Raw genomic sequence first — 576,716 nt, forward strand, 5'->3', positions numbered from 1 at the left:
GTCGTGCGGATGACAGGTGTTTTCATTTACGTATTCTGACCCATACAGCGCCATCTATTGGTCAATTTTCACACAATTTTCTTTTCTTCTGCCATACGTTTTCTCCCTTCTCCGATAATATTCCGATGCAATTTGACGTCATTCTGTGACCAGTGGTGTTATTTCTACAGCATTTTGAAAGTTTAACATTAATTATAATCACCCTCTATAGTAGGAAGTAAGTACGGCGTCCTAACAGCTATCAGCTACAAAAGAGCAGAAGACGGAAAGTCTATCTGTCGTATGCACAGAGCACGTCTGATCTGAACGAGCTATAAGATCGAAGACGACAGAATGACCACGATTTTCTTCTGCGTTTCCGACAGCAAGTCTCGGTCCCCCAACCTCTTTAAATGGGGGTGGCGAATCTTATTTCTGGAAGTTGATTTCTTCCGTGCACCAACCAATCTCCGACTTAGATTTTGGTTTTGGTTCCAAAACTTCTGGAATATCTCCCTACGTCATCGACGAAATGTGAACCTACCAATCCGTGTCAAGTAGGTTACACTTTCCGTGGGAACGCGCCATGCCTACATGCTCAACAAGTTAAGGCCTAGCGGCGCCGTGGTAGCAGGTTTCAAGCCGCGCGGAATCCGCTGTATTGTCTACTGTCTCGACTTCCAGGTGCCAGACGCTACTGCATCTCACGCTGCTGCCCCTGTTCACTGTCAGCTCGTCCACAGCTCGTGGTCTAATGGCTACGGTTGCTGCCTCTGGATCACGGGGTCCCGGGTTCGATTCCCGGCCGGGTCGGGGATTTTTCTCCGCCCGGGGACTGAGTGTTTGTGTTGTCTTCATCATCTCATCATCGTTCGGGTAGTGGCGAGACTGGAAATGGAAATATTGGAACTTGTACGGGCGCTGATGACCACGATGTTGAGCGCCCCACAAACCAACATCATCATCATCACCGCTGAACTCTGCAAAGACGGCCGCCGCGGACCGCTAGTTCCTCCCACGGCTACGCATATCTTTTTTTAAGACCTTCTCAAGAGCTTCCCGGAAGGAAAACGGCTTGGTATATCCACACACTCCCAATGTGGCTTACACTGAGCTAGTTCAAATGGCTCTAAGCACTATGGGACTTAACATCTGAGGTCATCAGTCCCCTAGACCTAGAACTACGTAAACCTCACTAACCTAAGGACATCACACACATCCATTCCCGAGGCAGAATTCGAACCTGCGGCCATATCAGCAGCGCGCTTGCGGACTGAAGCGCCTAGAACCGCTCGGCCACAGCGGACGGCATACTGAGCTAGTACAGCATTGCCCTACATGCGCAAACAGTATGAATTAAATTAAGTGTACTTGACGATGTTAGTCACACAGATGATCCAATAACGGATTAGGACCTATTTGATACATCCTTGTAAGCGCTTAACCAAGTAATATTGGAGGGAAAGACTTCTTTTAAGGTGCAAAATACTGACACCTTACAGCAGAAAAAGGACAAATTTCGGTATATCAAATGTTTGGAGCACGTTTGGAGATTTAAAGAGAATCGTAAACAACAAATCATAACAAACACTGTATCGACTACCAGTATTAGGGAGGTACTAGCTATAATTTGTGCAGTCTACTTTTGCCTGATTAAGAGGATAAATCATCCAAAAGGGACACCTGTTATGAAAGTCCTTTTAGATTAGACTCATACTACTAAGTAAGAGATTTTTAGAGTAAAATGTAAAAAGAAGCAAGCTAAAAGATACGGTTAAGCTAAGATAAGTATTTTCGTAAACAAAATATCTAAACTGAATGTAAATATGTGAGGCTGTTAACCAAACAGTTAAAAAAGAGTAAAATTCAGGACGAATTAAAGTGGAGCGGAATGTTGCCGATAAAACTAGTAAGAGGACGTAAAAGTAAGTTTTTCTAAGTTCTAACAGCCAGCGTTACTCAGTTATGCCAAAGTTTTGCTAGCCAGGAACTATAACATTTCAATGCTGTCAGTGGGTCAGGTAAAATAACAATCTCCACACTCTTAAGAAAGGCTGCAAGTAGCTCAACAGAAAATGGTTAGAACAGTGCAGACTGAACCATCTTCATTACTCCTGTAATGTTACACAACGGACACTAGGTAGGACGTAACAACGACTAGCGAGTGTCTGACTAAGCAGTAATGACCCTGCAGCAAATTCATTAAGCAAATATAGAGGAACTGAACATCACTGACGACTTGAAGAGGAGAATCAATTCAGTCATTACAAATGACGTCGTACAGCACAGCCTTTCCTTGGAGAGATAAATACTCCAGCCCCACCTGCTTCTAGCATTTGATCAGTAGGATCCATGGCGTCCATGCCGTTCACACTTGACTGTCTGCTTATGGTATGGTCACATCAGTAATGAGACAAAGTTCGTTCTGGTGCATTTTTGATATGAAATTAATATGCTAATTAATTAAACTGATCAAATAAACCACTCCTCCCTCCTTAATATATTGTTCTGCTAAGTGGTTTATGACTACTTGGAGGCTGATTTATGACCCCCTGGGGGTAATCCATCCGAATGCTGGACATTTGCCACGCCGGACATTTGCCACACTTGCCCCTTCGCCAGGTAGCTTGAGTAGCGATCCATCAGGTAAGGGACGCCCTTCCTCGTACTTCTTCTGTTCGCTTTCAAACCGCCGTCTCCACATCTTACTCAATACAACCAGTACGTAAGGGAGCTTCTTCTTTGACATCTTGGCGAAATACAGAGCTTCTTTTCCGAAATCGAAATATTTATAAATTTTTGGAAACGTAAACAATTCCGACTATTATGTCAGTCTGTAATTAGTTCTGCCAAGTATAAATATAGATCCCTCTGTCTGTACAGTCCAACGCCACGGGAGCAACAAGAAAGGAACGATGTAAAGAGAATGCGAATGTACGCTAATCATCTTTTTGATCACTGCATTTGTGTCTACTTTAATTACTTCAACTGCATACCCAAAAGACAATAAGGAAAGAAGAAATGGGTATGTAAATGTTTGAAAAGAAGAACGACATACTCCGTATTAATTTACTCTCTATGTAAATGTTTAAAAAGAAGAACGACATACTCCGTATTAATTTACTCTCTAAAATCTGATATCCCTTGCGGCGAAACATTAGTTAATCAAGTGTAGCGGGACAATGTTCAAGCCGGCCGGGGAGGCCGAGCGGTTCTAGGCGCTACAGTCTGGAACCGCACGACTGCTACGGTCGCAGGTTCGAATCCTGCCTCGGGCATGGATGTGTGTGATGTCCTTAAGTTAGTTACGTTTAAGTAGTTCTAAGTTCTAGGGGACTGATGACCTCAGAAGTTAAGTCCCATATTGCTCAGAGCCATTTTTGACAATGTTCAAAACATGACTGAAAGTACGTTTATAAACAGAAATAAGAACATCTATGATTGACATGTCATCTAAAGTCGACGTACAATTTTAAAATGTTAGAAATAAGGAAATGAAGTAATACAGAATGCTATGCTTGTAACGTACGTTGTTGTTCTACATTGTTTAGCTCTGGTGTTTACAGGGTCACAGAGCAAGCATCCTAGGTTTTGGAGGGAAAAGCCGTAATTTTAATGATCTCCACTGCAACAGAAACAAGAAGCACAACTTAAGGAAAAATAATGTAATGTGTGTTCCAGCTCACAAGCGACACTGGAGGAGGCAGTTCCTGTGACTTAGTATGGACAACCGGAATCAATTAACAACTGGCTCCTTTTACCGACCCCCCCCCCCCCCCCCATCTCATATGAAGCAGTTGCTGAACATTTCAAAGAAAACTCGAGTCTCATCGCAAATAGGTACCCTACTCATACTGTTATAGTTGGCAGTGACTTCAATCTACCTTCTGTATGTTCACAAAAATACCTTTTCAGACCCTATTGTAGATAGTAAACAACTTCCGTAATTGTTCTAAATGCTTTCTTTAAAATTATTTTGAACAATTAGTTCACGAGGCCATTCAAACTGTAAATGGTTACGAAAACACACTTGACCTCCTAGCCACAAATAATCCACAAATAATCACGACGGATACAGGGATTAGTGAACACGCAGTCGTAGCGAGGCTCAATTCCGTAACAAAGAAATTCACCAAAACTAAACGCGAAATATATCTATTTATAAAAGCAACTAAAAATTCGATTTACGTCTTTCTAAGAGACAGTCCTTCCAAACTATGTAAGTGAAGACCATATGTGGCTTAAGTTCAAAGAAATAGTATCAACAGCACTCGAGAGGTTCATACCAAATAAATTAATAACAGACGGAACTGATTCAAATGGCTCTGAGCACTATGGGACTTAACATCTGTGGTCATCAGTCCCCTAGAACTTAGAACTACTTAAACCTAACTAACCTAAGGACATCACACACATCCATGCTCGAGGCAGGATTAGAAACCTGCGACCGTAGCGGTCACGCGGTTCCAGACTGAAGCGCCTAGAACCGCACGGCCACACCGGGCGGCCCAAGGAACTGATTTCCCACGGTACACAAAACACGACAGAAAGCTGCTGCAGGAGCACTGAAAAAGGCATGTATAATTTAGACGAGCGCAAAATCTCCAAGAATGGCGAAGTTTTACTGAGGCTCGAAATTTGGTGCGGATTTCAGTGCGAGATACATTTAATAGTTTCCACAACGAAACTCTCTCTAGAAATGCGGCGGAAAATCCATAGAGATTCTGGTCCTATGTTAAGTAAACCAGCGGAAAGGCTCAGTAAGTACCTTTACTGTGGGTCAGGCGACAGGTGAGGAGGAGGAGGAGCAGGGGGAGACAAGGGACCCAACCTTTCAGAGCAGGTAAAATCGTGGCAAATGTCCGCCATGGCAAAAGTCCGGCGTGGCAAATGTCCGCACACCAATCCATCCTTCTGATAGCCCTTTCACCTTTCCCCCTCCCCCTCCTCCTCCCCAATCCCTCTGGGAAAAGGGACACATTTTTATCACCCCATCCACATTTCTGAGCCTCTTTTCCCCCTCACAGGAAATCCCCCAACATTACCCTCCCCTGTACCACTTCACCCCTCGCCTCCTTCATCTGGAAACTAACAGGAAAAAGACTCAGATTGTGATGAACTGTCAGAGAGGAAGGCTGTCACGACATGAAATTAAAAATAAATATTAATTTGATATAACAATATATTGTTCAGTTCAGTTTGCATATTCCTTATTTAATCAGTTTATGGGACACAGGACTCTTCCCCACCTCTCCCCCAATTTCCATATCTGTAAGTTTCGAGGAATGGAATGAAGTTTGATATATGAGTCATTGTTTTGGGTCTTCCACGCATATGTCAGCCGGCCGGACACCACCAGGCACTGTGCAGACCACCGAGCATGTGCATCTTCATGCTGTGGAGTTCGGTCAACTGCTGAGGCTCTAACTGCATACGCTGTCACTAGGTAGCAGCAGTTTTCCAATCGACTCCAACCCCTAAATCGCTCAATCTGTGTTGAGCTGTCAGACAGTATGGATCTCAGTATGGATTGCTCGTGTGATGAAAAAAATAGAGATTTTATGGTATAGGATGCGTTTTGCTGGATGTTTTAGCTTTGTTCAGAACGTGTTAATGCAGTGTCTCAGTATATAGTCCCCTACTGAGAAGGTACTGTCGTAATGTGTTCAATTGAAGAGATGTTGTTGTCAGACAGAGAGGAATTTAATAAGTATATTACTTCTGAGCATACAGCTGAGGACTGCGTCCATAGAATACTACAGGAGGAATGGGAGGAGATGGTAATGGATGGGTGTGGGGTGAATACTTTTCAGTAAATAATGGCAATGGAGTGGGATGAGCTGAAGATGCATTTCACAACTGATAGACACTACTGCCTGCGCTGCAGCTATTTTTTAAACATCTACATCTACGTGATTACTCTGCTATTCACAATAAACTGCTTGTCAGAGGATTCAATGAACCACCTTCAGGCTGTCTCTCTACCGTTCCACTCTCGAACGGCACGCGGGAAAAACGAGCACTTAAATTTTTCTGTGCGAGCTCTGATTTCTCTTATTTTATCGTGATGTTCATTTCTCCCTATGTTGGTGGGTGCCAACAGAATGTTTTCGCAATCGGAGGAGAAAACTGGTGCTTGAAATTTCATGAGGAGATCCCGTCGCAACGAAAAACGCCTTTGTTTTAATGATTGCCACTCCAATTCACGTATCATGTCTGTGACACTATCTCCCCTATTTCGCGGTAATACGAAACGAGTTGCCCTTCTTTGTACTTTTTCGATGTCATCCGTCATTTCCACCTGATGCGGATCCCATACTGCACAGAAATACTCTAGGATAGGGCGGACAAGCGTGGTGTAAGCTGTCTCTCTAGAAGACCTGTTGCACCTTCTAAGTGTTCTGCCACTGAATCGCAGTCTTTGGTTTGCTCGACCCACAATATTATCTATTATCGTTCCAGTTTAGGTTATTTGCAATTGTAATCCCTAAGTATTTAGCTGAATTTACAGCCTTCAGATTTGTGTGACTTATCGCGTAATTGAAATTTAGCTGATTTGTTTTAGTACTCATGTGAATAACTTCACACTTTTCTTTATTCAGGGTCAATTGCCACTTTTCGCACCATACAGATATCTTATCTAAATCATTTTGCAAGTCGTTTTTATCATCTGATGACTTTACTAGACGGTAAATGACAGCATCGTCTGCAAATAATCGAAGACGGCTACTAAGATTGTGTCCTATATCGTTAATATAGATCAGGAACAATAGAGGGCCTATAACACTTCCTTGGGGAACGCCGGATATTACTTCTGTTTTACTCGATGACTAAGATGTTTTCTGAATCCGTACTGACTATGTGTCGATAAATCGTTTTCTTCGAGGTACTTCATAATGTTCGAATACAGTATATGTTCCAAAACTCTACTGCAAATCGACGTTAGTGATGTAGGCCCGTAATTCAGCGGATTACTCCTACTTCCCTTTTGGGTATTGGTGTGACTTGAGCAAATTTCCAGTCTTTAGGTACGGAACTTTCTGTGAGCGAGTGGTTGTATATAATTGCTAAATATGGAGCTATTTTATCTGCGTACTCTGAGAGGAACCTGACTGGTATACAATCTGGACCGGAGGCCTTGCTTTTATTAAGCGATTTAAGCTGCTTTGCGACACCGAGGATATCTATTTCTATGTTTCTCATCTTGGCTGTTGTTCTTGATTGGAATCCAGGAATATTTACTTCGTCTCCTTTGGTGAAGGAGTTTCGGAAAACCGTGTTTAATAACTCTGCTCTAGTGGCGCTGTCATCAGTAACTCCACCGTTGTTATCGCGCAGTGCAGGTATTGATTGCGTCTTGCCGCTGGTGCGCTTTATGTATGACCGGAATCTCTTTGGGTTTTCTGCCAGATTTCGAGACAGAATTTCATTGTGGAAATTATTAAAAGCTTCTCGCATTGAAGTACGCGCTATATTTCGAACTTCTGTAAAATTTTGCCAGTCTTGGGGATTTTGCATTCTTATAAATTTGGCATGCTTTTTTCGTTGCTTCTGCAACAACGATCTGACCCGTTTCGTGTACCATGGGGGATCAGTAACATCACTTATTAATTAATGTGGTATATAGAGGAAATACTGACCTTACGAATCACCTTAGAAGAAAGATTAAGTAAAGGCAAACCTACGTTCCTAGCGTTTGTAGACTTAGAGAAAGCTTTTGACAATGTTGACTGAAATACTCTATTTCAAATTCTAAAGGTGGCATGGGTAAAATACAGGGAGCGAAAGGATATTTACAATTTGTACAGAAAGCAGATGGCAGTTATAAGAGTCGAGGGACATGAAAGGGAAGCAGTGGTTGGGAAGGGAGTGAGACAGGGTTGTAGCCACTCCCCGATGTTGTTCAATCTGCATATTGAGCAAGCATTAAAGGAAACAAAAGAAAAATTCGGAGTAGGTATTAAAATCCATGGAGAAGAAATAAAAACTTTGAGGTTCGCCGATGACATTGTAATTCTGTCAGAGACGGCAAAGAACCTGGAAGAGCAGCTGAACGGAATGGACAGTGTCTTGAAAGAAGGGTATAAGATGAACATCAACAAAAGCAAAACGAGGATAATGGAGTGTAGTCGAATTAAGTCGGGTGATGCTGGGGGAATTAGATTAGGAAATGAGACACTTAAAGTAGTAAAGGAGTTTTGCTATTTGGGGAGCAAAATAACTGATGATGGTCGAAGTAGAGAGGATGTAATATGTAGACTAGCAATGGCAAGGAAAACGTTTCTGAAGAAGAGAAATTTGTTAACATCGAATATAGATTTAAGTGTCAGGAAGTCGCGTCTGAAAGTATTTGTATGGAGTGTAGCCATGTATGGAAGTGAAACATGGACGATAAATATTTTGGACAAGAGGAGAATAGAAGCTTTCGAAATGTGGTGCTACAGAAGAATGCTGAAGATTAGGTGGGTCGATCACATCACTAATGAGGAGGTATTGAATAGAATTGGGGAGAAGAGGAGTTTGTGGCACAACTTGACTAGAAGAAGGGATCGTTTGGTAGGACATGTTCTGAGGCATCAAGGGATCACCAATTTAGTATTGGAGGGCAGCGTGGAGGGTAAAAATCGTAGAGGGAGACCAAGAGATAAATACACTAAGCAGATTCAGAAGGATGTAGGTTGCAGTAGATACTGGGAGATGAAGAAGATTTCACAGGATAGAGTAGCATAGAGAGCTGCATCAAACCAGTCTCTGGACTGAAGACCACAACAACAACAACAACAACAACAACAACATACCACTCAATTGCTGTCGATACTAGCCCTTTGAAAACATTCCACAACTTTTCTACACTTACATGATCAGATCGGAAGGGGTGAAGACTGTCTCTTAAAAAGGCGTTAAGAGTATTTTCATCAGCTTTTTTAAACAGATATACTTTGCGTTTCTTTTTAATGGTTGTAGGTGTTACGGTATTCAGCCTAGCAGCAACTGCCTTGTCGTCGCTAATCCATGTATTCGTCACAATACTCACTGTTTGTCTAGGATTATTTGTTGCTAAACGGTCATGTATGCTTTCGCAACCGTTTACGCTTCGAGTGGGCTCATGAACTAATTGTTCAAAATATTTTTCTGAGAAAGCATTCAGTACATTTTCGGATGACGTTTTATGCCTGCCGCCGTACCTAAAGACTGGAAATTTGCTTTAAACGTATAATTTTTTCAGCATATTGAGGGTAGATTGAAGTCACCACCGACTATTATTGTATGAGCGGGGTACTTATTTGAATTGAGACTCAAGTTTTCTTTGAACTGTTCAGCAACTTATCTTCTGAGTCGGGAGGTCGGTAAAACGATCCAATGAATATTTTAGTCCGATTGTCAGGTATAACCTCTACCCGTACTATTTCACACGAACTATCTACTTCAATTTCGCTACAAGGCAAACTACCTCTGACAGCAATAAATACTCCACCACCAACTGTATTTAATCTATCCTTTCTGAACACTGTTAGATCCTTTGAAAAAATTTCGGCTGAACTTATCTCCGGCTTTAGCCAGCTCTCTGTACCTACAACTATTTGAGCTTCAGTGCTTTCTATTAGGGCTTGGAGCTCTGGTTCTTTCCCAACACAGCTACGACAATTTACAACTACAATACCAATCGTTTCTAAAACTACCTTACTGTGTTTTACCTGCCCACTTTTATACGGACGTCCCTTCTGTGGTTCCCTGAAACCCTCTATCCTAAAAAAAAACCGCCCAGTCTCCACACAGCCCCCGCTATCCCGTGCAGCCGCCTCCTGAGCGTGGTGGACTCCTGACCTATTAAGCGGAACCTGGAAACCCTTCAGCCACCCGATGGCGCAAGTCAAGGAAAAGCGGCCTACACGGTCGCAGAACCGCCTGAGCATCTGATTCACACCCTCCACTCGGCTCTGCACTAAAGGACCACAGTCGGTTAATCCACAGTGGAGGAGACAACTTCTACATCTACATCTACATACATACTCCGCAATCCACCATACGGTGCGTGGCGGAGGGTACCTCGTACTACAACTAGCATCTTCTCTTCGTGTTCCAGTTCCAAACAGAACGAGGGAAAAATGACTGCCTATATGCCTCTGTACGAGCCCTAATCTCTCTTATCTTATCTTTGTAGTATTTCCGCGAAATGTAAGTTGGCGGCAGTAAAATTGTACTGCAGTCAGCCTCAAATGCTGGTTCTCTAAATTTCCTCAGTAGCGATTCACGAAAAGAACGCCTCCTTTCCTCTAGTGACTCCCACCCGAGTTCCTGAAGCATTTCCGTAACACTCGCGTGATGATCAAACCTACCAGTAACAAATCTAGCAGCCCGCCTCTGAATTGCTTCAATGTCCTCCCTCAATCCGACCTGATAGGGATCCCAAACGCTCCAGCAGTACTCAAGAATAGGTCGTATTAGTGTTTTATAAGCGGTTTCCTTTACAGATGAACCACATCTTCCCAAAATCCAATGAACCGAAGACGACTATCCGCCTTCCCCACAACTGCCATTACATGCTTGTCCCACTTCATATCGCTCTGCAATGTTACACCCAAATATTTAATCGACGTGACTGTGTCAAGCGCTACACTACTAATGGAGTATTCAAACATTACGGGATTCTTTTTCCCATTCATCTGCATTAATTTCACATTTATCTATATTTAGAGTTAGCTGCCATTCTTTACACCAATCACAAATTCTGTCCAAGTCATCTTGTATCCTCATACAGTCACTCAACGACGATACCTTTCCGTACACCACAGCATCATCAGCAAACAGCCGCACATTGCTATCCACCCTATCCAAAAGATCATTTATGTAGATAGAAAACATCAGCGGACCTACCACACTTCCCTGGGGCACTCCAGATGATACTCTCACCTCCGATGAACACTCACCATCGAGGACAACGTCATCCTATTCCACTACCCCAGAGAGAATAAACCAGAGGTGTTCACTTTGGCCTGTGGAGCTCAATTGAGGATGCTTGAAACAGGTTTTTTCCCTGCACCACTTCCCTTGGGAACCAACAGGAAAGTAGCATCCGCCCTCCCCAAGCTGAAAAATGGCAGGAGGCAATAGAAACTCAGGAACACTACATCCAGTCATGTGATTGTGTCGTTAGGGGGATATAAGACAGATGCACTCTCAGTCGCAGGCAGTGGAAGAATGATGAAGCATCAGCAGCAGTCGAGATCCTCAGCTGCCTCCATCTCACAGAAGAAGCGTAAAAGTAAGTACATGTAGTTTTGTTCCATGTCTTTGTTCAACTCCATATCTTTGTCTGTGGATTCTTATTGTTTCTTCTTCTTTGTTCAGCGACTTCTGCAAGTCCAGACAGGCAGCAACCTCCAGCATGCCCAGACCAGTAGCGACCTCCAGCACGTGTGATCCAGAAGGGCCGGCCGGGGTGGCCGAGCGGTTCTAGGCACTGCAGTCTGGAACCGCGCGACCGCTACGGTCGCAGGTTCGAATCCTGCCTCGGGCATGGACGTGTGTGATGTCCTTAGGTTAGTTAGGTTTAATTAGTTCTAAGCTGTAGGTGACTGATGACCTCAGAAGTTAAGTCGCATAGTGCTCAGAGCCATTTGATACTGCATGGACAGAGTAAGGATGTAGTGGAAGAGAATATTCCAATTAAGCCCTGTACACCACTATTCTTCTCTCTATTGTATAATTTAACCGCTAGTTGTTCGAAACTTTGACATATTGGTATAGATGCAGCCAAAGCTAAAAGTATTAACGTGCGGTTTACAGAGGTGGAATGGGATGAACTCTGTCGTGCAAAAGTGTATATTATGCAGTAGTTGACCGCCGAGTATCACCCGAGCCGTCCTCCCCCGTCATTTACTGTGCTACTCGAACTCTGTCCATTAAAACAGTGTACAATAACTCTGCAGTCCGTGTGAAATCACGTAACACATCCATTTATCTACAGCACTCCACCGAACAAAACTTTTTCGATCTACAGATGGTACTACCCATTGTGTTGGAAAGACAACAGATGGCTGCCTTGCGTTACAGCTGTGTATAGAAACATTGCAAGGTATCTAAGTATGAACAGTGTGCATGTAGATGACTTAGAACAGTGGGTCAGTATGGTGCCGGCGAAGATTAATCTATTGCCAATAAGTTTGATAGAAATAGATGCTGAATTCTGTCCTTACAAGAAGGCTTCATTTTCTATATTCTGTACTGGTGTTAACTTAAAGAAAGAACCAGCTTATGTAGTGCATTCTGTGTATGATTACTGAATAAAAAAATGTATATAACCATGTGTATGTTTTATATTTCTTACCTCTTATTACATGATCAAAAGTATCCGGACACCTGGCTGAAAATGACTTGCAAGTTCGTGGCGCCCTCCATCGGTAATTCTGGAATTCAACATGGTGTTGGCCCACCATTAGCCTTGATTACAGCTTCCACTCTCGCGTTCAGACAGGTGCTGGAAGGTTTCTTGGGGAATGGCAGCCCCATTCTTCACGGAGTGCTGCACTGAGTAGAGGTATCGAGGTCTGTCGGTGACGCCTGACACGAAGTAGGCGTTCCAAAACATCCTAAAGGTGTTCTATAGGATTCCGATCAGGACTCTGTGCAGGCCAGTCCATTACAGGGATATTACTGTCGTGTAGCCTCTCCGCCACAGGCTGTGCATTATGAACAGGTGCTCGAACGTGTTGAAAGATGCAGTCACTATCCCTGAACTGCTCTTCAACAGTGGGAAGCAAGAAGGCGCTTAAAACATCAATGTAGGCCTGTGCTGTGATAGTGCCACGCAAAAAAACAAGGGGTGCAAGCGCCCTCCATGAAAAACACGACCACACCATAATACAATGAAATTACAATTAAATCAATACCATCAGCTGCTGATGGGCGTTCATATACATCAACGGGGACAGTTGAAAATGTGTGCCCCGACCGCGACTCGAACCCAGGATCTTCTGCTTACATGGCAGATGCTCTATCCATTTTTTTTTTTAAATCTCATTTTGTTCTCTTTCGTCCGTTGTATCTGCTCGGGGCGGACGTCGTAAGACACACGTTTCGGTTCGTTGTTGATCGGTGAACTCAGTTTTTTTTATTTCAGAGGGCAGCTAATCCTCTGACCGAACACGCTGAGCTACCGTGCCGGCGTACCGAGGGCACAGGGGATCGTGCGACTGCACGGATTTATCGCCGGCACACTTCCCTTGAGACCCACATTCTCAACTTATAGTCCACACATTACTTTCGTAGTGCCCCTGCCATTATACCAATTACTCGCGGCAGACAATCAATCGAGTCCCGTATGAGTTCAGGCAAATCGTTTGCATCCGCACTGAAAAAGATCATCAGCCGGTTAGCCTTAAACGATATGAATATGGCATCTGTTCTTTCGTACATATCCGAAAGAACAGATGCCATCTTCACACCGTAATACCACCGCACCGCACACGTTGGAAGATGACGTTCACCGGGCATTTGCCATACCCACACACTGCTATCGGATCGCCACACTGTGTACCGTGAATCGTCACTCCACACAATGTTCTTCCAGTTTTCAATCGTCCAATGTTTACCCTCGTTACACCAAGCGAGGCATCGTTTGGCATTTACCGGCGTAATGTGTGGCTTATGAGCAGCCGCTCGACCATGAAATCCAAGTTTTCTCACCTCCCGCCTAACTACCTTAGTACTTGCAGTGGATCCTGATGCAGTTTGGAATTCCTGTGTGATGGTCTGGATAGATATATGCCTATTACACATGACGACCCTCTTCAATTGTCAGACGTCTCTGTCAGTCAACAGACGAGGTCGGCCACTGGGGGCCGAACCTCACAATAACCCTAATAACCCTGGGTTCGTTGTGGGGCGGCGGTGAGGTAGGTGGACCACTGTGACCCATTGTGGGGTTGTGAACCACTGAGGGCTACGGCGGGACGAATCCTCTCCATCGTCTCTAGGTCCCCAGTTCAATACACAATACACCGAGATGTCGACTAACATGAAGTCATCGAGACACAAAAGGCCGTTCGCGAAAAGTTGCGGTTGCTGAGGTTAGGGCATTTGAAGCGGGCGCAGACACTGCAACAAACGTTTAAACCAGTTTCTGCATCTCTCGATGAATTCTCAGCGAAATTCCGCAACGACGACGATGATGCTATTGCTGATTTCATTAATCGTCACAGCGACGCTAGGATAGACAAAACATTTGGTGTTAGTGGTGAGAAACCATACATATTGGGCACACAGCCTATAACTTTAAATGAGAAAACGATACAGATCGGCGATAAACAATTTCAAAGAACACCCGGTCTACTAAAACGTATTTTCCTAAGACCCACAAAAACTCTAAATTATTCGCCTAAAGATCTTGAAATGTATCGTGAAATATTGTTTTTAACTGATCTACATAAAAATCAAGGAGTCGAAGCAACGTGAAAAACAAATCCTTTATAAGGCCTATTTTGGGCGGTGAAAAAAATACCAGTGGTGATGGTATTGACATTCAGCATAAAAGAGTGAGCAATCGACTCCCGCAGTATATATATTACGACGACCCTAATGAGCTAATAGACCGGCTACGACTGCTCATGGCATCAGCAGCCGCTGGTAATACAGCTCATTTGAATGAAGTTTATTCAGTGGTTTCTGAGCTTAGAGAGAGAGGCATCATCGAACAAGTATGGAAACTGTAGTTCGAGAACTGCAAAAACCAGCACGCAAAACATACCCTCAAAGATATGTTATGATTAAAGGTTTGGACGACCTGTGGCAGGCAGATCTTGTCGACATGAGGGAATATTCACGTGTGAATAACGTATTCAAATGTATTTTAATGGTCGTTGATATTTATTCTAAATATGCCTGGGCATTACCTGTGAAAGTGAAAACAGGGAAGGAAGTCGCACATGTGTTTGATGGATCGCTGCAGACGGGGACGAATCGAAGGCCACACAACCTTCAAACAGATCACGGCGGTGAGTTTTACAATAAATATTTCATGGCTGTGATGGAGCGGTATGGAATACATCACTACTCGACGTTCACCCATCTGAAGGCGAGTATCGTGGAACCTCTGGACAGAACAGTGAAAACCCAGATGTTGATTCAATTCCATCTTCGTGGCTCACGCAGGTGGATCGATATTCTCCCGCAAATAATTACACAGTATAATCGAACCAAACATCGCACAATAAAAATGAGACCAATCGATGTTCGTGATAATAAATTTCTAGATACAGTATACAATTGTATTAAAATGGTAGATCTGAGCGAACAGCAATTTAATGTGGGTAATTTAGTACGTATTTCATAACACAAGACAACGTTTGAGAAATCATACATGCCAAACTGGTCAACCGAGATATTAACAGTTTCCAAAGTGCAGAGAACGAATCCTAGAACCTATCTCTCAAAGGACAGCAGTGGTACTGAAATTGGAGGATGCTTTTACACACAAGAGCTACAGAAGAGCTCGGAACCAGATGTATATCTCGTAGAGAGGGTCATACGGCGTCGAGGGAATAGAGCGTTGGTTAAATGGCTTGGTTTTCCCGCATCACAAAACAGCTGGATCGACGCTGACGATTTCTCTTATAACACGGAGCGCAGACCACAAGCACCTCAGTAGCATAACATGCGTGATAGGAGACGCATTAGAGGAGGAGGCGGTATTCTCGACAAACTGCCAGTCGAATTACACATTCCTGGATACAATTACCGTGGACCTGGAACAAAACACCAAAAACGGTTAGCACGCGGTGATAAGGGAATAAATTTACTCGACGATGCGTGTATGGAATTCGACATCGCTTACGCAGCAAATAAAGATCGTCACACCGCCGATCGAATTGTAGCTGATAAAGCTAAGGCAGTACGTGCGAAAAAGGATATTGGTATAGGTCAACGCATTGCAGTATTTGCAGTTGAAAAAACTATGCGTGGTAAAGTTAAGTTGGGTTTGGGTGTGAAGAAGTTCAGCCAAGTCATGAGCGCTGCAGTAGGGTATAAGGAAGGAGATGAAAAACCAAAGGGTGCATAAAAAACTGTATCATTACAGCGTTGTATGCAGCTAAAAACGCCATGAAGCAGAAAGGAGTGAGAAAAAAAAGATCGATTAAACCACCCAGGGTTCTACCAATACCCAAGACGTCGGGTGGAATTATTCCCTTCCTTATTCCTGCCTTAGCCGGACTCTCAGCGGTGGGTTCACTGGCTGGGCGTGCTGCGGCAATTGCCAGGACAGTCAAGAATGCACAAAACTCTCAGGAGCAGCTGCAGGAGGCACGAAGACATAACTGCATGATGGAGGCAGAAGCCATCGGAAAAGGGCTATACTTGAAACTATACAAGAAAGGACTAGGTCTCTTCATAAACAAAAAAAAAAAAAAGGCCTCCTAGCAGTCCTACCAGATAGGGCGCTTACAAATACAGATTTGTTTAAGTATGTTACGAAGAAATTCAACGTTCCGAAATTCCGAGGTGTGTTCATGCAGAATACATTACCGATGAGTATGTCTAAATCAGGAGAATGCGGAATTGTGAATCTGGATGTAGCAGGAGGACCTGGAACTCACTGGGTAGTATATGTTAAAAAAAATAAATACAAATAATGTCTACTATTACGACTCATTCGGCGGCCTGCAACCCACAGAAGAATTAAAACGATACTTTACAGGCAGAAGGCACGCGTTCTACAATTTTCGACGCTACCAAGACTGTGATACATTCCTGTGTGGTCATCTATGCATCATGTTCCTACTGACTTTTATGAATGATATATAAGGCTGGGTATTAAGCACACATTCACCAGTCGGTGTTTAGATGAAATGTCGTACACTCTGACATTAAAAGAACGATTGTCTGTACTACGTGCGAATTAATTCCCGCCAGTTGATTTAAGCGTTGGAGATTGCAGCATCGCGCTGATTCGTCTGGAGACATACAACACCATCCCAAATACCACAGAGGCTAAAAATAAACTGCATCTCGAAATTAAAGATAAAGAAGAAATTGTAGAAATTGAACCTGGTGCATACGCTGTTAACGATTTAAACGAAATTTTAAAACAGTCTGGAAAAGGGACTAAGCTCCGTGCAAACATCAGTACACTTAAATCTGAAATAAGGACGGTGAATGCTTCGACTGACTTTAAGCAGAAGGTTCAATAGGCCCACTACTGGGTTTCACAAAGGGACAGATTTTGAAGACGGATCCTAATAAATTTTACAAATTTGATCAGACAGTGGATATTCTCCCTGTCAGTACAATCGATGTTGAGTGTAACATTGCAACGAACTCATATCTCAACGATAGATTGATTCATTCAATTTACGGAATTTTCCCATCAGTTGGAACAGGGTATAAGATTGTTGAGACACCTACCACCGCTATATACCCTCCAGTGACAGTTCAGACATTGGAGTATCTGGAATTGCGTATTGTGGATCAGAATAACCAACTTGTTGACTTTCGTGGTGAGGAAATCATCGTACGACTACATCTACGACAAGATGGGCGTAAGGTTTAAGACCAGCGCACGCATCGCAAAGGATGGCACTTTGCAGCAGAACCGCAAGATGATAACACGTGCGAACTACAAGTTTCTTAAATCAGTAGGCTTCAAACCTCGCAATGACGTCGTCGCTCAATATACACTACTGGCCATTAAAATTACTGCACCACGAAGATGACGTGCTACAGACGCGAAATTTAACCGACAGGAAGAAGATGATGTGATATGCAAATGATTAGCTTTTCAGAGCATTCACACAAGGTTGGCGCCGGTGGCGACACCTACAATGTGCTGACATGAGGAAAGTTTCCAACCGATTTCTCATACACAAACAGCAGTTAACCGGCGTTTCCTGGTGAAACGTTGTCGTGATGCCTCCTGTAAAGAGAAGAAATGCGTACCATCACGTTTCCGACTTTGATAAAGGTTGGATCGTAGCCTATCTGGATTGCGGTTTATCGTATCGCGACATTGCTGCTCGCGTTGGTCTAGATCCAATGACTGTTAGCGGAATATGAAATCGGTGGGTTCAGGAGGGTAATACGGAACGCCGTGCTGGATCCCAACGGCCTCGTATCACTAGCACTCGAGATGACAGGCATCTTATCCGCATGGCTGTAACGGATCGTGCAGCCACGTCTCGATCCCTGAGTCAACAAAAAAATGGTTCAAATGGCTCTGAGCACTATGGGACTCAACATCTTAGGTCATAAGTCCCCTAGAACTTAGAACTACTTAAACCTAACTAACCTAAGGACATCACACACACCCATGCCCGAGGCAGGATTCGAACCTGCGACCGTACCTGAGTCAACAGATGGGGACGTTTGCAAGACAACAACCATCTGCACGAACAGTTCGACGACGTTTGCAGCAGCACATGGATTATCAGCTCGGAGACCATGGCTATGGCTACTTTTGACGCTGCATCACAAAAAGGAAAACCTGCGACGGTGTACTCAACGACGAACCTGGGTGCACCCATGGCAAAACGTCATTTTTTCGGATGAATCCAGGTTCTGTTTACAGCACCATAATGGTCACATCCGCGTCTGGCGACATCGCGGTGAACGCACATTGGAAGCATGTATACGTCATCCCCATATTGGCGTATCACCCGGCGTGATGGTATGGGGTTCCATTGGTTACACGTCTCGGTCACCTCTTGTTCGCATTGACAGCACTTTAAACAGTGGACGTTATATTTCAGATGTGTTACGACCCGTGGCTCTACCCTTCATTCGATCCCTGCGGAACCCTACATTTCAGCAGGATAATGCACGACCGCATGTTGCCGGTCCTGAACGGGCCTTTCTGGATACAGAAAATGTTCGTCTTGCTCATCTGGCTTGCTTTTCTGCTTCTTCTTCAGGATATAAACATGAACTGATATTCTAGGATTATCTGTCTCAAATTTTGGTATGTCCTGAATCTTTATGGGGAACTCGATACCATCAAAGTTGTAACATCCACGAATGTTAAGACCTATTCCGTATCGAGATGTGCGCTCGGGATGCTGTTTAATTTTTTTTTTCACAAGACAGGATTGACCATGCAAAACAAGCGTTATCTTTTTCATTTTCAACGCTACTGCAAGCCTCCTTCTTAATATCCTCAGGGAGTTCGATAAACCTGGACCCTCCATTTAACGGATCATAGTCGTGAATATGAATGTCGAGGTGTGGTATTTGGCTGAGTGCTTTAGCTGAACCTCATACTTCCATCTCGGAAAACTGGGCCATCGAAGGTGGATTCGCAATACCACTTGGTGATTGATGTACTCCGAGATATAACGCCATTATCACCTCAGATGTAGTGTAAGGTTTTCTCCTCAGCAGCACCCTACTGTTTGGGCGGGTGGGTCAACTCGCAGCAAAGCACTGCATTACATTTAATGGCAATATACACTCCTGGAAATTGAAATAAGAACACCGTGAATTCATTGTCCCAGGAAGGGGAAACTTTATTGACACATTCCTGGGGTCAGATACATCACATGATCACACTGACAGAACCACAGGCACATAGACACAGGCAACAGAACATGCACAATGTCGGCACTAGTACAGTGTATATCCACCTTTCGCAGCAATGCAGGCTGCTATTCTCCCATGGAGACGATCGTAGAGATGCTGGATGTAGTCCTGTGGAACGGCTTGCCATGCCATTTCCACCTGGCGCCTCAGTTGGACCAGCGTTCGTGCTGGACGTGCAGACCGCGTGAGACGACGCTTCATCCAGTCCCAAACATGCTCAATGGGGGACAGATCCGGAGATCTTGCTGGCCAGGGTAGTTGACTTACACCTTCTAGAGCACGTTGGGTGGCACGGGATACATGCGGACGTGCATTGTCCTGTTGGAACAGCAAGTTCCCTTGCCGGTCTACGAATGGTAGAACGATGGGTTCGATGACGGTTTGGATGTACCGTGCACTATTCAGTGTCCCCTCGACGATCACCAGTGGTGTACGGCCAGTGTAGGAGATCGCTCCCCACACCATGATGCCGGGTGTTGGCCCTGTGTGCCTCGGTCGTATGCAGTCCTGATTGTGGCACTCACCTGCACGGCGCCAAACACGCATACGACCATCATTGGCACCAAGGCAGAAGCGACTCTCATCGCTGAAGACGACACGTCTCCATTCGTCCCTCCATTCACGCCTGTCGCGACACCACTGGAGGCGGGCTGCACGATGTTGGGGCGTGAGCGGAAGACGGCCTAACGGTGTGCGGGACCGTAGCCCAGCTTCATGGAGACGGTTGCGAATGGTCCTCGCCGATACCCCAGGAGCAACAGTGTCCCTAATTTGCTGGGAAGTGGCGGTGCGGTCCCCTACGGCACTGCGTAGGATCCTACGGTCTTGGCGTGCATCCGTGCGTCGCTGCGGTCCGGTCCCAGGTCGACGGGCACGTGCGCCTTCCGCCGACCACTGGCGACAACATCGATGTACTGTGGAGACCTCACGCCCCACGTGTTGAGCAATTCGGCGGTACGTCCACCCGGCCTCCCGCATGGCCACTATACGCCCTCGCTCAAAGTCCGTCAACTGCACATACGGTTGACGTCCACGCTGTCGCGGCATGCTACCAGTGTTAAAGACTGCGATGGAGCTCCGTATGCCACGGCAAACTGGCTGACACTGACGGCGGCGGTGCACAAATGCTGCGCAGCTAGCGCCATTCGACGGCCAACACCGCGGTTCCTGGTGTGTCCGCTGTGCCGTGCGTGTGATCATTGCTTGTACAGCCCTCTCGCAGTGTCCGGAGCAAGTATGGTGGGTCTGACACACCGGTGTCAATGTGTTCTTTTTTCCATTTCCAGGAGTGTATCTCTGATCGTTTAGGGCTTTTAGGAGCTCCGTCTCTAACACCAGGAGCACGCTTCTAGAAACCTGGTTGGGTCACTATACCCCCAGCCGGATGCTCAGTGCTAGTAAATGAGATACGTCCCTCAAAGGCCCTAGCAACCGCTGAGTATTCTAGAAGGGTCATGACGCCGCTAATCTGATGTTCTTTTCTATCAGGACGGAATAGAGCACTACCACTAGCCACAGGTTCATTATTATTAATACTACAGCTTGGTGGCGACAGCGTCCAGCTGGTGGATGAGGGCCCTGGGGATGAGGCGCCTTTGGGGGGAAGGGGTATGCGCTTAGGAACACATACATTTAGTTGCCCGCGAGGGCGAGCAGCCGGAGCGTGAGTAATGGGAGGAGGTGGTGGTGATCTCCTGTGGAAGCACCCAGGATGTGGCGAGTGCGCTCCTTGACGCTCCTGAATATTGGAGCCTTCACCACATCGCCAGCCTGGGGGGGTGAGAGATCATTGCTCTGACTGAACCACCCAAGGACGCCATATGGTACGTGTTGGTACAGGGGTGAACCCTGCAGCAGCCACAGCCGCTTCCCGCGCGGCAGCAAGCGGTAGTTCGTATGGCAGTGCACATCGCTCAGGTTTGTGTTTGGCGCCTGCCCCCACAACCACCGCTCTAGGTGTAAGCGCCACAGCAAGCTCTTGTCGTGGCGGTGACACCTCTGTAGCATACGAACACCGGGAAAAAATTAAGCACAGTGCTCAAGATTTTTTAAATACACTCCTGGAAATTGAAATAAGAACACCGTGAATTCTTTGTCCCAGGAAGGGGAAACTTTATTGACACATTCCTGGGGTCAGATACATCACATGATCACACTGACAGAAGCACAGGCACATAGACACAGGCAACAGAGCATGCACAATGTCGGCACTAGTACAGTGTATATCCACCTTTCGCAGCAATGCAGGCTGCTATTCTCCCATGGAGACGATCGTAGAGATGCTGGATGTAGTCCTGTGGAACGGCTTGCCATGCCATTTCCACCTGGCGCCTCAGTTGGACCAGCGTTCGTGCTGGACGTGCAGACCGCGTGAGACGACGCTTCATCCAGTCCCAAACATGCTCAATGGGGGACAGATCCGGAGATCTTGCTGGCCAGGGTAGTTGACTTACACCTTCTAGAGCACGTTGGGTGGCACGGGATACATGCGGACGTGCATTGTCCTGTTGGAACAGCAAGTTCCCTTGCCGGTCTAGGAATGGTAGAACGATGGGTTCGATGACGGTTTGGATGTACCGTGCACTATTCAGTGTCCCCTCGACGATCACCAGTGGTGTACGGCCAGTGTAGGAGATCGCTCCCCACACCATGATGCCGGGTGTTGGCCCTGTGTGCCTCGGTCGTATGCAGTCCTGATTGTGGCGCTCACCTGCACGGCGCCAAACACGCATACGACCATCATTGGCACCAAGGCAGAAGCGACTCTCATCGCTGAAGACGACACGTCTACATTCGTCCCTCCATTCACGCCTGTCGCGACACCACTGGAGGCGGGCTGCACGATGTTGGGGCGTGAGCGGAAGACGGCCTAACGGTGTGCGGGACCGTAGCCCAGCTTCATGGAGACGGTTGCGAATGGTCCTCGCCGATACCCCAGGAGCAACAGTGTCCCTAATTTGCTGGGAAGTGGCGGTGCGGTCCCCTACGGCACTGCGTAGGATCCTACGGTCTTGGCGTGCATCCGTGCGTCGCTGCGGTCCGGTCCCAGGTTGACGGGCACGTGCGCCTTCCGCCGACCACTGGCGACAACATCGATGTACTGTGGAGACCTCACGCCCCACGTGTTGAGCAATTCGGCGGTACGTCCACCCGGCCTCCCGCATGCCCACTATACGCCCTCGCTCAAAGTCCGTCAACTGCACATACGGTTGACGTCCACGCTGTCGCGGCATGCTACCAGTGTTAAAGACTGCGATGGAGCTCCGTATGCCACGGCAAACTGGCTGACACTGACGGCGGCGGTGCACAAATGCTGCGCAGCTAGCGCCATTCGACGGCCAACACCGCGGTTCCTGGTGTGTCCGCTGTGCCGTGCGTGTGATCATTGCTTGTACAGCCCTCTCGCAGTGTCCGGAGCAAGTATGGTGGGTCTGACACACCGGTGTCAATGTGTTCTTTTTTCCATTTCCAGGAGTGTATATGCTGTAAACTAACAAATGGTTCAAATGGCTCTGAGCACTATGGGATTTAACTTCTGAGGTCATCAGTCCCCTAGAACTTAGAACTACTTAAACCTAACTAAACTAAGGACATCACACACATCCATGCCCGAGGCAGGATTCGAACATGCGACCGTAGCGGTCGTGCGGTTCCAGACTGCAGCGCCTAGAGCCGCTTGGCCACCCCGGCCACCGATGTAAACTAACAACAACAATTAAGTAAATCACCATTCCTGAACGGTAATTATATGCTTAAATGATGATGGTCACATTATAATCACCTTTTACATTCTGGATCCCAGGATTGAGCTGTTCAGTCGATCTTTCTGGTAGTTCTCACATCGAGTGAAATATTTCCATCTCCTGCTCCAGAAGGGAGAGATCGCACTGTTTATCAGCAGCCACCATCTCACGCTCCCACTCAAGCATCTCACCCTCACCGGAATTGTTGTTGTTGTTGTTGCTGTTGTTGTCGTTGTTGCGGAGCCATCGATCCATCTCTCGGAAATCGCCTACAGCAAGATACTGATTATTAGAAACAACAACAAAAGATTTGTATTGAATTTAACTACAGCCAGTTACTCATTCTAGATAACTACAGAAAAATTAAATAAATAAGTATAAAGTCTATACCACTTGGAAGTGATGACTCCTGGTCATCATTCTCGACGCATACCTCTACAGGAATCTCATTTTCCTCTTGAGAAGTAGCACCATCTACAACAATGAATTTATTTATACTTCACACAACTGTATATGATAAAAAATTCTAATGGCAATATATGACAGCTGTAGTTACTTTCTTGCTGCATTTCAGACTCTAGCAGCAGCAGCTCAATGTCCACCAGCTGTTGCTCTAATGCTGCAACAGTGACATCAAAAGTTTTATAAGCCCTTGTCACAATCTGAATACATCAAGAGCTGTTTTCTGACCATGTAAACTACCACACAGAAATTGGAGATGTTCTTACATGATGGTAGCACAACCTCTTCCGCTTTCTAAAGACTTTCAGCTTCCAGCTGGCGTTCTAATTCCATTAACATTTCGGGAATGAATGCTGTAATAGTAAGAAAAAAGAACTTTTATAGCCACCCGTTACGAAAATGTATCACAATCTCGAAAAATTTTTGAATATTTTGCTACAGAATTTAGTAACTGTCGCAATTTGAGCTCATAATTTTTCTAATGAGCACTTACATGGCAACTGACCCAAGTTTTGTCGTTTCCCACCACCACTGCTGCTGGAATCACTGCTGGCTGAGCGTTTCATGGTGCAGGAATCACACTGCCACAACTATGTTCTGTCACAGACTGGTGATGATTGTGTGTGTGTGTGTGGGGGGGGGGGGGCTTTATATAGCTTCAGACTCCACCTTCTATTTTGTAGAGGACCAATAGGAACTTAGAGTGCCATACCAGCAAGTTGTAACTTGCCTTCTTTTTCTCCTTCAAGCAGGCTTGGTGCATATGTTTGAGGAAAATATCACATCTGTGGTGGGAGGAAAGAAAGATCTGGGACAAACATCGTGTGTTTGCCAGCAAGTGAATGGAAAATTGGATGTAGCTGATAGTTTTAGAAAAACTCTGCCACGCCGAGTGGTCTGAGGCGCCTTGTCACGGGCCGCTCGGCTCCCTCCGTCGGAAGTTCGAGTCCTCCCTCGGGCATGGGTGTGTGTGTTGTCCTTAGCGTCAGTTACTTTAAGTTAGATCAAGTAGTGTGTAAGCTTAGGAACCGATGACCTCCGCAGTTCGTTCCCGTAAGACCAAAAAAGAAAACCGGTCTTTGTTCAGTCTGAGACAGATGAATAGTCTGACCCCCAGTGCCAGCTGCATCCCTCGAAATATATGTTGCTGTTTTCCTTAGGACCGAGCTGTGGGGGAAGACGCTAACCTTCGAAAACAACTCCATTGTTGGTGGTAATGACCAACAAAGCATGCCTTGAGAGCAGCATTGTACACAGATTTCCAGCTGCTGGATGCCACCCCACTGACGGAGGCAGATAAGCTGTCATCAGTAGACCGCCGGACGGATGGCCAAGGGGTGCAGGTGTCACAGTTGTGTCATTAGGCCGCCTGAGAGTTAAAGAACCCACATGGTGCAGCATCTTTCATCTCAAAAGGCCCGCAGCAGGTCATGAGGCATGGGGTAGGCGGGTCCAGCAGTGTCGTGTGAGGCAGTCTCATGAAAGCGGCCCGGCTGCGGAGGGCACGAGCTGTCCAGGTTATGTGACTGCTGCTACCTGATACTGTGTGGAGGGGTGAGGGGCTGGCGGCACGGAAGCTGCAATGGCGAAATCCCTACACGAGGTGACGGCGGTAATGTGCGAGCCCCGCAGCACACCACGGAGCGTCTTGATGACTTTGCGATCACACTATATGAAGCGATGAAGTAATCTGAAGTTAAACAAGAGTATCCATGTCCTACGGAATGCAAATTAAGTTCTTCTCAGAGCATAATTGTCCGATTTCCCGTTATCTGAATTGTTTTTTTTTTCCATTTCTACCAACTACTCCCGTTTTACAAACTATTTCCATCATTCCGTTAATATTATATCCTCTGAACGGACAATTGAACTGACAGCGAAAATTAGGAATTGCCGCCAAAGTTCGAAATTCCCGCCAAAAATTCGAAATTCCAGCCAATAGGATAGGTTCGGGGAGGGGTAGGGGTGGGGGAGGGGGCTGGGGCCCACCTGCAGGCTGAGAAAAAACACGTGACGTCACCCGGGGGCAGGGGTGGGCAGGATTGGGGGCGGGGTTGGGGTGATTAATTGATCAATTTAATTAATTTGCATATCAATTTGATATCTAAAGTGTTCTGACGCTGGCACTAGCCAACTACTGACACATTCATACTTCTTCACCATTTTCATAGTAAGAAGCACGAAACAACACATACATGTCATAAGCTAGACTGCTAGTCTGTATACATTTTCATCCCATTGCAAGTGAAAGTTGTGATATGGGTAAAATTCTGAACTCAGGTAGATTCTGGCATTAGTTAACTTGCAGTTTTCAGATACAGTGGAGGTGTCTATCTGCGAAGAGGTTTCAGTAGCCCATTTTTGTCTGCTTGAAGTCGGTTGCACTGGGTACTCGAAAACCTCCCAAGAGAGGTAGACATGTACCAAAATTCAGAAATTGTAAAAGCTTCAAACACTCTACGTCTGATACACTGATGTGAGGCATTTTTCCATATTATCTTGCTGATTGTGATCATATCCTCCTCTTGAGCTCCTTAAATGTATGAGTTATTAACCGTCGCACTCCGTACCAGAATGAGTTCATGCTTAGCATTTAAAATAATCTGTTTCATGTCATCAAAGTAGCCCATAATCATTTTTAGAGGTATGCATGCAGTATAAATCGTTTGTACTCTGCAACTTTTCTATCCATCGGATCGTCTGTGAACCATTCTGCATTTTCTAAACCGATCAAATGAGTGGATGATGCAGAGACATATATTTTAAGGGTTGATGTTATGCTGACATTGCGTATACAGTCAATTTCAGAGCCGCTGAGTTCTTAGCTTATCTCTTGAAACACGAGTGCTAAAGAATTACGTGTGATCTTGGAGCCCACTGTAGTGCTGCCATCGATTTTCTTGAATGATCCCTCCAAATATAGGAAACTTTTGCATAGAAGCATCAGTGCTTGTTGGTGCTGGATGAAAATCCTAATTTCATCATTCTTGTTAAATGTGGTTGAAATGCAAGTTTTATGCGAGAAGTACTCCTGATGTGTAATTTGCTCATCATACTCTACTGGACTAGTTATACTGAGTGAGAATGTCATTGCGCAGTTTCAAGCCAACTGATTTAAGAAACTCTTAGTTCGCATATGTTATCACTTTGCGGTTTGGCAGCGAAGAGACGTGCTGTATATTGCGTATACTGGTTTTATACCTCACGCCCATCCTGTCTTAGGTGTAATCACCAATCATTTCCTCTCCACGAAGGTCAACAAGTTGATTATTCTGGTGCACAGTATGCAACTCCGTATAGTCCAATGTCTGAACTGTCAGTGGAAGGTATGTTGCGTTGGTGGAAGTCTCAACAATCTTATACCTCGTGGCAACTGAGGGGAAGAATCAGTAAATAGGATGAATCAGAATGTCTTTGACAAAGTACACACGAATGGGACTGTGGTAACAGGCAGTATGTCCACAGTCTTGAAAAATTTACTACGATCCTTCTTCAAAACCTGTCCTTTTGTGAAACCCTCAAGGCTCCTTATTGAACTTTTTTTCGCTGAAGTCAGTCGTTGCATTCACAGTCCTGATTTCAGATTTAAGTGTATTGATGTCTGCACATAGCTCAATACCTTTTCCAGACTGTATTGAGTTTTCGTTTCAATCTTCGACATCGTATGCACCAGGTTCTATTTCCACAATGTCTCATGCACCATTGATATCCAGGTGCAATTTGTTGTTAGTCTCTGTGATATTTGGGATGCTATTGTACGTCTCCAGGCCGAGCGATGCAATACTCCACTCCCCAATGCTCAAAACAATTGGCGGGAAGTAATTTGCACGTAACAGAGATGATCGTTCTTCTAAAGTCAAAGTGTAAGGTACTGTATTTGAATGTCAATTACTGACGGAATGTTTCAAGCTATTCCTTGTATATTCTTCTTCTTCTTTCTAAAAGTCAAGGGTAACATGACGCATAGATCACCGCAGATGTGTGTATGAAGTCCTGATAGACCGAAAATTGTAGAACACACGTCTTCTGAGAGTGAAGTATCTTAGTAATTCTTCTGCCGGTTACAGGTCACCAAATGAGGCTAAATAATAGACGGTATTTGCATTTTTCGTATCATATGACACCCAGTGGGCGCCGGGACTTCCAGTAACATCTGAACTCGCAATACCACATTCACCAGTTTCCCACATAGTCTTCGGTAATGTATCCCACATAAACACACTACGGAATCTTGGAATGGTGAATTTTTTTCCAACAAATTTAATTAGGTCAGCATTTGTGACTGCCCGATCTGGTACAACTGCTAATGGGCTTTTTTTTTTTTTAATTTATGGATGGACCAAACATTTCCTGTACGGTTTCAAGGGTATTCTTTTCCGATGGCTGCAGTTCCATCGTGCTGCGCTTGGAAAGTTTTGCGCCTTCTTGAATGTTCGCGCAATAGTTGCAGCACCATCGCCGAGTGTGGAAAGGGCTGGAGTGAGGAATGGAAGGATACTACCAGACGACTTGGGTATTAGAACTCGAAGTGATTTAAACGATCCTCTCTGTCTTCCTGCTCCCTTCTGCTTGAGAGATGCTTCTGTTTAGATGCATATGTCGCTGTCAGGTTCAAAAATGGCTCTGAGCACTATGGGACTTAACTTCTGAGGTCATCAGTCCCCTAGAACTTAGAACTACTTAAACCTAACTAACCTAAGGACATCACACACATCCATACCCGAGGCAGGATTCGAACCTGCGTCCGTAGCGGTAGCGCGGTTCCAGACTGAAGCGCCTAGAAAAAATGGTTCAAATGGCTCTGAGCACTATGGGACTTAAACATCTGTGGTCATCAGTCCCCTAGAACTTAGAACTACTTAAACCTAACTAACCTAAGGACATCACACACATCCATGCCCGATGCAGGATTCGAACCTGCGACCGTAGCGGTCACGCGGTTCCAGACTGAAGCGCCTAGAACCGCACGGCCACACCGGCCGGCTCGCTGTCAGGATACAGTTCTTCGAACACCTATGCTACTTCTTTAGTGCACAACGAGCAGCATTCGTAACTCGCTTGAAGTTCATCACACCTAAACCAAATTTATTTTTTCCACACATGGTTTTACCAAACGCAAATGGTGCAATGTGTTGACCTATAGTAATATTCTTTCTTCTGCGTATCGCCTTAGCCTTATTAGCTGAAATCCTGCCTGCAATGTCGTGTTCCACTCACACTTCGTTGAGCAGATTAATCCCCTCAGCACCTTACGCCAAGCGCTTTTCAAGCTTTGTTCCAGGTGTTGTATTCTAGTTAGCCTCTTTTATACCGTCTCGTTGTCACTGTAGAGCTGTACCATGGGAAGCAAGGAGAGGATGTACGTTGGTGACCAGTATCCTCGTTCTAGAACACCAACTGCACACAGTTAATAACTGGGTTCTTTATTCATAAAGAAAGGGCTACTTAACTCAGGTTTCCATGTGCTGTGGTACAAGCTCTCTTCTGTATAGTCCACGTAGCCTCAACGCTGTTGAATTAGAAGTCCTCTATGTTCACTATAAGGTTACTATGTACTGTCTGTCTCTGTGCTAGAGGCTAAGTCTGTGGCTTCATCTCGGTGATATGCTGGAACTCCACAGCGTACAGACTGAAAGTAACTGGCGTAACAGCCTCTAACTGACTAAACTGACTGGCTAAAGTGGCCCTCCGGTCCGCAGAGGCGATCCTAAATACTGGCGGCTGAGATGGCGATGGCAGCGTGTTTCAAGCGAGTCTTGTCATAGGCCTCCATCGATACTCTCGTAACCTCTATGCCGCATGATGTGCTGGCGCCAGCGTACGCCAGCACACCAGGTCCACGGTAGTTAGATCCAAGAATATGTAACTCCACTGGCAGTTTGTCTAGAATACAATCACCTCCTCTAATGAGACTCCTAACGCACATTTTATGCTGCTGCGGTGGCTGTGGACTGGGCGTCCCATTGTACAGCAAATAGTTAGCATCAATCCAACTGTTTTGTGCTGCAGCAAAACCAAGCCATTTGACCAGCGCTCTATTTCCGCGACGTCTCATGACTCTCTCCACGAGAAACACATCCAGTTCTGAGCGTTTCCGCAACTCTTCGATGTAGAAACAACCTGCAATTTCTTCACCTTTACTATCCTTCAAGATATAAGTTCTAGGCTTCGTTCTTTGACCACTTTAGCAGGTATAATTTCTCAGATATTGTCTTGCGTTTTGAGACATGTATCAAATCAGCTACATTAAATTTCTGTTTACGTTGATGTACCATTTTAATGCGATAGTACAACGTATCCATGAGTCCATTATAACGAACATCAATTGGTCTCAGTTTCTTTGTGCTGTGTTTGGTTCAATTATATTCAGCAATTATTTGAATGAGCCACATGGATTATAATGCATCCACTTTTGACCTTTTATTGTTCTGTTCAAACGTTCCATGATACTCGCCTTCAGGTGGGTGAATGTTGGTGATGTATTCTATACCGCTGCATCATGGTCTTGAAATACCTATTGAAAAGCTCTCCACCGTGATCGGTTTGGAGGTAGTCTGGGCATCGATTCGTACCTGTTCGCAACAAATACTCAAACACATGCATGACATTTCTCGCCGTTTTCGTTTTAACAGGTAATGGCCACGCAGATTTGGAGTATATATGTGCACAGTAGCTGCACTCTGTCCCTGCGCTACCACAGGGATGTTCTGCTGCGATTGATCATATGTTGGTGACCAGTACTGTGCTCCATCTTGTTGTTTAGAACAACAGGAGCATTCGAGGCATCAGGAACGGGCTGGGCATATCATCACCCAAACTGGTGAGCGGGACAGACAGCAACACCTCCTTGTCTCGCTCCAGGATGTGGACAATGAGGTCCACAGACACCATGGGGTCGCTACAAGTTCGGACACAATGGAGGTTGCTGCTGCAGATCCAGATGTCAATGCAGGTCTCGACAAGATAGTGGCTGATGATGCTACAGTCTGGATGCAGCAGAGGTCGAAATGTTGGTATTCGCCACTGCAGGCCTCGATAGATCGAAGGCTACTACTGAACAAGGAGGAGGAAGTGTCAGATCAACACCAACACACAAATCAGCCAATAACAATGCTAACTACAGGCGAGGATATAATATGTGATACTTAATTTTCCGCCTCTTCCTTTTCTCCTAGGCTTTTATGGGTCTCGACAGCTGCTGCTAACGCTTCATGGTTCTTCTTCTGCTGCTGCTGGCTGACTGAGTGAGACTGAAGCTACAGAGCTGCTCAGCCTGACCTATATCTCCTACAATAACATCACTATATACTGCAGTCCTATTGGACAAGGCCATCAAGTGACTGGATTCAGCGTTCCTATTGATTCTCGCACTTTTTTCAGCACCGCCATCTTGGATAATGTCTCTGGAGGGGAGGAGAGGGGGAGAGGAGTGGGAGAACCTCAACAGCGCCCTCTGGTGATGATGTTGTGAACTAGGACAATTGGTGTCCGAAACTCAAGGTGAACGTCTGTAATCCATTGTGGAATAGAGCGAAGTTGATGTGGTTTGTTACGCAGTTCCAACACAAGCATCTCTCTGTGTGAGATCTGAAATGCATCTTCACTCCATACCACTGCATTGCCATAATTTGCCGAAAAGTATTCACCTCAATCTTCTTAATTACCTTTTCTTTCCACTCGTTGTGTAAGAAGCTATGGATACAATCCTCATCTCTGTGGTTATGTGTAATACACTTATGAAATTCGTAGCCGCTGGTCACCAGGCTTATAAAGTATGTGTACTATGGTCAGTGTTCCAACATGTGCAAAGAAAATGACTATGAAGGAAGGTATGGATTTGACGTGGAAAATCGCAGTAGCTGTAATATGAGAAGAAAGATTTACTTACGTAAAAAATTATGTCCACTCATAAGAAGGATACAGATATTTATATTTCCATAGCCACAGTCATCAGGAGAGGCTATTTCCGATACTTTGCATGGGGGCTTAATTAAAATAGAATGCAAATAATTTTAATTTTTTGTTTCAGTAACTGTCTGTTCGGTTACGAAGTCTCGTAACGGTTGGCCCTGACTAGTATTATTACGCAATCTGACTGCTAGAACAACAACAAAGAATGAAATGGAAATTTTCATTAACACAATTAATTAATTAAGTCCCCAGCAACTATAAAACCTACGAAATCAAAGCACAAGTATAACTGTTCTGTGTGTGGAAGTATGACTCAACGTACGCATCTGGCACGGTTCTTCTTCAACAACACAAGAAATTTTAAATATCATTTATACTGAATTAATTAAAGAAAATAAAAATACCATAATTACTCAAGAGAACCAGAATTACACTCTAATCCAAGAACACAAGCCAGATGCTTTGTTGACTGAACCTGTAATGACGCATTATTTAAAACATGGAAATAATGAAAAATAAATCAAGTTTCGTTACCTTCATATATTGACCAAAATCACTCTAATCATTACAATATATCTCCACACCGACTCGCTATTACCACATCTCAACAAGAACTTTTCAGTATCACATCTCAGCAAGCACTCCCTACTAGCACATCTGAACACGAACTGACTACTACGAGTCCTGGACAAGCACTGCCCACTACGACATCTCAATAATCACTGCCAGTGGAGGCGGCGGAACAATGCTCTCTAGCGATCTCTGGCGCTGTGGCTCAGTGTAGCCACCTTTCAACTTCGCTCATTGTCGAATGTCGAGAGTTTGAGGTTCCAATCGTGATATTTAACTGAAAGTACAGTGATAAAATATATGCGGTTGGTTTCCTAGGACGACTCTGCCTGGGGTGCAGGAGCGCACGTTGCAGCGGTAGCCTGTGGCCAGAGCGATTATTTCCGGCTTATGGCGGGAGGCATCCAAACTGGGGAAGCCGGCTGGGATACAGGAATGCAGCTGACCTAACCCTGTCGCCCTCTGGGTGGGTGCATAGCTATGTGATTATGAGTGTTCTCTGTGGAAATTTGAGAAGATTCAATATGGGCATGCGTTTGCACTGGACAGTCTTTCCCTCCCATGTTATTGTCCGGTTGACTGCTTCTATACGTTTCTCGTGTTTAGTAGGTCGAGAGAACATCGATTGTGATGTGTGTTGTGTGCCTCTCGATGGTGACAGACAGGTGGAAGAGACATTTGCTGGTTCTCTAGACATGAGATTCACCTTAGTTGACTTTGTAAAGCAGAAGAATGATTTGTTTTCTGTTATACCACTGACATCGGTATTCATTAAAAAAATGCGAGTGGAACTACAAGTTTCCTCTATTTTTTCGAGTTTTCATGTTAAGATATTGGCAGACAATATAATTTTTTAGTTACTCAGTGGCGCCGGCCGCGGTGGTCTAGCGGTTCTAGGCGCTCAGTCAGGAACCGCGCGACTGCTACGGTCGCAGGTTCGAATCCTGCCTCGGGCATGGATGTGTGTGATGTCCTTAGGTTAGTTAGGTTTAAGTAGTTCTAAGTTCTAGGGGACTGATGACCACAGATGTTAAGTCCCGTAGTGCTCAGAGCCATTTGAACCATTTTTTTGGAGTTACTCAGTGGTTTGCAGCACGTTCCACCTCGCTGCATCTCGCTAAAGTTTCTTGGCTCTAGAGAAATGATTTCCACTCTTTATCTTTGGAATTATAATCACCCGCCAGGTTAGCCGAGAGCGCTAATGCACTGCTTCCTAGACTCAGGGAGGCGCCCCAGCCCCAGATCGAATCCACCTGGCTGATTAACAACGAAAGCCGGTGTGCCGCCCAGCCTGGATGTGGTTTTTACGCGGTTTTCCACATCCCACTAGGTGAATACCGCGCTGGTTCCCACGTCCCGCCTCAGCTACACGACTCGCAGACATTTGAAAACTTTCGCACTATTTCATGGCTTACACTAGATGCAGACAGCTGGGATACACTAATTTCCATCCCGGGAGGTGTGGGGTGGCGACAGGAAGGGCATCCAGTCACCCTCTGACAATAACATTGCCAAATCCATTGTAACAAGGCCGACTCCGAGTTGAATTGGGACAAAGGCCCCAAGAAAATTATCTTCAGAATTATACTATGCGAGCAACTGGCAGCATACTGCTATGTGCTTGATATCGAGAGCTGTGTCCTAATTGGTCTGATATTCTTACAAACCATGAGAAAATAGATATGTTTTTGTAATCCTAGAGTATGGAGATGGGTGTAGAAAGCCTGGCAGCAAGCCAGCAAGCAAGCAGGTCAGCACCAGAAGCAGTAAAGTCTTTGTGCTAGGGGAACCAGCCCAGCCTTTGTACAATGGTTCTGAGAATGACCGGTGTCCATGGAGACCGCTCTGATCACGCATCGGAACAGTGTGGGTGCAGGGTCAGTGGACTCGTGATTGTTGGCCACGGTGAATGACCGACTGACCTAGTGGAAAATATCTAGTGCTGTGAGGACTATACACAGTCCATGTGCTAATGTTTTTTGGGGTCTGTCTGTCTTTGTGATTTATGTACATGTGTCAAGTGCCTGGTGCTCGATACTTATGTGCAGCACTCTAAAGTGATGATTTTGTGCCGGCCGAAGTGTCCGTGCGGTTCTAGGCGCTGCAGTCTGGAACCGCGAGACCGCTACGGTCGCAGGTTCGAATCCTGCCTCGGGCATGGATGTGTGTGATGTCCTTAGGTTAGTTAGGTTTAACTAGTTCTAAGTTCTAGGGGACTAATGACCTCAGAAGTTGATTCCCATAGTGCTCAGAGCCATTTGAACCATTTGATGATTTTGTATGGTGCAAGGCACGAATTGTGTCTACTACATCGATATGGTATGTGGTGATATAGCCCAGTTGGAGGTCGGTTTCGCAATATAAAATTCAAGTTTTCCTCGACAGTAGAAGAGCAGTGTAATTGAGAAAGTGTCATTGGCAATAGTTACCGTATTTCATGATCTGTAAACTACTTTTTGTAGGGTTTAACTGTCAGTGCAATATCTTTGCGGTATGTTTTTTTCGATCTGTGCAAAATAGTTTTGCTGCTGAAAGTCTCGTAATTTGTCCATCTCAATAAAAAAACTGCAGACAGTGCTCCCACACAAGCAGCAGCAACAGTTTCGCTGGTAAATTCAGTAACAGCTAATCAGAATGCTCAATTTACAAGACATCCTTTGTGCAGGGCATAAGAGCCTCTACAGACTGGTTTGAACAACACAGTGGGAAAGGTATTCATGGAAAGTTCTGTGATGTCTGAGAGTAACGTGAAGTCTTCTTTGTTCAAGTGTTCAGAGACATGTCCATGCAGACCATCCAGTTCTAGTGGGATCTGTCCCTGATCCGCCATTGTGGCTTTAGAGCATCTCCAGACCAGCAGCTGTAGAGGACACCGAAAATTCCAGCCCTTTTTCTCATCTGTAGGAATGTGCCTCGTATAATATTTGCGTAATTGTTCTGATTTTCCCGTCTGTGCTTAGACAGCAGTGTGTGCTTCGAGAAGTGGGGAAAATAACATTGACTCCAGCAGCAGCAATTATAAAATTAAGTCCACACACCGTTTCAGAAGAGTGATGAACACCACAGTAGCTGTAGGACTTAGAAATTTTTCTCTCTCTCTGACAGTGCCTTCGAACAAGCAGCTAAAATTCTTAAAGTGGTGGGAGTCCTGTTTAGAGTTACAGAGATATTTATTTCGACTTCCAAATATCGTAGTTTTGGCATATAAAATCAAATATTGCAGTTGACATCGAGTTGGGGATCTGTTTCCCACAAAAGCGTGTGACACGTCTCTAGGGAGGTATCACAAGTGCGCAACGGTCTTTTAGAGTCCATGTTCGAATGTGGCGGTATACATCGCAAAACTGAGGCAAACTACTGTGCAGCTATCTTTTTGAAAGTATTTTTAGAGACATATTCAACTAGATTTAGTAACTCTTGAACCAGTTCGTGCTCAACGACAAGTGTATTTCCGAACAAAGCGCGCTTTGTGTCCCAGGGACGGTTTTACAAGTGTGTCTCGATCTTAGATTCTGTGTTCAAGTGTGACGGTGGTGTTATTCCTAGAAATAAGACATGTAATTGTTTAAATATTCTCACGTCATCTGCAGTTCTCTCCCTCTTTGTCTAGTGGTACATTTAGTTTCTGTGAGACCTTCAAGTAATTTTGGTGACAAAATTCCGCAACACCAGATGTAATAACTCCCGACATAGATCGTGTTAAATGACAAAGGGTATCCGTGTGCCAGGATGGGAAGGAGGAAGGCCGCGGGCATTTCCAAAGAGACAGGAAGTACGTGGCCTCTTCTACAGCTACTTCCGTGTCCTTGCCATAAGCTGGCACGAAGACTCTTGGGGTAGGGAATCTGGCACGTGAGTTCTTCCAGCAGAGCACACGCAGTGGAGTGAACGTCTTGCCTCTAATGCTTTGGTAGACGCATTGGACTTTTATCGAATGATCTATAGTTACAGCTCACGCATTTATTAGCATGAGTTGCGAAGTATAACTTAACCCCACCCTGCTGCATCTTTATTGTTTCATGAATCGTATTAATCTTCACCAAATATCATTAGTATTGACACAGTCCCCAGATCGGTGCTTACAGATAATGTACTTCCCCTTCTCCAGCACAGACATCTGATCCATTGACCACAGTAAACAATTACGTCTGTCCTTCTAGTCCGGTGGCTAGACACAGAATGGGTTCTTTCCCCGCTATTTTTCCCCAGATGGCCATCTTGGATTATGTCACAGGATGGGAGGGGGTGAGGGCCGACAGCGCCTCTGGTGGTGGTGTTATGAGCTAAGTCAGTTGGACTCCAGACCTCATAGTGAACACACCAGATGGAGCTACTGTCTATGACAACTCAAATTGGTTAAATAACACAATGCATACAAAATAAAGACTTACATCCATCCTATACAGCACATACTGAGTCTTCTTCTTGTATTCACCACATATCATCACTTTCCAAGCATTGTGTGGGTGGCTATGGACACAGTCCTCACAGGCATGATTACAGCGAATATACCCATGAATCTCCTCCTTCGGCAACATAGACATCTCACCCATTGAGAACATTGTACACTGTAAACAATTTGATCTGTCCTCCCAGGAAACTCAGCACAAACTGAGCGATTTTTTCAAGGCTGGCGGGGGTTGGGGGGGCATGGAGAGGAGGGGGGAGTGGGAGAGGACCAACAGCGCCCTCTGGTGGTGGTGTTGTGAACTAGGTCAGTTGCCTTCTTGACCTCCAGATAAATACACAGAATTTGATATTGCTGTCAAGAAATTTGAATTTCCCACCATTTTTTGGATTTCCCACCTTTTTCAAGGGTAGGAATGGGAGAAGTTCGGTCAGTTGAGGTAACCCAGTTGACCTATTTTCCCCTCAAAATTTTAACTTCCCACTATGATGTCAGTGTGAATTGCTACATCTATGGCCACGATATTTGATCCGCCATCTTGAATAAATCTGGCCACAATGCAGAGTGAGGTGATGCCCCAAATGCCCTACTACTATCGAGAATGCTATTGCATTCCAAGGATGATGGACTAAGGGTTTGGGAGACCACATGACCCATTGTACTGGCAACTGGTTTATCTGAGGAGTGAGGTATGCTGCCATATTAGATCCGCCATTTTGAACATATTTGGCATATGGGATGATGCCTCTGTTTCCCAGTTCATACGAGGGTGCCACTGCGTGCCATGGATGACTGAGTAAGGGGCTTCAAGGCTGAAGACCCATTGTACTGATAACTTGTTCATCTGAGGAATCAAATATGGCAGCGGGGCCACACACTCTGCCCTCCAGGAATGTGTTGCTGTCTGTGTTTGGCGAAGGCCTGGATTATGACTCAGAAAGAAACACTAGCCATCCTAATGTACACATCAATGCATAAGTAACGAAAAATATTTTAGTAGAGGGAAAATTGCAAACTTCACAATCATTATTTAAGATTGTGCTAAGACAAACATCAAAAGGATCTCTTTATCTGTCAATTGAGTGACTAGCACTCTTACTGAGAATGAAACAGGCTAGCTCTAGCCTGATATGCTTCATAGCCTATCGTTATTAATAATGCAGCTAGTTTTGGATAGTGGTAGAAATATTTAGCTACTGATCAAAGACCACCAAACCCAATTACTGTTATCCATATGCGTTCACAGTCACAGTAATTTTGGACCTCAATAGAACTAATGTTTCAGTTGATGGTAAATAGACTTCACTTCCTAGGGAATCAAACAAATTACTGAATGAGATGGGTGCAGAGGTAAAACACTTACTAGTATTTGGGATGATAACAATTCAAATACCTGTCTGAGCATCCAGATTTAGGTTTGATGTCGTTTCTCCAAATCACTTAAAGCAAATGCAGATATGAGTTCTTTGAAAAGTATACAATGGGCTCCCATTCCCAAATCGAGTTTGTGCTCCATCTTTAATAACATCACCTTCAACAGGACATTAAACACAAATATTTCTTCCTTTTTCTAATCTATCCTCTTGACTGATGTGTGTATTTTCTAAAATTTCCTTTCTCTACATCCAACCAAACCCAGAGAGCCTGATCCAGTCTAAAAGAACGAATGCATTCCTCATGCATTCTGTGACCCAATGACTCCTTCCAGTGTATAATGCACACTTAACCTGTCCATGACAGCTTTCCAAATCTCTACCCTGTGTAGGTCAAGGCGTGTACAGCTGAGCTCTACATAGCCCTGATGAAACCTCTTATTCAGAACCGCCACTCAGGCCCATACCAAAGGACAAAGTAAATGGTCAGAATATTGCAGAAAATGGACAGCAGTGCTGAGACACCTATGGGAAGGAAAGGCATCTTCATCACTAGTGTTACTCTTCAAAAAACCAAGAATATTCTCAAGACGAAACTTATGCTCAGGTCGCATCTAACTTATACTCTCAATTAGTCCTGAGAAGACCTCTTCCACTTGTTGGATAGTTTCTCCAAGATTAACAACCAAGAGTACACTTGATTTCTTCCTGTTTCATGATGCTGTTTTTCTACAAGGGACCCATTCTAGAGTACCGTTGGTGCATTGAGAGTCATAAGCAAATAGTTATACCAGTACACATCAAAGAAATTCAAAGACACTACTATTATCACAACAGGCTGGTATAGGCTACACTAAAATGTAACATATTGTAACAAATGTTTTCCATCACAATGTAATTGATTTTTTCTTAGTGACATTTTTACTTATTACAATGTTCAATAAAATCAAACTACTGCATTTCCATTATTACTTCTCTTATGCTAAGATTTAATCATTTTTTCTAATCACAGATTTATTTCAGGACATTTAAATGACCTTTCCCTTTATTTAGAAATTGTATTGACTGGAAACCAAAGCTTCAGCTGAAGGAAAATGTATTAAGGTAGTAAATTATTACAGAATTCTGTAATGTTTGTAACTCTTGTTTCAAGTGAATATAGTAAAGCAATTTTATTTTTTAACACTCATATTTGGAGATCCAAATAATTAGATTTAAAAAGTTAAACATATTAAACATAAACAATTAAATTGAAAAACATAAACATATTAAACATATTAAAACTTTAAAAGTTTTGCCAGCATAAATTAAAATTTTTTAGGAAGTATGATTCTGAGTTTTATAAAACTGATGTGCATGTAAGATCTAACAAAGGGTAATGTCAAAACATCAAAGATTTCATAACATAAAAATGTAAATTTTAATCATAGATATCAAATATTAATTTAACAACATATTAATTATAAGCACAGAGCATAGCTTAATCATAGCTAACACTTGGTTCAAGAATCATGAAAGAAGGTTGTATACATAGAAGAAGCCTGGAGATACTGGAAGGTCTCAGATAGATTATATAATGGTAAGACAGATTTTGAGGAACCAGGTTTTCAACTGTAAGACATTTCCAGGGGCAGATGTGAACTCTGACCACAATCTATTGGTTATGAACTGTAGATTAAAACTGAAGATACTGCAAAAAGGTGGGAATTTGAGGAGCTGGGACCTGGATAAACTGAAAGAACCAGAGGTTGTAGAGAGTTTCAGGGAGAGCATTAGGGAACGATTGACAGGAATGGGGGAAAGAAATACAGTAGAAGAAGCATGAATAGCTTTGAGAGATGAAATAGTGAAGGCAGCAGAGGATCAAGTAGGTAAAAAGACGAGGGCTAACCGAAATCCTAGAGTAACAGAAGAGATATTGAATTCAATTGATGAAAGGAGGAAATATAAAAATGCAGTAAATGAAGCAGCCAAAAAGGAATACAAACGTCTCAAAAATGAGATCGACAGGAAGTGTAAAATGGCTAAGCAGGGATGACTAGAGAACAAATGTAAGGATGTAGAGGGGCATATCACTAGGGGTAAGGCAGATACTGCCTACAGGAAAATTAAAGACATTGTTGGAGCAAAGAGAACCACTTGCATGAATATCAAGAGCTCAGATGGAAACCCAGTTCTAAGCAAAGAAGGGAAAGCAGAAAGGTGGAAGGAGTCTATAGAGGGTCTACACAAGGGCGATGTTCTTGAGGACAATATTATGGAAATGGAAGAGTATGTAGATGAAGATGAAATAGGAGATATGATACTGTGTGAAGAGTTTGACAGAGCACTGAAAGATCTAAGTCGAAACAAGGCCCTGAGAGTAGACAACATTCCATTAAAACTACTAACAGCCTTGGGAGAGCCAGATCTAACAAAACTCTACCATCTAGTGAGAAAGATGCAACAGACAGGCGAAATACCCTCAGACTTTAAGAAGATTTTAATAATTTCAATTCCAAAGAAAGCAGGTGTTGACAGATGTGAAAATTACCGAATTATCAGTTTAATAAGCCACGGCTGCAAAATACTAACGCGAATTCCAAACAGACAAATGGAAAAACTGGTAGAAGCCGACCTCGGGGAAGATCAGTTTGGATTCCGTAGAAATGTTGGAACACGTGAGGCAATACTGACCCTACAACTTATCTTAGAAAATTGGTTAAAGAAAAGCAAACCTACATTTATAGCATTTGTAGACTTGGAGAGAGCTTTTGACAATGTTGACTGGAATACTCTCTTCCAAATTCTGAATGTGGCAGGGGTCAAATACAGGGAGCGAAAGGCTATTTACAATTTGTACAGAAACCCGATGGCAGTTATAAGAGTCAAGGGACATGAAAGGGAAGCAGTGGTTGGGAAGGGAGTGAGACAGGGTTGTAGCCTATCCCTGATGTTATTCAATCTGTATATTGAGCAAGCAGTAAAGGAAACAAAAGAAAAATTCGGAGTAGGAATTAAAGTCTATGGAGAAGAAATAAAAACTTTGAGGTTCGCCGATGACATTGTAATTCTGTCAGAGACACCAAAGGACCAGGAAGAGCAGTTGAACGGAATGGACAGTGTCTTGAAAGGAGGATATAAGATGAAAATCAACATAAGCAAAACGAGGATAATGGAATGTAGTTGAATTAAATCGGGTGATGCTGCGGGAATTAGAAGGGGAAATGAGACGCTTATAGTAGTAAATGAGTTTTGCTTTTTGGGGAGCAAAATAACATGATGGTCGAAGTATAGAGGATATAAAATGTAGACTTGTAATGGCAAGGAAAGCGTTTCTGAAGAAGAGGAATTTGTTAACATCGAGTATAGATTCAAGTGTCAGCAAGTCGTTTCTCAGAGTATTTGTATGGAGTGTAGCCATGTATGGCAGTGAAATGTGGACAATAAATAGTTTAGAAAAGAATGGAATAGAAGCTTTCGAAATGTGGTGCTATAGAAGAATGCTGAAGATTAGATTGGTAGATCACATAACTAATGAGGAGGTATTGAATAGGACTGGGGAGAACAGAAGTTTGTGGCACAACTTGACTAGAAGAAAGGATTGGTTGGTAGGACATGTTCTGAGGCATGAAGGGATAACCAATTTAGCTTTGGAGGACAGCATGGATGATAAAAATCGTAGAGGGAGACCAAGAGATGAATACACTAAGCAGATTCAGAAGGATGTAGGTTGAAGTAGGTACTGGGAGATGAAGAAGCTTTCACAGGATAGAGTAGCATGGAGAGCTGCATCAAACCAGTCTCTGGAGTGAAGACCACAACAACAACATTAATTATAAACAATAATTTAATATATCAATTATGAATTTTAATAAACATGTGTTAAATAAAGGAGTTGCACTGTTTAATAGAAAAATTGTTAAGAAACAAAGAGAAATATATAAGAAAGAAGCATTTAATGAAGTATTTTAAAGAAGGAAAAACAACTAAAATAAAAGTGATGAAATTAAATAAATTGTGCTCAGTGTCAGAATTTCTGTAATTTCATTGTGTATGTGTATGACTTCAGGGTAAAGTATGGTGTCTGTTCTTTTGGACACTTCCGAAAGAACAGACACTGCACATACAAGGTGTGGCTATAAAATAATGGGACTATTGTTACAAATCATTTTCTTTCGAAAAATACATATTTAGCTATTTCACCCACAGTACACTGCCAGCCTCTATTCCAACGACTGTCCATTAGAATTTTCCGTTGATGAAAATGGCTGGACGTCTTCCTCTGTGAGCTCCTTGAACATGCATGCCACCATTCCCTTCATTCAGACTGAAATCTTGTTCCTTTAATGGAGATTTAATGTTGGGGAATGGATAAGAGTCGCTTGGTGCTCGGTAAGGCAAATAAGATGGGTGTTCTAACACTAGGATGCTGGGGAAACAGTTCTCAGCGGGACTCATCAGCAGAAGCAGCATTTTCCTGAAGATGGCGAACAGTTGGATCGCCGAAATATCGAATCAAGTTGATTTTAGGATCCGGCAGCAAACCCGAAGAAACTTTCATGACTAGGATCATTTTCCGTATTATCCAAAGTGTCACTAAGGCATTTTCATGGGCTTCTTTGAATTCACTCATGAGAATTTTCGGCTCCAGTTTCATATACACGTTTCTCGTGTTAAACTGGTTATATAAGTTTTGCAAAACACATTCTGTTTTCAGTCCCTACTTTTCGATATTTTCATCCGTTTTTGATGTTGAAATGCGTCCAGGGCCTGAGTCACCTTCGACGTCTTCTCGGCCATCTTGTAAATGCTTTAACCACTCAGAAAATCGTGTACATCATTAACAGTATTCACTGTACACCTCTTTTAGTAAAATATAGATTTCAGTAGCAGTTTTTCCAAGTTGCACGTGACATGTCACGACAAATCATTGCTCTACTATTACACTTATCTATATCACTTTTCCGGCGAAACACAGCTATTGGTCACTCATCTTCGGCACATGCATATATGCTCTGTGACAGCATCAGTCACACTGTTTTGTAGTTTCACCTCATACATAAATTTCAAATTTTTTATACATAATCTCAATCTGTCACTAATTCCACAGAAAACTGTAAAGAAAGAATTGGAGAAACAGTTGAAATGTGTTAAACTGTATTAAAAATACACAAAGAAGCACTATATTTTGATATAAAATTACCTTTTCCTTGCAATAACAAATCATTAAATGCATTATAAATAGGGAACATGGTAACCAAGTACTTTGGCTAGACCAGAAATAGAAGAAATATAGATGAGTAGTTGTAAAGGTTGGAAACATAAATAGAAGTGAAAAATTTAGGAATACATTAATGACACCAAAAATATCATGTTTGAGTTAAGATCTGTTCAGATTTAATGATGTTTTGTTAAAATCAATGATCACACATTATGGTGGTGTAATGTTCAATGGTATTGGCTGATCAGTGACTCTTTTATTAGAAAATTGGCGGATCAATGACTCTTTTAACAGAAAATACATTTTTAGGATTATATTTGTAAATATTAGAGAAACTAGTATAAGTTGTTTATAATCTTTTATAGAGAATTACTTTCAAAATAAGAAAACAAACACTGGGTTAATCATTATTTCATGCTTTAATGATTATGCCAGAAAACATTGGTCAGTTAAAGTGAAACCCTTGTGAAATGTATTTAGATGAACAAATGTAAACAATGAATGGATAGATGAATGGTGGTTCATTGAAAAAACATTTATCATATAGAAACGTTGTTGTTGTTGTTGTTGTGGTCTTCAGTCCTGAGACTGGTTTGATGCAGCTCTCTATGCTACTCTATCCTGTGAAAGCTTCTTCATCTCCCAGTACCTACTGCAACCTACATCCTTCTGAATCTGCTTAGTGTATTCATCTCTTAGTCTCCCTCTATGATTTTTGCCCTCCACAGTGCCCTCCAGTACTAAATTAGTGATCGCTTGATGCCTCAGAATATGTCCTACCAACCGATCCCTTCTTCTAGTCAAGTTGTGCCACAAACTTCTCTTCTCCCCAATCCTATTCAATACCTCCTCATTAGTTATGTGATCTACCTATCTAATCTTCAGCATTCTTCTGTAGCACCACATTTCGAAAGGAGTAGTAAAAAAATAGAGAAATAGATTTAATGATCCCCCAGTAATTATCCTAAAGGTATTCAGTATTCGAAGAGGTATTTCAAGAAGTCTTTCACAGATTTTGGGGGAATCTAAAGAATAATAGTAAAAGTTTTTGCGCATAGGATAATCAAGCACATCTGCTTTTGAATCATCTGTTCTGTGAGATGATTATTATGATACTGGCATTAAATTAGAAGAAATATTAACAGGAGCATATTAAAAATTTATATTTCCTTGGATGATGGGTATCAAATTAGTGCTCAGAATCTGTATGCAGACAACTATGTTGGTTTATTCCAGAATTTCTAATATCAAATTTTTACCAGAACAAGCATTTCAGTATCCATTAACTATTGATGTGATGAATCTCCCACTTTCATCTTTTGCTGCTTTCATAAACATCACATTAAGGATTGTGGGGAAGCATGTGTACTTGTAGTGCAATAGAGATATCCTGATTTAATTCATACACAGAGAAATTGGGGAATTCCCCTTTGTTTGCTATAATTTACCTATGAATGTAGGTCAGGCTTGATGGTTAACTTCTGCACAAAACCATGTCATAAAATATTATTAAATAGCATATATAAGAAGTAACATAATACATTCAGATGCATACAAAAATAAAGTATTCTAAGTTTGAAGACTGTACAATTAGTAGTCTATAGAAAAACAAATAATTTCCTAATTTTGAGTTCCTCTGAATGTAGAAGCTACAAACCTCAAAATTCAATGACATCTAAATTTCAGTAAGAAAATATCAAATTGAAAATTATATTTAATTATATTCAGTGTTTACATGTTATTAAGTAAAGAGCATATTTTCAACATAAAAACAGTAATATGTTATAATGGTCAAACCTTTTGGCTTAACTCTTGGACAATAATTTTAAGCATTATATTTACTACATAATATAATGAAGCTGTATTAATTTTATGTTTGTAATCAAGGTCTTTTAAGGTACAGAGATTTTCGAATTAGCAATTTCTGAAGGGAAAGTCTGCAACAGTTCCATTTGAAAAATTACAATTTTCGCGTTTATAGGGTTGCAAGATTCTAATTAACACCATAGTATACAGAAGACCTTCCTCTGCTATCTAAAACTTCGTCATCAATTTAGATTCTAATTTCGAAGAGCTATTTAGATTTTTCTGTGATGTGAGGAAATTTTCTTAGCCTTTAATAGAGGGCTCACTACAAGAAAATTAAATGTTCCATCAGTCACTCGTGTCCACAGACGATCTTCGTGTTGTTCTGGAGAAGTCAGTCAGTATACATCAAACAGTCGGTTTACCTGTCTATACTAAGCAGCAGATGGAATCTGCCTCTGCTAGTCTGCACAAAGGTGTCATTGCAAAAGTTTTAAACAAATGACTCTAACAGCTGTATATGATAAATGTGATATTGCATAAAGGGCAGTGCTAATGTTTAATAGAAGTTTGTGAAAGTGACTTGCAAAACCAAAGTATCTCAGATTTCATATAACTTCTTCTGTGCCACCCATTGAAGATACCATGTAGCAAATGGGAGTAATGAATCTTTACACCTTCAAAGCAGGGAAATATTCTCTTGATTTGGCTGGATAATAATGATTCCAATTATCAGAGCTGAACATTGGAACACTGCAAGACTTTCAACTCACAAACTTGTCACGTTCTCCATGTGTGTTTGTTGTAGAAGGGCCGTTTAAGACTGGTTGCACTTCAGTTCTATTAGATCAAACTTCAAATTATTTATCGACAAACATGCCTTAATACTGATTACCTTCTAGCAGGTAGTGTTCCTCAGCATATGCCTTTCACACTAGTTCCAGACTTTCTGTTCAAATGACCTGAAACTGCTCCATTGAGTAGAAATAACTGCTTAAAGAAGTGGTTAGGTGAGCTCTACTGACATGTAATTAACTTTTCATTTTTCAAAATGAAATACCAAACTGTCGAAAAAAAGGGTTACTGCTACACACGAATTGTAACTTTGTCTTTCTAGTTCAATCACTTCTGCTACAAACAATGCTACAAGCAGTTGCCAAGACATAACCTTACTTTGTTTGAACTGATTTGTATTGCGGCCATTTGTAGGAATTATTTTTCTTTAGCTGAATACCAAAAGTAGGCTTACTTATATTATTCTTATTAATACATATAGTTATTTAGTGTGTAGTATATTACAGTCAGAGAAAAATGTAAATTTTTATCACAAGATTTAATTTTTACTTAAGGTAAAAATTATTAATTTATTTTACCGATTTGTTTTCTTTAAGTCACTACCAAAGTTAGTGGTAGTTAGGAATGCAAAATTGCATGCAAAATTGCTGATGGCCATCAACATTTGCAAGAAAAGTAGTAATTGGATTAGTTTTGCTGTGAAGTAAGAATTAAGTAGGCCACTTAATATGTAACAAATCTGTTAATACAACATATTAGTATATAAGACATCATTGTGAATTAAAATCTAATAATTCTGTGGGATTAGTAAGACAAAAAGTGGAGAGAATTGAAGCTGGGGATGAAAAAAATCTTTTCATGTTTCTTAATGTGCCAAAAGAAAGTCAAGTAGCAGCACATGCCAACTATATGTTCTTATAGTTAATCACTAAACACTTTGAATTATATGAGTGTATGGAGTCTATTCTTTTGGACATGTCTGAAAGGACAGACACCGCACATTCATATAATTGATTTGCCTTGATGGGCAATGAATCCACCACATTCAGTGCAGATACAGAATTACATCCGACCTCATGCCAGGAATCTTGAAGTAGCGAGCATGGAGGATACGTGCAGGGCCTGCAGACAGGTGGTGCAGGATGAGAATGTGGGTCGGCCAAGATCCGTGCCAAAACAGTCCATGCATTTGTGATAAACCCAGTCTCTGGGTGGCACAGTGGTTAACGCAACTGCCTAGTAAACAGGAAGTCCCAGGTTCGAAACCCAATCCAGCACACATTTTTACTCATTGTCACTGATACTGCACAAAGTCCTAAAGCAGCTGAAATCAGTAACTCCTTCCCTTTCCTTTGCTTCCTCCAGTTTACAAAAACACAACACTTTAACTTTCTTGGTTGGTTGATCTGGGGGAGTGCACCAAACAGTGAGGTCATTGGTCCCATAGAATTAGGGAAGGACGGGGAAAGAAGTTAGTCATACTCTTTCAAAGGAACCATCCCAGCATTAGCCTAAAGCGATTTAAGGAAATTACAGAAAACCTTAATCAGGATGGCTGGATGTGAGTTTGAACCATGATCCTCCTGAATGTGAGTCCAGTGTGGTAATCACTGCACCACCTCGCTTGTTTTAACTTTGTCAATAAATGGCAAATTACAATGAGAAAATTATTTGTTCAATGAATGTGAAGTCCTTCCAAACATGCTTTTGTGTCATAATGCACTAAAAGACATAATCACTGATTTGTTCAACAATTTGAAGCATTGAAATCAAAATCAAATCAACAAGTTTCACAGTATCTACCATTTCCTTCGAAGATGTTGTTGTGATTAGGTGTGTAGTACATTTAGATGTATTTTTGTTTAAACAATACATATTTAAATATTTTAGATGGTATTTGGAAATATTTCTAAGAAAAATTCCCTAAAATAAGTCTGATTAATTTTAACTTCCTCCTAATTCTCGAAAAGTAACTTTCAGATATACCAACTCTCTTAACAATTGGTGTTCAAGCGATTGTGATGAAATCAGTACATTTTGAAATGATCCCCAGCTGGATCTATTAATATATTGAGTTATTTATGCAATGAAATTTTTCGCAGTGGTTCTTTTCATACTAGCATATTGTAATCAAGCCACTTTAAAAAAGGAGACCAAACATCAGTAAGTAACTACTGATCCATGTCATTACCACCAGTATTTTCAAATATTTTCGTAATTATGTTCAACAGAGTTCATTAATACTTTGTAGAAGGGAACATACTTATTAACAAACAGTTTTGATATCAAATAAGTGCTATATTTTCTTTGACAGATTATGTGCTAGAATGAAACAGTTATCAATTACTACCATTGTGATTATTTTGCGACTTGGCTAAAGCTTTTGATTGTTTGAAATTACATTATTATGAAACAGTAGACACAATAGGTTCATGGTTTTAATCTTACATGAATAGCAGAAAGTAAAGTGCATTATTTCCATATCAGTCACACAACAACAGGCATTCAGAATTTGAAGCAATCAGATATGTGTACCACAAGGTTCTATTTTGGTTCTCTGTTCTTTCTTCATCGACATCTCCATGACGACTCTGCAATTCACACTTTAGTGATTGGCACACGGTTTTCGAGCCTGCATCAGACTATTTCTTTACCGTTCCACTCTCTAACAGAGAGTGGGAAAAATGAACACTTAATTTTTTCTGTATGTGCTCTAGATTTCTCTTATTTTATTATGATCATCATTTCTCCTTATGTAGGTTGGCGACAATAAAAGAGAAAGTTGGTGATTGAAATTTCTTGAAAAGATCTCGCCCCAAGGGAAAAAAAACATGTGTTTTAATAATTGCCGTCCAAACTCGCCTATCATGTCCGTGACACTCTCTCCTCTATATCGCAACAATACAATGCGAGCTGCCGTTCTCTGAACTTTTTTGATACGCTCCATCAGTCCTATCTGATTCGGATCCCTCTAGCTGAGGACAAACAAGGGTCGCATAGGTAGTCTCTTTAGCAGACCTAGTGATTCTTCTAAGTGTGCTGCCTATAAAACGTAATCTGCCAATGAAATGTATTCTTTGGTATGCATGCCCTGCAACGTAATCTATTTGACTGCTCCAGTTTAAGTTACTAGTAATTGTAATTCCTAGGTATTTAGTCAAAATGTCAGCCTTTAAATTTGTGTGACTTAACGTGTAACCGAAGTTTAATGGTTTTCGTTTTGTATTCATATGGATGGCCTCACACTTTTGCTTACTGAGAGACAATTTCCACGTTTCACAACATTCAGACATCATGTGTAAGTATTTTTGCAGTTGTTTTTGAGGTTCTGATGACCTTACTGGATGGTAAATGACAGCATCATCTGTAAACAATGTAAGAAGGTTACACAGGTTACCTCCTAAACCGATTATATGGATGAGGAACACTAGAAGGCTTTTAATGCTTAATTGGGGAACATAGTACATCACTTATGTTTTACTTGACGATTTTCCATCGATTACTACGTCTGTGACATTTCTGAGAAGAAATCTCAAGTATAGTCACACAACTGAAGCTATACTCAATTGGTACGAAATTTTATTAGAAGTCTCTTGTGAACAACGGTGTCAAAAGGCTTCTGGAAATCTAGAAATATGGAGTTAATCTGAGATCCCCTGTCGATAGCATGCATTTGTTCATGAAACAAAAGTGCTACTTGTGTTCCACAAGAACGATATTTTCTAAAGATGTGTTGACTGTGTGTCAATCGACCGTTACCTTCGAGATAATTCATAATGTTCGAACACAGTGTATGTTCCAAAAAACTTACTGCAAATCGATGTTAGTGATATGGCTCTGTAATTCAACGGTTTTCAGTCTTTTGGCATGAACGTTTTGTAGAACGATTGGTTGTATATGATTGCTAAGTATGGGGCTATAGTATTAGTACAGTTGTAAAACGAACCTTATTATTATGCTATCTGGGCCAGCAACGCGTGTTTATTAAGTGCTTTAAGCCGCTTCACTACACTGAGGATATTTACTTCTAAGTAACTCATGTTGGCAATGGTTCACAATTCCAGCTCTGGAATAGTTACTTCGTCTTCTTTGATGAAGGAATTTCGGAAAGTTATGTTTACTAACTTCACCTTAGTGGCCCTGTCATCGGTTATTCTACCACTGAAATCGCACAGTGAAGGTCTGATTGTGTCTTGTCACTGGTGTACTTTAGATAGCCCCGGAATCACTTTGGATTTTCTGTCAGATTTCGAAACAGAGTTTCATTGTGGAAGCTGTTGAAAGCATCTTGCATTGAATTCCACCTGTTTCGAGCTCCTGTAAAACATAGCCAATCACGAAGGCTTTGTGTTCTTTTATGTTTGACATGCTTTTTCCGTTGCTTCTATAACAGTGTTCAGACCCGTTTTGTGTCCATAGAGGATCAGCATCATCTTTTATAAATTTATTTGGTATAAATCTCTCAACTGCCTCAGATACTGTTTCTTTGAATTTAAGCCACATCTCATCTAGACTTACATTCTTGGTTAGGAGGGAGTGGAGGCTGTCTGTAAGGAAGATCTTAAACGAATTTTATCTGCATTTTTAAATAAATATATTTTGCTTACTTTTGGTGGATTTGGATGCTGTGGTGGTCAGTCTTACTACAACAATTTTGTGGCCATTAATCCCCACATCCATCATGATGCTCTCTATTTTCTTGGGATTATTTGTTGCTAAGAAGTTAACTATGTTTTCGCAACCATTTACACTTCGAGTGGACTCCTGAACAAATTGCTCAAAATAATTTTCAGAGACAGCGTTTAGTATAATTTCTGACTATGTTTGAACCTACCACCGGCTTTGAACATGCATTTGCGCCAACAAATCGAGGGCAGATCGAAGTCATCACCAATTATAATTGTATGAGTGGACAACTTATTTGTGAAGGGACTTAAATTTTCTTTGAATTGATCAGGAACGGTATCATTTGAGGCGGGGGTCGATAGAAGGAACCAACTATTAATTTAGTCCCATTGTCAAGTATAACATCCACCCAAACTAACTCACATGAAGTACCTACTTCTTATTTCACTATAAGGTAAACTACTTCTGACAGCGATAAAGATGCATCGCCAACTGTATTTAATCTATCATTTCTGCACATTATTAGGTCCTTTGTAAAAAAAATTTTCGACTGAACTTATCTTCAGCTTTAGCTTCTTTTAGTACTTATAACGATTTGAACTTGAGTGTTTTCTATTAGCGCTTGGAGCTCTGGTTCTCTCTTAACACAGCTAAGCCAGATTACAACTACAATAATGATTGTTTCGATGGCTATCCCCTTCCTGTGTTCGTCCTGCACCTTTTGAATCTGAAGCTCTTCCTGCACTTGCCCAAGACCCTCTCACCTAAAAAAAACCGCCCAGTCTGTTTCAAACAGATCCCACTACCCATGTAACAGTCTCCTACATGTAGTGGACAGCCATCGTATCAAGTGGAACCTAAACCCCGCAATCGTATGGCGCAAGTCTAGAAATCTGTAACTTACCTGGGCGCAGAACCGTCTGAGCCTACTATTCACACCCTGCACTCAACTCTGTACCAAAGGTCTGCAGTCGGCGATGTTGATGATGCTACAGATGGTGGGCTCTGCCTTCAACTCGGAAGCAAGACTGGCAGGTTTTACCACTTTAGTTAGCACCCGAAATCCAGAGAGAATCTTTTCTGATCCAAAGCTACTCACGTTGTTAGTACTGACATGAGCCACCATCTGCAGTTGGCTGCACTCTGTGCTCTTCATGGGATCTGGAAGCACTACTTCCACATCTGGAAAGACTCCTCCTAGTGTGCACACAGAGTACACGCTACATTTCCTCCCCTACGTAGCAGCCATATGACCCTATGGAACCTGACATTAGAGCTCCCAACTACCAATAAACCCATTCTAAGTGAATGCCCAGATCTTGCGGGCTGAGAGCCTTCCTCTGGAACAGTGCCAGTACAGCATCTGGCTCAGGTATACACAAATGATTTTCATTTGCACTCTCAGAACATTCTCTTATTTTCAGATGGTACAAGAATACATTTATTGAAAAAACAGGTAATGAAATATTCAAAAACATCAATAGCTGGTACAAGGCAAATGGATTACTATTGACATTTGTAGAGAATAGTGTATCTGCTTCATAATTTCTCATAATACTCCACAAATTATAAAAACAGATTTGTCTAACAATTACATACAAGATGTAGAAAGTGTTAAGTGCTTTGGACAACAGATTGATCACAACCAGAATTTCAAAACTCACTGTCTACAATTAATGAAGCATCTTAGCCCAGCCACATTTACAGTAAATATGATTACTGTTATAGGTGTTTTAAAAATGAAGGAACTAGTTATTCTGCATATTTTGATTCATTAATGAGTTATGGAATAACTGTTGGGAGACTCATAACTTGTAGAGACAGTGTTTTCAGAATACAGAAGTGAGTTATAACAATTGTATCCAGTATTAATTATATAAATGATGACATAGGTATTTATATTCACTAATGTCACATGTTATTACTGAAACATCTCTTTCCTCAAGAAATAGTGGAAAGCAAGAACATAACAATAGAAGCAACAAGATTAAAATTAGAACATAAAGAAATCAGATATGTGGGTACGATGTGTTCAACAACCTGATAGAACACATTAAATGCACATAGACAATGTGGTGGGGTTTATGGCTGAATTAAAGAACTTTCAGTTCATATGCCATTGAACGGTATTGTCTCAAAAACTGTTGAATTTGACGTTTTAGGAAAATTTATAGCTATAATAAACACAGTAATACTTCAGTCTTGTATAAAGATAAATTGTTTCACTGTATTGCTCTTAAATCGAACTAAATATACATCTTCACCTTCTTTCCAAATCCCACGAACCTGAGTCTGTATGGAATACTACTTATCTGATTTGATGACAGGCGATTTTCTGAATAATAAGCTGATGTAATGTGAACTTCTCCATTCTCTTTAAAGAGCTGTTACAACCACATTCTCAGTCTCACAAAATTTAGCATAAAATTCCTTATGGAACATGTGGCAGTCAAAACAAACAACAGGAAAACAAAAGTTCAAGTATGGATTCCTTCTTTAAGTGTTCTTTTGCATAGCAAATCAAGGATACTGTCATGTCAACATAAACATTTGAGATGCAGATAACTGTTTAATTAATGTTCGAAAGAAATCAGGACACAGACAATACTTCTTTATGTATATAGAATGAAAGTCTTAATAATTACCTATGTCTCATAGAGACATTAATGCAACTGTGGATGAAAAATTAGCTGCAGTGACAGTGATAATTATAGCTGGTGGTACTGCAATTTGACAAGAGTACGAAACCTGATGCAATCGTTGTAAGATTATGCACTGAATTAGTAGTTAATTTGCTTTCATTTCAACTGCTCTTTATGACATATCTCTCAAGCAGATAAATGTTACCAGCGATTACAAAGAGATACAGGTCACACCGACCCACAAAAAATGCAACAAAATTGCCATCCAGTATATCACCTCTGTCTGTAAAAGAAATGTTGTAACGGGTTCAGTGTTCATACATAATGGTGTATAATGAACAAACTGTTTCTTTTTCATGGCAAACTGAACAGACATTGAAAGCCTAGCACAGTTTATGCTCTTCACCCATGTAATTCTAAAGGAAATAAAAGTATGGAGCTATTGTTGTTTTTACTTGGAAGACATTTGATTCTGCCTGCTAACAAAACACTTTTATATGTTTTCCCATGCAGTATTTGTGGTATTTGTGATTCGACTGAAGACTCCAAGCTTCCATGGGAAGAGAGTTACAGAGACAGAAGCAATTGCAAAAAGGAAGTGTGATTAGACCATAATTAATCATGTTGTATATTAAACTTTACTGAGCAACATTTCTTGCAAACTCAGACATTTTTTCAGATGGAATTCTACATCTAAACCTGTACTCCACAAGTCACCCTGTCACACATTTGGTCATATGGAATTCTACATCTAAGTATATGCTGCAGAGGCCACATTATTGGATGTGGCGGTGTGTACTTCGTGTATCACTGTCAGTTTCCCAATTCATGTTCCAGTCCCAAATGGTCCACTGAATAAACAGTTGTTGATAGCCTGTGTATGAATTCGAGTCTCTCCAATCTTGCCTTCATGGTCTCTTTCGAGATATACATAGGAGGAAGCAATATATTGGACGACTATTATAGGAGGTAATCCTTACCGAATTTTATCAGTAAACCCCATCATGACACAGAAGGCCGCTCTCGCTGCATTTGGCACTGGAATTGGGTGCATCACAGTTACACGTCAGACTTACTAAATGAACCTGTGACTAGACATGCAGCTTTTCTGTGGATATTCTCTACTTTTTCAGTCAATCCCGTCTGGTACAGATCCCAGGCTGACGAGAAATAGTCAAATACTGGTCGAAAGAGGGTTTCGTAATCTTTATTCTTCATGTATAATCTTCATTTCCCGAGGATTCTTCCAGTGCATCTCATCCTGGCGTCTGCCTTACTGTGATCTGAAATAAAAATTACCAATTACAGATCGTCTTCATAAACATACATACTTTGCAAACCACTGTAATCTGAGTTGCAGATGGTTTTTAACTTTGCACCACATGTTAGGGTTACTCCCATTATGACTGTGTATGAAACATGTGAAGAATGAATGCATAACTACCGCTATGCACACTGTAATTAGTCTAATCTTGTCTTTGCAGTCACTGTGGGAGTGATACACTGAATCGCTAAAGAAACTGGTATAGGTATGCGTGTTCAGATACAGAGGTATGTAAACAGGCAGAATACGGTGCTGCTGTTGGCAACGCCTATATAAGGCAACAAGTGTCTGGCGCAGTTGTTAGTTCGGTTACTGCTGCTACGGTGGCAGGTTATCAAGATTTAAGTGAGTTTGGACATGGTGCTATAGTTGGCACTCGAGCGATGGGACACAGCATCTCCGAAGTAACAGTGAAGTGGGGATTTTCCCATACGACCATTTCGCGAGTGTACCGTGAATATCAAGAATCCAGTAAAGTATCGAATCTCTGACATCGCTGTAGTCAGAAAAAGATCCTGCAAGAACAGCACAAACTACGACTGAATAGACTCATTCAACTTGACAGAAGTGCAATCTTTTCGCAAATTGCTGCAGATTTCAGTGAAGGGCCATCAGCAAGTGTCAGCATGCGAGCCATTCAATGAAACATAGTCGATATGGGCTTTCAGAACCGATGGCCCACTCGTATACCCTTGATGACTGCCTCTCCTGGGCCCATCAACACCGACATTGGACTGTTGATGACTGGAAACATGTTGCCTGGTCGGTCGAGACTCGTTTTAAATTGTATAGATACGATGGATGTGTACAGGTATGGAGACAACCTCATGAATCCATGGACACTGCATGTCAGCAGGGAACTGTTCAAGCTGGTGGAGGTTCTGTAATGGTGTGGGGGGTATGCAGTTGGAGTGATATGGGAACCCTGATACGTCAAGATACGACTCTGACAGGTGACCCCTATGTAAGCATCCTGTCTGATCACCTGCATCCATTCATGTCTAATGTGTATTGCGACGGACTTGGACAATTCCAGCAGGACAATGCGACGCATCACACGTCCAGAATTGTTACAAAGAAGCTCCAGGAACGCTCTTCTGAGTTTAAACACTTCCGCTGCCCACCAGACTCCTTAGACATGAACATTACTGAGCATATCTGGGATGCTTTACAACGTACTGTTCAGAAGAGATCTCCATCCCCTAGTACTCTTACGGATTTATGAACAGCCCTACAGGATTCGTGATGTCAGTTCCCTCCAGCACTATTTCAGACATTAGTCGGTCCATGCTACATAGTGTTGCAGCACTTCTGCATGCTCTCAGGAGCCTACATGGTATTAGGCAGGTGTACCAGTTTCTTTGGCTCTTCAGTGTATAAAGGGGGCTGAAAAATATCTCTAGATTCTTTACTTAATACTGCTTATTGACACATTGTGGGTGTATCCCAATTCAGGTTTTTCGACATTTTTGTGTGTACCTGCTGTGAGTCAAACAAACCAGTGATCATTTATGTTGCCCTTCTTAGTATACATTCAGTATCCTCACTTACCTCAATCTGATATGGATACCACACACTTGACCGATGTTGTAAGATGAAATGTACAAGAGATTTTGTAAGTAGCTTCTGTTGTAGAATGATTGCATTTTAGCAGTATTCTGCCAATAAACCTATATCCACCGCCTCCATTAACTACAGCTGAGCCTATAGGATCATTCTATTTCATATTCCTACAGTGTTGTACCCAGGTATCTGTGTGAGATGACTGGATACAGAGGTGACTCATTGATGCCATAGATATGCAATGCTACTTTTCTTCATTCATTTGGATAATGTGATTGTAGGGTCTCACCCATTTAATTCGTATGAACAATTGCAGTGTTTTTTTTAAGAAAGGTATTACATATTGTGGCAATAGTCCTCGGGTATTTGCGATTCGTATAAGATTATAATAAGCATCATATCTCACTTGATTCTGATTAGAAAATAATAATTACCGCTTTTTTTACGAAAATCGACAAAGAATCAATTTAATATTTTCAATTCACAAATAGACAGTGGAAATAGTGTTGCACAAATAGGAGTTTGTACAGTTGTTAGTTTGTTTAAAATTGAAACTCCACGTGCATGCCGGTGTAAGGACATGGGTTAAGTCTTACAAAACAGCAATTAGTCACTGTTAACAATTGCTAGTTGCTGTTTTTGCCTCTTGCAAGAACTACCATACCCACAAAGTACATAGAAAAACTTACTCTTTCAATCTCCTTGATAGAAATGGAACAAAACGATTAAAATAAAGAAATCTCTTAGAACCCCCTTCAGGTGATTAGCCGATTATAATGTTCAGCAGCATTGCTGTTGTTAGACATCTTGTGACACCTGATTCATTACGCAAGTCGCTGAAGGCAAGAAATAAGTCAATAGAATTTTTTGTTAATGTTCTTATTTGTTTGGCACTGGCATACTAACCTTTTCCAATTTGAAATATTCTTATATTCTCTTCATGCAACGATACTGAAAGCAACAAACGGCCAGTTGTCTGTATTTGCATATTAATTTCGATTTAAATTTGTTGTTGTTGTAACAGAACAGAATAACGGGTGGCATCAGCATCAAATGGTGGTATGATCACACTAGATGGTACAACAACATAACATCACCTCACTAAGTCCAGTACCAAAGCAAGGTTATGAGATACCATCCTTTCATTTTATTAATCTATTTATTCTTTATTTCTTTATTTATTTGTCAGTTGAGCATTTAGAGACAATAGTACAGAACTATATATATAAAGCATTAACAAGACACGTCAGGATAAGCTGAGGATAGGGCAACAAATTGGGCATGGCCTAATTGAAGGAACCATCACAGCATCCATCTTAGTGGGGAGAAGAAGCGGTGGAGAATCCAAGTCAGCATTGCCAGAGAGGGAATGAACCTGAGTTCTCCTGAATGTGAGTCCAGTACATTAAGACTGGAGTAGCCACCTCACTTTGTACATGATTGGAAGAGTAATCATAATGTTGCACTGTGAGTGCAAAAATGGTTAAAATGGCTCTGAGCGCTATGGGACTCAACTGCTGAGGTCATTAGTCCCCTAGAACTTAGAACTACTTAAACCTAACTAACCTAAGGACATCACAAACATCCATGCCCGAGGCAGGATTCGAACCTGCGACCGTAGCGGTCTTGCGGTTCCAGACTGCAGCGCCTTTAACCACACGGCCACTTCGGCCGGCTACTGTGAGTGCAACATGCACAATAAGTAAGTAAATGAAAAATAAATTTAGAAAATATGAACACTACTGAAAAAATTAAAACACATTAACAAATTACATAACACTGCAGAGAAGTAAAATATGCACATTACATCACTCAGAGATGTGTGCAAATTATGAAGCTTTGATTTAAAACACCACAGTTGCAAGTAGTATGTATACCTGTAGTAATCGCAGTTGTTTAGCAAGTTACCGAGTCTTGCTCTTGTCATCAACATACATTTGTATATGAACAAGGAGAGTACAGTAAGAAAACACAACTTATTAAATAGGGGCTTGCAGTGACCCCTAACCCATATCTGAGCTATGTGTCACTATTCGAATAGCCTTTTACTGTAACGTAAACATTTCATTTAATCAACTATTGGTTTTACCCCCAAAAACTATTCCATAGGATACAAGAGACTGGAAGTAACCAAAATAAGCCATTATAGGGCCATCTGACAGTTAACCTTTAGAAATAATTCTCAGAGCAAAACATACGGAACTTAGTTTCTGAGAGAGATTAGGTACATGGTCATTCCAGTTTAAGTCTTGCTCAACATGCATTCCTAAAATTCTGTGCATCATACCCTTTATAACTAATTTCCACCCAGTACCAGATGGATATCAAGGTATTGACTCATCCTATTACTGTAGTTGTTGTGGACAGAGATTCCTTAACCCAACTCACTATTGTACTAATGTCATCTACAGACAACATGAACTTGACTACAGTCTGAGATGTAAGTATCATTTATGTAAATAAGGAGCAGAAGGGGCCTCACATGCTACCCTGGAGTACACATATTTCGACTTTCCTTGCATGAGATACTAACCTGATTTTATGATTAGCATGAGCTTATGTGAGCTCCACAACCTGTAGTCCTTTTTGCAAATATGATTGAAGCCCCTTGTTTTGTATTCCTTTGATGTCTATTCCATCCAGCGTAGGATTCCATGACTAACCATATCGAAAGCTTTAGACAAATATAAATTAACTCCTGCAATTCTATTGTTGTTATTCAAATTACTGACTATTTCGTTGGTGTAGTCATTGAGCGCTGTTGCTGTACTTTTACCTTTTTGAAAGCCATGCTGATTATTATTCAGTACATTGTGGTCGTCTAAGTACTTTGTGATTTGTTGTTTCATGAATCTCTCAATTACTTTAGAGAACGCCATGAGGAGAGAAATGAGGCTGTAATTTTCAACTTTTTGCCTATTTCCACATTTGAATGAAGGTATCGCTTTTGATGTTTCTGATCTATCAGGTATCACACTCTCAGTGAATGATAAATTAATAATGTGAGCCATAGGCTTTGCAATTTGTGAAGCAGTATGGATTATAAGTGACACTGTAACATCTATACTAAAAGTCAGAATTTAGTATCAGAATTAAGGAGCTATCAGTTACAAAGTTCACTGATAGACAAAGCAAACTTTGTAACAGATGTTCCTGATAAGACTTGTATCATAAACTGCTGAGAAATGAAAGAATAGAGAAGTGTCATTCAAACATTTCAGAATATCAACATTTACTTGATAGCACAAATACATCAGACAATATTTGTTAGGCAATACATAGAGCCTGTTTAGCACATTTGCTATCTTTCTTTTTTTAGCAATGAAAGATTATTTAATGAAAATTGATTCCTCAATTTAGATTCTTATTTATACATGCTTCATGCTTTTTCTCTGTCCACGTATTATACAGATTAAACAAGTTTCTGCTTTCAGATATCTAGCCTCCCCTGTTGAAGTACACTCGGTGGAAGAAATGCCCAAGGTAACATGGAACATTTGTGACTGAGCATAAAATCCACCACGATGATGTGAGTGAGGACAACAAAAATAGGTCCTCATCCAATGCAAACAGACGACACTTTGACTCTGAGGTCATGTTTCGTTCAGTCCCATTGTGTTCCATTGATATCCCATTTGAACGATGCCATTTGAAATGCATTGTGCTATTGTATTGTATTGTATTGTATTTTTATTGATCCAGGCAATCATAGTATTGTACAGCTGTACATATGATATTGGATAGGTCAAGAGAGCTATTTACAGTAATTTTTACAAATTGATGTTTACATTATTTTGTAGCAAGGAAATTATCTATCTTCAACAAAACTGTTAATACAAATCAAAGAGATGTAAGATTTTACATACGATATTGGATAGGTCAAGGGAACATATTTGCAGCTAATATTTAATAAATTGATTTTACATCATTTTGCAATGAGGAAGTTAGCTATCTTTAACAAAACAGTAAATGCAAATGTTGTATGGTAAAATACAAACAGCCAATACAAATGTAATAGTAAAGTAGTCCAGTGTATTTCATAGACATGCACAGTATATAATTTTCAGACCTAATTGAACATTTATCATATTTTTTACATTTTTAACCCCTTTCAAAAAAATGATCAACTGCATAAAAGCAATGGTCCAAGAGATATTTTTTTATGTGTGAAGGCTCTTGGGTTCTTTGTTGCTTTGATTTCATTGGGTAAATTATTATACATTTTTATCCCAACATTTAAAACACTTTTTTGGTAGCAGGTAGTTCTGGACTGAATCATATGTAGGTCAGATTGCTGCCTTGTTGCATAGTTATGAATATCTCCATTGAATTTTAGTGTGCAGTCATTGTTTAACAGGTATGTCTTGACAAATGAGACGATATTATAAATGTAAGCAGAAGGCAGTGTCATAATGCCATTTGTTTTGAAATGTTGTCTGCATGATTCATTATGTCTTAGATTACATATTATGCGTATTGCCATTTTTTGCATTTTGAAAATATATCTACCTCCAGGTGAGTTCCCCCAAAATATGATTCCATACTGTAATGTAGAATGGAAGTAAGCATAATATACATGTATGAGAACAGATTTTGTGACTGATTTTTTGAGTACCCTTAAAACGTAACACACAGTTGAGAGCTTTTTTGAGATATAATTTGTGTGTGTCTCCCACTTAAGATTTTCTGCAAGCCATATGCCAAGAAACTTGACGGAGTCCACACACATAAGCTCTTGGTTATTTAGAATCACATCAGGCATTTCTTGTTTTTGGGATGAGAGTCTGAAGTTGATGTAGGTTGTTTTCTGTATGTTTATAATCAGTTTGTTCTCGTTGAACCATTTGCTGAGTGACGACATAAGCGGTTTAATTTTTTGGTTGTGGTCCTCTGTATCAGTACCCGTTATTAGAATACTTGTGTCATCGGCAAATAGTGTGGTATGTCCTGTAGTAAGCTTTGTGCTTTTATCATCAATGTATAGCAGAAACAGTATGGGTCCCAGGATTGAGCCTTGTGGCACACCATATCTAATAGGCATTGTGTCAGAGGAGTGGACAGTAGATTGATGGGTGGTTGTATTCTTTTTTTCAAAATTAATTTCAACTTTTTGAAATCTGTTTGACAGGTAAGATTCTAACCATTTGTTTGCAATTCCTCTTATACCTTTATTTGCTAACTTCTTAAGGAGTATGGTATGGTCAATTACATCAAACGCTTTGGATAAATCTAAAAAGATACCAGTAGTGATTTCCTTATTATCCAGTGCTTTTAAGGTTTCGTTGAGATACTCATAAATAGCTGTGGTGGTTGTCTTTTGCTTTCTAAAACCATGCTGGTGTTTTGTCAATAAGGATAGTTTATTAGTAAAGTCTTCCAATCTGGTGTAAAATAATTTTTCAAATATTTTTGAGAATGAGCTGAGCTGTGCTATGGGCCGGTAATTGGCTACATCATTTTTAGAGCCCTTTTTGTGAAGTGGGGTAATTTTAGAAGTCTTTAGTAGGTCAGGGAAAACTCCATTTGTAAAGGATGCATTTATTATGTGGGTTAGGGGTTCTACAATGGATTCTCCACATTTCTTTACAATTATATCAGGAATATTGTCACTACCACTGGAGTACTTATTCTTTAGTCCTTTTATAACTGTAAGTACTTCAGGATTGGAGACTTTGTGAAGAAACATTGATGCCTGTACCGGTGCGGTTTCTATTAGTGTTTGGTGTTGAGCATTTGGTCTGTGGCAGTTGTTCTTTATCAGGTTTTCTGCTATCTTGCTAAAATAGTCATTAAAACCATTTACTATTTTTTGGGGATCTGATGTGACTTCATCATTTAGGTTTAGTTTTAATGTTTTGTTTATGACATGCTGCTTACTGTTTGTTTCATTTTTTACGACTGTCCACAAGCCTTTCATTTTATTGTTAGATTCCTTTATAAATTTATCATTGTATAATTTTTTTGCTTGTTGGATAACTTTCCTATAGATTGCAAAATAAGTCTTACAATATGACCTAAACTGATCATCGACGTCATGGTGTTTCATGTGATTTTTTAAGTCACGCTTTTTTTGGCTGGAAATCCTTATCCCTTTTGTTACCCATGAGTTTGTGTGTTTGTTTCCAATTTTCCTGGATTTCAGTGGAAATGCAGTATTGAAGTGGTGGAGAAATGTTTCATGGAAGGAATTAAATACGTAGTTTACATCATTTTCTTTATAGACCTCTGCCCAGTTTTCAGCCCTTAACAGATAGTTAAAAAGCCTTATATTATCGTCATTAAATTGCCTTTGCATTTTAGTTATTGTGGGATATTGTCCTATGTAATTTAAATTCGCTGTTAGTATTTGGGCTTCATGGTCACTGTGACCTGTGCTGATGACTTCGATTGAGTGGTGCAGTTTATCTGTGTTTATGAAAATCTGATCTAGAGCTGTTTTTGAATTTTTTGTGATCCTGGTTGGTGTGTTTACAGTTGGGGATAGGTTGAATGAATTTGTAATATTCAACAATTCGTCTTTGTTTGACACTCCGCTCCATTCTGTCAAGTCTTAATCAACCTTCTCATGTTTTTATTCGTTAAGTTAACCATGACATTATCCCATTATGAAGTCAGTGTCTCAGGTCGTTTCCAACATGCTGAGGGAATTAGGTTAAGAAATGAGACAGTAAAAGTGGTTCATAGGTTTTGTTATTTGGGCAGCAAAATAACTGATGGTGGCCGAATTACAGAGGATAAATAAAGACAGCCTATAGCGAGTAATAGATTTTTAGAAAGAGGAATATATTAACATTTAAGTGTTAGGAAATCTTTTCTGAAGGTATTTGTTTGTAATGTAGTCTTGTAGAGAAGTGGGGTAGAATATAATAGAATAGAATATTTATTCACATTTGAACACGTTTAATTGCAATTGGCATGTACGCTTCTACAGGTAGTTATAATACAACAGTGATTTTACATGGCTACTTACGTAATTGTGTTACAAGGAGGCTTTTTTAAGGGTAACTACCTTAGGAAAATACATTGTTATACAAACTGATCATTTTTTGCATACCCAATATAGTCTGTCACAATGAATCAGTATATTACTGAAAAATTTCTGTTATTTGATGAGGGCAACGTCTCACTTAGATCACTGCTAGTCATTCTTTAGGAAATCCTCCTTACAGTAAGACAAACAATATTACCTTATTAGTTCATATGACATTGTTTTAATTATACCTCTCTTGTAGCTACATAGGCATAAACTTTTAGCACTTTTTGTATAAACGCTCGCAACTGCAAATAACGTTAAACTATACAACCAATATCATTTCATATTAGTACATTACGTTGCTACCTGGAACGTGGGGCTAGACTTTACAATATTTGTCTTTAGTTAAGTAAAATGTATGTGTATATAGACATCTTTTTTGTGTATTAATAAAAGTGTAATTTCTCTTTCATGTACCAATGAAAAATATGCTGAGGGAAAAACATAATATATGAGAATTATCCAGGGGCAATAGTCATAACTATATGACAAAAATAGATCGATAGTCTACAAAATGTAAGGGTCACTTGGTGTGTCTTTGTGTTTTTAGTTTGTGTATCAATGAGCCTGCAGTGTATGCTGGTAGTTATCCATTTGTGTAGAGATTCCACAAACAACTCACGATATAATTGCGGCTCAACATCAGCTGCTGATAGTTGTCAACTGTTAGGTATAATTTTCTGCTAGCAGCTGAAGAATTTTTCTGTATGTTTGTATGTCTTTAGACTTACGTTGTGCAACATTGTGTAATGTGTTACTGAAGTGCAGTGAAATGGTTAGACCGAAAAGGAAAGGTAAAGCTGACGTGCAAGAAATTCTAGGTGCAGAATACCACAACACTATATTAGAATCTAATAGTAATATAATGAGTGACAGGATTACTTCTAAATTCTATATCCAAGCAACAGAAGATCATAGTACGCCTTTCGCCACACTGGATTCTGAACAAGATTCAGCTGACAGTGAAAGTGTACCTGAAGTGTTAGGTAGACATGAAGGGACAACAATTGATCCCTTGCCAATAACAAAACCAGAAAACGATTTAATCGCCATACTGTTACAAAAGCTGGTATTGTGTGAGAAGTAACGAGATGAAAGACAGGCGATTACAGAAAGGCGACTTCTCACCGACTTTGAAAAACAGCAAGAAGAAATCAAAGAGTTTTAGAGGAGGAAAGAAGGCAAAAACAAATTCTTAGGGAATAGTGATATGGTTAAATCATGCACCTAGTACGAGCGAAAAAGCTCTTGCTGAAAGCATCAGGGAAGAATTAGCCAGTAGTTGTAGTGAGATCAGCTCTTTGCATACTACACTCCTGGAAATGGAAAAAAGAACACATTAACACCAGTGTGTCAGACCCACCATACTTGCTCCGGACACTGCGAGAGGGCTGTACAAGCAATGATCACACGCACGGCACAGCGGACACACCAGGAACCGCAGTGTTGGCCGTCGAATGGCGCTAGCTGCGCAGCATTTGTGCACCGCCGCCGTCAGTGTCAGCCAGTTTGCCATGGCATACGGAGCTCCATCGCAGTCTTTAACACTGGTAGCATGCCGCGACAGCGTGGACGTGAACCGTATGTGCAGTTGACGGACTTTGAGCGAGGGCGTATAGTGGGCATGCGGGAGGCCAGGTGGACGTACCGCCGAATTGCTCAACACGTGGGGCGTGAGGTCTCCATCGATGTTGTCGCCAGTGGTCGGCGGAAGGTGCACGTGCCCGTCGACCTGGGACCGGACCGCAGCGACGCACGGATGCACGCCAAGACCGTAGGATCCTACGCAGTGCCGTAGGGGACCGCACCGCCACTTCCCAGCAAATTAGGGACACTGTTGCTCCTGGGGTATCGGCGAGGACCATTCGCAACCGTCACCATGAAGCTGGGCTACGGTCCCGCACACCGTTAGGCCGTCTTCCGCTCACGCCCCAACATCGTGCAGCCCGCCTCCAGTGGTGTCGCGACAGGCGTGAATGGAGGGACGAATGGAGACGTGTCGTCTTCAGCGATGAGAGTCGCTTCTGCCTTGGTGCCAATGATGGTCGTATGCGTGTTTGGCGCCGTGCAGGTGAGCGCCACAATCAGGACTGCATACGACCGAGGCACACAGGGCCAACACCCGGCATCATGGTGTGGGGAGCGATCTCCTACACTGGCCGTACACCACTGGTGATCGTCGAGGGGACACTGAATAGTGCACGGTACATCCAAACCGTCATCGAACCCATCGTTCTACCATTCCTAGACCGGCAAGGGAACTTGCTGTTCCAACAGGACAATGCACGTCCGCATGTATCCCGTGCCACCCAACGTGCTCTAGAAGGTGTAAGTCAGCTACCCTGGCCAGCAAGATCTCCGGATCTGTCCCCCATTGAGCATGTTTGGGACTGGATGAAGCGTCGTCTCACGCGGTCTGCACGTCCAGCACGAACGCTGGTCCAACTGAGGCGCCAGGTGGAAATGGCATGGCAAGCCGTTCCACAGGACTACATCCAGCATCTCTACGATCGTCTCCATGGGAGAATAGCAGCCTGCATTGCTGCGAAAGGTGGATATACACTGTACTAGTGCCGACATTGTGCATGCTCTGTTGCCTGTGTCTATGTGCCTGTGGTTCCGTCAGTGTGATCATGTGATGTATCTGACCCCAGGAATGTGTCAATAAAGTTTCCCCTTCCTGGGACAATGAATTCACGGTGTTCTTATTTCAATTTCCAGGAGTGTATTTGCAAAAATTTATGACAAACTGTGGATCAGCTGAGTTTGGATGTGGCAAATGAGCAGTTAACCCAGGACGACGTAGAAGGAAAATTTAAGTAGTTACCTACATCTATGGATGAGATTAATAAAGATACGAGAGATATTGTTAAGGAAGAGACTAAAGCAGAATTGAAGAATGCAGCTGTTGAAGCAGCCTTTGGCAAAGTGTACCTGCCAAAGTTTGCAAAAAGAGTTAGAGAGTATAAGGAATCTTGTTCAGTCCATGTTTTCAGCAATGCAAAAATATGATAGAAGTCGTGTTGGAGAACCTGAACAGGATGTAAGAAGTAGTAAAAAGTTTGAGCAAAGGAACCTATCTCATATTGTATTCCAGTATGGGAACACATCTTTGTCACAATTTGGATTTGCACCCATGTTTCATGGAGATGTGGGTCAAGTTAGCCCACATTTTAAAGAAGTGAGCAGGGGTATGACCAGCATAGAATGAACCATGCCCACGTTGACAGTCTAATGGAGGAAGAAACTTAAGAAGGTGGTGGTAGTTTCAGATGTTTAACCAGGGTAAGAAAATAATTCATCTTGTAGTTTTTATTAAAGACTTAATTAGTATTTTGCCTCAGTCGTGGACCGAGTGGCAAAAGATTCCGATTGCAATTTCACACATAGTGGGAGATGCCTCTTTGTGGACAGTCCACACTGCTGAAAGTTGCAATACCTTCGCTGAATTTGGGAAGTGTTTTTTAGGACGTTACTGGACAAGTTCTGTGCAAGAACGGTCGAGAAAACTTGTATATAGCCCAGAGATCTATAACCCTAAGAAAGGGTTGCTTCATTTCTGTTATCTTAGATGGATGATTTAGTGATTGCATGCATTCTGTAACTGGAAACATAAGCTTCGAAAGCATATGATCTGTTGAGTTAGGAGGTAGATTATTATAAATTGTTTCAAATGGAATGACATAGTCAACTCATTTGGTTTGCTTAGCGTGAGCACAAGATCTTGTAAATCGATTCAGCTCTCCAAATATGCTCTATGACAGATGACTTAGACTGAAGAGGGATATTAAAATATGTTTTATATCCTTTGTAACTGCACAAAATTTTTCCAGTTCCTGCTTACAAAATAGGAAGCATTATCAGATAATAAGGAAATGGTTTTTCCTGCCATTGGTAGGAAACCAGAAAAAATTCTATTCAAAACTGAAATGGATCTTGCAGATTTTATTGGGTTCACATTTACATATTTACTAAATACAGATGTCGTACATAGCGACTGAGTATGTAACACATCCAACAGGAAGTTGGAAGGGGTCCTATTATATCCAAAGCATTGACTTACAAGTGTTTTACTGGCAATATTGGATGCAGCTCCGTTTTGTTGCACACGTTTATGGGCTTTGCCTTTTGGCAAATGACACAAGGTCTTAGAAACATCTGTACTTGCTTCTTCAAGTTGGGGTACTGACAAAACTGGGTTATCTTGTATATGTATTTTTATGCCAAAATGTCCCCAGGTATTACGGGTGTATGAAACAAAGATGACTAGTAGGCACACACACACAAATTCCATTTATCAGGGTTAGTGTTGTGTCTATAGTATAACACTTTTTCATGCACCTGGTAGTGTTGACTAAACACATACACAGAGTCATTTCTTAACGTTTCGTTTATGTTTTTCCTCATAGAGTCTGCGTCCGGCACGTATTCAGGGCTCATTGTCTGTACATAGCATCGTTGATTTGAAGTACCTTGTATTCTGACAAGTTTTCTACCAAGTTGGTGAATTCCACCACTATTTTATACTGCCCACTCACATGATATCGAAGTCATATTCCTATAAGGAAGAGGCTGCACGTGCAGAAACTTGCATGACGAAAGGAAATTGAGCGCCTGGTGGTCGCAGAATACCTTAACATGTTTTCCATAAACGTAATAATGATGCTTTTTAAATGCCCACACTACAACGAGGGCCTCGAGTTCTGTCACTGAATATGCTCGTTCACACCGTGACAGGACTCTACTCACGAAATCAATGACTCTAACTTTAGTTTTCCCAGATGTTTGATACTTCTGGAAGGGGCACACCCCAAAGCCACAGCCTGAAGCATCTGTTGCCAGACAGAAATCGTTACTCATGTCTTCGTGTTGCAGCATCCATGAATTACCCAGGACATCCTTAATACCACTGCATGCTGTCTTGCATTCGGTCCAGTGGCAATAAGCATTTTTTTATCAGCAATAATAATAGCGCATCGTTATTTAGTAACTACACTTGCATAAATGACTAAAAAATCAGATGAGTCCTAAAACTGCTTTTAATTTTCTCTTGAACTTGAGATACCGAAAATTTGTAATTGCATCCATCTTTCCTGGTTCATGTACAATTCCATTGAGTAAGATTATATGCTCAGAGACTTTATCTGTTCACGTCCGACTGTGGGCTTCTTCAAGTTAACTGTGACACCGGCATTTGCGAACTTAGACTGTCTCAACAAGTTCCACATGTTCTTGTCAAGCATTTGTGGCTATAAGTAAGACCTCTACATAGACAGTTACCTTGTCTAGAAGTTCTGGTCCCACCACAGCGTCAAGTACAGCAATATATACAGCTGTACTTATATTGCAACCAAAAGGTAACGTCTTAAACTGGTAACTATGTCCATCAAATGCGAAAGCAGTGCTCTTTTTCGGTGACTCAGACAACGGAATCTGTCAACAAGAAGAACGCATGTCGATCGAGGTAAGATATTTTGTTCTGTAAAATCTTTGAATCTGTTCTTCTAAGTTCTCTGATCTAGTGTGCACTTTAATAATGTTCCGTGCATCGAGTATTAGGTGAATGCTTCCATCTGCTTTTGTAATAGACAGCAATGGAAGGCTGATGTTTTTGTTACACTCCAAGCCAACATCTTTCTTATCTCCGTCGTGACGGCCTCTTTGTGGGTTCACAACGCCAAGTAGGCATCACGTCAGTAGGTCTGATACTTGTAAACTTGCGTATCATATACATATCCACGGATAACACCATGTTTTTCTGAAAATATCTCTTCATGTTGATGCAGCAACTTTGTCAAACTTAGGTAGTCAGATTTAACTACGTACTTTGGATTCAATCAAATTGACAATTTGCTGTGTTACCTGCATGTACCTAATTTTCGATCTGACAATAGGCCTCCTTTGCCTACTAATAATACGATCGATCGGATTCGCCATGCTCATGCTACATGACAAAACTTGCTATGAATATCTACGGTTTTAACCATTTCCAGTGCTAATTTCTTTGCCTGGTCCATCAGGCTAGTAAGCCCACGTGAGAGGTCGATCTATGCATATCCCTTGTGCATAAAATGCAGTCCCAGGATAACAGGGACCGTTAAATTATTTACCAATAGAAAAGTGCATACTATTGCTCCATTTCCAAATATCACTTCAGCCTGCACATGGCGCTTAATTCTTTGACCATTTACCTTGATGGCTCCAACTCGTTTACAATTTTAAACAGGCAACATGTGCAGCCTTTTAAATTGATTCATATGTCTAAAGAAACTGGTATCCATAACCAAAACCAATGCTTCAGTATCAGTTGTCAATCGTACTTGAATGTCATTTATGCTGCCATTTACTGCAGCTTGGATTTTCCAGACACTTTCTTTATGACAGTTATGGGTTTCTTGGACAGTTCCCATCTGAGGTCTTGTCCATCATTACCTTACCATGTTTGGAACATTGTACTGTGTGCCTTCTCCCTGTGTCATGATCTCCTGCTAAACGCTTACAGAGACTGTGCATAGTTTGACACTGATGAAGGTTTACTCTGATTAGTATCAGTCACCTCCACAATATGTGCACTATGTTGCTGTGTTTCATTCTGAGTATTTTGCTGCGAAGCCTGTCAGTGCGACTGATGTCCTGTATCAGGTATAGGATATGCAGTGACATGATGAACTGGTACATACTGAGGTTGTTGTGGGTTCCATCCACTGGGTCCGGGGTTCCGCCATGACCCTCTAGAAGTTCACATGTTTTTATATCTGTTTGAATTAAACCCATGGTAATTTAGCCTTTGAAGATTAGAATTGTTATAGTTATTCTGGTTGCTGCCACTGCTGATGTTACCAAACTGCAGCCTACCGTTACTATTGTTTGTGCTACTATTTGACTCCTGATTATGGTAGCTGTTATTTCCATTTTCATTGTTACTCGGTCTGAAACCACTTCCCCTTTGATTACCATCACCTCAATAGCTGTTGTGGTTCCAGGAACACTTTCCATTACTGTGGTTTCCCACATCGTTCTCACTCGAACTCGTCGCATCCTCCTGTATGAAGTCTAAAGAATCGATCGCAGAAAAAAAATTTCGAAATCAGAGTTGGGTACATGAATTAGTTTCTCTCTAACCGAGACTGGTAGCATGCCTTTAGTATTCATAAAAAATTCCTGTGCGTTATCGCCTCGTCCCAATATCATGTCATATTCAAGTAGTCAGTCTTGCAAAGCAAGCTAGGCTATGTAAGAAACAGTTTGACAAAAGATTAACAAAAACACAATGTTGGAGATTATGTGTTGCTTAGACACCATCTGAAGGCATCCCCAATTAAAAATAAAAATAAGAAGTTGTATTTATTGCACAATGGCCACATAGCATTCTCCACATACCTAATGATAGTTGCTATGTGCTGGGAAATCCTAATAATAATTAAGTAAGACGATTATATTCTCACCTGGATCTCAAGAGGTTTTATACATAAAAGGAATTACTTTCCTGAACCAGCAACCAAACATTATTCTGGATATATACACTCCTGGAAATTGAAATAAGAACACCGTGAATTCATTGTCCCAGGAAGGGGAAACTTTATTGACACATTCCTGGGGTCAGATACATCACATGATCACACTGACGGAACCACAGGCACATAGACACAGGCAACAGAGCATGCACAATGTCGGCACTAGTACAGTGTATATCCACCTTTCGCAGCAATGCAGGCTGCTATTCTCCCATGGAGACGATCGTAGAGATGCTGGATGTAGTCCTGTGGAACGGCTTGCCATGCCATTTCCACCTGGCGCCTCAGTTGGACCAGCGTTCGTGCTGGACGTGCAGACCGCGTGAGACGACGCTTCATCCAGTCCCAAACATGCTCAATGGGGGACAGATCCGGAGATCTTGCTGGCCAGGGTAGTTGACTTACACCTTCTAGAGTACGTTGGGTGGCACGGGATACATGCGGACGTGCATTGTCCTGTTGGAACAGCAAGTTCCCTTGCCGGTCTAGGAATGGTAGAACGATGGGTTCAATGACGGTTTGGATGTACCGTGCACTATTCAGTGTCCCCTCGACGATCACCAGTGGTGTACGGCCAGTGTAGGAGATCGCTCCCCACACCATGATGCCGGGTGTTGGCCCTGTGTGCCTCGGTCGTATGCAGTCCTGATTGTGGCGCTCACCTGCACGGCGCCAAACACGCATACGACCATCATTGGCACCAAGGCAGAAGCGACTCTCATCGCTGAAGACGACACGTCTCCATTCGTCCCTCCATTCACGCCTGTCGCGACACCACTGGAGGCGGGCTGCACGATGTGGGGCGTGAGCGGAAGACAGCCTAACGGTGTGCGGGACCGTAGCCCAGCTTCATGGAGACGGTTGCGAATGGTCCTCGCCGATACCCCAGGAGCAATAGTGTCCCTAATTTGCTGGGAAGTGGCGGTGCGGTCCCCTACGGCACTGCGTAGGATCCTACGGTCTTGGCGTGCATCCATGCGTCGCTGCGGTCCGGTCCCAGGTCGACGGGCACGTGCACCTTCCGCCGACCACTGGCGACAACATCGATGGAGACCTCACGCCCCACGTGTTGAGCAATTCGGCGGTACGTCCACCCGGCCTCCCGCATGCCCACTATACGCCCTCGCTCAAAGTCCGACAACTGCACATACGGTTCGCATCCACGCTGTCGCGGCATGCTACTAGTGTTAAAGACTGCGATGGAGCTCCGTATGCCACGGCAAACTGGCTGACACTGACGGCGGCGGTGCACAAATGCTGCGCAGCTAGCGCCATTCGACGGCCAACACCGTGGTTCCTGGTGTGTCCGCTGTGCCGTGCGTGTGATCATTGCTTGTACAGCCCTCTCGCAGTGTCTGGAGCAAGTATGGTGGGTCTGACACACTGGTGTCAATGTGTTCTTTTTTCCATTTCCAGGAGTGTATATTTATGTGTGTGTGTATTCCTTTTAGTATTATGTATTTATAATATATGTGTATGTTTAGTTGTAAGTGCATAATAATTTTCATACCAGTGACGAAAAGCTAATTAGAGATTGTTTATGCAAGAAAAATTTTTTTTATTAAACCCTGAGATATTATTTGAAGGGAGAACCACAGTCTTCTTATTTAATGGAGTAGTTTTAATTTCTTTTTATAAAGACTTCATTTCACGTGCATGTATATGAGTCCAATAAAAGAGGCTCTACAAACACAAACAGCACTTTAATCTGTATGGAAGGACATTCACAGTGTAATTACGTATATAGGTAGTTAGAAAAAGCAGTCAAATCCTTTTTAAGAGCAATAAACTGTGAAAGCATGAAGTCAGTTTCATAAGTTACGAGACACACTGTATCCATGCAGCGCACAGCTATGAACATTCCATGCAGTTGCTCGGAAGCTGCGATCGCTGCTGACGCTGACATATGAAGTAGATATAAATATTTGGCATTTTCATTACCAAATACACTCATTCTAGTGCAAAACATAGTGCTCAGCATGCAAGGCAAAGTGTCATAAGTGAATAGCACACCCACTGAGATGACCGAGCACAGCATCAACATAAACAGTGATACTGAAAAACTAGGTGCGACTTCCCTTGCAGGGTATTAAACTGTCTATTGGGTGAACTGAAACTATCCATTATTTTCATGAACATTCTACGAGATATGGTTCTGGAGAGGTTTGCAGTGTGGTCTACGTGGAAAGCAGAGTGGTGCAAGGTCCAGCTCCTCTCACAGTCGAGTCCACGTAATGTTCTGGTGAGCCCAATTTCCGGCTAGGCGGACTCCGATTGTCACGCACTTACAACTATGTACAAAACAATGTCACTAACAAAGAAGACAGTAAATTTCGTTTAATAATATGAATGTATGACAAACTGTAAAATTTCAACAACTGCCATATCTCACGTAAACATGCACAAACCAACTTTTCAACAGCAAAATGTTCTCACAACTTATTTTCAATTGTGGCTGATGTTCCTAAATTATGATTTTTGGTTCATGTGGAAACATAGTTATGTGTTTGAAAACCAATCCACATGGAATTACAGTGACTCACGAACTTAATAATCACACAGTCAGATGATGTAGACTGAAGGCTCCAGTAAACCCAAATGGGGGAGCATTTACAACTGCATCCTGGGGACCTTACAAATTTTTTCCGAGCTGTATTCACGGCGACTTACACTGCACAGTAAACTGCACCCAAGATGTTAACATCAAACATAACTGTTCTCATTATCACAATGATTGTATACATTTGTCTGGTATATGATTACCGTATGAAATGAAGAATATTTAATGTTTAACACTTGCATGATGGAAAAAACAAGTGTATTTTCTTACTTATTACCTACTTTGAAAAGTATTTGATAATTGTTATCGATGTAAATATTAGCTTTTTCCAGTCAACGAGGTGGAAATGTTAAAGCCACATAACTTATATGATGGACAAAACATTTCCAGTGGGCTTTGTAGCGTCTCCTGGAAAAAATTAGTGAAAAGTGCAAGAGAACTGTGTCAAAATGGTGTAAATACAGAGACATGAGGCAGAGGTTTTATTGGGTTTTGCAAATGGATATCCAAGTCGCATCTATGGTGTGACGAAACCAAAGAATACTTAAAGACAAATGTTTCTTTTGTAATGTAGAAGCTATGGTCTTCTTTGTGATCATTCTGCTTTGTTTCTTATCACTGCACGATTGTGCTATCAGGATGCTCTTATTTTGCTCAGCTGATAAAAGGTCTCTACAACAGGAAATTGTGTATTTGTTACCTTGAAACTATAACTTACGTTTGCTACAGTGATGTGTGATTTTATTTGTGTAAAAATTAATATTCTGTCTCTCTGAGTTATGCAGAATTAATTTCAGATGGAGATTTTCATTGTTGGCAGACATTTCTGCTTGGATTACTAAGTTGCTTAAATACAGCCACCTTATTCAGAGAAAAACGAAGTCATTACTGAAGACGAGTTTTTACATTAGTGAAGCTATTAAGATTTTCCAGACTTTCAGTACATTTTAGGTGCACCAGACTGCAGACTGACGAATATGTGCCAGCATTAACGCAGCTAACGCTTTTATCTCCTGTCAAAAGTGTTAAACGTTCTCCTTAGGTTTAATCAAAAGCTACATTACATGCACAACACATATAGAGCACCACATTTTCCCTATAAATATGAGAATGTCAAGTTATTGATTGAAAGTTGCTATTATTTGAAGAGGGAAAAATCTCACTTAGATCACTTCTAGCCATTCTTTAGGAAATTCTCCTTACTGTGAGATGAACAATATCAAATTAGGAATTCATATAACAGTGTTATAATTCTATCTGTCTTATAACTATGTGGATAAACTGTTGGTTCATTATGTATAAAAGCTACAATTGCAAATAACATTAAAATATGTGATGAATATCGTTTCATCTTAGTATATTAGTTAAACCCTTTTTAGAATTACAATATCAGGATAATATCGTTGTACCTATACAATCTGTAAATAATTATAATAATCATAAAATTTATCGCCATATAGTCTTATACAATATGGCATAGCTGTGCACAAATGACTCCATAAAATATTACAATTTATAATATTCTATTCTCCCATCTCAAAACTCTAACTCACCTATTGTACATTTGTTTTAAATTCCTTCACTGTATAGAAAACTTTTTTACCCACTTTGTTATTGTACTTTTAAATATATTTAGGGGCCCTGAGTGGGCATTCTTAGGTAATTTGTTAAAGTATGTGAGTTTCCCCATAGCTGTTGTCAGGTTTGTCCGGAGCCGTGCAACTGCTACGGTCGCAGGTTCGAATCCTGCCTCGGGCATGGATGTGTGTGATGTCCTTAGGTTAGTTAGGTTTAAGTAGTTCTAAGTTCTAGGGGACTGATGACCACAGATGTTAAGTCCCATAGTGCTCAGAGCCATTTTTGTCGTCAGTTTTTGCTGGTCTAGCATGTGGCTTGTTAATTTCATGTCTATTTGTAATGTTATAATGGTGTACTGACATCCTAATATCACCATTCTATTGCTATGGCAACATTCATTTGTGACTCATCCATGTAAGATGGATGTAGAGGAATTATGGACAAAGTTTCAGCGTATTGTAAGTCTGGAGAGTTATGTGCCTAGTAAATGGATAAAGGATGGAAAAGATTCACCATTGTTTAATAACCAAATTCAGAAGATGCTGAGGAAGTAAAAAAATGGTTCAAATTGCTCTGAGCACTATGGGACTTAACATCTATGGTCATCAGTCCCCTAGAACTTAGAACTACTTAAACCTACCTAACCTAAGGACATTACACAACACCCAGTCATCACGAGGCAGGAAAATCCCTGACCCCACCGGGAATCGAACCCGTGAACCCGGGCGTGGGAAGTGAGACCGCTACCGCACGACCACGACCTGCGGACTGCTGAGGAAACAGTCGATGTTAACCTCTCAGTTCCAAAGGGAATGCACAAATGTCGACAAGGGAAGGTTCGTAGAGATTCGTATCTCTGTGAAATGATCTATGCACAAAACATAAGTGTGTCTGAGGTTTCCATTCAGTCCTTTGTTGACCAGTCTGGTGTGGCAGTTGAAGATAGTGAAATGAAAGCCGAAGTTTTAAATTTTACTTTCAAGAAATCGTTCACACAGGAAAATCGTGTAAATATACCGTCATTTGACCATTGGACAGACTCCCGTAAGGACGACATAGTAATAAGAAACCCTGGCATAGAGAGATAATGGAAAGATTTGAGAGTAAATAAATCATCAGTTCCAAATGGAATCCCAGTTTGGTTTCACGAAGAGTGCTCCATGGCATCGGCCCCTTACCTAGCCTGCATTTATCGTAAATCTGTCGCCCAGCACGAAGTTCCAACTGACTGGAAAAAAGCGCAGAAGACTCCAGTATATGAGAGGGGTAAAAGAACGGACCCATAAAATTACAGACCGCTATGCATCACTTCAGTTTTCTGCAGAGTCCCTCAACATATTCTTAGTTCCAATATATTTAACTTTTATACTGCCAACTATGGATGAAGGGCAATAGGCAAATTCCATATTTCTAGATTTCTGTAAAGTTTTTGACATGGTGGCCAATTGAAGGCTGTAACGAAGGTATGAGCATATGGAATAAGTTCACAAATGTGTGAGTGGCTGGAAGACTTCGTAAGTGATGGAACCAAGTATGTTGTCTTTGACAGCGAATGTTCATCAGAGACAAGGGTATTGCTAGGAGTGCGCCACGAAAGTGCAGTAGGACCACTGTTGTTCTCTGGATACACAAAGGATTTGAAGGACAGGGTGAGCAGCAATATGCAGTTGTTTGCTGATGGTGCTGTGTTGTACGTTTAAGTGTCGAAGTTGAGTGACTGTAGGAAGATAAAAGACAGCTTAGATAAAATTTCTAGTTGGTGTGATGAATGGCAGGTAGCCCTAAATGTGGGAAAATGTAAGTTAATGTGGATGGGTAGAAACAACAAACCTGTAATTTTCGGATTCAGTATTACTAGTGTCCTGTTCGACTCAATCAAGTGGTTTAAACACCTGGGCGTAACGTTACAAAACGATATGAAATGAAATGAGCGTGTGAGAACTGTGGTAGGGAAGGCGAATGGTCGACTTCACTTTATTGAGAGAATTTTAGGAGAGAGTGGTTCACCTGTAAACAAGACCGCATATACAACGTTGGTGCTACGTATCTTTGAGTATAGTTCGAGTGTTTGGGATCCATATCAGGTCAGACTGATGGAAGACATCGAAGCAATTCAGAGGTATTTGAACAAGTAAGTGTTACAGAGAGGCTTTGGGAACTTAAATGGGAATCTCTGGAGAGAAGGCGACATTCCTTCCAAGAAACACTATTGAGAAAATTTAGAGAAACGGCATTTGAGGCTGACTGCCAAACGACTCTACTGCCACCAACATAACAAGCACGTGATGACCACAAAGACAAGATACGACGAAATTAGGACTCATACGGAGGCATGTAACCAGTAGTTTCTCCGTCGCTCTATTTGCAAGTGGAACAGGAAAGGCAATGACAAGTAGTAGTACAGGATACTCTCCGCTACACACCGTATGGTGACTTGTGAAGAATCTAAGTAGATGTAGATGTTGTTATTCTGAGCAATTAATGTGTTGTCGACTGCATATAGTACAATGTCACAGGGCAATGTGGAGGGCAGGGCTTTTATATATACAGGGTGGTCAGAAGATTTCAGAAAAACTTGTAGGGACGTTGCATGGCAGGCTGTACTAAGACATAAAAGTTGAGAAAAAAATTCGATACCTTGCCACCATGTCCTAGTTATTTAGCATTAAAATTAGGCAATCGCCTCGTCATGCACGCAAATTCTGATAACCCTGTGCAATGAACAGAAAGTGCCCAAGTATGGAGTTCTGTGGCATTCATTTTTTAACAGGTATAGAATCTGATTTTTGGTCGTTCACACACTCTAACTGTATTCTATTGCTTAGGTGTCACTGCAGTAGGAGGAGAGCTTTCTCCCCTATTCCACTGTGCTGTAGTTTTCTTATTACGATAGTATAGGGAAGGCTTTCCTTAAATCCAGTAGTGTCGCAATACTTATTGACTTATTCTCAAAGCAGTCATGTACTTTTGTCATGATACTGTCAAGTGCTTTCACAGTAGAGGGAGTAGATCTAAAGCCATAGTGTGCAGGACAGATTAGGTCATTAAATTCAAAATATTGATTCATCTGCTGGTGTATACAGTGCTCTGTTATTTTAGAAATAATAGGGACTAGTGAAATGGGTCAGTAATTGTCAGGTGATATTATGCTATCTTTCTTATGAACCAGCTCGATTGTGGATATTTTTAGGCATTATGAGTACACTCCCCCTGTTAACAATTTGTTTATAATTTTGATAAGGGCATTGTATCTCTTTCCTTATTTGTTTGATAAGGAAATTAGAAAAGCCATAGAGATCTTCTCTTCAGAAATTACTGAGTCTAGCTATTGCTTCACTGACATGTCGCAACTTACATAACTCCATTCAAAAAATTCAGATGCCTTATTGACTAATGGTGGTAGTAGTGCTTCTGCCTTGCTCACATTATCCTTGATGTTGGTTTCTGATATAGGATTGGTAAAATATTTATTTAGTGGATCACAAGGAACTGGAATACTGTAATCTTTCTGTTGATAATTTATTTCAGTTTTGATTACCGCCCATACTGCTTTACATTTATTTAAAGAGTCAAGAATGTATCCATCATTGGTCTTGCGTTATGCTGTCTTGATTGCATACCTTTAGTGCGTTTTTATGATCTTGTATTTATCCCTATGTGCTTTACTGTTGTGTGACCTGTCATAATACAGGAGCATCAAATTTTTTAAGTCTTTGAGCTGTGGTGTGTACCAATGTTTCAAACTTTCCAGTTTGGAATGGGTTTATGCTTGTAATGTTTCTTGTCATACCTAAAGCATATTTCTTCAAAGATTTCAATTACCACTTCTAAAAATGTTTTGGTTGACTTATTAGCAGCCATAACATCTGTATGTAGTTCATTCCAGTCTAGTAATGTTAGTCTAGATTTTCGTCTGTTTAGCTTCTTTGCATTTGTGGGCCTGATTATTCTTTCCTGACTAGTATCTGTTTATTGATTCAAAGGAATTCTAATCTACGGCACTTCATGGGCGGAAATACATATTATGATTGTATTAAACTGACATATTTTCAAATGAAAATTATGGATAATGTTATCCAAACATGCATTCAATCTGGTGGCCTTGTCATTCATACAGTAAAAATTTGTGACCTTAATGTATTAAGTAAATTGCTTACAATGTTCCTGCAAAACCTAACGTCTATATTAGTATCACCAAATATTAAATCTCTGCTGTTTTTATACTTGAGATACAAGACTACAAGTTTCTGAGGGCGTTCTATAAAAAAATCTTCACTTTGTCTGGAAGGACAATATATAGAGACTGCTACAATTTCCAGTCTTGGAAACTGTACTGCAGAAACTTCAAATTTAGGTTTTATATGAAGTACTCTTTCATCTATAATTTCATACCTTAGCTTCAGTGTTTTGTTGATGAAAATAGACACTCCAATATGTTTCATATTTGTTCTGCAGTAACCTGTAATTAATTCACAGCCATTTGGTACATTTAACTCTAATTCATTATCTGATAACCAGCTTACATTTATCATAAGTATGCTACCATTTAACTTTTCCAGCCAGTATTGGAATTCCAGGAGTTTATCTTTTAACTGTACATGAACATTTTTTTCAGTGTAAGCTGTTGCTAATACGTCTACCTCAGAATTATTGGGACCATTTATTCTACTTGTTAGTTCTAGTAGTTCTACATTATTCTCATTTAACATAGAAGAATACATATATGCAGATGTCACCATATCATTTATTGTAGTTTTTGTTAATGAAGCACTGCTGAAATGTTTATTTTCTCTAAAAGAGCCTTGCAGTTATAATGTAGGGTGAATGGTTACTTCCTCTTTCTGAATAGGGCACAGAGACCTTTTATTTCGTTCACTAACCTTAATTTCCCTTTCCTGTTCATGTGAAATCCATGCTATGTGTGTTCATCTCGGTTCAGTTTGCAGACATCTACTAAGCATACATTACTAATTTTTTACATACTTTCTGTTGCACTGAATTGTGATCATTTGTTTCCCTATTAACATACGATCACTCTGGGAGGTCGTACCATACTAGTATGTTAGTTATGACTACATTGGTGTGGATCAGTTGTGCCACTAACTTCCTGTAACTTTAAAGTGGTGATTTGCTTTCGTTTTTGTGCACATCATTGGTGACTTCTGTGATCACAATACAGTTGTCTTAGTTCAGTTTGTTTGTTTCCATGATTAAACTTTGTACAATAGAATTACGTATAGCACCAGTTTCGACCTTAGCAAACACAGAATAATCTGAGTTCATATTTTCATGAAGTAAAACGGAGAGTATTTTTCCGTTGCTATCACCATAAGTTAGGAGGTGCTCAGAGCCATCTGAACCATAGTCGTCACATTTATTGCACACCCAGATCTTGCGCTTTGTGTCTTCATTAACACAGCTAAAAAGATATATTGTCTTAGAACTGGGCAGAAGCAGTCCATAAAATGAGAGAATAAAGCTTTTGAAATATGGTGCTACAGAAGAATTCTGATGATTTGTATGGTATAAGCAGTAACGAATGAAGAGGTGCTGAATTAAAAAAGTAAAGTTATGACACAATTAGATTGAAAGAAGGAATAGGTCGATGGGACACATCATGAGCATCCAGAAATCACCATATTGTAACGATTTTAACTTGGAGTGGGGGAGGGGGGCGGTAAAAAATTGTAGGATAATTCTACTTTTCACCTGTATAGCAAAGAGAATGACATAATCGAAGTGCGTTCATAATACAAATTTTGTCTTTGGTTTTACGGCCTAGGGTTGTATAGGTAGACCTTTGTTTTGTTGCAATTGATGGCCGCCATCACTGGTTCTTGTGTTGTTTAGAGTTACACGGAGGTCGTGGAAGTAATCAATAATTTTAACATCTTGCTTTCCGTATCTTTATAGTATGTAAATATACCATTTATAAAAGTTGGGTATGTGTGTTAAAGAAGTGAGTGCGCGTGCGACGGTCGGCTTTTAAATATGCTTGTGTGTGGGCTGAAACCAACTGTTTTGCTGTCAGTGACAGGTAGGTGTAGTGCGTAAGTCATATTATTTACTCGTAAACTTCTAGTATTGTTCATTTAGCGTAGTAGTTGTTACCATATGCATTTGCGTGTCTTTGTAAACAGTGCGGCAAAATGGCGTTTCATAAAGGTAGTTTGTTGCCGAGACCCTGATGCTGGTTGGTGTTTGAATTGTTTGTTTTCGACCATATTGCAGTAATGAAACCTCTGTTATGGGTTTTCCGTTCTGTATCTACAAACTGACGTTAAGGAGCCCATCCTTTTTTTAAACCAGCTGTATAGGTAGTTCAACCTTTGATTGTAACGCAATGGCCAGTGCATTATGCTATAATAAGTTTAAGTAATTACTTGCGTCTCGTGGAAGTGTTAGTGGAAAGAATGTAAGTTTGGTAGTACACTGTTTTGTAATAATTTACATATTTACAGTTTTCGAGCCAGTTCTCGGACGCTATCAGTAGTTTATCCGGGAATTGCACACAAAAAATTTTCGAAGTCGCGTATTACGAATTTGTGTATATATATATTATATTTCGATGCTTCCATCTAGATTTTTTTGACACTAGGGTGAATTTTTTGCAGTGATGGAAATGATACGGAGATTTTGTCGTTTTCATTACAATTTCTTGATTGGTTGCCAATTTTCTTAAGCTGTAATTTTAGCGGTGGAGGGTTGTTTTGTTCCAGTGTATCTGTTGTGACTGATAAAGTGATGTGTTGTGACTAGTACGTGTACTAGTCACAACAAGTTTATATCTGCGACACAAGACGATTTATGTAGAAATACAAAGTTTGTTGTCATTTGTATTTTGTATTGACTAGATAACTTGGCTAAAGAAAATTGAGAGGCTTTGTCATACTGATTAGTCCAGTGCAACTGTATAGTCATTTATGTAATGTTGTTCACTGTATTATTACGGTTATGACTTGTTATCCTATTTTAAGGTTTTGTGAAAGTGTGATATCACTTGTTAGCATTTACAGTGTAACAATCAGAACCCACAGCTTAAGGTTGTGTGTATGGTGTTTTGTGAAAATGTTTTAATTGCCATGCAATATGAAGTTGGATATTCTGGCAACGGGGACTGTTGAAAATGTGTGCCCTGTCCAGGACTTGTAAATCACATTTATCAAAGTATGAAAGTCAGCTAATTGGTGCTAACATGGATGGCGGGGCATATGGACTTTAGCGTTTATTTTATGCATTTGTGTGTGTTCAGTATAGTTTGTCATTTTACGGCTTGCCTAAAGTGAGCCTTAGATCATTCAGCGCAATGGCACTTTTATTTAAAGATTTTAAAATACTTTTGTGTTTATTTTACTTCTAGAGGTTTGCCAGGTAAGTGCCACATATTGTGGAAATCTGTCACACCTTTATTTGTGCTATTAGCTCGTATGAGAAAACATGATAGGCCTACCTAAATCGTCACGAAAGACAAGTTGACTATTACAGAGAAGATAACAGCAGCCACTTTTTATAATGCTGTTTATTTATTTAAATAGTGCCGTTGCCGGTTTCGAACCGACAGGTTCATCATCAGACGACTTGTTCACATTAAGATACATTTTACATTAGCTTTCACATTTTGTTCTCCCAAATGATGAAATTTTCTTGTGGTGGTGATGCGGTACAACCAAAACAAAATGTGAGACTGTGTCTATGTATCTGTAGGGTACCACCACCACGAGGAAGTTTCATCATTTGGGAGAACACAAAGTGATAGCTAATGTAAAGTATATCTTAACATGAACAGACCGTCTGGTGCTGAACCTGTCAGTTCGAAACATGTAATGATGCCATTTAAATGAACAAATAAATAAATGTAAGAGTCAACCTATATTTTGTACACATCCGTGGTCTAGAATGTCTGGTTTTGACAAATTAGCGGTCAGAGGACAATTTTGAGATGAGAGTCAAAAATGTAAATAAGTGTTGATTATGCATTGGCAGATTTATTCCTTCCTTAATTTAGGGTGTTATTTAGAATGCCGTGTAGCATACAGCATGTATTGTACACTTCATGTGGTTAGTTTGAACCCTCATTTATTTTGTAGGAAAGACTTCACTTATTTATTTCTCTTAAACACAAATATTAGAAACTGTAATACACTTGAGAAAATTGTTCTTATAGGCAGATCCTTTACTGTACACATTAAAGAAGGCTATATCATGCCTCACATGTATACATTTTTTCTGGTTTTGTGTTATTATGTTGTGTTAAAAGTTAAGAACAAGTGTCTTAAAAAATATAAGTTATGTGCACCCCTCTAAAATCATTGGTAGGTATCATCTTTGATAAACCAGTAACATATAACTCTCTGTACTGGTTATTTGGGAATACCTAAGATGAGATTTCGCTTTCATTGATTATTTGTTTCAGTTTGAAATAGCAGATTGGCAATATTTAATTTTTATATATGAAACTCAGGGATACAGAAAGCTGGAATTGTATTTTGGCATTTCTTTTTTATGTATTTGATGTGCAATTGCATATATATTTGCACAGCTGTTTAATGTGCAATTGCAAATATTTTGTACAGCTATATTAGGTATTTAAAAGTTTCATATTGCAGTTACAGACAATTTCCTCCTCAATAGTTGTACTTATTATTACGTGAACTTTGTTCTTGCACAGATGGTTTCTCAGGGCCTGTTGCAAGAACACACACAGATTTATACAGTACAACATTGTAGAGACTATCTTTGGTTTTGAAGGAAGTATATGTTGGATATCCCAGAAGTGTCTTTCATATATTTCTCTGTAGTACTGTAACATTAGGTACAGCTCGTCTCTTAGATGATTAATTATGATTATTTTTTATAAGAAATCCTGTTTTGCATAGTGGGATGAATGTTTTCTCAGCAAAGCATATAGAGTGAGCATCAGTTTTCTTTTTTTTTTGTTTGTTTGTTTGTTTTCTCTCCTTTTTTTTTTTTTTTTTTTTTTTTTTTTTTTTTTGCAGAAGTTACATGTTTTCTGTTAAAGTAACAGCTACATTGTTGCCGGTGACTTTAAGATCAGCTGATTGCCTTAAACATGCCATAATGTTAATAGTGAGAAATTTTTAAAGTCTCATTGTCTACTTGGCACTGGCATTTTAACCACCAACTGAATGAGGCAGTGTAGTTGTTAAGAGATGGACCTCATATTCAGTCAGCCTTTTTATAGTTTTCTGTAGTTTCTGTATACCGTTTCAGACAAATGATGGGATGGTTCCATCGACAAGGACACAGCTGACCGTGTGTCCTATTGTCCTAAAAATCGTATGTTCTGGGTGCCTGTATATTAAGCTGCTTATTTTCATTGTATCATGATGACAAATCTTACATCATTGTCAAATGTACACTGGATGAATAATTAAATAGAAAAGTGACTATAGGGCTTGCAGGAAGTAAGTTGTCAAATGCAAATGATTTTGCACAAGAAGTAATACTTCCCATATCTTTTAGATTTTTTGAGTAGATTATTGTGTTTGTTGTTAAGTTTTTTTTTTTTTTTCTTTAAAGACGTTGGTCACAGGACAAAAGGTATCAATTGAAGGGTGCTGTCATGGCTGTGAAAGCGATGAATATTTGCTACTAAACCATTAGTGCAGAGAAAGTACTAAATTGCTGAAGAAGTAGCGATTTCAACTGGATGTCTGTAACAAAATTGAAAGCAGAGTCGTACTAATTATTGTTATTGGTACAAGGAAACTTGAGTTAGAAACTTTTTTAGATGAACGTTTACCAAATAAAACCGTTATTAAAGTGAGTTCCATATGCATGGTATACAGCCTAATGCTAATTGCAATACTAATAACTTTGACATTTCTTTTCACAAGTAATGTATAGGATTTTGGATACAACAGTGTTCCATGAGTTGTAGGAAACTAGTCTGAGAAGTGTTAATGCATTAGCCTTGTCTCTCACCTTCGCTTTTAGTTTTAGTAATCCAGCCAAGTTTAGTGGGCTGTGAGGTGTTGTAAACAATACCACCCTACTGAAAATGTTGGAATCCAATAGCATATGAACAGTTTTTACTGTAATGTGTGTCCAGAAAATACTTTCCCTATCCACCTGACCGTTTAGTTTAGTTTTCAGGGTTGTGAATGGCATTATGGTGCTTTGAAGCAGTTTGTTACTACTGAATTGATGTGGATATTTCTAGCTTGGTTGCAAAACCTCAAGCTCTTTCTCCACACATGGTGGTGCTGAGGCATTTACATGCCTCAAAGTAATTGTGAAATTTACATTTTATCATTTTGTAAATTTGTTTGCATTGTGTATGTATGATGCACAAAGTGCACCTAAGCCCTATATAATTTAATCCCTCAGCATTGAAACATTGCCGTGCTTTTTCTGGTTGTGTATTTCCGTACTCATTTTTTTTCAGATATTGCAAATCAGTTGCAAGGACATAGCTGTTGTCTGTTTCTGTTGTTCTGACTGTATTGAATTCAAAACAGCTGTCATAGTTCCCGGTGTTCCTATCCCAGGTTCTAACAAAGCAGTGTCATTTTTAATCAGTACTGAATGGTTATTGAGTAAATATATGACTGCACTATCATCTTTAAGTATTCATGTAATGATGATTCTCAACATACCCTTGGAATTATTTTCCTAGCTCTTCAAGACTGCTGCACATCTGTGAATATGTTTTGTGGTTGAAGCTTTTTTTTTTTTTTTTGTCAGAGTTTGCTTCCTAATATGTAAGAAGATAATATGATTCTGTCTTGAGCAAACACAGTTCTTTTAGTACCCATACATGTTTCAGAGAAGTTTCTCCACCTACAGTGGATTTTATTTATTCTCTGGTACACAACATCCAAAGAATATTTTCATTATGATACTTACCTGTTTTTGTGGTTATAGTATTTGCCTTAAGCAAAGTACTAACAGAAATATTAACACAAAAAATAAATATTTACCTTAGCATTACATATTATTGTTTACAAGTCTGTTTAGTATTTGCAGCACAGCTATAATTACTGCCTTCCAGTGTGTCATATGCAATTAATAACCATATATCACAGTTTTGCTGTGTAATTTTCCAAAGGCGAAATGTGATGTTGTTGATATTTTTCTATTTTTTCTATTTCGTTTCTATAGCACTATTGTTATTATATTATGTTGTGTAGTAAACAAAGATTCGCGGTTTTGTTCTTCATCCCCACCCCACTCGCCATTTTACAAAGCCTAATCACAATCAACATTCATTTCAACACCTTTTTCTGAAAAAATAGTACTGTAACACAAAAAAAAAAAAAAAAAAAAAAAAAAATGCTAGTCAGAGAGTAAAATAACAAATATCTCATTTATACAACACAACTTAATATAATGTAATTAGTGCTATGAAAAGGAAACAGAAGAAACATAAAAAATATGGATAATATCATATTACACCTAAAATTTGGGAAATTAGGTAACAGAACATTGATCAATTGTTATAAATTTCGGATGACATACTGGAAGGCAATAATTATAGCCATGCTGCAAGTACCATACAGACTTTTGAACAACAGTATGTAATACTTAGGTATGTATGTATTTTTTCTGTTAATATTTTCTCAGTATAAATATTATAACCACAAAAATACATAAATATCATAATGCAAATATAATTTGTATGTTGTTTAACAGAGTATAAGTAAAGCCCACTGAAGCTGAAGAAACTTCTCTGAAACTGGAAGGGTACTAGAAGAAGAAAAATCCATTGCTCAAGGCAGAACTAAACTTCCTTATTATGTAATAATACACTCTTCTTCTTCTTCATATTTGTAGTTTTTTTACTTCCATTTCTGCGCTGCTTCATTAAAACACTATTGGATAGATGCTATAATGTTTCTTCAGTATCTATACAGCATTTTTTATGCTTATGCTTGTCTCTGCAGCAATATTAGTCTGTATTGATGCGTTGGAAAGAGTGCAAAAGTTGGTTCTTTGCATCGGTTTTGGAAACTGGTTGTCGTCTTCCACTATAATGACTTTGCCAACTGGGAATTGGATTCCTCCATGCATTGTAATTATTTCGTCACATTAGGCTCCATTTGTGTCTCATTATCCTACAGGGTGTTTATAAATGAATATCGGGGTTTTAACACTTCATAATATTTATTATATTAAACTTACAGTTACAAATGATACGTCAAATGAAAGAGCAACTCAAACAGTTTCACCAAGAACCTTATAAATGTTCAATGTGAGCACCATTTGTCACATGGCACACATCAATTCTATAGCCAAGTTCTTCCCAAACGTTGATAAGTTTGTCTTCAGTGATTGTAGCAACAGCTGCTTCAATCCAGTTTCTTAATTCAGGGAGGTCTGCTGGTAGCGGAGGCACGTACACATGATCCTTGATGAAGCTCCAAAGGAAAAATTCACATGGCATTAGGTCGGGTGAACGTGGAGGCCATGCAAAGCAAGCCCTGTCATTGTGCCCTTGTGGCCTATCCAGCACTTGGGTACAGTGAAGTTCAACCAATTGCATACTTTGCTTTTCCACATTGAACATTTATAGGATTCTTGGTAAAATTGTTTGAGTTGCTCTTTCATTTGACATATCATTTATAAATGTAAGTTTAATGTAATAAATAGTATAAAGCATTAAAACCCTGATATTCATTTATAAACACCCTGTATTTCCCAGAGGAAGGCAACGGCAAACCACATCCGCTAGGACCTTGCCTAGTCGGTGGTGCGGGTCTCCCGCTTCGACCCCTACGCTCCTCGGAGTATTGGACTTCATCATCATCATTATTATCTTCTTCTTCATCATCATCATCATCATCATCATCATCATATTTCTAAATCTTTGTTTTGTTGCCAGCTTTGCAAATATTTATTTGCACCATAAACTTCCAAGATAGCTTCAACAGAGAGATTTATTTTATGAGGCTATTCATAGTGCTGAAATTGCACATATAATGTGTTAATTTGCATCACCTTATGACATCATGAATGTTGGCAGAAAATATATGTAAGTTACATTATGATACAGTCATGCTGAGTCAGTGATGGTATTTGGATTGATATTAACTTCGAAAACTATGAGCTGTATTAATGCTCTCTAAGTCCCTCTCTTCCCCCCTCTCCCACCTCTCCCCCTCTCACTCCCCCGCCCCCCTCTCCCCCCTCTCCCCCTCTCTCCCCCCTCTCTCCCCCCTCTCTCTCCCCCCTCTCTCTCCCCCCCCTCTCTCCCCCCTCTCTCCCCCCTCTCTCCCCCCCTCTCTCTCCCCCCTCTCTCTCCCCCCCTCCCCCCCCCCCTCTCTCTCTCTCTCTCTCTCTCTCTCTCTCTCTCTCTCTCTCTCTCTCTCTCTCTCTCTCTCTCTGCCCCCCCCTCCCTCCCTCCATCCCTTCAGTCAGACCCGATTAGCCTGTCTAGGGCCAGAAAGCAGAACTTTACATTGTCAGCTCTTCACCAGCTTGTTTGGGTTACTGAGAATCAGTTGGAAAATTCAAAATTTTTAATTTAGTCATAGTATCTGTATATTTATGCAGCTCTTCTCAGTGGCTTCTGTCTAAAACAAAATTAGGTAAAATTGCCGTTAGTCTGTTCCGCTCAGCAGAACAAACCAGTTTATGGAAGGACTCCTCAGAATTGATTGTCTGTACACTAGGTTTTAAATACTTTGGCAGAGAAATATCGTGAATAAAATATGGTTCAACCTTTTACATCCTTTGAATCTCGACTTATTATAAAGTGCTTAAGAATTACAACAAAATAAAGACCTACAAGATACATACTTAATCATAGAGACCTATAAGATATATGTGCCAAATAAAATCTTTTTATAACAGTGCAGTACAATTAAATACAGTTAAAGGGGGAGCAAAAGTAAATTGAGCATTGGAACAAGATTCAACGAAAGAAGAATCTATCTCACCAAATTTATGTACATCAGCTACAAAAGATGCATTTAAGACTGTTTGATGTGAAGCTCATTATATCTTCACTGTAGAAAAGAATCCAAAGCATCTGAATTTTACAAACATTGTGATGTTCTCAAATAATCAGTTCATTTGCAGGGGAAGTTTGAACAATTTAACAAAGCGAGTAAGCATGCTAGTCTACACATTAACATGAAAAGAAGAAAGCTGGAAAAAAGTGACCTGTGTGGGAACTGGTGAGGGACTGTTAACAGTATCTTATATGAAAAATACACCATTCTATTGTTTGGAGAAAACATACATAAAAAATTAGAAATAAAGGAAGATGAAATAAAACATTGTAAATCAATCATTGACCCAAGCTAAATTGCCGTAATGGTGAGAAAATGAAATGATTGTAAGGCACTATTGGTCTGAAGACCCGCTCTGAAGTCTTTCTATTTGGTTCCACTTGGGCAACTTGTGTGTCAGTGAAGATGAAGTGGAATGATAAGAAAAACACAAACACCCAGCCGCCGAATGAAGAAAATCTCTAACCTAGCCAGAAATTGAACTCTGGTTCCTATGACCTAGAGGCAGCTACATTCACCACCAGGCTGTGGGCTCTGGGATGGTACTAGGTAGAACATGTGACAAGAAGATCAAATATCAGATAGAGCACTGTAGAGTGGACATCATTGGAAGAAGAAATAAGAAGCAGCTGAAGAAAACAGTGTTGAGATGAAATGAGGGCATATGGAGGAGTGTTATGGCCAACACCTGTGCAAGATTATCCATTAGTAGGAATGGGGTAGAAATCTCAGCTCAGCACTAGCATGCTAATGGAAAATGGCCAGATGTAACTCCATACATTAATTCATTTCACTACCAGTTTGTATAGATAAATAATAAAATTGTGGTGATCATTGTTTGAAAGGTTTCTGCAGTTGTATTTCTTGTCTACTAAAAGTAATACCTGCAGATATATTACATATGACTGGTTGACAACACTGGTGGAACAAACTGGATGAACTGTGTGACGTCTCTTCTATAATTATATTTTTTGGTTAGGTGTCACAGTAAACAGTTGTTTTGTTCTGTGAGAGAAATAGAAATTAGGGCGAGAACCTCATTACTACAGTGTTTTTTTTCCCTCCTGGCCGAAGGTGAATGTATTACCCCAGAATATTGTACCTATGCAAATTATGAAGTAGAAACAGTGCCAAAGAATCCAAAGCATTGGACATTTACCAAAATTGTGCTGTTTTCAGATAACCCAGTTCATCTACAGGGGATGGGACAAAGGCCAATTACAGACAGAAAAAAGTGGAAACACTGCAGTCAATTCTAATGAAAGTTATAGATTTAATTTAATGGGCTGCAGATGATGATATCCATGTTGCCTTTCTGGAATAGTGGTTATCAGTGAACTTCGGTTGCTATACATGGAGCTGTGTAAAAATGGTTAAGAGAATCCAGTGTCAAACATTGTTTTGTGGCAATGGGCTACCTGTTCTATACTCACGAAGCACACTGTATATGCTATGGTTTGTATATTTTGGCCTGTTGATTTGCACTATTTTGCCTTGACAAATCCTATATAATCGTGAGAAGATGCTTTGATGAATAAATAAATAAATGTATCTATGCTGGTACACACACTTTATGCATTATTATTGATGTTGGAAGGAAACTGACACACTGAACAACGCAGAATCCTGTGTATAATCCAAACTTTTTTGTTGAAGTGGAGGGTGACTGTTGTGGACCACTGTATGAAGTTGTTATTGAAATCCAAATGACTATTAATGCATGGTTGTGTAGCAGAAGGTGGATTTTTCCCAAGGTGATGCTACAGATGATGTCTACCAACAGAGAAGTGTATCCATTTGTTTGTTGACTTAAAAAAAATGAAGTGACATAGCTATTATTTATAAATTGCCACTCATATCTTGAGAAAGATGAAAAGAAGCATCCACTGTGAAGCTGATAAATCTCTGGTACAAGAACAGCATTATTAAAGTGAATAAATGATGAAAGTGAAAGGTAATTCACTCTACAGTAGTTACTGTGACAATAGGAAAAAAAAAAATATTTCTCTGCAATGAGGGAGATGTGATTAATTGTCAGAGATTCTGAATGAAGTGTACACATCCAACAAGAAGTAGTGGACAGTGACTTGAACATTTCTGTGCTTTCAACATAACTTGTGGAATTAAGAGTAGCTGAACATATTAAATGGCAAACATCACTTGTAGCAGAGGTCTTGCTGAAGGACAAACAGAAAGATTTTGTGCTTTGAAACCCTTTTGTGAGGGATGTAATCTGTTAATTTAAATTATGTAGTGTGAATGAAACAAAGTTTCTCACAGCAGGAATAGCATTTATAATGATTAATGGATATTATTGACATTGTGGTAAAATGAGTGCTTAGATACAGAACAACACCAATTGGAGAGAAATTTGGTAACATGATAATTGTTATAGTACTGGCGGTAATTGTTCACACATGAAAGCAGACACGAAGAATATTTGGTATGTTTCTGAGTGTGATTGAACATCAATTACAAACAAATGTGACCAGTGTAGTAAATAGACATACAACTGCAATCCAGAAAAAGAATGATTATTGCCAATCAATAAAGTCTTCGGTGAAAATATTGACTCACAAGTGCAAAAGAGTGTTTTGTAATCTTTAATGTCATTCAACTTATGCTTTCACAGTTTAAAAAATTATCTGAAGATTGGAATGAGTGTGGCCAACTTGCGGATTGTGAACGCGTTCAGTAACTAAGGAAGTATGAAATCATTTTGAGGATAGAAATTGGTAAGTTGGGAAGACACCTGCTATAGGTCAAGATTGCGTCCTTTCTTATTTGAGCAGGTAATGTCCTATAGCTGCACATCAGTGCGAAAGATTTTTGGTTTGAATGATTGGGCATAAAATCATCGAGGATGCGCGCGAAACAGAAAAGAGGTCCATAGATAAAGAACTGGCAATCAAAATATGCTACATGCAAAGATGGAAAACAGAATATTAACTGTCATTATCAACATGGTGAATATGTTTCCTTAGGGAAAGCTGTAGGATGCACATAAAGAAAAGAGAATTTTGCATAACTGTGAGAACAACTTACAGGTTCGTTGAAAACTATTGTCTATACTCATGATTGTCATCTGTTGATGGTTCGTCAATAATGAAATAACATATTTCTCAGTTTTGGTACTGTTTCAGTGGGAATAAGCAACTACATGGAGTTGACAAGTCATGGGATAGCAATATGCACACATACAGAGGGCGGTAGTATCACATACACAAAATATGAAAGGGTAGTGCATTTGATTAGCTGTTATTTGTACTCAGTTGATTTGAGTAAAATGGTATCTGACATGATGATGGCCACAAGATAGGAATCAACAGACTTTGGACACATAAGTAGTTGGAGCTAGAAGCATGGGACATTCCATTTCAGAAATTGTTAGGGAATTTAATATTCTGCGATCCACAGTGTCAAGAGTGTGCTGAGAATACCAAATTTCAGGCATTACATCTCATCATGAACAATGCAGTGGCTGACAGCTTTCACTTAACAGCCGAGAGCAACAGTATCCGTAAAGTTGTCAGTGCTGACAGACAGACAACACTGTGTGAAATAACCTTAGAAATCAATGTGAAACATACAACGAAAATGTCCATCAGGACAGTGTGATGTAATTTTGTGTTAATGGACTATGGCAGCCAATGACCAACACTTGCGCCTTTGGTAGTAGCATGCCATCGCCTGTAGTACCTCTCCTGTGCTCGTGATCATATTGATTGGATCCTAGATAACTGGGAAACTGTGGCCTGATATGATGAGTCCCAATTTCAGCTGGTGAGAGCTGATGGTAGGGCTTGAGTGCGATGTAGATCCCACAAAGTCATAGACCCAAGTTGTCAACAAGGCACTGTGCGAGCTGGTGGGGGTCCCATAATGGTGTGAGTTGTGTTTACATCGAGTGGACTGGGTCCTCTGGTCCAACTGAACTGATCATTTACTGTAAATATTTATGTTTGGCTACTTGAAGACAGTTTGCAGCCATTCTTCATGTTCCCCAAAGAATTATAGAATTTTTGTGGATGGCAATGTGCCTTGTCACCTGGCCACAATTGTTTATGATTGGTTTGAATAATGTTCTGGACAATTCAGGCAAATGATTTGGCCTTCCAGGTTGCCCAACGTGAATCCCGTCAAACATTTATGTGACATAATCCAGAGGTCAGTTTGTGCAAAAAAACGTGCACTTCCAACACTTTCGCAGTTATGGATGGCTGTAGAGGCAGCATGGCTCAATATTTCTGCAGGAGACTTCCGTCAACTTGTTGAGTTCATGCCGTGTCGAGTTGCTGCACTATGCTGGGCAAAAGGGGATGTGATACAATAGTAGGAGGTATCCCATGATTTTTGCCACCTCAGTGTATGTTAGTTAATGACATAACTGTGATTTCACTAATAATTTATCGAAGTGTATATAGAAAGCATCAGATTTGAGTTTTTCAGTAAATGCATAGTTGTGCAAGGGTTACCTGGTGAACAAGCAATTCTGAAAACAAAAGTTTGTTGAAGTTGTAATGTGAAGCCGTCAGTTAAAAGTTTGCTTCGAAACAGAAATGCTACAAGACTGGAAAACTGAGGAATATTATTACAGGACTGGAAAATTTAGGAGTATCCCTGTTTAATCACAATGGCATATAATGAAAATCAGTGTTATCGTGTGATATATATATATATATAAAAAAGCATTGGCCACAACCTTTTGTTTAGATATTCACAAAAATATCCAAAAGTGAATTATTGTGCAGGAATTGCCTGTGTGGTATTAATTTATGACTGTGTATGAGCCTAAGTATAAGATGTGATTGGATGGATACGAAAAGTGGAAGTATATCTTCAAGGATTGGGTAAAAATGAAATGAAGTGCTGTAAAAGAGGTTTGTGGGAGACAATTATAAACTTAAAGAGTTCAGCATTGAAAATGGTTGCTCTGTTAGCTTCATTTATGCCCAGATGTAATATCTATGAAGATAGCTGACTTAATGCTTTAACAATACCCGTGTATTGTTTTTATCATATGAGAAAACTTATCATACATTCTTTACTATCAGAATTGATGTCTATATAGAAAAGGCACAGGAATTAGTGTGCAACTGTTCTATCAGCATTTTATAATCTGTTGTCATAATTACCTTGAAAATCAAGAAATTATTAGTAATGTTTTTATTATATAAACCAGTCATAGTTGATTGTCATCACTTTACAAAAAATAATTGTGTTAATATTTTTAAAATGTGTGATTTATTTTTCTGCACATAGTAGGTTTGAATTTGACTGCTTTGGGTTGAATTTGTGAGAAAAGTTTACTGTTGTTTGGGAACAAATCTCTTGGAACAACTAGTGAAATTTTCTGTTAGAAATTGCAGGTAGAATGATGTATCTTATCCTGTTGCTCAGGCACAAAGAAGAAAAGAAGAAGTCGCTTGAAGACATAAAGTCTGTAATTTATTTGTAAAGTCCATCTTGATTATGTAAGTTATATAATTCACAATTAACACTTTTGGCTATTTCCGTCTTTACAGCTGTTACAGATAGAAAAACAGTGATGTGACAAATTATGTTCAGTCAGGTGAGGTTAAACTGCAAAAAGTTGAGAATAGATAAGAAATAACAAACAGAAAATAATAACATAAATAGCAGCCATGCATATCAGCCATACATACCATAACAATATTCTAATACGATTATTAACATAAATATGTACACAACAGGGTAAAAAGTGAGTACTCGTGAATGGGCTGGAGGCATCCTGTACTTCACAAACAACTGCAGCCAGGAGAGGACAATATTGCTAGGGTACACAAATAATAAGTACCACAAATTCAATAGTTTAAATGCAATATGTGTAGTCATTAAGTAAAATTATTTTGTATGGCTGACTGTCTGACAATAAAATGTAGATTGACATACAATATGTAGAAATAAAATCTATACTTACAAGCTTCATAAAATGTGTAAAGTCTAATGATATAAAGGTTGTAGCCTGGTGACATTGTGACCTGAAATAGAAGAGCCTCAACCAGTTTTTGAGAAAAGTAGAGTGCAACAGAGTCACAGGAACAACTTTAAGGTCAGGTCAGTTGAAGAGTCATGTAGAAGGAAGTCAGTCTTGCTGCTAGGTAGCTGTCATGGGATAGGTGAATGCCTATTGCTACAGAAAAAGCTAGGTGTAGAATACCAGGTTACAAGCATTGTCAAACCTAGTGCCAAGCTTAGCCGAGTGACAGAGAACATAATGGCCTAGTGAAGAGATTTTGATGGAAATGATCAGGTAACTTCAGTAGGAGGAGCAGGCTAGTTATATTCTAATATAGCATTCAAGATGACCTGGAGGAAATAGGAGCAGAAATGTCACACGTTCATGTGAGGTTTGTGGAGGTTTTACAGTGCCATAACCAGCCCTGGGATATCACAGCTGTTACCCATGTTAACAAAGAGCTCAGCATTTTGCATTTGACAGAAATAACATCTCATCTGTGTCATGCCTGTTGCTGCAGTTGGGAGATGGGGATAAACAAATTGTGGCCTGCACCTGAATAAAAGGGTGAAGGAAAGATTAGCTGAACATCTTGCAGGGGGACCGCAAGTGCACAAGACAAAAAACTGTGATTACTGGAGTTGAAGGGGCACATTTATTAGGTTACAGTCAGATTACAGACAAACAGCATTGAAAGAATTTAGAGCAGAACAGGATCGTAATATATGTATCAGTTTCTAGAAAAGTAGAATTAATTTGTTTCATCAGAACATTTGGGAGTTTAAAAACGAGATTATCTTCTTTATGCCTAGAAGATGTGGAAAATTCTGAAGTGATAGATATTATGTGCCTCTCTGAACACCACATAACCACAGGGATGAGTAAGTTAAATAATAGGGATTGTAAACTACCATCATTTTTGTGTTTAGTTTACATCAAAAAAGGAGGAGACATGATATGTGTGAAAGTTGGACACAAAAGTCATAAATATCACAACAAATGGTTTTCATATTGATCAGAACCTAGCAGCATGTGTTTCTGAGTTGTTCCTATAGAATATTTCTCTGATAATTGTAACAGTCTAGAGATCCCCTCAAGGAAACTGTTAGCTATTTGTGAGAAATATAGATGCATTATTGAACTACCTGTCAGACAAGAAGAAACAGTTAATAGTTTGTTTAGATTTCAGCATAGATTTCCGAAACTTAATGGACAGGAAAAATCAACTCTAATCATTGTTTGGCCTGTTTCATTCTAATTAAACTAGTCAGTTTTCCAACTTGTGTACAACAAGATAGTAAGTCAGTGATTGATAACATTTTTATAGGCAGTGCTCAGTCTCAAGCAATTAACGTGTACCCAATAGTTAATGGATTATCTGATCATTATGCACAATTAATGGAAAGAAAGCATATGTTACCTTACAGCCCTGAAGCAGGTTTATACAAAACAGTGAGGCTTATTAATGAGAACAACAACAACGTTTAAAGAGTAAGTTAAAAGAGGTGGTATGGGGTGAGGTATCTGTAGAAAGACGCGCTAATGTCAAATTCAAGTTATTCGATAGTAAATTTGTGTCAGTGTTTGAAAGTAGCTTTTGTAAGAAGTTAACAAAAAAAAAAAAAAAAAAAAAAAAAAAAAAAAACAGTGGCTAACTTAGGGAATTAAAATCACATGTAAGAGTAAGACTGAGATTTATATAAAGGCCAGAATAAGTCAAGATCTGACATTACCTGCGTATTAAGGAAAGTCATTAAAAAGTCATGAAGCATGTACATACTGACAGAAATTAATAACACGTATAGTACTTGATAAGATTAAAACTATATGGGTTGTTGTCAAACAGGAGACAGGGCAGCCGTACAGTGTACAAGATACCATAACAGTTAAATTAATTGACAATATTGTGACAGATAATTCACAGGTTGCAAGTATGTTTAACAGTCGCGTTCTAAATGTAGCAGCAGAAATAGGATTAACTAGTGCAGTTGAAGAAGTGAGAGGCTGTATTAAAAATGTCATTTCACAGAACTTTAAGCAGCTAGAAGTAATACCAACATCCTTCACTGAAATTAATAGAGTTACAAAAGTTCCAGAAACAAAAGCTTATGTGTTGTTCATGGAAAGTCAAACAGAATTCTGAAAAGTTGTTCCAGCTTATTACTTATTGTAATGCCCTTAGAATAATTGTTCCAGGCAGATTAAAATATGCTATTGGTAAACCTCTTCATAAGAAAGCTAACAGTAGTGTACTCAAGAGTAGTCTCTCACTTAAATAGAAGCAATTTACTTAGCATTTCACAGTTTGGATTGCAGATGGCTTACTCTGCTGAGAATGCTAGTTATACATTCACTTGTCAAATCGTACAAGACTTAAATAATAAAATATCACCTGTTGGTATTTTTTTGTGAGCTTTCCAGAGCATTTGATTGTGTAGATCATGCTACTCTCAGAAAAACTCAAGTTTTACTGAAGTGATGCCTTTCTGCACAGGTGGTTTGAATCATACTTAAGAAACAAAATGCAAAAGGTTGTGCTGAATAATTCAAAATATTCCAGAAGGTTAGAAAATTTTAGTGACTGGTGAGAAATCACAAAGGGAGTCCCACAGGGTTCAATTTTGGGTCCACTCCTATTCCTTATAGGCCTGTGTGTCCATGACTTTCCACTCAACTTTCAATTAGCAGAACTGGTATGTGCTGCAGAAGATACTAATGCTATAATAAATCCTATTAAAGAGAAAGCAACTAAAGAGATCGTAAATGTTGTTTTCAAAATAATTATAAAATGGTTCTCAGAAGATTGACTCGTCCTGATTTTTTTAAATCCTGTATTCAATTCTTTACGACAAATAGTCATGTCAGTGATTGATGTAGCAGCACATTGACAGGAGTTAGTAAATAGGGTAGAATGCTCCAAATTTTTGGGTGCACATATTGATGAAAACTTGAACTGGAGAAAGCATATTACTGAAATTCTCAAACAATTCAGTTCAGTGACTTTTGCTCTTTGTATAATTGCTAGTCTTGGAAACAAACAAATTAACCTCCTTACATATTTTGCATATTTCCACTCAGTATATGGAATGATTTTCTGAAAACTTGCAACTTGGAAAGAAAGTATTGACTGCACAAAAGTGAGGAGTAAGAGCAGTATATGGTGTTCGCCCACACAGACATTATGTAGGTACCTCTTCAGAGAGCTAAGCACTTTTAACTGCACTGTCACAGTACATATATTCACTAAAGAAATTTGTCATAAATAATCCATTGCATTTTTTTTTTTTTTTTTTTTTTTATGAAGTTCATACCTACAACACTAGAGTGAAAAACGACAATTATTATCTGTTATTAAACTATCGGTGGCACAGAAGAGAGTTCAAAAATCTTTGATCATTTGCCCAATAACATAAAATGTCTGACAGATAGCAAAGCAAATTTTAAATCTAACCTACAATTATTTTTCATGGACAGCTCCTTTTGCTGCATGGATAAATTTCTGTTTACAAACTGATAACCTGTTTTTTAAAGCCAATTTTTAAGTGCATGAGTTGCACTAGGAAATGGTGTAATCATTAATGTTAACACTAATCATGTATGTGTATCCTGTAAACTAACTCATTCCACATCATTTTGATAAAAGAATCATTCAGATAATTTATGGTACATGTAACTAATGAACTAAACATGTTATCATGTGAAAGAATAATAGGTGTAAAACTAACAAAGCAATTAAATATGATGTAAGTGGAACAAATTTAGTAAGACAGCGATTAATAGTCTCTACACTTGGTTGCACATTCAGGGTGGACTAGATGGCACTGCCTCATATTATGTTCAAAAGAAGTTTTAGTTATCTTGTGGCAGAACTTGCTAGATTCCATTCTGAATGTGTTACTGACTGTAGAGTCTTTCATTAAATAATCATAGTCTTGTTAACTATCTTTCACCTAAGGTCATGTTTAATTGCTTTGTTATTTTTACACGTTTTATTCTTTTTAATTTTACCAGTCCAGGAGCTTTCTAGTATTACCCTTTATGTGTGTTTTAAGTATGGATTTTATTTCACATATTATATGTCAATTATGTTTTAGTGTCAGATACTGATTTTGCCATATGAAATAGTTTTAATTTATGACTGCACATATTGCATTTTAACCATTGAATTTACAATAGTATTAGTGCCCTCTGCTGGCTGCAGTTATATGTATAATTACAGGACACCGTCAGGCCATCACCAGCAATCATTATGTACTTAGTTGTATAAATATTGACATTGATACTTGCATCAGAATATTTTTTATGGTATGTATAGCTGGTATGAATGGCTGTTAGTTATTTTGTATTTTATTTATTTATTCCTTGTGTACTCCGAAGTATTTTGAAGATTTAACCTCAGCTAATTGAAGTCAGTTTTCACACCACAGTTTTTCTGTTTGTAATGTATCTAAAGATGGCAATAGACAAAACTGGTCATTGTGAATTGTAAAAACCATGTGGTCAGGATGGACCTTTCCAAAGAAAAGTAAGAGAATGGAGTTACTACATGTATTTCTAACTACACGACATCGTAATAGGAAGGAGATAGAATTTTGGAATGAGTTTCAGTTAAATGCTTTTTGATAGCTACTCGTACTCTCAAAATGATCAGAATCAATGATAGAGCAAGACCGTCTTGAAGGTTTGGGTACACACTGATAGAGATGTAGATTTGGAATAAAGGGGAAAAGACAACTGCTCTGCAGTTGGCATGAAATAGTAATTTGCAAGGCGTCTTTTTAGCCATTGAGACTGTTATACAGCTGTTTTATCAGTGGTTGCAAGGTGTTTCATTCGAAAGTATGCTTTGTCAGCTCTTTTCTGCAGGGATTGCTTACAATGCAGAGCAGAGTGCACGAGTTAATCGGACAAGTGCTTTTGTGTGTTCTGTTCTTTGTGACAAGACCAACTTGTGTTAGACACAGTAGTGCATAGACGTGTGGTAGTATGGACATGCCAGTACCGGAGTGACTCATTTTATGCAGCTCACCAGCCAGGATCGGAGTATGCAATATGAACTAGTCGGTTTGTTGCCTTTAATTGTGGAATCACAATATGATATATCAGTGGGGTTTGCCTGATATATCACCACTGATATGCACACTTTTGGTAACAATGCCTTCTATTGCAAGGGGTTATCATCAGTGATATGTACATTCTTGGTATCAGTGCCTTCTATTGCAAGAGGCTTATTGTGAGTTTGATAGGTGGGGTTTCAAAGACATCTTTTATTGTTACTGCAATTATTAAGTGAATGAGGAGCTGCAAGTTACATATGTACCAGAAAAATTGGAAAAAGAACTTTGTCTGGAGCTGTGAAAAGACAAGATTGTATAGTTACTATAGTTTTAATACAGTGCTGTGGTGTCATGTGATTGTGAAATGCTGAGATAAGATTATTGTTACTCTGTAGCTGCAAAATGTTTTGTTTTCCAAGCAAGCATTTTTTGTTGTTTGCATTTTTCATACTTTGTTGTTGATTTCATATGTCAGTGACACCTAGTGTAACATTATTGTGACATTTGTCTGTTGTAATAACTTTATGAATGTAATATTTATTATTCTGTATTGAGGTGGCTTTCCAAGAAGAAATTGTCAGTGATTTTCATTAAGGGATCAGCCTGGTGTAAAATACTGTTGATCAGTAAAATTTAAGAAGTATGTTAGAGGAAATCTGCCTCAGCTGTTCTTACTTAATCGAGCTGCATCTACTATATGTTAATTATGTGTATTCAGTTGAAATAGCAAAATAAATTGTGACTGTTACTTTATGGAACTGCTGTGTGACTGCCTGCATAGTGGAGTTTTCAGCTCTTCATGTTCTTGGAACTAAGGTGTTCTTAATGTGAAGAGAAAGAAATTGAGAGTGAGCACACCAGAAAATTTAGCAGATATTCCGCTTAGAACTGGAGGTCCAGGAGACAATGCAGTTTGCAGAAAAGAAAAACAAAAAAGAATAAGATGCTATAGGGTTGTGGAATGTGCTAATCACTTAAAAAGTTGGAAGAGAAGTGATGAACTAAACAATGTTAAAGGTAATCATAAGCAAGAAAGGAAATGATGACACTGTAAAGACATAAAAGAGGGTTAAAATGGGTATTGATTGTAGGTAGAGGATATAAGTTAGATGAAAGAATGCCCTCATGTTTAGAGAATAAGTGCTGGAAAGGAAATTGTGGGAAACTGTGCCTTTAGAAATAGATTGATTGATTGATGGAGGGGGGGGGGGTTATGGGACTAAACGGTGAGGTCATCAGTCGCCCTTTAGAAATGAATCTGCAAGAGTCTGTGATGGTGCTGCAAATGCCTACATTTTTACTGTTGAGTGAGTGAATATGATTGCTTCTGTGGTACATGTGAGTGGTTGCTTGTTTACTGTAATATAATGTTCTGAGTGTCTACAAACTGCCATTGTGTGACCATTGAGCTCATATATAAATATCAAAAATGTGTGCTAGATTGTACAAAATGTGTCACAGTTATCTGTGTTGAGTGTTACATAGTAGGCATAGGATTGTGACAGCTAAAGAAAAATGGTTTAGAAGAACTCGCTTAACTGCTTGCACTGGCATTTACAAGTATTTAAACATGGTGAATAAAATGTAGATGCATTTTTGTAGCCCAAGTTTCATTGAGTACCAAATGGGGATGATGATGTCATAAAAGTGATGTTCAAGTATGGCATCAGTGATATGCACGTACAGATAGAAAGAAGTTTGTGTTGCTGTTATGCTGTGGAGATGGTTTTGTGTGTGTGTGTGGGGGGGGGGGGGGGGGGGGGGGTGAGAGAGTGAGGGGGAGAGGGGGGGATAAAAAGTCATGTGCATATGCATAAGTTAATTAGGAACCCCATTAGAGCTCACCTTTCTGCTGGCATGATCCTACATTTACAAGCTTTACATTGTTGTTACTGCTCAAGATGACAGCCGTATACCGCTTCTTCATACATAGACAGTGTGTCTCCTTTGAAAACTAGTGCTTCACATGCAGGCAAATGAACAATTCTTATTGGTCTCCACCTACGTGGAAGTGTCATCATGAAGAGTTGAGTTCAAATGTATTTTCAAGGTCACTGATAAATAAAATTTAAATATAAGAGTAATGAGCTTATGGAAGTTTCTTGTACTGCACTGATTTGAATCCAGTTCCAGATATGAGACAGACAAGTGGAAAAGAATCAAGGAAAGTTTTGGGTGTACTGGAAAATACATACTAAACTGAAATAACATATTGTGATATCTGTGGACCATATTTCCACTAAATTTAAATTTAGGTGAAATATATTAACAGAAAAGAATGTTCCGAAGTTTTACGTTGCATGGCTGCAAACTTTAGTCAGGTGGAAATACAGAAATGCCATTCAGTGATGCATGCCATCTTTGTTTTAGCATTGCCTACTACAGTGGTTTGAACATTTATCTGAGGACTGTCTTGCTGTGAATAGAGATTCAAATGGTAGTTCATGAATCTTATCTTTGAACCTTGCCTCCCTTCTCTTAGTTCTGTTTTATAAAGTTTGTAGATAGAGTAACCATGTTTTTGAATAACTTGTGTGTGTGTGTGTGTGTGTGTGTGTGTTTATATCAAAGATGATGTGACTTACCGAACGAAAGCGCTGAGCGCTGGCAGGTCGATAGACACACAAACACACACACAAAATTCAAGCTTTCGCAACGAACTGTTGCCTCATCAGGAAAGAGGGGAAGGAGAGGGAAAGACGAAAGGATGTGGGTTTTAAGGGAGAGGGTAAGGCGTCATTCCAATCCCGGGAGCGGAAAGACTTACCTTAGGGGGGAAAAAGGACAGGTATACACTCGTGCACACACACACATCCATCCACACATATACAGACACAAGCAGACATATTTGTCTTTAAATATGTCTGCTTGTGTCTGTATGTGTGTGGATGGATATGTGTGTGTGTGTGTGTGTGTGTGTGTGTGTGTGTGTGTGTGTGTGCGAGTGTATTGGAGATGGCACTTGAAAGGAGTTGCAAGTGTTTCAAGAAGTCTTCTTGAATTCATTTGACCTGTGGTGTCCTACTAGCTTGCTGCTCAAGTTGTGAGACTGTGTGAAATAAAAGCTTTTTTCTTTACCACGAATGGTTTAACATAGAGAAGGTGTGAGTGTGGCTGACTAATACTACATACTACAGTATTATCTGAAATATTGGCAGTGTAGATTTTGACATCTTGGATATCCTGGAATCCAGCCGGATGTTCGCGTCGTTCTCACACGATATTTCAAACCTGAGACAGTCTCAGGTAGCACCTGAAGAAGACAGCATGGCACGCTGTTGAAATATCGTGTGAGAACGACGCGAGCATCTGGCTGGATTCCCAAACATCCAAGATGTCAACAGATAGTCGGGAAAGCGTGAAGAATTACATCAGTGTAGGTTTTGTTTCTTTGTGGAAGTGGCTCAGTGTTTAGTGGCTATTCCGTATTACTGGTTTGGGGTAGCTGCTGTATGTGTGTATTTGTGGCACATTTTCACTGGTGGCAATACTTGACATATGACATATTCATATTTCTAGGATTGTACAGTGTATTAGCTGGACTGTTGTGCCTCTAGAAGTTATTGAATGTATTGTTACTTGAAACGTATGCTGTAAACTTTCAAAATGTGGATTTTGTCCAGATGTATATTTCTCCTAACTTCACACCCTGTACCTGATCTTCTAACTCGTAGTGAAAAGATCTTGGGTTCCGAAAGCTTGAATGGACAACGTTTGTTTTGCTCTAGTACACATACCTGATTGAGACTTACTCAGATATCTTGCAGTGACAACACAGGTGCATGGTGGACTGTGGAACAACCAGTATTGCTTGCAAATAGAACTGCCTTATTTCAGAGTATTAATGATGCCATGAAATAATTTGAGGCATACAGCCAGTGCTGCTCCTTCATGATGACTGCAGTCTGTTTTGAACAGTAGTACTCCCCATGTAAAATACTCGGTGTTAAAAGATTGTTGAATATCATGTCAATACACGTTTGATATCCTTTTTCAGCAAATTATTCTATTGGCAAGTGAGAGTGATAAAGTGTTAGTATTAGTTTTATTCATCTGTGAATCACTTATACAAGGATATTATCATCAGTTTTATGAATTTGTTGTCCTAGATTGTATAGCATCATGTCAGTGTTGGGGTTCTCCATATTCCACATTTTTCAATGGATTTCTGCTGTTGATTCGACATCTGACTTAGAACTTGAAACTGATAACTAGTAGCAAAGTGGTATTAACAAACTGGTAATGAAAACTAGTGAATTTCCTATCACTGGTGTTGTAATGTTTCATGATGTAAAGGAGAAAGTTATAAGACAGTGCACCATTTTTCTCTGTTGTACTTGAAATATAGGTTTTACAATGGTTAGTGACTAAATGCTGTAGTCTTTTACTACACAAAGTAACTTACTGAAAAAGAGAGTACACTTTAGATTTGTATACTTTATTTGAAGTCTAAAGTGTGCTAAGTCTCTGGTGCTGCTGCCAAAAGAGTGAATTTGCTGATGTGTGTTTTGTATGTATCACAATTATTGACACTGCAGGTTCAGGTGCTGTGCTGTTTTATTCAAATGGTTAATGTTAATGCTGACTCTTAAGTGTTGTGTCAAGTTTTAAGATGGATATCACTGTAAACCAAGTACCTTTTACACATTTGTAAATCTCTTATTGTTGTCAGATTTAAAAATGTGTAGGAAAAGGTAGGCTGCAATGCCTGCTTTGCAGTGTGTGAAACAAAGTGTAACCTTCTGATGTGACATCTTTCTTCATTGTAATTTTTTTGTCCATTTTCAATGTGATTATTGATTTATTCAAACTGCCTTTGGATTTAGAGCATTCAGTTAAACTGTAATTATTTTTCCTGAAATAATATCTGCAGATAGTTGTCACTGTTATATTATGCACTGCAGTAATATATAATCTTGTAATGAACACTCTATAAATGATGAAGACTGAGCTGTAAACTAGTGGAATCATTTTCTTTAGTTTGCAGGAAATTTGAGAATACTGTATCATATGAGTTAAGGACTTGTTTATGGTTTCACTGTACTCATGAATTTATAAAGATGCTGATGCATTTTTACTGGAGCAGTAATATTAGAAATTACAGCATATTTCCAACTCTACATATTTATATTCCTATCAGACATATGTTTGTATGCCTGTGCAGGTAATGGCACCAGTAGTATGACACCAGTAGATGCAAGGAGGCCTACAGAACACTAAAGAAGAAGGGTGTAGCTGTTAACTTATTTAACATATAATTGAACTCTTGTGAGCAAATTAAGTCATCTGTAAATAATTTCTGAAAAACACAAACCCATGAGTAACTCATTGAAACAATTACTGTGCGGAAACTGCAGTTAAGCTTATTTGCAAATGCATTGTATTTTTTTCTATAAATAAGGGTAACACTTGCAAAACCCTGATTATTATCTCCTGTGTCTAATATTATTTTAATTTAATTACTACATAGCATTGTGTAAGGTTTGCCATTTACTTTCCAGCACCTTCATTCTACATTATGTAATACCTTTTACTGTCTAAATGACTGATTATTTGTATTGGCTCCTTGTTTTAGCTGTTTTCCCGAAATTTAACAAAATGCCTCACTCATGTATTGTAATTAAAGATGCTTGGTTTTGTACAGCTACACAATTATTAAAATGTGGATAATGTAATAGGTACCAGCAAAATTATATCAGTCTGGTGTGTGGCACTGATATGTTTTAATGACAATAACTGTTTTTGTATCTCATAATCAAAAAAGTGTAAGGGGTTAAAGAAATGTTACACACTGAAATATCTCTCTGTTAAGTATTGCAAAAGAAAACAAAAACTGTGATGTAGCTTTCCAGTGTTTTTCAGAAACTTTAAATTTTGTAAGTGGAGAGTATTTGAGTAATTGGCTCCATCTAATTTTTCATTTGGTTATTCATGAGCCCTGGAGAACTGCATGGTTCATGCAGTGGAGTGTTACCTTCTTCTTCTTCTTCTTCTTCTTCTTCTTCAGAACTCTTCTGTTTTCTTCTCATGAGTATATAATGAAGAGATTAGTAATGGTACATACCACCACAAACTGATATGATCTCTGCCCTCACGTATTGTTTTCATGTAGAGTATTAATTGTATCTGGCTCACTTTTCCCCTACCTCCATTGGTTGTCTGACAATAGCTGCCCATATAGCTACAGCATTAGCACATCACTTCTTGGATTTGGGGAGGTGCGTCAGCCGTGGATTGAATGTGCCTGGTGGGTTTATGACAGATCCATTGTGCCTGCCAGTCTGGATGCGGTTTTTAGGCAGTTTCCCACATCTGATTCAGGGAATACTGGGCTGGTACCCACATCGTGCCTCAGTTACAGAATTCACAAACATTTCAAACACATTGTCACACTTTGACATGAGGTAACAGTGGACGCAAACAGATAGGTTACACAAATTCCGTCCAGCAGGGGGTGAGGGGGAGGGGTTTGGTGACTGGGAGATCATTAAGCCACCTTATACCACTAACACTGGCAAATGCACCTTAACATGTGAACCCCCCCCAAGTCACAAGATAATGCCAGGAAAAAGAAGATGATTCTCTGGCAGTAAGTCATCATATTTTTTCCAAATGCTTTGTTCCATATGTGGTGTGTTTCAAGTTAGTTGTGGGTTAAAGTCATCACATTTGTCTCCAATACTGTGCTCTATATGTGATGTGTTTCAAGTTAGTTGTGGGTCATTGGGAGTGCCAAGTCCTGAAATCCTTTCAATATCAGAACATTGATTACATATTAAAAAAAAAAAAAAAACTTTCTGTCCCAAAAATGTGAGTTGCCATGAAGGCACTGTCAACAAATTCTTCAGATGGACATTAAGGGTATTGTACCCTGAAATGCAAGTGAAAGATGTTCCCTCTAATGGAAACACTGATCCACAAATTTTTAAAGTGATGAGGGGATATACATCAATTTGACTGGTAATCTCTTCAGTAAGATACCTAAAGTTTAGATTCTTTGTCTTATTGTTTCCATGTTGTTGTTGTTGTTGTTGTTGACCTCAGTCCAAACACTGGTTTGTTGCAGCTCCCCATACTAGTCTATCTTGTGTAAATCCTTTCATATCTGCATACCTAATGCAGCCTACATTCATCTGAGCATACTTACTGTCTTGCTTGAGGGCCATCTACAGTTTTTATCCTCTCACACTTGTCTCCATTACCAAACTTACTATTTCATGATGCCTCAGAATGTGTTCTACTGACCTACCCCTTCTATTACTTAAGTTGTGCCATACAGCTGTTCTCCCCGCAGTTCTGTTCAGCACTTCATTAGTTACTCAAACTGTGCATCTACTATCTAGCATTCTTCTGTAGCACCATATTTCAAAACCTTTTATTCTCTTCTTGTCTGTATTAGTGATTGTAAACGTTGTACATTTTTAATTGAAGGAATACATTTATGGTCAAAATGGGCAACCTTTGAGACAGCTGCTGCTGCCCAGTTGTGCAAAACTCATCCATATAAAAGGCTCTCTGTGTGGATTGATGTTTGTGTGTGGCAAAATCAGCACTCCCAATATGATGGTTGTACCATCTGGTTGCAGTAGCACCCACTCAACAAAAATGACTGCAGACGTTGATAGCCAGTAGATAGGAAGGAAGCTTTGAAAATGTATCATATTTTAATGTACATGAAGGGTTGTGATGTATAGTAGATGCACTAAAATCTTCAAGTGCTTGAGGAATGGGCCACCATTGATGCAAACAGCTACATCATGTCCAGCAGAACATATACAGTAAACAAAAGTGCTTTGTGGAATACCCATTTGCAACTGAACTGCATACCACCTTAAATTCTTACAGGGGGGGGGGGGGGGGACACCCTCATACAGAGGCTTAATGCCTATAGAGGTACAGGAACTGAAGGAAATATTGGCATGACAGATGTCAAAAGCATAATGAAGTGAGTGAACATAATAGCTGGGTTCATCTGCTGGAAAGTGGGACCGTTTGTTATGAACCTAACGTGCAGTTTAAAGCACCAGCACTTCGGATAAACTGCTTAGCATGCAGTAGATGTGCAACATATGGAAATGAGGAGAAGCTGTACTTGGAAACATATTTGTGGCTCCTGTGTTCATTCAGTTGTACCATCAATGAAGTTTATAACTGTTCTTTCTCAATGTGAAACCTGGCTTTGGAATTGGCTATGGTATGTGATACATCACTAGGTCATGATAGCATTCGTTACAGCATATAGCAGAACCTCAATAGAAAACCTGAAAGAATCTTCTTCTGCCTGTTTAATTTCATTTGTCAAGTAATATAATATCTGGTTTCATTTAAAAGTGTTTTTTATTTTTTTAATAATGGAAGTATTGTACATGTTAAATATAGTAATGCCTTTGACAGCTGTATGCTGAAAACCATGTGTAACTACCACCTCATCTGGAATTCAGACAACTCTTGAGCAGCTTTCAGTGCCAGTGGAAGAGAGATCACTCTACCAATTATAACCTGACCTTACTGGAGGCACTGGGGTTGTACTTGGTAGAGTGGTGTCTCAATTATTTGTCTAGCTGTCCTAATTTAGATTTTTCACAAGCTCCCAAATCACTTTAGGCGATTTCTTGGCTTTTTTGTCGGAAAGGGCAGGGCCAATTTCTGTCTCCATCCATCATCAATACAAGTTTGTACCCTGTCTTCAATTACCTCATCGTCAATGGGATGTTAAGTCATTTCCTTCCTCCCTGCTAAAGGCTACTGTAGTCCAGGCTTTCTTACACAAGCACCATCTGATAAATTTGTTTGTAGACCTTGAGGAGTGCTGTGACACTACTTGGAGGCACTATATCCTCAAAAGTATTATATGTTGGGTTTTTGGATGTTTACTTCTTTTGCTGTGGTCATTTGGCTCTTAATATGTTTCTAGTGTGAGTATTTTTAATAGTGGTTAATGGCTTTGCGTCAATAGTATGGAGCCCAGAACAAATTTACAAATATCGGCTCTGCTTCAAACGACCCAGAAATCACACAACAGTAGTAACTTATTATTAAGAAGTTGGAGAAATGGACAGACAGTACTGACTTTAAAAGTCTTCCACTAAAAATCATATCTTTTTAACCTTCCATGTTGTGTTTTTCATCAGCTAGAAATTTAAATGAGGAACAGCATTTTAATTTTAAAGACTGAATGAGATTCCTGGAGCTCAATATGATGACTTCATTGCATGCCACACCTTAGGGATGTGAAACCTCAGTATCTTAATATATATAAGCCATGGACATGAAGAGAAGACAGAACATGTCCACTCCAATTTTGTAGAACCTTCGTATGATCAATGCTGAATTTTGGTTGTACATTGTGTGAATTGCCCTTCTTGCGTATTTCACCCAACCACTGCAATTTTATTCCAGTGTGTGCTGATAGATCCAAGAAGGGGTATACTCTTGGCTGTTCAGTAGTTTTCCCTTTTCACTTGCCTGATAAATTTACACTGTACAATGTAGACCAGTACATAGTCCTGAAGACACTGTGGCTGATCAGGTGTGTCAGAGGGAAGAATTTTTCTCATCTACTCTGATCTCTTAGTGGCCGTGCGGTTCTAGGCGCTACAGTCTGGAGCCGAGCGCCCGCTACTGTCGCAGGTTCGAATCCTGCCTCGGGCATGGATGTGCGTGATGTCCTTAGGTTAGTTAGGTTTAATTAGTTCTAAGTTCTAGGCAACTTATGACCTCAGAAGTTAAGTCGCATAGTGCTCAGAGCCATTTTTTTTCTCTCTTAGTGCCCTCCAAGTGATTTCATAGACAGATCATCCAGTAGTCACTTATTCAGATACATGAACAAGGAAAGGAAACTGTGTTCTGCTGGGTACTATGGCACATTTTAGTATGGGGGAATATGGTAAACTAACATAGTAACCCAGGAAGCTTGTCAGCATCAGCCTTCAGAAAAATGTGCAGACACTGTGTCATCATTTTTCTCACTGATGATCATATGCCATTGGGAGGAAAAATGGCTGGGAGTGATGGGAAATTAGCTGCAGTGTGTGAAACAAACTGTCCAGCTGTGACAATTCTCCTTCTGGTCAGTGTGATGAGATGAAGCAATTCGGATCCATCTCTGTATAGGCCATTGTCCTCTTTACCCATGACTTTCTATGCCAGTGAGAGGAGTCAACAATTTGTGGGGCCTATTGAGTATACATTTCAATACCTCACATTTTAACTGAACCTGATTTGTATCCTAAGGGGGCAGCAGTAAATGTGGGCACCCATCCTGTATTTTAACTGATACAGTGTGTGGTATGTGTTTTAAAATTTTATAATTTGTCCATACTCCAGTCTAAACTCCTAGAATGGAGATTTTAAAGGGCTGCATAATACATGGCTCATCAGATTTTAGTTAAATTTAGCAGACAGCCACATGTACCTGTTGTAGTGTTTTAGTATCTTCTTCTTTGAGCTCTGTCCTTACTTTAAGCTATTTTTTTATTTTTTATTTTTTTAAGAACTGAAATATGACATGATTTGTGTGTGTGTGTGTGTGTGTGTGTGTGTGTGTGTGTGTGTGTGTGATTTCACATAAGAAAGTTCAGGAAAGCATTTGCTATTTCATTGCAGCACAACTTTTTAGCGCCTTTATTCACTTAATCACACTCATCTCATCAGGCTTCTGGATGAGTCTCACAGACTTTGATGTCATGAACATGAACAATTTTGTCATCATCATCAAATAACTTCAAGGTTGATAGAACATTTTGCTATTCAGTTGTAACAAAGTACCAGAGAATGCTATATTTTGTTTGTCTGTGGCTGTTGGACATGCTTCACAATTTTCTGTTTTTGTGTGCATAAATTTGTTCAAGTGCAGGTTCCTTTCAGTGAAACAGAGAAACACTGATACCACACAGAGTGAAATGGAAAGAAACATAGAAAAATGAGTGATGTATATGAAACCAGAATGCAGAAGACAGAAAGAAAATAATTAAAAACACGGGTGAATGAAAGCAAATAATCGTAAAAATAACAGTATGCAGTCTCCTCAGCAGCAAATTTTCATCATATGTAATAGTTTAACGTGTGTTATTCAAATGCTTTGTGGGGGTATAACAGTGAGAAAGCTGTTCTGACTTAAGAAAGTGTTACAACAGATTAAATGTATTTTCATGGCATGCTCAAGCATAGTTTTGACAGACACAGTAAGCAATGTTTTACAGTTGTTTAGTGTTACGTGATGAAATTAATTTTGTAGAAAAGATGGAATGCATTGGCTGTACTGTGAATATATATAGTTTAACTTTTTTGTTTGTTTGTGTGTGGGTATTTTTACACACAAAACATTTGTGGTTAAGGGACTGCCTTCTACTGTAAATCTGTGATAATGAAGATGAGGGCATAGGACAAGGAATGCGTGCTAGAGGGAGGGGATTGTCTTAGAGCTTTACATGTGTGTTCTTTCATGGACAAAGAATTTAATTTGGCTGCTTCTATAATTTCCACATGCCATTTACTGCTGTTCTTAAAATTACTGCATCTCATCTCTCTCAATCCTGTAATTTTCCTTGTTCCTCGGGTGGTAGAAGTCTCATCACGTCGTCATAACAACATTGTCACATTTAACAGTACTTAATGCCACTGATTCTCTATGACTTTGACAAAAGCTTTTAACTACTATAAGGTCTGGTGTTATGTAATATGCTGTCTTCTTCTGAAGTGTGATGGGCCTTCATGATAGCTAGACTGATTCAGAAAGTCGTAGAACAAATATCTATGTGGAGATTACCTACTTCTGATAAAAATACATGGCATTGCTCTACTCCACTTTTTTCTACTTTTTTGTGTTCCCTCTTAAGAATGTTACTCTCCACTCTTCTGTCCCATGCACATTCTATTGATGAACTGTTGAATTCTGTAACAGGAAGGTTATAAATGAAATGAATGTTCAAAATCAATCAGTAGCAATACTCAGAACTTCTAGGCTCTCATATGCAGCCAATTTGACCAGTAATGTCATAGTAGTTGTAGCCTGATATTTCTTGTTACAACTATGAAGTTTATTTCAGTCAGTGCTCACAAAAATTCTTAAATGCCAATACTAGTTTCGAATGACTATTCTTTGTTAATAACCCATAAATATGTGTTGGTCAATGGCTGCGTCATAGCATTTCAGGAGTTGTCATTTCTGTGAGGCTCCTCGCAAAGGACTGAGCCTCAAGGAAGTGTTCACTCTTAACATACTCTTGACTCTGCTATTAAATATTTATGGACTATTGATAATGACTATTCTGTCGAAACCAGTATAGGTGCTTAACAATTATGTGAGCTCTGACTGGAGTAAATTTTATAGTTAGAAGTAATGTATTCATGGGTGTCCCTGCCAATAACATGACAAATATGAATAAATTTATTGTTAGTGACTATGGTGCTACAGAAGCAGTTTCTCACAACTAAATTGTGATTTTGTAGGATTCATCGGGTCCTACTGTCAGCCTGCATATGGTTATTCTAATTGATTTAATTGTAGCTCTCAGTTGGCAAGTGCAACATTTTCTCAATCTCTTTTCCTTTTATATGAGCTTGAATTGTGGTTTTGTATGCGTGTCTTCTACATCTTGTAGTTTCTGCTCTTTCTACATTCCTTTGTCTGTTTCTGCGTCAATATTTTTTCATTATTTTAAAATGACCTACAATGATAATGTACAAAACATTTAATTTTCTTACTTGATGCCATTAATTTGCAAAAGGTCTCATTTCAATACTATAAATTATTGGACCACATGTAACAGTGGAATTCAATGACTGCAGTCTCAATGACTTCAGTGTTCAAAAGATTACTTCTGTCTATCGTATTTCATCTGTCCCTTGTATATGCAACCTTTTATTTCATTATTTTATGCAGAGGGTGGGATGTAATATCTTAGGCCTTCACAGACTGAAACAATTGTATTAGACATGTTTTTGATGGTTGAGATGCCCTGGGGGTGTGCTTTGTTCTTATTTACAATCTTCGTTACAGTGTTTGTCTTCATGTGAGTGGTGCAAATTAAAATAGCCAAGAAATGTCTGTCATTTTGTACATTAACTTCTTATGTAACTGTTGTACTCCTTTGATGCTTAAAACTGTGGTCGCATTGTTAAAAATTATTATGTTTATTGATCTGTACACCTCAATATACATTGACACAGTATGTTGTTTCTTAATTTGTTACTATGATTTAGAACAGCCATTATTCATGCCTGATTTAAACAGTCGTACACCATTTTTGCTTTCTCTTTAGTAATGCCTTCATAATACTGTTAATTTCAATATCCATTATTAATTAAGGTATAAAGTGTGTACATTTGCAAGAAGATCTGTGCAAGGAGGACACGCCTTTTGAATCCGTAGAAGTTTGCGAGTCATCTGCGGCATGCAGGTAAGCTTTTATAAGAAAATGTTCTGTTGTATGTTGTTACAGGTTTTTTGTGTTAGATCATTATTAATGCTTTTAACGGATTTGCATCTTTTCAAAAATGCAACACTTTGTGCTCATTGATTTATTAAATGAATGAAATTTCATAATTAATGTGATGTTAAAACATCTAATTTGTGAGTAAGTTATTACTGGGTCAGTCTGTATCAAATCAGTCAGATATTTGGACATCACAGTGTCAAATATTTGTCAAATATTTATTACTATTTGTTTGTTGTCTAAGCCCTTTAGGTAAACAAAAGAATTCTTACTTTTTAATGATGTTTGATCATTTATTTTTCCAATTGCTGAAAATTTCTCATTGTCATGAGAGTGCTATTAAACAAAAATATAGGGCGTGCGTAAAGTCCGGTAACGCTTTCAATTATTTATTGCACAAGAACCAAACATTGTACAGATATCATACATATGTCATTTTGAAGAGGAACCCCGAAAGTCCCCCCCCCCCCCCCCCATGTATACCGCCACAGTGTAGTTTGGTAATTTGCCAAGTGTCAGTGCTAGTCGCGAACATGGCGAGTTCTTTTGTAGAGCGAGCTTTCTGTGTGTTGGAGTTTGACAAAAGGAAGTGTGCTGCAGCTGCTCAACGGATGTTTAGAACCAAGTATTGTAAGGAGCCACCAACAGGGAAGTCCATTTACCACTGGCACAACAAATTCGTTGACGGATTGCCTGTGCCCAGCAAAGAGAAGCGAACATCCCAGTGTGAATGAACAGAATGTGGAGCGCATACGAGAGACATTCATAGGGAGTCCATAGAAATCGGTGCGCCGTGCATCCCATGAACTCGAAATGGTTCCAATGACAGCGTGGGAAGTCCTGCGACAGAAGCTGTCTATGAAACCGTTCAGATTGGGGCTAGTGCAGAACACGAAGCTGCCGCATCTATGGATTGCCCGTGCTACAGAAGGGGACAGCTGTTTCCTGAAATGGCCTCCCCAATCACCAGATCACTCCGTGTGACTTTTTTCTGTAGAGACACATTAAAGATATGGTGTAGTACCGCCTCTACCACGTGATCTAGCAGAGCTCCAGGAGAGAATATGGGAAGCGACTGCCACATTCGACAATGCCATGTAAGGACGGGTATGGCAAGAATTCAATTACCGTATTGACGTCTGCCGGGTCACTCATGGTTTGCATATCGAATGTTTGAAAAAAAAAAAAAAATATTTCAGAGTTTCTCTTCAAAATGCAATATGTATGACATCTGTACAATGTTTAGTTCTTGTACAATAAATAATTGAAAGTGTTCCTGGACTTAATGTACGCCCTGTATTTCTAACTTCAGAACTATTGATAGCTGAAATTGATGTTATCATAAGGCTCTTGGTTTAACCTTTAATTTGATATGTTAAACAATAATGCTTTAACATTGCTGGGTTTTACCAAACTAAAATATAATTGGGAACATCTCGGAAACAGTGCTTCTGTTTGTTCTGAAACAAATGTTCATGTGTATGCTCACAAACAGTTGTTGAAATCTTAAAGTGAAGAATGAATTTTTTCATAAAATATAAAATTAAGAGTATCATATTACATAAAAGAACTAAGAGCCCCTCAGGGGGCTCACAGCTCTTTCATGCAAAAGTGCGTGGCAAGCATGAGGCCCAAAGATATTGTAGCATCTCTTCCTTTTTCTGTGCTGTAATTTCCCATCTCTGACTACCCTTCCTTCTCTTGCCCTTTTCTTATGGTGGCAGTCGTTAATGTTGACCTGGCCATTCCCTAGGTTCTCTCTTCCTTTCGTACAATAGTCTTTGATTCAGCACATTTTGGCTGAAGTAATTTGTGGTCCCCTTCTGTATTTGACCTTCATTTTCCCAGTTTTTATGTAGTGTGGGTCGACTTGAAAAGAACACCTTGCCTACTGTGTGCACTGTTAAAGATCATCTGCGCAAAATACCTGCTTAGACTCTTCTTTGCATTTCAAAGCCAATGCAGTAACCAGTCAAACATGGTGGGGATGTTTTGTACCCTTGTGGCTTAGCCCCCTGACCACACAGGGATCACACTGCTGATACCAAAACTACTAGCTCCTCCCTCATGCATGCCAAGAAGTAGATGTCCAGTCATCCTGGAGCATGAGGACTCGCTGTAATGACCATCGTGCCAGATGGCCTGTGCTGCGGGTGGGTGGTAACTGTTGGAGAGATGACTTGATTGGAGTAGGTGGCATCATGGCAGATGTTTTGCACTTGAAGTTATTAAATTACATTAGAACAATAGCCACTCAGATCCAGCCTTCTCTTCAGATAGGAATTGTAACTTAAATAGGGACAGCTACAACCCTACTGCTCTCCCTACCCTGGCTACCCCATGGGAAGAGGGAAAAGCCACACATCTTGGAGAGAAACAATGTATGCAATATTCAATATATACTCGAACTGATGGGGATACTTTCACTGTGATAAAGCCATTCTTTTCTGTGAAATATATTGACGATAAACTTGGAGAAGAGTCATTGGGAAAAATGCACAGTGCATCATTATTTATTAAAGCCTCTTCTGTTGTACAATCAACAGCTCTTCAGGCGTGTGAATGTCTGGATGACATACAAGTGACCATTGCCCCCACACAAGACTTTGAATATATTCCAAGAAATCATCTTCTGCAGAGACCGTATCCTCCTGGCAGATGAGGAACTACAGGCAAATCTTGAGCGGTGTAGTGTACATTTTTTCCAACAGGTCCAACAGGCACCTTTATTTTAGCCTTTGAAGGAAATGTCCTCCTGGAAAAATTTAGTCACGGTGTTCATATGTGACGTGAAACCTTCTCTCCCATTGCCCATGAAGTGCTTTCAGTGCTTTGGTTGTACCTCATATCGCTGCACAGAGAGCCCAAAATATGACAACTCTGGACGATCACTCCATGAAGGTAGTCCTTGTGAACAAATGTTTATGTGTCAGTTACACAGAACACCAAGTTCACATTCACCGGTTTGAGTCTTCAAGAAAGGAAAGAAAATAGAGTGTAAATCTATTGTGTTGTGTTGGACTTTGTCAGTAGTGGTAAGGAGAGGTGAGCTATAGAGTGGTGCGGCAACTGTCATTAAAGAAAACTGGACAAGAGCATAAATGATTAGCTAACAAGTTAACACAGTAAACAGAAGATTTACTTAACTTGTATGTCTCCAAGCAAGCAAAGACTCATTACAAATATTGCAGCAATAAATAAAGACCAGCTCTCAGTGTCAACAAGGATGAGGCTTTCTAAACTAAATCGCGAACGGGCAGAGGGCCCTTGTGGTATGGAGTCGCTGGAGGCGTGGCTTAGATGGCATGCACCATTGGCTCAGCCAGATCCTGCATGACTGCTATTGGCGTTTGATGGAAACTTATAATTTGTTTTCCAACTTTGACACCCGTGGGATGGTATAGATAAGTGATACCACATATTGACCACCTTTCTTATACTGAGGCATGTAAAAAATATGAACACCTCCATCCTGTTGATATGACGTCCAGTTATGCAAAAGGGACAGCCATCACTCCCACTAATTCATTTTATCCGAAACCAGTTCTCCCGTGGTCCTCTTCTCTTGTGGTTCCTGCAGCACCGTCTTCGGGAACCTCTTCCCACGCCTGGTCAGAGGAGCAGCTTCCTCTTTGGGCATTACCAGTGACAGGGCTCCTTCACGGGCGCTGTCTCCCAGGAAACCCACAGATCAAAGGCCTGATGCCAGCCACAGCAAGGCTACTTTGGTGACACTGGGTTCTGAACCAATGCTTATTAATGTTGTTCCGCTGCTATCGGTGACAGACAGTTATTGTGGAACATGACTAGTCCTCCTGGCCCCTTCACACCTATAACCTGGCACTGTCACCTGCTGGAATTACACCACCTTATAACCTCCTCTTCAGAATTTACATTGCTCTACAAAAACACACTTCACTGATGATAATTCCCCAACCCTTCATCCCCCAGTTTCACGATTTTTATGAATTCATGCGAGTTGCCCATGGGGGCCTGTGCCATTGCAGTCTATTCTTCTATCCTGGGCCGCATTTCCTTCCCTGTGCCTCCTTCCCCTCTGTCCTCTGCTCCTTCGGCTTTACCACCACCTTCCACTCTGTGTTCTTACTTATGTCGACCTTGGTTTCCTGCATTCCTTTTAGTTTTGTTCCCCCTGCCACTTCTTTCTCATGCTTCCTTTTTGGCGTTTTTGGTCTCTCTTTGGGACTTGACCTCCACTTATAAATTTTCTCTCCATAGTATGAACCATTTGAGGAAGAACTCCCTCCTGAGTGGCTACGATGTGGATTCCACTCCACCCTTTCTTCTCGGCCGTAGCCCCCTTTGTGCCTCGCTAGGTCACCAGCACATGTAGCAAGTCTGTGTGGTGGGGCTGTTATGTACCTATCTGGTTGAGCCCGTGACAACACAGGGATCACACTTCTGATACCTGAGCTCTTGCACCCCCATGTATACCTAGGAGTGGTTGCTTGTCATTCTGGAGCATCAGAACTCTCGGCAGTGGCTGCCATGCCAGACAGCCCTTGTTGTATCTGGGTGGCACCTATGGGCCCCTGATTTGAGTGGGTGGTATCAGGGGATGTTTTGCGTATGAAATGTATCAAGCTCCAAAAAAAGCTGGCCTCCTCCTAAGGCCCTCTCTTGAGTTGGTAACAAATCATTGAATACAGCTTCTTATGACCCTGTGGCCTGCCCTTACTTTGCTACACCATGGGAGGAGGGCCAGGCTCGCTGGCTTGGAGTGAAACACTTTCCCCACTATGTGGACTGTACTAGGACAGGTGGGGACACATTCACTGTCATAGAACCGTTGTTGTTTGTGGAAAATATCAAAGACAAGTTTGGCGGAGTGGTGTCTGTCAGCAGGATGTGGTCGGGTTCCCTGCTGATAAAACTTCTCCTATCGCCCAGTCTGCAGCCCTTCATGCTTGTGATTATCTAGGCGATGCCCAGGTGTCCATTACACTTCACCAGTCTTTTATTATGGTTCAGGGAGCCATTTTTAATAGGGACTTCATCCTTCAAACTGATGAGGAACTCTGGGCCAATCTGGAGCGACAAGGTGTACATTTTGCCTGGCGTGTTTAAAAAGGTAGTAAGGACAATAACAACAACACTGGCACCTTCATTCTGGCGTGTGAGGGAGTGGGTCAACTGAAGCATCCAATTTCACCTCTCTGCCTTGACCCATGACGTAAGGGTGTTGTGGTGTGTGGGGTCATTACGGTGCAGAGTTTATGAGTTGGTTGTTTTTGTAAATGTCGTCTTGTCGTTTGATGATGCCCTCTGGTGGTTTTTTGTGTGTGTGTGTGTGTGTGTGTGTGTGTGTGTGTGTGTGTGTGTGTTGTATTGGGTTCATTTGAGCTTTGGTGTTGGTGTGAAGTTGTTGGCAGTGTTCGTATTTTAGGACTTGAGGATTGGAAGTTTTTTCAGTGAGTTATCAATTAATTTTTTTTGTTTAAGTGTTTGGGGCATTTTCGTTAGGTATTATTGGTTTGCTGTTTGTGGTGTGGTTTAATTTACTGTATGGTTTCTGTTAGTAATGGGTATGACGTGAAATGTAACTGTGCTATGTTTTTGATTTTTGTCGTGAGTGGTTTGGGAGTTTTTTTTTGTGTGTGTGTGTGTGTGTGTGTGTGTGTGTGTGTGTGTGTGTGTGTAGGGGGAAGGGATGGGGGGTTGTTGGTTGGGATGGCTGACCTGTTGATGGTAAGTAATTGTTTTTTTGAGTGTATTCTTGTCGAGTTGTGATGTTCTGTGTATTTATGGTGTATTGATAGTGTTTTTATTTCTGTAGGGATCTTTGACTTTTGGGTTTTTGAGGTGGTGGTGTTTTGGTTTCATTTTTCATAGTTGTAGGTGTTGGTTTTTTGGTATCGATAGTTGTGGTTGACCTATATAGGTCAAGGGAAATATCCAATTCCAGTTTTCATAATTTGAGTTGTAGGTATTGGTGTTTTGGTATCGTGAGCTATGGTCGACTGTAAAGTTCAAGGTAAATGTCGGATTCCAATTTTTGTAGATTTAGTTGTACATTCTGGTGTTTTGGTATTGTCAGCTTTGGTTGACCTGTAATTGGTCAAAGGAAATATCCGATTCCAATTTTCGTAGTTGTAGGCGGTGTTTTTTTTTTTTTTTTTTTTTTTTTTTTTTTCTTCTTCTTCTTCTTCTTCTTCTTCTTCTTCTTCTTCTGTTGTGTTTGTTACCACCTCAAAACCCCCAATTTCACATGGTTCTCTCATTCATTTGATTGTATTTTTGGAGGGAGATGTTATTGTCCTATTTATATGTATTTTAGTATTTCTTGCCGTATGTATGTAGTGACGTCATAGGCACAGTATTGGTGACGCTGAGAATGGTCATTTCCGCCATATTGATGATGTGGGTCAAAGCAGATGGATGGAATCAGACGCTTCTGTAATCCCGAGGGAGATACCCTCCTGGAGAAAGTCAATGTTATGTGCTACAAGTGTGATGGGAAGTTGTATGCCCCACCCCTCATGTGGTGTTTCCGATGCTTATGTTTTGGGCATATGTCTTCACACTGTACGTCAGACCCTGTATGTGGTAAATGTGGACACCTACTCCATGAGGGGAGCCTGTTTATTCTGCCACCCATGTGTGTTAATTATTGTGACTGTCACTCTCCGCACTCACCAAACTGCTCGTCTTATACTCCTGTATAAATCCCTTGATCGTTTATCTTACACTGAGGCTTGTCCAAAATACGATCGACTTCACCCTGTGTCAATGACTTCTACCTTTGCCTCCATTAAGTCCTTTCCGTCTCCCCCCTCTTTCTTACCCCAGTCCCATCTCCCTCTCCTCTGCCCCACCTGTGCAGTTCCCATGTCCTTACGTCCGTGTGCCGCTTCCCCTTCCCGGCCAAAGAAGTGCCCCCTTCTTCAGTGCCTTCTGATGGTAGGATGCCCTCCCAGGACCTCACGCCCCGATGTCTCTCAGGTCAGAGGCTTGCTACCACAATTTGGCCTGGCCTGCTACCACAACTTGGCTGTGGGACACACAGTCTGTGCGCCCCAAGGACTACCACTCGCTTTCCGTTCCTGATCTTGCAGAAGCCTTCTCTCCCTCTGTGCCCTGGCCTTTTCAGCCGATAAAAGAGAAGAAAAAGGAACATAAGTCCCAGGACAAGGCCGCTCTGGTGCCCCCCCCCCCCCCCCCCCTCACCAGGTGCTATCTACTCCCTCGCAACTTGAGTCTGACCTCTTAGTTATGGATTTCACTCTGTCTCATTGGTAACAGATTAGAATTTGAATCAAGAACAGCTGCGAACATGAGTAACTTAGAAGTAGATATCCTCGGAGGAGTGAGGCAACTTAAATCACTTAATAAAAGGAAGTCTTGCAGTCCAGACTGTATACCAATTAGGTTCCTGTCAGGGTATGCTGATGCAATAGCTCCATACTTAACAATCATATACATCATATCATATGCTCGCTTGACAAAAGATCCGTACCCAGAGACTGCTAAGTTGCACGGGTCATACGATATTCAAGAAAGGTAGTAGGAGTAATCCACTAAATTACAGGCCCATATCATCAATGTTGATATGCAGCAGAATTCTGGAACACACATTGCATTCGAACATTGTGAATTAACTCAGAGAGAATAGTCTATTGACACACAGTCGACATGAATTTAGAAAACATAATTCTTGTGAAACACAACTAGCTCTTTACACATACAAAGTGTTGAGTGCTATTGACAAGGGATTTCAAATTAATTCTGTATTTATAGATGTCGAGAAAGCTTCTGACACTGTACCAAACAAGCAGCTTGTAGTGAAATTGCGTGCTTATGGAATATCATCTCAGTTATGTGAATGGATTCGTGATTTGTCAGAGGGACTACAGTTTGTAGTAATTGACAGAAAGTCCCTCGAGTAAAACAAGTGATTTCTGGTGTTCCGCAAGGTAGTGTTATAGCCCTCTGCTGTTCCCTTGATTTAGGAGACAATCTGAGAAGTTATTGTGTAGTACAGTTGTTCTCAAACTGTGGGGTGCAACCCTTAGGGGGGCCGCGATTGGTGTGCAAGAGGGGGCTGCATTATGTTAGGGAAAAATATATGTATATATATTAAGTAACAAACCGTTAGGTTTATCTTTTCTCGAACAAATGACATGTTGCTGATCTGGTTTGAATTTCGCCCGACGTCGGTGTAGTATTTGGGGTCTTGTTCTTCAGGATGGTCTTTATACAGATGCTTCGGTTCTTGCTGATCACCTTGCAACCCAGTTCGCAACAGCATCGGCATCCCCTCTAATCTAGCCACCTTTCTACTACAGAAACAGCAAGTTGAAGATGCCCCCCCCCCCCTCCCCATTAAACTGAATCATGTAATGAACATTCCAGTGACTGGGCACTACTTCAGGCCCTTGCCTCGTCCCATACAACACCAGGCCCTGATTCGATTTATACTCAGATGATCAAGCACCAGAATGTTCACCAAAGGCAACATATTCTCAGGGTCTTCAACCATCTTTGTGTTCAAGGTGCCTTCCCCTCACAATGGTGAGGTAGTAGAGCTGCCCCAGTTCTTAAACCAGGCAAGAACTCAACATTTCTCTATAGTTACTGGCCGATTAGCCTGACTAACATACTCTGTAAGCTGCTTGAAGGGTGGTCAACTGCAGATTATGCTGGGTTCTCAAATTTTGGGGCCTTTTGTCGTCCACCTGTCAGTGTAGTTTCTGGGAGGGATGATCCACAGTGACCATCTGTGTAGGTCGGAGACGGCAATCTGATAGGCTTTTTCTGTGTGCCAACACCTTGTTGCAGTCTTTTTTGACCTCCATAAGGCATATGACACTGCTTGGCATCGTCACATTTTACTCATCCTCCATAACTGGGATCTCTGAATCCCCCCTACTAATTTTTATTCATCAGTTTTTATCACAGTGGTTGTTCAAGGTTAGAGTTAGCACTTCACTTGGCTATACACGGGTCAGAGAGAATGGCGTTCACAGAGCTCTATGTTGGGTGTCACTCTTTTCCTCATTGCCATTAATGGGTTAGTGACCTCTATTGGACACTGGTCACCCCTGTGTTGTATTGCAAAGATTTTTACGTTCGGTAGAGCTTCCACTTGGTAGCGTCCGTGGAATTCCAGCTCCCACTTTTTAACTTCTGTGGAATGCCAGCTCCGAGGTGCCATCCGGCAGGACTCTGAATGACTCTTTCCCATGGTTTCCTGTTCTCTCCTTAAAAAAAATAAGGGTCATACATTTCTGTTATTTTACCACAGTCCATTCTGACCTGGAACTCTACTTAGGTACTGAGTGCCTGGACATTGTAGCATAGTCCCTTTTCTCGAGCCTCCTTTTTGATAAAAGAGCTGACCTGGCTGCCTCATGTTTGTCACCTAAAGAGTAGCTGCATGCAGAACCTTAATGCTTTCTGCATCGTTGCCCACTAATTTTGGAGTACAGATCATGCTACTTTCATCTGTATTTTTAAGTCTGTGATTTCATCCCGACTGGGCTATAGTTGTCAGGGTTATGGCTTGGCAGCCACCTCAGCTTTCCAACTATTAGACACCGTCCACCATCTTGGCATGCATCTGGCCCCGGATGCCTTTCAGACTAGTCCCACACACATTCTCCTTGCTGAAGCAGGGCTCTTCCCGACAGTACCGTTTCTGAGTCTCCTATGCAATCACCATTCGACAGTTCCTAGATCACTCCATATATCCCATTCTCTTTATTTATTACAGGTGCCATTCTCCTGATGGCGTACTCTTGGGTGGGGCTACCAGTTTGAAAGTGCCTCACCTCCTTCTCCCAGTATCTCCACCTCCCCTCCACGGATTGTGCTCCCCTTGTTTTCTCATGCACTCCTTCTCAGATGGTGCCCAGGCCATGGATTATGACCAATCTCTTCCAAGGTCCTAAAGTCTCTGTCACCCCCATTACCTTTCAGCAGCCATTATGTCCAGTTCTTCAAGAGTTCCACGGTGCTGTAACTGAGGATCAGATGGGATATGATTTAAATCTCCTGCTGGTATGGAACGCCATTTGATGCCAGCAACATGTAGTTTGTTCATAGCAGAGCTGGTAGCCGTTAGCAGAACCCTCCATTTTATTAAATGGCCTTGCCTTGACTGTGTTTGATTATTTACTAACTCAGTCAGCAGCCTCCAGGCTATTGACTCTATTGACTGATGATATTCTTACCACTTTTTGCTATCTGTTATTTATGACCTTCTTGCTGACTTCTGTCATGCTGCCTGCTTAGTTTTCTTTCTCTGAGTTGTAAGTCATTTGAGTATCCTAGGGAATGAACTACCCAACCTTTTGACTAGAGGACCGCTCTCGATTTGCTTTTGCCGTCCTGCTGACCCCAGGTGCAGATCTGCAGGAGCACACGAGGTCTCTGCTCACTAGAAAATGGAATGGCTTCTAGTAGACTACTGCCCCATCTACTAAATTCCACACAATGAAGGAGACTACTGCAGCATGGTGCTCTTCCTTCAACTTTCCAGGAAGGAATCCACAGTCATAGCTTGTCTCAACATCAGTCATACAAGGTTATCCCATAGTTTTGTGTTGTGTAATGCCAGCCCCATATTGTGGTTGAGGAACCTACTCATATCTTGGTAGAATGGCTCTTCCTTATGGCCATCTGTGCTAGGTATAGATTTCCAAACTTATTGCCTCTAATATTGGCAGATGATTCACAAATGGTTAAACTGGTTCTCAGTGTTCTTCGTGGAAGTGGGTATTATTCTGAGTTGCAAAGTTTTAATTTACCCCTGGAGCAGTGACATTGTGGTTGGGGATTGGTTGTCTCCTGCTATGTGCTAGGTCTTGGGGTTCCCCTACTCTTTGACAGAGTTCCCCCCAGGGGGCCCACAGTCCCTTTTGTGGGTATGTGTGTGGCGTGCACAGGGCCCGAGCTATTGCAGTCTCCTTCCTTTTTCCAGACTGCATTACTGTCTCTGTTCCTCTCCTTCCCTGCCCTTGCTCCTTTCTCCCTGCCCCCTGCTTTCCCTCTTGGTGGACTTCTTTATATCAACCTGGCTATCCTCCCAGCTTTGTTTTGGTATGTGCCATTGCGTAGTTTTCTGTTTCCATCTCCATTTTGGCGTTTTTGGTCCCCTTGGGGTTTGACCTCCATTTCCAGTGTGAGCCATTTGGTTATGAACTTCCAACCTAGTTTCCATGGTGCAGGCTCCTCTCCCCCTCCTTTTTCCCTTGCACCCTGGCCCCCTTCCTGCTAGGTCACCAGCATGGTAGCCAGTCCCTGTGGTGGGGTTTTTAAGTACCCACTTGGCTGAGCCCCCTGACAACACAGAGATCAATCACACTGCTAGTACATGAGCTTTTAAAGCCTTGTGTATGCCAAGGAGTCGATGCTCATCACTTTGGGGCATCAGAACTCCTGGCAATGGCCACTGTGCCAGATGGTCGCTGTGGCTGGGTGGTGCCCATGGGGTGAGCCCCTGGTCAGAGTGGGTGGTACTAGGGTTGATGCCTTGCACATGAAGTGACAAAAGCTTCAACATTTTGGCCATTCTGTGGCCATCTCGAAGAGTGATAGAAGACATGACACTCCTTCTTCTGATCCTTCGGCCTTTCCCTCCCTGGCCACCCCGTGGGAAGAGGGTCAAGCTCGCTGGCTCGGGTTGAAACCTTTCCCTCGGTACCTGGTTTGTTCCAGGACAGATGGCGAAAGTTTTGCCATGACCAAGCCCTTGTTTTTCGTGGAGATGACAGAAGATAAATATGGCGAAGTGGAATCCACGAGTAAAATGCGGTCCGGTTCTTTGCTCATAAAGACATTGTCAGCTGCCCAATCTAAAGCCCTGTGTGCTTGTGACCATCTAGGTGACATCCCAGTCTCCATTGCACCCTACCAATCTTTGAACTCGGTACAGGGCATCAATTTCCACCGGGATCTTCTTCTCCAAGCTGACGAGGAGCTCCGTGCAAACCTTGAGCGGCGAGGAGTCAGATTTATCCACCATGTACAGCAATGCTCTAAAACCAACCGCACCGATACAGGCGCCTTTATCCTGGCCTTCGTGAGGGATGCCCTCCCAGAGAAGATAAAGGTGATGGTGTATCGGTGTGATGTAAAACCTTACATTCCACCACCGATGAGATGCTTTAAATGCTTATGGTTTGGACACATGTCTTCCCGCTGCACCAATGATCTCCTGTGTGGTGACTGTGGGCGCCCCTTCCATGAGGGGAGTGCCTGTGCTCCCCCACCAGTGTTTGTAAATTTTAATGCGCAGCATCCTCCACACTTACCAGCATGCCCAGTGTATGTGAAAGAACGATGGATTCAAGAGTACAAGACCTTAGACCGACTTACCTACACCGAGGCTTGTCGAAAGTATGACCGGCTCCATCCTGTGCCTGTAACTTCTACTTTTGACAAACAGTATGTTATGTCCATTCCCCCTCCCACTCCCTCCTCTTCCCAGCCCCGCCCCATTTGCCCCACACCTTCTGCCTCACCCTCACTCTCCCACACCCCCTCCCCATCAGTACCCATATCCACCCCTTCGGGTGCTGCTCCCCCCTCCCCCGCCAGAGAAGTGCTCCCCTTTGGCAGCCACCGGTACTGGAGCTCCCTCCTGGGACTCCTCTTCCTGGCACCCTCCCGAAAGGCGATCTGCAGTTCCATATCATCTGCACAATCCGCGGCTGGTGAGTGCCAAGATTGCCAGGTGTAATTCCGTGCCTGACCTCGCTGCAGTCTGCCCTTCTCTTCCTTCGCAAGAGAAGAAGCTGGGCAAGGTCCCTCCAGTACCCCCTGAGGTGCTGCCTTCCCCTCCTCCAGCCAATGAACCAACAGTCTGACCCCACCTATTTGGACTTTACCCCATCCTTATCGGTGATGGATGGCAACTCAGCAGCGTGACCGGCTCCGGTCCGCTTGCTTCCCATTTGGACTCCAGCTTGAGAATCCTCCAGTGGAATTGTAATGGCTATTTGTGTCACCTCCCGGAGTTGCAGCCCCCTTCTTTCCTCCTACTCTGCTGCTTGCATTGCTCTCCAGGAGACCCATTTTGTCAAGCTTCGTGGCTTCCAAGCTTTCTATCGAAACCGAATTGGCCCCTTGTGGGCTTCTGGTGGCATTTGCACCTTGGTCCACAAGGACATTGTTAGTAAATGGGTTCCCCTCCATACCACTCTGGAAGCAATTGCTGTCAGGGTCCATCTGGCCACTCCAATTACAATCTGTAATCTCTATCTCCCACCTGACAGGCTGCCCACATCCCTTGCCCCTAACCACACTTCTTCAACAACTCCCCTCTCCCTTCCTGCTTCTAGGGACTTCAATGCCCACAACCCTCTTTGGGGTAGTCACACAACTACTGCCCTTGGCAGGAAAGTTGAAGCTATTCTGGCAGGACTTGACCTCTCTCCTAAACACCGGCGCTCCCACACAGTTTAGTGTGGTATACAGCACTTTCTCTGCCATTGATCTCTCCATCTGCAGTCCCAGCCTTCTTCCCTCCATTCAGTGGGGTGTCCACAATGACTTATGTGACAGCGATCATTACCCTATTGTTTTGACCTTTCTTCAGTATAACTCGCTCCTTCACCCTCCCAGGTGGGCCTTCTCTAAACCTCACTGGGGTGCCTTCTCCTCTGCTAATTCCCCCCCCCCCCCCCCCCACCTATCTTTGTACTAACACACAGTAGTATTGATGAGTCTACTCACTACTCAAATATTGACTGCCGCCATTCTTTCTGCAGCTGTTTAGCCATCCCTTTTTCCTCGCCCCCCCCCCCCTCCCCCTCCATCGAAAGATGGTCTGCAAGCTCCTTGAATGCCTGGTGAGTCGGCGGCAGTTTTGGATCCTTGAATCCCGCGACATTTTGTCATCAACTCAAGATGGTTTTCGCTGTGGCCGCTCTACGGTGGATAACTTGGTCCACCTGGAGTCTGCTATCCAGTCGGATTTTGCCCATTGGCAACACCTCATTGCAGTCTCCTTTGACCTGCATAAAGCCTGCAACACTACCTAGTGCCACCACATCCTCACCACCCTTCATGAATTGTGCTTTCGTGTCGCTCTGCCTGTTTTTATCCCTAACTTACTTTCTTGTTGCTCTTTCTGGGTCCAGGTGGTTCCTCCTACAGTACTTCCCATCAGCAAGAAAATGGGGTTCCACAGGGTTCCGTGCTGAGCGTCCCCTCCTTTCTCATCACCATTATTGGACTGGTGGCGGCTGCTAGGCCGACAGTGTCCCCCCTCTTTGTATGCTGACGATTTTTACACTACTGGCCATTAAAATTGCTAAACCAAGAAGAAACGCAGATGATAAACGGGTATTCATTGAACAAATATATTATACTAGAACTGATATGTGATTACATTTTCACGCAATTTGGGTGCATAGATCCTGAAAAATCAGTACCCAGAACAACCACCTCTGGCCATAATAACGGCCTTGATACGCCTGGGCATTGAGTCAAACAGAGCTTGGATGGCATGTACAGGTACAGCTGCCCATACAGCTTCAACACGATACCACAGTTCATCAAGAGTAGTGACTGGCGTATTGTGACGAGGCAGTTGCTCGGCCACCATTGACCAGACATTTTCAATTGGTGAGAGAGCTGGAGAATGTGCTGGTCGCCAGGGCAGCAGTCGATCATTTTCTGTACCCAGAAAGGCCCGTACAGGACCTGCAACATGGTCATGCATTATCCTGCTGAAATGTAGGGTTTCGCAGGGATCGAATGAAGGGTTGTAACACATCTGAAATGTAATGTCCACTGTTCAAAGTGCCGTCAATGCGAACAAGAGGTGACCTAGACGTGTAACCCACGCCGGCTGATACGCCAGTATGGCGATGATGAATACACGCATCCAATGTGCATTCACCACAGTGTCACCAAACACGGATGCGACCATCATGATGCTGTAAACAGAACCTGGATTCATCCGAAAAAATGACGACGTTTTGCCATTCGTGCACCCAGGTTCGTCGTTGAGTACACCATCGCAGGCGCTCCTGTCTGTGATGCAATGTCAAGGGTAACCGCAGCCATGGTCTCCGAGCTGATAGTCCATGCTGCTGCAAACGTCGTCGAACTGTTCGTGCAGATGGTTGTTGTCTTGCAAATGTTCCCATCTGTTGAGGTGGCTGCACGATCCGTTACAGCCATGTTGATAAGATGCCTGTCATCTCGACTGCTAGTGATACGAGGCCGTTGGGATCCAGCACGGTGTTCCATATTACCCTCCTGAACCCACCGATTCCATATTCTGCCTTCAATGATTGGATCTCGACCAACGTGAGCAGCAATGTCGCGATACGATAAACCGCAATTGCGATATGCTACAATCTGACCTTTATGAAAGTTGGAAACGTGATGGTATGCATTTCTCCTTCTTACACAAGGCATCACAACAACATTTCACCAGGCAACGCCGGTCAACTGTTGTTTGTGTATGGGGAATCAGTTGGAAACTTTCCTCATGTCAGCACCTTGTAGGTGTTGCCACCGGCGCCAACCATGTGTGAATGCTCTGAAAAGCTAATCATTTGCATATCACAGCACCTTCTTCCTGTCGGTTAAATTTCGCATCTGTAGCACGTCATCGTCGTGGTGTAGCAATTTTAATGGCCAGTAGTGTATATGTATGTCGTTTCCTCTGTCATGGGCGCTGCAGTACGCCGTCTACAGGGGGCAATCTACCGGACGCAATCTTGGGCTCTCTCCCATGGCTTTCAGTTTTTGGTGGCCAAGTCGTGTGTCATGCATTTCTGCCATTGCCGTACAGTCCAACCCCATCCGGATCTGTTCCTCAATGGCCAGTCCCTCGAGGTGGTGAACGCCGATCACTTCTTCGGCTGGTCTTTGATGCCCAGTTGATGTGGCTCCCTCACCTCCGCCAGCTGAAGATGATGTGCTGGTTACATCTAAATGTTCTTAGATGTCTGTGCAATACCACCTGGGGTGCAGACCCCTCTATTCTCCTGTGACTGTACAAAGCGCTGGTCCAGTCTCGTTTAGGCTACCGGAGTCCTGTCTATGGTTGTGCGTCACCTTTGACATTGCGGGTACTAGACCCCATCCACCATTGGGAGGTACGACTTGCGACTGTTGCCTTCTGGACTAGCCCTGTGATTGGCCTTCTCGCAGAGGTGGGAATTCCATCGCTGTGAGTTTTGCACCAACAACAGCTGATATCTTACGTGCTCCGCATTTGCTGCACCCCAAAGCACCGTAATTATGGTCTCCTTTATCCAGACACGGAGATCAATCTCCCGCGGCGGTGGCCACGATGTGGGCTTACCATGGCTGCCTGCATTCAGTCGCTCTTTTGTGAGCTCCAGCACTTCCCTTTACCGCATCTTTTCTCCATTCCCGCACATACCTCTCCGTGGTGCGTCTCTGGGTTGCAGCTCAGTTTTGATCCCTCCATCAGTTCAAAGGATTCTATCCCTCCAGAGGCCATTTGCCACCAATTCTACTGTCTCCTCACTTCATTCCAGGGTTCAGAAGTCGTTTATACTGATGGTTCCATGGTTGCTGGTCACACTGGTTATGCTTACACTTATGCGAGACACACGGAACTTTGTTCCTTGCCAGATGGCTGTAGTGTTTTTACTGCGAAATTGGTAGCCATCTTGTGCGCACTGGACCATGTCCACTTCTGCTCAAAACTCTCCTTCACCATCTGTAGTGACTCCTTGAGCAGTTTGCAAGCTATCGGCCAGTGCTTCCCTCGCCACCTGTTTGTCATCGCTATCCAGGACTCCCTTTCTCTCCTTGTTCAATGTGGATGCTCAGTGGTTTTCATTTGGACCCCAGGCCAAGTTGGGATCCCTGGTGATGAACTTGCCGATCGACTGGCTAAATTGGCTACTAATGGGCCGTCTCTTGCTATTGGCATTCCGAAAATAGACCTTCGCTCAGCATTTCAATGTCAGGTTTTGAGACTTTGGAATGGAGAATGGCACACTCTTTCTTTGCCGGACAAGCTCAGGGTGATAAAGGATTCTACAACTATGTGGCAGTCCTCCTTACGGGCCTCTCATAAAGCCTCTGTCGTCCTTTGCCGGCTCAAGATCGGCCATACTTGGCTGACTCACGGTTATCTCCTCTGTCGTGAGGACCCCCTCTCTGTCGTCGTGGATCATTGTTTACTGTGGTTCCCTCTTACTAGACAGTCCCGACTTAGCCGCGCTGCAACGGACTTTTAGCTTTCCTGACTTGCTACCCCTGGCATTAGCTGATTAGTTTTACAATTTCTTCATTATGGTTTTTTTTATTGCTTTATTTAAGGGTGGGACCTTCAACCTTATTGGTGGGTGGAGGGGATGGCATGCTGTCTTGCTCCCCCTCTCATACTGATTGGACTAGCTTTGACTGAGCTTGGTGGTTCACCCCCGTCTGCTGCATTGTCACTCCTTTCCTTATGGGGTCTGTTTTATCTTGAGTTTGTATCTTGTCTACCTGTGCTTCTTCCTTCATGTCCCTGTCATGAGTCACTCCTCTCTTCTTCCGCTTTCTTCCTTCCTTCTCTGTCAATAATTTGTAATTTTATGGCCATTGTAGTTCCCTCTTATAGTGTAAGGTTTTATCGGTTTTAGTTATTCCAAGGTCGGAGGGACTGATGACCGCGTAGTTTGGTCCCTTTCTCCAATCCAACCAACCTTGACAAAGTTACTCTTTCAACCCTCTATTACTCTGCTTTAATCGCTTTTAGGTTTGGTTTTCCTCCATTCTACTGTATCCAGTTTTCTATTCTGGGTGTCACACTTTGTTGAATATTGAGCACTCCTGTGTGTAATGGATAAGGAATGGGACAGCTGGGGGTGGGGCGTTTCCCCAGTCCTCGGGATGCCCACCTGCTGACTCCCCTATCTCTTATATCTTGCTCTTATTATTAATGGTACTAAAGGCATCCGTTACATTTTTAGTCGTCTTACTTTTACTGTTATGAATCTCCCCACTATATCATAAAATGTTTTTGGTGGACGTCTCTAACTTCTGGATGTGCCAGTCTCAGATACTTGGACTGTTGACCAGTTTTGTCCCCCTTATAACACCCCCCCCCCCCTTTTTCCCGTCAACCAGCCAACAAAGTCTCATGGCTTCAGTGCGTTGGTCACTGTATGATGATCTGTGTGAGAGTGGCCACTTTTCGGTCATCCTTTCGCTTCCCTGTCACTGCCACACGGGCCGACTACCACTCTAGGTGCTTCGAAGAGCCAACTGCAGTTGTATGGCTCAGCTGTTAACCTCTCCCTCTCACTCTCACTCAAATGGCATCAGCGAGGTTTTGCAAGATCTTTTCGATGTGCTCGACCATGCCGCTGTGTCGTCATCCCCCCCATCATACTGGACCAAAGACATTGCAATAGCTGTTCAGGATTGCGAAAGAGCGCTGCGAGCATATGCCTCTTCATACTAGATGTAGGCCAAGCTTCGTAATCTCCTGGGCCACCAATGATCACCAACTATTCTGGTCTTGCCCTTCAGGGTGGTTAATCATACTGATGCAGCAGTTTCTGCTGAACACCTTGAGACCCACTTTGTAACAGCATCAGCACCCCCTCCTCACCCAGCTATCTTTCTGCTGCAGAAGCAGCATAGCAAGTTGAAGACATCATTCTAGTCCCCCCCCCCCCCTCCCCCTCATGCCAAAGTGAATCATATGCCTCGTTTCACATTGAGTTCATAGTCAGATGATGCAACACTTCTTACTGAAAGGCTACATCTACTCAGAGTCTAGAATTGTAATTGGCTTGAAGGTGTCTTCACAGTGGTGAAATAGTATCACTGTCCCAATGCTTAAGCTAGGCAAAGACCCAATATCTCTTAAAACCTGCTGACTGATTATCCTCACCAACCTGATCTGCAAACTTCATGAAAGGATGGTTGTCCACAGATAATCCTGGGTTCTCAAGTCTTGGGGCAGTTTGTCCCCCTATCAGTGTGTTTTCCAGGAGGGATGATCCAATCCAACCATCTGACCTAGTTCGAAACAGCAATCCGACAGGCTTTTTTTAAATGCTAACACCTCATTGAAGTCTTTATTAACCTATGTAAGGCATAGTAAACTGCTTGGCATAATCACATTTTACTTACTCTCCCTGACTGGCATTTTCGAGACTCCCTACCAAATTTTATTTGCCATTTCTTGCTCCAACTGGTTGTTCCAGGTTCGAGTTGATAGTTCACTCAGCCCCCCACAAATCCAAGAGAACAGCATCCTACAGGGCTCTGTCTGTCAGCCTCTTCCTCATCATCGTCAGTGGGACAGTGACCTTCGCCAGGGTGCAGATCACTTCTGCACAGTATGTTGATGATTTTTGCATTTGGTACGGCACCCACTCAATAGCCTCGGCCGAGTGCCATCTGGAAGTTGTAGTCTGACGGGCTTCTGCATGGACCCTTCCCATGGTTTCCAACTCTCTCCTGCAAAAGTGCAGGTCACACATTTCAGTTGTTGCACTATGGTCCATCCTGACGAAGATCTCAACTTGGGTTGCTGCGCAGTCCCATTTTTTTTTTGGCTCCGTTGTTGATAAAAAGTGGACATGGCTACCCCATGCTTGTCAACTAAAGAGTAGTTGCATGCAGAAGCTTATTGCTCTCTGCTTTCTTGCCCACACCCTGTGCTATTCTTCTCCTATATTTTTACTGGGTTCTTGTCTCATCCTGACTGGACTACGGCTGCCATGTGTATGGCTCGACATACCTTTGGTTTGCAAAGTGTTAGGCCCAGACCATCATTGTGGATTTTGTTTGGCCATTTGCACCTTCCACACTAGTCCTGTATATGGTCTCCTTGCTGAAGTGGGAATCTTACCTCTTCAGTTCTGATGCTTCAAACTGTTGGTCTCCTATACAATTGCTATTTGACACTTCCCTGATCATTTGTTGTATCCCATGCCTTTTGCATACAAGGATGTCAACTTCCTGATAACCTTGTGTGGGATTACCACTTGGATAGGACCTTGCAGCACTCTGTCAGAGTCTCTGCCTCTCACCCCTGGAATGTTCTCTCTGTGTTTACTCTTGCATCCCCCTTCCCCCAGTCATTGGTAGGTGCCCTAGCTGTGAATTAGGAGTGATCTGTGTCAAGCTCCTAAAGTCTTTCACCCCCCATGACATCATCTGGTACATTCAGTTCTTCAGTGTGCTGCAACCTTTAGATCCCTTGATGATCAGGAACACCATTTGTTCCAAGGAAGTTTCTACAGAAGAACTGATAGCCATTAACAGAGCCCTCCACTTTATTAAATACACCTCTGTTGACTCCATTTTATTGTGTAGTGACTCAGTGAGCAGTCCTCAGGTAATTGACCATTGTTACTCGTCATCCTGTGGTCCCTAATATTTATGACCTTTTTGCTGAACTTGGTCATACTGACTGCTCGATTGCCTTTCTCAAGGTCCCCATTTGTGGGTATCCCAGGAAATTAACTGGCCAGATGTTTACCTAGAGGATCAAGTACTTGCCACCATTTGCTTCACTGGTCCTAGGTGCAGATCTGCGGGTGGAAGAAAGACATCTGCTCACTCTGAGATGGAATGACATCTTGGTGGCTACTGCTCGCTCTAATAAACTCTGCTCTATCAATGAGAATTATGCTGCTTGGAGCTCTTCCTTCCATACCTCTGAAAAGGAATCCTTCTTCTTGTACTGTATCTGCATTGGTTGTACAAGGTTAACTCGAGGTTAACTCATAGTTTTATTTTATGCAATGAGGCATCCCCGCACTGTAGTTGTGGAGTCTGACAAACAATAGTTTATATCCTGGTGGAATACCCTTTATTCTGGTACTCTGTACTAAGCATTGTTTTCCAAATTCCTTGCCTCAGATACTGTCAGATGATACAGGGACATTTGGACAGGTTCCCTGTTTTCTCCATGAAAGTGGTTTTTGTTTTCAGATATAACATTTTAAGCTATCTTTGTGGTGGGGGTGGGATGGTTAGGGTTGGAGCGTCAACCACTTCATGCTGGATTGGGGGACCGCTGACCCTCTCTCTTTGACCAGCTCATTCTTTCATCACTCTCTTACTCTGTTGGTCTCTCTTTATGTTGCGCCCTATTTTCTGTTTTAACAGTAGCACTCTGTTGAATAGGGGCTGTTGTTTAATGCCTTGACTACACGGCAGCAGGGGCTGGATGGCCGTGGATTGCTGACTCCCACTGTATGCTGAGCTCCAGACACATCCAGCTGCTACCTTACCTGTTTCTCTCCTTGTGTTTTTATTATTGATGGTCCAACTGGTGTCTGTTATGTTTTTAGCCTTACCACTTCTACTGTTCTGAATCTGCTGACTAGAAAACCTGATTTGCTCTGCAAGTGTGTTGGCCTTTCATCAGGCTGGTGGGGAAGTTGGATGCAGAGTGTGGCTTTTCTCACCATTGGATGAGGTCTGGGAGACTCCTTGTTTGCTCTGACCTACATATCAGTCCAATCCATGCACTTCTACGCAGACTCCTTCTCACCTCTGGCATCAGTTTTGCCTTGAATGCCTAAGTCTTACTGCTCCTACGAGCTGTCATCACAAGAACAAGTATTTCATGGACAACACTAATCTCGATGAACTACCCCTCGATTGAGGGATTCATGATTCCAACCAAAATTTTTAGTGACGGATCTGGAAATCAGTACTTCCCTTCAAAAACCGAGCTGGAGTATTAGGATTACTGAGAATTGAGAATTGAATTATATATTTTAAGGTACTTAAGTAATAAAAGTTACTTGAAATAATAAGGTCATAAAAATGACTTTAAAGAACACAATCCGCAATTTTTTTAGAAGAGTTTTAATTTTTTTTTCTTTCTCCTCACACAAGTGGATAAAACTAAATTAATAATTTGAATCCCTTGCATGATTTTTGACTTAATGAATTGGGGCAATATCCTTACATTTTGTAAGTATTCCTCTGTTGTACATAATTAAAATGGATTCTAGGAATGATTTCCTGAACAAAATTGTGCAGCAGCTTGGGTGGCGATGGTTTGATTTTCTAAACTTGCTTGTGCAGCAGATCTTTTGACAGTGCCCCCATGTCCATCAGAAGCACTTTCACCATGTACTGTGTAAAAATAGTGCCAATAGTACCAATATTATAATCAGTTTTGTGAGAACATGTGCTGAGATTTTTTTCTGTTTTTATAGAATTACCATAAAAAATAGAACATCTTTTTAGTCTCGGACAATTTTTCCTTTGATATTTAGATCAGCTTTGATCTGAAAACATTAAATGCCACTATATAGTGTTCTAAGCAGTCATAAACGAAGACATAAGACAAATGGTAGAGTTCACTATTATCTTTATTTTAGTACACGACAAAAAGATACAATGTGTTCTGTGGTAAGACTGAGCCCCATCTCCATCTTGAAACACAAAGGAGTAAGTTTGAACATGAGAACTTGGGTTTCTTGCAAACTATTTTATACAACTGGAAAACTGGTTTGTCTCACTTTGTACACCAAATATGAACTAACAGTGGAGGCTGAGGTTAATTATTTTCAAAAGCAGCAACAATGTTATTAAATTAATGTTCCCAGTTAGAGCGAAAATGAATTAATCCACACTTGACAGGTTAAAAGTCTTTCTCATGTCTGATACAGGAAGTAATATCTGAAACACTGCAGTTGGAAAACTATCATCTAATAGCAGAGTATAAACTACTACAAAAATCAATTCTGTTTATTGTTTACAAATTCTTGCAGTATCAACTGCTAAGGAAACATAATGTGGTGCAGTATTGTACTTAAAAATTAATTTCTCTTTCAGCCTATCCTTTGTGATACATTAATATATAACATCACAATATGTACAGTGTCCCAGGAGGAATCATCGGTATTCAGTGATATGACAGGAATGCTCATTTGAAGCAGAAAACATAATATTGGTATATGCCTATGCCTTCTACAAAATGTTGTCTGAGATAAAACACATTTAATATACATTTCTCCTCTGGCTAATGGCACACACATGTGTGTCTTAGCCACTTAATGTCTTTGCCATTTTATTCTAGTAGTAAGGCACACAAAATTGAAAACTGTGGGATTCTCTCTGTGATTTCCCCCTAGTCACAAAAATTTTCTACCTTTTCAACATTGTTTGAAGCATTCTGTTTGTTAAATATGATTCAAACGAGGTGGGTGTAAAGTCATCAGTTCCATAAATAACAATATACATTAAAATGTGTTATGTTTTGGAAACCATTTGGAATAGGCATATGTCCGTATGAAGTTGTTTTTTTGGTTCAAATGAGCATTTGTGTCTTGTTTCTGGATACTGATCATTCCTCCTGGGACACCATGTATATTATTATGAGAAAACATGGGGGGGGGGGGGTATTTTTGTTGATATTTAGAAATACCAAAGTTTTTGGATGGCTGCAGTATTAAATTAATCTCACAGTAGTGTTGTGTTGTTTGTTACATTAAAGCTGAGTTTTAAGAGCTTTAAAAATGGCAACATTGTCAACTCTGCAGCTTCACAATTTTTGGACCTTTAGTGAATTTTGTTCCTCAAAACACTTGGAAAATCATACCACTTTTCCTATTTTGAGAACCAAAAACAGAACACTGGGATGATGAAGTTTTGGAATTTCCAATGTTTGTTAATTGCATGTGTATTGTTAATTAGTTTAAAAAATCAGAGAAATGTGCAACATGAAGGTCCAGATGTTAACTAAAATAGATTGATTTGACACAGACTGACCCCACAATGAAGTACATTCATAACATCAATGGAACCTCATCTTGCTACTTGGCTTCAGCTGATGTATTCTTTGTAGGCAAGCATCAGAATTGTGCAATCACATTTATCTTTCAACTTAGGCACTGTTATTGAGAACTCACTAACTTACTTGCTTCTGGCACTGAATTATGTCTCATAGCCTTGCTGAGTTAACACTACAGGTTCTGTCGCAGAGGATGTTATTGTTGGCTACTTGTTGTGATATACTGGGCAGTGGAGTTTTTTAAAGATGACATTTTCAAAACAGTTCGTGATGCTTGTGACTTGAAGAGATCATATATAGCTGCACATCTTTCAGTTATGTGTAAACATGGAAGATGTAGCTTTTTTTTCCTTTTATTTTAAGCTACAGCTTCTTTTCCACCCTTAGAAATGTTTCCTTGACAACAGTGTGGCTGGAATTAATGCTGTCACTTATCCAAGTAAATAAGCGTGAGTAGGCTTATACTTTCATAAATTCTCTGATCTCACCTGCAGCCCATGGTAGTATCTTTGTGGGAATTGTCTTATGTTTGACGTTACAATTCCACTGCTTACAGCTAGGTTACTGTAGCAACTCTTCTTTGGATATTTCATTCATTTCAGTTCACTACTTTCCACTTTAATGGTGGTAGATGTTTAGAACCAATGGTAGCAGTTAACCCTCTGTTTTGAATACTTTCTTTGCAAATGAAAAGTCATGACAGATTACCTTTACAGTTTTCTGTTTCTAAAACTGTTGTTCCTCTTGAAAAGAAAAGGTGGTATGATGTTTGTGGCTTCTGACTGCATTAATTTTATTGTAGGTTGCAAAATCACAGTATCGAGTTATTGTGGAATGTATGTTATTCATGGATATGACAGTGAAAAGCATATTATGTCACTTGATGGGCAGTAAGAATTCTGGATGCCCTGTTCTCTTTTAAGGTTCTGTTAAGTTATTGGCGTGTGACACTGTAGTTGAAGAGACAATACATTCCTAACCGGATGAACAAATGTATGTGTGATATGGTTATTCCTGCCTTGTTGATATATTGTTGCAAGCATCCAGTTGCAGTATCCAGTGGGTTTGTCATGTTCTTGGACTTGGGTAGAAACCTCAGTGCTGCTATCTTCGTTGTAAGAATGATCTCCACTGTCTTTAAAACGGAAAGTGAAGGCTTGTTTACTTTGCTTGCTGGTATCATAATTTGTGGTGACACTCCACATATACCCTATTTTGCAATTTGTTGTTGACAGTATTATCTTATTCAGAAGACATTGCAACATTCATTCAGTTAACACTAGATGGAAAAACTATTTGCACTTGAATAGTACATACTTGAACTTTGTACAGAAATGTTCGACTATTCAACAGGTTTCAATTTAACTTTCACTATGCTTCACACCTTCTACCCTGAACAGGAGCTCCTCGCAGTAGTTGAGAATTGTTCTCTGTAATAATTATTTATTTGCATAATCTATTTTATTTAGTTTTATAAATTATTTATTTTATTTATTTTCTTATTTTTTAGCCGGCATCCTGTAAATGATATTCAGACTCATTCTATGACCAAGTAGCTTTGGCCTTGGCTACTATAGCTGCATGTCCTTTATGAACTGATTTCTTGTTTTAGATATCATAAATACTTTAAAGGTACAATGTGCTGTAATCATGGAAGTAAACATTCATCAAATAAACTACCTCTCTGGAAAAAAAAAAAAAAAAAAAAAAAAAACAACCTTTTAAGGTATACTTTCATTGAAAGGGGATGCAATTGGACGCCTTTCTGTGGCTTCTGGTGCCAGTATTACTTGTCCCCTTTGTTCTGCATCCGTAGATTTTCTGTGTTGAAAATTCTTTCTTACATGTATGTCGGTTTGTATTCTTACATTACAGGCAGTTAGGAGGTGTAGGTTATAAAAAGTTTTTGTGTCTTGGATGTTGAAATACCAAATTTATCAATAAAGCAAATTGCAGCATATATAAAGTATACTGTTAAGGAATTTATAGGTACAGTACATGAAATTGGATGTTGCTGTTATTGTGATCAGAAAGAGCTCTGTTCAAATCCTTATATTGTGAACCCAATTCATTAGTTTCACCAAATTGCTGGAAGGAATGTAGCAATCCAATTACCAACTTTGTATCATTTTTAGCTGTATTATTTGCATTTTCTGTTGTGTTAGGGGAAACAATGTTTGTACCATAAACTGGGATGACTTTGCCACATTTTTTTTCTTCGGCTTGGTTTGTTACCTAATAATCTCAAAAATGTTTTTAAACAGATGACATCTTACCTATGTATTCACATATTTAAAAAATGAAACACACATTTGGCAAAGTCACCTGGTAAACCAGACAACTTTGCCAACTGTGTTAAAATCAGTGGAAATCACTAAAAAGAAATTACCAAAAAAGAAGTTTAAAGCAGCAAAAACAATTTACATGTTAGTATTTAACATTTTAATGCAAAGATAGTTACATAGAAAGTGACACAGAAAGGTACATACAAAATTCAACTCTTCAAATTCAAAGAGAATTTAAACATTTTCACCAGAAAAGAAAAATTTACTTCAGTTTGGTTGTAGGGATTATTAATAATGTACACAATGTCTTTTACATTCAGGGATGCTTCATCTGACCCACCTGTGGAAGTAAAAACTTTTCCCCATGTCTTTTGTACAAAGATAAGACACCTCCAACTCCCCGTCTCTAGAACTGAATAAGTTTACCCACAAAATGTTTGACAATTTTTTTGTCAGGAATTTATTACAACAAATATTCCAAGCTTTGGTTTTGTAAGATCCTTGAGTCATTCTGGCATTAAATTAATTATGTTCATGAATGGCTGAATTCCATCCCTCTTCACAGCAGAAAGCAAGATCAACAGGATCAACTAATTCCTGACTACCTAGTTCTTCCGTAGGTTCTGCATCTTGTTCAGGTTCAGTCATATGTGTCATGTAAAGAAAATGCGCAGTCAGATTCATTGTTGCTGTGATGGCTATCCATCTGAGTGTTCTTCCTTCTACCAGTCCCCTCAATTTGTTTCGTTACAGAGGTACTCGGAAGAGATTGGTGGCTCATCAAGTGTGATTTGTCAACAGCTTCCCCTGTTGGCACATCAATTCTCCTTCTTCTCCTCTTCAGTCAACTCTTTATTTTTTCTGTGACATGCTTGAAGGTAATTCATGAGTGAATCACTAATTCTCGTAGATGTGCCATTACCGTTAGCTCTCTCAGCATCTTGGATTCTGGAATAAACTTCTTCCGGATTTAGTGGCACACTGCCTCATTTCTTGAAGCCTGATATGATGATAGATTTCATTTTCTCACCTTCATCCAAAGCAGTGAGAAGAATTTGCCAACAATTTGGGAAATGCACTTTTCTCGAGTGTCTTGTAACTAGATGAGTTTCTCATCTTACAATCTGTCAGTATGGCTCTCCATTTCCTTTTAGAGGGAGCAAAGACTGAAACATCCAGAGGTTGACACGGTTGAGTGAAAGCTGGGGGCAAGAACGCAAAGCAAATGTTGTGAGTTCTACTTGCCTTGATAACTCTTACATTCACATGGCTACTAAGATTATTTCATATTAAACATTTGGGGCCAGATTAGGTTTCTTGCCCATGGTACAACATGAAAAAACCACTTTGCAAAATGCAGAGTGTCAAACCACCCACTTGCTGTATAACCGTAGTTTGTTCCTCTCAAAATCCACATGTCCCATAACTGCTTTGAACAATAAACCATAGAAGTGGGAAGTATTTCTCCTGATGCTGAAGGTGCATACATTAAAGAAACACTTCCTTTGGTAGAATTTATAACTCTTTATTGATACCTCCAACCTCTATGAAATATCATTTTTTAAAATGCTGGATCATCAGTCAAATTTGTCTTATCATAGTGGATTATGTGGGATGGAGGAATTTCTTCTTGGCATTTATATGTAGAAAATCTTCGTTTGTGCCATTTCACAAAAGAACTGTTCTAGTCATCACCAGATAAGTTATTATTGAATTGTGAACTTTGCTGCCTCATCGAATCCGAGAAATTTTTCACAGTGAGCCATAGATCAAGGGCATCAAGAGGCAGTCCCCATCTGCACACACGAGGACTTGTTCAAGGATCTCGTCTTCTTCTTCACTGCTCAGTGCAGTCTGATGCCCTGGTTTCTTTAAATGGAGACTGTATACTTTGTTTTCAATTGTTCTTCGAGGAATATTGAGCTCTTTTTGTTGCTTTTCTACTGCCCATTTGCTCATCAGTCACTGCAGAGACAGCTAGCTGTAGCATAGTGTCGTCATAATTTTGGTACCCGCGTGCTCCTACTTTGGTTCTAATGAGTCTTGGCATCTTAACAACCTATACAGAGACCCATAAATGCTTGAGGTAGCGTGAAAGAGGAACGAAAAGGGCAGAATTCTAGGTTGGCAAAGTTTTCTCATTTTTGTCTGAACTTCCTGGTGCAACATTGCCAAGTTATGTTATTATACTAAATACACCACACAATTTTGTTTCAAAAAGTAATTCTGAAATGTGATGATATACTGCATTGACAAAAAGAAATAGTTTTCACTTACATGAGAATGAGTGGGCGGGGTAAGATGCTTTTGTAGACTACCAGAAAATGTGTGCAGCATAAGACAAAAGAAAAAGCCCTGACAAAGACCAGGAAACAATGAGTAAATGAAAAATGCACAACAAATTGTTGCCTTGTGCAGTAAAAGCATTGATGCCGCTATTCGATGATCCAGATGCCAAAGATATTCTTATTCAAAAAGTGGCAAATTTGTTTCAGTTTATGGTATTCTGAGGACATCCAAAGCCAGTGGCAGCAGATTTTCAGAGCTTGCTAGCAGTTTTGAAATAAATTGTGTGCAGTTTTGTCCTCACTTCTCTAGAACTGTATATTGGAATATGGTGTCTTCACAAAATGTGTTTTTTAAGCAGTGATATAGAGAGAATTATTTATGGTGAAACCCATAACCGAAACCTTCACAGGCTGACACAACTGTGCCCCAACACATCTCCTGTGTCACATTTCCACATATATCAAAACACTCCTTGTACCATTTCACAAATTCTCAGTCTGTCACTATATAATTACGATGGATATGAAAATATAATTGTTATGGGCCTCACATTAATTCACCTGGTATCTGATGTATGTGATACCATCTACCATAAACTGTTGGTGAAGATCTGTGAAATGATAAAGATTTGAAGGTAACTCAGACCACAAGAAATCATCTCCAAAATTGCTGGTTCCACATAGATTTTCAGGTGTTATCGTGTTGTAGCAAAACATCTCCTGGGTTGCTTTTGGCGCCAAAGTCACTGGAAGTGTCTCTTGAGTTTTGTTAATGTGTTGACATATGCTTCTGAATTAATAGTACCGCCCCTTGGCATCACATCAATGAGAATCACACCTTCACACTCCCAGAACACGGTGATCATGACTTTACCAGCACAAGCAGTTGCTTTGAATTTTCTTCTTCTGTGGGGAGTGGGAATGACGCCATTCCATCGACTGTCATTTTGTTTCGGGCTCAAAATGGTGAAACCAGGTTTCATCACCTGTCACAATCCAGAACAAGAAGGCTTCCCCCTCAGCTTCAAAATGTTGCAAGAAAGCAAGACAAATGTTTTTTCTGTGCGATTTGTGATCCACCGTTAGACACTGCAGGACCCAACTGCACAAACTTTTGAATATCCAAGAATGCGGATAATTGCATCCACACTTCCTTTGCTGAGTGACAGATGCAGCACAAAGTACAGAGTCGTAATGTGTCTGTCCTTGTAAATGAAAACATCAGCTCGCTGCAACATGTCTCGTGTGACAGCCATGGATGGTCTCCCCCGACAGCTGCAAATCGTGGAGCCCTGTAGAACCGTCTTCTAATGACCCTCACCTACTGTGCCCAGCAACTAACTGTACTTCTGTCAGCAGCAAAGGCTCCATACACTTTGCACAAGTGTTTGTGAAAATTCCTCACAGTTTCTTTCTCTGCAGAAAAAAATGCAATGGCAGCACGTTGCTTGTAACGTACAACACCTACAGACACCATCTTGAAACTGTCCTGCAGCTATGCAATCTGTCGGCAGTGATGGAAACTCGGCACGCATACTCAGGTGACTTCAAATAATACGTACGTAACGTTTTGCATTAATTATCCAAGACAGTAATGAGGAGCCTTGAAAAATAAATAGTATTTTATACATAACCTTTGTAATTACAATAAATTACTTCAAAAGAGCACAGTATTCATTTTTGCATTATATAGATGGGTAATATTTGTACAAGGTGGTCATTTGACCCAATATTACTTATGTAAGTCATGGCAGTAAATGGTGCCCCTGTGCCAGTCGGTTGTAAGGGGTTAGTGCAGCAAGATGAATTGATGTGACAGAATTGCAGAAAGGAACTGTTGTGTTACAGCATGCTTAATTTGATACTGTGTAGGAATGAAGGTACCTAATTTGTTGTTGTATCAACATGAACTGTCCAACATATCTACAAAGCAGTTTTGTAGAAAGATCCTCACAGGCAGGACCGAAAACTAGTGTCATGCGATGCCTATGACAGCCTGTTTCGAACCTCAGAGGCGTTTGTACTGTGTGAGTGCAGGTACATCTCAACCAGTTTCAGACTGAACATTGGAAAGAGCAAACAATGGTAATTTTTACCTTGCAAAAGGCCATTGCTTTTTCCCTGTTACATAAAGCTGCACATCTTTAATGAGTCGAACAGCACAGAGACTGAACAGTAGGCGCCTGGAGGCATGCAATGTGGATTGAAGAGTTTCAATTTGGCCTCTTTTTAATGATGCAAGATGCTGACTGCACCAACAGATGAGGCATTTTAAACTAGTTTGGAGAGGGTGTAGTTGTGGCCAGAGGTGGTTCTGTGGCCATGAAGATGCTTATTTCAACATTTTTGTTGACCAAGTGTTGTCTTCTCTTCTACATCTTAATGATGAGTGTGATATGGACACTACTGTCTTCCAGGATGGTAATTGCCGTTTTTATAGAGCTGTATGCATAAATTCCTGTCAAACAGTCAGGCATCCTATCACACCGTGGCTGGCCCGTCAAGTCCCATGATACCATAGAAATTGTCTAGGAACATACGTAACTTTGTCTAAAATGTATCAATAAAAATACCTTGTAGTTTGGTAATTTTATGAGATATAATCATCAATAACTGGCTTCTGCTAGCTGTGGCATACTTAAAGAAATTTATGGACTTCCGCCCTCATTAAATTGGGGCCATTATCAGGGATAAAGATGATGATTGACAGTTTTTTGTTTGATATCTCCAGGTGACCAAATTTTTTTGTCCGATGAGCTTACCAACACAATGTTAATACACAGTTTATCTGTCACCCTATGATAATGTGCCTCTTGGGATACCCCACTTGATGGCTTCTACAGGTGATGAGCATACGAATAATAGTCCCATCAGCTGTGTCTCATTGGCTGTTCATTGAGGTGTGTAGTTATAAAATTAATTTTTAAAACTGTACATTTTGTGTTTGTATCTTCATATCTGCTACACTGGAAAATTCTGTGTGTAATTTATCTGTATCACACATTTCATGGATGTGAGACTTTTATTTTGTCCCCATTAGCATATGATCACTTATGAGACTGTCTTTCACTGACCTTTTAGGTAAATGGTGCAGCCAATATACTTCACTACTTCTCATTACTGAAGTTACACTCTTATTCATTTATCCAAAGAAGTATTGAGCTGATTTCTGCATGGTTAATGTTAATTATCATCTGTTTCACTGTTTTTTGCTTATTTATGTACAGTATATTTTCAAGATAGCTTTTGATTTTATTTGACAGTGATTTTGAGTAATTTGTTCAACACAATGTTGTTGAGCAATTTTGCTAAGAGAACTAAGGTGTTTTTCTTTTTTTCCCCTCTAAATTTCTGCTCATTTTTCCAGTGTACACTGATCTGCATACATTATGCTATAGCATAAATATTTCTGAGTTTCTACACACATCTTTCATTTTCATCACACCTTTGATATGTTTTTTGTCTTGTCAATTTTAAATGTTATTTTGATCCATTGTTGGAAAAAATTATTGATGAGTGTATTTAATGTCTTATCACTGTGTGTTTTGTGGCTCTGGAATGTGGTGTGTATATTCTGTTGTTTTTGTGTGCTTTGGTGTTTGCGTATTTAGTCTTTCTTTTTTTTCATCTATTTGCCATATTATGTTGTTTTGTAGTTGGCGAGTTATCACTTTCTTATTCAGTAGATGGTTTGATTGCCTATGTATAATGGTATATGTGGCTGTTTGTTTGCAGAAAATTTGAAGGTCATGTTTGTTGTTCATGTGCTTGATGTTTAGATATAAGAAATTCATGTTTAATTTGTTTCTTCTTCATGTGTAAAGTATATGTTCTAATCTATGTTGTATTTTGGTTTTTTTGTGCTCTTTGCAACTGAGTTATTTATTAATGATCTGTACAGAGGATACAATAATGTATATACTATAGCCGAGGAAAGAATCATCCATATTATATGATTGAACTAAGTTACTTATGAGCAATGTGAACAGCAGTGACGACTGCACATTATTGTGGGATAAACTTAATTTTATATTTGTGCTGATGATGACTTGCCAGCTGGAAAGAAATTCAGAGCTCTACCTTTCCAAAATTCTCATTGCATTTACAGGTATTATTAGAAATAAGGATGTGTTTTAGTTATTGAATGTGGAACTGTGCCAGTTAGTTTCTAATAGTCAAGAAACACTGTGTTCGCTTGATCGGTAGTGTTCACCTTCTTTTGGATCTTGTAATGAAGAGAGTGAACTGAATTTGACACAAATACTGTTCCCATGGTACAATTTCAGTAGACGGTATGCCTGGCACCAGTGAAGCCAACTGTATTCAAATACAAAATATCTTCCAGACCATTGCAATAAGGTATTGTAGTGGGACAAATGGTTGAGTATACATGATGCATAGCTTAGGAAGTGTGCCACTTGTTATGAACAGATGTAATTAGTGTTAAAGGTATATAACAATAATTCTATACACACAAAATCAGTATCAAAATGTAAATTCTTTGGTTTCTTTGAGGGGTAGTTGTTGCAGAAATTAACACCTTCACTTTAGGGAAAAGAGCCCAGTGACATTTCTGTAACAGCTCAGTATGTGAACTGTTCATATTCTGCTGAGATGAAAGTGTGTCATGAACAGACAAATGGCAGAATTGTGAGTAACCGTGTGACATTGATGTGGAAGGTAGACTTTGCTTACAAAAATGTAAGAGCTCTTATTTACAGACTGTATTGGAGCAGTTTGCCATAAAGTTGAACCTTAGAACTATTAGGCAGTTTTTTTTAAAAGTACAGTTCCAAGGTGGATAGTCTCTACATATTTGCTGCATGTGAAAACTCATGCATTTGTAAGAGTTTGTTGTGTACTGTTTGGCCTTAAATAGTTCTTTGATGGTTGTCGTGACCAGTAAGTACACTCAGTTGCCATTAGGACCCCTGGTAATGTGTCAGGTGAGAAAACTGGAGAATAACCTCGTTTTGACTGTGCCAGAGAAACATGGTCCGTCAGATACTTGAATAAACACTAGTCAGGGAACACAGTTCTGGCCACAGTTTGTGTGCACTTCTCATCAAATAACTCCCTCTGGTACAAGACCTCTTACTACTAACACGTGAGAGCAAGTAGTGATAGCAGGGGACTTGGATTCTCATCTCAGACTGGGGCCATAATATGACAAATGATGACTGTATGGTTGAGGTGAGAATACCAGGGTGATCACTCACTGAGAGAAATTGATTCACATCCCAAGTCATATGTGAGAGAGGATATACAGGGCGATTCAAAAAGAATGCCACAACTTTAAAAATGTGTATTTAATGAAAGAAACATAATATAACCTTCTGTTATACATCATTACAAAGAGTATTTAAAAAGGTTTTTTTCCACTCAAAAACAAGTTCAGAGATGTTCAATATGGCCCCCTCCAGAAACACGGGCAATATCAACCCGATACTCCAACTCGTTCCACACTCTCTGTATCATATCAGGCGTAACAGTTTGGATAGCTGCTGTTATTTCTCGTTTCAAATCATCAATGGTGGCTGGGAGAGGTGGCCGAAACACCATATCCTTAACATACCCCCTTAAGAAAAAATCGCAGGGGGTAAGATCAGGGCTTCTTGGAGGCCAGTGATGAAGTGCTCTGTCACGGGCTGCCTGGCGGCCGATCCATCGCCTCGGGTAGTTGACGTTCAGTGCCAATGTGGTGGCGCTCCATCCTGCTGAAATATGAATTGTTGTGCTTCTTGTTCGAGCTGAGGGAACAGCCAATTCTCTAACATCTCCAGATACTGTAGTCCAGTTACAGTAGCACCTTCGAAGAAAAAGGGACCAAAAACTTTATTGGCTGAAATGGCACAGAAAACGTTCACCTTAGGCGAGTCACGTTCATACTGAGTTGTTTCCCGCGGATTCTCAGTGCCCCATATACAGACATTGTGACGGTTGACTTTCCCGTTAGTGTGGAAAGTTGCTTCATCACTAAACACAATCTTTGAAACGAAAGATTCATCTGTTTCCATTTGAGCAAGGATAAAATCACAGAAATCGATTCTTTTAATCTTATCAGCTGCAGACAGTGCTTGAACCAATTTCAGACGATAAGGTTTCATAACTAACCTTTTTTGTAGGACTCTCCATACAGTTGATTGTGGAATTTGCAGCTCTCTGATAGCTCTGCGAGTTGATTTTCCTGGGCTGCGAACAAATGCTTGCTGGATGCGTGCTACATTTTCATCACTCGTTCTCGGCCGTCCAGAACTTTTCCCTTTGCACAAACACCCATTCTCTGTAAACTGTTTATACCAACGTTTAATACACCACCTATCAGGAGGTTTAACACCATGCTTCGTTGGAAATGCACGCTGAACAACTGTCGTCGATTCCCTTCTGCCGTACTCAATAACACAAAAAGCTTTCTGTTGAGCGGTCGCCATCTTAGCATCAACTGACGCTGACGCCTAGTCAACAGCGCCTTAAGCGAACAAATGTACAACTAAATGAAACTTTATAGCTCCCTTAATTCGCCGACAGATAGTGCTTAGCTCTGCCTTTTGTCGTTGCAGAGTTTTAAATTCCTAAAGTTGTGGTATTCTTTTTGAATCACCCTATATATCTTGGAAATCTTCATATGAAAGCATCTATCACAGTGATTGATAGTCATACCTATTGGTGGGGTACATTGGTTAATGCACTGTACTTAAATTCAGGAGGACAGCAGTTTAAATCCCAGTTTGGGCATCCAGATATTGGGGGTTCCAAGGTTCTCCCCAAAATTACTTAAGCCAATGCCTCGATGGTTCATTTGAAAAAAGAACACAGCCTGGTTTCCTCAATATCTTTCCTCATATCCAAGCTTGGACTCCATCTCTGATGACCTCATCATTGATGAGCCATTAACCCCTAAGATAAAAAGGTAGTTTTGACAGCTACATTTTAAGAAGAGCTGTACTTGGACCATAGCTGATGTTGTTAAGGATATAAATTTTCTGACATAAAAAAGCAACCAATTCAACTACCTGGAAAAATTGCATTGTTGAGTTTCCAGATCACCTGGAGACAATTTCAGCTATGTGGAATGAAGGACAATTGGACACTGCAGCTGGGTATCAAATATATGTCTTCCAGGACTGTACTTGGGATATGTGCATTCAAGCTAAACATTAAACCTGTTATTAGAGGTCTGATCCACAACATATGGAATATGGCAATTCCTAAACAGTGCAAGGAGATTGAATGACACTGGTTCTGTAATCATGTGAACTGTTGACTGTTTACATAACTCAAAGCACCTATGTTAAAAAAGACGGAGAGAGTAGACCTGTGCCGGAACGAAATACTTCCAGTTCGCGGGCTGTCTGGTCATCCATATTTATGTTTTCTGTGGTCTCCCTAAATTGATAATACAAATGCTAAAATAGTTCCTTAGAGGACACATTTAATTTCCTTCTTTATCCATCTCACATCCAAGCTTGTGCTCTATCACTAATGACCTTGCAGTTGATGGCACAGTGAACCTACATTTCCATATACTATTTCAGAAAAAAATGAACTCTCAAAAAAATGCAAAAAACATAGGTTACTAGCAGGGTGGACAGAATGCTCCAAAATAATATTGGATGACAGTACAGTGGAGAACAACAGGTATAGTGCTACAGAGTTATTTGGCATCACAGTTCTGAACTCATTTCATAGGAGGTGACAATAATGAATGGCAGGAAATGGTAGGTGCTAGTTGTAACTTTGCCATATTGTATTTGCCCAGTTTTTGAAAACTTGAGTATATCCTTCTTTCACGTATACAAGGAACAATGGGTCCATGTCTGGGTATAATCAATGTTCTACACTTGAAACATCTGTTACCTCCCCAACCACAACCTTTGATGACTGCTTATCTGTAATATTTTTCATTGTAACTTAAACTGCACAGATAGCAATGCTGCCTCAATGAATTAAGACCTTTACACTTACCCAAAACTATATCAACTTTTCTGCCATGAAGCTGATTTTACTGATTTGATTAACTTATTCATCCAGGGATTATCTAACAATGATTTAGGATTTGTTGTAATACAATGAAAATAAATAGTTCAAAATACACATACATACAGAATATACAGGGTGACAGTTGTTGAGATATTTAAAATGAAATCATCATAACTTCTGAACAGTTTGCATTCTGACGTTCAAACTGCATGGTTGGCCACAGGGCATTATGGGAATTATTGTGTACATTATGGTTTGGTTTAGCAACAAAGCCCACTTTCATTTGGAGGGGTTTGTAAATAAAATTGGTGCATGTGGAGGACTGAGAATCCACACTTCGTGATTGCAAAATCTCTTCTCCCTCAACGGGTGAGTGTGTGGTGTGCAGTGTCCAGTCACGGAATAATCAGTGTGATATTCCTTGATGGCACAGTGACTACTGAACGGTACGTGAAGGTTTTGGAAGATGATTTCATCCTCATTATCCAAAGTGAGCCGGATTTGGACAAGATGCGGTTTGGTCAAGACTGAGCTCAGGCCCATCGAAACAGGAGATTGTGTAATGTCCTGCAGGAGCACTTTTTGGGACCGCATTCTTCCTCTGGGGTACCCAGAGGCCACTGGTATGGGCCTTGATTGGCTGCTGTGTTCTCCAGATCTGAACATGTGACTCCTTTTTGTGGGGCTATATTAAGGACAGGGTGTACAGCAATAAGCTCAAAACCATTGCTGAGCTGAAAACAGCCATTCAGGTCATTGAAGCATCGTGTACCAACACTTCAGCAGGTCACGCAAAATTTCGTTATTTGTCTGCGCTACATCACCACCAATGATGGCAGGCATATCAAACATGTCATAACCTAAATATGAATATCTGTAGTGATGTTTACATGTTGAATAAAGTGAGTGCACACCATAGTTTGTAACTAATTTATGTTTTTTTTTTTTTTTCTTCCCCATATAGTTCAATAATTGTCACTATGTATAAGTATGCTTTTATGAGGATAGGACAGGTGGTCAACCATGGCCTTCAACCATCTCAGCATTTGCCATGGCCAGATAGAGAAAACTTCGAAATATGAGGTCAGTATTTTAATGACTACACTGCCTCATTTGGTTGAACTTCCGAATATGAGATCAGTATCTTAATAAATACGCTGTCTCATTTAGTTGGTCTCTATATGTGATGTCATTTGATTCACACACAATTTACTCCAGATAACTTATAATATAAAGAATAGTTTTACACTTCACAGCTGCACACACTATCTCATTCTTACGTACAGCATTCTGGAAGTGTTTTCCTGAAAGCCCAAACTCCATTTGCTGAAGGGGAAAAGCCAATAATCAGCCCATGGCAGTGTGTAGTTTTCACACAATAGTGCACTACTTGGCATTCTTTGCCTTTGAAAGTACTGAACCATGTGTGAAGGACATGGGACAGTCATTCTCAACACTGAAGTAGCATTTTGGCAAAATATTTCATAATTGTTTAGTACAAAAGTTAGTCTATTTAAATGTTCCAGGACATCATGGTACATGCTCAACTTGTTTTCAGTGTAGAAGTTGTTGACAAGTAACATGACAGCATAATAGGATATTTGACTGTTTTCTGCCATTCTCTTAAATTATTAATTGTGTCATTTTATGCTCCTAACACACATTTTTCCTCTTGAATTTCAGTATTCTTTTATAAAAACAGAAATGAAATTCAAATAATTTGAAAGCCCGCTAAAACACTCCATTCGAGTCTTGTGATGCCTTTGATGTCACTGGCTGGCTCGCTGCTCCTACTGTCATAATGCTAATTCACAGTGATATCTTGGAATTTGTTTCGGAGAATGGGCTACAAATAGTGCGTAGTACCATACTGTACTAACACATCTATAGAAACTTCTGAAAATTATTTTTGAGTGTTCCAGAGAATGGGAAGATGCGTAAAATATGGTTGCACTGTTCTGGCAAATTGTGACATCATCAACACACAAGATCACTAACTTAATCACAAATGTGTTGCACTGTGAGATTAACAGTAACTTATCTATGAAATGTGCTCTACCACTGTTACAATGAAGGATAGCGTCATTCAGCAAAATTAAACTCCTAATTAAACTTGTCGTTTTCCCAACTATACCTCAAATTTTCGGTAACTCAGGATCATCGAATTTTGTAAGATGATGATCATAGATTGCTAATTCGATTCTAACCTGAAAGAACATTTTAACTTATTTTTAAAACAACTCAACAGCTCTCTCATACGAAAACTAAATAACAATTACAGAACTTCAACACACCGATCAGAAACAGAATATTATTGTGTTTTCCATGCTGTTTACATGCATCACATTCAAAATATTTTCTAATTAATGTGACCACACACGTTTTACTTCATGAGAAACAATATTTTTATCTTCATACAGTCCAGCTAGGATCCTTATTGTTGAAACTTTTGCAATTTCATTGTCTTACGTAAAGATGAAGTAAGTCTGCTTCAGACGTTAACATTAGTTTACACTCGCAAACATCACAGTTTTTACATTTGTGTCACCTGCATGTTGTACGTGGTTTATATATCTCCGTATAACCTCATCTTCCTACACTTCCTTGTACTGGGATGTATGGTGATATTTTTACTACTAGCAATGCTTTCCAAAAAGGTGAATTTTTTGTTCACAAAGTAAATGCATTTATCCTCTGTTGTCCATTTCTCAGACTAAGACTAATAAGCAGCTATATATTTTTGTATTTCGTGTAAGACTTTCAAATATATTTATCTCTCTTCCAGAATTTGAACATGTGATCTTGTTTATCAGCAGCCTGATGCACTATCTGTTGCACTACCAAACTCCTGTGTGCAGTATCTCTGTGGAAGTCTTCTGCAGAGCACTAAGTTTTGCCAAGAATAATTTTGTTGTGCCTTAGGTCGTACCTCATGACTGATAGTCAGTCAGCAGTCTAGTTAAAATATATGGATCCATTTTAAAAGTGGTAAAGTTTGTTAGTTTTGAGTGAGTTTAATGATGTTACAGAGAGCAGGGAAAAGAATATCTGTTGTTGCACGTATTGCCATTCTAAATGTGTGGAGCATAAATGCATCAGCTTTTTTTAATGCTTCCATTATTCCTTTCTGTTGTTATTTAAAAGCTATAAATGCATTTTCTGTCACTCAACAGCTAAACTGTTGGCAGAAAAAGTATGTAAAAACGTCTTAACTTCGGCTAATGCTTCTGTAACACACACATAGCTCTGTCTTACTCCTAGTAAATGACTCCACTAGAGCATTAGCCAATAACAGAGAATTTTTGATCATGTGACCAGATCTCGATATTCGGTGATTTTTAAGCAGTAATTACATAGAAATAACAGGTATTTTGTGGAATATTGACCTTAAATGCTATTTAAATGTTGTAATCAATCGGAATACCAACAATCTGAACCATATTTTTAACATAAGAAAATAGTCTATTAGATGCACCAGGTGTCATTCTGCAAATTTCAAAACTAGGCCCCTATTTTGTGATTTTACATGAGTGACACGCATAAATAAGCATACATGGAGAGTGCTCTATATGCCAATGACATATATATAAGCAAACTTTGACACAGTCAGCAATTGATGCAAAGTTGATAAATCAGTATTAAGGCTGATATAAGTGTTGCTGATATGTTGGCTTCCAAATATACAAACTGGGCTTACAGCATATACTGCACTGCCTCTTACCAAATGTATTTTCCCTTTCAGGGTGTGGGTCACTGTAGGAGAACCACCAAGTGACTCTTCCAATGATTCTGAGACTGAGCGAAGTAGTGCAGTGGTTAGGACAGTGGACTCGCATTCAGGAGGATGATGGTTCAAACCTGTCTCTGGGCATCCTGAGTTAGGTTTTCCTTGATTTCCCTAAATTGCTTAAGGAAAATGCTGGTATGATTCCTTTGAAAGGGCATGACCAATTACCTTCTCCATCCTTTCGCAGTCTGAGCATGTGCTCTGTCTCTAATGACCTCATCGGTGGGTTAAACACTAATCTCCTCCTCCCCCTCCCCTTCGCCCACCCACACCCTCTACCCCCTTCTCCCATGATTCTGACATAAATTATATGGCTGCAGTTACTGCAAACAATAATATTACCATTATAGCCAGTACTGACTGCTATATGTCAAATGCAGATATTGGAGAGTAGTTAGGAGAACGAGCAGTTTACCAGCTCATATTTTTTTCAAAACTATATGAGAAAAGTAAAGCAACAATCCCACATGCACATATGAGTACATGCATTATTAGCCAATAAGACTATCCTCTAGTCGGGAGATAAAGCTGATTAAAAAGTTATATATAGTATTTATATTGCGACAATGTCATATAGATAATTGAAACTACATCTTCAAATTAATTACAGCATGGGGCATTGTTTGATTATTACTGTGACATCACAGTACATCTACTCTCTCATGATACTTGTTGCTGACAGATTGCTGTTGGGTGACAGAAATAGCACCTTGCATTCAATGAACAAGGAAAAAGAAAGTAAAGTGATCTTCATATAGAGAGCACATCCTTTTCTGTGTTTAGAACGGTCAACATTACTCTGCAGGATACATTTTTAAACTTCAAAGTTAATGAAGGTTACCAGTGATAAAGTGCATCTTTTGAAACCCAGCTTTGTGGCTTTTCATCTCACCAAAGTACCATCTGTGGGGATGATGATGATGATGATGATGATGATGGTGGTGGTGATGGTGATGATGGTGATGGTGATGATGGTGATGATGATGATGATGATGATGATGGTGATGATGATGTTTTAGCTTAATAAAAGAATGGGTTTTTGTGGTGAAGTCTTTAGTCCAACTACCCACATTTTGATGATTTTTTTTTCCCCTCTCAAATAGTTTCAAGCAAATTCATAGATGGTCCTAACAGTAGGCCATGGATCACATGTTCCTTCACTCTCTGTCCGTTACAAGTAATCTTAAATATTATTATTATTATTATTATTATTATTTTTATGCACAATAAATCAAGGTCGTGACTATTGCACAACGTACGATTGGTTAAGTGAATAGCTGCAGCTGAATAAATCACTGTCTAAAGAGGTCCACGTTGTTTTGCAGCATAAGCATAAAAGAACCCTAGAAAATACCTTTGCAAGTGATAAATGTGACACCTTGCTGTCAATATTATTAACTGACAATCACAAGCAAGACTGGTGATGCAACAGGTGGTGGGATGTGCTACCAAGGTGTTGATTTGAGTCCACTATTAAACAAAGATAGCAAATGTGGTGTATGTTATTTATTTGAAACAGAATGAACATTACAGATTCAGAATGCTTTGATGGAAAAAAAATTAAAGAAAAACACTTTTAGGAAGATAACTGAAAAAATAAAAATACATTTATTCTTTAATGAGGAATATAGCAAGCTAAACAGAAATACACACTTTACATCAATACTACATGGTTGGTGTGGATGAGCTCAACTGTTACTACCTTTGGAGAGCACTTGACAGTTTTTCTGGGATTATTTAAAGGGTCAAATCTAGCAAGACATCAACCTAGATCATCTGACAAGTTCTTAATAGACGAAATTATGCACAGTGGTTAAGACACAAGACTGTGGGAAGCAGTTTTCAGATCCCTCTCAGACCAACCACATTCAGGTATCTTGTGGATTGGTTGAACATGCTCAAGGTTTATTGAATTTCTTAAGATGAGCAGGTTATTCCATGCCCCATTCTTTGTTCATGCCATTATGATTGGATTTTTGTTTCTTTGGAATGAAATGTCTGGATAGCACCACATTTGTTACTTTTGTTTTATAGTGGACCTAAAATGACACTGGATAAGATATGAACTGTAAATAGTATACTTGTCATAAGTGAATATAAACATTAAGTTACTTCATTTCATGTAGTAGTTAGTGTATGTTCAACACCACCTACTTTCTCAGGCAATAGGACTACTCATATCTATGACTAAACATATGAAGGAAACACTGATATTCTGTGTAATTCTAAAATCAAGTGATTGCTGAAGATTAACTCTTTTTGCAACATGTACTGCTTATGTAGGTAAATTGAACATGTCATTTCAGCCAGAATTGTTACAGAAAGAGCTGGATATAGTAGTATGAACATCTTTGCCACAGCCACACCCAAAACAATCGGCACATATATTGTTTTTCAATTTATGTAACGGTTTGTCATTTCTACTGAGAAGGTGCATTGCTAGGACCATCTAAGAATTTGTCTGAAACTATTTGAAAAACCAAGAATAATTGAAGACCTTGATATCAAATGGGAGGAAGTTAAAAGTTCTTTCTCAAAGATGAGATTCCAATATTGACAGTGTTACAGATAAACTCCCTTTGAAACACTGAGTACTTGAGCTTAAATGCCTGCTACGTTTAACAGTGGACAGAACACAATCTTGAATGAAGAGCAGAGTTGTATGTAGTGCATAACTATTCCACAGTATCAATTCCTCCATTGGTTCTTCTGCAGTTTGTTATGATTTGAGCTTTTTAGCTGCATTATCCAAAGTTGGGATGGCATGCATTGTAGACAAGAGTACAACTGATTTATTTTGTATTGGTACATGAGACGCTGTAGTGATCCCTTTTGGGGATGCAGATAGTGAGAAACTCACTTACCAATTTCAGAAATTCCCAAGGTGGTTCCCTCTTAACTCTTTAAAGAGTATCTCTTCAGGTGAGTGGCTTCTCCAGATCAGTTGCTAACTAGTGTACTAGTTACCAAATGCAGTGTTTCTGTTTGAACCTACAAATGACGAATCAGACATTTTACAATGTAACTTGATTTGTTAAACACCAAGTAGGATGTGTTCATTTTCATGTCACAGTAAATTTCAATATTGTTCATGTAATAGGGGTTGATATCATTGGCATCACGTAATGCAAAAGTTTAGTGTGTGTGTGTGTGTGTTGGTGACATGTTTGGTATATACAGTAGGAAGTTGTAATATTTCTGAAAGGCACAAACTTTCTATCAGTTGAGACAAAAGTACACAGGCTATACATATCTTTACAGTTGAATATAAATTTACCAAAAAATTGATGCACAACATCTTTTTGCCACCCCTCTTGGTTCGTTGTGCTCAAAGTGAAAGTAGGAATTCATATGACCACCATTCTTCATACCTGTTAAATACAAGCAACCAAGGGAGGCCGTAATTTCAGTCTTTGGTGTGTCTGGGAATATTTCACAACGTTGCATTGCTTCTGAAAGTAGCTGTTAATATATGCAATAATGTCATCCATAGTATTATATAGTATTGTATGAAAGAGAGAAACTTCCTCAATGTCATCTCTACCACCATGTTTCAGATCAGGTGGTACTTACACATAATTTTTACTTGTAACCTTGCATTTTTATGAATAATGATCTCATCATTTACATACATTGTATCACTAGAATCCTGATCTGCTTCAACACTACTGGCCGTTAAAATTGCTACACCAAGAAGAAATGCAGATGATAAACAGGTATTCATTGGACAAATATATTATACTAGAACTGGCATGTGATTACATTTTCACGCAATTTGGGTGCATAGATGCTGAGAAATCAGTACCCAGAACAACCACCTCTGGCCGTAATAATGGCCTTAATACATCGGGGTATTGAATCAAACAGAGCTTCGATGGCATGTACAAGTACAGCTGCCCATGCAGCTTCAACACGATACCACAGTTCATCAAGAGTGGTGACTGGCGTATTGTGACGAGCCAGTTGCTCGGCCACCATTGACCAGACGTTTTCAATTGGTGAGAGATCTGGAGAATGTGTTGGCCAGGGCAGCAGTTGAACATTTTCTGTATCCAGAAAGGCCTGTACAGGACCTGCAACGTGGGGCCGTGCATTATACTGCTGAAATGTAGGGTTTCGTAGGGATCGAATGAAGGGTAGAGCCACGGGTCGTAACACATCTGAAATTTAACGTCCACTGTTCAGAGTGCCGTCAATGCGAACAAGAGGTGACCTAGACGTGTAACCAATGGTACCCCATACCATCACACCAAGTGATACGCCAGTACGGTGATGACGAATACACGTTTACAATGTACGTTCACCGCGATGTCGCCTAACGCAGATGTGGCCATCGTGATGCTGTAAACAGAACCTGGATTCATCTGAAAAAATGACGTTTTGCCATTCGTGCTCCCTAGTTTGTTGTTGAGTACACCATCGCAGGGGCTCCTGTCTGTGATGCAGCGTCAAGGGTAACCGCAGCCATGGTCTCCGAGCTGATGGTCCATGCTGCTCCAAACGTCTTCGAACTGTTCATGCAGATGGTTGTTGTCTTGCAAATGTCCCCATCTGTTGACTCAGGGATGGAGACGCGGCTGCACAATCCGTTACAGCCATGCGGATAAGATGCCTGTCATCTCGACTGATAGTTATACGAGGCCGTTGGGATCCAGCACGGCATTCTGTATTACCCTCCTGATCCCACCGATTCCATATTCTGCTAACAGTCATTGGATCTCGGCCAACGCGAGCAGCAATGTCGCGATACGATAAACCGCAATCGCAGTAGGTTGCAATCAGACGCTTATCAAAGTCGGAAACGTGATGGTACACATTTCTCCTCCTTACACAAGGCATCACAACAACATTTCACCAGGCAACGCTGGTCAACTGTTGTTTGTGTATGAGAAATCGGTTGGAAACTTTAATCATGTCAGCATGTTGTAGGTGTCGCCACTGGCGCCAACCTTGTGTGAATGCTCTGAAAAGCTAATCATTTGCATATCACAGCATCTTCTTCCTGTCGGTTAAATTTCGCGTCTGTAGCACGTCATCTTTGTGGTGTAGCAATTTTAATGGCCAGTTGTGTATATCAGTTTCAGTGGTCTAGCTCAAATCATTGCCACACTGAATTTTCTATACCACTTCTTTCGTCTTCTTCTTCTTAGATTTCCCACTATGTATGACTGTGGCTTTTGTTTTTCTGGACTATTCATCCAATATTTTCAGTACTTCTTCAGTAGTCATCTTCCTTAAAAGACAAGTCATAAATACATAAAAATGTAAATATAATGCAATTGTTTAAAAACATAAGGTGACACTGAGTGATTAATTGGTGCAGGAATGTTGTGCTTAGTCTGTCAGGGCTACAATGCCTACAAGGAAAGAAAATGTTTTTTATACACCAGCGAATCTGCGTCAGGTTTAATAAAAATTAACCTAAATTGATTTAGGTCTTTTGAAATGGACACTTCAGTTTCCTCCCCATTCTCCTGCTATCTGAGCTTGTCCATCATCTTTAACCTCTTTGTCAACAGGGTGATAAACCTTCATCTTCCCTTGTCCTTTATAGGGCTGGTTTTGAGACTTGATTTAGCCATCTCATTATTTTAATTTTTTTGCTCCTCCATATATTGGCTAGACATTAATTTTTTAGATAGGCACTGTTCTAGTGCAGAGTTATCCTTCCTCCTTGCTATTGCACAAAGTACGTAACATGATTGTCACCCCTGTATCCCTAAGCAGTGAAGTTCTTGTGGGGACTACCAGAGCACTGAAAATTCTCTTAACACCCACCAGCTCAAACAAAAGTATGTGCACTTACGTGTCCGTCTGTGATACTGTATGAATGATAAAATAACCCTGATTTTTTTTCCCTCTCCTCAGTACACTCACCATAAAGACCCAATGTGTACAAGAAGATACTGTCGTATATGAGTGAGAGTACTCTTTTTCTGTAGTATTGGTTTGTCTGTATTCATACAGTTGGTTCTTGACATACTGTTTAACTTCATGATGAAAGTATCTGTCAACTGTGTTTGCTGCTACTTGTCAGTGGCATCTATATCATCTGCAAACAGTTGGATGCATATAATGTGCCTGTTATTTGAGCATTTTTCTTATGAATACTGCATTTTAACAAGTATGAGATTTTGCTTCACCAACACAGTTTGTCACCACAGTAACACAGCTATTCATTACTGTGAGTAAAGGGCCTGCAAATCATATTACTCACCCGTGTAGAGTGAATGAGCTATTGGTACAGTATATGGTTTTCAAGAGCATTAGTTTACCTTTTCCGTTGTGCTCTGTGGAAAATTTTCCTTTTATCCCCTAATTAGTGGTGCATATTTTACAAATTTGGGTTGTGCGAAAAGTTGAAAATAAACAAAGTGTATTGATTTTGCACAGAAAACAAATTATGGAAGGGATCATATTTTTATAACCACATTGTCAGTCCCTTTATTCGGAACATCTGATACATAGCAGATCTAATTCTATGCACTGGACTACTAGTTCACTGCAGCACTGGAATGTAATGTACTTTTGTTTTTTTTAATGTGTGCATATGTTACAAAACAGCTCCAAACACACACACACACACACACACACACACACACACACACACACACACAAAACTGGCCGATTTATGATGTAATTTCATACTGTCATGTTGTAAACCAAACATTGCACACACATTGACCCTACAGGCATTTACACATGGTTAACAATATGGTGTAAAATCTGTATAACTGGAAGTTCAGATGTTTTCTTTGGCATTGGAATTTATTTTGAAAGTACTGGCAACATATATCTGATTTTCCAAATGCTTCCCAAAAGCATTATCTGTTTTTCTGTAACTGACCCTAAATAGCCTTACGCGTTCAGAATAGTATAACTAAAGGCAGAAATGTGAGCCTGAGTAATGTAGAGGAGATATTGCTTTAACATCTGTATCAGCATGCAATTATTGGTTGCTAGTTGGGGCATATTCATCTTTTGTCTTACAAGAAATAATAGTGAGTAAAAGCTTTCCAGTATTTCCATGTACGTATGTTTTGATAGTTACCGCAAAGAAGAAAGGATGCAAGTTCACTGTCCAGATGAGGTTAGCTGTACTGGAATGAGTTTTTTTCTGAAATGTTGCTAGTAACTGTGCCTTTTCAGTCGTGCAGATCTTATTCCGTGAGTGTCAATGTTCACATTACTGATAACCGTGCTTTGTTTGCTTTTTCTTTGTCAGATACATAATGCAACATTTAGCTTCCAGATAAATAATGCGACATTTAGCTGGTGCCATAATGGAATAAAATATTTTGAGAACACCCATCCTATGTCGCCAGATGGACTTGCACGAATTTATTATGTGGAAAAAAAGTCATTTTTAGGCCACTGAAAAAATACAGAATGAAAATCATTCTTTCATGCAGGGTATACAATTTTTATTCACTGTGACAAGCTGCATTTTTTCTATAGTTAAGATACTGGGAGGGGTTGCTGCTAAACAGAAAAAGAAGATGTTTGTCTGTGGGAAACAAACATTATGTTATCTTGCTCTTAATACTAGATTAAATAGTAATATTCTGTGACAGTTGATAGATGTGAGTGGGTATGCACTGGCACACATTTAATCTTGATCAGAACACTCATAATATCCTGGAACTTTAATATTTGCATTGATGTACATCTTAGTTATTCTGTAAGTGCTCTGCTTCATCTCTCACATACACGAAGTGCTCCGATTGAGGTTTTGTGGAAAAATCTTTTTAGAGTTGATACGGTAACTGGTAAATGGTGTAACTTTTATTACCAGTGAGTACTTCGACTTTTTTTAAAAAACATTAGCATGCCACAGAACATTTTACAATTGTTACATCATTCAACTGTCTTCTTTGATTTGTTCTTAATGTTTTTTTTTTAACCTTCATCTTAGCTAATCAGATTCAGCAATGAGTTGCAGCTTGATGAACTACGTTTCACGAATGTTATTAATAAACCTTCATTGTTTACTGCACAGTTTTACACTCTAAAAATGTGCCAATTCAGCTGTGAATCTTTTTTCCTGCTAAGTATTGGCATTTGTGTTTTGTGAGGGAATATTGGTGAACACTCCGAAAGAATCAGTGAAATAACTGTTTTTCTGTAGAAGCATTGTGCTTATCGCTAAGTTGAGATGCATTTTTCATTTATGTTATATGATTTCAGTTTGTGTTATTATTATTATTATTATTATTATTATTATTATTATTATGTTGTTGTTCTTTGTTCGTTTTTAATTGCTGATGACTGACAGAAGTTACAAGTGCTTTGCAATGACAGTCTTTGTTATTAAATGCTCAGCTTAAATTGATTGCTGCCTTTTGATGTACTATTAGGTGGGATATGCAAATAGCACAGAACCTTTTTTGTTACTGTCATAATGAGTTACTAATTAGCTACTTGACTTTTGAATCTCTTAGTTTAGTAACTGGCATCAGTGGGCAAGAAGGAATAAAGCAAAATTTTACCAATGCATAGGCTTCCAAAGATGAATTACTGTCACTTAAAAATTTATTTTAAACATTTCTGGCCCTTTCATTTCAGGAATTTAAGTTTGTTGTTTTTTTTCCTTGTTGGATTCAATCCATAGCCTAAAAAGACTTATTTTCTGTACAGTACAATTGAGGCAGCAGTTGCCTGCTGCCTAATATACATTCAATTTATTATCATTTTATAGTACTTTCTCAAAGTAGGATATCTCATTGGTAATTTTCAGATGTCCTTGATGAAGAGTGCCAAAACTGAAGCTTGCAAGTTCCCACTGCCCACATGTGTTGAGCCAGCAAAATATGGTGTGTTGAGTAGTTTTTAATCTCATTGTTAGTCTTATCAGAGTGCTTACTTTACATTAATTGGGAGAAAATTGAGTTGATTGGTACAGTTTAGTGTATAAATCGTTGTAGATATTGCTTAGCTTGTTTGAAAACTATGCCATTCCTTAGGGACTTCAGATCTAGTAATGCACTTAAAACCTCCAATAAATTTACTACAAAGCCTGTATTCTTTTCTTCCCTTTTTATTTTCTTTATTTTTTAGTTTATTTTCTTTTTATGTTACCAGTAAGTGTGTGCAGAAAAGTTGCATGGGTTCTTATAGGTATCTTAAGTAGTAAGAAACATTCATAGACCTTCTGAGATATATCATAAATGGAAAAAACCTACTGTGTGGTGTGAGAGTTACATAACAGAAGCGTAAAAAGTTTTGGGTGTAAGGAATAAGGTTGTCAGTATAATTTGTAAGTATGTATTACTTGTTGCTCTGTTCTAACATGTAGGACAGTCATCAATTAGAGCACATTGGTTTGACATATGTTCAAGAAGCTAGTGACTTTGTGCATATTTATATTTCTTTTAATGTGATACTGTGCCAAACAATGTGAAAACAAATGTCAGCCTGAAAGGCCGTTATCGTGAAGAGTTTTGTTTGTATGTGACCTTCATTCTCATGAAATGTTCTTTTAGGGAGAATAATCTAGGTTCCTTGTTTAACAAGCTATGTAACTACATTGTGATTTAGGGGCTTTGGAGGGAGCTTGGTAATGGTGTGGAAGTGAGGCATATACGCTGTTTGCTACCTGCTACTGAATATATACGAACGGGAAAAAAGTTATTTAGGAGTCTCATTGAAATAGTGCCAGTCAGTGTGTCCAATACTTCGAGATTGAGAAATACACATACCTGAATTAATTATCTGTTTACAAGATAGCCAAGGTTCATTTTGGCTAAAATGTGGTATTGCTGGATTTGGAGGGAGCATCGCGTGGACCTCCAAAGAGTTCTGTGACGTTTTGCTGTATAAAGTGCAGTGGTTGACATGGCTATAGTGATTGGTGTTGCAGAGTGTGTACCCACTAGGAAATCTGGGAAAACATGGGAATTTTTTCATCTGGGTAAAACCTGAGAATTTTTTAGAATTCTGGGAATATTGTATTGTTTCAATTTTCAGTTAAATTTTTGTAATTTTGACTAATAAGAACTGATACCCTAACAAAGATTTTTACCTTAGCCTGCTACTGCAGAACAATACTACAACAGTAAAACAGAAACAAAAGAACAACACCAAAATAAAACTTAAGTTGCAAACAAAATGCACCATTTACAACTACAACACACTGTGCACACACAAATGTCTGCCTACAGAAAAATTCACCAAAGGCTTTAGGACGAAGACTATGCAACACCACAAACGGCTTTCGATGAGTATGACATCACAACTGTTTACATTTCTAATAGGTCACGTAGAAATATTGTGATTGGTGCTTTGAGAAGTGTTACTTTCAAAGTAAATTTCCTTTCATGTAAGGTGAATTGTGTTGCACATGAGAATGGGTGATGAATTTCTTAAATCCCGGATCGTTTGAGTCTCATTCAAAACTTAACACTTTGAGCCACTTACAAAAATTTCGAGCCCAGAAGCCCAACCATTTATGCAAGATACTTAAAATTTTAATGGCACATTTGTGTTTGATACCTCCTAAAGGGCAACAAATGCTAAAAGAGACCAAGCTTCAAGGTTAGTTTTTCATATTTATTTTAGTTCTTTAATAGATTATAAATTATGCAATAATGATGCAAAAAGTATAATTATTCTTAACAAAAGGTGCAAGATCCTGCCTAACCACACCCCAGGGGAAAAAACAACAAAAAGCTTTTGACGACTGATGTTTTATGTGCAAGCTTAGCTTTTCTTGTAGTTATATTGTATGTATATTAATTTAAATCATTAACTTTCCCTTTTGTGTGTTCTTGATGCTTAACAGTGATGTTGCTGTCAGCTGATTATGTCACGTTTCCTATTCTCTGAATATCTGCTGTCGTTTGCTGGCAAGGTCCGGTGACATGCTATTATTGGCTGTCAAAAGTGATTTGTGCAGCACAGTTTCGATTTCAGTGCTTTGGAAGCTTCTGCGCTGTATTTGGTGGAATTATTGTTGACACTCATCAAAGATCTTTCCAGAACATGTTGTTTTTTGGTCAGTTTCATTTCCTAAAGTGCTGGGGAGCTCTACACCAATGTATAAAACTATACTATTCAAAACATTAATAAGTTTTACAGTGATAGGCATTTCCATTCTTATTGGTAAACAAGTATGAATTTCTTCAAACTACTCCCTGCAGAATTTACGTGAGGAATCTGGGAGGCAGTTACACCATAAGCTGTAACAAAGTTCTTTCAAAATTTTATTTAATAATGTAATCGTTCCTCTCATTTGAAGGAAAGGTCATAACACAGCTAAGGTGAAGGAAGAACAGGGTTATAGTAATCAGTATCAATGTGTGTAATATAAAATAAATCTTTCCTAAACAAATTACATATCCAAACAAACCCTGTTTATCTGAAAATCCTTACGAATTACCTTCAGCCCAGTACTTGCTGTTTGGTTAGTTGGCAGAATTGGTACCCATATATTGGTACATCATGGGGTTGAGGTGTGTTGAATGTTAGTTGATTGGCATTATATTCATTGTCAAAATCTCAAAACTTTTTCCATATAATTGTTTTTAGATGTTCAGACATTTTAGTCACAAGTTGCTGCTTTTATTGATTCAAATGCATTTTGAGCTTTGTTAGTGAATCTTCAGGTGTTTGTTTCTGTCTAAACATATATTCACATTAGATTTTGAACATTTTTCCCTTTCACAAAACTATTATTGAATTACTACATTTCTCACATCAATTTAAAACTCTGTGTATAGTGGTTGGACAGATTTACGGAACCACTACGAGAAATACATGCTTGAACATAAATTCGTATGCTTGCCCAGCCTGCAGGTTGCATTGTTGTATTTGACCATGAATGCCACGTATGCAGTGCCCTGAATATGTAGCAAGTGTCAGTCATGGTCAGAACAGCATTCTGTGTAGTTGTGAATGTGTTATGTCAGAGCTAAGCGACTTTGAATGTGGGCAAATTGTTGGTTCTCGTATGGTGGGTGCTTCTGTAACCAAGCGAGCCAAAGTGTTCGGTATTTCAAAAGGCACTGTATTAAAGATCTATATCGCATACATGGTAAGTGGAAAAACATCATCCCCTAAGTAACAACACGGACAAAAGTGTGTGTTGAGTAATCATGATGGACAGTCATTGAAGAGGATTTTGATAAAAGAGGATGACTGCTGTCAATTTCACTGAAGAACTGCATGTCACGCTCATGAACCCTGTCAGCACCAAAACAGCTTGGAGAAAGTCCCATAAGCAGGGAATTGCAGGCAGGCTAGAATTTCAGAATCACTCATCAGTTATGAAAGTGCCCATAATAGGAAATCGTGGTGCTGAAGCCATTACACGTGGACTGTGGAGCAATAGAAGAATGTTATTTGGTTGGATGAGTCTTGTTTCACACTGTTTCCAACTTATGGCTGAGCTTATGACCCAAGAGTGAAAAATGGCAGGGACTCTTTGATGATGTTGGCAGCCATATCGTGTTATTCTGTTTGCTCCACCGGTACTCTACAAGGTCCCATTACTGTTAAGGCTTATGTGACCATTTTGGCTGATCGGATCCATTCCATGGTGCAATGTTTGTCCCTCGTATTCAAAGATGTCAGGCCACCCGTTCACACAGCTCACATCTCCCCTGGCCACCACAGTCACCAGCTCTCAATATTATTGAGACATCGTAGTCTACTTTGGAGAGAAAAGTGTGTGACCACTATTCACCTGCATCAGTGTTACCTGATCTTGCCACTGTTTGGCAGGAAGACTGGTATAAGATTTCCTTGAATACCATACATGCATTACCACACCTAAACAGTGCAGGAAAACCATTAGCACTCAAAACAGCTTTTAGCTATCTCCGAATGGATAAGTACATTATTGTACTAGGCATGGTAATTTATTGTGTTTTTGGTGTTTCCATATTTTTGTCCATGCCCAGTAAAGTAAAGTTTAATTTGAACAAAGGAGCATTGAAATGAAGCTGTTTTTTGTACTTCACACTGTACATTTAAATATCCTTGAATTATGTTTTACATTTATGTTAAAATGCAGCAACTTTAGTCTTTTCATAGCATATGTACGAATGTTTGACATAACAGTACAAGACTATGTTGTGACCATAAGCAACATAACCCACAGTTCTGAATATTATGTGCAGTGTCTTTTTCTTAAAAAGGGAAGGCATTTTACGATGAAGGCAGGGGTTGTTTATCGTGGAATAGCAACAGATGATGCCATCCACATGCAGTATCCTATTGACAATTTGATCGCTAACTCTTTAAAATCCTTTCCAAAAAAGTATCTACACTACTGTTGTCCATCAAGTTCTTTCACTTGCTATAGTTGATCATTTCTAGCACTTAGTGCAACTAGCTTCCAGTGAGTAAGACAGTAGAACAGTAACATTCCAGAAATTACATGAAACCACTGATCACCAAGGAGGTATTGTAGTTTGTGAAAGAATCTTCTTAATGCCCAATTCCGAAAGTGTAAAGCAACATAATGCAAGGAATATGTTAGCAGGTTGACACTTTTATTTGCTGCACTACTGTTTGGAAAAATTGAAATGAAATTTATTCCACCAATTAGGAACATAATGCTACATAGATGATCAGCGTTACAGACCTGTTCAAGCACTGTGACTGTGAAAATTCAGTAAAGAGTAGCACCATCACTTGCTGCAATCTGAGTCACTAGAAGTTGTAGCATGGAATCAAAAAGTGCCTGAATATGCTGCTGGGGAATACTCTGCCACTTGGTTCGTAGATGCATCTACAAAGCAGCAGCTGTGACTGCAGAAGTATCTGAACAAACAAGCTGTCAACCCACCATATCCCAGACATGTTCAATGGGCAACATTTCAGGCTAACAGGTAGGCAAGGGAAACAATGGTACTCATTGTTCTTCGAAGAAGGCTTGCACTTTATTTACCACATGCAGTATCCTGCTGAAATATGTTATGTGGAACGACTTTCAGGAGGGGCAGTACCTCAGGCTGTAAAACATCCCTGATGTAGCAGTAGCTGCTAAGTTGCCATCAAGACATAGGTGGTGAGGTCACACGTTACAGGCAGTGGCATCCCTGACCATCACTCTTGGTGTTTGTCCACTATGCCGCTCAACAGCACAGTCTGTTGCATTGTGTTCACCACAGTGGTGTAGAATGCATCTGCAGCCATGACTGTAGGACAAGTTGATGCGTGATTCGTCCAAAAAAACTACATTTTTCCACTCAGCACATCATTGTAGGCGTTCATCTGCACATTGCAATCTGCAATGTTGGTGGGTCCTGGTCAGTGGAAGCTGATGCAATGGCATATGTGCCACCAGTCCAGTCCGTGAAACACAGATATGTCCACACCTGTTGCAGTGCTCCAACACTGTGCCAATACTGTGGATGAAGCTGTTCTGTCTGTTACGGCCATGTGGGAAAGATGGCAGTCATCTCACACTGTGGTCACATTGTTCCATCCAGTACCCTGTCTGCGCTGTGTATGGTCATCGTCTCTCCACTGGTTATACAAATGCCTTGCTGTTGAAGCGGTGTGCCCTGTATAATTCTCAGTGTCACGGGATGACAGACCCATCTCTTGGAGACCAATCATTCAACCTTGTTTGAATGCACTCATGCTAGTATTCTACAATGTGATGTCGGCAATGCATAGTGGCACATGATTACACATTTCCACTTCATATGACTGCTCCGCATCAATTGAATGTTGCATAACACAGACCTGTCTCGTCACACAAGAGAGAGTGCTGTTGGGCCTATGTGCACATCACCTCTGTGCCATTTAAATCACTTATTGTGGTTCCCTATGATAAACTGTTGAATTTAATTACTTCAGTTATGCTGAAACTTGTAAAACAACTCAAACATAGAACTGAACACATTAGAAAAACATATAAATCTTTGTTCAGAAACCCTAGCCCAGCATAAAGGAGTAGACAAAGTAACAAATTACCTCACCCTTAGACTTGTTTTACTATGAGTCCCAGAAAAATTTATTAAAGTAGCACTGAATACCATCACATAATTAAGTCATATTCCAATCAAATTATACATTTATAAATTGTCTGTATTACACAACAAACACAGAAAATATTACAAGAGATGATGAGATTCATAATCCTTTTTTTGTTGGTTAACATGAAAGTTAAATTTCGTACTAAAATTTCAAATGTCTAAATTTCATGCACTCCATCATAACAAAATTTCATCAGAATGAATAACTATGTCACATGTTTTTGGATGTTTTTTTTTTATTTTATTTATTTATTTTTTACTCTGCCACATACAACACATTACCGGTATACATGACGTGATTAATGCAGCAAGTGACTTTAGTATTCATTATTTGAGAAGTAGGTGGGAATGCATAATAGATCGTATTTTACATTATACTCACTGTCTTCAATGAAGAAATTTGCAGCACAAGTAAATTTAACGATTTTAGTACTAGTTATTGATTACTAAAGTGAAGATTATTTTACTGGTATTACGGTGTCTGTGGTAGAGGTGAGCCAAAGGGGGCCCGTGGAGGATTCTGTCTTAAAAATAAACCTTTTGAGAGGCCTAAGGTTAAAGATATATACACCAGATCCAAAACTTAAAATTTACATGTCTCATTGGCGAGTATTGATAAGGACTGTCGTAATCAGACTAGACAAGAGCGTAACAAAGGTTGTTTACAGTAGTGTTTCTCCATCATCTGTTGTAAATTCCTTACTCGGGGAGTGCTGTTGAACTTGTGTAGTTCTTCAGACACACAGATTTATGCTCTGCCGGATATGTACTTATTACACTGTCAGTGTTTCTATACTTAAATATTGAGTTTTCTAAGTTCTGTCAACACACAAACACTTTTAAATGCAATTAATTCTGTTCAGAATTAATTGTGCAAGAAATTGTTTACGCTGTTTGTGGAAACAAAAGAAAAGCTATGTTCTTCCATTTTGCATGTTCTTTATTTTTTTCCTCTATTTTTCTTTTGCATGATTTCTCAAATGAGCCAAAGAATATTATACATTTCACAATTAAAGTCATGCCTGATAGTATTATGTCTTACATTTTTTAAATTAAATGTTTGCCTTACAGTTATTGGTCAAGATTATTGTCATCCATGATTTTTGTTATGAACTCACACAAATTGGGTAATTTTGAATTACATAAAGTACATGTTGTCTGTTTAGGTCCTGTTGTGTTTCACAAACAGTTTTTTTCCACAGTAACATGCTTTCAGTACAGTTAAATTTTCTTTTAAAGAAAAAGAAGAAACCTCTCATTTCAAAACAACCACTTCCTGGAACTCATGTTGACACGTGACCACCAGGTCATGTGCACAATTAAAGGAGGTACAGTTCAGGTATACATTTTTCCATTTAGCTGGAATCTTTTGGTTCTGTGTTAGCTGCTTCATCATGTATAGTTTGATCTGTGAGTAGCAGTGATATTGTGATTGGTACATGTATAGAATTCTGATAAAGCACACTCATAGTCAATGATTTGTATAAGATGACATGTAGCTTTTAGAAGAGCAAGACAGAAAAAGTTGAAACATCCTCTTAATACTATTGTATGCATGAGGGATGTACATTTTCTACATGGCAGGCACAAACTACTCACTGAAATCCAATATGTTTAAAGTACACACCATAGCAAAAATTTTATTCTCTTGACATCAAATTCAGTGACTTCACCAATTTTGCAACCAGATTTTCATCTTCCAACCTAACCTAGAGTTCGGTCTATGCAGATGATCAGTATATTACCACAACTCAGTTTTCATATTCATTGGCTTCATCAACTCACAGCCAACTATCACCCCCCCCCCCCCCCCCCATTCTAATCTATAATCCATTACATAATCTTTTATACACACAGTACTCTGCAACTTTTCCAAAACTCGGGAACTTCATGGTAACTAGAAGTTTACATATGTTGCATAGATTTGGTGATTTATTTATTCTTAAATTTGTTATGCCATACTGGTATCCACTAATTCTAATCACCATGAAATTGCTGCCGTTTCATAATGACCGACTTTGAGCTTGGGGATTTCAGGTATTTAGTGTTACTGTCAAATTTGAAGAGCCATGGATGCCAGACCAAAATTTGGAGAACATTTTCTTTTAAACACACAAAAAATATGTATAACCCTTATCTATTTACTGCAACGGCCTTGCTGCAGTGGATGCACCGTTTCCCGTGAGATCACTGAAGTTAAGTGCTGTCCGGCGTGGTCGGCACTTGGATGGGTGACCATCCAGGCTGCCATGTGCTGTTGCCATTTTTTGGGATGCACTCCAGCCTCGTGATGCCAATTGAGGAGGTACTCGACCGAATAGTAGCGGCTTTGGTCAGGAATACCATCATAACGACCGGGAGAGTGGTGTGCTGACCTCACGCCCCTCCTATCCGCATCCTCCTCTGAGGATGACACGGCGGTCAGATGGTCCCGATGGGCCACTTGTGGTCTGTAGACAGTGTGTTTGGTTTATCTATTTACTGGTGGATTTTTGTTCCTTTTTTTGTTAGTTGCTGTGTCATAATGATGGTGGACGTAGATTGTTGCTGTTCATGTTTTGGTCAAGAGAACTGCTGAATACATTTGTGAAAGTACAGTGAAACAAATTTCAGGGGAATATCAAGAAACTTGATATTTTATGTCAGCAAAAAAGTTCTGGCAGGTGACAAGTGTGAATTGGTCAAGTTTTGACAGGGAATTATTAAAAAAATCCATAGCTTCTATGGGGAAAAACAATTTTCAGCAGTACAGCAAACATTTTGGGAAAGTAGAGAATTGATAAGGAAGACTTTCCTGATTTGAATGACACAGTGTTATTGCATTTTGTTCGTAAACTGAGCTTCAGATATGAAATGTTCAACAGAAAGCTTGCGCCAGTGGAAAATAATGTAATATTTGGGAAAAAATTAGAGTTCTTCAAGGAAATTAAAAACACTTATGATATGCTGTAGAAACTTTATTACACTGAGACTTGGTGTGCTGCAAATTGTTGCAGAGTGTTTGGATTGCAGGAACAAAAAAAAAAAAAAAAAAAAAAAAAAAAAAAAAAAAAAAAAAGTCATATGCACCAGAAAGTGGATACGATTATCACAAACGAAGTGTTTATTGTGAGATGGAAAGGTGGAATTCGGATCCTGTCTCATTCTGGGATGAGAGTTATAATGTGCCACAGTGGAGCAAATGTGGCTTCATGTGAAATGCTGACTGATGTTTTATCGGGGGAAAAAAAAAAAAAAAGATCATGCAGATTACCATTCTAGGATGAATGCTGGACACTACAGGGAGCAGTTCAGGAGTGTTCTCAGATGTTATACGATACGTCTGTGATTGTTTTAGATCAGACTCCTTGTCAAATGATGATAAATCTGGTATCGTGGATCCATCTGTGGAATGGAGGAGAGATTCAATTAGGTACTGCGAAAGTGTTACTCAAGTTCTTAGGAGGAATTCAGTATGTGCGCAAACTTGAAAAGATAGCAAATTGTCTTGACACAGTAACAGAAACATTGCTGATTCAGTTAGGTGACTATAATAGCAGCAAAACACCAGACAACAGCAAAAGTAATTAGGGTGAATTTTTTTAAATTTATCATTGTGTTCTGCAAAATCTATCCCAAATTATTACTACACACCATATTTAGAGTTTTCATTTTCTGTTGCGAAAATGCAATTCATTTATTGAGAACTACTTGTGTATTGAATTGTCATATGTGATTTCCCACTTCACTGCTTCTTAAACTCATACATTAGTAATAGTATTTAGCAACACAGTGTTTCAGCATGGAAACAAAGTTACCACTGTCATTTCTGATTGTTTAAGCCACTTATTCTATATGACAGTGATGGCAGCACATTGGTGGGTAAATTGTGCTCCATCACAGCTTAGCATATATTGCATATGATGGAACCGACAGGAGGCCAAATTTTACAGTCTCTCTTTTTTTTCCCACATCACACTAACTACAGTGGTAAACTTAACTGTGCATTTGTGAATGTCGTGGTGAAACAACTCACTAATAACAACAACAATCCTCCAGTCAATAGAGAAGAATTGTGTCTTTAAAGAATGCATAGGAGATTGTTCACAAAAGTATAGCCTGGCTCTCTGTGACTTCCAAGTTGACACTCACAGTGCTCAAAAACGTAAATAGTTCTATGTAGGACACTCCCTTTTCAATGACAAATGAAAGTGGACGTTTCCGTGGTTCCGACAAAATGGAACACATCAATGGTAGTTGTGATGTAGCCTGAAAAGGAATGTGAAGCTAGGAGTCAGTCATGAAATAGAGAATAATCTGTTGGCTGCACAAAGATCAGTCTGTCACTGCAACATACATTTTAAAAAATAATGTAGAAGAAAACTTCAATTCCTTGTTGCGCAGTCACAAATGTCTAAAATTCTTGCAGCAGTAGGAAAAAAAATGTTTCTGGTGTGATTCTATACAGTCTGTAATGTGTAGATGGTGGTGGTTAGTGTTTAACGTCCCGTCGACAACGAGGTCATTAGAGACGGAGCGCAAGCTCGGGTTAGGGAAGGATTGGGAAGGAAATCGGCCGTGCCCTTTCAAAGGAACCATCACGGCATTTGCCTGAAACGATTTAGGGAAATCACGGAAAACCTAAATCAGGATGGCCGGAGACGGGATTGAACCGTCGTCCTCCCGAATGCGAGTCCAGTGTGCTAACCACTGCGCCACCTCGCTCGGTGTAATGTGTAGAAAATGCTATTGAACTGCTTAGAAGCCCAACTACAATACTGAGTATCTAGGATGCTATGGACTAGATAGAGGATATAATAAATTGGAGATTGGGAAAATCATCTGCTTTTTAAGTTAAACACTGGTACTGGAAGTAAAGATGTCAACTAGAATACAGAAATCTGCTTCCAAATTGCATAGGGAAACTGAACTGTTATTATACACAGAGTGAAAGTAACATGTTCTACTCTCATTGCATATCCATCCTGTACTGATGGATGCCTGTGGTGTACGAATCACTGTACGCCACATTTTAGTTGAGTGTGATTTATATCGTTTTGTCAGGGCGGAAGTTAATATTAGTGGGGATCTGCCCTCGATTTTAGCCGATGAGGCAAGTGTCAAGAAAGTTTTAAGGTACTGTGATGTTTCTGGGCTTCAGCGTAGAATTTTAGGTTGGAATTTTTAGTGTGTTGCCGAGTGGCTTACCACTCCTTTTTTATTCTTGTAATAGGCCAGTTCCAAACATGCGCTATGTCTTTCATTTTACCCCTTCCCCTCCGTTCTCTTCCAGTTCTCATTCTGTGCTGCTTTCCTCTTTGCTACTGTTGACGTGCAAACTGCCTCTGTAGACTTTCACCTATAATTTTAATCCTATTTCTGCACTTGCTGCATTTTAGTGACACTCGTCCGTTGTTGTTTCCGTTCGGGCGCTAAAGAGTACACGGTTGAGCGCCCATAACACCATATCCTTCCATCCATGTACTGATGGAGAATAATATTGTGAAGCATTAAAGACCAATCTGAGTATGACTTACTGAGCTGTAGCCTTCAGGTCCACATTCCAGCTTTCTGGGTGTTTTCACAACTTTCAGTGAAATGTCTTTTCAATGCCAGCTTGAGTCTTGTCAGCCGAAGATACAGCAGAGGGATAGCCCATTGAACTGTTTCGAGGCCTATGAAATGAAAATGTCAGCAACAGTTTGGACCTCATGGAGAAATTTATAATTAATAATTACTCTGGCCCAAGCTAATAGACCACTTTTTTTCCCCCCACACTCGTGTTTTGTCAACAGCTTACTGAGGAAATAAGAATAATATAATTTATGAATCTCCACAAAAAAGTTGTATATATTGTAGATCTTCGTTCCATTTACTGCCAGTGATGATCATACTAAAAGCTATGAAGGAGCTCCCTCCACTGCCCATGGTTTACCACAGGTATCTTAAAAATAATCTTCCTATGATTACTAACATTATGTTCCCTCATCTCCAGTCGTACAAAGTATCGTCCCTAAATCACACACCATTAGGTATATCTCTCACTTTTTTTTTTACACTGTCCCTGAAGTGAACTTCTTCATTGTGAAATAGAATTTGGTTTTATTTTCTGATCTCTGCAGAGAATTGGGCTGCATTCTCTCTCTCAACAAGATTCGGCATTTCTGGTTGCGATTCATAGCCAGTGTTGCAGTGTTTACTCATGATGGATGATGATTATATTCACATCAATAAATGGTTTTAATTCTTACTCTGGCATAACATAATTTTCATGAAACTGTCAGAATGTACACTACTGGCCATTAAAATTGCTAAACCACGAAGATAACGTGCTACAGACGTGAAATGTAACTGACAGGAAGAAGATGCTGTGATGTGCAAATGATTAGGGTTTCAGAGCATTCACACAAGGCTGCCGCCGGTGGCGACACCTACAACATGCTGACGTGAGGAAAGTTTCCAACCGATTTCTCATACACAAACAGCAGTTGACCGGCGTTGTCTGGTGAAACGTTGTTGTCATGCCTCGTGTAAGGAGGAGAAATGCGTACCATCACATTTTCGACTTTGATAAAAATCGGATTGTAGCCTATCGCAATTGCGATTTATCGTATCGCGACATTGCTGCTCGCGTTGGTCGAGATCCAATTATTGTTAGCAGAATATGGAATCGTTGGGTTCAGGGGGGTAATACGGAATGCCGTGCTGGATCCCAACGGCCTTAGTATCACTAGCAGTCGAGATGACAGGCATCTTATCCGCATGGCTGTAACGGATCGTGCAGCCACATGTCAATTCCTGAGTCAACAGATGGGGACGTTTGCAACAGCATGGACTATCAGCTTGGAGACCATGGCTGCAGTTACCCTTGACGCTGCATCACAGACAGGAGCCCCTGCGATGGTGTACTCAACGACGAACCTGGGTGCACGAATGGCAAAACATAATTTTTTCAGATGAATCCAGGTTCTGTTAACAGCATCACGATGGTCGCATCTGTGTTAGGCGACATCGCGGCAAACGCACATTGGAAGCGTATATTCGTCATCATCATACTGGCGTATCACTCAGTGTGATGGTATGGGGTGCTATTGGTTACACGTCTCGGTCACCTCTTGTTCGCATTGATGGCACTTTGAACAGTGGACGTTACATTTCAGATGTGTTACGACCCGTGGCTCTACCCTTCATTCGATTCCTGCGAAACCCTACATTTCAGCAGGATAATGCACGACCGCATGTTGCAGGTACTGTACGGGCCTCTCTGGATACAGAAAATGTTCAACTGCTGCCCTGGCCAACACATTCTCCAGCTCTCTCACCAATTGAAAATGTCTGGTTAATGGTGGCCGAGCAACTGCCTCGTCACAATACGCCAGTCACTACTCTTGATGAACTGTGGTATCGTGTTGAAGCTGCATGGGCAGCTGTACCTGTACACGCCATCCAAGCTCTGTTTGACTCAATGCCCAGGCGTATCATGGCCGTTATTATGGCCAGAGGTGGTTGTTCTGGGTACTGATTTCTCAGGATCTATGCACCCAAATTGCGTGAAAATGTAATCACATGTCAGTTCTAGTATAATATATTTGTCCAATGAATACCCGTTTATCATCTGCATTTCTTCTTGGTGTAGCAGTTTTGATGGCCAGTAATGTATTTACAATGAAATGGGGTTTTGCCTCGCCCATGAAGTCATGTCAGCAATTACATGTGGTGAATCAGATGAGATGGCAGAGTGGTTAAGATGCTGGACTCTCCTTTGGGTGGAGTGGGCCTTAAATTCCCAGCCAGATGCCTAGATTCAGGTTTTTTTTGGGTTCCTTAAATCACTCGAAGCTAATTCTGGGATAGTTACTTTGAAGCTTGTGTGTCAGATTTCGTCCTCTGTCAATCAGAACAAATGCTTTATCTCTAAATGACATTCTTGTCATTAGGACAGAACTGTCATATTATTTTTATTTTCATCTCCCTCTCTCTTCTTTATGTACTGAGTTAGTATTGGAATCAGTGAAAAAAACGAGAGTACTGAGCTGGAGCTGATGTACAAATTTCCATTGGAAAATGAAAGATGTGCTATGCATCACAAAACTGTGTTTCTACAAGAAGTCAAAAGATTAAAAATCAAAGTACACCAGATCCTCATAATATCAACACTGCTGCATATTTCTCCATCGGCTAGACATACACCGCGAACAAAACTCATGTTAAGTTTGTACTAAGAATGTAAAGAGAGAATATATCAAATTTAAGAGGATGAAGAGGTCATTTATTACTTAAGACTACATTCAATACATTTGGAAACTTAAGAATACTACACGGATATTCAAATAAACTATTGGATTGAGGATAGCTTTATGTATATGAAGAGATATCAGTATGATATAACATATTACAAACTCGGTGCACTCACCAGGTAGCACTCATTGATGATGGACACCTCCATAAAAATACTGGGACATTATTGGGTACCACACATCGCGATGAAACATGTGTTACCTCCACCCTATCATTTAATCAAACACCGAACAAATAGTATGTCATTGGTCTGCCAGTGACACAAGGCTCAAGAAATTGATACACAATTGGAATGTGCTCAGTCTGGATGTTGTTGAAGGGAAATTACATCAACAGTGGGAAATAATCATCATGGAGACAGGATAGCAGGGTAGTTTGCATATTGTACTCCTCTTACAGTTATTTGACTCTGCAGTAATTGATAATTCTTTGATCTGATGTCTGTGCCATACTATCCCTCCACATGATACATACCTTAGCATGCTTAAGAGCAAAAATGTCTTAAGAGCATCAAGATAAGGACAAACGATGATCTTAAGTGTAAGTAACCTACATGCTGAAATTTTTTTGAAAGACTTCATGTTTGCCGTTGCTTATAGAAAATTATTTATTTCACTATTGCAATTTTGGCCCTTGGGTGTGATTGCAAGAGTGCTATTCACCTCCATCATTGTTATGTGATCTTGCCACTATTTTGCAGGAAGAGTGGTGTAAGGTTTCCTTGAAAACAATACATGATCTGTATTAATTCATTTGGAGGTGACTGAATTCATTGCACTTTTGTTGTTTCCCTTTTTTTCTTTACCCACTGTATAAGAGACAGTTTTAACTGTCCTTTCCTGAAAAACAGTGAAGTATACTCAAAGATTTACTATTGGAATGAATAAGTACAGCAATGACAATGCTGTCTTTGAAATTCTCTCAGATGCCTTCCTTCTGGGAGTCATTAACATTTTCATTTGTGCCAAATGCTGCATTTAGGCATGTCAGGCTCTAGTTGAAATTGTAGAATTCTAAGGCAAATGTAACAAGCAACATCCTTTTGGAAATTGGCCAAATCAGTAACAGTTCTTCCAGTAATATTTTTCCTCGTCACAGGTTTCATTATCCCACATCTCTTGCATTTTCTCTGTACTGGTCAGAGTAAAACAGCAAAACATGCTTTTGTCACAGCAGTTTGCAGTGACAACAGAAGTCTGTCTATTCTGAAATCTCCTTTCTCACAATGAAATTTGCCCTCCTTATACATGGCTCCCTTCCTCTGGAAGGAGCTGAACTGTATCAACCTGAACACAAGAGAAAGCACAAAACAAGTAAATATATGAGGAAATTTAAATATTTCATGGAAAACAAACCATGCTTGCAAACAGGAGAAGATAACACCGACTGAATCAATTTCAACAGACTAGCAAAGCTGTGGGAGTTGTAGTATGTTTTAAGCTCAGTTTCACCCCGTGAACCTTGACACCTATGGAAGTTTGCTTTTGGTACTTGTTTCCTAATGATGCTATTTGAAAAACAGTGACAGTATTAAATGACTCTGTGAAAACAGTGTCAGTGACAGTATTAAATGACTCCGTGAAAACAGTGTGCATTTACTGTCATGGTGTGTGTCAGAAACTTTTCATTGGTAGTTAGAAAAGGAGGGAATATGGGGGATCAAAGAAGTGACATTTTGCCACTTTCCCTGTTCCTTGCTGTAACACTCGTTGGATTCCTCTTTGCTGCTTTCCCATACCTTGCTACCTTGCTATTCAGAATGTCCAGTTTATTTCATCTCAAAATCATCTAACATTCAACATGTAATTATGAGGGCTATCCACAAAGTACATTACGTTTTGGAATTAAAAATAAATAAAGTGTTGGAAATTTTTTTATTATATACAAATGAAAGCCACACTTAAATACCACTTTTCTACATAGTTGCCATTTAAATTGAGGCACTTATCGTAGCGATGGACGAGCTTGGAAATTCCTTCGTCGTAAAATTCGGCCGCCTGCACCTTCAACCACGTGGTTACCTCTTCTTTTGGGACAGAAAAGGTGTGATTTTTGTAGATTTCCTGGAAAGAGGCACTACAATAAACTCTCAAAGGTATTGCCAAACGCTGCACAACCTCAGAAGAGCAATACAAAACAAGCGCAGGGGAAAGTTGGGCTCAAAGATCTTGCTGATTCACAAAAACGCGCGGGCCCACACGGCAAATGCCACTCGTGAAGTTCTCGAATCTTTTAAGTGGGAGTTGTTTCCTCATCCGCCGTACAGTCCCGACCTGGCATCGAGCGACTTCCACTTATTCCCAGCAATGAAGAAGTGGTTGGCTATGCAGTGTTTTGATGACGACGCACAGCTTCAAGAAGAGGTAACCACGTGGTTGAAGGCGCAGGCGGCCGAATTTTACGACGAAGGAATTTCCAAGCTCTTCCATCTCTATGATAAGTGCCTTAATTTAAATGGCAACTATGTAGAAAAGTGGTATTTAAGTGTGGCTTTCATTTGTATATAATAAAAAAATTTCCAACACTTTATTTATTTTTAATTCCAAAACATAATGTACTTTGTGGATAGCCCGGGTAGTGTTTTTGGTATACTTCGTACAAACAAATCAACCTCTTATCAACCCCATGTCTTACTTATAATCTATCAGAATTATTACCAGAAGACTACCTGTGCAGTTAGAGACATACATTAATTGTAGAAAAGATAAAGGGAAGAACGCTGAAGTTTTCACTAAGTTACTACAGAAACTTCTAGACATAATAATTATATGATACATGTGAAGAATAGGACAATAATACCTGAAGCAAATAGCTGTATTGGAGTGATAAATGTGAAGAATTGGAGAATAATACCTGAAGCAGACAGATGTATTAAAAACCACGTATAATAGGTTTCTATTCTAGATGTAACGGATTCCCAGTGGGAATGTGGTACAGCGACTTACTTTGATGTATCACACCTGGAGCTAGGAAACTGTTTACTTTTGGCCAATAGTTGAGAAAGCTGTATGGATAACTTCAAAGTTATTAATTATTAGTGAGTTGCAGAAATTGTTGATGGAATTAGAATGTGGAAAACACTTACTAGCATTGATGCACCTTGGAATATGAGTTGGAAGTGTGTCAACTGTGCGGACAAAATCAAACTGCTCAGAAATATAGGAAAGGAACATGTATAGGCATAAGAATAAATTTTCCCTTCACTGTTTGTGATTTATAAGAGTGGTAAAAAAAGCTGGTAATCATGAAATAAAGTATGTAGATAATAAAAACAGGTTATTGTGTGTTTAGGTAAAGCATTGGAGGAAATGAATTTTAATTTCCTCACTAGTTTTTTTTTTTAAAAAAAAAAAGCTAAAATTGTGATTTAATGTGGAGGAATCATAATGCTACCTCAAAACTGAGATTTGATGGTTCAGTTGTTATTCTATACCCAAAGCCAGACTTTTAGAGGGTGAATTAATAGAAATATGCAAATGATCTCATTAAATTGATGAATTGTTTCCTTTGATGTTTAAAGCAATGAGGCTGATGTAACAGGCAGTTGCTGACATAAAAGAATTGGGAGAAAGTCTACAGAAAAACTTCATGTCTTTATTGATGCTATGAAAGTGCTATGTAATGATATATTTGAAGTAAATACATACTGTAAACAAGCGAGGCAATACAAACATTATATAAAATCTATTTGAGGGAACTTACATCATTAACTTTTTGCGATTAATCAGTATTCAGGTAACAGTGTCTGGTTTTATCACGGACAGTACCACTCTTTTCATAACTACCTGTAAATGATTTTTTAAACTGTTATAGTTTGGTTATATATCCTGAATTAGGTTAAAATAGTGAGACCTTACTTTGTAAATAGATTTCAGACTGAGAACTCGAATTTAAAATTTCTGCTTTTAAGACAACATTTTTAAGTTTTCACCTTGTTTGTTGATATAATTTCCCCGTTACTAAAATTTTGTTTTAAGTTGCTTTTCATTGTAGTGGCCCTTGCTAAGTGACAAAAAATAATCCTGTTGAAACTGCGGAAAACAGTAGTTACATAGTTTGAATATATGATCAGCCTGTCGTATTTGGTTTTGCATATTATTTTTATTTTTTTATTTGCTATTCCTTGTACCATTGGCTCCTTAGCAAATCTATTTATTATTAATTATTTATTCTTATTTTTTGCAAGAAAATAAAAGTTATGTTTGAAGTCATAGATCAGATATAGTCAGTCAAAGCATAATGATTTTATGTCTAGACATCTCCCATTATATATATTTTTAATTCTGAGCAGTTCCTTACTCGTGAAAAAATTGTGATATTGTCAAAAGACTAACATGACATCTTAGACTGAATTTTTCCAGAAATTCTATATGATTTTTTTATATGTAAGTACAATGTATTTTTTTTTTTTCTTTACAGGGTCGAAGAGAGATTAAAGACAAATGTAGGTAGTTTGAAATTGAGATAGAGGCAAATTTCTATTCTGTTGCTTCATGAAACAAATAGCTCATGTGGAAATCGTGATCAAATTTGAGAACACTAGGTCAAAAGCATCACATTTGGGAAGAATAAAAGCCATGTTGTTGAAAGTGTGTTCGATATGGTGCAGAAAACTGCCTCAACTCATCTCATTTGCACCCCATTTTCAAAACCTGCCCATATTAGCCTTAGTAGGCCCACTTGTAACCCTACCAGGAGTTCCATTGTGTACCAGGCAACATCAGCAGCAGTCACACAGTCTGTGGATAATTCAAGAGAAAATTGTGTATCTAATAGGACACTTGTTCCATTTCATTCTCAATCATCTCCTGAAGAATCCATGAGGCTGATTTTTCAGTTAGGGGCAAATGTTGTTGTATCATCTGATGCACAAGTGACATCGAATACATTTAATGTTTCAAAAACACAACCCGTACATTCTGTGCAAAACAAAACACATACTAGCCGTCACACTGGAGCACAGATAAATATTCAAAAAATATCCCAGCCAGTACAAAGAACATCATCATCCAACACAAAATTTCCTCAGCAACAAGCAAGAGTAACACCAAAAGTTGCACAGGTGATGCCTAAACCATCTTGCATAGTTGCAGTTCAAACACCAAAGCTGTTAACTCCACAGGAGTAAGTATCAGACTTGAAATATTTCTGTTAACTTTGCAAATTTGTAAGATATCCATGAAAATATTTGTAGTCTCTTTAGATCATTTTCGTTCTCAAAGTAATAAGAATTTTAGACAGTTACTAACACACAAAGTTTTCGTTTTATTGTTAATAGTCCAGGGTCATGAACATAAATACTTATATTGAATAATTAAAATAATTACATAAGGCAGACTTGTATGAAACACTGTATGTGGATGGATATTAAAGTGTAGAAATAGGTACAAAAATGGTAAGTATCTTTATTCACTGCAAAGGATTGTCATTTTACTATTTTCACGTGTTTACATTGACTTTACTTTACAGTCATGACCAAAAGGATGATGTAAACTCGAGGAGAGATGGAGAACAAAGTGCAGAAATTCATGGAAGAACTGGTAAAACAGTACCAGTGAACAGTAGCACAGCACCATACCGGGTGCAGAGAAAGGATACAAGGATGGAGATAGTGAAGGTGCACATCCTGATTTATTAGTAGTTTATTTTATTTTCTTCAGTCAGAGTTTTGTGAGGTACTTTATCATGTTTTTTTTTAATACATCAGTGTTTTGCTAATTGCTGGTTACCAAAGGATGAGTTAATGTTTGGAGTTGATTATTAATATCTTAATTCATTGTTCTTGATGGCTGTGGCTTTGCGATTCACAGAAAGCAAAGTACGGGTTGCTCACATATTCTGAGAATGATTGAACTTGAGCTTCAATGGAATTTCAAATGTAATAGCTCAAATGGTCTTTTGCAGTGAATAAAAACCAGTACGAAGGTTTTGTTTGAAGCAAGAATTTATCACAGTCTATAGAAATGTCTTTTCATGAGTGGTATCCGCAGTCGTCTGTTCATCGCCCATCTGCTTGTTTTTCTTTCTTATTACTTAATTCATTAAATTGATTGCAGTACACTCATTAGTGCAGTGGTAGTGGTTTCAGTTTTGTTTAGGCTGTGGGATTATAAGTCTTCTCTTCCATTTCCCATGAGCATACTATGATAGTTGAAGTTGTTACATATTCCATATCAAAATTTTGAGAGATGGAACCTGTGATTGTGGATAGTTTGCAAAAGTTGAGCTGATCTACAAAATATATAGTGCGAGCAAGCGAGAGAGAGAGAGAGAGAGAGAGAGAGAGAGAGAGAGAGAGAGAGAGAGAGTGAGTGAGTGAGTTTAAACACTCTTGTCCTGAAGAGTTGGTAGTTTAGTAAGAGTTACCTCTAGTATTAATGTTCCTATATGGCAGTGGACAGTTTAAAGTGGATATTGTTCCCCATGAATAATTTTATTTTCTAAGCACAGTTTCCTTTATTGTAATAATTCTTTTAGTTTTTTTAGTTTTTAGATCTGATAAAAGTTTACTATGGAGCTAGTTGACCACAGAAATAATACATTAACTTTATAAGGATTTTAGTAACGACAGTGTAAAGAAAAGTCATGTTGAGTAATTATGGTACAAAGAACAAAGCTTTTGAAATGAAATTTCTGTGCAGTTAGTGTCCCAAATTTTTATCTGAAGGGAAAATATTACTTTTCTTAGATTATTCATTGATTTCATAGTTCAACTTACACAAATCACTGTAAACAGTTATGGCTGTTGTAATTCAAAATAACAAAAATGTTGACTATCGTGATGGTAATTATGGTGGATATACAGCCACAATTGGGTAGTTACACACTACCTTCAACACTGCTGCCACTACCACAAGTTGCTGCAGTTTTGTTTTTGTCATCTTCAACATCATGAGTAGCTGCGGCAGCCACCACCTTCACTACAAGCAAGCACCACCACTGCCACCGCGCCACCACCACCACCACCACCACCACCACCACCACCACCACCGCCGCCACAGCAGCAGTGTCAAGAATAACTCCAACAGCAGCAGTGACATCACATCTGTAATCAAGATTATGCCTCTGTTGTTGCATCCATGATGAGCCATTATCTTTGTGATTTTTATTGTGTTGATGACAGAAAATAAACATTCTGGTTTTCAAAGATTAAGACAATATTAGAGATATATAGACACACAATTGTTTTAAAATTATTAGATATTGCCTAAGCACAACTAATGACATAATGTACATTTCTTGTTGCTTACAGAAGCATTACAATTTCTGCCAGAAGTGTTAACTATTGCAGCTTGTTGCCTTACATGTATGTGTATCACATTTAGAAACTGTAAGTTAAAAAATTGGAAAGTTATTTTGTCTATGACACTGTGAAATAATATTTCACCCCCTTATCACATTCACATTAAGAGTTGCTCACAACTTGCAGTTCCCATTCAGTCATAATTTTAACATGATAGCTAAAATGGTGGTATGAGATTCGATTCTGTATTGGAACGAAAGCAAGCATCAGACATGCGTTCTTGAATATACTCAGAGATTACTCAAAACTTGAGCATGTGACACATCAGTTATTTCTTGTATACAGGACGTCCTAAGAGTCATCAGGTACTTTTTTTCTGGTGTTCCTAGTTTCATTTGTGTGTGTGTGTGTGTGTGTGTGTGTGTGAATCAAAAACTAATTGTGGGGTTACGTGTGACAACCAGTGTCCGTGGAAATAGTCCATTTGCTTTCACAATATAAATTAAATGTTCCCTTATAACTTTAGTTTCATCTGCATAATTGATAGAGCAAACTTGAGTTACTGTTGTTATGTGATACTCAGTTCATGATTATTTATTGACATTCATAGCAAAAGACAAAAAATGATCACAGCAGATGAGACAGCATGATGGAACATACCGGGCGGTGCATGATAAGTCACCTGATTTGTTTCATGAATAACATATTTGTTGTTGACAAGATTTTTAATTTATTGATGTAGAAGTAAAGAATACAACTTGGAAATACAACCTAATGAATCACATGTTCAGTGTAACTGCCATTTTGGTTTACAACTTCTTCAAGTCACACACGTTCATTTGTGATGACTCTCCGATACAAATCTTCTGGAATGGTGCAGCATAACTCTACAATCATGGCTCGAAGTTGCACTGCATTGTCGGGTTTTCTGTGGTACACCTTCTTCTTAAGGAACCCTCAAAGGGAGAAGTCACATGGGTTAATGTCCGGGCTGTGGGCCAGCCACATTCCTCCTCCTTCCTAACATTCTGGTAATGTGTTTGACAATACCCTAAGGCCAAGTCTTTCATGTAGGAAATCAAGCACAGTGTTGGCAGTATGGAGGCGTGCTCCATCCTGCATGAACCATTGTGTCTGCAGTGGAAGACATGAGGCCATGAGTTGAGGAAAGAACTGGTTTTGCAGCATGTGTAAATAGCTTTCACTGATTATTGTAGCATCGAAGAAGAACAGACTGATGATTCCATGGCTTGACATCGCGACCTACATGCACACTTTCTCCCCATAGGTGTCTTTTGTGTGGATTATTTGCAGAGTTTCACATGCCGAGAATCAAACATTCTGTTTGTTCACAACACCGTTCACGTAAAAATAAGCTTCGTCAGAAAACCATGTGTTGTGTAGCACTGCCTGTTGGTCTTGCTCTATTGTCCACCTTGAAAACTGCAGTTTCCACTCATCTTTCGCAGTAAGCTTACGCGCCACAGTCATCTTTTATGGATTCAAGCGAAGGTTGGCTTGAATAATTCTTTATACAGATTGGCATGAAATTACCAACTCGGTTCTGGCTTTTCTTGTTGATTTACAAGGACTGCGAGTCAGAGCTACTCAAACTGCTCCACTGTTTTGTGGCGAACACATGGTACGTGCATGTGACTGCTGACACTCCAAAACATATCCAGTACCTTCAAATTTTTGATGTAAAATGCATATTGTCTGTGGGCTGGGAGCCCACCATGTGCCGAAATGAGCACAAAACCTTCTCTGTGTCAATGTGACGCTGTTCGTCGCTGCCTCCAGCTGCATATCACAGAGAATTGAAATTGTTTTTAGAAACCTGGGAGAAATGGGGTTTAACATCTCTAAACAAGAGCACCTGCTATATTTACGAATATTCTGATAAATAGGAGACTGGAATTTTCCTAAGCTCTTAACACTAGAGACTTACAAAGGATTGTAATAATTGACAGTTGTGTGGGGAAGTTTATATTTTGGTAAAGATATCGTAAGAGAGGGAGCTAATTTGAGAATGATCCTGTTGATAGGGTTAGGTATTCTACATAATTATCTAATGAAGGTGTGGTGTTCTACCTAATTAATTCATGAAATTGAAAGCAGCGTCTGTACTCATGTACTGGCTTGTAAGTGTGAGGCTTTGTTTTTCATACAGTAGGATTTAATGTTCGTACATTTTTATTCATTTTCCATTTTATGCTAATTGTGGATATTCTGAAGAAAATATGTTTGTATGTAAGTGTGTGGAATGTGACAAACTAACCAAGATCCAGAATAAGCTGCAACCAATTTCTGTGTGCCAGGGCATTTAACTGTATTTTATCATCATCTTAAAGTAAAACCTCATAAGTGAGGGCGCTCAGCTTTTGTTAAACACCACTTACTGCCTTCACAAATACCCTTAAAAACTACACAAAATTGTTAGAAAAAATCATACATTTCTGACATAACAAGTGGGTACTTTTTGAGTCACAAATTTCCCCAAATGTGTGATTAATAGCGGGTTTAGAGTGCTGCATGTTTTAGTGTAAGAAAGACAAGACAGACTCAGACAAAAGGGATAAAGTTGCTAGGTAATTTATGTACAATGCTGGAAAATATTTCCTGCCAAATATAAAGGCTGTGAATTCAACAAAATACTTTTGGACTACAAATATGAATAACTTAAATTGGGATGATCACATAGATAATGTTGTGGGGAAAGCAAATCAATTTATTGGCAGAACACTTAGGAAATAGAACAGGTTTACTAAGTATATTGCCTAGATTATGCTTATTCATCCTCTTCTGGGATATTGCTGCATGTTGTGGGATCCGCATCAGATAAGATTGACAGAGGACATCGAAAAAGGTCAGAGAAGGGCAGCTTGTTTTGTATTGTCCCAAAATAAGGGAGAGAGTGCCATAGTTATGATAACATGATTTGCTGTGGCAATCATTAAAATACAGGTGTGTGTTTTTTTTTTCCGGGTGGCAGGATCTCCTCATAAAATTTAAATCACCAACTTTCTCATCTGAATGCAAAAATATTTTGCTGGCACCCACCCATGTAGAGCGAAAAGGTCATCATAATAAAATAAATCAGTTAGCACAGAAAGATTGAAGTTTTAATTTTTCCTGGTGCTGTTAGAGAGTGGAATGGTAGAGAAATAGCTTGAAGGTGGTTCAATGAACCCTCTGCCAGAATTAGAGAGTAATCATGTAGATCCATTGCCTATGATGATTTAAAGCATCTGACTACTGTGCCCATAGTACCTCTGTAGCTCTAATGTGTCAATAAATGTATTTGTGACCAGTTGAATTAGACGAACTATACAGTAATGGGTTGCATTACCTGTGATCATAGTGGTGACTCAGCATGGCATGGATACCCTGAGACACCAAATGTTATGGAGCCATATTAATACCTGGCTGTTCAGCCACCACACAGTTGTATAAAGACTAGTCGGTCAGAGTTGGGCCCAAAGGCAAAAAGGCAAGCAGATCTAATACAGTGGCATTACAGTGTGCTTATTAGTATTGAACTCCGGTGACATGGCTAGCAGAGGTACATGTTTGGAGTGGTGGCTTCTGTACCTCAAAGTGAGAAGGTGGTTCCAGTTGGTAGGGTTACTCAGTGATAATTGTTGCAAAGCATTGAACTGATAACTGATTTGCTGCACTGTGGTCCACTAATCCATTGTGGAAGTTGGTGTGGCCAAGGTAGTTGACTCTGGAGGTGTCAGTGACAGTTTTCTCTGAATCAAGGTACTTACAGTACATCAAGATATGGTGGCATTCAGAAATCCCAGTGCTTGTATGACACTTCCAAATGGAGTGCCCCATTTGTGTGGCACCAACAATCTGGCTACCGTCAAGTGTGCTGATACCATGTGTCACGCCCTTACTGCACTTGACTGTCATTGTGGTGACCAGTACAGGGTCTGAAGACATACGCCGATGGAAAAAAATCACAACACCAAATAATAATTTATGTAGAGTAATGAAATTTCTGGAATAGATTTGTCTAGATAACATTCTGTAAGTGACCAACATTGAAAGACTACAGGCTAATCTAAGTACGAGATAAGCAATTGCAAATGTGACATGCTACCACATTCATAACAGGTGTAACTACCAGAATATTGAATGCAAGCACGCAAATGTGCGTGCATGGTGTTCGATAGGTGCTGGATGTTAGTTTGTGGGCTGGAGTTCCGTGGCTGTTGCATGTGGTCGATCAACACAGGGCAGTTATGTTGGTTGTGGATGACGCTGGAATTATCACCCAGGGATGTCCCATATATGCTCAACTGAAGACAGATCTGGTGACCAAGAAGGCCAAGGCAACATGTCGACACACTGCATAGCGTGTTGCACCCATGCAAATCAGCGGTATGTATGCAAGTGCTATCCTGTTGGAAAATACCCCTGGAATGCTGTTCATGAATGGCAGCACAAGAGATTGACATACAGATGTACAGTCAGGGTGAATGGGATGACCTTGAGAGTACTCCTGCTGTTATACAAAATCGAACCCCAGACCTTAACTCCAGGTGTAGGTCCAGTGTGTCTAGCACTCAGACAAGTTGGTTGCAGGGCCTCAATTGGTCTCCTCCTAACCAACTCACGGCCATCACTGGCACCAAGGAAGAACCAGCTTTCATCAGAAAACACAACAGACCTCTGCCTTGTCCTCCATTGAGCTCTCGCTTGACACCACTGAAATAGCAAGTGGCTGTGGTTTGGGGTCAGTGGCTTGGAGCTGTCCATGAAGTAACCAATTTTTAACACTTTGTTGTATCACTGCAGTGTCATCTGGTGCTCAGATTTCTGCTGCAGATGCAGTATGATGCACCAGAGCCATACGCCAAACACGACGGTCTTTCTTCTCGGTTGTGGCATGTGACCATCTGGAGCCCGGTCTTCTCGTGACCATACATTCTCGTGACCACCACTGCTAGCAATCATATATGGTGGCTATATTCCTGCCAATTTTTTCTGCAGTATCGCAGGAGGAACATCTAGCTTCTCGTATCCCTGTTACATGTCCTCGTTCAAACACTGTGGTGTCATTGTTGCTTTAAAGGCATTCTTGACCAACATCAACTCATCACGTCCAACCTCAGAGGCAACTAACACTCACAACCATTAAAATGTATATTTAAAACAAACCTGATTTGCATTCTCATAGTGACACTAGCAGTGCCACTCTTATGTAACAGGCACAAAATTTGAATAGACGTCACCTTTCAGATGTAGAAACATGCCTACCATCTTTTGTTTATGTTGCACCCTCTTGTGTTCCGGGTTTCTTTCCATCAGTGTATAATCACATGTCATGCTGAACCAATTCATTTGCCATTGCTGACAAAAACACTGTCTTGCCAACACAGCGGCTAAGTGACAGCCAAATAGTCATGTATGTAAATATTGTTCCAATAATGCAGTATATGTATTATTACTGAATAAATTTTGTGCTATATGCTGTTATTAGTTGGTGAGTTGCATTGAAACCTGGGAAGCTCTTACCAAGTGAGAGAGACAAAGTGTTTACCGAAAAGCTAAAGTTGACACACAACTTGTTTACAAGTACATAACACACAGTCTACACTGTTCACAATTAAAGAATCATTTTCTGGAGATGCATATGGTGTGAGAGCCGTGGAAAAAATTTTCACTCAGCGGTGTTACTAAACAATGTGTTACCTTCACTTTAGTTTTGACATCTGTTATCATCTCGGACTCGTACTTACATGACAAATGAAATTTGGCAGCTTCTGATATTCAGTCGGCCACCCATGCTATACAATATCCAAGCCCATCCCTATGCCACTCTCATTTCCAGTCCCTCGCCACAAGAGTCATATCCGTATGTTAGTCACAGGTGCAAGAAAAGCCCAATCCACCTATCAAGAACTTCCTAATCAAGTCCTGTCACAGGCTTATCCTACACCATCAGAGGCAGGGTCACTCTTGAAAGCAGCCATGTCATGTACCAACTCTGTTGCAATCACTACACAACTTCTTATGTCAGTATGACAACCAACCAACTGTCCATCAGATTTAATGGTCACTGCCAAACTCTGGCCACGAACAAAGAACACCACCTGGTAGCGTAATATGCAACTGGGCACAGCATGCTCAATTTCAGTGGCTGCTTCACAACTCAGACCACCTGGATCCTTCCCCTCGCCATGAGCTTTTCAGAACTATGCAAATAGGAGTTATACTTGCAACATTTCCTTTGCTCCTGTGAACCTCCTGGCCTCAATCACCGTAACCCACTGTCCCCAAACCTTCAAACGTACAGCTTCCCCTTCGTCTGTCATGTCACCCCCACCCAATTCATGTCTCCCATCACCTTCATTGTGTGTCACTCCACACCAGGTCTGACACCCATGCATAACATCCCTAGCCCATGCACCTGCCACCTCTCCCTCCCGCATTCATAGCCAGCAAGCTGACTGCTTCCTTACAAGCTGCCAGATAGCCACCCCCAAGCTCCTCTTCCTGCCTCTCCCGTCCACCCACCCCACCCCATACTACCCTCCCCAGCCCATATCCAAATTATTTACAAAGAGCTCTTAATTTTTTTTTCTTCTAGTGTGTTCCATATGAAAGCATATATTCTCATGTACTTAAGAGGGGTGGAGGGAAAAGAAATGTCTGTACTTTTGGATACAAAATGCAAAGAAGAGGTAAAATGAATTTTCATGGAATATGCAAAACAGTAACACCAGAAATAAAATGAAATATGAAATTTAAGTGCAGTCTCTGAAATATTTAAAATTTTGTATATTTTAGTCTCACATGGGTGTTCAGCCATTACACTGTTCACAATAAAGAGCTATCTCAATCAATGTAATAGCCACAAAGAACTTAAAGCCTTTAAAAATCTTCTGTTTATCAAGAGAAACATTCCACCAGGGGAAGCATAAGTTGATTGTGAATTCGTACTCATTATATTGTCTGAATTAAATGTTTTAATGTAGCTGTGGATCTATCATTTTGTTTTCTGATCTAGCTGCTGCAGAGATTAATTGAATGTATAAAATATGTACACACTTTTGTATTCGGTAGACTACAAATTATTATTATTCTTTATTGCAGTTAGTATTCTTTCACAGTTGTGTGGTAATCAACCTGAACACTCATCTTCATTTTCTACTACTCCTTACAGAGCTCTTTGCTCTGTTGGTTCACCAGGGATATAGAATAAAACACAATTGAAGTGGCTCAGTGAACATTGACTGGATGAGGGGAAATGTTTGCATTAGTATGTCTAAAATTGAGGATGAAAAGTTCTACAAAAACTACCAAAACGAAGTTTTGCACTACCTGCGTGTCAGTGGGTGTCAGTGGGTGTTTGTGGGTGTAGATTCAAGGTGAGCAGGGACTTAAAAAAATTACAGTAATCTAATGCCAAAATGCTAACCGAAATAAAGGCACTCTGTTCGAAAGTGCTCATGTGTAAAATCAAACTCTGCTGCTCGGTAACATTAAGTAGCACCTAAAATGCAGTGACATATTTTAAAATGCTTATTTCAGTAGCAGGGGTCCAGAGACCATTACAGAAACCTTTCATTCACCTACTGTTTAAAAGGATCTTGGGGTGTTTAATAGTATTGAGTTGTAAAGACTGAGAACAATGTCAGAGTGAAAGGTAGATGTGTCCTCAACCATTCTATGCGGGGAAATTGACTTTATCTGAATATGAGTTGGCAAGTGTACACAACATGCTATTCAACGACACCTCTTATCATCATGTAGACTAGCGGTTTCTGAGATAGTATTATTTAAGGAGCTGTAGGGATAAAATTATTTAGTAACGCCATCAATATAGACAGTAGTGTGCAGCTGAGTACAGCATGGTATCTGACTGTTGCTAGGTTATACGGGGTGTTCAAAAAGTCTCTCCGCAGTGCCGTATGATTGTTAGCCATGCGTGCCGTATGCCACAGTGAATATACCAAAATGAAACTCAGTGAAATACAAGTTATTAATTTATTGAATATTCATTTTTGCTTAAAAATTTTAACATTAAATGTTTAAAGTATCCTCCCTGTTCTTGAATACACAATTCAATTCGTCTAATCATGTTTCCAAACACAAACTGTAACATTTCTTCTGTAACAGAAGCAGTGAAAGTGGATATTGCAGTTTTCAATTCATAGATGGATTTTGGACAGTTTTTATGGACAATTGCTTTCGCTGCACCCCAGAAGAAAAAGTCGGGTGCTGTTAGGTCAGGCGATCGTGGAGGCCAAAGTCCCTGTGAAATTATGTGATCACCAAAAACATCAGCAAGCAGTGATATTGAAATTCGAGCTGTATGCGCGGTTGCACCATCTTGTTGAAAATAACCGTTCAGTATTTCACTTAACACAAGTTATATGAATGGGTACATAATATCACTGCAGTATCATTGTGTGTTTATTGTTTCATTGAAAAATGTGGGATCCACGATCTGACGTCTAGAAATTGCAATACAAACTCCTATTTTCACAGAATGAAGTAGTTCCTCATGAATACACAATGGATTTGCAATACTCCACATACGAGAATTTTGCGAGTTCATGTACCTGGATAAATGAAACCATGCCTCATCAGTGAAAAATGTTTCATTAAGAATATACCTTCCATTTTGTTGAACGAACTTTTTGAACCATTGACAATAATGCAATCTCTTGCCATGATCAGTATTTTTCAGTTCTTGCACGACTGTCACATTGAATGAGAAAAGTTCTATTTTTTTCCTTACAGCTGTGTGGGCCGATCCGACACTAACATCGATTTCCTGGGCGAGTTTTCTTACTGAATTGTTTGGACTCGTGGACAATTTATCGGAAATATCAAGTAGTTTATCCTCAGACAAAATGCTAGGACGACCACTTCTCAGTGCATCTGTCACGGAACCCGTACTTCAAAATTTGTTAATCAAATCTTGCACAGTATCGCGATGTGGGAGTGTTGTCTCCGGGAAAACTGAATTAAATGTTTGACAAACTGAAACTGTGTGTTTACCGCCAGCTTTGAACACTTGTTCAACTGAAAACACACATTCTTCAATAAAAATCTCTCGGTGTTCATGCCGAGTCAGTTCAGGATAAAACTCCAAGCTTTCGACCACTACCTCCATGGTCGTCGTCAGGGCTAAAACTTGGAGTTTTATCCTGAATTCACGCGGCATGTACACCGAGAGATTTTTATTCAAGAAATACGTTGCGAAAGACTTCATAGCCACGTTCTTCAATGGTTAGCATTTTAACAGTGACGAAAATGAAAAAAAAGATCAAAGGAAGTAAACTTAAACATTCACGTCAACACATAACGACACACACCAATGATACTACTGATGCTGGCTGAGATAAACGAAACAGTCGAATGTTGGGAGAGTCCACTTGATGCGAAGTAACCCAGGCAGGCGAACAATCATACGGCACGCGCAGCTAACAATCATATGGCACTGTGGAGAGACTTTTTGAACACCACATATGAGTTGCAGCAGATGTAGGGTGAAAATATTGTCATATACGGCAGTGACTCAACAGTGGCAACATCTTGGCCAATACCATGGCTATGTAAAAATGAGGTGATGATGCCTGCTGACATATGACAGTAGGTTACTAGTTGAAAATCCCGAGAAGCACTTGGTTGGAAGCTCATGAACATTAAACAGTTCGATAGCAGACAAGATTTTTATTTTGAACAATTTAATTTTTGACAAAAATTGAAATTGACCAATGTTGATCAGTTGAGAATTTTTAAATAGCAGTAAATATAAATGCTAAAGACTGAAAATTGAGGTTATGACACTGACATGACAGCATCAATTGAACAACTTAAAGAAGGTGACGAAAAAGATATTGTGAATTTGTCATTGGATCCTTGTGGAGCACAAGATGTCCATGGAATATTATGTAATGTTAAAATATAAAATTATGTTAGGAAAAATATTTTGACCAGTAGTAGCGTAGATATTTTTTTTTTATTTTTTTCCCCAAAGTTTTACACAACATTAAAGATGACGTTAATAACCAGGTGCACGTAAGTGAAAATCACTTCGTAAAGATTACCAAAATGACAGTGACATTAGACTTGCAGGAACAGGAAATTTCAATTAAAGAAGGGTTGCTGTGCCCCCCCCCCCTCGTCACCCCCCTGTCTTCTTTTTCTACATCTACATAGCTACTCTGCAATTCACACTTAAGAGCCTGGCAGAGGCTTCATCTAACGAATTTCATACTACTTCTCTACCATTCCACTCTCGAATGGCACGTGGGAAAAAGGAACACCTAAATCTTTCTGTTAGAGCTCTTGATTTCTCTTATTTTATTATGATGATCATTTCTCCCTATGTAGGTGGGTGTCAACAAAATAATTACGCATTCGGAAGAGAAAGTTGGTGATTGAAATTTCGTAAATAGATCTCGTCACAAAGAAAACCGCCTTTGTTTCAGTGACTACCACCGCAACTCTCATATCATATCAGTGACACTCTCACCCCTATTGCGCGATAACACGAAACGAGCTGCCTTTCTTTGCACTTTTTCGATGCTTTCCGTCAATCCTTAACTGGTAAGGATCGCATACCACGCAGCAATATTCCAGCAGAGGCATACCACGCAGCAATATTCCAGCAGAGGATGGACAAGTGTAATGTAGGCTGTCCCTTTAATGGGTTTGTCGCATCTTCTAAGTGTTCTGCCAACAAAGCGCAGTCTTTGTTTCGCCTTTCCCACAATATTATCTATGTGGTCTTTCCAATTTAAGTTGCTTGTAATTGTAATTCCTAGGTATTTAGTCGAATTGACAGCCCTTAGATTTGTGCAATTTATCATATACCCAAAATTTATCGGATTTCTTTTAGTACCCATGTGGATGACCTCGCACTTTTCGTTGTTTAGTGCTAATTGCCACTTTTTGCACTGTACAGAAATTCTCTCTGGATCATTTTGTAGTTGGAATTGATTGTCTGATGATTTTACTAGATGGTAAATTACAGTGTCATATGCTAGCAATCCAAGGGGGCTGCTCAGATTGTCACCTAGATGATTTATATAAATCAGGAACAGCAGAGGGCCTATGACACTACCTTGTGGAACGCGAGATATCACTTTTGTTCTACTTAAAGATTTACCGTCTATCACTACGAACTGTGACCTCTCTCAGAGGATATCATGAATCCAGTCACACAACTGAGACTCTACTCCATATGCATGCCATTTGATTAATAGTCGCTTGTGAGGAACGGTATAAAAAGCCTTCTGGAAATCTAGGAATATGGAATCAATCTGAGATTCCTTGTCAACAGCACTCATTACTTCATGGGAATAAAGAACGATATTTTCTGAATCCATGTAGGTTACGTATCAATAAGTCATTTTCTTCAAGGGGATACATAAGGTTTGAGTACAGTATATGCGCCAAAATCCTACTGCAAAATGAGGTCAGTTATATGGGTCTGTAATTCAATGAGTTACTCTTATTTCCCTTCTTGAATATTGGTGTGACCTGTGCTACTTTCCAGTCTTTAGGAACAGACCTTTTGTCAAGTGAGTGGTTGTATATGATTGCTAAGAAAGGCACTATTGTGTCTGCATACTCTGAGAGTAATGTGACTAGTATACCATCTGGACAGGAAGACTTGCCTTTCTTAAGTAATTTGAGTTGTTTCGCAACACCTAAGATATCTACTTTTACGTCACTCATGCTAACAGCTGTTCTGGTTTCGAATTCTGGAATATTTACCTCATCTTCTTTCGTGAAGGAATTACGGAAAACTGTATTTAGTAACTCCACTTTAGTGGCACCATCATTGGTAACATTTCCATCGCTGTCGCGCAGTGACGGTATTGACTGTTTTTTGCCACTGGTGTACTTTACATACAACCAGAATCTCTTTGGGTTTTCTACGATATTTTGAGACAATATTTCGTTGTGGAAACTATTAAAAGCATCTCACATTGACGTCCGCACTAAATTTCAAGCTTCCGTGAAACTTAGCCAGTCTTGGGGATTTTGCATTCTTCTGAATTTGGCATACTTTTTTCGTTGCTTCTACAACAGTGTTCTGATGTGTTTTGTGTACTATGGTGGATCAGTCCCGTCTCTTATTAACTTACGCAGTATGAATCTATCTATTGCTGTCGATACTGTATCTTTGAATTTGAGCCGTATCTGGTCTACACTTACATAATTAGCTTGGAAGGAATGGAGACTCTCTCTTAGGAAGGCATCAAACAAATTTTTATCGGCTGCTTTAAGTAGATATATTTTGCATTTATTTTTAGTGGTTGTGGTTTATACAGTTTTGAGCCTTGCCGCAATGACCTTGTGTTCACTAATCCCTGTATCTGTCATGACGCTCTGTATTAGATCAGGATTATGTGGATTAGTCAGATTTGGCAGAGGCCTTCTTCCATGCAGTCACTGCAGTTCATAACAACTCCCACACAGTAACCGCTGGAGATGTCTACCCTAGAAGCTACAGACAAAGAAGGGGGGAAAGCCTGATATCCTGACCGAAAAGCATTGTGATGTGTCAAATATGAGATTGTTACTCTGACTGGTATGCTGTATCTGAATCGCAGTAGGTAACTCCACCTTTATCCGTATTCTTGCACTTACATTTTATTTTTTAGTTACTTGCAAAAATTTGCTTTATGGCATATTGAAACTGAATGTGACTGATCAGTTCAAACCAGTAATTGCATTAATACTTCATTGGAGAATGGAGCAGGATAATGCAATGGTTAGTGAAATGGACTTGCCTTGTACATGAATGAGGTTCATATCATTATCCATCCATCCAGATATATATATTTTTTGGTTTCCCCTAAAGCATTCCAGGCAGATGCAAAGATGGTTTCCTTGAAAAGGGCATGGTTGATATCCTTCTACTTCTACATCTTTGTACCATCGTACAATGGAAACTCCATGTTGGAATATCAACACTACTGAATAGTGAATTGGGAGGACGTGATAGGACAGAGGGAGTAGTAACTACTGGGTGGAGGGTGTTGGGACAGTATGTTACCATAGGTTGATGCCAGGATGATTTCAAGAGCAGAGAATGTCTTGTAAGGATAACTCTCCTCACTGCAATTTGGTTGTGAAGCAGCCATTGTAATTAAGCATCTTGTATTCAGCTCCATGTTATACCACATGATGGCCACTTTGCTCTTGGCCACAGTTTCGTGGTGACCATTCACCCTGATGGACATCTGGTCGGTAGTCATACCAATATAAAAAAATGTGCAATGATTACAACAGAGCTGGTATATGACATGGCTGCTTTCACAGGCAGCTCAGCCTCTGATGGGCTGGGATAACCTGTGACTGGAGTGAAATAGAAAGTGCTGTGTGGTTGGAATAAGATCCTGTGGCAAGGGGTTGGGAGTGGGAGTGACATACGGATGGACTTGGACACTGTGTGGGTTGGATGTGTGATGGAACACCACTACAGGTGGGCTAGGAAGGATCTTGGGTAGGATGTCTCTCATTTCAGGGCATGATGAGAGATAATCAAAAGCTCTGATGAAGGGTGACAAGGGGGACGTTCCTTTGTAGGTGGTTCTTGAGGGTGGTGGGAAGATTAGGCACAGGAAATCTGTCTGTGGACTAGGTCTAGGGGTAGTGTCTGTCTGTGAAGGCCTTTGTGAGACTTTCAGCCTACCGTACAAAGGGATTTCATGTCACTGCAAATATGATGTCCCCGGGTGGCTAGGCTGTAATGGAGGTATTTATTTTTGGTGTGAAAAAGATGTGTGCTGTCGAAATGCAGATACTGTTGGTGGTTAGGTGGTCTAATATGGACAGAGGTATGGATCGAGCCATCAGAGAAGAGGGGTCAACATCCAGAAAAGTGGCATGCTTGGTTGAGGAGGACCAGATGAAGCTGGTTATTGTGTGGGAGTTGTTATGAACTGCAGTGACTGCCTGGCAGAAGGCCTCTGCCAATTATCTGACTTCTCCACATATAAACTCTGTTAGAGTGATACCGTCCCAGAAGTCAAACACAACCTCCAGTCCCTGGTTAAAGTCTTAGGCTCTTCCCAGAACCTCTCCCCTAAATCCATTCCCCCCCTGACCCTATGACACTCCGCACACCCACCTTCTACATGCTCCCCAAAATCCACAAACCCAACAATCCTGGACGCCTCATTGTGTTTGGTTATTGTGCTCCCACTGAAAGAATTTTGCCCCTATTGACCAACACCTCCAATTAGATGCACAAAATATAGCCTCCCATCCCAATGATACCAACCACTTCCCTCACTGAGTCTTCACCATTCCCACTCCTATCTCCTGGAACCCCACTTGTCATTGTTGATGCCTCCTCCCTATACACCAACATCCCACATGCACATGGTCTTGCCACTATTGAACACTGCCTATCCCAATATCCTCCACACTCCTAACCCACTACCCCATTCCTCAAACACCTCACAAACTTTAGCCCAACACACTACTATTTCTCTTTTGAAGGGTACGTATACAAAAAAACTGGGGCGAGTGCTAGGAAGTCTCTCTAGACCTGCCGTGTGGCGGCGCTCGGTCTGCAATCTCTGATAGTGGCGACACGCGGGTCCGACGTATACTACCGGACCGCGGCCGATTTAAAGGCTACCACCTAGCAAGTGTGGTGTCTGGTGGTGACACCACAGACAATAAATATGAACACAATATGAGAATGAGTGCCTGCTGTCCTGTGCTTATAAAGAGCAGGGCCCCAGTGTGGCGGATGCCATGCAGTGAGCACAAGTTATGTGGCCTACTGCTGGTGGCATCTGGTGGCTGGCCTGCAGAGATGCTGTTGGCAGAATATTCGAAGTATAGTACATCAGCAGCCTGGTAGCATGACGCATGTCCAAATGTTACATGTATGCTGCAGGCGATAATGGTGGTGCTGGAAGAAGATTCTGGACCGTGTTGCTGACGTACACAATGCTCAGCTCACTAATGATTCCATTTTTATATGTTCACTAGGAGGTAGCCCTGCCTTTGGGATAATCTGAATGAAGGAAAAACCAGATTTTTGTGGTCCAGTGATCATTCCTTGTTTGATATCAGTCAGTTTTTTATTGAGTGCGGATATCCATTAAGAGAGTGTTTGATTTTTCCAAAATACAGGAAAACTAAATGTTCAGAAGTTAAACATGCCATGGATGGCATGGCATAGTAACCACACATACCATAATTAATAACTACACAGGACAGTGAAAAATTTGTTTAAAAAAACTTTTTTTTACTTAGATAGCTGATCTTTATGGGTTTTTATGAGGTGAATCCAAATCTAGCCGTAGGTTTTTTTTTTCTTTTCCTTTTTTTTTTAATCACCCGTAGTTTTCGAGCAATATGCTTTTTATTATATAGTATAAAAATCCTATGCTATATGGTAAATGAGGAAATTAATGAAACACTTTGTTACAACATAAGCATGCTGTGTATTTACAGTAAGATACTTAAAACAGTAATATGTGTTAATAGAGGTTTCACTTGTCAGCTGGAATTGGTTTTTATTTTCTTTCTCTTTTTTTTCATTGAAGCTTCTTGTGTAGCTTTTTCTACGATGAGTCGCTTGCTGAACTTCTCGGTGAAGTGACCAACAGTAGTCCCCCATCATGTTGGTGTTGGTAGCATTTTTCCACCACTTTATTGTCCTGGTGAAAACGCTCTCATTGCTCCTCACTAACATCTCCCATATTGTCCGGGAAGTAATCAAGGTGACTGTTCAAAATGTGAACGTCGAGTCTCGGTAAACATCCTAAAGTTTTAATATTCTTTAACATTGTAGCTATAATAGAAACATATTCTGGGTCTTTTCATGTCCTAAGAACTTTGTAATGACTTGCTTGAATGATACCTGTGCTTCTTATCATTTAAGGTCATTGTGGATTCGAAGTTAACACCAAACATCAATTTTCTAATGTCAAGTCCGACAAAGACGCCTTCTTTTAATTTAGCTTCTGAAACGTGTGGAAACTTTTGGCAGAGATGCTTAAAACATGGTCCATCTTTAGGCATAGCCTTTACAAACTGTTTCATTAGGCCTAACTTTATATGTAGAGGTGGTAGGAGTACATTTTTTGGATGTACAAGGTTTTTGGATAGAGGGTTCTTGCCAGGTTTTAAAGACTCCCTCACAGGCCAGGTCTTTCTGCACCAGTGTTGATCCCTAGACCTACTGTCCCATTCACACAAGGAACATGGAAATTTGGTAAAACCACCTTGCTGACCAATAAGCATGCATGTTACTTTTAGATCGCCACATATCATCCAACAATGAGCAGAATAGCCTATTTTATTTAGCACTATTTCTAGTTTTTCATAGCATTTTTTCATGTGTACATAATGTCCAACAGGTATGATGCATACATGTTACCATTGTGTAATAAAACAGCCTTTAAACTAGTTTTGAATGAATCAATAAACAGCCTCCAGTCTTCCTTTTTGTATTCAGTACCAAACTCATTCATCAGGCCAGGAATGTGTGAGCGGTAACTAAATCACCTTCTTGTTGAAAAAACTTGGAAAATTGCTGCTCTCTCTTTCTATACATGTATATGCTGGTTACAACTGCCAACAAGTTCTTTTCTTTTAATGTAGAGCCAAGCAATTCAGCTTTTTCTTTTGTTAAGCCCAGATCCCTAACCAATTCAATAAGCTCTGTCTGAGTAAACAATTTGGGCTGTAGTCTTTTTGTATTAGAATGGAACTCAGTATCATCTGGTTCATCTAAATCAGATTGTACATCAGAAAATACTTATGTTGGAATAGAATTTAAATCATCTGGTGGTTCAGGGACCGGCAAATCTACACCATGCCCTACTGGTCGGATGGCGGATGGAAGGTTAGGATAGCTTATTAACTTCTTGTTTTTCGAATTATGACCAGTAATATCAACACTGCAAAAGTAGCAATCATTGGAATGATTTCTTGGCTCCCTCCATATCATAGGAACAGCAAATCTAAAGGCTTTTTTCTCTTTTTTTGGACCATTTTCTCATATCTTCAACACACACATAACATACCATATGCGGTGCCCAAGATTTATCTTGATCACCAAGTTTAGATCAAAAGTATGATAGATAAACCTTTTCCACAAAGTCGGTAATGTTTCTTCGGTGTTTTTTAATCACAAATATAACAAAAACTGTCAGCAGAGTTTTAACAACCACGATTAGACATTGTACTGAGCACATGTACCGGAAACAGGAAAGTGAGGTTAGGTTGACAGTAAACAAAACACCATCTGTTAACACAAAAATAGAATTGACCTTTTTTTGCCAGCAAATGTTTTTCAGCAGTGCTACCAATGGTATCTACATTCATTACACCTCCTTTTTAAATTATTTTAACTATATAAAAGTTGTTACATTCTTTAAAAAATCGCTTAATTTAATAAATTTAACTGCAAAATGTGAATAAAAGGTAGGTGATACAGTTTTTTAATAATCATATTAGGATTTCCCACCCTAAAAACATAAGAATAAGGTAATTTCAGCAAAAACGTTTTTCCATCGTTGGCCTGTGCTATTAATGACTACAAATTTAAAACTCCAAACTTTATTCCATGATTCATCATAAGATCTCTTCTGGCAGTTCACAATAATAAGCTACCCAACAGTTGGAATTGTGTGTTGCCTAGAACGAGACCATGTTGAGTAAATCACTATTTTGTTTGAACTAACTCAAACCTATAGACATACATTTATGAGGGGCATTCAGTAAATAGTGCATACATTCATTTTCTAAAAGCAGGTTGATTTTATTCAGGATTCCAATCCACCATATAATTCCCCACTTCTTTGGCTACACAACCCTATTTTTCAAAATAATATCTGTTCTATGCGAGGCTGTATGCCACCTTACTGGGAGGGTCTGTATGCACGCATGGCTCCAACTTACAGGTCAGTGTCGAAGCCAGTGTCTTGCTACATCAATATGCTTCCCGTCGTCCATGTACTGCTTTCTTTGGAGAGCATCCTTCATTAGGCCAAACAGATGGAAGTTAGAATGTACAAGATCCGAGTTGTAGGGTGGATGAGGAAGAACAGTCCAGTGTAGTTTTGCGAGTTGCTCTTGTGTGCACGGGACTTGTTTTGAGGCCTTGCTTTCTCATGTAGAAGGATAAGTTCATTTGAATTTTCATGCCAGTGAACACGCTAAAGTCATTTCTTCAATTTCTTGAGGGTAGCACAATACAATTCAGAGGTGATTGTTGCACCATAAGGCAAGATATCAAACATAATAATGTCTTCAGACTATCAGAAGACCATCATCATGATTTGACCAGCTGAGGGTGCGGCTTTAAATGTTTTCTTTTGGGAAGAGGCGATGAGGAGCCACTCCATGGGTTGCCATTTTGTTTTGGGTTCAAAGTGATAAACCCATGTTTCATCACCTGTAATGATATTCAACAAAAAATTGTCATGGTCAGCCTCGTAAAATGCAAGTAGTTCCACAAAGGCGGTCTTTTGTTGCTCTTTATGGTCTTCTTTTGGGCGGCAAAGAACCCAGTGGGCACGCAATTTGAGTACCCCAACTGGTGGATGTGTGTGTCAGCACTACCAACAGAGACATCTAGTTGTGCACCCAGGTGTTTGATTGTGATCCATCAATCATCTTGAATGAGAATGACCACACATTCCAACATTGCAGGAGTCACAGCTGTGTATGGCTGGCCAGCACATGGGAGATGGGACAGGTTTGCTCGACTGTTTTGCAATGATGACAGAGGCCTCGCCCAATAACTCGCCATGCTTTCATTCACTGTAAAGACTCCATAGGCATTCTGCAAGTTCCTATGAATTGCTGTGATGCTTTGGTTTTCCATCAAAAGAAACTCTGTGACAGCTCTGCACTGGAACACTTGAAGGCTACATATAGCACTGCCACGTATCGGAACTTCATGAAACTATATGGGCTGAAGTGGCAATACTCCTCCTTGGTCCTCAACAAATTCCGCATTTTTTCAACTGAAACTGGCACGGAATAAAGTGTTGTATTTCTTATTGAGTGCCCCCTAGTAATTATGTTTTGAGAGAGTGATAACAAACTTGAGTTACATGAGAATCAGTTCATAAGTGGTGTGCCTGTTCACAGAGACATTTGTGAGGCAAATACTGCACTTTCGACCTCAGTTGTTATATTGTGTGGGTAGTATTATGAAATGAAAGATGAATTGCCACTGTGATAATGACAAATATTTTCATGTAGGTATATTACAAGTTTACTAGGGTGGTCTAAACAGTTTGGTTTTCCTGATTCCCTGATGTTTCCATTGTAAAACTAAAATAAAAAGTTCTATTCTACATTTCTATACTATCTGATGATATTGTTTCCGATGACGTTTTTGCTGACCTTAAAGTCAGTTCATTGAGGTAACCTCATTCGTCGTCTTGTTAATCTGTGTAAGTGAATTAAAATTACCTCTATTAATACCTGTTATGATAAAGGGGACTTTTTGGATGGAATGCAAAAATTGAGTGAGTGCACTTTCAACCAGTAATAGTTCTGATTTCTCAGATCTTGTCTGTTTCATTAGGATTCTCTTATTTTTGGGCAGATGTCATATGCATCAGTGTTGTCTGTTATGCACAATGGAATGCCTACAACTAATTTGAAATCAAATAGGAATTTTCTTTCTGAAACATTGCATGTGACATGTCATATTATGTAAATATGTGGAAATAAATATTAGATAACAGAAATCCATAAGATTATCTGTCAAGCCATATCACATTAATGGATGCCTCTTAAAATAGCACTGTCCCTGCAGAATAACTTCATATAGGGAGAGGATTCTAACAAGTTCCTTATGAGGATTAAAGTCTAACATTTGAGGTTAATTTATTAATTTTATGTAAGTAGATTAAATATAAATTCAGAATAAACGTATTGGGTTGTGGTTACTGGTTATCCCAGTGCTGAACATTTTGTTCTTTGCCTCTTTTGACTTCAACAGTGTTGTTGATTATTTATGACATCATTAATTTTTGGGGTAGCACACAAGTTGTCAAAAGAAAGAAAAAAAATGCAGATTTCATGTTATCTCCTCTAGTCCATCCTCTTAAGCTACTTTGAAGGCTGTGTGATAGCCACTTTCTGGGACCACGGGAGAGGGCAGGATGCTTACAAATGATTATTCCTCATTTCTGATAAGAAAGAAATCAGTTGGGTCCACATATAGGCATAATGTAAATATAAAGGTGTTTGGATTCTATTCTCATCAAGAAATGCTGATATGATGTAGGATAAGGGTGTTAACGGTACTGAACTTACTTTGGAAGGAATTGGATTAATTCCACCCAGTTGTCATGATGTAAGTTTTTGTTATTTTCCAGTAACCACTTACGTGAATGCTGAACAGTATCCCAAAATGAGGCCATGCATAGTTCCTTCTACTATCTGTGTGCAACTCACCTTCATTTCATTGGGCTTTTAAACTATCAACTTTCCGTCCAATTGGTAACAGTTCTGTTGATGTCTCCATGCATCCATCCTCCAGTAAATACTGCTGATGGTGTTACCATTACTACATGTAAATGTCTGTTCCTGAGTTACATAATGTGGTATGCAATCTTAAGTGACATGAATTCCTGTGGGAGATTCTAGAGACAGTTAAGCAAGGGTATACTGCCAGATTCTTCTTACATAATTTTTCTAACACTGAATATTTCATTCAGTAGCAACTGTTGCTGATCTCCCAAACACATTTTTATCGTTCAGAGAATTTCATTCAAATGTGAATTAATTGAACAGTTGGGGCAATGGCAATGGAAGAATAAGAATCCCTTAATATTCAGTACAATTGTTCGAGATTTTGTTCCACACTCAGCTCCAGTAAGTAACACTAAGAAATTGCATCTCCATGACAGACAGTGACTAAATACCATATGTAATATAACAGAGGAGCCCCTTTCACTGCGCTCAATGATCATACATTGTTGAAATGTTATGGCCAATAAATCAAATTTGCACTCTCTTTTTAAGATATTTTGGTATTGATGAAGTGTTACACAGTTCCATGGGTGAACACTGTTAAAATTATGATGAACTTTTGCAAGAGTAAGAGTTGCATAGCATAGCAAATGTACCTCTAATTAGGACTGGTCTGATGAGACTGTTGTTAATAGGGCTTTAAACTCATAAGCAGAATTACGATTGAAAATACCGCTGACAGCTGTCAGCTGTGTTTTCATTCATCATTACCTTCAGCAGCTGCAGATGCCGTGCATATAGAATAGTTGGTCATATGCAGAAATTTAAATAACAGTCAGATGTATCTGCCAGACTTGATTGATAGGTATTTGTTAGGAAACCAAAACTTTTGTATTTTGTAAAGTTCATGGTCAGAAGCAGATATTGGCAGTTCTGGATACACTGTAGGTGTAAAATTAGTACAGTAGCCATTCTAAAGATAGGAAGTGAGATATTTAACACATTCTCCGATTTTACTATAGTGCCATCATCTTACAATACCAGTAGTTTTACAATTTTAGGAGTAAATGTGTGTTAACATAACTATTATGTGTCATAATTTTTCATGCAAGATTGCTATTAGGAATTATGTACATATGACCTGCTTGCTAATCAGTTTGAATAACATCTTATTCACATGTTGGGTGGGACGTTTTTGCATTGATGATGAAACTGATGTGTCTGAGCATAGTTATTTTTTGGCTCAAGGTAGACATATTAGTACATAAAAAGTACTGAATTGTTTGGTGTGGGTGTTGTTTTTATTTCGTTCTAGTTTATACTTAAATAAGATTGTTATTTGTTCAAATACATTTATAGTACACTAGTTGAAAGACAGGCTGAATAAATTGAAATAGAGTGTTATGTATTTGTACCAATTTACCAATGGACAAGAAGCTCTGTAACATGCCATTTGTGAGAATTCAAGAAATAAGGTTCTTGACACTAGTTAGAGGATTTTGTAGTGTTAGCCATTGATGTCAGACCTTGTGATCACTGGATACATTACTGTTATAAGTTGTAATATCAGTAAATTGAATCGCTTATCACTTGTATGATCACTAAAATCCTGTATACTGGAAGTTAGATTTGTTTTGTATTCATTGTTAACTCAATACCACATATCGTGGTATATTACGCATATGAAGATTATATGCTTAATTTGTGTAAAAAAAGAAGAGAGAAAAAAAGGTGGAATTGTTTTGCTCAAATTGTGTGAAGATAGCCGAGCGGAATACAGTCATTTATTAAATAAATAAAACAATCCATTGGCTATCATGTTATTAATGATTTTTCCTTACTTAAAATGTCCAATGTATTGGTGTGATGAATTTTTGAGGAAACTTGCTGCTCCAAGTTCCTGTGGTACAGGGTCTTTCAAATATGAGAAAACCGTTACATCTGACATTTCATAGAAACCATTACTTCCTTAGGCAGGCTGCAATTAATGATAATGCTCCCACCCATGTGGCAGATGGTATGTTGCTTTTAAACAAGAATAATCTACATGCTTTAGGACTGGCCATGAAAAGAAGGCTGAAAAAGCACTTCATACTGCTGTGTCAGTAGCATCTGCTCACAGAGCCATGCACAAACGCAACCTGTAGTGCACCATCTGACCAATTCAGATAATGTCACTCATCATCTGTACAGCAACTGGCTGTTGGAATCTGCACATGATGAAAAAGTTGATTTTGACGCACTCATTTTTACTGATGAAGTATGGTTGCATTTATCAGGGTACATGAGATTGCAAAACAGTCAACATTTAGTTCAGCAAATCATCAGCAGTTACACAAAAAGCCACTGCACGATTGTTTTCCACCAAACCAAACAATAACTTCTGATATGTATGTGAAAAAATACCAAAAAGTAATAAAATGCCCTACAGTAATTTCATGCAGGACTATGCAGTAGCACACACTACCAACGAGTTTGTGATAGTATCAAGAGGTGTTTTTTGCGATAAAAACAATCCTAAACTTTCCTTAATTTTTATAATGACTTTTCCATTCACTATTAGTTGTATCAAACCAAGCACATTGTTTGATACTTTCCCTTACTTTTGAAAAGCAATACTTTAAAGTAAATGATTAGTTGGCAAATTTAAGTAAAAAATAAGTATGTACCCAGTGTCGCCTGTGAATCTATTTATTCTAGTCTTCTATCTCCTACTTGCTCCCTCTCTCTTTTCCATCGCCTCTGTCCCCTCCTCCCCTTCCCATCCCCTCCTTCCCCCCTCTATCCATCCCCTCCTATCCCACTCTTTCCATCCCCTCTTGCCATACCCTCATCTCTCTCTCTCTCTCTCTCTCTCTCTCTCTCTCTCTCTCTCTATATATATATATATATATATATATATATATATATATATATATATATATATAAACAAAGATGATGTGACTTACCGAACGAAAGCGCTGGCAGGTCGATAGACACACAAACAAACACAAACACACACACAAAATTCAAGCTTTCGCAACAAACTGTTGCCTCATCAGGAAAGAGGGAAGGAGAGGGAAAGACGAAAGGATGTGGGTTTTAAGGGAGAGGGTAAGGAGTCATTCCAATCCCGGGAGCGGAAAGACTTACCTTAGGGGGAAAAAAGGACGGGTATACACTCGCGCGCACACACACACACACACACATCCATCCACACATACCCTTAAAACCCACATCCTTTCGTCTTTCCCTCTCCTTCCCTCTTTCCTGATGAGGCAACAGTTTGTTGCGAAAGCTTGAATTTTGTGTGTGTGTTTGTGTTTGTTTGTGTGTCTATCGACCTGCCAGTGCTTTCGTTCGGTAAGTCACATCATCTTTGTTTTTAGATATATTTTTCCCACGTGGAATGTTTCCCTATATATAATCTCCTTTCCTCACCTGTCACACAGTCCACCTCTTTAACGTCCAGCCTCAGTTTGCCTGTCTCATCCACCCCTCATGCTCTACCAATCAACTCCCCCACCCCCAAGATTTACACATCTACTCCACCGTCTCTCACACTCTGCCCGTCTGCTCCCCCCCCCACCTTCCATCTGCCCATTTACTCCCCCCCCCACCTTCCCTCTGCCCATCTGCCCATTTCCTCCCCCCCCACCTTCCCTCTGCCCATCTGCCCATTTCCTCCGCCACCCACCTTCCCTCTGCCCATCTGCTCCCCCCCCCCACCATCCCTCTGCCCGTCTGCTCCCCCCCACCTTCCCTCTGCCCGTCTTCTCCCTCCTCCCCCCCACCTTCCCTCTGCCCGTCTGCTCCCCCCCCACCTTCCCTCCGCCCGTCTGCTCCCCCCCCCACCTTCCCTCCGCCCGTCTGCTCCCCCCCACCTTCCCTCCGCCCGTCTGCTCCCCCCCCACCTTCCCTCCGCCCGTCTGCTCCCACTCTGCCCCCCGTCTGCTCCCACTCTGCCCCCCGTCTGCTCCCACTCTGCCCCCCGTCTGCTCCCACTCTGCCCCCCGTCTGCTCCCACTCTGCCCCCCGTCTGCTCCCACTCTGCCCCCCTCCTGCTCCCACTCTGCCCCCCGCCTGCCCCCACTCTGCCCCCCGCCTGCCCTGATCTTCCCCCTCCGCAGTCTTCCCCTCCCTTCTCTCTGTTCCCGTTTTTCCCTTGCCCTCCCTGTGCCCCATCTGCTCCCCCTCTGCACCTCGCCTTCCCTGTGCCCCAATCTGCTCACCCCTCTGCCCTTGTCTCCCCTCCCTTTGCCCCCGTCCCTCCTCCCCCCTCCCTTTGCCCCCGTCCCTCCTCCCCCTCTTTCTGCCCTCATCTGCTCCCCACTTCCTATGCGCCTCCCGCTCCCTGTACACCTCCCCGTCGCTCCGCACCTCCCCACTCTTTCTCACCCCCCTCCCCACTCTCTCTCTCTCTCTCTCTCTCTCTCTCTCTCTCTCTCTCTCTCTCTGTGTGTGTGTGTGTGTGTGTGTGTGTGTGTGTGTGTGTGTGTGTGTGTGTGTGTTTGTGTGTTTGTGTGTGTGTGTCATCACCCGCACCCGAATAAGGGGTCGGTAGTTCTCACCGCACAGTATATTTCCAGATAGTAAGTAATATGTATACCAGGTTCAGTTGAAATCAATCGAGATGTTAAGGAGGAGCTTTTTACCACTAGCTTTCTCACTTGTGCCCATCACCTGCATTTCACATATATTTAACATATATGACACACATTTCCCCTACATCTCCAGTGAATTTTGTCCTGCTGTTTTGTTTTCACACAGCTCGATGTTTAAGATTATGTGTCTCCTGATCTGTGTCGTATAATGATATAATTTTGCAGGTACATACAGTGATATATGGGGACACAGTTTGTGGACTGTGTTGCAGATGGATTTAGTTGTGAAGAAGTAATGAATTAAAATGTGATGCCTAATCCGGCATGAACAGTTACTGCATGAACAGTTAAAATGTAGTAAGTGATAACATTTTTTTTTCTTTCATCATTTTATGGGGGAGGGTGTGAGCGAGAAAAAGTCTCATAAAGGTTTGAAATGTGTCAAGTGGGTTGCAAGTCACTAAGTGCTCTCATTCTCAAATACCGGATGAACGTAGCCGCATTGTGAGCTACCCTCATTTTTTAACACCAGCCCTTTCAAAAGTCGGTGGGTCGTAGCCTCCACAGTGGTTCTTTCCAGACAGTAAGTGATGTGTGCCAAGTTTGGTTGAAATCAATATAGTGGTTTAGGAGGAGATGCGAAAGAAACATGAATGCATACACACACTTTTATACTATGTGTGGATATGCAATATTTTTTTTCACATAAAACTCCACCAAATAAATTCACTCTTTAACAAACTGTTTCTTTTTTTATGCCAATGACTTCTCGTACTAATGACAACAGAATAATAAACTGAAAATGTTTCACAACCAACAGAGTGCTGCACCATGCTACGCAACTTTTCTGAAATTGCTCAGAAGAGGGGCCAGTAGTAAATTGAAGTGTCAGTGCTTGTAGCTGCCATGTTTCCTCATGAAATGAATGCACTGCATGTCTAAGAAGGGAGGAAAATATATGAATTTAAAAAATGTAGGATGAAGAATAAAGATACATAACTCAAGTGGCCAATGAATGAGTGGTTATTTACATATATGATATAAATTATTTTGGTTTGTATCTCTAAAGTTTACAATTATGGTGTACTTGAAATTTCATGAGGCATTTGTGCTTGTTGTAGCATGATACTAACTGTGATTATCTGACCTTATTTTCCCTTTAAAATGTGCAGACTCACTTTGTGGTGTTATTAATGTGTGATGTGTTCCAGTAAATTGTTCCTTTAAAAACTTTTCTAGTGTGCAACATATATTTTTTGATGAAATGTTCTGGAGCTTCCAGCTCCTTTCAGTGGCTAAACATCAATGAGCTTTAGGTCAAGTGAGCTTCAGCTATTGTCAGGTGATCACCACTTTCTGATGTCTGAGGAGCACTCTGCTGAAAGCATTTCAGTGTTTGACCACTTGACACAGTTGGAAGCTGTGAGGAAATTTAATCACTATATATCACCATGAAACCATGCATTCATATGTATTATTTTTGTGACATGCATGTGTGGTTGCACAGTGGAAAGCTCTTTTTATATTATTTGATATGTTGAAATGAAGCTTTTACTGTTTTTGTTGTACAATCAATGCATTGTTTATGTTCAGTGAGGCCACACTAAACTGCCATCTGTGTACCAAAATCAATAATTATTAATTATGTCAACCTGTAACTCATCTGACGCCATCCCTGTCAGATGCATACAGAACACTGTGCTACTGAGTTTCTAATTAAGTGACGAGTGGTGTATTATATAGACATATGACACCTTGTTTCTTTTGTATAATAGTACAGGACAACAGCAGATACTTAATATCTTCATCTCTTGAATTGTCATTGTACTTGACTTCTTTGGTCAGCAGTAAGTTGCTGTAGTGGGGTGGCACAAAAAAAAAGGAAAAAAAAATGATTTTTTTGCCACTAGACTCGCTGCCTCAATCTCATCCCTTAAAGTTGCCAACTGTCCTTATAATAATATTGCCGGAGTTGCAGCTTAGTTTGATAATGGTAATGGAAACCATTCATCCTAGAAACCTGATTCATGACCCATTTGATAGGAAATTTTGTTTTCTTGAAGTGTCATTGTCATCAGATTTTAGTTAAAACTTGTAGATTTAGTGGCACTTGGCGTTTTTTGTGTGATATTGTTTTGCATAACCTCAAAATTGACGCAAAGTCCTAAAACCATCAAAACTTTTAATTAAATCTGCTTTCCAGATTTCATATTTTGAATTTTTTACTTCTGTTGTTTAATAAGGGTTTAATTGGAGGTGTTTTGAAAAGAAATAAAACAAAATCCACATTGGAAATGAATTTGGAGAAAAGGAGGGTAAGGAATTGGTAAAAATGATAGTGATTCAATGCATGTCATTACATTGTACAATTATACACTACACATATCATTAAATTAATGTCATAAAATTTTTCCCCCCACAGTGTTGGGGGGTTAGAATAGACCAATGGCTATTCCTTGCCTATCATAAGAGGTGACTAAAAGGAGTCTTGTACCTAGTGAAGCGTTTAGGTTGATGAAGCAAACAATGGAAAATCCAGGATGGAATGTAACAATATTATGAAAAGGAAAGTTGCCACTCACCGTATTGCGGAGTTGCTGAGTCGCAGATAGGCACAACAAAAAGATTGTCACAAATAAAGCTTCGTCAAAAATAGATGACACAAACACACACCACATACTGTTTCAGTTACCTGTTACTGCAGTTGTGTGTGTGAGTTGCATTTGTGTGCCTGTGTGTGTGTGCGTGTTGTCTATTTTTGATGAAGGCCTTACTGGCTGAAAGCTGTATTTGTGACAATCTTTTTGTTGTGTCTATCTTTTATGTTGAAGACTTGGACGTTATAAGGACGTCCATCAGTTTTAGCTCATTTCACAATCTTTTCCTCAATCTTTTTGGCTTAATTACTTATGATCCCGTTTTAGACTTTGACCTCTACTTTTGTAACTGTCACAGAAGTGTGGGTTCTGTGGGGAATGGCGCCTTATGCGGTGCATAATCTGACCATAGTAATCTTCTGCACATACTATTAGAGTGGATTTATGTTTGCACCCAAAATTCATTGTGGTAGCCGTGTCATATACATTCACTGTTGTACCCTCTGACAATGCAGGGGTCACATTGCTGATTCCTGCATCCTCACCTTGTATGTCGAGGAGTAGGTTCCTGTCCAGTCTCTGACACTTGAACTCTGGGTATCAGCTACTATGCCTGGTATCCTTTGCCATGGCGGGTTGGTGCTTGTGGAGAGAGCCTCTGATCAGAGTAAGTGGTATAATGGTGGATAATTCGTAATGATACGGATTAAATTCATCCGTACCAGTGACCAAGCCAACATGGCCGTCACAGCAGATAGAAAGTAAGATTTTAATACAGAGGCTTACAACTCCATGGCATTTTTGTCATTGGCCATGCCATATGATCAGAGTCAGGCAAAGAGAAATGGAAATTGACAGTCCGCCCAGTTCTTGGTGTACTCCAGAACTGGGAATCTCTTGCACCAATGAATCCTCTTGTTTTCATTGTAAAATGTTAATGATCTGTTTGGAGAAATTGCTACAATAGAGAAGATGAGAAATGGATATTTGTTGATCAAAACATTGAATGCTAACCAATCACAGGCATTTCAGGCTTGTGACAAACTCAGGGATAACAAACTCAACAGGGTTCAAGGTATGTATCATCTTCCATCTGTACCTAACACTACATACAGATCAGGAAATATGTGCTGACCTAGAGTGACATGAAGTCCATTTTGTTCGTCACATCTAGATAGGACGTATGGATAGTAGGGTGTACACTGGCGCTTTCATCCTAGCCTTCAATAGAAAATGTTTAGTGTGTGAAACTTATGGTCGTAGTTTATAGGTGTGATGTCAAACCTTGTTTTTCTTCTCTTATAAGGTGTTGATGGTGCCAGAGGTTTGAACACAGGTCCTCCCACTGCACTGTGAGGCTACTGCAGCTGGTGTGGCACTGCAGGAGTTCCGTAGCACTTTAGGAGAGTCTTGAGTCACAGACCCTGGACCAGGTAAAATCCATAATGAAAAGCTTAAACACTCTGATGACAGCATAATACCTATCTTCAGGGTCTTCAATTGTATTTGTTGGGAAGGGGAGTTCCCTCTGCCTCACAGTGGTTGAGGGTATTATTATTCCTGTCCAGAAGCCAAGAAAAGATGCTCAAATTTTTATTCATTATTGACCAATCTCTCTAACGAACAGTTGAAACGACTGTGTTTGTGCTTGTTTGGCAGAGAACATACATCACGATTTCAGTGGTCTGGTCCACCACTGACCAATTGATTCATCTGTTATGAGCAGTGCACAGTGCCTTCATGCATTGGCAACTCCTGATCGCTGTGTTCTTTGACCTAAAGAAGGGGCCCAATATCACCTGGCACCATAACACCCAACATTGCACAAATGTGGCTTCTGGGGCTGTTTATCCCATTTTTACCCAGTATTTTATATCCTTCTGATGATTCTTGGTAGACCCTCAGATACCAATATGTACAGGAAACTGAATTCCCTCAGGGATTGCCGGCCGCAATGGCCGAGCAGTCCAAGGCACTTCAGTTCGAATCCTGCCTCAGGCATGGATGTGTGTGCTGTCCTTAGGTAGGTTAGGTTTAAGCATTTCTAAGTTCTAGGGGACTGATGACCTCAGATGTTAAGTCCCATAGTGCTCAGAGCCATTTTCCCTCAGGAATTGGTTATGACCATAACCTTTGGTGCTATCACGATCAATGGTATTGTGACTTTAGTGGGACCCACAGTCTCACTGTCACTATATGTGCGTGACTTCTGTGTGTATTACAGCACTCCATCATTACGCACCACATAGTGCATGGTGGAGGGTACACAGTCTATATGCCTCTATATTAGTCCTAATTTCTTGTATCTTATCTTCATAGTCCTTGGGCAAAATGGAAGTTGGCAGCAGTAGAATCGTTCTGCAGTCAATTTCAAATGCCAGTTATCTAAATTTTCTCAGTAATATTCCTCAAAAAGTCTGTCGTCTTCCCTTTAGAGATTCCCATTTGAGTTCCAGAACCACCTTTGTAATACCTGCGTGTTGATCAAACTTACCAGTAACAAACCTTGCAGCTCATCTCTGAATTGCTTTGATGTCTTCCTATAATCCGACGTGGTATGGATCCCAAATATTTGAGCAGTACTCAAGAATAGGTTGCGCCAGCATCCTATATGCGGTCTTCTTTACAGATGATCCACACATAAAATTCTCACAATAAACTTAAGTCAGTCATTTGCCTGCCCTATCGCAGTTCTCACATGCTTGTTCCATTTCATATCCCTTTGCAACAATATGCCCAGATATTTAAATGATGTGACTGTGTCACGCAGGACTCTACTAATACTGTAACCAAACATTACAGAGCGGTTTTTCCTATTCATCTGTATTAAATTGTATTTTTCCACATTTAGAGCTAGCTGCCATGCATCACACCAACTAGAAATTTTGTCTAAGTCATCTTGTATTGTACAATCACTCAACTTTGACACTTTTCCATACACCACAGCATCATCAGCAAACAACTACAGATTGCTGCCCACCCTGTCCACCAAATCATTTACGTATATAGAGAATAAGAGTGGTCCTGACATCTTGGGTTGTCGGGTGTTCTGCCGGATATCAGCGTCGTACTTGCACGATATTTCGCTCACGTAGCTTGTAACCTTCATCAGGTGCGACCTGAGACTGCTCCTCGAGTGGACCTGGTCCAGTATTTATGCCTATGGCCTTCCCCCTCCACCAACGGCTGCAGGCGCTTCCTCTGTGGTCCGTGCCCATTCCCTGCGACCGGCTGGAGCGTTGCTGCTCCGTTTTCCGTCCGCTGCGGTTCTAGGTGTTCCCTCTGCGGTCCGCGCCCACCAACCCCGCTCCTGGGGGTTTCATCTACGGTCTGGGGTACCAAGCCTTCCCCCTGCGGTCCGCGCCCGCTCACCACGACCTGTTGGAGCGTTGCCGCTCCGTTTTTCGTCCACTGCAGCTCTGGATGTTCCCTCTGCGGTCCGCGCCCACCAGTCCCACTTCTGGGTGTTCCATCTTCGGTCTGGTGCTCCTGGCAGTCCGTCAGGGGCTCGTTTTCCATCTCCATGTCTCTGGTTCTTCTGTTTGTGCAGTGTTGCAGCTGGCCCCGTTGCTCCTTTAACAATTCCAGAGCCGGATCCCAGGCTCTGCTTAGCTGGTACCCTGTGTCACGGTTCATAAGATCGTCAGCCATTTTAATTTCTATCGATTCTCTTATAACACTGTCCCAAAATCTGGGTGTTTGTGCTAGAATCCTGGTATCCTTATACCTCATGGCATGATCTAGTTCTGGACAGTGTTCAGCAATGGCTGACTTAGTCACCTGTCTTAATCTAGTGTGCCTCTGATGTTCTTTGCACCTGATCTCCACAGTTCTTGTCGTCTGGCCAATGTAGGACCTGCCACATTGACAAGGTATATTGTAAATCCCTGGTTTTCGTAACCCCAGGTCGTCTTTGACACTCCCCAGCAGTCCCCCAATCTTGTTGGATGGACAGAAAACACACTTGATATTGTGTTTACGGAGGATCCTACTGATTCTGGCAGAAATAGAGCCAGCATAGGGCAGATATGCCACCTTCTTTGTTTCATCTTGGTCTTCTTCAGGAACCTGTGGTATGGTGGCTGGTTGGAGTGCCCTCTCAATTTGTCTGTCCGTGTATCCATTCTTGGAGAAAACTGTTTTGAGACGTTCTATCTCTATAGGTAGATTCTCTTGGTCTGACAGGGCATGTGCTCTGTGGACCAAAGTCTTCAGAACCCCATTCTTCTGTGCAGGGTGGTGACAGCTGCTGGCCTGCAGATATAAATCAGTGTGTGTTGGTTTTTGGTACACACTGTGGCCAATTGATCCATCTGCTTTCCTCTGGACTAGTACATCCAGAAATGGCAGCTGGCCATTCTTCTCCAGTTCCATGGTGAACTTGATATTAGGGTGGCATGAGTTAAGATGTTCAAGAAACTCATTGAGCCTGTCCATCCCATGTGGCCAGATCACGAAGGTGTCATCCACATACCTAAAGAAGCATGTGGGTTTAAATGTGGCTGTCTCCAATGCCCTCTCCTCAAAACTCTCCATAAACATGTTGGCAACCACAGGGGACAGTGGGCTGCCCATAGCTACACCTTCAGTTTGCTCGTAGTATTGGTTTCTGTACAGGAAATACGTGGATGTCAGTGTATGACTGAACAGGTCCAACAGAGCGCCGTCAAATTTCTCTGCAATCAGTTCTAGTGAGTCCTTCAGTGGGACCCTGCTGAACAGCGATACCACATCAAAACTGACCATGATGTCCGAATCTGTGATGTGCAGTTGCTTGAGGCGTTGCAGGAAATCTTCTGAGTTGCGGATGTGGTGAATACATTTGCCCACATATGGAGACAGGAGACCTTTCAAGTACTTGGCTGTTGTGTACGTAGGTGCCCCAATATTACTGACAATTGGACGTAGGGGCACGCCCTCCTTGTGTATTTTAGGCAGACCATACAGTCTAGGTGGCACTGGCGCTTTTTCCCGTAGTTGTCTGATGATCTTATCAGGCATCCCTGTTTCCTTCAAGAGAGCACTAGTCTTCTTAGCCACCTTGTCCGTGGGGTCACACTCCAGAATTCTGTATGCAGGGTCCTCCAGAAGTTGGCGTACTTTCTCATCATAATCCACCCGCTGCAAGATGACAGTGGAGTTCCCTTTGTCTGCTGGCAGAACCACAATGCTGTTGTCTTCCCGGAGTTTCTTGAGTGCAAGCCTCTCCTCGGTTGTGATGTTCGATTTCGGCGGCCTGGCCTTGGTGAGGGCCCTGCAGGTCTCTCGGCGGACTTCCTCTGCCACATTAGGTGGAAGTGTGGCTGCAACTTGCTCTACTGCACTGACGAAACCTGAAATGGGTACATTTCTAGGGGTCGTAGCAAAGTTGAGACCCTTGCTGAGTACCTTTAAGGTAGTATCATCAAACTGTATGCCACTCAGATTCGTCACAGTGCGTGTCTCTTCCATCTGCTGTGCTTTCTTACTCATGCGGTCAAACTTTGCAGATTGGCAAGATGAGGCATTCCTTCTAGCACACTCAGCTAAAGACCAGGAGGCACGGTCTACCCAATCCCAATCTTCTCTTGTTAAGGAGGCTGCCATGTACAGATGAATGTATAACAGCTCCCTGGCCACAACATCTAACCTGTGGCGCATATCTCGAATCCTCTCTCTCACCAGTGCCATGCTGGCTCTGCGTTTTATATTGTTCGCCGCTCTGGAGTTGATGTGATGTTTAATTCTGGCAAATACTGGTACCACTTCTCCATCTCGACACCTCAGCAAAAAACTGAGAGAACTCAGCATCTTCCCTTTCTTCTGCCGAAGCTTGTCCAGCTTCTTGAAATTCTGATACATCTCCTCCCCGTAGAGACTTTTGATGTAACTCTTCAGGCTTTCCCGGCGATCTAATGACAACTTGGGTTGTCGAGTGTTCTGCCGGATATCAGCGTCGTACTTGCACGATATTTCGGTCACGTAGCTCGTAACCTTCATCAGGGAAGATGCTGAGTTCTCTCAGTTTTTTGCTGAGGTGTCGAGATGGAGAAGTGGTACCAGTATTTGCCAGAATTAAACATCACATCAACTCCAGAGCGGCGAACAAGATAAAACGCAGAGCCAGCATGGCACTGGTGAGAGAGAGGATTCGAGATATGCGCCACAGGTTAGATGTTGTGGCCAGGGAGCTGTTATACATTCATCTGTACATGGCAGCCTCCTTAACAAGAGAAGATTGGGATTGGGTAGACCGTGCCTCCTGGTCTTTAGCTAAGTGTGCTAGAAGGAATGCCTCATCTTGCCAATCTGCAAAGTTTGACCGCATGAGTAAGAAAGCACAGCAGATGGAAGAGACATGCACTGTGACAAATCTGAGTGGCATAAAGTTTGATGATACAACCTTAAAGGTACTCAGCAAGGGTCTCAACTTTGCTACGACCCCTAGAAATGTACCCATTTCAGGTTTCGTCAGTGCAGTAGAGCAAGTTGCAGCCACGCTTCCACCTAATGTGGCAGAGGAAGTCCGCCGAGAGACCTGCAGGGCCCTCACCAAGGCCAGGCCGCCGAAATCGAACATCACAACCGAGGAGAGGCTTGCACTCAAGAAACTCCGGGAAGACAACAGCATTGTGGTACTGCCAGCAGACAAAGGGAACTCCACTGTCATCTTGCAGCGGGTGGATTATGATGAGAAAGTACGCCAACTTCTGGAGGACCCTGCATACAGAATTCTGGAATGTGACCCCACGGACAAGGTGGCCAAGAAGACTAGTGCTCTCTTGAAGGAAACAGGGATGCCTGATAAGATCATCAGACAACTACGGGAAAAAGCGCCAGTGCCACCTAGACTGTATGGTCTGCCTAAAATACACAAGGAGGGTGTGCCCCTACGTCCAATTGTCAGTAATATTGGGGCACCTACGTACACAACAGCCAAGTACTTGAAAGGTCTCCGGTCTTCATATGTGGGCAAATGTATTCACCACATCCGCAACTCAGAAGATTTCCTGCAACGCCTCAAGCAACTGCACATCACAGATTCGGATATCGTGGTCAGTTTTGATGTGGTATCGCTGTTCAGCAGGGTCCCACTGAAGGACTCACTAGAACTGATTGCAGAGAAATTTGACGGCGCTCTGTTGGACCTGTTCAGTCATACACTGACATCCACGTATTTCCTGTACAGAAACCAATACTACGAGCAAACTGAAGGTGTAGCTATGGGCAGCCCACTGTCCCCTGTGGTTGCCAACATGTTTATGGAGAGTTTTGAGGAGAGGGCATTGGAGACAGCCACATTTAAACCCACATGCTTCTTTAGGTATGTGGATGACACCTTCGTGATCTGGCCACATGGGATGGACAGGCTCAATGAGTTTCTTGAACATCTTAACTCATGCCACCCTAATATCAAGTTCACCATGGAACTGGAGAAGAATGGCCAGCTGCCATTTCTGGATGTACTAGTCCAGAGGAAAGCAGATGGATCAATTGGCCACAGTGTGTACCGAAAACCAACACACACTGATTTATATCTGCAGGCCAGCAGCTGTCACCACCCTGCACAGAAGAATGGGGTTCTGAAGTCTTTGGTCCACAGAGCACATGCCCTGTCAGACCAAGAGAATCTACCTATAGAGATAGAACGTCTCAAAACAGTTTTCTCCAAGAACGGATACACGGACAGACAAATTGAGAGGGCACTCCAACCAGCCACCATACCACAGGTTCCTGAAGAAGACCAAGATGAAACAAAGAAGGTGGCATATCTGCCCTATGCTGGCTCTATTTCTGCCAGAATCAGTAGGATCCTCCGTAAACACAATATCAAGTGTGTTTTCTGTCCATCCAACAAGATTGGGGGACTGCTGGGGAGTGTCAAAGACGACCTGGGGTTACGAAAACCAGGGATTTACAATATACCTTGTCAATGTGGCAGGTCCTACATTGGCCAGACGACAAGAACTGTGGAGATCAGGTGCAAAGAACATCAGAGGCACACTAGATTAAGACAGGTGACTAAGTCAGCCATTGCTGAACACTGTCCAGAACTAGATCATGCCATGAAGTATAAGGATACCAGGATTCTAGCACAAACACCCAGATTTTGGGACAGTGTTATAAGAGAATCGATAGAAATTAAAATGGCTGACGATCTTATGAACCGTGACACAGGGTACCAGCTAAGCAGAGCCTGGGATCCGGCTCTGGAATTATTAAAGGAGCAACGGGGCCAGCTGCAACACTGCACAAACAGAAGAACCAGAGACATGGAGATGGAAAACGAGCCCCTGACGGACTGCCAGGAGCACCAGACCGAAGATGGAACACCCAGAAGTGGGACTGGTGGGCGCGGACCGCAGAGGGAACATCCAGAGCCGCAGTGGACGAAAAACGGAGCGGCAACGCTCCAACAGGTCGTGGTGAGCGGGCGCGGACCGCAGGGGGAACGCTTGGTACCCCAGACCGTAGATGAAACCCCCAGGAGCGGGGTTGGTGGGCGCGGACCGCAGAGGGAACACCTAGAACCGCAGCGGACGGAAAACGGAGCAGCAACGCTCCAGCAGGTCGCAGGGAATGGGCGCGGACCACAGAGGAAGCGCCTGCAGCCGTTGGTGGAGGGGGAAGGCCATAGGCATAAATACTGGACCAGGTCCACTCGAGGAGCAGTCTCAGGTCGCACCTGATGAAGGTTACGAGCTACGTGACCGAAATATCGTGCAAGTACGACGCTGATATCCGGCAGAACACCCGACAACCCAAGATGTCATTAGATCGCCGGGAAAGCCTGAAGAGTTACAAGAGTGGTCCTGTCACACTCCCATATGGCACTCCAGACGACACCTTTGTCTTTGTTGAATACTTGCCATCTTGGGCAACATACTGGGTTCTATTACCTAAGAAATCTCTGAGTCACTTATGTATTGGGGAACCTGTTCCATAAGGTTGTACCTTTGTTAACAGTCTGCAGTAGACACTGTGTCAAATGCTTTGCAGGCAATCTATAAATTTGCCGGTTGCCCTTCATCCATAGTTCACAGTATATAGTGTGAAAAGGGCAAGCTGAATTTCACATAAGCTTCTCAGCCTTAAGGAAATCTGTTATATTTGAACTGAGAATATATTCAAGACCGATGTTAAGGATATTGGTCTCTAATTTTGTGGGTCTGTTCTTTTACCCTTCTTATTTACTGGTGTCATCTGTGGTTCTTTTCCAATCGTTCGGGACTTTGTGCTGGGCCAGAGATTTGCAATAAATGCAATCTAAGTAAGGGGTCATTACTGTAGCTTACTTGTCGTAAATCTGAATAAAGATTAAATCCAGACCAGATGTCTTTTTTTCCTTTTCAACTATTTCAGTTGTTTCTGTATGTTAGGGATGCCTGTTACTATGTCAATCATACAGGAGTCTGTTTGATGGTCAAGACATTATGTTTGTATGATTTTCTTGTGTGAATGACTTGTTAAACACAAAATTCAAATCTTTGGCTTTCATTTTGCTGTCTTCAACTGCCAGACCAGACTGGTCAGTCAGTGAGTGAGTGGATGGAAGCCTATGGGTTGTTAACACCATCAGTACTGAACTTGTTAGACCCAGTGCATCACACTGTGTGTGGTTGGCAAGTGGAGAGTTCTGTATGAGCTCTGTAGACAACCTCCTGCTGGATCCTGGTGTCCGACCATTAAGGGCAGACGCCAGAACTGTTTTATATGACTGTGTAGCTAAGCACCGGGTAAGATTAGAACCCTTCTTGGATCAGTAAAGGATGACTTGGAACTGAGGAAACCTGAAGTATACAAGATTGCTTTCAGTGTGGAATTGCTTATATTGGCCAGACAATCTCTACTATTGGGGTCTGATATGTAGATCACCATTGTCACACATGTTTGCTCCGGCCAGAGAAATCTGCAGTTGCGGAACACTGTTTTAACGATAGACATAAGATGTATAATGAGACGCAAATTATCGCTCCTGCTTCCTGCTACTGGTACTGTACTGAATCCGATTTTATGTGACATTAAACAACAGCAGTCTTCATTTTGACCAGCAGATTCTTTTAATTAGAGTTCGGTTCTTTTAATTAGTGTTCTGCCAGCGATACATCATTTTGCCTGTTTCTTCCACTGGTGCACTGCTAGTTCACTTGCACTTGAGGGCAGCTATGCTGCTGCTCACACACACATGATGGGCTGGCTGCAGCCACGCACATATTCTCATGAGTATGTGTGTGATGAGCTGTTGTAGTGCCTGCTTCCTGTCCTGTACTGCCATCTCTCATATCTGACTATCCTTCCTCCTCTTGCGCTCTTTCTCATGATGGCGGCCTTTGTGTCAACTAGGCTATTCCGTAAGTTCTGCCTTCCTTTCTAGTGTGCGTTTCCCCCCCCCCCCCCCCACCTTTTGGATGAAGTAATTTGAGGTCCCCTTCTGGATTTGACCTTCATTTTCCAAATTTTTTTGCAGTGTGGACTGATGTGGGACGAACACCTTAAATAGTGACAACTGCATGCAGTGTTAAAGATCATCTGCACACAGTACCTGCATAGGCACCGAGTAAGGTGGCGGGGTGGTTAGCACACTGGACTCACATCCAGGATTATGACCCTCCAAACCCACGTTCAGCCATTGTGATTTAGGTTTTCCATGTTTTCCCTATATTGCTTCAGGCAAATGCTGGGATGATACCTTTGAAAGGGCATGGCCGACTTCCTTCCCCACCCTTCCCTAATCTGATGGTACCGGTGACCTCAATGTTTGGTCCCTCCCCACAAATCAACCAACCAAACTGTGCAGGCTCTTATTTGTGCTTCAAAGTCAGTGCCTGAGCTGCTAGCTCCCCACACATGCCAAGGAGTAGATGGCTGTCTTTCTGGGGCATCAGCACACCTGGCAATGGCCATCATGCCAGATGGCACCTTTGCTGCTTGTGGGTGATGTCCATATGGAAAGACCTTGATCACAGTAGATGATATGAGGGCAAACGTTTCCCACATGAAAAAAATTACATCAAAACAATGGCTGTTCTGATCTGGCCATCTCATCAGAGAGCCATACAAATTTCGGAATGGATTGTTATAACCCTTTTGCTTTCCCTTGCCCTGGCTTCTCCATGGGATGAGGGACAAATCAGACGTCAAGGAGTGAAATGATTTATCCAATATTGGGGATATACTCGAACTGATGGTAATACTTTTACTTCCAAAAACCTATTATCTTTTTTGGGACACATTGAAGATAAATTTGAAGAAGTTGAGACATTGGGAAAAATTTGCAAAGAATTGCTGTTAATTAAAGCTGCGTCTGCTGCACAATCAACAGCTCTTCAGGCACGTTAATGTCTGGGTGACATACCAGTGACCATTGTCGCACACAAGACTTTGAATAGGGTCCAAGGAATCATTTTCCACTGAGACCTATTGCTGCAAACAGATGAGGAGCTTCAGGCCAATCTTGAACAGCGAGCCGTACATTTTCTCTGACACAACAAAAAATGTCCCAAGGGTATCTGAGCTTTTGAAGGGAATGTCCTTCCAGAAATAGTTATGGTGCACAGGTATGATGTGAAAGCTTATGTCCCACCACCCATGAGTGGCTTATGATGGGTCCGCATTGGTCATACGGCATCTTGCTACTATGTGGTCTCGTAACAAATAAATACCCCACTCATACAGTTATAGTTGGTGGGGACTTCAACCTTGACGTCTGATTTGTCCCTCATCTTGATATGTTTGCAAAAATACTTGTTCAAAACCAGTGGTGGAGATTGTCCTAAATGCTTTCTCCGAAAATTATTTCGAGCAATTAGTCCACGAACCCACGCAAATTGTAAATGGTTGCGGAAACACAATTGACCTCTTAGCCACGAACAGTCCAGAGGTAATAGAGAGCATCATGACTGATACAGGGATTAGTGATCACAAGGTCGTTGTAGCTAGGCTCAATACCGTCTCTTCCAAATCCACCAGAAACAAACGCAAAATAATTTTATTTAAAAAAGCGGATAAAGTGTCACTACAAGCCTTCCTAACAGACAATCTCCATTCCTTCCGAACTGACTGTGCAAATGTAGGCGAGACGTGGCTCAAATTCAAAGATATAGTAGCAACAGCAATTGAGAGATTCATACCTCATAAATTGGTAAGAGGTGGAACTGATCCCCCATGGTACACAAAACAGGTCAGAACGCTGTTGCAGAGGCAACGGAAAAAGCATGTGACGTTCAGAAGAACACGAAATCCCGAAAATTGGCTAAAATTTACAGATGCGTGAAATTTGGCACGGACTTCAATGCGAGATGCCTTTAATAGGTTCCACAACGAAACATTGTCTCGAAATTTGGTAGAAAATCCGAAGAAATTCTGGTCGTATGTAAAGTACACAAGCGGCAAGACGCAGTCAATACCTTTGCTGCGCAGTGCCGATGATACTGTTACCGACGACTGTGCCGCTAAAGCGGAGTTATTGAATGCAGTTTTCCAAAATTTCTTCACCAGGGAAGACGAATGGAATATTCAAGAATTTGAAACATGAACAGCTGCTAGCATGAGTTTCTTAGAAGTAGATACCTTAGGGGTTGTGAAGCAACTCAAATCGCTTAATACGGGCAAGTCTTCAGGTCCAGATTGTATACCGATTAGGTTCCTTTCAAATTACGCTGATACAATAGCTCCCTACTTAGCGATCATATACAACCGCTTGCTCACTGATAGATCTGTACCTACAGATTGGAAAATTGCGCAGGTCGCACCAATGTTTAAGAAGGGTAGTAGGAGTAATCCATCGAACTACAGACCTGTATCATCGACGTCGGTTTGCAGTAGGGTTTTGGAGCATGTACTGTATTCAGACATTATGAATCACCTCGAAGGGAACGATCTATTGATATGCAATCAGCGTGGTTTCAGAAAACATCGTTCTTGTGCAACGCAGCTAGCGCTTTATTCGCATGAAGTAATGGCCGCTGTCGACAGGGGATCTCAAGTTGATTCCGTATTTCTAGATTTCCGGAAAGCTTTTGACACCATTCCTCACAAGCGACTTCTAATCAAGCTGCGGGCCTATGGGGTATTGTCTCAGTTGTGCGACTGGATTTGTGATTTCCTGTCAGAAAGGTCGCAGTTCGTAGTAATAGATGGCAAATCATTGAGTAAAACTGAAATGATATCAGGTGTTCCCCAGGGAAGCGTCCTGGGACCTCTGTTGTTCCTGATCTATATAAATGACCTGGGTGACAATCTGAGCAGTTCTCTTAGGTTGTTCGTAGATGATGCTGTAATTTACCGTCTAGTAAGATCATCCGAAGACCAGTATCAGTTTCAAAGCGATTTAGAAAAGATTGCTGTATGGTGTGGCAGGTGGCAGTTGACGCTAAATAACGAAAAGTGTGAGGTGATCCACATGAGTTCCAAAAGAAATCCATTGGAACTCAATTACTCGATAAATAGTACAATTCTCAAGGCTGTCAATTCAACTAAGTACCTGGGTGTTAAAATTACGAACAACTTCAGTTGGAAAGACCACATAGATAATATTGTGGGGAAGGCGAGCCAAAGGTTGCGTTTCATTGGCAGGACACTTAGAAGATACAGCAAGTCCACTAAAGAGACAGCTTACGCTACACTCGTTCGTCCTCTGTTAGAATATTGCTGCGCTGTGTGGGATCCTTACCAGGTGGGATTGACGGAGGTCATCGAAAGGTTGAAAAAAAGGGCAGCACGTTTTGTATTATCACGTAATAGGGGAGAGAGTGTGGCAGATGTGATACGCGAGTTGGGATGGAAGTCATTAAAGCAAAGATGTTTCTCGTCGCGGCGAGATCTATTTACGAAATTTCAGTCACCAACTTTCTCTTCCGAATTCAAAAATATTTTGTTGAGCCCAACCTACATAAGTAGGAATGATCATCAAAATAAAATAAGAGCAATCAGAACTCGAACAGAAAGGTTTAGGTGTTCGTTGCGTGCTGTTTGGGAGTGGAATGGTAGATACATAGTATGATTGTGGTTCGATGAACCCTCTGCCAAGCACTTAAATGTGAATTGCAGAGTAATCATGTAGATGTAGATGTAGATGTATGTGGTCCTAAAATGCGGTAACTGCAAATGATTACTCCACATAGGTAGCTTTTATGAACAACTGCTTTGTGTGTCAATTGTATCAAACACTATCTTCGACATTCACCAGTTTGCCTGACTTCAACAAAGAAAAGAGAATATGGGTGTATAAATCTGTTGACTGCATGTCATGTACTGTGTCACAAAAAGAATATTAGTGCCTAAATGCTGTTGGTACGACAACCAATTATTCAAAAGTCACAGCCATCATTCCAACTACCTTAATTTTTTCAAAACCAGTCCTCCCACTGCCCTCCTTTCTTATAGTTCCTGTGGCATCACCTTTGGGAACCAATTCCTGCACCCAGCTGGAAGAGCAGCTTCCTCTTCTGGTGTCTACCGGTGATAGGGCTCATTCTCCAGAACCCTCGCTGCTGAAACCCACAGATCGGAGGCCCAACACCAGCCAAAAGGCCCAAGAAGCCATGGCTTCCAAGGCTGCCCTTTCATCTGCCCACACTCTCGTTGTGGCTGGGCTCAAGCAAGAATCCCAGCCGCCAAAGGCTGCAAATGAGGAAGAGGAGGAGGAGAATCAAGCAAGGTTACTCCGGTGACCCCGGAGGCGCCACATCCCCCTCACGCTGTAAGCTTCGGAATCATTGCTCATTCATAATGTTCCATCACTATCAGTGACATTCAGTGATCTTAGGGAGTGATCTATCCTCCTGGCCACTTCATACCTAATGTGGATACTTGTAACATAATCATTCAGTGGAACTATAATGGATATTGTTGTCACCTGCCAGAAGCACACAACGTTATTTCTTCTTCTTCTGCAATTTTGCATTGTTCTACAAGAAATCCACATCACTAACGACCATTGCTCCACACTCCAAGGTTATCGTGCCTTCCGTCAGAACTGCATTGACCCTTCAAAGGCATCTGGAGATGTCTCTACATTGGCTCTTGTAGATGTAGTCAGTGAGTAGATTCCCCTTCGTACCACATTTGAAGCCATAGCTGTGCAAGTGCAAGTGACCTCATCAATCACTTTTTCCAATGTTTTCATATCCCAAGGCAGGCCACTTCCTTACATTGAGTTGACGCCTTAATCCACCACCCACACCCCTCCTCCTCCAATCACCTTTTCCTCCTGCATGAGGATTTCAATGCACAACTTCGTCTGGTTGAGGCATTCTGCTTGACCAGTTTCTTACTGACCACCATCTGTCCCCCTCAGTTATTGACCTCATATACACTTTAGTGGTGTCACTGTATCTTTTCTGTTATCAATCTAATGATCTCTTCCCGAGTTTCATGGCTTCACTGTATTAGTCACTACATGACTATCTTTGTGACAGTGGACACTTTATGGTGATCCTGTTGCTTCCTTGCCAGTGCTAGGTGCTTTGAAGAGCCGACTGGCGGTTGTACGCCTCAGCTGTTATCTTCGCCTCCTCTCTGTCAGATTGCATCAGTGAAGTTTTAAAAGAGGTCTCGAATGCAATCACCCAAGCTGGTGGAATGGCTATTCCCCTTTTACAGGTACCGTCCACCACCGGTGCTTGCTATGGTGGATCAGAGACATTGCAATAGCTGTACAGGATTGCTGAACAGCCCTGGAACATTTCAAGTCACGTCTTTTGTGTACAAATGTTATCGCTTTTAAGCGACTGTGTGCTAAGGACAACATATGTAATTAAATACAGTAACAAGGAATGCTGGGAGCACTATGTCTCCTCCCTGGTCACAAATATGCCTCTTCATGCCAGGTGTAGGCCAAATCTGTAGTCTTCTAGGCTGCCAACGATTGACAGCTATTTCAGGTCTTGTCCTCCAGTATGGTTTTTATACTTCTGCATCGGCTTTTGCTGGACACCTTGTGACCCACTTTGCAACACTGTTGGCATCCTCTTCTTATCTACTACATTTCTACTACAGATTCAACGAGTTGTAGAGGTTCCCCATGTTTTATGCTTGCCAAGCCAAATCATATGATGAACCTTTCACTGACTGGGAACCACATCAGGCTCATCTCACAATATGGCCCAGCACCCTGATTCAATTCATACTCGAGGGTTACATCTGCTCAGTGTCTTCAACTACATTTTGCTCGGAAGTGTGTTCTCTGTGCCATGATGAGATCCTATCATTGTCCTAATCCTTAAATCAGGCAGAAACCCAACATCTTTTGGTATCTCCTGATTGATTAACCTCTCCAACATATTCTGCAAACTGCTTGAAAGGATGGTTGCCAGTAGGCTGTTTCCCCCTCCCCCACCCCACCCTCCCCTGCCCACAGCCCTACCCATCAGTGTCGTTTCCAGGATGACGATCTAAACCGACCATCTGGTCAAGTAGGAAACGGCAAATGGGCAAGCTCTCTTCAAACACCAACACCTCATTGCAGTCAGTTTTAATCTACATAAGGCATATGACACCACTCGGCACTGTTGCATTTAACTGACCTACATGACTGGGGCTTTCAAGGCTCCCCATCAATTTTTGTCAGTTTTTATCCCAATGGTTGTTCAGGGTTTTAGTTTGTACTTCACTAGCTCTCCACAGGTCCAACAAAACAATATCGCATAGGGATCTGTCCTGAGTGCCACATTCTTAATCACCACCACCACCACCACCACCACTACTGTGCTAGTGACCTCTGTGGGGCCACTGATCATCCCTGCGCTGTATGTTGATGGCTTTTGCATTTGGTAAAGCTCCCACTTAGTAATTTCGGCTGAATACCACCTCCAACGGGACTGGTCTCTGCATGGATCGTTTCCCATGATTTAGAGTTCTCTCTTGCAGAAGTGCAGATCATGCATTTTTATCATTGTACCGTGGTCCATCCTGACCAAGAACTCTACCCGGGTATCCAGTGCTTGGAAGTTGTGGCACAGTACCATTTCTTGGGCCTCCTTTTTGATAAAAAGCTGACTTGGTTGCCCCATATTCATCAGCTAAAGACGAGTTGCATGCAGAAGTTTAACATTCTCCGTTTCCATGACCACACCATGCTCCTCTTCTCTGTATTTACTGGGTCCTGATATTATCTTGACTGGACTATGGTTGTCAGGCTTATGGCTTGGAGATATTTTCATCTCTGAAAGTGATAGTCTCAGTCCATCATCATAGAGTTCATTTCACCACTGGCACCTTCCGGACAAGTCCTATAGACAGTCTCTTTGATGGAGTAGGAATCTTATTTCTTCAGCTGTGAGGGTACCCAACTCTTGGTCTCCTACGCAATTAACAATCCCCTCATGATCAAACATATCGCATGATTTTTAGATACGAGGGGTGTTGACTTGCAAACACCTTTGGGTCAGGTTACCATTTGGAATGCGTCTCACATCCCTCTGCCAGGATCTCTACATCTCCTTCTTGAAATGTGATCCCCATGTTTTGGCACATAATGTTTCCTTGGTTGGTGCCCGAGCCAGAAATTTGGACAGATTTATTTCAAGGTCTTAAAGTCTGTCACCACCATGACCTTTTGGTGTATGTTACACTGAAAAGCCAAAGAAACTGGTACACCTACCTAATATCATGTAGGGTCACCATGAGCACATAGAAGTGCCGCAATGTGATGCAGCACGGACTCTACTAATATCTGAAGTAGTGATGGAGGGAACTGACACCATGAATCCTACAGGGCTGTCCATAAATCCATAAGAGTACAAGGGGTTGGAGATCTCTTCTAAACAGCATGTTGCACGGCATCCCAGTTATGCTCAATAATGTTCATGTCTGGGTAGTTTGGTGGCCAGTGGAAGTATTTAAACCCAGAAGAGTGTTCCTGGAGTGACTCTGTTGAAATTCTGGACATGTAGGGTCTCGCATTGTCCTGCTGGAATTGTCGAAATCTGTCGGAATGCACAATGGAAGTGAATGGATGCAGGTGATCAGACAGGATACTTGTGTATGTGTCACCTGTCAGAGTCGTATCTAGATGTATTAGGGATCCCATATCACTCAACTGCACGCACCCCACACCATTACAGAGGCTCCATCAGCTTGAGCAGTCCCCTGCTGACATGCAACGTCCTTGGATTCATGAGGTTGTCTCCACACCTGTGCATGTCCATCCGATCGATACAATTTGAAATGAGATTCATCTGACCAGGCAACACATTTCCAGTCATCAACAGTCCAATGTTGGTGTTGATAGATCCAGGTGAGGCGTAAAGCTTTGTGTCATGCAGTCATCAAGAGTACACGAGTGGGCCTTCGGCTCCGAAAGGCCACATCAATGACATTTTGTTGAATGCTTCACATCCTGACACTAATTGATGACCCAGCATTTAAATCAGCAGTAATTTGCAGAAGGTTTGCACTTGTGTCACATTGAACGATTCACTTCAATCGTCATTGGTCCCGTTCTTGCAGGATCTTTTTCCGGCCACAGCAATGTCAGAGATTTGATGTTTTATCGGATTCCTGATATTCACTGTACACTATTGAAATGGTCATACGGGAAAATCCCCACTTCAGCACTACCTGGAGATGTTGTGCCCCATCTCTCGTGCACCAACTATAACACCACGTTCAGACTCACTTGATAACCTGCCATTTTAGAAGCAGTAACAGATCTGATAACTGTGCCAGACACTTGTTGTCTTATATAGCCATTGCCAACCACAACGCCGTATTCTACCTGTTTACATATCTCTGTGTTTGAATCTACATGCCTATACCAGTTTCTTTGGTGCTTCAGTGTATGTTTAGTTCTTCAGGAGTTTCAAGACACTACCACCTTTTACACTGATAGCTCTGGAAGTGTGGATAAGATGGCATACATTATTACATTCCTTCCCAGTCTGGATCATCATGTGTTACCAGGAAGATGTAGTGTTTTTACAGCTGAACTGATAACCATAAATGGAGTTTTACACTTCATTAAATGGGCCTCTCTTGAATGTGTTTTAATATGTAGTAACTCAATAAACAGTCTTAAGGTCATTGACCAGTGTCACCCTGTGGTCTCTGCTGTTCATGACCTTCACTCTGAACTTAGTCATACTGACTGCTCAGTTGCCCTTCTCTGGCTCCCAAGTTATGTGAGTATCCCAGGGAACGAACTGCCCAACCGTTTGGCTAGAGGAGCAATTGCTTCCCCCCCCCCTCCCCCCCCACTCCCCCCCCCCTCTCCTCCATTCACTCTGCCGATCCCAAGTGCATATTTGCTGGTGCAAATAAAACTTTTGAACACTTGGAGATGGAACTCGTACTACTGCTGCATGCACTCTTCCTTCTATTCCTCCCAGAAGGAGCTCACCATCCTGTGTCACCTCCCTGTGAGTCATAGCAGGCTAACCCACAGTTTTATTTTACGTAAAGAGCCACCCGACATTGTAGTTGAGGAGCCTTACAGACAGTAGCTCATAGCCTGGTGGAATGTCCCTTTCTTTTGGCCCTCCATGCTAAGCATGGCCTTCCAGATTCTTTGCCTCAAATATTGACAGACAGTTCATCGACAGTTGAACTATTTCTCCATTTTCTCCTTGAAAATGGTTTTCATTTTCAGGTGTAATGTTCCAAGCTACCTTTGGGGCAGGGGCAGTGTTGTTGGGGTTGGTATGTCTCCAACTGCATGCTGGGTCTGGGGTTCCCCCAATATTACCTCCTTGACCACAAGATCACCCTTTCATCCGTCTCTTATTCCGTTTTAATTGCTTTTAGATGTGGTTTTTCACTTTTCTGCTACACCCTATTTTGTGTTTTGTAGCATTCTGTTGAGTAGGGGTACTCTTTAACACTTTGACCAATGACTGCACTGGAGTAGGTGTGGGACAGTTGTGGATGGGATGACTCCCATCACATGCAGAGCCCAGGGTATGCCCATCTGCTGACTAACCTATTTCTCTCCTCTTGGTTTTATTACTGACTGTCCAACTGACATCCATTACATTTTTGGCCTTCTCACATTTACTTTTCTGAATCTGCCAACTAGAAAATGTTCTTCCTCTGTAACTTGTCTTCACTATTCACCAGGCTGGCAGCAGTTGCATGTGAGGTAGTGCTTTACTAACCGTTGGGTGAGCCCTGGGGGAGATCTCTCATCTGCCTACATACCACCCTGATCCATACACTTACTTGTAAATTCTTTCTCAGTTCTGGCATCAGTGTTGCGTTCAATGCCTCAGTCGTACTGTTCTCCATCATGAGAACACGTACGTCATGGACATCTCTAATTCCACTACCCCCAGATCGAGGAACAGTTGGCTCATTTTGTCCCTTAAACCCCTAGTCAACCAAGCAGCCTTGAACTTGAGGGAGTACCCAGCACAGAAGTACAATTGCAACTGCAACATAAACTTTTGAAAAACTGCCTGGGATATGGAATGGCAGGCTACCACGACCCATAACAAGTTGAGAGCAAGACACGGACCTCCAAGGGAGTGACATACTTCTCTCCAAGCCTCAAGAAAGATTCCGTTGTACTGTACCAACTGCATATTGGCCACAACAGACTTAACCCGTGAGCTCGTTTTACATCAAGAGGAATTCTGTGTAGCTGTGGTAGTCATTTCACAGTCATTGATATTCTCACAGTGTGTGTCCTGCAGGCTGATCTGAGATGAGCAGTTAACCTGTCTTCCTCTTTACTTCAGAGACTTGTGGACATTAGGTTAGCAGCTACCAAACAGTCATACATTTACTGAGGGAAAGCAGATTTTATTACAAAATTTAATGCACCTCGGTGTCTCTTGGTTGTGGCAGGATTACCTCTTGCGTAGTTCTCTACAGTTTGTACAGTCTGCATTGTTGTATAACATGTTAGTTTCTCACCCTATTTTAGTTGTACTGACTATGACAATCCTTCATGGTATATCTTTCAGTGACCAGCTACGGTTTTAGCTGCCTGGAGTTTATCTCACTTTTAACTATCTAGCTAACATTACTATCATGTACAGGATGGTTATAATTAAACTTTAACTACTTGAGCCAGTGTAGACAGAAAACCATATACTGTACAGGTTCCAAACTTTATAGAAATGACACTATGAGTCACAGGATATGCATTTTTAGTAGTGTTAGTGTTATCACTTGCTATTAAGTGCTGGCGCTGGTACAGCAACATAGGGTTGAAATACAAGCATCAGCATGTGTTACAGTTGCAGACAGTCAACATGGGTCTGGACAAGGTGGGAGGAGGTCTTTGCTCGTAAAGCTGTTTTTATCAAAACAGCAGCAGTAGTGCTGCTGCTCTTCGCCAGTATCGATGCATTAAAGGAAAACAGAGAGGTCCTCTTTCCAGGCTGATGTTGAAGAACATGAATCGGAAGTTTGAATTAATTGGTGACGTGGGGATTGCTTCTGGGAGAGAACAGTGGCCAGTTGTGCCATAAATCATTGGAATTACTTTTGCCTTGGCTGAGAATGCTGGACACAATGTGCAATCTTCAAGCAGTGCGTGAGTTGTGTCATGACATCTGAACATCCCATGGTCGAAAAGTGCTGTGAACAATTATGAAATGGTATCTGTACAAACTTCACATTACTCAATAACCTGTGTGACATGACGCATTTAACTTTTGCCACATGATGCAGACATTCGAGTGGACATTGCTCTTCCATTTCTTGCAAGGATTGAAGTTTACTGCAGCCTTGGAATATTTTGTAGAGTGATGAAGCCCACTTTATGCTCGCCGGAGCAGTGAACAGTCACAATTGTTGCATTTGGGGTTCATCACCACCAATGCACGTTCATGAAGTTCCCTGGCATAGTGAACGCACCACTGTGTGGTGTGCACAGCACAATTCGTGACTCACCCATTTTTCTTTGAGGAATTCGGATCGCAAGGACAAAGGGCATGCAGCATGATCGGAACACATTACGGTGATCTACTTCGCCAACATCTGATCCCTGCTCTGTGAGAGAAGAGGTGCTTTGGAATCAACTGTTTTCATGCATGATGGAGCTTCACATCAGACTGATCATGAGGTTAATCATTGACTCTGTAATACATTTGAAGAAAACCGAATCATTGGCCTATCGTTCGAACTGCTTGACGACCAAGATTAGCAGATTTGAACCCATGTGATTTCTGGCTGTAGGGTTACCTGAAGTCCAGAGTTTATCAGTGGGACACTAACACACATTGGAGGTTGAAGATGAGCATAACAAGGGAGGTAGCCAACATCCCACCTGAGATGTTTCGGGCAGCAATGGAGCAACTTCTAGTGCGATTCCAGATCTTCGTCACATTGAGCAATGTTTGTTACCTGAACGGAAAAGTGGTACACAATTAACAAATGTAACCTCTCATGTGGAAATTAAAATGTTTCTTTCAGTGGCTTATTCATTATTTCTCTTCAGCATGTCATTACAATGTTTCCACAAAGTTCCATTGTCCTATGATTACTTGTTTTTGTGGGAGTCCTCTCAAGTAACAAGAGTTTAATTATAACCACCCTGTCCATTTACAACTGTGATGACATGGTCACAGACCCTGAAGCTGACAATTCTCCTCTTTTTATCTCAAATCTTTATACATTGTTTTCCTGTGAATCGAGGGGCTAATTATAAAGAAGTTTAATCCCTTTAAACCCATAATCATCATTATATAAAATTCTGGGATTAGCTTGATAACGTGACTTCTGACAAATCGGGAAAAAATTATGTATATTGAAATAAAACTTGTAACAGGAAATGCCATGATTTGTCAACTTCTGTTGAGCAGCAGTTGAAGTCTCAAATTTATGTGTATCCAGTGAGGCTTTATCATCAAAAACCCGTAAACTGGCTCTGTTATCTTAGCTTTTAAATTATCTTGCTTATTACACCAAACTTAGGAATAAGTGTTTAATAATTGTGTATCAATTTTGAATCTATTAAAATATAAAGAATACTTTTTCAAAAATGTGTCAATTGTCTAGATCACATACATATATGATTTTTTTACATTTTAACAAATTACTTGAGATTAAGTTCTCTTTGTTTGAAAATGTCAGTCATTACTGATTTCAAACCTCTTAAAAAATTGGAGTGCAAGAATAAGCAGAAACATCACCTTGTAGGTCCAATAAATGGTCAATTTGTGACATTTTCAGAAATATGGCACTAACATCTTATATGCAGAAAGTTGTTTTCTAATAATTGGTTTAGCCAAACTTGGTTATTTTCAAGGGAGATTATCATTTAGTGCCATTTATCAGAACACATGCAAATGCTGATGAAAAGTTTTTGCTCGAGTAAACTTCACACAGTCTTCAAGCTGAGAAACACCAATCAGCTAATCTATATTCTCACGAATAATCAAAATTACTGCATCCCCTCTCCCCTGCCCCCCCCCCCTCCCTTTCACATTTTGGAAAGTAATTTATGATCACAGTGCACAACAGAGGCCATTAAATGTGAAGTGCTCAATCTGTATTTGATCAGGTCCAGTGTGGTGAGTACTATGGCACTTCTGCTTTAATTTCTGTTTAAATTCTTTGGGTTATGAATCTCTGCTGTCATTGGTGGAAAGGTTGGGTGGCAGTCACTGGTTGTTTGCTGATGATCCTGTGGTGTACGATAATGTGTTGAAGTTGAGTGACTGTAGGAAGATACAAGATGACTTAGACAAAATTTCCAGTTGGTGTGATGAATGACAGCTCTAAATGTAGAAAAATGTAAGTTATGCAGATGAGTAAGAAGAACAAACCTGTAATGTTTGGGTACAGTATTACTAGTGTCCTGCTTGACCCAGTCAAATTGTTTAAGTATTTGGACATAATTTTGCAAAGTAATATGAAATGGAACGAGATTGTGGGAACTGTGTTAGGGAAGACGAATGGTCAACTTATTGGGAGAATTTTAGGGAAGAGTGGTTCACCTGTAAAGGAGACCATATATAGAATGCTCGTGAGTACTGTTAGAGTGCTTGGGATCCGTACCAGCTCAGATTGCAGGAAGACATCAAAGCAGTTCAGAGGCAGGCAGCTAGGTTCAGTACCAGCAGTTTCGAATAACACATCTTACAAAGATGCTTTGGGAACTCAAATGGGAATCTCTGGAGGGAAGACAACATTCTTTATTAGAAACAATATTGAGAAAATCTAAAGAACCAAAGAACCAGCATTTGAAGCTGACTGCCAGACGTTTCTACTGCCGCCAATGTACATTGCATGCAGGGGCCATGAAGATAAGATATGAGAAATTAGGGCTCATGTGAAGGCATATAGACAGTTGTTTTTCCCTTGCTCTATTTGTGAGTTGAACAGGAAAGGAAATGACTAGTGCCATGTACAGTATGGTGGTTTGCAGAGTATCTGTGTGGATGTAGAGATAGTTTCTCAGTAATCATCTCTTCTGTACTGTGGTTGGTACCAGCCCCTGTTTGTTTTTGGCCCCATTTCCTCCTATTTGTTTTTGATTCTGCTTCCTCCAGTTGGAAAAAATTATCCTCCATACCCTCTTACAGTGGCTCTTCTTTCTCTAATGTGCTGTTAGTGTTTGGTACAAATTCCACTCCAACAACTTTTTCACCTTGTAAAAATAAAATATAAATTTTAGTTAAATGTCAAACTATCTGCCTACGTAGTGCTAAATAACATGGAGGAAAAAAATAACAACCTCAAACGCCACCTTTTTTACTGATTTCTCCAATCTTACATCTCAGCTGCCCACCTCGTTTCTCTTCATTGATCTGATTTTACAAATTTCACATCAGACCTCCCATGCTGCCAAGACATCGTTTCATTCTGGAGTGACACTTTCTGCCCTGTCTGTAAGTGCATCTTGATGAACAATGTCAAATAGGTCATCTAGAGTATACACAAAAGACAATACTTTCTGACACTGGGCAGTGCCTAAAGTTGCAGCAGTAATTATTTTATTATTCAGTTTCACTTGACACATACTATAAAATAAGCTGCATAAGATTTTACAAGTAGAAGGTAATGTACTGCCATAGATTTGATGTGACAATTAAAACAGTCATGACCTTCTGCCTTGAACTCGTTCTTTTTGATACTTTGGAAGTCAAAGCTAGATCCATTGTCCTTTAAACATCACAGGAAAAGAATGCACTAAACAAACTTCACTGTTTGAATACTTGTAATGAAATGCAGATACAAAGTGTAATATATACTTCATGAGTTTTCATTATATTGCAAATAACACAAAATAGAAAAAAATCCAAAAGTAATGAAATTAGTTTTCCTCTGAGTTTGCGGATATGCTCTAGAACCTGAGATGGAAAAATAGTAAACAAAATTAAATATAAAGAGTGTTTCAAAAGACAGTACTTTCTGTGTAAATGAAGATGGACACTTGGAATAGATACACTACTGGCCGTTAAAATTGCTACACCCATAATAAATGCAGATAATAAACGGGTATTCATTAGACAAATATACTATACTAGAACTGACATGTGATTATATTTTCACGCAATTTGGGTGCATAGATCCTGAGAAATCAGTACCCAGAACAACCACCTCTGGCCATAATAACGGCCTTGATACGCCTGGGCATTGAGTCAAACAGAGCTTGGATGGCAGGTACAGGTACAGCTGCCCATGCAGCTTCAACACGATTCCACAGTTCATCAAGAGTAGTGACTGGCGTATTGTGATGAGCCAGTTGCTCGGCCGCCATTGACCAGACATTTTCAGTTGGTGAGAGAGCTGGAGAATGTGTTGGCCAGGGCAGCAGTTGAACATTTTCTGTATCCAGAGAGGCCCGTACAGGACCTGCAACATGCGGTCGTGCATTATCCTGCTGAAATGTAGGGTTTCACAGGAATCGAATGAAGGGTAGAGCCACGGGTCGTAACACATCTGAAATGTAACGTCCACTGTTCAAAGTGCCATCAATGCGAACAAGAGGTGACCGAGACGTGTAACCAATAGCACCCCATACCATCACACTGAGTGATACGCCAGTATGATGATGACGAATACACGCTTACAATGTGCGTTCACCGCGATCTCGCCAAACATGAATGCGAACATCATGATGCTGTAAACAGAACCTGGATTCATCCGAAAAAATGACGTTTTGCCATTCGTGCACCCAGGATCGTTGTTGAGTATGCCATCGCAGGCACTCCTGTCTGTGATGCAGTGTCAAGGGTAACCGCAGCCATGGTCTCCGAGCTGATAGTCTATGCTGCTGCAAACATCGTCGAACTGTTGACTCAGGGATCGAGACGTGGCTGCACGATCTGTTACAGCCATGAGGATAAGATGCCTGTCATCTCTACTGCTAGTGATACAAGGCCATTGGGATCCAGCACTGTGTTCCGTATTACCCTCCTGAACCCACCGATTCCATATTCTGCTAACAGTCATTGCATCTCGACCAACGCGAGCAGCAATGTCGCGATACGATAAACCGCAATCACGATAGGTTACAATCCGACCTTTATCAAAGTCGGAAACGTGATGGTACGCATATCTCCTTCTTACACGAGGCATGACAGCAACATTTCACCAGGCAACGCCGGTCAACTGCTGTTTGTGTATGAGAAATCGGTTGGAAACTTTACTCATCTCAGCATGTTGTATGTGTCGCCACCGGCGCCAGCCTTGTGTGAATGCTCTGAAAAGCTAACCATTTGCATATCACAGCATCTTCTCCCTGTCGATTAAATTTCGCGTCTGTAGCACGTCATCTTCACGGTGTAGAAATTTTAATTGCCAGTAGTGTATTAACTTGTGCACAGGAGGACAAAGTTTTTGTCTTTAGCAGAGCCTTCTGATTTTACAGGGGTTATATCTATTACATGCCTGCCCATACATTGTTGTGGTATGTTTTAAAATTACATTTAAGAGCAGAGTTGTTATTCACTTGTCCCTTATTTCTATGAACATATCTGTAGTTACTGCATTTTTTGTTTAAAAAAATCAACACTTTGGGATCAGGCAGCCTTGGAGGCCTGTGATAAAACATGAGGTATAGCAGCACCTTTTGTAGCCAATCCATCAAGAAGACAGGTCATTGCCAATAAATGCCATTATACGCAGGAGCTAGTGCAGTGGTGCTATGTCTTAAAGAAAAACTAATTTTTTGGCATTTTCTTGCAGTTTAGGAAAAGCCTAATTTTCAACATTCCCAGGTACATAATTTCTGTAACAATTTGTTCCACAACAAAAATGCCTATATATATTTTCTCATGAAATGACGCAAAACACAAAGTTTTCGAAAGTCTTGTGCTATGTCACGTGGCTGCCGTGTTCCCTACATTATTACATCCTGTTGGTTCACTTTTCGACTCATTGCTGAACACTAAATGTGAATGAAAATTGTTATCTTCCATCTCCATGTAGAGAATGAAGTTGCAGAACTCTACATGTTGTTTGTTGCCATCAGAAAGGACTTACAAGAGTGGAATCTGGTTTGGTTTAAAAGACAAACATGGCTGGAAAAAAGGGATAAAAAATGCCAGATACAGATATAATAAATAAATGTGTAACTATTGGGTGGCACAAGGAATAGACTTCTGTGGACTACACACAAAACTTTATTGATTGTGCTCTGTGTCTTCAGTGAGCATATAAAAGTGACCTGTGAATTTCCCCTTACATCTTACATAAATAACCAGTTTCTCGAAACAGCTGGTGCCACTGTCAAGTGCTTTGAGCTGTAGGAGGTGCAATGCTGTATTCTATTGGTAACAGATGAACCAACGAGCTAGCTAGTAGCTAGCTAGATAGCCGCGCCAGAAAGATTCCCTACAAGCAGTCACACAGATTGGCAACTTATAAATAGTGCAAAGGTAAAATTTTAGTTTCGATGCAAAAGTTCCCTTCATGTAGGAGTGAAATTGTGTGAATCATTTTCAAACATTCTGTTTATGTTGGAGCAAAAATCTAATGAGAATAATATTTGAAGGCAATAAAATTCCCTTTAGAATTAGATGAGTTTCAGTTTCCAAGGAAGACTATTTTCCATTTTTTGCAGGAACAGATTTTGTCTTCCTAAAAAACATCACCTTTGTTTCTCAGTGACTCATATGTGAACACTGTAAAGTTGTGCCTGAAACTTTCCAACCTCATATTCAGGGCAGTTGGCAACTGTGCAGGGCATTCCCAAGAACATAGGTTCCAAAATCTCCATTTATTTGTAAATACTGTATTGCTATTGTCTTTCTCTTCTAATGGTGTTAGGGAGAGATAAACAAAACATTTGATGATCATATCCTTTCTTGCCAAGACTTTTCACAATTATCAAGTAGAATGAATGTACTTGAGTGTCAGCCGTAATAAAGGCATGTATCAGCATATTGGAATTTTTGTATATGTTGCTTGACAATTTACACTCTGAACATACAACAAGCACTTGTACCACAATGGACTTTCCTGCATGTTTTCTGCATGTGCATGTTTTACTCAGTGACAGCCTGTGCTTGAGCCAGAGGAGACCACTGTCTTGGTGTGCTAGTGTCCAGGATGTGTGATTGCAACTCACAAACTCTGTGGATGAAATGACCGCACATTCTCATGACAGAGAATGCACTACAGAGTGAGTAATGCATCAAATAATGTAGAGCAGCAAATGCAGGGTGATACAAGAACAGTCTGATGCCTTTGTTGAAGCAGTTAAAAATTATAAATTATTGTATGGAAATATGCTTGTACTGTCCTTAGTAATTTTTGTAATATAAAGTGTGACTCAAATAAAAAGTATGATCATCATCATCATCATCAGTTATCTGCTATATTAGCAGGTCCTTTGCCTCTCCATTTTCTGTGATCCATTGTTTCCTTCTTAAGGCTGCTGTATGTTGTACCGTCCATCATGTCATCCAGTATCTGGAATCCCTTCCTTCCTCGCTTCCTTTTCCCTTCTACATGTTTCAGCGCCATATAGAAGAACACTCCATACAAGACATTTTATGAGTCTCTTTCTGAGTTCTCTGTCCAGACCGCTGCAGAAGATTCTCCTTTTCTTATAAAACACCTCTTTTGCCATTGCTATCCTTGTTTTAATTTCTGTGGTGCACTTCCAGTCGGTGTCTATCCTGCTTCCAAGATACTTAAAATTTTGCACCTGTTCTAGTGTTTCTCCATTCAGCACAATTTTTATTTCCTTATTTCCTCCTATTGCCAATACTTTTGTTTTATTTAAGTTAATTTTCATTCCACATGTTTTTCCGTTAGTTGCAATGGTGTCCACCAAATCCTGTAATTCTTTTTCCCCTGTGACTAGAAGGACCATGTCATCAGCAAATCTCAAGCACCCTACTCTTCTTCCTCCAATTTCTACTCCTTTGTCATCTAATGAGCATTGGTCAATCATATTTTCAACGTATAGGTTGAAAAGAGTAGGTGATAAACAGCATCCTTGTCTTACTCCTTTCCCTAGTCTGATCCAGTTTGTACTTTCTCCTCTCACTTTAACTGAAACTTTTTGATTAAGGTATAATGAGTTTATAAGTCTTCTGGTTTTCCAGTCCACTCTCATTTCCCTTATAATAGTCGCCAACTTGTCCCAAACCACATTGTCAAATGCCTTTTCTAAATCGATGAAGCACATATATAGGTCTCTTCCTTTTTCAATAAACCTTTCTCTGGTGCCCGTATCCCGTCTAAAGCCAAACTGCTCCTCGCCGAGATTCTCCTCTATTACTTTTTCAAGTCTTTTATTAATTATTCTTAATATCACTTTGGCTGCATGTGAAATGAGGCTGATTGTCCTGTGATCGCTGCATTTCTTGGTTTCTTGTTTTTTTGGTAATGGAATCATTACTGTTGTCAAAAAGTCCTCAGGACATGCACCACTGTCATATATTTTATTACATAACCTCAATATTTCTCTTATTCCATTGTGGTTCAAGCATTTTAGTATTTCTCCCGGTATTGTATCTGTACCTATTGCTTTGCCATTTTTCATTGCAGCAATGGCAGGCTTTACTTCTTCCATTATGATGGTCGGTCCTTTCTCTTCATCACTTACACTGTTGTGTGATTCAAGTTCCAGAGTTTCTGGTTTGCTATTTGTGTCATATAGCTCTTTTATATATTCTTTCCATCTCTGGAGGACATTGTCACGATCTTTGTACACTACCTCTTCGTCTTTACTCAAAATTTCCATAGTAGCACTTCCTGCTCTGTTTTGTTCCCATGTCATAGTCTTTACTCTGTTGTATAGTAAGTCGTATCTTCCCTTCCTGTCCAGTTCTTCAATTTCATCACATTCCTCTTTTAGCCATTTTTTTCCTAGCCTGCTCTGTTTCTCTCCGCAGTTCGTTATTTAACCTTCGATATATCTTTCTTGCATCTTCAGTGTTCTTGTTTTTCAATTTTCTTCTCTCCTCCATCTTGGAAATCATTTCTTGTGTGACCCATGTTTTTTTGACCTTTTCCCTTTTACATATCCTATATTTTGCTGTCCTGCTTTAATGATTCCTTCTTTCAGCATATTCCAGTACTCGTTGGCATTATCAGGTGCTTCTTTGTCTCGTAATGTGTTTAGAAAGTCCCGAGACAGCATTTCTGTAATTTGTTCTTTGTTGGACCTTATCTTCTCTAAATCCCACTTCTTCACCATTGTCGCCTTTTTCAGTTTTTTCATTCTTATTTCTATTTCTGCCATAAGTAAGTTGTGGTCACTATTAATATCTGCACCTGGTAATGTGTGCACCTTCTTGATTCCATTCCTGTATCTTTCTTCTACCAGTATAAAATCGATTTGGTTTCTGTATTTATCCCCTGGTGATTTCCAAGTGTAGAGCCTCCTCTTATGGTTTTTGAACCATGCGTTTGCCGCTATCAGCTGCCTTTCCCTGCAGAAGTCAATTAACCATTCACCTCTGTCATTTCTCTTTCCAAGACTATGACTGCCTACTATGTTTCCCTCTTTCCCTTCTCCCACAATGGCGTTCCAGTCTCCCATTACTATTTTGCAGCATTTTTTATTTTCGTCCATTATTCTCTCTATTACATTGTACGTTTCCTCTACAATTTGGTCATCATGTTCTGAAGTTGGCATATACACCTGGACAATCAGTAAATCTTTTTGTGCTCCTTTCAGCCTTACACCAATAACCCGGTCATTTGCATAGTCTACATATTCCACACATTTAGCCAATTCCTTTGTCATAATCATTCCTACTCCATTAATTCCTTTTACTTCTCCTCCTGAGTAGTAGAATACATATTCATCTGACTGCAACTCTCCATGTCCATTCCATCTTACCTCAGCAACTCCTATGAGGTCCATATGATTCTTTTCCATCTCTCTTTTAAGGTTTTCTAGTTTTCCTGCTTGTAGCAGAGTTCTGACATTCCAGGTACCAATTCTCGTTTTGATTTTTTTGTATGTATGTTTGTAAAGAAAGTATGATAAAAGTATGATAAAAAGTATTTAAAACAGATGAAATTGATAGATATGAGTGTGTGTGTGTGTGTGTGTGTGTGTGTGTGTGTGTGTGTGTGTGTGTGCGTGCGCGCGCGTGTGTGTGTCAGAGCATCATGAGTTCTGATGACATAAAGCAACTGACATTCCTTTAGAAATGTTTCTTTTTACTTCAATGAACACGAATAAATAGCCATAAATTATTGATAGCAGTCAACAGTGAAATTTTTCAGATGTAAATTTTACTGGGTTTTTTATTCCCCGTACATTATACTTTTATTTAGATCTGAAGATGGTCAGTGCTGATTGGAGCTGATGATCTGTGGATATTTATTTGCTTTCATTGAATGTAAATAAAATGAGAATTTCTTTCACTTCTTAGATTGCTATGTTTTTCACCACAGTGACACGTAAGTCACTCCTTTATTTGTGTCTCGGCATATTATTTGTGTATCTGGTGTTTTCACTTAATTACAGAACACTTTATACTTCAGTCAAAGTATAAAGTTATCATCTAGATGAAGATTAGTTTGAACACAGTAATTCTTAACTAAGCATGGCAAAGTTAGGATGTGTAAGGGATTGGACCTTGAACCTTTGGATTTACCGTGCCCACACAGTCATTGAGTCACACTAGTTTTTCGTATATCTTTCTGACACAGTTTGTGCTTGGAATCCATTTTGTATTATAATTGTAATATTTGAGTAGGTAATACCTATTGGAGACTGTTTCAAATCTGCCCATGATGATAAGATTGCCTGCAAGTGCTGACTACTCATGCACTTGTTGATGCATGTGACAAGCTGCCTGGCTGGTCCTTTCCACACATCATGAAATCATAGTACATTTTTCTCGAGTTTTTGTGATGTCAGACATTCAACAATAATTCAAGGCTTTTCGAATGTTGCGGAAACAGCATATTGTGATTTAATGTTACAGGTGCCTGGTAAGGTGTATTTATAGAGAACGTTCTTAATGTGTTCTTTGTGATTCAGAAAAAAACCCCTTCCTAATGGAAATTAAAGTAGAGGCTGAGTTAACATTGAGAGATAATAAATGGATAGTGGGCTTGGCTTTTCGTGTTTATATAATAAGGCATTTAAATAACTAGCTAAAGGAAAGAATCTGCTGATCGTTAACACTAGAATCGCGTCACTTTTTATTTACCTCAAATTGGGACAGAGATCAAATTAACCACAGTGGCAAAGTTACCCATTTTTCTATTTACACTGATCAGCCAGAATATTATGACCACCTAATTAATAGCCAGTATGTCCATCTTTTGCATGGATAATAACGGCAACACATTTTGGCATGGGAACAATGAGGCCTCGGTAGGTCACTGGAAGGAGTTGGCACCACATCTGCACACAGAAGTCACCTGATTCCCATAAATTCTGGGGGGGGGGGGGGTCCCATACATTTGAGGGGGGTGCGGGGAGATTGTGATGAGCTCTGACACCATATCAGTCACATCCCAGATGTGTTCAATTGGGTACAGATCTGGTGAGTTGGGGGGGGGGGGAAGGACATCAATTGGAAATGACCACTGTGTTCCTAGAACCACTCCGCCTCACTCCTGGCGCATATAGTATTAGGAACGGAAAGTTGGTTAAAACCGGAAGTGAACAGTAACGAAATCCTAGACACAGAATGGAATATATACCGCAAGGATAGGATAAACGCCAATGGTGGAGGAGTATTTATAGCAGTAAAGAATTCAATAATATCCAGTGAAGTTATTAGCGAATGCGAATGTGAAATAATCTGGGTTAAGTTAAGTATCAAAGGTGGGTCAGATATGATAGTCGGATGCTTCTATAGACCACCTGCATCAGCAACCGTAGTAGTTGAGCGCCTCAGAGAGAACCTGCAGAACGTCGTGAAGAAGTTTCGTGATCATACTATTGTAATAGGGGGAGACTTCAATCTACCAGGTATAGAATGGGATAGTCACACAATCAGAACTGGAGCCAGGGACAGAGACTCTTGTGACATTATCCTGACTGCCTTGTCCGAGAATTACTTCGAGCAGATAGTTAGAGAACCAACTCGTGAAGCTAACGTTTTAGACCTCATAGCAACAAATAGACGGGAACTTTTCGACTCTGTGAATGTAGAAGAGGGTATCAGTGATCATAAGTCAGTGGTTGCATCAATGACTACAAGTGTAATAAGAAATGCCAAGAAAGGAAGGAAAATATATTTGCTTAACAAGAGTGATAGGGCACAAATCGCAGAATATCTGAGTGACCACCATCAAACGTTCATTTCTGAGGAAGAGGATGTGGAACAAAAATGGAAAAAATTCAGAAACATCGTCCAGTACGCCTTAGATAAGTTCGTACCGACTAAGGTCCAAAGCGAGGGGAAAGATCCACCATGGTATAACAATCATATACGAAAGGTACTACGGAAACAAAGAAAGCTTCATCATAGGTTTAAGAGTAGTCGAATCATAGCTGATAAGGAAAAGCTGAACGAAGCGAAAAAGAGCGTAAAGAGAGCAATGAGAGAAGCATTCAACGAATTCGAACATAAAACATTGGCCAACAATCTAAACAAGAACCCTAAAAAGTTTTGGTCATATGTAAAATCGGTAAGCGGATCTAAATCCCCTATTCAGTCACTCGTTGACCACGATGGCACCGAAACAGAGGACAACCGAAGAAAGGCAGAAATACTGAATTCAGTGTTCTGAAACTGTTTCACTGCGGAAAATCGTAACACGGTCCCTGACTTAGCCGTCGCACGGACGCCAAAATGGAAAATATTGAAATAAACGATATCGGAATTGAAAAACAACTGCTATCACTTAGTAGCGGAAAAGCATCCGGACCAGACGAGATACCCATAAGATTCTACAGTGATTATGCTAAAGAACTTGCCCCCTTTCTATCAGCAATTTATCGTAGATCTCTGGAAGAACGTAAAGTACCTAGCGACTGGAAGAAAGCGCAGGTCGTTCCCATTTTCAAGAAGGGTCATAAATCAGATGCGAATAATTATAGGCCTATTTCGCTTACGTCAATCTGTTGTAGAATAATGGAACATGTTTTATGTTCTCGTATTATGACGTTCTTAGATAATACAAATCTCCTTCATCATAACCAACATGGATTCCGCAAACAGAGATCATGTGAAACTCAGCTCGCCCTATTTGTCCAAGAAATTCACAGTGCCGTAGACACTGGCGAGCAGATTGATGCCGTATTCCTGGACTTCAGGAAGGCATTTGATACGGTTCCGCACTTCCGTTTAGTGAAAAAAATACGAGCTTACGGAATATCAGACCAGGTTTGTGATTGGATTCAGGATTTCCTAGAAGAAAGAACACAACATGTCATTCTTAACGGTTCAAAATCTGCAGATGTAGAGGTAATTTCGGGAGTACCGCAAGGAAGCGTGATAGGACCTTTATTGTTTACAATATACATAAATGACTTAGTTGACAACATCGGTAGCTCCGTGAGGCTATTTGCAGATGACACGGTTGTCTACAAGAAAGTAGCAACATCAGAAGACTCGTACGTACTCCAGGAAGACCTGCAGAGGATTAATGAATGGTGCGACAGCTGGCAGCTTTCCCTAAACGTAGATAAATGTAATGTAATGCGCATACATAGGGGCAGAAATCCATTCCAGTACGATTATGCCATAGGTGGTAAATCATTGGAAGCGGTAACGACCGTAAAATACTTAGGAGTTACTATCCGGAGCGATCTGAAGTGGAATGATCACATAAAACAAATAGTGGGAAAAGCAGGCGCCAGGTTGAGATTCATAGGAAGAATTCTAAGAAAATGTGACTCATCGACGAAAGAAGTAGCTTACAAAACGCTTGTTCGTCCGATTCTTGAGTATTGCTCATCAGTATGGGACCCTTACCAGGTTGGATTAATAGAAGAGATAGACATGATCCAGCGAAAAGCAGCGCGATTCGTCATGGGGACATTTAGTCAGCGCGAGAGCGTTACGGAGATGCTGAACAAGCTCCAGTGGCGGACACTTCAAGAAAGGCGTTACGCAATACGGAGAGGTTTATTATCGAAATTACGAGAGAGCACATTCCGGGAAGAGATGGGCAACATATTACTACCGCCCACATATATCTCACGTAATGATCACAACGAAAAGATCCGAGAAATTAGAGCAAATACGGAGACTTACAAGCAGTCGTTCTTCCCACGCACAATTCGTGAATGGAACAGGGAAGGGGGGATCAGATAGTGGTACAATAAGTACCCTCCGCCACACACCGTAAGGTGGCTCGCGGAGTATAGATGTAGATTGTGACATAGCACATTATCTTATTGAAAAATGCCATTGCCGTCAAGAAAAACAATCATTATGAGTGGGTGTATGTGGCCTGCAACTAGTGTATGATACTCCTTGCCCAACATGCTGCCTTGCATGGCTCCACTGGACCCATGGATCCCCAAGTGAATGTTCCCCAGAGCTTAATCTAGCCACTGTCAGCTTGTCTTCGTCCCGCAGTACAGGTGTCAAGGAGCTGTTCTCCTGGGGAAGATGACAGATTCACACCTTCCCATTGGCATGATTAAGAGGATATTGGTATTCATCAGTGTTGATGGTCACATAGCCATTTCAGTCATATTTGCCACTATCATGGTGTTAATATTGGCACATGCATGGATCGTCACCTGTGGAGGCCCATTGTCAGGAGTGTTCAGTGTACTGTGTGTTCAGACACTCTTGTACTCTGCCAAGCATTAAAGTCTGATGTTAGTTCCACCACAGTTTGCTGCCTGTCCTGTTTTACCAGTCTGTCCAGCCTACGACGTCCATCGTCTGTAATGAGGGGTGGCCACCCAGCCCCACAATATCCAGGCTTTGTTTCACCTTCGTTTCGCCACATGATCAAGACACTCACCAAAGCACTCTCCAAACACCTGACTAGTCACACAGTTTTCGAAATGCTTGTGTGGCACTGCTATTGCCTGGATGGGTTTATATTGATGGTAGTAGGTTGGTGGTCATAATGTTGTGGCTGATAAGTATAGTTGTAAAAAAGAACTTTGTTTATGAAAAGACTTTGAATCTGCACATTGTTTTCATTAGTAGTTATCATTTTTATTTGTGATTGTATTCATTTTGAAATAAGGCTACATTAGAAAATAAAATTGTTTTTCCTTATTATTGTGAGTACTGATTGCAAGCAATGCAGTGCTTTGAGATTACTGTCACATTTTTTTCACTCGCGGGTTTGTTCCTGGTGTCACATGTATCAGTTGTGTTGTTCTTGCATTTTGACACACTGCATTGCTGTCAACATTACTTACTCACTGATTCGTCCCCATTATTTCATCTGCTGATTGCAGGAAACACTTTTTGGCAATTATTTTTCAAGTGTTTATGTCTTAGTTATTGACTGAAATGCTGCAGAAACTGCATACAGCTGATAGCTGTTGCTACAACTGCTCCTTAAAGAATGCATGCATTATTCCTGGAGAGTCCAGTTTAAAACACTTGAATTGCCCATCTCCATGAAGCTGCTTTCATTAAGTATTTTCAACCATCTGGTCCAGTATACACACTTCAGATCTGGTTTTATACAAATATTCTACAGTTTCTGGATGATGATTTGAATAATGAAGCATGCTAGGAACATGAACATTTTTATTTTTCTTTCCATTATAAATGGGTAAGATTCTCGCTCCGTGCTTCATTTTAGTAATTTCATATGGTGGTGCTTTTGATATTCTTACTGGTGTTGGTATTTCTTTTCTTGAACTGTTGGGTGTGTGCACTACACTTATACCTTTACTCTTCAATATTTCAGCAAGGTGCAAAGATGTAAAAAAATTATCTGTTGTCACATTCCTTTCCTGTCTTAGGAATGGATTCCATAAGCTTCGTGACAACATATTAAGAAAAGGTTTGATTCTCTGGTCGATGTTCATCCTTTTCCCAGGTATGTACTGGTGTGTTGAACAAATATCTGGTGTTTACATCAGGTGAACCAAAATTTGATGCCACAATTTATTAGGCATGTCATTCCTAACCTTCCCTTCGTGGGAAGTGGTTGCTCATCAGTTGCGATATTTTGTCTTGGACAGTAAAGCAGAAAACAATTTTCAACAAAATTATTCCAGACTTTTGACACAAAAGCAAAGTTGTGGGTTTTGTGTCTTATTGGCCTTGGCTTCTTGATATAAAAGCATAAAAAAATCATAATGTATGTAAATCTCTCTCCTGAAACATAAGCTAAAGAAAATGTGACCCCTGGTATTCTCATCAATAGCTGTCAGTATTTATATCAGAAGATACAACCAAGCGTTTTTTGTATAGTGAGACACAATAATCAGCTCAGAAGCTGTAGCATACATCATGTCAGAGCCACATGCAAAAAAACTGAACATTTGCATTACCCTCAGTGAAATGGTATGTAAAGAAATGTTAAGGGGATAGTAAAAGTTAACACACAGTAAAGTTCACTAGAGTCTTGAAAGAATGCTTAAAGGTCTGTATCGTATCAGAAACTAAAAGTAATTATTTTGTACTCTTTTTTTTTTTTTCATTTTCACTGCATAGTGCATCTCTGCCAGTTCAATTACTGATAATTCTCATTGTACTAAGGAACTGATGTTTTAGCACCATGAACTTGTTTGTGACTTACATGTCACGATAATACCAAGTGACAAAGAAAAGCAACTGACGTAACATCTACGAGGTATGTCCACAAAGTAAGTTCCGTTTGGTTATATAAAACAAACGTGTACAAATACAGAAAAAATATGTATTGTACAAAAATCTACAACTGTTAAACTACTTTTCTACATAGCTTCCGAAATTTTGTAGGCGCTTGTCATAGCTGGCACAACTTTTTGTATGCCTTCTTCATAGAAGGTTGCTGCCTGTATATTCAACCATTTGCCAACATGTTCTTTCAGCCCATCATCATCGTTGTAGTGTTAACCACCAAGGACAGATTTTAGCTATAAGAAGAGATGTGTCACAAGGAGCGAGGTCCGGGCCGTACAGTGGATGATCAAATGCGTCCCAGTGAAATTCCTGTAAGAGTTGTTTGGTCACATTCACCATATGAGGTCAGGCATTATCGTGGAAAAAAACACCACCTTTTGACAGTAATCCTCGGCACTTGTTCTGTATTGCGCGGTGCAATTTCTTAATGGTCTCGCAGTAACCATGTGCATTGATTGATTGGCTTCAGCAAAATGCCTTTTCTGTCCCAAAAAAAGGATGCACATGACTTTTCGAGGTGTCAAGATTTGCTTAGGCTTAACCTTCATTGGGGATGAAGTGTGATTCCATTCCATTGATTGCTGTTTTGTTTCAGGGATGTCGTCCGATACCCAAGTTCCATCCCCCGTGACTATCTGAGAAAGAAAACCATTGCCTTCTTCATTGTAGCATGCCAAAAACTGAAGTGCACTGCCCATCCATTGTTTTTTGTGTTGTTCAGTAAGAATTCTGGATACCCAATGTGAGCAAAGTTTTCGAAATTTCAGTTTTTCAGTAACAATTTCATGAATTAGTGATCATGAGATTTGCAGAACTTCCATAGCAAGAGTGATGACATGTAAACTTGATGGTTGTGCTCAATCTTCTCTTCAGTTGTGTGAACCAGTTCATCAGTAAGTGCAGACAAGCGTCCACTTCGTTCTTCATCGTGCACTTGATCACGTCCTTCATTGAACAGTCTGACCCATCTTCTGACCATTGAATCTCTCATAGCATTTTGTCCGTAAACCTCGCAGATTTGCCGATGAATTTCCTTTGCTTTAACTTTCTTTGCATTTAGAAAATGAATCACAGATCTGATTTCACACGCGGAGGCATTTTCAATTATGGCTGACATTATAAAGAAGGACTACAAAGCACACTTTGGCAGCAGCGATCTGAAAATGGCGTACATTTCTTTTCCTTGAGTCGGAGTAACTGCCGCCCATGTTAGGAACTACGATCGTAGTGCTGCCGTGGATAGAAATAGAAATGGAACTTACTTTGTGGACGACCTTCGTATATTTGGTGGCTCAACCTGTTTTTTTGTACAACAATTTTCCATCATGGGGAGAATAGAAAGTGTAGAAAGGGTCCAGTGTTATAAACCAACACTGGAAAAAGTTTTGATATTGTGGTAGCTGAACCTCTGAACCAGGTACTTTGTCCCTCTAAAATAAAAATAAATATCATGTTTCACAAACATAATAAAATGGCTTGGTGGCTCACTGGATTAGTGTCAGATCACAAATCCAGATGTCACTCCTAGGATCCTTGACATCTTGCAGTTATATGTTTCTGTGAAAAAGCCAAGTTGCATTAGGTTTTGAAATCAATGTTAAACTGTCTGGTAATTCACTTCAAATACCTGCTGAAGGCAAGGGTGTACCACCTCCAATAGGATCAAACCTAGTAAAGCACTGTGGCGTTCAAACTAGTCTTCAGATCGATGAGTACTTTACCTTTACTAAAATAAAATGATTGTATTTTTTTCATTTTCATTAGCCAGCATTGTTTATGCACAGTTGTGAATGCCTGTCCATGAGCTCATGTTTATTCAGAGGTTCTTTATGGGCCTTACCAATCCCATGCCATCTGGAATATTGTGTTCTGTAGGATTCACTTTAATGAGGTTTTTTTTTTTTAGTTATCAATTCTTCCACTTTCCATATTTCCCAATCATTTAATATGTACATAATAAATGTTTTTGACGAATAAACAGTATTTACAGTTACCATAATGGATGTTATACAAACTCTTTTAAGATAATGGAAGATAATTAAAGATGTTTGAGAGCTTGCTGCCTGCCAGCTATGCATAATAACTGTAAGATTTTTGATAGAGGATGCAGAGAATGAGTATGGCACTTGAAGTTGTCCAACATACTAAGATGGATTCACGTCTAAGGATTTCAATGGGTAGGAGAACACTTGCGTATTATGCATGTGCTTTGCCAATCTGTGTCGATACTTTTCCAGCTGTATTACTGGCTGTATGGCTATTCTGATAGATACAGTCAACTTCAGAGGAGAAATTTAGCTTGTGTTGGTTTACATTATATGCAACTGTGAATTTATGACTGAGTTTGTTGAGAGAACCTGTAGTATCCATAAAAGAAAGTGGCAGATCCCAACTTGATGTAAGCTAGTTATCTCATAAAATGACCTGCATAAATTTCTCTAACCTTGATGTTATTGCCATCAGCTGCTTCTTCCAGAAGTCATGGCAGTGTTCTTCTTCTGCTGTTTGAACAGCACTATGCATACATTCATACCAGCACAAAACAGAGGAAAGTGATTCACTAGAGAAGACAAACCTTTTATTCCCAGCAGATGTGATCAGCTGTGCATCTTCATTAGCATTCAGTGACCATTCCCGTGAACAATATTGTTCACAAGTGTATTTATGTATGCACCTGATAGCCCCTGTAGAATTTTGATGACTAATTGGTCCACTGTGACATCTCAGTTGTCCATCACATATAAATGGCTTGTGGTGCTTGATATGTGGAATATTTCTGCTAGTTTTTATTTGTTCACTCATAATTCTTGCATACAGTTTGTTTACAAAGTATCCTGTTCCATAAATATTGATGTCCTTGAGCTGAAAGCCAGTTGTTACATGTTTTTACAACCCTTACTTCTTTCCCCTATGACATCTGTTCTTTTTACATGGTCCTGTTACATCCTTCAGAGACCAGTTGTGCCATGCCGGTACATGTCAGTGTGTTTCAAGAGCTATATGCTGTCATCCACAAATTTGGAGATGATGATAATGTGGTTCAATAGTGCAAAAGTTAACAACAATGCTGGTTATGTTCCTGTGTAATGAGATTATTGTATGTGGTCATACAGCTATAATGTATTCCAAAAGGGTATTGTATGAGTTGAAGGAAAATTGCACACTATACAGTGGTCTGTCATTCATCATTTTTCCACTGAAACACTGTCACACAGTTTCATTCTGTACATGAGAACCAAAATGGATTTTCCATAGATATTGGCACACAGTTACATACAAGATTTTGGCTTCTCTGTACATATTTGTAGAGTGACAAGATAGCAAGAGGCATGACATTTTTTTCTGTTACACCAGTGACAATAAAAGTATTATGTTCTACCCATTGCTATTGAGCTTGAATAAAAGTGTTATGTTCTAAACATTGCTGTTGAGCTTCATCTCACAGTTTTGCCAGTCATTTTGTAGCAGAGAGTATGTAAATAAATGTTTTGTAACTGAAATGTAGTGTTCTTGTAATTGTTGGAGGCAATATTGATGTAATGAATAAGTGAAATAATAGTAACTTAGTATTGAACAGTTACATTGATCCTTCTGTCTGTTTTTTGTGCACATAAATGAAAAGCAGCCAGTAGTAACTTCATGTATCCTACCATATTAAACAGGACTGAAGAGAGGAAGTCTTACTAATATTGTCTGGCATCTTCATATCACCTGCCAGCTTCCAAGCTGATGCAGTCCCTGTTGTGTTCCCTTGTCTGGTAACATTTCTGCATACAGTGAACTGGATTGGTTGATTACTGTGTATAGAATTTCCAACTAGTTATAAACTTTCAACACATCTGGAGATGCCATCAGTTGACTGGGCGGCATTGCGTCAGTCCACACCAGTGATCTGGATGTTGAGAGGGAAACTGTTATCCAGTATTGTATTCAAATTAATGGAAGGCCAAAGGTGTTTGCCTGAACCAAAGAGCCAAATAAGCCACTCTTTAGGTGGGTTTTGGGGAGACAGGAGTCAGCAGGTAGTGCAGGAACTGCTGTTTTGTGGTCAGTCTGGTTGAGACTATATCACTAGTGAGATGACAGGCAAGAAGAATCTTTTGGGGGGGGGGGGGGGGGAGATTATGTGGGAAGCATCATGGTGTTGATCTTTGTAATGTCAGAAGATTACACCTGTCACCAGTGTCCACGCTTATGATGATGATGATGATGATGATGATGATTTTTGACATAATTAAAGTATCTTTTTGGGAATAGCTTAATGATTCTTGCTCCACAAAGTTAGCTCCTATGATGGGAGCGGCATAGGCATTCATTCTCATACCATGTGACTGCACTCGTGGCATAGGTCAGCTATTAGACTGATATATGTCTGGAAAGAACAACTGCACTTGGGGAGCAGGTAATGTGTCATGCATCATAACTGGATCCTAATTGTAGCCAAATAACACGAAAGGTACTGGTACTGTGCAACAGCAACACCGATGGAATCAAATACTCAGTACAATTATGAAGAAATCAACACACTTATTCATGGTTACAGTAAAAATGCCATTGGGAAAGAATGTTAAGTTTGGCAGCTCCTGTTGAGACTCTGAATTCTTTTGAGTCAACAATTACACTAGAAAATGTAGTGCTTTGTAAGGTTATGTAGCTTTTAATAATGACACCATTAATGTGCAACGTACAGACAGTGGCAGTCTTTTAAGTTCAGTGTTGTTTTCATTTCTCTCTTTGCCTGTGTATTGTTCACTACATATGAAATCTCAACATTCTTATCACTAATACTAAGGTGCTTAGGACAGTGTCAGATTAACTTAACCGTCTGCTGCTTATGGATGAAATATGGCTAGCCTCGTTTCTTAACCTAATGTCGAGTCCTATTGAATGAGAAATCATTTCTTTTTGGGTATATTACATGAAACTTAATATGAAACCAGAGAAGCATTCACAGTTGTGTATTAGTTGTATTGTGTGAAATTTATGCAGTTTTGGACCAAGGTTCAGTACCTAATCTCTCTCTCTCTCTCTCTCTCTCTCTCTCTCTCTCTCTCTCTCTGTGTGTGTGTGTGTGTGTGTGTGTGAGAGAGAGAGAGAGAGAGAGAGAGAGAGAGAGAGAGAGAGAGATAGCAGGCTAGGATAAATTCACAGATTTCACAGATTGTTTCCTTGAAATAGAATATTTCTAAGGCACAGTAGAACCTCATTAATCCAACACCTATGAGACCGGGAGCATGGTCAACGCAAAAAAGGTCGGATTATCAGAGGTACACTTTCATTGACCCGTAACATCACAAAACATTACAGTATAACTTTAATTTTCAACTAGAAATTCTGTCTAAAATATTGTTACACGTTAAAACAGTAACAAAATGAAAAGAAAACGTTGACGCACAAAAAAATCTTCTATGAATGTGTAATGTATGGTATTGCCTGTACTGTATTGTGTGGTAAGATATTGTTACTGTGAGTCAAAGTAAATGTAAATGTCATGTGACTAGGGCCTCCCGTCGGGTAGACCATTCGCCGGGTGCAAGTCTTTCGATTTGATGCCACTTCGGCGACTTGCGTGTAAATAGGGGTGGAATGATGATGATGATGATTAGGAAAACACAACAGCAGTCACTGAGCGGAGAAAATCTCCGACCTATCTGGGAATCGAACTCGGGCCCTTAGGATTGACATTCTGTCTCACTGACTTCTCAGCTCAGCTATCGGGGGCGGACTTGAGTCAAAGTTAAATATCTTTACATACCTTATTACAGTGCTGCATTGACACTGCTGATTTGTACTTAACTGTTTAAAATATGAGAAATCACACCATAAAAATGTTCTGTTCTTAAGCAGAACAAGAAAGTCTGTAATATTTCTTTGCTTAGCAGATGATGATCTGGATTTTTTTTTTTTTCTGACATTTACTAATCCATAAAATTTCTATTATCATGGACGTAGAACTTTGTTTAGTGTATTGAATGGCTATATCAAATGTGTTTTTAGCATGTGATACTTAAACTATAGATTCATTGTTTTCATTGTCAGCATCGTCTTTCTCATTCTCATTGATTGTTCGAGTTAGTGAGAATGATTCAGTTGTCAATTCTACTTCCATTGTGCAGTTAATGTCAGCTGTCCTGATCCACTTACTCAAATCACTGGGCTCAATATCCATTTATAAAGGCACCGTCACATGTTTGTGTTTAGTTGGTGCAATAATTTAGTCTTACATACTTTAATATGTAAGAAAAACACTGTCACTAATTTATGAAACAAATGTGTGCACAATAATGCCCATTGATAGAGTTAGAAACAAGTTATTTCATACTAAAATTGATCACACTATTGCACTAAGCAATAGTCAACTACCTACTGATCCATATCACAGATGAGTCGTTGACAAATTCAGACCTGACTGTCGTAGCGGCCTGAGTATGTAAGCAGGCACCGGAAATGGTATGGTCTGACTAAGCAGGGAGTCAGACCATTCGAAGTTGGATTATTGAGGTTCTACTTTATTAATACTTGGAAATATACACCACAATACCTTACTATGAAATGGTAGAAAGAGTGCAAAATTTTTACGTTAAGTATTCAGTCAGGTAGCATTCTTGTTTAAATACTGTGGTCCTTTCAGTGTTGTGTGGTGTTGTACTATATTTACTATGAAGCTTTGTTGACCAAACCCCGAAGTTTATATTTAGTGCAGTTGAATTAAATTTGATCACTAACAACTTGCTTCCTGCAACAAAAATACCACATTGGAAACTGTGATCCACATGAATAAATAAACTACGTATAACAGCAGACAGCATTGTATATTGGTAAATTACTTTTTATATTGTATCTTGCTGCAAATCACAGTATTTTTTTCCCTTTCAGTATATACTTCAGGATCATAATTATGGTGCACCTCCACCGAGTCCACAGCTTCAAGCTGCTCTGATTCAACATTCAAGACATAGTACTGCATATGCTCTTCATTCTGGAGCAGGATCATCCTTAGTTGCTGGTAGTAGCTCATCTATTGGTCCCTCATATAGTCAAGGTAAGGAAATTAATGGATTATGGTACTCTAGGAAACTGTTGTAACAAGGTTATTTCCTGATTTCAGTTGTGTTCAACGTGAAAAGGGATATACACAGTGGATAATGCTAGGTAACAAATCTGTATACTCCAGAAGAAAAGAATTGAAAAACAGGCACACAATCATTTGCTCTTCTGATCAAATGTAATAATTGTGATTACTTACATAAAAATGTTTGTCTTGGTTGGTATTTTGAGGGGGGGATCACCATCATTATAATACTTAAAATAGCTAAGTTATTTGATAATGCTATGTAATAGCTGTGAGAAAGGTTTTAATAAATTTTAACTGTTGAGCTCAGATCTTGGTTCTGCAAGTTTCTTAAGAAATAGGTCTATTTATTGGTCAGAAAGATCTCAGAGTGTAAGAAAAATCAAACTATTTTAATTAGCCTTTCAAAGATTTCATGAGGTTGATGATGTTACAATGTGAAGTGGTTTCCTTTGTACAAGATGCTGGTGTACCTAGTTAGGGCTCTCCCCGATGTTATTCAATCTGTATATTGAGCAAGCAGTAAAGGAAACAAAAGAAAAATTCGGAATAGGTATTAAAATCCATGGGGAAGAAATAAAAACCTTGAGGTTTGCCGATGACATTGTAATTCTGTCAGAGACAGCAAAGGACTTGGAAAAGCAGTTGAACGGAATGGATGGTGTCTTGAAGGGAGGATATAAGATGAACATCAACAAAAGCAAAACGAGGATAATGGAATGTAGTCGAATTAAGTCGGGTGATGTTGAGGGTATTAGATTAGGAAATGAGACACTTAAGGTAGTAAAGGAGTTTTGCTATTCGGGGAGCAAAATAACTGATGATGGTAGAAGTAGAGAGGATATAAAATGTAGACTGGCAATGGCAAGGAAAGCGTTTCTGAAGAAGAGAAATTTGTTAACATCGAATATAGATTTAAGTGTCAGGAAGTCATTTCTGAAAGTATTTGTATGGAGTGGAGCCATGTATGGAAGTGAAACATGGGCGGTAAATAGTTTGGACAAGAAGAGAATAGAAGCTTTCGAAATGTGGTGCTACAGAAGAATGCTGAAGATTAGATGGGTAGATCACATAACTAATGAGGAGGTACTGAATAGGATTGGGGAGAAGAGGAGTTTGTGGCACAACTTGACCAGAAGAAGGGATCGGTTGGTAGGACTTGTTCTGAGGCATCAAGGGATCACCAATTTAGTATTGGAGGGCAGCGTGGAGGGTAAAAATCGTAGGGGGAGACCAAGAGATGAATACACTAAGCAGATTCAGAAGGATGTAGGTTGCAGTAGGTACTGGGAGATAAAGAAGCTTGCACAGGATAGAGTAGCATGGAGAGCTGCATCAAACCAGTCTCAGGACTGAAGACCACAACAACAACAACAATCCTTCCCATGTCCATAGTGATCTTAAAGCTCCATCTAGTTCCTAGTGATGTTAATTCTAAAGCAACTTAGGCAGCTCACCTTATGCTGGTTGGGTATGGTTTTATTGTACCCAGATTCTTGTATTGGGAGCTGGACAGCAGTCACCCCAGTGTTACATAAACTTTGTACATGTTTCAGTAACTACCATTGAATGGATTGTTACATCATCTTGTGGTACAGAGAGTAGAATAGAATAGAGTCGAAGTTTATTGTCCCATAACATTGAATTTGTGTTCAGGAGACTTGTCAGAATGCAAAAATTTGTTTACAATTTTTACAGTGTTCATATTTCTTATTATAGTTTTTTGAAGTTTTAATATATAAGGCATATGACTCAAGCTACCCCTAATTATAGTTCCATACCTTATTACTAATTCTAAGTAATTGTGATATACTACTTTCCTTATTTTCAAGCTGATAGCATTGTACAGTATCACCATTGCAAATGGTTGGCTGTTTAATTTGTTTGCAAGGTGTTGTATATTTGAACCCAATGATAAATTTTTATCTAATTGCATTCAGAGGAATTTCACACAGCTAACTTGCTGCAAATACTTTTTTGAAACTGCATTAACTGAGTTTTTCCATGTTTAATCTAATTCCCATCTAATTTTTCTAAGGTACTGATGACGGTTTGAGGAATTCAGTTAGTACTGTTAATTGTAATGATTACAGATGTTGTATCTGCAAATAAAACTGAGTGGCACTCAATATTAAGCAGCATGTCATTTATGCAAAACACAAACAGAATGGGTCCTAAGACCCAAACTTGGTATACTCCTTGTGAAATGGTTTTTCATTGTGGAGCAATATTTCCCCTCTCTGATGTTATTATCTCTCTTTATCTTTGATTGGGTAGGTGGGACTTAAACCACTGTAATGTAGTGCCCCTAATTCAATATTTTCTAGAGAATAGCAAGCAGTGGTTCACAGTTTTAATGATGACTCTAGGAATATACTACAATCCCCTAATAGCTCACATAGGGATCACGAGATAAGATCAGAATAATTATTGCATGCACAGAGATATTCAGTCTGTCATTCTACCCACACTCCACACTTGAATGGAATGGGAAGAAACCCTAATAACTGGTACAATGGGACGTACCCTCTGCCTTGCAGCTCATGGTCATTTGTAGAGTATAGATTTAGATATCAAACGCCTTTGATAGGTCACAAAAACTGCCAGTGGCATACAGGCAGTTGTTTAGAGAGGAACCACTTTTGTGTACAAACTGATTGCTAGTAGAAAATGTGCCTTTGTGAAACCCATACTGATTTATGTGAAATTGTATTAAACTTTTGTATGAAATTTGAATTTGTACTGTGACAACCTTTTCAAATGTTGTTGATAGTAATGGAAGAAAAGAGATTGGGCAGTAGTTTCCCCATATATTCTTTTGTCCCCTTTTTTGAATAGGGGTTTAACTATTGCATACTTCAGAGTATTTGGAAAGCAGGCTTCTTCAAAGGACTGATGAACTGTTGTGGATAGTGGCTAGATAATTGTTTTAGAGACTCCCTTTAACACTTCTGTTGGCATTCCATCCCATCTTGCTGATGTTTAACTTTTTACTGCGAATATGGCATTTCTATATATCTTTTGCTGTAGTTTTTCTGAATGTACTCTGCAGTTCACCTTCAGATTCCTCAGTGCCAAAGAAATTTACCTTATCTGTGTGATTTTCTACATTAATGTCTCATACATTTACATTTATAAAGACTTCATTGAAGAGCTCTGAAATTTGAGCAGGATTTACAATACTTTTGTCCTCCCTCTTGATTTTGGAAATTTCATGGCCTCTTAACTGTAGTGCCTGTTTCTAGCTTTGATCACTGGCCACAGTGCCTTTGATTTGTTTTCACTATCCAGAATAAATCTATTATTTACCAGTTCTTTTACTGCCTTTATAACTTTCTTAAAAATATTTTTGTAATTTTTTATATAGGTAACAAATTAGGACTTTTGTTATGTTTCAGTTTCCTCTGTAGCTGTGTATTTCTTGTACTAGATGCTGGTATTCCTTCAGTAATCCACTTTACTTTACTTCCTTTTTTTTAACAGTAAGGGGGAGTTTCATTAAAAGTGTGCAGGAAGTTTTCCAAGAATTTTGAACAATTTTTGGATTTTGTAATTGCTATTTTCTATAGTCCACTGCATCTCATTTAATTGGTGGGGAAATAAGTTCAAATGTTCTGTGCTGCACTGTTGTTTGGTTACAATGAGCAGAAAGTCCTAAATCCAAAAACAAAACTTATTTGTCTCCTTGTTACTATAATTAGTTAAAATATTATCCATACGTGTTGCTGACAATTCGTTCACTAGAGTAAAATCAGTAAAATTAGTAATGAAACCCAATTTTTTAAACATGTCAATGATTTTGTTGAGTTGTTGACTTCACTAGCTAAATCTACGTTGAAATCAGCAGCTATTATGACTCTGTTCTTGGTTTCTTTGTTAGTTTGTGCAATAGACTCTGGAATTTCGAGAAAAATAATTTGATATTTTTGTACCTGAAATTCTATACACTGACAGAATTACAATATTGTGGCCCAGCTGTAAACAGCAGATTTCAAACATACATTCTTTATTAAGAAACTCGAAATTGTATCTTTCTTTATCTTTCATTGCTACTGCTCAGTTCAAAATTTCGTCAGCTATAAATAGTATGTGCATCTTTCCTATGAAGTCTCATTCTGTTTTTCATTCATGATAGTCTACAAATAAGACTAAATGATTTGGACCACTAAATGATGGCTCGATTAAAGTATATATTTTTTGTTTTGCAATAATTAAATTAAACCAGAGTGCAACAAATATGAAAACAAGACCTCAAAGGATAAAATTTACAAAAAAATGTTATAATTTGTAATTTTTCTTACATTGATTGTTAATACAAAATCTGAATGACGCAGACAAACATTAAGTATTTGCTTGTAGGTTTCCTGCTGAATGTACGTAAGTTGAAAGATGTTCATGATGATGATTATGATGATGATGAGACAAATAGTGCAATCAGCAGTGGCAGTGAGCGTGAAATAGATCCTCTGGGCGAAGAAACCGAAACGGCTCCTGAGGACGAAGGGAATGAAGAGGACAGTATTACACGTTGTGTGTGGTAAGTGTTTTACATACATACATATTCAATTGTAGATAATCTTTCATTGAATTTATTCTGCTGCATTGCAAATAAACACATTATTTAATTTTTGTTATACATTTTTATTTTTTTCGCCGTCTCTTCATCAAGAGACAAAATTGTCGATACAGTACCAACAGTATAGCAACAGCAATTTTATTTCTGTCAAAAACTAAAGCTTTCCTGTTGCAATAAATCATCACCCACAATAATAAAAACTACAAGCTGTTAACCCTGGGGCATGTAGTGTCCACTACAGTGGATGGCTGTTAATGGTCACTTCTCTGAGTTGATAGTCAGTCCTGAGGCTGCAAATGCACTCAATCCACTGCAGCTGGCACTCCCTTCTGGTGTTGTGCCATGCATACATTTGCAACCTCATGTCTGACCGAAAACACCAGAGAAGTGACCCTTAAAAACTGTTCACTGCAGTGAAAATTGTGCACCACAAGGTTAAAAAAAGTGAGCAGTCTTACTTAATAAATTGGGGAAGGCACACTATTGTGTCCAGCTCATTGTATTGTATTTTACAGAGCAGGTCCAATAAACAGTTCAGAGAGGTTTAAACATAGTGAGTTTATACATCACACACATTATCTTATCTTTTACCTAGTTGTTGGAAAGCTGTCTTAGGAAGTTGTTGTTTGAAGTATGTTCATAATGATATTCAGATTGCTCCACAGTTTTCTTTCTTTCTTTCTCTCTTTTTAATTTTTTTTTTAATTTCTTTGTACCGGTTAACTGAAATTGAATACTAGCCTTAGTTACTACTAACTGCCAGAGGTAGCTGCTTCTGCCTTCTTAGTAACGTTTACAGAAAACTGTTTCTTCAGTCCTATGTGGAGTTCAATGAAATTCTTTCTTTGTTATGATTAGCTGCTATACTTACCAAAACTAAACTCTTTAAACTCCATCTGAACAGGCCTCAGAAAGTCCAATGGTACCGACCAACCACCGTGTCATCCTCATCTGACAGGCGTCATTGGATGGGGATATGGAGGGGCTTGTGGTCAGCACACTGCTCTCCCTGCCATTGTCAGTTTCCGTGACCGGAGCCTCTACTATGCAGTCAAGTAGCTACTCAATTGGCCTCGCAATGGCTGAGTGCAGCCCGATTGCCAGCAGCACTCAGCAGACTCAGATGGCCACCCAACAGCCATGGCCTTAATGCTGTTGGCTGCTGTACTTACTACTGCCTTGTAAATTTGTATGTTTGAGGATTCACAGTGATTTATGCTTTTGCTGTTGTCTTCTGTAGGAGATGTCTTAACAGTTTTACAGTATGCAACATTTTTAGAATGAAGACAAATTGCTGTGAAGTTGAGGAACCTCTATGTGAAAATTTATAGTGCTTCCCAAAGCCAGATTCATAAGCACAATCTTAATTTTGGAACAAATGACTGCCTGGCCACACTATTGGCAGATTAGCAAGAGGTAGAAACAGTAAAATTGGGGGAAATAATTAATGAATATTATTTTATCAGTTAATGGGATTGTTATGAAGATTTACTCGATACAGTGGGCTGTCATTTCATGCCACTTCAGGTGTGAGGACAGATATTTTCTTTCTCAGTGTTACTTCTGCAAGAATAAATAAATAAAAATAAAATAAATTTTGGTTAATGCTGCTGGAAAATGGGTGGTGAAAGCTATGCATAAAAGTAGCAATGATAGACTTGATGATAGATACACTAACAGCCCATCATATAAAAATCATTTCATTCTACCTACTTCTGAATTTCTTAACTGCTGTCAGCAAAAACCATGCTTCTGAAATTGCCCTCAAAACTCAGATGCACCTTCTGCTCAAAGAACAGTAAAACTGACTTCATGCTGTCTCCATAGTCAATGAAAACAGATTCAAAAGTAATCTCTCTTGATATACCTGAGCAGAACAGTTGCTATTTTCATTTATTTAGTGTAACAAATACTGTTCTTGGGAAGAAATGTCATTTTGTATTTATCCTTTTAAAATGTGAAAAACATTCTGTGTTAGAAAAGTAAAAACTATTTGGAGATCAAATTATGTAGCATTTTTATTGTTACTGAGATTAATTAAACCAAATATTTAAACATTACTTAACAGTGCAGTGTCCAAACCTGACCTCTGACATAATGTATTGATTTTGCAGCAATTTCCAACATGATGATGGTTACATGATATGCTGTGACAGATGTTTGTAAGTATAGCACCGTGTAAATAAATTATTATATAGCTATAACATGCATGGGTCTGTTCTCTTGTTCATTATGAAACCTGTAAGATTGAAATTAATTCCTTTTTAAACACTGTGGATACAGGATGGAGACATTTTCAATACACAGAAGGGCCATAAAAAAGTGAAGTTAAAAGACCAGTAAAAATGAACGATGTGTATATTTTGCAGTTAGAGACATTGCTGCATTCTTGGTATTTGTGTGATGTGCTAAAATTGACCAGCCATAATTTGTAGCCCTGTCAAGCTTAAGAAGTAAGCTCGGGTCAGTAAGTTTGACTCAGAATCTTGCCAAATTCCTAGTTCAATTTTTGCTTTTGGAAGGGGGAAAAAAACAGCTGAAATTTGTTGCTAGTTCACATTTATGACAACAAACTGTAAACAGCACAAATAACTACATAACATAAATTCCATAATGGAAATAATAAAACACAAGGAAAGGTCACTACTCGCCTGTAGTTGATTGATATGGGGCACATACACATATGTAACACCACAGAGATGTTCATAGCTTTTGATATACTGCTCTTTTGTAATACACGCCCACCTATGGCTGTGGTAACACTCATTTCTTTGCCACACGTGCTAGTGACCATAACCTGCCAAAACCACGTGTAAAACCCTTTGTCAAACAGTTCTTATCTCTGCACATGATCTGTCCAACATCATGTCTATGAGAGATGCTGTAGTGATAGATGTTTACATTTGGGTTGCTCTGTGTGTGTGTGTGTGTGTGGGGGGGGGGGGGGGGGGTGTTTGCATATGTGTTTACATTACACTAGAAAAAAAAGTTATAGCTCAAAAGACAGATGTCTGTGCTAGTATGGATATCTGTGTGTCACATATTAACAATCCCCAGATTATGTATCAACCAGCTACAGGTGAATATTGTCACTTTTGGGAAGGAAGAGGAAGGTGAAAGCTGGCTTTATTCAGTGATGGCTTTATCTAAAAGAGAGAATAAAGCATCTGATCAGCAGTGAATTTGATTAAGATACTCAGTCTGAAGAACTACATGTTATGAAACCGCTAACCCAGATAGGTAGTCAAAGATCAGAATCTAACAGTGGTAGTGAGGAAATCTGCAATAGAAATTGGCAGTGGCTCTGAAATTAAAGTTTAATTATTTCAGAAAATATTTAGTTTTAGTTCATTTAAAATACTCTACAGGAAAGACAGAATGCTTAACTTTTGAATGGCGCAGGTCACTTTTCTTAAATATATTGATTAGCTTACAGATTTTGTGTATGTGACGAACTGTAGTACTAACATCAGGTAATTGTATTATCTGACTATAAGTGCCTTAATGAAAAGCAATTACACCAATGAAATCAAAACAATCAAAATAGAAATCTGAATAATAAATTCCATTAAAATTAAGTCTAAATAAGAATTTGAGATTCGCATGTAGATGTCGCATGTCAACAGATAAATGTATTGAAAATTAGATGAAAATTAACAAAAAAATTTGCTTATGTGTGGGAGTAGAAAAACCGATAAGAATAATCCATCATGCTGTGTCACACACGCTCACTGGGTTGCATTCTGGAGATCTGAAAAACACCAAGAGCCACAGAAATTTAAAAAAGGAGAGGGTAAAGATGCTTCAAATCTGAAGAGCTATAGATTCATATGTAACATGAACACACAAGCGGATCCATGTTTTTAAAGCTTTAACCAATCTCTTACTGGGTGGGCTGGATGATATAAATAAAATCATGGAGCTTGTGCAGGCGTCATACTGGTATACGTTTCAGAAGATTCGAAATTTTAGCTAGAGGACTGATGGCACAGTGGTTAGCACCCTGAACTCGCATTCAGGAGGACAGTGGTTCAAATCCCCACCTGGCCATCGAGATTCAGGTTTTCCGTTACTTTCCTAAATTGCTCCAGGCAAATGCCCAGACAGTTACTTTGAAAGGGGCACGGCTGATTTACTTCCCCATTCATTCATAACCTGAGCTTGTGCTCCATTTCTAATGACTACACTGTCTACAGGACATTGAACTCTGATCTTGCTTCCTAGTTGGATCCAAAAGTGAAAAGTGCTCTGTTACTGACTCGGTACTGGCGTGAACTCGTAGTGCTGCCCACGTGACAACCTTGTTACCACTGAAAGGTTTATTTAGGAGAACTTGGAGGAGTCAGGTTTGTATATAGATGAAAAGATATGTAGGTTTTCGTGAAGTCTCTCAGGGAGTTTGCAGAACATTGCCCAAGTTGGAACTGTGTCTTGCGAACTGCTGTTGTCAATAATATAACTATCACCTCAGGGGGCTCGCCACTTTTTGGCAGGTTCATGCTTGGCTACAACAAGGCCCCAGCCTTCGCAGCATCTTTTCCCTTCCATGCTGCACATCTACCCTCATGCTATCCGTTTTCCCCTCCCTTGGGGAACATGTCTTGGATGTTTTTGGAAATGTGTTCTGCATTTTCAGCAGCAGATATCAGAACATTTTCTCCACTGTTTTTCGTTCCTTTTTTCTTTCTTCTTACCCCTTCTCCTATTCTTCCTCCGCTTCGGTGTTTGAGGTTCCTCTTTTTCTTCTTCCTGCCTGTGCATTCCTGAAGGCCAGCCCACCTGTCTGACATGTCACAGGTGACTGGCTAAAGCGTAATTCCCAGCCCCGGGTCAATAGGAAGGGTTCGCACATACCACCGGGTACAGGCCATGCCCAGGGAGGGGTGATTGCCTGAGCTGCTACCTTGCCAAATTGCCAATTGGTCCCTCTTGTCAGGTGTTCAGGTGGTGTGAGCTGAGGTGTGAACAATCACCTAAGGCAGGTGCACCCCCTTCTGAGGGGGGGACCCCAGTTGAAAGGAACATGCCATCATACAGGGCTATTACAAATGATTGAAGCGATTTCATAAATTCACTGTAGCTCCATTCATTGACATATGGTCACAACACACTACAGATACGTAGAAAAACTCATAAAGTTTTGTTCGGCTGAAGCCGCACTTCAGGTTTCTGCTGCCAGAGCGCTCGAGAGCGCAGTGAGACAAAATGGCGACAGGAGCCGAGAAAGCGTAGGTCATGCTTGAAATGCACTCACATCAGTCAGTCATAACAGTGCAACGACACTTCAGGACGAAGTTCAACAAAGATCCACCAACTGCTAACTCCATTCGGCGATGGTATGCGCAGTTTCAAGCTTCGGGATGCCTCTGTAAGGGGAAATCAACGGGTCGGCCTGCAGTGAACGAAGAAACGGTTGAACGCGTGCGGGCAAGTTTCACGCGTAGCCCGCGGAAGTCAACGAATAAAGCAAGCAGGGAGCTAAACGTACCACAGCCGATGGTTTGGTAAATCTTACGGAAAAGGCTAAAGCAGAAGCCTTACCGTGTACAATTGCTACAAGCCCTGACACCCGATGACAAAGTCAAACGCTTTGAATTTTCAGCGCGGTTGCAACAGCTCATGGAAGAGGATGTGTTCAGTGCGAAACTTGTTTTCAGTGATGAAGCAACATTTTTTCTTAATGGTGAAGTGAACAGACACAATGTGCGAATCTGGGCGGTAGAGAATCCTCACGCATTCGTGCAGCAAATTCGTAGTTCACCAAAAGTTAACATGTTTTGTGCAATCTCACGGTTTAAAGTTTACGGCCCCTTTTTCTTCTGCGAAAAAAACGTTACAGGACACGTGTATCTGGATATGCTGGAAAATTGGCTCATGCCACAACTGGTGACCGACAGCGTCGACTTCATCTTTCAACAGGATTCAGCGTTTAAACCTCCTCTACCAAGAAACGTGCCAGAACTGCGAGCTCGCATCAACGATGCTTTCGAACTCATTGATGGGGACATGTTGCGCCGAGTGTGGGAGGAACTTGATTATCGGCTTGATGTCTGCCGAATCACTAAAGGGGCACATATCGAACATTTGTGAATGCCTAAAAAAACTTTTTTAGTTTTTGTATGTGTGTGCAAAGCATTGTGAAAATATCTCAAATAAGTTATTGTAGAGCTGTGAAATCGCTTCAATCATTTGTAATAACCCTGTAGATGCTGGCAATCATGGGGGATTCTCTTGCAACTCATCTTCTTCACACTATGTCTACTAAATGCCAGCTGCACCATGGTTTCTCATGGTTTCAAGTACTTCAGACAGTCAGTCTGTGCAACAGTAAATCCATTTATTATTCATAAAGGCATTGGTGCAGTTGCCAGTCCTGTGAAATACTGCTCATTTACACAATGACACTTTGCTTTTGGAGACGATGTCTGATTCTCAAGCCCAACAACTGCTTGCAGCTTTGCTCCTCTAGAGTTAACCTATTTGTGTTGAAGCTCATCACACACTGAGTTTTTCGTGTGGTGTTGTTTACACTTGGCTGCTCGGTGGTCTGACCAAGGCAGAAATCCAAATGTACTTCTCTGATCAGGGCGTCACTGCAGTCTGTTGGATGATGGAAAAGGTAGATGCGTCCTTAGTGCCCACACGCACTCTTTTTCTGATGTTTGATCCAGTAGTACTTCCCTCCAAGATCAAAGCAGGCTATGAAGTTATCACAGACCGATGGTATATTTCCATCCTGATGCACTGCTACCAGTGTCATTGTTGACAACCACTCACTCATGTTCCATCAACACCTGGCCAAATGTGGAACCTGTCGTAAGGATGCTCACAAGGGTGATTGTCCACCTCCTCCCTGCTGCATCAGTTGCAATGGCAACCATGCAGCCTCATCCCGAGATTGCCCCATGTATCTTGATGAGCGGGCCTTTCACCAGATCCTGGTGAAGGAAAAGGCGCCTTACAATTCTCCATCCAACAAACATTTGACTCATCATATGCCACCCACAAAGGCTCCAAGAAGTCAAACAGAGGCAAACAGTCTTCTCCTTCTCCAACTCGGAGATCCTCTTCAACGGTGTCACCATGTGATACCCTCATTTAGCCTACCTCTGTGTCACCGGTGCGCACTGCCAATCGTTTTTCTGCCCTGTACTCCACAGACCAACAGAAGGAGAATGCCGATGCCTCTGTCAATCTCATGGAGCAGGATCCTTCAGCCTCTGTGCCTTGTCACAGTGTGTCTTCGAAGGCTGGCACTTGGCAGCTGCCGAGGTAATACCCCTTCATTTTATCCCTCCTTCCGTTTCCTTCTCGTGAGTCTCCTCCAATGGAACATTCGTGGCCTTAGATCCAACAATGAGGAATTATGGTTGCTCTTTGAATCGCAGTGTCCATGTGTTCTCTGCCTCCAGGAAACAAAATTGCATCCTAATGACCGCTTTGACCTCTTGTATTTCTTTCTGGTCCACTTTGACCTTCCCCCTGAGGATGGCATTCCATCTCATGGGGAGTCATGCTGCTCATCTGGGATGGTGTTTGTAGTTGAAACCATATCCCTGACTACCCGGTTTTGAGCTGTGGCAGTTCGCATTTTCCTTCCTCACTTCACTTTTTCCTTTTGTACCGTTTACATCCTTCTGTCAAACGGTATCACCAGGGCATACTTCCTCCATGTATTGGACATCTCCCTCACCCCTTTCTGCTGCTCGGTGACTAGTGAGCACCATCCCCTTTGGGGTTCTTCCAGAACCTGTTTGAGAGGTGCCACCTTGGCTGACTACCTCAATCAACTTAACCTCATTTGTCTTAACACGGGAGCACTCGCATTCCATTCAGATTCCAAGCATACCTGTTCCCATTTGGACCTCTCCTTCTGCAGTGCCCAGCTTGCCCGTCGTCAACAGTGGCCCATTCTCTCTGACACATACTCGAGCAACCATTTCCTGTGTGCTATCCGTTTGCCAACTCTTACCCCACCGATGTGCACACCCGAATGACAGCTTTCTAAGCCCAACTGGAGGCTTCACTTCTCGCTGGCGACCTTCGATTTTCCATTCCACGCACTACATTTTTACTGCGCTGTGTCCCAGTCCCTTTGTGGACTGAGGTGAACTGAAATGCAATTCGCGCACACAGATATGCGATGGCAAACTGCATTTGTTATAAACAGATGCGTGCACAGTGTCGTCACGTTCTTAAGGATAGCAAAAAAGCTACCTGGATTTCATTTACTAGTTCTTTGAACAGTTCCACTCCCTCTTCCATCATGTGGGCCCATCTCCAACAGCTCTCTGGGACCAACGTCCATTTCCAAATTCCCAGCCTGACTAAAGCAGAGGATGTGATAGTGGACCTGTAACTGTCTCCAACACCTTGGGTCACTATTTCTCAGGGATTTCGAGCTCCACCCAGTATCACCCTGCCTTCCTCCATCAGAAATGTGTGGAGGACACTTGGGCGATATCCTTCTCTTCTCAGAATTGTGAGTGCTACAATGACACCTTTACTATGAGGGAGCTAGATAATGCTCTCACTTCATCCGTACCCTCCCATCCCTTCGTGGGAACAAACTCTGGGGAATTAAACCACTCCCAACGGTTTGGTCAGCCTCTTCTCGCCTCTCTCGCCACAAGATCAATTTAGTTAGGTTACATACTGGGCACTGTCTTTTTAGCAATCACCATTTGTTAAGTGGTGATCCCCATCACTTTGTGCTCATTCCTTTCAACTTTTGACGGTTCACCATTTACTGACAGAATGACCTTTTATTAACCACTTACATTCTCAGTTATGTTATGCTGCCTGAATTATCGGCCGTTTTAGTGAGCAACTCGTGGGCTGTCGACCTTGTTTTATTTTTTATCTATTGTAGCATTATGGTGAAGGACATTTAATCTTTTGTTCAGGACACTTGTTGTCTCTATGGCGTATTTTATGAACCTTTCTCCAAGTCCCTGTTTTTAGCTGCCTTTCCGTCCATTGATTGGGTTTTAACTTGTATCCATTTTTAACTCCTTTTTTTTGTCTTCATGTTCTACAGTTCTGACATGAGCGCATATGAGCCGAGTTGTTTTTGTGCCCTAAAACAAAACAAAACAAAACAAATAAAACAGTAATATAACTATGCAATAGTGTCATCTTTGTGAACATTGAGGCATTGCAGAAGGTAGTTGGACCTACAGTTGCACTACCATTGTTGAAAAGTGCACATTGGATGTATGCAGAGAGGTATATGTCTAAGATTAACAAGAGCTTTTTAGAACCACACTGATGGAAGCATTGTTAATAATTACGAAAATGTGTCCTGACAATATAACTCTCATGTTGGAAGCTGCATGGTACTAAGTCGCAGAAAGGGGACATTGAGAATGTGAGACAGATCACTGGGAACCATGTTATAAATAAAGTCACATTCTAGAACTGGTACTTTGCACAATGGTACAGGGACGAGGATGATATAAAGATTGGCCATCGTGTTTACTAACTGTACTGAAAATTTGTGAAAGACTTAGATTGCAATAAGTTAACCCACATAATCCATTTCAAAATGAGGCATGGATCCCATTGTCTGTAATTGTATAAAATAAGCAATAGACAATCACATATATGTGGATGTAAGAAGCCAGTACACCAGGACATCGTGTATTACAGTATTCTCTAAATATTACGGACATCAATGCTGTAGATGTGGACATTCAATTTTTTCTAAGAAATCATGATTTCTGGGCAACTATAATTAGCAGTGCCAACCAGATATCCTGAAGGGAACTCCTGTGTTTAGGCACAAAGGGATGCAAGTATCTGTACCGTCAAGCAGGCCTCAGAAATATGTATTTGTTGAAGCTGTTGTAAGCAACAAGGGAACAGGCTGTATAGCTTAATCACTTTCATAAATATAGCAGAGTTGTTTTGATGGTTATAATGAGTACCAGAGTAGAAAGATTTTTGCAGAAGAAACAGAGCTTGAAGAGATGATGGTTGAGAGCTCAGATAGGACACTACTACAGTGGTGAAATATTGTTGCCCGCAACTCTCATGCAGTGTGTTAAAATGATACAAAGTATAATGTTTTATAACAAACCCTTGTCCTTGTTCTGAATGGTTAATGGTAGTTCTGATAGAGGTGATTAAACAGAATGCTACTGTATGAAATAGGAAGAAGTTTTTACTGAACACTATATGTTCCAGTGCAGGGATAATGGCAGTGTATTAGGTTTCTATAATGTCTACTAGATAATGTGACAGTCAGTTATGTATGTTGAGCTTCTTTTTCAGAATTTTAGTATAGCAAGGAATATTCCAAGTACACATTTGGACAGGTCTTATCCACAGACATTTTATCTGATGATACGTGTCTCTGGCATATTTCCCTTCTTGTGATTACTTAATTCCTTCATACACATTTAGCAGTAGTTGGTGCTACAGAATGTTTTTAACAAGTATTGTTACAGTATGAGACAACATTAAATTTCACACAATCAACTTATAATCATCTCAGTAGAAAATACAATGTCCACAGGACATACCAAGAATTCAAGTTTAAACCCACAAGACTTCTTTTCCTCTGGTATTCCAGACATAATATTTAGGGAGCACCTGTAAATTCTAACATAAGTAGATGTTTCACTAAACTCTGACCATTGTCCAGGAAATGCTCTTTTAGTATAGACATTAAAAATTAATTTTTTCTGTGGCAATATGGGTAGAAGACATGCAAATTTCTGTGCACAGTATTGGTGTCTGCTTCACCCACCATACAGGAAACACATTGACATATATGAAAATAGCCATAAAATGAATTATTTTTCTCAATCTGCTGCATACTGTACTTGCTGGTTGTTAGGAGATAACTTTCGTTGTATACTACTACAGCAGCAGCAGTGCAGTATGACTTAATTCCCTTTTCTCTTCCAGGTAAGGATTACTTACAGTAGCTACTAAGTAGTGAGGATATGGTCAGATAAAAAACAATGAAGTTGCTAACTTCCATTGCATATGTTTGGATCTTGCATGTAAATTTGTGGTGCAGTGAGAGTGATTTGCTATCAGATGTTCCATATAAAGTGTATGTCTGGTTATGGATGAGAAATGAAATGAAAGAAAAGGTGATGCTGTAACTTCGGACTGTTTCACTTTAAACTATATACACAGGAATGTTACATGTACTGTCCTCCTTAGATGGATTAAATAAATTGTAGTATATGTTCACTGAACAAGGTGGCGCTGTGGTTAGCACACTGGACTCTCATTCGGGAGGACGACGGTTCAAACATGTGTCCAGCCATCCTAATTTAGATTTTCTGTGATTTCCCTAAATCACTTCAGGCAAATGCCAGGATGCCTCCTTTGAAACAGCACAGTGGACTTACTTCCCCATCCTTTTCTAGTCTGATGGAACCAATGACCTTGCTGTTTGGTCCCCTCTCCCAAACAACCACCAACCATCCTAGTCTATCTTATTATTTTTCTAACTTTATCTGTTATAAGCTGGAGGTTGAAAGTTTGCAGCACAATAGCAGAAATCATCAAAGGCTCACAGTTACTATTTTATGACATGCTCACTGTATTGGACATTTACATTTTCAGATGATTTTCGTATATTTATGTAGTCATACCAGAAATATCTGACCACCATGTGTAGTTGTATCACTTGTCTCATAGAAGGTAGAGCTTGTAGTTAATATGAAACTTCGACTCAGCAGAATACGCTATTATGCAAATCTCATTGCTTTCAAACTTGGTTGGTTGATTGGGTACAGATCATGTTAGTCCTCATAAAAATGCCTTTAAAACTATTTAAGATGCTCTACTTGAAGGAGGAAACATATATAATGTCCACCAACTCAAAGCAATCTGCTAACAGTCTCATTTTGGCCTTCGGACAGAGTTTAACACTCTGGAACATCAGGAGAGGTCCATTGTTGACCTCGCCAAAGAGTTATGCAGTATATTATTTCTCACACTGTGCCTCTGTGCATATTGCTTAAACAAATTTAGGACACTACCTCAGTTGTGTATAAACCAATGTTATTGGTCTAGGATAATGGTATGTGGTTTTGTGGCTTTAAAAATATCTGTATGTCATACTGTAATCTCCTCTCTCCTTCCTAATACCACTTATTGTCTACAATAAGCAAAGTCTTTTATGAAAAATTTGAGAGGAGCGAAGGTTGCAATAAACTTTTTAGTTTACTTAGCTTCTCGTGTAGAGTTAGCCCTAGTTCTTCTTGTCTAGGGGGTCTGATTCTTGAAGCTGAAATTCTCACATTTTAGGTCTTCATGGTTGAATTGATCTAAATAAATTTGAAGGTTGTTGCTGCAGAATTTTTGTTGTTACTTTACTATATTTTGTTGTATTTTAGTATATCACACAGTCTTATGAATTTTCACATTAACAAAGCCGAAATTACATTGTTCGCCCAAAATACAAAAATACATCCGATCACATCAGAGGCATGCTTACTACTCCCTCACTCTGCAGTAATAACAATATTCCAGACGGTTTAAAAGTTTTCTTGACAAATGAATTTCTATTAGTTTCGATTATTATTTCATAAGTGAAACCAGAAATAAACATAGTAAACAGTAATAGATTGTGTAATTAATAATATAAATTTTAAGTGTGCCAAATAATTCATAATTTCAAATGTTTCTTAATTTTTTTTTTTTTAACTGTACATTCAGAGCTAGTACCTACCGAATGTAACATCAAAAACAAAGTACTTAGTTTTCATAAATACTGTGTATAAAATTATATGAAAGTTTTCAGAAAAGTAGCTGAGATAATATTGACCTGTCCAAAATTTGAAAAATAATTCTAGTATCAACAACTACTGTTGAGGAAAAGTAACGCTAGAGGAGGATTACAGTACGATATTTCACTGAAGATTTTTTGAACACTAACATCTATTGCCCTATGCAGAATGTAGCAGTGACTGCGCTAAAATGTGGTTCTGGTTCTTGCAATGATCATATGGGTTTCTTTTCTTCTGAATAGGGGGTTACAAGGACAATTTCACCACTTAATCAAGATGGTGCCTATTGAAAAATTCAGTGACACAACACTAGTAAAAAGTAGGACATTGTTATGCCAATCCAAATATCTTGACACTGTTTCTAGAATTGAGTACATGAAAAGAAGCACACTTTTGTCACTCCCTGGAAAGTTGCTGGCAAACTACATACACCCACCAAGGACTGGAATTTCTTGCACAGTGTAGGAGACATAATAGAAGTAGGCTGCTGTCGAGATGGTCTACCGATTTTGTCGTAAATGTCTTTATTAGGAAAACAGTGGCACCAGAGTCCAACTGCAACTTAATTGTCTTTTTTTACCACTTGCAAATGGACGAAAAGTGTGTTTGCCTGCCAGCGTATTGCAGGGAAAGCTTTCCGCGATGCTGAAGTACTAAGTTCATCTCGTGCCTGAGTGAGTGCCACGGCCTGTACAGTGTACACTTGACGCAAGGCTATGGTCACCGCACACTAACATGACAGTGGCTGACATCTTTGCCTTGCCTACCACGTAGGAACACGACTTGAATGTGACCTTCATGTCCACATTGAAAGCAACTAGTAATACGACAATGACAATTTTTTCGGTCATGCCCTGAAGAACACTGAGAACATGGTTATCTCTCAAGAGTTTTGTAACACACTCCATGTGCTACAAGGCTGTAAGTTTTTACTTCTAACAGTATTACTGTTTCTATTGTTTGAGCTGTATTCTGAACTACTTAAACACTATAACATACATGAGCCTGAGTGTCTAGTTCACTATGAACAAAAGAAATAAATGGAATCTCAAAATCAATCTCTGTTGAGATTCCACTATAAATAGTGCAGTATTTTAAATCAGGGTCAGGCAGGTTTAGAATTGCAGCATGAGTGTGTGCGTCAGATACATTCTGTGTAATGGCATTATGTCACTATAGTTAATTCCGCATGAACATTTAAACTTACAATATCTTGTGAGACCTCCAAGTTCTGCTATCCTCTTAATGACTGACTGAGCAGGTTGTTGATTTGCGGGGGAAAAATTTAAGCCAAGCAGCAGCTACGTGGATTTGACTGTCAAAATATTTATCTAACAGATTCACATTGTTGTCACATGTGACTTTCTAGGAAACAGTTCCTCCATAGAGTTTAATACAGAGGCAATACACTTTGGGACCAACAGTGGACAATAAGCATTGTGCTCTATACCTGTTACTTTGTAGGGAGCGAAGTGTGCCTCTAATTGAACCCTTTAGTGTGACCGTTCTTTGCCTTACTGTGGTACAGGCAAAATTTTAGAGCAGCTACCGGCGACTGTACTGTTTGTTGAGTAGTGACATCAATTGGCTAACAGTGAGCAGCAGGTGTTCTGTCTGCTGTGCCTGAAACAGTGCAATTTTGGTTAGAGATATTTTCTGTGGCAGCCCAGTCATGGTGAAAAATAGGAGACAAATTATATCAACAGAATAAAACAGGAAACAGCAAGAAAACTATGGACAACTTCTGCACAGGCAGATATCTGGTGTGAATAACGAAGCAGTTAAATGCTGATCATCATTGCCATTTGTTTTGACCAGGCTACTGTGGGTTCTTTGATTGCTCTGGGAGAAGGCTCATCGGAATAGAACACGTGAAATGTTAGTTCACTTTATTTCATAAATGAATGAAAGATTTACTTACCTGTGATTTAGTTCTTTGCCAAAGGAGTATTGGGTAATTTACAACTGCCATAGACTAGCAGAGCATTACTTGATGCACTAATTAACAAACTGTTCTCTTGAGGTACAATGTTCAACATTAACACCTATAGATGTTCATTTGAAACTTTAACTGTCATTGTCCTACTTAACAATGTTGACCGGTGTAGCTGAGATCTCGAACTGGGAGTACCTCTTGCATGCTCAGCACTATACGAGGTGCTATCCAAAATTTTCGGGACTGGTGCTACCATTTGTTGAAAACTTTGCCTTTGGACTAATAGTCACAATCACCCTCAAAGTAGTTGCCATCCACATGTACACACTGGTCCCAGTGCTTCTGCCACTGGTCAAACGTTTTCTGGATGTCCTGTTCTTTGAGGGTGTTTATCACCACCAACGATGCTTCTTGAATCCTCTCTAAAGTATCGTTGAATCCTCTCTAAAGTATCGAACCAATGGCCCTTCAACTTGAGTTTCAGTTTTGGGAATAACACAACGTCACAAGGTGCCAAATCTGGCGAGTACAGTGGGTGGGGTACAACCGCCATGTTATTTTTTTGCCAAAAAGGTCCTGGTGAGCAAGGGCGTGTGACAGGGCTCGTTGTCATGATGCAGCAGCCAGTTCCCTTGACGCCAAAGTTCGGGCCATCGTCGCCGCACGTTTTCATGGAGCCATCGCGAAACATCACAGTAGTACGCGGAATTCACTGTTTGGTTGGATGGGACGAATTCTTTGTGCACAATTCCCTAGGTATCAAAGAAAATGATGATCATGCTCTTCACTTTGCTCTTCACCTGTCTCGCTTTTTTGGGTCTTGGAGAGCCCAGGCTCTTCCACTGGGACAATTGTTGCTTTGTCTCTGGGGTCATAATCATAAATCCATTTGAATCATTGCAAGGGTCTCCGTAGCACTTTTCCTGAGATTTGCACAGAATTTGATACACATGCGCTGTTCTGTTCGCGGATCCATTGTAAAATCGCCACACACCAAACACAGAGTATTACAGAAATCACTGTGGACACGCAACACGACCCCCCAGCTGAATGCCACTCCGCACACTGACTCATCAGATATGCAGCTTTCGCCACCTAGCGGTGCAAAGATCTACTACTCCTACTTTCCAGATTGCAGCACCAGTCCCAAAAATTTTGGATTCCATCTCGTACTCACCTCATCATGAGGTGCTGCTGTTGCCGAGAGGGAGGCGTGCTCTTCTGGAGCACCTCCCATATGTTGTTGCTAATGGCTGTGGTATCAATTCGTGTTGCTGACTTTGCTGTGACACTGCTATCTCTGGACAGTACCACACAAGTGGTCGGTTCTGCTTTATCCAGTTCTTCAGCTGATTTTTTTCCCCTTTACTTGATTTAAATCCAAAGTACTTTTATGGAGTTTGTACTGATTCTAGTGAATATCTAGCACATTACAGAGAGAACAATGATTTCTCTATAGTTACTGTCTTGTCTGTCTCTCCTTTTCTAGGATGATGTATATTAACAGCATTGTTCCACATTTGGGAAATTGTCTTCTTTCGCAAACATTCTTTAAATAAGAAACTTCCTGGCAGATTAAAACTGTGTGCCGGACTGAGACTTGAACTCGGGGACCTTTGCTTTTTGCGGGCAAGTGCTCTACCAACCGAGCTACCCAAGCACGACTCACACCCCGTCCTCACAGCCTTAATTCCGCCAGTAACTCGTCTCCTTCCTTCCAAACTTCACAGAAGCTCTCATTCTAGAAACATCCCCCAGGCTGTGGCTAAGCCATGTCTCCACAATATCCATTCTTCCAAGAGTGCTAGTTCTGCAAGGTTCGCAGGAGAGCTTCTGTGAAGTTTGGAAGGTAGGAGACGAGCCACTGGCGGAATTAAGACTGTGGGGACGGGGTGTGAGTCATGCTTGGGTAGGTCAGTGGTAGAGCACTAGCCCACGAAAGGCAAAGGTCGCAAGTTCGAGTCTCGGTCCGGCACACAGTTTTAATCTGCCAGGAAGTTTCATATCAGCACACACTCCGCTGTAGAGTGAAAATTTCATTCTATTCTTTAAATAATTTTACAACTTTCTTTTCTTCTATTTTTCCTCCAACTTTAAACATTTCTTGTGAAACACAGTTACCTCCCAGTGTGTTTCTTGCCTTCACAACACAAATAGCTTTATAGGCCTCACATGTAACTACTTCAGGAATGTTATTATTCTCATTAATAACTATTTGATTTTCTAACAATGTGCAACTTACTGTAAACATGACATGTCAAGTTGCAGGCAGGCACAATTAAGAAACTTACACATAAGCTTTCGGCCACAGCCTTCATCAGTTCCCCAGGTGGCCACCTGTATGGGAGTTGTTATGAATCACAGTGACTACCTGGTGTAAGGCCATTGCCAATTCTCTGATTCCGCCACCCATAAACTCTGCCAGATCGATACCATCCCAGAAATCCAACACAACCTCCAGTCCCTGCTTAAAGCCCTAGGCCGTTCCCATAACCTCTCCCCTGAATCTATTTTCGTCCTCACCCCTCTGACACCCCAAAACCACCTTCTACGTGCTCCCCAATATCCACGAATTCCACAATCCTGAATTCCTCTTTGCATTTAGTTATTGTGTCCCAACAGAAATAATTTTGGCCCTCATTGACCAACACCTCCAATCAGTTGTCCATAATCTAGTCTCCTACATCAAAGATAATGACCACTTCCTTCACCAACTCTCCACCATCCCCCTCTGTTTACCTTGTGGATCCCTCACCATCACTGCTGATGTCATGTGCCTATATACAAACACCCCTCGCATCCATGGTCTTACTGCTATTGAACACTACGTTTTTTCAACATCCTTCGGACTCCAAACTCCCAACCTCGTTCCTCCTACACCTTACTAACTTTATCCTGTCTCCATAACTACCTCTCCCTTGAAGAGAAGGCATACAAACAAACCTGTGGCACAGCCATGGGCACCCACATGGCACTGCCCTCTGCCAACCTGTTTATGGACCATCTGGAGGAAACTAGTCTGGTTCAGGTTCTTGATGATATCTTCATTATTATCTTCATGATCTTGACTGAGGTCCAAGACACACTATCTCATTTCTTCAAACCTCAAAACGTCTCCCTTCCGCTACACCTGGTTCACCTCAATCCAGCATGTCACCTTCCTAGACATTGACCATCTCCTCATGGCTCCACCCACACCTCTGCCAACAGTGAACCCCACCTGCAGTGACAAGAACTCCCTCACCCAGTGTCTCATCAAGGCCTTCACAGACAGGCACTATCCTCCAAACATAATTCACAAACAGATCTCCCATGCCATTTCCTCTCCTACCCCCTGCCCCCCCCCTCCAAGAACCAGCCACGAAGGAGTGCCCTGTTCATCATCCAATACCACCCTGGACTGAAACAGAGCTATGATTACATATTATCGTGCCCTGAAATGAGGGACATCGTACCCAAGATCTTCCCATCTCTCCTAAAGTGGTGTTCTGTTGCCTTCCCAATCTTCACAACATCCTAATCCATCCCTATGCCATTCCCAGCCCCAACCCCTAAGCCACAAGGATCATATCCCTGTGGATGTCCCAAATGCAAGACCTATTCAGTTCACCCACCCAGTGCTTCCTATTCCAGTCCTGTCGCAGGTTTATCCTGCCCCATCAGGGGCTGGGCTGCCTGTGTAAACAACAGTGTCATTTAGCAGATCTGGTGCAGTCATTGCACATTTTTTAAATATTGTTATGACTTCCATCCAGTTGTCTGCAAGGATGAAAGGCCACCACCAAGCTGGGGCCAAGAGCAGAGTAGACCAACCTGTGGCAAAACATGCACCCAAACAGTGATTTCAGTGGCAGCTTCACTGCCCAATCTGAACTACACAGATGGGAGTTATCCGTAGAACACATCCTCTGCTCCTGTAATTATCCCGGCCTCAACCTACAGCAACATACTGTGTCCCCACACCTGTCGTATCACCTCCTCCCCATTCTCATCTCCCACTCTCTTTGTTTGCCACTCTCTGCCAACACACCCACCCATGTATCCGCACTCCTCTCCTTTTTCGCTCCATTTTCCCCACCTTCCTGCCCCACAACATCCTGATGCTGCTCCTGTTACCTTTCTAGTCTCAGCACACTTTGCCAGACAGCACTCCTCGCTCCCCCCATCCCTCACCCCCTACCTGTACATTCCTATCCCTTGCCCTTCCTTTCCCCCTCCATATTACTGCTCCCATCCCATGTGATGCATTCTGGCCTGAGCTGCCGAAAGCTTATGGTGTGTTTTGTGTGTCTGTCTGCAGCTTAATGTATCTCCTTTACAGTAAATAGAAATCTGTTTTTTCGTACATTGTTGATATTCCATTTTCTATTTGTTGTTTTTTGATTGTGTTCAAGGCATATATGTGGTTCCTCTTGGCAAATTTTACACATGTAAGTGTTCCACCATTCATAATAATATATCCAGCTTCACCACTGAAAATTCGTTCTTTAGGTGGTGTTTTTTTTTCTCCATAAAACACGTCTTTTTTTTCCTGTCTGAGATTCATTCAGGAACAGCAATACAGTTTTTAATTTTATTGTTTGAAATAAAGACTACACTTAAAATTTCCTCACTGCTCTATTCCTTGATAGTAAAATAAGAGGTTCATTCAATAAGTAATTCAACACATCTTTCTTTCATAAGTAGCTTGGTTTTATTCAGGATTCCAGTACAACATATTCTTCCCCACTCTTTTCGCTACAAAACCCTAGTTTTCAATGAAATCTCCATGCAATGCGATGGCCTTATGCCATCTTACTGGAAGGGTCTGTATGCCTGTATTGTACAACTCTACTAGTTGACGTCAGAGCCAGCATCTTGCTGTATAAATAACTGCCCCATCATCCACATATTGCTTCCCATGCAGTGCATCCTTCATTAGCCCTTGCATTGCATGGATAAATAGTGGTTTGTTTGCGTTTATGTGGCAATGAACACATTGCAGTCGTTACTTCAGTTTCCTGAGATTAGCTTAATACACTTCAGAATTGACCATTGCAGCACGAGGCAGGACATCAATCAGAATAATCTCGTCACGAGTCCCAGAAGACTGTTACCATGACTTAACCAGCTGTGGGTGTGGCTCTGAACTTTTATGCCAGAGGAGAGGTGGTGTAGCAACACACCATCCATGGTTTGCTGTTTTGTTTCCAGTTCGAAGTAATGAGAACCCATGTTTCATCGCCTATGACAGTGTGTGACAAAACATTTTCATGATCAGCCCCATAATGTGCAAGCAGTTCCACACAGATGGTCTGTGGTTGCTCTTTATGTATGGTCTTCTGTTACACGCCAAGGAATGCAGCGGGCACACACCTCTGAACACCACACCTGGTGGATGAGTGCGACAGCAATACCAATATAGATATCAAGTTGAGCAGTGAGGTGTGCGATTGTGATCCATTGATCACCTCAAATGAGAGTGTCCACATATTCCGGCATTGCTAGAGTTACAGCTGTGTGCAGCTGGCTCGACTCGGGGAGGTGGACAGGTTTGTGCACCTTGTTGCTATGAAGACAGACACCTTGCCCAATGAATCACCGTGCTTTTGTTCACTACCAGGTCCTATGGTTTGCCGCCAAAAGAAACTCAATGGTAGCTTTCTGTTGGAATGCATCTCCGTTATAGATGCCATTTTGAAGGCACTATAGGGGCCAAAAGCAGGAATCTTCCATGATGGTCCACAGCAAATTCTGCATTTTTTCAATTGATATTGACTAAAAATAAAAGTGTTGCATTACTTATTGAACACCTCTCATATGTGACACGATTTTAAGTCTAATTGATCTTTGTTTTTTGCCATACTTTTGATAATCAGTTTTTTTCATCTAATTCCTCTTTGAACTCCACTACCTTATTTTGTAAAGCCTTATTGTTACTTTATTTAGGAAGCACCTGTAAACTTTAACATAAGTAGATGTTTCACTAAACTTTGCCATTGTCTAGCAAATCCAATTTTGGCATAAACCATGAAACGTTTATTGTCCCTAAATACAAGTTGTAGAAGCAAGTGGATATCTAAGGTCCCTATTGTTTTCATTTTAACAAAATGTAGTGTAACAAAGTGTTAAGTGCAGAAATAGTAGGATGTGGCCAATGACCAAAGCCAGGGTATTTGTGCTCTTAGTTCACTGCTTCCAGTGTTCTTTTGCATGGATTGGAATGTTAACATCCAAAAATCTTGTCTGTGATAGTGGGACCTGTGACAACCTTGTCCATGCGAGACTAAGATGGTGTAGCCTGAAGGTATTTGGCAAGACATTGAACAGTGCCATCTGTTTTGACACTGCAGTCGTAGGCCAGAACTGAGATCCTTTGAAGCTCAGTGCCTGGGATGAATACAACTAGTTCACGGGCTGGTAACCTGCTGCCAAAGCCCTGAAGTCTCCAGTTAGTGTCATCATTTAGCAGATAGGCAGTCCTTGTATGGCTTGTTACACATTCAAATCTACTCTGGGGAGTTACAAACTCGCCATGCTGATGACAACTTGAGTGGATAAGCAGTCCATATATATTTGTTCCTCACGTCTGTCATGATGGTTACCATATGTATATTAGCAGCTTCACAGTGTAGACATCTTGATCGGACATAGGAGTCTACTCTTCTTGGTTCTCTTAATCCTCACTGCAACATTAACTAGAACATTCATTATGTGTAAACTTTCTTTGTTTCCTTATATGCACAAAAATTATTCTTTTTTGTGAGTTTATTCTGACAGTATTATTCCTGTTTGAAATTCTGAAGTTGAGCTTGCGTCTACCACTTTCCATCTGCTTCTGGCTTACTCTTCACCTTTATTAGTTTGCCTAAAATGCATGTTACCCAACGAAAGTTCCTGTGTGGTCCTGCCCACTCGTTACTTATAGGGTACCTAAGGGATGCTGTGTTCTCGGAATGCTATACAACAATTCAAGCAAATAACATTAGTAATTTATTACAAATAAGAAGACCAACAATACTTAACTGGGAATTTACAGTGGTGTCCCAAGTGATGCGTGACATGCAACATAAATCAGAGTCCTTTGTTATATACAATGTTCATGCAAGCTTGACACACAGTTTGTGTATCACTAATGACTGCTATCATAGTGTTCTCTGCTAGGCCTGTCCGAATACTGAGCAGCCGAGGCAGGCAGGAACGGCGCTTATATTCTCCTCTTGTAGAGGCCGCTCCTGTCGTGGTGTGGTCCTAATCAGTGCACAGTTTGCCAATATCCTTTCGCCACCATCTCTTCTCCTGCATTCTTCATATTCGTTCCGGTGCTTGTGGCTACGGCAGAGCAGTTCCATTCACTGTTTCTGAGAAAAAGTGTAGTTGAGGAAAGTCTGAGGCATCCCATATGGTTTGCGACATTGACAAATTTATTCATGTGTAGCTAAAAGTAACGGTGACTGCAGGTGTACTTTTTCCAGATCTGTAATGAAGACTCTTGCCATGCAGCAATAAATACCACTGTATTATTTTATTCATGGCTGTAATTTTCAGCAACTTTAGTATTTATTAAGAAAATTCAGTCTTCAGTTTTAAATAAAAATATATTACCAAATGATGACTGAATTTTATTCTGAGCAGTTTTGTACCATTCCCTTTGTGGACCATAGTGTGTTAAAGAATTGAGGTATAAAATATATGTTAGCTGCATAATTTTGTCACTGAAGATGGCAATTTTACTTGGTATAAACATTGTAGATATTGTCATAGAAACTCCACAATGTACCTATTTACCCAAATCTAAGCCACACCCGAAAAATGAGACTCAAAATTCAAGACGGACAAGTTACTTCATTCGAACATGAGACACAAATTAGATAGATATCGCTACAGTAGTAGCGCTCAAGTCATAAGCTTACTAGAGCTTAAGCAAGATTATTTTGTAGATTAATTTACTCTTTCAAACATTTAAAACCACATAACTTTTTGCACAGAATTTATAATCTTAGAAGATTTAAAAATCAATACTAGAAGTCAGTTGTGATGCTTCTTTCCGACTGTATCACTATCCTGCATAAGAACAATACAAATGTAAGCATTACATGTTATGTATATTCTTTCGTATTTGCTGTTGTCTCAGTCAAGTTTGATAGGCAGACAGAATTTAAATGAGGTAACAGCTAACATGGAAGAATACATGATGTAACATTTATATTCTTCTTAACCTTGTGGTGAAGATTCATAGGAACCATCTCTTATAGGGTAGGAAAACATCCAAGACACAGCTTCTACCATATTGATGTACACACAGGAATTTTTGTAGTAGACTTCAAATGTATGACTAGCAACACTTAATGAATGAAAATAACTTTGAAATTAAAAGTAGAAACATAAAAGAAAATTTTATTAAATTCATTGTACAAATTTTACAAAAATGTTTGAAATATCAACTGGATAATTCTGAATCACTATCACTCAATTCCTTGTTGCTCAGTTCTTCATACAGAAAATCATCCTCCATACCATCTAATACATTGGATATCAAACGTGTCTGATTTGACATGCTTCATCAGTCCATTGACAAAGTTGCGCATTTTACATATGCTGTTGGTGTCAGTTGTCTGTCATTTTTCGAGAGCCAGTCCATGTACATATGTTTAAGCTTCTCCTAAAATGGTTTATTCAAATAGATGTCAAGTGGTTGCAGAATTGACATCATCCTGCCTGAAATTACTGGCAGTTCTGGTTTGCTGTCTAATCATTTTCGTTGTACTGCAGGTATTGTATGGCCTGCATATGCATCTAACACCAGCAGACGGTGTAAACCAAGCATTGCACCAGGACGACGATTCCATACAAGCTTGTTCCATGCCAGCATAATACCCTCCAAAAACCACCCACATTAGTTTGTTTATACAATTGCAATATTTGTCAACACTTCCAATTTCAGTAAAGTCTTCATTTGAAAACTACAAATGGGGGTAATTTATGCCCATCTACTGTGCAAGTAAGCATGATGGACGTCTTCTGTTTCTCACCCCCTGATATAAAAATACTTATAGCTTTCTTTCTTCTGGAGTCGACTGTATAATTCGATGGTGTGTCAAAATAGTTGGGAGTTTGGTCAGCATTTCTTATCAGGCCAAGAAGGTACTGGTTTTCAGTGTGCCCACCTGATTATGACGCACTGAAATTCCACAAGTTTTTCTTCATAATTTTAGGCAGCTTCTCTACAACTAAAGTTTACTTCCAAAGTGAAAAATCCCAGTGCTCCATAAAAAGACCAATTCAGTTGTGGCTAGCCTTAAAATTTTTGATTTTTTGCACTTGAGCAGTTTCATGTGCCTTAATTTTTAAAATTTCAGTGTTAATTTCTGCCACTGTTCCACAACAAACTCATTTGAAATTGCTTCAAGAGATGATGCTGGCCACATTTTCGCCCACTATAGGCCTTCCTGATAGTGGAACATTAAAATAATTTGTCTCTTTGCAGTTGCCATGTTCTGATGTTACACTCATCAATCCCATATTGCAGCATGATTAGAACTTCTTTTGGCAAAAGAAATAACTTCCTTCTTCAAGTTGGTGCTATAATGAATGCGCTTCATTATGGTTCACTAACACAAGCACTTCACAATCTTCAATGAAACAATATGGGAAATCAGAATGAGCCACAGCTTACGTGCAACAATTATAAGCGTTATTTATTGTTGGTATTTGTGTGAAGAAATTTGTTATTTTTGCTATAAATATTCAAAAGGCTGCTACATTCAAAGATGAACGATACTGACTTTCTTTTTCCTACGTTGGATGATAAATTAAAATTCAGTGGTTGGTGGGGGGGGGGGGGGAGGGGGGGGCGGGCGTAGACTCGTCTTCTACCATTCTACTGCCCTCGCCTCCCCGCCACCCACCCACCCACACACATACACACACTTTTTTTTCCCTTCTAATCTTTTACGGCTGCTAGTGCCATTGTTCAGAATTTCCATTTGCTGTCACTCGATTCTAAGCTCCAGGCGGTTTTTTGGATACAAAAATAAATAAATAAATAAATAAAATTTGGCTTGGATTTGGGTATACATGGTAGTTCAGTGTACTGCATTTGCTCTCGAAGAGACACTGTCTCAGTGATGACATTCTCCAAGCCTTTTTGAAGGTCACAAGGCTGTTTGTTGAAATCTAGTAACTAATATCCACAAAACATACTCTACAGTTCTCTCTGTTGATACATGTGAGTTGGGATTAACAATAATATTAAGTTGCTGCGTAAGTTCATAGCATTTTTCTATTAGTTTAATAAATGAAATGATATATGTAACACAGACTTGAATGTTCAGTAGTACGTTCTCCTTCACTATTTAAAACAGCTTGCCAATGCAGGGGTATGTTTTTGATTTTGCAACTAAAAATCACATGGTTTTCAAGTGAAGAACTCATTAAGCATTTTCATCCGGAATGGAAGTTTCTTGAAGGTTGTTCAAAACTCAACTCTTGTATTGTTGTCTCCCCCCCCCCCCCCCCCCAGTGTAGCTCCATGTGGGAGGGCATTATCATGGAGTAGCATCAATTCACACACAGTCTTCCTGGTTGTCGTTCTTGAATTGCGTCCGCGAGGCATATCAGTTGTTGACAGTAGAGGTCAGCAGTGATGGTTACACCTTGAGGAAGCAATTCGTAGTATATCACACCATCTCGGTTCCACCAGATGCATAACATTATCTTTTGTGGATGCGCACTGGTCCTTGTAGGGGGAGTTACTCCCTTGTTCGGGCTCGGTTATTCCATTCTTTTCCTTATATTAGCATAAAGACACCATTTCTCATCACCAATAAAGATACAGGATAGGAATGGTCAGTGTTGTTCATGAGCCAAATGATGGCAAGCAAGGAGAGATGCACACCTGGCCAGCCACTGATTTTTGCGATTTTGGCGTAGAGCATATGGTAGCCAGACACTTTATTTTTGAACCTTCCCCATTGCAAGCAAATGTCACACGATGGTGGAATGATCACAGGTCATCACATTTGCCAGTTCTTGAGTGCACTGACGTGAATCATTGTGGATTAATGTGTTTACACAATCTTCATCAAGCACTGAATCTCTTCCTGAACGTGGAGAGTAACTATTGTCAAAAGATCCTCCTTAAGACGAGAAAACCATTTCCTTGCCATACTGTGTCCAATGGCATGATCCCCATACACAGCACAGACGTTTCTTGCTGCGTTTGCTGCTTTCACCCCTTTATTGAATTCAAACAGCAGAATATGTTGGAAATGTTCTGATTTCTCCACTTGGCACTCCATTTTCTAGTGTCCACAACGCTAATCACTATTTCAAAATGACAGTCAATAAATAAACCCATAGCAACCAGAATACCAACATGCAAAACAAAAATTCTACGAAATGCAGAAAGTACATGTTCTACCTTTGTGTTACCTTAAATTGAAAGTTGCAAATGTTTGTCGGTAAGAGTATAGTGGACCGTAAAAAGTTCTGATCCTTGCTTGAGTAGATGAGATATGTTCTAGCCATGTATTGTACTAATTAATGTACTGACCGCCATTGGGCTTAGAATATGAAAGAGCTATCTTAAGAAGTTGTATATAAAAAGAAAATTAGTTGTCTTCTCTGTCGGAATTACTCTTCCTACATGCTTGAATGTGCTTTCTGCAGTGTGTGGCAGCATGTTGATTGCATGGGAATTGACAGAACAAATATACCAGAAGAATATCTGTGTGAAAAGTGTCAACCACGAAGGGTTGATCGCCATAGAGCTCGGGCTTTGCAGCTACGTAAAAGGGAAGAGTTACTGAACAGTAGCACTTCTGGTGATTCGTCAACTGAAACTACGTCGGATGGTGATGGTGATGGTGCTGGTGAAGATGATAATGACAATGATGATGATGACGATGATGGACGTAGTGGTGTTGGCGGTGGCAGCAGTAATGATAATGCCATCAGTAATGATGGTGAGTTTCAGCATTATTATTATTATTATTATTATTATTATTATTACTACTACTACTACTACAACACTTACTGAACAGTAGTACTTCTGGTGATTCGTCAACTGAAATTACGTCGGATGACGTGAGTTTTTGAGCAACACACTCCCGTGCGGAAATAGGTAGGAACCCTCACTAGCAATAATTATCTCAGAAACAGGAATAGTACGGTAAGCTAAGATTTCCCGAGTTTCAAAGGATTCCAAACCAGCTCTTCCTGTATTGTTGCAAGCAACGAAAGCTACAGTTAACCATCCGTTACCCAAACTGGAGGAAGAAGAAACTTTCATTAAGGAGTGTGTTGCTCCAAAACTCACTTCCGGTGCGATTGCGTAAGCTGATAAGAGTCCACATCCGCTGCGTGCGCCAGGACTGATGCTATAAATAGCACACTGTTCTGTCTAGCGCATTCACTTGGTTTGAGTGAATAGCCACTGAGGCTATGCTTTTTACAATGATGCGCAAACGTTGTTTTCGTCGCTGCCGGCGAATGCTGGTTTACAAATCACTTGTCAATGTGGACGGCACTCTTGGTGCTTCAACATCTTCTGCGAAGGGTAAAAAGAACGAAACAAGAGTAGTAGGTAAAACTACTGAATTTGTTCTTATTAATGGACCTACTTTATTTTGTGGTGTGAGGTTAAATTTTTCCTTAATGAAAGTTTCTTCTTCCTCCAGTTTGGGTAACGGATGGTTAACAGTAGCTTTCGTTGCTTGCAACAATGCAGGAAGAGCCGGTTTGGAATCCTTTGAAACTCGGGAAATCTTAGCTTATCGTACTATACCTGTTTCTGAGATTATTATTGCTAGTGAGGGTTCCTACCTTTTACCTCACGGGAGTTTGTCTTTGTCTTGTCGTAGACGTTGTAAGATAAATTCTGATTCTAGCGTTCAGTAGTAGTTGTAGTTGTTGTTGTTCATAATATGTCATAGCCTGAATATGTACTTCACAGTTGCAACAGTGTTACTGGTGCACATAATTATCTTAAAATTATGGATGAAGTTACTTACATGCTTCATATACTGTTTTAATAAAGATCTTACTTGGTTGACAATTTGAACCTAAGTATTTAGAAATAGTGTATTTTTTGCTGTGTGGTACCAAGCCATTAAAATTTCAGAATATTGTAGCTGTACAGCAATAAAAAAGACATACGTCATGATCAAACAATAAAGTGATTGGCAGTCAAGCCTGGGATGGGGGATGTTGTCGATTCTTGGTTGTCTGCACGTGCAATATGACTGCCACAGGAGCAGCTGTGCATTTCTTCTTTGTATACATTCATACGCTGCCCGTTAAAATGCAGTGTTGGGTTATTTAGCATAGTACTAATAGTGTTAACGCTTATCTGTGCATTGTCTCAACTGGTTTAGGACATCCTGTGGCATGAAATAAACACGCTGCATAGAGAAACAATGCGTACAACAAAAAATGTATAACATGTAATTTATTCACATTTGCAAAAATATGTACAGCCATCAGCTGTATAATGAGATGACGACAATGAAAATTTGTGTCGGATTGGGACTAGAACCTAGATTTCCCGCACATCTCAAGCAGTCACCTTACCATTAGGATATCCGTACAAGATTCATGGCCAGACCCAAACTTCCATGTCATCAACCATGTGTGTACTCCTGCACTCACACATTTCATTGTGTATATTCCTGTACAGGCAAGACATTTTTAACTGAAAGTCTATTGCCTGGTGTCAGCAGATAAATATGATGATGCAGTGCCTGCGCTATTCAGAAGTATGATGCGAAGTTCCATCAGGCGTCCATACACGTCCAAAGGAACTTAACATCATACTTCTGAATAACACAGGTACTGCAATGTATCATAAATGTATCACAGTTGTTACACTACCAGCATTAATCCTCGACTGCAGGCAAATGGAACCTGAGAGAACACTATGATATGACAACATTGAACACAACAGAAGTCTTGACCAACATCTTTATCTGATTAGGTGTTGCTATGCTAGCTCTCCTGTAAACAGCTAGCTGTCAATCACTTTGTTATCATGATCCATGTATAGAAACTTATTATTTATATAATGTTTGTTGGTGAGAAGCAAAAGATACAATCCAGGAAACATATCTTTTGTGTTAATTCAACACATTTGAATAATGTTTGAAAAAATTTGTTCAGATCTGATGCAATGCAAATACAGAAAAATACTACTATAATGACATTGCGGTTCCTCATAACTTAGAATAGTTCATGAAGAGTTAATGAGTTTTCATAGTATTCTTTATATTGTATCATGTTTGGTGGAATAGGCATGTGGAATATCTCTCTCTCTCTCTCCCCTCCCCCTCCCCCTTCCCCTCCCCCTCTCGCCCTCCCCCTCCTCCCTTGTCTCCTCCTCCCCCTCCTCCCTTGTCTCCTCCTCCTCCTCCTCCCCCCTTTCCACTCTCCCTCTTTCCCTCCTCCTCCTCCTCCTCCTCCTCCTCCTCCTCCTACCCCCTCTCCCTTTCCCTACCCCTCCTGCACCCTCTTGCTCTTATTTCTTGTAATTGTTTCAGAGGAATCCTTTATATCTGATGAGGAAACATTCAGTGGCAGTTGTTTAAAAGTAACTTGAAGGTTATTTGACATATTGGTGTTTTTGTGATGACATTCTTCAATAAATTCTTCATGAAGCTCATGCCGCATTAGATTTGTTAGTCCTGAGCTTTCAATTACTTCCTCCATCATCACTATGAGATTACATTTCAGTAGTCTGTTAGGTATTTTAGTTGGTTGAATTATGGCATGAAGACATCACAAAGTTAAGGACCTCTCACATACTGCCAGAGATAATGATGATGTCTATAACTGAAGAACATTGGTAGCGATTCTGATTTTGTTAGATGATGACAGACTAATTGATTTCTCTTGTTGGCGTTCAGCATCAACCACCTGTTTCCATGCATCACAAATAGTGTAGCCACTGCCCCTTTTAAAGTTGTCACACATTCTGATTTCAACAGATTATTTTATGACAGAATGCCAGTAGGTAGATGCGTGGGATAGTATTTTCATTTTATCAAAGATAATCGTATGTCTGTTCATGAGACTGTGTTAGACAGTACCAGATTTGTTGAAATCGCAATACTTAATATGGCATTGGTTCTCCGTGTAGCATACTGAAATTGTTCTTATTGTCTGACCAGTGTAACTGCTGCCACATTCACAAGATACATTAAAAACTCCAAGAACACAAAGACAAGCGATGTCTTTTGCTGGATGCAACATTTCTTCAGTTTTCTTGGCGGCAGTTTTCTTGGCGGGTTGGAAAATGGACTGAATACCATATATGCCCGGTACTCAGCCTATTTTATTTGTTATAACTCCAAAGAAAGGAAGGAGTGCTATGAGCTGAGCATCTTCTCATGATTATTTCTGTGATTTTGTTTCTTATAGGCGGCTAACTTAATGTCTCGATCAGTATGGTGGTCCCCCCTGCGGGTTCGGGGTTTAGAATAGGCCCGCGGTATTCCTGCCTGTCGTAAGAGGTGACTAAAAGGAGTCTCAACTGTTTCGGCCTTATGTGATGGTCCCCTCTCGGGTTTGACCTCCATCTTTCTAAATTATTCCGAAGAGCGAGCCAATTGGGGAAGGGCGCCTTACATGGTGCACTGTATCCATCGTGCAATTAGACCTTTAGCCGGCTTTTTCGTCGTTGCAATGGTGTCCCGCTCGTTTTCGATCTCTTGAGCGATTACCACGCTGCACTCTGCAGTGTTTCTTTTAACTGCGACGACGACCTTGGACAGTTTTGCACCTAAGATCCAGCACGGTAGCCAGTCCGTTGTGGTGGGGCCGCCATGTACCCTCTTGGTTGTAGCCCCCTGACAACACAGGGATCGCTCTACTGATGCCTGCGCCGTTAACTCCCCACGTATGCCAAGGAGTAGATGCCCATCTCCTTGGGGCATCAGGACTCCCGGCAATGGCCGTCCTGCCAGGTGGCTATTGCTGCGGCTGGGTGGCGCCCGTGGGGAGGGCCCTTGGTCGGAGTAGGTGGCATCAGGGCGGATGACCCGCAATGAAGCGTGGTACATCGTCTCTCGCTGGTGGGCCTCCACCAGCAGTCTCTAAGCGATCGAGGTCTAACCTCAACGGGAAGAAATTTGATCCGAGATCGTTTCCCTCCCTCGCTACTCCATGGGAGGAACGTCTTGCTACAACAGGCAGTGGAGAATATTCACCCCGGTACCTCGTGTGTACGCGGGTTGATGGAGAATCTTTTATGTCGACAAAGCCACAGTTTTTTGTGGAGCATTTAGAGGACAAGTTCGGAGAGGTGGAGGGCTTGTCCAAGATGCGCTCTGGTTCTGTGCTCATCAAAACGGCATCCTCTGCCCAGTCACGGAGGTTGCTCAGTTGTGATAAGTTGGGGGATGTTTCCGTTAGCATCACGCCGCATAAGAGTCTCAACATGGTCCAGGGTATTATATTCCACAGGGATCTTCTTCTGCAGTCCGACGATGAATTGCGCGCCAACCTCGAACGACGAGGTGTTCACTTCGTCCGGCGCGTCCATCGGGGTCCGAGGGATAATCAGGTAGCCACCGGTGCCTTCATCTTGGCCTTCGAAGGTGATGTATTACCCGAAAAGGTCAAGGTGATGGTTTACCGTTGTGATGTGAAGCCATATATCCCTCCTCCAATGCGGTGTTTTAAATGCTGGAAGTTCGGGCACATGTCATCTCGCTGTGCTTCCAGCGTCTTGTGTCGGGATTGTGGACGTCCTTCTCATCCCGATACTCCATGTGCCCCGCCTCCTATCTGTGTTAACTGCGGAGAACACCATTCCCCCTGCTCGCCGGACTGTAGGATATTGCAGAAAGAAAGGAAGATAATGGAATATAAGACCCTGGACCGCCTGACCTACCCCGAGGCTAGACGGAAATATGAGAGGCTCCATCCTGTGGCAATGATGTCCACCTACGCCGCTGCTGCAACGAAGGTTCTCCCGTCATCACGAATCGGCTCTAAGATCGGTCAGCATCCACCAGCCCCCTTGCTTGTGGGGGGCACTTCACAACCTGTTGCTCCTGCTCCATCTACTTCGGGAGCAACACCCCCCCACCGATCGGGGACTTCAGTTCCCCCTTCCCAGCCGGAGAAGCGTCCGCCTTCTTCGGCTACTCTCGCAAGGAAGGCGTCTCTTGGGGACCTCCCTTCGCAAGTTCCGACCGGCGGCACAGCAGACACCGGCAAGAGTCTCAAACAACCACCAGTCCCTGGTCGTAGGGCCTCCCGGTCGTCCTCCGTCCCTGAGGCTGACCCTGTGAAGCCCTCTAAGTCCTCCAAGCCTGAACCACCGAAGGCACAATGGGAGAAACAGAAACAGAACCAGAAGAAAGTCCCCAAGAATACCAACATTGCGGTGGCACCCGTCCCACCGCTTACTACCAGCTCCGCCTCGGAGGACGAGGTGGAGATTCTGGCGTCCGCTGCGGACATGGATCTCGCCAGTCCCTCGGACGCAATAGATGGCTGTTGTACAGGTGGTGACTCAGTAGCAGCAGGGGCCCCGGAGGCGTAATCTGCCTCCCCAGTCCCTTCACGCCTTTCCCATCCATGGCTAATACCATCCTCCAGTGGAACTGCAGCGGTTTCTTCCACCATCTAGCTGAGCTCCGCCAACTTATCAGCCTTCATCCTTTCCTTTGCATTGCTCTGCAGGAAACTTGGTTTCCAGCAATGCGAACCCCCGCCCTCCGTGGCTATCGGGGTTATTTTAAGAACCGGGCAGCTTATGAAAGGGTGTCTGGTGGCGTCTGCATATATGTCCTTCACACTCTGCACAGCGAGTCTGTCCCTCTCCAGACGCCTTTAGAGGCTGTCGCTGTACGGGTGTGGACGCCACAGGCTATTACCGTCTGCAGTATTTACCTTCCACCGGATGGTGCTGTCGCGCAGCACGTCCTGGCTGCTCTGATTGCCCAACTGCCACCACCTTTCTTGTTGCTGGGCGATTTCAATGCCCACAACCCTCTATGGGGTGGGACTGTCTCCGATGACCGCGGTCGTGCCGTGGAGCATTTGTTGGCTCAGCTCGACCTTAGCCTCTTGAACACCGGTGCTCCCACGCATTTCAGTGTGGCCCACGGCTCGTTCTCGGCCATCGATCTCTCTCTTTGCAGCCCTGGACTTGTCCCATCCCTCCACTGGAGTGTGCATCCTGACCTGTGTGGTAGTGACCATTTTCCCATCTATTTGTCACTGCCCCAGTGTCATTCTTCTGGGCGCCCGCCCCGCTGGGCTCTCCACAGGGCTGACTGGCCGGCTTTTACTTCCGCGGCAACCATTGAGTCTCCCCCACAGGGTGACATTGACGAGGTGGTCCGTGTCTTAACCACGTCAATAATTTCGGCGGCCGAGGCTGCCATCCCACGCTCTTCTGGACTCCCTCGGAGGAAGGCTGTACCCTGGTGGTCGCCGGAGATTGCTGAGGCTATTCGCGACCGTAGGCGGGCCCTCCAGCGTCATAGGCGGCACCCGTCTCTCGAGAACCTCATCGCCTTTAAGAGGCTACGTGCCTTCGCCCGTCGTCTTATTACACGGCGTAAGCAGGAGTGCTGGGAGCGGTATGTTTCATCCTTGGGCTCTCGTGTCTCCCCCTCGCTCATGTGGTCCCGGATACGGCGGATTTATGGACACCAGACCCCTATGGGTGTCGCTGGGATCTCCTTGGACGGCGCTGTCTGCACGGACGCTGCCGCCATTGCTGAACACCTTGCTGCGCACTTCGCTCAGAGCTCTGCGACTGCAATTTATCCCCCGCCTTTCGCTCTCTCAAGGAGCGTGCCGAGCGGACGCCGTTGTCATTCCGCACGCGTCGTTCTGAAACATACAATGCTCCCTTCAGCGAGAGGGAATTCCTCGCTGTCCTCGCCGATTGCCCTGATACAGCACCAGGACCGGACTGCATCCACGCGCAGATGCTGAAGCATCTCTCCAGGGACTGCCAGAGACACATTCTCGCGGTATTTAACCGCATTTGGAGCGAAGGCGTGTTCCCGTCGCAATGGCGAGAGGGTCTTATTGTCCCCATCTTGAAGCCCGGTGCGGACCCACTGGCAGTGGACAGCTATCGTCCCATTACCCTCACCAACGTTTTGTGCAAATTGCTCGAACGTATGGTGGGGCGGCGTTTGTGTTGGGTCCTTGAGTCACGCGGTCTTCTCGCTCCATCCCAGGATGGCTTCCGTCAGGGCCGGTCTGCAGCGGACAATTTGGTGCGGCTGGAATCTGCAATCCGTACGGCCTTTGCCCGACGTCAGCATCTCGTTGCTGTATTTTTCGATCTGCGGAAGGCGTATGACACCACATGGAGGCATCACATCCTTGCTACGTTGCATCAGTGGGGTCTTCGTGGTCGGCTCCCGGCTTTTCTTCAAACCTTTCTATTGCACCGCTCTTTCCGGGTGCAAGTCGGTGCCGCCACTAGTTCATATTATACACAGGAAAATGGGGTCCCGCAGGGCTCGGTGTTGAGCGTGTCCTTATTTCTAGTGGCAATTAATGGTCTGGCTGCAGCCGTGGGGTCGTCGGTGTCTCCTTCTTTGTATGCCGACGACTTCTGCATCTCATTTAGCTCCACGACTACGGGAGTCGCCGAACGCAGGCTGCAGGTAGCCGTTCGGAAGGCAGCATCATGGGCTCTGACTCACGGTTTTCAGTTCTCTGCAGCCAAGACTCGAGTTATGCACTTCTGCAGGCGTCGGACGGTCCACCCTCATCCTGAACTTTACCTCGACGGCCACCTGCTTGAAGTGGTGGACACTTGCCGCTTCTTGGGACTCGTGTTTGATGCCCGGCTCACTTGGGTTCCTCACATTACTCAGCTGAAGCAAAAATGCTGGCGGCACCTCAACGCCCTCCGCTGCCTTAGCCACACGTCTTGGGGTGCAGATCGCTGCACGCTGCTGCGATTGTACAGAGCCCTTGTGCAATCTCGGCTTGATTATGGGAGCCTGGCCTATGGGTCTGCATCACCCTCAGTGTTGAAGTTGTTAGACCCCATCCACCACTGTGGGGTCCGGCTTGCAACTGGTGCTTTTCGTACCAGCCCCGTGGATAGTCTACTGGTGGAGGCCGGGGTTCCCCCGCTGCGGATTCACCGCCATCGACTGCTCGCCGACTATGCTGTCCACGTGCATTGCTCGCCGGACCATCCCAATCGTCGCCTGCTTTTCCCTGCCATGGTCCTCCATCTGCCCGAACGGTGACCTAGGTCTGGGCTTTCCGTCGCTGTCCGCGTTCAGTCCCTGCTTTCGGAATTGGGTTCATTCCCTCCTCTGCCTCCCTTCCGGGTCCGTGCACCTACGCCTCCCTGGTGTTTGTCCCGGCCGTCTGTCCGTCTGGACTTGGCACAGGGACCAAAGGACTCGGTTCCGCCTGTGGCCCTCCGTCGCCAATTTCTTGCGCTCCTCGCCTCCTTTTCGGAATGCGAGACTGTCTACACCGATGGTTCCCTGGTTGATGGTCGCACTGCCTACGCTTTTGCTCACGCTGCCCACGTTGAACAGCGCTCCTTGCCGGCTGGCTGCAGTATTTTTACTGCAGAGCTGGTGGCCATATTGCGCGCTCTTGAGCATATGCATTCCTGCTCAGGTACGTCCATTGTCATCTGCAGTGACCCCCTGAGCAGCCTCCAGGCCATCGACCGCTGCTATCCCTCATGTCCTCTGGTGTCCTCTATTCGGGAGACTGTTTCCACCATTACCCGCTCTGGACGTTCGGTGGTCTTTGTTTGGACGCCGGGTCACGTTGGCATCCCAGGGAACGAACGTGTCGACAGGTTGGCCAAAGGGGCGATCGACGCCCCAGTTTTGGAGATCGGCCTTACTGCTCGCGACCAGCAGCTGGTGTTGCGCCGTACAGTTCTTGGGATGTGGGCTGCTGAGTGGCGTGGCATGACTGCCCCGAATAAACTGCGGGCTGTCAAGGAGACGACCGATGTGTGGCGTTCCTCCCTGCGGGCTTCTCGCAGGGACTCGGTCGTCCTGTGTCGGCTGCGCATCGGCCATACCTACCTGACGCACGGCCATCTTTTGCGTCAGGAGGATCCCCCCCTGTGTCAGTGTGGGTCCCGGCAGACGGTTGCCCACATTTTATTGGAGTGTCCCCGACTGCGCACCCTCCGGCGGACTTTTAATCTCCCGGGCACTTTGCCTTTGATTTTATGCGACGATGCCTCAATGGCTGACAATGTTTTAAATTTTATCCGTGGTAGTCCTTTTTATGGTTCTATTTAGGGAGGTCCTGCACCTTTCCCATTCTGTGTCTTTTGTCCTCGTGTCTCTCCGAATTTGTTGCTGTTTTGGTGTTTAGTCTGCTGGTTGACTCTTTCCCTTTTTTGTCTCGCGGTCAGTCAACCAGTTTCCGGCCATCTTCTTTTCTTCTGTTTATTTCTGTCTGGTGTTTGTCTGTCCTCTTCCTGTCTGTAGTGTTAGTTGCTGCATTTGTGTTCTTTTAGTGCCTGGGGGGAGTCTCGTTCCCCTTGGGGTTTTAACTGCTTCGTGACTGTCTCGCCTGTTTTTGGAATGGGGGACTGATGACCTTAGCTGTTTAGTCCCCCTTAAACATCACAACAACCAACCATCAGTATGGTGGTTCTTTTGGAATATGTTTCTGAGATATCTGCTCCATGACAAGGAACAGCTGGATTCTGAGATCAAGTCCTGGGGAGACACAGTATTAAATCCATTTTCTAACAGTCCAAGAAAATGAGAGAAGTTGCGCCCAGTAAAAGACAGCCTTGGTCGCAGATTTCCCGTAGTTTATATTATACCTTGTGAATGAGGTGGCAGTTACATTGGTCAGATAATAAGAACAATTTTAGCATGCGCCACAGACAATCAGTGCCATGTTAAATATCATGTGTTCAGCAAATCTGCTGTTGCCGAACACAGCCTTCTGAACAAACGTGATTATACTTGATATAACTAGAATATTATTCACCTACTGAGATTCAGCCATCAAAGACACCATTGAAATCGGAATGTGTGACAACTTTAAAAGGAATAGTGGCTACATCCTTAGTGGTGCATGTAAACAAGTACTTGATGCTGAACTGCAACAAAAGAATAAGTTTCGTCTTCCACCATCTAACAAAATTAGCATTACTACCACTGTCCTTCAGTTATAGACAGCGACATAATCTCTGGTAGTGTAAGTAAGTTCCATGACCTTGTGATGTCTCTGTTACAATTCAGTCTACTGAAACTAATCTCGTGACGATGTTGATGGAGGAATTCATCAGAAGCTTAATATTGACAAATATATCATTGCACGAAATCTGTGAAGAATTTATTCATGAAGGTTATTTGCCTATTACTAAGCAATTAATACTGATATGTCATTTGTTTTATTCAGTCAGCAGTCAGTACATTAGCTGCAATATGACTATTTTGGCTGTGAAGGTAGTAGTAGTAATGTCTGTTTAGGAGTGTAGCTGTTGCATTAACTTGCACATTTTATTGCTGAACTAGAACTGGAACATTGAGTATCTTGTCATATTTTATGTGATTTTACACTCATAAACAGAATATTAAGATAGATAATTTTACATTCATTTCATGTGCAGCAGAAAATTAGTTTCAATAAAGTTCGAGTAATCTATCATTACATGATAACAGAAAAAAACTGAAATGCCTTTCAAAATATAATTTTACGTTCTTGTAACTCCAAGGGTGGTATTTTTCTTTTTCTCCTTGTTGGAAAAAAAGAGATTTTGTGGAACATCATACATCCATCATCAAAACAGAAAGAAACTTACAGATGTATGCTATGGTTGGACATGCAGCTTATTTAGAGTTACAGAATTATGTTGTTGCTATTTGTCTAATTTCAAGTAAAAATGCCTTATATGTTTATCTTGATGCTTTTACAATATGCTTATAACTTTTATTTATGTCCTCCCCTCCCTACATTGCTTTTTGTCTCCACACACTTATCCACCTCTTTATTCCAGAGAGAGAGAAGGGGGGGGGGGGGGAGGTCAGTGTGTATTGTGTATACATGTGTGCTTGCAACCGTGTTGTGTTTCCAAGCTCATCTTCATATTCTTCCTTGTAGATGCAGTGCCAAATGTAACTGCCCGCAGAAAACGGCCATTGACTTCTCGCAGGAAAACAAGAAGCGTTTCTAGCAATCGGAATAAAGGACAAGTCAGTAGTAATGAGTCCCCAGTAACTGTAGTAGTTACAAGGCAAAGACTCCGTCGTGACTCCGCAAAGGAGCAACCACAAGAAGTCAGTTCTGGAATGCAAAGGCGTTCCAGTACTGCTCAGAATAGACGAAAAGAAGTACCTGCTAAACCTGCTGTTTCACCAGAGAACAAACGAGTCTCAATGCGACTAAAAATTATAAAGGTTTGTTTCAGCATCGTACTCTGTTGCAAAAGCTGTACCCAAGTATTTTTGCTATTTGTGTGAAACACAGCCGATGTAAATATTGGTGTAATGTAGACTAATGGTAAAATCAGTGCAATATATCTTATATTGTATTAATTTGTTTTCTACCTTTTGAAGTGTTTTGCTATTTACATTACAAATAGTTTTGTTCATTGTTGAGTGTTGACAGTCTTTGTTCAGAACCTTTGCAACATGTAACAAGATGATGATGCTATGTTATGACACTTTGGTTACTCTCTGTTTTCCAGATCTCCTTTGGTGAACACAGTGTAATTAAAAGCCTCCATTGGATTGCAGCCAAATTATTGTCATATGTAATTATACTGCAGGCATAAACAAAACTGATCACTCCATTTTACATATCCTTAATCATTGGGAGGCATCAGTTACAACTGTTTTGCTCTAATAGACTGCTTTTTCTAGAAACACCTTTTTATATAGCTCTTCACTGTTCTCCATGCCCATTACACACAATTCTCGTCTCAGCATTTTAGCTGTTTTTAATTGCAATGGCCTACCTGTTTTTGTTTGGAATGGATCTTCATTACTGTTGTGATTCTCGCTAGATAGATTCATTTGGTTTGTGGAATGGCACTGCTCCCAACCATCAAGAGCTTTCACCCATTTTTAATATTCCAACAGGCAGTCTCACTTATGGCACATTTTATGTTCATAAGTATATCAGTTCTTAAATGACCCCCATGAATCTAGCTATGATATCTGGCATGCAGCACATTGGACTTAATACTTACTGGTAACTAAAGTACATTCCATCTCCAGTTGCCTTGAAAAGACTTAATATAAATACTACCACCCATTCCTTATCAGAATACTAACAGTTTTGATGGAAATTGAGAAAAACCTCAACAATGAATTGTTAGTACATCTCAGAGAGCTTTAAATTGTCATCCTTATTAATATGTTCATCATTATATATGAAATGCATTGTGTTCAAATAAAACTAACCTTAAAAAGAAGTCACATAATAAAGCTCCCATGATCTTTTGGCACATACTGTTTCTATAGTGAATTATGACTTGAATTTTTTTCAGAGTAAAAATCTTGATAGTGAGAGTGATACTCCAGAAATTGAAACAATGCAACAGTTACGTCAGTGGATTACCCACTATGAAGAAGCTGTAACAAATCATTATTCGCCAGAGCTTCGTGCAAGGATTGCTAGCATTAGAGTAAATGGTGTGCATTCCGATTTGAGACCTGGCAGTTTAAACACTGGTGCAGTCAGATGCCGTGTGCAGCAGTTGTCACCAAGTGTGAGAGTAAGTAATTTTTTTCCCAGTTCATCATGTATTTTTTAATTAATTTCGGTTCTACATAATACTGTTGCACATGGGTTAGCAGAGAGAGTGTACAGCTCAGGGGAAAACCTTGCATTACTAATGAAGAAAAGAAGAATAACAAAGGTACAGATGATCTGGTAGGAGTGTAAAAGACACAAAGGGATAGTAGTTTTCAAAAGATAAATTTGAATCCATACAGCATCTATACCAACACATCCAAATTTCAAATATTGGTGAAACATAGGGTGGCGAAAATTTCAATTAATGATAATACAAATAATGGTGAGAAGTTGGCAGTCTTTAATGACATAATGTGAAATCAGTTATTTTGAGTAAAAATTACATAAATCTGAAGGCAAAAGTTTACTAACATTGGTAACTGAGAGTAATCAGTGTTTAATATTGAAATTGGATTTTTTTTTTCTTTTCTAAAGGCCTTATGTTTTCACATAACATTAAAATGACTATTCATTTTCCACATGAAGAACTTAAGTCCAAGATATGATGTGAAACAAAAATACAGTACTGCAAATGAAATCCATTCTGGTCACAATTTTATTCATAGGTATCACATTTTCTGACACTTGTACAACAAATTATACCAAAACCTGTCTTCTGAAGAGATGTTTAATGTGTATACTGTATACTTGTGTAATACACAAGTATAAATACAAAAACTGGACAAGTCTGAGTAGGACTCTCACTCTGTGCGTTCCGTACAAGCTTAATTATGTATATATACTATACTAATAATAATAATAATAATTATTATTATTATTATTATTATTATTATTTCATGTGGCACGAAGGCCTGCTGCAAGCCTTTCTATTGGTCACCATTTCAGCGACTTGCATGTTCCAATCCTAATCCATTTATCCAACTGAGGAACAGGGACCTACAGTTGGAACATGGACCTACAGTTTAATGTAGAATCCTCATGTCATTGAGAGATGAAGGCTAGGTTAAAACAAAGGCTGAAAAACCTGTGAGCCAACCAAGATTCAATGCAGTAACCTCTCAGTTTCAAGAAACATGCATTACTGCTAGACCACCAGGCCCAACATGTATACAGATAGTTCATCTATAGGTTTTGATGAGTGAGTTTGGAGGTTTTAAAATACCAAACATAAATGGCCGTACGGGTCTTAATGGACAGACAGGCAACAAATGGCAAAAAGAAATTTTTATAAGATATAATTAAAAATTAACAATTGCTGGATTTTTTTCCTTCACTTTTACTTTGAAACATTGCTTTTTCTCAAATTTCATGATTCTAGGTCAACAGGATGTACACTATAGGTTTTGATGAATGATAGACTGCCTATTTGCTTCTGTCTCGGGTTCTTCGGCCGACGTTCGTCTGATGATTTTTCTGATGTTTGGCCAGCATGAGTGGCTAGCATTGTCACAGCTTCACCTTACATTGCCAGTAGTGAACTGGAGCCTAGCTTGTGGCCGTTGACTATATGTACCTGGTGCGCCAACGTCCGAGGGCTTCTCCGCGGTCATTTCCGGTGTGGTTCTCCTCTTGTTACCTGCGACGGTCGTTCGCTGCAGTATGGGGAGCCAGGATCTGTTTACCTTAAGGCTTTCTTCTTTCTTGTTGAAGCTATTACTGCCTGCCAGGGAGCTCACAGTTCTTTCGTGAGTTCATGTGTGGTGCACACAGGACCCCAAGCTATTGCAGCTCATTCTTCATTCCCTAGCTGTTTTTCCTTCTCCCTGCCCCCTCCCTCCCTATCCCCGCTCCTTCCCCATTGGCACCTTCTTCCCCTCTCTTGTGTTCTGCTTTATGTCGACCTATTCCCCTGGTTTCCTGTATTGGTTGCAGTTTTGTTCCTTTTGCTGGTTCTTTCACCCTTTTGGCATTTCTTTCACCCTTTTGGCATTTCGGTTCCCACTTGAGGTTTGACCTACACTTCAAAATTTCCTGTTTTTAGAGTGAGCCATATGGGGAAGCACTCCCTCTCTAGCATCTATGGTGTGGATTCCTCTTCCCTCTTCCTTCCCCACTGTAGACTCCTTCGACCCTGCTAGGTCACCAGCACATGTAGCCAGTCCATGTGGTGGGGCTGTTACGTACCCATATGGCTGAGCTCCCTGACAACACAGGGATCACACTACTGATACTTGAGCTGTTCCCTCCCCATTTATGCCAAGGTGTGGTTGCTTGTCTTCATGGTACATCGGAACTCCCGCCATGCCAGACGGCCCTTTCTGTGGCTGGGTGGCACCCATGGGGAGAGCCCCTGGTAGGAGTGGGTGGTATCAGGGTGGATGCTTGGCGCATGAAGCGTATCAGGCTGCAAAAATCTTGCTGTTCTCACACGGCCGTCTCTTCGAATGGTGAAGGCTCCTTAAATGCTGTCTCATATTACCCGGTAGCCTTTGCTTTCCTGGCTACCCCATGGGAGGAGGGCCAGGTTCGCCATCTTGGGCTGAAACGTTTTCCCCGTTACCTCGCCTGTACTAAGATGGATGGAGACACATTCACTGCCACAGAGCCATTGTTTCTCATGGAAAATATCGAGGACAAGTTTGGTGAAGTGGAGTCTATTAGTAAGATTCGGTCGGGCTCCCTGTTGATGAAAGCTGCTTCTGCCACCCAGTCCACAGCTCTTCGTGCCTGTGATCATCTTGACAATGTCCCAGTGTCTATCACTCCTCACCAATCTCTGAATATGGTCCAGGGAGTAATTTTTATAGGGACCTCATCCTGCAAACTCATGAGGAACTCCGGGCTAATCTGGAGTGGCGTGGCGTGGCGTTCAGTTTGTTTGAAATGTGCAGAAGGGTCGCAAATACAACCACACCGATACTGGCGCCTTCATCCTGGCTTTCGAGTGCAATATCCTCCCAGAGAAGGTCAAGGTTATGTGCTACAGATGTGACGTGAAGCCATACATCCCTCGACCTATGCGGTGCTTTCGGTGCCTGCGTTTGGGCACGTGTCTTCCCACTGTACGGCAGACCCTTTGTGTGGTGACTGTGGCCACCCCATCCATGAGGGAACCCCTTGTGTTCTGCCGCCTGTGTGTGTTAATTGTGCTGACCCACCATTCACCTCGCTCACCAGAAAACCCTGCTTACAAGAGAGAAAAGAAGATACAAGAATATAATAAGTCCCTGGATCACCTGTCTTACACTGTGGCTCACCAAAAGTATGAGAGACTCCATCCAGTGTCACTATCTTCAACTTTTACCTCTGTTGCTTCCTTTCCTCCTCCTCCTCCTCCTCCTCCTCCTGCTCCCCCCTCTCCATCTTCCTTACCCCAGCCCCGCCCCACTCTCCCCCCCACCTCCCCTGCCGTTCCCACGACCTCCCATCAGGGAGTCGCTCGCCCATCCCAGCCGAAAAATTGCCCCCCTTCTTCAGCATCTGCCGGTGATCGGGCTCCCTCCCGGGAACCCTCTCCCCAGCGTCTCTCAGGCCAGAAGACTGTTACCCCATCTGTACTCCCCCTGTGTCCTGTCCTCCTCCACCTCAGAAAGAGAAGAAGAAACATAAATCTCAAGTGAAGGCATCTCCGGTGCCGCCAGAGGTGCCAACTTCCCTCTCGCAACCTGAGTCTGACATCTTATTTATGGATGTCACCCCAACCTTGTCAGTGACAACTACTGACCAGGTGACCTGACCTCCTCCTCGGCTCCTTCATGCCTACCTTGGACTCATGCCACACGATCATCCAGTGGAACTGCAATGGCTACTGTCGTCACCTACCGGAAATGCAACGTCTTGTCTCCTCTTATTCTGCGTTCTGCCTTGTTCTCCAAGAAACGCATTTCCATGACGACCACTCTCCCACTTTATGTGGTTATCGGGCATTCTGTCGGAACCATGCTGCCCATGGGATAGCATCTGCTGGGGTCTGAACTTTGGTTCGCTCTGATGTCCTTAGTGACTGGATCCCTCTACGTACCACCTTTGAATTGATAGCAGTTAGAGTGCAAACAACTCCGCCAATCACCATTTGCAATGTCTACCTCCCTCCAGGTGGGCCACTAGCTTATGTTGCACTATCTACCTTACTTCAGCAACTCCTGCTCCCATTTCTCCTCCTCGGGGATTTCAATGCCCACCATCCACTGTGGGGGAGTGTCAATCAGTGGGTCAGGGTATCCTAATCGACCAACTTATCACGGACTTTGATTTGTGTCTCCCCAGCGATGGTTCCCCTAACCAGTCCTAGTGCTGCTCATGGCACCTTCTCTGCTATCGATCTCACGATCTCCTCCCCTGCCCTCGTGGCTTCCCTACATTGGTCATCCCATGATGGCCTTTGTGACAGTGACCACTTCCCAGTGACACTATCATTCCCCTACTGCCTCTAGGCAGACATACCCCCACGTTGGCCAGTCCGCAGGGCCAATTGGCCTTTATTCGTGTCTGCTGTGCCTAGACCACAGATTAGAACCGCTTCCTTCCAGGGTCCTAAGGTCTCTGTTGCTCCTATGGTTTACTGGTGTCTTGTATGTGCCATCCTTGCAGAGTTCCAGGGTGTGACCATCCTTTACACTGATGGTTCAAAGACTACTGATAAGGTGGGATACGCTTTTACATCTCCTACCAGATTCGAGCACCATTTGTTGCCAGTATCATGTAGTGTATTTACAGCAGAGCAGGGCCCTCCTTTTTGTTTCTCAGTCCTCTCTCCATAGTGTTTTAATTTGTTCAGACTCCGTGATCAGCCTTGAGGCCGTCGATCAATGCTACTCTCGTCACCCCCTTTGTTCAGACTCCATGATGAGCATTGAGGCTGTCGATCAATGCTACTCTCATCACCCCCTTGGTCTCTGCCATCGATGACCTTCTCTCTGTCCTGGAGCATGCCGCCTATTCAGTCGTCTTTCTCTTGGTCTCAAGTCATGTGGGAATCCCAGGGAATGAATTGGCTGACCATTTGGCTAGAGAAGCAGATACTTACCCCCTTTTCCTTTCACGATTCCAGCTGCAGATGTGTGGGTCTATGTCAAATCTCTCTTTGCCCAACAGTGGAATGCCATCTGGAGCACTACTGCTCATAGTAATGAACTCCGCACAGTCAAGGAGTGTACTGCAGGTTGGGGCACTTCTTTACACCCCTCTATGAAGGAGTGCACTGTTTTATGGTATTTATGCATTGGCCGTACCCATTGTTTCCTCTTACGCAACGACCTGCCCCCATAATGTGGTTGTGGCGCCAGAATGACGATATCTCACATATTGGTTGCATGTCCCCTTCTTTCGGCCCTTCGTGCTAAGTATAGTCTTCCTGCTTTCTTAAATTTAATATTAGCGGACGATCCACAGATGGTAGACCTGGTCCTTGATTTCCTCCGTGAAAGTGGTCTTTATTTCCAGATATAAGATTCTCCTTTTGTCTTGGAGCAGGGGTGGGTTGGTTGTGATTGGGACTCCTTTTGCAGTTTTCATGCTCTGTGACCCCATGACCGCCCCTCTTTTTCCAGTTTTTAGGTTTGATCTCACCTTTTATTCTTTTACTGTGTGTGTTTAATGTTCATTCTTTTATATTTTGACTCCTCTGACTGAATCCGTTCACTTTTAGCAGACTCTTTCTTATGTAACCCCCTTTGGAATCGCGGGACTGATGACCTCGCTGTTTGGTTCCATACTATCTCAATCAATCAAGCTATTACCGTGTTTGTGTATTTCTACAGCTTCTCTCAACAAACGGGTGAGATAGTGCTTCTCTACAGCCAGAACTTCCATGTCGGTGAATTTTATTACATGGTCGGTCTCACTCAGCGCATGCTCTGCCATGGCCGATTGCTCTCCCTGCCCCAACCTGGAATATCGCTTGTGTTCTTTGATTCTGGTGTTGATTGATCGTCCAGTCATTCCGACATAAACTTTTCCGCATGTGCAAGGTAAACAGTATATTCCCAACATTTCAAGTGGGTCCCTTTTATCCTTTGCTGATCTAAGACATTCTTTGATCTTCCTTGTCAGTTTGAAAATTGTCTTTACACCATGTTTGTGCAATATACGGCTGATTCTGTCCACCACTCTGGGAATGTATGGCAGATAGGCCGTACCTGACATTTCTTTTTCTAATTCCTTACTTTGCTGAGTGTTTGGCTCTGTTACAATTCTGATATAATTTGTGGAGTACCCATTGCTCCTCGGAACACTTTCAAGGTGTTGCATTTTGCATTTGAGGTGCTGCAGCTCACATATTTGTCCTGCTCGCATTACGCGGGCATGAATCATGCCTCTTTTCTGGCTGGGGTGTTGGTATGATAGTTTGTGCAGGTATTGGTCTGTGTGTGTCTGTTTTCGGTACATGCTATGTCCCAGGATTTCACCATCCCTTGTGACCAGTACATGTAGAAATGGTAGTTTTTTGTCCTTTTCTACTTCCATGGTAAATTTTATGTTGGCATGGAGGCTGTTCAAGTGTCTTCAGAAGTCACCAAGCTGTTCCTCACCGTGGCTCCACACTACCAAAGTATCATCAAAGTATCTGCACCACACTTTAGGTTTACAAGTCGCCAAGTCCAATGCATGTGCTTCAAAATGTTCCATGAAGAAGCTGACCACCACTGGACTAAGAGGACTGCCCATAGCAATGCCTTCCAGCTGTTCGTAGAAATTGCCATTCCACGTGAAATAGCTCGTGGCGAGACATGCAGGTAGAAAGAGGAGAACCGCACCGGAAATGACTGCGGAGAAGCCCTCGGATGTTGGCACACCAGGTACATATAGTCTGCAGCCACGAGCTCGGCTCCAGTTCACCACCGGCAATGGAGGGTGAAGCTTTGACAATGCCAGCCACTAGTGCTGGCAAAGCATCAGTAAAATCATCAGACAAATGTCAGCCGAAGAACCCGAGATAGAAGCAAATAGTCACTCTATCAACTTGTGGCCATGAAAGCCTTAACAATTTTGATGAGTGAGTTTGCAAGTATCGAAATATGTGACAAATCGCTTGACTGCATGGAATTAAGCTGTCGGCATATGGACCGCACTTTCAAACATCAAAATTTAGCATACTGAGTTCAATATCAGAAACAATGCAACTTGTGCATGCCCTGTGCGTACTTCAGTGTAGTGTATGCAGTCACAGCACACTCCAGTGGTAGTTGTCTGCCATATCTGGCTCTCGAATCACACTACAAAATGGAAGGGTGTAAACTTCCTACATTAGCTCTGTTAAAATGAACATTTCCTCCCTTGTCTATATGTTAGTCACGTCTTTGTCTGTAGCGCACATAAATAAAAGCATCAATGTCATGAACATGTTGTAAGGCTAAAAAGGAAAGTACCATGTCCAATCAGTAATGACATTGGCTTATAAAAGTTCCATTAAAATAGTGTGATACAAATTTGCAATAGTTCTCCACATAAGATAAAAATTATTTCATTGTTCTCACTTTTTAGTAAAACCCTAAGGTCATTTGCACTTGATCACTGTTCTTATTCAGTAGCAGAATATTTACAACATGTGAAGTAGAAGACTTGAAACAAGGAAGTGCACAATATGTTCCTGCAAGAAGCACAAGCTGTCTTTTAGATAAAGCCAATTTAACAAACTCATTACTCAGAGAGGGCACACTTACATTTACATAGCTTCGAATATTATAAACTATATTTACATTAAACTAATAAGAAAGTATCAGAACCTATTAGACAATGTAAAGGTGAGTAAATAAATGTTTGGTTCTAGTGAGACATAAACAGCAACACATCACCCATTACCTTACAACCCTGCATTTCTGGGAGTTATGCTACACAAACAATGGATGAGGTAGAACTGTACTTTGCATCTTACAATCTCCTGAAAGCTTTAATTATAGGTATGTTACTAACTGACATTTAATTATAACAAATTGTACCAAGAGCAATGCATTTTTGATGGGTCCTCAAGCAAACTGTACAATTAACAACAGGTTTTTGAGAGATTGAAACAGTGTATACCCATAATTATGGACTTAACTGCAAGCCAATTTAGCATCTCTCGAGTGTATGAAGAGAGATGGCATCATGTGACACAGATCGCATCCGTCCATCTCTTTGGTCTATGTTCACACACACATCCAGAATATTGTACATGCTAGATACTACTCTACATGTTCAGAAATACTCCCAAACATGCTCTTTCCACACTATGACATCAGAAACTCGACATGCTCAGTGTTGAAATTCGAATGCACAGTCCATGTGCCTATGGCTTTAGAAGCTTAAATTTTTCACACCGAGGAACCGTAGAACTTAGTATGTGACATAAATTTCATCCGTTCATAAGAAAAAGGGGCAGGCAGGCAGATAAGAAGGGTTCCAGTTTGACCAATTGAAGCATGGAACCAAGGCATGGTTTCTATCAGCCAACCATAGCACGGGGTAGGTGATGTCATGTGGACATCACTGCTGTTGCATATGACAGATGGAAAAATTTAAATCGAGTAGTAGTATTTATAACTCCTTATGGAGTCATGTTCATTGGCTTTGCTAGCAGGCAACCCAAGTATCATCTTTTAGCCTAACATACACCTTGGGCTCGTCACAAACTTTATTTTGCAAAATGGTATAACTAATATTTAAATTTTGACATAGATATTCTGTGTGTGCCATTTTACTGGCAGAAACGCATTTGCTTGTCATCATTTGTTGTGTAGTGTGACTGGCCTACAGACTGGCTTATAGATGCAAACCAAGCTGGCACCATATGTTTCTGAAGCTGAAATGCCATTTTTGGTGTTTTTTAATTCGTACTTGTGTGTTATATAATTATGTGGTTTAATTGATGCGCCACATTGAAGATATCTCCAAAGCATGCCTTTTTGGAGCAGATCACTGCACAAAAGTATCAGGAAATGTGGCACCAGCAGATTAAACTGTTACCTCTGTCAGAAGTTAAAACAGGTTAATGATGGAAAAGGAATTTTTAGTGATTAAAGTAGCAACCTTTTCAGGAACATGAACATATCAATACCTTAGGCAGAGGTGAAAGGCTCTTTGAAATTCCGTAGTCCATGCCTTTGTGGAGGATGATATTGATGGACACTTTTTATCAATGCTGACATGCCAAAGGGTCTGTTACACAGATATAGTGTGTCTATAATGTAGATGTTTTGAGTGGATGCAAATAAATACCCTCATAATTTAGTAATTTTCCATGCCAGCAGGAATTGTGAGCATTCTCAGATGTCTGCAAGCAACAGAACATAATAAAACACCATTTGCTGCTCTAGAGGTGAAGGCCGTTGTGCTTCCATGTTCTGATACTGAATGTTGGAGACTATTGTCACACACACTGTGGTGAACTATTGTCAGTTAAGTGGCGTAATATCTCAGAAGAGAACTAGTATTATTGCAGTGTTCCCTTTTGAAAAACTTAAAATGATGTAGAGTTAGTGGTTATTTATAAATGTGGTGAATGTTAGGTTTTTTTCCAACAGAAGAAATAAATGTGATATGTGATGTCAGTGAATATAATGTAATTGGTAGTTATATTTTCATTTTGAACATAACACTTGAGATGTACATATAATTTATTTCAAGTGGCATTAATATGAACACCCACTAATAATGTAGATTATTAAATTATGTATGTATTTATTTTGTAGTCGATTGCAGGTCCACTATTCCATTATATAGCTGATGTGACCTTAAGATTACAAACAAAATCTTTAAGCAACTTTCATTATTGTTCAGTACAAAACATGTCATCAATGCACAGAAATACTGCACTTCCTCAGTGCTGCTACTTTCAATCTAGACACAAACAAAACAGCTACATTTTGAAAACACAAGTCTAGTTATCAGAATCGAGGTATTTGTTCTGTTGCTTCAAGTGAGATGCATCAGTTGCATCAAAAGGTTTTTCTAAAAATGATGCCAAAATTAAGATGAGCAGCGTTCTCGTATTGGGCTTTGCTGGATTAGTTGGTGGAGGCTAACCCCCAACAAATCCTATTATATCACTGCAAATAAGAGAGGTGCTTCTGACTTCCAGTACATGCTAGTAAAGCTGGGGATAATTTCTAAAGGAGAAACCAGATACAAGAACTTTAACCATATGAAGAAAGCTGATCAATTAAATATAAGTAAAGCAGAATGAGATTTTCACTCTGCAGCGGAGTGTGCGCTGATATGAAACTTCCTGGCACATTAAAACTGTGTGCCCAACCGAGACTCGAACTCGGGACCTTTGCCTTTCGCGGGCAAGTGCTCTAGTGAAAATCTCATTCTGGAAACATCCCCCAGGCTGTGGCTAAGCCATATCTCCGCAATATCCTTTCTTTCAGGAGTGCTAGTTCTGCTAGGTTCGCAGGAGAGCTTCTGTAAAGTTTGGAAGGTAGGAGACGAGATACTGGCAGAATTGAAACTGTGAGGCTGGGCGTGAGTCGTGCTTCGGTAGCTCAGATGGTAGAGCACTTGCCCGCGAAAGGCAAAGGTCCCGAGTTCGAGTCTCGGTCGGGCACACAGTTTTAATCTGCCAGGAAGTTTCATAAGTAAAGCAGTCAATATGGAAAGTGGCAGATACTTTTAAGCTGTTTTATGTAGTGGCTGAAGGCATATGTTATGTTACATCAGAACAAAGTAGTCAATTTGAAATAGATTGATCATAATTCATCTTTGATTTATGAAAAGAGCAACAAGTTGAACAGAGTTATATGCTTAGTGAAAAACAAGCTGTCTGAAAATAACGCCGAAACTGGTAAAAAATAACATGGACTTTGGCCATAAAAGCAAACAATATTTTCCTGTCCATTATGCTACAACATTCATCTTTAAATATTTGTTTGTAGTTATTTAATACAATTTTAATTAAAAAGACATATATCTTACAAACTTTCTCTGTTTTGTTTTTCAAGTTACACTTTGTGTGTTAAAATGCAGCAATAGATGATTTCTTTAATAGAGGAATTAGCAACAGTAAGAACTGTAGTAACAGAAAATCGAAGGAGCATATTAAAGCAAATGTACATTCTTACTAAACAGACATTTTAGACTTAATTTGCTGTGATCAGCAAGTTACATGCATGGCTTATGATCCTCAGAAACATCCATCAAAATTAACTGAAAATATCTGTAATGACATAAAGTTCTCTTCTACCATTATACATGCATTAATGTGTATGTTCACAAGAGACACTGTAATTTAAATTTTCACAAAAACTCAGTGAAGCACTCAAAATAACAGTATCTATGTCCATAATTGAAAAGTATAAATCTATCCACTTAAAATTGCATTATGATGTCTGCAGTCTGTTATGGGGCTGTGTTGTATAAGGATTAAGAGGTAACTGCAGTTTAAAGTGATCTAACTAGATGTAAATATATGAACATACAGATAGGACATTGTAACATATTCTGCATATTCACAAAAAACTTTCAGAAAGGTGGTACTGTGGTTAACACTCTGGACTGATGTCCAGAAGAAGTGGTATTTCAAGCCCTCTCCATATTATTGTGGTTTCTGTAAAACACTTCAGGTAAAAATGCTGGGACATTTCTTGAGATAGGTCATGGTCACTTTCGTACACTGTTCTGCAGCGGAGCTAATGCATCAAAGGTATTGACATCAATTAGATATTAAACTATAAACTTGTATTCTTCCATGCTTACCTTCTCTTTTAAGAAAAATCTCTTTCAGTAATTTGTGTGAATTTCCTGTAAACACGCTGAACATCTTCAATGCATTAGTGAACAGTGATCTTTCTTCACTGATTTGTATGTTCTTCCTCTCTCCTCTCATGTCTCTGAAATAACCAAGTAATACACTTCATGAAAAATGGTACATATTTTTAATTGAGATTGTCCGTATTTATGACTAACCAATTTTAGACAAAGACAAGCTATAAAGTAGTTCAGTATCAAACTACAATACTGCATTCTTTTTAGTTTTTTTAGTATTCTTCTAACTCTCGTGTACTGGTGAGAGAGAAGGGGAAAATGAAGAAATAAAACGAGAAAAATATTTCAACTTCTGCATGTATATTTCAGTTTTTGCTTCATGTCATGTGTGCTATTTTCCAAAGTTCCCCCTGAAACATATTTAGCTCTCGATGATTGCCCCCAAATGAACATTCTGTTTCAACATATGATAAAGGAAAGGATGAAAGATCAACATTGTCACATGCAACTGAAAAAATATGTTAGTCTACTTAAAACACCTATATCCACTCAAACAAATTGTGATAGTAAAAAAGATAATTACATCAAGAATGTCACAAACATCAAGCTTCAGAGATAGGTTCTCAATTATCTTAATGTTGTACAAAAACAATTAGACCAGCATTTGTATTTAAATTGCTTGACAGATTTAAGTCTCATTCTGGGAGTGAGTAGGAGACTGATAACTAGATGTTTAATTTCCTTAAACCCATAGTCAGCAGCAGTTTTGCAGTAATTCTCATAAGGGTTAGAGAACTAGTCACAAAAGGTAAAGATTCCCAGTTTGAGTGCCATTACAGCTCAAAGTTTAATCTACCAGTAATTTTCAAAGCACCGCCCAATCCATTTCAGAGTGGAAGAGTTATTTTGGAAGCAATTACATTCTTGAAAATAAATTATTGAAAAATTAATACATTAAAGGAAAAAAGATGTATGAATATTATAATACATGGATACCACCAAATGTACATCAATACCATCAACTGCAAATTCACAGTTTTGTCAATTTGTTAACTCCCAGGAAGACAGCGTGGAAAATCGTGTTGCAAGGTGGCAAGAGCTGCACTTCTGTGAAAAAGAGCATTGTGGTTGGTGTCAGAGGGACCCAGCATCTTATGTACGAAGTTGTAGAGATATTTAAAATTCCTAAAACCTTAAAGTCGTTTGTGTACAATCGGTGATTACTAGGAAGAATTTCTGGAAGCAACTGCCCTACTTCAGTTCTTGAAGTGGTGTCAGAATTTATTGTAGGATGTACCAGATATGTAGCAGTCAGGGCAGTTTGAATGTTCTATGTTTCCACATATCACATTTTCTCCATTAATATCACTCCTTAGGTACATTTCCAATTGTCTAGTTAGTCACTTGGCTGTAGACAACTGAAAACATTTTCCATAATCAATTGTTTCTGGAAATTTGTAAATTCGTGGGACCAAACTGCTGAGTTCATCGGTCCCTCAGCCTACACACTACTTAATCTAACTTAAACTGACTTACGCTAAGGACAACACACACACCCATGAGCAAGGGAGGACTCGAACCTCCAACAGGGGGGGAGCCGCGCGGACCGTGACAAGATGCCTCAGACCACACGGCCACCCCTCACGGCTCCATTGTTTCTCAGGCAGACTACTACAGAACAAAATATCGTGATAAAAATATATCCGCAGTTCAATGTGTCCACATTTCCAATATATTGTACACTTGTTACAATCTTCATATAACTTTAAGCCCTTACAACGAAGTACCATCTAAATTACGTGGGCAAATTGTCTTAGTGATCCTGACAAGCTTTAAGAACTTTCTACAGCAAAATGAAAACTGACGTCATGATAAAAAGCAAAGTTTAATGAAAGAAATTTATCAATAAAAGAATTCCAAAATGAGCCTGGGATCTTTGAGATTTTTGTGAATAAAGCCATGTAGATCACTAATTGTATTTCTTTATTTATAACAAATGTTTTTTGCTACTCCAATCATCAGATTAAAACTTCAAACTTGTAAAACAAATTTCATTGTCAGTTGCAATAAAAGCCATATAGTGTGTCAACTGTTAACTTCTGGAAGTTTTGATCTGGTGATAACCGAAACGTCATTATAAACAAACAAATACACTGCTGAACCAAAACATAATGACCATTGGCTTGATTACTTGTTGGTCCACCTTTCTGTATAGCATGGATTCAGTACATCCTTAATATGTTTCCGGAGGTATGTGGCACCTGAGGACTGTGCACTGGTTATACAGTTCCCATAAATTATGGACTGATGTGTTCCATAAAGTTCAGATAGATGTATTTGGTGGCCAAGACATCAATGTGAGTTCACTGTCATGCTCCTCAAACCATTGTTGCAGGATTCTGGCCTTATGACAGGGACAGTTATTTTGCTGGAAGTTTCCATCACTGTTGTTGAAGACATCAAACATGAAGGAATTCAGGTGGTCCACAATAATGGTCACATAGTCTACAACTATCATCATGCCTTCGATAACTGCTATAGACCCCATAGAGGCCTAGCCCCCATAGGATAATATTGTCCCCAGAAGCCCACATCTGTGGTGAGATGTATGTTTCAAGCAGCAATTCACCTCGATGATGGTGTGTCAGGACATGACCATTGACGTGATGTAACGAGAAACATGATTCACATGACCAGGTGATGTGTTTCCAATGATACGTGGTGCACTCTTGATTATCCTGTGCCTGCTACAATCATAACTGATGATTTTGTTGGGTCAACAAAGGAACACATACAGGATACCCGGTGCAGAACTCTATGCTCTACAGTGTGTGTTGAAGAATGTGCATCGAAACACTTTTGTGTGCGCCATCATTACACTCTTTTCATCAGATCTGCCACAGATTGCCATCTGTCCTATCTTACAGAGCAGGCGAGCCTGTGATATTCATGTTCCATAATGATGCATGGATGTCCAACACCTTATTGGATACTCGTGGTTTCACTTCCTTCCACCATGTACCCTAGGTGCTCACGACAGTAACATGTAAAGAGCTGACCAGCTTTGCTGTTTCCAAGATGCTTCTTCCCAGGTGCCAGGCCATAACACACTACCCTTCGTCAAAATCACTAGTCAGTGTATTTCCCTGTTGTTGCCCTGTGTTATTGATAATGATTACCCATTTGTGTCTGTTCTGCTTGTATACTTTGCTTCTTGCGGCATGTGACTGCAATACCACCAGGTGGCATTCAGTCTTGTGGTGGATAGTGGCCTTAATGTTTTGGGTCATCAGTTTATATTAAGGAATTTAAATATCTATGAGGGTTTTTTCAAAAGTAAGGTTCCCAACTCTGTACCCTTACCGTGCATGGTGCAATGCAAAATCTGGCAACACCACCGTGTTCACCGGATCCCCCACCACCGATTCCAACAACCAGCATGGATCTGCAATCGTTAGTACCAGCCGGACAGCCATAAGCGATGGAGCCTGTCGTCGCTGTCACTGCCAGGTGTGAAATTTGTGCGGACATCCAATTTTTGCACACAAGAAAGTTACCACCTGTAGAAATTCATCGGCAATTGAGTGAAGTGCATGGGGAAATGTGTATAAGCATTCAAAACATCTGCAAATGGTGTAGCAAGTTTGCCAATGGCCGTACGAACGTCCACGACGAACAACGAAACGAGAGGCCGTCAATCTCCGATGAAGTTGTGGCGAAAGTTGAGCAAATCCTGCTCAAAGATCGGTGAATCACCATCCGGCAACTGGCTGCTCAAATTCCTGAGGCTTCTGAACCTTCAATTGACAGGATATTGAATGAAAAGCTAGGCTACCACAAGGTGTGCACGCGCTGGGGGACGCACATGCTTTCAGAAGTCCACAAACAGCAGCATGTCGACTGTGCTGGGAAGTTCTGGAGTGAATGCGTCGAGAATAAGGAAGACTTCCTTGATTAAATTGTTATGGGGGATGGATTGTGATGCCATTATGTTACTCCGGAAACAAAACAACAATCGCGCCAATGCAAACACACCAGATCGCCACCACCAAAGAAGTTTAAGCAGCAGCTGTCAGCAGGAAAAATCATGGCATCGGTGTTTTGGGACCGGCATGGTGTACTCCCCATTGATTTTATGCCTAGAGGGACCAACATAAACTCGACAGGTTGTTGTGAGACCTTGAAAAAGCTCAGGCGCACAGTCCAAAATTATGTAGGGGAAAACTCAGCAAAGGCGTAAGGCCACACCACAACAATGCCTGTCCACATGTGTCACAACAAACGAAGGAGTTAATCGACAAATTTGGCTGGTATGTCATTGATCACCCCCTTACAGCCCCAGTTTGGCACCCAGCGATTTCCATCTGATTCCGAAATTGAAGGAGCACCTAGGCAGTCTACGATTCCAGACGGACGAGGAGCTGCAAGAAGTAGTTTCCAAGTTTCTCAATGGGTTGGCGGCGGACTTATTTGAAGTGGGAATCCAAAAGTGGATTACTAGACAGAAAAAATGCGTAGGACAAAGTGAGAACTATGTGGAAAAATAGCTTAAAGATCAACATTTCCAATGATGTAATCGTTTTTTCTAGTAAAAAGTTCCTTGTGTCTAAAAAAAAAAAAAAAGTGGGGGAACCTTATTTTTGATACAACCGTCGTATTTTTACAAACGTTAAAGAATGACATCATGGAAACATCTAAAGCTGTTGCAGTGTTGCTGATCAAGTATTAATTGAAGACTCCTCATTCCAATGAGCAAGCACTGCTTTTTCCAGGTTGTAGTACATACAGTGTGTTGTCTTCCCTAGTTATCATATTGTGGTATCACTTGCCATTTTCCCCTTAACTGTCAGAACAGTCTTGGAAATATGTTATGTTCCAAATTTCTTCTACATGGGTACTTGGCCCAATTTAACCTATCAGCTTCTGTATTATTTCCATTTGCCTGCCTGCACATAAAAGTCATGTCTGCTAAGCCATTAACTGGTTAAAATGCTAAGGCTGATTGGTTGTACACTTCTGTTTGTAAATATACATTGGAGTACTACGCACTTCTGTTTCAGGACTTATCATGTCAGGGAACGCATCATCCTATCTGCAGGTTGTTGGTGGAGGTACCTGTCCCCACCCTTATGTTCATCATGTTTGCTTACTGTACAGTGTTAGCAACTACACTCCTGGAAATGGAAAAAAGAACACATTGACACCGATGTGTCAGACCCACCATACTTGCTCCGGACACTGCGAGAGGGCTGTACAAGCAATGATCACACGCACGGCACAGCGGACACACCAGGAACCGCGGTGTTGGCCGTCGAATGGCGCTAGCTGCGCAGCATTTGTGCACCGCCGCCGTCAGTGTCAGCCAGTTTGCCGTGGCATACGGAGCTCCATCGCAGTCTTTAACACTGGTAGCATGCCGCGACAGCGTGGACGTGAACCGTATGTGCAGTTGACGGACTTTGAGCAATGGTGTATAGTGGGCATGCGGGAGGCCAGGTGGACGTACCGCCGAATTGCTCAACACGTGGCGCGTGAGCTCTCCACAGTACATCGATGTTGTCGCCAGTGGTCGGCGGTTGGTGCACGTGCCCATCGACCTGGGACCGGACCGCAGCGACGCATGGATGCACGCCAAGACCGTAGGATCCTACGCAGTGCCGTAGGGGACCGCACCGCCACTTCCCAGCAAATTAGGGACACTGTTGCTCCTGGGGTATCGGCGAGGACCATTCGCAACCGTCTCCATGAAGCTGGGCTACGGTCCCGCACACCGTTAGGCCGTCTTCTGCTCACGCCCCAACATCGTGCAGCCCGCCTACAGTGGTGTTGCGACAGGCGTGAATGGAGGGACGAATGGAGACGTGTTGTCTTCAGCGATGAGAGTCGCTTCTGCCTTGGTGCCAATGATGGTCGTATGCGTGTTTGGCGCCGTGCAGGTGAGCGCCACAATCAGGACTGCATACGACCGAGGCACACAGGGCCAACACCCGGCATCATGGTGTGGGGAGCGATCTCCTACACTGGCCGTACACCACTGGTGATCGTCGAGGGGACACTGAATAGTGCACGGTACATCCAAACCGTCATCGAACCCATCATTCTACCATTCCTAGACCGGCAAGGGAACTTGCTGTTCCAACAGGACAATGCACGTCCGCATGTATCCCGTGCCACCCAACGTGCTCTAGAAGGTGTAAGTCAACTACCCTGGCCAGCACCACAGGACTACATCCAGCATCTCTACGATCGTCTCCATGGGAGAATAGCAGCCTGCATTGCTGCGAAAGGTGGATATACACTGTACTAGTGCCGACATTGTGCATGCTCTGTTGCCTGTGTCTATGTGCCTGTGGTTTTGTCAGCGTGATCATGTGATGTATCTGACCCCAGGAATGTGTCAATAAAGTTTCCCCTTCCTGGGACAATGAATTCACGGTGTTCTTATTTCAATTTCCACGAGTGTATTTATGCAATAATGAATTTACAACATCATACAAACAATAATTTGTAGGTTCATAATATGAGGTATGGCTGTGTAGTGCTTGACTTAATCATTTCTGAATCAGTATTCCTGATCATAAATTGCTGAATCTGCTCGTTTCTGTCATCTCAGAAAGGTTGCATTGCAGGTACATGCTGTATGTTTGTGAAGTAGCAGTTAGACGTTCCAAGTCATTGAAAGGTACCTAAAAGATGAAATTAGATGACGAGTGCTTTTCATTCACACTTCTTGCTTTCGTCCTAAGTGATTTTATGTGCCAAAATGCTATGCAATAAAATGTGAGTGAAATTATATTAAGATGTTTACTTGTTTGTTTCCAAAAGTAACACTTTTGTGAAAAGCAAAAGTTTCTTAACTTTGCTGCTTGGGAAGCCTTATAATGTGTTTCTTCCAATTTTCATCAGTGTTTTCATATAAAAAATTTGTAACATTATGGTATGATCTCTCACTCCTATTTATGGGCTACGTTTTTCATTGATATTGTTCTATTTCCTGCGAATAATTGAATATTTTGTGTTCTTTCAAAGTTAAGGGAGAGCACCTTTTCAAATAAGTAATTAATACTTATTATATAAAAAGGCACTCTTAACAGGGTTCATTATAAAGTTGTTGCAAATGCAAACTGTACCAGCTGTGTTAGATGTTTGGTGAGTGAAACATTGTATATATCAACACTACTGAGTAGTCGCTGAAGCACCTTTTATTCTTCATGTTTTTCTGTCATCATTAACACATATCATTAAACTGAACATCACACTGCAGTAATTTGGGGCCACTCCATCGAGTGGGTACATAAAATTCATGCTGGAAAAATATTTTGTAAAGAGAAACAAATGGACATTTTTCGTTAATGCTCAGAGTTGATTGAAACTCATGAATACCAGTATTTGTTTGCACTGACTCGATCTACATAATGCAGAAACAAAATTCCTAATACATAGTGAAATACCAGAGAGAATGCTCCAGATGACTTGTATTAGGAATAGCAGCAGATTTTAATTATTCAGTACAGTGTTGTGTATTACTTGTCATATAGTACATACAAGTTACATTTGTTAAGTAAACAGTACTCCGACACCTATGATAAAATACACATTTTTACCCTCCAGAACTTAAAATAATAAAGAATACTGCACTGCACCCAGATCTTTAATTTGGCTTCCTTTTAAAGTCATCAAACCAAACTAAACTAGGAACTTGACCCAGTAAGTGTCTGTGTGGCAAGGCAGATACATTTCAGGAGGAAGACAACTGGAAATTCCCCCCCCCCCCCCCCCCCACACACACACACACACACAGAAGTTGGCCCTTTTTTTCTTGTGCTTATTATGCTATTATATTTGTTGTTTTAGTTTAACATTTTGGAGTCCCATATTCAGAAATCTTGTAACACTAATATTAAGAAACTATGACTAGCCCCTAAAGTACTCCAGTTAACTAACACAATGTCAGTATGTTGTTTTCAACAGTCTGGTGTGTGTCATTTTGCTATAGTGGCTTAATCAGAAACAAATGTCAGTTTCAGTTAATCAAAATTGGGTGGTATAAATTTAAAGAAACTCCTCATGCTGTTAGAAATATCTCCTCACTAAATTGTACAACAATTGAAATCTTTTCTAGCTATCTACTACCATACATTTTCTTGTACATAGAACAGATGTGTGCTGCATGTGATACTAAAAGTATTTAAGGAACTTTGTGTCATCTTCATGAAAGACTGTACTCAGCTTTAGGATGAAAAATATTTATGTAAACAGTAGACATTAATAATTCATTGGTAATAGATATTTTTTCAACAATGTGTACTTCGATATATAGTTACTGGCATAACCTGATTGCTTAGTAAGATACATAGGATGATACGTTTAGATGACCATGATTCTATTTTATATTTAAGTTCTCTATTATGTGTGGTTGTTCCATGTGCCATGCTGTAATTGCTTATTTTATCTGTGTGAGATTGAAATACTTTTTTTCTTGCAGATCCTTGTTTCAACTGTGCAGTTGTCAACAAACCAGCCAGTAATCGAGTTGCGAGGAAAATATATGCTTTCATCTCAGCACAAATCACCCCAGTCAATTGCAGGGCATATGAAGCGTGCAAGACCGCCCCCAGGACCATTTATATTTTTTTATCGGTTACCAAAAGAGGGATCTGAAGTATGTGTAGATACAAGAACTTATGGGAATGATGCAAGATTTGTACGAAGATCCTGCAGACCAAATGCAGAGGTTGTAATACAAAAATTAGTTAATGACTTAAACTTATAACAATATATTCTTTTTCCATAGGAAATACTTTAATGTGAAATTTTATAGTTTACCAGCAACATACTGTGTGTTAAATTATGTGATTATGCTTTACAGATTAGGCACTGCATTGAAAAAGGTACTCTACACTTGTACATTGTCACAACAACTAATATTGAAAAAAATAGTGAGATAACCATCAGTCATGACACACTACAGGATTCAGAAGGGAACCCTACATCATGTGCTTGTGGAAATGCAGCCGAGTGTTTGGCACTCAATCCTAAAAAACCTACGCAGGAGGTGTCAGAGTAAGTCACAGCCATAAGATTCACTCAACCCTCTCAAGAACTGTAAGCAGAGCACACCATGGTATTGTAACAGAATGTTGTTTGTTAGAAATTGAATATTTGATTTTGCAGTCGTGAGCAGCGCCGCAGGAGTCGTCGCACTACATCCTCAGAAGATGGGGAATCATCCCCAGCAACTCAGCAGATACAACAGAACACTTCTACTGCAGCTCCTCGTCGAAATGTAATCAGCATAAAACTACCCACTCAGAAGACAGAAGAACCTCAGCCAGAGAAACTATCACCTGCTTCATCGTCTGACGTTACTCAAGAGCCAGAAAAAAAGAGAAAACTCGTAAGTATATCATGGTCTACTCATAGCAACTTAACTGTTATTAACCCCTTAACATAAAACTCCGAGTTTTCTCATTTTTATTATTCTGACAGAAAGTTAAAATCCCAAGTATACTCGGGCAAATTCAGAACAGACCTTTGGAAAAAATAAAGACCCACTTATATCGTTTCAGTACTGATAATTAAGTGTTCAGCCACTAGAGAGCATCTGAGTCAGTCAGCAGCGGCTGGCTAAGACACACGCAGCCACAGGGAAGTAACCAATTTTGTTAAATTTTACGACTTCCTAACCAAGAGTGAATTGTATAGTTTCATCAGTGTGCTTTGGTAGTTAGTTTTTATGGGTTTATGTGTGTTAATTTAATATTTAATAGAGACAGTTCTCGCGTTTTTGTTTGTTTTGGGAAGTAAACCAATTTTGTGACGTATTACAAGTTCCTAATCAGTAGAGAATTATTTAGTGTTACCCGAGTGCTTTGGTAGTTCAGTCTTTGAATCGATGCGTGTTAATCTAATTTATAAGACACAGTTCTTGCATTTTCCTCCATGTCTACAGTAGAGTTCTATAGCGCGTGTCGATTGTCCTTTTTTGTCTGTCTAGTGTAGTTTTCCACGGTCTTTAGTATGAATAGAGACTGTGATGGCTGTGTGCAGATGCAAGCCAAGTTGGTGGCACTTCACTCTCAGCTCCAGGCTGTGATGGCTTTGATTACACAGTTTGAAGCTGCAGTGGATGGGCATCACTGTTGTGGGCTGGCCATGCAGATCCAACAGACGTCCAGCATGTCTGAATCCGCCGATCGGCCTGCACCGATGACCAGCCCAGTTACTGCTCTGACTGAGATTGACCACTCACCCGTAACCGAGTGGGAGGTCGCTTCAGGGTGTGGCAGGCAGCAAAAGACTTCCCAAGGGGCCGTACATAATGTTTCCCCAGTTAGTCTGACAAACAGGTTCCAGATGCTGTCTGTGGCTGACACTATCCCTCGCCCAGGTGCAGTTGCTTGTCCTGTTTCAGGGGAACCTCTCAGCCTGTGAGATATTGGCAATCACAGAAGGTGGGTTATTGGTAGTTGGGAGCTCCAATGCTAGGCCCATTATGCGGCTCCTTATAGTCATGGCTGCCAAGGAGGGAAAGAAAGCCAATGTGCACTCCGTGTGCATACTGGGTAGAGTTTTTCCAGACATGGAAAGGGTCCTTCCAGATGCCATGAAGAGCACAGGGTGCAACCAACTGCAGGTGGTGGCTCACATCAGTACTAATGATGTGCGTCACTTCAGATCAGAAGAGATTCCCTCTGGTTTCAAGTGGCCAACAGAAGTGGTAAAGGCTGCCAGTCTTGCTTGCGAGATGAAAGCAGAGCTCACCATGTGCAACATAGTCAACAGGATCGATTGCGGACCTTTGGTTCAGAGCCAAGTGGAGGGTGTGAATCAGACGCTCAGATGGTTCTATGACCTTTTAGGCTGCAGATTCCTCGACTTGTGCCACAGAATGGTCAGTTTCAGGTTCTGCTGAATAGGCCAGGAGTTCACTACATGCAGAAGGCAGCTACAAAGGTAGCTGGGGCTGTGTGCATGGACTGTGTGTGTGTGTGTGTGTGTGTGTGTGTGTGTTTTTTTTTTAGGTTAGAGGCTCTCGGGGAGGGGGGGGGGGAGAATACAAAAAGGGCTTCAGACTCCCAGACTGGATACAGGAAGAACATAGATACAGGAACCATCAATATAACAGTGTAAATTGTCGTAGCTGTGTTGGGAAAGTACCAGAGCGCCAAACACCAATAGAAAGCACCGATGGGGTGAGGTCATTCTTGTTAACTCAGATAAAATAATAATTTGATCCTTTTACTGACCTCCCAACTTAGATGGTACATTTGCTGAAAGGTTCAGAGAAAACTTGAGTTTAATTTGAAACACATACCCAACTCATACAGTTTTAGTTGGTGGTGACTTTAATTTATCCTGGATATGTTGGCGAAAATACATGTTTAAACCCAGAGGTATGCACAAAACAGAATCCGAAATTGTGCTAAATGCATTCTCTGAAAATTATTTTGTCAGTTAATTCATGAGCTCACGTGAATAGTAAGCAGTTGTGAAAACACACTTGACCTCTTAGCAAAAAATAATCCTGAACTAATAACAAGCATCAAAACAGATACAGAGATTAGTGAACACAGGGTTGTTGAAGCAAGATTGAATATTGTAACCCCCAAATCATCCAAAAATTAAAACGAAAAATATACCTATTCAAAAAAGCTGTAAAAAATTCACGTGATGCCTTCCTGAGAGACAATCTCCACTCCTTCCAAATTAACAATATAAATGTAGAGACCAGATATAGCTTGAATTCAAAGAAATTGTATTGATAGCAATTGAGAGATTTATACCATAAAAATTAACAAATGACGGAGGTTACCCCCTTCGTACACAAAACAGGTCAGAACACTGTTGCAGAAACAACTAAAAAGGCATGCCTAATTCAAACGAATGCAAAATCTCCGAGATTGGGGATCTTCTATAAAAGCGTGAAATTTAGCGTGGACATCAATGTGAGATGTTTTTAATACAGGGTGTATACGACCCGGGAAAAACCCGGGAATTTTTTCATCCGGGAGAAAACCGGGAAAAACCCGGGAATTTTTTTTAATTCTGGGAATTTTTTTTAATTCTGGGAATTTTTAATTGTTTTAGCTTTCAGTTAAATTTTTGTAATTTTGACTGGTAAGAATTGATTCTCTAGCAAAGAATGTTACTGTATCCTGCTACTGGAGAATGATACTGCAGCAATAAAATATAAAAGAGAGGAAAAAAATAAAACTTTAGTAGCAAAGGAAATGCGAAATTTACAACAAAACACCGTACACGCACAAGTGTCTGCAAAAAGCAAAAATATGTCAAAGGCCGTAGGGGGGAAGACTACGTAATTCTTCGTAACAATAAACTGCTTGCTGTGAGCATGACGTCACAACTGTTCGCATTAGGTTCTTTTGACCACTTGCCACCGGGCTGATGCGCATGCGTAGTTGACTCGCGTATGAGCAGTACCTTCTCCCGCTTCCTGCTACTTGAAGTTTGGCTGTTAGCTGTAAGGGCAGTAGCAGCAAACAGCCAGATGCAAACGAGAAAAATTTTTCCTGCGTGCCCTAGCTGCCAGATTCGCGCATGCACAGAGTTGTCTTGAGTGGTAGTGGGGAGGGGGTTAGTCTCCATGTGACCCGTATTTGGGTTAAGTGACGTTTAGTGATTTCACTTCTTCTCTTGGTTTACAGCTCCCATGTCAAATGAAAACAAAACAGATTTCTGTGGCTGGGAGCTATCAAGTGAATTAAAATACATTCACAAAATTACAGATGGCAAAAATATATTATTAGTTTCAGTTTTCTGATTTACTTTCATTTCCAAGTTATTAGCAGTCAAGCATTAATCGCCTTGCAGAACAGTATAAGTTATTTTTGCAAGTTTGCTAAAGAAATTAGGCTTTATTAATCTTTCCACTGAGGCAACCATTTTATTTGAAACGAAGTGTTTCATTCCACAGTATTGGCTAGTTCCAACTGTTCGCTGAATTTCAAGTGCACATTATCGTTTTCTGCCATGTATGGGATTATGTCATAATAAAGAACCAAAAATGAGATCGTAGAGTATCAGATGGGACCTACTTTATTCTGAATCTGGAAAAAACGAACATGCACTTCAAGCCGAATTATGCATTTTAGTATGGTTTACGAAATTATGATGCCCCATGGGAGTATCCTCTGATGCCCAGTTTCTTTTATGGTGCAATGTAAGCTCTCTTAGTGCTTTATACATACGAACATGCGGGCTTCCTACACCACTGCAGCTGCACATGCGCAGTAATGCCTCTTTTCTGGCGCTCTCTGGCTACTGCGAAATTGAACCTATTTCTAACAGTCTCCGGATAGTATTGCGAACGGTGGTTCGAAAAGCGTTACTTTCAAAGTAAATTTCTTTTTACTCAAGATGAATTATGTTACGTGTGAGAAAGTGCGATGATTTTCTAAATCACAGAGCGTTTAAAACTGAACACTTTGAGGACCAGCCACTTAAAAGAATTTTGAGCCCAGACATTTATGTCATAATTTTAAATTTACTGGCACGTTTGTGTGATGTGTCTTAAAGCACAACACACAAAGCACAACACACGCAAAAAAAGATCAATATTACATGTGAAAGCTTAGCTTCTGTTGTAGCTTGTTAATCGTAGAGACCAATATTATATGTGAAAGCTTAACTTTTCTTGTAGCTATAACTATGTATATAAATATAAACCTTTAACTTTTCCTCTTTGTGTGTTCGCGCTACGTAACCAGTGATCTTGCTATTGGCTGACAATAACACGTGTCCTATGCTCTGAATATCTGCTGTCTTCAGCTGGCAAGATCACATGGCATGAGATACGATTGGCTTACAAAAGACATCGCAGCCTCGGTTTCAACGCTCCGGAAACTAACGCGCTGTGTTTGGTGCAATTCGAATTTATACTTTCGTAATACGAAAATATGCAGTGTATATGTTGCTGCAAATCAAAAGTCTTTCCAATACTTTCCCCTTTTTTTCCATTAAAAGTCTTTCTAAAACCCCTCCCCTGTCTTTTCCTTTTTTTACGGGAAGTTCTATGCGAGTGTGTGTAATGTTAACCATTCAAAGTATTGATAAGTTTTACAGTTCTGAGGGAAAATCTACGGAAAACTTACTGTCACTTAGCACAGAAAAAGTGTATTTTCACATGGGAAAAAGCTTCTTTTTTTTTTAAACGGGATATCTGGAAAAAATCCGGGAATTTTTTTTCCTTGTCCCCGTATACACCCTGTAAGAGTTTCCTCAGCAAACATATATTGAAACCTGGCAGAAAATACGAAGAGATCCTGGTTGTATGTAAAGTATGCTAGTGACAAGACACAGGCAATGCCTTCTCTTTGCGGTAGCAGTGGAAATACTATCAGTGACAGTGCTGTGAAAGCAGAATTACTAAATACAGCCTTTCAAAATTCCTTCACCAAAGAAGCCGAAGAAAATGTTCTAGAACTTGAACCAAGAATAGCTGTCAACATACGGAACTTAGAAGTAGATATCTTGGAGTAGTAAAGCGATTTAAATAACATAATAAAATCATTCTTATGGTTGAGACTGTATACCAATTACATTCCTTTCACAGTGTGCTGATACAATAGCTCCATACTGAACAATCACATACGACCACTCACTCAACGAAAGCTCTGTACTCAAAGACTGGAAAGTTGCACAGGTCACGCCAATATTCAAGAAAGGTAGTAGGAGTAACTGACTAAATTACAGGCCCATATCATTAACATCGATGTGCAGCAGGATTCTGGAACATATAATGTGTTCAAACATTATGAATTACCTCGAAGAGAACAGTCTATCGACGCGGATTTAGAAAACATAATTCTTGTAAAACACAACTACTTCTTTACTCACATGACGTGTTGTGTGCCATTGACAAGGGATTTCAAAGTGATTCCATATTTATAGATTTCCAAAAGGCCTTTGACACTGTACCACACAAGCAGCTTGTAGTGAAATCGCATGCTTATGGAATATCGTCTCAATTATGTGACTGGATTCGTGATTTACTGTCAGAGAGGTCACAGTTCATAGTAGTTGATGGAAAGTCATTGAGTGAAACAGAAGTGATTTCTGGCGTTCCCCAAGGTAGTGTTATAGGCCCTCTGCTATTCCTTATCTATATAAATTAGTTGGGAGACAATCTGAGCAGCCATCTTAGGTTGTTTGCAGATGATGCTGCCATAATCGTCTAGTAAACTCATCAGGAGATCGAAACAAATTGTAAAATGCTTTAGAAAAGCATGGTGTGAAAATTGGCAATTGACCCAAAATAATGAGGTCATCCATATGAGTGTTAAAAGCAATCCGTTAAACTTGGTTACATAATAAATCGGTATAATTTAAAAGCTGTAAATTCAACTAAATACCTAAGAATTACTATCATGAACAATTTAAATTGGAAAGAACACATGGAAAAGTGTAGTGGGGAAGACAAACCAAAGACTGTACTTTATTGGCAGACACTTAGAAATTGTAACAGATCGATTATACTATGCTTGTCCGCCCTATTTTAGAGTACTGGTGTCCAGTGTGGGATCCTTACCAGATAGGATTACATAGAGAAAGTTTGAAGGAGAGCAGCACGTTTTGTATTATCATGAAATGGGGGAAAGAGTGTCACGGACATGATACAGGATTTGGAATGGACATGACGGACTCTTCTCAAGAAATTTCAATCACCAGCTTTCTCATCCAAATGCAAAAATATTTTATTAACGCTGACCTTCATAGGAAGAAACAATCATCATAATAAAATAAGGGGAATCGGAGCTCACACAGAAATGTATAGGTGTTTGTTTTTTCCACAAGCTGTTCAAGAGTGGAATAATAGAGAATTATTGTAAAGGTGGTTTGATGCAGCCTATGCCAGGCACTTTAGTGTCATTTGCAGTATCCATGTTGATGGTAGCAGGTCCTACATTTTTAGCCTGGCTGTCATGTTTTGGTTGCAATAGCTGCCACTAGGTGTCATCTTTACTGTGTGCAGCTTTGGACACACTACAACAAAATGCACACTTTGAGTCTCTTCTGTATTGCAGTTTGGCAGTGTTTTCACAAAAGGGTGACTATTGTAATCCTGAGTTTGACATTGAATTTAGTGTCTCAGAGAGTGAAAAAGAAAGTGATGTTATTTCATTACAGATTGAGAGTGACAACAGTTCATCAGCAGAGTGACAGTGGTACAAGATAAAGACATCCACTGTGCTCCAGCCTGCTCCTTGAAGATTTATGTTCACAGCAAACCATTGTGAAATACATGGTTAGACTTCATAGCTGTACCGAAACTAAAAAATGACTTAAAGTGTCAGGCTGTTTTAGCCAAAGTCCAGTGCATGAGTATAGTCAGGATTTTATTATTAGGTATCTTAAGAATTTTGTAGCTCATTATTTTGAGCTTCGGAAGGTATCTTTATTTGTCTGTATGTAATATCATTTGTTATAGTTTGTTTTCCATGAATAAAAAATATTATTTTTTGGAACATAATTTAGAAAAAAATATGGTAACGGATTAATGTATTCAGTCCCTCAGTTAGGTATATACACTCCTGGAAATGGAAAAAAGAACACATTGACACCGGTGTGTCAGACCCACCATACTTGCTCCGGACACTGCGAGAGGGCTGTACAAGCAATGATCACACGCACGGCACAGCGGACACACCAGGCACCGCGGTGTTGGCCGTCGAATGGCGCTAGCTGCGCAGCATTTGTGCACCGCCGCCGTCACTGTCAGCCAGTTTGCCGTGGCATACGGAGCTCCATCGCAGTCTTTAACACTGGTAGCATGCCGCGACAGCGTGGACGTGAACCGTATGTGCAGTTGACGGACTTTGAGCGATGGCATATAGTGGGCATGCGGGAGGCCGGGTGGACGTACCGCCGAATTGCTCAACACGTGGGGCGTGAGGTCTCCACAGTACATCGATGTTGTCGCCAGTGGTCGGCGGAAGGTTCACGTGCCCGTCGACCTGGGACCGGACCGCAGCGACGCACGGATGCACGCCAAGACCGTAGGATCCTACGCAGTGCCGTAGGGGACCGCACCGCCACTTCCCAGCAAATTAGGGACACTGTTGCTCCTGGGGTATCGGCAAGGACCATTCGCAACCGTCTCCATGAAGCTGGGCTACGGTCCCGCACACCGTTAGGCCGTCTTCCGCTCACGCCCCAACATCGTGCAGCCCGCCTCCAGTGGTGTCGCGACAGGCGTGAATGGAGGGACGAATGGAGACGTGTCGTCTTCAGCGATGAGAGTCGCTTCTGCCTTGGTGCCAATGATGGTCGTATGCGTGTTTGGCGCCGTGCAGGTGAGCGCCACAATCAGGACTGCATACGACCGAGGCACACAGGGCCAACACCCGGCATCATGGTGTGGGGAGCGATCTCCTACACTGGCCGTACACCACTGGTGATCGTCGAGGGGACACTGAATAGTGCACGGTACATCCAAACCGTCATCGAACCCATCGTTCTACCATTCCTAGACCGGCAAGGGAACTTGCTGTTCCAACAGGACAATGCACGTCCGCATGTATCCCGTGCCACCCAACGTGCTCTAGAAGGTGTAAGTCAACTACCCTGGCCAGCAAGATCTCCGGATCTGTCCCCCATTGAGCATGTTTGGGACTGGATGGAGCGTCGTCTCACGCGGTATGCACGTCCAGCACGAACGCTGGTCCAACTGAGGCGCCAGGTGGAAATGGCATGGCAAGCCGTTCCACAGGACTACATCCAGCATCTCTACGATCGTCTCCATGGGAGAATAGCAGCCTGCATTGCTGCGAAAGGTGGATATACACTGTACTAGTGCCGACATTGTGCATGCTCTGTTGCCTGTGTCTATGTGCCTGTGGTTCTGTCAGTGTGATCATGTGATGTATCTGACCCCAGGAATGTGTCAATAAAGTTTCCCCTTCCTGGGACAATGAATTCACGGTGTTCTTATTTCAATTTCCAGGAGTGTATAATAGTATACCACAAATATGTCTTTTGATCTTAGTGTGTGTGGAATTATAAGATGCCTTGAGTTAATTATGGCCACCTCACCTCTCAGTTGTGGATATTGCAATGAGTATCAGTTGTACCTGAATGCTTACAGTTAGTATCAATTTGCTGGTAGTACAATTCTACAGACCACAAGTTTCATTATCATTTTGCTGTGGTGTTTCTTCTTATTCACACCTGACTTCCACTTGGAGTTGAATATTGTAAACTGCCATTAGAAATTTTTATTGTTAGCTTTTTTCATTCATTATAAAAAGTTGTAGTTATCCATCTGTTGTCTGTATCTTTATATGTGTAGCCACTGTTAAAATCTCCTTAGTTTTTATATGATTTCTTGGTTTATGTGTTGTTACATCTGTTCTAGAATAATGTTTGATTATGTGTCATACTGTGTTTCAAAAAAATGGTTATTGAAATTGGTTCTTTTACGACAGAATTGCATTATAATATTATGAAAAGGATAGTTGCTACTCACCGTATAACGAAGATGCTGAGTCGTAGATAGGCACAACCAAGAAGACTGTCAGAAAGTGAGAAGTGAGCTTTCAGGCAACAAGGCCTTCATCGAAAACACACACACACACACACACACACACACACACACACACGGCCACAGTCTCTGGCAGCTGAAGTCAGTCTACGGTCTACAGCCCATCTATGATTTACATTAACTGGGCTTCAGCTGCCACAGACTGTTGCCGTGTGTGTGTGTGTGTGTGTGTGTGTGTGTGTGTGTGTGTGTGTGTGTGTGTATTTTCGATGAAGGCCTTGTTGGTCGAAAGCTTACTTTCCAACAGACTTTTTGTTGTGCCTATCTGCGACTCTTCATCTGCGCTATACGGTGAGTAGCAACTACCCTTTTCATGACATTGTTGCATTCCATCCTGGATTTTCACTGTCCGAATTATATACCATCTCCCATCAAGTCCCTTTTGACTTAGTTTACATATCGTAGCTGTCGGGTATAATAGTGTAGATCAAACATTTAATACACCATGGCAATATTTACAGAGTGAAATACATACTTATCATCAAATTGGTAGAAAAAGTATGATTTTGTGGCTAAAATGGTTTGTCATTTTACATGGTTCTGTCATTCCCTGAGACATTAAAGCTGCACTGTACAGTTTACCATGGGGGCCAAACTGTATGAATTTTTATAAACAAGAATAATTAGTTGATTTCAGTCATGAAACAGGTCTCATTTCATAACTACCTAACTGTATGTGATAAATATTTTTATATGTGTCACTGATATCTGACTGTTGGAGAATAAAACTATGGTTTATGTATGAGTAGCAAATATTCCATTTAAAACCAAACACTGGAAAATCCTGGATGAAATAACAGTAATATGAACTAGAATAGATTGCTACTCATCGTATTGAGAAGGTGGTAAGTGGCAATCAGTCACATTCAGGCCATACTGCCCGGAGGCGAGCGCGTGTGCATGTGTGGATGTGTTTTCTATATGTGATGGATCTTTTCTGATTACTGAACAATATCCAACACTCTACTTTTAAATGTGCCTGTATGCTACCCAATGCTTTCTCCATGTGGTGAGCACCTGTCTGCCCTAATTCAAATCGTAAATATTCCATGTGAGTAGTTAACAGTATGGGTGGGAGATATAAAGCTATAATGCCGCCATGTTCCATTGTATCATTTTGTTCTTAATGATTATTTTGCACTTTGGGGTATAAAGCACTCATTGTCCATTTTCTTCATCTTAATTATGTTGTGTATCTTTAACAACAGGTTTACAATATGTGCCATTGCAAATTTATGTCCAATTTAATTTTCTACCATTATCATGCAGTTGCATTTCATGAAGCCTTAATTTGCTATGATCCATAATGTTAGTATGTGGATGATCTAATGGTGCTGATGTGTGATCTGTTCATTCTCACACACACACACACACACACACACACACACACACACACACACACACAATTTGGGCTACAGTACGACACGAAGAAACTTGTGAGAACAAGCTCCACTTTTACTCTCATCATAGGACATTTTCTTGATACTTCCAGACCAGGGAAGAACGAAAAATGGAGGCAATAATGAAAGCTTTTGAGAGACTTGAAAAAGCTGAGCAGAGACGGCAGGAAAATCAGGCCAAACAAGCACAGAAGAAGGATCATGTCACTGTAAAGAAAGAGTCACGTACTAGAAAGGAAAGAAGGGAAAGGACTAAATCAAAAGAGAAGGATAGTCCAAAAGAGAAGAGTGAATTGCCACAAAATATGAATAAGCAAGGACCTGAGAAACCAAGAAGGAGAAGGTGAGAAATTAAAAATGTTTTATTTCATAGTTTATTATTATACAGTGTTCTTTAAACAGTTTCTTTCTGTAAATACCCACTTAATTTTATTGTGTGCGCACATGCGTGTGTGTGTGTGTGTGTGTGTGTGTGTGTGTGTGTGTGTGTGTGTGTGTGTGTGTGAGAGAGAGAGAGAGAGAGAGAGAGAGAGAGAGAGAGAGAGAGATTGCATTATGTTTTGGATCAGGGCTGGCAGACTGGATCGTGTCAGAAAGCCACACATAAAAGAAAATAAAAAGGAAAAAAAAATAACACCTGATCTAGATGTGTAGCCCGTGACAGCATTCCGTAAACCTTGGTACACACTGATTCATTGTTCAGAGTCATTGCCACAGACTCTTGTGGCACATTTTTGTCCTGCCAAACAAGGAATCATGTCTGCATCAAGGGTTGATTCAAGGAAAACTGAAAGCTGAGTCATATGCTACACTTCTGAAAACACTTTCTTTATATAAACAAATCAAAGCTACATTCCTTGACAAGTAGTTCTTCAGAAAAGTTTTACTTTCTGCATGAAAAATTAAAAATCACAGATTTTGGGTTCACATGTTTTTTCACTGTGCAGTTCTCAAATTATTGCTTAGTATACTCTGAAGTGAAGTAACTCAATGAGCATTGTTTGAAGATTGTTCAGTGGATGATGAATGTGAAATGTGGTTGGTAATCTGACTGAGGAAGAAATAGGTAGCCTGAAATTGTCACCTTTTTTTAAATACATCCCCCAAGTATCTGTAAATGTCTTTCAAAATCTATAGTCATCAGCAAGGAATTTCTGAATCCAATTCCGTCCTCCGTTTTTAAGGTGTGAAGAAAAATATGCTCGTGTCTGTTTCCTTCTATGAGAAGCTCACAAATTGACCACTGTTTATAAGCAATGCTGCTTCTTTCAGGTCGGTTCACTTTAGGTTATACATTGCTGTGCACAAAATTTATCTAACATATCAAAATGCTTTTTATTATCATAAAAGATCTCTATCCCTTTCTTGCCAATGGAGATTTATTTACCAACCCCTTGTATAACTTAAAAATGTTCACAAAAAAATCTGATTACATTAAGTCATGTTGATATTGACTGAACTACACCAAACAGATTCCACCTGTTGCCAGTACATCAAGGGAAGCAAAACATTCATGTGCACTCAGTTTGGCAGTCCCTGCATTGCTCTTCACAGAGCTGTGGTTCCGAAGAGTTGTGCCATTTACTGCTACATGACAACGGCATCAATCTCATGGTGACAGGAGACTAATTGACCATAGTTCATCCAATTTGCACAAAATATTTATAAAAATAAGTATACATAAATCTTCCTCGTAAACCAGCCTATCTATTAGTGAAAACCATATTAAAATCCTTGCAGTAGTTCCAGAGATTAGCCAAAATATACAGACAGAACCATGGCAGGTGACTTCAATTTGCGTATAGATAAAAGAATATATAGTAGACTGATAGAAGATGCACTAAACAGTGCATTCTACTAAATTACACAAAGAAAGGAAAGTGTAATACTTCATTGAAATGACAATGCTGTGTGTGATAAGTGTGCTTAGGTAACACAAACTTGATAAGATACAAAAGTAAGGATTGTTAAACAAATACTATACATGAGGGTGAATTGTTCATTAAGGTTTGGAGCTCCGTAACATGGCTATCTTTCTTGTGTGGATCTTCAGAATGCTCATAGTAAAATTAAATGCATACACCAAACACCAACCATAAATGTGTCAGTTTATGGGAGTATCAAATTGGAATTAACATTAGTTAATTTGCTTCCCATCTCAGATATAATCAATCTGCTCTCCTACAAACAACTATTTTGCAGAGACTTGCCTGTTTGCTTTCCTTGTCTTTAAAGAAAAATGAAGGTACAGGGAAAAAAATGTGAATTTTATCAGACATTATGGCTGTTGGTGAAATCGTTGGCAGTGTTTGAAAATGCCCATGTCTCTACTGCCTTCCTCAGCTGCCTCCAATACAGAGAGAGGAAAAAAACTTTCTAGTACATGTTTCCTGTTCTACAATGAAGCATAACTTATTCAAGAACTCACATTGAAGTTTTGAAACTCTTGCTCAGTCTACGCTTACATGTGCGCATACATCCAACAGAAAAATTCTAAACCTTTATCACCCCTACACGGTTTGCCTAATTGTGCTCTTAGTTCTCAGGAGGTCAGGCCCAAGTGCAAGGATGACTTCCAACAAACATGGCAGTTTTTTCAATAACATATTTACTTCCTCAAATATCACTTAAATCATTGCAGTGTAAATATTATCTGTTGTGATATACTTGTTGCTCTCCAACAATATGCTCAGTGGTCTGACTAATATTTCCCAGCTGGTGTTACTTGTGGGCAAATTTTCGCACAAATTATTTATTATTAATAAAACTCTCCAAATCACTCTAGTCCTCCACTCTTTACTAGGAAAAATATTACAACTGGTTGAACTACATACAAATTATTTGTCACAAGACTGAAGTAACTTTTAAATGAATAATATAACAACTAAATGGATGATAACTGTTACTAAAGTTTCTATCTGCCTCTTTTCATGAAGAACAGAGACTTCATTAAATACCTTAGGAATGGTTCATGCATAACAACTAAATGGATGACAACTGTTACTAAAGTTTCTATCCGCCTCTGTTCCCGAAGAACAGAGACTTCATTAAATACCTTAGGAATGGTTCATGCAAGTTCTTGTGTAATTGTCTTTGAAATCACCTTTTTTTATAGTATCTTCAGTCATTACTCATGCTGCACAATTGTTTTAGTTAAAGATTTAGCAACTGCTTCTCTGTTTTATCCCACCATACATAAATAGCATAATAGAATTGCAGGGTGGTTCCTCAGCAAGACAGACTTTCCTGTCTTCTGCCTATGTTTCATACTGGCAAGGGAAGTATCCCTTCTTGAACATCTAAAATCAAGTACAAATGTGTTTACAATATGAAGCTGTGCTTGTTCCACCACCCATCAGGGTTATTTATATGTAGAACTCCACATTTGTGTATAATCAATGTTTGAAGGATAACAAGTCTAATGTCTAGAGAAGCACAAGTCGCTGATGAAAGAATACCATTTAACAGACAGTTAAGACCAGCAGATACACAAAAGACATAAATTAGGTATTATGTGGCTGAAAGCTACATGAAATTTGCTGTAAACAATATAATATGTTAACAGATGCAGTACGTACCTGTCTCTATTTTCCAAACTAGTAGATGCTGTGTTGTGGAATGTTCTTCCATTATTTGTTATCAGTGTGCAAAAGTGGAGTTTCAGTGTAGTGACTAAAACACAATGAAATGGGACAGTGTGCACAGTTGACAAAGGTGCCATGTGGACATGCTACATTTTCTTCAGTGTATCCGCTCTGCTATAGTCCAATATCAAAAGCCACAGTGCCTACATTATCAAATGATGCAACAGGAGCATCAACATCATCATATCCAGACCTTTGCAAGGCATATGTCAACATACAGTGAAACCCCGCTTTTACACATTTCAAGGGACTTCAAAAAAATTTGGTGTAAAATGCAGGAAGTAATGTTTTGAGCTGTAAAAGTTATGTATAGGATACCCCCTTGCATTTTTGCGCTTTATGTATATGCACATAATAGGCATCAAAATACTCATGTCAGGGACTTGTTTATTATCTGATAATGGTTTATTATCTAATGAAAACCACTGATATAATGGGAACTGATAATTGGGAAGCAGAAATGTTGGACTCAGTTTCATACATCATTATCTATGTTTTTGGAATGCCTGCAGCTGTCATTCATTATTTAATAATGAAACACTGCATCAGTTACATATTTTTTCATGCTTTGCACAGCGTGTTTCAAGAATTTTTTCTTGATGTCAAGTGCAAATATTTACATAAGTACTTCGTGTGGTGTTTGCATATGTATTGGTCCGAGTCTCTTGGACTGCAGTCATCTCTGAGGTTATCCGGTACTGTGCTTCCTCAGTTATGTAGAAAACCACACACACACACACACACACACACACACACACACACACAAAAACTATCACTCACATTGTATTTTTTGTAACATCACAAAAAACACATATGTAAATATTCCACTTAACAACGAGAAGAAATCCTTGAAACACGTTTTGCTCAGCATGAGAATATATGTAATTCACATTGTGTTCGAACCAAAAACATTTGAGCAATGCAAACTGAATCAAGGTGTCGAATAGCGCTACAAGTGGTCAAAAGACGAAACACACTAAATATTGTTCGACAGAGGTGCGACGATGATTACGACAATCACTAAACTGCACATGCACTGTAGAGACAGTTTGGATATGGTTGTGACTGGTCAAGATACCTTTATTTGTATGAACCTAGTTACTCCTATCAGCCACCTTGCAGAGTAGAGTTTGGCAGTGGTAGGAGATACAGCACGAATTTTTCCAACTTTACACATTTAACGGTTTAAATCTGCTAAGTAGAGCACCCTGGTGTCAAGAAACTTAACCACATAATGTTTGTAAACACTACTTGATGGCCAACATCATGCCAGCATCATTTTACATTAGTTTTTTCCGTGAACATTTTTTCATAAAGTGTAAATCGCGAGAAAATTATAAATATTTTGACATAAAATCGGGTATGAATTAACGTTGTGGACATAGGAAATTTGACAGGAGTGATAAAAAATGTCATAAACGGCGGGAAAACGTTAATTCTAGGAACATAAAAGTGTGGTTATACTGTAGGTTGGAAGTTAGATGTAGATAACAGAATGAAGGCAGATTATAAAATATCATTCACGTAATGTGACCTGTGGTTTGTCAGTTTGCAAGTGTATGAAATCAACAAGATGTCTGCAGTATGTACTGTCTGAAAAACATACATCCATGGGTCGGCAGTATTTGGTTGTCTTTGGTGGCAGTATCTGTAATGTAATATTTTATTGAGAACATGTTCTTCTATCAGACTGTAGTCTTTGTGTGCCAATCATGAATCACAAAGTAATAGACCATTTTCACCAATGCATTCACAAAGGACCAAATTGAAAAAAGCTTTTCTTCTGCTCTTTGGTCATTTTTCTACTTACACTTGTTTCAGTATGGATGTTTTTTTTGGACACATTGCTGCTAGTTCCTTTGCAACCTGTAGCAAAACATCCCTCATTTCCTGCATGTGAATGTGAAGCTTGTTCGCCAGTCTTCTATCCATCAACACAGCCACATATATTGTGTAACTGTGTGTGCCACTGTGAACAGATCGTATCCTGCCATCTATTGATTTTTCACCTCTGTGTGATAGTATTGGAAAAAAAAAAAAAAAAAAAAAAAAAAAAGCTAAAAAAAAATTGGCTATGGTTACTATTCCATAAATGTACGTTAAAAATGTTTTTGTCTTTAATGAACACATTTACATCTGCCACAAATTTTTGTTCTCACTTTGTAATAATATGGGCTTCTTCAGTCTCTTTGTGCACTCTAACCGTAATGATATGCCTGAATGAAACGTGGACTTCTGACCCATAGTCTCTGGCTTCGTCATACTGTGCTCTGGCAGATTCTCATACAGCCTTTAATTTTGATGTTTTGTTCCCCTTGAGTGGCCTGGGTCTTGCCTTTTGCATATCACATGATCTAAAATTATATTGCAGTTGGATTTCAAACACATGCAGCTATAATGGTTCATAGGTTTTCTGGAAGAATGGTAACAACAATTAAAATAATCCTCATAAATACTGTCCAGTGTTTGGTCATCAATACACTGTAGCACGCAGGGTTGTGATATATTTGTGAGTGAAGGTGTGTATTCACTTTGACTTGCGGTTCCTTCATTTGCTGGTGATGACATTCCAGAACTGTTATAACTGTCATAAACATGCGCAGTTCCTTCTCCGCCATCAGGCCCACAATCACTATTCCTACCCTGTGTGTCAAATACATTTCTGTTAAATCTCCATAGTATTTTTGTGTTCCGTTGCCATATAACATGTGTGCAAATGGCTCATCTTCCACTCCAATCACATCCTCATTTTCACACAGCAAGTTCACTGTTCACAGGATTAATTGGCTTCAGCTTATTCATGTTGTACGTCAGTACATGCTCTTTTCAATCGCACACTGCAACGGTCACGATCGTACTGTCTGTATAGTTGTAGCACTTTGGAGCTAGTACGTGGACCTTCAGATGGTGCTAGTGGCCATAGATGTAGCTTTACAGATGAATGAAATGGATAGCTATTCAAATAGATACAACATTATATTTTAAATGTGTTTCCAGTTTGTTTTAGTCATTCGAACTGCCATTCTGTCCTTGCGAGTATTCACAGTTGGATAAGTTGTTACTGGCATGATGTCATTGTTACACCTTTGCAAGAGTACTGAGGGAGGGTAGAATAAAGCATGACCATCAGTAGAGTGAGCAGTGTCTGTCAACAAATGGTAAGTGTGTGGCACTGCAGAGAAAAAATACTTCTGCTCAGGACCTCAAAACATTTGAAATCAGATAGATATTCAAAACAGCAAGAAAAGTTGACAGCATTGGTTTCCAGACACTGTTAGTAATTACATGTTTCCTAGTGAGAGAGAATTTGATGAATAGGATTTCAAGGAAAAGTAAACATAGCTACTAACCAAAATGATGGGCAGTGGCACACTGCTTTCAACGCATTATGTGATTAGCGCACCCAGTTGTTTGTTTTCATACCAATAATGGGGTTTTGGATAGAAGGCGATTAATTGAAATTTCACGAATGAAGAGCTGTATTGGCTCTCATCTAGAAGAGGCATACAGCACTATTGACTGATGATACTGCTTTTTGATTTGTTGCTATTGAATTTAGTATTCTGCATCTGTCTCCTATCCAAAGAAACAATCATTGATGTTTTTAGTCAAATTTGGAGTAGGAACCTATACAATGAGTCATAAAGGGAAGACATTATAACCCCATACTGAAACCAGGCAAGGATTGCACCATACCATGTAGTTAACATAGCATTGCTAGATGTACCTGTATAAAAATTACTACACTAATGGAGAATACTGAGTGAAAAACAAACATTTTACCTCAGCTTTCAACATTGCATTCTTCTTCACATTGTTACAACACATGTTGTCTGCAATAATTTTCAAAGGCTTAAAAATTGTTTTTATTGTGAGTTTAAAGGACAATGAGGTTCAACTAAATAGAAATTATTTAAGATCCATGATACTGCTTGGAGATACGTAACTATTCATTTATATGAGTGGGGGTTTCTATGGGCACCTCACCATTCTCTTGTGATGCTTATATGCAAATACGACTTTTTGTTCCATTCCAGAACACTTTCTGACTGTTTTCCTTAGCAGGATGGTATCCCTCATGGGATAGGTCTTATTTTAAGTGTTACATTGTTTGTAGTTGCTACATTGTCTACAGTGAATTGTCCTGTGCAGTACTCCTTATTTGTCTGCATGTTTTGTCTTTCTTGTAGTCTCGTGCCTTCATTTCATCAGCTATGACTGGTGTTGCAGACACTAAAAATAAGTATTCATTTTTTGTCTGAGAGCACAGCATGTTAATTTCCTTTTTTTCTTTTGAGTTATATTGGATACAATTTTGAAATGTCATGATCTTAAAATAAGCTCTCAAAATACTTGACATCTTTAAGTGATTCAATGGAGAACATGGCTGTGGGGGAGGGGGACGTAACAGGTAGATTCATGATTCACGTTGTTGCAGTTTTAAGAAGTGTTGACACAGTTTTGGAGTATGACTTGACCGTGTTTATGACTCAGGCCCAGATCATTTTCATATTTAAGAGATTACAAAGAAATTATAATGTATTCCAGACTATTTTAGAATTAAATTTCATGATTTGTAAAATGAGCTCCTTTATTGTAAAATAGTGTTAACTGATGGGTGACATTGCATGCCACCATTATTTTCAGGCATTCTGCACTTGTTCGTAGGCGAAAGGGTCGTCGGCGTAGAAGTAGCAGCTCCCAGCAGCAAGCATCTTTACGACAAAAGCACCATACAAGATTGAACTCCGTTAGTTCAAATGCATCGTCAGTTGATGAAACGGCTGAAAACCCAGAATCTAATGAAGTAGAACAATGTGCTGGAGCTCCTGAAAGCAATGTAACTGATTCTACACAGGCAGGTGGCCTATCATCAGCAGCTGATTTATTACTTGCATTTGCAAGTGCAAGTTCACCTCAGCATACAGATGAAACCTGTGAGCAGGAAAACTTAACACAGCAAGAAGGAACTGTGAGTCATATTTTTTAAATATAAATTTTAGCTTATTTTACTGAAAAAATTGTACCTGTTATTGTCCTACATGTTTGAATTTCCCCTTGTTCTTATAATTCTAACATTGTTTTTAAAATTTTGACTGACTGTTTGTGTCGTCTCTTTTGTTTCTGTAATTCCAGCTATTTGTCATAGAATGCTGGTATGATTTATGACTGTGCCAAGAAATCCAATTGCCAGCTCGTAATTATGATTTAAGCATTAAATATCTGTCTTGATTGTATTAAAATCATCTTAGTCATTTGTCTCATGTTTTGGAAACATTTTTCACAATTTCTTCACCACTTTTGCAGTTAGTTGATAAATGTAACACTTTATAACAAACAAAATTTTTTCTTTAATGAACATGTTTACATGCACCACAAATGTTTCTGCTCTCTTTGTTATAATATGGTCTTTCCCAGTCTCTTTGCGCTCCATGACCGTAGTGATATGCCTGGATGAAATGTTATATACTTCTGTCAAGCCACCGATGAAATGCAAAGAAGCTTTAAAACTGTCGAGAGCAACTGTCCTAGCAGCTTCCAGAAATATCTGTCTAGTTACATCAAAATGTAACACTTTGACAGTTAACATATATAGAGCAAGGACAGTCCATTTAATAATTTATTGTAAATACAATATATATAGGCACAGGTGTAAACAGTACTGCACCATTTATCATTTCTTTTCAAATATTGCTGTGATCTACGCAGTGAGCAGTGATGATAATGCTCGTAAGTGACTGTACTAACTGATACTAGTAGGTAGCAAAAGGATGTAAGTAGAGGTTGGTAAACTGTTTGTTGTGTAAAAATGCAAGTTTGGGCAGAGCAAATGAATATATTAAAATGATGCTCTTATGAACATGAATAATAGTCACATGTTAATTGTATTGGAATATAGGCAGGTGGGTGTAAAACAGCTCACCCTACTCACAAAGGTTCATTAAGCTGCCACAGAAAGTGATTTGCATTTTTTAAAACTTGAAAGCTGACAGTTTTCACCATTTATTAGTGTCTCCTGCAGCTGTAATTAATGCCTAAATCTTTCCATGTGAGCTCTTGATTCCTCATATTTTATTGTGATGGTCATTTCTCTCTGTGTTGGTGAAAGTAAGAAAATATATTGCTGTTCAGGGGAGAAAGTTAATAACTGAAATTTCATGAAAAGATCTCGTCACAGCGTAAAACACCTTTGCCTTAGTGATTTCCCACACTGCCTTATCATATCCATGACAATTGCTCCTCTATTTCACGATAATGAAAATGAGCTGCTCTCCTTTGAACTTTTTTGATGTATGAGTAGGACCTCATGTACATTATGTAAAATTTGGGAGTAACTAGTGGTAATGTAAGTGGTATTACGGTTAGGCATTTGGCAAATTTTACAAAAGGTATGTCTTGTGAATAAGAGCTATGAATTGAGGAAATCTGCTTCAAGATATTAATGAGCCTGAGAAGTACACTGAAGAACCAAAGAAATTAGTACACTTGCCTAATATCGTCTAGGGCCCCCGCGAGAATGCACAAGCTCCGCAACACAATATGCCATGGACTCCGCTAATGTATGAAGTAGTGGTGGAGGGAATTGACACCATGAACCCTACAGGGCTGTCAATAAATCCATAAGATTACAAGGGAGTGGAGATATCTTCTCAACAGCACGTTGCATGGCATCCCAGGTACGCTCAATAATGTTCATGTCTGGGGAGTTTGGTGGGCAGCGGAAGTGTTTAAACCCAGAAGAGTGTTCCTGGAGCGTCTCTGTAGAAATTCTGGACATGTGGGGTGTCGCATTGTCCTGCTGGAATTGCCAAAGTCTGTCAGAATGCACAATGGACATGAATGGATGCAGGTGATCAGACAGGATGCTTATGTACCTGTTACCTGTCGGAGTCATATCTAGACATATCGGGGTCCCATATCATTCCAACTGCACATGCCTGACACCATTACAGAGCCTCCTCCAGCTTGAACAGTTCCCTGGTTAAATGAAGGGTCCATGGATTCATGAGCGTGTCTCCAAACCCATACACGTCCATCGGATTGATACAATTTGAAATGAGACTAGTCCAACCACGCAACGCGTTTCCAGTCATCAGCAGTCCATGTCAGTGTTGATAGGCCCGGGCGGTGTAAAGCTTTGTGTCGTGCAGTCATCAGGGGTACACTAGTGGGCCTTCGGCTCCATAAGCCCATATCAATGATGTTTCATTGAATTTTTTGCACACTAACACTTGTTGATGGCCCATCATCTAAATCTGCAGCAATTTGCGGAAAGGCTGCACTTCTGTCATGTTGAACGATTCTCTTCAGTTGTCATTCATCCTGTTCTTGCAGGATCTTTTTCCAGCCGCAATGATGTCAGAGATTTGATGTTTTACCGGATTCCTGATTTTCGTGGTACACTCGTGAAATGGTCATACGGGAAAATCCCTACTTCATCACTACCTCGGAGATACTGTGTCCCATTGCTCATGCACCAACTATAACACTATGTTCAAACTCACTTAAATCTTGATAACCTGCCATTGTAGCAGCAGTAACCAATCTAACAACTGCACCAGACACTTAGTGTCTTATGTAGGTGTTGCTGACCGCAGCACCGTGTTCTGCTTGTGTACGTATATTTGTATTTGAATACGCATGCCTATATCAGTTTCTTTGGAACTTCAGTGTATATTGCAGATGGTAGTTACAAAGTAGTGTTGATCTAATTTGAGGACATAACTAGGAACCTGAAGAGTAACATCTATTATTGGCAAAATTAACTTTCATTTTTGGTGAAATGCGCATCCATATGTTGGGTATCAGCAGCATTTTCCCATCAGTTAACAGAGTGCTTCTCTGATTAATGATTTTTCTCGACATTCTTTTCATTTCCAACCTAGTTTGATAGTTACAAAATTGACAAAATATTCATTTTTACCCTTTGTGGGCATCCATAGCCACCCAACTCATACTTGACAACACTACAGACAAAACCGACAAGCTCCTTAGCATAGTAAAAAGCATGTGGTAACAATAATCGCGCAGTTGCTTGCAAAGATTGGCAGTGTCATAAACGATGTAGTACAGCCTCTGTCAGTGTTTGACACAACCACAATTCAAGACAACCACTGCCGAAAACTACATTCACTTGTTTGACATGTGGCTTCCAAAACTGGATTCTGTAAGCCAATTCCCAATTTCCTCTTGTGGTTGGTCATGTAAACACTCTAGTGCCAGTTCTGGAAGTGCTGTTTCTAGTTGCTGGGTTTCAAATTCCACAATCAATTTTCGTTTCCATGTAAATACACAACTGTGTCTGAAACACACATAGGTTGTCCAGTTAGGTCTCATTGTTGAAAAGTTTTGGCTAATGTAGACTGAATGATTTTATGTGTAGTGGTGTCTGGTATCCCGGTCTGACAGTTTGGACGGCCCGCCAGAAGGTACAGACAGACATAGATGATGACACTCACTAGGCTGCACCCCTGTAACCAGGGAGTGCTACTGATGCTGCCACAGCGCTGTGCGTGGGCCACACCTGCCAACCCCCCAGGGGGGGTCCTCAACTCTTTTGTGGATACGTGCGTGGCGAGCACGGGGCCCCGAGCTATTGCAGCCTTCCTTCTTTCCAGGGCTGCATTTCCTTCCCCTTCCCCTCCTTTCCTCTCCTTGCTCCTTCCCCCTCACCCTCTCCTCTCCCTCTCTTGATGTCCTTGCTTATGTTGGCCCCCACTATCCTTCTGGTTATGTTGGTTTTGCAATTTGGCTTTGTTGCGTAATAACCTCCTATTGGCACTCCCTGGTCCCCGTCTGGGATTTGACCTCCATTACTAAATTTCTCTTCCGTAGTGTGAGCCATTTGGGGAAGAGCACCTTACCTAGTGTCTCCGACATGTGCCCTCCTAGCTCATTTCAACTTCTCTTTCACGTCGTTGTCTGATGCTAGGGTGCATAGCCAGCTCGGTTGCCAGCCCGTGTGATGGGGTCGCTATGTACCCTTTTGGTTGAGCCCCCTGAACACACAGGGATCACACTTCTGATACCTGAGCTGTGACCACCTCATGCAAGCCTTGGAGTGGTTGCTCTTCATCCTGGAGCATCGGAACTCCCAGCAATGGCCGCCGTGCCAGACGGCCCTTGCTGTGGCTGGGTGGCGCCCGTGAGGAGATCCCCTGATCAGAGTGGGTGGTATCAGGGCGGACACTATGCAAATGAAATGCATACGGGTCCAGACCACTAGCCGTTCTTCTGCGGCCGTCTCTCTGCATGGAACTGATTCTTCTAGTGCTGCTTCTCCTGCCCCTTCAGCCTTCCCTTCCCTTCCATGGCTACCCCCTGGGAAGAGGGTCAGGCCCGTCGGCTAGGGGCAAAGCCTTTCCCCCGCTATCAGGTTTGCAACACGACTGATGGGGATACTGTAACCAATACCAAACCTTTATTCTTTGTGGAACACATTGAAGACAAGTTTGGCGAAGTGGACTCCCTGAGCAAGATGCGGTCGGGTTCGTTGCTGATAAAAACTGCTTCAGCTGCCCAGTCTGCGGCCCTTCGTGCCTGTACCCATCTTGGCACAATTCCTGTGTCCATTACCCCCCACCAGTCTCTAAATGTGGTTAAAGGTGTGATTTTTCACAGGGACCTCATCCTTCAAACTGATGAGGAACTTCGGGCCAATCTTGGACGGCAGGGCGTTCACTTTGTTCGGCGTGTTCAGAAGGGTCCTAAGGACAATCGCATTGATACTGGTGCCTTTATCCGGGCATTTGAAGGGGATACCCTCCCTGAGAAACTAAAGATTATGGTTTATCGATATGATGTGAAGCTGTACATCCCACCTCCTATGAGGTGTTTTAAGTGCTTGCGTTTTGGACACGTCTTCCCACTGTTCGCAGGCCCCTCTCTGTGGTGACTGTGGATGTCCACTCCATGAGGGGAGTCCCTGTGTTCCCCCTCCTGTGTGTGTTAATTGTCATGGCAATCATTCTCCGCATTCACCAGATTGCCCAGTATATAAGAAGGAAAGGAAGATACAGGAGTATAAGCCCCTTGATCGTTTAACCTACACAGAGGCTCGTAAGAAGTATACATGTCTTCACCCTGTGTTCATGACATCTAGTTATGCTTTAGTTACATCTTCACCCCTTCCTCCCCCTTCCTTACCCCAGTCCCGGACCCCCTCTCCTCCCCCCCTCCCCTGCGGCTCCCATACCTTCTCCTCTGGGCGCTGCTCCCCCTCCCCAGCCAGAGAAGCGTCCCACTCCTTCGGCGTCTGCCGGTCAAGGGCGCCCCTCCCGGGATGCCCCTTCCCGGCACCTTCCAGGCCAAAGGTCTGCTGCCACGCGATGACCAAGAGAACCGCGGTCTGTTGGCCCCCAGGTCACCCGATCTCTTTATGTTCCCGATTTTGCTGCAGCTGGCTCCTTTATGCCATACAGCCCTCCTCGATCTCAACCTGTAAAGAAGAAGAAACATAAGTCCCGGGACAAAGAGACTGGTGTCACCAGAGGTCCCATCCCCAGCTTTACAACCAGATTCTCACCTGTCGTTCATGGATGTCACCCCCTCCTTGTCGGTGACGGTGGTGACCAGGTGGTATGACTGGCTTTAGCCTGTTCAGCCCCCTTTTAAGTCATTGTTCTGTGGTTACCCAATGTAATTTTAATGGATACTACTGTCACCTCCCAGAATTGAAATACCTTATTTTGTCTTACTCTGCAGCTTGTGTGGTTCTACAGGAATCTCATTTTACTGATGATCACTCACCGAACCTCTGTGGGTTCCGTGTTTTCTGTCGAAATCGGGTCGGACCCCTGCGGGCTTCTGTCAGCATTTGTACGTTGGTCCTTACAGACATTGCTAGCACGTGGATTCCTCTTCAAACTACATTGGAAGCGGTTGCTGTTAGGGTCCACCTGGACTCTGAGGTCATGGTTTTGCAATCTTTATCTCCCTCCTGACAGGACTCTTACACCTGCTGCCTCAACTGCCCTTCTTCAGCAACTTCCTCCTCCCTTCCTCCTTCTTGGGGATTTTAATGCTCATCATCCCTTGTGGGGCAGTGCATTTCCATCTAGACGAGGTCTTCTCTTAGATCAGTTTATTACAGACCACGACTTGTGCCTTCTTAATGATGGCTCCCCTACTCATTTCAGTGCCGGTCGTGGTACCTTTTCTGCCATTGATCTTTCTCTTTCTTCTCCCTCTCTCCTCCCTTCATTACACTGGTCTCCACACGATGACCTTTGTGATAGTGACCATTACCCGTTAATTCTCTCTCCCCCTTCCCGCTCCCCGATGGACAGGTTACCTCGTTGGTCTTTCCAACGCGCCGATTGGCCTCTCTACACTGCACAGGTCGCGTTTTCTCCCTCTTTGTCGGGTTGTATTGATGACGTCCTACGTGACGTGTCTGACGCGATTGTTTGTGCTGCTAGCCTTGCTGTACCGCGCTCATCTGGACCCTTTCGTCGCCGGCAAGTCCCGTGGTCGAGTACGGCCATTGCCATTGCCATCCGTGATCACCTTCGAGCTTTGCAACATCTTAAGAGACACCCATCTGTAGCCAGCCTTATTACCCTTAAACGCCTTCGCGCAAAAGCCCGTTATTTAATCAAACAGAGCAAATGGATATGTTGGGAACGATTTGTTTCTTCCCTCGGTTCTACTGTCCCTCTGTCACGGATATGGGCTACTCTTCGCTCTCTCCAAGGTTGCCATCGGCAGTCCAGCCTCCCAGGCCTTCTCCTCCCAGATGGCCTTTGTACGGATGCATTGATTCTTGCGGAACATCTTGCGACTCATTTTGCAATGGCATCAGCATCAGCCTCCTATCCGGCTGCTTTCCTTCACCGGAAACAGCGGGCCAAAGCTTCCACCTTATGTTTTAGCCTTTGTGAGTCAGAATCTTACAACGAATCTTTTACTGAATGGGAATTTCTTTCCGCACTTCCTTCTTCTCATGATAAGGCCCCTGGCCCAGACTCCATTCATAACCGACTGCTTCAACATCTCAGTGCTCCACAAGGGCAACATCTTCTTCGGGTGTTTAACCGTATCTGGCTCCAGGGTGACTTCCCTTCTCAGTGGAGGGATAGCATCGTGGTTCCTGTCCTTAAGCCTGGTAAGAACCCCCTATCTGTTGACTGCTATCGGCCAATTAGTTTGACCAATGTTGTTTGTAAGTTACTTGAACGGATGGTAGCCCATCGGCTCAATTGGGTCCTCGAATCTCGGGATCTATTGTCCCCTTACCAGTGTGGCTTCCGAGAGGGACAGTCTCTGATCGATCATTTACTTCGCTTTGAATCCGCCGTTCGGCAGGCTTTTTCCCAGCGCCGCCATTTGGTTGCAGTATTTTTTGACCTACGCAAGGCCTGTGACACGGCCTGGCGCCATCACATCTTACTTACACTTCATCAGTGGGGTCTTCGGGGCCCAGTCCCGATTTTAATCCGCCAGTTCCTGTTCCATCGGTCATTCAGGGTTCGGGTTGGTACTGTTTTTAGTTCTCCACGGACCCAGGAGACGGGCATCCCACAGGATTCTGCCTTGAGTGTCCTTCTTTTCCTCATTGCTATCGATGGACTTGTGGCCTTTGTTGGTCCTTTGATCGCCCCTGCCCTGTATGTGGATGATTTCTGCATTTGGGTTAGTTCCTCTTCAATGGCCTCTGCAGAGCAGCAGCTCCAGGGAGCTATACGGTGTGCCTCTGCATGGACCCTCTCACACGGGTTTCAATTCTCTCCTTTAAAATCGCGGGTGGTCCACTTCTGTCGCCGTACTACAATCCACCCTGATCCAGAACTCTTATCTCGATGCACAACGATTGCCTGTGGTCCCACAGTTTCATTTCCTAGGTCTTCTTTTCGAGAACAAGCTCACTTGGCTGCCCCATATCAGGCTTCTGAAGGTAGGATGTTTCTGTAAACTCAATGTCCTTCGCTTCCTTGCCCACTCCTCTTGGGGTGCGGACTGCTCCCTCCTTCTCCGTCTTTATCGTGCTCTAGTTCTGTCTCGCTTGGACTATGGTTGTCAAGTTTATGGTTTGGCTGCTCCTTCCACACTGCACGTGCTGGAGCTGGATCCAGTCCACCATTGTGGTATCTGTTTGGCCTCCGGTGCCTCCCCTACTAGCCCTGTTGATAGGCTCCTGGTTGAAGCTGGGATCCCACCTCCCCCCCCCCCCCCCACCCCCTTTTCTGTTCCAAGACTATGGACGTGGCCCACCTGATTCCCGCCCTCGGGCGGGTTTACCGGTTGGGCTCCCCCTTGCGTCTCTTTGCCGTGATTTTCAGCTTCCTTCTTTGTCCTGTCTTCCTCGCTCCCTCCCCTCCACCCCCCCTTGGTTAGTTCCTCGGCCTTGAATTCGAATGGATCTCCACTCAATTTTATGGGAGTTTCGGGATGCTGTGTTTTTTACACTGATGGCTGTAAATCTGCTGATCATGTGGGATATGCCTTCATGTCCTGTTGGAACGGAAAATCATCTGCTGCCACCTACATGTGGGGTGTTTACTGCGGAATTGATGGCAATTTCCCAGGCCCTTACCTTTATTAAACAGTCCGACACAACCGCGTTTTGTTATGTACGGACTCAATGACTGGTCTTGTGGCTATTGACCGCCAGTGTTTTTCACGCCATCACTTGGTCTCTGTCATCCGTGACCATCTCGCTGATATTCACCATGCTGCTTGTTCTGTTGACTTCCTTTGGGTCCCTGGCCATGTGGGTATCCCGGGTAATGAGCTCGCTGATCATTTGGCTGGGGGAGCAGTCACTTACCCCCCCCCCCCTCCCCTGTTTTGTCACCCCTCCTATAGCGGATTTATGACTTCACATCAAATCCCACTTCGCACAATCATGGGTCAACTCTTGGGAGGCTACTTCCCTGTCTAATAAACTTCGTGCGATAAAGGTGACACCAGGCCCGTGGCGTTCTTCCTTTTGCCTTTCCCAAAAGGACTCGACCACACTGTGTCGTCTCTGCATTGGCCACACCAGGCTGACCCATGGTTTTCTTTTGTGTGATGAACCACCCCTACTTTGTGGTTGTGGAGCCTTTCAGTCAGTAGCCCACATTTTGGTTGAATGCCCCCTTCTTTTGGCTCAGTGTGCTAAGTACAGGCTCCCCCGCACTTTACCTTTGATGTTGGCTGACGATTCCCGGATGGTCGACCTGGTCCTCAGTTTCCTCTGGGAAAGTGCTTTTTATTCTCAGTTTTAAGGTTTTTCATCTCTCTGGTGTTGGGGCGGGGCGGTGAGTGTTGGGGTATCTCCCATTGTAAGCCGTGTTTGGAGATTCCCGACTCCCCTCCCTGACCGAGATTCTCTTTTCTGCCCTTTTACTCTGTTTTTATCATTTTTTAGGATTGGTTAGTCTCCTTTTCCCATACCGAGCGAGGTGGCGCAGTGGTTAGACACCGGACTCGCATTCGGGAGGACGACGGTTCAATCCCGCGTCCAGCCATCCTGATTTAGGTTTTCCGTGATTTCCCTAAATCGCTCCAGGCAAATGCTGGGATGGTTCGTTTCAAAGGGCACGGCCGACTTCCTTCCCCGTCCTTCCCTGATCCGATGAGACCGATGACCTCGCTGTCTGGTCTCCTTCCCCAAACAACCAACCATCTCCTTTTCCCATACGCACTTTTACATTCTAGCGGTTGCACCTTTTAAGTCACAGGTGGTCTTGCCTCTGCTGCTTCAGAGGTGGGATATTCCCTGCCTCTGTCATAGCGTTGGGTTCTCTCTCTTGCTGACTTACCTCATTTTGTTTTTACCATTGACAACATGACTGCCCTTTTACATTTTTTAGCTCTTTACGTTTCATCGTTCTGACTTTTCTGAGATGTCACACTATCGAAATGGACCACATTTGAAACAAGGGACTGATGACCTTGCTGTCTGGTCCCTTAAACTCCAAACAACCAACTAACCAACCAACCACACCTGCCAAGCGAGTCTGTCAGCACTCACGGGAGCCCTATAAAGACTGCTGCGCAGGGGCTCGGAAGTCATTCGTATTCCGTTTGCGCTCTAGTGTTCTATACCATATGCATCATTGTTGTTTCTTGAATCTCACTACATCTCGGCCCTCAATCTGGTGTTCCGTATGGACTTGTCTACTGCCTTATTGTTGTTGTCCTCATTCGTCCATAGCTGTTTTTCTGTGGGTTTTGGCGACTCACCATCAATACCCTCAGCCAGTCAGCCTGCAGTACCCAATCTGATTCCGGTTACTAGATGGTGGGGAAGTAGAAACATTAAACTGAGGATAAAGCGCCATTGTTTGACTAAATAAGAAACTGGAACAGCTGGATTCCATATGTGCTATTTGACTGGTCTAGCAAAACTGCTTCACCTCATAACGTGTAAAAATGGCTTCCAAAATTCAGTTTTCATCTTCTGGAAGTTTTCACATGTAAATGCTGTGATTATACCAACTTTTTAACTTTAGCTAGCAGGCCTGTGTTGCGTGGAAACAATGTGATCACACACGATACATTGTTGCTTTCGTGCTATTTGTATTTGGCAAACAGGTTCTTATCCATATTATGTTTCCAAATTGGGTTTCATCAGGTTATGTGCAATACCAGTAACTGAAAATTTGTTAAATTTTCCCTATTTATTTGCAGAAAATAAAAACTGTTTCAAACTGTCTCTATAAAATATCCCTTATGGGCAAAATCCACATTTATTAGGTAGTTTTGTGTTGTCAAATTTTGGGGAAAAGTTGCATCTATATTCAGATTGATCACAAAATGCAGACTTTTCAGGTCCCTAAATATAACTTACAGAAAAGCTGTGGTGTAGTGCCAGTTAATGATGGGGCACTCTTGTTCTGATTCAGTGCATTGTTATCAAGTCTGGATTCTTCTTCAGTAGCTCTACAGCCCTTGGTGAGCCTTGGCTTCTTCAACAATCTTCCTCCACACTTCTCGGTTATTTGCTGCTCTTTTCCACCCCCGGACTCCCATATTGCTGATATCCATTATTACCTCATTGATCCATCTTCTTCTAGGTCTCCCTTTTCGCCTAACTGAATGGGTCATACCTTTCATCATTTTCTTTGGAATTCTATCCTCTGCCATTCTCTCCAAGTGTCCTAGCCATCGTATTCGCTGTTGTTGTTGTTCTGGTCTTCAGTCCTGAGACTGGTTTGATGCAGCTCTCCATGTTACTCTATCCTGTGCAAGCTTCTTCATCTCCCAGTACCTACTGCAACCTACATCCTTCTGAATCTGCGTAGTGTATTCATCTCTTGGTCTCCCCCCTACGATTTTTACCCTCCACGATGCCCTCCAATACTAAATTGGTGACCCCTTGATGCCTCAGAACATGTCCTACCAACCGATCCCTTCTTCTGATCAAATTGTGCCACAAACTCCTCTTCTCCCCAATCCTATTCAGTACCTCCTCATTAGTTATGTGATCTACCCATCTAATCTTCAGCATTCTTCTGTAGCACCACATTTCGAAAGCTTCTATTCTCTTCTTGTCCAAACTATTTACCGTCCATGTTTCACTTCCATACATGGCTACACTCCATACAAATACTTTCAGAAATGACTTCCTGACACTTAAATCTATACTCGATGTTAACAAATTTCTCTTCTTCAGAAACGCTTTCCTTGCCATTGCCAGTGTACATTTTATATCCTCTCTACTTCGACCATCATCGGTTATTTTGCTCCCCGAATAGCAAAACTCCTTTACTACTTTAAGTGTCTCATTTCCTAATCTAATACCCTCAACATCACCCGACTTAATTCGACTACATTCCATTATCCTCGTTTTGCTTTTGTTGATGTTCATCTTATATCCTCCCTTCAAGACACCATCCATTCCGTTCAACTGCTCTTCCAAGTCCTTTGCTGTCTCTGACAGAATTACAATGTCATTGGCGAACCTCAAAGTTTTTATTTCTTCTCCATGGATTTTAATACCTACTCCGAATTTTTCTTTTGTTTCCTTCACTGCTTGCTCAATATACAGATTGAATAACATCGGGGAGAGGCTACAACCCTGTCTTACTCCCTTCCCAACTGCTGCTTCCCTTTCATGTCCCTCGACTCTTATAACTGCCATCTGGTTTCTGTACAAATTGTAAATAGCCTTTCGCTCCCTGTATTTTACCCCTGCCACCTTTAGAATTTGAAAGAGAGTATTCCAGTCAACATTGTCAAAAGCTTTCTCTAAGTCTACAAATGCTAGAAACGTAGGTTTGCCTTTCCTTAATCTTTCTTCTAAGGTAAGTCGTAAGGTCAGTATTGCCTCACATGTTCCAGTATTTCTACGGAATCCAAACTGATCTTCCCCGAGGCCGGCTTCTACTAGTTTTTCCATTCGTCTGTAAAGAATTCGTGTTAGTATTTTGCAGCTGTGGCTTATTAAACTGATTGTCCGGTAATTTTCACATCTGTCAACACCTGCTTTCTTTGGGATTGGAATTATTATATTCTTCTTGAAGTCTGAGAGTATTTCACCTGTTTCATACATCTTGCTCACCAGATGGTAGAGTTTTGTCAGGACTGGCTCTCCCAAGGCCGTCAGTAGTTCCTATGGAATGTTGTCTACTCCGGGGGCCTTGTTTCGACTCAGGTCTTTCAGTGCTCTGTCAAACTCTTCACGCAGTATCGTATCTCCCATTTCATCTTCATCTATATCCTCTTCCATTTCCATAATATTGTCCTCAAGTACATCACCCTTGTATAGACCCTCTATATACTCCTTCCACCTTTCTGCTTTCCCCTCTTTGCTTAGAACTGGGTTTCCATCTGAGCTCTTGATGTTCATACAAGTGGTTCTCTTATCTCCAAAGGTCTCTTTAATTTTCCTGTAGGCAGTATCTATCTTACCCCTAGTGAGAAAAGCCTCTACATCCTTACATTTGTCCTCTAGCCATCCCTGCTTAGCCATTTTGCACTTCCTGTCGATCTCATTTTTGAGACGTTTGTATTCCTTTTTGCCTGCTTCATTTACTGCATTTTTATATTTTCTCCTTTCATCAATTATATTCAATATTTCTTCTGTTACCCAAAGATTTCTACTAGCCCTCGTCTTTTTACCTATTTGATCCTCTGCTGCCTTCACTACTTCATCCCTCAGAGCTACCCATTCTTCTTCTACTGTATTTCTTTCCCCCATTCCTGTCAATTGTTCCCTTATGCTCTCCCTGAAACTCTGTACAACCTCTGGTTCTTTCAATTTATCCAGGTCCCATCTCCTTAAATTCCCACCTTTTTGCAGTTTCTTCAGTTTTAATCTACAGGTCATAACCAATAGATTGTGGTCAGAGCCCACATCTGCCCCTGGAAATGTCTTACAATTTAAAACCTGGTTCCTAAATCTCTGTCTTACCATTATATAATCTATCTGATACCTTTTAGTATCTCCAGGGTTCTTCCATGTATACAACCTTCTATCATGATTCTTAAACCAAGTGTTAGCTATGATTAAGTTGTGCTCTGTGCAAAATTCTACCAGGCGGCTTCCTCTTTCATTTCTTAGCCCCAATCCATATTCACCTACTACGTTTCCTTCTCTCCCTTTTCCTGCACTCGAATTCCAGTCACCCATGACTATTAAATTTTCGTCTCCCTTCACTATCTGAATAATTTCTTTTAATTCATCATACATTTCTTCAATTTCTTCGTCATCTGCAGAGCTAGTTGGCATATAAACTTGTACTACTGTAGTAGGTGTGGGCTTCGTATCTATCTTGGCCACAATAAGTTGTTCGCTATGCTGTTTGTAGTAGCTTACTCGCATTCCTATTTTCCTATTCATTATCAAACCTACTCCTGCATTACCCCTATTTGATTTTGTATTTATAACCCTGTATTCACCAGACCAAAAGTCTTGTTCCTCCTGCCACCGAACTTCACTAATTCCCACTATATCTAACTTTAACCTATCCATTTCCCTTTTAAATTTTCTAACCTACCTGCCCGATTAAGGGATCTGACATTCCACGCTCCGATCCGTAGAACGCCAGTTTTCTTTCTCCTGATAACGACATCCTCTTGAGTAGTCCCCGCCTGGAGATCCGAATGGGGGACTATTTTACCTCCGGAATATTTTACCCAAGAGGACGCCATCATCATTTAATCATACAGTAAAGCTGCATGCCCTCGGGAAAAATTACGGCCGTAGTTTCCCCTTGCTTTCAGCCGTTCGCAGTACCAGCACAGCAAGGCCGTTTTGGTTATTGTTACAAGGCCAGATCAGTCAATCATCCAGACTGTTGCCCTTGCAACTACTGAAAAGGCTGTTGCCCCTCTTCAGGAACCACACGTTTGTCTGGCCTCTCAACAGATACCCCTCTGTTGTGGTTGTACCTACGGTACGGCTATCTGTATCGCTGAGGCACGCAAGCCTCCCCACCAACGGCAAGGTCCATGGTTCATTCGCTGTGATTTCACAAATTTTACTATGTCCCTGCCTTGTATTAACTCTTGTAATTCGGCATTGTAGCGTATTCTCCAGCCTTCTTCCTCCCTTATTGGCCCACAGATTTTGCGTAGTATTTTCCGCTCAATGCTTCTTAGAGCATTTTTATTGTGTTCTGTCAGCGTCCATACCTCTGAGCCGTATGTGATAACTGGGCGGACTAGGGAATTATATATTAGCAGTTTAGTTTATATATTAGCAGTTTAGTTTATATATTAGCAGTTTAGTTTTTCTTGTAACAAGGCTATTTTTGAAAAGCTGCATATTTGCAAAGTAAGCTCTGTTTCCTGCTTGTATTCTTTCCCTTATAGCCTTTCCAATACTGTTATCATTTGTTATTAGGGCTCCCAAGTAGTTAAAAGAGGACACTCCATTGAAGCATTTACCATTGATGTTTAGGTTTTTAGGGGTTCTTCTGGCCTCAGATTGTGACATTACCATATATTTTGTTTTGTTTTCATTTACTATGAGGCCAATTTTTAAGGCTTCTGTTTCCATTGCCTGGTATGTTTCTAGGAGTGTATTGGTATTTCTTCCTACTATAGCAATGTCATCAGCGTATGCACATATCTGGCTAGTTTTCATAAATATGTGCCTCTTTTGTTGATTTTATTTACTGCACTATGCAGGGCTATGTTGAATAGGACAGTGGAGAGACTATCCCCTTGCTTCACACCTTTATTAAAGTCAAAGCTATCACTTGTTCTGCTAAGGACCTTTACTTTTGCTCTTGTCTCTGTCATTGTCATTCTGATTAGTCTTATTAATTTAGCTCATATACCAACTTCTTTCAGTACTCTGTATAGTTCTTGCCGATTTATGCTGTCAAAGGCTTGTTTGAAATCGATGAATTAGAAATGCAGATCTATATCATATTCATAGAACTTTTCCATCATTTGCCTTATCACAAATATTTGATCAGTTGTTCCTCTGCCTGGTCGAAAGCCACACTGATATTCCCCTAGTATGCCTTCTGCACACTTGTGTATCCTTTCGTTTCATATACTTGTGAAGATCTTATAAGCTGTACTTAGGAGTGTTACACCTCTATAGTTTTCACATGCTGTTCTGTCCCCTTTCTTATAAATGGGGACTATTATTCCAATTTTCCAATTATCTGGCATAGTTTCTATTTCCCATATATCTGATATTAATGTGTGCAGTTCCTTTATTACAGCCTCACCACCAGTTTTTATTAATTCAGCAATTATGCTGTCTTCCCCAGGGGCTCGATTGTTTTTTGACTTGTGCACAGACTGGGAGACCTCTTGTAGTGTTGGCTTTCTTGCCTCATTGGTTTCATTGTCTACTTCCAGCTCCACTCTTCCCTCCTGTGCAGCTGTCTCTTCATCTTCTAGGCTGGTGCTTAGTGTATCTTTGAAATACTCTGCCCATCTTCCCACTATCTGTTCTTCCTCCCTTATCATTTTCCCATCTTTACTGGAACAGGCCGTTGTTTTTGGGTGGAATCTATTCTTCATTTTGCCTATGGCATGATAGAACTTTCTTATTTCACTCTGTTCCTTTAGTTCTTCTAGTTCTTGAAATTTCTTCTTATTCCACTCTCTTTTCTTTCTCTTGCACAGTCTGTTAGCTTTTCTCCTTAATTCTCTATATTGTTCCACATTATTTCTGGTTTCTCTCTGTAGCACTTTTGTTCTTGCCCTGTTCTTTTCCTCTATTGCTGACCTGAAATCTTCATCAAACCACTCCTGGGTTCTTCTGTTCCTTCTTATGCCTATTATTTCCTCTGCAGCATCCTTAATGGCTTTTTCAAACCTGTTCCACCTTTCATCTACTCCTACTGTGGTCTCTTCATTGCTCAACTTTCTGCTTAGTGTTACTTGGTATTTTTTTACTTCATCAGGGATGTTCAGTTTGTCTGTATTCCATTTCATCATCTTTCCCATTCTGTTGCCCTTTGTTAGTGACAGTTTCTCTCTCAAGGCTGATTTTATCAAAAAGTGGTCTGAATCACAGTTTGGTCCTCTGCAGCTCCGTACATCCGTAACTGACGTGGAGTGGCGTGCGATCACTAAAATATGGTCAATCTGATTGACTACTCCATTGGCTGCAGACTTCCAAGTACCCAGATGGATTCTTTTATGTGGAAAGCAGGTACTTTTAATAATCATATTATTCCTTGCTGCGAATTGGCATAGTAAGTCTCCATTCTCATTGTCTTCTTCATGTAGTGAATATTTTCCAGAAACTCCATATGGATGTTCATTCCTCCCTATTTTTGCATTAAAATCTCCTATTACTAGCATCAGGTCATATTTAGGTACTGCACAGCATACTTTTTCCAAGTCTTCGTAGAACTGTTCTTTAATTATATCCTCTTTCCTCTGTTGGTGCATGTGGATTAACTATTGATATATTCCTAAATTTACCTTTTAGTCTGAGTCTGCACATCCTTTCATTTATAGGTTCAAATTCTAGTAGGCTTTTCCTAACTTCCCTAGTTATTATAAACCCTGTTCCAAGTTGGCCTGTTCTTTCTTCTGGTCCACTATATACCAATGAGTACTCAGGTTTATCTATCTGCCCATTCCCCTGCCATCTTATTTCATGTAGCCCTACAATATCATATTTGAATTTTAGAATTTCATTGGCTATTTCTTTCATTTTTCCAGGCTGAAGCATTGTCCTCACATTCCACGATGCTACTGTTAGATCCATTATCCGTTTCCTTTGCCGGGGTCGTGATACATGCTTTCCATCCAGTTTCCGAGGCTTCTGTTGAATTTCTGTAATATTCTTTTTTTTACAGTATGGGGTTATTAGCCCCATGCTCAACCCCCAACCTGGAGGACCAGGATTTGTATGAGGTTTATGATGTGTCGGCAGCTGGGCCAACACCTTGTAGATAGAGGTGGCTTAAAAGGCACGCTAGACTAACGCAGACGGGCGTGAAGTACTGGAACAGAATACGTAATTAATGCTATGAAGAAAAGTACGTAGCTGGTATAATACTTATCTTTAATCAATCATTGTGGTACATCGCACAAAGGAGACTTTAATTACAATCACTGTAAGGCTAATGGTGCCTTGCTAGTTCTTAGCCATTAACTTAGCTGAAGGCTATTATGTCTCTCGGCTAATGAGAGAGAAAGGCTTCGTACGTCTAGTCGCTAGCTCTGTCGTCCGTACAACTGGGCTGAGTTCGAGTCAGTCTCTCGAGACCTGCCTTGTGGTGGCGCTAGGTTTGCGATCACACAGTGGCGACACGCGGGTCCGACATGTACTACAGGACTGCGGCCGATTTAAGCTACCACCTAGCACATGTGGTGTCTGGCTGTGACACCACAGTTTACTCCTCTAGGGAAGCTGGCTTCACTACGCCTCTAGAGCCCTCCCTGCCCTATGTTGTGGGACACACTTTGTCTGGCTCCTCTGTCGAGACCAGTCCGGCTTGGGAGACCCTGCCAGTAGCTATGCTACCACCGGCATAGCTCTCGACTTCACCGAAGCACGCAAACCCTCCCGCCCGGCACTGAAGGTGCCTACTATAAGGCGGTGTCCCCTGGGAGGGATCAAGTGTGGATTGAACTGACGTAACTCGATAGTTCAAGGCACTATATGTTACGTTATATGAAATGGCCTAATCTTTGCTATGTGGAAGAGTAAAGTTAAGCACAATGGCACAGAAATATTAATAAATTACCATCTTATTTTCAAGTGTACTGGTGTTTAATATAGTTCGATTAGTTGAGAGTCATTAAATATCCGAATTGCCTTTAATGACTGATATTTACAGATTTATTAAAAGGAAAATTTGCCAAAGACCTTCAATAGCATTCATTCTGTCTTTAGGTTTGAATCTGAAAAGAGAATATAATCATGGTTTTGTCTAAGTTATTTATGCTATTGTTTAGATGTGTGTTTAAAATAATATTGTGACGTATTCGATTCTAAAACGTGGCCTTTCTTAATTACATTGCAGCAGTCAGCACCAGTTACACCACAGACCCAAATTTCATCAAATCCAGCTGTGTTTGGCACTGTTTGTGATAGTGGAGGAAGCATTAGTTCACAGGGCTCAACTCCACCAACCAATCTTTCTTCAGCTTGTCTGCTTGTAGCAGCTGCTGTTGGTCCTCTTGCACCAGGTTTCAAATTCCCAAAAACTAAGAAGGTAAGTCAAATTATTTTGTTTAGTAGTTCCACAGAATTCCATTGTTTGTTTGAAATAGACTGATCTAGAGGTATCACTCCAACTGCACACGTCCCACATCATTACAGAGCCTCCAACATCTTGAACTGACTTATCCCAACTGTTTATGTAATAATTTTTATATGTTTCTGGTAATATGTTGAAGAAATATAATTACAAATGTGGTAATGGAAAGTTCTGGTGGAAAAGTACTAACTCTCCAAATACTAGAGGCATTGTCATAGACAGTTCCATAAACAAGACTGAAAACTTCAATAGCTGTTGGACAAACCTTTTTTCGAGTAAGAGCGCATATGTACACACACACACACACATGGGCACTGGCACTAGATTTTTGTTTTCCTGGAGCATGCGGAGGTGATGGTGACTTGGAGGAATGGAGTAGGAGGGCACGACATTGAGGAAGGGGAGACTGCGGGGAAGAGGTTGTGGGTGCAGGATGAATTAAGTTTGGGTCCTGGGACAGGATACATTGTATGTGAAGCCAGGACTAGCTGAGATTGAGGCCAGGAGGATGGCAGAAAAAAAGTATATGTGCTGCAAAGATAATGCCTATTTATGTGGTTAAGAGAAGCTGTTGTTAGGGGAAGGATCCAGATGGCATGAGTTATGAAGTGGCTATTGAAATCCAGCTTGTTGTGCTAAACAGTGTGTTTGGCCCTCAGTGCTCAGCTTGGTTCTGGGCCACAGTTTAGTGGTGCGCATTCAGTTGTTTGGGCAACTGGGTGGTGGTCATGGGCTCATAAAATGCAGTGAAGAAAGTGCAGTAGATCTGATATATGACATCACTGTTTTCACAGGGAGCCCTGCCTCTGAAGTAATAGGAAAATCATGTGATAGCACTGGTGTTGGATATCATGGTTTGGTGTAATGGATGAGGGTCTTGCGTAGATTGATTGAACGGCAGGAAACCTCTCTGGGAGAGGCAGAAAAGATTGTGGGAAGGATGTTGCTCATTTCTGGGCACAATTATAGATAATCGAAGCTCTGGTGAAGGATATAATTCAGTTGTTCCAGTCCGAGATAATACTGAGTGATGAGACTTGTGCTTCTCTGCAGCTGGTTTCTGAGGACGATTGAAGGATTACAGGTGTATGAGGATATAGCATGGGAAATCTAAATCTATATGTAGACTTTGTTTGGGAGGGGGGGGGGGGGGGGGCAGCGCCTGTCCATGAATACCTTAGTCTGTGGTGACCTTCAGCATCTGGGTAAGGAAATTTCTGGTTGGCTATTCACAAGTGGCCAGGCAGTATGGGTGTGATATTTTTGCGTGGAATGGATGACAGCAATCAAATTGCAGATATAATGGGCTTGATAAAGCCATAAGTATCGATGGATCCCTCAGAGCAGTGGAGGTCAGTCTCTAGGATGGTGGGCACATTTACAAATCTTTAACATAATGCAGCGCGTCAGCAACCATATATGTATAGAAAATAAACAATTTTTTCAGCCTTCAGTTGCAAGGTAAATTTTACTCGTTTACCTAGGTTTCGATTCCAGTAATGGAATCTTCTTCAGAACCTATAAATTAAACCACATACGGACATATATTACTCACTGAAATGCATCATCAGTCCAATGATTGAATAATAAAGAAATCGTGATACTTACAAAAAATTAAATTATTTTGAGAGCCAAACACTGGCCATGTCACAGATTAAAAATTAAAACAATATAGACGCATAATCATAAGATTATGTCTGTCAAAATTAAAACCATTAAGGCGAACGTAGACAAAGCTACGCCGGCCAGAAATAAGGACCACATGTGAGCTGCACGGAAACTAGGCGTCGCGAGCAGTTCCCCGGCGAGGCTCGGCCGCGGCCAAGCGCATGCGCGTGCGCAAGCGCAGGTGCGACAGACAAACTGTCTCAAAATTATTTAGAGCAAATATACATATAAACAAAATGTGACTGAAAGCCGTCTTACAAATGGACAAACCTATCTATTGGTATGGCAACATTAAACAATTTACCTGAGAACAAACTATAAAGCCAAGGTATAAAAAAAATTTTACATTTAAATATTATAGTAAGAGGGTGAAGCCCCGCTACAGTAACTAAAAAATTAGTGTTGAAACCATGTGTGCTAAACATAAAATGTCTTTAACATAAAAACGCCTTAGGATACCACAAACTAGCTAGGTTCCTACACCATAAATTGAAAGAGAATTTTGTGTTTGAAAAAAACTTCTCCGTCAAAAATTCGGTAGACGTGGCCAACAAACTTAAAACTTTAGCCTGTTCTGACATCACAAAACTCGTATCATTTGATATTAAAGATTTATATACTAATGTACCTATTGAGCAGACGATGGGCATTATAGAAACCAATTTGCGATACCATAAAAAATTATCTGCCCCCGAGATCGATGAACTAATGATTCTGTCACGCACCACCCTCAAGTACAATTATTTCTCTTTCAATAATAAAATATATTCGCAACCCTGCGGTCTAGCTATGGGCAGCCTGTTAGCTGGTATCATGTCAGATATTTTTATAAACTCAATGGAGCAGATGTTTTTTCGGAATTATCCAGATTTGGCAAATAATATAATATTCTATGCGAGATATGTAGATGACTTGATGTTTGTGTTTGAAGGTTCCCATGAAGAGCTGGAACTGTTATTTACCACTTTCAATAACCTCCATGAAAAAATCAGTTTCACGCAAGAAAATCTGACAGCTGATAGGACCTTAGACTATCTCGATCTGACTCTATCCATTATTGGCAACAAAATAGATTTCAAAATTTTTCGGAAAGCAACCTATTCCGACATCATCATCCCAGCTGATTCCACCCATCCTCAGGCCCATAAAATGGCCTTTTTTCACTCGAGTATCCATTGAGCCCTTTCCATTCCGCTTTCGCCAGTCAACGAATTAAAAGTCCTCGAAAACATCACTCAGAATAATGGACATAATCCCAGTATAGTGAGACAGGTGTTCAACAAAAAAACACGAAAGAAGACTACCACCCTTTCCAGTTCAGGTACCCACAATCAACACCAGGCAACGAAATAAATATCAGTTCCCTTTATAGGTAACATATCCTATAAGGTAGGTCGTTTATTAAAAAACCTAGGGTGTAAAGTTTCATACTCTACCACCAACAACCTCAAAAAGAATTTAGTATATTCTCTGGATAAAGGTACTGATAAATCATCGCTGTCAGGTGTGTATAAGATCACGTGTGCTGAATGTCCTTCTTATTACATTGGCCAGACAGGAAGGGCCCTGTCTGTTAGGTTTAAAGAGCATCTGCCGACAAAAAGCGGTGATGGAAAATGAGGATCTTTATTTGCTGAACATCTGGTCCAAAAGGCGCATGCTCCCAAGCCTCTAAAAGACGCAGAGCTTTTGCATAATGAAGTCAAGGGATGCAGGTTAGACACCCTCCAAGAATTGCAAAATTTTTAAACATCTTATTATTGATAGAGACAACTTACTTAATGATCAGTTGCAACTAAAAAATAGAAGTTATTTCGAAGGATTTCAACCTTTACTCCAGTTGAGTTGACCCACAGTCCGCTTCGAATGGCCGATGCTGTTTCCCTATCTGCTTTGTCCCTTTATTATAGTGCGATTGTACATGTGTGTCTTTGTGTTTCGTAATATGCTTGGTAATGACACATAGTTGCTAAGGCGCATGCTCCCAAGCCTCTAAAAGACGCAGAGCTTTTGCATAATGAAGTCAAGGGATGCAGGCTAGACACCCTCGAAGAATTGCAAAATTTTTAAACATCTTATTATTGATAGAGACAACTTACTTAATGATCAGTTGCAACTAAAAAATAGAAGTTATTTCGAAGGATTTCAACCTTTACTCCAGTTGAGTTGACCCACAGTCCGCTTCGAATGGCCGATGCTGTTTCCCTATCTGCTTTGTCCCTTTATTATAGTGCGATTGTACATGTGTGTCTTTGTGTTTCGTAATATGCTTGGTAATGACACGTAGTTGCTAAGGCGTTTTTATGTTAAAGATATTTTATGCTTAGCACGCATGGTTTCGACACGTATTTTTTAGTTACTGTAGTGGGGCTTCGCCCTCTTACTATAATATTTAAATGTAAAGAATTTTTTATACCTTGGCTTTATAGTTTGTTCTCAGGTAAATTGTTTAATGTTGCCATACCAATAGATAGGTTTATCCATTTGTAAGACGGCTTTCAGTCACATTTTGTTTATATGTATATTTGCTCTAAATAATTTTGAGACAGTTTGTCTGTCGCACCTGCGCTTGCGCACGCGCATGCGCTTGGCCGCGGCCGAGCCTCGCCGGGGAACTGCTCGCGACGCCTAGTTTCCGTGCAGCTCACATGTGGTCCTTATTTCTGGCCGGCGTAGCTTTGTCTACGTTCGCCTTAATGGTTTTAATTTTGACAGACATAATCTTATGATTATGCGTCTATATTGTTTTAATTTTTAATCTGTGACATGGCCAGTGTTTGGCTCTCAAAATAATTTAATTTTTTGTAAGTATCACGATTTCTTTATTATTCAATCATTGGACTGATGATGCATTTCAGTGAGTAATATATGTCCGTATGTGGTTTAATTTATAGGTTCTGAAGAAGATTCCATTACTGGAATCGAAACCCTCCATGTGAAACAGGATAGGCGGTGATGTATGCCGGAACTCACAACAGAGTACGATGAGGATGCAGGCACAAGTGTTGCAGCAGACTACCCCTACATGTTCCCATGTTAACCGAATGACACCATCAGCTATGACAGTAGTGGGAAAGGGATCATTGAGAGTGGCCCTTGTGTCAATGGAAAAATATTGTCTTCACATTTCTTGTTGCACCAGGTTGATATTCATGTCCAGACACACAGTCATCCAGGCAAACAGTTACTCGGAAGTTGCTGTTTACCACAGATGCAGGCAGCAGAGGCAGTATTATACGATGCAGGGCATTCAACTGGGCTTTTACGGGACCCGTAGTAGTAATAGAAGACACTATGACAGCTGTGGAGTGTGTGAACATTATTGCAGACCACCTGCATTGCTTCAGACATGATGTCTTCCCCGGCAAATTTTCATTTGTCAAAGATTGTGAGAGAATAAGCATTGTCCACAAACTGATGTAAATCATTTAAAGTGAACCTTGTTAAGGGTAACCTACTTCAAGAATAGAATCTCTTTCTGTTTTTGATCTATTTGAAAACGAGCATTGCATGAATCTGCTAAATGAAGACATTCACCAGTATGGCGCAGTTAACTGCCCTGAAAAGGACCACAGCAAGTTGGTCAAAATGTCAGCAGTTTAGTTGCTTTAGTGTTTTATAATGATGTGGCCTAATGCCTAAACTTATTTTATTCAAAATAATACCAGCCGTTGAAGTCTATGAACTTATAATAGTGACGTGTGTCATTTATTTCATGGTCATGTGTAGATGGCAACACTAAGAAGAGGCATACACAAGAAATACAATTTGTGACTGAGTAGCATTAGTCCAAGTCAGAGCTGTAAGTTGAGGAGGAGGAGAGCTAACACTAAACTTTGACACAAGTGGAAAATAAACACCAAATAAAAATTGAGAGAGTTGAAACAGATGAAAGTCTGATAATATGTGTGAATGTACTTATTAGGAACAAATGAGAAAGTGTGCAGAGAAGTGAGGGTATGATGATTTCCCTTGTCTTACTGAGCACCCTGTTTCTACACAACATTTATGCCACTCATGAATCGTAGGCCTACTAGAAGGATCTTTAGCATACTTGGTATGGAAGTTATGCTGAAATTTTGTCACCAACTTCAATTCTTCAAACCAGAACACACAGGTAGGAAGCTCGGATCCAGTGAAGACAGCCATCTTTAACGCAACTGCTGCTAGCGCTCCTTATGGTGCAATTCGGCACTAGCGATTTATGTGAGACACAACTTGATGTATTTCCCTACAAACTGACACTACAGTCACCTCTGTAGGTACTATGAATTAATTTATGTGAATTTTCAAAGTTGTAAAGTCCTTTTTCCAACATGCTGTATAAAACTGTCTGTTGGCAGGTGTAATGACCTATGCCATGATGTAATCAGCTGTGCTTTTTTTATGTTTAAGGCAAATTTCAAACAGTTCCTAACTTAGAAATGCACAGACCTGCTGTGATATTAATTAATTAAAGCTCTCACCTCCAGCCACATGGAGTGGTTAAATTCCAACTTCTTTTTTAGCCAAGTACTGTTTGGTCACAGTCAAGTGGAAACTGACTGCCATGTCTTCTATGGTCTAATCTGTGTTTAGTTGTTCTGCTGGCCATCAAGTCACTTGTATTAGCTCCATCAACAAATACAGCAATATTGATCAATGGATAAAACTAATGTTTATCTTAGCTGTAGTGTATGTGGGGGGGGGGGGGGTCTATCCATATGAACTGGTGTCTGCATGCTCTCGGCCATCATCATCTGGCAAAGCAGTGTAGCGTTCTCAAGATGCTAGTTCCTTATCCCCTTCCGATGCCAAAAACTGCCACAAGAAATGAGCCACATGCAAAAGTTCTTCCATGAAAATGGCTACAATCATTGACAGATTTTGCAGGCAAGCCATTCCAGAGGAAATGTGCAGATAAAACACTCCTAAAGAACAATGTTATAAGATTGTGATTTTCTTCATTTTGTGTTTAGTGAGTGGGAAAATTAGCTGGCTGTCAAAGCTGAACAACATTACAGTAAATGAACTGAAGACACACATGAAGGTTGATACAGGATTCAGATCGCCAATGTAAATAACATACTTTGTGAGTTTGGCCACTATCATGTCTGGTAAAAAAAAGAAGGGCGCATGTGAAGCAATGTTAAACAGAACAAGAGATGTGTTTACGCCTATATTATCCCGAGAAATCATGCATGGCAGAACATGCTCGAGAATATAGATACCAAATTTCTTTCATCAATACTTTTATAATTTGAAGGTTAAGTAATGTCTGTGATAACGTAATAATAGAAAACATCAACAACAAAGATGGTGGTCGGCACCACTGTAGTGTGTGGGGTCCAGCAGTTACAGGGTTCAAGTGAGTACGGAACGTAAATATTATGTAATTTTCCAATAGACTGAACACCAGTGATGCCACAAGTGGCAGAAAAGCTAAATAAGGATGATGTTGCTGTCTGACAATGGACAGGGAATACTTGACCAAAAGGTTGTGGGAATTTGTGCACCTGATATTGCTTTAAGTCCAAGAAGATTTTGTTACTTGTCAATTTCATTTATCTGTGTCTCTCTCTACTAGTATCCAGCTGTTAACTGCTATGAAAAACACTGCAGTAAGTTGGTCGAAATGTTGGCAATGTAGCTTCTTTAGTGAGTTATAATATGCGACCTAATACCCAAAATTATTTTATTCAGAATACATCACTATTGTTTGTGGAAATGGGTAAGTTCAACAATTGCTTTGAATATTTCATTCCTTGTTGATGACTTAAATTCAAAAGATATTTCCGTAAATTATTGTGTATGGTTATTATTCCTTGGAAAAAATGATACCTTATCTCTCGTTTCTTCTAAGTCCAACATATTGATATAGTTATTTAGTTCTTGTCCCAAGAAATTGAAGATGGATAAACATAAAGTAAACTCTCTCTCCTCGTTCGTTCGCTCACCCGCTCTCTCTGATTAAAACTGTGAGCCAGACCGGGATTCAGGACTAGGACCTTTGCCTTTCACAGGCAAGTGCTCTGCCAACGGAGCTATCCAAGCACGTTTCACAACTGCCCTCATAAATTTATTTCTGCCAGTACCTCATCTCCTATTTCCAAACTTAACAGAAGTTATCCTGCGTACCTTGTGGGACTAGCGCTCCTGGAAGAAAGGATATTGCGGAGGCGTATCGTAGCCACAGAAGGGATTCTTTCTCAGATGAATTTTCACTCTACAGTGGAGTGTGTGCTGATTTGAAACTTCCTGGCAGATTAAAACTGTATGCTGGACCAGAACTCCAATCGGCACACACTCCTCTGCAGAGTGGAAACAGTCCCCCAAGCTGTGGCTAAGCCATGTCTCTGCAATATCCTTTCTTCCAGGAGAGGTATGCAGGAGAACTACAGTTAATTTTGGAAGATAGAGATGAGGTACTGGTGGAAGTAAAGGTGTGAGTTAGGGTCATGGGTCATAGGTCATCAGTCAGTAGAGCACTTGCCCATGAAAGGCAAATGTCCCAGGTTTGAATCCCAATCCGGAACTCAGTTTTAATCTTTCAGTCTGCCAAGAAGTTTCCTATCAAAGCACACACTGCTGCTCAATGCCTCTTGTGGTTGGTGACTGGTGATCTCTTCTCATACACGCATTGTAGTCCATCCCATATTTTCCAGTTGTTCTACATCAAAATTAAGTGACTACAACTTCCATTATTACTTCTCTGCAAAAAATTATCTATTTTGTTGATCAAAATTCTGTTGATCAAACTTCTGTTAATAAATAATATGTTAAATATCAGTATTACGAAAAGGGAAGTTGCTACCCACCGTATAGCAGAGATACTGAGTCGTAAATAGGCACAACAAAAAGACTGTCACAAATAATGCTTTTGGCCAGTAAGGCCTTCATCAAAAATAGACCCGCCCCCAACACACACACACACACACACACACACACACACACACACACACACAGAGAGAGAGAGAGAGAGAGAGAGAGAGAGAGAGAGAGAGAGAGAGAGTTGCCTGAGACTGCAGTCTCGTGTGTGTGTGTGTGTGTGTGTGTGTGTGTGTGTGTGTGTGTCGTCTATTTTTGACAAAGTCCTTATTGATTGAAAGTTTTATTTGTGACAGTCTTTTTGTTGGGCCTATCTGTGACTCGACATCTCTGCTATATGGCGAGCAGCAGCTTTCCTTTTCATAACACTGGTACATCCCATCCTAGATTTTCCATTGTTTGATTTGTATATTTTATCTCAGTACTCTTCCGCTTTAGTGAACGTCCTTTGCAAGTGTCCTGAATGAACTAAAATATGAAGTTCATCTTATTGATTTTTCTCCTTGGAGTTCCATTTTGTATTTTTCAACAAACTAGGTTGAAATTATGTACTAGTTACACTAATTTGATGTAATGAATTTCAGTGCGAGAGTTCTGTCCTGTTATTTGTCCAGCACACAGGTGTAATACACTATAAAATTTTAAATTTATTGTACATTCTAAAGAAATGCAGTAGTTCTTGTAATTGGACTTGTGTTTTCAGTTTCAGAAGACATAGTACCCATTTTCAATTGTGATTGTGTCAGCTTCATTACCAATCTTTCTATTGAAGAGTCTGAACCATTTACTCTGTAGTACGAGAAAAAGTTTTAAAAACTGTTTATGAGAACTGAATGACACATGTTTTCACTTTAGGTTCTGATGAATGAATGGCTAAGCAAGTCTCCAGATCCTCCTGCAGTACCACCTTTACCTTCACCACCAGTGCCAAATGACTGCCCTAGGTCCTCAGCTGGTTTAGAACCTGGAATAAATCGGCTGGTACAAGGGCCAGCTTCAGCAAAAAAGAGGTGGCTTCGTCAAGCTATAAGTGAAGAATGCGATTCTCCAAGTCCCAACAGTCGACCAGGTAAACATATTGATAGATATTGTAGTCACTTCCATTTTACTTCCAATTACCTATAAATAGTTGATGTTATAATATGTAATAATACAATGCAACATTTATATTTGTTTTTAACACCATGTGACTCTTTTTTTTCATGTTTTATGGTCTTTCAACATCAAAATTAGTTAAACCTGATAATGATTGCAACTCAGTGACAAAAATAGTGCATGTTTGTATGAAAAACTACCAAATAAATGTGCTCAGTTATTTTCAGTAACTTTACTGGAAAGAGTGAAACATGGTGGAAATTACTGGAAACTGTACCCTCCTGAGCAAACTGTGTGCACTATTTCAGAATTTGACAAACAGATGATCATACACCAAAACCACCACCAAGAGACACTAGGCATATTTGGGAGGACAGTAGTTCGAATCTCCATCCAACATTCCAGATTTATATTTTCCATGAATTCCCAAAAATTCTTAAGCAGTTGCAGGATGGTTGCTTTGAAAGGGCATAGCTGATTTCCTTCCCCTACAGGAGCCTGTGCTCCTCCTCTAATGACCTTGTCATCAATGGGCAATTGATCTGTAATCATCCTTTATCTCAAGCTCCCTACACTGGTGGATCCTTTCACTATAATCCGTGCATCAGATGACTGTCTTAAAACCCAGAGAGGCGTTAACAGCCCCATACAGGATTTGTGATTCATGCCCTCGTAAGAGCTGTAACACTGGTTACGCAAATCTCCCATTTTATGTTCATAAAGAAGCAAAGCATCTTTTAGTAGAGTACAGGGCTTTACTTTCTATTTTGTAAAGTAAAAACTAAATGTACACAATAATTTTCCCAATCCAAAACAAATTCATGTCTTAACAAATTTTGTGAACTTCGGTTGTAAGGATGATGTGACATTTATTGTTACAAACATATTAATGTAGTTTGAAATACTGTTGTAAATTTAATATTAAGAACAAAAGAAGGCATACGATTGTAGAAATCTGTTCTGTTATTAATAATGTGCAAAACTTGATTACTCACATACCTGCATTTCTCAAACAGAAATTGAATTTGTCTCGGGTCCTTCCCATAACTATCTACCACTTTTTCGATAAAGGACTCCTCCTCTGATTTTATCTTATCACGATGAACTGACACCATACACAAACAACTGAGTCGATTATCTGCCATGGTAGTTCTTAGCCACATTTTCACACGCCTGAGAGTGCTGCAAACAAACATGATGTAGGCCTATGCTAATTCATACAGCGTAACCTTCTTCAATTACTCTATTGTGATAATATTTCAAACAAGATTGAAAAATAATTAGAAGAAATGTTTCATCTGACTTAAGAAATTGTTTCAAAGTCTTTCTAATTAAGTAATTACAATCAGAAAAATGTTACTGTGGTAATTAAGTATCTGAACGATCTTTCCGCAGAGCAGGTGGTTGCCGGTAAGCTAAGGGCTATCTTCAAGGCTGAAGCTATGGCGGGCAAGAATTTGGCTTTGTCCAGTAGATCAGTCAGACTTAATTCAGCAATATCTCCTTCAGTTACTTTATCGCATTTCCACATACTGATCCATGTCCGTGCTTCTTCAGTGAAGTTATCTAAAAGATCACCATAAAATCTTTTGATATTTTCAATTATCCTTTTCATATCTAGGTCACTTTGGGATTTCATTACCTTTGAGTGCAAGCAGAAAATCTCAAAAGATGCCTTGTTTTCTTCTGAAAACTGTTCTTGCATGGACTAGACTAGGGAATCCAAATATGGAATAAAGAGAGATTTTCTGTAGTACTCAGTGACAGAAACTGATGGATGATTTGAACGATGTATTTGTCGAACAACTTGCGGTTGTTGAATGCCAGTGACATCTATTCCAAGTGCACTTTGGTTGCTTCCAACACTTTTCATTATCATTTCAAATTCAGCTTCTGCATTTTCTCTGTCATCCAATAACATTTTTACAATTCCTTGAATGTGTTCTGAAACTTCTAACAAGTTAATGTTTACTGATTGTAGGATATTGGTGACAGGTTCTAGTTTGGCTGAATATTTTGCTATGACTTTTAATGTAACAATAAATGTTGGAGAAGTAAGTGTGCAGTAAAGTTGCCAGGCTTTGTGCCTAGTTTCATGATCTCCTTCTTTATGTAAAATTGCTAATGTTTCAACAATTTCTAAAAACTTATCATTAAATTTCCTTATAGACTTATGCTTCTCAGACCAGCGTGTCTCACACAGTTTTTGAAGGTTCACAACTAGGACTTTCCTTTGCATGCTCCCCTGGAAAAAAGAAATTCCTTCTTTGATAGTACCAATGGCATTTCTAACCTCTGGTAAGGTGTTCAAATCATTCACAACTAAATTAAGTCTATGGCTAGCACAATGATAGAAGCGAGCCTTGGGATATTTCTCAGCAATTATCTTCTGTACTCCGCCAATTTTACCGGCCATCGTACTGCACCCGTCATAGCCTTGTCCTACCATTTGATCTAGATTTAAAACCCAAGCAGATAAAGTCGATATTATTGTGTTGGAGAATGTTTTGCATCTAACCTTGCTAATGGTGTAAATCCAAGGAAGTCTTCTCTGACAACATTAGTTGCAAGGTCAAAATAACATGCAGAAAGAGAAAGTTGTTCTGTGCCTGCAATATCCATTGTTTTGTCTGCCAAAACTGAAAATGATTTGCTGTTATTGATGGTATTAATCAAATTATTTCTTAGTACTTCGGCGCATACATCAATTAAATCATTTTGTGTTCTATGAGAAGCATAGGTAGCATTTTTAGGTGCACCCTCAAAATGTTTCTGCAATGTTTCGTCACCTGACTGTACTCTAAATTGTAACAAATAATCAAATACAGCATTTGAATTTGTTTTTCCTCTTAAAGGTAAGTCATGTAATGCACAAAACAATACACAAGAAACAATTTATTTTAACTTTGCGCTATTAGTTTGCACTAATTTCGCAAGATTCTCGCGGCGAGTTCTTCCACACTTTTAGTTTTGTTTGTCACAACACTAATGATATTATTTGACTTTTCTATTCCATCTTTATGCCACTCTGAATTCATATGCATTTTTGGACATTCATGGAACTTTTTGGAATTTGTGAATGGGCGGCTTATGAATGAATGCGCCATGACGACTACCATGCGTTATGCGTGGGTGGAAAAGCACACAAAACTTGCAGAAGGCACCTTTAACTGCTTTAGAATAGAGAGCCACGGATATAATGTGACAGCCAGTCTGGTCGAAATGTTCTTTTTGTGCTGTCTATGTCATTCTTAAAATTATAACTTTTTTTCAGGTTTCTATGAATTCAATAAAATCTTATACTTTAGGCAACTGTCAATATCCTTTTTTTTCAATGTAATTTCCGACATCGTGAATACTGACCAGGATACTACTACCCTTTTCATCAACACACTTGAAGCCAGCAGAGGTACTGGCTTCGTCTTTATTTTCTCCATCAGCACAACTACTGGAATTTTTAGTAGTGATGGTTGTGTTTGACTCACCCTTTTCCTGTAATATCTCATCATAGACAGTATCTTCTTCGACACCTCCACTTTCATCTGTAGTTTTCATTCGCTTATGAGGTACAAAAAACTTATGTATATAGGTCATTTTGCCACTGTATACACTGCGCTTTTACATTCACAATGCACAAACGTCTATGCAAACCACAATCATGCACCACTGTCCGCTTAAAACTCACAATGAATTTACACAACCCTTAACGCGATGTGATGCCGAACCGAGCTGAGCGATGTCTAAAGAACAGAAGCTGAAATCTTATCACAGTGGTGGGAGGGAGGCAGGGTTTTGGTTCAACAATAAAACAGTGCGGTGTCCATTAGACCGGAAGCCAGCAACTGAGTTACGAGTGATCGTTTGGAGTGGTTTCTTGCGATGGATGTGGAAATATTTATGCGATATGTTCCTATTAGAACATAGCAAGACTCATCTAGAACGTTCCAGAAATGAAGGTAGCTCACACCACACCCTGCTAGATCACGTTCGTTAACAGTAGTTCCAATGACGAATATTGCCTACTTCTACAGAGAAGTGGCGATATTAGTGGCCACACAGTACCCTCGAACACTTCTTCAGCAAACGAAAAGGAACATAATACAATATGCTAATTTAAATTAGCGTCTGACAATTGTTAACCATTATTTGAAATTTGAAAGAATAAAATTTTGCCGAGTGTGTTTTGTTGTGCAACTGTATTGTGTTGCCAGTTGAAGTTTATGAAGAGGTTTGTACCTACTGAGGTGGGAACAGAGAAGGTGACATTTTAGCACACTATAAGTCAACATTTTCGAGATGGAACTCTCACCATGGGTACCATTCTTAATGGGACCACGTACACATGTAGTAGTTTGTCGATCGGCAGATTCGCTTTATTTTATTATAGCTTATTAGTAATGCCCAGAGTTTGTTAACATGTAAACGGTCTTTCCTTATCAGATATGCATTGTTTACAGTTACTAAAATGTCGAATATTCTGGCTATAGATATCTATCTTTAATTTTGTATTTTTCGTCATATAGATACTGTATAGTAGATTATTTTTCAGGGAAGAAATCTTTTTTTTTACCTTTGTGTTTAACATCCCTTTATGACACAACTGATTCTTTTGTAAAGAACGAACAATGGGCGTGCCTTCAGGAAAAACGCTTAAATGTTACTCAAGAATGCATTTGTAAAAGTTAACAATAAACTGCTGGTTCGTCTGATTATTCCCATTGTTGCCTCACTTGCTGTTGTTAATTTCTACCACGTGTGGGTGTAGAAATAAAAATAAGATACTTCGTAGGCAATAGCTGTAAGACGGATATATAACAATTTTGCACATCTTCAACAAACTAGATTTCTTAAAGAAAAACACACAATTTTAAAATTTATCACCATTTTTTAATTTTAGTTCGATTCTCCTTTAAAGTTTTTCATTGCTCTAGTTCATACTGTAATTCTGTTTACATATGTTTTATATCATATTTACATCATTTTATCGATATTTTCCAGTTATTTTAGTGGTAATTTTACAGGTATTTTAAATCATACATAACTGAGCTCCAAAGTTACAGGTATTTTTTATATTCGTAAACTAAATGAATTTTCACTAGGGGCAACTGTCCCCCCTTCCCCCCCTCCCCCACCCCACTGCGGGTGCCCCTGATACAACCCTAAAAATAAAGATGTGGTTGGAGGACAAATACAAGACAGCAGAAGCACATGTGACTAAGGGAAAATTAAAGAAAGCTTTGTAGGAATGGGAAGCAGCTGTCTCAATATCATCGTCATTGTGGATTTTGTCCAAATCTGTTATATATGCAGGGCTTGGCCAGAAATGAAAGTGACAGAAGTGGGAGCTCCAGGTGGCCAAACATTTAGAATAAGTAGAATTTTTGGTGTGGGCAAGGTGAGGCATGAGCCATTTATTTTAGCATAGTTTCCAGACACCGGCTGGTGCAGTGGAAAGAGAGTGAGTACAGCTGCAAATAAACTGAAATAGTGCTCATTATACAGTACTGATTAATATTTTCATAAAAGGCAGGAAAAAGAAAGACATAGGAAAATTCAGGATTGCAAATAAATTCCAGGAAGGTATTGTAAATCATACACAAGAACTTAGTGTATGAGTTCATGATGTAAAAGTGTTGGGGTGTTATTCATCGTTAAAACAAGGGAATCGGTAATTTTCTCATTGTCACTTTATAAACACCACATTTTTACAATTACCTGGTTGTTTTAAAATTTGAATGGAAAAACAAACTTGGCTTACATTTATGAAAGGTTCTCTCATTTCACAGCTTGGCAGCAAAGCATGTCATCATTTTGCCAAATATTGGTGAGGATAACTGATGAAGTACAGTGTGGAATGTATTTTGATGCAGTTTTCTTCGCCAGGGTGCAATCTCGCTTTCGCTCTCTGTGGGATGAGAGCAGTTTTGAAGCTGTTTGATCCAGTTCTTTACCTGGTGATAAAAATAGACGCCACAGGATTCCACTAGCGGAGTGCATTTGAGGTGAATCACTTTAATACTGCACAGTGGCAATCCTTCATCTTGAAAAATCTTATACTGTAATTGTGGCTTTGTTTGTGCTCCCCACAAGTCAGTTAAAAGCAGAAAGGGCTTCATCATTTCAGTCAACATTTTTTTTTATCTAAGGCTGTTACAAGTTCTTCAGATTTTGATGAAGTAAAGATAATAGTTCTGTATTTTGTGGTGTACTCATCAATCATGTTTTGAATCTTGAGTCCAAAAGAGCTGGTACTCTTTTGTATGTGTATCTAGATTGTTGGCAACAACGATTTTCCAGAATGGGTTATAGCATAGGCCAGTGTATACAAGTGGGTTACTTTATTCGTATCCTGTCGTTTCATAAGAATGACTTTTGCCCATCTGTGGTCCATGGTTTGGTTATAAATTGATTGGTGCTGGCATCCGGGAAGGAAGATGTATGAATATAAATATCTTACTATAACTGCCATTAAAAACAGTATTTCGATTGCCCATGGTCCTTCCATTATTGTTCTGCATTCTGCCTGCTGTGCAAACTGCTGCCTATAACCAGTGCGGCCACAAATATCTTATGCCCATGCCAAAAATGCTATTTTTTTCCAAATGCCTGTTCATCTGGCGCTCCGACTTCTGTCACTTTCATTTCTTGTGAAGCCATGCATACACCACAAATTCATGTGAAATCACTGATGAAGAGTAGGTGCGGCCACTTTGTCGGCTTGCAAGCCAGTACTAAGCAATGGTGGGAAAGCTGAAAGGAATATATAGAATCGCAATACGAGGGAAATGAACTCAAAAGACAATATTGTAGAAAGGGAGGAGGAAGTAAATGAACAGTATATAAGCCCTGACCAATCGTGCAGAATGAGACAGAATGTTGCAGGGAGGTCATTACTTGTTTGTGGATGGCAGGCACAGACGTGCATGGTTTACTGTGTGTATTGTGCACAATACAACTGTGGTTCCCTTGCGGTGATCAAATGCGAATTGTTCAGATGCTCTTGACAACAAGTATGTGTGCCCTTACATTCCCATGCAATACAACATCGGGCCACTTTTGCATCCGAATGCCCCAGAAATATGGATATTGCACGATTCAACCAGCCATTCAAATGGAGACCCACAATGAGGCTGCTTACAGACACTGTCAGACACTGATAATGCTGTCTCACATGAGTATGCAGCATCTCCATGTCCTTTACAGTGATCACTCCACATCTGACACTATTCAAACTCCTTATATACCTTTCCAGACCTGGTAACAACACTAAACACATGAACAACACTAATGCCCTCTGGAGGCCATTCTACTGTCACAGAGAATTGCAGCTCTAATAATTTACGTAATAGCTGAGGTGTGTGTGTGTGTGTGTGTGTGTGTGTGTGTGTGTGTGTGTGTGTGTGTACATTCAAAGTTACTTTGACATCCAGCCATGTCTTCTTCATGCTTCACTTTCTTTTTAAGGAAGTGTTATTAAATGTTAATGTTTTAGTTAAGTCCCCATTTAATTGGGTTCAGATTTCACCCACATCCTACCATATCTTGTGCAGCATTGGGGGATGCGATGTATGCACAATCGAACACAGGCATGTTTTGCTGATGATGTAAGATGACATCGAACACACTAGAATGGTGCAAGGTGGATAGTTCAAACAGTCTTGGTCTCCAATTTCTCCTGACCTGTCTTCCATATTTTTCTGTCTGGGCTTATCTCAGAAGTAAGGAATGCAGCACTCCCATTGATAAAGTTAAAGAACTGAAGCAACAAATTGTTTGGTCTTGTCAAGTTGTGAGGTGATGTGCTGGATGTTGGACAGAATTGGTACCTCACTGCAGAGACTAGTGCATACTGCAACCAAATGCGAGGATGACACAGGGAACATCTCTTTTGACAGGTACATGTGTACAATAAATTTTACCATTTAAAGTGCTGCACCAGTATTTTATTTTACTTTAAGGTAGGCCTCATGTGAAATTTGAACCCAGTTATATGAGGATTCGACTGAAAAGTTTTTTTTAATTTCAAATACATTTATACTAATCTGGACAGTGTTTCAGTATGAAGTCTTTGATGGTTCGTTATCACACATTCAAAAGCATTTCGCAAATGGTTCATTTGAGGACCCACGTTTATTGGAACATTTTTCCTTGTAGTGTTGTATTATATTTACCCATATAAGTTTTCACTACCAATTAAGATGTAGCCTGTATACAACACATGGGCATACCTGGTGCCTCTTGTCAGCTTGGGTCTTAAACCTACCCCACTTGTTAACTGCATCAGATATTCACTGGAAACAGCAGATTATATGTTGAAAATAAATGGGTGTATAGTACAAAAGATAACAAATGTTGGTCTAAAGTGAGAACATGCTTTTACAGACTCACCACCTTCTCAAGATTATGTAACACCGCTGAAGAAACGCCGTTTGGCTAGAACATCTGTATCATCAGAACGTTCTTTTACACCACCCACTACTCCAACGATGTTAGCAGAGCACCATACAGCTGATGCAACGAAAGGTGTTTCACAGTATGATGCAAACTGTGACAATTTCAGGGTAAGTATTTCAATTAATATTTTGATGTACTGAACGCACAAACAAAGTTGACACTCGGCGCTGTGGCTGATGGGAGCGACCATAAAGGCATTTCCCATTTACAGTCGCTCCCACCAGCCACCGCACCGAGTGTCATATTTGTTTGTGTGATTAACATAATAACCTAGAGCACTTGCACGTGAAAGGCAAAGGTCCCGAGTTCGAGTCTCGGTCGGGCACACAGTTTTAATCTGCCAGGAAGTTTCATATCAGCGCACACTCCGCTGCAGAGTGAAAATCTCATTCTGGAAACATAATAATCCTTAGTAATCATTCATTACTATTTAACCTTTATTTATTTTTCTCCCATCAGTATATTGTGTTGTGGTTTAGAATACTCAAATGGAGATTGGTTATAAATTAGTACATCAACAGTTAAAGGTTCCAGTCAGTGAGTGGATGTAATGCCTCAAATTATCTCCAGAATTCTAGCCATGAATCTCTTTTTACATTTAGTCTGATTTATCTCATTTCTTTACGTACTTTTCTTAAAGAAAACTGTAATACTACTGTATAAAATGTGTAAGTTATTTTACACCTGGATCAGAGAAATTTAGGTTACTTTCTATCTGTGTCACTTATTTTGGTAAAGCTTTATCTTAGGTGTCTTTCTTCACTTATTTTACTTTGCATTTCTTCATTAACAATTTTGTGTGTCATTAAATTTGCAGAAACTTTGTACTATGAATTTCAAATACTTTGAACCTCCCTTTTTTGCTTTCAATTATCTGTTTATGAAGTTGATGTAGTGTAGTTCTTCTACTGTATAATTTCAGAACACTTTTCCATAATTCTGTGCTGAGTCTAAAATTACAATGTCACACGTGTAGTGGGACAACTCAGCCATTGAGAATCCCCATTCTATAATGAATACATATCTTCAGTGATTGGATTATAGGCCCATATCTACTTGTTTCCCTCTTCACCGCAACAATATCCAGTGTTTCTGTGTGAAATATTCCCCGCATTAAAGAAAAACCACTTGTTGACTGTGCACATATGTTAGTACATGATGGATCCCAACTCATTGTGAACATCGTGCTCTGGAAGACATGTGTCAGGTGTTCCTTGGATAGAAAGAGTGAGATTATGCTTTATGCTTCAAATATTCACGTGATGTTACCCTAGTTCTTTTAAGGTCATGTGAAAAGTCTTGTGGATTAAGTACCTGTCAAGATTGAAAAGGATCAGGCAAGAATTCTTGCTGTGTGTGTCGTTGTTTGAATGTGTTGGCATAACAATGTCATGCTTGCATAGAAGTTGGAGGATGCCACTTTGTATAGCTGTTCTAGATGTATCACCTTCTGTAAGTTCCACAGAGAAATAAAATTAATGCATCTACTTGGACTTTTTACCCTTCTTGAGAGAGCAAGAGTAAATTTGAATTTTTTTGATATTTTTGCTTTTAGTGTTACACTCAGTCACTTCTGGACCAGAGTTTCCATCTCAAATTGATGCAGTTACATTTCACCACCATTACTCAAGGCATGTATTATTGTCACCTTTGTCATCATTGAAACACCATGTATAAACCAAATTCTTCGGAAAATATCCTAACCATTTCACTTAAGTTATTGTCAAAGTTACATATAATTTTTATGGAAAGGAGGGTTGTCGAAGAATCTAAGTTTCATTAGCTTCTGTTCTCACACATTTAATTTTACTCCACACTTTCTTTCGGTGGGTTGTACTCTTGAAATGTTACGTATTGACATGTTCACATTTAATACATGGAAATTCTTGCAAAACGTAAGTTTAATTAGCATCATGTTTTCTAAATAGGCAGATTATAGTAGCAGCAGTTTCTGTCCTATTCTAGTGTACTCTGATCCGTTGTGGTTTGTTGTGTAGAAGATTTAAGCACTCTGATCAATGTGTGTTTGGATGTACCCTTGCTGCTTTGTTCTGCAAGATTTGTTGAAGTGAAATTGCAGTAATACACTTAGTTGCTCTACTCAAGTTAAAAAGTGTTATGGAAAGTATCACAGCTGAATTATTGATAACAAATGATGATGTTACTTCATATCATTATATAAATTATAAATTCTGTATAAAACTTTGGAAAAAAATTACTGAAAAACCATGTTACTTAGGTAGACTTTCCAACTACTATTTTAATCCTTATTAAAGTGAGATCCTGTGAAGTATTCCTGAGTGGAGTACTGTGTGATAAGAAGGTTAGTTGTAGAATGAAAGGAAAGCTTTACAAGTCTGTGCTGAGGCCTGTGATGCTGTATAGCGCAGAAGCTTGGCCAATTACAAAAGACTGAGAGAATAAGATGGAAGTTGTAGAAATGAGATTGTTAAGGTGGATGAGTGGGGTGACACGAAAGAATAGACTAAGGAATGATTACATCAGGGGAACAGTGATAGTGGGGCCCATAGGGAAGAAGATCCAAGAAAGTAGGCTAAGATGGTATGGATATGTTCAAAGAAGAGGGGAGTACTACGTGGGGAGAAGAGTTGAAGACCTAGAAATCAAAGGATGAAGGAGAAGAGGAAGACTGAAACTGAGATGGGAAGACAAGGTGGCAGGGGACCTACAGGAGAAAGGATGGCTAAGAGAAGCAGCACTGGATAGGCATTTATGGAAGAGAAGGATCCAACAAAGCAATGCCGACCCCACATGACGTGGGAAAAGGCTGAAGAATTCATTTCACATCTTGTCTAGAACTGTTGTTCCATTCCTAAAGAAATTTGTCTGGGAAGTCTAAATACCCAGACTGCTCACTGATTCTTGATAGGTTTGTATTATCATATCTGTAAAATGGTAATATTTTTAAATTTGGTTCTGCCACAAATACTTGATGAAACTGTTTAAAAAAACATAGTCATAAATTGTTTTTAAGTGTTGTTAGGTAATGAGCTTAGTGCCCTTGTCCAGATGGTGCAATATTTCAGCAAGCTGGCTTGTTACCTTCCTCAGGCTGTCCTGAGGATTAATCGTTTTTTGATGGGCACAGTCCATATATATCACCTTCCTGCTGCTGTTGGTCATGGACCTGCATGCTGTCGCACAGCTCCACTGGAAAGATCGAGGGAGAAGTGTGCCATTGGAGCACAAGTCATAGTCCTCAGTTTCTTTGCGGCCACTGCTGAGCTCAGGACACAACTAATGTGACTTAGGGGCATCTGTATGAAATGATCTCAACTATGAGCAAACTAAACACTTGGGTCCCAGTCCTTATGTAGATGAAAAATGCTCTCTTTATGTACTGTTCTATACAAATTATCATAAGATACAGTCCCAGAATGTATTTGTCTGTTGCAACAACTTGGTGTCATCATAATTCATGATATGTCCTTCAGAGATGCAGTATTCTGTGACAGCTGATTTTGTTAGTTAGTCGTTATCCTTGTAACACTTTGCTCTGCACAGCTTTTCTGCACTGCCATGGGTTGTTGTCAACTCCTGGTATCTTGAGTCCCAGGTGTCCCAACATCTTTGTCATATGTGATGAGCAAAATACATACGCAACATTATATTTCTAAATTATTCTTCCAATTTTCACCGAGATGTTCCAGATGTAAGGGGTAGACAATGTCGCAAAAGGTTTTCCTTCTTCCTCTGCAAGCTGTGGCATAATAGGTTTCTTTGGTTTATAGCATGTTGAATCTCCAACCAGTAGAGTTTAGCAGCAGAGTTGCTGCACCTACAAACATGTTCCTTTAAGAACAGTTAGGACAGCCACCAGATCCAGTGTGCTATAAAGACTTTGTTAATTATGACAGCACTAAATTGTTACAACAGATTGACGTATTCTGGGATGGTGCCTTAAAAGAATCTGTAGACACATTGCTATATGACAAATGCAGCAATAAAGATAGATTCAAAACCAATTAAGGCTTAGTACTAGCCTTCAGCATGCTCAAAGCACAATGGCAACTAGTGGAAAGATCACTCATGCCACACCATCTGAAGAGCTAAGACCACACTACGAAACCCACCTCCTTCGCATCAGCAATGTCACGAGCCTGGTGTCAGCAGCACAGGGTCAGTAAGGATTGCTGCTTGTGTCCCAGTTAGGCACTACTTCTCCACCCACCCAGTGCAGGCACTCCCAGATATTTACAGGCCCATGACCGTCAGTAGATGATTTATCTGTGCTGGCCAGTGGAAGGCAATCTGTCATAAGGACAATCTGAAGGTGGTAAAGAGTCAGCTTGCCAGATTGTCACACCATCTGCAAGATACCACTCAGCTGAATAAACAAGAATAGTTCAAAATGATAGTACACTGAGAAAATCTAAAATACTGTGTGTTAAGAAATGACGAGCATCATCACGACAACTACATCTAAAGTGATGTAACTGTAAGAGGGTGGTTCGTGGGACAGTGCATAGTAGCAAGTAGCAGTCTACCTTGGGCTCCACGAAGCAGTAACATCATTCTGCAACACCTATCAGCAGTATGTACCACTTTCAAAATTAATAAATGAAGTGCATAGTTGAACATTTTGTAAAAAGATCAAAAATTCAATAGTTTTGACCTGATTTTGCAAAAAACTGTGTTCTAGAAAACTTTCCAAACTGTATTCATTAGAAAGACCATAGTATTAACCACAAAGAAAAGTTTACTTCATTATCCAATGCATGTTAATAATGCTACACTACTGGCCATTAAAATTGCTACAGCAAGAAGAAATGCAGATGATAAACGGGTATTCATTGGACAAATATTTTATACTAGAACTGACATGTGATTACATTTTCACGCAATTTGGATGCATAGATCCTGAGAACTCAGTACCCAGAACAACCACCTCTGGCCATAATAATGGCCATGATCTGCCTTGGCATTGAGTCAAACAGAGCTTGGATGGCGTGTACAGGTACAGCTGCCCATGCAGCTTCAACACGATACCACAGTTCATCAAGAGTAGTGACTGGCTTATTGTGATGAGCCAGTTGCTCGGCCACCATTGACCAGACATTTTCAGTTGGTGAGAGATCTGGAGAATGTGCTGGCCAGGGCAGCAGTCGAACATTTTCTGTATCCAGAAAGGCCTGTACAGGACCTTCAACATGCGGTCGTGCATTATCCTGCTGAAATGTAGGGTTTCGCAGGGATCGAATGAAGGGTAGAGCCACGGGTCGTAACACATCTGAAATGTAATGTCCACTGCCATCAATGCGAACAAGAGGTGACCGAGAAGCGTAACCAATGGCACCCCATACCATCACGCCGGGTGATACGCCAGTATGGCGATTATGAATACACGCTTCCAATGTGTGTTCACTGCGATGTCGCCAAACACGGATGCGACCATCATGATGCTGTTAACAGAACCTGGATTCATCCGAAAAAAAAAATGACGTTTTGCCATTCATGCACCCAGGTTCGTCACTGAGTACACCATCGCAGGCGCTCCTGTCTGTGATGCAGTGTCAAGGGTAACCGCAGCCATGGTCTCTGAGCTGATAGTCCCTGCTGCTGCAAACGTCATCGAATGGTGCATGCAGATGGTTGTTGTCTTGCAAACGTCCCCATCTGTTGACTCAGGGATCGAGACGTAGCTGCATGATCCGTTACAGCCATGCAGATAAGATGCCCGTCATCTCGACTGCTAGTGATACGAGGCCGTTGGGATCCAGCACGGCATTCCGTATTACCCTCCTGAACCCACCGATTCCATATTCAGCTAACAGTCATTGGATGTCGACCAATGCGAGCAGCAATGTTGCGATACGATAAACCGCAATTACGATAGGCTACAATCCGACCTTTATCAAAGTCGGAAACGTGATGGTACGCATTTCTTCTCCTTATACGAGGCATGACAACGTTTCACCAGGCAACGCCGGTCAACTGCTGTTTGTGTATGAGAAATCGGTTGGAAACTTTTCTCATGTCAGCACGTTGTAGGTGTTGCCACCAGCGCCAACCTTGTGTGAATGCTCTGATAAGCTAATCATTTGCATATCACAGTATCTTCTTCCTGTTGGTTAAATTTCATGTCTGTAGCACGTCATCTTCATGGTGTAGCAATTTTAATGGCCAGTAGTGTAGATAATTTGAATCAAAGTCGGGCACAAAAATAGCGGCACGAAAAAAGATTCTAAAATATCTTATCTCTTAGAGTACATTCATACTAAACATGAAACTTAATTTGCAATACTCAGTATGTCCATCTTTTTAGAGATGCTTGCGGGACTCGGTTGTTCGATTGAGAATGTCAAATTAAACAACTTTCAGCTGTCAAATTTCCGACCTTATTTTATTTGGCTACCAGTTACAGTGTTACACTATGCCATCTTCAGGCTCCTGACTGACGTGTGGGAAGAGTCTACCTTGGTTGGATCTAAACAAGGGCCAGCAACACTGGTATTAGCAGATACTTGCTACAATAATCACTTCAACTAGCACCTGCTGATCGGTGATAGTTGAAGTGACCTCTGTAGCATGTATCTACTAATACCAGTATTGCTGGCCTTCGTTTAGACCCAACTGACGTAGATTCTTCCTACACGTTGCTCAGGGGCCTGAAGATGGTGAAGTATAATGCTGAAATTGGTTACCAAGTAAAATAAGCTTGGAAATTTGACAGATGAAAGGTGTTAAAGGTGTTTAATTTGACATCCTCTAATATGCAATAAGTTGGTAGCACAAGGCTGTGGAATACAAAAATTTCATTCACCTACTACTTACCAATGATCTCCATTTTCTCTCTCTCCCTCTCTCCCTCCCCCCCCCCCCCCTCCCCCTCTCCCCCTTTCCATCCGTCCCTCCCTCCCTTGAACAGTGGGTTTAATTTCCAATATAGGCTAACAGTGCTACATAAATTGAGGCAAGAAATATTGCACTGTGAATCAAGTTTTAACTTTGGCTTTTTATGTCGCCCTGATTAAAGTCGTGAAACCTGTGATTTTGAATATGATGACTTAGCAACATAAGCTTTTTCCACTATAAAATTCACTTACTGCTTTCCAAATTTCTCCAAAATCAGTTCAAACTTGATTGTTTTTTAAAAATTCACAAATAGATCACATTCAATTTGCTTTTAGAAAACCTGTTTTCCATAATTGAGTTCAAAATAATCACAGTAAAAAAGAGCATGTTTTCAAGCGGTTAGAGAATTACGTTAGATTTTCCCTCTGTGCACTGATAATACCTGAAAATTATGGCAGAGTTAATGGAATGCACAATGGCTTCAGCCTACACTGCAACAACCTGTTGCCTGTATTTCGTTGCATGTGATTTTTCTTTTTAAACTGAGAAGTAGTATTTCACTACCAGTTCAAGAACATAAACTGGCAAACCGATCACTGTATGGATCATGCTCAATAGCTGTGCAATACGAGCCACTGATGGGTTTTTTCATCCAGATTCCCAAGTCTTTAATTTGGTTTTTTAATTTAGGTTTCAAAGCCTTGTGGTGGTACCTGTCAGCTTACAAAGCCATTTGCTAAGTACTCTACCTTCTCCGGTCGTTGTTGGAAGACTATTGATTATTTACGTGAGCCATAAACTTTAAACAATGTCACCATGGATGAATGCAATGCAGTGAGATGTTACTTGTCAATTTAAAGATAAAAACCACATGCAATGAAACACGGACAGCAGGTTGCTGCAATGTAGCCTGTTGCTGCAGTGCATTCGCTCAAATTTGCTGTCATTTTCAGGTATTATTGGCACGCATTGGAAAATGTAAGGTGATTTTCTCAATGCTTGAAAACATGTTCTTTCTGATTGTGATTAGCTTGAAGACAGTTATATAAAAAATTTTCTGAAATCAAATTCAATGTGATCTACTTTTTGTAACTTTTATGAAAATCAAACTTCAGCTGATTTTTGTGGAAATTTGGAAAGCAATACATGAATGATATTTTATAATGGAAAACCTTATGTTGATGTGTCCAAAGTTAAAACTTTATTTGTAGTGCAATTTTTTCACTCCAGTTTATGTTGCATTGTTAGCCCATGCTGGAAATTGAACCCACTGTTCTGTGAGGAAGGGGAGGCAGGGGCTTTTCAGAAGAATCATCATCTTTTTGATAAAGTTGTAGATCATTGGAGAATAGTAGGTGAACGAAATCTTCTATTCCACATCATCGTGCAATCAACCTATTCTATATTACGTTTCATGTTTAGCATGCGTTTACTCTAAGAAATAAAGAATCTGAAGTTTACATTTTCTTCGTGCAACTTATTTGAAAAATAAGGTCAAAAATTCAGAATTATTTCATCTTTCCACAGAATTTTCAATGATGCACTTAACTTTGTCATTCTAGAAAGTGGTACATAGAAGACACTTTATATCTGAAAACTTTGTGTTGTAAGGTTACTACATGCCAAGTTCCACGTTTGTCATACCTTTAGTCCATCGGATATAAGAACCAAACTTAGAATTTGTTTCAGGTGATTTTTCCCTAAAATTTTCTGGGTGAATATGGCTTGTAAGATTCTTTCCTTATTATGCATAAAAGTTATACAAGATGGCCAAATTTTCTGTTTTTCAACAAAATATTGCCCGAGATACAACATATCAAAGTCACCAGAAATTCACCCTCACTCTACGCGTGGAGTCAAACAAGCGACTATATTGCAGTTGGTATTTCTTTGATGAATGTTAAACTGTACCAATGATCATTAGAGACATGTGCGAAGGGGCAAATGAAATTTCATCAAAATCCGTGATGGTCAAGCAGAAAAATGTTCCGAAAGTAACCGATTTGACCCTTCTAAACTATTTGCATCCAGTCAGAACTTTCCCCACTATATTTGTAATGCAGGTAATGTTAGACTATTTAGCAATCACCATGTTAATTATGGGCAAGTAAAGCAAGCACAATGTTTTTGAGATTAACAAATGACGGCAGTTGTTTACAGAGTAGATTAATTTTCCAGAACAGAGTTGGAAGCTGAAACAGTGTCCCCTTGTGGAACAGAATGCATTGTTGCTATTTGCCAGGGGTGAAAACAGCTTAAGCGTGTGGTGTGGGACATTTTCCATCTCTCTTTGTGCTGAATACATCATGTACTTACTTTCCAACTTGTGCATCCCTCTAGTTCCTTCCTGTACATCCTGCCTGTGGATCTTGCATGATAAAAAAGTAACTGTAAGAGTACTCATTTACTTTAATGGCTTAAAATAACTGGAAGAGTACTCATTTGCTTTAATGGCTTCCATTAGTAGAATTTGAGAGATAGGAAAGATAAAATGTATAATGTTCTTTGTTTTGTGTAATGAGTCATTTTTATTTTAGGTGAGCTGTGATGAAGACGATACTAATGCCTCCTTGGAAGACAGCCAGTCTATTCATGAAGAGGAAGAAGAGGATGAGGAGGAGGAGGAAGAGGAGGATCAGTATGGTGCATCAGGTTGTGAAGCACAAGAATCAGAATTACAGCCAGTTCAAGATTCTGCTGTAGAACTGACATACAGTGTAAACATTGAACAAAACCAAAGTCAAGTCATCAAGGCTGCACATCCCACTGTTATACGCCAGCAACATAATTTTGGGTCTTATCCTCAGTATGCTGAATCTGAATTTGCTGGATTAGACAAAAATTTCAGGAATGCAGAACAAAAAACGAATTATGTCTCACAACAAGACTGTGAAATAAATTGCGATTCAGCCCCTAATGAAATAATAAGTGGAGAGGCCAGCAAATTTCCTTATAAGGAATCGAGAAATGAAGATTATGATGACACTGGTGGTTGTGGTAGTGGTGCTGGTGGTAGTGGTGAAGGTGACAATGAAGAAGAAGATGAGGATGTTGACATTGAAGAAGATGAAGAGACAGAAGAAGTAGGTGATGACATTGATGATGATGATGGTGGTGATGATGGCCACAATGATGATCATGATGCTGCTGGTGGAGAGGATGCTAATGATAATGGGGATGAAGAAGATGGTGATGTTGGTGGTTATGAAGCAGTATCGGGTGAAGGACAAGCTGGAGGAAGAGGAGGAACCTCTGGGACAGACGTAATGGATGAGGAAGGGGAGCATGAAGGCAATGGAATAGGAAACAAAAAGAAGGAAGAAGAAGATGAAGTGTCTGTAAGGGATGACACAGATATCGATGTGTGTGCACCAGCAGCCAAACAAACAAGCAGCACTTCACTGTTTTGTAATGAAACTCAGAGGGAAAGAGGCATATTGCAAACAACTCATAACTATAGAGTTACATCTGCAGAATGTTCTGTGATAAGTTCATGTAAAAGTGCAGAAGGAGATGAGGAACACACTAGAATCGTAAACCCATGTCAGTCAGTTCAGAAAAGTCTTGAAGAACAGAAAACAAAACAAGAAGAGAGAGTGAACACAGTCTTGGTTCAACCTGCCAAGCGCAAGGTCAGAACGGTAGGAGTGTGCATGCCTTCTGTTTAAGTTCTTCATGTGGTTTAAATGTTTGTTTGACATATTGGTTGTTTAAATGTGGTATGAAACTTTCGCTTTTATTTTATTTTTTTACAGCTTTCCATATCTGAATACCGTCAGAGAAAACAACACAGTGGTTGTGGGTCAGAACAGTCGGTCATTAAAAAAGAAAGTACATGTTGTTCACCAACAATTATAAGGAGTCGTTCAAGCAGTACAAGCAGCACTTCATCCGTGTCACATGATGAGGATCACTCACAAAGAAATACTATTGACAGTTCTCCAGAATCAGCAGCTCTACCGCTGATTGTAAATACTGAAAGTGTTGATGATAAAAGAGGTGAGATATTATTAAAAATCTAAATGTCAATGAAACCAGTTTCTTAAGCTATAGTGTTAACTAATATGGCCGAGTCTTGGGGGGGGGGGGGGGGATTGAAATTTGTTAGTTCTTCAGAGATGAGAAATTATCATAACGTACAATACCTTCTGAATTAACTGCCGTTCGTTAACTGAACTAAAAGTCAGTGATTCATTGTTATTAACTTCATGTAAAACAGATCATGGCTTTCATTAATTTTTTAAGTGATATCATGATTGCTTTAGGCTGTAACAGTTACAGTTAAGAGCAAACATGACATCATTTAAAAAAAAATCATTGTTATGCTGTCTTTTGAGCTAGTGTGTTAGACATTATGAATGTATTACCTGAATGTATAGTTGAAAAGACTGTTACAAACAATAGTTACAGCCACTGCGTGGCTATCAGTTCATGTTTAAAGTATCTTATCCTGATATGCTATAGTTCTAGCTTCTTTGTAGCTGTTTATTGCAGGATGATGTATACCAATGACAGTTTTGTTGGCTTGAATTAATATGTTCAGTACGAAAATTGTTATTTGTGGTAGTTTCTGAGTTGAAACATTGAGGTATGACTACTGTTGCAAATGGCCCTCCTGACTGTCAGCTCAGCACCCTGAGGAAGAGCATTTGCTACAATAGCCAAAATGTTGGAGATGTTTACATTTTGATAATGCGGTCAGATATCCAGAAGAATTTTATTGACAGACAATGACCGTGGAAGCCTTCACTGGCAGTTGTTTATGATGCAGTTTGAGAGTGGACTCGTTATTCGATATTGCCTTCAGTTGGGTAAATGTTTCCTTTCGTGTTGTCATTGCAAACTGAATCCATTTGTGATGATGGCCTGTTTGATATTCGATGGAAAACTTATATCTAACATTTACTTCTTTTAATGGATATTGAGCATGAATAATACATTTCAGCATTGTCACCAAGAATTGCTGTGGAGTATTCAACAGACCACATCTGCCAATAGATTATACGTAGATCTTGGTAATGGCAGCTCACTGATGTTTCCTCCTGTGGTTCCTGAACACTTCTCTCTCTCTGTCTCTCCCTTTTTTTTAAATCATTTATGCAGAGTAGTCTCATGTCCACCTCAGTAGCTGAGCGATCAGTGTAGAAGGGTACCATGCAGAGGACCTGGTTTGATTCCCAGTACTGACAGTGAATTTTTCTTGGTGGGATGACTGGTAGGGGGTGCACTCAGTGACGTGATGCCAATTGAGGAGCTGCATGACCAAGTAGTAGCAGCTACATGGTCTGGAAAATGTGTAAAACGTCCAGGAGAGCAGTGTGCTGACTACATCCCCCTCCATACAGCATCTGCACAATGCCACAGGGACGAGGGTGACACGGTGGCTGGTAGACATCTCTTGGGCCTTCACAGCCTGGCAAGGAACTCTTTTGTTATGTTTTCATTGTGATTGAAGTCCAGTCTGCATCACTGCCACAACCTCCTCCTTTCTGTAACGTCTTGCTGAAAAAGTGTGGTAGGTTCCTGTAGGTTTTTTCTCAGTTCATTATACAAGTTATTGAAGAGTTGTGGAACAGTCTGAGCTGCCAGCCAGTAGTCCAAAAACTCTTTATAGAGTTGCTCGAATGGATGAAAATTGGATCCCTGTGCCATTAATTAACCTTATTACTGCAAAGTAGCTAATAAATAGTTGCCCAGTGTTGACAAATAAGATTTGGTATTAAGAAGTTGATAGAATAAAACTAGCTGCTATGATAAAACTAGGCTTGCACGAGATCAGTTTCTACCAATTTTTCCATTCTTCTGTAAATAATTTGTGTCAGTATTTTGCAACCATGACTTATTAAACTGATGGTTCAGTAATATTCAAACCTGTAGTCCCTGCCTTCTTTGGAATTGTAATTATTATATTCTTCTTCAAGTCCAGCAGTTTTTTGACTTTCTCATGTATTTTGTGTAGCAGGTGGAATAGATTTCTCATGGTTGGCTCTACCGAGCCCAACAACTTGAGGGGCCTTTTCGACTTGGTCTTTGAGTACTCTGTCAAATTAGTCTCGCAGTGTCATACTACTGTCAAATTATCCTCACAGTGTCATACTCTCATCTCATATTCGTGTACTACTTCTTCTATTTCTATAATATTCTCTTCAAGTTTGTTTTCCTGAAATAGAATGTCTGTATATTCCTTCCACCTTTCAGCCTTTCCTTTGAATATTAAGAGCTCTAATAGCATACCAGTAATAGGTATACAGGTGCTTCTCTTTCCTGAAAAGCTCGCTTTGCTTTTCTTACAGTTGGCATCTCCCTTTCTTACAGTTGGCATCTCCCTTTCTCATAGTAATACATGCTTCTAAGGCTTTGCATTTTTGCTTTAGCCATTACTCATTTGCCATTTTGCATTTTCTGTCAGTCTCATTTTTTAAATTTGTATTTACTTTCGCCTTATTTATTTGCTGCTACTTTATATTTTCTCCTTTCATCAGTTTAGTTCAATATTTCATATATTATCCAGGGATTTTACTGGGTCTGCTACTCTACTCCACCCGAATACGCCATGAAGGCCCAACAGTACCGACCGGCCGCCATGCCCACAGACGTCATTGTGTGCGAATATGGAGGGGCACGTGTGCAGCACACCACTCTCCCAGCCATTTTGTCAATTTATAATACTGGAACTGCTACTTTCCAATCAAATAGCTCCTCAGTTTTCCTCACAAGGGCTGTGTGCACCCCATTTGCCAACAGTGCTTGGCAGACTGGATGGTCACCCACCCAAATGTTAGCCCACTGCAACAGCGATTAACTTCAGTAATCTGATGGTAACCGGTGTTACCACTGTGGCAAGGCCAATGGTTTTGTTGGGTCTGGTCTTTTTCAACCTCTGCTACCTTCACTTTTTCATCACACGATGCTACGCCCTTTGGCTGTTATTGTATTCCTTTCCCTTGTTTCGATCGATCGTTGCTTAACGCTCCCTTTGAAACTCGTTAACAACATCTGGGTTTTTTTTTTTTTTTGCTTTATCCATATCCCATATACTTAATTTACAACCTATCTGCAGTTTCTTCTACCTGAAACCTTCTGGTGTCTCTAGTCTCTTCCAAGAGATACAGCTTTCTTTCGTAATTCTTACACAAACTATTAGAAGTTATTAAATTGTGCTCTGTGCAAAATTCTGCCGGGTTGCTTACCCTTCATTCCTTTACTCCAGTCCATTTTCATCTACTGTTTTTGTAGTAAAGGAGACCAATCACTAAAAAGCAGGATCATTGAGTCTTCGACAGGCACACACAAAAAGAAAGAAAACTTTCCAGCTTTCGGAGTAATCCTTTCTTGAGCTAGAGTAAAAAAACCACACACACGCGCGCACACACACACACACACACACACACACACACACACACACCGATATACAGGGTGGTCCATTGATAGTGACCGGGCCAAATATCTCACAAAATAAGCATCAAATGACAAAACTACAAAGAACGAAACTCTTCTAGCTTGAAGGGGGAAACCAGATGGCGCTATGTTTGGCCCACTAGATGGCGCTGCCATAGGTCAAACAGATATCAAATGCGTTTTTTTTTTAAACAGAAACCCCCATTTTTTATTACATATTCATGTAGTACGTAAAGAAATATGAATGTTTTAGTTGGACCACTTTCTTCGCTTTGTGATAGATGGCGCTGTAATAATCACAAATGTATAAGTACGTGGTATGACGTAACATTCCGCCAGTGTGGACGGTATTTGCTTTGTGATAAATTACCACTGTTAAAATGGACCGTTTACCAATTGCGGAAAAGGTCGATATCGTGTTGATGTGCGGCTATTGTGATCAAAATGCCCAACGGGCGTGTGCTATGTATGCTGCTCGGTATCCTGGTCGACATCATCCAAGTGTCCGGACCATTCGCCGTATAGTTACGTTATTTAAGGAAACAGGAAGTGTTCAACCACACGTGAAATGTCAACCACGACCTGAAACAAATGATGATGCCCAAGTAGGTGTTTTAGCTGCTGTCGCGGCTAATCTGCACATCAGTAGCAGACAAATTGTGCGAGAATCGGGAATCTCCAAATCATTGGTCTTGAGAACGCTACATCAACATCGATTGCACCCGTACCATATTTCTATGCACCAGAAATTTCTTGGTGACGACTTTGATGTTTGTGTACAGTTCTGCCACTGGACACAAGAGAAATTACGGGACGATGACAGATTTTTTGCAAGGGTTCTATTTAGCGACGAAGCGTCATTCACCAACAGTGGTAACGTAAACTGGCATAATATGCACCATTGGGCGACAGAAAATCCACGATGGCTTCGACAAGTTGGACATCAGGACCTTGGCGGGTTAATGTGTGGTGCGACATTATGGGTGGAAGGATAATTGGCCCCCACTTTATCGATGGCAATCTAAATGGTGCAGTGTATGCTGATTTCCTACGTAATTTTCTACCGATGTTACTATGAGATGTTTCACAAGAATGACAATGGCGATGTACTTCCAACATGATGGGTGTCCGGCACATAGCTTGCATGCGGTTGAAGCGGTATTGAATAGCATATTTCATGACAGGTGGATTGGTTGTCGAAACACCATACCATGGCCCGCACATTCACCGGATCTGATGTCCCCATGTTTCTTTCTGTGGGGAAAGTTGAAGGATATTTGCTATCGTGATACACTGACAATGCCTGACAACATGCGTCAGTGCATTGTCAATACATGTGCGAACATTGTGGAAGGCAAACTACTCGCTCTTCAGTGGAATGTTGTTACACGTATTGCCAAATGCATTGAGGTTGACAGACATCATTTTGAGCATTTATTGCATTAATGTGGTATTTACAGGTCATCACGCTGTAACAGCATGCTTTCTCAGAAATGATAAGTTCACAAAGGTACATGTATTACATTGGACCAACCAAAATAAAATGTTCAAATGTACTTACGTTCTGTATTTTAATTTAAAAAGCCTACCTGTTACTAACTGTTCATCTAAAATTATGAGCCATATGTTTGTGACTATTACAGCGCCATCTATCACAAAGCGAAGAAAGTGGTCCAACTAAAACATTCATATTTCTTTACGTACTACACGAATATGTAAAAAAAAAATGCGGGTTCCTATTTAAAAAAATGCAGTTGATATCCGTTTGACCTATGGCAGCGCTCTCTAGCGAGCCAACCAAAGCACCATCTGGTTTCCCCTTTCAAGGTAGACAAGTTTCGTTCTTTGTAGTTTTTTCGTTTGACGCTTATTTCGAGAGATATTTGGCCCGGTCACGATCAATGGACCACTCTGTACATACATACATGCCCTTACACAGCAGCATTTGGATGAACAGTGACAGTGCTGCATTCGGCAGGTGGACAAGCTTGTAATGTGGGTTGGGGAGAGGTAGGAGACAGGGAGAGGGTGTTTTTTTTTGGGGGGGGGGTTGGTGGCTATGGCTTTAGAGGGAGGCAGTTCGTTTGCCGAGTAGGGATGCAGGGGTGGCAGGTACACGGGCTGGAGATGGGGTGCACCGTTGTCAGAACCAGTGAAGAATAGTACACGCTTAAGGTGATGGGATATGAACTTGGTGTGGGTGGAAGGGGAAACAGTTGGTTGGAGGATGTGGGGAAAGTGAATTATTCAAGATTGAATGTGGGACAATTATGGGAGTGAAGGATGTGTTGAGAGGATAACTCCCATCTGCATAGCTCAGAGAAACTGGTGGTGGAGGGAAGGATCCAGATGACCCAGGTTGTGAAGCAGCCATTGAAATTGAGCATGCTGGCCACTGGTTGGTGAACTTTGTTCTTGGTGACAGTTTGGCTGTGACCATTCATGATGGTGGGCAGTTGATTGGTTGTCATTCCGAAATAAAAAAACTGGGCAGTATTTGCGATAGAGTTGGTATATGACATGCCTGCTTTCACAGGTCTCCCTGCCTCTGATGGGATAGTATAAGCCTGTGACGGGAGGGGAGTAGGAGGTGCTGGGTGGGGGGATTGGGCAAGTCTTGCATCTTAGTCCACCACAGGTATAGGATTCCTGTGGCAAGGGTTGGGAATGGGAGTGACATAGGTATGAACTAGGGTGTTGTGTAGGTTGGTTGGGCAGTGGAACACCATTCGGGAGGTGTGTGGAAAATCTTGGGTAGGATGTCCCTGATTTTGGGCCATGACAAGAGGTAGTCAAAGCCCTGACAAAGGATATGCTTCAGCTGTTGCAGTCCAGGGTGGTACTGGGTAATGAGGGGCACTACTTTGTTGTTGATACTTGGGGGTGGTAGGAGGATTGCAGGTGTGCGAGGATATGGCATAGGAAATCTGTTTGTGGATTAGGTTTGGGGGGCAGTCCTTGTCTACGAAGGTCTTCTTGAGACCGTCGGCGTACTGGGCAAGGGAGCTCTTGTAACTGCAGGTACATCATCCATGGGTGATTAGGCTATGTGGAAGGGATTTTTTGGTGTGAAAGGGATAGCAGCTTTCAAAATGCAGGTGTTGTTGATGGTTAGTGGGTTTAATGTGGACAGATGTGGATGGAACCATCAGAGTGGTGGAGGTCAATGTTCAGGAAAATGGATCGTTTGGTTGAGGAGGACTGAGTTGAAGCAGGTAGGAGACGAGGTGTTGAAGTTGTGTAGGAAAGAGGATCAGATGTCTTGGTTATGAGTATAGATCATGAAGACACAATCAGTGAACCAGAACCAGAGTAGGAGGAAGGGATGTTAGGTTAGGTTAGGTTACCGTATTTACTCAAATCTAAGCCGCACCTGAAAAATGAGACTCGAAATCAAGGAAAAAAAAAATTTCCCGAATCTAAGCCGCACCTGAAATTTGAGACTCGAAATTCAAGGGGAGAGAAAAGTTATAGTCCGCATCTCCAAATCGAAACAAAGTTGGTCCATTGTAATATGAGACACAATTTCGGTCGAATGAATGACTATACAGCTACAGTAGTTTGATTCGAGTCATAAGCTTAGCAGTTAAGCTTTACCAGGTAGCCATTGATATGCGTCAGGCGCTCCATCCGTATTTATACGGGTACCCTTCCTTTTCCACGTGCTTAGTTTGGTTTGAATTGATTGCTTATTTTTCTTTGATCTGATAAGCGCAGTTTTCTTTGTTATGGGTGTTTACGTCACTCTAAGCTGAAAATGCATTACTGTACTGTGTCGTGCACTGTTTGCCGCATTCTGATAGTGCGTGTTTACGGCCTGTTGCCGCACGCGGCATGGTTTGCTGTTGTGCGCGCTGCCGCCGCTTTAAAAAAAAAAAGATAGGAATCGTCTCATTAGCAATGGCAAGAAACTGCTATTTGTTGTTACTTACACTGCTGCTTTCTTTGCTAATGATCAACAAGAACCAAATAATAGACTGCGTATGATAGATGTTCTGAACGAGAGTTGAGCGAAATTTTTTCTCCGTTTGAAAATATTTGCAGGCGCCTCTTTAGTACATTACATTCTACACAGAAATTAGAGTCATCTTAGATTTAAAAATCTAGTCAATTGCCGTGCTTCATTTCTGACTGTATCACTATTAAGCATAAGAATAATACGAATATAAACATGACATGGTATGTATATTCTTCCGCGTTTGCTGTTGTCTCACTCTAGTTTCGTAGTTTATTAGGCAGATAGGATTTAAATGAGATAGCAGCAAACATGAAACAATACATGGCAAAAGGTTTATATTCGTATTATTCTTATGGTGATGAGAATACTGCATGTGATTCACAATTTATAAAAGTTCCTATTAACAACCATCTCTTCTCACAGATAGGAAGAAATGCAGAATGTAGAGTTGGCCATATTGACAAACATCCCAAACAAGTCTTGCCAGTCGGATTTTCATAGTACATTGAAATGCTGCTACATTCAAAGATGAACAATACGGAATTTGTATTTACTTCGTTGGATAATGTATGAAAATGCAGGGGTCGAAACTCGGGACGGAGAAAAAAAGCTCGTCTTCCATCTTTTTTTTTTAATTTACTGACGCAGAGGATATGGTGCTAGTATTTATCTTTGTGCCTACAAAGCATTCCTGTGTAGCGCTACATATATTCAACGGCAGAAGTAAGTTGTGGCGGCACCCACCATTTTTCAGAACTTCCGCTTGCGTTGCACTCGATTCTAAGCCGCAGGCGGTGTTTTGCATTACAAAAACCGAAAAAAAAGTGCGGCTTAGATTCGAGTAAATACGGTAGGCTAGGCTAGGCTAGGCTAGGCTTGGCTTGGCTTGGCTTGGCTAGGCTAGGAAAGTTACCTGTAGATTGCCCATAAACAGGTTGATAGCGACAAGACCAGAGGCATGAGGGATGCCAGTGTATGGGGACATGGCATTAATAGTGACAAGTAGGGGTCCAGGAGGTAAAGGGGTGGTTAATATCTTTGATGTAGGAGGCTAGATTTTGGGCAGTTGGTTGGATGTGCTGTTCAACAAGAGCAGAAATTCATTCAGTGGGAGCACAATAGTCAGCTACAACGGGGCGTCCGAGATTGTGGGGTTCACAGATTTTAGGGAGCAAGTAGAGGGTGGGTGTTGCGGGAGATGGACTCGGAGCAGAGGTTCTGGAAACTGCTTATGGATTTCAGTAGAGATTGGAGGTTACATGTGCATGGCTGCCCTTTCTTCTGTCAAAGGGTTAGTGTTCTTAGGAAGGGATATGGGGAATGGTGGTGATGGTGAGACAAAGTTGGGGATAAGGAATTCCTGGATGATAACCAGGGGGTGGTTAGGTGGCAGAGTGGGATGGTTACAGTTGGGTGGAGGTATTAACTGGGAGAGTTAAGGTTCAGTGTTGAAATTAGGTTAGCTCTGGTTGGAGGGATTGGTGGAAAAGAAGTGTTTCGTCTGTATAGATCATGGAAAGGAGAGTGGGTCTTTGATAAGTCCAGTATGGTTAAACTTGGGTGTGGGACTGAAGGTAAGGCCTCTTTTTCATCCAGCAGGCACCATGTAAGGGCACAGGGGTGTGTGTGTGTGTGTGTGTGTGTGTGTGTGTGTGTGTGTGTGTGTGAGAATCTGTCCGTCATCTGCAAAGCAAGTATGGATATAAACTTATACTGTTATGGTGGGTGTTGACTGGTGTATCCATACTAGCCATGGTAATATGTTCACTGTGTTGTTCATAGTAGCTTATTTGTATTTTCTCATTCATTATTAGACATATTCCTGCATTACCCCTATTTCATTTTGTTTTGATAATACTGTACTAATCTGATCAGAAGTCCTGTTATTCCTGCCATCACACTCCACTAACTCCCACTATATGTAACTTCAACGTATCCATTTCTCTTTTTAACTTCTCTAATCTACCTACCCAATTGAGGAATTCCGAATAATTTCCTGTCACTAGCTTCTTTTGTCTTGATGAATAGCGATTCTTTCCTTCTTTTGATAGTCCAGTATTGATCAGCTGTTATTTTACCGTTCAGAAGGTAATCAGTTAGCAAAATCGCATTTTCATCTTAGCTAACACTGGCTTCACTCATTGCCTTTGAGTGCTTTTTTGTTTCTTGTGTGGGGTGGTTTGAGCCCACATAGTTTTTATTTGGTACCCAAAAAGAGTTGGATTTATTTCTAAAGAACTAAAATCGTCATTTCATGTTTGCTCTGTTCAGTATTCAACAAATTCAGCAGCCATCTTGCGTATAGTTTTCTCACATTTAATTCTTTATATAAATCACACTCTTTGCTTTTGATGTGCCTGTGAGATGAAGAGTTTCATATACCTTTATTCACTGATCATTTAGTACAGTATTGTATACTTTCTTGATATTTCCAGCTGCAGTTGCAGTTGCCGCATGTCCACCAAGTGGATTATTTTCAAGAAAGTTACAAATAATTGTGAAATCAGCTGCCCATTTCTTAACTGCTGAAAATGAAATAGCAGAATCATAAACCTTCACCAACTTTCGATGAATTTGTGAGCCATAAACTGTCCAAAGCAAACAGAATTATACCAAACAGTGGTAAATCCAGGATGGAATAACGACATTGGAATGAAAAGGATAGATTGCTGTCCGCATCTCGTGGTCGTGCGGTAGCGTTCTCGCTTCCCACGCCCGGGTTCCCGGGTTCGATTCCCGGTGGGGTCAGGGATTTTCTCTGCCTTGTGATGACTGGGTGTTGTGTGATGTCCTTAGGTTAGTTAGGTTTAAGTAGTTCTAAGTTCTAGGGGACTGATGACCATAGATGTTAAGTCCCATAGTACTCGGAGCCATTTGAACCATTTGATAGATTGCTACTACTCATATAATTGAGATGTTTAGTCACAGACAGGCACAACAAAAAGACTGCTAGACAAGTAAGCTTCTGACCAAAAGGCCCTCGTCTGAATTAGACAAAAAACACACACACACATACATTTACGCAAATGCAGCTCACACATAGGTGATCACTGTCTCTGGCTGCGGAGGCCATAATCTGGTCTGGGCAGCCACAGACAGTGGTCGTATGTTAGTTGCGTTTGTGTGTGTGTGTGTGTGGGGGGGGGGGGTCGCACGCGTGCATGTGCCTGCTTTTTTGTAATTCAGAAGAGGGTCATTTGGATGAAAGCTTACTTGTCTAGCAGTCTTTTTTGTGGTGCCTGTCTGCAGCTCAGCATCTCCGCTGTATGGTGAGTTGTAATCTTTCCTTTTCATTATAATTTCAAAATTATAGCACTGTGATATTTTGCCACATCCATTTAAAAAGATCAGATACAACACGACTATAAGGGCATTCACAAAAAAATGAGCTGGAGGCTGTAAAATGAAAGCCGCTGAAGGTTCATAATGTGAATGCCTATGGAAGAAAGCACTGAAGCCCCAAACTCTCCACTAGAGGGACATGGGCCCATGCCCATGTGATGACAAAGTGAGCATGTGCACACATCTGCCATTGATTGCACTCAGTTGTGCTGAAGACAGTGGCATGAAGGCTTCAAAAGAAGTGTAGTGCGTTTCCTGAAAGTGGAAGAACTGAAGGGAACTGAAATTCATTAAAAATGGCACAATTCTATGAAGAGCATTACACATCCATTACAAGTGTGAAGGTATCACACAAGCAATTCAAGAAAGGACAAATGTCGTTGCCCAATCACGCATCATCTGAAATGCCACACCATTACTGATACTATTGTCCAGCAAGTTATGGTGGCAGCCATTGCCCCAGAGATTGAATTGAATGTTAGGAGTGTGCCATTTTTCATTGAATTCCCATTCTCAGCACTCCTTTTGCTGTAAGGAAATGCATTTAAATCCCTATGCTCTTCTTTTGAAGCATCCATTCCTCTGTTTTCTTCACTACTTACTGCATGGTGTAAAGCAACAATCTGCTTTTCATAGTTTCCTTCACCTCCACGGTAGCACATCTGTCTGTTGACTTGAAGCAGAAAATATTATTCATTATTTGATGGTGTTTTCTTAAAAATGTATTCAACACCACAATGTAGGCTGCACTTTTACACATATTTTGTTAGCCTCAAAGTTACACTGTATGGACAATGACCAATTTTCGTACTTTGTGAAAATACTAGTGCATAAAATCAGGTTGGCAGCCACAAATAACTATAGAGTTCAGTGGCAGAACCGCTCGTATAAATTACAAAATCATCACAACACACATTAATGAAGCACTGTCAGTAATCAAGTTCCTAAACCAAGTAATCAAATCGGGCAAACACTGTCCATGTTTACATAAATGTCATAGTTCATGTACAGTACTGGCTCACAGAAATCTGCCAGAGAAAAGTACACTGCAACAGTTCACTTAATTCACTCATTAATTAAAAATCACCACTCTTAATGAAAGCTCATCTTCACTTAAGGTCTCCTACCAACCAAGAGAGAGTTCAGTCAAAATATTAATTGTACTCTGATTAAAATTAGTTTTGTGATTGACATTTCAGCAAGTAGAGTGGTAGGGGCCAGCTGCCATCCAGTCGTAGTTGTTTCTCAAGTGCCAAGTGCGTACTGTGTTGCTTGATTTGTAGATATGTGCAGCGCCTTGTGAAGTGTGACTGGCTGCACTCCGGCAACATTGCCAAACACCCCCCCCCCCCCCTCCTCCTGGCCACTGCAACTGTCAATTACAAAGTTAGTTTTAATCAGAGTATGAGTTACAAAAATCACTAGAAACTTTTTAAATATCAACATTGCTTAGTTTTCGCAGTGCAGGTGCATGTATTGTCATCAACAAACTGGACATGGACTGATGACATTGAGTGACATCCATCTAAAGACTGGTGGATGAACAAGTTTTTATTTCAGAAACTGTGCAGTCATTGAAAAACAGCTAGGTTAAATTTTGCTATTTAGGATGTATTATAAGTATTGATTAAATTTTGTTTTGTAAGAACTGCAGTAATCTAGAAATTCAGAAAAGTTGAGCGAAGTACTTTGTGCATCCACATTGGAAATACCTTACTTCCGAGTACATACACCATATTGAAATACACTGTAAATTATGCTAAATTCTTACTTATTGACTAAATCAAATAATAAAGTATGTCACCTGCAGCATAAAAATCAGATTAATAAAAGTACAGTGGCAAAGATAAGAATTTAATAAGCACTGGGGTAAAAGGGTGATTTATAATTTGGCTAATTATGAACTTTATTGTTAATTAATGCATAAACAAACTAATTTCACAGAATTTGGTGTATGTTGTGTAGAAGCTGAACTGCCAGTCTTAATATCTTATCGTGTCAACATGCCCAGAAATTATGTCACTATGTTTTTCTTGTTACATAATAAGTTTTAATTAAATTGATTCCCAATAAAACTAAATGCATTATTACAGATGGAATAGTTCCAATTTGCTATGCCAGAAAAGGACGGTAGGTTTGTGCAAATGCTCACTGTGTGCGCCTGTATTCCTCTAGTGTCAAGTTTGGAAACTTAACGCTCTTGTAGGGATCACACCTGCTTCCGTACACAAATGACTTTGCAGTCCCTTATCAGTTTTCATTTTAGAGCCTCTGGCTTATTTCTTTTTGAATGCCCTTGATACATTCAAAAGCTTTCTAAACAAAAATATTAAGATTGTCTAGCTTATTCTTGACTTACATAGTTGTAGGTCATATACGAACAAAATAGTCACGTGGAGGGGCCACGCAGTTGGAAGCGCCGTTTCACAGATTGTGTGGCCCCTCCCGCCGTAGGTTCAAGTCCTCCCTCGTGTGTGTGTGTGTGTGTGTGTGTGTGTGTGTGTGTGTGTGTGTGTTGTTGTTGTTGTTGTTGTTGTTAGCATAAGTTAGTTTTAGTAGTGTGTAAGTCTAGGGACCAATGACCTCAGCAGTTTGGTTCCTTGGGAATTCACACACATTTGAACATTTTTGAACCGACACAATAAAAACATTTTAACTGACCTCAATGACATATCAGTGCCAAGCAGGGAAATTTTATACTTGTCCTAAAAGAAAACAACTGTGGTGACAGAAGGAAAAGGTTAACAAAATCATAGTGCTGAGTGAGAGTGCCTGATAGAAAAATGCTGAACCTTTATTAAGAAGGCTATCCTAGTTTTTCAATAGATTTCTTCTGGGTGCTAAGGAGCAAGGATGGCAGTGCAAATCCCCACCCAGCAATCCAAATTTAGACTAGGCTTTCTTCAATTCCATAACTTAAGGCAAATACTGGGATTGTTCCTTTTAAAAGGCATGGCGAGTGTGCTCCCTACTTTTACCAATCCAGGTTTGCGCTCTGTCTCTAATGACCTAATTGTTGATGAGTCGTCACACTCTAGCTCTCTGTCCTTCCTGTGGGTCCTCTTGGATGCTTGACAAGAAATTACACTTGTATCCGGGGATTTTACAGGCGATGCTCATACCTGCTGTGCTACCCAGACACTCCTTGTGACCTGGCACAAATTTGTCTGTTAGTACCTCTCTACTGCTTTCCAAACTCATCAGAGACATTGAGCCAAGTTATCATACTACATTCTTTAATTTATTTTCTCAGATTATAGTTTAATATTTTTGCTATTGCCAGCTTATTTATCTTTGCACAATGAAACTTTTACTCTGTGCTGTACTATGTGTAATTTTCATACATTGTATCAGATTAAAACTATGTGCCAGTTAACAACTTAAACTTAGAACGCGGCCTTTGATGAGCAAAGTTCTTGCTGACTGAGGTCTCCATGCACAAGTGGTGACCAATCTATACAATTTCTTTATCTTATGTATGACTAAATATGTGGTGAGTAGCTGTATTATTTGTGTGTGACAGTTTTGTTTTAGTTGGAATACAGAAAAAAATTACTCTGTGCCATTTTATTGTAGCAGTAACTTTGGCAGCTCATTGTTTATTGACTTAAAATTGGTAGATCCTCCTCATTAATAGACTAATTTCTCTCACTGAGATGGGTAATGTTTTAGTTATATCATTGGCCATGTGTTAAACCCAAACTTCCTTTTTACTTCTTCCCAGTGTCTCAGTGATTTGAGAATTAGAACTGAATTTGAAACTCTTGTACATTATTTATGTTTCCACATTTATGCGTCTTTGTTGAAGCTTTATGAGTCCACGGGAAAGATAGAGTAGCATGTCTGTAATTTATCATTATTAATTTCCTATGGAATCTCTCTCTCTCTCTCTCTCTCTCTCTCTCTCTATGAAAAATAATACCATATTATGTAATTAGAGAAGATTTCTTGAAGCTGTGAATGCAACAACATTTTTCAGTGAGTTGTAGGTATACAACAGGTAATTTTCACTGTGTCATTCTTGCAGGAATATCTGATGATGTAAACTACATGAGATGGAATTGTGCTCCCACTTTAGTGGAGAGAGAGCGAGAAAATTTAACAGCGCGTTTGCGCCGTGAATTTGGCCTTTTTCGTAGTGAAGAAGAGGAGCGGGAAAGAGCTAGAAGACAAGGTACATTTCTGTCTATTGTTTTGAAGGGTTTTGAAGGTATTTGTGATTTATTTTTTCCTAAGGATGATTGTAACAATGTGTGCCATTCATGTAAGTTAGATATGGTGGAGGATGTAAGGAAAGGAGAGGGGAGAAGATTTTGTTCTTTTGCATAGCCTTGTGATTCTTACAGTAATCTAATTGCTTGAGTAATTTAGTGGTACTTCTTTAACCTTATCATTGCATAAGAACTTGCAGTTATTGAGTGGGAAATGTGTGAATATGGCAGTTTCAGATGTAGATGAGTACTAAAGGAAAAATAAAGCTCAAATTCGAGAGGTGTGGTGAACCACTTTCTTAAAGAAAATGGACTGCAGTGGAGAGCTGTTAAGATTTTGGTCAGAAGTAGTAGTGCTGTGAAACATGCCACTACTTGAATTTCTAATCAGGTTCTTTAATATTCTCTCAGCTTCAGACTTGTGTAAAGTGCTGTATGTTCCCTGTAATCCTGCTATTTAAACAAGGCAATGCAATTGCAGCATTTGCTTGTATGTTTTAATTTACAAAGTTTCTGTGTATGCAAATGAAGGGTCTCATTGTGTGTCATTGCAGTAAGATATTCGTGGGTTCAGAATGAAATTTTCACTCTGCAGCAGAGCAGGCACTGATTTGAAACTTCCCGGCAAATGAAAAATGTGTGCTGGACTGAGACTCGGAACTTGGGACCTTTGCCTTTCGCGGACAAGTGCTCTACCAACTGAGCTACCCAAGCACGACTCTTCTTGGGTTCCTTTCTGTATCAGTGTGTCCATTGCAGGTTGACTTGGCAAGAAGCCGAAGAAGATTTTATTGCATTGACATCCCGTGAAAACCTTCATTTACATATCAGTCATCCGGAGGCTACCTGCTGCTGTGTATATCAAACAGACTGAGGATTGATGCAGCAAGAAAACCAATGAGATATTATTGTATTGCAGATTTTCTGTAATGATGAGTTATTACTAACAGTTTTGGTAGAAATGGGTGGTCCTGTGCCTGTTTTACAAACACTTGTTTCTTTGAGTTGAGAGCCTGGGATGTTCGGGATGTTCCTTGTGTATTGCATGTCAGCCTTCATTTGAAAATGACACATACTGCCTCTCCATCTCCTTGTATATTCTCCACTGTCATTTCTTGCTCCTTACTGTAAATGTGTTATACCTGTAACAATTTCCTTCTTCAATTTGTTCCTTTCTTCAGTTTCATCCTTATGCTTCAGCTATATTCTGGAGATGAAATCACATTTTTGTTTGGTTATCTTGATTTAGATTTCTGTGCTTTTCATAAATCGTTATTGTCAGGCTGATCTCTCTAGCAATATTGTGTTCATTTCCTTCCATTAAAAATACATAATACTCAGCCTTTAATTAAAACATTTCTCAGTTTGACATTAACCCATGATTGTAAATCCAGAATCAATAGCCACACACAAACAGGATCATCATACATCAGCAAGTTTAATATCATAATAGTCTTTAGCACTGTGATTTTTGATAAGCTCCGATGAACATTAATTTTTGTTCATTTAATGACCATAATTAACAAAAATATCATGGGTATTCAATTTGACAATTCAATGTACAATAGAATGTGATGATTTTTGTGTGCTTGAATTTGATGGCAACAAAGTATCTGCATTGTCAGATTGTATGATGTACACAGCATGGAGAGCGTGAAAATTCAGGACACCATATCCCTTCATTGCACTGGTTTTGCAAAGTTGAGTCTACTTGTCTTTATGTATTTATCATTTTTTTTCCTGAAGAAATATTTTGGCAATTTTCAAGATTTACTGATATGTAATTTAAGGAAGACATTTTGAGCCCGAACTCTTATCGTTTCAGTGAGCTAGATGTGTAATGAGCTCACCAGAAAATTATCCAGCTGCACATGTGGTGATTTGTTCCGACTGAGACCACACTTTATTAGTAGAAACTTGAATACATTATGAATTTCCTCAGAAATGGTTTTTAATTTATTTCATAATGATTCCTTAGATGCAAACTTTTTCTTGAAGTGTGACTCATAAAAGTAGGTGTCAGTAAGATTGTTTGCAAGGAACTTTCACTGGGACCAATAGAAGTATTTATTAAAGGTGGCCAGCTCTTTAATAGAAAACTTGGTGTGCATGGTGTGATTATCCTGCCTCTTCTGCAGCTTTAATGAGAGATGTGTAGGGTGTAAATTTTCCCCTTATGTACATAAATCAGCTAAAAGAAAGCAATAGGATGGCAAGCTGATATTTAATTCATCCGTTGGAGATTCCAGATTACTGACTGTATAAATTTAGCTGTGCATGAAAAACTTTTGATACAGTACTACTAAGGCCTTAGTCATTGTTTTCTGTTCTTATTTCTGTCTCAATATCTCAGACTCCAAGAACACACAAAGTAACATTCATAAGCAGACCATTTAACAGGAAATAGTCTCTCTTCATTTTTTTTATGAAGGAGGTAATATTGTGTCTGTTTTAATTATTTTAGTTCAGTTTTTAATTTCCAGTACCATATTAGGGGTGCTTTTCAAAACCAAAAATGCACTGGAGCTCATATAAGATAACGAGCTCATTTCTTCAAATATATGATCTCAAGTAAGAGCATTCAAACATCGAATTGTATTGGTACCTGAAAGGAAGTACAATGGAATCTTGTTAGCACATTTTTGAAGGGACCACAGATTTTGGACATCATAAGCAGGAAAACGAACTGTCTAAAAATACCTAATTTGGTAATTATTTGATTTTTTTGTCATTGGAAATGCGGAATTAAGGCTGCCATATTTGGGGTAATATGTGATCTCTTCAACACTACTCTTCCTTACACGCTGTCTCATTATATTATACTTCAAAATGTGCCTTTTCAAGAACACATTCAGAACCACATTGAGAAACTCAAAATTGTGTGTTAGTATACAAGAGGCAAAAATGTGTCAAATATGGTGACATTGGCTAAGTCCAATGTGTCAGATGTGTACACTTCTGCCAACAGCCAATTGGAATGCAGAAAGTTATGTTATGCAAGAACGTGTAGCCTCCAGCATCCAAAATATGATTGTGGCATGTTGTGTAGAAAAGCAAAAATATGCTAAAATTTAGTTTCTGTACCATTTCTCGGTATAAATGAACATCTTTCATTTAGCATCTGTCCATTAGTGCATCACTGCTGTTAATAGAATAGGGGTTGTCATTTCAACAAACTGTTGGTGTATTGTACATCTTTATTTGCTGTCATTGTTCCGCTGCAATTCGTTTGTTTTCTGCCATGACATCCACATAGAAATTTATGATATTAGTTATTTACAATGTGCTTCTTATACTAAACAACAAAGCTCAGAAGCCCCACATTCACTCTATAATTCTTAGCCTGATGAAAGGCGGCCTTCTTGAAGCAGTTTGAGATTGTTCTTGCTCATATGGAATCCCAAGCACCTCTTACAAAAATTGTAGGGCCAAGATCATTACCTTTCTTATTGCAGTATGAAGACAGGCCTGCATTTCCTGTACTAGAATCATCCTGTATTTTTGTTTTATATGTTGTGTAAAGCCTTGGTTCAGTGGCTGGAGGTAGCTTGTGGAGTTGGGATGCACTGCACACTGGTCAATAAACAGGATGATTTTCCTATTTATGACATCCAACCTTGCATCCCAGGCATGCAAGAATTGTTCAAATATACATAATTGTTCTTACCCTTGCTTTTGCATTAGACATATATTTACATGGAAATGTCTGCACATTTTTAGAGCATCGTGGACTGTTTGCCTATATAGTTATTAGTGATCCCTACTTTAGTGTTCCACTTTCATTACAACATAATGAGACAGTTTAGCTTCTCTTTATGCCATGGCATTTCTCTCCTGTGAGCTCAAGATTTTTGTCAGGCATAAGGTGACAAAATAAGCCCGTTTCATCTGCATTAAAAAAAATCATTGGGTCTGTACCTTTATATGATTAACTGAAGAGTATTTTTCCGTGACTGAACAGTATCAGTGTTTATGCCTCCAGCCTCACCTCGAACACATTTATGCACTAAATTTTGTCGGTTCTTAAACCTTTCAATTCAGCTGTTAAATGCTTTGAAGTTTGTGAGTCAAAACTTTTGTGCCAAATAGCTTGCCTTAGCACAAACTGCAATACTATCAGTTGTAATATTCAAAACAAAAGCTTGTGTTGTCCACTTCAGTAGCATGTTTTCCATTTCTGGAAACTGACCTTCTTACACTTGTTTTTGTTTGCCATTTCCATGATCTGAACAAGATCAGAGAACAGTAGCAACTGATTTATACACTAGTAAATATTCCATTTATGTTTGGATGCTACAGAAGTTGGAAGTAGTCATAGTTACTGCCAATGTATACAAACTACTTCCACACATAATTTGTTCCATAACAAATGATCCATATGATGTGCAAAGTTGCTGGCACTTAAAAGCACTGTCTCCCCACACATTTCTTCATCCCGTATCTGCAAACATCCCACTCCCAGAATTCTTGGTGGCTAAAGTTGCAGCAGCCAAATGGTATTGATACAACCAAATTTGAACATGCTAGGTTGGGAGAGAGACCATATAAATGAGTTGTTTTAAAATGTGTTTAATACAGTTGGGGCTGGGACTTCCAAAACTGGACATACTATGTGAGAAAACACAGTAATGCGGGATGTACTGTACCTTGGGCACGCAAAAAAGCGTATCTGATGCCTGTATTTTTTATAAGCCAACATAGGCATTGGAGAACTACTTTTTGAAAATTGCAACCCATCAGTATGCCAAATGACTGCAAGAAACATTGCATAATTACTGTGGAGACATTTTATTGCTGTTTTCCAGTTCAGTGAATGTTTTCCAGTGCAGTGAATATTGTGGTATGTTAGTGTCTTCTGAAGGGACTACTGCTGAAACAGTAGTGTGCAAGTTGTAAGCTTACTGGCCTGGAACTCTGCCTCAGATGTCTCATAACCAGTTTCCTAAAATCATCCTGCTTTTACTGGGCTTCAGGGATATTGGTTAAAGAAAATACACAATACTGCAGCAAATGATTTTCTATCTCTTCATATTTGTTGACATGTAATGTTCCCTATTATGATTAGCTTTGAAACTTGAAGGAGCCACAATATTAGACACAGATCGGTAAGTTACACTCATTAACAAATGCTCACAAAATTCACCAGTGGCAGATTAACACATTAATTTACACAAATGAAAAACATAGTGGCTTGTCATTTTAACAGTTCAGTACTAGCTGACACAACTACATGATACAATTTTACTATTAGATAATGATTACTAGGGACTGGAAAAATAACATTTTGCGATAAATGTGAAGTAGATGTAAATTCTGCCTCACAATGTGAAAAAGCAAAATTAATAGATATTATTTTATAGTGAACTGTATCCATATGAACTATTTTATCAGAGATAGTTCTGAAATATCTTTATTTTCTGCATATAAGTATAATGTGTGTAAGAATCTGTTTGCAAGATAAAAAGTGTACAAATGCAACAACATATCAGTGCGCTCAATGCAGAGATGCCATGGCAGTTGTGAGCAGTGGAATGGTCTCTTTTAGGTACACACCATGTATGCAATGTGATACTCAGCTGTAAGACCTAGCATTTTATAACAAAGAAACAAGTGCATTTCTTTGTTAACTAAAGCTCAAAAGATGGTATAATGCAGACACTTTTAATGTGGCAAATTAAGTGCGGAATTTTTTGAACTGTGGTTGCATGAAATACTATTAGAGGTTCGGCCGGAACTACATTGTTAACTAAACTCTGCTAATCTGCGGAGTAGGCATTCCCCATTGCTTTGTGTTGTGCATTGCTCATTGCTCTCTCTTCTCATTTGGAAATTAGCGAAGCGACTAATCCTGGTCTATCACGGATTTCAATAAGGACTCTTACAACCCCATAAGAGACTGGCAATTCCTGTGACCATGTGTCAGTTCTGCTGTAGGCTGGTGCCCTGCAAGAGGAAGGTAGGGCTTGTTTCCACACACTGCTCCTCTCCCCTCTGGCAGTCAAAATTATAGTTTGTTTATGCTCAGGGATATCTGCCACTACAGGCTATAGTGCCCGCACTGTGCACTATAGATATTGGAAAGCAAAATCTGAAATGTTTTTCGACTCCTGAAATTCTGCCCCTACTGTTAAATTAGGGTTACCGTATATTTATTTCTACTCTTACACTGAATGCCCACCATAGGTCGAAATTAATAGGTTAATAGAGTTGAAAATCAATGGCTTAAGTTGGAAAAGACAAATAATGTCCAGAAACACCTTAAACTGGAGATGCATCAGCAAACAGCAGGAAAATGCTGCTATTTTTCAACAGAACAGTCATTTTTCAACAGAACAGTCATTTTTGAAAGCTTAAATACACCCAAACGAAGAAAACAAAGACAATTTCAAGAGAAAAAGGCGTTCAAGTTTTCACAAAAGCAAACTTTTTAGTCAAGAAGTTCCCAAACAACACTTTTTTTTAACAGTTAATTTCAACAAACTATGGCTTTGTTTGCCTTCATTCATATCTCATGACAACCTTTTAAATTTGTGCGTATAATCATTTAAAAAAAAAAATATAGGCACAAATTTTGCCAAAAATAGACGCTACATTTTCCTGTGCATATTGATTACATAATATAAAATGTACTGAAAATTGTATGACACACAGGCTGTTCGTGATTTCACTTTGACCTGACTGATAAGGCTTTGTGCATCAATCCTATTTATAAACACGTGTAATATGGAAAACTGCAATTTTATAATAATCAACAAAGTTGAAAGAAACAAAGATGCAATAGGCAGTGACATAAATTTAAATAACTAATAGCAATATAACTAGAAATGGCAAAGATAATAGATACTATTTTATGACTGTGATTTTGGTGTATATGAGGATTCCAGAGGCCCACGAAAATGTTTTAAGATAGTAAAATTTTGTACTTGGAATAATTAACAAACAAACCAGTTACTTTAGTGAAAATTTGCATTTTTGGAAACACAAAAATCAGCTCTATAAAACAGTGGCACTGAATTTTGGAAATAATTATGTTTTAAGATTGAAACAATGTAGAATACAAAAATTTTGTATAGGAATAACTTCTGAAATATAAAATTTTTGGAAAGAGTAAAATATATACTAAAAATAGGGTAATGAGAGCTTTCAAATGAGCATTACCAATCTAGAAACAAATCACTCTTTGCTCACCAAAAAATTCAGCTTCACGTGGTTTGCATTTTTACTAAATCACTAATATCTCTGTAAATAAAATATTTCCAGGTGTACTAACTATACTATCATTATCAGTAATTGAGAAACGAAACAGTAAGTAATAAAGTTTTGAGAATCACTACTTAAATGAGAAACTGGACATTTGAAGTAACTATTGTGTATGTATTATTAATAATAAAATGAGATTGAGCAAAGAAAAAAGTAATGTGAAAATCAGGAGTGGTATGAGAAGAAGCAGGATAGTCTCTTCTTGTGCTGTTTCATCACCCCCATTGGATTATACAGATAGATATTGAATAATAGCTTATTGGATAATCCAGTGTGTATGAATTATCATTCACAATAATGTACAGTACAGTCTGTACATACCAGGAAACAAATTAATACAAATCATTAATGGAGGCAAAGCTGAACCCACAAAATATATGTTACAAAGTTTTGAAGTTTTTGTTACAGTTGCATGCAAAATCATACCATATACTTTGACATGTTTTTTAAAAAATGTGATTATTTAATTAACCTTCTTCACAAATAAAATTTAAGAAAAAGTTTTCACAAAATGACACTGCAAAAATTGACTCTTAGTTGTCATAACATTTACTGCTGAATTGTTGCTGGGATTATTGACAGACATTAACAATTTTTCCATTTCGTGTTGTGTACAGGTAGACAGTTCCCTCTAAAGATGTAGCAAGCTTGTGAATCTGGGAAAAGATTTATTTGATGAGGTTCCCACAACTGTGACATTTAGATGGGAGCTGACCCAAAGCTGATAATGGAAAATGTTGGGGTGTCAGACACTCACATGATACAGTTGCCTCTCCTTACTAACAAGCTTCTAATAGGCTTGTGGAAACACGTCGGTTGTCTGTTTCCATGCGTCTCATGTTACTAGCCCAGCTCTACCTCTGCCATTGCCACATGGTTATGTTGAAAACACTTTTGTACCCACTGTTGATATTATCCTTATTTTTCTTCATTAATTTGTATGTTGAGGAATTTACATTACTCTGTGTGAATCATATTCCATGGATGCCGGAAAGAGGAGAGATGAAAAGTAGTCAAAGACTTCAATTTTATTTAAGTGCAGTACACTGAAATGACTTGACATGTGAACTGTTACAGTGCTACGTTGGTAATATTAATCATAGTGTAACCTAATACATTAATTTCTGTGACAGTACTCTTCAGCAAAATAGGAGTTACCCATCAGAAAGTTATTTAATCTAGTCTTAAACTCCACCACATTACCCTTAAGACAGTTAATATGCTTAGGCTGCATGTCTACCACTGTATCTGACTGCTACCTGTGCTGATATTGTGTTGTAGAGTTGTTTTGGGCCTTAGTATTATGTGTATGCTCTCCACTATTTCTTTTAATTTTTTTTCTGGGAAGATAGAAAAAGATAACTAATGGTAACAACCAAGAACATTAATAAATATGTTTGCTGTGGAACAGTTGTCAAAGTAACCAGTGGTAAAGGAAATGTTCAATCTCTGCCACTTTGAATTAATTTGATCTTTCGGAAGGCTAGTGTTTATCACTAGGCGTGATAAGGTGAATGATTCCTTGAAACTGATATCTCTGGTAGGCCACTGGTGTCCATTTCTTTAAACGCCCAATGAAATGCAAGAGGAAAATCACAATTCATTTATGAACGGACTATATTTTGTGCACTCCATGTACCCAACGAAAAATATCACGCAAGTCATGGCAGTAGGCAAAACAGACTCGGGCAGATGTAGTGGGAATAACAAGCAACATGGATAGCTGCAGGCAATGTATGTGCAATCCCAACATGGCGAACTGTTTGCTACAATGACAAACAAAGATATTTGTGTATAGTGACAAGTGAGAGATTTTGTGATTATTTTGTGTAGTTTGATAAATGCTATTTACATGGTTCCCTTAATATGATATTCATCAGAGTACAACACAGCTGAAACTACTGTACAAATTTGTTTTGTGTCATATGGCTAACTATGTAGGAGCTGTCCCATGGTGGATGTTAACCATACAAGTGTTGTGTGTTAAATTTAATTATGTCCAAAATAAAATAAAATTCCTGTGACATAAACTCCAGTGTTATAGGCCTTAAAATTGAATATATAGTAATTACAAACAGGTTCAGTGGCATTGTTAAGGTTAAACATGGATGTTTTATTTTACAGTATGAGAATACTGTATTACTCAGTGTTTTTCAGTATAACTTATCCAACATATGGTTTTTTTAACCTTCAGTGTCATACAACTGTTTGACATAGAATATTTTTGTTTTAAAATTTGGTGGCGTACCATATGGTGAATAGTGTGGGGATGTTTTCTGTGTTTTCATGTGCAACAGATATTCTGTTGTGGTCTAAATATCATCTAGCCAGTGCTTCTGTTCTTAATTTCTTTTATATGCATTCCAGAAAATAAATCTTACCTTCTGACACAATTCAGTGTTCTAAAACTAGCCTTGATTGTGAGAAATCCGGCCAGTGTGGCCGAGCGGTTCTAGGCGCTACAGTCTGGAACCGCGCGACCACTACAGTCGCAGGTTCGAATCCTGCCTCGGGCATGGATGTGTGTGATGTCCTTAGATTAGTTAGGTTTAAGTAGTTCTAAGTTCTAGGGGAATGATGACCTCAGAAGTTAAGTCCCATAGTGCTCAGAGCCATTTTTGACTGTGAGAAATCCTCCCAAAATTCATCTCGGGTGATTAAGGGAGCCAAAATCAGAGTGATAAGATGGAGGTTTGATGCTTGCTCCTCACAATTAGAAGTCCAGTGTCTTAGCCACTGTCCCCCCTTGCTTGGCTTAGGTAATGTGCAGCATTACGAAATTACTTCAGGCAGGTGACAGGATTGATTCCCTCACCCCATTACAAATGAGATAGTTCCCCATTTCCACTGACATGACAGGATGTTGAGACTGCTTCCTTGTCTGCATGTGCACTGTTGAAAGCAACTGGATGTAGAAATCATTATGTAGTAAATTTATTTTGGAAAGAAATTGAAAAGCCTTAAAAATTGGAAGCCTAAAAATGTGTCAAAGATTTTTAGTTAGGTTAGTGGTGTTTAACGTCCCGTCGACAACGAGGTCATTAGAGACGGAGCGCAAGCTCGGGTTATGGAAGGATGGGGAAGGAAATCGGCCGTGCCCTTTCAAAGGAACCATCCCGGCATTTGCCTGAAACGATTTAGGGAAATCACGGAAAACCTAAATCAGGATGGCCGGAGACGGGATTGAACCGTCGTCCTCCCGAATGCGAGTCCAGTGTGCTAACCACTGCGCCACCTCGCTCGGTAAAGATTTTTAGTCCAAAAAATATTTATGTCGTAGAGTTGCCACATGCTACTCTTTGATCTCACCTGATCTTTTTGATGTCCACAGGAAATGAATTTGTGCATGACAAAGTTGTAGATATTGCCAGTCTTCTTACCTGCTGTAGCAACATAGTCATTATGGATCCTTGAGTGGCAACTTGTGACTTGTTATTTACAGACAAGATATCCTAATTTAGTGTGTGCAGTGTGAGGGAAGAGAATAACAGGAAGGCAGTTGGGGATAAACTGACGTCAGAATGCCAAGCTTCACAGATACTCAGCATGTACTAATTAACGATAATTCTCTTACACGTGCACAGAAAAAAAGGCAACAAGAAAAGTATGATAGTGGTATTATACATGTCATTTTTTGCAGTACAGGACTCAAGGTGCTTCACATCCTAAAAATTGCACATATTCTTAGGTAGAAGAAAAGAGGCCTGAGTCTAACAGTAACAAAGGTAAAGTCCTTTTGGTTTTCAAGCCACCTTATTTTCAATAAAATTGTTAAGCTCCAGCAGTCCACACAAGGATGAGGTCCCTCTTATTCCCATTCTTAGTTCCATTAGTTCACCACCTTATAGACCAGCAAAACGTGTGGGAGGATCATCAGCAGCCAAAATGGCACATTTTGAACACCATGTTGTTAACTCACAGAAATTTATGAACTTAATTAAGAAGTATCTTTTTTATTTCTTGATGGTGACTAGTTTTGAAAAACACATAGTGTGTTTTCAAACCATCTGTATCGTAAGTGTGACAATACAGTGAAATCCTATGTACAAAAATGGTCCCTACGGTGATAATGTTCTCCAGTGTCTGTCCTATGTGATCTGTTAACTGTTGTCAAGTTGGCCATAGTGCTGCTTTTATCGTCAATGCAAGCACTTTTGCTTGTACTATCACACTTATGGTATGGATGGCTTGAAAATGGACAGTGTGTCCAAAACTAGTCACTGTCAAGAAATAAAAAAGATACTTACTTCTTAATGTAACTTATGATGAAGTTACAACAATTTATTTTAATCACAGGCATTTATTGAGGCACTCAGAAAAATGAGACTAGGCCAAAACACATAGTTGTTAGTCAGAATGTATGGTTATTTACAAATGTGGCTGTAGAAGACAAACAGTTTCCACCTGGGATCATCTGCTATACTCTGATGACAATATACTTCGTGTACTGCAATGAATATTATGAATTGACTATAGTGTAGTGATCAGATTCCTGCTGTCACAAATCCTTCATGGATAATTTTCAGGAACAAGTTATACAACTCTAAAATGTTGTGCGTGTCTTGCTTCATATGATAGTTGACAATATTTTCTTGGTGTGGCCTCTCAGTGAAGGTACACATAATCAGTTCATTGATCACATGAGCAGTGTGCATCTCAACATTAAATTTACTGTTAAGCTGGATAAGAATGACAAGCTATGTAAATTGGATGTTTTTGTTGAGCAGAAAACAGCAAACTTCTTTGATCGTTTAGTGTAGAGGTAACTGGTCCACCCCATCTGTTACCTTAAAGTAAATAGTTTTCACAATCTTGTGCACAAGAAAGCAATCTTGAACACTTTAGTGAACACAGCAAAGATTATTTATGACAATGACCATCTGAACTGCAGCAATTAAGATTCATGTTCGGGGAGTATGGTTACAGCAAGAGAGAAATAAAGAACACTTTCACAGACAAAACATTTGTCCTAAATTGACAGAAGAGGGGCAGCATTGGACACATGCTGCAGAGATATGGGGTGAGACTAGTGGTTCAGATTAGACTATAGCACTGCATCTGCTTGGCGAAACCACATGTGCAACACTCGTTGCCCATCACTTGCTGTGTGTGTACACACACACACACACACACACACACACACACACACACACACACACACACACACAGAGAGAGAGAGAGAGAGAGAGAGAGAGAGAGAGAGAGAAGCATGTGGCCAACAGTAGCCTCTGGCGCCAACACCCAGCACTCGCTCACCATGTGCAGGGCATGCAGTGCGTGGTCCTGCCATGCAGCTAACAGACATAGTGTGGCAAACAGTATGAAATGTGGCATCTTACACTTGTGTTCAACACTAGTAGAAGTGAGAATAGTTAGTAACGCGGCATCACATCTTCTTCGGATGAAGAAACTTTTCTGTCTTTAATCAACATATGTCTAAAATATGTTGTTGGGCACATCGTTATTGGCATGTTAATGTGAACAAACATCGCACTTTGAACATGTGTTAAGAGTTGAAAATGTACCTTGCTTGACTGTTATTTTTTTCCGAGAACACACCACCATTTAAAGAATTGTTGGTGAACTGTCAAAAGCAACAAGGGAACGTTGGCAACCAACACCAATGCTAGAAATGTAAAGAAAAGATCCTGCTGATCACTATTGGGAACTATGGAATCTACCAAACTGTATTGGTAGATTATATGGAAATTACCTTAGACTGAAAGCCCCTACTACATCTGTGTTTCCGTTTTATAATTACAAAGGTTTTCCTTCTATTGTTTTGTTAGCTGTTAGAGATACAAATGGGTCATTTTTATCCATTGGCATTGGGAGTATGGCTGAAATTGTGATGCGAGAGTTTTAAGTCCATTTTGAAGTCACAGTACTTCCATTTTTCATTATCAGTACATAAAATATAACACACAAGTTTTCCAGATGTGTGCTGTATATAATTTAAAAACACAACATGTTTCGGGAAGACATGATCCCACTATGGCATGGCATAATAATTTTAAGAACTTGATAATGAGATCATGTCAACACCTACATCTAAAATCTGCAAGCCACCTAAGTTGCATGGCCTGTACCACTGCTAGTCATTTCCTTTCCTCTTCCGCTCACAAATAAAGTGAGGCAGAAACAATTGTCTATATGACTCTGTATGAGCCCTGATTTCTCATATTTTATCTCCGTGGTCATGATGCGAAATGTGTGTGTTAGTGGTAGTAGAATCATTCTACCGCCAGCTTCAAATGCCAGTTCTCTAAATTTTCTAAATAGTGTTCCTCAAAAAAACTTTGCCTTCCTGTCAGGGATTCCCATTTGAGTTCCCAAAGCATCTCCATAACACGTGTGTTGTCTGAACCTGCCGGTAATGAATCTAGCAGCCTGCCTCTGAATTGCTTCAACATCTTCCTCTAATCTGACTTGGTACAGATCCCAATAAATCGGAAGTCGACTACTCACCTTTCATGCCACAATCCTCACGTGCTCATTTCATTTTGTATTGCTTAGCAATGTTACACACAGATATTTAAACAATGTGACTGTATTGAGCAAGACACTATTAAAGCTGTATCCGAACATTACAGGTTTGTTTTTTCTACTAATCCAAATCAAATTACATTTTTCCACATTTAGAGCTAGCTCCCATTCATCACACCAACTAGAAAATTTATCAAAGTCATGCTGTACGGTCACTTAACTTTGAAACCTTTCCATACACCACAACATCATCAGCAAACAACCACAGATTGCTGCCCACCCTGTCCACCAGATCGTTTATGTATACAGGGTGTTGAGAATTCCCATTACAAACTTCCAGGACTTGTGGAGGGAAGTGGGCACATTGTATTTTGAACAGGAACTCATGTACAGAAACATACTGGTTCTGTTCTGTAAGTTTCAGTTCAGATGTGTTATGCATACCCAACTGTTGAGGGAAAGAGAAAAATCTCAAAAGTTGCATGTCCTGGTATGGAAAAGGGCAGACAAGGTGACATGTACTATGTCAGGCGTTCACCCAGTGTCACTTAAGTGTCTGCCTTTCTGCGAGACCTATTCAATGCCTGTGCATCTCTGATACAGTAAACATTGTTTGGTGCATGTTTTCCAAATACACAGACAGCTTTTTGTGTATGGCGAAGCTCAAGTTAATGGAAGAGCTGCTAGTTGTCTGTATTATAAATGTTTTCCACAGTGTAGCAAGCCATTGCACAAACTTTTTGCCCAAGTTACACATTGGCTCCAAGAAACAGGCACCTTCATCATGAGGAGGGAGGATTGTGATGCTCCACGGCAATGCCATATGCTCGAATTTGAGGAAGATGTACTGTGTTGCGTTGAAGAGAACCCCTCAATTAGTACTTGAACCATTGTGCGTACAGTGGGTTAGGCACAGTCTGGGACTACGAGTGTGTGGGCAACAGTTACATTCGTACCACTTACAAAGGGTACACGTTATGGGTCAAGCCAATTCTCCACAACATATTGCCTGCTGCATGTGGTTCGTGCACTGTTACATCGACACATCCCTGTTTCCACGTTGAGTTCTGTTTGCAGATGGAGTTCACTAGGGACTATGTTCCGAATTTGTGAAACAGCCATGTCTGAGTTTACAAACACCCTTGTGCCGCACGTGTTCAGGCATTTCAAACACTGGTTTGGTATTAATGTGTGTCCAGGTATTCTGGACAGTTGTGTGATTGGGCTATAACTTCTTCCACTCAAGCTAATTGGTCCGGCATACCTGATCATCCTATAAAACATATAGAATTCGTTCTTGTAAGCTGTGCAACCAAATGTCTGTCAGGAAATGTGGTTTCAGTATGATGGTGCCCTACCTCACTTCTCGCATATAGTTCAGAGACATCTCAACAGTTGATATGGTGAAAGATGGATAGGCCAAGGTGGTGCTACTGCATGGCAACTGCGATCACCGGATTTAACTCATATAGACTACTAATTGTCGGGTCATATGCAAATTTTAACTTGCAAGACTCCTATAGAGACAGAGGAAGATCTGCTGGCATGAGTTCTGGCCAGTGCACTAGAAATTGAAGTGTCAGTATGTGGAATGGTGAGAGAGTACCAGCACGTGCTTCATAGGTACATTGTTTGTAACAAAATTGGTCGTGCCACATTGAGCTGCTGTTGTAATGCAGCAATACTGTTCTGTACGTACAGTATGCTGCGTTCTTTTGTTTCAGATTAGTGTAAACGTGTAATGTGTAAGTTTTAATACAAAAAAAGTGTGTAAATGATAAACTATGTTTCTTTATGTTTCCTTTCAAACTGTTACCTAATAATTGCACTGTGTCAAGCCTAATTCAATTTCTGAAGCAGAAGTGTATGAGTTAAACATCTGAATTGAAACCTTCATAGAACAGAAACAGCATGTCTCATGACATGGATTCTTACTCAAAATATTATATTCTCACTTCCGCCTAACAACCCGTATAAGTTTTTAACGAGGGCGAAAATAATAGCAGTCTCATCACACTTCTCTGGGGCACTCCTGACGGTACCCTTGTCTCTAATAAATAATTGCTGTTGATGACAATATACTGGGTTCTATTACTTATAAAGTCTTCGAGCCACTTGCAAATATGGGAACCTATTCCATATGCTCATACCTTCATTAACAGTCTGCAGTGGGACACTGTGCTGTATGCCTTCTGAAACATGTGTTTCTTAAATTAAACACAGCATACATTTGGACAACTAGCATGTCATGTTGTAAGTACTGATAAAGTTCTTTTGGTAAAACATTATTAAGAGATGTGGTCGATCCTATGCCACTGCTGCAAGAACACAGCAGTTTTCCTCTCTCAATACACATACCGTGATGAGGGCAAATCCTTCTAGACATTTAAGTGATGAATGGTGTATATTTAATTATGGATTAACTTGGGGAAGGAATGTAGAATGTTCTTTTGGTATTTTATTGCCAAAGTTCCAGGTGTTGGCTCATATGAAACCACATGACATATTTCTGTTTAGTTCTACATATTCTTTGTTTTCCGTAAATTCCTGAAATTAATTTCAGTTGCTGCACCTACCTCTGATATTTCAGTTGCAGTCATTTTTCAATCTTTATGTTCTGCATCCGGATGCTCTGTTAAGCACAGCACTGCTGCGATTATAAGTACTTGGATAATCCTCCACAAGACCAACAGTATGAATATTGAACTCATGATCATTTCTTACTCTTCTGAGTACAGAGATAATTGCACAACAAAAGGAGAAAGTTTCATAAATTGTCATTATTTTCCACAGGCGTGTAGTGTGGCAAAGTATAATGCATCATATTTATCTGGCAGTGACTTGGAATGCCAGATGAAGTAGTTACATCACATCAGCACAGTTGGTTCTGCCCTATTAGACTGTGTGGGGTCCACCTGAAGTTTTTAAGCTGGGTGAAAGCCACATGCCACACTTCTTTAGCAGCTGTCTAAACAGCATCATGTACAGGGCATGCCGCCACAGTTGTTTCACATTTCTGCAGCTGCTGTTGTGAGCAGCACAATGGGGTAGCTCCATTTATTTCATTCCTCCACAGTCTCTCAGGACTGTTCCAGTGAAATGAAATGTGAACCAATGATTGCATGAGTTTGAATTAAATGTTGTTTGAAAAGAAAGAGAGTACATTGGATTTTTCTGTAGATAATTTAAAAGGTCCATGTTGTTTGCATAACTTTAGGCTTCAGAGAGATGGTTGTGAAACTGAAGATACAGTAGCAACAACTGGACTCGAACAAATGCAAGCAGTTGGACAGAAACTGTCAAGAAATTTCAATGAGCAATGTGAAGAATCTAATGGTGGATTAGATTTCGGCTGTGTCTGCAAAGTGGCAGTTTGTAAAATATGATTTGTGTAGCGGATTACAAAGGGGGAAAATATTTTAATAAATGAAGGCATCAGACAAGCTTGTACTTTATTGCCTACTCTTTTTAATATTTAGGTACACAGTTGAGTTCCTGCATCAATATTGTACTGCTGTTCACTCATCTTGTGAGTAAATTGAACAAATGAACTAATATGACCCGTAACAGTGATAATGCTAACAGCACTGACCGGAGAGAGGAAGGAAACATAAGATGTAGTGGTAAGCATTGTGCATCAGGCATGTGCAAGCGAATGCAAGTGCGTGGCATCTGCGTGGCTGATAGATAAGTGCGTGACTTCTTTGTGGCTGCCATCAAGCACTTCCATGGCTGTGTTATCAGGCGAGATAACATCAGTCATATTCAGCACCTTCCGCCAACATTTCCAAAGTATATTCACACTCTCTCTCTTGCACCCTGCAGATGCATGCGGGCCACACAGATAGGCCATGTGCTTGCAGGGCTCTAGTCCAGACCACCTCTTAAGGTCTGAGACATATCACACCCCATAAAGACAGTATAAGTCTTTCAGTGCCCAGTGCTTATGGTGTCCTTTGCAAATGAAACAGTATCTACATAGGCCAAACACACTGTCAGCATTGTGCCGAGCACATATGACGCATCTTGCAAAGTGAGCTTTAGAAGTTGACTCTTTCTGCACCCTGTATAGAAAAGGAATGCAAAACACAATTTGAAAAAATGAGATCCTAGTTTGTGCTGCGTGATCATATTGGAATTCCTTTATAAAGGAGCTGGTGAGAGTAGAATAAACTGCAATAATTTTAACCTAGATCAGGTGTATACACAGTTGCTTGTGTTTACAGAAGTCAGGAGCATTTTGAACATGATGCCAGTCCTTCTCATCAGCAGACATCACTCAACCCTATGGTGGGCTAGAGTTACCAGAATCTGTGTAAAATGTCTTCCCACAGGCATTTGTAATTTCAGCCTTCTGGAAAGTTCCAGATACTGATGCCGTGCCTGTATAAGTGGAACATTGTGCCGACCATGACAGTCAGTAGTTTCTGCTCCGGAAGATGGCAGAGAGAGCTGTCACAAACTAAAGGATTTTATTCGAAATGACAGAGCTTGAAAACTTAGATCTTATTCAGGTTTGCCAAAGCAAAAGACTCTGAGGACATAGTAATAAAATTAGTTGTAATGATGTATTCACAAAACAATACTGTTCATTCCAGTAGTACTATGGGAAAAAGATAACATTTTCCTCATCCAGTGACAAACTACTGCTATACACAGTAGATTGACCCTGACACTGTAAAAGAACTCTCTTCATTGCTCAGAAATTTTATTTCATGGTGAATGTTCATTTATTATGCAAAAGACAGCTGTTTGTGCTTTTGAATTTATAATTTAAGCCATTATCGAAACAATAAAATTTTGTGGTTTTTGTATGCATTTTAATAATTGTATTCTCTTTTCAGGTTTAATACAAGAGAGTAACAGTGATCTAAAAAGGAAACTGCTGTTACCTCATCCTCCACCTCAGATTATCTCTCATTCAGATTCACTTATGCCACCAAATACGTTGTTATCACCACCTATGGTAAGCGTCTATTCAGCTGCCCATAAGATATGTCCTTACAGCTCTGACAGCGGAAACTATTCTTCTGGCTTATACACACCAACTTTACATGCACCAGTTGTTAGTGGGCCAGCATATAGTCCATTGTATTCAATGAAAGGACAAGTTTATCAGCCCTTTACTGCGGGCCTTCATCCCAAGAGCAGTGTCGCCACAAGTCCAGTGAAAGATAAAATTGGTGTCTTACCAGCTGCTACATTCCTTGAGAGTTCAGAGTCAGCATCGGTAGCACACAGCATCTCTGAAAGCCAGTACCTGGTTCGAGGGACATATTCTGAACCAGTGATACCGCAAAGCTCTCCAAAAGAAACCACATCACACTATGTTGGGCATGTAGCAGTCACTCATACCACAAGCACAGCGAATCCACAGCCATTCTATTCGACTGCATCCGAATCATATTTGAAACCATCATCTCATCATTGAACTGTTGCTGTACAAATTGAATATAGTTGATCTCTATAAAGTTTTTAATATGTTATTCTGATAATGCAAAACATAAAGTGAGAGCTGTTAATGAGAAATGAACATTATATTGTAATGTGATAATTATATTTTATATATAAATATATATGGATTTGTGGAATATGAACTTTCTACTTTTTAAGATCTTAGCAAAAGAAGAATTATTCTCACCTTTCAAGACGTGTGAACTTTCTCATGTTTGCTTATAATGTAACTGTTTTTAATAAGAAAGTGAAATTTAACAATTGTGCACGCTAAGCATTACAGCTTCTGATTTCAGTGTTGCATAGCTTATTATTTCAGATTTAGCACAACTGTAATGAAGAAAATGGTTAACATGAGAATCAGCTGAGCATTATTTGTTGACTCCCATTAGATGTCTGCATGTAGCACTTGACTGAACCACTGTTAGTTAACACTTTTTTTTAAGCATTTGTTGTGAAATAATTTAATAGCTGCGCCTCTGAGAATTTTATTTTCACTCTTATAGAGTACCTTTCTCAAGCTATCCACTGTTACCAAATGGTTTACAATTATAATTATTATTATTATCACCATCATTATTATTACTATAATAAGGATGCAGGCATGTTATTGTAAACTGACCAAAGTGATTTCTGTGATTTGCTTGTGGATATTATGCATGTAACAGCTAGTAGTAGCTTTTGCATTAGACATTTCCTTATCCCAGTTATCAACTTTACAGTAGATGTTTGTTTCTCATTTACTTTGTATGTTACTGAAGTGTTTTAAATGTTATGTTGTCAATGGTGTGGATGTCAGATTAGCACTGCTGAGAAAGAAACTTGTAACTGTACAAGGAAAGGATGTATTATATTTCTCTCTTTCCTTGAGGAACTTGTGAACTTTGTTTATCAAATAGATGTTAGGAAGAGAAAGGAAGATGATTTGCTTAAAGGCATTCATATTCAAATCTGTTGCTGCAAAATATTTCTAGTTGTTGCTTGTGATTATGGCTAGAGCTTGAGTATTTATTTTATTGTTGCCTGGTCCAAGATGAAGTTAATGAAACTCTCTCTTCCTAGTGAAAGTTTTATTTTATAAACTGTCTGAGAAATATATGTTCTCAGTGTTTCCTAGTACATTGTATATAAGATACACTTAGTTTTATGTTACTTCATGATTTTTTAAACATTAAGTAGAGCAACGGTACATTTCATATCATATGCTGTAAGTGTAAACTAGTCACTGTGTTGCTGTTGAATTACTTGGTGATATACATGTACATATATAAATGTTATGTCTGTTGTTTTCTTTTAATGAGGAGGACTTCACTTGCTGCTGCACAAAAAACTGTCTGCTGAGAACACAACTGGGCACACAAAATTAACATTAAGGTTAATCGCTGTTAGGTATATATATTTATGTGAAGTTCAGTTTACAGTTTTCTTCAACTCCATATTGGAGCTACGTAGTTAAATGTTTATGCTTGAGAGTTACTGCATTATATTGTACACAGGAGCAAGTATATCTTACAGTTTATTTCTGTTAATGGTGTTTCATAAGAAAGCGAGTGTTAGAAATGGCATAGACAAACCACATGATGAAACTTCTTAAGAAATCAAAACTGTGCCAAACTGCGAATTGAACTAAGTCACTGGTCTTAGTGTTACAGTAAAGTTTTAGAACCAGACCACAAAGAATAGATAGCTCAGTCTGTAAGAGCATTGAAAACAATGAATAGGTTCAAGGTTCAGATGTGCACACTGTTCTAATTTGCCAGGAAGTTTTAAAGTGTGCACTTAATTCTAGAGTGAAATACCGGTAAGGGAAGTAAAACAAACAAACACACACACACACACACACACACACACACAGTTAGTAGGCAAGCATTTGAGAAATGTGTGTGGTATCTGATCAGGTGCAGAAGCATGGGGCACTGGATGTTAGAGATAAGAGAATTAATTCAGGAATTACAAACAGCTAAAGAAACACCCCATGAGTGAGACTGGGATTGAAGGAATAAGGAGAGTGAATGGTGAATGAATTAAGAGTACAAAGTGAGTGGAGGGCCTGCCCATGTGCTAAGAAATTCATGGAGATCAGAAATGGGTGAAAGGGCACACACTTAGCGTTATTTAGTACTTGGGGGGGAAAGAAGTATAATTCTTTTTGTTGTAGTTTTATCTTGTTGAAAGACTACTCTGCATATCATATAGGTCATAGCTAGTTTTTATTATGTGAGTGGGTGTGGTTTACAATGTAAATTGTGAAACATTTTTTTCTGGTTTTCCTCTTTCAGTATAGTACAAAAGCCAATTTGTGACATGCTGTCGTCAAATCTTATTCTTAACAACATAAGATTGAGCGAGGTGGTGCAGTGGTTAGCTCACTGGACTTGCATTCAGGAGGACAATGGTTCAATCACGTCTCCAGCCATCCCTAAATTGTTTCAGGCAAATGCTGGGATGGTTCCTTTGGAAGAGCACTGCTGGTTTCCTTCCCCATCCTTCCGTAATCCGAGCTTGTGCTCCGTCTCTAATGACCTCATTGTCGATGGGACGTTAAATGCTAATCACCACCACCTCCTCCTCCTCCTCCTCCTCCTCCTCCTCCTCCAACAACATAAGATGAACCCTTCATCAAAAGAGAAAAACAAAATACTCCAACTCCCGTCCCAGATTCCATAGATGTCAGTTTACACAAAGTCTCAGTGATGATGCCAAGAGTGAAGAATGCTAGTCTTGTGAAAACATTGACAGGTAAACTGTTGAAATAGCATAACATGACCCATCATAAGTGGAAGAAATAACAAGTGATAACTAATGATGTTACTATAGTTCCCACAATATATTTTGTGAATAGTAGTGGTGGTGTTATTTGAGTGGTACATCTCAAACAAATATTCTTAACATTTAATTCTGTAATGGCTGCAGGTACAGGGGTCCTTATGTACATAACATATCAAAATTTTGAGACACTCAAATTGACATATATCAGATACTGACTCGGAGCAACAAGAAGATTGATCTGCAGATATGTGTTTCTGCCATAAGATGTGTGTCTGATTACACTGTTTTGCTGGAGTTCACTTTGACTAAGCAACAAACATCAAATATTTGCTTAGTTATTGACTGTGAATTGTCACAGTCTCCATATCTTGGTCCTTGAGTGCTTTATGACTGCAAGTTTCATGGGAACATGTGGAATACTAACAGGTGTGAGCTCGTAAAAATATGACATATTTGGTTGCATATTGTTTGGTGAATCTACATGAAAATCAGTTGAGCTGTCTAGAACTCAGAAATGTTGCTGGTAATCATTTGAAATGCCCAGTGATCAGAACATCACTAAGTATATGACACCATTTTGAAGTACAATTCTTAAAAAAAGGTTTAAAATTGTCTCACTTTTTATTCAGAATGAATATCAATATTTACTATAAAAGAGGAGAGCCCGTTTACTGGCTGCCAAAGTAGAAAGAGAGAGGGAAACATTCCACATGGGAAAAATATATCTAAAAACAAAGATGATGTGACTTACCGAACGAAAGCGCTGGCAGGTCGATAGACACACAAACAAACACAAACACACACACAAAATTCAAGCTTTCGCAACAAACTGTTGCCTCATCAGGAAAGAGGGAAGGAGAGGGAAAGACGAAAGGATAGGGTTTTAGGGGAGAGGGTAAGGAGTCATTCCAATCCCGGGAGCGGAAAGACTTACCTTAGGGGGAAAAAAGGACGGGTATACACTCGCGCGCACACACACACATATCCATCCACACATATACAGACACAAGCAGACATCTCACAAGCAGACATATTTCTGCTTGTGAGATGTCTGCTTGTGTCTGTATATGTGTGGATGGATATGTGTGTATGTGTGTGTGTGTGCGCGAGTGTATACCCGTCCTTTTTTCCCCCTAAGGTAAGTCTTTCCGCTCCCGGGATTGGAATGACTCCTTACCCTCTCCCCTAAAACCCTATCCTTTCGTCTTTCCCTCTCCTTCCCTCTTTCCTGATGAGGCAACAGTTTGTTGCGAAAGCTTGAATTTTGTGTGTGTGTTTGTGTTTGTTTGTGTGTCTATCGACCTGCCAGCGCTTTCGTTCGGTAAGTCACATCATCTTTGTTTTTATATATATATGGAAACATTCCGCGCGGGAAAAATATATTTAAAAACAAAGATGATGTGACTTACCATACGAAAGCGCTGGCAGGTCGATAGAAACACAAACAAACACATTCATACACACAAAATTCTAGCTTTCGCAACCAATGGTTGCTTCGTCAGGAAAGAGGGAAGGAGAGGGAAAGGTGAAAGGATGTGGGTTTTAAGGGAGAGGGTAAGGAGTCATTCCAATCCCGGGAGCGGAAAGACTTACCTTAGGGGGAAAAAAGGACAGGTACACACTCGCGCGCGCACACACACATATCCATCCGCACATACACAGATACAAGCAGACATTAGTAAAGGCATTTACAAATGTCTGCTTGTGTCTGTGTATGTGCGCATGGATATGTGTGTGTGTGTGCGCGCGCGAGTGTATACCTGTCCTTTTTTCCCCCTAAGGTAAGTCTTTCCGCTCCCGGGATTGGAATGACTCCTTACCCTCTTCCTTAAAACCCACATCCTTTCGTCTTTCCCTCTCCTTCCCTCTTTCCTGAGAGGCAACAATTTGTTGCGAAAGCTTGAATTTTGTGTATATGTTTGTGTTTGTTTGTGTGTCTGTCGACCTGCCAGCACTTTCATTTGGTAAGTCACATCATCTTTGTTTTTGGATATATATATATAATAGAGGGAAACATTCCACGTGGGAAAAAATATATCTAAAAACAAAGATGATGAGACTTACCAAACAAAAGCGCTGGCAGGTTGATAGACACACAAACATACACACAAAATTCAAGCTTTCGCAACAAACGGTTGCTTCGTCAGGAAAGAGGGAAGGAGAGGGAAAGACGGAAGGATGTGGGTTTTATGGGAGAGGGTAAGGAGTCATTCCAATCCCGGGAGCGGAAACACTTACCTTAGGGGGGGAAAAAGGACAGGTATACACTCGCGCGCGCACACACACACACACACACACACACACACACACACACACACACACACACATATCCATCCGCACATACACAGACACAAGCAGACATTTTACCCCTAAGGTAAGTCTTTCCGCTCCTGGGATTGGAATGACTCCTTACCCTCTCCCTTAAAACCCACATCATTTCGTCTTTCCCTCTCCTTCCCTCTTTCCTGATGAGGCAACAGTTTGTTGCGAAAGCTTGAATTCTGTGTGTATGTTTGAGTTTGTTTGTGTGTCTGTCGACCTGCCAGCACTTTCATTTGGTAAGTCACATCATCTTTGTATATATATATATATATATATATATATATATATATATATATATATATCCGAGCTTACAGAATTTATAAAAAGGACATTTATCAGGAAAAAGAAAATGATGTATAGATGCTGAAAGGAAGGAGAAGTCATACCAAGCTCTAAATCTGGAGAAACTAGGCTAATGATACTTTTTATTCCCTTCACCATGTTTACATTTTACGCTTTCGTTTCCTACTTCTCCTCTTTCCCTTTTTGCTAGTGGATGAATTTTGAAATTTCTGAAAACTAAACATTTAACGATGTTTTTAATTCATGTTTGTCTTAGACTAGCTCCAGTCTGCCATATGCCAATGGCTGGTAAATAGATATTCCAATTTTGTCATTAACATTGTTGTCATATTATTTCACACTTTTCTGTCAGCTTGTATGGGTAACAAAGATTTAACAAATTGCCCTTTTTTATAATTTTATAAAAATGTGTGTGTGTGTGTGTGTGTGTGTGTGTGAGAGAGAGAGAGAGAGAGAGAGAGAGAGAGAGATAAAGTAGATGATGAAAATACTATTGATGTCACCAAGTAGCTTAAGTCACAGAAAAGAAAAAACTCCAGGGTAGTCTGCTCCTCTCATCTTCTGCTCTGAATGTACAAAAAATTAAACTTAACAGTATTACAAAAGTTTGGTTAGAATTGGAGAGTAATTGGATTCATACTTACTCGTAAATACTAGTACGTGAGTATAATGGATACTAGTATGTTAGTATGATGGTAGAAGGCAGATTTAAAATTAAAAATTATGGGAGAAGACGTCTAACACTAGATTAATATCAAGAATGAAAAGTGTGTGATTGTGATTGATCTTTTAGCAGTTTTTTTTCCCTTCCTTTCCTTCGTACCACCTTTTATGCATTTCACGTGCTCTTTCAATGAATCCCTCAACTGTAAGAATGCAACCAATTCACAATGCCATTGCGGTTATTATTCTGAGAAAGAACTTTTATGCAGAAATTAAGGTGACTTCTGATAATGACTAGCAGATCAAAAGGTTTGTGAATGTTGACCATATACTACTATTTTATTCTGCAGTCTGAAATCTGAATTTGCATTTCATAATAAAAATATATGGTTAAATTCTCATGAGGAAACTTTTCATGAAATTATAAATTTTCAATGCATCTTGGATAATTGTTGAACATCAATTTTGCACAGTATTTGTAACTGTGTTGGATATGAACAGTGTTAGGGGTAATCTGAAGTTGGGGAAAAGTAAAGGGAACCACTAGTTACTGCTAAAATGGGCATATGTTTAGTTTGCTGTGGTTGTAGAACAGTGCATAAAATTACAGTTATGTGCATGTTTTGATTCATAATGATATTTTATCTTTGTACAAAAACAGCAAAATAACTAAAATTTTATATTTTCTCTTATAGGCACACATTTAACTCTTATTAGTTTTCTGAAATTGCAAACAATCTCTAATATTTTTCTTTGAATTCCAAGGAGTTGACATACCATCTTCAAACATTCACATTCAATAAAAAGGACCATTAGGAAGCTAGTAAAGTACCTCAGTGGATGCAGCCACATATAGAACTGAAATATATTCATTTTTCTAGTGATTGTTTTCACATCTTATTATACAAAAAAATAAAATAATTGCTCTTGAAATGCCAGTATTTGGATTCTTCATGAGAGGATTGCAGTGAGATGCTGAGTAAACTGTTGTGGGAATGAATACATTTCAATGAAATAAAGTGCTACATCTCTCTCTCTCTCTCTCTCTCTCTCTCTCTCTCTCTCTCTCTCTCTCTCTGTGTGTGTGTGTGTGTGTGTGTGTGTGTGTGTGTGTGTGTGTGAGAGAGAGAGAGAGAGAGAGAGAGAGAGAGAGAGAGAGAGAGAGAGTGGGGGGGGGGGGGATGCAGACAGAACAACACTGACATCTGTAAACTTAACATTAAATCACACTCTCCTTGCCACTCCTATCTCATTTTGAATTATGTCTGACTAGAGCAGCTCACCACCGGTTATAATTAACTTGTACATTAGAACAATATAATTTTGCAGTTTCCGTGTTTTCAGAAATTGATTTCATTTTATATTGTATGTAGTTTCTTTCATAGAATGAATGTTGTAACAGTATTCTGATTAAACATGGGACCAAGTTTGCACCTTCAGTAATGTAACCTTTTTTGAAATCAAGTTTAAAATCTCGTAACCTTTTGATTCTGTTCATTTGTTTACTATTTTGCCTTTTTTTACTTGCCTGTAATTGGAATGAGCAAACACCCTCTTTGCTTTATTTTGTGATCCAAATCAGTTAGCATTCGTGATACTATTTCTTCAATTGTCTGAATAACTGGGCCATTATTTCATCAATAAATTTCATTTTTATTGAGTTGAAATCTTCCTTCAGACAACCATTGGATTTGAATTTAATGCTGCATCCCATATGGTCTCATTTCATTACATTCTTTCAACATATGTGGTACCCATTAAGATGCTAACAGTGATTTTTTTATCCACGTTTAGAGAATTATACATAAATTTCATATTCTGCTGAAATATTGTCTAATCCCATTATCTACCAATCCCTTTCATTGGTACTCATTTCTTTTGCTTATGTTGTCCATAGTGTTAATCTGATTTTTGAATTATCAGTAATATATTCAGTCTGTTCTACACTCTTTTTTTTTAATTGTGTCACATGTTCATTTCCCTGTAGTATTTTTTCTTATTTTCTCATAGTTGTGGATTCATGCCATTTGTGAGCCCAATTTTGAAAAAAATGAATAGTTATAAATAATGATGATGACAAATTTTTATTCATAAATATTAGTGCTATCGTTTCACCTTTTCGTGACCACAAAAGTCAGTGAAAGTTTCATTGTTTCCCTGGTTAGAGTCACCATCAGTCATATGCTATGTATGATGCTTGATTTTTGCTGTGATGCTTGGTGCTTGGAACTTTTTTTTCTATACATTCCAGTGTCATTTTCAAAATACTGTGTTCTTTCTATTGTAAATTTCACCTTCCTACCAAATCTGTTCCTATTTTGACCATTCCTTACAGTTTCAGAAAATTTCTTACTTCATTCATATCAACATACAATTTAATTGTACTGCACATTTCATCTGTATTCTTAAAATTGGCACTAGACCTACAACCACCAATAGATTATGGCCGGAAGCAGGATGTCTGGGAATAAGTTTTGTGATATGTCTAATGTCTCATCTGTTGGTCTTAGGCTGATGTGCACACTTTCTCTTTTGAGATTCTTTTTAAGGAAGATTCTGTGCCACAACTGATTGAATTTTTTTTAGAATTCTGAAACATTTGTTGTTCTTTCACTCATTTGTCCTAGTTAAATATTTATTTGCACAGCTGTTCACGTTCACAGGACTTGCTTTTTGATCCTAGTTTGTGTATTACATTAGCTTCTGCAGTTTCCATATATCTTCATGTACTCTAATGGTTTTCCATATGAATAATTCTGCAACATTAATGCTCAAAGTGAAGGAACGATACTTTCCTTTGTGTTCCTACCAGTTCAAAATCAAGTTATTGGACTCTGTTGTTTGTACTAGTTATTCATTTCATCTTTCTTCATTAATTTTTATTTAACAGTTACACCTTGAAAATCTATCACATTCGTTTTGTTACATTTCATACTAAAATTCACTGGATTATGGCTCCGATTTTGGTATTTACTCACCCAATTTTCTGCCTGTCCTCCACCCAGATATGTTTTGCAAGTGATATATCCTCTATCTATGATGTCATTGGGTGTTAGTATGATGGCATATGTTGTTGGCATAAAATCCCCCCCCCCCCCAATGTATTAATGTTAGAAAGAAATTTTTTTGTCAGTCCTTGCATTCAAATGTGGGTTCTCTACATGTCAGACAGATATGCTGGCAACTGAAATGCGGATGCACAGTTTCAAGTGATAGCCTTAATTCATTTACTGTGTTAGTTTAATCTTGTCTTTGTCATTAATAATTGCAAAATCACCAGCATTTAGTGGCTTTTTCATTCTGTAGGCCAAAGTAAGCAATTAGCAGGTTGGGAGCCATAATTTTGCTTGAGTCATTAATATTTTAGCTCTGTCTATGAGAACAGTTACTAAGTTCTAGACATGCACAACAAAAAGACTACTAAACACACAAGCTTTTGGCCAGAGGGCCTTCTGAAATGGACCGACCGACACACACACACACACACACACACACACACACACACACACACACACACACACACACACCACTGTCTGTGGCTGTTACGGCAGTTGTCATTTGTATGTGAGCTTCATTTACGAGCTGTGTATGTGTGTGTTGTCTAGGCTATATGAGAAGAAGACTTTCTGGTTGAAAGTTTACATGTTAATTAGTCATCTTGTTGTGCTTGTCTGCGAATCAGCATCTCCGCTATATGATGAGTAAGCACTCTATCCTTTTCATAATATTGTCATTATTCCATCTTGCATCTTCCATTGTTTGGTAGAACAATTACAAAGTGTGATAATGTGGATAATATGTGACTAGGCTGTAATGGGATGTATCATAGTCTCATTTAAATAGAACACAACATTTACACAGTATAATCATCAAAACGTTAGAAATGATTATGTGAAAAATTACTGCTGCATTAATGTATTAGCATGAAATACTGTACATAATCCTGAGAATGGCACGGTAGCCAAAGTTGCATAGATATATAAATTCAAAAGACACCATTGTTGCCTTTGACTATTAAAATTTAGCAATTTGTAAAATTCACAGTTATTGTTTCGTCCTTTCATAATTTTCATGTGGAACACACTGAAAATATTATGCTTCAGCCCACGCCAAAATTTAAAAATATCAGATGTGTGTACAATAACAATGGAAATTCCTGGATGGATTAATCCGCAAAATAAATGAAAAGCAACCTCTCACCTATAGACGACTAATATGTGGCACATAGAAACACACAAGAGAAAACAGTATTTACATTAGCTTTTGAGCTCTTGCACTTTTTCTAGTTGAAGTAAACACATTCACACACACAACCATACAGACACCCAAATGAACACACCTGTGGTGGCAGGTGTGTGCGTTTGGGTATCTGTGTGCGTACTTTTATTGGAGAACGAGCAACAGCCCAAAAGCTAGTGTAAATACTGTTTTCTGTTGTGTGCTTCTATGCATCACACATCAGTCACCTTTGGGTGAGTGGTTGCCTTTCCTTTATTTAATATACATCTAAGTATGTATGTCATAATCAAATGGCCCGTCTTCATTGGCTGCATACATGTTTTGCCATCCTTTGTATAAATAACTACTCCACATGATAACAGTTTGATAGCAACTGATCCACATATTGAAATAAATTTAGTAACAGTGCAGGTGGATCATCTTTTCATTTCTCAAATGCTTTCGTGTGTTGTCTCAATTGGCTATCATGGTGGTTTAAATTAGAACAGAGAACACCAGTAGAAGATAATACTTACAGGATGCTTGTTCCACTTTAAAATGAATATTAGAACATTGCAAGTAAAAATATGTGTATCAAAAATTAGATGCACAAGAGCATTCACAGTCTGCATACTCTGTGAAATGTTTGGCATATGATCCAACAGCAATCTCTAAATGGTCAAAAAATCTCTATCTCCCCCCAAAAAAATAAATAAATAATTTGTAAGTCAGGTAAGTGTGAGGGTACATGTATAATCTGAAGGAAGACACTCTGTTGCTCACATATATGGTATTCACTCCTGTGATTAATTACATTGTACTTCATAATATGAAATGTACTTAGTAAGTTTTGTGTCCTCATCTAACAGCAGGATAGTCATAACGAGTGACTTAATTCCAATTAGTTTCTGTGTGTTTGTAAAATGTTCATTCAGTTTAGTGAAGTATTAGAAGCACATGATATTCATTCATTACAAATTAAAATTATATTTTTATTGCCTCACATGTTGACACTCGAGCACAGTTTACACATTTCGTTGTTTCTTTGAAATGATGTGACATGGAAGTACTTACAGTCTGTGTGAGAAAACATCTGACTTCTATGCATAATGTGGCTAAGTCACTATGTTTTTACAGCTACGTGCGCAGAATTCCTCTTTAATTGAAATTTTCAATCCTATTACCCAGCAGTCAGATTTAATCAACTTATAAGGTTGAGCGTGGATATGTGTAATCATTTTTGATTTTAGAAAGACTGATAAGTATTTTTTGATTTAATAAGAACATAAAATTTAGCCCATGTTCTGGTAAGAGCCATGTGATATGCTGTACAGCACTAGATTACAGACACAAGTGTGTAATTAAATCTTTTAGGCCTATTTACTCTTGTGTTATAAGCAGTTTTGCAGCAAATACAAATGTAATTTATTTTGGTCGTATTGCAGAGACAAGAATCAATCCAGTTAGATTCATAGCAACAGTAGTATTTTGATATTTTATGTACCTGAGTTGTTTTGTAAATATGGTTGCAAAAGTCACTTTAAGCAATGTGAAATTTAAGTCTTGTTTACTGGACCCAGTGTATGGAAGAATTTGAATTAAATTAGTAATTCTCAGTGAAATAAAAACTGAGTAAGTGTCCAAAATATTATACTTTTAATCTGACAAAAAATGTATGATTGAAAATCATTAAGCAGAACAATCTTTTGTGCACAAGTGAAGTCAAAAATGATGAAATTTAGTTCATTGATGCTCATCTGCTTATGAATTATAGCCCTCCCCCACCCCCTCCCTCCCTCCCTCCCTCCCTCCCTCCCTCCCTCCCTCCCTCCCTCCCTCCCTCCCTCACTCCACTCACTCACTCACTCACTCACTCCCTCATACATACATTGTTTTTTTTTTGTTGTGTTATTATGTAAATAAGTTACACACATTTTTAATTGTGAAACTGTTTTTGCCACCTGTATATAGAAGGCCTACTCTTTCTGTAACTGCAAAAATATACAAATTATTATTTTTGTAACTTACTCATAATGCAACTATAAAGTTATGTTCTAAATAAGTTGTGTAACAGCATGTAAATACATCAAACTAATTACAAGCTTGTTCCATAAATAATTGACACTTGACTAAAGTGTGTAATTATCATCACAAAGGAAAGAATATGTATTGGCATAGTCCTGTAAATTGTGTACATTTGTAAGAAACTAGGTGATTTCAGTTCAGCAAGTCACCATCTTTAATTGTAGTCTTATTGTAGTATATGTATGTATGTATGTGTAAAATAAGAGTTCTAGATAATTTGTTTCTGTTTACACAGGTCATTGTCAGTATATTGTACAATATATGCATTCAATTTTATGTGTTTTGTAAAGACTTAGTTATATTTTCAAATGACGCCATACCGAATGGTGCACACACAAAAGTACAAATTTATTTTCATTTATTATACCCTCCTTCCCCCCCCCCTCCACCCAATCCTCCTCCTCCTCCTCCTCCTCCTCCTCCTCCACCACCACCACCACCACCACCACCACATAACACACACACACACACACACACACAGAAAACCCCTTTACACACACAGACCCCTTTGCACACACCCTCTTATGTACATGCACACACTATTCATTTATCATAGTTTATTAAAGCTGATTTAAGATATTTACATATTGTGCAATTTCACATCTGAGGTTTTTGTTTGTAATTTCTTTTATTGTGATGTGCATGTGCACTTCTAAGTACCTTCTTTCACTTTCATGATGTATAAACTGAACTCTAGTATATGTCTGAATGTGGGGGTAAGTGAAAAAAATCTCAATGTTGCATTTGGTATTTTAAGTAATATATCAGAGAGATGCAAAAGCTCTCATATAAATGTGTGCTATTCCAGGACTCATTTCTGTTACTGTCTTTATGTTTTAAGTAAATGACTACTTGTATATATTTGTATGTTGGGGAGCATGAAAAAATCTCACAGCTACGTTTGGTATTTTGAATAAGTTTTAGATCAGAATGAAACAAAGTTTTATCGCGTACAAATGTAAAATATTAATGATGAATATGTTTGTTAGACGTGTAAAGAAACAGAGAAATGAGATATACACTAAATAAAAGTAAATAAAAAAAAGTTTTCTTTCTTTCAGTAACAACCTCCTTAATCTGCATCTTTACCTGTGTCATACATTATAGTGCTTATTAGCTGGTGCTAAAAAATTACAGGACTAAATATGTAGAATTGTAAGCTAAATTCACAGGGTTTTGTTTTGAGTACAAAAAAGAATTACTTTCCTGCATTATGAGCTGTGTATATGAGACAGTGACATATTAAATCATGAAGTTTATTTAGCTTGATATTTCTATGTCTAATAGATAACCAATCAGTTTAATGAATCAAATGAGTTTATACAATGATGGAGTGAAGTATTAGACTTCATTTTTTTTTACTAAAAAACTTGGGATTTCATTTAATGTTATGAATATGTAATATGAACTATAGTAGTACACAGGCAAAAAAATATAGAAGTGGGCCCATGTTGTTGTACAAAAAACATTTCCCATAATGTCATAGAACAACCTTCATTCTGAGCTACACCTTCCACACAGTGTAGGACAAATGCCTCATTGGGTCATTGGTGCAATAAGTGCCTTGTATCATTTGAAAAAAGGCAAAATTGTGATTCACCAAACCACATGAGATGCCTCCAGTCAGGTGTTATCCAGTGACAGTGTTGTTTGGCCTGCGGAAGACTTTAATATACTGCTGAGAGCATTGGTCCAATGCAAAATTGCATGCTGTTCCCTTCAAAATTATTGTTTGTTGGGTGGTTGAGATGGACCTGCATCCATTGGCAGCAGCAATTCCTGTTGGGTTTGTAACCTGTTATTGACAATGCATGACACTCTTCTCCAGTCCCTGTGTGTTAGGCATTTTATGAGCACTGTTCTTTCACTATGTTTCATTGCTGAGAATGGTGCACCATTTTTGTAAATGTTTAGGATAGCCCGTATTAACCAGGCAACTTCATTCACATTGTGGTCTTGGGAACAGTTTTACCATTCTGTGCTAGTATTAGCTACTTAACAGAAAACTTAGGGCAAATGTGTAATGATTTTCACCAAGATTAGGTGTTGACACTGGGGAAAGCTGGAAGCAGTGTGGCTAAAACTAAGAAGTATAGTATTAGTGGTGACCAGGACCAAATACGAGCAGCTGATGAACACACAAATGGCAGTTTTATGAAGGTTCTGTAGTGTCATGACCAGACCTAGGTTAATTCTTCCGTAAAGCAAGTAAACGTGGAGCTGCGGGCCACTCTTTCAGACATATATATGTAAAATCTCACATTCGTGCTGATCCAATACAGTAAACTCCCATTTATCCAAAATGATCAGGATGGTGGCCAGTTAGTATAATGAAACTTTCAGATAAACTGAAGTTGCCCTGTTTTCACACCTGAAACACCATGAATTGAGTCAATACCGTGAAATATGATTGTAAAATGTGTGTAGGGTATGTATAATGTTATTGATGTGGCTGTGAATAAGCCTGCATGTTTATGACAAAAATTGTGTTGACATGTTAAAAAGGTGCCAAAGTATGATGAAAACTCAAAGTTTTTAAATGCTGAATAACAAAGCTCATTTATTTCGCATTCTTACATTGAAATATATGCATTATTTGGCAGCAGGAAAAAACAGGATTTTAATTTTATTACCTCCTACCGACTTTCATATCTGCAGCAACTTTCGCGCGTGGCTCACCAGCATCAATTCTCTGCAAAGCATGAAGCTTTTGTTCCAACAAGATCTAGAGGAGCTGTTTGCCACTTACACTTTACTATGAGTAATGAATTTCTCTGCCCAAGTTGCACAAGGTAGTAGTACACTTCTTGGTAATATATTCACACAACAAGTGGAAACTGAAAAAACACATGCCTATCCCATGGTAAGCTGATAGTCACATCACGATGCACAAGTACTCACGTTACACAGGTTTGCTCTTTGTGTGGTTCAGGAGCACTTAAAGAAAACTGAGGCTGATTAATTACAAAACAGCTGAAGATTTTAAATAAAGCTTAAAAGGTGATGTGATTTAGATTCATTGTGTCTTTAATGAGGTTGTATTTATTTTTTGAAGTAATTTTCATAGGAAGACTATTAAAAGCAATACATAAAGAGACTTAGGGTTCCTACAGGTATCAGCTTTCTTCACAAAGAAAGGAGATGTACAAAATAGCCAGAACAAGTAATATTCCAGAAATAAATTCATATTATGAACAACACTGTAACGTTGTAAAAGATCCAGGAGTACGCATAGTTTGTCTGAAACTAACAGAACAAGCAATAGAGTCAAATTGACATGAAATATTGTTAAAAGAAAGAGTAGAAAATAAGCCATGGAAAATGAGATTATTTATGTTAAAGACGATGAGAGCACAGTAAAACATAGTTCATGTCTGTCATGTGTTTTTTAAAATTGGTGCAAATAGTTCTGAAGAGGAAGCAAAACAGTACACCTAATAACCAATAAACAGGACATTTAGGAAAACTGAAATTAATCTGACAGCCACATGGAAATAAGGAAGATAATCATGACTGAAAATTAAATCTCCAATAAGACACTAAAACATTTTGGCTGTATAATATGCAATGTCCTTGATTAGTCATGTAATGCATTATTAATTCAGGGTGCTTTCACAGACAGATTTAAGTATGCCACTGTTAGGCCTCTGTAAGAAGTATGCTTTACAGATGACACTAACCACCACACAGTGTTACTACTACTACTATTACTACAGTATAACCTCGTTAGTGCGAACTCACAGTTAATGCGAAACAAATATTGGTCCCACCAGGAATACATTAGTTCTTACGGTATGTTTTATCGGTTAACACGAATTTCGGTTAAGGCGAATTACAAACTCTGTTTGAGTTCCTAGCGTAATTAAATTTCGGTGTAATACAAACTTCCGACCTTAGAGTATTCTAAAGCGTAATTTTTTTTTCTGAAATGAATGTAGGAAATGTAGCCACAAAGCTAATTATACTTATTGTTGACTCGTTTTTAACATATTGTAGGTCAGTAGCCATGATTATCACCTCAACAATCAGTGAATGCTGTACATTGTAAGACATTCAATAATGTGTGCAGCAGCATTTAGGAACATACTCAGTGCCAGATTTGACAGGTGTTCTGTTAGTCGTAGCCGTATCGAGTTGGAATACTGAATAAAAACTACAGTTACAACTGGTTCCGTACCACTCAAAAATGGCAAACAGGAAACAGACAGCTCTAAATGTACAGTTAAAGCTTAAGATTCTGGATGAAGTGGACCGTGGTACCAAGAAAACAGCAATTGCAGAGTAGTTTGGAATACCTAAATCTACTTTATCTATGATTATTAAGAATCGAGAAAAAATTATTAATGCTGCGGCATCAGGTTCTGGAAACAAATCTAAACGACTTTGTACCGCCAAGTATGAAGACATTGAGACGTTACTGCTAGATTGTTCAATCATATGCATGCATCTAACATACCTTTAACTGGCCCTGAGATTCAGTCAAAAGCAAATGATATTGCTAAAGATATGGGTATCGAAGACTCCCGTTGTTCTGCTGGTTGGTTGTATCGTTTGCAAAAGAGACATTCAATTTCATCTGTATAAATTTGTGGTGAAGCAAATAAAGTTGAAGAGGAAAGTGCGAACAGCTGGTTGCATGAATTCAACCGAGTGAGGGAAAAGTACCTCTCGTGTGATGTGTTTAACATGGATGAAACTGGATTTTTCTACAATCTTTTTCCAAATCACACCCTGGGGATAAAATGTGATAAGTGTCACGGTGGAGCACAAAGCAAACAATGTGTGACTGTTGTACTGTGCTGTAATGCTGACGGCAGTGAGAAGTTTCGTCCCTGGGTTATCAGTAAATCTGAGAAACCACGTTGTTTTAAAAACATAAGTATGGGCACTTTGCCTTGCATCTACTCTCACCACAAGAAAGCTTGGATCGATGGCATGTCATTTCCCAAGGGGCTTCTTCGTTTCAACAGTAGAATGGTTGCTCAAAATAGACATGTTCTTCTTACATTGGACAGTTGTACTGCCCATAATGTTCATGAGCTGAACCTATCCAACATGAAGGTTCAGATTTTTCCACCCAATGCCTCAAGCCGCCTTCAGCCTTTGGACCAAGGCATAATCTCTCTCATAAAGAGAGCTTATCGTAAGCAACGTGTAAGAGCTGCAATTTGTGCTACTGAAAACAATAGTGCAACCCCAAATTGGAATCTGCTTGACACAATAAAAGCCATCGTAGCAGCCTGGAACTCCGTATCGCCACATCATAAAGGGAAGTGCTTTAACAGAGCTTGGAGACATAGCAACGCTGAAGATGTCCACGAGTTAGAAGATGCCACTTCACCTGATGAATGGACAGTTCTGCAGGATGTTGCGAACCCTGGGATTAGTTTCGAAGAATTTACTGGTGTAGACGACGATGTTACCGTATGTGCTTCTGTGGAATTGGATGTGCCAAAAGCTGTGAACGAGGTGCAAGAAGGGCCATCAGAAGAAAGTGAAGAGGAAGAGAATACAGATACCATTCCACCTACCTGTCAGGAGAAGTTTACAGCCTTGGACTGTTTAGAATGGTTCACTTCAACATCCAACGTCACTGCTGGGTTTACGGATGCTATCATTACAATTGGTTGTGAAATTACAAAATATTATCATCTCATGAATGTAAGCGAACCATGACCGAATTTTTTCCAAGAAAGTAATGTATGTAATTTGTGAGTACTTGTAATTTTAGAATCACTTTATAGTGTTATCAGTCTACAATAATGTTATTGATAGTGTAGTGTATTACACTTAGGTGACTGCTGTACATGTATACTTATTAAAATCTGTGTTTTTCACTTAACACGAATTTATTTTAACACGAACTCCTGATTTTTCGGTCCCTTCGGATTCGTGTTAACGAAGTTTTACTGTACTAATTTTGTATTGAAGGGGGCGGGGGAGTTTGCTTTGCCCATCATAGGTCAGTTTTCCGTAGGTCCACTGCTGAAACTTATTTATACTTACACATAATAAAATCCATTTGGGAGCTTGCAGTCTCATTTACACATTTTTAATTACATTACATGTTCCAGTTACTCAGGATCATCTTCAGAGTTAAGTAGCTGCATCAGCAACACATCTTGTCTCTTCAGAACTTCATATCTGAGTACTGAACAGACCAGACGGGTTGCTGATGCAACTGCTTAGATCTGAAGATCATCCAGAATGATCAAAACATGTCGTATAATTAAAAATATGCAACCAAGACTGAAGAATAAATGAGAATTGTTTTTACATCAATACAGTTGTTGATTCTCTCGGACAAATACGTGACTATAGTGTAGCTAACTTTTTGGGGAATATGTAACTCAGTAGATGCCTGATTTAGTTTTCATTTAACAAACAGAATTCAGAACATTACTCTTGACTGTTTGAGTAATACAAAGAGTGACAACACATGATCTGCACAGAAAGGGATTACAGCGAGTCCCACAGAGTGTGATCATTGGCTCGCTACTGTTCTGCTTTATGTTACTGAGGTACGATTTTATTTGAATCAGACGGCACAATATTATTGCACTTGGCCATTATCGAAAACACACAGTGACGTTACTGTAAACAAGTATAAGTAAATAAATGTCGTGTGACTAGGGCCTCCCATCGGGTAGACCATTCGCCGGGTGCAAGTCTTTTGATATGACGCCACTTCAGCGACTTGCGCATTGATAGGGATGAAATGATGATGATTGGGACAACGCAACACCCAGTCCCTGAGTGGAGAAAATCTCCGACCCAGCCAGGAATCAAACCCGGGCCCTTAGGATTGACATTCTGTCGCCCTGACCACTCAGCCACCGGGGGCGGACAACAAGTATAGGTGACTAAGGACAAATGCATCACATTGTTAATGCTTTCCGGTCAGTTATATATATACTATCAACTGCGATTATACACTGACTCATGATAAGCTGACCAAAGCACCCTCACTCCCAGGTGCAATGATACCGTGGTCAACCAATTTGGTACTATCAAAAATATCCCACCCTCTATTAACCCACAAGTTGTCATGACCATTGCCGAGCATCGTGATCTCGTGAATCAAACAGTCTCCGTCCTGGGCATTTAACAGCTTCTCATAGAACCCTCTAAAGGGGTAGATCAGAGATCGTAATTTGATCTGTCCACCTGCTTGCTGCTCTTCCCTTCCATCTCTTACCCTCAATCTTCCCTTTCATGATCTTTTTTTTCTAGATTGTTTCCATTTCTTCTCACAATATGGGCAAAGAACAGTGGAGATTTTTGGTCGACATGAGAAGAAAGGCACCTGGAGATAATGAGCTGCTCAATAATAGACGCATTTGTTGTTCTTTCCATCCATTTTATGCACAGCATCTGGTACCAGCACTAATGCTCAAATGCATCAGTATGCTGCTTGTCTCTGGCATTAAGGGTCCATGTTTCGCAACCATAAAAAAAAAAAAAAAAAAGGAAAACATGAGTGTTTCAACAAACTGGATCTGTGTGGTGTTTCTTATCACTCTTTTCTGCCAGATATTGGAGAGCTGCTTCATAGTCAATCACCTTAGCATGATCTGCCTTTGTACCTTATCTTCACAGCTTCCTGCATTGCAGATAGATGAAGGAATGCATGACTCCCTGTTCCTTTAATCGAGCTCCGAGTTAAACCTGTGCTCCTCTATCAGTTATCATGAATTTGGACTTGCTGAGATGAGGTCTAATCCATAGGCAAGTTCAACTTTGCTGCTGGCTAAAAACATGGTGTCATCAGTAAACTGAAGGTTGTTAATAGCTCTATCACAAATTGAGATGCCTTTAGTTCAAGAGCATTCCTAATAACAGGTTCAGCGTAGATCTTGTACGGTTGTGGAGACAGAACACAACACTGTCCGAAATCTTTTGATACACTGAAGAAATCTGACATACTAGCACTGGTCTTCACAGCTGCGAGGTGATTATTGTATAGAATTCTGATCAATGGTGTCAAGTGTGGTGGGACACCGAACTCCGCAAGCAGCTGCCACAACTTTTCCCAGACAACACAGTCAAAGGCTTTCCTATAGTCAAGAAAACAGGTGAAAACAGGAACACTGAATTCTCACAATTTCTAGAGTATTTCTCATATGTTGAGAATCTGTTAACGAGTTCCTTTTCCTAAATAAATAAATAAATAAATAAAAACTTGTTCTGATTATATGTGAGGCTGAATATATGGCTTTAAATGCTGGTTCAAGATGGAGAGCAAAATTTTGATTACGTAGGATATGAGAGCAATAGTTGCAGCATTTCCTGATAGATCTTTTTTGTGTAGGGGGATGAAGAGAGACTTCGACCAGTCTTTTGGCAACTCCCCAGTTTCCCATAATCTTGTACACTATGACTGCAGCACATCAACAGCTCCCTGCCCCATTTCTTTGATCATCTCATCAGATACACTGTCTAGACCAGGGGATTTATAGTTCTTTAGATGGTGAATTGTGTTCTGTATTTCTCTGCGTAAGATTGTATGTTCTGATATAAGTTGTTCAACTGCATGGCTGTCTGCTCTGTTGTTAATTCCTGAAAACAACTTTTTCACAGTACTGTTTCCACCTCACAATAGCATATTCTTTGTCTCTGATAGGTTTGACATTCTCATCATCTAACACCCATGTATGAGGATTAAATTCACTGGTGACACTATTGAGTTTCTTGAAGAGATCACATACTTGACTGTAAATATGATGATGTTCTATCTCATCACAAACATTGTTAATGAAGTGTGACCTGCCCTTTTGCAATTCTGTTGTACTCTCCGCACACGTTCTTAAATCTGTCTTCATCCTGGGTGGAGTGGATATAAGTTCAGCTTCTGCACCCCCGCCCCCCCCCCCCCTTCCCAGAGATTAAACTAGTATACAAAAAAGAAACAGAGTAGAAGGTTCTAAATTCTTAGTTTGCATACTGATGAAAAAATATGCAGGAAAACCATATAGTGGACCTGCTAAAATGTTGAGCTTCGGCTACATTTGCCATAACAATAATCCACAACTATGTAAGTCAGTAAGTTAACATTTTGCATATTTTCATTCATTGATGTCATAGGAGATGTAAGCAGCAATCAAATGAAATCAAGACAGATGGGAAAAGTAAGTAAACAGTCTATTATTTCAAAAATAATCACCATAACTTTTAATACATTTATCCCATTGTGGGACAAAATGGCCAATGCCTATGTGGAAAAATGTCTGCCAGCAGCTAGATGTACAAGTAAAAATACACACACAATGTGTGTGTGTGTGTGTGTGTGTGTGTGTGTGTGTGTGTGTGTGTGTGTCAGTAGCCCTAATTAGTAAAACATACTGTTGAAGAAGGATTGAAAAATATTTAATTTTGTTTTAAATAAAAGATTTTTAGTATATTCATGTAGCTGTCACAATTAGACAAAAACTCAAAATTGAATTGTCAATGTTAAAAAGAACTCAATGGTATTACTGACATTGTTTTTCGACCCATGAGAGAATCAACATATGGATTAAAACTCGTTAATTTTATCATCAAATCACATACAGTCCATTCCTCTATTTATTTTTCAGAAAGAGTACAGCTGAAATGGCTCATCCATATAGGTTTTGTCGAAAAGCCCATCAAGTGTCTCAGTGAATAGTAATTCAGAAATATCTCCACAGACTCTGAGCGAGGTGGTGCACTGGCTAACACCTTAAACTCTCATTCGAGAGACATCTGTTCAGTTCTCGGGGCGACCATCCAGATATCAGTTTAGTGTTGTCAGTCACATCACTCCAAACAAATACCAGAATGGTTGCTTCCTTCACCATCATTAGTATGAAACCCAAGGAAAGCTCCATCTCTCATAATCTTACCTATGGATAGGACATAAAACACAGGCCATCCTTCTTTCTTCCTGTGTCAGGATATTAAATGAGCAAAATTCAAGCAAGTCATTCTTGTGAACACTTGTGTTCGAGAAACTACTAACTTGACAAATTATGATCAGATTGTGTCATGTTATCTGTTTATGCCCTGAGCAGCCAGCTTAGGCTGTGCACCAGCCCTGTAACACAGTCTGTAGGGGTGTAGACTTCCAGCCACCTGGTAGCACACAATATTGGTCATCTTCAATATTAAAAAAAAAATACTGGCAAGCATTTCAACTCTTATTTCATTCTGTACTCACTGACCTTGACAAATAATGAGTGAAACCCCTGAAGCTCCCGGTAATTTTTGTCTCGACCAGCGCTCACAGCCTATTGCCATGCTGCGCACAGCCCACAAGAGGGCCGCAGCCCGTGTGTTGGGAACTGCTGATTTAAATATTCATCTTTTTGTTATAGTTTAATTCATTCATATTTTTAACCTTCACTAATTATTTAGGAATAAATGAGATGACTCACCAAAAGGCAGAAGCACTGTGTCATCAATAGGCACACAAACAAATGGTATAGGCTTATCCTATCCCATCGGAGGCTGGGCCACCTGTGAAAGCAGTCATATTATATACCAGCTCTACTACAACCATTGCACAGTTTTTACATTGGTATGACAACCAACCAACAGTCAACAAGAGTGAATGGCCAGTGCCAAACTGTTGCCAAAAACAAGGTGGACCACCCAGTGGCACAATATGCAGCACAGCAGAACTTGCAAGATTTCAATGGCTGCTTCACAACCCACGCCACCTGGATCCTTGCCACCACCACCAGCTTTTCTGAGGTGCACAGATGGGAGTTATCATTACAACATATCCTTCGCTCCTATAATCTTCCTGGCTTAAGCCACACACTAGTTGTGACCAAATTATCTTTTTGTTCAGGTTGCAATAATTTTTTGTCTATTGGAACTCATTTATTATAGTATTGTGCAAGCTCCAATACTATTATGATCCCACTGCTCCGAAGATGAAGTTATTGGTACAAGGAACATTCTCATCCCATTTTCTGTCAAGTGTTCATACCTCTTCGAAATACCAGCCTCTAAGTAGGTCATAAAATTTACTGCTGCAACAGTTTCTAGTAGCCAGCTGTAGGCTGGCAACCTTCACTCTCCTACCACTTTAGGTTCCTGCACATCATGCTTGGATCATCGACACATGGCATGGGCATGTCACGAAGTTAGATTAATTAGTTCTTTCACTACTTCATATTAATGGGAACTCTGAACCCAATGCTTTAATCAACAACAGTGAATGGTGACTCTCAACTTCGTGGAATGACTTGAGTCTAACAGGTATGTGAATGAGATGAAAACTAAAAGTTTCTTACTAATTTTTCTACTGAGATATTAATAAACTATAGTCCAACAAGAACTTACAGCAGTAATAGAGTTAACTAAGCAAAAAGTAATTGAGGCAATTAAACTTGTGATACAGTGAGTATTTCCAAGACTAATACCCATCTAACCCTTATAGCCTAGATGTTATGAGCTGAAGTAATCAACAATTCTGGGTGGAGTCTCCACAACAACAGCTTCTGCGATGGCAGTGTCAATGGGGATCAGGTGCTGCATCCCTCCTTTAAGACACCACAGCAGTGACCTCCGACTGGCTGGCACTGTTGGCTCATACCCTGCCCAGACAAAGAGGAGAGTTTTCACCCCAGGAACTGTCTGACTACCTCTCTCACACGGACTCATTCTAGTGTCTGCCAGCACACTACTGCCCCCACAAAGAAAATTTCTCATTCATGGTCCTCCACCTTGTTTTAGTTATTTTCTTTACTTAAAATAAATCATTACAGTCTTATTCAGTGATGAATCTAATAATATAAGAGTTTACATAGTATTAAAAAGCTCTCTGTTTCAATTTGCCTCTTTGGTTTCTCACAGATTAATGCCATCATATATGATCATGTGCTGTGTAAAACAATATTCTGCAACCTTTTGTTACATAAGGTACATCCAGATGGGCCTAAACTCACCACAGCACATGAAAATGTACATCCTCTCAAAATAATGTGAATCTTAATATAATTCTGAATTATTACATAATTATGTAATCTATTATTATTATTATTATAAAATAGGAACAGATTCATGCACTTATTAACTTTAATACACTGTAGAAAACAGACATTTCTAATATGAATTTTAAAATAAATAACTCTATTCATAAATTGAGTGTGATACTTGAGCGTGCTTAGTTGCACACACACAGCTGATTCATGGTGGAATCGTTGACAGAGCAAGCCTCATTTCTCAATTTATGTATTTGAGTCTCACTCTCTTTGATGTTTTAATTTCAGTCAATGTCTTAAATTCCGATTCACACAAATACATAGTTGGAAATGGTAATATCACAGTAACCGCCTTCTCAGGGATGTTTATTGACAACCAAAATGTATTCAAAGGCACTTCAAAAAATTTTGACTTTGATGTTCTGTCTGCTTTCAAATCTCCCTGTTCCTCTAGCAAGTCTAAACCCAAATTATCCAGCAGGTTCTCTGATCCATGAGTGCATCACAAACCCAGTCAAAATCTTCAATGCTCTCTCCAAAACACTTTTTAACATTCCACTGTAACAGTACTAAATGTTCTTTAATTAAGTCCATCAGCACATTTTATCGCTAGTAAGGGATGTACAGTTGGGAACATCTCACATGATCCATTTTCAGTTGTGTGTATCCCCAAATTTAACTTATTAATAAATCCTTGAATATTAATAGTCAGAATATTTTCATTTCTGTCATGCATTTTTCTGTTTAGTTCATTCAAGAGTATAAAAATATGGGAAATATACGCCAACTTAGGTAACCATTCATCACCTGCAAATAAGTCCGCATATTCCTGCCCTCATTTGTCCAAAATGCAAGTACTTCATCTTTAAGTTCAAACATTTGCATTCACAGTTTACCTTGAGGTAATCACTGTACTTCTGTACGTAGCAGATGTGTAGTGTGCTGTGATCCCATTTCTTGACACAAAACATTAAAAAGCCACATATTTAGCAGCCACAACTTGATGAAGTTCTTGGCTTTTACTACACTATCCATCATAATTTTCAGAGGAGATGGCAAAGACTTAGCAACAATGACTTCACAGTGAATGAGAGAATGGTCAGTTCATAACTTGGAATTTACTTCACATACTTACCCATAAATCCTTCTACGCAGCCAGTCATAGAAGTGACTCCATCTACAACACGAACATGGCCCTCTCATGTTAATTCATTACAGAGAAAGTATTCACTAGTCACTTAAAATATTTCTTCACCAGTTGCTTTTTTGGGTGTTCTTTGTGAAAAAAATTACTTACAATTACATCAACATCAACATACTTTATGTAGGAAGGAAGTTGTGTGTGACTGTCAAAATTGGTGGATTCATGAATCTGAAGTGAGAACTTATGATTGCTTTTTATAGTCTCCAAAAATGGTATTTCAGAAACCAGCTTTATTGCACAAGGATGTATGTGGCTTGAAAGCTTCTTTAGTGTGTGTTGTAACAAAAGTTTTCATTTTTAAAAATTAATTAATGATGGTGGGCTATTTTGCAAAATTTCAAATTATTACAGAAGTTGAGTCTAGCTTTCAAGAACATTAATCACATATCAACTTTTGTATGAAAAATATTTTTATATATGAGCATCACAAAGATATTCACTCTAAACCCAAAACGCCAAATTACCTTTTTTAGTGTTTTTTACCCCTTAAAAGTCAAAATGGGCAAAAATAAAAAAAATATGGATTGCACTATTTTGCCCCCTCTATGCACTCACCAAGTTTCAAGACTGTTTATTGACACTTGCGAATGTTCCCTTGTTAGATGGTTTTCAACACGGAGATTACTACAAAAACCAAACATACAATATACTTTTTAGAATAATAGAAAACAGTGTAGTGTCCTGATGTATGTTACATTTCAAGCTGAGTAATAATGTAATACTGTCAAACCTACAAACTAAAGTGGAAGTAATGATATGATCAGTGTTCCAGTCATCTGTTTTCCCTCTGGATAATTTCATTTGCATACTATTTAATAAGTCCTGGGATACATAAATATGGATAATGTATAATACTGCTACCTCCTTTGCTTCCTTTCTGTCCTTTGTCACCAAACTTTACACTGTTTCTAACTGATGATGAACATTTGTTTAAAATATAATCTTTAAACTATATATTCCAGGAAAATGAGCATTTGTCCCTTTTGACACTTACCAACACTCAGCCACTATTTTACTAGTTTATGCCCCTTTTCAGCACTTACCATTCCTTTGCCACTATTTTACTGGATTATATAGTTTAAAAGTTATATTCTAAACAAAAATTCAATTCATAAATTGCACTAACATCCTGTTTTGCAGATAACATAGTGTATTGATTTAGACTTGAGGCAGATTTCTGTTGGCAGCCACAGGGCACACAGAGTGTGAAAAAAGGTAAGCTACATACAAAATCTGAACAACACCAAAATCTGATGTCATCATATTCCTTATCTACATAAAATTTGTGTGTATTTATTTCAGTAACAATAAAAGAAAAAAAACACTGAAGGTGCCAAAACTATGGTGAAATGTGTTTGGGGATTGAAAAAACAAAAAAAAATTGTGTTTCTGCAAGAAAGCAGACCCTCTTTCATCCATTATCATTTTCTGCAAGCACTGCTATGTCCGTGAGTAGCCAGATACCAGCACACATCAGAACCCAGGAGAGAAATGAGTGGAGCCACAAAACAAAAGGTCCTCCTGTGGAAGAGAAGTAAACATAACTGACTGATGGCAGTCAAGACAGAGAGTAGAAAAAGCCCTAAACAGCCTATGCGACAACGAGTTGCAAAGCGGAAACCTTCACCACAATGATGCCAAGAGCAAAGAGATAGAGAGACAATCTAAATCATGACCAGAGGGAAGAAGCAAATGCCTAGTGAGTTGTTTATTGAATAGTCTGCAGTACAGCAATTATAGTAAATGACAATATCACACGTAAGTAAAGAATCAAGTGACTGTTCAGTGGGCAGCTGTATTTATACCAACTGCGAGGAACACTATTATCTGGTGTATTAACATTACAAGATAGGTGGCACTCTAATTACACAAGCACATTGCTGTGGCAGAACTAGTTCTCTAATGGCCCTCTAGGTCCATGGAATGGAGGCATGGGTGAATATCCAGTCCCTTTGACTACTGGCTATGAGAAGGGAAGGTATTTGGCAGTGTCCATCAGGACGTCGCTGGTGATGGGGATGTCAGGGTATTCCACCGATCTGTGAGGTTGTGGACGGGATCACCTGTGCAACAGTGGGGAGCTCTGGGCAGCGACCAGGGCTGCTGGCCACGGTACCACATCCACTACCATTGCCAGCACCAGAGCCTCACCTACTCCTGTAGAAATGGACCCACACAGCTGCAAAAGGCACATAACACTGGGAGCGATGGGAGCAGGGCTCTGAAGGGACCAGCCATCAGAAGATGAAGCAAGATTTACATTTGCTGCCCACGAAGTACCTGTGCAGGGCTATGATTCTTAATTAGCATGGATTTGATAAGTGCCCAAGGACAGTGTGAGGGCTAATGTAGTGGCAGATGATTTGACAACTTTTTTCATTTGCTACTAAAGGAGTCCAAACAAGAAGCTCCACTTCACCATTGGAGGCAGACTGAAATGGGGGGTTGCAAATATGTTTTATGACATTGGCCTCACAGAATCCTTTGAAGGAGGACACTGTGAATTGCAGCCCACTTCAGAGATCAATGTGCAAGACAATCCTCTGATGGCAAAAAACAAGGGCCAAGACAGTGAGGGTGGCTTTGGACACGGTGGATGTCACGTGTACTACATATGGGTACTAAACGTAGGCATCCACAATGAGCAACCACAATGATCCCAAAAACTGGTCCACAAAACTGAGATGGATGCAGTCCTACGAGAGGTGGGAAGTAGGCCAGAGAGTGAAAGAGTGTGCGGGAGCTGCCTGGTACCTGGCTCACAACCTGCATCTACGGACCATTCCTTCAATGTCAGTGTTGACTCCTGCCAGTACACATGTTGGAAATCTAGTACCTTTACATTTGACATCCCCCAGTATCCTCAATGCACCAAGCTCAACACCTGTTGGCAGAATTCTGCTGAGAGGACCACCCAAAATGCACCTGTATCAGTTTCCAAAAGAATGGCATCATAAACAACTGAGAACCTGAACGAAATATGTTTCCAGGAGCAGAACTTGTTTCCCAAGCAGCAGGTGAGGTCAGCTGGTCAGCCATGAATCATATGCTTGAAGACCTGCCACAAGGCAGGGTCCTGGCATGTAGTAGCTGTGACACAAGCAGCTGTAATGGGGAAACTGTCCAATGTATGCTACCACTCAATATCAATGTGGAAGCAGATGATCTCCTGTTGGTGAAAATTAGATTTGGGGCCAGTGGGTAGGTGTGACAAAATGTCTGCATTGGGATGGGATTTTGCTGTTTGGTGTAACTGTATGTACTCGGGAACAATGCCCAGCACTGAAGGCCTAGGGCTGCCCACTCTGGGAGGCTGGAGGGTGACCTGAATTTATGTAACTGATTGAAGCATTGCACAAAGTGGACCACACAAGATAAGAACTTTGAACAGTTGTTGATTCTGCCCAAAAACACCTGCAATTCAGGTAAGTCTGTCGGGCGGTATAAGAAGTGTATTGTGATGACATTCTGATCAGTGGGCCTGATTCCCTCTTTGGTGAGCCAGTGCCCCAAATGCTCCACTCCTGGCTAAAAAAAAAAAAAAAACCTGCCCTTCGCCAAGCAGCAGCTCAGGCCCCCATCTCGCAGGGTCATAAAAGGGTGCAGAGGCTCTGCAAATGCTGCTGCCAGTAGGGTACCGTACCAATGATATGATCCAAGTAATTAACACAAGGTGCATCAGCTGTCCCAGAAACCATTGGAAAACTACAGGGCCTGAGGCAATGCCAAATAAGAGCTACTTGCGTGTATATAATTCAAAGGCATATTAAGGACAACAATGTTCTTTGATTCTTCAGCTAAGTAAGCACTGGCAAGGTCAATCTTGGAACAAGTTTAGTAGAGTGTGTCTTCCTATCTGTGGATAAGTTTCCACCTGTGACTGAGCACTGATTGTAGCTTTGAAATCTCCACACAACTGAAGAGAACTATTGGGCTTTCTGATGATGACTAGTGAAGTGGCCAAAGTGGTAGATTTCACCTGCTCGGTAACCACAGCAACCTGGAGACGATCTGGCTCCTGCTTCACAGCAGCACACAAGGTAACCAGAATTGGTCTGGTGCAGCAACAACAAGGCATGGTGTGCACCTGAATGTCTGAGGCACATCCCCAATCAGGCTGAAATACAGATGGAAATGCAGTGCAGAGATTTTCCAGTTTTTGGAAAGGAACTGTGGTCCATACAACCTTGACTTCATCAGGAATGGAAAACCCAAACAATGTACAGGCATCAAGGCCAAAAATGTTGGTAGCAGATGGGAGATTGATGAAAAATGATGTAATGACTCGTGTAATGCTTTTGTACACCACAGTGATTGAGAACTGTCCACAGAGAGGAACAGAACTGTCCCCATAGGCCATTAAATGTTGTGGGTGTGGAGACATCTCAGGAAAGCCCAGTTGTGCATATGTCACCTGATTTATCAGAGAAACTGTGGCTTCTATGTCTAACTGGAAATGGAAGTTATTGTGAGAAATGAGAAGTGTGAGAAACAATTTCCACATGAAGGGGTTGTCCAGAGGGATTACCAACTGCAGTACATGGGGGTGTCCTGATGCACTTGTGAGACAAGATAGGAGTGGGTTGCAAGGCTTTGACACACTGAGCAGAGATACTCCTCTGTGCCACAGCATATGCAGGACCCATGCAATTCAAACAGTCTGCTTGGGAGTGAGTGGCAGAACACTGTGAGCATGATGGGAGTGGCTCCCCGACTGCTGACAAGGAGCAACCAGAGGCTGAGATGTCATAGAGACATCTGACAATGATGAATCACAATTTGTATTTGTATTTGTATTTCTTTATTGGTCCTGTAAATTGTGTTTAGGTACATATTTTGCACAAACGATGTAGGACAAGTCAGGTTGGTACAGTATATACATCATCATACACATTGTTATTTTGAAAGGATAAATAATTAAAAATTATTCAATACATGTTGAATATTGATGACAAATTTAATATAATAAAATAAAATGATAGACTTATTAAGAATATTTGAGCAATTACACTACACTTTTCCGGTACTCTAAAAACTCGGAAACAGAATAGAAGCAGTGGTCAAGCAAGTACTCTTTCAGTTTCACTTTAAACTTTTGTAAATTTTGCATATATTTCAAATAGGATGGCATGTGATTGTACAGCATTATGCCAGTATGATACACTCCTCTCTTACAAATGTTTGTACTTACTGTATTGACATGCACGTAATGTTTCTGCCTAGTATCATGAGGGTGGTAATCACAGTTATACTTGAAGATATTTCCATTTTTTAAAATACTTCCTTTTGTGAAATTTAATATTTCATACATAATATAAGCAAGGAAGAGGCAGTATACTGAGATTTTTAAATATTGGTCTACAGGAGTCTCTGTACTTAGCATGGTTTATTATTCTAACAATCTTTTTCTGTAGCCTAAATGTTTTGTTTGTACCTACGGAGTTCCCCCAAGAGATAATGCCATACATCAGCAGTGACTGAATACTGCCATGGTACATTGTGATCACAGACGCATGGCTTGTATTTTGTGCGAGGATTCTTACTGCGTACGTGTGTTTAGCTTTTTATTTACATGGTTAAGATGTGTCTCCCATTTTAGGTTTTGCTGTATATGTATACCTAAAAATTTTGTGTCGCTCACAGATGAGACAGTTTTTCCATCAATTTTAAAAATTGGTCTTGCAGGATGTAGTTTCTGTGAATTGTGGAAATTGACTGTCACTGTTTTTTCATTATTTCTTATTAGCTTGTTTGTTCTCAACCATTGTGTCAAATTTTGTATTATAACTGTAGCTGTTTTTTGTAGGCTTTCCTCATCACGTGATTTGATTAGGATATTTGTGTCATCTGCGAAAAGTACTGTTGTCCCTTTAGTTATTTTTTCTGACAAATCATTAACATAAAGAATGAGAAGAATTGGCCCAAGGACTGACTCTTGAGGAACTCCATATGTAATGTTTTGTGCATTACTGTAAAAATTACAATTTTTTGTGTTTTTATGTCTTTGTATTTTATTTGAGTGATCTGTTTATGGTCATGAAGGTAGGAATGTATCCACTTGTTTGGCAGGCCTCGTATTCCATAATTACCTAGCTTCTGCAACAGAGTATTATGATCAATTACATCGAAGGCTTTACTAAGGTCAAGAAATATGCCAGACACATGTTGCTTATTATCTACTGCAGTCAGAATTTCATTTAAGAAGGTATAAATAGCTGACTGTGTTGATCTGCCAGTCTGAATCCGTGTTGCGCATCACTTATTATGTTTTCTTTATTTAGAAAGGCTGTCAGCCTTCTAAGAAATAGTTTTTCAAGAATTTTACCAAAGCCTGACAATACTGATACAGGTCTATAGTTTGCAGCTTCATGTTTGTCCCCTTTCTTGTACAGTGGTGTCACTTTTGCCATTTTCAGATTTTTCGGGAATATACCACTCACGAATGATGAATTGAAAATATCCGTTAGTGGTTCCATGATAGATGTTACACTTGCTTTGATGATAATATCTGGTATTTCATCAGTACCTGCTGAATACTTGTTGGGTAACCTTTTTATAATGACAGATAATTCCTCAGGTGTTGTTGGAGACATGAATAGGGTTCTTGTAAGAATTTTTGTATCTGACTGGAGTGTATTGCTGTCTGGTTGTGAGTTGTAATGTATTGCTGCAACCTGGGATCATCCTACAGCAGTGATGTGGGGGTGGAATGCATGGCGGCACATTAACTGTCATAACTTGTGGCCTCGCCATGAGTCATTCCTTACCAGCCTACTCAGTTTCGAATGAGTGTGTAATGTGCAAGATGTCCTCCAACAATGGGTTATGTAGTTTCAACACCGCTGTGTGGACATCCAGATCAGGTGCCAGCTGAACCACATAACATATCAACGAGTCCATATGCGAAGCCTTGTAGCCTTGATTGGTGCAAGTGAAATTGCATTTGCAGCTGAGATCTTGCAAGTACATGATCCAGGATTGTTCAGGCTCCTTATGGTATTGGTGAAACTGAAGCCTGGAGGCAACAACACAATATCTCTGGGAATAATAACAAGTCAAGTGAGCACATATCTCCTGTAAGGAGAGTACAACAGGGTGGAGCAGAAAAGATGTGTCTGGTGACACCCATGACAAAAATAATTATCACTTCAGCGAATCGTCCATGATGTGAAATACTGTGAAATGTTGCTTCAGTCAATGTCAGACCTCTGTCAGACAGTCAGACCTCCATGGCATCACTGAAAGATGGAAATGCTGGAAGGTGTATGGGGGTATCGACTGCAGGGGATGCTGAGACATGGAGTAGAGTGACCTTGTGCACTTAGAGTTTGTCCAAATGAAGCTGACACATCTTTTGTAACAAGTTGATCTGAAGCTGCTGCTGTTGCATTACCTGCTGCTGTTGCATTACCTGCTGCTGCTGTTTTAGCAGGCAAACCAAGTTTGCAACCATGCTACTCCACAACTTCCTTTTTCTTCATCGCCAATGCTATATCTGTGAGTAGGGAGATATCAATGCACATGCCAGAACCCAGGAGAGAAACAGGTAAAGCCACAAGGCGGAAGGCTGCCTGCAGAAGAGAAAACTGTGGCATCACAATCAATACCACCCCACGGGGGTCAAAGTCAGCAGTGGAATTGGAAGTTTCTGTCAGACGTCAATAGCAGTCATGCGGGATCCTGCAGACGCAATGGTGCACAATCACTGAGCCACTCCTCCAGTGGCTTTGGACTGATAGTGCCCTCTGCACTACTATATAGGACAGTTGGCAGCTACCACTCAGCCTTTCACACTCAGACCCACTTTTCTATGTGACGGTATGCAGATGCCACCTGGTTGCGGCTTCAACACCCATCATTTGTACTTTAGTACAGTGAGCCTCTTCCTTGTTGACACTGAAAGTTGGACTCTATTTCTTGCTGCATTATTTGAAAAGAGTCTTCATATACTTGGAGAAATACAAGTTAAATAAATCTTCTGTTTGCTGTGTTAACTTGTTCACTAATCATTTGTGCTCCTTTCCTATGATGAAAGTTGCTGCACCACTTTACAGCCCATCTCTTCTTACCATTGTCTATGAAGTCACACACAACAAAGGTTACAACATGTGGTAATCAAACTAAACCTGTCTGACTGCCAGCAGACAAGGCACAGACTGGGACAGGCCCAAAGCAACATGGAGACCTTAGCCACAGTGATGTCAACAGACCAAGAGCAAAGAGAGATAATCCAAATCACAACCAGAGAGGGAAGAACCAAGTGCCAAGTGAGGTTGTTACCGAATAGTCCATAGTACTGCAGTGTTAGTAACTGACAGTATCAGACATGAGTACAGGAGTCATCGACTATGTGCTGGGCAGCTACATTGGCCACGAGGAACACTATTGGTCAGTGTATTAACATTGTGAGACGGGTGTCACTCTCTCTATGCAAGTGCAGCCCTGCAGTAATACTATGCCCTCCAAAGGCCTTCTAGGTCCATCTCCTCTGGGGGAATGGGGGGAGAGGGAGGGGGGGAGGGAAGGAGTTCAACATCCATGGAGCCAAGTACCAGAAGCATTAGCACAGAGCTTAAAATCCCATTATGATAAGCTGGCTAATCTTCACTGCATCAGCCAGCTAACCATATAGGAGCCAGGCAACTGAACATGGCCGTCAGCAGACTTATTGTGCAAGTTGATTTACTTTTAGCCCAACATACACTGATCAGCCAGAACATTCTGGTCACCTACCTAACAGCAGTATGTCCACCTTTGGCACAGGTAACAGTGGCAACATGGTGTAGCACGAAAGCAATGAGGCTTTGGTAGGTCGTTGGAGGGGTGGGGTCATTCTCCACGACAATGCAAAGCCTCGTACGGCCAACACAACGACACCAACATGATACCTGATCTTCAAAGATGTAGCTGTTCATTTAATTTTTCTTTTTGAACTTTGGAGTCTGTGGTAGGCCTCTGTCTGCTTTGTGTTCTCTAACCTTTAGTGTCTGTGCTCTCTTCAACAAAAAGAGTGAAAGTTCCTTCCATTATAAACATATTTGAAATACACACAAAACACTTTCTGTTAGTGGTATGCAAATTGAAAAAGGCAGTGGTCATTGCCATTTTCAAGAAGTGTCATTGGGCAGATGCACATAATTACAGTCTTCATTGTTAACATCAACCGGTTGTAGCATTATGGAACATTTTTTATGCTCACATATTATGACTTTCTTGGAGAACCAATATCTCCTTTATAAAAATCAAAAAAAGATCCCATAAAGAGAGATCTTGTGATTTCAGCAAGTCTTGTTCATCCATGTGATAAAGAACACCATAGACATCTATGCAGAGGCTGATTGCATGTTTGTTGACTTGAAGAAGGACTGTGATACAGTTTCACACTGCTGTTAAGTGAAAAAATATGAAGAAAGTATGTGACTGGTTTCAGAATTTATTTGCAGATAGAACTCAACATATCACTCATATTGGAACACAATCAATAGATGTTAGAAGAACCCCCAGGAAGTGTGATGAGACTGTTGTTGTTTACAATAGCTATAAATGATCTATTGAATAATGTCTATAAGAAAGTAGCAATGCCAGAAGAATGTACTGAATTGCAGGAAGACCTGCAGAGGATTGATTTTTAGTGAAGGGACTGGCAGTTGACACTGAATGCAAACAAATAAATTGTATTATGCATAAATAAGCAAAGAAATACACTACTGCACAATTACCTCATTCATGACAAATCAATGGAAAGAGTAATGACCATAAGATACCTAAGAGAAACCATCTGGAGTGACTAAAAGTGAAATGACCACATAAAACAAATTGTAGAAAAAGCAGGTGGCACATTGAGATTCACTGAAAGAATCTTAAGGAGATGTATTTCATTTATGCAAGAAATGACTTACAAAACAATTGCTTGATCAATTCTTGGGTGTTCATCATACATCTAGAATGCTTACTAGGTTGGGTTGATAGAAGAGCTGAAGAAGACCCAATGAAGGCTGTTGTGTTTTATCACAGGATGATTTGGTCAGTATTAGAGCATTACGGAGAGGTTTAACAAACTGCAGTGGCATGTGTCATAAGAGATTTGTTGTGTATCACACAGAGCTTTCATATTGAAATCCTGAGAGAATATGTTTTAGAAACAGTTGGACAGCACAATACTTCCTCCCACGTACATCTCACAAAATACCTACAACAAGAAAATCTGAGAAATTAGAGTTAATATGGAAGTTCACCAAGAATGATTCTTCCCATGCACCATTTGAGAATAGAACAGTGAAGGGGGAGACAAAGAGTAGTACCACAGGTCACCTTCACAACACTGTGTAATGTGGCTTGTGAAGTATAGGTGTTGATATTTATTAATTCGAAAACACTGATATAGTTTACAGCAAGAACACATCTTTAAGCCCTAGTCATGGTAACATGAGCATGCTGCAATCATGAACAACTAGGCACTGAAGAGGTTTAAAAGTGAAAGCCATAGTGTGTGTGGGTTGACAATTAGATAAGTGTGCTGGTGCATAACTGAAGTATTTAGCATTGATGCCAACAAACTGACACCTGCTGTTTGGTGTTGACCTTGTATTTTGGTGTCAGTGAGAGGTATGGCTCATATGATGTGCAGGTGGCTGCAGAAATGGTGGCTGCATCATGGTCGACTCTCACAATGGCAACTGTCCCCTGTTCCAACAACATCTCAGTATGGTTATTGGTATTACTAGACACCAGATATCTCCAGCCTATATAAGGCTCATACGGCTCGAACTGCCCAAGGTATTGGTGACTCCGGCCATGTGGTAGAGAGCTGGACACATGGACCTCTGGTACTGGAGTGTCGCTCTAATCCTTGCTGTCTACACTAGCTGATCAAAAGTATCCATGAACTGTTATGTAATGTGGAATTGACCACTAGATGTCATGAGAGGCAAACTTGCCAGAATAAAAGGAGGTGTTGAGTACTGTGTTGTCAGTAGAGAACCAGCAACAGGAGAATGGGTCAGACATGAGAGCTCCGTGACTTTGAACATAGACTAGTCATTGGATGCCACATAAGTAACAGATTCATCAGGAACGTTTTAACCCCTCTAAAGCAGCCCATGTCAGCCACTGTTAAGAGGAAACATGAACGAACAACCAGAGTTAAAACAAGTAGTCATGTACTGATGGGCAGGGTCTGCTGAGCATTGCGCAGGGCGATTGTAAAAATTACATGAAATCAACGAAAGGAATTATTCATGAGTTCCAAAGTGCTACCAGCAGTCCAGCAAGCACAATTACTGTGCATAGACAGTTAAAAAGAATGGGACACTATGATCAAGCAGCTCCTCATAAGGCACACATTTCTGTAGTCAGCTCTAAGTGCTGCTTCGGGTAGTGTAAAGAGTGATGCCACTGGACAGTGGTGACTGAAAATGAGTGAAATGGAGTTATGAATCATGGTATACCCTGTGGCAGTCTGGTGGAAGGCTTGAGATTTGGCAAAAGCGTGGTGAATGTTACCTGCCAACAGTGAAGTACAGAGGAGGTGATGTCATGGTTAGGGTGTGGTCCTTCTATTGCATTTAAGAAAACAGTAAACATGGAAGGATTTGAACAGATTTTACAGCATTGTGTGCGGTGTAAAGTGGAGGAAGAGTTTGATGATTGTATCACTATGACAACACACTCTGTTATAAAGCAGCGTCCAAAAGGGTTGTGGACAATGTCATTCCTGAAAAGGACTGGCTTGCTCAGAGTACAAAACTGAACCCAATGTAACACCTTTAAAATGTGTTAGAATGTCAGCTTTACTCCAGATTCCAGTGTCCAACAACACTACCTTCTCTGGTTTGGGCTCTCGAGGAATAGTTGGCTGCCATTCCTCCACCGACATTCAGACACCTCACTGAAAGTGTCCCCCAGGTGATTAAACTCATCATAAAGGTGAATGGTGTACACACCCCATATTAATGTCCACCAACAGACATCTGGGCACTTTTAATCAGATGGTGTAGATCCATAGAGATGATGTCAGGGAATCAGACCACTGGCTGGGAGGCATAGGAAAACAATCCTATATAGTCTGCCAAATTGCTTCCCCCCTGTGGAAGACTCTTATGGTCATTGGTGTGCTGCCTCTGGTTATGGTCACGCTGCTGGCCTGAACGTCATCTGTGAACTCTGGTGCTGTCACAGATTGCTGTCAATAGGATGTTCTGTTGAGGTTCCATGGATATTGAGAACATGATAAACATGTATACATTCAGTGGTTAATTATAACATTTCACATTGGTATGCTTTACTTCATGTTAGCATACACACAATTAATATAGACAAACTGGAACTAAACAGAACAGCATGTAGGAACAAAGATATAAAAGCAGTCAAAGGTAATACACACATGGTTCACCACATATCAATATCATTTAAATGGGTTTGACCAGCTTAACACCACTGCTTCAAAACATTTAAATGATTTTTTAAAAAAATACCTAGATCCATACAATTCAGAAAATCATAGTGTTTCTCTTTTCTCCACCCTTTTCTCATTATGTCTGCAGGCATATCTGCTGTTTGTAAGTAAAGAGTTTTTACAACTTTACTGGACACAGCTTACCTTATATACAGTGATATTGAACATCAATGTGCTTCAAACTTATATGATTTGAAGGATCAACAGACAAATTCAGGGCACTCTGAATATAATTAAGCAATGTGGCACACTTATTATAGCTTATTAGTTCACATAACAAGTTCCTTAAATAAATGGCCTCCCGACAAGCTTTGTAAAGAGCCATATACTCAGCCTCTCTACTAGAAAGAGCAACAGTCATTTGCTTAGCACTCTGCCATGACATTACAGAACCACATAGCTTCAAAATAAAACCAGTGTATGATTTTCTGTCTAAAGAGCAATTTGCCCAATTTGCATCTACATAACCACATAATTCTAAATCTCATTTCCTAAACTTTAGAGCATTATTCTTAGTTTTCTTCAGATATTTCAAAATTCACTTAGCACATATTGAATGTTTTTCTGTATAAGAATTATTGAACTGGCTTAAGTAGTTCACACTGAAAGAGATATCAGGTCTTGTAAGTACTGATAAATACATTAAGCTATTTATTAGGGCTTGATAATGTACATAATCAGTTTTAGTTTCTTTTTCATTTGGAAAATCAAGTTTAGCTCCAATAGGAGTCTTTACAGTGTTACAGTCTATCATATTGCACCTTATCAATAAAAGATCAATATAGTTCTCTTCGCTCAAAGCTAACACTCCATTAGGTTTATCATATTTGATTTCCATACCCAAACAATTTTTAGACATTCCTAAATCCTTTACTTGGAACTCTGAACTTAACTTTTCTTTCAAAAATTCAGTCTCACTTGAGTCATTTGATAAAATATGAAAGTCATCAACAAATAAAGCTATCATAGTAACTAGGCCTTTATCTTTATGATCTGTAAACAAGCAAGGTTCTAAATCAGATCTTTTGTAACCTAGACACCTTAAGACATCATTTACTCTTTGATTCCACAATTTGGCTGATTGCTTTAAACCATACATAGCCCTTTTTCACAAAAAACTTTTATTTTATAATTACAAAGATTTAATCCTTTGTGTTGTTGTAGAAAAATATATCCTCTTTGAGAACACCATTTAAAAAAGCAGTCTGAAGATCAAGATGAGTAATGTTCAAATATAGTTCAATGTATAAAGCCATTAGGAGTCTAAGTGTTGAATGCCTTACCACAGGAGAAAAGGTCTCATCATATTCAACTCCAGGTTTCTGAGTGAATCGTCTTGCCACTAGTCTAGCATGATGCTGCACTTTACCTTCACTGTTAACTTTTTCCTTGAACACTCACTTACACTGCAGAACACTTGCATTTTATGGAAGATTTACGACTTCCCAAGCATTGTTGTCTTCGAAAGCTTGTATCTCTTCATCTATAGCACATTTCCATTCTTCTGCATCAGGTCTGCTAAGGGCCTCCTGCACTGTTGTTGGGTCCTCGAATTGATCTGAAGTTCCCGCAGAAAAATAAATCTCATAATAATCTAATCTTCTATTTGGTTTGAGATGCCTTTGTGATCTTCTAATTTTTTTTACCTCATCTTCTTGTGTAACACATTTTTTATGACCTGTTTTTTCCTCTGATGTAACTGCTTCTTTTGAGACATCATGTAAATCCTCTCTTAATATAGTATCAGAGTTCTCATTTTATTTATCATCCCCCACTGAAGTAGTGATTTCTTCATGATCCTTTATTCCAGTTTCTGCATCATTAATATTTTCCATTATAGTCACATCTTGGCTTATCACTACATAATTTGTTTCAGGGTCATAGAGTCTATAGACTTTTGTAGTACTGCTATATCCCACTAAGATAATGCACACGAGCACCTGAATCAAAATACCAGTCACTTCAATCAAAAGAGCCACTTATAAACACTGCACTGAAAACATCTGAAGTTTTGTTTTGTTTGTATCACTGTCAATGTTAGGGCACTTTCTTTTAAAATGTCCTGGTTTCTAGCATTTATAGCAAACAACGTCATTCCTGTTTTGGTTTTCCACTGTATTTCCATTTCGGCGAGAAAACTTTGGTTTACTTTTTCAACTTTTGGCCCTAAAAGCACTACCAGTCATGGTGATCCCTTCTTCCATGTCAAGAAGTCTACCTTGGTTTGTGTCCGATGTGACTGAAAATCATGAATGCTCAGTTGTCATTATCATGGGAGAATATTTTTTTGGCAATCCTGCTAGCAATAACTTTCAAAAAATGGTTCAAATGGTTCTGAGCACTATGTGACTTAACTTCTGAGGTCATCAGTCACCTAGAACTTAGAACTAATTAAACCTAACTAACCTAAGGACATCACACACATCCATGCCCGAGGCAGGATTCGAACCTGCGACCAAAGCGGTCGCTCGTCTCCAGACTGTAGTGCCTAGAACTGCACGGCTAGCAATAACTAATCAATCCATTCATCATTAATAACAAAACCTGTTCCACATAATTTCTGACCATTATCTACCATCTGGTTCACGTAGCTTGTCACTGATTCACATTTTTCTAGACGTGTTGATATCAGTGTTCTCAATAAATTTATTCTTCTCGCAAAACCAGAATCGTCAAACATTGATTTCAATTTCTTCCACAAGTCCACTGTTGTTTTTGCTTCTCTTGTGTGCACATATAGTGATGGATCAGTTGTAGGAATTATCTTTGCTTTGGCCTTCAAATCTTCCGATGAAACTACTACTGAGACACATTCGTTCTCAATATCCATGGAAAGTGAACATGTTCTTTAGAGGTCTTTTTGTCCTTGGGCTAGTGCCAGTGATGGGTAGTGGGACCACAGTAGCTCGAGGTGGGTTTGGTGGAGCCACAGATTGCCATCCTTGGTTGGTGCAGTGTACATCACCCAGTCATGAGAGGTCTCCATCACAGTTGGAGTACAGCCTAGTATTATACCTAACATGTGTAAAATGGTTCAGATGGCTCTGAGCACTATGGGACTTAACTTCCGAGGTCATCAGTCCCCTAGAACTTAGAACTACTTAAACCTAATTAACCTAAGGACATCACACACATCCATGCCCAAGGCAGGATTCGAACATGTGTAAAAGTGGACCTGAAATATATAAAAGACGAACATGAGTGGACATGCTGTCAGTGCCTATCGAGTACCACGAAAAATATATAAGTGTGTTAACGGACGATCTGGAGATAATCAGTTCAAAATACAACGAATTTAAGTGTCAAGAGCTGGATATGAAATACAATGCTCTCTCTCGGCAACACCACCTATCACAAGAAAATGTTACTGTTACCGGTTATTCCATGCAGAAAACGTGGAGTGTGCCGAGCAAAACGTGCAAACAATTTCAGCATGTAAGTACAGCCCCAGTGATAGCGCTGAAAAACAAATTTTCAGCACTAGACATTGAGAATGATAATAAAACCAACGTAGGAAATCAGGAAAACAACGAAAACACTCCCAAAAAAATTCGAAAATGAACTTTTCGATGCAAAAATGCGCCAAAAGTTCCCTAATGTACACCAATAGTCATGCAAAAGGCCTCTCCACATGCTTACGTGAGAATATGCATTCAAAACATTCGGTTTTCGCGAAAGAACAGTCTGGTACCAAATTAAATGTAGTGGTGAAAAATATTGCAACAGATACAAGCCAACTAAAAAAAGACGATCATGTCGTTATTATTGCTGGCAGAAACCATGCATATACAAACGAAAGCAAGACTGCCCTGCGATGTTTCCGAAACACATTGCCAAAATTTTTGAATACAAATGTCATCATCACAACCGTTCCAATGCGACATGATCTGCCAATGTGGTCGTGTGTAAACGAAGAAGTGAAATGCTACAATTCTGGGGTAAAAAATTGTGTGACAAATTTAACTATGTACAATTGGTAGACTTCAGTGAAATGAAATCTGATGATCACATAAGCCACGGCCTGCAAGGAAAGGTCAAGTTAGTTTCTCATATAAGTGCACTATTAGACAAACCTATTGCCCTAAATTACAAGCAAGAAGTTTTTTTTTATAATAAAGGGCCACCACACTAGTACCCGGGGAAGTAGTATTTCCAGCATCAACAGCAAAAGCAATGCAAACATCAGCAGTAGATCTTCTGACAGCAGAAGCAGCACCTGGACCCATGTTAAGAAGCACCAGGAACAGAAAGCCCTCACGAAAGGACGAAAATTTTTGATACCCAGAGGTAGGGAAAAAATCAGTGTAACAAGTAGAGCATAGATTCAAAGAAATTCAATTTAAAAATACTGCCACAAAATGTTCAATATGCATCCATCAAATCAGAAGAATTAGATGTGTTATTAGCTACTGGAGTGCCCAACATTTTCATAATGACTGAGCATGGTCTGAAGAAGAATGAAGTAAAGGTCTTCAGTGTAATGGTGTATAAAAAGGAAGCATATTACTGCAGAACTGTACATAAAAGTGGTGGAGTAGCAATACATGTAGACAGAAAAGTAGGGGATTGCACTCCACAGAAGATCACAAACTGTACAGAATTTTGCTTTGAATCAGCAGCAGTACAAATAAAGTTCATGGGGGAAAAACACCTTGTAATAGGAATGTAGCAATTAACTTACTCATGCATTATATATACTGGAAATAGATGTGCAACTGCATAAAGTCATTAAGCAATACACTTATGTAGGCCTAATAATAGCTGGTGACTTAAATATAGATATGCTTAAAGTCAGTGGTTGTACAAAATGTTTTCAAGACATTATAAGGACATAAAATCTCTGGTTTCATGTAGCAAATCCAACAAGATATACAGAAACAACCAGAAAATTAATAGTCCATGTTCTGTCAAATATACCAACAGACAGACAGAAAGTTCAGGTTATAAATAGTGTTGCTGCAGACCATTTTGGACAAACAATTGAACTTTGAGATCACATGAAAACGGAGGAAAATGTAGTGGGTGAATTTAGATAAACTAATTTTAGAAATCTGAGCAGGATAGAATTTTTGCTAAAAGAAGAAAAGTGGGATGATATGTACATAGAGGACAGGGTAGGAAAGAGCTGGGAATCTTTCTGTGGTGTTTTAAGACACCACATAGACACAGCTTGTCCTAAAATATGCAGAACTATTAGGGGTAAACCAAACAAAAAATGTTTCACCACAAGAAATTAAAAAAGCAAGAGATGAATTGCTTGAACTCTTTGAATCATATCAGAAAGGAGGTCAGGTCAGGCATGAGGCCTACAAGTATAGTACAATATCTGTGGGAAAATAAGACGGTAGTACATTTTAAGCAAGGTTTCTGTGTCCACTGTATAGCTTTTTTTCATTAAAAATATATTTGTACTTATTTTGCAACACATCCTGTCAATGTAGTTTTTCCATATCAGAAATTTGTCCACGTCTACACCCAGAAACCTGTTACAGTCCACTGATTCTAAGTATACATCCCCTATACACAGAATAAATTCCTCTGCTCTGTTGGTTCTGTTCCCCCCCCATGAACCATGGACCTTGCCGTTGGTGGGGAGGCTTGCGTGCCTCAGCGATACAGATGGCCATACCGTAGGTGCAACCACAACGGAGGGGTATCTGTTGAGAGGCCAGACAAACATGTGGTTCCTGAAGAGGGGCAGCAGCCTTTTCAGTAGTTGCAGGGGCAACAGTCTGGATGATTGACTGATCTGGCCTTGTAACATTAACCAAAACGGCCTTGCTGTGCTGGTACTGCGAACGGCTGAAAGCAAGGGGAAACTACAGCCGTAATTTTTCCCGAGGACATGCAGCTTTACTGTATGATTAAATGATGATGGCGTCCTCTTGGGTAAAATATTCCGGAGGTAAAATAGTCCCCCATTCAGATCTCCGGGCGGGGACTACTCAAGAGGACGTCGTTATCAGGAGAAAGAAAACTGGCGTTCTACGGATCGGAGCGTGGAATGTCAGATCCCTTAATCGGGCAGGTAGGTTAGAAAATTTAAAAAGGGAAATGGATAGGTTAAAGTTAGATATAGTGGGAATTAGTGAAGTTCGGTGGCAGGAGGAACAAGACTTTTGGTCAGGTGATTACAGGGTTATAAATACAAAATCAAATAGGGGTAATGCAGGAGTAGGTTTAATAATGAATAAAAAATAGGAGTGCGGGTTAGCTACTACAAACAGCATAGTGAACGCATTAGTGTGGCCAAGATAGACACAAAGCCCATGCCTACTACAGTAGTACAAGTTTATATGCCAACTAGCTCTGCAGATGATGAAGAAATTGATGAAATGTATGACGAGATAAAAGAAATTATTCAGATAGTGAAGGGAGACGAAAATTTAATAGTCATGGGTGACTGGAATTCGAGTGCAGGAAAAGGGAGAGAAGGAAACGTAGTAGGTGAATATGGATTGGGGCTAAGAAATGAAAGAGGAAGCCGCCTGGTAGAATTTTGCACAGAGCACAACTTAATCATAGCTAACACTTGGTTTAAGAATCATGATAGAAGGTTGTATACATGGAAGAACCCTGGAGATACTAAAAGGTATCAGATAGATTATATAATGGTAAGACAGAGATTTAGGAACCAGGTTTTAAATTGTAAGACATTTCCAGGGGCAGATGTGGGCTCTGACCACAATCTATTGGTTATGACCTGTAGATTAAAACTGAAGAAACTGCAAAAAGGTGGGAATTTAAGGAGATGGGACCTGGATAAATTGAAAGAACCAGAGGTTGTACAGAGTTTCAGGGAGAGCATAAGGGAACAATTGACAGGAATGGGGGAAAGAAATACAGTAGAAGAAGAATGGGTAGCTCTGAGGGATGAAGTAGTGAAGGCAGCAGAGGATCAAGTAGGTAAAATGACGAGGGCTAATAGAAATCCTTGGGTAACAGAAGAAATATTGAATTTAATTGATGAAAGAAGAAAATATAAAAATGCAGTAAATGAAGCAGGCAAAAGGGAATACAAACGTCTCAAAAATGAGATCGACAGGAAGTGCAAAATGGCTAAGCAGGGATGGCTAGAGGACAAATGTAAGGATGTAGAGGCTTGTCTCACTAGGGGTAAGATAGATACTGCCTACAGGAAAATTAAAGAGACCTTTGGAGAGAAGAGAACCACTTGTATGAATATCAAGAGCTCAGATGGCAACTCAGTTCTAAGCAAAGAAGGGAAGGCAGAAAGGTGGAAGGAGTATATAGAGGGTTTATACAAGGGCGATGTACTTGAGGACAATATTATGGAAATGGAAAAGGATGTAGATGAAGATAAAATGGGAGATAAGATACTGCGTGAAGAGTTTGACAGAGCACTGAAAGACCTGAGTCGAAACAAGGCCCCGGGAGTAGACAACATTCCATTAGAACTACTGATGGCCTTGGGAGAGCCAGTCATGACAAAACTCTACCATCTGGTGAGCAAGATGTATGAGACAGGTGAAATACCCACAGACTTCAAGAAGAATATAATAATTCCAATCCCAAAGAAAGCAGGTATTGACAGATGTGAAAATTACCGAATTATCAGTTTAATAAGTCACAGCTGCAAAATACTAACGCGAATTCTTTACAGACGAATGGAAAAACTGGTAGAAGCGGACCTCGGGGAAGATCAGTTTGGATTCCGTAGAAATGTTGGAACACGTGAGGCAATACTAACCTTACGACTTATCTTAGAAGAAAGATTAAGAAAAGGCAAACCTACGTTTCTAGCATTTGTAGACTTAGAGAAAGCTTTTGACAACGTTAACTGGAATACTCTCTTTCAAATTCTGAAGGTGGCAGGGGTAAAATACAGGGAGCGAAAGGCTATTTACAATTTGTACAGAAACCAGATGGCAGTTATAAGAGTCGAGGGGCATGAAAGGGAGGCAGTGGTTGGGAAAGGAGTGAGACAGGGTTGTAGCCTCTCCCCGATGTTATTCAATCTGTATATTGAGCAAGCAGTAAAGGAAACAAAAGAAAAATTCAGAGTAGGTATTAAAATTCATGGAGAAGAAGTAAAAACTTTGAGGTTCGCCGATGACATTGTAATTCTGTCAGAGACAGCAAAGGACTTGGAAGAGCAGTTGAACGGAATGGACAGTGTCTTGAAAGGAGGATATAAGATGAACATCAACAAAAGCAAAACAAGGATAATGGAATGTAGTCAAATTAAATCGGGTGATGCTGAGGGGATTAGATTAGGAAATGAGACACTTAAAGTAGTAAAGGAGTTTTGCTATTTAGGGAGTAAAATAACTGATGATGGTCGAAGTAGAGAGGATATAAAATGTAGACTGGCAATGGCAAGGAAATTGTTTCTGAAGAAGGGAAATTTTTTAACATCGAGTATAGATTTAAGTGTCAGGAAGTCGTTTCTGAAAGTATTTGTATGGAGTGTAGCCATGTATGGAAGTGAAACATGGACGATAACCAGTTTGGACAAGAAGAGAATAGAAGCTTTCGAAATGTGGTGCTACAGAAGAATGCTGAAGATAAGGTGGGTAGATCACGTAACTAATGAGGAGGTATTGAATAGGATTGGGGAGAAGAGAAGTTTGTGGCACAACTTGACTAGAAGAAGGGATCGGTTGGTAGGACATGTTTTGAGGCATCAAGGGATCACAAATTTAGCATTGGAGGGCAGCGTGGAGGGTAAAAATCGTAGGGGGGAGACCAAGAGATGAATACACTAAGCAGATTCAGAAGGATGTAGGTTGCAGTAGGTACTGGGAGATGAAGAAGCTTGCACAGGATAGAGTAGCATGGAGAGCTGCATCAAACCAGTCTCAGGACTGAAGACCACAACAACAACAACGTTGGTTCTGTTATTTTCAAAATTTGTACACATAGTTGTCTTCATGTTGATCAACAAATTATTTTCTGTAAAATACCTGTCTGCCATTTGCAAGTTCTCATTTGCTCTTTTTTTCAACTCCTTCACCGAGTCACTACATACCAGTAAAGCTGTGTCATCGGCATACATGATCACTTTCTCATTTACAGCAGTGGGCATATCATTTATATATAGGGTGGAGAAAAATTGTATCATGGATAGCTGATGCCACTAGGAACCAAAATTACTAATGTTGTGTAGGTCGACAATGCACCATTTTTAAACTACTGAAACTTAGCACCACACGCTCTGATTGGCCGTGGGATTGCCCTGTTGCTGTTTGCCAGTTGACGGGCAGCGCCATAGTTGTCATTTCACACATACAAATGTCCCTCGCACCATCATTGCCCCAACATAATACGCACACGTGTCAAATAGGTCCTGCTGTTTCTCTCCAGCTCACATTAGGGGCATTCACTCATAAGCTTCACTTCGGAGCACACACACATAACCTAGTCATACAGTAAGCATGGCAGCACAGTATTTGTTTGAAGAGCAATGAGATATGGTTTTTGTTTATGGACTAGCCGACAGTAATGCACATGAAGCTTGATGGTTGTATGAGGAATGGTACCCAGCAAGATGCCACCCACACCCACAAATGTTTACAGCAATTCACCGGCGACTTGGCAAAACAGGCTTGTTAGCGGGATATCATGGTGATGCTGGAAGATCTCGAACATGATGGGATGCTTCATTTGAAGAGACTGTTCTCAAGCACTTCGAGGAAGCACCTACAACAAGTACTTGAGTGGCTGGACTACCTTGGTTGTCACTCATCAGTTAGTCTTGAAGGTTATGAGGGATGACGGCCAGCATCCATTTAGTTTCCACCCTATCCAAGACCTAAATCCTGTGGTGGACTATGAACACAGGCTAGGGTTTTGCTGGTGGTTTCTGCGACGTCTTGCATGAGATCCCGACTTCCCCGCCACTGTGTTGTTTACCAGTGAGTGCACCTTCCATCAGGATGGCCTTTACAACACTTGAAACGTTCATTACTGGGCAAGGGGAAATCCTCATGCCATGAATGTCCACAACCACCGGGAACGATTTTCACTCAACATTTGGGCAGGCATTGTGGGTGACCATCTGACTGGGCCAGTCTTTCTACCTCCTCATCTTACCAGGGCAAATTACCTTCAATTTTTGCAAGAAACTCTACTGGCCTGCTGGAAGATGTTCCCCTGGACATACGGCTGCTCATATGGTTGCAGCATGATGGGGTGCCCATACATAACAGTTGTGCTGTATGCAGATATTTAAATGAACTGTTCAATGGCCGGGTAACTGGCAGATGTGGTCGTAGGACATGACCCCCGCGATCACCATACTTCATGCCACCAGACTTTTTCCTGTGGGGATTCTTCAAGGTTCCAGTTCACCCACCTGGATGCGAACCACCTGGAAATGAAGAGGAATTAAAAGATCACATTCAACATGCCGCCAATCACAACAGGGCAATGCCGGGAACCTTTGAAAGAGTTCGGCAAAACACCGTTCGATGTTACCAAGCTTATGTCGCATCAGAGTTCGCCAGTTCGAGCATCTGCTTTAAGTAAACAATGTCCTAGCTATGAAAAAGGCCCTTTTCAGGGCCGTCACAATCTGTAAAAGACTTTCTGTATGCAAACTAACAGCTGTTGATGTTGATGGGTTCGTTCTCTGTACGTCTTAACATGAAACTACAATGGATGTGGGGCAACCCCGGCAGATTCGCCCCCAGGCCCCCAGAGTGGAAGGCTGGCACACTACCACCAAGTGTGCGGGCTGCCTTGGCTACATGGCGATCTCCGGCAAGCAAAGCATTTGCAGTCATGCATTGTCCAGAACATCTGGTGACAGGGTAAACCCTCAGCCAATCGGAGGGCATGGCGCCAAGATTTCATAGTTTAAAAATTGTGCGTTGTCGACCCACACAGCATCAGTAATTTTGGTTCCTACTGGCATAAGCTATCCAGAGTTAAAATTTTGTGACACAATTTTTCTCCACCCTGTATAAGATAAAGAGCAGATATCCTAGACTGAACCTTGAGCTACTCCATATTTTACCTGCTGAAAATCTGAGTAGAAAGTATACACTAGAATGATAAGAGAACCAAAGGCCAGCCACCAAAAATTTGAAATACAATATTCTTCTAACACCTCTAAAACAGTCTAGAACTATGTAAATGAAAACAGAAAAGAATCACATGGCTTGAAAGATACAAATATAGCATTGACATGAGATAGGAAAGAAGTGACCAATCCACAACAAGTGTATAGTATTTTCAAGCAGCACTGTGTAACTATAGTGGAGAAACTTCTAAAATAAAACATATCAGCACTAAAAAGAATGGAAAGTCCCAAAAAGGTGGCTTAGAGTTCATACCTCCTCCCTACAGATGAATTGGAACTTCGTAAAAAAAATTGGAGCACTCAAAAATAAAAATACAGAAGATCTGGATAGCATCTCAGCAGAAACAGTCAGACCCTGTGCTAGATATCTTGCTAAGCCTCTAGAATTCCTGATGAATTTAGTAATGAATTCCCATAATGTCCAAAGATCAGTAAAGTTGTGCCAGTATTCAAAGAAGGAGATAAGGAGATCCCAGAAACTATAGGCTCATAACGATCATGCCTCTTCTGTCTAAAATAGTAGAAGCAGTGATTAAAGATAGATTTATAAACTTCATAGGGAAGCATATCATCTTAAATGAGGTACAATATGGATATAGAGAGGGAAGATCCACCAAGACTCCAATAAAAAGCTTCATAACATGCATCAGCGAGGCATTGGATCATCAAAAGAAAGTATCTAGTGTCTATTTAGACATTTCAAAAGCTTTTGACTGTGTCTGCCATAAAACTCTTCTACAGAAGCTGGACTGCTATGGCATAAGAGGGAAAGCTGCTAATATTATAAAAACCTTTGTTGAAAACAGACAACAGTATATTGAAATAAAACATAAATCTGGAAATATAGAGAGAAATGTCTACTCTGATTTTCTGCAGGTAAAATATTGAGTCACTCAGGATTCAGTACTAGGACCTCTGCTCTTTATCCTATATATAAATGATATGACCACTGCTGTAAATGAAAAAGTGTTCATGCATGCCGATGACACAACTTTACTGGTATATAGTGACTCAATGAAGGAGTTGGAAAAAAGAGCCAGTACGAACTTGCAAATGACGGAAAGGTATTTTATAGAAAATAACTTATTGATCGACAGGAAAAAACTGTGTGTACAAATTTTGAAACTATCAGAGCTAACACAGCAGAGGAATTTATTCTGTGTATTGGGGATGTACACTTAGGATCAGTGGACTGTAGGTTTCTGGGTATAGACATGGACAAATTTCTGACATGGGAAAACCACATTGACAGTTCCAAAATAGTACAAATATATTTTTAATGAAAAAATGTGCTATACAGTGGACATAGAAACCATGCTTAAAATGTACTACAGACTTATTTGCCCACCCATATTGTACTGTATCTCAACATGGTGTGGTACAACGGATGTACCTGTACAAAAAATCCTAAAACTTCAAAAGAAAGCCATTAGATGCATGGTTAAACAAACACCTCAGGAATTCTGCAAAAAGAAATTCAAATAATTTAAAATATTAATTGTCACGTTTCTACATATACGAGACAATATTTCTTCTAATGGTAAATTCTACAGCACCTCTAGCACCACATCTGCAGCAATAAGATTGAAAATGACAAACAGGGACCCTTCAATTGCAGGAAGCTTATTTTGTAACAGGCTACCATCTAGCATCAAGAACATAAAGGAACTGACCACCTTCAAAAGAAAACTCAAGGAACACCTCATTTCTGGATGCTCGTATAAGGTGATACAGTACTTGTTGGCAAATCCATAGGACAAATGTAGGTTGGAATGTCAAATTTTTCTGAAAGAAGGAAAAAGAAAACAAAGAGTAGTGTTGAAAATTCAGAAGAAAACATACAGACTAAAATGTAATGTTGCGCTAATGTATAATTGTCCTAATATTTCTATGCAGTGAGTTTAACATAGATGTACTAAAAAAAAATTAGTCTTCAGATCTTCTAAACGTATCATTTATTATTAGCAGTGTAGTCTTTCCCTGTGTGTGCATAAATCGACACAGGCTGTCATATATCACTGAGTAAAAATATTATCAGTAAACATACTACAGAATTATTTCATGCATCAAATGACAAATTTACAAGAAATTTCTGTATCAATGTGCAACAGAACATGTCTAAAATCATTGTAAAACTGATCAATGGACAAAAAATAAACTACAGCTATGTGCACCCATACTAGAGTACTACACCTGAAATAAGAGGTGTTTAGGGTGTAGGACAGTGAGGGGCGGGGATTGACTGAATTGTCTCCCATGAAATATGTCTGCTGAGCTTTCTGTTTATTGATGTTGTTCAGTATGTGATAAAAGAGGGTTCAATTCCAGTCCTGTATACTTCTCCCTTACTGATTTGCTTAATTAATTCTTTAATGTCCATGCCATTGTTCTAGCTTCTCGTCATTGTAAAATGCTTATGGAACTTCTGGATGGCATACATTGATGGTGATCATTCATTTTCTCCTTGACTAATGACTTTGTATTGTGTTGGGCATCTTAGATGTGAATGCCAATGAGTGTTTGAAGTTGTCCAGATTGTGGTACATCTGTTTCATATTGTCGTGTGTCTGCTGCCATTAGAAGTGTTTTCTGGATGTGTAGTTTGCTAAACAGTTTTCCAAGCACAACTTGCTCTTGAGTTTATGATAGTTTGCTCACATGCTGAAGACTATTCCAGTTTTATGACTTTCTGTCTTAATAAATTAATAAGCATTTGTATGTCCATGGTCCCCACTCTGCATAGTAATCAATTTTTCCTAAGAATGATTGCACTTCTGTAATGTTTGTAAGATGAGAAACTACTGCTAAATGTTGTTTAGTTGGTGCATTGTTGGAAGTACTTGGCCATAAGGCAGTACTTTCCTTTTGGACACACTTGCGGTTTTTGAGATTGCAATTTAAGCCTGTCTGATAAATATGGGAGAAAACTTTTCTTAAGTTGAGAAAATACTGCTTTCATGATTTTCCCATTAGTGTTATGTTGTCCACATAATCAACACAGTAAGGAATGGATAGTTTCAGTCGTTCCATATATCTTTGAATTATAATAATGAATTAAAAGGTCTGTCCTCTTGCAAGACTAAAATTTTGTTTTATTCCCCAAACATTATTCTTTATGCAAGCGCAGGAACGGAGCTTAAATTCCAGTATGATAGATTTTGAATTAGCACTGGTACACTTTCTGCTCCAAATGATAATGGACTTGGAATGATGCAACCCAAAGGATGTATTAATTAACATTATCTTCTGTCCTTTCTTGTCTAATACTGACCGTAAGCATGTAATCCAATTTTGCAAAATATGTTTCCTCTCATAATTCCAACAGCAACTATTCTCGCATTGGTGCTGGGTAGTACCAAGTAGGATCATCACTCGATAAAGGTTGTTTGTTCATGTGGAATATGATCTCCTGACAACATGCTCACTATTCACCCATTCTTGGCAACCAATAGGAAGCATATGAAAGATATCACTTGTTGACTATTGGCTGCTGCCACAGGGCATTGGCTCCACACACAAGCTCTTTCTGGCACTAACTTCCAGCTAGCAGTGCCATGACATGTTGCCTATTCTCCGTATTTCTCAGCCTTTGTTCCAACACTTAAAGAAACATCGTTTCATGACAACCCTGAGTGGCTGATGTCTCACATGTTGACCTGGGTTCATCCATACTTATTGCATCTAAATGATATACTGTACTAAATTTTAATTAACTCTTTTATTTAAAGAAGCTCCATTCAGATGTGCATACCTTTGACTTTACTGAACAAGCCCCACTCTGCACCTGTACAGAAATTATAGTTGCCTTAATGTCTCCGTAAGGCTTTAAAGATCCATTGGGTTCCAAATGTCTCCGTAAGGCTTTAAAGATCCATTGGGTTCCAAATTAGCACCAATGGTATAGACAGATTGCTGGAAGTGATTGCATCAAGAATTCTCTGTTCTACTTGATTATCTAATTCTTACTCAGTTTCATCCCTGAATGCAGACATAGACAAAGATGCTGATATAGAAATTGACACAGACACTTACATAGAGATGGACATGGTCAGCGCCAACACTGACACTGATGTAGACATGGACATGGATAGTGACACTGATGTGGGTACAGAGACAGCCACTGACACAAACATGGTCACTATCATGGAGGCAGGCATTGATATGACAGGGACAGATGTTGACACAAAGACAAGGAAAGATACTGACACAGTGATGTGGACAGGCAATAATATGGAGAAAGGGACACACATTGGAAGGGAAATGAGGACAGACTCTGACACAAAGGTAATGTGTGCTGACATGGAGACAGAAATGGAGATAAATGCCAAGACAAGTGTGGATACTGACAATACTTGCTGTCCAACTCTAAGGACAAAAGGATTCCACTTCAGCTGTGCTTGAACATCATGAGACTCTCCTGGAAACCACAAAACATGGACAGGTATGATTTAACTGAAGCGTTTGCTTTGCTCTGAAAGGGGTGCCCAACTTAAATTCTGGTTGACAACTGAAGGCTCTGGTGAGTTCTGAGTGCTTAAGACACTTGAGCTGAGGCTTAATGGCATTTCTGTTACAAACTGGCTTGTTGTTAAGCTTCTCTACATCTCAGGAACAAAGAAAAGTACCTGTAGGGGTTCTCAGATGTTTTCAACAAAAATGTGGCATGTAAGCCACTAAGAATCTGTCAGTCAACAGTGGCAGGTGGCATAATGCAACATGGATGAGAACGACTCCAGAGTTCTAATGTTATACACTAGCTGATGCCCAGGGAGCAAGATCAGAATGTTCTGTATCCTGGACAGAAAATGTGTGCTGATACCGAGATGGGTGCTAATGCAGAAAAAGAAACATTTGCTGACATGGAGATGGAGATGGATGCTGATGTGAAGACAGATGCTGACACAGAGCCAGGGACAGGCACTGACAAGGAGATGGAGAAAGATGGTGATAGAGAGGTAGGAGGGGAGATGGAGACGGATCCCAGTGCAAAGGTGAAGATGGAGATTGATGCTAACACTGAGGTTGCCATGGAGAGGGAAAAAGCAGAGATGGATATGAAGTTGGCTCCTTTTACCGACCTCCCGACTCAGCAGCATTAGTGGCAGAACAACTGAGAGAAAATTTGGAATACATTTCACATAAATTTTCTCAGCATGTTATAGTCTTAGGTGGTGATTTAAATTTACCAGATATAGACTGGGACACTCAGATGTTTAGGACGGGTGGTAGGGACAGAGCATTGAGTGACATTATACTGAGTGCACTATCCGAAAATTACCTCGAGTAATTAAATAGAGAACCAACTCGTGGAGATAACACCTTGGACCTACTGATAACAAACAGACCCGAACTTTTCGACTCTGTAAGTGCAGAACAGGGAATCAGTGATCATAAGGCCATTGCAGCATCCCTGAATATGGAAGTTAATAGGAGTATAAAAAAAGGGAGGGAGGTTTATCTGTTTAGCAAGAGTAATAGAAGGCAGATTTCAGACTACCTAACAGATCAAAACGAAATTTTCTGTTCCGACACTGACAATGTTGAGTGTTTATGGAAAAAGTTCAAGGCAATCGTAAAATGCGTTTTAGACAGGTACGTGCCGAGTAAAAATGTGAGGGACGGGAAAAACCCACTGTGGTTCAACAACAAAGTTAGGAAACTACTGCGAAAGCAAAGAGAGCTTCACTCCAAGTTTAAACGCAGCCAAAACCTCTCAGACAAACAGAAGCTAAACGATGTCAAAGTTAGCATAAGGAGGGCTATGCGTGAAGCGTTCAGTGAATTCGAAAGTAAAATTCTATGTACCGACTTGACAGAAAATCCTAGGAAGTTCTGGTCTTGCGTTAAATCAGTAAGTGGCTCGAAACAGCATATCCAGACACTCTGGGATGATGATGGCATTGAAACAGAGGATGACATGCGTAAAGCTGAAATACTAAACACCTTTTTCCAAAACTGTTTCACAGAGGAAGACAGCACTGCAGTTCCTTCTCTAAATCCTCGCACAAACGAAAAAATGGCTGACATCGAAATAAGTGTCCAAGGAATTGAAAAGCAACTGGAATCACTCAAGAGATGAAAGTCCACTGGACCTGACGGGATACCAATTCGATTCTACACAGAGTACGCGAAAGAACTTGCCCCCCTTCTAACAGCCGTGTATCGCAAGTCTCTAGAGGAACGGAAGGTTCCAAATGATTGGAAAAGAGCACAGGTAGTCCCAGTCTTCAAGAAGGGTTGTCGAGCAGATGCGCAAAACTATAGACCTATATCTCTGACGTCGATCTGTTGTAGAATTTTAGAACATGTTTTTTGCTCGCGTATCATGTCATTTTTGGAAACCCAGAATCTACTCTGTAGGAATCAACATGGATTCCGGAAACAGCGATCGTGTTAGACCCAACTCGCTTTATTTGTTCATGAGACCCAGAAAATATTAGATACAGGCTCCCAGGTAGATGCTATTTTCCTTGACTTCCGGAAGGCGTTCGATACAGTTCCGCACTGTCACCTGATAAACAAAGTAAGAGCCTACGGAATATCAGACCAGCTGTGTGGCTGGATTGAAGAGTTTTTAGCAAACAGAACACAGCATGTTGTTATCAATGGAGAGACGTCTACAGACGTTAAGGTAACCTCTGGCGTGCCACAGGGGAGTGTTATGGGACCATTGCTTTTCACAATATATATAAATGACATAGTAGATAGTTTCGTAAGTTCCATGCGGCTTTTCGCGGATGATGCTTTAGTATACAGAGAAGTTGCAGCATTAGAAAATTGTAGCGAAATGCAGGAAGATCTGCAGCGGATAGGCACTTGGTGCAGGAGTGGCAACTGACCCTTAACATAGATAAATGTAATGTATTGCGAATACATAGAAAGAAGGATCCTTTATTGTATGATTATATGATAGCGGAACAAACATTGGTAACAGTTACTTCTGTAAAATATCTGGGAGTATGCGTGTGGAACGATTTGAAGTGGAATGATCACATAAAATTAATTGTTGGTAAGGTGGGTACCAGGTTGAGATTCATTGGGAGAGTCCTCAGAAAATGTAGTCCATCAACAAAGGAGGTGGCTTACAAAACACTCGTTCGACCAATACTTGAGTATTGCTCATCAGTGTGGGATCCGTACCAGATCGGGTTGACGGACGAGATAGAGGAGATCCAAAGAAGAGCCGCGCGTTTCGTCACAGGGTTATTTGGTAACTGTGATAGCGTTACGGAGATGTTTAGCAAACTCAAGTGGCAGACTCTGCAAGAGAGGCGCTCTGCATCGCGGTGTAGCTTGCTCGCCAGGTTTCGAGAGGGTGCGTTTCTGGATGAGGTATTGAATATATTGCTTCCCCCTACTTATATCTCCCGAGGAGATCACGAAAGTAAAATTAGAGAGATTCGAGCGCGCACGGAGGCTTTCAGACAGCCGTTCTTCCCGCAAACTGTACGCGACTGGAACAGAAAAGGGAGGTCATGACAGTGGCACGTAAAGTGCCATCCGCCACACACCGTTGGGTGGCTTGCGGAGTATAAATGTAGATGTAGATGTAGATGTTGAAATAAATGGTAACATGGCGATGGACAGAGGTGCTGACATGGAGATGGACGTGGATGCTGACAGAGAAATGGACACAGATGCTGACATGGAGAGGGAAGGGGACACAGTTGTTGCCATGGAGACGGACAGGGGTTCTGACATAGCCGAAGAAAGCATAGACATTGGCAGAGTGAAATAGATGCTGACACAGAGACAGATACCGATAGAGACACTGAGAAGTGGAAGAACACTAATTCAGGGGTGGGAGCAGATGCTGATATGAAGATGGGGATGATCACTAACACAGAGGTGGGTATTGACGCTAATGAGGTGACAGAGACAGATGCCGATGATGTTGCTGGTGCTTATGGGGAGATGGAGACAGATTTCATACAAGATGCAGAGGCAGATATAGAGAACAATGACAGTGTTGCTGATACACAGAGCTGGACAGACATGGAAGTATTCACTGACACTGACACAGATGCTGACCTGACACTGACTATCACCGATAGTGGTTTAGAGACTGAAGTCCTGGGAGACCGAGGCACCATGGAGACATATACATGGATAGATGGTGTCATCGGGAGACAGAAACGTGAGGAGATGGAGACACAGGAAGGTAGAGATGTGCAGATGCAAAGTCACTGAGATATGGGTGGGCACAACTGGGACCTCGGTATATCTAAACAGGAAGATGAACACTCAACCAGTTTCAAGAAAATCTAGTTTATGTGTAAGGCTCCACCTTGATCACAAAAACTGTACATTTCACAATTGCCTGTTTCAGCCATTGCCATCTTCAGATCTGTTACAAACAGAAAAGCGGTGGAGTAACTAATTAAGTTCAGTTAGCTGAAGCAAAATCTACAACAGGCCTAGTAATATAAAAAATAAAAATACTAGCATGATTAACAGCCCTACATACCATTAAAATATTCTGATGTAGATATGAACGTCAAAATCTATATAGCTAAGTACATAGTAAGTGCTGATGGTGGCCTGGATATGTTAAGTACACTGGTGTCCAAAATTAAAGCAACAAACTATTATTTTCCTATCCTGTATCTAATTCCGATATAATCACCCAACTGTTAACAGATGTCTGTAAGATCATATTCTACACAGAAGATGGCATACTGGTGAATGAACAACCACGCCAATGATGACATCGGGGCACCTATCAAATGTGATAGTGTTTGCCGGGTAGTCCCATATCCACAATTGCTTTGTACACAGTCACTGATGGAGTAGTATGGCACAGAGAAGACCCCTACCAGACTCTATGCGGTGGAAGGCCATAGGAAAAATGGAAGCAGGAAGTCGCATAAAGATGTCGCCCAATGGCTTAATGTAAATTGTTCTGGTGTTCCTCGGATGTGGTGACAGTTTATAGAGACCAAAACTGTATCCTGAAGACCAGGGCAGGTTGATCCACGAGTGACATCGGAAAGAGAGGACCATGTTTTGGCTGTAAGGGCATGACAGGACCACCCTAGTACTGTACAGAAACTAGCATCTGACCTTGCAACATCCACTGGACATGCATTGAGGCAAACGGTTTAAAGAAGACTTCAGCAGAGAGACCTTAATTGTTGGAGACCTGCTGTGTGTGTACCTCTGACACACCTTCACAGAAGGGAATGTCTAGAGTGGAGTCATCAAAATGCCACGTGGGCAGTCGAACAGTGGGTCAATGTTCCTTATGCAAATGAGCCCTGATCTGGTCTTGAGAGTGATTTTTGACGGATTCACATTTGGAGGAAACGTGGAATATGATTTCAGGGCCCAAACTTTGGGGAAAGAGACCGATATCGAGGAGGATCCCTAATGGTGTGTACAGGGATTGTGTAACCCCTCGAATACCTCTTGGACCTCATATGCAGTTGTTACGAGGTGATGTGGGCCCAGACTTCATATTGATGGCCGATAATGATCGACTTCATACTCTCGGGTGTTAATGTTTTTCTTGGAAACAGAAGTTATTGTATACATGACATGGCCCACTTGCTCTCCCAGTTTGAACTTCATAGGTCTTGTTTGGGATGCACTAGGGAGATGGGTTGCAAAATGTCAGCGTCCACCAACCACTCTCTAAGACTTGCAAGCAGCTCTGGAGGAAGAATCCCTCAACATGAGATTGATGATATCATTCACAGCATGCCTGTCGTTGTCAGGCCTGTACTCCTACCAGAGGTGATCACACCCTATACTGAGCACACTAACCAATTGTCAGAATGTGTGTGTAAATCTGTTAAGTTGGAAAAATCGAAGGACATTTTTGTCTACCGTTATGCATGTCACAGGTTTTTACATTCTGTATTCTTTACACTGTACCTACTTTGCTGTCACTTGTTTATACGGTTCTGTGCCAAAATAAACGCAACCTTGTAAAATTTCTGTGTGTTGCTTTAATTTTGGACACTAGTGTATTTATACAGGCTGGGGCAAATAAAAGTGGTCTGGTGAACAGAGTTCCAGGGTACATTAGAAATGTAGGAGAGGAAAGGAAATACAGTACTAACCTCACTATATCACATGTTGAAAGTGGCCACCATTCACATCTTCGCACTTTTGGGCCGTGGTCAGCAAGTTGCTGTGGCGGATTGAAGCTGGACTGCTGGAATTGCTGCAGTCTCATCTGAAATGTTCTACTGCAGTTCTTTAAGGTTATGGGGGTTGTTATGATACACGTTAGACTTGAGGGCTCCCCACACAAAGTAACCGCTCACTGACAGATCAGGTGACCTGGGTGGCCAGCTAGGGCTGCAACCAAACTGACCTCTGCTAACAACTCTGTCGGGTGTGAAGATTGTGTCCTTGTGCTCCATGGTTCAGCTGGTTGTATGGATAGTTGCTCCATCCTGTTGGAAATAACTATATGTCTTTTCCTGCTCCGTTAATGCTGCCACAAATTCACATCCAATCGTATTCACTAATCCAGGCCACTTTTATTTGTCCCAATCTGTACAAGTAACTGAGGCCAGTAGAGGGCACTAATGCTAGGGTGAATGGGTAACCAGTATCGTAAATTCAGTACTTAAAATGCTGTATGCATAATCATTATGTAAAGTTATTTCATATTTCAAAATGAGTGCCTGATAATAAAACATCGAGCCACATAAAACATGTGGAAATAAAACCCAAACTTAAAATTCACATAAAACGTGTAAGGAGTAATAACAGAAAGCTAACAGCCTGCAAAATAAATAACACATAATCATGCCAAATTCAGAATGAAAAGTTCAAAAGTAAGATTAAATCTGACTCGAAACCTTTCAGTATGACAAAGCAGTTAAACATAACCATAAGTGTAAGGTGATTGATTTATTGATCCATTTTCATCTACAATTTAAAAAGAGATGGGACCCCTCCACGCCCGCACCAACGCGGTGACCAGACCAAAAGTTCTACTGTCACCTCCATCAACATGTTAGTTATCTAATAGGTGGATCACAGGATGCTGGGCTGTGATGTTATCCGTGCGTCTGGGTAAGACTACACATTAACACGGTCCATCAGGTGACAGATAGTGGACGAAATGCGAATGAGGGTAGCAATTTAAAGAGCAGAGGGAAAAAAGTGCCAAGGCTCGTTCCCTGGAAAAAAAACCTCTGCGACAGTGGGATGGGTAGTAAGAGCAGTAGTGGCTTACTAGCTGCGATAGTTTATGCAAGGTTGGGTTTGTTAGTATGGGTATCATGCATCGTTACCATGGCAAGCGATGGCGATGTATCCCAGTTTGCTGCAGCCGCTGCGTTCCTGGAACAATCAAGATCGTTATATAGTAGTTGGAGATCGGCCATAGATCATCTCACTGTGTGTGGGGTGTGTGGAGCTTGTCTGCATGCAGTGTATGGTACGGCTTCCCTGCGCGGTGCCAGTTATTCGGCAAGTGTGTTCCACCTGGATATCCAGTAATCGCGTTTGATTAACAGGGGCTCACCTGTACCGTTGTGTTTGCGTTTACTTGGCCATAGATGTTAGGTCCTTACAAGTATGTCTTTTGGTCTTTTATGTTTCCATCGATGGTTGTGGTCGTAGTTCCCCAAATTCAGAATAAACTGGTTCTGCAAATGTCTCGAGTTTCTGTATAGTCTTGTGGTGAGTATGTGGATTACCTCCGTGAGAGTCTCAAGTCGGTATTCCCGGTGAAGGTCCGCGATGCGTGTGTACCGTGGAGCATTGCTTATGATTTTGAGTACTTTGTTTTGTATGAGCTGCAGACGGCGCAGGCGTGTGGGCGCAGCGTATCCCCAGACAGGAGCTGCGTACGTCATCAGGGGTCGAATAAGTGTCATGTACATGGACCTGGACACCCTTCTGTTCAGTGTGCTACGCCTGTTGAGCATAGGGTAGAGCTGTTTGAGCCTCGCGCTTGCTCGGTTGGTCATGTGTTGTATGTGGTCCCCCCCCCCTCCCCCCCCCCCCCCCAGCCCCCCAGAGTAATTTCCGGTCCAGCCAGACACCGAGGTATTTGACTTTCTCACGGAAACGTATTGGGCGTGAATGTAGAGTTATTGGTCCGCAGTATCGGTATTTGCGCAGTTGCTTCGGTCTTCTAGTGAACAGAACGGCTTCGCACTTGTTGATGTTTACTCTAACACGCCATTTCTCCAACCAAGGCTCAGCCACTCTGAGTGAAGTTTGTAAGCGTGACGTAATGTTTGATGATTTCCAATCTTGCACGAGGATGACTGTGTCGTCCGCGTAGATTGCCATCGTTGTTCAAATGGTTCAAATGGCTCTGAGCACTATGGGACTTAACTTCTAAGGTCATCAGTCCCCTATAACTTAGAACTACTTAAACCTAACTAACCTAAGGACATCACACACATCCATGCCCGAGGCAGGATTCGAACCTGCGACCGTAGCGGCCACGCGGTTCCAGACTGTAGCGCCTTTAACCGCTTGGCCACACTAGCCGGCGCCATCGTTGTATTGTGTGTGGTTGGGAGATCGTTTATGTAGAGGTTAAACAGTAGGGGTCCTAGGATGCTTCCCTGGGGTACTCCCGCATATATACCGTGTCGTGTTGATTGTTTTCCCTGCACGTCAGTGTTGAAACTCCTGTCTGTGACGTATGAGTGTATGAGACGCACCACCCATCAGGGAATCCCGCCTCGCTGAGTTTGCGAATGAGGCCGTTGTGCCATAGACGGTCGAAAGCCTTTTCGATGTCCAGGAACACCGCCCCTGTTGCTTTGTTATTGTTGAAGCCATGTGTTATATGTTCAACGACCCATAAGAGTTGTTGTGTTGCGGAGTGGTGCTTCCTGAAGCCGAATTGCTCCGGCCTCAGGATGTCATTTGTTATGCAGTGCCTAGTGATGTGTTTGAGAATCACCTTCTCAACAATCTTGCTGAGCGAGCTCAGAAGGCTGATGGGTCGGTAATTTTGTGGGAGGCTGTGGTCTTTCCCCAGCTTCCTGAACATCAGGACGTTGGCCGTCTTCCAAAAGTCGGGGAAGTGTTGGTGTTTTAGTATGGCATTCGTTATGTGTGTTAGGTATTCAGTGGCTTTATCCGTGAACTCCTGGAGGACACGGTTTTGAATACCATCACGACCAGGGCCTTTCCTATCAGCAGAATGCATTATAGCCCAGGAGACTTCGGCTGTACTAGCATGTCGAATGTCGTCGCGCGATGGTTGGGCTAAAATTCGTGTAACCTCCTGGTCAGTAGCAAGTGTGAACACTGGATCTGATGGTACCAGGTTCGGTGTGAATGACGCTGCGAGAGTGCGGGCCATTAGTTCTGCTTCCTCTTCCGCTGAGTATGCAGGTCCGTCAGTCCTTTGAAGCGTTGGGGTGTACATTTTCTCCCTGGTGAAGTGTCGGGCTAGTTGCCACACGCCAGGTCGCGCGGTGTCCAGCCCTTCGAGTTTTTGGTTCTACTGTTGTGTTCTATGTGTTTGTATTTTGTCACGTATGATGCCCTGTAGCCTGTAAATGTGCCGTTTGAAGTACTGACGCCTGGTACGCTGCCATTGTCTCCTGAGGCGATTCCTCATTGAGATTAGGCCCAGGATTTCCTGGGGCAGGGCCGCACTGTGTTGTTGTGAGGTGCGATTAGGTTGCGATTAGGTATGGTGCCCGCCATTGCGTCCTGGACGGCGTTAGTGAGAATTTCTACTGCCTCGTCAATTTGTGCTGTTTCGTTAATTTCGTGTAGCTGCACAATCTGCACGAGATTTGGATTTTTATGTTAATATTAACAGTTTTACATTCAATATACGTTTGTACATAATAACACACATTAATATATTAATAAATGATGTATACTTAAATAAATGTTGGTATCCTAGATACAGAGAGATAAAATACAAATGTTCTGCTGAATGAGACTACATTGGGTTAACATAGAAAAATTTATTTTGGTAGGTATTCATTTACTGTGGAAAGGCAATGTTCAAACAAGTACGACTTCAATTTAGATTTGAAGTGACCAATGTTTTGTATGTGTTTAATGGTATCAGGTAAGGCATTGTATAGTCTGATACTAGGATGGATAAGACCGTTTTGTAATAACTTTGTGTTGGCGCTTTGAACATGTACATCCAATTTTTGTCTTGCATCATAGCTGTGTATAGTGTGATTTTGAGTGATGAGTGGTCTTTTTGTATGTAAGTTTTGCTTTAAATACATTATATTTTCAAGTATATATATGTAAGAAAGTGGCAGGATCATCCTTTTTTGAAACAATGGTCTACATGATTTGTGATTATCTACCCCTTCCATTATTCTTATTTTTTTTAAATTTTGAATGTTTTCATGGCATCTCCAGAAATTCCCCAGAACATAATCCCATACTGGAGGTGATAGTGTACAACTGCATAATATACACACTGAAGAGTGTTGTAGCTGGTACAATTTTTTAATGTATGTAACACAAAACAAGAAGTACTTAATTTTTTGTTCATTTGCTCAATATGTGCTTTCCATTTCAAGTTGTTTTGGCAATTGTCTGTCCATATAGCTCTAGATTGGGTGATATCAGATTTTTTGTTTGTGCTGTGTGTATATCCATAGTTACAGTTTTTCCAGTGTTTATTATTAAGTCATTGTCATCAAAGTAACATGGCAGCCTGTCAGTGGCTTCTCTTATGTTTTTTACAAGAGTTTCTTCTGAATTTCCTGTAATTAGAACACTCGTATCATAAGCAAACTGAAATATTTTACTGCTGTCATTGCTTAAGTTTAGGTCATTTACATTGAGTAATAGCAGAACAGGACCCATTACTGATCCTTGTGGCACTCCATATTTAATAGTCAGTAGCTTGGAATTATATTTCCTAATGACATTGTCCCTTTCTTGATCTATTTCTACATATTGTTCCCTGTTCTTAAGATAAGAGCTCAGCCAGCTGTTAGCTGTTCCCTAATGCCAAGATTTTCTAGCTTGTGTAGCAATTTGTCATGATTTATGGTGTCAAATACCTTTGACAAATCTAAAAATATGCCTATGGTAAGTTTTTTGTTGTCTAGTGCTATCAGTGCCTCTAATAGAAAGGAGTGAACTGCTGATTCGGTTGAACGGTTTGCTCTAAATCCATGTTGAGATTCTGACAGAATTCCATTATCCTCTAAGAAGTTTGTTAGTCTCTTATTGAAGAGCCTTTCTAATATTTTTGAGAAAACAGACAGAAGTGCCAATGGTCTGTAGTCGAAAATATCATCTTTGTTTCCTTTCTTGTATAATGGCTTTACTTGTGCTATTTTCAAACATGAAGGGAAAGTTCTCGTAGCAAAAGATAGGTTACATAGGTGAGTTAAGGGCTCAGTGATTAACAAGACCGTGACTTTTCAGTAAAATCTCGATATGTTGATGTTACATTAAGAGTGGAATCTCAGTGATGCCACTTCGTGGCTCCTCTGTAAGAAGTTTTTGTTTACCTTTGGCAGATCTAGCGGAAGGAGGCCCAGTCACCTCGCCATTGTCAGATGGCGCACATAATCGCATGCCAAGGTGCTGTGGCGCTCGTCGCTGCTCAAACCAGTAGGTTTCTGAATACATCAGAATGAGCTTTCAAGTTAAACTCATTCTGTTCATTCAGCAGTAATCCTTATTACCGTTTCCTTTGTATATAAATTTCCATTTCTTCCAATAGGTTCAAGAATTGTCCTTTACTGTGGTATGCAACACTTCCATATTATCCTTTATATTTCCTGTCATGTGGCTCTCTTCATCCAGATGTGTACCGAACGCGCTCTTATTTTGACTATATGTATGTTCTCTGAAACGAGTCTTGAAATTTCGTACTGTCTGACTGATAACAAACTTTTCACAGCCTTGGTAGTTGATATTGTGGGCACTAGGTTCTAAATATTTGTTGCTTATTTTGGTGTAGCCTAGAACCATCTGTACCTTTAGTTGGAAATCCAATTTTTTTTTAAGGCTTTTGCAATTCTGTCGGAATTTACACCATTGTGTGACACAGAAACAAAAAACTTTTTTCCCTCTAGATCCATTGTCTCCTAATTGTCACACTTTTTGACTTTAGTTTGCTATAAGGATTCGTTACATCACGAATCCTATATCCGTTTGCCCTGGCTACTTGTTTAGTCACTTTTCATTCTTTCACTTCGTTGTTGTGGGTGAGTGGTAGTTTTAGCTCCCTGTTGATCATGCCTCTGAAGTATGTCCGCTTATGCTTCTTAGGGTGATAAGATTTCGCCTTTATAATCGTGTAAGTAGCCATCGTCTTCCTAAATATGCTTATCTTATGTCTTCCATCTCTTTTAGGTAACCTAAGATCCAAAAAACTTATACTTACTTGATAACAACAGCAACAAATATTTAGAATCTGATGTCCACAGTATCAATGCCAAGACTGTGAAAGTTTTCAGTCAGGCAGGAAGAAATTTCAAGGCTCGTTTTAGAGAACATACATACAGTCAAAATAAGAGCACATTTGTTACACATCTGGATAAAGAAAAACGTATGGCAGGAAATAAAGACGATAATACGGTAGTATTGCATTCGGCAACAAAAGGACGATTATTCAACCTACTGGAAGAAATAGAAATTCATGTACGTAGTAAATGGCAACCGAAGTTACTGCTGAATGAACAGAATGAATTTAACTTGAATGCTTATTCTGATGTATTCAGAAACTTAGTGGTTTGAGCAGCGTCGAGCGCAACAGCACCTTGGCGTGCAGTTATGGCTTGGCGTGCGGTTATGTGCGCCAGCCACCAGCAGCTAGCAGACTGGGTCTCCTTCTGTGGGCTCTGCCACAATAGAACAAAAGCATCATACAGAGGAGCCACGAGGCGGTGCCATGCAGGCCCCTCTCCGAATGTATTGACGACTATCGACGATTTAATAAAGAGCCACTGTCTTGTTAATTATCTTTCACTTACGGTTGTGTTTATTTGCTTTGTCATGCTGAAAGGCTTCTATTTGTAGATATGACGTTACTTTTAAACATTTTATTCTAGCTTTTACGCAGTTATGTGTTATTTATTTTTCCTAGCTAGTAGCTTTCTATTATCACTCCTTACACGTTTTATGTGAATTTCAAGTACCGGTTTTATTTCCACATATTTTACGTGACTCTGTGTTTTATTATCAGACTTTCATTTTGAAATATGAAATAATTTTAAGTAATGACTATGCATACTGCATTTTAACTATCGAATTTACGATACTGATTACCTGAGCACCCTAGCATTAGTGCCCTCTACTGTCCTCAGTTACTTGTACAAACACTGGACGTATCCAGGCCATCACCAGCACATACTATGTACCTAGATATAGATATATAGATTTTGACATTGATACTTATATCAGAATATTTTTAATGATATGTGTGGTTGCTATGCATGGTTCATAATCATGTTAGCATTTTTATTTTTTGTGTATCGCTAAGCCTGTTGTAGATTTTATTTCAGCTAACTGAACTTAGTTACTCCACTGTTTTTCTGTTTATAACAGATCTGAAGATGGAAATGGCTGAGATGGGTAATTGTGAAATGTACTATTTTTGTGATGAAGACAGACCTTTACAAATTAAGCTTCATAATTTTGCCTTCAATTGATGAAAACAAGTTTGAAAATTTTAGGCAATTTTATATACTTTTTAGGGTCACTAATATTCAAAAGTCTGCAGATGAGCGAGTAAGCACTTTGTTTTTTGAAGCACGATATCTACTGACTGAAAAAAAAACTGGTGGAACTTTTTCATTCTCTTGCAGATCCAACAACAGATTTGGTATGACTATGTAAATTATCAGTATTAAATTATTCATTACTTTTACAATTTCTATCCTGAAAAAAGGAAAAAAGTATCAAGATTGGAAAAAAAGATATACAAGAGCTTTCAATCAAATCACTATAGTCATTTTATTTATATTATTGTACCCATATTTGTGAGAGGTGTAACTTACGTAGCACTGCGTGAATCAGGACTATACCAATCACAGGAACATGGAAAATAATAATTGTTGCGACATACGGCACATGTAATGAACACTGTGTGTATTAAAAAGCAAACTTGGTTTACACTCATAAACAGTTCTTGGCCATCATCGCAATTTCGCGGCATACTGAGCATATCGCACTGGATTTTATAAAACATTGTGTAGAGCCTTCTCCCTATTCAGCACGACGATGTATGTGGGATTTTGTAATCACTTTATAAGATTCTTCACCTGGCTGTAAAAATAAACGTCATAAGCCTGCACCAGTGGAGCCATCTTGGAGAAATTACACATTACGTTAATACTGTACATTGGCAGAAGCTTTCCTTGATGAAAATTTTCGTCATACAAGAGCTGGTTCATCTGCCCTCCTCATGAATCGCGGAAAGAAAAAAAATTCTCCCTCCACGTATGGATACCAGGAAAACGGACTCACACTGAGTTGGAACGTATCTCCAAAAATGGTTATAATGGGAAACTATCTCCAGAATCTTAGAGGAAAATCCGATTTTTCAGGGTAAAGATTATGAAAATAGTGACTGATTCATTTGATATTGATAATTTGCACATTCTTAATAAATATGTTTTTAGAATTACATGGGAATGAAAAAGTACCAGCAGTGATATTAAATCCAGAGTCCTCATGCTTATGAAACTTTCGGTTAGCGCTTACTTATTCAGCTGCAGATTTCTTGAATATTCGCGACCATACAAAGAATAAAAGCATGCCTAAATGTTCAAACACGATTTTCTCGAAAACGGTTGAGAATTATATCTTCCCATTTTCATATGTTGAAGTCCTAGTCATACCCTACTCTCCCTCTCTGTATGAATCATATTAGTAGGAGGAAGTTTGTCTGGTCCCTTTGTGAGATTCAGATGCAGTCTAGGACAGACAAATAGCAATGTAATTTTTGAAATCTTAAAGTCTGAAAGTTTTAGAAGTAGGTGTAATAGGTGTAAGGAATTACAATAGCAATAAAGTCTCACAACTATGAAAACAACATGGTTTATGCAGCACAAACTCGACGTGTATACTCATCATTATCAGTATTTCACTTAGCTCTACTATTGTGAATGCAAGTCTATAGACTGTGGCTGTGTATGCATAGGTATGAGAGGAATACTTGAAACATGTCGGCTATCCATGCCAACTTGTTTCACAAGTATGCGAGCCCATCGTCTGCCAGTTCCCAGTTTTCCCAAAGTATCTGTAAGTAGGCTGCTTAGGTTTTTATATAGGTAACGCCACGTAGCGCTCTATATGAAAATCACTGACTGCGCTGTGTGCAGTCTGTGACTGGTTTGCATTGTTGGAATTTGCTATTGTAGTGTTGGGCAGTTGGCTGTGAACAGCGCGTAGCGTTGCGCAGTTGGAGCTGAGCCACCAGCAGTGGTGGATGTGGGGAGTAAGATGGCGAAGTTTTGGTGGATGATCTGGACGTGTGTCCATCAGAGACAGTAAATTTGTAAGATTGTAAGACTGGACGTCATGAACTGATATATATATATATATATATATATATATATATATATATATATATATATATATATATATATATATTATAACTTTTGAACACTATTAAGGTAAATACATTGTTTGTTCTCTATCAAAATCTTTCATTTGCTAATAATGCCTATCAGTAGTTACTGCCTTCAGTAGTTAGAATCTTTTATTCAGCTGGCAGTATTGGCGCATGCTGTATTGCAGTAGTTTGAGTAACGAAGATTTTTGTGAGGTAAGTGATTCATGAAAGGTATAGGTTATTGTAAGTCAGGGCCATTCTTTTGTAGGGATTTTTGAGTCAGATTGCATTACGCTAAAAATATTGTGTGTTAGTTTAAGCACAGTCATTTATAATTTTTTTAAGGGGACGTTTCATATGGCGACCCTGCCAGGAAACCTTACTGGGAGCTTCTGATTTTTTCTTGTAGTTTGTGTAATTAGTGTAGCTATTGTTTATTGCTAACATGTATTTATAGAGAGAATTTCCTTTCTAGTAGTAGGTTTTCATTGTTCTACAGTAAAACAGTTATACCATAATCTCTACCAGGTATACAGTGGGTCTGCTCTGTGATGACCTACCTACCAATATTCTTCAAAACTTCGACTGACTCTGCTGTGGGTTTGCTCTGTTGTGGCCCATTACCTGTCTGCATGTCAAGAGTCAGCACTGTCTTTCCGTTGGAAGGACAACACTACTTCTTCAAGACTGCATGGAAATCCACTACTTCTGTGTGCATTTTCTTTTACTGCTCAGACTTTGTGCATAAAATTGTAATTAATACTGTGATGAATGATCAGGACTGTCTTTGTGGACTGTGAGAAAATTTTAGCTTTTGACCGACATTCTATTGATAAGTGTGTGCATTTAATATATTTGTTAGCGTTAATATAAAAAAAATTTTTAACAAATATTTATTGGCCAGTGCCCAAAACAATTTGTAAAATTTTTTGTGGGGAGCATGGGGGCTATGTAAGTAGGCTGTTTAGGTTTTTATATTGGTAACGCCACGTAGCGCTCTATATGAAAGTCACACTGTGCTATGTGCAGTCTGTGACTGGTTTGCATTGTTGGAATTTGCTATTGTAGTGTTTGGCAGTTGGCTGTGAACAGCGCGTAGCATTGCGCAGTTGGAGCTGAGCTGCCAGCAGTGGTGGATGTGGGGAGTAAGATGGCGGAGTTTTGAGAGTGGATGATCTGAACGTGTGTCCATCAGAGACCGCTGGACCTGATGGGATACCAGTTCGATTTTACACAGAGTACGCGAAGGAACTTGCCCCTCTTCTTGCAGCGGTGTACCGTAGGTCTCTAGAAGAGCGTAGCGTTCCAAAGGATTGGAAAAGAGCACAGGTCATCCCCGTTTTCAAGAAGGGACGTCGAACAGATGTGCAGAACTATAGACCTATATCTCTAACGTGATCGGTTGTAGAATTTTAGATCACGTATTATGTTCGAGTATAATGACTTTTCTGAAGACTAGAAATCTGCTCTGTAGGAAACAGCATGGGTTTCGAAAAAGACGGTCGTGTGAAACCCAGCTCGCGCTATTCGCCCACGAGACTCAGAGGGCCATAGACACGGGTTCACAGGTAGATGCCGTGTTTCTTGACTTCCGCAAGGCGTTCGATACAGTTCCCCACAGTCGTTTAATGAACCAAGTAAGAGCATATGGACTATCAGACCAATTGTGTGATTGGATTGAAGAGTTCATAGATAACAGAACGCAGCATGTCATTCTCAATGGAGAGAAGTCTTCCGAAGTAAGAGTGATTTCAGGTGTGCCGCAGGGGAGTGTCATAGGAACGTTGCTATTTACAATATACATAAATGACCTTGTGGATGACATCGGAAGTTCACTGAGGCTTTTTGCAGATGATGCTGTGGTGTATCGAGAGGTTGTAACATTGGAAAATTGTACTGAAATGCAGGAGGATCTGCAACGAATTGACGCATGGTGCAGGGAATGGCAATTGAATCTCAATGTAGACCAGTGTAATGTGCTGCGAATGCATAGAAAGATAGTTCCCTTTTCATTTAGCTACAAAATAGCAGGTTAGCAACTGGAAGCAGTTAATTCCATAAATTATCTGGGAGTACGCATTAGGAGTGATTTAAAATGGAATTATCATATAAAGTTGATCGTCGGTAAAGCAGATGCCAGACTGAGATTCATTGGAAGAATCCTAAGGAAATGCAATCCGAAAACAAAGGAAGTAGGTTACAGTACGCTTGTTCGCCCACTGCTTGAATACTGCTCAGAAGTGTGGGATCCGTACCAGATAGGGTTGATAGAAGAGATAGAGAATTTAGTAATCGCGAAAGCGTTAAGGAGATGATAGATAAACTCCAGTGGAAGACACTGCAGGAGAGACGCTCAGTAGCTCGGTACGGGATTTTGTTAAAGTTTCGAGAACATACCTTCACCGAAGAGTCAAGCAGTATATTGGTCCCTCCTACGTATATCTCGCGAAGAGACCATGAGGATAAAATCAGAGAGATTAGAGCCCACACAGAAGCATACCGACAATCCTTCTTTCCACGAACAATACGAGACTGGAATAGAAGGGAGAACCGATAGAGGTACTCAGGGTACCCTCCACCACACACCGTCAGGTGGTTGTGGAGTATGGATTTAGATGTAGACAGTAAATTTGTAAGACTGGATGTCATGAACTGATATATATATTATGACTTTTGAACACTATTAAGGTAAATACATTGTTTGTTCTCTATCAAAATCTTTCATTTGCTAACTATGCCTATCAGTAGTTAGTGCCCTCAGTAGTTAGAATCTTTTATTCAGCTGGCAGTATTGGCGCACGCTGTATTGCAGTAGTTTGAGTAACGAAGATTTTTGTGAGGTAAGTGATTCATGAAAGGTATAGGTAAGTCAGGGCCATTCTTTTGTAGGGATCTTTGAAAGTCAGATTGCGTTACGCTAAAAATATTGTGTGTTAATTTAAGCACTGTTATTTATGATGTTTTTAAGGGGACGTTTCATACCGTATTTCTGACTGGCTGCAATACTCTGTCTGGCTGCTGCAGTATTTCTGAGTAGCCACATGTGGTATGTCTTACGGAGGTCAGGGACTTCCCGTTGTGACAGCCAATCAGAGGCTTTGCGAAGAAGTTCAGTTAGTGATAGTATGGTCCAAGCAGAAGGAACAGTTGGGATACGCCCTTGGCTAAGTTCTGCAGTTCATCATGCTGCTGCACATATTTGGATGAGATCGCTACATGCTCTTGGCATAAACTGCGTTTTCCACATGTTTCATTTATATTTCTTGCAGAATGCTTTGGTCACACCTTTACAAAAATATCAGTGTTCGTCTATTCGTCATATTTAAATTTTCCTTTCTTTGATTATGAAGCCATGTGGCTTTGCTTATTCATGAAAAAAACTGTTTTTTTTTCATGACTCTTGGTTTCATATAGCTTCTCTTTTGCAACAAGAAATGCGCATTCCTTGTACTGCTACGGGCTGATCTCGTGTCTTACATAATATTTTCAACCATACAGTAAGTACAGGTGTTGTAGTTTGTCGCTGAATATCCGTCCGCCGGTAGAAACGACTTCACATCAGTCCTTTACGTAATTTCGTCGATGATTGTTAGGATTTAAAGACTTTTGCATTGCACTGGTCATCATCTACCCCATCAGTCCAAAAGGTTTTGAGACTGGGTTAATAAAAAAAGAGAAAATGGAAGATGGTGGCTTTAATGCTTCATGAGTTCTGCATAGTCTACCCCAATGTGAATTCAATGCACGGAACGTTCACACAACCAAGTGAAACTCTCAGAAAAGTCCTTGGCGATATTACTCAACCTGAACATCACATTGGCTTGAAAGTCGGTTATAGTATCAAAGCATTGATCCTTCATGTGAATTTCCGTACTTTGCCGTTTTGTGATAGGTTTGTATTTATAGCACCAAGCCTCGTCACCACTGACAATTTTCCCAGAAAAGAATTGTCCGCATTTTGTATTTCAGTTAAGCCTTAGCATTTGTCTGCATGTCATTGTTTTTGTTCGAGGTCAAGACGTGTGGAACAAATGTTAAACACACTTTTATTTCCTTTAAAACATGCTGGGAGAATGTCTTGAACACATGATTTAGAGATGTTTCTCTATTACGATTTTGACACAACAACATTCACACACTACTGTAGCATACCCACTACTTAACACTGCCTGGTCGCAACTGACTAGTCGAATGCGCAGTTGTTTACAGTTGTTAATTCAAGCTGGCCCCATAGATACTGCGCTGACTTTACTTATATGCTAGGAATGAAATCAGTAGTGGAATTTTTTGGACAGACGATGTATAAGATGGGACTCATTACATGAAGCATTCATCAGCTTTGCGGAATTCCATGCTAATATTAGTTATTTTGTTTCCTTCAGAAACACAAAAAATGGTTCAAATGGCTCTGAGCACTATGGGACTTAACTTCTGTCCCCTATAACTTAGAACTACTTAAACCTAACTAACCTAAGGACATCACACATAGCCGGCCGGTGTGGCCGTGCGGTTCTAGGCGCTACAGTCTGGAATCGAGCGACCGCTATGGTCGCAGGTTCGAATCCTGCCTCGGGCATGGATGTGTATGATGTCCTTAGGTTAGTTAGGTTTAATTAGTTCTAAGTTCTAGGCGACTGGTGACCTCAGAAGTTAAGTCGCATAGTGCTAAGAGCCATTTGAACCATTTGAACATCACACATATCCGAAAAAACCCAAGGCAGGATTCGAACTTGTGACGGTAGCGGTTGCGCAGCTCCAGACTGTAGCTCCTAGAACCGCTTGGCCACTCCGGCCGGCTTCAGAAACACATCTGTGAAATTCAGGTTGCTTTTAAGTACGTTTAACCGTATGTCACTAAATTTTTCGTGTCAGGTAGCATTATCACTGGATTTTGCTTGAAAATGGTGATACATGAATTTAAAGATTGTTTCAGGATTGCTATTGGACATTTACGTGAAGTAAAAAGGCAATAGTTAGCTTTCATGCTGTCTCTGGTCAGACCGCAAGCCAATCCATGTGGGTGGCAGTCACAAAACAACTATCCCTATAGCCGGCCAGGGTGGCCGAGAGGTTCTAGGCGCTACAGTCTGGAACCGCATGGATGTGTGTGATGTCCTTAGGTTAGTTATGTTTAAGTAGTTCTAAGTTCTAGGGGACTGATGACCATAGAAGTTAAGTCCCATAGTGCTCAGAGCCATTTTTCAACTATCCCTATATTGATGGGGGATAGGGTGTTGTTACTGCCATTATCCCCTCATTCCTTGGATCCATGACTGCTGGCTGTCGGAAAGAGGAGGAGGGTCACTGTGAAGTTACCGATGATGGAATACACTACATATTGCTGACCACTGTTGCTCAAACATTAATCCAAGTTAAAAGATAAATATAACATAGAGTCAATATAAATCATGAGAAATTCATCATCTCTAGATTTCACAGTAAGTTGAGGAGGCATCAAGTAGATAGTTATTCACCGCAGGTAAACCATACTTTGTTCATCAATAGTTGTGGACATTGGGGCTGTTTGTGGAAGAATGAACCCGAAGTAATGAGAAGTAATGAGTTGATTGAGACATACTGGCAACTGAAATATAGGAAGTTTGGGTAGCCTGCAGATTATACAATAATCAAGGGGAATAGCATAGGTCCGTTGACTAAAACTGGATAAACAAATATTTTAAAATAAGGAGATATGTCTGTCCTGCCACCTATCAAGGTCATTTATCTGTAAAGCTGGGTATCCATGGGCATTAATTACTTACACGCACGTTCCACTATCATTACCGTTACATACAATTTAGTTTTTCTACATGCTCAAGCTGTAAACACTTACGTGACTTTCAAGATGGCAACAAGTGAAGTGTTTCATAGGGAGAAGCTAACGTCACATAAAGCTTACTAGTAAACTCGCTTCTCCCTTACTTGCACGCAAGGTATTATGGTTGCACAGCTTTTAGCTGAAGACCTTTTACTGATGTTGGTGAAAATAAAAAAGATCCACAAATGTTGGGCATGGAAATGGCTGTGTAATGCATATCCTTTGGAGACATCCAATACACTAATAAAGGAGCTATCTGCTGGGATTGAAAACCGTTTTAGAATCATTAAAATCAGTTTTGAATTCCTTTTCATCCATATTTCTGACTCTTTACAAAAATGTAATACATGTATGAGAGGTGCTGCGCCAGCTGGTAATAAAATACAAGTAACATTGCGATATCCAGCAAATGGAGATGCCATCAGCACTGCAATACACATATTTCATTCTGAAAAGAGCTATTTCTAAATTGTTGTTTTAACTAATTGGATGCTGTGTACCATACGCTGAAGGTACACCGGAAATAAGGTTTTATCTGAACAGCTCTGTTTTGTTTCTATTTTTAGAGTTAGTCAACATTCTGGTAGGTCACAGGTGCTGTAAATATGTTGCTGGGTGTTTGAATCTAAAATAAGGATACAAATTTTTGTGCCTGAGCGACAATCAAACAGCACTCCTATCATTCTTCTTTGTCGTCCACGAATATAGCTTAAGTATCAATTGCTTACTCACCAACAGTAATATGTGTGCGTGTTTGACCAGAAATTGTTGGCAACACATGAACAGACATTAATTATGCACGTTAATTTTCATTGCCGATGTGCACGTGATAGGGCTTGAAATGAAATTATGAATATTTTTGTACTGGATCAGGAATCGGACCCACATAATTACCTTTGGAGGAGACGCAGAGAAGATTGCAGTCTTGCAAAAAGGAACGAAATGATTGAACTATACTGTTCGGAGAGATTCAGATCCTCGAAAGAGGAGATACAAATTTGAATCACAGTCCAGCACCAAATTTTTCAACGTCTCTAGTTCAATCAAGTATAAGTAAAATAAGAGCCCTGTTCCTTTAAATAGCTATCCGTTTATTAAAAATTTTTTTTTTCTAATGTAAGTAAGTTTACTGGCGACAGTATTTCTGTTTACCATGACCTCCACCTATGTCATTTCCCAACGTAAACAGGCTCTGCCCAGTTGGGAACGAGGGAACGTGGTGTTTAATGCGGATTCTGGATTATAACGTCTTTCTCTTGAGGTTACCAGAGATAAAGTAAATATGTTTCTGCCTCTTAAAAGTAAATGCCTGAACCCACGCATTGCACTTGTGATAGTTCGCTGCACCAGACCATTGTGGCCACATTTCTCAGCCCCAGGAGTGCCGGCACGGTAGCTCAGCGTGTTCGGCCAGAGAGCCGGTTGGTCTCTGTAATAAAAAAAACTGAGTGGAAGGATCAACCACCGAACTTGCACAGGATGTCTTGCGACGTCCGCAACGGATGATATGCTTAGCTTACAAAATTAGTCGCGGTGGAAAAAATGCGAGTCTATTAAATGGTTAAGTAGAAGCAAGCTTCTGACGCGGAGATTGTGCTATTCTCACATCAGCAGGATGTAAAGACTCTACTAGGCATCATAGCTTCGATGTGAAGCCATTTTGAAATTTTCACTAATTCAGGAAATGTCTTAGTTCGAGAAAACCCACTGTGAAGTGTGAAGTTATCGGATAATTCGATTATTACCGTCATTATTGCTATCATTTTCTTCATACCGCTGCTGGAACACATGTGCTAGAAGATCATTTAAGGCCTTTTGGTCATTATAGAAGTAGTTGCCCAAGAACAGGTTCTTTCCCTGTCTACGGAATCCTTTTCATGTTAATATCAAACATCAGCAATTACTCGTAGATTACATTAAAACTAAAGTAATTGATGAAGACGTTACTTGATAACAAAAACACGCTGCCTTTCTTCATTTACTTGCGCCTAGAAATGGCTATCGAATACTGCCAAACCAAAAAACAAGGGATCCTACTGCCTTCGGATATACGTCGCTGTCAGTTCTTCCGTACGATTTGGTCGACGTGACCTGTTTCAAGTTGTGTACGACAGAGAATATTTTAGAAAATAATTTTTTTTCCTTTGCGATAAACAGAAAGATTTTCATGCTACGCTATCCAAGTTCAAAATTTTCGCAATATTAGTTCAAATTTAATATTCGCTTCTATAATGTAGGAAAGTATTTCACCGTTGCAAAATCCGCATCCGACTCATTGTCCTTATACTTAGTCGCTGACCATAAATTCTATCTCAGAGTGACACCAGTTTAAGTAACCTAATGTAGCGAAGACTGTTTGCCAGTGCTCTCTCTTACCGGAAAATATGCAATTCACTCATTGGGCTCCATAAGTACACTGTAACAGTAATTTATGTGTATATGCAATGCATACGGATTGTAGAATTTAGTGGTGCTCTCTCTTCCACTTCTGTATACAATATGTCTGACCTAAACGGGCCCTTTATCATTACAGGCCTTGGGCGGTGTAACATCATACTGACAACAATAATGTGCTTATATTGACAACCTCACTATTCGTTTTACCTGATTTTGTAATCATTTAAATAAAACATCACGACCTTCCAGTGGGAGAAAATTCGTCCCCCTTTTCCTTCTGTGAAATTTGTCAGTAAGTTTTTTGCCTTCTAACCAGTGAATGCGGCAGAGTACGGCCGGTAAACGATTCTCAAACCACGATTTAGTGCCGTTAAGACGATTTCTTTAAACATTGGCATAGCTGCAGGAATTTAGTTTCTTCTTAAATCGTCTTATACAGTAACGTTCACAGATACCTCAAATAGCAAAAGCTCTTTATCCAGGTACGAATGTTGTAAAACAAACTTCCCACAGTTTGTGTCAGGTTGATCTTTTCGTCTGATAGCACTGCGTAAGTATTTTGTCTAAGAGGTATTACAAATAATGTTCCTGTAACTGTGGGAATCATTGGTTGAAAACGAGTTTAAAATCAGTGGGTACAGCACTGCTAAATGCTCAAAATGATTATCAACCTAAGTCTGAGTTCATCCACAAAGTGTGGCGCATTTATAAGATCGGAGCTAGACTGCGTATCCTTGTCTTCCTTGAGTGGGCATCGGAAGGCGTTTACACACACGTATACGAGGGTAATCCCAAAAGTAAGGTCTCCTAAGGGACACGCAAGTGCCAACGCAGGCACAAACGAGAGATCCTTAATTTTAATGCCAAGCAGAAACCACAGCTGTAGCTAGCTGCATGGTGGCAAAATGCCGGCACGGTAGCTCAGCGTGTTCGGCCAGAGCCGGTTGGCCTCTGTAATAAAAAAAACTGAGAGGAAGGATCAACCACCGAACTTGCACAGGATGTCTTGCGACGTCCGCAACGACCAAACACAACGATCAATATCGAACAAAAAAAAAAAAAAAAAAAAAGTGATAAGGAGCGAGACTACTGCTATGAAGGTCTCAGGTTCAATCCCTCGTCAGGCCCACGATTTTTATGTGCCATTTTACACTTATTTCCCCTCGGACAGTGTTTGATTATGTGAAAAATGCCGAGTTGCACTGTGGTCCGAAAGCCACGTTAAACTGTAGGTTCCCCTATTAACTGGCTTGGTAAGTCAACTCAAAGGTTGGAGGAAAGCAACGGCATACCACCTCCAACAAGACCGTGCCTATTAAAGCACTGTGGTGTTCAATCCACTCTTCCGACTGATGACTGCTTTACATTCTATGGGTTTCAGAGTTAATGATCTTCGGGTTATTAACATTTTTGTGCTTTCATGCTGTAGCTCTGATACCAGTAAACGTAAGTAACCGTCCGAGCACTGTCACCGTTCGAGTTGTCAAGATGGTAGACGACGATGCTGTCGACCCCAGTTACAATCTTGGTCATGGCTATGTTTCAGTCGAATACCACTATTTGACTTTCTGCGTATTTCAAGATATACTTTTATACACTTGGCACGCATCCAAAATGATATCTGATAGAGCTGTATTTAGCAACATGAATCAGATATGTTTTCCGTGCAATATATCCGACAACACGTCAGTGCAGCGAGATTTCGTTTGTGTGTTGCGCATGGCGCAAGAAATATTTGTGTTTTGCTTGCTTCTGTGATAGGTTTCACCCCACTGAATGCGAGCAAGCTGACGAATAGACTGTCAATAACTGGAATTACACAATAAGACACTTAAAAGGTGTACTTTTGCATTATCTATCCCAATGAAAATAACTGTAAACAGGTTACATGCCTACTTGCTTATTATTCGCGCTTCTCGATGTTTTCCTCAAAAAATAAAAAGAAAAAGAAAGAGAGAGAGAGACAGACAGAGAGAGGAAACAGAAATGTATTCCAAATCTGAGCTCGGTGACGCCATGTTCGTCTCGTGATGTAAAGCGAGGATAGTTGATAGGTAATATCTCGTTGTACTAGCGATATGTATGGCTACAGGGTTCTTTCTTTTCTCTCTGCAAACAACCAGAACAGAATTCAGTAACAAAGTGGTAAGAACACCTATGCAGTGGGCCAATTAAACACTCAGCCTTACTTGGTTATTTTGTTAATCGTCTGTAATGCAGTAAACATCCTTGATTACTGATTTGTTATTACTACCATTTTTATTGTTACTCGTCACCTCACAACAGCTTTCTTATCACTCGTTGCTGCTGATGCACGTAACGAATGGATCAGGATGAACGGAATGTGGGATGTTTCGTCACGGAGAATATACACATTTATCTCGGCGTCTTGTGTTCAGGATAATATGAAAATCTCAATAAGAGAAGACGACAACGGGATGCCGGTGATGCAGGCAATAACACCCAACTACTTCTGTCGACTTAACACCATGACGACAGACAAATTGGTGTCTCACTGTATTTTGACTATAATTCGTTAGCCTTCTTATACCTCATTTTAATACCTCGTGGGAGCAAGCAAAATATTTTGCTTTTTGAACACCGGACAATAACACACAAAAATAGTAGATGGAAGGATACAAAGAAAAAACCAGACTCATGGGTGTGGATCCAGTTCATCACTAGAAGACTAAACAAATGGTTCAAATGGCTCTGAGCACTATGGGACTCAACTGCTGAGGTCATTAGTCCCCTAGAACTTAGAACTAGTTAAACCTAACTAACCTAAGGACATCACAAACATCCATGCCCGAGGCAGGATTCGAACCTGCGACCGTAGCGGTCTTGCGGTTCCAGACTGCAGCGCCTTTAATCGCACGGCCACTTCGGCCGGCTCAGACTAAACAAGAGGGAAGCATTACGAAAGCAATGAATACGCTGGTTACTATACATTATTTGCATAGATCTGAAGATGAAAAAGCGCAGATCCGCACAGTGCCCGCATCTGCACTTTAGTTTCTGTCTTAATGGGCGTAGTTTTTAGTTTCTTCTCTTCTGAATTTTCAAATGAATTGATTATTACGTGGTAATAATTAGTTAACTGTGTTTCTTACAGCTTCCATTCACACCAACATTTTTCTACATTCTCGTGCAATTCATGAAAGAAGAATGATAGGAGTGTTATTCGATTGTCGCTCAGGCACAAAATTTTGTGTCCTTATTTTAGATTCAAACACCTAGCAAAAAAAAAAAAAAAAATGGCTCTGAGCACTATGGGACTCAACTGCTAAACACCTAGCAGCTGGTAAGAAAAACCGATAAGTAACATTTGATTTTACTTACTTAACAATCCGATTACGTGTTGGGTTCGCGTCTCCGTCACAGAATTGCACATCGTGCGCTTCACCTTTAAATGTATACACACTTTGTTGCCTCTGAACGGAGGTATATCAGACATCTTTCGTGGTTAGTTAACAGGGATGAAAGGGTCTAGATAGGAGTCCCAGGTTATTACAAAAACTGTCGTCTTTTATTTTCAAGCTTAGATTTGGTTACTGATATTGGCGAAAATTTCGGTAATTCATGACTCTTCACGGCTAGTCAGCAATATGATCTGATTGGATTAGATTAGATTAATACTTGTTCCATAGATCATGAATACGACATTTCGTAATAATGTGGAACGTGTCATTTTAATGAGAGATTTCTTTACATACCAGTATTCAATTTCTTTACAACAATTTTTTACCCTCTATCTCTTATTCTTTTTTATTTTTATCTTTCTCTCTCTCTCTCTCTCTCTCTCTCTCTCTCTCACACACACACACACACACACACACACACACATTCGCTTTTTATTTTTATTTGTTTGGTGTGCTCGACTATCGGCGAGGCACGAAAACGTTCGTGAATGAGTTTCTTAGTTTTGAGTACAGCTACAAAAGAAATATAAAAACAACTATGAGAGTAACTGATTTATGATGCTTAATTTGCAGTCAGTTCTGAGTATTATTAGTAACTACGCTCCAGTTCCTAAACCTAGTTACAGAAATGCGAATCAGACGCATTACGTATTCCAGGCCGTAGCAGCCGCGACTTTGAGACGCCAGCTATGGTCACTTTCCAGCCTGCTGTAGGATCACATTGGTTCGTCTTCTTGCTGCTCGTACTGTAGCTAAGATTTGGCTACAAGGCAAAGTATGTTTGGCAACTCTGTGATCGACGAGTTACTTCCTGGTGTGCACGGAATTAAGCCTCAAAGTTCACTTGATTTTTCCTGTCATTTCCATTGAATAATCTGAGTTATTATTGCTTGAGGTGTAACAAAAGAATGTAAATTTACAGTTTTCGGCCCAGGAAAGTCGTTGCACGTGGAAATCGCAATTTTTTTTTCTTTATTGTAATTTTAATCACTTCATACAAGGCGGGCTGGCAGCAGCTTAATACGCTGCTCTTCAGCCTTATGGGGTACAATAATATGATATAGGTGACACAGACAATACAAAAAATGGCGGGCAAAGAAAGTAGTTACAAAAAACAAAAAACAAGAAGCCGTTTACGTTGGACGATAAAAACACTAACACTTGTTGACACGGCGCCCAAAACACGGAGAACGGCGACGGCACATGTGAACAGTTGAGTTGGAACTGCACGAAACACAAAACGAAGCACACACACACTAGACACTGATGGCGATGATATCCGGCGCGCGAATGTTCACTATGTGTGTGCGAGTCCGGGGACCTGCCAAGAGAGGAGGAGGAGGAAGGGGAGTGGGAGAGGGAGAGGGGAGAGCAGAGATGCCACGGGCAGGGGAGAAAGGGGGGAGGGAGGAAAGGGGAGGGGAAGCCCGGGGGGAAGAGGGGTGGAGGGAGGGGACGGGGGAAAAGGAAAGAGAAGGGAAGGGAAGGGAAGAGATGGGAGGGAGGGAGGGAGGGTGCCTAAAGGAAAGGACACCGGAAGTGGGGGGTGGGGCAGGGTCAAAGTTGATAAGTTGATAGGAGGGGTAGATGGAGGGGAGGAGGACATCATCAGGGAGGGGGAGCTGGCGGAAGCCACCTTGGGAGAGGGTAAGGAGGGTGGAGAGATGGAGACCAGGTGGGACGTGGGCATACAGGCGCGGCAGCGGGCAGGGGTGGGAGAGGATTGGGGAGACGAGCGGGTGAGGAGGATCGAGTTTGCGGGAGGTGTACAGGATCCATATCCTTTCAAGGAAAAGGAGGAGGTGGGGGAAGGGGATGAGATCGTACAGGATCCGCGTAGGGGAGGGGAGACGGATGCGATAGGCGAGGCGGAGAGCATGGCGTTCAAGGATTTGGAGGGATTTATAAAAGGAAGGGGGGCGGAGATCCAAGCCGGATGGGCATAACAAAGGATAGGGCGGATGAGGGATTTATAAGTGTGGAGGATGGTGGAGGGGTCCAGACCCCACGTGCGGCCGGAGAGGAGCTTGAGGAGACTGAGGCGGGAACGTGCCTTGGCTTGGATTGTCCGGAGGTGTGGAGTCCAGGAGTGGCGACGGTCGAGGGTTGGAAATCGCAACTATCTCGTCCTTTAAATAGCGGTTTACGAGTTCTAGACACTATTGGCCTCGTAAGAGGAAGGCATAACTCATGCGTCTTTGCTAGCTGTGTGGGGACGTGCTGACTTGTTAAAAAGCGTCTGTTATGATTCATGGTTTCAATCTCGCAGACTGTAACGTTTTCATCCCCTCTGTGAAAGAGCTACAAGCAGTCTGATCAAACATCGATAAGGAAATCTCAAGAAAATACTTTCAGCTCGTAGTGCAATGCTGAGAAAACTTACAATGCTGCACAACAGGTGTCGCCTCTTTCTGCTGTTGACAAGCAAATATTAGGTTTCTAGGAATACAGAACTTAATTTATGAAATGCCACATTTGCATACCTGTTGAGTATGACACAGCATACCAATTAAGCACAGACCCAATTGAAATCTAAGCCAGTAGTATTTTACTAATTCGTGCCGATAGAGGCACGCTTGTGTACAGATACTCAGTTTTATTAAAACAGACTTTCGTCGTAAGGTTATCGTGCATCATCAGAGGGTTGGATCCCCTCATTCGAAGGCGCCAGATTCCAAAGCCTGGGCTACTCTCTGGTTGGAATCTCCGCTTTCGAAGATTGTGTTCGTCTGTCTGTCTGTCTGTCTGTCTGCCCGTCTGCCCGCCGCTTACTGTTGTAGCTGTTCGTCCGTCCGTCCGTCCGTCCGTCCGTCCGCCTGCCTGCTCGCTGTCCGTCTCCGCTGCTGCCTGCTGTCCGTCTGTTCGCCGCCGCCGCCGCCTGCTGTCCGTCCGTCTGTTCGCCGCCGCCGTCGCCGCCAGCCGGTGCTCGCCGCCGCCGCCGCCGCCGCCTGCTGTCCGTCCGTCTGTTCGCCGCCGGTGCTCGCCGCCGGTGCTCGCCGCCGCCGCCGCCGGTGCTCGCCGCCGCCGCCGCCGTCGCCGTCCGCCCTGGTCGTCCGACCCTGGTCTTCGTCCGTCTGCGTCTTCGCCTGTTCCCAGTTTGTGTCATTTCCTTTTCGTGCTGTGCGTTTTTTCTTCCTGTCGTCATGTCCGCCCCCACCACCACCACCGTCACTACTACCACCACCGCCATCGTCTATACATCCCCTTCCGCCGCCTCCACCACTATAACTTGGTGTGCCCAGTCCCACCCCCCTCCTTCCATCCCGCCTCTCCTCACTCTCCCTTCACCCTCTATCTTTGTCGCCCCCTCTCCCGCTTCTTCCTCTCGCTCCTCTCGTTCCGATCCTTTCCCCCCACTCCCCCAGCCTGTCACTGCAGCTCCGGCTCGGGTGGTGGCCCGTCGGGCCACTGTCCACGCCCAGCTCTCCCCGTCACCTTCGCCATCACCGCCGCCACTGCCACCGTCATCGTCATCGTCGCCGTCGCCTTCGCCTTCACCGTCACCGTCACCATCTCCGGCGCCGACTCCAGCCCTGGGACCTGCCTCTCCCCGCCATATTCCAGTCGTTCCCATCCCCCACACCTCCTCCGCCGCCGTCAAGCGCCCCGGTGGCACTCCTGTCTCGTCTGCTCCAAAAAAGGCTCCGCCTCGTCCCCCTTCCCCCACCCCTGATGCCATGGATGTCTCCCCGCCCGTCCCTGCCCCCTCCTCCTCCTCCTCTACCCCCTCCTCCTACCGCTACCTCCTCTTCCGTCCGGATCCCTCCCTCCTTGAAGCCCGGAACCTCACCCTCTTCCTTCACCAGAATTGTCCTGGTGCCCCCATCTCCCTCCTCACTCCTCGCCGTGATTCGGTACTCATCTCCTCCCCCAGCCCTACCCTCCACACGGACCTCCTTTCCCGCATCCCTATCACCCGCTTTGGCCCTCTTGCCTCTCTCACCCCTGCTCCCTCGCCACCTCCCTCCCGCCAACCCCAACCTCCGCGTCGCCCGCCGACCCTCACCGCCGTGATCACTCGGCTCAGTCCAGTGATCACGGTGGAGGAGGTGTTGGCGGAGCTTCAGGCCCATCCCCAAGTGGAGGTGCGTGCGGTTCGCCGGATCCATAATGCTGCCGGCCCCACCCGCCTTATGCGCGTTTTTTCTGAGCATAGACCGTCTCCTGAAGGAGGGTGCCCTCCTTTTTAACCAGCGTTATATGGTTGACCCCTCCCGTTCCCCTCCTCAATCCCTGCGCTGCCAGCGGTGTCTGCGCTATAACGCGCACCCCACAGCTGAGTGCCGCGAGGCCCCCACCTGCCCGCATTGTAGGCAAGTGCACTTCCTCAGGCAATGCCCTAACCTCCAATCCCCTCCTTCCTGCAATACCTGCAATCTCCCCCATACCACCTACTCCCAAAAGTGTAAAGCCCGACCCCCTCCGACCGCTCCTGAACTCACCGTCCCTGTCCGTCCCCTGGACGCCCCCACCCCTCCTGGCAATTCCCTTCGTCCCACCCCCACCGCTGAGGACATCATCAGGTTCATCACCATCGTCCTTCAAAATGTTCATCCCTTTCAGCGCCCCCACACCCTCCAGCAGATCTCCCTTGCCGCCCGTTCCATCTTCCAACTCAAGATGTACGCCACCTACTCCAACAACCAGGCCCATTTCACCTTCTCCCGTCTTGACACCCTCGTCTAAATCCCTGTCATGGCACGACAGCAACGTATCCTTTTCAACAATATCCGCTCCCTCTCCGCCAACAAGAACCTCTTCCTGCACACCCTTGCCACCCACCGCGTGGATGCCTTCCTCCTCAATGAAACCTACCTCCAACCCCACCACTCCATCCACACCTCACCCTATCTCCTCCACCGCTCCGATAACCCCCTCCCAATTGCGCGTGGCGGAGTTGCCATTGGTCACCACCGCCAGATCCCCGTTCGGCTCCAACCTCTCCTTCCCGACCCCACCGAACACCTGATCCTTAGTCTCTTCTTCCCCGGCCTTACCGTTACCTGCGCCACCACCTATGTCCGCCCTAACGCCCCTATTCCCTTCGACTTCCTCTCCCACATTGACCGTACCTTCTCCTCCTATGTGGTCGCCGCCGACCTCAACATCCATAGTCGTTCCGCCGCCCAGTTACGGCGGTGGCATCAGTTCCTCTCCACCCTTCAAGGCGACCTCATCCCCATCCCCCAGCATACCCGTCCCAAATCCAACTCCACTCCTGATGTTATCCTCTCCTCCCCCAACCTCCTTGGCCGCATCACGGTGGATGTCCTGGAGCCTATTGGTAGCAACCATCTCCCTGTCCTCCTCACCGTTTCAGACGGTCGTCGCCCTCGCCCCGACCCTCGTACTGACCCTCCCCCTAAGTATGTCCACGACTATTCCCGTGCCGACTGGAATGCCTACCGGGATACCCTCTCCACCCAGGTCGATAGCCACCCTTTCACCTACCACCACCCCGATGATGTCACCCATGCTGCCTCCTTTCTCCAGCAGACCTTGTCTGAGGCCGTGGAGGCCCACGTCCCTACTGTCGCCATCCACCCCCACCGTCCTACCTTACCCCCGCAGGCCGTCCTCCTCCTCCGTGAATCCCGCCGTCTCTACCGTGCCTTCCTCCACACGCGTGACCCAGACACACTACGACGCCACCGGCAACTCCAACGACACATTCGCAATTTGCTCGCGGCTAAGAAACGCCGGGACTGGCGACAGACATGCACCCGTTTAAATGCTACCCTACCAATCAACTCGTCCAAGCTCTGGTCAGCCTTCCGTCGCCTTACCGGAACTAAACCCTCCCCCTACTATCCTCTCCTCCATGATGATCACCCCTTCCCTGACACCCTTAGTAAGGCCAACCACTTTGCCTCCTACCTCTCCGATGTATTTTCCATCCCCGATGATCCCCAGTTCGATTACTCCCTCTTCCTGGATATCCGCGATCGAACTGACACCTCTGTCCCTCCCCTCGCCCCTGGTTTCCAGTACTTGGACAACATTACACACACGGAACTCAATGCCCCTATCACTACACAGGATCTCATTGCTACACTCCGCACGAAACGCAACACCGCTCCTGGTCACGATTGTGTCACCTACCGTCACCTTCGTGAAGCTCCTGTCTCTTTCCTCTCCACCCTGGCCAGGCTCTACAATGTAGTCCTGTCCACTGGTTACTACCCCGACCTGTGGAAAACCTCCCATATCCTCATGTTCCTTAAACCTGGCAAACCGCCGTCTCCTCCGACCGTCCCATCAGCCTTACCTCGGTCTTCAGCAAGGTCCTGGAATCTATCCTCACCTGCCGCATCCACCAGCATCTCCGCCAGCACCGCCTCCTTCCCGTTACCCAGTGTGGCTTTCGGCCGTCCTTCTCTTCCGACGACCTTCTCCTTCACCTCACCCATCTCCTTTCCGAACAGCTTAATTCCCGTCGCTCTGCAATCTTCCTCTCCCTGGACCTCGAACGTGCCTATGACCGCGTATGGCATTCCGGTCTCCTCTTCAAGCTCCAAACCTTCGCCCTTCCCGTTAACTACGACCGTCTGATCGGCTCCTTTCTCTCCCGCCGTCCTTCCTATGTCACCGTCCATAACACAGATTCCTACACCTTTTCCCCCTCTGCCGGTGTGCCCCAAGGCTCCGTCCTCTCCCCCCTTCTGTACCTTTTGTACACGGCGGACATGCCGCCGCCGTCAGCCCCCGTCCACCTTCTCCAGTTTGCCGATGACACCGCCTTCCTTGCCCTTGCCCCCACCCTACAGCGCTCCCAACACCTTCTCCAATCCCATCTTGACCGGTTCACCGCTTGGTGCAACCAGTGGTTGCTCAAGGTCAATCCCTCCAAAACCCAGGCGATCATTGTAGGCAAAACCACCCCTCCTTTCCGCCTCCTTGATTTCTACATCACCATCTATGGCCGTCCTATCACCCTCACTCCCACCCTTAAGTACCTTGGCGTCACCCTCGACCGTCGCCTTTCCTGGACTCGCCACCTCCAGACAATCCAAGCCAAGGCACGCTCCCGACTCAGTCTCCTCAAGCTCCTCTCTGGCCACACGTGGGGTCTGGACCCCTCCACCATCCTCCACACTTATAAATCCCTCATCCGCCCTATCCTTTGTTATGCCCATCCGGCTTGGATCTCCGCCCCCCCTTCCTTTTATAAATCCCTCCAAATCCTTGAACGCCATGCTCTCCGCCTCGCCTATCGCATCCGTCTCCCCTCCCCTACGCGGATCCTGTACGATCTCATCCCCTTCCCCCACCTCCTCCATTTCCTTGAAAGGATACGGATCCTGTACACCTCCCGCAAACTCGATCCTCCTCACCCGCTCGTCTCCCCAATCCTCTCCCACCCCCGCCCGCTGCCACGCCTGTATGACAACGTCCCACCTGGTCTCCATCTCTCCACCCTCCTTACCCTCTCCCAAGGTGGCTTCCGCCAGCTCCCCCTCCCTGATGATGTCCTCCTCCCCTCCATCCACCTCTCCTATCAACTTTGACCCTTCCCCACCCCCCCACTTCTGGTGTCCTTTCCTTTAGGCACCCTCCCTCCCTCCCTTCTCTTCCCTTCCCTTCCCTTCTCTTTCCTTTTCCCCCGTCCCCTCCCTCCACCCCTCTTCCCCCTGGGTTTCCCCTCCCCCTTCCTCCCTCCCCCCTTTCTCCCCTGCCCGTGGCATCTCTGCTCTCCCCTCTCCCTCTCCCACTCCCCTTCCTCCTCCTCCTCTCTTGGCAGGTCCCCGGACTCGCACACGCATAGTGAACATTCGCGCGCCGGAGATCATCGCCATCAGTGTCTAGTGTGTGTGCTTCGTTTTGTGTTTCGTGCAGTTCCAACTCAACTGTTCACATGTGCCGTCGCCGTTCTCCGTGTTTTGTGCGCCGTGTCAACAAGTGTTAGTGTTTTTATCGCCCAAAGTGAACGGCTTCTTGTTTTTGTTTTTTGTAACTACTTTCTTTGCCCGCCATTTTTTGTATTGTCTGTGTCACCTATATCATATTATTGTACCCCATAAGGCTGAAGAGCAGCGTATTAAGCTGCTGCCAGCCCGCCTTGTATGAGGTGATTAAAATTACAATAAAGAAAAAAAAAAGGTTATCGTGGATAGTTTTATTTCATTCTTATAATGCAGTGCACAATATTCGTAAGGTTTCTTTTAGTGTTGTTAAAACAATACTAAACATGAGAGAGGACATTTCCGAATTCTCTGATGTTATCTATAACAGTCTGACAATGCACATGCAGTTTATTGATTACATGCACGTAGAAAACTTGTTCTTAGTTAAAGCTGTCAAACACGGTTTGAAGAAGAATAAAATGCCACTACCAGACGACAGCTAACGTAGAAATTACTTTTCTGACTATTTTGGCATGATGCGCTCTCCCCACACACAATATAAAAGCTTCGAGGAGCATCTGCTGCCTGGCCGTCTATTAAACCTGAAAAGAACAAAATGTCGCAGAACGTTAGCCCTTTTTCCACATGGGACTATTTTCGGCTGAGAAGTGAAGGGAATTATGTTTAATGTTCCATTAAATTGATAAGTACAGCAGAATTGCTTTTTAATGAATGTAGCAGTGAATGTAACAGAACTCGCGACGTCTTATCTACTGTGCGCGACACTTACCATTACGCTACCTGCTGTCATATAGCTACAGCACCTCCAGAAGTCATTACAAGTTCCTCCAGAACTTCCGCATTTAAAAGTGCTGTGAGATAATGCATATATATGGCCGGATCTAGACTTTTGAGAGACAGACAGTTACTTTTCTTTTGCACTGCACGACGTTTTCAACAAACAGACAGCGCAATAGAGTAGCTCAAATGGAAAGGAACACTTCCTATTTAAATTTCGGCATCCTACACTGTAGGCTGTTCTGTGTAGATGGCAGTTACGTGATTTTATATTGGTGATTACAAAATAGAATCGAATGTATGCAGTGGGTAGCCGAGGCAGCTAGTTCATGGCGATTCCGTCAACCAAGTAAATGAATGTACTGAGCATGCTGCAAACCACTACAGGGAGCCTTTGTGTCAGAATTCTCATCGAGTGTGCCGCAATGGTGTTATGATAGAAAAATGAGTTTCAGAGAAATTTTTAACAGGGAGAGACAGATTCTATTATCTTCTGGCTACGCCAAGTGAAGAAAGTATAATGGCATTGTGGTCTGAAATTCACATTAAACATGATATTCCTTCTCTACCAAGTAGACGCTAGGTTGATTTACAATAAAGTCAGGAGTGGCGAAATGTGGGAACTCTATCACCAGTAACCTTTCTTATAGTAGTTACTTATTTCTAGTGACGAAATAAACGCTATGTAGGGTCACAGGACACTTATTCCATCTTTTATTTGAGCTTCTGTACGTCGATAAAATTGGTTCTGAACTGGGAATGCAACTCAGACCGCCCTTAACGCGGAATTTGATCCCTTCGTGACAATACAACTCGACTACAATTTGTTGTTTGTTCAAAACTGCAGATTCCTCAACATATCCACATATTGCGCGTGAATGTGTTCGAATGATGGCCTGGCACTTAAGTTTTCATTATGTATTATCAAGCTCTAGCAAGAGAACACCTATCTGCTGGTGGATAATAATTTTGATTTTTAATGCATTTTCATTCGTTGTCAACACACGTTTTTGACTCTCAGTGAGACACAGAACTATTTGAGAGATCACTGTAAATTCGAGGATGTTATTCCGAGCTGCTGGTGGAGAAAAAATCGGTAGCTGATGTCGTCTCTTTGTGTGTAGTCAACAACGACACGTGTGGAGTTCAATCCCCAGTCAGCACTGAACTCTTCGTCATATTACTTCTAGTTCAAAAATGCTCACATGTCGCTGCTGGTGTAACAAACCCATATTTAACGTTCGTTTTCTCTAGAATATAACAGTGATAGGTGCTGGGTTGGAGTCCTGGAAAGGAAAAAAGTAACGTTTCGTCTCGTCATTTCAGTTAAAACATCTAGCCACTGCCGAGAAAACCCGATATGTCACAGTTTATTGTGCTTCGATAACAATCATATTAGATTCTGGGTTCGAATCCCTGTCCAACACAAAGCTTTACCTCACGGCATTTCAAGTAAGTTACTTGTGAAGAAGCAATTGGTAACATCTCTCGTGATCGTTAACAGGGACAATAGATGCTGGGTAGGAATTTGCGTCCGTTGAAAATGTTTACGTTATGTAATTTAAAGTTGATATTTGCTAACTGATACTGTCTAAAATTGAGGTATATTACTCTCTGTGTGCCTATTCAGGAATGACTGTTAGTTTCCGTCAGTCACGAAATCTTAGTCTGCATGACATGGGTTTGAATCCATATGCAGAACGAGGCGGTTCGTCGTGTCATTTGAAGTTCATACATATTCTCCACTAGCTGCTAGTGAAAAACGTAAATTTTTAATGTCATTTTGTATTAAATAACAAGTATGGTATGTTACTTTGAAGACGAAATCATGAATACGACGATCTTACTACGTGCATTACCTATCTGACGTAATAATGAGAGTGGTAACATTTCAGGTATGTCATTTATTGCAATGAATGTGAGCTTACAAGCCTAAAGGACATTCTTATCTGTGGTAAGGTGTTCCCTGATGTCTGTAGTATCGTAGTATTACTTTACATCTTGAGTTATTGCGATACAGAGCAGAGTTTTCTAGTGGTGACTTGTTGGAACCATTTTCAATAGTCAAACGACTGTACCAAGGAGCGGTTAGAGAACCTGCTAGACAGCCGCGTTATGTCGGTTGCATGCGAATCAGGCGAAATGCAATTCAGGTCGTTCGGATACTTTTGAGCATGACTGTAGATGTCGCCTATCAGAGTCGTATCTAGACATATCAGGGGTCCCATATCACTCCAACTGCACACACCCCACACCATTACAACAGTGTCTCCACCAGCTTGAACAGTCCCCTGCTGACGTGCAGGGTTGATGTACCCTTACACGTCCATCCACTCGATACAATTTGAAACGAGACTCGTCTGACCATAGTCATCGAGGGTACAAGAATGGGCCTTCGGCTCTGAAGGCCCATATCGATTATGTTTCGTTAAATGGTTCGCACACTGACACTTGTTGATACTCCAGCACTGAAATCTGCAGCAATTTGCGGAAGGGTTGTACTTCTGTCACGTTGAACGATTCTCGTCAGTCGTCGTTGGTCCTGTTCTTGCAGGATCTTTTTGCAGTCTCAGCTATGTCGGAAATTTGACGTTTCACTGGATTAGTGATATTCATGGTAGACCACTAAAATGGTCGTATAGGAAAATCCCCACTTCATCGCTACTTCGGAGATGCTGTGTCCGTCGCTCGTGCGCCGACTATAGCATCCAGTTCAAACTCACTTAAATCTTTGTAACCTGCCGCTGTAGCAGCAGTAACCATTCTAACAACTGCGCCAGACACTTGTTCTCTTACATAGGCGTTGCCAACCGCAGCGCCGTATTACCCTGTTTACATCTCTCTGTATTTGAATATGCATGCCTGTACCTGTTCCTTTGGCGCTTCTGTGTATAACAAGCCATTTGATAAACTGCGTCATATTCACAAATATGCAATTCATCCTTCATGAAATCTTCAACTGAATAGCAGAATTGCTGAAGTACAGTATCATGCAGCTATTTTTCAGTCCAGCCACCACACAGAAAAAGTTGACACTCTACGGGTTGTGCTTTTACTGTATTCAGTTTTGCGGGAGATGGTGTGTCCTTGAAGGAATAAGCTCCACTAACTGAACACAACCCCGGCAACTAAAATATGAGTGATATTTGTGCTTCTACAAAAGCAGAAGTGGCACAGGGGGATTAGGATTGCATTAGTGTCTTGTGTTTCAGAATCACCCTACACATTAACATGTACAACTGAAAACACTTGTAAGTACAATGTGGACTCAGAAACAGAAGTGGACTGTAGCAGGTGTGTTTAAATAATAATTAATAACGATGACAATTGTATTTATTTTAAAATATATTATACAGTACAATCACAAACACTTAACAAATCTTTAAAATATTTTTCCCCTACTAACTGTGCTATTTACATTTGTATTCCTTGCTACAAGCAAGTAAACTCACGCATTTGAAGATGACAATCTGTATAATTGCATTCACGAATCCATGTTATTTATGTGTGTAGTGTATGCCATCAGCATTTGATCGGTAAGACATGGGCACGACCGCGAGTTCTCATCACTGGAAGACAAACAAGAAATTTCTTTCTCTCACGCCCCCTCTCCCCACGGCGACCAATCTGTTAACAATATACAGTAGTTTAGAAACAACATAGACTGGCTAAGGCAACACCATATTTGGGTTGATTAAATACCACCATACAATCTACTTTCCCTCTGCACTCGTAACATCATGGAGATAATTAGAACCGACAATTTTTCAGGCACCAATTACAAAAGAATAATATTATGAACGCTAGGACTATCGATAGTTAAACCAGATTACCGATAGTGACGATAGTGCAGATACTATCGATTAAATGATAGTTTGTCGATGTTTAAGTAGCACTAGTACTGCGAGTATCACTTTAAACAATTAGCAGAAAGCATAAATTACATTTATTTCACGTAATACATAAGTGAAAAATAAAACAGTTTTCATTCAATTCTAAATTGTTTTGCAGAAAGATGATAATATCACAGATATAAAGCATTGTCAGAAAATGTCTGAAACGCTTGTAGGTATATTGTAGGGCACATTGTACTGAGATATAAATTTAAGAAAAAAAAATACCATACGTTGCGCCAGTTACGAGTTATTTAGAACTGAAATTAGCCAATTGGTGCATTTCGTGCTGACATTCAAATGGATTGCCAGAGGTGGTGTTGCCTAATGAGTGCTTTGTTTTGTTTGCTGAAAGTTGAATTTGCTTGGGCTATGACCTGATTGACTAACTTAAGTGCTACATAGCTCGGAAATGGCACAACATATCTTTTTTTTTTTTTTTGCATTTATGTCTCAGTTCAACCTCGCCTTCAACATCCCTACAAGCGTTTCAGACTATTTCTGACCATCCTGTATAGGGAATGAACTGTTAATAATTTCAGAGTTGTAAATAATGGGTGATATTATTTCCTTGGATGCACAGCACACTTGTTTCTAATGATTCTTTTCTGTAATTTGAGTATGCACATTATAGTGTGAGAATATTCTCAAAAAACTGAGTAGAAGTAACCATGCTATGTAGTTTTCCTAGTCTCCATGTCAATGGTACTAGCTAATATGTGCACTGCAAATGCAAAGCTACATAATTTGTTTACTAGATAATCAACATGTTTGTTGCAATTTAAGTCATTGCGTGAGTTTAATCCTACTAATTTCATAAAATCCACTTCTTTTCAATCTGATTTTTCGTGACATGTATTCATTTCATGGGATTTTGATTGTTTTGTTCTGAATTGGGTCGTATGGGTTTTTGGGATGTTCAGCATTAATCCATTGAGCTGAACGCATGTTTCTAGATAACCTACTGTATAGATGATGCAGATAGAATAGGGATGTTTTCTGATTCATGGTCCTCAATTTAAAATCACCTGCAAATAAAATCGATGGTGCATTTATATTGATGGGTAGGCCATTAATGCAGAACGGAAAAAAATAGGTCCCAGGATAGAAATTTGAGGGACACTTTGCCTTACTGTATTCCATTTGGAAGAGTAATTTGCTACATTTTCAGAAACAGTTACTAATTGTTTTCTACTGCACGGGTGCAAAGTGAGCCAATGTTGAACATTACCACTAATGTCATACCTCTCATGTTTATAGATAAGCAGTGTATGATTTACTGAGATCAAAGGCTTTTGTGAGGTCACAAAAGATTTTTGTAATGTTATTGTTATGGCCTAATTGTGTGTTACTATTGTCAGCAAACTTGCTAATTGTGTGTATAGTGATTTTTCCACACTGGAAGCAAAATTGATTTTAAAAGATAATCTTATATTTTTCAATAACATTTCGAATCTGGATGGCTGCACATTTTTCAGACACTTTTGACAGGACTGGAAGAAAAGTGGTGGAACGATAGTATTGCATATACTCTGTTGACCCCTTTTTTTTAACAGTGTTTTCACATCAGCATACTTTAGCACCTCTGGGGAACATCTATGTCCACAGCTTGATTTATTATTATAGACAGCAGGTGTACTATTATTTTATGCACAAATGTATGAATTTTTTGGGTATATCATCCCATCTGCAGATTTTTTCAGTGTTAATATTTTTTTCTACTTACATTGCCAAAACTGTTTTAAATTTCATGAGGCATTAGATATTTAATATACGTAGTATGAAGGGACATACTTTATTTTCATAATCTGTAACACTGACATTTGATTTCACCACATTAATGAAGAACTGACTGGAGCAGTCTGAAATGTGAACTGGATGTACAATAATCTCATCTTCAAGCTAAATTTTATAAATTTCATGACTGGAGGCTTTAATACCTAATTCAGATTTCTCAACTGACCACAATGCCTTTGATTTATTCCCATGTCTTAAAATTAACACAGTATTTGTCATTTGTTTCACTGCCTTGACAACTTTCTTAAATATAATTTTGTATTGCTTAACATACCCAATGAAGTCAACATTTTTATTATACAGGGTGTTACAAAAAGGTACGGCCAAACTTTCAGGAAATATTCCTCACACACAAATAAAGAAAAGATGTTATGTGGACATGTGTCCGGAAACGCTTAGTTTCCATGTTGGAGCTCATTTTAGTTCCGTCAGTATGTACTGTACTTTCTCGATTCATCGCCAGTTGGCCCAACTGAAGGAAGGTAATGTTGACTTCGGTGCTTGTGTGGACATGCGACTCGTTGCTCTACAGTACTAGCATCAAGCACATCAGTACGTAGCATCAACAGGTTAGTGTTCATCACGAACGTGGTTTTGCAGTCAGTGCAATGTTTACAAATGCGGAGTTGGCAGATACCCATTTGATGTATGGATTAGCGCGGTACGTTTGTATCGAGACAGATTTCCAGAACGAAGGTGTCCCGACAGGAAGACGTTGGAAGCAATTGATCGGCGTCTTAGGGAGCACGGAACATTCCAGCCTAGGACTCGCGACTGGGGAAGACCTAGAACGACGAGGACACCTGCAATGGACGAGGCAATTCTTCGTGCAGTTGACGATAACCCTAATGTCAGCGTCAGAGAAGTTGCTGCTGTACAAGGTATCGTTGACCACGTCACTGTATGGAGAATGCTACGGGAGAACCAGGTTTTTCCGTACCATGTACAGCGTGTGCAGGCACTATCAGCAACTGATTGGCCTCCACGGGTACACTTCTGCGAATGGTTCATCCAACAATGTGTCAATCCTGATTTCAGTGCAAATGTTTTCTTTACGGGGGAGGCTTCATTCCAACGTGATCAAATTGTAAATTTTCACAATCAAAATGTGTTGGCTGACGAGAATCCGCACGCAATTGTGCAATCGCGTCATCAACACAGATTTTCTGTGAACGTTTGGGCAGGCACTGTTGGTGATGTCTTGATTGGGCCCCATGTTCTTCCACCTACGCTCAATGGAGCACGTTATCATGATTTCATACGGGATACTCTACTTGTGCTGCTAGAACATGTGCCTCCACAAGTACGACACAACATGTGGTTCATGCACGATGGAGCTCCTGCACATTTCAGTCAAAGTGTTCGTACGCTTCTCAACAACAGATTCGGTGACAGATGGATTGGCAGAGGCGGACCAATTCCATGGCCTCCACGATCTCCTGACCTCAACCCTCTTGACTTTCATTTATGGGAGCATTTGAAAGCTCTTTTCTACGCAACCCCGGTACCAAATGTAGAGACTCTTTGTGCTCGTATTGTGGACGGCTGTGATACAATACGCCATTCTCCAGGGCTGCATCAGCGCATCAGGGACTCCATGCGACGGAGGGTGGATGCATGTATCCTCGCTAACGGAGGACATTTCCTGTAAAAAAATGTTTGAAGTCACGCTGGTACGTTCTGTTGCTGTGTGTTTCCATTCCATGATTAATGTGATTTGAAGAGAAGTAATAAAATGAGCTCTAACATGGAAAGTAAGCGTTTCTGGACACATGTCCACATAACATATTTTCTTCCTTTGTGTGTGAGGAATGTTTCCTGAAAGTTTGGCCTTACCTTTTTGTAACACCCTGTATATTGGTTTCTTATGTAGGTGTCTTTTTTTAACAATAGAGAATTTTATACCTTTCCTGGTGCATTTTCATTTTTTGTTCTTTATTTAAACAAGTTTAAGGTGGAAACATTTAACTGAAAATATAGGGACACTATCATCTATATATAAAATGCATACATGGACTATCAATAGGATAATTACACTTCATTATGCACAAGCACAAAGTATATGTGTGTAGACACTAACATGATACAGAGAACAGGAAGCAACAAAGAACACAAGAAGTTAAAGACGTATCGCTTGTCACATATCGATTAGTTGAGTTCCACACAGACATTCCCCTAAATTGGAGAGCACTGGGGAGAAAGGGGAATTTGAACCTTGTGGCCAGCCTGTATATGGCTGGCTCAGCATGATGTAGCAGGTGACACACACTACGTGGAATGGCAGTTACAAGGAGAGGTGTCACGTGAAGACAGTAGGGAGTAGTGTGAGCATTTGGCTTCCCTGGTGTCGTCTGAGGTTGGTATCAAAACGCAGGTGCGCTTACTGCACTCAATGGAGACGTCTCATTTAGTCATTCCAGCACAATCCGACAGACATGTGACGAAACTGATGGCCAGGGGGTAGTAAGAATTTGATGTGCTATTGTGCATATGTCTACACCCTGTGATTTCATGGTCCACTGTGTTTCGGAGGATGCCGCTGTGTAAGAAACATGGTTGTACTGTTGTGGTGTCATAAGCACCTCTAATGCACTGCAGACTGCCTGTAGTTTGTAATCTGTTGCATTATAGTATCTTCTGATGCACTGTTCTGCTCATCTAACTTGATAATTTCATATGTGAATGTTTCGTAATCCCGTTCCATGTTATGGGGTTCATATACAAAGTTGCAATGGTTATCATTCAAAACAGAAGTATTTCAGTTGTCCACCCTGTATGTAATGTGTGTTATCGAACGATCATTTACACTAGGAATAGTGCGATCTTCATCAGAATATGTCTGGTGGGCATTCTGGAAATCCACATTCAAAGTAGCCTGTGTGAGAGACTCAGCACTCAAAACAGTTTGAGCAATGTCAGTTAACACAAAAGTCCACTTTCAGCATTTGGCGAGGCCTAAGTCCATTACCAAAGTCTAGTGACTGTAAGTGTGTACAGTGGAATTGTCTACTGTCATTAAGGAGACCATACTGGTTTGTTTGGTATGCAGCTAGTTTGTAGCCAGCAGTATACTGATGTCTGATCCCATATTCATAAAAAACACTAAGCCTGAAGAGTGATCAGTGATGGACAGCCGTTGTGATGTAGTGAAGTGTAGTCATGTTGGAGGAGGCTGTGTGATTGTCATACTGCCGCTGGCAGCGCAATGAATACTCCCATTAGGGTTGTGAATCATAAATTATCGATGGGTCTTTTGTGGTAGGCATTGTAGATGAATATCATTCTGTGTTGCGCCCAAACCAGATTGTGTGCTGGCGTTTGGATGTAAATATGGTTTCTTTAACTACACGTTTTTGACAATTCTTAAGACCAGTTTACACTGACTCTCATGTAACGGCACCATTACATCAGGGTATATTCACACTGTCCATCATGTCACTTCAATTTGCTTAGCCCAGTACGCAGTGGTGAAAGAGAGGTTATGAGTTACCATCCATGATATAAAGAGTTGGAGTGTAGCATCAGAACTTGGGAACCAACACCAGTAAGTTTTGCTAATGGACAAAGCAAACATCATAACATATAGTTGCTCTTGATCGATTTTGAGTGGTAAAGTGCTGAAAAGTGAAACAACATTTCCTTAATATCAACATTTATTTGGTAGGAAAATGTATACATACAAACACACGTGCAGCTGAGAAAACACGTGATCTCATTTGGGGGGCTGGGGTGGGTGTGGTTGGGGGCAGGGGTGAGTGAGGGCAGGGACGATTAATTGTTCAATTTAATTAATTTGCGTATCAATTTGATATCAAAAGCGGAGTCGTAACCCAAACTGCCTGCTACTATTTTAACATCTCAGACAAATGTTACGGAAGCAATGCACATTTCTCTATGATAAATCTGGAAGTGAAGAACGTGGAGTAGCCTTGCACCCTTGTTCATACCTTTCATTTTATATCTGAATTAGAAGAGAGACATTTTCCTTGTGAATACTATCTGATGAATGTATGGTATCGAATAATATTTTTATCAGTTTTTCTTAATTTTCTACTTGCACAACCATTACGGCAAGTTGAAAAAGAGAGAGGGAGGGAGAGAGTGAAATATATATGTGCATGATAAAACTCTTCCTTCGAAAATTTCTCTCCTTCATAACTCCTCCATGTAACCACAGATGACGTGTCACTTATCTCAGTACTTCGGTGGTCTTTGGATGGCGCCTAACTTGGATGGTGGGTGAAGTGGTTCAGTTGTAAGATCAGAGCTCGTTCGGTAGTTTCGGAGGATGGATGACGTCATCCAATAAGGCGGCGCTGCCGTCATTCAAGATGGCGGCTTTTGGCGGGAAGTTTGAATTTTTTCGGGAAGGTAGGTCGATTGGGCTGCCTCCACTAATCTAACCCCCTCCCCGCCCCCATAAAAATGGTGGGAAGTTCAAATTCCAACATGATAATGCATCACACCTAAGAAAATCGTGCGTGGGAAGATAGGTCACTTGGGCTATCTCCACTAATCTAAGTCACCCGACCGCCACCTCTTCCTATGATCCAGCGTCAAGTTTGAATTTTGGTGGGAAGATAAGTCACTTGGGATTTCTCTACTAAGCTAAGAAAATGGCGTGAATGGAAGGACACTTGGACTAAACTAACTCACCCAACCGCCACCTCTTCCTAAAGATTTGTGGGAAAAGTACTTGTCTTTATTTAAACAATTTCATGCAGTATGGCCATCCGGTGTGTTCACCATGAGGACCAGACTCCAACTGACTTAGTACACAGCGCCACCAGCAGAGGGCGCTGTCGTCCAAGATGGCGGCCATGACGCCAGGTGATGACACAAGTACAGTTATCCAAGATGGCAGCAAACAGTGCGTTCACCATGAGGTCCAACTCCAACGGACTTAGTACACAGTGCCACCAGCAGGGGGCGCTGTCGCCCAAGTTGGCGGTCATGACGTCAGGTGACGACGCAAGTACCATTACCCAAGATGGCGGCAAACATTGTGTTCACCACAAGGCCTAGTACATATTGACACCACCAGAGAGCGCTGCCGTGGACTTGGAATGAATTTTCGTGGGTGCCACACCCACCTGGACTTGTAAGGAAATAGTTAAAGTCTCCACCACGCTCCTCAACCTACTGCCACGTCCCCTTAACAACTCATGTTGGCGGACTAATGTGTACTAACGTGCACAGCTCATGACGTCATCCAAGATGGCGGCCGTGACGACAATTGATGATGCAAGTACCACACCCCACTGGCTGGTAGTTTGAATTTTGGCGGAAGATAGGTCAATTGGGCTACACCCACTAACTTACCCCCCTCCCCCAGAAAAACGGCGGGAAGTTCAAATTCCAACACAATAATGCATCACACCACGGTTATCTCTACTAACCTAAGAAAATCGGGGGAAATATCACTTGGGCTACCCTCACTAACCTAAGTCACCTGACCGTCACCTCTTCCTAGGGATTGGTGGGAAAATGACTCAGCCTGCGCTGGGCTACTGGAGAGAGGAAGGAGTGTGCTTTATTAATTTTGGAACAATTTATTTATGGGTAGAGTATATTTATCACACTGACACAAACAACTCGCCCTGATGTGCTTGGGGTCACAATAGACAGTCTGCAGACATGCAAACTACTCGTAAATAACGCAACAGACACACTTGCTAATTGTAGACTGTCGAAGTAATGCATTCCACAGCCCACACACATGCAAACTACTACACCGAAATAATTTCAGTACAAACCTGCAAACTCCTCCTAAATAATTCAGCACAGTGATGTGCAGACACAAAATCGTAACCTGTCCAAATAACGCATAGCACAGCCTACAGATCTGGCAAAATAAGATCCGCATCCATTCAAATCTATCACCCCAACATGCTATCATCGTTATTCTCTACCCCCAAACAGAGAAAAATTAAGAACTATAGAAGTTCCACTAACTTCATCCGATATAGAACTCACTTAGGCACCATTGCTCGCGCGATGACGCATAGCTGCGGTGCGGCTCCAGCACGGAGAGGGAGGTTTTGCAACTCTTCCGCAGAATAGCGCAGCGTGCATCCCTCCAAGCATTGCTAACTGTATATCCAGTCCCTCACCGAATTTACACCTCAAACTGGTGCTGCTACTACCGCCTGTATATACAGGCACTGCAGAGGCCACTTTAAAGTTGATCACCTATAGTCTGCAGCTCGTGGTCGTGCGGTAGCGTTCTCGCTTCCCGCGCCCGGGTTCGATTCCCGGCGGGGTCAGGGATTTTCTCTGCCTCGTGATGACTGGATGTTGTGTGATGTCCTTAGGTTAGTTAGGTTTAAGTAGTTCTAAGTTCTAGGGGACTGATGACCATAGATGTTAAGTCCCATAGTGCTCAGAGCCATTTGAACCATTTGATCACCTATACCCTAGGTGAATGATCGTATGCCACAGACTATACTAAATCGCATGAGACGCTCCCTCTGGTCCTGTTTAATTGGTTGAAACACTGTTTTCTGACACGCTTTCGTAAAATGCCAAAGATTTCGTTTTTCTGCCACGACTTCGAGACCTGTGCCTGGTTCTAAACTGACATTAAGAAGTTCTGATCCATGGCATTTCGCAAGAAACTAGACGTTTCACAGCGTAAATCATGTTCTTATGGCGGATAGCATAACACTCCACACATCGGCTGATATTAAATAAAAGATAGTTACAACATAAGCAAACTGGAAGGTCTTTCCAAACTAACGTCTACTTGCGATCGTTAATGTAAACCTGTCGGTCATCAGAGGACTTCCATCTCATGTGTGATGAAACTTGACACATTCCTCTAAACGAACTTTGATTGATGTGATGTACTCCATACAAGATGCGTAGAGGCTATCTCGGTCCACGTCGGAATTTTACTGTAGCAGATGGGTTCGAAAAAGGTGACTCTTTTCGAGGTATGAGAGTGCCAGAAGTATGATTCACTAGCGGCTGTAATCATCAAAAGACTTCTCCGTAGGATCCAACGCAGGTATGTGGTTGAATGGGAAGACTTGATTCCAAATCACAAACAGCATTTTTACGGAAAGCGTTGCACTAGAGAACTGAAACTTATGACCTCAATCAGCACACAGTCTACTTTATGTGATCATTCTCAATAAACCATCACCTGTAACCCAGTGGATATATCACAGAACATCTGACGTGGCATCAAGAAAGAATGTGTTACAAATACTAGAGAAATACGAGTATTTTGCTGTGACATGAGGGAGTTGCAAATACTGACTTCATGCCACGTTCCTTAGCCGAATCTGCCAGCCGGGGTGGCCGAGCGGTTCTAGGCGCTACAGTCTGGAACCGGACGACCGCTACGGTCGCAGGTTCGAATCCTGCCTCGGGCATGGGTGTGTGTGATGTCCTTAGGTTAGTTAGGTTTAAGTAGTTCTAAGTTCCAGGGGACTGATGACCTCAGAAGTTAAGTCCCATAGTGCTCAGAGGCATTTGAACCTTAGCCGAATCACTTTCTAAATTCGGTGATATTATTACAGGCTTAACACCGTCGGCGGCGTGTAACCGCACTTTTGGTCTGTTAATATACACTCCGGCGACCACCGTCTATATTCAGTGTCGCGGTATTTGTCTGGAAAAACTACATCTGGCGGCTTGTAATACAATTACGCCTCACTTTCTATGACACAGTGGTACCATTCACAGGAAAAACTTATCAGACGTGTCCACCCTTCGCTGATTTTCACTCAGTAATGTTTCGTATTGCCAGCAATCAGTTATTGGCGAAGTATTATACTTAGTAGTAAGGGACGCCTGATAGGTTCGCCTTGAACATCAGGCTTATAAAGTATTTGAATTTGTGTGTTCCAACACGTGCAAAGAAAATGACTATGTCCAGTCGTAAGGAAGGTACAGATTTGATGTGGAATACTGCGCTAGCCGCAAAGGGAATGAATTTTTTTTTTTTTTTTTTTAAGTATGTCAAGTCATAAGAGTACAGATATTTCTATTTCCAAAGCCACTGCCGTCAGTAGAGGGTATTTCCGATACTTTGCTCATTGTCGAATGTCATCCAGTTGAGACCGTGATCGTAATATTTAATTGTAAGTACAGTGATAAAATATATGTGATCCGTTTCCGAGGACGATTCTGTCTGGTGTGCGACGAGTATGTGGCGACGATGGCATGTGGCGTGAGTTCTTCACGTTTCCAGCTAACGGCAGGAACCGTCTGAATGGAAAGACTGGCTCTGGCTCTGAGCACTATGGGACTTAACTTCTAAGGTCATCAGTCCCCTAGAACTTAGAACTACTTAAACCTAACTAACCTAAGGACATCACACACATCCATGCCCGAGGCAGGATTCGAACCTGCGACCGTAGCGGTCACGCGGTTCCAGACTGTAGCGCCTTTAACCGCTTGGCCACACCGGCCGGCTAATGGAAAGACTAGTTGGGGTACAGGAATGTAGCTGACTTAACCATGTCGCCCTCTACATGGCTGAGTAGTGAACCAATACTCACTATGTGTTAAGCAGCCTTTGTGATCACGTGTATTCTTCATGGAAATATGAGAAGATTCAATAAGGACTTGTGTTTGAGCTTGACCATTATTCCCTCCCATGTAAATTGTCTGGTTGACTGCTTCTTCACATTTCCTGCCTTTATTTGGTTGAGAGAACATCGATTGTGGTGTGTGCATCTAGCAGGTGAAGACGGGTGGAAGACACGTTTGCTGGTTCTCTAGACATGGGGAGCATCTTAGTTGACTTTGTAAATTACAGGGGTGATTTGGAATCTGTTATATCACTGACATCGGTATTCGTGATTGGAAATACCAGTTTCCTCAGTTTTCACGTAAAGACCTTTGCAGACGGAATAATGTCTAGTTACTCAGTAGCTTACAGCATGCTGCCGAGGGGGACGGACCCAGTCTTTGTACAACAGTTCGGAGAGTGACCTTGGCCTGCTGAGTGTGATGTGTTCATGCATCAGGCTAGTGTGTGTGTGTGTGTGATCCTATATGTCTTTGTGGCATATGTGCGAGTGTCTGGTGGTCGCTAACTATATGGAGGATGCAGAAGTGATGATTTTCTATGGCGCAGGGTACGATTTACGTGTTTACTACATCGATATGGTATGTGGTGATATATAGCTGGGTTGGAGGTCGGTTTCACACTGAAATATTCAAGCTACCATTGTCAGTGGCAGAGCAGTGTAAATGAGCAAGTGTCGTCCCGTATTTGACGATCTGGGAACCACTTTTGCAGGGTTTAATTGTCAGTGCAATATGGCGATCTGTACAAAATAGTTTTGTCATTGTAAGTCTCGTCTGCAGAAGAAAAGCGGACAGTTCTTCCACACCGGCGGCATCAGTAATTTGGCGGGTAAATTCAGTAAGGGCCAATCAGAATGTTCCATTCATTCACAAGATATCTTTCGTGCTGGGACATAGGAGTCTCTACAGACTGGTTTGAACAAGATGGGAGCAAGGTATCTACAGAAAGTTCTGAGAGTAACATCTTGTCTTCTTTGTTTAAGTGCTCAAAGACAAGTTGAAGCAGGTCATCCATCTCTGGTGGGATGCTGTCCCATTGTGGCATTAGGACATCTCCAGACCAGTAGTTGTAAGACACCAAAACTTCAGCCATTTTTCTCTTCTGTAGGACAGTGTTTCGAATTCTGTTTGCGTAATTGTTCTGATTTCCCATCGTCTGTACTTAGACAGTGTTCTCTTTCCAAACATCAAGAATGTTTAATGATTAATGGTGTTTTTGCAAGCACACACGTACATGATGAAGGCCTTTAGCGGTGAGAACGTTTACCATTTCTGAGACGTAAGTTGACATCAGGAAGTCACGATTTCCAGGAAGGGGAAACATGATGCCTTGTTAGGACCGACAGGAAGAATGCAATTGGTGTTATTCGGGTCTATTTTACGTAAACAGGTCCTGTTAGGACAACAATTTCCATGCAGACAAGCTGAGACATCACGAAATCTCCTACAACAACAAAAGCAACGTCCGCAGCTCGTGGTCGCTGCCGCGCCCGGGCTCCCGGGTTCGATTCCCGCCGGGGTCAGGGATTTTCTCTGCCTCATGTTGACTGGGTGTTGTGTGATGTCCTAAGGTTAGTTAGGTTTAAGTAGTTCTAAGTTCCAGGGGACTGATGACCATAGATGTTAGTCCCATAGTGCTCAGAGCCATTTTTGAACAAAAGCAACCATTAACTATTGCTGTGACACTTTACAATTTCCGAGAAGGGACTGACATGTAATAGACAGGCTGTCCTGTTTTGATCGCTAGGAAGAATGCATCTTCTATTATTCTGGGGAGCACTGCAAAAGATTTTTATATCGCATCCAGAGGGAGACTTGGGTGTTAGTTACATAGACATATGATGTCACTATAACACTGACAGCCTTTTAGCTGCCGCTGCAAGGGTGAAACGCTATGCAAACATCTCACTGAGTGTGAGCCGCTGTGCAAACATCTCGCTGGACACTAAGGTACAAACGCTATGCACCAGCCACAGTGGCTATGTAAACACATGTTTTGGCAGGAATTTCTCAGTTGTCAAGCATGAAAAGGATGCCGCCACCTCATGCTTGAAGGACCCGAATGGACACCTGTTCGTGGTTCAGCAGCTGACGACAGCGTTGCCATGTTGCAGGGGCTGCTGATGCACTTTGACTCCTGGCAGTGTGTGCAATGGCATTCTGTGTGGTCCAGTGGATGGCACATGCTTCGTGATCGAAAGATTTTTAACAGTGTAATTATGTGTGATTGGTGTTTCATGATGGAATTCCTTGCGTGATCAGAATGAAAAAGAAGGGCATTCGATTTAATTACTTCTTACATGACCTGCATCTTTCCAAACAGCAGAGAATGATTAGCAAGAGAAATCCAACCCCTGCAAAAGGATTTTTTTTTATAAATAAACAATATACCCTTGATTTTCCTGCATATGAGATCTTTCCTCTCCACCACAGAGCCACCAATTTGCAGGTATAGGATGAGAGAGGGAGAGAGGGGCATCTATTTCATGAAAAATTCCTTAACTAAATAAATAAACTATATTCTATACACTGCCATAAATAATTAAACAATATTCCATACATTGTCTAAATTGTTTAAACAATATTCCATACACTGCAACCGAATTCCCTTCAAATGACCGATCAACTGAGTCTTTTTCCCACCAATTTATGGGTAGGGGAGGGGTGTATCAAAGGGGGAGGGGTGAAATAATTGATCAATTTGAATAAGTAGTCAATCAAATTTATAAGAGTGAGAGGGGCTATTCCAATAACTCAGACCTAAAAGTGTACCTGTAGCAGTGAGGGAGAGGGGGTGGGTTGGAGGTTTCCTGGGGGGGGGAGGGGGCAGGGGAACAATAGGTTAAGGACCTGTCAATCAAAGGAGAACAATAGGTTAATGACCTGTCAATGAAAGGAGAACAATAGAATACATATCTGCACCTGATGTAGGCAACCCGCACTAACAAAATGCGCCACAATATAGTTTGCCCTACTACTCAGATAAAATGTTTTGTGAGCTGACGCCCTCCTGGTTCAACCCTAAGTGGGAAGAGGGGAGTGCTACAGTCAGAAGTCCCTCTGCAGGTATAATACATAGAGTGCTATGTGCCAGAATCATTTGCACAGCCAGGTCGCTGCAATCAGCGTTTATAGCCTGCAGTCCATCTTTCTCCCTGTTCTCCATCATCTCAACTACAGCCCCTCAGGTACAAGTTCTCTACAGGCTACACATGCAGTTATATGGACATTCTGCTCACAGTTCACTCATGTAAGGAAGTCATAAGCCATACATACCAAATGTAGTACTGGGGAACACCGACATGATGACCTAAAATATGACCAATCGAGGTGGTGCAGCGGTTAGCACACTGGACTCACATTCAGGATTCTCCTAAATTGCTTCAGGCAAATGCTGGGATGATTCCTTTGAAATGGCATGGCTGACTTCCTTCCCTATCGTTCCCTATCCTTCCCTATACTGATGGGACCAATGACCTTGCTGTTTGGTCCCTTCCCCCAAATCAACCAACCAACGAACCTACAATATGAATATTAATCTGACTGACAATGTTGTCAAAGTGAGAGAGTGACATAGTATGTCTCGCTACCTCCCTGTTATCCACTAATTTCTGCATGGGGAGTGTCACACTTCAATAAAGAGGTTAGTGTGACATGGAGCAGAAGAAATTGTGAAACTCTAATTGGGTCTTTGTGAATGACATGTCAGGCCATGAGAGCTTTGCCAACCAAAAACCAAAAAATACTACAGCCTTTCTTGACATTCAACCAGTGGTTGGTTAGTTGGTTGTTGGGATGTTTAAGGGGGACTAAACAGCTAAGGTCATCAGTCCCCCATTCCAAAAACAGGCGAGACAGGGTCACAACCAGTGGTCATACACACTGCTGCTTGCCTACAAAAGTTTTGTGATTGGCTGGATGTCAGAATTGTTCCCATCTTAGGTCTTTGACATACACTCTTGACGATAAATACAGTAGTTAAACGGTTAAAAGGCCATGCTGACATTTAACTAACCCATTCACCATGAAGCTGAAGTCAGAAAGACTGGTTTCCCTAACTACAATACAATATTGTTGAGCACTGAACATTTTCTGCCTCAGAGATTCTGTTACGCCTGCCCAAGCATTTACAGTGATTCAATTTTCCATAGAGACAATAACATGACAAATTTTACGGAGCATTCAGCAAGTCTAGTTCTTTTAGTACAATGGAGCAAGTAGTGTTAACACAAAATAAATAACATTTAAATGACATGTGTAACATAGTGAGACTTAACACAAATGACAAAGACAAAATAAAAACATGAGTCAGTTTCCAAAAGTGATTTGAATATGAGTGTATTTGTTGTGTGTGATCTCTTGTCGATCTTAGATTTTAGATCCAAAAATGGTGTTGTCCCTCATTACAATCATATTAAGAAAGAAAAGTTAAATAATTACCTTTCATCTAATAAAATAAATACAGCATTGCACACAAAAATAAGAATTAAAAACATAAACATATTCTAAGTCTTCTACTGATCCCTTCTCATGGGTCTTTAGGGAGTCCAAAAATTAACTTCAACAAATGAACAAATAAACACATCACTACACTGGCTCTGGTTCAAATGGCTCTGAGCACTATGGGACTTAACAGCGGAGGTCATCAGTCCCCTAGAACTTAGAACTACTTAAACCTAACTAACCTAAGGACATCACACACATCCATGCCCGAGGCAGGATTCGAACCTGCGACCATAGCGGTTGTGTGGTTCCAAACTGAAGTGCCTAGACCCGCTCGGCCACTCTGGCCGGCCATCACTACACTCAAGAAGTGTGTAACAGGTTGGATGTGGCAGGTGTAGTGGGTGAATTGGTGCGAAGAACAGGGTTACCCCTTTACTTAACATCATCAGTAGTAGCAGTAGTGTCAGAGGCAGGACCTGTCTCCAGTCTATGGCAATAACTGGTAGGCATATGGACTATTGACAGACCAGAGATGGGGCAGCAATTGACAAACAGTCACTCTCGTTGAAGACAGTCCTCCAGCAGCAGTTGTCAGTGTTGTGGCAAGTGACCGGTGACGTCAGTCGCTTAGTTCGTCGCTTTCTGATCCCTTCTTTCTGGTCGGCAGTGGCATTACGTTCAGGTCTGGTCCCTTGATGCTCTTGCATCAAACAGTGGTGGTCCCATGTGGTCGCAGCATGGTGTCAGTCCTGTTGGTTGCAGGCATGGTATCCCCCCCTCCCCCCCCCTCCGAATGCTTCCGCTCTCCAATGGCACGAGTGTAAGGGACGAGCAGGCCGTCGCCATTGAGCTGCCCCAGTGTCTCCATATCAGTCGGCCACCTGTTCTGTCGGCTCAGAGTGGGGGGACGGGTCGCCTGTAACTGATAACTACTGACATGTCCATGTGGTGACATCAAATCAGCTGGTCTCTCGGTCAGGGTCATTCTGCTATGATATTCCGGCAGCTATGCCCCAGGTGGTTTGCGTGACGTCAGCTGCGGGCTTTCGTTACCTGCCGGGTGCCTTCCCACCGCTCAGCCACGTCTGCTTGTCACTTGCCATTTGGAACACCATCGTCCTCTGCCCAATACTTAGCTCATATTTCAGTGCTTTTTTTTTTTTTACAGTGAATGTTTACAAGAACGCACACATATTTTAAAGTTAACTTTAGAATATTGCTAAGGGGAAAAGTGCCTTACTGCTTTCTTTCATTTAAATAATATTACTACTAATGTTCTTTTGAAGAAAATTCCAATCGTCGGTAATAACATAAACTAAGACATAAACTAATCATTTTATAGTTGTGAAGCCGTGTTGCTGCTTTGTATGTCAGTGTTTTGTTAGTTTCCCAACACCACTCACGCATCCCAATGGACTAAGCTTGAAACGTCCCCTTAGAACATTTATACAGGACTGTGCTTAAACTGACACACAATATTTTTTTAGCGCAACGCAATCTGACTTTCAAAAATCTCTACAAAAGAATAGCCCTGACTAACATTAAACTATACCTTTCACAAATCACTAAATCACTTACCTCACAATAATCTTCGTTTCTCCCACTACTGCAATACAGCAAGCGCCACTACTGCCAGCTAAATAAATGATTCAAACTATGGAAGGCACTAACTACTGATAGGGATAGTTAGCAAATGAAAGATATTAATAGAGAACAAACAATGTATTTACCTTGATATCATCATATATAAATATAGCAGTTCATGACAAATTTCAAAACTCTGCCATCTCTCTCCCCACATCCACCACTGCTGGCGGCTCACCTCCAACTGGGCAACGCTACGCGCTGTTCACAGCCAGCTGCCTAACACTACAATGGCGAGTATTACCACAATGCAAAGCAGCCACAGACTGCACACAGCACAGCCAGTGATTTTCATACAGAGGTGGCGTTACCAATAAAAAAACCTAAACAGCCTACTTACATAGCCCCCATGCTCCCCACAAAAAAATTTTACAAATTTTTTTTGGGCACTGGCCAATACATATTTGTTAAAATTTTTCATAATCGTAATTACAATAACAAAGAAATCAAATGCACACACTTATTGATACAATGTTGGTCAAAAGCTAAAATTTTCTCACAGTCCATAAAGACAGTCCTGATCGTTGATCACAGTAAAATTGCCGTGTTTTTCACAAAATCTGAGCAGTAAAAGACAATGCACATAGACGTAGTGGATTTCCATGCAGTCTTGAAGAAGTAGTGTTGCCCTTCCAACGGAAAGACAGTGCTGACTCTTGACATGCTGACAGGTAATGGGCCACAACAGAGCAAACCCACAGCAGAGTCATTCGACGTTTTGAAGAAGATTGGTAGGTAGGTCATCACAGAGCAGACCCACTGCAGTCCTGGTAGAGATTATGGTATTGGTGGGCCACCAGAGGCGCAGACCCACTGCAGTCCTTGTAGAAATAATGGTATTGATGGATCATCAAAGATGTAGACCCACTGTAGTCTTTGTAGAGATGGCCAGCAGCCATCTGTTGTGACTGTGCAGGTGCACAATCACCATTGAAGAGTCTTGTGGCTAATATAGCAAGTCCATAACCACCACTTGTGCACTCACAAAGTTTTTGGAATTGTCTTTAGAACCAGCAATGCTGTCATCCAGTCCCTTGCTGAATTATTAACACAGTGCAAACACTAACAGTCCCTACTTCTTACATATTGTCCATATACTATGACCAACAGAAATGTGTGCAGTGAAATGTAACTTACAAGTTAATAATATGATGAACTGGTGACAAGTACAATTTTATAACATAAGAATACAATTACAAAGGTACAAAATACATCATTAAAGAACATAACAATACAGATAACATTTGTAGTACTAGGGGCTTTACAAAAGAATAGAAATAAACATATACATCAGTGTCACAGGAATTATGACATAAGTAAATACATAAAACATCAGAATAACTTTCGAAACATCAACTTCACACATGAGCATTAAAACAAAACAGAATAAATAATGTCTAAACATCTTTACAAAGAAAATAACATATTATTAATGCCAATTATATTTGAGGATAACAGTATTCCTCATCATAGTGAATGTAGCTTAGTATTAGAAGAAGAAAAAATTCTATGAAACTACACAGAGACAGGAAGAAAACAAATACACAAGGGTACACAAACACATAGTGGGATAACACAAGGGAAGGACAGGGTTTGTTTTACTGCACTATTTTGCAAACAAAACTTTCTTTACTTCTCGGAGATCTCCCTTCGTTCTTCATTATTTCCAAAAAGTCCTATCTATACCTGCTTTCTGTACTTTTTTTTGTATAACTTCTCAATGCATTTCTTCCAATTCATCGCAACGCAGTCTCTTATATAGCCTACCCCCTCTTAAGCTAACTTAAATCTACTGAGCTCAGATGCTAAACTAAGGGACGAGGCAATGCAGCAGCACAAAACAATTAACACAAACAGCAATGATCAAAAATACAAATGGCGAAGCAAGCAACATAAATTATAACTAATATAAGGCAATGAGCAGCAAACAAGAAAAATAAATCAGTAGTAAAACTGGCTTAACAGAGTAACACAAATTAAAATTCAGTAGCACTATGCCTGGCAAACAGCAGCAGCAAAAAAAAAAAAAAAACTTATCTCTAAACATGACATAGCTCAAGCAGAAAAAATATTACACTAAAAATGGCCATGTCTAATACCTATGTCACATTTTAACACTAGAGTGATGCATCACGATAATTTACTCTACCAAAAAAAATTACCAAGTAATTGAAAAGAAAATTATGTATGCAGTTCCTGTTACTAGTCCCTTCTTATTGTTCTTTCCATTCCAAGAGCTCCTTTTTCGAAGAATGTGGATCATAAAGTAATTATTTAATAGATCTGTTGACAGAAAGTGTTCACATTAGCAAATGCATTTAATTTTATTTTATGAAACCAATGCTGCAAGACAGCTGGAAACCAGATATCAAATGAAATAAGCAATTACGCAAACCAAAGCATAAAATATCATTCAATAGTCATGTGACATTTCATAAGTTAGTAGAAATTCTCTCAACTCTCATACAAAGACGCTTGTCAGAATCAGGTGTGCAGATGTAAAAATATTTCTCGTCATTTCATTAGGCATTTCTGTAAATATCATAAAATAAGAGCTCCACAATGTCAACATATGTTTTCAAGTGCGACCGTGTCGTTTTTGCGATGCTCTCTACAAAGAAACGTCAATAGCGAGGATAATGGCCTCCCTTTTTTTTCTACCTGTGCCGCTGAAAAGGGCTCGCAATAATGGCTTTTTCTCCAGGCGTCTGACACACCTGGCCGCTCAGCTGGGTGCCCACGACGCATTACGTGCAGGTGGTCACTGAACTTTCTTACCAAAATATTTATGACACCAGTTTCCGCTACAGTGACAGTCTCATATAAAAATATTTCACAGGTAAAGAATTTGGGTTACAAATCTGTAGAAACAAAATCCTATAAATATAACAGCGTCCAAAAAATTTTCGCCAGCATTGTGATACATTCACGCATATACACACATTTCATAACTCTTAAAGTATGATTCTTGGTTTCCAACATCCTTTTCCACATATCAGAGACCCTAACCACTGTTCATTACTCCTTACTTTATTACACATATACATATTCATCGACACTTCTTCAATATTTCATTTTAACAAATGCATAGCGTAATCAAATTCTTCATATAACATCAGCTTATTAATCATAAACATACCTCAACAGCATAATACACATCGTCGTCGTAAAAATAACATCATAACACCTCAGTCAAATCTCGAAAACGTCGTAGCTTTCTGCAATAATGTCAAAACCTAAAAAAAATTCTCTGCTCATGTCAGTAGTGTCATTTACCTCAAACGTACTTTAAAAATCATGATCCCACACCAAATACATCATTCAAAGCTCTCATAGCATCACAATGGTTCCGAAAAATTATGAACAGTTCACAAAGTACAGACAAAATACAATTTCATAAGTGTGAAGTTATCCAACTGTGTAATTGCGTAAGCATGAGTCTCTGATGTAGTAAAAAAATGTTTGTCTCTCTCAGTTAAATGATCAGATAGCTGTGTAATTTATGTGTTAGAGAAATATGGTACCAAAGTGTAAAGTTGTATAAGCAAATACCATATTAGCTAGGGCTCCTTGTGCTTGCCAAACACATGGTACACAAAGTAGGCGTGTACCCCCCTGAGGATTAATGTAATTATACCTTCAGGTGTTACAGATTACAGCAATGGGGTACTGTAGCGCTAAACTGTGCATCATGTTGTAAGATAATCTCTGTGGAACTGTCATAGTTATCGTCCTCTGTAAGCAAAGTTCTGCAGAAGTCAATGTACTTACCTCATGATAAACAAAAGTGAAATGCTTTGCGTATAGATATCTTAGTTATTACGCTTATTGTTGTGATGAAGAAAGTACTGTGCTGTGACGTATTGTTGTGCCACGGACAAGGCTGTCTCATTGTAGCTCTACCACAAAAGTTAAATACTAAAACATGTTTTACTTTCCAGAAGAATTCAGAAAAATTGTGCAGATATAAAACAGATACACCGCAAAAGCAACAATGTAAATTGTGTCACACATTAGTAGTGTCGTGATATAGTCGTGTAGCTGTCACACAAACTCCAGAATGTATATTCAAGTAAACCAAAGTGTTGCATTAAAATCTCATTAGCAGTACCAGTATGTGTCCTAAGTATGTAAGCCTGATAGTCGTTATGTAATCGTACAACTAACAAGCAAGAATGTACAAATACAACACTGTGTCGTCTGTTCACTATAACAATGAATTCGTAATTTCTGTTTAAAAATGTTCCTTAGGTTCTAGACTGGATATTTGACTTCAAACATTGTTGCATGTTAACAGTTTCTTAAGTCTGACAAAGCATACTAGAAATGTGAAGTGAAAAGTTTTATGGCAGAGACAAAGTTAAAAAGCAGATTATCTTTCAATAAACGGTTTTACATGTGAAATGTGGTGTAAACCTTTACTCTTCCTAGTACGCAGAGTTTCAACTTGAACGTAATTATCATGCGGTATACGTCGGTAAAGAATGCTAAAATTTTTCTCAAGGCTAGCGTCTTATGTTATTTTTCTCGGAGCCAGCGGGCGCACGCGGCTGCCTGCTGTGCGAGTCATTGTCTGTCTCTTTGTTGGCGCGCGCCGTTATTGGGATTAGGAGACCTAACTTCTACAAATTCACTTTGACGAGAAGGCCCTGCCCTGTTTAAATCCCGCCAGTTCTGATGCAATTCAGGTCTGTCGTTACGAATATATCGTCTGTCGTCATGTCGGTAGGTTGCGTAGTTTCTTCCTTGTCCGTCACGTGGTGGAGAATTTCTCCCTGAATCGTAACTGTGCGCCGAACCGTTGCGTCTAAAGTTATTCTGACTCCCGTAATGATAATTATTTTGGTTCCCATATTGTCTGTTTCTCTGATTTTCTCTGTAATAGTCATTACCGCGGAGAGGTGATCTTTCCCTGTAATTATTACTACTCTGCCAACGGTTGTCATACGGGTGGTGTCTGTTTTGGTCACGATTTACGTTATAAGAATAGCCTTGTCGTGTATTATTTCTGTCATCGCGGAATTGTGACAGATGTGACCTGTAATTGTTGTGCTCCTGTTCTCGCGTTCCGCGATTGTCGGTGTCAATTTCCAGTTCTTGTAACAGTCCCTGAAAAGCTTCAATGTCGTCTTTGCAACGTCCTGCTAAAATAATATGCCGTAAATGTTCAGGTAATTTGATTAAGCAAATGCGGATGAGTTCTGAGGGGCTGTATGGGTTTGAAAGATACTGATTCTTATGCAACATGTCTTCAAAATATTTCATAAGACTGGAAAATTCAGATTGTTCGAAACGTTTCATCATTATGATGCTATGTTTTACTCGGTCTTGTGTAGCTTGAGACCAATACGCTGAGAGGAAGGCATGATAAAATTCTCCTTCACTGTGACAATCGTGAATGACCGATCGCATTCTTACAGCTGGTTCATTCTCTAAATAGCCACACATAAATTCTAATCTGTGTTCTAACGACCAGTTGGGAGGAAAACAAAGAGAGAATTGATGGAGCCACGCTTGTGGATGAATGTTGTTGGCAGAATTCTTAAATGTTTTGAATTTACGTGTAGTAATGAACAGCTTATAGTCAAAATCATCATGTCGGCGAGTCGCATATCGGTCATTGTTACGTCGTGTCGGCGGTTCCATCTCAAAATTCGGTGTGCCTTGCCAATTTCTTTCATAATTTCCGAAGTGTCCTGTGTTATTATTTTGTGGTTGTTCCGTATTTCTATGTCCCTCTTCCCGTACTGGAGCGCGAGTGTCCTCTGAAATATGTAATTCTTGTATTACCTGCGTCAACTGATCTTGTACTTCCCGGATTTCTCTTTTGTACTGTGTATTGATTTGATTTTGATTTTGTTTGAATTTTCTAATTTGTTCATACTCTTCAGTGTCAGTGAAGGCTACAGGTGTTGTGTCATTCAGATCACCATCTACCTTTATAGATAAGTTAGTGAACTGATCTGAAAGTTCGGCTACTTTATCCGATAGTGTACTTATTTCCTCAGTGTGTTTTTCTGAACCGAGTTTCAGAGTATCTACTGTGTCCTTTAAGTTTTCCTGAGTTTTTGCAAGTTGCGTAACCGAATCGGTAGATGCAACTGAGTCAAATTTAGCTTGCAAGGTCTCATGATTTTCGTGAACAGTAGTTTGCAGTTCTTTTATGGCTGCTTCGTGATTCTGTAGTGCATTTTCATGCCGCGAAAAAATAGGTTGGAAATGCTCACAAATTTGTGTTTTTACGTCGTTACAGACTTTTTGACATTTCGATTTAATGTTATGTAACTCATTAGTTAAATCCTCACGTGTTTGTTCAAGAGTTTGCTCCAATGAGTCTAACTTTTGAAGATTTTGTTCCATTGCGTCTAACTTTTGAAGCTTTTGCTGTGTTTGTCTCTGATTTTGTTCCACTGTGTCTAACTTTCGAAGATTTTGTCCCATTGTGTCTAGCTGTTGCTGTGTTTGTCTCTGATTTTGTTTCATTTGTTGCATTAATTGAATAATAATGTATTAGTGTCTGGAATCTGTTCCTCTATGCTTTTCGGCAGTGCATTTGCACCGGCAACATTCACATTTTGACAAGCAGAAATTGTGTCTTGACTTATTTGAGAAAACGGTGAGGACCCAAATCCTGAATCCACAGCATTTGCGAGATTGTTTCCTGTCATTTCGGATTCCTGAGGCGAGCTGTCGCCGACCGATCGATCGATAATGCTTCCCTGTTCTCTAATTGTTTCACTGTCAACACCATTGTTTGTCGCCCGCTCCATTTCCCTATGCACAATTACCAAATTACTACTTTGAACATTAGTTAATTCATTACTCGGTGGCGCTAACACACTGCTTTCGTCTTTACTGTCATGTCTCAGTTTACTTTGGAGCCTAGTATTACGTTTTTCACACGCCATTATTGTCACAGTATTTCACACGACAACACAGAAAAACACAATTTGAAGAGCAAAAATAGGGGAACACATTAACATAGCACTGAAAATAATATCTAGTTAATTGCAGCTGCGAAATACTTGGTGCAAATCTACATGCGTGCCACACCTGTTTTACTGTACAACAATGAAAGACTGCAACTACAAAGGAGATTCTCTCTACAATTACGCGCTAGCAATAAACAAAATCTACACTAATTACACAAACTACAAGAAAAAAATCAGAAGATTCCAGTGAGGTATCCTAGGCTAAGGGTCGACATATCAAACGTCCCCTTAGAACATTTATACAGGACTGTGCTTAAACTGACACACAATATTTTTTTAGCGCAACGCAATCTGACTTTCAAAAATCTCTACAAAAGAATAGCCCTGACTAACATTAAACTATACCTTTCACAAATCACTAAATCACTTACCTCACAATAATCTTCGTTTCTCCCACTACTGCAATACAGCAAGCGCCACTACTGCCAGCTAAATAAATGATTCAAACTATGGAAGGCACTAACTACTGATAGGGATAGTTAGCAAATGAAAGATATTAATAGAGAACAAACAATGTATTTACCTTGATATCATCATATATAAATATAGCAGTTCATGACAAATTTCAAAACTCCGCCATCTCTCTCCCCACATCCACCACTGCTGGCGGCTCACCTCCAACTGGGCAACGCTACGCGCTGTTCACAGCCAGCTGCCTAACACTACAATGGCGAGTATTACAACAATGCAAAGCAGCCACAGACTGCACACAGCACAGCCAGTGATTTTCATACAGAGGTGGCGTTACCAATAAAAAAACCTAAACAGCCTACTTACAAGCTGGCACAGCCTGCACATTCATGCTTCAAGCACTCTCACACCATGCAACACTTACTTCTAATTATTCTACGCATTACTAAGCCAAGTTACTTCTAACCCTCTACTTTACGCTAACCTGGGCTTTGATACTTCTCCTGATGTCAACTTATTGGGCGTTGACGCTCATGCTGATATCTTGTGCAGAATCTGGGTCGAATACTGCTCACCCCTATCAGTACACTCCGCTCTGTGCTGTCAGGATAGATCAGACATGGGAACGGATTCACCTTCGCCTATAAAACTGACCAATAATTCTCAGAAATCGATGTACAGATATCATCAATTAGCAGCTGCTGTAATAACATAAAATACCAGGTCTTTTTAATAATTCCTTCCTATTCATATAGAAACATACTACCGAGACTCGCACTCCACGTGCTCACGCCACGTAATACAAAACTTTGCCGACGACGCACCTCTGGCGCTGGCGATACAAAATCAAAATACAAAAGGCAAACATCGTAGCGCCGTTGGCGATAATCCATAAGCGATTACCACAGACGAAAAAGTACTACCAGAGAAAAATATCGCACCATAGGCGATTATCCATAGTGTAACCATACTCGAAAACCACCAACGACAACACATAGCTCCACTGGCGATAACACTAATCGAACCATAGCGAGAAAAATAACCATACTCGAACGTCAACACGCCTGTGGCGTGGAAAACCTATGTTCATCTCGCAAGATGTGACATGATCCACATCTCGTCAAGATCCGCTATCGGGTCAACTCAACTTCTATGGCACCACTGTCGCCTCCTCACTCCGACTGGTGGAAAAGACCATGCATATGCCCCCACCGGCAATGCACACAATATCAGCGGAAGAAACCAAACCATTACCACATTCCAAGATGAATTCTGGGAACAATTGTGTCTCCACGACTTGCGCAATTATTTCTGAAATAAAAATGCAATTTTCACGTTGTTCCAAAACACACCTTTGCCGTGGCGTGACAAACTACCAATACAATAATGTTCAAGTGTTGAACCAACCAGTTTTGTCATAAACCCAAGATGTTTTGCGACGAGCAATCGGCACATTCCTATCCACGAAATGAATTTCTATCTGTGAAACATGAGAGGATACCAGTACGTCCCAAATTTGCGGTAAATTATCGAGGTGCAAATGTTGCACTGAAAAATACAAACGCCTAACTCATTGATCAGATGTCACAGGAGAAGGTCTTATCCTCTAATTACAAAAATAAATCATTCAAAAAGTGTAAATGCAAACTACTAAAGAACAATACACTAAGCAACTACATAAATGAATTGGAAACAAATGATTCTTAACACTAACTTAATGATATAACGAGGTCGCAGCGGCCGACTGTTAATTCCTACGCGGACTTATGCTGCGGTTTCTGTTTGAGGGGTTATGTTTTCTGATTTCCACTACGTCATTCTGGTGAGCATGTTGCGTACTTCGCCTTCCAATCTCTCCATTATTCCTTGTTTGCCCTGAGTTCCAGACCGGCTGCATGAAGTGGTTAGAATTTTTCATTCCCCTCCTGTTGCTACTTCTGTTTTCGTGGAAGTTACCGCCATACGTCCCCTGTCTGCTTCTATCATTCCCTTGTGGCTTATTATTAAATCTTTGGCCTTGATAGTGATTTGCCAGTAAGCAGTTCCCGGTACCGCAATGGCAGTTTCATGTAGCAATGTCGTATTATCTCCTTTTCAATACACGGTTGGTCCAGTGTTGTTGACAGTGACTCGAAAAACTTTACCGGACTGCCGCATCCCGGCTTCGTAATCCTTCCGTAACATAATCTCCTGTTCAATCCTTTCTTGAGTGTCCTGTGACCAGTAGAGTTTAGGAAAGCCTCTCTGAATTCGCCGTAACTATGGCAGTTTCCTGCAACGCTACGCATGTGCTTTGCTATTGAACCTTCCAAGTATCCACACACAGATTCCAGTTTGTATACTAGTGGTCATGACTCGGGAAGTACCTTACCATACTGAGCAATCCATGACTTTGGGTGTAATGAATTGTGGTTCTCTTTGTAAATCTGAAAATTCTGAATTGAGAGAAAATGCTCGAAGTCGAAATATACACAATTTTGCGCCCCTGGACTTACTCGGCCGAGCGTCGTACCCATTTAAGCGGACGCTCCTACCGTATATCGGCCTTTGCCAGGAATGTGCCTCCAAGTTGGTTTGCAAAATTTTGTCTTTGACATTGCTTGTGACCAATGGACTCACGGCGACGTGCTGTTGCTTCTGGCTGAATTTCTACACGAGCGACCCGTTTGCATATTTGTCTTAACTCTTACGCCAGCTCACTCTTCTGGGTAGTGAGACGAATTTGCTAGTCTTTGATTTCTAACATTTCTTACTGTGTCTTTGTGTCTTTTCAGCTACTCTCTGTCCTTATTTTTTTTTTTTTTTTGAGAGCAGAAATAGCTTTCTTGGTCGCGCTCACTTAGACCTTCACCAGGGCTGTCTCATATCGCACAATTTGGGCATTTTTCCGCGCATCTCGTGCTACTAATCTGGCTGTCCTAGCTTCACGTTTGGACTCTACTGCTACTTCTTGCGTCTCATCTGACGTTTTCCTAATGTCTTCAACATCTGCTTTCACGCCCTTAACTTCATTCCTGGCCTGATTTACCTTTTCGACAAACTCATCAGCCCTCCTTTGAATTTCTTTAATTTCTTTCCTGAGTTCGTCCTGTCTCTTTTCCTCCTAGTCTTGTTGCTTCTGAATTTTCCTAATTTCATTAAGGGGCTCCGGAAAGGCTCAAAATCATGAAAAGTTCAAGTTTTACTTTTTTGCGTTTTCTGAATCTGCAGACTATTACCTTTTAATAGATATATAATTTATTCAATTCCGAAGACTACAACTATTTTTAAATTTTTTTTGAAATGTGTTCTACATGGACGTGACCCACTGTGGCGCTGTTAAACTGCTGTCAAATGGTGTTATTATTAACGTCCGTGTTCATCAGGTACATTTTAGTGATGTGAGATAAAGTATAAAACCTATTTTCAGAGACTTAGCAGCACCTGAACTGTTGAAAAAGTGTATTCACGGAAAAACTCAAAACCCCAATGAAAGTGTAAATAGTGTTATATGGTCGAGAATCCCCAAGACTGTATTTGTTGGAGTAGAAACACTTCACTTTGGTGTGTATGATGCTGTTGCGACTTTCAATGATGGCAACATTGTAAGGTGCAAGGTATTTAGAAATATGGGAATGAAGATAGGTTCTAATGGGTACGAGCGATGCTTGCTTTGGACAAGGAACGCCTTCGGGCTGCAGACAGGGCTGTAAAGAGTCTAGAAATACAAGCAAGAGTAAACAGGAGGAGGAACAAGAGGAAGCTGGAGGAGGAGTTTGCAGAGGATGAAGATAATCCATCCTATGGACCTGCAATGCACTAAAAAGTTAATCCAATCTTTGTCGCTCGATTCCCAAAACTTTTATTTTCTCATACTAATTACATGTTTTCTAAGGATCTTCCAAACATATTTGTTTCAAACTTTCAGTAAATGTTACACAGTACCTTCTGCATAATTTAACACAGCCTTTTTCCAAAAAACTGTATATTTTTGAATATGTAAATAAAAAATTGCAAACAAATGTTGTGAATTTTCATTACAATTGAAAAAAAATCATCTTTAATAACTGAACTAAAATTTTGTAAAATCCCTGTGTTAAGTTGTAGCCCATATTCCAATAAATAATCTATAAAGTTCAACTTCCTACCTCAAATACTTTGTGAGGAAAGATGTAATTTATAAGCGTTATTTTAACATTGCAAGTATAGGGCGTTCCGGAGCCCCTTAATGAGGATCTCCTGTCTTTGATCTTCTTCTTGCCGTCTTTTTTCTTCCCATTCTTTCCTCTGTTTTTCCTCCTCCTGTCGTCGCTCCTCTTCCCTTTGCTGTCGTCTCTTCTCTTCAGTTTATATAAACTGAATGATCGATTCTAATCGCGTAGTTCCAGTAACGTACTCTGGACTATACGCACGCGTCAACTGCTCTACGACGCTTTGCCCGATAATCGGATTGTTACTTTCCCTTACCGTGCCTCTCTCCTTATTTACAGACCCTACATGACCTGCCACCTCGACATTGTCTTCACTTTCACTTCCTGAGTGAAATGAACCCTCATTATCGGAATATTCTGCATTTACATTTGCACCCTATTTGCAGAGTGATTTAAATGTACTTCTTCCGCCGTTCTGTCTTGTCTGCGTCAATGGCTGTCTCGTGTTCCATTTGGGACGACATTAGTGCGCTGCCTTTCTCACTGCACACACGAGCTTTGTTTCTCGCAATGATTCAAATCAACTGCTACATCTGCAAATTTCCGACTCAAATGCATCACGCGCCGCAACTCTACTCTGATCTTCTTTCAAATTATCCACACATTTATGTCTAAGCCCATCATACAAAACATACTCTAAAATGTCATATACATCCTCATAAACAAATTTGTTCCACAAAGGCTTGCACAACGCAGTTAGCAACGACGCAGCATCAGACAAGCAGTGACGCAGAAGCCACTGACAAGACACAATTAGAAACAAACAAACAAAAATCAATAATACAAAAAATACATACACCGAAATAAAATGACCACAGCATACTACAAATTACTGAGATACAGGCATTGCGCCAAAATCTGTTCCGCAAGATAATGCACTAACTACCTCACAAAAGTGCCTTGATTCGAAATCCTGGATTGCTTAAATTATAAGTATAGGTGTGAGTGATACTAAATGTTATTATCTTTACATAAAGAAAAGTATTATCTTCTCAGTAAAATGAAAATCGTAAACTGCACTCCTAATTTTCATAAATGAAATTAATGAATTTACGCATGGCGTTTTTGTCGCTTATGCCTGCGGTCACTTTCACAAATCAGATTAATAGTCAGATTAATTAATTTAATGAGATTGAACCTTGAATTGTTGGTGTACCCATGTACCACCACAATAAAATAAAAACAGGGTGTGTAGAACACTGGCGTATTTAAGTTCACAAAAATAATAACAAGTTTTATTAATACTTTTATAACTACAACAAGCTGTTAAATCTTACACAAACAAAAATCAGAAAAGCGATGGTGCTTGATTGGCAAAGCATTCAGTGGGAAGGAAGCTATACAAATTCACTCCTGAATTATTTCCGTTTACAACGCAATCTCATTTTGTTCACATGAATCCACCGCAAGGCCCAACTCTATTCAAATGGAATCAGCTTCGATCAAGTATACTACAAACTATGGTTCACTGAAGGACAGGGAGCCGTGAATCTCATTTAACAACCCTACACCGGTGCAGCAGTATTTTACCCTTCACCTTGACTTGATCCAGGCGGCGGCAAAAAGCGGTGCACTGTGGGCGGCGAATGTCGCGTTGCAGCAGCTGTAATATTTTGACGCGTCCAGTTTTCCAGATAGTCTTGAAATATATGCTAAAAGAACGTTGGGACTTCCTGTCGTCAGGGGAGTTACAGTCTTGCCTCCACTAAACATCTGCACCAGCCGCTCTGTCCACAGACTACCACAGAGCAACAAGAAATTATTGTACTCCACTGAAGTGATAAAGTCCCTTTTAGGACAAAGACTAGGAACATCGATCAGCTAAGTGTAAGCAGATCAACTTTATATTGTTTCTCAACGAGAAAGGAAGGTATGGACAACAAAGAAATGCTGAAAGAGCAACTTAAGATTGCCGGATTAAATTTCGCACTGGCGTACAGAAAGAAGCCGCTTTCATACTGAGTCCAAACACAAAATTGTATTTAGGGACTAGGAGGTATCTTCTACTGCACCAAATGGTTAGGTCCATGTATATAGTCCTTGCAGACAGATATTCGACATGAAATATGTCCAGCAGAGACAAAGGTGTGGGCAAACTTCTGCCACAGTGTGGGGATGGACATCAGCAAATGGTCGCGGCGTCTAGCGGGAACTGTATCATCCGCTTCCTAGCAATTACTGCTGCAAAATATTGGAGAACATGATGCTTCCTTCTGCTCGTGACAGATTTTCGGAAGGGGGCATAATCTTCCAGCATGATCGATACCCAATCGACTCAGCGAACTGTCTAAAACACTGGTTTCAAATGAATGGCGATATTGATCTGTTGGACTGGCCTACCAAAGGTGCTGACCTTTCTCTTATAGAGCACGTATGGACAGACATGTAGAAAGTTATTATGAGTAGAAGACCTACACCAATAACGAAGACACCATTGTCTGAAGCAGTTCATGATATGTGGGAAGTCATGTTGCAGAATAACAGATTCATCCGGAAACTCGTTACCTCTGCTCCCCAGTGGCTAAATGCTGTTGTAGAGGAGGATGCAAACCCAACGCAGTACTGAATTTAATGTGTTACTAGGGAAAAAACTTTTTTTAAAAACAAATTATTGTTTTGTTTTCACTGCCAGCCTTACGTTGTTTTTCAGCATTTCTTTGACATCCATACCTTCCTTTCTCGTTGAGACGACGACGAATAGTTGGTATGCTCACGCTTAGCTGAAGGATGTTCCTACTTTTTGTGTTTGTCCTGAAAGGATCTTCATCACTGCAGTGGAGTATAATGTCTTGATGCTCCGTGATAGTCCGTGGACGTCCAGAGCGAGGACGACGATTGACGTAGCCTTCCTCCGCCATCCTCTTCACCCAGGGATGGATCATAGTTTCACTGTGTCCTAGGGCACGGGGAATGGCGTTGATACTGTATCCATCTTCGTAAAGCGCAAGAGTGAGACCATCATCAAATTCCTTCTGCTGTGATATATTGCCTTGACGCAAGTAAGAACCAACTGACAAAACAAGAAGAAACGAAGTACTATACAAGGTGGGGTGGAGAGACAAGTCAAATTCATTGCTGACTACAAGCTTTCAAAAAGATTTCGTAAATAAGTTCCTCTAAAGTATTATTTCGAATGTCGTGGAAATGTATTTTGCCTCCAAACATCATACCCACAAATAAAGATAGCATATTCAGAAATTAAAAGTGAAATTTAGTGATTCAGGACACGTTGCTAGTGCTATCGAATGTCCGCAGCGTGTGGTTTAGTGTCGCCGGCACGGTAACTCAGCTTGTTCGGTCAGAGAGTTTAGCTGTCATCTGTAATAAAAAATAAAAATAAAAAACAAGAAAAACTAAGTTAATGGACCAACGATGAACTTGAACAAGCGTCATGGGACGTCCGCCACCAACAAATAGAACGAACAATAACGAACGAAATGAGATTAAAAAATTAACAGTGGCTAGCGTTGCTGCTTCTGGATCACAGGGTCCCAGGTTCGATTCCCGGTTGGAATGGGGATTTTTTCTGCCCCGGGGATTGGGTATTTGTATTGTCCTCATTATTTCATCATCATCATCATTCGTGACAGTGGGGTGTGCAAAAATTAGACTGTGTAAAAAGTGGGACTTTGTACGGGCACTGATGACCGCGCTGTTGAGCGCCCCAAAAACAAAACATCATCATCACTGCTATAGAATGTTTTATTCAACTGTGTTATCCTACATATAACACCATACAAGATGGTAACAGCACCACATCCAAGGGGAAGGCTGACATAGTGCTGTAAGCGTTAAGTTTGTAATCTGAGTTTGTTAGGTTCGAATCCTGTCACTTGTACCATTTTTTTTTTCGTTGTAAAGGAAAAATTATTAATTTAAGAGGAGAACGTAATTGTAGCATTCTAAGTATTTACAGTGTTGCATGCATTTGAGTATGTAGCTTCCAATGCTCGCTGGAGGATGACAAGGACAAATACTTTCCCCTAGATTGCGGAGCCGGCCGGTGTGACCGAGCGGTTCTAGGCGCTTCAGTCCGGAACCGCGCTGCTGCTACGGTCGCAGGTTAGAATCATGCCTCGGGCATGGATGTGTGTGATGTTCTTAGGTTTGTTAGGTTTAAGTAGTTCTAAGTCTAGGGGACTGATGCCTCAGATGTTAAGTCCCATAGTGCTCAGAACGATTTGAGTCAGTTTAGATTCCGGATCATAAATACTCCTCACTTTGACGATGAATTCAGCCTTCGGTTGATAGCTGTAGTCTAGTTTTAGGAGTACCGCACCCTTAGATGTTAAACACGGTTTCAACTAATGATTTCCGCAACTGCAAGAACACAGCTAGTGAGAGGCCTACTTTTAGGCAAAATACTTATGCAGTGCTATTAGATGAAACGATAGACCTGACCAAGACTTTGCGGTCTTTGTTTTTAAGCCTCTTATTACCTGGACAATGAGCTATTATTATTAGAGGAATTTGTGAACGTTGTTCTAAAGACGTTATAGGGGAAACTAAATTCCTTCACCTACAACCAACGTTAAAGGAAATCTTCGTAACAGTACTGAACAGCGGTGTGTGAATCGATTACTGGCCGCATTTTGTTACATTTTGCTGGTTGAAAGGGAAAAGCAAGGTGGCTGAAAATAAATCTTCCAGAAGGAAAGGAGGAACGAAATGAAACCTCTCGTGTTGAGAAGTTTTGTGATTTAATTTCAGTGATTACGATATCAAGTGAAACGGACAAGAAGTTGGCAGTACGAGCACACCGCTGGTGTCAACATGTTGCACTACTCGGGGCCTAAAATGATGCAGGGCCAGTATAGGCATATACTGAACTGGAAGTCACGGCACGATAGTGTGAGATCGCTGAGTCGAATGTGAGGTTTCCAAATGTGCAAAATTTTTCTGCATTGTTGAAGTGATACTAAATTTAAACTAATTCCCTGAAAATGTGAACTTGGACCACATAGAATGCTAGAATTTTAATCTATGGAAACGAAAACAGTTATAATTCTACAACATTTTTTCCTTATATTAACTCTTGAAACAGGTGACGTCAACCAAGTCCTGTGTAAAGACTGACCGCGACAATTAACCGAAGACATTAACATCCTCTAGATTCTGAATTGGTATTTACTGGCAGTTTTAGCATTTTATAAGCGTCGTTGGTAAGTGAAGTAATGCAACACGGTTTCTTTTATCAAGTAACGTCCTCATCAATTAATTTAGTTTTAATGTAATAAACGAATAATTGGAGATGCCCTATATTAACGAGAAGAGTATTCCCTATATATGGAAGGAACTAAATAATTTAACTGTTTCTGGGCAACTGCTTCTAAAAATGATCAAGAAGCGTTAAACGATTCCTTCAAGCATAGCTGTGGGTGGAAATTAGTGAAGCAAGTGATAGCAATAATGACAGTAATAATCGAAGTATCATCTGTCGAATTACGAAATTTGTTGAAATAGTGAAATGTTCCAAATGGTTTCGACTCGGGGCTACGATGCCCAAGAAACGTCTTCATGTCTCGCTGACATGAGACTAGCGTAGTTTACGTGTCAGAATCTTGCTGATATTTAACCATTTAATAGAAAACCGCTTTCTCTTCACCGTGTGTAATTTGGAAGCTCTTTCTAAAGTTAGCGTCAGAAATTAGCTGTACCGAATAGCAGTTAAAACCGCACATAAACTGGTTTTGGTGGAATTTCAGTCATTGAACTGTGGGACTAGTGGAGGTATTGCTCGTATCTAAAGTACGCACTGAGTAGCTGACACAGCTGGTGAATGCCAATGCAGTCGAACAAAATTACAACAAAGTTAGGAAACGAATGTATGGAATCTGCTGAAATCCACTTGTAGGGAGTCAGGGGTGAGATGTCTCATCCAGTATCGCACTTCTCCCGTTACAATACAATAATAAAACTAGCGAAGGGCGCACACAGTAGTCTGGTTATTTGATCCTATTTTGACGTGTGTGAGGTATGGGTTCGATTGCAAGATGAGACGTCCATTTTTAACATGCAAGAACAGATCTCCTTCACCTCTGGTAACGCCAAGTGATGACCGTCAAGTTGCACTGTAATTCAAAATCTGCATTAAACATGATATCCGTTCACTACCCACTTGGGCAGAGGCGGTTTAGTCTGGGCCGTGACGTCGCCACAAACAGAAAAATCTGTCGTCAGGAAGCTTTCTTGGAACAGAAGTTTTATTTTGGTTAATGAACCAACGGTCATTTCAGGTGACAGGGCTCCTATTTTATTTCAACTTGAGACGTTAAAAATCCTGGTGCTGAACTTGGATTCGAAATCTCTTTAGCGGTATTTGACCCTCTCGAAACGATTTAGTTCCATCATTTCGTTGCTTTCCCCTAATCGCGAACTCCTCTAGGCCTTGACGAGAGGAACGTATCTGGTTTCGATCCCCAGTCCAGCACAAAATAATCATAACTTCATTTCAAGCCATAGCATGTGCACACCAAACTACTAGTAAATAATAATTTATTTCTGCTAAAACGTGAGAACAGTCATTGCTGGTGAACGAATAGTTCACACTTAACGTCAAACGTCAAAAAAGAAAAAAAAATATTATCGTCACTTCAGACATCTCGCTACTGGTGAAAAAATTAATAGCTAACATTTGATTGTACTTAGTTTACAATCAGATTACGTGATGGGTTCGAATCTCTGCCACAAAACATTATATAATAGCATTTACATTTCAAATATATGCACACTTTGTCACTTGAAACTATGTCAAACGTCTTTGGTAGCTAGTTAACAGGGAAATAAAGGTCTTGATAGGATTTCCAGTTGACTACAAAGATGTTTGCCATTTTATTTTCAAGTTCAGAGTTCCTAAATGAGAATGGTGAAAACTTCGAAATTTCACATCTTTTTATACCGAGTCAACAATGACCATCGGTGTCGTGATGTATTCGGTCAGCCAAGAATGATTTGTTTAGTTAGTTATTACTGTAGTTTCTGGGAACCAAAGAGTTCGTCATGTCATTTAATGTTCAAACACGAGCACACATATCTATTCAGTAAGTACTGTGAAATTACTGATGATATGCTATCAAAGGTGAGGTGTCCATAGAACGAAGTTTAGCAGTCCAGATATTAGCTTCAAACCTCTTGTTCTTCGCTAGCCATCGGTACTCAATGCAAAGCGGCACTCGTCACTGAAGACAAGTCTACTGCAGTAACTACACTACTGGCCATTAAAATTGCTACACCAAGAAGAAATGCAGATGATAAACGGGTATTCATTGGACAAATATATTATACTAGAACTGACATGTGATTACATTTTCACGCAATTTGGGTGCATAGATCCTGAGAAATCAGTACCCAGAACAACCACCTCTGGCCGTAATAACGGCTTTGATACGCCTGGGCATTAAGTCAAACAGAGTTTCAACACGATACCACAGTTCAATAAGAGTAGTGACTGGCGTATTGTGACGAGCCAGTTGCTCGGCCACCATTGACCAGACGTTTTCAGTTGGTGAGAGATCTGGAGAATGTGCTGGCCAGGGCTGCAATCGAACATTTTCTGTGTTCAGAAAGGCCCGTACAGTACCTGCAACATGCGGGCATGCATTATCCTGCTGAAATATAGGGTTCCTCAGGGATCGAATGAAGGGTAGAGCCACGGGTCGTAACACATCTGAAACGTAACGTCCACTGTTCAAATTGTCGTCAATGCGAACAAGAGGCCACCGAGACGTGCAACCAATGGCACCCCATACCATCACGCCGGGTGATACGCCAGTATGGCGATGACGAATACACGCTTCCAATGTGCGTTCACCGCGATGTCGCCAAACCCGGATGCGACCATCATGTCTGTGATGCAGCGTCAAGTGTAACCGCAGCCATGGTCTCCGAGCTGATAGTCCATGCTGCTGCAAACGTCGTCGAACTGTTCGTGCAGATGGTTGTTGTCTTGCAAACGTCCCATCTGTTGACTCAGGGATCGAGACGTGGCTGCACGATCCGTTACAGCCATGCGGATAAGATGCCTGTCATCTCGACTGCTAGTGATACGAGGCCGTTGGGATCCAGCACGGCGTTCCGTATTACCCTCCTGAACCCACCGATTCCATATTCTGCTAACAGTCATTGGATCTCGACCAACGCGAGCAGAAATATCGAGATACGATAAACCGCAATCGCGATAGGCTACAATCCGACCTTTATCAAGGTCGGAAATGTGATGATACGCATTGCTCCTCCTTACACGAGGCATCATAACAACGTTTCACCAGGCAACGCCGGTCAAGTGCTGTTTGTGTATGAGAAATCGGTTGGAAACTTTCCTCATGTCAGCACGTTGTAGGTGTCGCCACAGGCGCCAACCTTGTGTGAATGCTCTGAAAAGCTAATCATTTGCATATCACAGCATCTTCTTCCGCCGGCCGAAGTGGCTGTGCGGTTAAAGGCGCTGCAGTCTGGAACCGCAAGACCGCTACGGTCGCAGGTTCGAATCCTGCCTCGGGCATGGATGTTTGTGATGTCCTTAGGTTAGTTAGGTTTAACTAGTTCTAAGTTCTAGGGGACTAATGACCTCAGCAGTTGAGTCCCATAGTGCTCAGAGCCATCTTCTTCCTGTCGTTTAAATTTCGCGTCTGTAGCACGTCATCGTCGTTGTGTAGCAATTTTAATGGCCAGTAGTGTAAGATTTCAGACCGAAGAAGTGTGTGGAGGCGCCCTGGACAGCGCTGAGATATGAACCTGACTGTCACCTACCATATGGCCCGATAACCAGGAGTGATGGACTTGGGCGCTATTTCTTTCCATAGCAGGACACCATTGGTTGTCAATCCGCGGCACCCTTACAGCGTAGCGGTACGTCGACTATATTTTACGCCCCGTTTTGTTACCCTTCATGGCAAGTCATCCTGGGGTCACATTTCAGCAATATAATGCCAACCCGCGCACGGTCAAAGTTTCTACTGCCTGTCTTCGTGCTTGCCAAACTCTAACTTGATCAGGAAGGCCGCCGGATCTCTCCCCAGTTGAGAATGTTTGGAGCATTATGGACAGGACCCGCCAACCATGTTGGTATTTTGACGATCTAACGCTCCATTTGGATAGAATGTGGCACGATATCCCTCAGGAGGATATCCAACGTGCCAAGCCGAATAACTGCTTGCCTGAGGGTCAGACGTGGACCAACACGTTACTGACTTGCTCAATTTGTGAAGCTTTTGCTCCTTTTCCCCGAAATTGTTGTCATTAATTTGTCTGTACATGTACATCACATCTATCGATTTCCGTTCCAATCTGATTATTCATTCGTGATGCGTTTCTTCTTTTTTGTCTTACAAGGGGACCCTCCATACTGTAAATCACGGATTTTGATGCGCTTCAAATATGTCGTAGACGCACTTACCCTGAGTACCTGGCTATCCGGTTTTTTAGCGACGGGCCTTTGTTTTTGAGAAAATCGATTTTGAAGTTGATTGCGAGCTTTAAACATCCGTAACATTACGTATATGTCGAACAAATCAGCGTAGCGCAGCGGTAAAGGTTCACGGCTACATTGCTGGACGTACCGTGTTTGAATCCTGCTCGTGTACTTTTTTTTTCTTTCCAAGTCTACCGAATTTTTCAATTTTACTTCAAAGAATATCAACAAACAGTGTAAGGTGTGCGAAATTATAAAGATGTATTCAGTTATTAATTTTTTCAAATATTCATTCCGTTTGTGGTTCGCAGTTGGAGTTCTAAATGCTCGTACAACGGTCGCTTCTTGTATTACCTGAAATCGATCTCCGCACATTATCGTCCCCTCTCCCGTGAATACCGTTAGCCTTACGGGAACCCCAGCTCCTAGGCCAATGAGGATGCGAGTTGTATTCCTTTACGTTCGCATCTATCTACAGCGTCAGTTGCTCGCAAAGCGACTCTAGCGCCGTGTGTTAGAAAAAATCTGCGAAATGGAAGAACCAAGTGTTTCTGCAGTAGTGCAGCCAGAGGAAGATCCACAAGTAGAGAAACGGAGAAACAAGAGGCGAAATCACAAATGCCATTAAATACGCCGAAAATCTACTCCGCGATTTGAATCTTGTACCGAATGCACCGCCTAGCGTGATCTCTGCCAATTCCGTTGCAATTGGCGATGAGATATGTATCGCACTACAGGATCTCTTGGTCGAAAGACAGGTCATTATTGATGATGAATTGATAGATTTCAATGAAGAAGATGAACTGGGAGAATATGATGCGAACCACAAACGGAATAAATATTTGAAAAAATTAATAACTGAATATATCTTTATAATTTCGCACACCTTACGCTGTTTGTTGATATTTTTTGAAATAAAATTGAAAAATTCGGTCTATTTTGAAAAAAAAAAAATGTACACGAGTAGGATCCGATCACGGTACCTCCACCGCGGTAGCTGAGAACCTTTACCGCTGCGCTACACTTACTTGCTTAAAGTAAACGTAATGTTAAGAATATACAATAAAGCGCACAATGAACTTCAAAATCGATTTTCTCAAAAACGAAGGCCCGTCGCTAAAAAACCGGATAGCCAGGTACTCAGGGTAAGTGCCTCTACTGCATATTTGAAGCGCATCAAAATCCGTGATTTACAGTATGGAAGGTCCCCTTGTTAGAGTGTAAATGTGGTACAGAGTTGTTCATCGTTCGTTGCGATACTTTAAAATGATGGATCTCGAGTGATTGCTGCGACAGAAACCAATAAGTAAAATGCTTCTAAAAGTAGCAAAGCATGCACTCAGATGACGCGTAGGCCTATAGTGGAGCTTCCGAAGTTTGAGTGCTCCACGCGACTGGCTTTGCCTGTTCCCGGCTTGGGCGTGACATATCGTCTCGGTTGTGATCTAAGCGGCAGCGCCACGCCTCTCCTTTGTCGTACGTCCCATGTGTCATCCCACAGCATGCTTGCCCACCTTATCTCATTGCAGGTTAGCCTGGCTCTAACAGTACGAGTTAGTCGCCTGCTCCCAGTATTCACCGGCGGTGGAATGACTTCATATTGTCGAATGTGGTATGGCGAGTATTTGGCTTCTCGGAACTGACGCTCCTGATACATTCTGTCTGTTATTATTTCGGATGACGGTGGCTTGCTCAAATTAATTTTATCGTATTATTAACGCATGACATCTGTTGCATCATCTGGAAGTGAGGTCATCAATCAATAAATATTGCCAGAAAGGACCTCATTAGGTCTCAACCCACAGACATCGAGACGTTAACACACGGCTGAGGGATGTACGAGAGACCCCGTTACTCTCCTACATACCTTCTTCAGTATACTAACATATGTTGAATATATACGCTGTTGGCCGGTCGTGTGGCAGGGTGGTTCTAGGCGCTTCCGTCTGGAACCGCGCGACCGCTACGGTCGCAGGTTCGAATCCTGCCTCGGGCATGGATGTGTGTGATGTCCTTAGGTCAGTTAGGTTTAAGTAGTTCTAAATTCTAGGCGACTGATGACCTCAGATGTTAAGTCCCATAGTGCTCAGAGCCTATACGCTGTTGGAACAGATTTAGTTGAAACAGAGTCATAAACTTCCTCAAAATCTATTAATCCTGTGGTAAATCGTATTCATTGTTCTGTTCTATAGTTTCGTCTACCATTAATAAATGGCAGTTTGTGCCACATTCACTTTCAAAGCAAGCTTGTGCCTTTGCAAGGTTAAAATACAACAACGGAAAAAATTGTTTCACCAAAAAATAATTAATGTAGAGTAATGGAATTTCGGGAATACATTTGCAAATATGAAGTGCTGGCACATTAATAACTGGTGTAACCACCAGAATGTTGAATGCAAGCATGAAAACGTGCATGCATTGTGTCGTATAGGTGCCAGATGCCAGTTTGTGGGATGCAGTGCCATGCTTTTTGCACTTAGTCGATATACAGGGACGGTTAATGCTGTCTGTGAATTTTTCAAAAAATAGCTCTGAGCACTATGGGACTCAACTGCTGAGGTCATTAGTCCCCTAGAACTTAGAACTACTTAAACCTAACTAACCTAAGGACATCACACACATCCATGCCCGAGGCAGGATTCGAACCTGCTACCGTAGCGGTCGCGCGGTTCCAGACTGATGCGCCTAGAACCTCTCGGCCACCTCGGCCGACGTGAATTTGTCGTCCGATAATTTCCCATATGGGCTCGATTGGAGAATGGTTATCGAGGAAACCAAGCGAACATGTCAACATTCTGTAGATCATGTTGGGTTGCTACAGCGGTATGTGGGCGGGCGTTATACTGTTGGAAAACATCCCCTGCAATGCTGTTCATGAATGGCAGCACAACAACTCGATTCACGAGACTGATGTTAAAATTTACAATCAGGGTGCGTGAGATAACCACGACAGTGCTCCTATTGTCATATGAAATCACACCCCAGACCATAACTCCAGGTGTAGGTCCAGTGTGCCTAGCACACAGACAGGTTGTTGCAGACACTCAACTGGCTTCATTCTAACCAACACACGGCCATCACTCGGCCCGAGGCAGAACCGGCATCCATCAGGAAACTCAACAGACCTCCGCCCTGCCATCCAGTGAGCTCTCGCTTGACACCTCTCAAGTCGCAAATGGAGGCGTTTGATGTTAGTAGAATGCACACTACAGGGCGTCTGGCTCTGAGCTGTCCTTGAAGTAACCTATTTGTAACCGTTCTCTGTGTCACTGTGGTGCCAGCTGCTGCTCAGATTGATGCTTCAGATGCAGTACGGTGCGCCAGAGCCATATGCCGAACATGATGGTCTTCCTTCTCGGTAGTGGCCACGTGGCCGTACGGAGTCCGGTCTTCTTGCAACCGCACATTCTCGTGACCAACGCTGCCACTAATCATGTACAGTGGCTACATTCCTGCCAAGTCTTTCTGCAGTGTCGCAGAAGGATCATACAGCTTCTCGTAGCCCTATTACACAACTTCGTTAAAACTCACTGAGATGTTGATAACTGCGTCTTGGTTCCCTTAAACTCATTCTTGACTAACATCAACTCACCACGTCCAATCTCAAAGGTAACATCGCTCGCGACCGTTACAACGGGTATTTAAACCAAACCCGATTTGCATCCTCATAGTGGCGCTACTAGCGCCCCTCTTATACGTCTGGCGCGAAATTGTAATAGACATCATGTTTCAGATGTAGAAACAGACCTACCCATTTTTGTTTATGTCGCACAACCCCTTGTTGGTGAAGCGACTTTTTCTGTCATTGTACGTTTTTCTCTGTGTCGTTATAAATTATGAAAGGAAGTTGATCGTTCTATGTTTCATTTATGTCTTGTCTGACCAATTCTGCTATGACGTGGAATAATTACACCAGTTTTCCGGTTTCGGGAAACTGTCTTCGTGCACGTAAAATCAGTAAACAATGTTCATATACAGGGTGATGTAGCTAAGCTGTTCACCTCAAATATTTCAGGTGTAATTTCCTATTTTGTAATTATCTTTTCACCCGGATTAACGGTGAGGGAGTCGTCACTAAACAACATATAGTTTCTTTTCATACCCATATTAATTACAGTGTTTACATGTTTCTCTACGCTTTTTCAAATGGAATTATAGTAATCTCTGCTGCATGTTCTAAAAGAGATAAATTCCATGACATTTCATCTCCAGAATACGATTAGTAAATTTGAAGTAATTACAATATTTAGACCTTAGGAATTATCTCTTTTGAACATGAAGCAAACTGATGTCTTATGCGGAAGTATGTGATTTTATACTGAAACAAAGAAATACATAACGTTGGATAAGAAGGAACAGAGCGGTATTGGGATAAAGAGGGCACATAGGAAATATATCTTTTATTCTGCATGTGTTGTTCACGCGTGTCGAGTGCTGGTTAGTTGGAAAAATATAAACGTCTTTCACAAACCAAAAGAAACAAGATATGCTACTTCGTTATGGAGGATGGAGAGGGACGCGAAGAGAACAGTTGTGTGCATAAAGGTATCCCGAACGACGGTGTCCAGCAAGAGTGACAATTAAATGGATGTGCAAAAAATTTCATGGCCAGTAGTTACACTACTGGCCATTAAAATTGATACACCACGAAGATGACGTGCTACAGACGCGAAATTTAACCGACAGGAAGAAGATGCTGTGATATGCAAATGATTAGCTTTTCAGAACATTCACACAAAGTTGGCGCCGGTGGCGACACCTACAACGTGCTGACATGAGGAAAGATTCCAACCGATTTCTCATACACAAACAGCACTTGACCGGCGTTGCCTGGTGAAACGTTGTTATGATGCCTCGTGTAAGGAGGAGAAATGCGTACCATCAAGTTTCCGACTTTGATAAAGGTCGGATTGTAGCCTATCGCGATTGCGGTTTATCGTATCTCGATATTTCTGCTCGCGTTGGTTGAGATCCAATGACTGTTAGCAGAATATGGAATCGGTGAGTTCAGGAGGGTAATACGGAACGCCGTGCTGGATCCCAACGGCCTCGTATCACTAGCAGTCGAGATGACAGGCATCTTATCCGCATGGATGTAACGGATCGTGCAGCCACGTCTCGATCCCAGAGTCAAGAGATGGGGACGTTTGCAAGACAACAACGATCTGCACGAACAGTTCGACGACGTTTGCAGCAGCATGGACTAGCAGCTCGGAGACCATGGCTGCGGTTACCCTTGACGCTGCATCACAGACAGGAGCGCTTGCGATGGTGTACTCAACGACGAACCTGGGTGCACGAATGGCAAAACGTCATTTTTTCGGATGAATCCAGGTTCTGTTTACAGCATCATGATGTTCGCATCTGTGTTTGGCGACATCGCAGAGAACGCACATTGGAAGCGTGTATTCGTCATCGCTATACTGGCCTATCACCCGGCGTGATGGTATGGGGTGCCATGGGTTACACGTCTCGGTCACCTCTTGTTCGCATTGACGGCACTTTGAACAGTGGACGTTACATTTGAGATGTGTTACGACCCGTGACTCTACCCTTCATTCGATCCCTGCGAAACCCCACATTTCAGCAGGATAATGCACGACCGCATGTTGCAGGTCCTGTACATGCCTTTCTGAATCCAGAAAATGTTCAACTTCTTCCCTGGCCAGCACATTCTCCAGATCTCTCACCAATTGAAAACGTCTGGTCAATGGTAGCCGAGCAACTGGCTCGTCACAATGCGCCAGTCACTACTCTTGATGAACTGTGGTATCATGTTAAAGCTGCATGGGCAGCTGTACCTGTACACGCAATCCAAGCTCTGTTTGACTCAATGCCCAGGCGTATCAAGGCCGTTATTACTGCCAGAGGTGTTCTGGGTACTGATGTACAGATGGTGGTAATATTGCGTACTATCCTATGACTTTTGTCACTTCAGCGTCAGTCACAATACATCCTCAAATTCAATATACAGAGATGAGCCATGCATCAAGAAACTAATTGTATGTGTGTCCATATTCCATACTAATTCAGAAAACTACACACTGTATGCATATTGCAGTATAAACATATGTTATGAACAGACGCTTGCAGCTATATCTCGAGCTTTACAAATTACAATGTATCTGCTGCTACACTGATCATGTGATGGTTAACTTGAAAGTCTGTTTGTAGTTCTGCCTATCTGTGAGTGACATTGGATGACTTGCTTCTCTGCCTGCTTTATGCCTATGTTGCTGCCCCATAGGTTATAACATCGAGTTTTTTCGTGTTGTGCCAGCATGCCAGGATGTGGTGTTGTATCAGTATCTACTATTAACAGAATCCCACCGGTCCACTTTCAGTCATCTAGGTTAGAATACTACTCTGAGAAAGTAGATAATCCGTTGTGTGCACCCCACCACATGGTGATCTTTTCTGATTTCAGCTTAAAACTTTTCTGAGAAGAATCTAATTATTGTAGCAGCCTTGTGCAGACAATTATTACCTTAGATGACACTTTAATTCTAGTGTCATATTATTATATGTATTATCTAACAGCCAGTGAGTGTCTCTTGTAACTACGTTATTGTGCTGTGCTATTGATATATTTTGTTAAACTACCACACTGTACTGCTTTTTAGTAATTTAAAATCATTTATTTACATTTATCTTAGAATCTAAATGTGGAGGTATTTGAAGGAAAAAATCAGTCAGTGAACATTATAGCAAACAGCGATGGGAAGAGGGTGTGCTTACAGAAAAATTCATGATATCTTCATGTAATTTATCACTTTAATAGATGTTGTGGCTGTTTTTGAGCATTTATAGCAATGGTGGGTGGTCATACAATGGTGTGCTTACAGAGAATGCCTTGCGTTAGGCATTATGCTTTAGGAGTTAGGCGTTATGTGTTAGTCATCAGGTGTTAGGCGTTATCCAGTAGGCATTCAGGGTTAGCCGTTATGTGTATCTGGTGCCTCATTGTGCTCGCAATGTGTGCGAAATCTTACATATAATACAAGTTTATTTTTGCTCGAATTTTTGTAGAGCTCCTGCTTATATATTACGATAAGCATACATTTAAATACGTAATACAGATGTGAAAATTACATTAATAATGTATATTAGTGCAGAACAATGCATCTCGCCCTGACCTGTGAATAGACATAATCTATGGACATTCCTATCACAGCTTCTTCCAATTACAGCCTCTAACGAGAGAGACTTGTTGCAGTATGTTCCAATAAAAATTGTATAACTCAGCCCTCTGAGACTAAGATACACGAAATTGCTTTTAAAGCGACGTGAGCTGGCCGCTTCATAAGGATGGTTGGCACTGACATTCAGCATGTCTTCATATTTCAGCTGCCTCACACAGTACACACACATGTTGCGTAGATGCCATATTCGCCTCAAGGCAGCCACCCTTCTCTCCACAATTTAACAAAGCGCAAAGCAATCCACCTCCTATTGAACTCGGAAGTGAGAGAAGTCATGAGATAGCGATATGCACAAATACAGATGGCGGTAGTATCGCGTACACAAGATATAAAAGGGCAGTGTAGTGGCGGAGCTGCTCACCTATCGCCACCTCCGTGAAGCTCCTGCCTCCTTCCTCTCCACCCTGGCCAGGCTCTATAATGTGGCCCTGTCCACTGGCTGCTACCCTTGCCTGTGGAAAAACTCCCGCATCCTCATGTTCCTCAAACCCGACAAACCGCCGTCCGCTGTCTCCTCCTACCGTCCCATCAGCCTTACCTCGGTCTTCAGCAAGGTCCTGGAATCCATCCTTACCCGACGCATCCACCAGCATCTTCGCCAGCACCGCCTCCTTCCTGTTACCCAGTGTGGCTTTCAGCCGTCCTTCTCTGCCGATGACCTTCTCCTTCACCTCACTCGTCTCCTCCCCGAAGAACTTAATTCCCCTCGCTCCATTATCTTCCTCTCCCTTGACCTGGACGCGCCTATGACCGTGTGTGGCATTCCGGTCTCCTCTTCGAGCTCCAAACCTTCGCCCTTCCTATTAACTACGTCCGTCTTATCGGCTCCTTTCTTTCCCAACGTCCTTCCTACGTCACCATCCATAACACGGATTCCTACACCTTCTTCCCCTCCGCCAGTGTGCCCCAAGGTTCCGTCCTTTCCCCTCTTCTGTACCTTTTGTATACGGCAGACATGCCACCGCCTTCACCCCCAATCCACCTTCTCCAGTACGCCAATGACACCGCCTTCCTTGCCCTCGCCCCCACCCTGCAGCGCTCCCAACACCTTCTCCAGTCCCATCTTGACAGATTTACCACTTGGTGCTACCAGTGGTTGCTTAGGGTCAATCCTTCCAAAACCCAGGCGATCATAGTAGGCAAAACCACTCCTTCCTTCCGCCTCCTCGATTTCTATGTCACCATCTATGGTCGTCCTATCGCCCTCACCCCACCCTTAAGTACCTTGGCGTCACCCTTGACAGTTGCCTCTCCTGGACCCACCACCTCCGGACAATCCAAGCCAAGGCACGCTCCTGACTCCATCTCCTCAAGCTCCTTTCTGGCCGTACATGGGGTCTGGATCCCTCCACCATCCTCCATACCTATAAATCCCTCATACGCCCCATCCTCTGCTACGCCCACCCTGCCTGGATCTCCGCTCCCCCTACCTTTTACAAATCCCTTCAGATCCTAGAACGCCATGTTCTTCGCCTTGTCTATCGCATCCGTCTCCCGTCCCCCGTGCGAATCCTGTACGATCTTATTCCTTTCCCCCACCTCCTCATTTTCCTCGAACGGATACGGATCCTCTACACCTCCCGTTAACTCGATCCTCCTCACCCGCTTGTCTCTCCCATCCTCTTCCGCCCCCGTCCAGTGCCGCACCTGTATTTCCACGTCCCACCTGCTCTCCATCTCTCCACTCTCCATAACCTCTCCCAAGGTGGCTTCAGCCAGCTCCCCCTCCCTGATGATGCCCTCCTCCCCTCCATCTACCCCTCCTACCAACTTTGATACTCCCTCCCTCTTCCTGTGTTTGTTCCTATAAGCACCTTCACTCCCTTCACTCCCCCTTCCCTCCCTCCTCCCTTTCTCGCCCTTCCTCCCTCGATCTTCCCCTACCCCTGTACCTTCATTCCTCCTACCATCTCCTCTGCCATTGGCATCTTTGCTCTCCCCTCTCCCTTCCCCACCCCCTTCTTCCACTCTCAGCAGGTCCCCGGACTCGCACACGTTCGGTGGACATTTGCGCGCCGGAGATCATCGCCATCAGTTTCTCGTGTGTGTGCCATCGTGTTGTGATTTAGTGTTTTTCGCCGCCACGCTCCTTCGTTCACTTGTACAGTCTAAGTCATCAGTGTTTGTGCGCAGTGCCGACAGTTTTTGGTGTTTTTTTGTCGAGTGTGAATTTTTGTATCTACTGTTCTTTTAACTGCCAATGTGTTACTTTTCTATCTTCATTTTCTCTTTTACTGTAATACTTGTGGCTGAAGAGTGGAATAGATTTATCCGCTGCCAGCTCACCTTTGTACTTGTACTCAGGTGATTCATGTAAAACGGCTTGGGACGTGTTTATGTCCGCATTGGAGGAATTAGGACTGTGAACGTGGAGTGGTAGCTGGAACTAGACACATGGGAGATTCCGTTTAGGAAATCGTTAGGGAATTTAGTATCTCGAGAGCCACAGGGTCGAGAGTGTGCCGAGAATACCAAATTCCGAGCATTGCCTGTCACTACAGATAACACAGTGGCCGAAGGCCTTCACTAAACGACCGAGAACAGCGACGTTTCCTTGGAGTTGTCAGTGCTAATAGACAAGCAACACTGCGTGAAATAACCACAGAAATCAATATGGAACGTATAAATAATGTATCCATTACGATATGGCAACGAAATTTGGCGTTAATAGTCTATGGCAATAGACGACCGCCATCGATACCTTTGCTAACAGCACGACATGGCCTGCAGAGCTCCTCCTGGGCTCTTGACCGTATCAGTTGGACCATAAACTACTGCGAATCTGTAGCCAGGTCGGATGAGTACCGATTTCAGTTGGCAAGAGCTCATGGTGGCAGTAGTGGAGCAAAGAGAGCACAGATGCATTTTGTTTGTTTGGTTTGCATAGATTCAGTGGCAAACTCGATGGATTTATGACCCACTCCCCTTAACCTGTTGTTATGATAATTGATTTATGACTCCCTTGGTGGTGATTTATGACTCCCAGGAGATAAGCCATTCTTCTGAGAAACCCCACCACTCCCCATCCCCCACCTCTCTGGGAAATCCCTTACCCTCCCCCTCCCTTGCCACTATTGACATCAAATAACTTGAATAATTAATTAAATTGATCAATTAACCACCCCTCCCCTCCTGGGAAATTCCCCAGGCCTCCCCTCTCCTCCCCCACTTCGTTCCTCCCTACCCAGAAAAAAAAATTGGCAGGAAAATCTCTCATTCTATACAGAGCTGCTGCTGTGGAAGTCTCAGGTATTACCATGTCCAGCAACTACATTTCCTAATTATGTAATTACACTGCTGCAGATTGAAAGTGATGTCCCAGCATGTACCAGTCTCCTTGGATGCCTCACTGCAGAAGTCTTCTATCAAACCAGAACTGACCACCTGCCTGTTCTCCTCACTATCTCCTACATGCTACTTCAGAACCATGTATCCCCTCCCAATCTCTGTCCAAGAGTTCTCCAAAACTACTCCCACACTAACTGGAAGGCGATACAAAATCAGACTGAAAGCCACAGCCTGACTTTACAGCAACCTGACGATATCCCTGATGCCACGTCCTTCTTGCAAGAGATCTGGTCAGACACCATATCCTCCCACGTTCCTACCAAGGCCATATATCCTCATCGCCCCACCACCCCCCCACAAGCCTTACTCAGCTCTAAGAATCCCATCGCTCATACTGATCATTCAAGTCGACTTGTGACCAGGATACACACACATGCCACTGGCAAATACACTGATACATCAGGAATTTATTAAATGCAAAAGAAGTTGGAAGTGTCGCCAGGCATGTACCAGACTCTATGCTACACTCTCCATTAACTCTTCTAAGTACTGGAAAGCATTCCATCGATCTCTTACCTGACAACCTGAGTGTAGCTAAGTACATTTCATCCTCTCTGACATCTTCTCCACTCCCAATAATCCCCATTTTGATTACACCCACTACCTTACCATCCACGAATGCACAAGCACCACTGTCCAACCCTTGGCTTGTAGTTTCTGGTATTATAACAACAGTGGAATTGCACACGCCAATCATAGTGCATGATATAAAACAAGTACTCCACAGAAAATGCAACACATGCCCCAGTCATGACAGCATTACCTATTGACACATCAAAGAATGCTCTCACTCCTTTCTAGTCTCCCAAGCAACTCTTTATGCCCAATACTCTGTACAGTTTACTATCCTTAACAATGGAAAACCTACAAAATCCTACTTTTCCTCATACGTCACAAACCTCCTACTATATCTCCTTGTACCACACCATTTGCCTCACCTCAGTACTTAGCAATGTCTTTAAATACATCCTCTCCCAGTGCATCCACCAACACCAGAACGAACACTACCTACTTACCATCAGCCAGTGTGGCTCCCATCGCAGTTTCTCCTCTGATGACCAGCTCCTGCACCTCACTCATCTCCTGTATCATCAGCTCAACTCCTGTAAATCCAGTTTTTGTCCCCCTCATCCTAGAGAAAGCCTATGACTGTGTATGGCATTCCAGCCTCCTTTTCAAACTCCAGACATACACACTTCCAATTAACTATTCAGCCTTATTACATGCTTCCTATGTAGTCGCCCATCCTTTGTCACTATTAACAATGCCAGTTCCTGCACCTTCCATCCCACTGCAGGAGTGCCTCAAGGCTCCACCCTCTCTCCTCTCCTTTAGCTCCTCTACACTGCTGATATGCCCAATCCAGCTTCACCATTCCACCTCCTTCAATATGCTGATGACACCACTTCCCTCGCCCTCTACCCTACACACTAGAAATCCCAACAGTCTCTCCAACTCCACCACAATCAGTTTAACTTGTGGAGTAGCTAATGAGTCCTCAAGACCAACCTCTCGAAAACCCAAGCAATAATTATTAACTAATACACCAAAATATCTTGGACTAACCCTCAACTGACAAGTAACATCAAACACTCATATACTAACCATCCAACAGAAAGCCCACAATAGACTAAAACTACTAACAGATCGAGCTTGTGGAGTACACCCATCTACTATTCTCCACACCTACAAAAACTCTGACCCATCTTTTGCTATGCAAGTGTTGCATTGATTTCCGCCCCACCAAAGTTCTGTAAGTTCCTCCATTTCTCAAAAGCCATGCACTGCATCTTGCTTTCTGCATCTATTCACCAACACCCACATGGATCCTCTACCATCCCATTGAATTCCCCCCCCCCCCCTCATCACCCCCACTGAACTGTACTCTTCACCAACTAGATACCAATAACTCCATTGTTTCCCCTCTGAGCACCAACCCTGGTATGCTGCTGTGCCTTTACAAACATGTCCCACTGTCCCTAGACCTACACACACTCCATATCCTATCCCAACGTAACTTCAGCCGACTTCCTCTCCTAGACAATGAGATCTGCCACTTCCCCACATGTCCCACTCCATGTCAGGGCTCTTCTCTCCCTATCCCTCTCTTTCCATCCCCATCCCTTTCCTCTTGTAACCACTACTATACCCACACACCAAACTCCACCCCACCCACTGTCTTTCCCACCTTCTGTCTTCCCACTATCCACCCCAACACCGACCTTCATCTCCACACTTTTCTGTACACCTGAGCACTATGGAAGATGTTCTTTCCTCCAGAAAGACTTTTCTTGCAGTGCTGGTACCTCAGAATTTAAGTGAAACATCTGTGCTGCGGGGCTTTTCCCTAGAAGAATTTCACCATTGTGCAATGTGTTTTTAATACATATACATTTTCGTTTTTCAGATTCTGTCTTTGACTTTTTAATTTAAAATAGTACATCAGTCATCTTGTTCTTTTTCTCATCCTTGTCATATTTTAAAAATACTCTTGGCTGATGAGTGTACTATTGTACGCCTGGCAGTTGACCCACTGTGCATATGGGGTGAGGGAGATGAAATAACAATGAAGAAGGAAAAAAAACCCCAATGTGACTGGCGAACCAATCCTTAAACAAATTTTTGGAAGCCAGTAATGCAACCATAATTGACAAAATTTTCGGTATTTGAGGCAAATTAGATATTTTATTGTATTTGGTTGTTGGACAGGGACACAGGTCCTCCTCTCCCCTCCCTTCTGTTCCATAGCCTTTGCATGTGAGCAGATGCAATGATTCTAATGTCGTAATTCCTGTTATGGCCTTGGGGAGAAGGAGGTGCTGATGCTGACATCAGCAAAAGTGGTCCACCACCCGACGTTTAATGTGGCAAGCTCTCTCCTCGACCCACTACTAATGTATACAAAGTGGTCCATTGATCGTGACCAGGCCAAATATCTCACGAAATATGCGTCAAACGAAAAAACTACCAAGAACGAAACTTGTCTAGCTTGAAGGGGGAAACCAGATGGCGCTATGGTTGGCCCGCTAGATGGTGGTGCCATAGGTCAAACGGATATCAACTGCGTTTTTTCAAATAGGAACCCCAATTTTTTATTCCATTTTCTTGTAGTACGTAAAGAAATATGAATGTTTTACTTGGACCACTTTTTTCGCTTTGTGATAGATGGCGCTGTAATAGTCACAAACATATGGCTCACAATTTTAGACGAACAGTTGTAACAGGTAGGTTTTTTTAAATTAAAATACAGAACGTAGGTACGTTTGAGCATTTTATTTCGGTTGTTTCAATGAGATACATGTACCTTTGTGAACTTATCATTTTTGAGAACGCATGCTGTTACAGCGTGATTACCTGTAAATACCACATTAATCCAATAAATGCTCAAAATGATGTCTGTCAACCTCAATGCATTTGGCAATACGTGTAACGACATTCCTCTCAACAGGGAGTAGTTCGCCTTCCGTAATGTTCGCAAATGCATTGACAATGAGCTGACGCATGTTGTCAGGCGTTGTCGGTGGATCACGATAGCAAATATCCTTCAACTTTCCCCACAGCAAGAAATCCGGGGACTTCAGATGCGGTGAACGTGCGGGCCATGGTATGGTGCTTTGACGACCAATCCACCTGTCATGAAATATACAATTCAATACCGCTTAAACCGCACGCGAGCTATGTGCCGGACATCCATCATGTTGGAAGTACATCGCCATTCTGTCATGCAGTGAAACATCTTGTAGTAACATCGGTAGAACATTAAGTAGGAAATCAGCATACATTGCACCATTTAGATTGCCATCGATAAAATGGGGGCCATTTATCCTTCATCCCATATGCCGCACCATACATTAACCCGCCAAGGTCACTGATGTTCCACTTGTCGCAGCCATCGTGGATTTTCCGTTGCCCAATAGTGCATATTATGCCGATTTACGTTACCGCTGTTGGTGAATGACGCTTCGTCGCTAAATAGAACGCGTGCAAACAATCTGTCATCGTCCCGAAATTTCTCTTGTGCCCAGTGGCAGAACTGTACACGACGTTCAAAGTCGTCGCCATGCAATTCCTGGTACATAGAAATATGGCACGGGTGCAATCGATGTTGATGTAGCATTCTCAACACCGACGTTTTTGAGATTCCCGATTCTCGCGCTTTGTCTGGCAATTTGTCTGCTACTGATGTGCGGATTAGCTGCGACAGCAGCTAAAACACCTACTTGGGCATCATCATTTGTTGCAGGTCGTGGTTGACGTTTCACATGTGGCTGAACACTTCCTGTTTCCTTAAATAACGTAACTGTCCGGCGAACGGTCCGGGCACTTGGATGATGTCGTCCAGGATACCGAGCAGCATACATAGCACAAGCCCGTTGGGCATTTTGATCACAATAGCCATACATCAACACGATATCGACCTTTTCTGCAATTGGTAAACGGTCCATTTTAACAAGCGTAATGTATCACGAAGCAAATACCGTCCGCAGTGGCGGAATGTTACGTGATACCACGTGCGTATAAGTTTGTGACTATTACAGCGCCATCTATCACAAAGCGAAAAAAGTGGTCCAACTAAAACATTCGTATTTCTTTACGTACTACACGAATATGTAATAAAAAATGGGGGTTCCTACTTTAAAAAACGCAGTTGATATCCGTTTGACCTATGGCAGCGCCATCTAGTGGGCCAACCATAGTGCCATCAAGCTAGACGAGTTTCGTTCTTACAAGGGGAGGCCGCCAATTGTGAAATTCAGATTCGATTCATACTGCGCATAATAAAAGCTCATGGCCAGAGGTGTGATGTGGCAAAGCACCAAGATGCACTTCTCAGCCGTTGTCGAGAAAATCGAGAGTTGCGGTGAAATACTCTCTACGATTAACAGTTTTCCACAGCGTCGTGGCGCAGCGGTAAGCGCTCGGGTTCGTAATCCGAAGGTCACCGGCTCGATTCTCGCGCCATGCAACTTTTTTTAATTAATATTTGTTTTTTGTAATATATATATATATATATATATATATATATATATATATATATATATATATATATAAAATTCCCGGTAATCAGTTGCAACAATTATGCATATAATAAGTTGTTGAAAGTCGTTTGTCGTGGAAAAACTGGCGACTTCGAACATGATTATGTTTTTCGCAAACAAAGTTGTATTTCACAAATGTTATAAATTGTCTTATTGTCTTCATAATGTTTACCACGTATAGTTAACGGAAGACGTAGAAACGATATTCAGAAACGAATACGTATAGTGGGGTCTCTATTCTATTTCGAACGTTTGACATTACAAAAAACAAATACTAAAAAAAAAAAAAGGTTGTATTGCGCGAGATACGATCCGGCGACCTTCGGATTACTAACCGGAGCGCTTACCCTTGCGCCACGACGCTGTGGGAAATTATTAATCGTAGAGAGTATTTCACCGCAACGGTTTCTTTTAACTCTCGATTTTCTCGACAACGGCTGAGAAGTGCATCTTGGAGCTTTGCCACATTACTCCTCTGGCCATGAGCTTTTATTATGCGCAGTATGAATCGAATCTGAATTTCACAATTGGCGGCCTCCCCTTGTTAGTAGTTTTTTTCGTTTGATGCTTACTTCGTGAGATATTTGGCCGGGTCACTATCAATGGACCACCCTGTATAAGTCTGAACGTTATTATTGTCCATATTAGGATCTCCTAAAGGCTTTTACCGTCGATGTGTAATTAACTAATACTTAATTATAAATAATCGTACAAAAAGTAACGTGTTTGTGATAAATCTTCAATGCACTGTTCCCTTGAAACGGCATACTATCAGACCATTCGAGTTATAATACGGAAACAACGAAATGTGACGAAATTCAATATCGTGTCTCCAAAGTAGCTGGCGAAAGACATCACAAGAGCGATTTCCGGTTGCATCCGAACGTCGTTGCAGCGTCCTCATCGTTCATGCCTTCTACTTTTTGTGCGCAATAAGGACAGGCGTCTAGCCGCAGCAGCATGAAGAAATTCTCCCATGATAAATGCGCTGAAGCACTGCACTTTATCATAGTACTGCGACTCACTCGGTAAGTGCTACTCCTACGATTCTCTGTGTAACAGAGGGTTAGAGATTAGACAATGGACTCTTCGGAAAATAGAAAGACTCAAACCGATTGTATGGGAGAGGAAGTGAGAGCCAGCGACTGCTCTTTACGTTTTATTTGTTTGTTTTGCACATAATTAGATCCACACATTGTTCAGTGTTAGTCCAGTGTGTATTTTATATCCTTACAAAATACAAATTTCACTTTATAAGTAATAAAAATTAGCTGCTCGCGTAAATGCTGCACTTTTATGTAACCACAGCGATTACTTTTGATGCAAGTACAGTTTACATGCACAAGCACAAAAAAATCTGTGTTCTTACTGTTTTTATTTTGAACTCAATAATATGTTCTTCACCCAGATCAAAGGCAAGTTTTTCCTGTCATTATTGATAAATGTGAATGTCGCTTAGCAGTAACAGAGCCATGTTTTATAGAAGGTCTACTAAGTATTGAAGTAATGTTTGATATGATTTTAAGCGTTTTTTTTAATTTTATCACTTTTTGAAGAAACTCCATTCTCTATGACTGTATGATGAATCTGTATTGTTTTTTTTTTGTTTTATAACATCCCTCTGTTTCACATTAAAAAATCAACGAATTTCAAATAAAACCTGAATTAAACACTGACAATTTCAATTTTGCTATAAATACTGTTTATTTTTAGATAACACACAGCAGGGTAACTATGTAGAACAAAAATGTTTGTAGACTATGCAGCCTTTTATATCTCCTCACTCAGTTTCTAGACGGTTCACTGCTTCCAGTTTCTTGGAGAATCTAGTAAGACACTGATCACATACCCAGACAAATCGATAGAAATGAGGTAACGCCTGATAGATATGCAACACACTTAATGTACAGATAACAACGTTGCTATATTAACTGACCAAAGTTACTATGAAAACTACTGTAGTGTACCCTTACTTACAATAATCTATTGTAGCCTATGGTAGTTTTATAACTCTATTAATGGAGTATATGGAACATATACAAACAAGGATACTGTGATTGGTCACAGATTTTACTTGTGGAAGAAAAAAATGCTGAAGAACATGAACCAATTATCAAGTGAAAGCTTACTTACAAAGTTTAAAGAACCAATATTAAATGATAAATCTAGAAATATTCTTCATCTCTCTACGTGTCACTCCTGTAGAAACCACGAAGGCAAGAACAGACTTATTACCACATCCATAAGGCATTTAAGCAGTCATTCTCCCCACACTCCATATCGAGTGGGATGGGAAGAAACAGTAAGACATGGGCCAGTGGGAAGCACTCCCTGGGATACCCTTCAACCCTTCACAGTGGTTCACAGGCTAAGGATATACATGTAGAGGGCCCAGTAATAAATGAATACCGCTACCACTGCTGTTACCTCTGGTATGTCCCTGTCTACTTCTTCATCTTACAAATAACCTTTCGAATTGAATATGGACTCTGTACCTTGGCGCAGCTTTGCATCTTTCACAAAAAGAAAAAATCTAGCATCACAATGGGATTGAACACCAGACTGCAATGTTCGTAGCAGTTGCACTTACCAAGTAGTCCACAGAGCCATGAAGAAGTTCTCTACTTTAACACACTTACTTACGACTGGGAGAGTGTTTTGTTATTTTCTATAATATATATACAGGGTGTCTCAAATCTCTTGGGTAAAACTGAAACAGGTGATAGTGGATCAACAACCGATTATATTGAGATAGAGAACCAACGGTCAGAAACGCATATTTATTGTGTTGTAAACATACATCGCATACACCATCAAAGATAACTGGTGTCTGTTGCACCAGGAGAAAGGCAGATTGGACCCTAGCAACCAGGGCTTCATCTGTTTCTAAGAGGGTTTCATACATCGATGTCTTCACATAACCCCAGGGGTGTGACATGTGGCAATCGCACTGGCCTTGGGACAGAACCTCACCTTCCAAACCAATGATGAGGATACATATTGTTCAAGTGCTCACAGACATTAACATCAAAGTGTTGAAACCAAGCCCTTTCATGAACAACAAAGAGGACAGTCTCCAAGATCTACGGCAGCACCTCTTGCAGGAACACCAGGTAACAAGGGCCAACCAAACGGTGAGGCAGCAAATAAGGTCCTGTTAGATGATCCTGGACAATGCCCACCCACACATTGACAGAGAATCGTTACTGGTGCCACCGATGTGGTGGCTTGGGAATTGTCCTCACTCCAGACATAGCTGCTGCGGCTGTTGAAACCACCATCACGGGTGAATGTGGCCTCGGTAGTTACTGTGAGCTACATTGGTGTTATGTGGTGTATTCTGGGTATGTCCATAACACATTAAATATGCTTTTCGGATTATTGGTACCCTGTCTCAATATAATCGTTTGTTTACTCACTATCACCCATTTCAATTTGACCCAAAAGGTTTGAGACATACTGTATAAATAAAGAGTATGAACTTGGCACTTCCAAAGATAGAAAATGCAGCAATAGCTTCCAAAATTGCAATAAATATGCCAGTAGAAGATGCAATGAGCTGCTAGAATGGCCGGCCGAAGTGGCCGTGCGGTTAAAGGCGCTGCAGTCTGGAACCGCAAGACCGCTACGGTCGCAGGTTCGAATCCTGCCTCGGGCATGGATGTTTGTGATGTCCTTAGGTTAGTTAGGTTTAACTAGTTCTAAGTTCTAGGGGACTAATGACCTCAGCAGTTGAGTCCCATAGTGCTCAGAGCCATTTGAACCATTTTTTTGCTAGAATGGCCACAGCTGTTTAGAATCATGATGCAGCAGAAGCTAGTTCCACCAGAAGCTTGCTCTGAAGTGACATCAAAATATCGTGAACTTGTTCACCTCATTTGTCAACTGCTATTGAATTTCGTGTTCGTATCGCGTTTCACAGAAGTAAGGTTCGTGTGTGTGTGTGTGGGGGGGGGGGGGGTCACTTGAAGCTTACTTGCCCCTTGGTGGTGATCAGCTGAGGTCTCCCCTTCAACGGTGTGGCATCGTGATTGTGTTGGCACAGCCTCAGCACTTAGAGGTAGTTATTGTAATAGCAGTTCTATTTAATCCTGCTATAGTGTGAAAGCAATGTTGCGTCTAGTATACTTGCTGTCTTCTGACATGAATGGAAATAATGTGACGGGTTCCTGTTTTTAAAATTTATGGTGAAATATATGTAATGGACTTCCGCAGCATCAGTTTTTCACCACATCCAAGATTTCACACTCTAGCGAAGAAATGGAAATGTGTTTATGCATTATGTACCAGTGAACAAGTCATACCATCGGTTTTTTAATGATACTGAAATATATACTTTCCAACAAATTGCCTAGTTTCTTTTTCTGCCAAAGCAATTACATGTGTTTCATTTGGATGCCCATTCAGAAGCAAAAATATGTAGTTAATACGTTGATAAATCATAAAATCTTCTGTTGTCATATTTCAAATAATTATATTGTGTCTGTTGATTCATTCATGGTGAGATCTCCAGTCTATATATGCCTTCCAATTATGTTTACAGAATATTACATGCCCTCCAAACTTGTGTAATGAAATGCAATGTTAGTACACATGCTCCAGAGACAGTGCATGTATAATCCAGAAACGCATGTAAATGATTTAGTAGAAAAAGAAACAAGGCCATTTGTTACAATACACTACAGTCTCATTGAAAAACGGAAGTTGTCATACAACTGTAGTACTTTATCTACATTTGTTATAGAATATATGAAGCTACTTATATGTGTACGTTGTTTTTAACATTCATTATCACGTTATCTTCACAATTTTCACAGTTTATGTGGCTGTGGGTCAGATGATCGGTTTTGCCATTTATTCGTTTATATTTCCTGGCATGTTGACTAAATCAAAGACACACTTTTCTGAGAGAGAGTGCTCTTCTATGTATATGACATCGAATATTAAAGAAATTAATAAAAAAAGCCTCCAAATATTTTACAAACGTGAATATGTATAAAAAGTGTTTGAATATACCTGTACACGAACCTATTCCTTTCGATTTTGTAACTCCCTGTTTCTATCCATTACACTACAGCGAATTCATACGGCTTCCGACAGTTTCTTTCATGTTAGCGTCTCATGAAGGCTTTTACCACCGATATGTCATTAACTGAATTTAATTATAACAAAGGGTACCAAGAGGTATGTCTTTGTGATAAAGCTTCAACGCAACATTAGCTTAAACTGGCATAATGTTATAACACGCAAGTTATAATACGGAAACAACAAAGACTAAATCCAGTATGGCGTCTCGAAAGTCCTTCATTTGTCAGTTTCAATCAAATTTCGTGCTACCATTAAGTTTTATGGAAGACACATAATTTTTCACTTAACTTCCTAGTAAGCTTTAGGTGAAAATAACTTCTGCCATCACGATACCATGATAACAGATACGTCTATCAGTGCGTTTGATATTCCAGGGTCCCCATTTATACTGGGGCTGGACGCAAATATGATAAGAAGACCATTTATACTGATGCTGTCAGTAGTGGAGGAAAACGACACTAGCTGGAAGATATCCATTTGTGTCGAAGCGCAGGCAGTATTTCTGCATGTGACGCCTCTGTTTTCATAAAAGCACAAAAGACTGGTAACAGTGTCGGCACTGTGGGAAGGAGTCGGCTACACACTCCCCTCACAATTTCTCGTGACTGTCCTGAAGGATATGGAGGAGACGGAAGCGGGATAACAAGGAATGCCTTCTGGCATTCCCACCAGCCTCTAGGCGGAGGGTCTTATTATCATGGTCAGACAGTATATATCAACTCCTGTCAGCAGTATACTTCTCTAAGTTCCGAAAGCTTCTCTTCACATGGTAGCATTAGACAGTTATCGGATATAAACGTCACAACGCTCAAAACTGCATATTAATTTAGTGGGACACACGTGTCCCATCAAACACGAAAGGGTTAACCAGCTAGACTGCAGAACACGCGTTGGTTTCTGTCGGTCTGTTATGATGATGCGACACCAGGGCATTACGTTCTATTTTCCAAAGAAGTCTCTTTATCAATGAAGCTGCCTTTACAAATTATGGAAAGCTGAATGTAAGAAATTTGTATTGATGGGCCGTTGATAATTAATCTGCACTGGCTGTAGCAGGTGGAACCACAGACGTCGTGCAGTGTGAACGTTTTTATGGGATTATTGGAGACTATGTGAATGATCCTCACTTGAAATATGCTGATGTATGTGGTACCAGCACGATGGGCTCCTGACTCACTACTCGATCGTGGCTAGAAAAGCGTTCACGCAGCTCTTTCCTGGTCCCTGATATGAAGTGAAGGCGTAATAATTTGACCTGCACGTTCGCCTGATTTGACGCCATTGGATTTTTTCTCTGCGGTAAATTCAAAGATGAAGTCTGTGCACAAGTTCCGACGATCCAAGAGGATATAAAACATAACATTGTTGCAGCATGTGTTATGACACCGAAAGTGACTACAAACATGTATTGCTGTAGACGGTGGGCACTTGATGACATAAATGTAACTTTAAGGAAATGGCTATGACCACATTCTTCTACTGTTTCCATTTTGTTGGTGATATAATTCGTCAATGTAATGTGTATCTTGACACTGAACTCATGACATGGCTATTAACCATAGTTAACATAACTACACTTCCGAGTAACAACAGGAAGTTCCGCATAAAACAGCAATTGGTTTCATGTTCAAAACAGATAAATCTTAAGTTCTAAATAGAGTAATGTCTCCGAAATTACTGAGCAGGTTTTGAAGACTGAAACGCCATTGAATTATTCTCTTTTAGAACTACGATAGTACCGGCAGACGCCGGCCGTGGTGGCCGAGCGGTTCTAGGCGCTTCAGTCTGGAACCACGCGACCGCTACGGCCGCAGGTTCGAATTCTGCCTCGGGAATGGATGTGTGTGATGTCCTTAGGTTAGTTAGGTTTAAGTAGTTCTAAGTTCTAGATGACTGATGACCTCAGATGTTAAGTCCCATAGTGCTCAGAGTCATTTGAACCATTAGTACCGGCAGAAATTACTACATTTTCATCTGAAAAACAAATTTATACCGATATCTCTGTGATTAATATGTTATGAAAAGAGACTGTACGTCATTTACTGAGGACTTTTATACAATTCGTTTGGGTAGAAACAGAATTACGGTATCTTAAACGGATGAGCTTGTATACTAGAGAATTGCCGACCTACGCACATTTTAGCAGCGGCTACGTGGAGTAGTGCACAGGACTTCCTCTCCAGCCCTATTTTCAAAACATACTCATTTAACCCCACAGCTGTCTGAGAACGCCAACTTTCAGGGGCGTCGTGAAATTTCATAAGCCACAGGCTCCTTTAAGGCCAATTATCAACGCTATTAAGCCCGGATTACTTATTGGCTAAGGAACTGCAAAGTTTCCTCAGTAAGCATTATTTTTTCCGTGATGATCATGCCATCAAGAATAGAGGAGTTCATTACCTACCTCAAACATGTAACTGTAACCAGTGATACGAATCTAGCAAGTCTCGACATCGTAAGCATGTATACGAATATCCCCATTAAAGAGGTGATTCCTATTATTGAATCCAACTTACGGCCGTTCTCTCGTCTAGATTCACAAAAAATTAATGAACTCCTTCATTTTCTCAGAATTGTTCTGGACCATAATTACTTTGCCTTCAAAGACACCATATATGGACAAACTGATGGGTTAGCCATGGGATCCGTCATTGCCAGTATAATAGCTAATATTTATATCAATCACATTGAAAATCAATTTTTTAACCCACCCACAACATCTTCAAAGAGTAGTATGTTGCAAAAGATATGTCTATGACATCATACTTTTGTATAACGGGACCGAATCCCAGCTGCAACGTTTTCAACACGAGTTTAACAAAATGCACCCCAAGATTCAGTGTACGATAGAATGCCACTCTGGCTTTACACTCTCATTTTTAGACCTGGAAATTTCGTTACAGGGCAGTGAAGTTCCCTTAAACATATTTAGAAAACCAACTACGACTGGTTCTATTATTCATCGCTCTTCAGTTCATCCAAAGCAGCAAAAAATGGCAGCTCTTCGTGCTACGCTTTACCGCGAGGCCAGAATCCCTCTCTCAAGACAAAGCTACCAGCCTGAGTTGGATACCATTAAATTCATAGCACATGCTAATGGCTACCAGTCAAATGTTGTTGTGTTCTTCACCAGAAAATGCAATGGAAAGCCACTTCCAGCGATTTGTACTGGATTACCCTGTCATCTACTTATAATGATACTCTAAAAAAATCCCATATGTAGGCTGGGTGTTATATCTGACAGGGCTGGCAAATGGCTTAGAAAAGAGGGGTTATACCCGCCTTTTACACCCTGCATTAGGTCGGGCACCTGTTGAAGCACCACGAAACCAGAGAAGACAATCGCTACACACAGTCGGGCGTCTATTGCATCCAGTGTAGTGAGTGTCCTTCCGCATACATAGGCCAAACTGGCAGTTCCTTTAACATACGTTTAAGAGAGTATCAGGATCTTAGCAATTCCAAATCCGCTCTCACTAACTACTTGAAGGATCATAACCATTCCATTTCAAATATAAACACAAATTGCAGCGTTCTACATATTCAACGTAAGGGCCCGGTTTTAAACATTTTAGAAGAAACAGAAATCATCCGCAGCATTTGCCGTGATCCGTCTGGCGTTTTGAACGAGGAAACTGCGCTTAACCACGCAATCCTGCTGAAAAACGTTTCCTTTTTGAAGCAGCATCGAGCCTCATTTCCTTCTCTTTCTGGTTTCTCATTACTGTACGCCATACATGTATATTTCTTAACTGGGTCAGTGTTTTTCACGA

General features: G+C 40.8%; 1 protein-coding gene across 1 annotated transcript; it reads left to right on the plus strand.

Annotated features, from left to right (window-relative positions):
* Positions 1 to 80,491: 80,491 nt before the first annotated feature.
* On the plus strand, positions 80,492 to 422,230 carry LOC126248208 (uncharacterized). The gene is made up of 22 exons (XM_049949021.1): positions 80,492 to 80,693; positions 161,905 to 161,980; positions 180,851 to 181,555; positions 181,901 to 182,048; positions 256,236 to 256,401; positions 260,791 to 260,968; positions 263,122 to 263,169; positions 287,348 to 287,643; positions 298,763 to 299,058; positions 300,153 to 300,380; positions 320,469 to 320,717; positions 320,853 to 321,046; positions 321,158 to 321,380; positions 332,038 to 332,288; positions 340,258 to 340,561; positions 358,971 to 359,162; positions 368,538 to 368,751; positions 377,160 to 377,338; positions 386,585 to 387,688; positions 387,803 to 388,046; positions 402,773 to 402,919; positions 421,547 to 422,230. The coding sequence occupies exons 3-22, from the start codon at positions 181,032 to 181,034 to the stop codon at positions 422,131 to 422,133; spliced, it is 5,772 nt and encodes a 1,923-aa protein (XP_049804978.1). The 5' UTR covers positions 80,492 to 80,693; positions 161,905 to 161,980; positions 180,851 to 181,031; the 3' UTR covers positions 422,134 to 422,230.
* Positions 422,231 to 576,716: the final 154,486 nt, after the last annotated feature.

This window comes from Schistocerca nitens, chromosome 3 (genome assembly GCF_023898315.1).
Source record: "Schistocerca nitens isolate TAMUIC-IGC-003100 chromosome 3, iqSchNite1.1, whole genome shotgun sequence".
Taxonomy (NCBI): Eukaryota; Metazoa; Arthropoda; class Insecta; order Orthoptera; family Acrididae; genus Schistocerca; species Schistocerca nitens.

Bases quoted from the DNA above. Each gene is read 5' to 3' on its own strand.
- LOC126248208 (XM_049949021.1), top strand. From the start codon at position 181,032: ATGGTGCAGAAAACTGCCTCAACTCATCTCATTTGCACCCCATTTTCA. The intron at 181,556-181,900 runs GTAAGTATCAGA...TTTACTTTACAG, and splicing joins AAGCTGTTAACTCCACAGGA to TCATGACCAAAAGGATGATG. The intron at 299,059-300,152 runs GTTTGTTTCAGC...AATTTTTTTCAG, and splicing joins TGCGACTAAAAATTATAAAG to AGTAAAAATCTTGATAGTGA.